This window comes from Melopsittacus undulatus, chromosome 4 (genome assembly GCF_012275295.1).
Source record: "Melopsittacus undulatus isolate bMelUnd1 chromosome 4, bMelUnd1.mat.Z, whole genome shotgun sequence".
NCBI lineage: Eukaryota > Metazoa > Chordata > Aves > Psittaciformes > Psittaculidae > Melopsittacus > Melopsittacus undulatus.
In genome coordinates, this window is record NC_047530.1 from 1067428 (window position 1) to 1597439 (window position 530012).

The 530012-nt window shown below is 55.5% G+C and overlaps 46 protein-coding genes, 1 long non-coding RNA gene and 1 pseudogene across 63 annotated transcripts; 27 read left to right on the forward strand and 21 right to left on the reverse strand.

The window, feature by feature from the left end:
* The first annotated feature begins 517 nt into the window (after positions 1-517).
* RAD51 (RAD51 recombinase) lies at positions 518-8013 on the forward strand. 2 transcript variants are annotated; one of them, XM_034061542.1, is made up of 10 exons: positions 518-582; positions 1423-1535; positions 1993-2130; positions 3232-3349; positions 3855-3946; positions 4684-4778; positions 5641-5754; positions 6059-6188; positions 7122-7243; positions 7515-8013. In XM_034061542.1, the coding sequence occupies exons 2-10, from the start codon at positions 1449-1451 to the stop codon at positions 7636-7638; spliced, it is 1020 nt and encodes a 339-aa protein (XP_033917433.1). In that variant the 5' UTR covers positions 518-582; positions 1423-1448; the 3' UTR covers positions 7639-8013. The 2 variants fall into 2 exon arrangements, with proteins under 2 accessions (XP_033917433.1, XP_033917432.1); XM_034061541.1 differs by lacking the exon at positions 518-582 and adding an exon at positions 1153-1306.
* A 5315-nt stretch (positions 8014-13328) lies between these two features.
* RMDN3 (regulator of microtubule dynamics 3) lies at positions 13329-43392 on the reverse strand. Its single transcript, XM_034061525.1, has 12 exons — positions 43218-43392; positions 40531-40726; positions 39445-39591; positions 34756-35023; positions 32582-32684; positions 31248-31308; positions 22196-22271; positions 19434-19511; positions 18264-18362; positions 17114-17167; positions 15691-15771; positions 13329-14542 (listed from the first exon to the last, which is right to left on the reverse strand). The coding sequence occupies exons 1-12, from the start codon at positions 43378-43380 to the stop codon at positions 14489-14491; spliced, it is 1380 nt and encodes a 459-aa protein (XP_033917416.1). The 5' UTR covers positions 43381-43392; the 3' UTR covers positions 13329-14488.
* A 3797-nt stretch (positions 43393-47189) lies between these two features.
* Positions 47190-53384, forward strand: GCHFR (GTP cyclohydrolase I feedback regulator). Its single transcript, XM_034061606.1, has 3 exons — positions 47190-47225; positions 48828-48922; positions 52933-53384. The coding sequence occupies exons 1-3, from the start codon at positions 47190-47192 to the stop codon at positions 53054-53056; spliced, it is 255 nt and encodes an 84-aa protein (XP_033917497.1). The 3' UTR covers positions 53057-53384.
* Positions 53385-54364: 980 nt separating this feature from the next.
* DNAJC17 (DnaJ heat shock protein family (Hsp40) member C17) lies at positions 54365-72314 on the reverse strand. The gene is made up of 11 exons (XM_034061620.1): positions 72116-72314; positions 69951-70020; positions 68720-68778; positions 66597-66684; positions 66136-66218; positions 65580-65697; positions 63634-63674; positions 63061-63138; positions 62350-62430; positions 61456-61584; positions 54365-54575 (listed from the first exon to the last, which is right to left on the reverse strand). Exons 1-11 carry the CDS (start codon positions 72191-72193, stop codon positions 54453-54455), a joined length of 948 nt encoding a protein of 315 aa, XP_033917511.1. The 5' UTR covers positions 72194-72314; the 3' UTR covers positions 54365-54452.
* Positions 56162-58469, forward strand: C4H15orf62 (chromosome 4 C15orf62 homolog). 2 transcript variants are annotated; one of them, XM_031054881.2, is made up of 2 exons: positions 56162-56667; positions 57094-58469. In XM_031054881.2, the coding sequence occupies exon 2, from the start codon at positions 57213-57215 to the stop codon at positions 57738-57740; it is 528 nt and encodes a 175-aa protein (XP_030910741.2). In that variant the 5' UTR covers positions 56162-56667; positions 57094-57212; the 3' UTR covers positions 57741-58469. The 2 variants fall into 2 exon arrangements, with proteins under 2 accessions (XP_030910741.2, XP_005141152.2); XM_005141095.3 differs by lacking the exon at positions 56162-56667 and having other exon boundaries at positions 56678-57742; positions 57897-58469.
* A 6687-nt stretch (positions 72315-79001) lies between the features above and the next one.
* LOC117435999 (SITS-binding protein-like) lies at positions 79002-93943 on the reverse strand. Its single transcript, XM_034061505.1, has 10 exons — positions 93485-93943; positions 91377-91548; positions 90441-90648; positions 90093-90243; positions 89170-89367; positions 88122-88390; positions 86491-86627; positions 84172-84293; positions 83073-83252; positions 79002-79175 (listed from the first exon to the last, which is right to left on the reverse strand). The coding sequence occupies exons 1-10, from the start codon at positions 93941-93943 to the stop codon at positions 79002-79004; spliced, it is 2070 nt and encodes a 689-aa protein (XP_033917396.1).
* A 10594-nt stretch (positions 93944-104537) lies between these two features.
* Positions 104538-113874, reverse strand: LOC117436013 (ras-related and estrogen-regulated growth inhibitor-like). Its single transcript, XM_034061572.1, has 4 exons — positions 113756-113874; positions 108133-108189; positions 105967-106040; positions 104538-105267 (listed from the first exon to the last, which is right to left on the reverse strand). The coding sequence occupies exons 1-4, from the start codon at positions 113850-113852 to the stop codon at positions 104782-104784; spliced, it is 714 nt and encodes a 237-aa protein (XP_033917463.1). The 5' UTR covers positions 113853-113874; the 3' UTR covers positions 104538-104781.
* Positions 113875-122647: 8773 nt separating this feature from the next.
* MRPL21 (mitochondrial ribosomal protein L21) lies at positions 122648-139980 on the reverse strand. The gene is made up of 7 exons (XM_034061582.1): positions 139848-139980; positions 138196-138256; positions 133310-133395; positions 129950-130113; positions 128535-128587; positions 123821-123924; positions 122648-122796 (listed from the first exon to the last, which is right to left on the reverse strand). The coding sequence occupies exons 1-7, from the start codon at positions 139888-139890 to the stop codon at positions 122732-122734; spliced, it is 576 nt and encodes a 191-aa protein (XP_033917473.1). The 5' UTR covers positions 139891-139980; the 3' UTR covers positions 122648-122731.
* IGHMBP2 (immunoglobulin mu DNA binding protein 2) lies at positions 139886-170866 on the forward strand. Of its 2 annotated transcripts, none has more exons than XM_034061612.1 (16): positions 139886-140014; positions 141675-141844; positions 142497-142686; positions 143335-143432; positions 149640-149803; positions 150164-150364; positions 154229-154376; positions 156178-156352; positions 160980-161162; positions 161608-161726; positions 163433-163527; positions 163907-164030; positions 166097-166696; positions 167321-167509; positions 168149-168312; positions 170540-170866. In XM_034061612.1, the coding sequence occupies exons 1-16, from the start codon at positions 139941-139943 to the stop codon at positions 170735-170737; spliced, it is 2892 nt and encodes a 963-aa protein (XP_033917503.1). In that variant the 5' UTR covers positions 139886-139940; the 3' UTR covers positions 170738-170866. The 2 variants fall into 2 exon arrangements, with proteins under 2 accessions (XP_033917503.1, XP_033917502.1); XM_034061611.1 differs by having other exon boundaries at positions 166097-166656; positions 167239-167509.
* A 3346-nt stretch (positions 170867-174212) lies between these two features.
* Positions 174213-184012, reverse strand: SYT12 (synaptotagmin 12). Its single transcript, XM_034062131.1, has 8 exons — positions 183924-184012; positions 183321-183379; positions 181865-182058; positions 180894-181286; positions 179109-179324; positions 178310-178430; positions 175407-175540; positions 174213-174386 (listed from the first exon to the last, which is right to left on the reverse strand). The coding sequence occupies exons 1-8, from the start codon at positions 184010-184012 to the stop codon at positions 174213-174215; spliced, it is 1380 nt and encodes a 459-aa protein (XP_033918022.1).
* A 5636-nt stretch (positions 184013-189648) lies between these two features.
* LOC101872265 (phosphatidylserine synthase 2) lies at positions 189649-225325 on the reverse strand. 3 transcript variants are annotated; one of them, XM_034061509.1, is made up of 12 exons: positions 224747-225325; positions 216539-216640; positions 210506-210588; positions 205350-205417; positions 203199-203333; positions 202136-202186; positions 200867-200980; positions 199292-199410; positions 198022-198136; positions 196283-196428; positions 191531-191716; positions 189649-190367 (listed from the first exon to the last, which is right to left on the reverse strand). In XM_034061509.1, exons 1-12 carry the CDS (start codon positions 225307-225309, stop codon positions 190223-190225), a joined length of 1827 nt encoding a protein of 608 aa, XP_033917400.1. In that variant the 5' UTR covers positions 225310-225325; the 3' UTR covers positions 189649-190222. The 3 variants fall into 3 exon arrangements, with proteins under 3 accessions (XP_033917400.1, XP_033917402.1, XP_033917401.1); XM_034061511.1 differs by lacking the exon at positions 224747-225325 and adding an exon at positions 218121-218150; XM_034061510.1 differs by lacking the exon at positions 224747-225325 and adding an exon at positions 223303-223338 and having other exon boundaries at positions 190223-190367.
* A 1508-nt stretch (positions 225326-226833) lies between these two features.
* LOC117436078 (scavenger receptor cysteine-rich type 1 protein M130-like) lies at positions 226834-233876 on the reverse strand. Its single transcript, XM_034062139.1, has 14 exons — positions 233819-233876; positions 232472-232670; positions 231387-231616; positions 230980-231297; positions 229997-230299; positions 229604-229918; positions 229017-229316; positions 228632-228940; positions 228095-228472; positions 227883-228017; positions 227716-227799; positions 227508-227591; positions 227293-227403; positions 226834-227154 (listed from the first exon to the last, which is right to left on the reverse strand). The coding sequence occupies exons 1-14, from the start codon at positions 233874-233876 to the stop codon at positions 227048-227050; spliced, it is 2931 nt and encodes a 976-aa protein (XP_033918030.1). The 3' UTR covers positions 226834-227047.
* Positions 233806-238275, forward strand: LOC101877868 (AH receptor-interacting protein). The gene is made up of 6 exons (XM_034061543.1): positions 233806-233973; positions 234632-234811; positions 235575-235763; positions 237080-237256; positions 237333-237474; positions 237554-238275. The coding sequence occupies exons 1-6, from the start codon at positions 233875-233877 to the stop codon at positions 237757-237759; spliced, it is 993 nt and encodes a 330-aa protein (XP_033917434.1). The 5' UTR covers positions 233806-233874; the 3' UTR covers positions 237760-238275.
* A 543-nt stretch (positions 238276-238818) lies between these two features.
* PITPNM1 (phosphatidylinositol transfer protein membrane associated 1) lies at positions 238819-253103 on the reverse strand. Its single transcript, XM_034061609.1, has 24 exons — positions 252983-253103; positions 252323-252414; positions 250612-250826; positions 250419-250540; positions 247821-248042; positions 247006-247320; positions 245367-245462; positions 245130-245237; positions 244926-244987; positions 244611-244855; positions 243809-243998; positions 243590-243697; positions 242938-243086; positions 242481-242659; positions 241996-242166; positions 241628-241777; positions 241378-241526; positions 241189-241299; positions 240934-241050; positions 240657-240805; positions 240417-240566; positions 239927-240110; positions 239576-239704; positions 238819-239486 (listed from the first exon to the last, which is right to left on the reverse strand). Exons 2-24 carry the CDS (start codon positions 252398-252400, stop codon positions 239217-239219), a joined length of 3669 nt encoding a protein of 1222 aa, XP_033917500.1. The 5' UTR covers positions 252401-252414; positions 252983-253103; the 3' UTR covers positions 238819-239216.
* A 1006-nt stretch (positions 253104-254109) lies between these two features.
* CDK2AP2 (cyclin dependent kinase 2 associated protein 2) lies at positions 254110-255068 on the reverse strand. The gene is made up of 4 exons (XM_034061593.1): positions 254823-255068; positions 254649-254749; positions 254436-254568; positions 254110-254336 (listed from the first exon to the last, which is right to left on the reverse strand). The coding sequence occupies exons 1-4, from the start codon at positions 254911-254913 to the stop codon at positions 254269-254271; spliced, it is 393 nt and encodes a 130-aa protein (XP_033917484.1). The 5' UTR covers positions 254914-255068; the 3' UTR covers positions 254110-254268.
* Positions 255069-257930: 2862 nt separating this feature from the next.
* On the forward strand, positions 257931-260736 carry LOC117436079 (T-box transcription factor TBX10-like). Its single transcript, XM_034062143.1, has 6 exons — positions 257931-257970; positions 258174-258357; positions 258692-258793; positions 258877-259048; positions 259911-259978; positions 260378-260736. Exons 1-6 carry the CDS (start codon positions 257931-257933, stop codon positions 260718-260720), a joined length of 909 nt encoding a protein of 302 aa, XP_033918034.1. The 3' UTR covers positions 260721-260736.
* A 45-nt stretch (positions 260737-260781) lies between these two features.
* On the reverse strand, positions 260782-265147 carry LOC115946079 (V-type proton ATPase 116 kDa subunit a-like). The gene is made up of 10 exons (XM_034062144.1): positions 264978-265147; positions 264320-264398; positions 263830-264065; positions 263587-263705; positions 263083-263296; positions 262860-262976; positions 262673-262783; positions 261684-261804; positions 261152-261323; positions 260782-261013 (listed from the first exon to the last, which is right to left on the reverse strand). Exons 1-10 carry the CDS (start codon positions 265092-265094, stop codon positions 260932-260934), a joined length of 1368 nt encoding a protein of 455 aa, XP_033918035.1. The 5' UTR covers positions 265095-265147; the 3' UTR covers positions 260782-260931.
* Positions 265148-266388: 1241 nt separating this feature from the next.
* LOC101877699 (NADH dehydrogenase [ubiquinone] iron-sulfur protein 8, mitochondrial) lies at positions 266389-269854 on the reverse strand. The gene is made up of 7 exons (XM_034061578.1): positions 269766-269854; positions 268809-268856; positions 268642-268704; positions 268472-268561; positions 267550-267722; positions 266942-267070; positions 266389-266607 (listed from the first exon to the last, which is right to left on the reverse strand). Exons 2-7 carry the CDS (start codon positions 268846-268848, stop codon positions 266476-266478), a joined length of 627 nt encoding a protein of 208 aa, XP_033917469.1. The 5' UTR covers positions 268849-268856; positions 269766-269854; the 3' UTR covers positions 266389-266475.
* A 722-nt stretch (positions 269855-270576) lies between these two features.
* Positions 270577-279424, reverse strand: LOC115946892 (aldehyde dehydrogenase family 3 member B1-like). The gene is made up of 9 exons (XM_034061526.1): positions 279262-279424; positions 277165-277275; positions 276957-277077; positions 276799-276884; positions 276535-276616; positions 275593-275979; positions 274104-274270; positions 273312-273411; positions 270577-271120 (listed from the first exon to the last, which is right to left on the reverse strand). The coding sequence occupies exons 1-9, from the start codon at positions 279355-279357 to the stop codon at positions 270927-270929; spliced, it is 1344 nt and encodes a 447-aa protein (XP_033917417.1). The 5' UTR covers positions 279358-279424; the 3' UTR covers positions 270577-270926.
* A 4692-nt stretch (positions 279425-284116) lies between these two features.
* On the forward strand, positions 284117-288301 carry UNC93B1 (unc-93 homolog B1, TLR signaling regulator). 2 transcript variants are annotated; one of them, XM_034061513.1, is made up of 11 exons: positions 284117-284223; positions 284305-284446; positions 284528-284681; positions 284754-284915; positions 284977-285091; positions 285165-285258; positions 285349-285473; positions 286990-287172; positions 287250-287523; positions 287672-287790; positions 287876-288301. In XM_034061513.1, exons 1-11 carry the CDS (start codon positions 284119-284121, stop codon positions 288113-288115), a joined length of 1713 nt encoding a protein of 570 aa, XP_033917404.1. In that variant the 5' UTR covers positions 284117-284118; the 3' UTR covers positions 288116-288301. The 2 variants fall into 2 exon arrangements, with proteins under 2 accessions (XP_033917404.1, XP_033917403.1); XM_034061512.1 differs by having other exon boundaries at positions 284528-284915.
* On the reverse strand, positions 286874-289391 carry LOC117436036 (uncharacterized). The gene is made up of 3 exons (XR_004549536.1): positions 289332-289391; positions 287927-288016; positions 286874-287169 (listed from the first exon to the last, which is right to left on the reverse strand). It is a non-coding gene; the product is annotated as an uncharacterized lncRNA (long non-coding RNA).
* Positions 289392-289516: 125 nt separating this feature from the next.
* MAX (MYC associated factor X) lies at positions 289517-294489 on the forward strand. 2 transcript variants are annotated; one of them, XM_034061586.1, is made up of 5 exons: positions 289517-289660; positions 289819-289845; positions 291398-291505; positions 292530-292659; positions 293572-294489. In XM_034061586.1, exons 1-5 carry the CDS (start codon positions 289625-289627, stop codon positions 293757-293759), a joined length of 489 nt encoding a protein of 162 aa, XP_033917477.1. In that variant the 5' UTR covers positions 289517-289624; the 3' UTR covers positions 293760-294489. The 2 variants fall into 2 exon arrangements, with proteins under 2 accessions (XP_033917477.1, XP_033917478.1); XM_034061587.1 differs by having other exon boundaries at positions 289523-289660; positions 292536-292659.
* A 133-nt stretch (positions 294490-294622) lies between these two features.
* On the reverse strand, positions 294623-301160 carry FNTB (farnesyltransferase, CAAX box, subunit beta). Of its 2 annotated transcripts, none has more exons than XM_034061530.1 (12): positions 301044-301160; positions 299298-299362; positions 298237-298309; positions 297519-297610; positions 296852-296998; positions 296663-296746; positions 296493-296579; positions 295675-295804; positions 295464-295596; positions 295142-295253; positions 294951-295065; positions 294623-294869 (listed from the first exon to the last, which is right to left on the reverse strand). In XM_034061530.1, exons 1-12 carry the CDS (start codon positions 301131-301133, stop codon positions 294777-294779), a joined length of 1221 nt encoding a protein of 406 aa, XP_033917421.1. In that variant the 5' UTR covers positions 301134-301160; the 3' UTR covers positions 294623-294776. The 2 variants fall into 2 exon arrangements, with proteins under 2 accessions (XP_033917421.1, XP_033917422.1); XM_034061531.1 differs by having other exon boundaries at positions 301071-301155.
* A 2563-nt stretch (positions 301161-303723) lies between these two features.
* RAB15 (RAB15, member RAS oncogene family) lies at positions 303724-306823 on the forward strand. Its single transcript, XM_034061577.1, has 7 exons — positions 303724-303847; positions 304868-304928; positions 305005-305065; positions 305161-305238; positions 305317-305406; positions 306175-306240; positions 306668-306823. Exons 1-7 carry the CDS (start codon positions 303724-303726, stop codon positions 306821-306823), a joined length of 636 nt encoding a protein of 211 aa, XP_033917468.1.
* A 1865-nt stretch (positions 306824-308688) lies between these two features.
* GPX2 (glutathione peroxidase 2) lies at positions 308689-310141 on the forward strand. Its single transcript, XM_034061583.1, has 2 exons — positions 308689-308913; positions 309791-310141. The coding sequence occupies exons 1-2, from the start codon at positions 308689-308691 to the stop codon at positions 310139-310141; spliced, it is 576 nt and encodes a 191-aa protein (XP_033917474.1).
* A 762-nt stretch (positions 310142-310903) lies between these two features.
* CHURC1 (churchill domain containing 1) lies at positions 310904-313851 on the reverse strand. The gene is made up of 5 exons (XM_034061597.1): positions 313780-313851; positions 313105-313240; positions 312157-312227; positions 311220-311329; positions 310904-311112 (listed from the first exon to the last, which is right to left on the reverse strand). Exons 1-4 carry the CDS (start codon positions 313816-313818, stop codon positions 311237-311239), a joined length of 339 nt encoding a protein of 112 aa, XP_033917488.1. The 5' UTR covers positions 313819-313851; the 3' UTR covers positions 310904-311112; positions 311220-311236.
* A 7533-nt stretch (positions 313852-321384) lies between these two features.
* Positions 321385-342701, forward strand: SPTB (spectrin beta, erythrocytic). Its single transcript, XM_034062150.1, has 34 exons — positions 321385-321567; positions 321642-321793; positions 322255-322428; positions 322508-322599; positions 322682-322762; positions 322881-322996; positions 323180-323292; positions 323373-323560; positions 323645-323762; positions 324442-324600; positions 324672-324974; positions 325583-325733; positions 325973-326834; positions 327243-327380; positions 327922-328681; positions 328761-328963; positions 329058-329148; positions 329230-329376; positions 329458-329721; positions 330010-330225; positions 330313-330402; positions 330485-330760; positions 331419-331549; positions 332510-332714; positions 333162-333536; positions 334164-334408; positions 335217-335355; positions 335429-335513; positions 338207-338403; positions 338812-338921; positions 339221-339305; positions 341269-341426; positions 342186-342359; positions 342575-342701. Exons 1-34 carry the CDS (start codon positions 321429-321431, stop codon positions 342699-342701), a joined length of 6864 nt encoding a protein of 2287 aa, XP_033918041.1. The 5' UTR covers positions 321385-321428.
* Positions 342702-344620: 1919 nt separating this feature from the next.
* PLEKHG3 (pleckstrin homology and RhoGEF domain containing G3) lies at positions 344621-357113 on the reverse strand. The gene is made up of 17 exons (XM_034061460.1): positions 357056-357113; positions 354443-354731; positions 353725-353825; positions 353183-353252; positions 353047-353093; positions 352835-352985; positions 351886-352020; positions 351633-351815; positions 350352-350444; positions 350196-350282; positions 349568-349601; positions 349365-349472; positions 349193-349267; positions 348406-348444; positions 348288-348295; positions 348026-348211; positions 344621-347417 (listed from the first exon to the last, which is right to left on the reverse strand). Exons 2-17 carry the CDS (start codon positions 354701-354703, stop codon positions 345132-345134), a joined length of 3864 nt encoding a protein of 1287 aa, XP_033917351.1. The 5' UTR covers positions 354704-354731; positions 357056-357113; the 3' UTR covers positions 344621-345131.
* A 1828-nt stretch (positions 357114-358941) lies between these two features.
* On the forward strand, positions 358942-387283 carry NUP160 (nucleoporin 160). Its single transcript, XM_034061458.1, has 35 exons — positions 358942-359155; positions 360002-360212; positions 361424-361646; positions 362078-362156; positions 363037-363151; positions 363818-363976; positions 364734-364811; positions 365511-365608; positions 366885-366969; positions 367410-367478; positions 367743-367826; positions 368918-369088; positions 369210-369309; positions 370834-370999; positions 371613-371728; positions 371812-371972; positions 373833-373966; positions 374294-374364; positions 376338-376497; positions 377098-377167; positions 379754-379852; positions 380151-380270; positions 380900-380995; positions 381108-381202; positions 381764-381860; positions 381950-382055; positions 382134-382294; positions 382818-382878; positions 383570-383680; positions 384513-384636; positions 385345-385446; positions 385668-385809; positions 386015-386140; positions 386785-386889; positions 386984-387283. Exons 1-35 carry the CDS (start codon positions 358953-358955, stop codon positions 387068-387070), a joined length of 4185 nt encoding a protein of 1394 aa, XP_033917349.1. The 5' UTR covers positions 358942-358952; the 3' UTR covers positions 387071-387283.
* A 683-nt stretch (positions 387284-387966) lies between these two features.
* FNBP4 (formin binding protein 4) lies at positions 387967-398781 on the forward strand. 3 transcript variants are annotated; one of them, XM_034061467.1, is made up of 16 exons: positions 387967-388116; positions 388328-388396; positions 389547-389683; positions 389793-389994; positions 390655-390805; positions 390891-390999; positions 391170-391508; positions 391597-391807; positions 393164-393282; positions 395398-395502; positions 395783-395916; positions 396841-397022; positions 397282-397601; positions 397684-398214; positions 398312-398469; positions 398583-398781. In XM_034061467.1, the coding sequence occupies exons 1-16, from the start codon at positions 387990-387992 to the stop codon at positions 398671-398673; spliced, it is 2985 nt and encodes a 994-aa protein (XP_033917358.1). In that variant the 5' UTR covers positions 387967-387989; the 3' UTR covers positions 398674-398781. The 3 variants fall into 3 exon arrangements, with proteins under 3 accessions (XP_033917358.1, XP_033917360.1, XP_033917359.1); XM_034061469.1 differs by having other exon boundaries at positions 393167-393282; XM_034061468.1 differs by having other exon boundaries at positions 390894-390999.
* A 198-nt stretch (positions 398782-398979) lies between these two features.
* AGBL2 (AGBL carboxypeptidase 2) lies at positions 398980-402620 on the forward strand. Its single transcript, XM_034062157.1, is given in 14 exon segments — positions 398980-399115; positions 399397-399561; positions 399648-399755; positions 399829-399964; positions 400013-400109; positions 400111-400469; positions 400471-400568; positions 400571-400685; positions 400759-400921; positions 401029-401155; positions 401254-401351; positions 401427-401536; positions 401837-401891; positions 402486-402620. Coding segments are annotated over 14 exon segments (1902 nt in total).
* Positions 402577-408223, forward strand: MTCH2 (mitochondrial carrier 2). The gene is made up of 13 exons (XM_034061561.1): positions 402577-402720; positions 402966-403050; positions 403495-403601; positions 403679-403705; positions 404531-404584; positions 404663-404720; positions 405400-405451; positions 405552-405611; positions 406169-406262; positions 406597-406644; positions 406952-407019; positions 407830-407905; positions 408033-408223. The coding sequence occupies exons 1-13, from the start codon at positions 402634-402636 to the stop codon at positions 408117-408119; spliced, it is 903 nt and encodes a 300-aa protein (XP_033917452.1). The 5' UTR covers positions 402577-402633; the 3' UTR covers positions 408120-408223.
* Positions 408224-410082: 1859 nt separating this feature from the next.
* On the forward strand, positions 410083-412290 carry NUDT8 (nudix hydrolase 8). Of its 3 annotated transcripts, none has more exons than XM_034061576.1 (4): positions 410083-410343; positions 410808-410940; positions 411734-411811; positions 411945-412290. In XM_034061576.1, the coding sequence occupies exons 1-4, from the start codon at positions 410138-410140 to the stop codon at positions 412119-412121; spliced, it is 594 nt and encodes a 197-aa protein (XP_033917467.1). In that variant the 5' UTR covers positions 410083-410137; the 3' UTR covers positions 412122-412290. The 3 variants fall into 3 exon arrangements, with proteins under 3 accessions (XP_033917467.1, XP_033917466.1, XP_033917465.1); XM_034061575.1 differs by having other exon boundaries at positions 410085-410343; positions 411737-411811; positions 411891-412290; XM_034061574.1 differs by having other exon boundaries at positions 410086-410343; positions 411891-412290.
* A 301-nt stretch (positions 412291-412591) lies between these two features.
* NDUFV1 (NADH:ubiquinone oxidoreductase core subunit V1) lies at positions 412592-415663 on the reverse strand. Its single transcript, XM_034061524.1, has 10 exons — positions 415521-415663; positions 414860-414942; positions 414606-414776; positions 414343-414526; positions 414067-414256; positions 413676-413888; positions 413432-413598; positions 413281-413362; positions 413040-413185; positions 412592-412749 (listed from the first exon to the last, which is right to left on the reverse strand). The coding sequence occupies exons 1-10, from the start codon at positions 415578-415580 to the stop codon at positions 412666-412668; spliced, it is 1380 nt and encodes a 459-aa protein (XP_033917415.1). The 5' UTR covers positions 415581-415663; the 3' UTR covers positions 412592-412665.
* A 502-nt stretch (positions 415664-416165) lies between these two features.
* On the forward strand, positions 416166-420226 carry CABP2 (calcium binding protein 2). Its single transcript, XM_034061622.1, has 8 exons — positions 416166-416518; positions 416694-416810; positions 417859-418014; positions 418090-418120; positions 419040-419174; positions 419266-419375; positions 419451-419598; positions 419686-420226. Exons 1-8 carry the CDS (start codon positions 416279-416281, stop codon positions 419709-419711), a joined length of 963 nt encoding a protein of 320 aa, XP_033917513.1. The 5' UTR covers positions 416166-416278; the 3' UTR covers positions 419712-420226.
* A 1151-nt stretch (positions 420227-421377) lies between these two features.
* LOC117436017 (NADH dehydrogenase [ubiquinone] iron-sulfur protein 8, mitochondrial-like) lies at positions 421378-425082 on the forward strand. Of its 2 annotated transcripts, none has more exons than XM_034061579.1 (7): positions 421378-421471; positions 422368-422415; positions 422520-422582; positions 422663-422752; positions 423505-423677; positions 424401-424529; positions 424863-425082. In XM_034061579.1, exons 2-7 carry the CDS (start codon positions 422376-422378, stop codon positions 424992-424994), a joined length of 627 nt encoding a protein of 208 aa, XP_033917470.1. In that variant the 5' UTR covers positions 421378-421471; positions 422368-422375; the 3' UTR covers positions 424995-425082. The 2 variants fall into 2 exon arrangements, with proteins under 2 accessions (XP_033917470.1, XP_033917471.1); XM_034061580.1 differs by having other exon boundaries at positions 421427-421471; positions 422356-422415.
* Positions 425083-426302: 1220 nt separating this feature from the next.
* On the forward strand, positions 426303-441203 carry LOC115945915 (V-type proton ATPase 116 kDa subunit a-like). Of its 4 annotated transcripts, none has more exons than XM_034061479.1 (20): positions 426303-426837; positions 427013-427159; positions 429023-429101; positions 429934-430169; positions 431536-431630; positions 432026-432152; positions 432967-433049; positions 433131-433224; positions 434666-434875; positions 435846-435996; positions 436070-436209; positions 437453-437610; positions 437683-437773; positions 438395-438513; positions 438966-439179; positions 439280-439396; positions 439473-439583; positions 440102-440222; positions 440684-440855; positions 440972-441203. In XM_034061479.1, the coding sequence occupies exons 2-20, from the start codon at positions 427043-427045 to the stop codon at positions 441051-441053; spliced, it is 2517 nt and encodes an 838-aa protein (XP_033917370.1). In that variant the 5' UTR covers positions 426303-426837; positions 427013-427042; the 3' UTR covers positions 441054-441203. The 4 variants fall into 4 exon arrangements, with proteins under 4 accessions (XP_033917370.1, XP_033917369.1, XP_033917371.1 ...); XM_034061478.1 differs by having other exon boundaries at positions 426303-426765; positions 426990-427159; XM_034061480.1 differs by having other exon boundaries at positions 426303-426765.
* Positions 441204-442518: 1315 nt separating this feature from the next.
* Positions 442519-445470, reverse strand: LOC117436018 (T-box transcription factor TBX10-like). Its single transcript, XM_034061581.1, has 5 exons — positions 445262-445470; positions 444324-444425; positions 444070-444241; positions 443130-443285; positions 442519-442590 (listed from the first exon to the last, which is right to left on the reverse strand). The coding sequence occupies exons 1-5, from the start codon at positions 445399-445401 to the stop codon at positions 442519-442521; spliced, it is 642 nt and encodes a 213-aa protein (XP_033917472.1). The 5' UTR covers positions 445402-445470.
* Positions 445471-456129: 10659 nt separating this feature from the next.
* Positions 456130-457089, forward strand: LOC101880279 (olfactory receptor 1020-like). The gene has a single exon (XM_005139455.2). It carries the CDS (start codon positions 456130-456132, stop codon positions 457087-457089), a length of 960 nt encoding a protein of 319 aa, XP_005139512.2.
* Positions 457090-462167: 5078 nt separating this feature from the next.
* Positions 462168-462947, reverse strand: LOC117436080 (olfactory receptor 5AU1-like). The gene has a single exon (XM_034062163.1). It carries the CDS (start codon positions 462945-462947, stop codon positions 462168-462170), a length of 780 nt encoding a protein of 259 aa, XP_033918054.1.
* A 5945-nt stretch (positions 462948-468892) lies between these two features.
* On the reverse strand, positions 468893-475054 carry LOC117436010 (olfactory receptor 1020-like). The gene is made up of 2 exons (XM_034061560.1): positions 474173-475054; positions 468893-468943 (listed from the first exon to the last, which is right to left on the reverse strand). Exons 1-2 carry the CDS (start codon positions 475052-475054, stop codon positions 468893-468895), a joined length of 933 nt encoding a protein of 310 aa, XP_033917451.1.
* Positions 475055-479771: 4717 nt separating this feature from the next.
* Positions 479772-480710, forward strand: LOC117436081 (olfactory receptor 1020-like). Its single transcript, XM_034062165.1, has one exon. It carries the CDS (start codon positions 479772-479774, stop codon positions 480708-480710), a length of 939 nt encoding a protein of 312 aa, XP_033918056.1.
* A 4912-nt stretch (positions 480711-485622) lies between these two features.
* LOC117436082 (olfactory receptor 1013-like) lies at positions 485623-486533 on the forward strand (annotated as a pseudogene).
* An 8083-nt stretch (positions 486534-494616) lies between these two features.
* LOC117436083 (olfactory receptor 1020-like) lies at positions 494617-495576 on the forward strand. The gene has a single exon (XM_034062172.1). It carries the CDS (start codon positions 494617-494619, stop codon positions 495574-495576), a length of 960 nt encoding a protein of 319 aa, XP_033918063.1.
* A 5207-nt stretch (positions 495577-500783) lies between these two features.
* LOC117436084 (olfactory receptor 1038-like) lies at positions 500784-501749 on the forward strand. Its single transcript, XM_034062173.1, has one exon. It carries the CDS (start codon positions 500784-500786, stop codon positions 501747-501749), a length of 966 nt encoding a protein of 321 aa, XP_033918064.1.
* Positions 501750-511044: 9295 nt separating this feature from the next.
* Positions 511045-515305, forward strand: LOC117436085 (olfactory receptor 1020-like). Its single transcript, XM_034062178.1, has 2 exons — positions 511045-511943; positions 515254-515305. The coding sequence occupies exons 1-2, from the start codon at positions 511045-511047 to the stop codon at positions 515303-515305; spliced, it is 951 nt and encodes a 316-aa protein (XP_033918069.1).
* A 334-nt stretch (positions 515306-515639) lies between these two features.
* Positions 515640-516566, forward strand: LOC117436086 (olfactory receptor 5G3-like). The gene has a single exon (XM_034062180.1). The coding sequence runs from the start codon at positions 515640-515642 to the stop codon at positions 516564-516566; it is 927 nt and encodes a 308-aa protein (XP_033918071.1).
* Positions 516567-524085: 7519 nt separating this feature from the next.
* Positions 524086-525012, forward strand: LOC117436009 (olfactory receptor 5G3-like). Its single transcript, XM_034061559.1, has one exon. It carries the CDS (start codon positions 524086-524088, stop codon positions 525010-525012), a length of 927 nt encoding a protein of 308 aa, XP_033917450.1.
* Positions 525013-530012: the final 5000 nt, after the last annotated feature.

The window sequence follows — 530012 nt, forward strand, 5'->3', positions numbered from 1 at the left end:
ATAGGGCCTGATTGTTAACAATGTCTACATCACTGTAGTACATCACATTTACAATGTGTGTACAGGTAATGTGTGTACAATGTGTGTACATCACATTTACAATGTGTGTACCTGTAATGTGTGTACAATGTGTGTACATCACATTTACAATGTGTGTACAGGTAATGTGTGTACAATGTGTGTACATCACATTTACAATGTGTGTACATGTAATGTGTGTACAATGTGTGTACATCCCATTTACAAAACCTCTATCACTTGGCAATGGTGACAATGGTTGTATGTGTTATGGTGACAATGGTTGTAAGGAGCATCACACCCTGGGAACAACCCTCCTCCTCCTCTCCCTTTACCACCTGTTACCCCCATTCCATCCTCCCTACCCCACAGACCCTGACCCCACCGACCCCTGTCCGCTCCCAACGGCTGCGGCCCCTTTAAGGCGCCGCCGGGAGGGGCGGGGCTTTGCCTGTGCCTCTGTCACGTGACGCCGTGGCGGGCTCCTCCGAACCGGAGGCGGCGGCGGCTGCGGTCGCAACGGACGGAGCTGCCCCGGGCCCGGTCCCGGCCTCGGCCCCGAGGGTGAGAGCGGCACCGGCTGCCGATGGCCTCGGTCCTCCCCGGTCCTCACCGACCCCTCCGGCCTCGGCTCTCGGCCCTTCCATCCCCTTCCGTCCGCTGCCCTTCCCAGCGGGGCCGAGCGAGGCCTGCGCGGCCTGAGGGGAAACGGGAGCGAGGAGGAGCCAGGGCCTGAGGCCGGGCCCGATCCGGCTGCTGCGGTGCTGGGGGGGTCTCATTGGGACAGGCCAAGGGGAATGGCTTGAACCTGCCCAAGAGAGGGGAGACTGAGCTGAGCTCTGAGGCAGAAGCTGTTCCCTGGGAGGGTGCTGAGGCGCTGGCACAGGGTGCCCAGAGAAGCTGTGGCTGCCCCATCCCTGGCAGTGCTCAAGGCCAGGTTGGACACAGGGCTTGGAGCAGCTGCTCCAGTGGAAGGGGTTGGGGTTGGAGCTGGATGCACTTTAAGCTCCTTCCAACCCAAACCAGGCTGGGGTTCTGTGATCTTCAAACGTGGCCATGTTGCTTATTGCTAGAATGAGACACTGTTAATACCACATTAATTCTGTTATATCATCAGTCCTGTGGAATCAGAACCCCAAGGGTTGGAAGGGACCTGGAAGCATCATCTGCTCCAACTGAGGTGTGTTCCTCACCCGGTAGCACAAGGATTTGCTTGGAGGCTTTGGTTATAGTGTTTCATACTACTGAAACCACACAGGAGATTCCTTCTCATACCACAACCTAAGAGGTATGGGAGGGACAGAACCATCACCTGCTGCTTTGGATGATCTGTGAACACCCTCTGCATGTGTATCTTGTTTGAGCAGTGTGTGCTGCTCCATAAAGTGCTGTGGTCTCTCCTAGTGGGGCTGGACTGAGTGCACCAGGCCATGGCCATGCAGATGCCCTTGGAAGTGAATGCGGATACTTCAGCAGAGGAAGAGAGCTTTGGGCCCCAGCTCATTGCTCGGCTGGAGGTGGGTCAGGGTTGGCTCCAGAGTAAGTTCTTAAGGAATCTCTTAGTCTTTTGCCTTAAATGCCAATTGTATCTGAATTCATGTGGCTGAATTCTTGTGTTCTGTCAGCAAAAAGCCAGACCCAATCTCTCAGCAGGTTAACAGCTGTGCTTTACATGCCTTGCTCCATGCCTGTTCCTCATGTGTCTTAGTCACTTTTAGCATCTATTAAACCAGAGAATAGAATCTTCCCCCCATTCTCTGCATTTACATGCTCAGCATCCCAGTGTTACACTGGTAAAAGGTTCTTACTCTTTGATTCATTGCATATTGAGTAAGTAGGGAGGCAACCTTCAGAACCTCACTTGTAATAATAGGGTTTGATCCAGACCTGCTGGAGCCAATTGAGGGCATTTAGTGGAAGTTAGATTGAGGAATCTGTGTCTCAGTGTGTCCTTTTTGTCTCCCCTCCCTTTAGCAATGTGGGATAAATGCCAACGATGTGAAGAAATTGGAAGAAGCTGGGTTTCACACTGTTGAGGCTGTTGCTTATGCCCCAAAGAAGGAGCTCCTAAACATCAAAGGCATCAGTGAAGCCAAAGCTGACAAGATCCTGGTAAGGAATTACAGAAAAGCTTTAACCCAAGATAGTGAAGAGGTTTTATTTCTACTGGCTTAAAGCAGTGTAGTGATCTTGGAAGGTCACCATTAATGCTACACTGAGAAGGGCCCTAAAGATGATGAGGGTTATGATGTGACTGTGGATGAGAAGAGACAAAACCCACAAAGAGCAGCCTCAGGAAGCAAAGAGGGAAGGACTGCTGGAAAGGTCAATGAGAATCATGGAGAATGTGCCTGAGATGACATTTCTAGTTCAGTATTCCTCATTATAAGGCAGCTTATGATAAGCTTCAAGCAAAGGAAGTACTCTTAAACACAGGATGTCATCACTTCCATCTCTGGCAGTGCTCAAGGCCAGGTTGGATGAGGCTTGGAGCAAGCTGCTCTGGTGGAAGTTGTCCCTGCCCATGGTAGGTGGTTGGAACTGGAAGAGCTTTAATGTCCCTTCCAACCCAAACCAGTCTGGGATTCTAAGTTATGGAAGTGTCCCAGTACAGCTGCTGCTTTTGAGTGTGTTAATCATGCACCTGGGACAGGTATTCACCCTGAGACATGGGGTTTCCTTCTGGTATTCACCCTGAGACATGGGGTTTCCTTCTGGTATTCACCCTGAGACATGGGGTTTCCTTCTGGGACTGAGAGCAAAGCCAGTTATTTATCTTGTATCTTCTAGTCCAGAACATGGAGTTCCTGCCACTATAGTTGTCATCTATCAGAATCTGACCCAGCACAGTGCTGAACTCCAGTTCTTTCCTTGCTGTCCATGTTCAGTCAGTATTTAGGAGCACAGCCTTCCTGCTGGGCTGTATTCCCACCTGCTGTGTTTCAGGTTTCCCAGGGACAGAACTGAACTGCAAGTGTGGGGGGTGAGGGAAGCATCCCATAGAACACACAAATGGATGTTAATGCTTTGTCTTTGAGTAGGATTTCAGTTCTTTTCAGAGCTACCAACTGGTAAATGGTCTGTGAAATACAATGTACACAGGAAACTGTATAGGGGCTTCTCCACCAAACAGAACCTTACAGTATTCATTACTAGAGGGGGGAAACAAATGGGGTGAACTCTCCTCTCACTGCTGGGTTTGGTTTCCTTCAGGCTGAAGCAGCTAAACTGGTTCCCATGGGTTTCACCACAGCAACAGAGTTCCACCAGCGAAGGTCAGAGATCATCCAGATCACCACTGGCTCCAAAGAACTTGATAAACTTCTTCAAGGTAAGAACTGTATGTCTCTCTACTGGTTAACCTCAGTTAGCTGAGAGGTTTTATCCCTATGAATATGATCCTTGCCCAAAAACACATAAAACACACAAGGTTTGGATTAAAAATCTCCTCAAATACCATTTTCTATCACAAATGATTTTGTTTTAAAAGCTGCAGAAATAGTTTTAAGTCCCTTTAACCATGATGCAGTACCTGGAGTTGTTCATCTTGGGTGTTTCTCATGTGTTCTGGTCTATGATCTATTTCAAGAAAGCAAAATCAGGGATCAGCTTCTCCATATTCCTGCTTGTAATCAAAACTCAAACCACGTTGCTTCAGCTTTTCACCATCTTCACAGTTACACATACAAGTTCTTACCTGCACATGAGCAAACCTCAGGGTGAAACCCAGTTCTTCCAATTAGACTCCTGAATCTTTTAACCCAAGTAAGTGTTGAACTGAGTCTTTAAATGTAATACTTTATACATACCTGTAAAGATTCTTCTTTTCCCCTCAGGAGGCATAGAAACAGGATCTATCACAGAGCTATTTGGGGAGTTTCGGACTGGGAAAACACAGCTGTGTCATACCCTAGCAGTGACCTGTCAAGTGAGTGCTCCACTTTATTCCAATTGAGTATTCAGAACACACAGCTTTTGGTTACTCGCTACTTTGTGCCCTTTTCTCACCCAGTGCAAATGTGATGCATATACAGAGCTGCAAAGCACTTGTGTCCAGCACCCTTGGTTGTACCTGCAGCTGTCTGGGAGCTTTTGCTTTATGCTTATTCTGCTTCTAGGATGACTTCAGCAGCAGTTCAGTTTGTGATGTTTTTAACCTGTGTTCTGTGTGGTCTGTAGCTGCTTTTTTCCCCCTCCTCAGCATTCTGACAACAGCTTTTAACACATCAGATTCATAGCATGATTCTAGGTCTTACATGCAGGGAAGTGTTTGATCTCTCATTTGATTCAGGTGCTCTAGACTCAAACAGCAGATCAGTTTGGAGCAATGTTTTATATGATCTTCATTTAAACAAGGAATAATGTTTATTACTTTCTAGAGGTTGCTGTTTCATAAAGTATTAGAGGCTTTGGGCTTAATCTGATCACTTATTTGACACCCTTATGTACCCAAACCTACCAACTCCAAGTTAAGTGCTTGTCTTCTTATGCAGATATCAGAGATAGGAAACAGGAATCTTCCTCCTCACTCTTCCTAGATCAATGTAACTTCAATCACAACATCTTGCTGTGTTGCTTATTGTGTGATACCAGTTGAGAGCATAAGGTAGTAACTGGCTTATTTGTTGACATTATTTCATGTTCTTCCATTTGCTTCTCCTTTAGCTTCCCATTGACCGGGGGGGTGGTGAAGGCAAAGCCATGTACATTGACACAGAGGGGACCTTCCGTCCTGAGCGCCTTCTTGCTGTGGCTGAAAGGTCTGTACCCACAGTTGGGTAAGCTGCTGTTAGCTGAAGGAATACATTTACTCATGGAGTAACTTAGTTGTTAAGGATCACTGCAAATCAGCCCATCTCCTCACATTCACAGTGCTGTTCTTGTCTGTGTTCCAGTTATCAGCTGGACCTCTTCACTACCTGTGCTTTATAAACAGAGGTTCTGGTTTTAGCTCTGACAGCAGCTTAAAACCACTGTGCCCTGGGATATGATGTCTTCACTTCTCATTAGTGTCTCTTTCAAATTCAGTGTTACTGGTAGTGAAACACATGCACCCATGTTCCTTACATTCTGCCAATAGCATTACCTTGAAGCAAAGATCCTTCTGTATACAGGTTATTGCAACAGCAGCTGGAACATTCGTGTTAGAGCATATGAGAGCATCCACTAAGTGATTGAAAAGCTGCTTTTTCACCTCCAGCCTCTATCTCAGAATGGTTTGATGTGGTTCTTATACCAATTGGAAAGTAAAACTTAATTACCCAAATAACTCTGCTGCCTGCACAGAGGTTCTGGTTAGATTCAGAAGCCTGAAGTAGTGGCTCTCTACCTGAGCATAAGAGCTACTTATGCCCTTGTGATTCTTCAGACTGCTTCTGTGGGGCCTAACCTCTGATGTTCTACTTGACTGTTGTTCCTAGGCAGGAAAACAGTCATTAACACCATTGTCTGACCATTCTCTTCTCTTTCCTCCCCAAGTTATGTGGCATTTTTTGTGTCTGCTTTTACCTCTATGACTTCCAGGAATGAGTTTTTATTGCAGTCCTTAGGTAAACCCACCAGTTAACTCCTAGTCAAGAAGCTGCCACTTAAGGATCTTTATCTCTCTCCTGGCTTCTGCAGGTATGGCTTGTCAGGCAGTGATGTCCTGGATAACGTGGCCTACGCTCGAGGCTTTAACACAGACCACCAGACCCAGCTGCTCTACCAGGCGTCTGCTATGATGGCTGAATCACGGTAATGGTACCCAGTGAGATGGAGTGAGTTTTGTGCCAGTCCATCATTGTACTGTAAGACCACCTGTATATGATGACCAAGTGCAGAAGTACAGGTGACCTAATGGTGAAATATTGGAGTAATTCATTAATCTCAACACTGCAGATCAAGTCAGTGTTAAAAACCATCATTCTGCTCCCTGTCAGCATGAGGAGCTTCCATCCACCTGGTGCCTGCAGCCTCACAACGTGCTGGGCACCGGCTCCAGCAGAGGCATTGCTCAGGTCTGGAAGTGTTGGTGACAACCTTGTCCTTGTCCCTGCAGGTATGCACTGCTGATAGTGGACAGTGCCACTGCCCTGTACCGCACGGACTACTCAGGCCGTGGGGAGCTGGCAGCCAGGCAGATGCATCTCGCCCGCTTCCTGAGGATGCTGCTGCGCCTTGCAGATGAGGTGAGCTGGACCTGGCTTCAGTCTCTGTGCAGGGGATGGGGTTTCTTTCTCTTGTAAAGCTCAGCAGTGTCCTACAAACGGCTGTTATAGAACCATGGAATCAACCAGGTTGGAAAAGAGCTTCAAGCTCATCCAGTCCAACCATTCCCAGCCCTGCCAAGGCCACCCCTAACCCATGGCACTGAGGGGGGTGAACCTTTGCAGGGCCGGTGCCTGCAGCCCTGCCCTGGGCAGCCTGTTCCAATGCTGAGCACCCTCTGGGGCAGGAATTGTTCCTCAGCTCCATCTGAACCTGCCCTGGTGCAGCTTGAGGCCGTTTCCTCTTGTCCCATCCCTTGTTCCTTGGGAGCAGAGCTCAGCCCCTCCTGGCTCCATCCTCCTCTCAGTCACTCGTATGGAGCCATCAGGTCCCCCCTGAGCCTTCTCTTCTCCATCTGAACCCCTCAGCTCCCTCAGCCCTTCTCCATCTCTTGTGCTTCAGTCCCTGCACCAGCTCCATTGCCCCCTGCCCCAGCCCCAGCCCCTCAAGGTCTCTCTTGCAGTGAGGGCCCCAGAGCTGAACACAGGACTCAAGGTGTGGACTCCCCAGTGCCCAGCACAGGGGCCCAATCCCTGCCCTGTTCCTGCTGCCACACTGGTGCTGATCCAGCCCACGATGCTGGAGGCTTCTTGGCTGCCTGGGCACAGGCTGCTCATGTTCAGCTCCATCAATCACCACCTCCAGCTCCTTTCCCATGAGCAGTTTCCAGCTGCTCTTCCCCAAGCCTGGAGCATTGCAGGAGGTTGTTGTGGCCTAAGTTTAGGACCCAGCACTGCCCCCTCAGGGTCTGCTCCCACAGTACAGACAGCAGCATGTAGGGGGTGTTGGGGGTTGAATTTTGTCCTTTGGGTTGTGGCAGATCAATTGATTTCATGTGTTGCTTCTCCCTGCAGTTTGGAGTGGCAGTTGTGATCACCAACCAAGTGGTAGCACAAGTAGATGGAGCTGCCATGTTTGCTGCAGACCCCAAGAAACCTATTGGAGGGAACATCATAGCACACGCTTCCACCACCAGGTGAGAGAGAGATGATCATCTTCCATTCACTTTACTGGGGAAGATTCTATGATCCTGCCTACATCCCTTTAAATCCTACTTTCAACACAGTCTGTCAATGGCCAGCCCAGCAGCTGAGTGCCACTGAGCCCTCGTTAATCTGCAGATCCATGGCCATTGTCAGAGGCTCTTTCAGCTCTGCACTGTGCTCTGTCCATGCACTAACACAGGGTTTTAATGGTTTACTAATGTAGACTGCACATCCTTACCTGCTTTGTCTCCTCCCTCCCAGGCTGTACCTGCGGAAAGGCCGAGGTGAAACCAGGATATGTAAGATCTACGACTCCCCTTGTCTTCCTGAGGCTGAAGCAATGTTTGCTATTAATGCTGATGGAGTGGGAGATGCTAAAGACTGACAGTCTCACTCCCTTCCCCCTGTAACCCATGGCCAGGTGCCTTAAACGGCTCCTTCCTTTGTGGCACCTTATAGATGCTTCCCTGTGCTGCTGCTGGGTAGAGGCTGGCAGAGGGACCCGTTTCATTTCAGCACTCAAGTCCACAGCAAACACACTCTGAGGCACATCTGGAGGTGCTGCTTGCAGGAATTCTGCCCTCTTGGCCTTTTGGCATGTGTTTATTAAGGTGGTTTCTTGATAACACACTCGGAGGACCACAGACCTTGTGTGTTCCCTATGGCTCTTGCTCCAGCTGGAGGAAATAGCACAGTTAAATCTGAGTACGTGGCCATAGTTCCTAACATGGTGAATGTGGAGTAGCAGTGATGAGTCTGGCAAAGGTGACTTCCATACTTCATGGATTGCTTTCCCCATCAAATAAAGCAGGATGGTTTCCCACAGCAAGAATGGGAGGCTGTTGGTGGGATTGGTGCTGATCCCAATCCCTGCTCTCTGTTAATTCTGTTCAGGATGCTGTGAGGTGCTGGGTCTGGAGCTGTTCATTTATGTTTCTATTGTGGATTTTTGTATTTCATTCATTCTGTGGAAATCTGCTTTTAATAAAAAGGACCATAAACCACAGCTGAGATCACAGGTTCCTGGACCACAGAGGTGGGTTTTAGCTGCGGGTAGGAAGAAGGTTCCCACATCTTCAATGGGGCTCAGTCTGGGTTTGTTTTGTTCTGCCAGATGGGAACAGAATGTGTTGTCTCCTCCTTGAGCAAGTGACCTGAGTGAGTCCAGAGGAGGCCATGGGGATGCTGTGAGGGCTGGAGCAGCTCTGCTCTGGAGCCAGGCTGAGAGAGCTGGGCTGGGGCAGCCTGGACAAGAGAAGGCTCCTGAAGGGGAGACCTGAGAGCAGCTCCAGTGCCTAAAGGGGCTGCAGGAAAGCTGGAGAGGGGCTTGGGACAAGGGATGTAGGGACAGGCCAAGGGGAATGGCTTGAACCTGCCCAAGAGAGGGGAGACTGAGCTGAGCTCTGAGGCAGAAGCTGTTCCCTGGGAGGGTGCTGAGGCCCCTTTAGGCACTAGAAGCTGCTCAAAGGTCTCCCCAGACCCTTCTCTTAAGGGGCTCAGGGCATGTTATGCACCATATCACACAGCCCTTGGCTTCATGGCAATCACAGGGCAATGGAGGCCATTGAGTTCTAAAATACCCCAGATTGGAAGGAATTGGCCCCATGATCCTAGAGAAATCCTAGAGGAAAACCAGTCTGGCCCTTCCCATCCTGCAGCCCCTGCAGGAGGGCTCCATCAGCTGCAGCTGGTGAAGTGTTGGCTGTAACAGGCTCCCACTGTCCCAACAGGCACCTTTTGCTGGTGTATCTTATAGCTGTTCCCCCATAGCAGTGCACAGCATCTCCCCTCCCTCAGGACATTAAATCCCTTGCAGTTGAATGGCAAGGGAGCTCAAATCAGGGCTCTCCTCCCCTCCAGCATCTCCTGGTCCCTCAAATCTGCCCATTAAAACACTGCTGGTCTCCAGGGTGGGTTTGAGCATCCCTCTGCTCCAGGCTTTGGCTTTGAGCATCCCTCTGCTCCAGGCTTTGGCTTTGAGCATCCCAGTGCATCCCAGTGCCACCAGCTGCTTTCCCAGCTCCCTTATGGGTGGGTTTAAGTACTTGTTATGTGATTGCTGTCCTGAAGCTCTGCAATGAGGGGAACATTGGGTCAGTCAATATAAGGCCAATGCAATGCAGAGATTCACACCAGGGAGGAAGAACATAGAACTGAGCCTGAGGGTTGTGTTCTCGGGAGGAAATGGTTGTTGGAGGGCTAAAGGGAAGGTGGAAATGGGACCAGCAGGAGGTTGGTGAGGGGAGGGAGAGCCTCTGGATGTGGTTAAAGCCACTTCTGGGGTTGGTTCACCTTGTCCTGAAGAGAACAATCCAGCTTAAGGGGAGTTTAGGAGCAGTTGGATGCAGCTATAACATAACCTGATGTAGGGAAATGTAATAACATAGCCTAATATAATGAAAAGTAATAGCATAATAATGTGATAATGGGATTATATAATGTAATGTGATAACAACGGGACGTGAAAACGTTGTGTAATAATGTAATGTAGCAGGATAATCATGTACTTATGTAATGTAATGTAACATACCATAACGTAACCACTTAATGTAATGTAAGGTAACATAAAGCAATGTAATAGGATAAAAGATAACATAATAGGATAAAGGTAACATAACACCATAACTTAAGGAGAGATAATAACATAATAAGGTAATGTAATATAATAATGTACCATAGCCTAATAACGTAATGGAATGAACCATTGGAACATAACATAATGTAATGGAATGTAGCATCATAACATAACATAGAGTAACGTAACATAAAGTAACATAACAATGCTATGTAATAACAGAACATAGTGTAACTTAACTGTACCGTGACATCCCTTACTGATGCAATGTAATGTATCAGCATGCATAACATAGCATTTAACATGCACAAGCCCATGGGCCCTGATGAAATCCATCCATGGGTCCTGAAGGAGCTGGTGAATGAAGCTGCAAAGCCAATGACCATCATATGTGAAGGATCATGGCAGACAGGTGAGGTTCCTGATGACTGGAAAAGGGGAATATAACCCCATTGTCAGGAAGGGGGAGATGGATGATCCAGGGATTACAGAGCAGTCAGTGTCACCTCTGGGCCTTGGAGCAGGTTCTCTTGGAAGACATTCCAGGGCACATGAAACACAACCAGGTGCTTGGTGACAGCAGCAGGGCTTTAATAGGGGAAAATCCTGTCTGATCAATAGGGTGGCCTTGTATGATGGGGCTATGGAACTGATGGACAGGGGTAGAGCAGTTGATGTCATCTGGATGTGTGCAAAGCGTTTGACACTGTCCCACACGACATCCTTGTCTCTAAACTGGAGAGACATCAATTTGATAGGTGGAGCACTTGGTGGATAAAGAACTGGCTGGATGGTCACACTCATAGAGTTGTGGTCAATGGCTCAATGTCAGCTGGAGACCAGTAACGAGTGGGGGTTACTGGGAGACCAGTAACAAGTGGTGTCCCACATGGACTGGGGTTGGGACCGGTCCTGTTCAACATCTTTGTCATCATAGACAATGGGATTGAGTGTGCCCTCAGCAAGTTTGCTGATGACACCAAGCTGTGTGGTTTGGTTGATAGGCTGGAGGGAAGGAATGCCATCCAGAGGGACCTTGACACACTTGTGAGGTGGCTGATGCCAACCTCATGGAGTTTAACCATGACAAGTGCAAGGTCCTACACCTGGGTCAGAGCATCCCAAGCACAGCTGCAGTTGGGCAGGGAAGGGATTCAGAGCAGCCCAAGGAGAAGGACTTGGGGGTGTTGGTCAATGAGAAAATGAACATGAGCAGCTTCAGTGTGTGCTCACAGCCCAGAAACCAACTGTATCCTGGGCTGCATCCAAAGGAGTGTGACCAGCAGGGAGAAGGAGCTGATCCTGCCCCTCTGCTCTGCTCTGTCAGACCTCACCTGGAGCATTGTGTGCAGTTCTGGTGCCCTCAACATCAAAAGGACATGGAACTGTTGGAACAAGTCCACAGTAGGACATGATCCTAAGGTGCTTTCCAACCCTATTCTATGATGCTATAAGATAACATAACCTAGTAACAGACTGTAGGGGAATGTTACAGAATCCCAAGGGTTGGAAGGGACCTCCAAAGATCATCCAGTCTCCAGGGCACCCACCTCATTCAGCACTGGGCCTATATTGCCTCTTGTGTTAGTTTGATTTGCTATGTAATGAAGAAGCCCTTTCTATTGTCCTTAATCCGACTTGCAAGATTAAGTTCCAAGGAGGCCTTTGCTGTCCTAACTGCCTCCCTACATCCTCTAACATTGTCCTATATTCCAGCCCCTCTTTCCATAACCCATAGATTCTCCTTTCCCCCTTGAGTTTGCCCAGCAGCTCCTTGGTTAACCACGCTGGTCCCTTACTTGATTCCCTACCCATTGGGATGCTCTGATGCTGAGCTTGGAAGTGGTCCTTGAATGCTGATCATCATGAGCCCCTTTACCACCCAGTTCCCTTGCCCATGGGACTTCCCTTAGCAGTGGATTGAAGAGGCCAATGTTGGCCCTTTGGACACCCAGAACTGTGGCCTTGTATCCTATTCCTCCCACACAGGATCCTAAACTCCACCATCTCCTGGTCCCTGCAGCCAAGGCTGCCATTGACCATCAGCACTTCAACCAGACCCTCCTTGTTGGTGAGTACTAAATCCTCTCCTTGTTGCTTTGTGCACCATCTGCATTAAGGAGTTACCATCAATGCACTGGAGGAACCTCCAGGACTGTGAATGATTGTGATTTATTGGCTGGGTGAGTCCTCCAGCCAACATCAGGGTGGTTAAAACCCCCCCATGAGGACCAAGGCAGGTGGTTGTGGGGCTGCTTTCAACTCCTTTGTCCTCATCAGGAGGTCTATAACAGACCCCACAACTGTATCACCTGTACCAGTCTGTCCCTTAATCCGTACCCATAGACATTCCACTTGCTCCTCATCTGCTCCTGGACCCAACTCAATACATTCCAGTCAGTCTCTGACATAAAGGGTGACTCCATCACCTCACTTTGCTGACCTATCTGATCCATCTCTATCCATCTATCATCTAACCATCATCTAACCATCATCTAACCATCATCTATCCATCATCTAACCATCATCTATCCATCATCTATCCATCATCTATCCATCATCTATCCATCATCTAACCATCATCTATCCATCATCTATCCATCATCTATCCATCATCTAACCATCATCTAACCATCATCTATCCATCATCTATCCATCATCTATCCATCATCTAACCATCATCTATCCATCATCTATCCATCATCTAACCATCATCTATCCATCATCTAACCATCATCTATCCATCATCTAACCATCATCTAACCATCATCTATCCATCATCTAACCATCATCTATCCATCATCTATCCATCATCTATCAATCTACATCTAAATTTAAAGTTATATACCTTCTCTATCATATATTAAACTACATCTATAATATATAAAATGACATAAATATGTACCATAAATAAAGCTTTTCCAATGAGGCAGGAGTTGCTTTTCCTGCCCTAAACCCAAAGCATGGAAATGAAACCCCCTTTTCTGGATATGCTTTTCCTTTACAAATAGCTTAATTATTAACAGCTGAACTAATTATTAACAGCTGGATTAATGATCACACTTCAATAGCTTTCAATGGGGTTTTTGCCTTGGAGCTCCCTCAGCCCAGCAGGAATTCCCATCACTGGGAAATGAGGCTTAATGGGAACATCACAGTGAAACCTCCTGTCTGTGGGGAACTGCTGGAGGGCAGGAGGATCCCTCCTCTCCTCATACAAACAACCCCTTTGGGGCACCCCATTGAGCTGCTTCACAGCTGGTGCTGCCCTATAGCATCAAACCTGCACTGGGGCAGCTCATCCCTGCATCCCAGCCCAGCCGGTACCCACGGCCTCACCTCCGCACCCAGGTGATGCTCCATGGTGAGGCTTGGAGCCATATGGAGCACAGCACATCCCTTGTCCACACCCCTCATCTGGGAAGGTTTTAAGCTGTTTGCTCCACATCTCCCCTCAGTAAACCCCATAGGGTTAACACAGACGTGCAAGGGACTAAAGAGGGGATCAAGAAATGCTTTACTCTTGCAGCAGTTCCCTTTACACTGCACACATTACAGAGCATGGCAAGACGTGACAGACATTAGTGTGTGGTTAGCTGCCAACTGGGATTCAAGGGGAGATCAAGGAAGCCTTGCTAAGTACACAGGGAACTCTCTGAGCACAGGTTCTGCTTCCCCATCCATGGCAGTGAGCAGCAGTTCTCTGCTGCTGTTTGGTACCAGGAGCTGGCAGAGGCAATGGCAGTGGTGGCTTCACCTTCCTGGTACCACCTCCTTGGTCCAGACCATCACAGGGAAGCATCACACACATTCCCTATGTGATCCATCCATAAATCAGCTCTCTTCAGACTACATTATCACATCACATTGTGAAGGAAAGCTCTTTGGTCCCCAGTAATAACTCCTTAGAGCAAGCAGGGGAAAACCAGTAAGGGAGGTCAGGCATAGCTGGGAAGTACTGGTGGGTTCTGGATACCCCCATCAAGCTCTTCCCAGCAAGGAAGAATGGGGCTGACAACTCATTGGAAGTCATTGTCTGGGGTTTTTGGTTATGGTCTTTCTTCAGTCACAGTTTCAGTGCCCATTTGACTCCAGTGCAGCATCACACTGGTAAAGGCACCAAGCACAGAGCCTTGGGATGTGCCCTCACCCAAGCATAGGCAGAGGAGTCAGTTCTTTCAGCTGATTCAATCCCTCCATGTTAGTAAGGGGAGAGAAGGGCCAAGCTGAAGGACAATGTGGCCACAGCCTTCCTCAGGCACCCGCTGAGGCCTCCAGTGCAGGCTGTGGGGTAGAGCTGGTGATATAAAATCTATGTGTAGGTAAAAACAGGTACAGATTAGGGTGTATTGTTATATCTCACACGTAGCTATGATCCCTACAACCACAACTGATTGTATATCACAGATTCTACCTACAGACACAAGCCACTTGTCAGGAATTGGACGTTTTGGAGGAGTTTAAAACCCAACATGGTCAGTGCTGGAAGAAGGGAACCAGACACAGTTTGATCCCATCACATCCCACCACGAGCTCCTCCTGCTGTGTGGTTCTTCCTGTGAACTCCATTGGCTCCTCCATGAAGGGAATGTCGGGATCATGGAACCCCTGACTGGGGTTTCCTGTCTGTGCTGTACCAAGAGGAATGAGTTTTCCACATTCACTCTTCCCAGGCTGAGCGCATCTCTTCGAGGTCTCTCTCACTCTCTGCATCCTGGATACACAAGAAGAGAACAGATAAACCCACTGAGATGATGGAAAAGAGCATTTCCCTTCCCCAAGCCCACACAAGGTTTTAAGGACACCCCCATCCCTACACTTTCCTCCTAATGCCTTTTTCCTCTCTCCACACTCCCATCTCTGAAGCTTACTTCAGTTTCCAGGTACCAAAGAGGGTTTCTCTTAGGTTTCCTTGCTCAGCCTGGAACCCCTTTGCTTTTCCTTCCCAGTGCGATGGGAGCTGTTTGATGATGAAGTAACATTTACAAAGCCCTAATGCAGCCACTTAAGCACTGGCTTCTTACTCAGCTCCCACTTGCAACGCTGGAGCAGAGAGGTGCAATAGCAGGCAGTGCCCTGCAGGGGGCAGCGCAGACACACCAGCTCCCTGCGGATGCCTCTCAGGATCTCTCACCTGATGCTCCATTGCCTTAATTCCAGCATCAATACTTCCACTATAGTGACCTGAAAACCCATTCTGGCCTTAAAACCGAAGGGGCATGAAAATGATGCATATTTGATGTAGTCATGGAATCCCTGAGTGGTTTGGGGGGGAAGGAACCTCAAAACTCATCCACAGTCCCAATTCACTCATCTCAGTCTCCCCTCGGGCAGGTTAAAGCCATTCCCCTCTGTCCTGTCCCTCCAGGCCCTTGTCCAAAGCCCCTCTCCAGGTTTCTTATAGGCTCTTGTAGGTATTGCAGCAGGTAACACCTGCTCCAGCCCTAGGACAACCACTCAGCTCCAGCATCCCCCTCTGAACTGAGCTGCCCAGGCAAAGAGTGCCCAAAGGAATAACCCCCCCCAGAAGCCAGGTACTGGGATGGGTACCACAGCAGTCAGCAGTTCTGGAGATGCTCCAGTGCTGAACACATGCTGTGCATTCAGATATGCCCATAACCAAACCCTGTGAGTAACAGAGGACTTGCACAGCAGGGGCTGGACTGCTAAACCCCTATCAGACACACTCAGCTGCTTCAGCTTCAGCTTTGCTGAACTGCTTCAAGCACTCAGATCTCACGTCCCAGGAGGAGAAGAGTGACCACACTAAGGAATAAGACACTTGAGAAGCTGGGTTTGCCCCCTGGAAGCAGTTCTATCTCTGTAACCACTCAGCAGCAGGGGGTTCACTGAGCCCCTTACCTCTTTTGTATTAACAGGCAGCTCAGAAGCAAGGTTCATCCAGAGAACAGCAGCAGCTTTGTTCCCCAGGTCCCTGTAACACTGAGGAGGAAAGAAAGGACAGTGTGAGAAGAGCTACACAGGAAAAACCAGGCAGCAAATGTAACTGAGCCATTAGGAACCCTACCAACTGATAAGAGTTGTTTCTAGCCCTTACCTATTTGCAGTGTGGGGTTTGGGGCTTCTGACATGTCCTGCAGCATCCTTTGCTCACAAACCATTACAATCACAGCAGGTTATGGAATAACAGAATGGGTTTTTGCTTGGTTTGGTGGATCTGGGGGGTTTGTGCTGTTTTAGGTAAGGAGATTGCTTTTTGGTTGGAGATTTTGGGGGAGTTTGTGCTGTTTTAGACAAGGAGATTCCTTTTTGGTTGGAGATTTTAAGGTGTCCCTCTGATTTTCACCATTTTTGAAGCTCTCATTTCCACATAGCCCCTATTCCTCACACTGCTCCACCATAAAACCTCTATACTGAGAGCACATCATCTTACAGAGCTCACATTCCCCAGGCTGTTAGACCTGAGGTCATTGCTCTGTGCCACTGAATACTTACAGCCCTGACAGGTCCCACCATCATAGAATCCCAGACTGGTTTGGGTTGGAAGGGACCATCCAGTTCCAACCCCTGCTCACACACAGTGAGCTGCAATGGATCAAAGGCAACATCCAGCTGATGTAAAGGCCACTACATCTCTTGCTGGGTTTTCCTCCTCCATCACCTTCATCTTCCCTTAGCAAGATGCTTATTGGGATGTAAGTTCTGTGCCAAGAGCCCACTCATAATGTGCTCCAGACCAAGCAGATCCTACCACTCATACATGGTAAAACTCCCATTGTTTGGGACATTGGGAATGCCACAGGGAATGACTGCAGCTGCTTTTCCTACACCCCCTCTGGAAGCATAAAGCATCAATGTTAACATTTCAAGAGTTCAAACCCAATTACTCCCTCAATGCAAGCAAAGGGAGCACCAGCTCCAAGCACTTGTGGTGCCTTTAATCATCACTCAAGGCTCCCACTTGTATTGGGAAAACAGAGACACACTTTACCCTTTACTCTTCCCCAGGATTTCCTGCATACCCCATGGAAGTCCATGGCTCTGGTGGGATTAAACCTCCAGCCTGTGGCCTTCACATTGCACTTCATACAGGATTAGATGTGCTAAAACCCAAGCAGGATGCTCCATTGGGCAAAAGCCTCCCTGCATCCCAATGCCCCTGCACTGAATGATTTGGCCTATTATAACCTTACAAAGTCTTGCTGCTGCATGCAGTCATGCTTAGCACTTTACAGTCAAAGACCATTGGTTAACACAAGTATTTCTCATCTTAGGACCATATATGATATGAGTGACCTAAAGAAAGCAACAAGTGACTGGTTACCTTGGAAATGTACATTCTTCCTGCCTTGGAATACCCTGGGCTCAGCTCCTCAACCTGCAAAGAAGAGAGGGGAGGGTGCAACAGGCAGAGAAAAGCAGATGTTAGGGTATGCAAAGGACACAGCAAAGGCTTAGAGCTGTCTTAGTGCATCTCTTAAACCCAGATGAGTAACCCTACTGTTGTAGCTACCTAGCTCAGTGTCAGAGCTTTACCTAGACTTGACTGGCTGGGTCAGCAAAGCTTCTATGAATAAGAGGACAAAGACCCCCCAATTCCCCCCAAATTCCCATTCACAGTAGGATTCCTACAAGGTAGGGAGCACTCCTAACAACTTCTTCCTAGGAACAGAATGACAGGGGAGCATTCACTTCTCTGGGTACCCTGTGCCAGTGCCTCACCCCTCTCACAGTGAAGAACTTCCTTAGATCCAACCTGACCTTCCCCTGTTTCAGTTTGAAGCCATCACCCCTTGTCCTGTCGCTATGAAGAGTCCCTCTCCGACATCCCCTTCAGATAGGCTGGAAGCTGCTCTGGGGTCTCCACACATCCATTCTCCTCCAAACCCCATAAGCAGTGAGCCCCTGGAGCAGTTGTCTCCATAGGTTTGAGATGGAGAGGTTGGACCTAACCAGCCTCTTACTAAAGAGACCCTGAAGTGACAGAACCTGCCTATGGAAGCATTCCCAGGGATGAGCTCAAGCAGATCCTACAGAGCCTGGAAGGCTACAGCCCATCTGCATCCCAAGCAATGGATCACTGCACTCTGCAGCTTTCCGAAGGGAAACCAAATCCCTTAAAAACAATTCTGAACCTTTTGGGTCTGGTTCTGACCACCTCAAAATCCCTTTCTTCTGTCTGCTTATTCTACATCAAAGTTTGGCTTTCACCAGCTTTTCCTCCACAGTTTTATAGAATCAGGGAATGCTTTGGGTTGGAAGGGATCCTAAAGCTCCTCCAGCTCCAACCCCTTCCACTGGAGCAGCTGCTCCAAGCCCCTGTGTCCAACCTGGCCTTGAGCACTGTCAGAGATGGGGCAGCCACAGCTGCTCTGGGCACCCTGGGAGTGATGGGTTTAAGCAGAACACATGCACCCCAGTTCCCCACCTATGACTGCATTAACCAGGGTCCCCTGGTTATGAGGTCTCCTTACCCGTAAGAAGTTCTGCAGTGCATCCTGTACAGTGGCTGTTGGAGGAGCTTCAAACAGAGCAGATGCTGTCTTCTTCTCAAGCCATCCCAGGTGTGAAACCTGCCAGAACAGGGACATGAAACCCACTGGAGACCCAGTAAGCACAGAAATACAGACCAGGAATTCCCTGGAACTGGCCCATTCTCCTTTGAGAAAGCCAAAGGTCCTGGTAGTGTTAGCAGAGTCTGGGGGAGGCTCCAAGTCCAACCACAGCATTGAACCTGATTTGACTTCCCCATCCTGAGTCAGCTTTCGCAGTTCCATACATCAGCTGCCATGTGCATAATGGTCAACGTTAGAGTTGTCTCCACAACTGATGTACTGCAGCTCCCCATGCTGGACTGGCAGACTCCTTGATTACAGGTAGGAAAACTTGGATGGAAAGCTGAGAGATCCTGAATGACAGTGTCCTGGCAACAACACTTCAGGAGTGCTGCTATAAAAGCCTTGCAGTGCTACATAGCATCATAGAATAGTCAGGGCTGGAAAGGACCTTGAGATCATCCAGTTCCAACCCCTGCCATGGGCAGGGACACCTCACACTAAACCATGGCACCCAAGGCTTCATCCAACCTGGCCTTGAACACTGCCAGGGATGGAGCATTCACAACCTCCCTGGGCAACCCATTCCAGTGCCTCAGCACCCTCACAGCAAAGAATTTCTTCCTTAGATCCAGTCTAAACCTCCCCTGTTTCAGTTTGAACCCGTTACCCCTTGTCCTATCACTACAGTCCCTAATGAAGAGTCCATCCCAGCATCCCTATAGCCCCTTCAGACACTGGAAGCTGCTCTGAGGTCTCCACGCAGCTTCTCTTCTCCAGGCTGAACAGCCCCAACTTTCTCAGCCTATCTATGAGCTTTTAAACCTTCAGAGGTTCCTGAATGCAGGATATAAATGGTGCTCATCACTGGAGTGTTCTTCTTGGTACTGTCTCAGGTCTGAAGAGCAACTTCTTCAAGCAACTACAGCATTTCCACACCTTCCTTTCTGATCCAGCATCTGAGCTCAGAGCTAAGAGTGTCCTCAGTCCTTACAGATGCTGGTTTGAATCCACCTCTCTCTCATTCACCCAGGGAATTCAATGCCAAGGAGGAAGGAAACAGCAGTAAGTAGCACAGAACTGGTTTACCTGGTAACACCACCTCCCCAGAAGATAGTAGGACTGTGGATCCTCTGGTTTCAGTTCAATTGCTTTATCGATGTGTTCCTATGGAAAATCACCACCAACACACATTACACCTTTGCTATAATCAAATACAACATCCACAAGAGGAGACAAAAACATGTGGAAAATAGAAAAGAAGAAGGGGGGGTTGGAACTGGATGATTTTAAGGTCTTTTCCAACCCAAACCATACTATGATTCTATGATTTCAGGCAAGAAAGGGTTAATGTAAAGTGTGGCTGTAGCTGCTGCTGAGCACCAGGCACTTATAGCAGCTGCCTGCAAAGCTTGTCAAGCCTTGCCATGAGCTGATGAGTGGAGGAACCCAATGCATCCGATACAGGAGCTGACCGTGGATACCCCAAGCAGAATGAGATAGAGGAAGAGAAAATGAATGACTGCAAACATCACTTTGGGACAACTGAAAAGTAACAGCTTGAATATGTGTGTTTGTAAAGTATTAGAGGCTGTGATTTCGTGTGTAAAACCACCTGTATTTACTAGCCAGTTGCTAACAAGAAACAACACCTTGTATGGTGTGGATTTATCACCTGTTGGAGATGTTGGAGCATGAACATTTGTATCAGATGCTAGAAAATGCTAAGGCAAAAGCTAGAAAGATTCTAATATGATGGTACTGTTATAAAGCACAGAATGGGACAAATTAAGAGGGTTGGAGAACTCCACTGGTAAGAGGTTTCTTTGGTCAGTCCCTCGCTGCCATCAGCATCTTCAACATCCTGCTGCACTCTGTGATACTCTGCTCATGTAAACCTGTGTGTGTGATACTCTGCTCATGTAAACCTGTGTGTGCTTTGCTGAAGTAGTGACTTGTTACTGGATGCAGCAGGTGAAACTGCATTGACAACAAGGTGCAAGGACTGAGGATGACCAAGTGCCTGCTACCACAGTCAAGGGCAAGACTGGGTTGGCCTGGTGGCTCCTCCGGTAGAACCTTTACAACTGAATCCAACAAGATGGAAATGGGAACTCCATGTCCTGGAGTAAATCTGTAACAATTCACTTAAACTGAGCAGAAAACCAGAGAATTTGTTAGTATTTTTGATAGTATTTTGTGCCCTGGGTGTGCTGCAGCTGCAGCCAATGCAAGTCTGCAGACATCAGCCTGTTGGGCAGCTGAACAAGTGAATCTCACTTCTGACACTGACTGATGTAATGAAGGATGCTGATAGCAACAGGAAGGTGATCTGACAGAATCGTGCAGTGATTGATTTGCTGTTATCAGCACATGGTCATGGATGTAATGGATTTGGGGGAATGTGTTGCTTTAATTTGTCTGATCATTCACAATCTGTATTATCAGATGTTACATGAGCTACAACAGAATGTACAGAAGATACAGGTAGAAACTGGATTAGATGATTGGTTATTACCAATAGGCTTTAGTGGTTGGTTTCAACCTTTGTTATACAGCTTATTACAACTTGTTATAACCTTGATTATTCTCAGATGTATTTTGTGTTGTCTTGTAAGCTGTGGGAAAACTGATACAGAATCTAGTGAAAAACATCTGCATTGGGCAAAAATAAGGGGGAATTGTGGACTGGCTGCATCACCTTGTGCCCAATCCTGATGTTTGAGCATTAGAAGATGGTGTGTATGAGCAGTGCAGCCACAATCCCAAGTCAGGAAGTGCCTACGTGGAGCTCAACACAAATGGAGGATGAAGAAAGCCATAGGTAAAGAAGCAGCAGTAGCAGTGTGAGCAAGAGGAGAAGAAACTGGGATGTGTTAAGACACAGCAGTGAACTGGGAGCAAGTTCTGGAGACCAGGCTCTCATAAGCTTAATGTAACCAATTGTGTCTTAGCTGCTGTGTGCTATACTGTACATGTATCCACTAATACAGCAAGCTATTGATTATGTATCAGATCTTAATACAGCCGGTTATTGTGTATGTATCTAATACACTGAGCTATTGAAAGCAGATACAGAGACTAACATGGAAATTCTAGCTTAGCCAATAGCTATGTATAGATAGGCAGGTGGACAAACCAATGTAACCAATGGAAGAGTGTTTAGCAGCGCATGGGCTATCACTATATATAGGCAATCATGATCAATAAAGCAAGCAAGATATGTAACTCATACTGAGTACGTTCTTGACTTCGGCTGAGTCTTCTCCAACACTCAAGGACAAGAATTCCTACACACAACAGGATGAAGCTGCCCTTCATTTTATTCTAGCACCTTTTCAGAGCTCTGATATAACCAACTTACCTGTCACATCAACCACTGAGGAGGTAATGCTGATTATGTGGCTTGTTCTGCAGTAACCACTCCATCCTCTCACCCTTTAACATCCCTGCTCTGGGTGAGAGGCAAATGAAGGCATCTGAGGCAGATTAAACCCTCTCTGAAAAACAGCCCCTTTGCATATAGGGGAGGGTGCAGTTACTGCAGAAGAGCCAGGGCTGTACTTCATTACCACATGGTAATTCCCTATTTTAAGCTCATCATACAGGTACATTCTGTTTGCAAAGCTTTTATTCTTCCTCTTCCTGGTATCCTAGTGTGGGAGAGTACAGAGGCAGAGCAGCCACCTCATCACTGCTGGAATCACCTTCTTCAGCCCAAACCCTCCACCCACAGAACCTCTTTGAGACCCATCTCTTCCCTAATAGGATCTGGAGGCAATGTTCCTACCTTTCCATTACAGAAGTGAGTATTGCTCAACACTTACACCCAGTAGGTTCCTTCTACTCACCTTAAACACATACCCAGTTTGAATGCGCTTCTGGATACTCTCATGTTCTGCCAGCTGCCCACAGAGAATAGCATACCTACACAGGGAGACATTGCAGCACATCAGTTTTAAAGGCACATTTACATCCTGTTGCTGTCTTCAGGAGGAAGGTATCTATGTGCATTAAAGCTGCACTGGGGAAAACAAGGAGTACTCTACACCTTTCTCAAGGAAGGGTCTATGCACAAGTATTCAGTGCCAAGAAGGTGTTAGCTTGAAGGATGCCAGCAAGTGAATAGGAGTGGTTTGGTGTGACACAAACTCATTGCTGTCTGGCTGAGGAGCCTTTCATCCACCTATGACAGGAGCTTCTACACCCTAAAGTCCTTCACTCAGCAATGAAACTGTGTCAGAACACAAAGCAAGGAAGAGTAAGGGCTACAGCAGCGAGAGCCAGGACTGTGGAAAGCTCTATGCTAACTATGGCACACAGCCACCTTCCATATGCAACACCCCATCTACAGCACAGCAGTTGTCTACTTACAGGGAAAATACCATGGAAACCTACCCACATCCTGCAGCCTGACATGGCCACCAAGCTTGGGAAGCAAAAGAACACACTTTCAGCATTGCAAGTGCAAGGCCCTTTAGTTTTGTGTAGCAAGAGATCCTAAATTGTGACCCTGAGAAGCCCAATGTCTATCAGATCAGTTCTTTGATGAGCTGTGATGAGGAAGGTTCATTAGCAGTGGGTTTGCACCCTCCCATCTCATCCCCTTGCCCCACAGCAGCTCCATCCCCTCCCTCCCTGCACTGCTCCCCATGGAAACACCATATCATAGGGAGGTGCAAGGGCACCGTTGCCAAAGAGAACACAGGATCCCAAGTTCTGGCTGTGTGGATTCAGTCTTTGGCCTCTGCCATCCCATTCAGATGAGATCCATGTGAAGGAAGGCAGCTCCCCGCTGTGCTCAGAGCCTGGCATGGGTCAATGGATGGGCAAATGAATAACACAAGTCTTATCCTTACAAAAACATAGCTGGAAAGAAGGATGCAAAGAGACCTCCCTGGAGGTTTCATTTACTACAACCACATCCCAACGCTGCTGGGTCTTCATCTCCTCTGTATCCCAAAGCATCCCTGCTGATGGGTAAGGGATGTCCATGCAGGAATTTGCCAGAGGACTTTAGGATCATCAGTGTCATGAGAAACCCCACAGATGGATTCACACCTCCTGGCTCTGCCTGAGCTACATGTGCAATGTGTGAGTTACTATACAAAGAAGTGCATCTCCTAAATACTGCCATGTTTGTTGTTAAACCTCATTCCTTTAACATGTTATTTTTCGTGTGAAAAAGCACTGGTTCAGCTCTAAAATCCCTATTTTCCATGACAATGGCAAAGATCAATGTGTTAAGTGGGTAAAATCCTTTCCCCCAGCTGGAGTTCAGAGCTGCTCCATCACAATGTGTTGCTTGCAGAGGATGAAGTCAGTGTTTTTATGAGCTGCTCCAGTTGTGTTTCATAACTGGCATCAGCCTGTGCTAAACATCCCTTACCACATGACTGGGGTTTAGGAACAGAAGCCAGTAAAAGGCCTGTTTCCTATGATCACAAGATAGAATATTCCTGTACAATAAGTCATGTAGACCTCTTTAATGTATAGAATCCCAGAGGGCTTTGGGTTGGAAGGGACCTTAAAGCTCCTCCAGCTCCAATCCCAACCCCTTCCCATGGAGCAGCTGCTCCAAGCCCCTGTGTCCAACCTGGCCTTGAGCACTGCCAGGGATGGGGCAGCCACAGCTTCTCTGTGCCTCTGTGATTGACTCAGATCCTTCCTTCCTGTCCTCCCTCAGCAGCACCAATGTGGTTTTCCACTTCCATCCCTTCTGCTTGGTTAGTTTGGCTTATTTATTCTACTCCATTTGGGAAATGCCTTGGGATGAGCATCACAGGAGGCTCTGTGGAGTTATAGGACTGACAAGCAATAACAGATTAACAGCAATGAGTTAGGGAAGGGGGTTTTCATCTGTAAACACCACGTAACCTCTGGAGCTCTGCTCAAATCAATGTCTCAGCAGTTACCAAAACCTTTCATTATGACTTCACTTGACTAATTATTAACCAGAAGCACTCATTACACTGCAGACACTGGTCAAACTGCAAGCTCCCATTGGGATCTCAGCCAGGATGTCCCCATTTACCAGTATATCAGCTCATGGAAGCAGACCCTACCAGATGAGAGACTGTCTGTCCTTCCACCTTAAACCCCCGAGCTCAGAACATGCAGCTTTGAAGACACTTCCTTTCTGATGGTGCCCTTTGGCTGCCTCCATCACAGCAGGACATGCACATGGAATCCAGCCCTGGCACCTCCAGCTCCATGGCCAGGGTGCTTTGCCAACCCAAACACATCTCTTATCTCTCTTAACTGTGTCAGAAGGCTTGGTAGCTGAGCGTGCTGCTGCTCCTTCCTGCATGGGACAACCAGTAAAGTCAATAATATAGGGGATAATATAAAGGGAGGAGGGAAAAGGAATGGGGAGAAGCAGCTATGATGCTGGACACATAGTTCTACCCAAAGTAATATGGACCTGGGAGCAAACCTCTGCAGAAAGCTCTCTGCAGGCTGCTCTGGGTGAGTCTGGCCATGACTTCAGCATTACACGAGTGCAGGGACCTCATGTGAGTTTGACTCATGAGCAGCATCCACAACAGCCACTGTTCCAGCAATATGAACATCACCTCACTGCCATCCAAACAACACCCTTGGATCTGCCTGAAGTTTTCACTGTTTTAAGGGAAAACAGCTTTCATTTGTCCAACTGAAACAATCCTGTTGGGGGGTGTCACCCATTGCACAACTTATGGCTCACGTCTCCCAAACACCCTCCTCAGCCTTGCACCAGGGGAGCCAACAAGATGCAACAGAAGCAATTCATAGTGACTCTTGTTGCTCTACAAGAGCAGCCAAATCCTGCTCCCCAAGCAAAGCCCCCACTTGCCAAGTGTGATCAGCTCCACTTTGGCCAAGATATACCAAGATGAAAGCAAGAGCCCAATGTACACCAAGATGTAATCCCAATACCACCTTCGGTTTGAGGCAGAGGATCCCTTAAAATGCATTCCTAGGAACACACTTGGGTTCAAAGGAGACCTGGCAAATGATGTTATGTGTTAGCTACTAAGGAGTTTAATCAGGCACGTGGCTAAAACCAGTTTTCATTAGTGGTTTAAGCCAAAATGCAAATGACTGGCACAGAAAAGAAAGGCTGGAACATCCCCTTCTGTACCAGCACTGAAAACTGCCTTTCCTTCATCCTATACCAGTTAAACTCTTCTTTGGCAACCTCAGCTGGGACACACACTGTCTTCAGTCTGGCTCACTGTCTGTGCTGGGTTTATCTGCTGAAGATCTCTGCTCTGCCTTGGGAGGCAGCAGGAAAGGACCATATGTGCTCTCTTTGAAGAACAAGATGTATTCATCCCCAGAGAAGTCTGAAGATACAAATGGTATTTATTGTGTAGAACACACTGTTTTTATGGAGTGACCTCATGCCTGTTTCAACCTCTGGTATTACTCAGAAGATGCAGTTTCATCTGGAGCCCTGTCACCTGTGCTATGAGAGCTTTCTACTGACACCCTGAGCTCTTAGGATCTCAGGTCTCACATCTTCTCTTTATGTCCAACAGACTGTAAATGTTATTTACCTGTTTCCAGGAGCAGGGATATTCATCCCAAATGAGGTTTCTTCTGTCCCTGCTCTGATTCTCGAGTCCTTTCTCTTCCTTGACTCCTCTCTGGTGTTCCCACTCTCAAAGCCTGTGTGGCTCAGGACATGGAACACGATTCCAACACCCCGATGAAGGGAAGGACCCTCCTCAGTCACAGATGCTGCCAGGCAGCTCCAGCTACATGTTATTTCTCCTCCTCTGACTTCAGAACTATCTTCTAACACCAGTACTGATTTGCTATATAGTTCCTTCTGCCTCTAATGTACACTGAGAGTAACTTCCATGTTTAATCCACCCATTGAAGAGAAATGCTCAGCTCATAGATGCAGACACAGTTCCAGATCGGCCAGGTCTGGGCAGTACAACAGAGTTAAACCCTAAAGTACTGCCAGTTGTTCAAATTGAAACTCTTTTCAAGTCATATCCGGATGCCATCACTTTCCAAAGAACTGGTACCTACCCACAGCCAGGCAGATGGACCAGCACAAGCTGGTGGCACAATGTGCCCATAGCATTACAGGGACTTGGAGCTGTTGCAGTGAGTCCAGAGGAGGCCATGGGGATGCTGTGAGGGCTGGAGCAGCTCTGCTCTGGAGCCAGGCTGGGAGAGCTGGGCTGGGGCAGCCTGGACAAGAGAAGGCTCCTGAAGGGGAGACCTGAGAGCAGCTCCAGTGCCTAAAGGGGCTGCAGGAAAGCTGGAGAGGGGCTTGGGACAAGGGATGTAGGGACAGGCCAAGGGGAATGGCTTGAACCTGCCCAAGAGAGGGGAGACTGAGCTGAGCTCTGAGGCAGAAGCTGTTCCCTGGGAGGGTGCTGAGGCGCTGGCACAGGGTGCCCAGAGAAGCTGTGGCTGCCCCATCCCTGGCAGTGCTCAAGGCCAGGTTGGACACAGGGGCTTGGAGCAGCTGCTCCAGTGGAAGGGGTTGGAGCTGGAGGAGCTTTAAGGTCCCTTCCAACACAAACCAGGCTGGGATTCTATGAAGGTAAAAGGGCTGATGCACAATTCAGTGGCTCCTGAGTGTGAAGTCTAAGCAGTAAACCACAGAGGTCTGTGCAAGGATTGGTGCCTCTCCTATCCACCCCTAAAAGCAGGAACAGACTTTAAAACCTGAACAACTGTTTGCTCTGTGCTCTTCATGAGCTGAAATCAGCTCAGGCAGCATTCACTTCCATTGGATGTAATACCTGTGCAGAGACCTCTCACAACCAGAGCAGAGAATGACTTTGTCTATATCAAAAGTAAGAATCAGGTGATTATAAGAGAGCACATAGGCATTAAGAACACTCAGTATCATTCCAATCAGCCTACAGCACACAGAGGTATCCCAAAGGTAGTAAATACACCAAAGCCCCAGCACACCTCTCCCATGCTCCTGTATTCCTAAGCAGTGCCTCCCAGGGAAGCACAGCTGAGATCAGTCCCCCCACACCAGAGCTGATGTCCATGAAGCAAGTGACTACAACAAGAGCCTTGTACCAACCAAGCCTCATTTCAAAGACAACCCAGGAGGTCCATCAAAGGGCTCTCCCTCACATCTGGGCAGCTCCCAAAGCCAGTCCAGACACAGTCCCAGACCTTCAGTCATCTTCTGTCATTCTGAAGCTGCCAGAGCCTTCAAACCATCCAGCCACAAACCAGCCTGCTCCCCATTGCCAGCCCTCACAAAGCCCTCTTATCCACATCCTTATATTCTTCATTTGGTGCTTTACAATGTCAGGGATTACTGCAGTAACCAGAAGGGGCTGAAAGAGGGGAAGTTTTACTTGCACTGACGACTGCATGTGAAGTGTCTTCTGTCCTGCTCAACAAGCATCACACCTTAGAGCAAACAAACAGGGAATGATTGTGCAACAGGCAAATCATACAGCAAAGGGAGCCATGAGCAAGCACAAGAACCAGCACAACTGCATCACAGGTAATCCATAAGTGGCAACTGATAGAATAGGAAGTTAGTCAACATGAAATGAGGTACACAGGGAAACTGCAGCCCTTATAGTACCTGCAGCACAAGGCTTCACACAGCCCCTATCACAGAGGGGAGGTGTTAAAAGCACTTGGGATATATCTATTAAAATGCCCATTTGGGATGTTGTGGAAAAGAGAAAGACAATGTCCATGACTGTATGTGGAAGTAAGAATGAAAAGGGTCATTGCATTAGCATCACACATCCTTGCTGCTCCCACAGCCTCTGCTCTGCAGGGAATTCCTATGCTTTTGTCTGAAAAAGAGATGGGAGACAAATACAGGGAAAGTAACATGGGTGATGAAAGATAATAAACTGATTTCCTATGGAAATGTCCTTTGGAATCATGTTTTAGTCTATATTTTTCACATATATATATGTGTACATATGTATGTACATGTATGTATCTCGCCAGGCATCATTTCATGAGCAATAATGTTTTTCTCCAGATAAAATCAATCAGCATAAGAAAAGGCTGCAATTAAAACAGCTTGTAACCATCCCATGAGCCACCCAACACTGGAAAGGGAATAATTTCCTGTTCTATTTACAGCAGAAATCATTATTCCTGTGACTGGTAATGGTAGTTACATATTCCCTTCCCATTCCAGGCCTCCCACACGCTGCTCTGCTGTTTGCTTCCTCCAGCTGCTCTCTCAGGTTACAAGCAAGATGTAGATGTGCAGAAGCCTCTCCCCTGGCTGGACAAGAAATGGGTCCCACAGGACAGGAATTGCACCAAAACTGCTGTGGGATCAGTGGGCACAGGGTGTAACACAGGCACTGAGGACATCCCACCTCCAGAGGCTTGGGGTTACCTACTGCAGACCCATGACTGAACATCCCATAACACCCATTGCTTCTGCCCCCTGTAAATGGTGAATTCCAAAGCTGAACTATCAATATTATAGCTTGTAGAATACAAACGATTCAGTATTTGGGGCTTACACACTTCAAGACTCAACCTGACAACTAAAACCCCATTCCCTCAAAAGGTTAAGCCAGCAAAGGCACACCAAGATGTGCTAGAGATGGGTCACCTTGTCTGTCCCAGTATTCATCCTTCTTATCAAATGGGGAACAGCAATTCATTACCAACAGCTAGAATACACAGTCTGTTCAAGATGCTGAAGGCATTGGTTTAGATGCCAGCAGTCCAAACCAACCCTCCAAACACACACACTCATCTCATAAAAGTGCAGGTTTTATATGGTGAAGATCCCCAGCATCCTGTTCTCCCAGTAATTCCCATTAAAAATAATCATTTCTCTTTTATTTCATGTTGTGAGCCCTTCACAGTAACTGCTGATGACCACTGCTCATTGAGGAGCTCACCACAACACCACAAAAGGATGCTTCTTTACCTCTATAGACACCTGAACCCCTCTCCAAACCCTCTTTTGGGGTGTTTTTAAGCAAGGAGAAGAATCCTTTCAGCCCCTACCTGAGCCACAACCCAAGCCTGGTCACTCAGGCTGCTGAATGAGGAAGGTACCTCCCCCTTGCCTATCTCTTGACTGAGATCCTCACCACCAGCAGAACTTACACAGACATGGAACACCCTGCTTGGCTGAAATGCAGCTCATTTCATCATTTATCATGGCAAAACCATAATCCATCTTTATAAGGAAAGAGCCATCTGCTGCTGTCTCAGTTCATCTCAAAGCCAGAGGGACAAACAGCATCCCCACACAGAACACAGCAGTGCAGGCAAGCAGACACTCTTCAGGAGACTATAAAAGGCTGTCTGATAAGAATGATGTTCCTCCTTACTCCAGAATGAAGATGAATACAAGAACATGGGCACAGCACTGAGCCCACGCTCACAGACCTGGCTGACTGAGGCAAATACATCATCTCTTGACATAAAGCAAGCATCTCTTGACATAAAACAAGCATCTCTTGACATAAAGCAAGCATCTCTGTGCAGCAGAGCACTATCAAAATGGCAGTAACTGAATGAACCCCAACACATTAACCCACAAATACTGGAGGAAGACAAAGGGAAAACCTCATTGATGTTTAATATGCAACTCTCAAGACTTTGTGTGCTACAAGCTTGGTTTTGGGGGCTGTACACATTGCTCTACAGGGAGCTGAAACAGAGCCAAAGGAAAGAAGGCTTCTGGAAGGAAATAAGGAGAGCCCCATCATAGCAAACTCCCCAGCTCAGGAAGCAGCTTTCTGCAAGTTATCTGTGTGAAACATACCCCTTGGCAGCCCATTCACACCCTGCATGGAACAGGCTGCTCTGGGAGCTGTTTCCCAGGGCCTGCACAACCAGAAGCACTGCTGGTGGAGTTCCATGTACTTCTGTGCCAAGATGCTTGCGGGATCCCACACTGGCTGCTGTGCAAAGCATTCCCTTCCACCTTTGGGAAGGGAAGCTGCACAATTCCCATGGAAGCTGCTAATCAAACTGCCCTTCACCTTTTCAAGATACATGTGCTTCAGCTACTGGAAGGATATGGAGCTGTTGGAGAGAGCCCAGAGGAGGCCATGGGGATGCTGTGAGGGCTGGAGCAGCTCTGCTCTGGAGCCAGGCTGAGAGAGCTGGGCTGGGGCAGCCTGGACAAGAGAAGGCTCCTGAAGGGGAGACCTGAGAGCAGCTCCAGTGCCTAAAGGGGCTGCAGGAAAGCTGGAGAGGGGCTTGGGACAAGGGATGTAGGGACAGGCCAAGGGGAATGGCTTGAACCTGCCCAAGAGAGGGGAGACTGAGCTGAGCTCTGAGGCAGAAGCTGTTCCCTGGGAGGGTGCTGAGGCGCTGGCACAGGGTGCCCAGAGAAGCTGTGGCTGCCCCATCCCTGGCAGTGCTCAAGGCCAGGTTGGACACAGGGGCTTGGAGCAGCTGCTCCAGTGGAAGGGGTTGGAGCTGGAGGAGCTTTAAGATCCCTTCCAACCCAAACCAGTCTTGGTTCTATGATTTTATGACAGACCCCAAAGAATCTGCAGTTTAGCCTGCTAAATTTAGCACAGGGAACACCATATGGAGCTCACTGTACTTATCAATCCCAAACCCATACTGTCAGTAGCTTGTTTTTCCAAGCCTCATATGGAAGTTCATCCTTCGTTATCACAGTACATCAACTTGTTAGGTGCAGCTTCACAAAAGCCTTCATACAATCTGTTCTGAGTACCCAAAGAACTGGCCATGTTGTCTCAGAGAGACACTCAGAACTGAACTGGTACAAGCAAAGCCTATGACTATAATAAGAACCAAACCAGTGTGTTAACCCTGACTCCAGTTAACCAAAGCTAGTCAAGATGGCTCTTTACAGAGGTACCACTGACGTGCTAACGGCAGCTCAGCTTACAGCTACTTCCAAGCCCTTATCCTGTGGTTCTTAGGAGCAAGCAGGAAGAAGTTACATACCACTGGTGGCACTCAGCACTCTGGGCCCCTTTCTGTAAGGCAATTTCCAGCTCTTCTTTGCCTGCAAGGGAGTGGTAAGAGGTCAGAAATGCAGCTGCTTTCTCTGAGGCTCTCAGAGTACACCAATACAATGGCATCAAAGTCATGTCTATTAATTCTATAACACAGCTGCCTTGAAAACATCCCATAGAGAATGTCACCCTCTTGCAGTGCTAGGGAACACCCAAGACCCCTCAAAGCAGCCATGCAGATCCACAGTGCAGTAGCCAACTGTGCTGAGCTGTCAAGATGGTTGTACCTCCTTTGGAAGCACAGTCACCTCCAACAAAGCCACCTTCCACACCACAGCAGAGCTTTCAGTGGCTTGTTCGGATGCATTTAACAGCCTCAGACCTGGGACATGCCCCATGTTCACCTCTCTAATCCAAGAACAAGCCTGGTATCAAAAAGCTGAAAACTAAGCACTAGTATCAAAATAAAACTTAAAATTTCATCTTTTAAATGGCTACACCAATTTCCAGATAATAGTAATTCCATTAGCTAGACTAATAGAACTATATTTAGCTACGTGCATAACAGGACCAAGATTACTTACAACAGCATCTTTTGTTTCACACCTAAACTGTGACAGGGATGATGATTTTGTTTTATTCTGGCCCACCCACAATCTTGCAAACAAACCACATCCAAGAGTGAAGAACAAGGGAACTAAACTGAACTGATTCCTCTCAGTGACTATACACTTAAAACAAAACTACAGTTCTTTTTTATCCCTGACACACAAAATTAGATGTGTTACAGCAAAAACTGATTTATCTTAATACCACAGCCTGGAGAAGGCTCTGGGGAGAGCTGAGAGCAGCTCCAGTGCCTAAAGGGGCTGCAGGAAAGCTGGAGAGGGGCTTGGGACAAGGGATGTAGGGACAGGCCAAGGGGAATGGCTTGAACCTGCCCAAGAGAGGGGAGACTGAGCTGAGCTCTGAGGCAGAAGCTGTTCCCTGGGAGGGTGCTGAGGTGCTGGCACAGGGTGCCCAGAGAAGCTGTGGCTGCCCCATCCCTGGCAGTGCTCAAGGCCAGGTTGGACACAGGGGCTTGGAGCAGCTGCTCCATGGGAAGGGGTTGGGGTTGGAGCTGGAGGAGCTTTGAGGTCCATTCCCACACAATCCAATCTGGGATTCTATGATATGGATAAAAGGTTTGAGAAACAAACCTAAAAACCAGTTACAGGGAAAACAAGTGCACGACCCTGTTTGCAAGTGCAGGGTTTGTACCCCCGAGGTGTCATGTCAGCTTTGAGCACCCCCTCCCTCTGCCTCAAGCACACAGATCCTCACCATCAGCTGCGTAGGATCTCTTCTCATCTGCGTCGTCTGTGAGCTCACACATATCACTGTGTGCCCGGGCCAGGCGCCAGAGGAAGTCCTTCTGCTCTGCATACTGCAGGGAAAGCAGAAACGTTACCTGGAGAGATCCATTCTGCCACTGAGCACAAGTGGGGGCATATCCTGCAAGTCACACAGATGATTCTTGACACCTTAAAAAGCCCCAGGTCTACAAGGACTAGAACAGCACCATAAAAACCAAGCTGGGTGGCCACATTCATAGTTAATCTCACAGTGTGACACTGCTGGTACAGGTCTAACTGCTGCTGGCTTCTTGCAAGGAACTCTCCACTTAGAGGTTATACTGGGGGAGATCTGGTGAGGTACTGGAATGGGTTGCCCAGGGAGGTTGTGAATGCTCCATCCCTGGCAGTGTTCAAGGCCAGGCTGGATGAAGCCTTGGGTGCCATGGTTTAGTGTGAGGTGTCCCTGCCCATGGCAGGGGTTGGAACTGGATGATCTTGAGGTCCTTTCCAATCCTAACCATTCTATGATCTCCAGCAGCTCCACTAACATCAACACACCAGGCAAGAAAAATCACCCTAAAGCTCACCTCTTGATTAAGTATCACAAACTCAACCTTGTATCTTCATGCCTCAGTGCCCACACCAGCAGTTCCCCATCCTGTCCTGTTCTGGAACCTGGGGCAGGAGTGGAGGTGTTCTGCTGAATTTGAAGCATACATCTTCAGACAAATTCAAATGTACTTTAAAAAACAAGGGTTGCAAATGAAACCACAACCACAAACAGTCTGGTTCCTTTTGTAACAATACTGGAAATGAACTGAAGTGGGAGCATCACCAGGAAGAAGCACACAGGAGAACTGCAGAAGCCCACAGGGCTGTCATTGCTTCCTGGTGGGAAGAAAAAAACCCACCTACTTGAAACAAGAATTGATCAAGTTCTTTATTATTTCTCTCCTTTTATTCCTCCTGAAAATACAGAAGGTGAAAAGTTTTGCTCTTTGGAAAGCTGGTAACACAAAACGTTTCCTTTGCTGGCCCTGCAGTACTTCAGTAACCCACGGACATACCTGCACTGGTGCTGGAGCTCACAGAGAGGATGGAGCCAGGAGGGGCTGGGCTCTGCTCCCAAGGAACAAGGGATGGGACAAGAGGAAACAGCCTCAAGCTGCACCAGGGCAGGTTTAGATGGAGCTGAGGAACAATTCCTGCCCCACAGGGTGCTCAGCATTGGAACAGGCTGCCCAGGGCAGGGCTGCAGGCACCGGCCCTGCAAGGGGTCACCCCCCTCAGTGCCATGGGTTAGGGGTGGCCTGGGCAGGGCTGGGAATGGTTGGACTGGATGAGCTTGAAGCTCTTTCCCAACCTGGTTGATTCTGTGATTCTATGAACAGCCACAGCCAGCCACAAATCAATGCTGACTGTAGCCACCGTGTGTGGCCAGAGGTACAAGCAGTGACCTGCACCATCACTGTCCCTGCTGTGCTTCCAGACCTCAGCACCAGCTTTCACCAAACCAGGGGATCAATTCATGCAGAATCATAGAGTGGTTTGTGTTGGAAAGGACCTTGAGATCCCCCAGTCCCATCCTCCTGCAACAGGCAGGGACCCCTTCCACTGGATCAGCTGCTCCAAGCCCCTGTGTCCAACCTGGCCTTGAGCACTGCCAGGGATGGGGCAGCCACAGCTTCTCTGGGCACCCTGTGCCAGCGCCTCAGCACCCTCCCAGGGAAGACCAGGTACATCACCTACACGGCAGAAAAAGACCCATTCTTTAAGGTGGCACACTCCAGGCTTTTAATCTCATTAACTAATAAGGGCAGTCCTTGGGAAAGCCAAGCTTAATGAACACAGACTGAGCCACTGCACATGCAACAAGATAAAGGTCCTCAAAACATCTGCTCACTGTATACATCCAGCACTATGGTGTTACACATGTGCACTGTGCTCACTCAGGAAAGTGATGACATGATGAGACACAGAGTTCCAAGACAGAAATCCACTGGGAACTGGCTGCTGGAGCCTGAACAATTCTGGCCCTCAGCCCATTCCCCAGCTGCTCCCGAGGAGGTGGCCACTGGAAGCAGGACCTGGACCCTGCTAAGAAATAGGATTTCCTCTTCAGCTGAAATCACTGCTGAGAATACAACAGGCAACCCTTACCGCCAGCTTATTGTTGAGCAGCAGCTGGAACCCCTCTCTCCTCTCCTGCTCATCCCCACTGTGCAAGCGGTCAGCCTGCTGCAGGAGCTGCTCCAGCCCTTCCTCCAGTGAGGAATCCAGGACTAAGTGGGTTTCATCCTCGTTGACCAGGTCCAGGGAATCCCGTCGTGCAGTTCTCACTGTTTCACAGCTCACTTCATCTTCCCCTTCCTCACTGTCTTTCTCAGACTCCCTGTCGTAGTCAGACTCAGCATTGGCTGTGCTGTACCTTTGGGATAAAACACCACAGGGCAGAATCAGCTTGAGGGGATGCTCTGCAGCCTCTGACAGGCTTATATACCTGGGATGGGAAATACAACTGTTCCTAACAGAGGAAGAGGAGTACTTTAGTTCATCCTGGAGAACACTACAGTCCAGTGTCACAAATAACACACCAATCACTGTTTCTCATGTAATATACACAACCTCAACAAAATGAAGAGGGTAGACCCAAGAAGTTAAGCAGAACTCACTCACAAGCACCCACATCTCACGTGCACACCATAACAGCTTCTAATCTCAATGTAAAACACTTAAACCAACTAAGAACAGAGCCAGGACAATTCAGTTCAGTGTGTGGATTATAAAAGAGAATTCCAAGTGAAAACCCAACACACTCATCCATGTAGAAAACAACCTCATGTTTTCAGCCTGTTCCAGGGAATCTCAGACACAATAGCTGTTCTAGCAGGATCTGGTACCTCCATCATCTTGTCTGAATGCTCAGTATAAAACAGCTTGTTCACACTGACATGAAGAGGTGCAAAACAGTAGGAGAGTGAGCAAAACTATTTCACATGAGCAAGAAATCCAGGAAGGAGAGAGCAGACGAGCCACACAAAGACACCCCATGTACAGAACCCCAGGCAATGATAAGCTGCTCAATTAGGCAAAGGAACCAGGATAAAGCTAAGATCAAAGCTTCTCAAAGTGGCTAAAATTAAGCTCCCCAAAGCCATAAACAGGCATATAAGCTGGCAATTTAAACCACCATTATATAGGACTGATACCACTACTGCAGGCTGTCCACTTAGAGAACTAGTTTCTTTTTAAAGGAGACTCTCTATCTGTCCCACTCTCATTTATCTGCAAGTTTTAACTGAAGAACAAGCAGAAGTCAGCCAGCAACTTAGGAAAGTGCAGTTTTACACTGGTATTTCCTTGGTTTATGTGCATTGGAAGCTCTCCTCCTGAAGCAGGCTACTTCAGCTCCCAGCAATGATTAACTCTAGGGGATGTCTGCAATTGGTACCCAAGCAAACAGTGCCCAAGCCAATTTCACCAGTCCTGCTACAATTCAAAGGCTGGAGGCATTTGGTTACTAACCTCACTTTCTTTCTAGAGAGAGAAACTAGACTGGTTAATAGAACTTACATGTACTGAGTTTCACTTACTAACACCTGTGCACAGTTCTGTTTGGATTGTGAGTAAGGTAGAATATACATATACATATACAAACATAGATATAAATATTTAAGATAATATATATATTTATATATGTTATACATTATATAAAATATATACAATTAGAATAACATACAATGATATATGATAATATAAAATATATATACTCTAATATATATTTTTCTATCTTTTATATAGATATTGTGTATATATATACACTATATATATACATATATACACACACTATATATATATATACACTATATATATATACACACACTACATATATATATACACACTATATACGTGTATATATACATATATATATATATACACACACACAGGACCAAAAGCTGCTCTCCCTTTTGTCCAAGCTGAACTTCTCCTCGAAGGGAGAGCCTAATGCTGTGGGCATGAAGTTGCCTTTGCCTGGAGACAAAGATATGTGAGCCAAGTGGCTATCTGAGGAAAGCAGTTCCAGGAGTTTGGCCACACACAGATAACAACCACATCTGGCTATCAAAGCTTCACCTTTCTGAGAAGCATCTATAATGCTCAAGCATCTCCCTCTATGGCAGGGGGTAAATGAACACCCTCACTGAACACAGTCTCCAACCCTCATCCTTAAACTTAAAACCACACATTTTGTACTGAAACATAAAGAGAAGAAATAAAGGGAAAGTCAGGCTTATCCTTATGAAGGCAGGGAATCAAGTGCCATGCTGCAGGTTATGTAGCAGCACTAAATCCATGGATAACGCAGCTGCACAGTGGTAGGTGACACTGGCACGGCTCCATTTTAGACTAAAAACATCACTTCTTGGTATTTTCTTATGGTATTATTAGTTCTCTGGACCACCTCATTTTGATAGTTAAACTCCTCAGGCTCTTATGTCCCACCCTAACCTACCATGCAGCACAGTTGTGACACTGTCTCACTACATCTGACTGGCAGCTGCAAAGATCCCAGTGCTCCAGCTAGAAAACACTTTCCACATTGAAGGCTGTTGACACACACCATGGGCTTGAAACCAGGCAGCAACACGTGGCTCCTATAGGGTTTTTCCTCCATCACCAACATGTGTTTCCTCCAGGATGGCTCAGACAAGATGCTGCCAGTTAAAAAGACAAGTAGTGCTGTATGTAACCTCTTAAACACAGGGTTTTCACAAAGATCAAGGGATTTAGATGTTATCAGCCTGTTTTCCTGTGTTTATGATGATGGAAAGTTCTTAAATGCTTCAGTAAGTGGAGGCCTCTGGTGAGCACTCATCCTGATGAAAACTAAACCTACTACCTGGAACAAAATGCCCATAGGAAGAGGAGGCAAAGAGGCTCAAAAGGCCAATGTGGGGCTAGAACAAGGTGGGGAATTAAGCATCCAAGACCTCTGGGCTCCTGAAAGCTCAAGATGATTCCTGTGACTTGTAAATGAAACAGAGAAGCTGCTTGTGCCTGTGTGGTTTACGAAGTAAAGCTGAGACCTGAGTTCCTCTTTCTGAATGGCACTGAAGGAATAGGATTGCCAGAAATGAAACACAGCTGGAATTCTGCTCTTGGGAACAGTCTCATTCTTCCTCCCAGAGGCTGCTAATTCCAAAATATACTATTCAATTTGGGGGGGTTTAATCATATGATAGCTGCTTACCCACTAATTCTCCACCTTGGTCATTAAACTCTGAACCTCTGACTTGCTCTTGGCCTCTGTCATGATTTAAACCTTTCTCATGACCAGACAACACCATAGGCTGCTATCTGCTGGCAAAGTCCACCCTTTCCAACAGCCTTTACAAAGTACACTGGCACCCTGATGACTCAATGCATCTGCTGTTACCTACACAGCAAAGGCTTGTCTTCAGAGCCAGCTCCATCACTGTAAGACATTATACAGCCCCTTTACCTATTACACCACCGTGAATCACTTGTTCCCTAAATCTGCTTCTGTACAACACCCACTCCAGATGAATGAAGCCCTTCTAGAGCTGAATGAGCTCACAGCAGCTCTTTCCTGCTTCACCAATTGCAGTTACCAGAGATAAAACACCAAAGTGATGTGGGTTCTGGCAGTCACAACCCCTGCTCTCCTGCACTAAGCATGCTCTGTTCCAGAGGCTGCTGCAGTAAGGGCTGCTTTGTCCCCATTAAAAACCCCTGCTGCCAAGTGCCAGCCTGCACCAGCTCCCTGGTCACTCAGCTGCTAATGGACAGCACATCATGCCCAAATCCTGCCTGCCTTGCTCTGTGCTGTAATTACCTTCTTTCTTACATAACATTGATGCACATGGCCACGAACAAGTAGAGTGCTGCACGTTCTGGGGAGTACTCACACACCTCAGGAGCTCTAGAATCCATCTGATGAATACACAGCAGTGCTTCAGCAGAAAGGCAGCATTCACATCTGTTTATGCAACAGACCTCAATATCTATCTACTATGACAACGATTTCATCTATACTGTGATTTCTACCAATGCTCTCAAACCACACAGAACTCTTCACCTCTTATTAAACTACAAGAAACACAACAGTGAAGTAAGTGTGACACACTGAGAACGAGCCATAGGTACCCCAGCTGAAGACATTCTCATAGAATCCCAGCTTGGTTTGGGTTGGAAGGGACCTCAAAGCTCCTCCAGCTCCAACCCCTTCCACTGGAGCAGCTGCTCCAAGCCCCTGTGTCCAACCTGGCCTTGAGCACTGCCAGGGATGGGGCAGCCACAGCTTCTCTGGGCACCCTGTGCCAGCGCCTCAGCACCCTCCCAGGGAACAGCTTCTGCCTCAGAGCTCAGCTCAGTCTCCCCTCTCTTGGGCAGGTTCAAGCCATTCCCCTTGGCCTGTCCCTACATCCCTTGTCCCAAGCCCCTCTCCAGCTTTCCTGCAGCCCCTTTAGGCACTGGAGCTGCTCTCAGGTCTCCCCTTCAGGAGCCTTCTCTTGTCCAGGCTGAAGATTTAGGCTGGACTTCTACTTCCCTTGTTTCTAAAAGCTTCCCTAATCAATATATTGCTGAAGAAAAAGCCTCAAAACCTCCATTTGATTGGGCTTTTTCCTTCCCCTCTTTCTCCCAGTCAGGGTTGTTGCCCTTCTCTCAATGTGGCCCTGGCAGCAGCAGAGTTACTGCAACAAAAGCAAGTAAAACCAGGCTGACAGACATTTAGTGAGGAAAAAGATCCCTTCCTTTATGTTAGAAACTGCCCAGATGGAACTGGGCACCCAAGTCTGTGAGAGCTGCTCCTGCCCTGGTGCTTACCCTCCTTCACTTTCCCCATCATCCGTGTTGGCTGCTCCTGAGCTGGCTGTGAAATAAATGGAACTGGAGCAGGTGGAATCACTTCTTTCTCTGGGAAAGGGAAAGCGTCTCCGGCGAGAAACCTTCTGGGTTTCTTCCAGGTGGGACCTAAGAGGAAGGCAGAAAGAGAAACAAACGACCATGAGACAGTGACAGGATCACTGGTTCACTTCCTTCTCCCTTTAAGCAGATTGTATCCAATTCACTTTATACCCAAAGAACTCACAAGGTGACTTTCTCCTGCTTGCACAAGCATCCTGCAGCCACACAGCAAGAGTCATATCCTACAGTGAGCACAGACTGAGCACAGCTGTGGTCCAGATACAAGCCATATGTGCCATTCACATACAGAGTGATACCTAAAGGGGCTGCAGGGAACCTGGAGAGGGGCTTGGGACAAGGGCCTGGAGGGACAGGCCAAGGGGAATGGCTTGAACCTGCCCAAGAGAGGGGAGACTGAACTGAGCTCTGAGGCAGAAGCTGTTCCCTGGGAGGGTGCTGAGGCGCTGGCACAGGGTGCCCAGAGAAGCTGTGGCTGCCCCATCCCTGGCAGTGCTCAAGGCCAGGTTGGACACAGGGGTTGGAGCAGCTGCTCCAGTGGAAGGGGTTGGAACCACTTTGTGATTCTGTATCACACCAACTCCCCTGATTTCATCAGGGAACAGCAAAGGAATCCTCAAACACCCTGCAGAACACAGCACCTTTTATTGTATACCAAAAGTTCCTATAGTCAGCAGCAGAGAGAAGACAGCAATAGTAAGAAGCAGTCACATAACCAGTACAAGAAGCCAGTGTCACTACTTGATATGGCAGGGGGGTTTAACTGGATGATCGTAAGGTCCTTTCCAACCCTAACTATTCTATGATGGAATACACAGGTTTTCTCCATTAATCTCACTGGATGTCAAGACATCATCCCAATGGAAACCAGAAAGACACTTTCCCCACCTCTAGCTTTTAGAGTTCCCATACTCAGGGCTGTTCTGCCATGCTATGGAGTAAACCTGTGCATGAGCAGAGGAAGCCAGCACGGGGCAGGGTCCATACCTGACCTCACAGACGATGTCCGCAGCCAGGCTCTGCAGGCTGTTCCGTAGCTCCTCCACCTCCTTCCTCAGCTCAGACAGGTTCCTCACCACGAAGTCAAGCTGCTCCAGCACATCCAGCAGCTCCTCGTGGCCTGGGAGAGGTCTGTGCACAGCACCATCACCTGCCTCCACAGGAGTCAGTGCTCTGGTCATGGCTGAAAGGACACAGGAGGAGAAGCTCAGCACAGGGGAAAGGAAAGGGGTTTCCCATGGGAAGTGTTAGCACATTTTGTCCTCAGGAGGTGGGTGACGAGGCCTCTGATGTCAAGCATTGCTGCCTGACCTGACCTTTGGGGTTCTTCAACTGCTTTGCAGCTCCCATCCCTGACACCAGCCTCTATCTGCACTGAAAAGATCTGCAATGGCAACGAGGGGTGAACAAAGCTCTTGTAACTGCACCCCCACAAAAGTCCCCTTGTAGAAGACCACCAAAACCCAGTGAGCATCACACAGAGTCTGCAGATGGAGGAACTACCTTTGGGTTGCTTTATTTTAAGTCCTGACTGCAAAATTCCCCCCTGAATTCCTGTTCTGCACACCTAACATCACAGTGAAACACACACTGTGCTTTCCTCCCAACCACAATGAACCCAGGAGGCCACAAGTCAGGAAGCAACCAGCCTGCCAGGTACTGGGACAATGGAGAAGGAGAATGGAAGCTAACTTGGGCCAAAAACCCTTACTCTTAAACCAAACAACTCAATTCTTATTCAAGGAACCCAAAGAGTAGACATCACTCCAGAGAGATGTTTAGCCATTAAGATATTGCACTGCCTGCTTTTGAGTGGCTGGAAACCACATCAGCCTTAAACCTTCATGCAGAGCACGAGCAACCAGCCTGGCAGAATGGATTCACCTCTGGGGATTCTAAATATGTTTTCTTGAAAGCTCATAAATATTATAGGTAAATATAGAATCATTAGGGTTGGAAAGGACCTCAAGATCATCCAGTTCCAACCCCTGCCATGGGCAGGGACACCTCACACTAAACCATGGCACCCAAGGCTTCATCCAACCTGGCCTTGAACACTGCCAGGGATGGAGCATTCACAACCTCCCTGGGCAACCCATTCCAGTGCCTCAGCACCCTCACAGCAAAGAATTTCTTCCTTAGATCCAGTCTAAACCTCTGCTGTTTCAGTTTGAACCCGTTACCCCTTGTCCTGTCACTACAGTCCCTAATGAAGAGTCCATCCCCAGCATCCCCATAGCCCCCTTCAGATATTACCAGATAAGTCAATTGTTTAAGAAGGAACACTCTTTTTATATCAATAGTGAAAAAAAACCCTAGAATGCCTCTCAAAGAGCAGCCAGATGTGCAGACAGATGTTTATCCTCCAGAACACCCTGTGTTAATGCATCCGACCCCAGAGATAAACCCCCAGACCCTCTGAAGTCACCTTCACAAGGTTCTGACCTTTCCCCTGCTCTTCCTTCCCCATCTCAGGACACGTTTGTTGCTGCTTTCCCACTAAGGGGTGCACAGAACCTCTCCCCACCACCCACCCTGCATGGGCAGGAGTTGTCTGTGCTCCTGTTCTCCCATCAGCAGAGCTCAATTAATGCTCTGGTCCTCCCAGTTCTACTCAGGTGAAGCCCAACAGCACAAACTGATTCCTCCTAAGACGTGTGCTCAACAGCCAGGCCCAATGTTCACTGCAGCCACAGCTCCAGCCCATCAACGCTGTAGGAGTCTATCTGCTCTCCTGTGTGCCTCACCCTACAAGTGTTGCAGCAGGAAAGCATTAAAGGATGAGTACCTAAAAGCTGTTGTGTGGGATCACAGGTTAAAACACGGTGCACCAACTAATCCTGCCCTAACCTGCAGCAAAGCCAAACTTCAGACACTCTCCAGGAAGGATTTTCAAAGAGAAGTTACTCCTAAAAGTAAAGTCATTTTAAACCCATCCCACGTTGTTAAAGGGGAACACTGATGCGTGTGCCTCAGAATGGTTTGGGTTCAAAGGAACCTTAAGATAACCCAGTCCCATCCCCTGCCATGAGCAGGGACCCCTTCCACTGGAGCAGCTGCTCCAATCCCTATGTCCAACCTGGCCTTGAGCACTGCCAGGGATGGGGCAGCCCCAGCTCCTCTGTTCCTGCTCAGTGCTGGTGCCAGCAGCCCCAGTTCAGAGCCTGAGCAGATTGAGCAGAGCCAGCCCCAGGTCCCACTCCTGCAGGTAAATGAATCCAGTGCAGTTCATGCGGCTGCTTTATGCACTTCCAAACCTGGCAGGGGGTGAGAGGAGTTAAAGCCTTAGAGCTTAAAGCCACGTTGGGAAACCCCTTCAAGCTCATCCAGTCCAACCATCCCCAGCCCTGCCCAGGCCACCCCTAACCCATGGCACTGAGGGGGGTGAACCCTTGCAGGGCCGGTGCCTGCAGCCCTGCCCTGGGCAGCCTGTTCCAATGCTGAGCACCCTGTGGGGCAGGAATTGTTCCTCAGCTCCATCTAAACCTGCCCTGGTGCAGCTTGAGGCTGTTTCCTCTTGTCCCATCCCTTGTTCCTTGGGAGCAGAGCTCAGCCCCTCCTGGCTCCATCCTCCTCTCAGTCACTCCTATGGAGCCATCAGGTCCCCATTGAGCCTTCCCCCCCCGTTCCCATCCGTTACCACAGCCGGTGCCCCCCGGGGCTCCCTCTCGTACCGTGGCTCCTTCGCCCTGCGGCCGCCGCCGGTTCCTCCCGTTGTCCGCTGCGGGTGCTCCATGTCCGGAGCAGGCAGAGCAGGCCCAGCCCGGCCCCGGCCGCCCCCAGTGCCAGTGCCACCCGTCCGGTACCGGTACCGGCAGCAGGCCCCGGCTGCGCCATGGCCGCACTGCACGGCCTCTACCGGCGCGCTGCGGGTGCGTCACCGCCGAGCTGGCCTATAGCGTGCGGCGGCGTCATCAAGCGGCGACGGGGCGGGGCTTGTGTGGCGTCACGTGGTTGCTCGGCTGGGAGCTGGGTTTTACGTGCGGCGACATTGGTGATGCTTACACGTGCTCCTATAGATACAACAGTACCGGTACAGCTACAACAGTACCGGTACAGCTACAACAGTACCGGTACAGCTACAGCAGTACCGGTACAGCTACAGCTACAACAGGACTGGTACAGCTACAGCTACAACAGTACCAGTACAGCTGCAACAGTACCAGTACAGCTACAGCAGTACCGGTACAGCTACAGCTACAACAGTACCAGTACAGCTGCAGCTACAGCAGTACCGGTACAGCTACAGCTACAACAGTACCAGTACAGCTACAGCAGTACCGGTACAGCTACAGCTACAACAGTACCGGTACAGCTACAGCTACAACAGTACCAGTACAGCTACAGCAGTACCGGTACAGCTACAGCTACAACAGTACCAGTACAGCTGCAGCTACAGCAGTACCGGTACAGCTACAGCTACAACAGTACCAGTACAGCTACAACAGTACCAGTACAGCTGCAACAGTACAGGTACACTACAACAGTACCAGTACAGCTACAACAGTACCGGTACAGCTACAGCGGCAACAGTACCGGTACAGCTACAACAGTACCGGTACAGCTACAGCTACAACGGTACCGGTACAGCTACAACAGTACCGGTACAGCTACAACAGTACCGGTACAGCTACAGCTACAACAGTACCAGTACAGCTACAACAGTACCGGTACAGCTGCAACACTACCGGTACAGCTACAGCTACAACAGTACCAGTACAGCTACAACAGTACCGGTACAGATGCAACAGTACCGGTACAGCTACAACAGTACCGGTACAGATGCAACAGTACCGGTACAGCTACAGCAGTAACGCTACAGCTATGGCAGTACCAGTACATCTGCAGTTACAACAGTACCGGTACATCTACAGCTACAATGGTACCGGCACATCTGCAGCTATGGCAGTACCTGTACAACTACAGCTACAGCAGTAATGGTACATCTGCAGCTACAACAGTACTGGTACATTTGCAACAGTAGCTGTACATCTACATCTACAACAGTACCTGTGCGTACCCTACAGCGGGGCCTGAACCTACAGCTACAGCACCACCTGCTCCTGCAATTGTACCTGTACCTGCACCCTACAGCTCCACCTTCACTTATCCCTACAGCAATACCTACACCTGCAGCTGAACCCATACTTGTACCTGCACCCCCAGCTGAATCTGTACTGCATCTGCACCTGTATCTACATGTACACCTGTACCTACAGCTGCATGTGCACCTGTACCTGCACCTCTATCTGCTTTTACACCTGTCTATGCTTCTCTGTACACCTACAGCTGCACCTAAACCTGCACGTACACCTGCACCTGAGCTTGTGCCTCCCCTGAACCTCCACCTCCACTTGCATCTGCTCCCCTGTCCACACACCCACCACAGCCTCAATAACCCCCACAGCACCACCACCACCCTATAGAGCCGCTACAGCCCCAGCAACCAACACGGCTGTCACTGCACCGTGGTTGTGCCTGGCGCTGAAACCGTGGGGTGTTCTGGTGGTACCAGGAGAAACACCCCAACTGCTGTTGGCTCCTCACCTGCCTTCACTTTACAGCCTCTGCCCATCCCTTCCAACTGACAAGCGGCAGCCACAGGGGCACAGTGACGGTGACAGACACCCGATGGGGTGTGGAACAGCCACAGACTGTACTTGTGCTCCTGGCTGGGGTGCACAGCCCGGCAGCATCCTGCTCCTGCGGATATTAAAGATGGTATCTGACAGCCGCAGTCGGGCTGTTGCTGCCTAATGAAACTCATCAGAATGATGAAAAACCAGGAGTTTTTCTCTTTCCCTTTAACCTGTTTGTACCAGCAGAAAAGAGCCACATACTGGGATGGGGAGGGGGGGTAGAAGGGGCAGAAACCCCCATTGGTTGTGACGCTCCCATGGTATTTGATGCTGTTTTGCCCCAAAACATGTCAGAGGCAGAATGAAGCTCTTCAAACCCCACTTGCCTCTCCTAAGGCTGGGATCAGGGTGATGGTTTCTTCAGAGCCAAATAACCTTCTGCTTTCTTCTATCCCAGTTACTGGCAGTGATCCCAAGCAGCAGCTCTCCCGGTCCCTGTTTCCGGCTGTAGCCTGCTTGGAGCCAGCGCTGAAGGGCAGTAACTCACTTTGGGATGATGGATGGTACCATTGGGATGCTCTGCTCTGTGCTTTACACTGCCGCAGGGCTCCAGCTGCATCCCACATCCCGGAATCTCACTGGGAAATTCAATACTGATGTTCTGTGGCAGCTTCTGCTTCCATCTCCGCTCTCATCTCCCCCCTTCCCAAGATGGAGCAGGAGTTGGGCACACTACCCATTGGTGAGCATCATTTATGGACATAGCAAAGGCTCTGGATTCTGTATCCGTGGCCTCTTCTGCAGCACTGGGATTCGCAGTGAGGCTGCCCAGGGGGATTCAAAGGGGTTGTGGATGTTGGGATCGTGTTGAAATCCATCACAACCCAGGACTGGTTGAAATCCATCACAACCCAGGTGAACTGCACACGAGGTGACGTTTCCTGTGCATGGATCAGTCAACATCAGGTTCAGGGGTTGCACCAGGAGCCAAACGTGGGTTTACACTGGAAAACAAGAGCTACGAGTAAATAGTTGGGCTGTTCTGGCAGCAGGGACTGGGGAAAACCCTCCTTAGGATGGAAATGATCCAAATGAGCTGATATTTAACCCATGGCACAAGGTATCCCTCTCAGCTCATAATGAATACATGGGGTATCTGGGGCACGTTGGAGGCAGACGATGCCATCAGCCTGTGTTGGTTGTATCCTTGATCACACCAAACCCAACAGACAAGTTCACAACAACATTAATAGCAGTGGTGAGTTAGGTCTGGCTTTGTCTGAGTGTCTCCTTTAGCCCAGGAGCCAAACTGTCCATTTGCTCCCTGCTGGAGTTAATCAGTAACTGGGGAGCACTGAGAGCCTGGCCCTGGTCCATCATCTCCCAGCCCTCACGTCCATCTCCATCACTTCCCAATCCTTTATCTCCCTGTTATTCAATTCCCAGTCCTCCATCTCCACGTCCATTATTTCTCTGTTCACTGCCTTCTGGTCCTTTGTCTCCCTGTCCACCCTTTCCTGCTCATCACCTTGTCCATCACCTTCTTGTCCATCATCTCCTGCCCTCCATCTCCCTGTCAGTGTCTCCCAGTCCATTATCCTGTGATCCACCACCTTCTTGTCCATCATCCCCTGCCCTCCATCTCCCTGTCAGTTGTATCCCAGTCCATTATCCTGCGATCCATCACATTCCTGTCCATCACCTCCTGCCCTCCATCTCCCTGCCAGTTGTCTCCCAGTCCATTATCCTGTGATCCATCACCTTCCTGTCCATCACCCCCTGCCCTGTTTCCCTGCCCATCACCTCTTGCCCCATCTCCGTGTCCCTCACCCCCTGCCCATCCCCTCCCTGCCGCTCCCCCCTCCCAGAGCCCTCACCCCCGGGGGGCTCCACACCCGACGGTGCCATAAAGGGGTCCCCAGGTCCCTGGAGCCGTCGGGGGAGGCTCCGCAGAGCCCGGACCCCGCTTTAACCATAGCCGGGGGCGGTGGCTCTGCGGGGCGGGCCGCTGGGGGCGGCCCCGGGCACGGCCCCCGACAGCAGCCGGAGCAGCCGGAGCAGCGGATGATGCCGTACGTCCTCATCAGCACCCAGATCCGCTTGGTGAGTGCGGGCACCGGACGGGACGGGACCGGACGGGGCGGACGCGCTGAGCCCCCGAGAGCAGCGGGGACCGCAGCACCGGGGGGTGATGCCCCGCACATCGGGGACCCCTGTACCCCCATGGCACAGCACATCGGGGACCCCTGTACCCCTTGGCACAGCACATCGGGGACCCCTGTACCCCCATAGCACAGCACATCGGGGACCCCTGTGCCCCCATAGCACAACACATCGGGCTCGTACAGCGCTCCCGGCTCGTTCTGTGAGCGACAGAAAGGCACAAAGGAAGCGTTCCTGCTTGGGGATCGCAGCCGGGATGTCCTGCAGGGCTGCGGGAGCCGATAGGCACCGGGGCTTTCCCTTGATCCCAGCACAAAGGGGAGCTCTGGAAGCTGAACCCGGTGATGTGGTTTTGTGGGAGGAAGGGGGTAATGATGCCAAAAGCAAACGGATCGGATGGTGGGAGCTGGGGAGGGATAGGGGGGAGAGAGGGAAGAGTTTCTGTTACCTCAAAGAGCAGGGACTTGGGTGCGAGGGGGATGCTGCAGCACTGAAGCATCCATTGGCAGCAGCATTTATCTTCATAGGAGTCAATGAAGTGACTACAGAGACAGAAGAAGCATCAGATAGTTGGGAGCCATAAGGGAAGGGTGTGCAGGAGGGTGGCTGGGCCAGCAGAGCTCAGCCTGATCCCCACTGGAGGCTTTGGAAGCTGCGCTTCAGCCGGCACAGCAAATACCCCCAGCAGGGGCTTGGATTGGAGCTGGGGCTGCAAAGAGCACAATGGGGCTCCAGGGGATGGACTGGGCTGCCTTGTCCCGGCAGCACCACATGGCACCTCTGCCAGGGGTTCACAGCCTCTTCCTCTGCTCCAGTGCCTGCTCCAGTGCCTGCTCCAGTGCTCCCAGCAGTGGAATGCGGCTGGGCTTGCACAGCTCCAGAGAGCCATAGGGATGCTGTGAGGGCTGGAGCAGATCCCATAGGAGCCAGGCTGAGAGAGCTGGGCTGGGGCAGCCTGGACAAGAGAAGGGGAGACCCCAGAGCAGCTCCAGTGCCTAAAGGGGCTGCAGGGAACCTGGAGAGGGGCTTGGGACAAGGGATGTAGGGACAGGCCAAGGGGAATGGCTTGAACCTGCCCAAGAGAGGGGAGACTGAGCTGAGCTCTGAGGCAGAAGCTGTTCCCTGGGAGGGTGCTGAGGCGCTGGCACAGGGTGCCCAGAGAAGCTGTGGCTGCCCCATCCCTGGCAGTGCTCAAGGCCAGGTTGGACACAGGGGCTTGGAGCAGCTGCTCCATGGGAAGGGGTTGGAGTTGGAACTGGAGGAGCTTTAAGCTCCCTTCCAACCCAAACCAGGCTGGGGTTCTGTGACAATCCCTATCTGAGGCTGTCACAGGTGGATTTGCTGCTTGTGTCCCTTGTTGCTGTCCCATGGACTTGTCCCAGTGATGTCCCTCTGGGATCCAACCACCCAGGCCCTCTCTGGGGCAGGAATGTGGCCCCAGCCATCCCTGTCCCAGTAAAGCTCTTACCGGAGCTGTGCTTTGGAGCACTGGGGAGCTCCCTCACTCACACATCACCCACCAGCTCTGCTGCTCTCCTGCAGGAGGTCGGCCCCACCATGGTGGGTGATGAGCATTCGGATCCCAACCTGATGAGCTTCCTGGGGGCCACGAAGAGGAACATGCTGGGGAACCACTTGTAAGTCCCCCTCTGCCACGTTCCACACTCCCTGCTCCTTATTATCCCCATGGCACCTCCATGGAACACTGAATCCCAAAGCGATTTGATGCTGATGGGACCCAGATGTGTCCCTGTCCCAAGGAAACGCTGATATCTCATTTACTCCTCTCTTTTCCCTTTCTCTGACCCCATTTCAGGGCATCACCTGAATCCCCCCCCCACATCCTGGGATGCAGGAAGCATCCGCAGGGACCATTCCTGGATAACATCATCTGATCCCTGAAACACAACCGTCCTCAGGCTCATTCCCAGCCCGAGCTGCTCAGAAGCCACCACTGCCCACCCCAGCCTTGCTATGGCCGTGGCCTTTTTGGTGCCAGCCACCAGCCACCCTTACCTGCATCCTAACCCATCCCATCCCTCCCCCAGGGGCTGTTTGGGGTTTCTCCTGCCCCTCAATGGCTCCTGAAGCTTTTCCTCAGGCTGCTGAGCTCAGGGTTGGAGCCACTTCCCATCAGATCCCCCCAGCACTGACCCTTTGGCTGTGTGATCCCAATGGAGCTGGTGCAGGGCCTGGAGCACAAGAGATGGGGAAGGGCTGAGGGAGCTGCAGGGTTGAGATGGAGAAGGCTCAGGGGGGACCTGATGGCTCCATAGGAGTGACTGAGAGGAGGATGGAGCCAGGAGGGGCTGGGCTCTGCTCCCAAGGAACAAGGCTCCTGCTCAGTGTTCCCAGAGCTGGGAATACCCATACAGCTGAGATGGGATCCTGCAATGCTGAAACCCTGAGCAGGGTGGGGGGGGTCAGAGGAACAGGAGACAATAAATAACAGCCAAAGGGCTCTATTAGATAGAACCCTCCCAAAGGCAGCCCCAGGCTCATCCGCTCCCCATGGAAGGGCTCAGGATGGGTTCCTGCCCTGAGCCATCCCCATGCTCCTATTCCCAACCCTGTGTGTGGCCAGAGACTGGGAGCGGCAGCAGGTTCATGCTGCTGCCTGCCCAGGGCTGGGAGGTTGCCAATGGGAGAAGAGAGACATGGGGGGGAAAGAGGATCCGAGAGGGAAGAAGTGATGCTGGAGCCTGGGAGAGGACAGGAACCACTGGGGATGGGCTGGAAAAGAAAGACCAAGACTGAGGAAACGCTTCCAACTGGAATGTGTAGGAGACAGGAGCTGAGATTCCCCTTCGCTCCCTCCTGGTGGCCTGGAGCATCCTGAGCTCCCTCCATCCAGGTTGTGCTGTTCGGGATAACTACAGCATACCCACCACATATCTCCCATTGAGTGTTTGGGCAATAGGAGGGTGGAAACATCAATGCGGCTGGAATGCACCTGCTGCACCACCGACCTACGTGCAGCAGCTCCTACCTCCAGGAACACATTCAAGCAGGACTCACAACCTGCTCCTAACGGGACATTGCGGAGCCCTAACCCGAAACTTAAACCCTAACCCTAAACCTACCCCTAACCCTAACCCTAACACTCACCCTAAACCCTAACCCTAACCCGAACCTTACACCCTAACACTAAACTTACCCCTAACCCTGACCCTAACTCTAACGCTAAACCCTAACCCTAACCCCTAACACAAACCCTAACCCAAACCCTAACCCTAACCATAACCCTAACCCCTAACCCTAACCTTAACCCTAACCCCTAACCTGAACCCTGCCTGCAGCACCCACAGCCTTGACCCTCACCTCGGAGGAGCCGAAGGGGAAGCTCAGGGTGGGGATGAAGCTCCCAAAGGAGAGCTCCCCTCTGATGGGACAGATCCGGTTGTGCAGCTCTGCCCCTACAAGTGGTGCTTGGGCACCCTGAGGGCAGCCGGGCTCTGCCCCAGCCTGCCCAGGGCAGGGATCAGGTACCTGAGCCCCGGATGCTGCAGGGGATGGATCCAGGCACCATCCCCAGCATCCCACAGGACCCCAGGCTGGTTTGGGTTGGAAGGGACCTTAAAGCTCCTCCAGCTCCAACCCCAACCCCTTCCCATGGAGCAGCTGCTCCAAGCCCCTGTGTCCAACCTGGCCTTGAGCACTGCCAGGGATGGGGCAGCCACAGCTTCAACCCATTCCCATGTCCCACCACCCTCATAGGGAGGAACTTCCTTGTATCCCATCCAGCTCTTCCCTCTCCCAGCTGGAAGCCCAAGGTCCTCATCCCATCCCTACATCCCTTGTCCCAAGCCCCTCTCCAGCTTTCCTGCAGCCCCTTTAGGCACTGGAGCTGCTCTCAGGTCTCCCCTTCAGGATCCTTCTCTTGCCCAGCATCTTTTCACCTTCCATACACACACAAAGTCAACCCTCCTGAACCTGGACTGAATTCATCACTCACAGTCTGCTGTGATCAGAAACGTTACTGGTGCTGTTTGATCTTAGATGAAAGGCAGTTACCTCCTTATTCATTACCTGCAACTGGGAGCTGAGGTCTGAAGCACCTACTGGTACTTCAGTGTAGCATGGAGGATGCTCCTGCCCATCAATTCCACTCTGTGGGATCCAGTCTCTGGTGCTGGCACATCTGGAGGGCAGGTGGGCAACATGCTCAAGGATGGTTGAACATCTTGAAGGTCTTTCCCAACCTGGTTGATTCCCTAAGGATGTGCAGGGGCTGAGGTGACTTCTCCCTTCCCTACTGGCATCCAGCTGGGATTAAGGGCCCTACAGATGTTCCAGCTGCTCCATCCCCATTCAGATGGAGATGGAGCACACATGATACTCACCCCGTGCAGTCCTTGTGTCCCTCACTGCTTAAAGCCCTGAGCAGCTCCACTTCCTTCTGCTTTTAGCTCAGTCACCCCATTCCCTAGCTCCTACAGGTACCAACCAACCCAGCCCCGTGCCTGCCTCTGCATAATGGGATGGTATTTACCAGCTGCTCCATGTGAATCTGAAGGGTGTGTGGCAAGGCTGCTGGAGAAAGCACTGGCTTCAAAGGCACTTATAATAATCATCATTATCCCTCCACCACATCTGTAATTACAGCAAAGTACAGCCTGTCCTGAGAGGCCAAAAAGGAAACCTCTCACATTGTGGTGCTATTTCATGCTTTAAAAGGACTCAGCACATCATTGATGTTTTGTCATCTCAGCAGGAGCCACTTCGGGAATGCTTTGGGGTCTTTTTGTGCTGTTCTTGCTATGAAAATTGGTGGAGGGCTTTAGGGTGCCCCAATGAGCTCCCCAGTGATGTTGCAGCCCATCATTATCAGCTTATCTGGCCCAGTGAGTCAGTGAAGAGCTGAATTACCCTGCCCCTTACCCCATCTGCTCGAATCCTGCATCCAGAGATGGTTGGAGGAGCAGGAAGGCTGCCAGGCCCAGCACTGAAGGTCACATTGGCTGTGTCAGCTCTGCTGCTTCTCCCCCATCGCAGCCTGGTGTGTGTCCATGCTCTGCAATCCCAGTTGCTGGATGGGGCAGTCCCAGTGCCCTCAAACCCTCGGGATCAGGCAGAGGGAATGGCAGCTCCTGCTCCCAACAGCCAGGATGAGGATCCCAAGTGCCAGTTCCTCCTTGCTGTGAACTGTAGGGGCTGAGCAGCTCCAGCTCCTCCTATCTGGCAGCTCAGGCTGAGGATTCCTGCTTTCCATAGGCTTGACTGAGGGCACCATTCCTCCCCAGCCCTCAAACTCCAGGCACAGGCCCTCAGAACTACCCAGCTCACCAATACATTCTGACACAGGCAGAACATGGGGGTTTCTTACCCACTTTGCCAAGTTTATCCTCTTTTTCCATGTGAACACTCGTGACCCCTCTCTGGTGCAGTTCCAGCCCCATTAACGGAGCAGCACAAGGCTTTGGTCTCCAAAATACATCTCCATTTACCATGACACTTTGGACATGCTTTCCCTGGGGAAAGCCTGTAACCTTCCCTATGGGGTTACCCCAACACTGCACCATACAGATGATGGGCAACGCAGTCCTACCGTTGGCCATGGGTTTGGTGTTGAGGCAGAGTCTCTTCCCCAATGGAAGTCTCCCCTTTTCCCCTCCCCTGATGTGGTTTCTCCCCATCCCTGTTGCAGCTGGGAGTACTACGTGAACGATGCACCCCGTGTTGTCCTCAACAAGCTGGAGAGCCGTGGTTACCGTGTGGTGAGCATGACCGGCGTGGGGCAGACCCTGGTCTGGTGCCTCCATAAGGACTAATGGGGAAGGCTCTGGCATTGCACCTGGACCGCATCCTGCTGGGGCTCATCTGGCACAGGACCGACAGAGAACGTTCCCCTTCATTCCCTTCTGTCCCAGACTCCAGGCACTCGGCGCAGGGGAGGAGCAGTGACCCAAGGGGACCTTGCTACCCCTGCCCAAGGGGAGGTGAGCCCAGCCCAGTGTAATCAGCCACAGAAGAGCTGGCTCCATCTCTGCATTCAGCTGAATGGCAAATACCATCATCTGTTCACGTTTTAATCATGTCCTCTTCAGCATGCACTGCAGGGAGCTTGATCCAGAGCTGTCTGCACCTGAGGGCTGAGCTGAGGTCAGGGCACGTCTTCTCCCAGGCCATAGATGCAGCCAAACCAGCTCATCCCCAAAACACAAGCAGGAACAGCAGAACCTGCACAGTGCTCCTGAGCATCCCTTCATGGGCAGCAGGGCAGTCTCTGTCCCATGTGGGGCTGTGGTCAGGAGCACCATCAGCCCCAGGAGGCCATTCAAGTGTTACACATCATTCCTGAAACAGCCTTAGAGCAGTGCAGAAAGGTCTCATGAACACTTCAGGTACAGGTCTGTCATGCTAGCAGCAGTGCTGGAGGGTCTGGGACTGCATCAATCCTGCTGAAGGGGTACCACCAATAAACCATTTCTCTGAAGAGACAAATGTCTTCCTGTGGGTTGTTTTCAACTGTTGTTACCAAAGGATGCTCCTGAAGGGGCTTTCAGGGATGAAAAGGAGCTCCAGGATTTGGTGTTCCGGTAGCATCTCTCACCCCACACCCTGTGGGCACCACAGCTGCTGAGAACAAGAAGTTAATACACTTCCACACAGGCATCTCCATCCCACCTCTGGGTCAGCTGCAGTGACTGAGGTTCTGCTCAGGGAATCCCAGCCTGGTTTGGGTTGAATGGACCTTAAACTCCTCCAGTCCCAACCCCTGCCACAGGCAGGGACCCCTTCCCATGGAGCAGCTGCTCCAAGCCCCTGTGTCCAACCTGGCCTTGAGCACTGCCAGGGATGGGGCAGCCACAGCTTCTCTGGGCACCCTGTGCCAGCGCCTCAGCACCCTCCCAGGGAACAGCTTCTGCCCCAGAGCTCAGCTCAGTCTCCCCTCTCTTGGGCAGGTTCAAGCCATTCCCCTTGGCCTGTCCCTACATCCCTTGTCCCAAGCCCCTCTCCAGCTTTCCTGCAGCCCCTTTAGGCACTGGGGCTGCTCTCAGGTCTCCCCTTAAGCAGCCTTCTCCCGGCTGCCCCAGCCCAGCTCTCAGCCTGTCAACAAGCCCTGTTCCTACAACAGCTTTAAAAAAGAAGGTTTATTGACTTTAAATTAAGCAGCAGCTTTGGGACTGCAGAATGATGGGGTGGGGGAATCCATCCTCTCTCACGTTAGGTGTTAGACTCCTCCTCCTCTTCCCTCTTGAGCCGCTCAATAATCTGCTGCCTCTCTGCTGCTTGGCGCATCCTCATCATCACCAGGCTCTCGTAGTCCCGCTCGGATACCACTGATTCCTGGGAGCAGGAAGAAAACAGACTGTGGAGGACAGTTCACATCCATGACCCACACTCACCATGAACGTTGGAGGCAGGGGGGTGGTTCAGAGCAGTGTGAGCCCAGAGGAATGGGGCAAGGTGTGAAAGCTGCCAGGGTCTACAGGAAACAGCCCGAGCCTTAACAGTGCTGCACTGAGACAGGGAGTGGGACAGACTGAGAGCCCCAGTTACCTGCTTGCAATTGGAGGTACCCCCTGCTCACAATAAGGTTGAAATCATAGAACCCCAGCCTTGTTTGGGTTGGAAGGGACCTTAAAGCTCCTCCAGCTCCAACCCCAACCCCTTCCACTGGAGCAGCTGCTCCAAGCCCCTGTGTCCAACCTGGCCTTGAGCACTGCCAGGGATGGGGCAGCCACAGCTTCTCTGGGCACCCTGTGCCAGCGCCTCAGCACCCTCCCAGGGAACAGCTTCTGCCTTATCTCCAACCTGAACTTCCCCTGTTTCATTTTAAACCAATCACCCCTTGTCCTATAGCTACAGTCCCTGATGAAGAGTCCCTCTGCAGCATCCTTGTAGGCCTCTCCAGGCACTGGAAGCTGCTCTGAGCTTGGATGGGAAGCATGGCTTTGCCTTGCTGGGGCTGGTTATTTTGGATGACGAGCTTGCCCTGCAGGTCCAACACTGGGGCACAAAGTCCAGTGTACACTTCACCCGTTACAAAGGCTAATGCCATAAAAACATCATCATCATCAAACCCTTCTGTGGTTTCAGTCATTGCAGTGGCTGATCAGGGATGCTCCCAAACCTGACCTGAGCATGGCTGAGTTCTCAAATGCTCTCGGAGCCTTTTCTTCTGTGTGTGGTAGCAAGTGTCACATCAAGCAAGCTGATTGCAGACTCTACCTAATCAATGTAGGCAGCAGATGACAGCAGCTACTGCAGAGCAAAGTGGTAGGTTTGGCTCTCTGCTTTCAGAAGCCGCTGAACATCAGTAGGTGGCCTGACTATTCTGGATGTACTCAAAGCTCTGCAATGCTTGGAAACATGCAGCTCATTTGCCTGACAGCTCAGGTAGAAATAAAAGCATCTTCAGAGAAGGTGAATGAAAAGAAGTAAATCTCATGTTCATTTTACTATGGTGTCTTAAGGACATTTGAACAGCAAAGAGAAGGGATGAAAAGGCAACAGAACAGCTAAGTAAGATTCTGCATGAAAATAAGGCAAGTGCAAATTTACTGTCATGTGCCAGCAAAGTGGCTCCTCCAGCTGCAGTGTCTGGCTGGGAGGAGAAAACAGAAGCCCACAATAGATGAGAAACTCAGACTGGGAAATGAAGAGGCTAATATGCCCTAATTGGTATCTGAGGAGCTGCATGAACGAAATAACCCTTGAGGACTGCTCAGCACAGGTCTTCAGAGAGGCTGAGCAAGCAGCAGATGGTATCAGCCCCCAGTGGCAGAACTGGGCTGCTTCAACGTTCCTGGCCACTAACCACAAACACTGTCGCTTGCTGGGCTGAACCAAGTAACCCACATGAGGCTCATGCAGATGAATCACCATCCAAACCTGAACCACCACCTCACGCTCCCCATTTACATTTCAAACAGACAAGAGATGATCTCCCAGCTCCTCTGGGAGCTCTGCTCAGACAAGAAGCCAGCAGCACCAAGAGGAGGAAGAGTCTGATGCAAGATGGGCTCCAAGTGCATGGGGACAGCTCTCTAGCAGCCTGGGTGCTGTGAAGGGAGCTCATGTTCTCCTCAGCAGCGTGTGGGCTGATGCTTTGCCACTCCACACACCTACTTCCTGCAATCCTGGCAATTACCAATAGTGTAAAACCCAGTTCCTGACGTGGCTGACTCAGCAAGGGCTTGGCTCAAAACAAATCCATACGCACAAGGAACTGCAGCCTGGAAGCAGTGACAGGAGGCACATGAAGAGAAAGAGGCACTGGGGATTTTCGGTGTTCCGGGTCCAACCTGGCTGAGCTGTTCCTGGACTTGCTTCTCCCAACGTCCCAGTGCTGGTGAACGTGGTAGCCTCAGCTCTCCGAGTGCTTCAGCAGTCTCTCCTCTCCGCCTGTTGGACTCAGGTGCTGCTCCACTACAGTGTAAGTCTGGCTTACATTCGATTTTCCTGATGTTTCCCTTCTACACCTGTGTTTTGTCACGGGTCACGTTCCTCTTGGACTGTTTCTTTTGTCTCCTTCAGCACAACTGAGTCACCGTCTCCCTTCCCAACCACCCACTGAGATTCTTATACTGTGCCCTGCATGGAGAAGGTGCCTGGTTACCATGGTACCCCAGTGCCCTTCTGTTCTAGATGCTAGATTAAATCTGTTCTCATGGTGACTGTGCCTTTGCTATTCTTCACCACTTGTTCCTGCAGCTCAGATTTAATAAGCTCAGACATCGCCATTCCTTCTCCACTGAAGGAGACTCCTCCATAGCCAAGGCAAGCCAATTGCTCCTTCACACTGGGAGATAGTGGGAAGTTTGCATTTCCTGCCATACCAGCCTCTCTGTTTTCCTTCCAGCTACAGGAACAGGGAAGGAAGAGGTTGTTCCTGTTGTGCCGCTTGCTGCTGATCCTGCGACTTGAGTCCAGCACCCGCCTGTCAGGAGTCAGCAGCTTCCTCCTGCTCCTCTCATCAGCATGGATACTTGGAGGAGAGGGTCCATTAAATCCACAACGTTCTTCAGACGGTTCTCACTGAGGAGACACAAAAAGCTGGGCAACCAAGTCATCCTCCTCAACCAGAACAGCCACACTCTGGACAGTGATGGACAGTGCCAGAAGAGGGAATGCTTGAGGGATCTGAAGGACAAGTCTGATTACCTGTCATGTCAGAGTGAGCAAAACCTAGCCAAGGCACAAGCCCCCCCCAAGCCTCCCCGGCTGTACCTGGACAGTTCTAGCTGCCCCAACATCATCGACCACACAGATTCGCACTCTGACATCTCCTTTTCTGATGCTCCTCAGTACCATAAAGCCACTCAAACTCAATTCCACAAGGACCAGGCTACAGACTATGGGACCTCAGAGACAGGTTCCCAGAACGGCACCACTCTTTCTGACCTGTCTGACCCCTTCCTGTCCTTCAAAGTGGATTTGGGGCTATCGCTTCTCGAGGATGTTCTGCAGACCCTCAGGAAACAGAATCCAAGAGATTACACCATTTGAAGGTATTTACCATTTAACATATCCCATTTCTTTACTGCTGCTGCCAGTTTCTCCAGTCCTAGCAGGAGGAAGCAGGCAGCATTCCTGTTGTGTAGCCTGTTTTGGTGTTCTCACCTCACCCATCACAGACTGTCCCTGTTCCTGTCCTTGCCACAGAGCTCTTCAGAGCGGAGCTCGCAGGCTCCCTGCTCAGATGACAGCACTGTCTGCTGGAACCTTGTGGGCAAGGTCCCATTCTCCACACTGGGAATTCCCTGTTCCTGACTGTGCATCTCCTCCTTGTGGAAGAATGGCATTGTTTGGCAAAAGACTTGTTTTGGGGATATGCTGTGACTCTGCAGAGCATGGACAGAAAGGGATATGGCACCATCCTCTGTGGATAAGCAGCAGCTTGCAAGGAGACAGCAGCATTGCATCTCAAAGCCATAGTTACGGCAAGGGTCAGAGACACAAACTGGTCTTTCTCCTCCCACCACATTTGGATGTGAATGAGATCAAAGCTGTTCTTCCTTTTCTTCTTCCTTGTGGGTTTCTTTCCCCCTAACTCAAGTGCAGTCGGTACTGCCAGCCTGGAAACAGGTAAGCATCCACACAGGCTTGTAACACAGCAACAGCAGTGTATTTATCCTACTAGCAGGAGAAGAGCTTTCTCTAGCTACTGCTGCTTGAAGCATGCACTGATCTATCAGCTGTACAGATATGGAAGAATAAATGTATCTGTGACTGGAAGCGTCCTGTTGCCTCATTTCATTGGTAGCAAGCCAGAAAGAGCCCAGGCACTGAGAGCTCAGGCCCCTTATCTGTAGCCACCAAGATGTACCTTCTGTGGCACTTGAGGCTCTTCTGAGCATGGGGAAGCAGCATGGCTCTGGTCTCCTAGGCTGGGAGTTCATCTTCCCAGGGGATAGGATGGGAAGGGCTCAGCCAAGCTAAAAGCATTTAAGGCAGCACTGGGGCAAACTGTTAAAAGGACACTGGAGGAATCACTGGGTCACCAATTCCAACCTTCTTCATAGCTGGATTAGATACCAGGGCTCTTAAAACCTCCAGGCCCCCAGATAACCACAAGCTTTGGAAGCCAGCTACAGCAAAGTGCCCAGAGGCACTGCAGAGAAGACACAGGTGGCTCTTATGTACTAGATTTACATCAGGCTGTAAAGTCAGATAGCATGAAACCAGCTCTATGAAACCTCAAAGGAGCCAGGAAAGATGCAAAAGTGCCAGACAGGGGCTTTCCTCAGCACTTTGATCCAGCTGAATGGGAAGTGCTTCACACTGTGTGGTGGCAAAACATGCTCTTCACAGCACTGTAGAGCTGTTGTGTGCCTTGAACCACTCAGAGCTGCAGCAATCAAGCAGTCATTGCTCTCAATAGCCTGGAGTAACAGTGGCCAATCCACACTGTTTGTAATTCAAGCATAATTCACCTCTTTGGCTCCAGCAGCTCTCCAGGAACTGCTGGACAATGTGAACCCACTGCTGCAGGAGAAAACAAGCCAGCCAAGACCATGGAGGCCAGTATCTGCCTGGCTCCCCACAGCAGGGCTCCTCAACAGCCAGCCTGGCTTTGGCCTGGAAACTGGTCCCAGTTAGTGTGTAGCTGCCCTGTAGCTGAAGGCTTTGGTGCTCAGCTCCTGGCTGACTACCCCAGGCAGGGAGCAGACACAGCTCGGAAGCAGATGAGTAGTGAGTGTGTTGCCATGAGAACTGTGGGTCTCCGGCTGGTTTCTGAAGCAGAGCAGGGAGGGAGCTGCACACAGTGGGAACAAACACGGGGGTGGATTCAGACAAAAATAGGAGCAACCCAGAGGGAGCAGAGCATAGGAAGTGAGGGCAGCTTAAATCAGAATGAGATTAATGCAGCTTCCACACAAGAGCGTGGCCCCAGTGGCTGGGAAGCCAGACTGTGTACGAGAGGATGAGGAAGGGAGTATGTTGAGGCAGTGGCAAGAGAGATGGGAGAGCTCATTTTGCATGGGCCAGAGCTGAAGACCTGAGGACAGAGAATCAGTGAAGTGGAAGTCCTAGAGTAATGGTTGGACTTGATTTTAAAGGTCTTTTCCAATCTGGTTGATCCTGATTCTGTGGCAGCACTACAGCCAAGAGAGGCTCTCACCACATTACAGACTTCAGAAGCATCTCAGTGGAAACAGCAACAGGATCTGGGGAGGGTGTGGAGTAGGAACCAGGGAAAGAAACCAGAGTAGCTTAGATATCTCAGTGAGCACAGCAAGACTGCAATGTAGTCAGAGGATCTGCAGCTGCTTACAGAAAGCAGCAGTGAAGACAGACAAGTATCAGCAGTGCAGTACCCAGGGAAGGATGGAAGTCACCAGCCACAGCTCCTCACCATTTTGAGAGCTGTATGGGATTGTCAAGGCTGTGTTGGGCAGAAGTGAGTCACCAGCTCCACGCAGCATGGACACCTTTTGCTGCTCTCCCTTGTGCTCCACCAAGCTAATCCTCCACAGCAGCAGACGCTGCACTTCCACACCAACAAGCTTTGGTCATGGAAAGAAGCCAAGATCAACCCAGTTAAAACCAGTGCTTTTGAACCTATGGAGGCAAGAATCCACCACCAAGTTCCAGTTGTAGCAGCAACTCTCTTAGGTAGGAAACAAGCCAGTTCTCATTCTGAGCAATCTAATCACCTGCTAAAATATTTAGGTAGTGAACACACACAAAGCTGATTGAGACATAGGGTAAAGGCACCTGTAAAGCATGAGGCAAGAGTCCTCTCTGCAATTAGATCATTCTGATCTTTACACCACAGAGAAGAATGTAGTAAGTGTCACACGGAGCTTGAACTGGCACTCAAATAACCAGCAAAGGATCTCAGGTCCCTCCACAGCCAAGGAATTGCTAACTACATCAGAAGACAGAGAGCACAAGATAAATTCTGTGCTACAGAGCAAAGTGTGACACAACCTGCTTCAACAGAAGCAGATACACCTCCCACTCCAGAAAGCCACCTCTTGGTAAGAGGGTAACAGAGTCAACAAGCTGCTGCAGCACCCTCTCAGTCTGGTTTCTATCTTTTAACAACCACATGCTATTGCCTTCCATGTGTTTTGTGATTGGAACACATTCACTACTCAAGAGCAACAGCTTTGGAGGGATTTCTTGTGAAATAAAGAAGCAGCAGCTAAGAGTTAACATACACCTTGCACTTAAAGTAGCCACGTGAGTGAAGAGGACCAAAACCAGGCAATGAGGTCTCTACATGGGTATGTAACTGCCTTCTCTTCCATCTTGCAGACCCTGAGAATAGATGTTTCCTTTCAGCACTGAAATGTCATCCTCTTGGGAATGCTGTGAGTAACCAAGCCTCCCTAAAGAAGCCTTCTAGAAGATTCATTTCAACCAGCTATCAGCCAAAGAATTGCCACAAAGTATATTAGTAAAAACCCCACAAGAACAACATTAGAGGCTTTGGCTGAGCAGGGAACATCCTCAGTCTTCACTTTGAAGAGAGATGGTGTGAAGATCGAGTCATGCAAATACTCGTGCTCTCAGTGTGCTGCTGCTCAGGCAAGAGGTCCTCCAAAAAAGCCCCTGCTTCAGCACAAAAGGGTCAGAGGTACCAGAGAAGGGGGCTTTGCATTAAGAGCTTCTTATCAGCTCTGCTGGGAATCAACATCTCACCATCACTGTGAAACATAGGTTGCTATAGAGACAGGTTTAGGTAACAGCAGCCTGTGTTGTGTCTCCTTACCTGGGAAGTCCTGGGCTCAGCACTGCTGTCAGGAAGGATGGTGCTGGGACTGTTCTGGGGCTGGCCCTCCAGCCAGGAAATCTTGAGAGGATTATTTACCAGGCCAACTTCATTCTTCACAGCCATCTCCTGACAGTGAAAACAGCCATTGAGGATACCCATCCCCACCTGAATTTCACACCCCACTCCCTCCCAGGTCACCAACAACCACAAAATTCCATCTCAGCCTGGCATCAAGGGCAAGCAGGGCACAAACAACACTGATTTCCCAGCTGCCCTACGTGAGAGACACCCTTTAGGGTCTGCATCTGCATTAAATATAGAACATACCAGTGCTGGTACTACTGATAAACAGGTCACAGGGTCAGAGACAACCCTGTGGGGTTGCTTTAATTATATGGATACAGGAGTGAAAGAAAAGTGCCAAGGGATAGAGACTCTGTACAGTGAAGTTTAAGCTGATGGAGGTACCACAGTTAAGGTTAACTGATGATTTCTGCTTCCACAGCCACATGAATTATTGTAACTCACAGTGAGTCGAGATTCTGCTTTCCTTGAAACAAATGCCTGATATAACCTCTAAAACTCCTTAAGCCCATTCCCACAATGGGTAGTTCACCTTCAGTGAGAGCTGGTTAAACAGCTCAGTGCCTCTTCCCTCAGCCTTTTCCACACACAACCTGCTTGTTTATGTGCATGACCTGCTCTGCCTTTGTGCCTCCAGCTTTGCCACTCCCTTCAGGCATCTGTACCTTTAGACTCTCATTACTCTTCCTCAGTGCCTTAATGACAAGGCAGCGTCTGGAGGCTGTCAGCTTGCCAAGCCTTCCCTCCTGCAGCACCCCTTCTTGCCCACTGTCAGCCACACACATCCAGGGGCTCTGCCAGACTTACAGCAGCCTTCACCGTGGCAAATTCCACAACTGCATTCCCAGTCTTCCTGCTGGAGATCACCAAGTTGAGCACATCACCATACTGGTAAGGCAAAGAAAGAAAGCAAGGTTAATTACAGACCCAAGAGATGGCAAGTTCATTTCTGAAATGAAAGCAAAGAGAAAACACATGTTTTCTCAGACATGAGGCTTGAGCTGTCACCATTTCTGTCTTGCATGATGCTCCCACAGATCCCAAGCTGTCATAATTTGTCCCTCCAGGAAATAGTTCTGGGGAGGAATGGAGCTCCACACTTTGCTTCCAGCAAGCCCCAGTGCAAGAGAGCTGCTTTGCTCAGAGTCAGGACTACAGGAGACACTTGCATGAAGGGAAAATAAAGATCACCTGCTGGGATTCCTCACATCAAAGGCTTGTCTATGCCTTTCCCTGCACTTCCCACAGCAGCAAATGTCTAGTGCTTTAAGTGAAGGCAAAAGTGCACTATAACCACACAGCCAGGCTGACTGCTACGCAGGGCATGAACCACACAGTGGGAAGAGTTTCAGGATGAGTCCCTGCTGGGAGTGAGACATTGGTGCTCCCTGGGAACAGATCACAGCCAATGGATCATGCTGATGGGCTCTGAGAACTGCCTGGGAAAGCTGGACAACAGAGAATTGACCCACTCCAGTTTGTATGTAACTTCCTAGAATCCACCATCCTTTCTTATACCTTTTGCAGGATCTGGAGCAGAACATCTTTTGAGTATCCCCCTCTCGTCTCATCTTCCTTCCTGCATTTCCATTTGAGCTGGGAAATAAAGATGACAAGTTAGTTTTGTCCATGTGAACAGCTCCTGCCACCTGCATGTTAATCTAATCTGCTATTTACAGTTATACCCCCAGAACAGTGACCTCAACATCAGAATGTCCAAAGGGAATAGATTATTTGGGGAGCAGGGAGAAGCACTGCTCACTGGAATATGAAGACTATACTTGAAAGCATACTGATGGCTCTATCAGGGTAGTAAGTAGATGTTTCCCTGTGCTTAAAGCAGAAACAACTCAATTTCAGGCTCAAAAATCTAAACCAGACAGTAGAGAAGAGGGTGAGGGGGGAAGGATGTTTTAAAGGCAATAACAGGAGCTGTTCATATGCATGATGCACACTAGGTAGAGGAGCTTCACCTCCACTGTACAGAGGGACACAGCAGTTCAGCAGAGTTGAAGTGTCCCTTCTGCTTTCTGAAGCTGTGTTATGGTCTATCAGTTTTCACCAAACCCCAGCTTTATCAGGATGTCTTACTTTGAGCTTAGGGGTTATCTTGCCTTCAGTTTCATTTCTTGCTTGCTTGCCTAAAGAGAAAGGAAAAACACAGATAGAAAAGACATGAATGAAGAGCTCGTGGTTAAAGATCAATTACCACAAAACTCACCCTGAGAACACACATATGGCAATAACAAACACTTCTGGGCTTCCACTGGACCATTTAATCCCCAGAAGTCCCATGCAACACTATCATCAGGAAGCACAGCACAGACTGAATCCTGCATGTCAGCAGTTTTTTCCTTCTGTGATGCCCAGACTTGCCACAAGCAAGGCTGGAACAAGCTAAGTAAAAACACACACAGGAGACCTGTTTGATTCTGGAACATTTTCCCAGTAAGAGGGTTGTGGTTGTGGGAACAAGTGTGTTAAAAAGAAAGGGCCAACAAAAAAGCCAGGATAGCATAACCTGAGATAGCATAATCTGGCCCTGCGAAGAAGTACCTTATTGTACTTATTCGAGTACATGCAAATGAACTAAGAAGTTCTTGCATGCAAATAAGAAGTACTTATTGTACCTGTGCTCTCACTGCAAGGATCTCAAAGAGGTTTACAATTAGCAAATGCTTAACATCCTCCTCAGCTCCTGAGATGTGAAATCGAGTTAAGAATGTCTGAATGAGGAAGGGCTGAGGGAGCTGGGGGGTTCAGATGGAGAAGGCTCAGGGGGGACCTGATGGCTCCCTCCAAGTGCCTGAGAGGAGGATGGAGCCAGGAGGGGCTGAGCTCTGCTCCCAAGGAACAAGGGATGGGACAAGAGGAAACAGCCTCAAGCTGCACCAGGGCAGGTTCAGATGGAGCTGAGGAACAATTCCTGCCCCACAGGGTGCTCAGCATTGGAACAGGCTGCCCAGGGCAGGGCTGCAGGCACCGGCCCTGCAAGGGTTCACCCCCCTCAGTGCCATGGGTTAGGGGTGGCCTTGGCAGGGCTGGGAATGGTTGGACTGGATGAGCTTAAAGCTCTTTTCCAACCTAGCTGATTCTGTGATTCTGTGAATGATTGCAGTCAGTGGTGTCTGACTGTGCCTTGGTGACTCCCAAAAGATCTTCTACATCTGGATCCCTGGGATGACTTCTTTATTCATGACATCAATATTTTTCCTGAGAGAAAGGAACAGATCCTATGCTCCCTCCTCTGCTGGAATGGAAGCAGTAGGAAGCAGGAGACAATAAGCTCTCCCATTGAACTGAATTCCTGAGCAGCACTGTCATTAGTTTTGAAAAGGGAACTTTCTGAAACACAAAACTGTATTTTAAGCCTACACAGATATAGGATACTAGAAAAGGCAATTCACTATAGAATGGTGTGGATGGGCATGAGGCTCAGGTATGCCAAAGGATGAGGTTCTGGGATTCTGGAAAAATCACATCCCCTCCTGCATGAGGAAAACTAACTGCTTTGTACAAGGCTGGAATGGAGACTGTGCATGCTCAAGGAACAGGAGAGAATCAACTTCTAGAAAGCAAAGCCTCAGCAACCATAGACAGAACCACACTTTGTTCTTCACACTGAATCTGCTTTGGGTGATGAGCACTGGGACCTTGCCAGGGAATACCAGAGCAGGAAACCAATGACAACTATTGGTTTCTGCAATCTTGAATCATTCCCTGAGTCTGCAATACTGACTGCTTCCAGTGAGAGATGAGCAGGACTTCAGGCTCACTCCAGCACTACTGTGGGGCTCCACAGACCACCTAGATTCAATACTCCAGAGTATTGAAGAGTGTTGAAGAGCAGCATGAAACATATAAGGAAGCAACTCCACAGAGATACCAGTCACAGAATCAAAGTCTTTTGACTTAGCCATGAAGAAGGTGCAAAGCAGAATCTTACACAGAAGGTGACCAAGTGAAAAGGCTGCACCAGTGCCTGAGCTCTGTTTGCAGAAGAGCTGGAATCCCACACACATACTTTGGCCGAGGACTCCGATCTCCTCTGCTCTCACCTTGGAAGTGCTGCTCTCTTTCACGCCAGATCTGCTCCTGAATGAGTCTCTGCTGCTCCTTGAGCTGCCTGGAGCCTTCTTCACGCAGGCGGATTATCTACAGCAGAGGGGAGACAGCACAGGCATGAGGGCACAGCTCCATGGCTGGTTCATGCCAGCTAAAGGCAGTTTTTACCTTACACCCACCTCCTGTGGCAACCCTCCTGCTAGCTCACCTGCTAGACCTCCAGCACTCATAATCAGACCACTCATGTTCCTAGTGCCCATTGGCCAGCATGCAACCCATTAGCTGTTGTTATTGTCTGCTATGGCAAAAGAGGGTGGACAAAAAGATAACATCCCAAGACTGGCACATGCCAGACTGCTGCAAGATCTCTTCTGCATGCCCCTTTCAGAGAGTCCATCAATCCAAAAGGCCGGAGGTCTGCTACACAGATTTGGTCCATCACATCCCATGGATTTCATTATGAAACCAAAGACTTTCAGCTATTCTTTGTGACAGAAGCAGAGAAAACTCTTAAGAATTTATCATTACTTCTTGTTCTAATGATCTCGTTGTCCTGATCTCCTCCTCTTCAGTCTCATAGGCCTGAGCTTCTCGTTCTCTGGCTTCAAGATCTGCAGAGAAAGCAACCAAATGAGAACAATCCAAAGGGAATTTTCACTGCTGACCAGAGGTGGATGCAAAGAAATAAACTTGGCTACACCTACACCAATTTCAGGGCAGAGCCCTGATAGCTCTGCTACCTCTCCTCTGCCACTGTATCACCAGTATTACAGTCCTCCAACCCCCTGATCCCAGAGCAGAACCATCCCAGCTATGGCTGTGGGAGGAGATTTCAGATGGCTACAGCACTGTACTGGGCACAAAGAGGCCACAGCCATGGCAGACAAGCAGCAGATTAACCTGTGGTCAATTCCAGCAGCAGCAGAAATGCAGACACCCAGCTAAGGAAGGCTTCAAGCCAAGGGCAAATGAAGGTTTGACGTCATTACCAAGCTTCACTTTCTTTCTCTTCTCATCAAGGGCCTGTGTCCTCTCTGCAGCCTGTTTCTTGGCCTTTCGCACTTTGTCATATGCTGCCTGTCAAAGAACAGCACAACAGTGTGAAACTGTGTAAGAGGGAGGGAGAAACAGAAAGCAGTGAATAAAGGTCACACCAGACACTGAAACACTATCAGCAGAGGGAGAGATTTCAGCTTCCTGCTCACATTGCTCCTGGAAGCGTTGGAAGCTCACACGAATACCCTGGGAACATGAGAAGAGGCCCACAGATCTCCAGATGGAGCCTGAAGGGGTGCAGCAGTCTGTAAGTAACTGCAACGTGTACTGGAGAGAAGGTCTGACCCTTCTTCAGAGATGGCAACAGTGCTTTGGGTTCCTGAACATGTCCAAAGCAGCTTTAGGGGCACTGGTAACAGATTAGAGTTGGTTTAGAGCAAAGGTTTACAGTTAAAAAGGTGTTTTACACAAAAGATTCATACAAGATGGGCATCAGACTCACATGTGTGTGTGAGATCAAAGAGCACCAGAAGTCTTGAGCATCAACATTCATTTAGCACTACAGAGACCTCAGAACTGGGGGGAACCAGCTATTTCACTGGCACCTGCATAAACCAGTTGGTAATCTCTCCATCAGCCTACACAGAACTTGTCTGCAGTACATAAAGCACAGACTGGCACAGTGCTCACATCTTACTTGTAGAGTAGTTGTACAGGAAAGCACCACTCTTGTTTTATAGACTACAGAAGCTGGTGTTTTCCCTTCCTCCATGGGAGGGGTTTGCTAAATACTTTCTCCTTTTTAAAATGTAGAAGCCAAAGAGTTCCTGGATGACAAAAGCTAAATTGCCCCGTGGCAGGGAGGTCACAAACCTTGCCATGCTTGAACAGAGGAGTTATCTCATGTCTTTAAATCTCATAACCTGAAGTTTCAACATTCCTTCTCTCCTCAGTTTATCTGGGTAGTTACCTGCTCACTTTTGTCTGGTGTTATTCCTCCCCATCACACATTCAGATTACTTTCAGGCCTCAAGCAGTGGGCACTCATCCACTTGCTCACAGCAAGAGAGCCCAAGCTACATCTGGCAGCAAAGCTCTTGCAGAAGGACAGAGACTGTGATTCTGACTCAGCTTTGCTGCTTACAAGTCTCTTTTGTGCCCTCTGGAAAGGCTTTGAGCTTTGGCAACCACAGCTAGATAGCATTTATTTGTCAGACCTTGTCTTCAAGGAACTGCAGATGCACTGTTGCCATGGGAATTCCATGTGGCCCTACAGCATGTAGCAGTTATCAGATTTTAAATGGGATATGCTCCAGTCTAACACATTATTAAAGACAGTATCTCACCCCTGAGTGAAGGGACAGAGCTACTGCCAGCACAGCAAGTCACAAAAAGAACAATTGTCTGAGTTCTTATCTGACATCTACAATATGATCTCATGGAGAACTACAGGGAGGAACAGATGAGACTTGCATTCATGAGGGCACACTGGAGGTAAGGACAGAGGCAGAGCTCCCAGTACCTCTCCAGCATGCCTGCAGCAGCACACAAGCCCAGCACCACTGAGGGATGGGTGTCATAGAACCAACCAGGTTGGAAAAGAGCTTTAAGCTCGTCCAGTCCAACCATTCCCAGCCCTGCCAAGGCCACCCCTAACCCATGGCACTGAGGCCTCGTCTCCACGCTGTGTAAGCACTTGCAGGGCCGGTGCCTGCAGCCCTGCCCTGGGCAGCCTGTTCCAATGCCTGAGCACCCTGTGGGGCAGGAATTGTTCCTCAGCTCCATCTAAACCTGCCCTGGTGCAGCTCGAGGCCGTTTCCTCTTGTCCCATCCCTTGTTCCTTGGGAGCAGAGCTCAGCCCCTCCTGGCTCCATCCTCCTCTCAGACACTTGGAGGAGCCATCAGGTCCCTCCTGAGCCTTCTCTTCTCCATCTGAACCCCTCAGCTCCCTCAGCCTTTCCCCATCTCTTGTGCTCCAGGCCCTGCACCAGCTCCACTGCCCTTCTCTGACCCAGCCCCAGCCCCTCAAGGTCTCTCTTGTAGTGAGGAGCCCAGAGCTGAGCAGAGGACTCAAGGGGCAGCCCCACCAGTGCCCAGCACAGGGGAGGATCCTTACCCTTGCTGCTGCATCTGTGAGCACCGCTAAGGCCTGAGACAGTTGGTGGAAGATTTCCGCTGGGGATTAGAAGAGAAAAGGGTGAGATGCAGAGAACCATGCTTGTGGCCTGGGGGTGAGCCAGGAATGACATTCCCTTATGGAAGAGACCTGCAGAACAGCAGAAAGAATAACCTTTCCAAACCATTTGTAACGCTGTAGCCAGGATCACCCCAACAGACAACATTGGTTATACAAATCAGTGTGAATTAAGAAACAAAATCTGGGACTGTTTCATTGGAACAGAAACCTAGAAAACATGAATTCCACAGAACCCATCTGCAGCAGCTTATCACACAACCTGCAGCCAGCCTGAAACCCAGTGTTGTAACCAAATCCTCCCTTTCACATCAACAGCTTTGCAGCCTAGCGTTCAAGCTCTGCGTTTTACAGTAAGGTTGATAACCCTCTTCCTAGACGAGTTGCATTTACAAGCTGGAGGCTTCCACACACACTTCAAATCACACCTCAACCTTCTACACACCTCAAGGCCCACAGCTTTCCTCTCACTGCTTCTAGCAGCTTGTTTCTCTGTTGGGAAATTTCAACCTGTATTCCAGCTGTAGCTTTCAATCCATTGGACTGTAGCCCATGAAACTGGGAAATGCAAAGTACTGAACCATGGTTATTTTGAGGTGTCCTGATGAACATCATCCTTCATCCTTACCACTGCTGTTCACTGCCACCTGCAGCTATAAACTGAAACAGAGAAGCTGCACAAGCCAGACCCTGCTAACAGTTTAGGTATGCTCAGCTCCACAGAGTCAGGGCCTTGTCTCTAACACATAAAACCACACAATTCCCATAGATTTGACTTATCAACTATCATATACTCACATGACTTATAAATTTGCTGTTGAGGTTTTGATTGAGAGGTATGAATTAAAGCAGTGACCAGCCAATGAATAGTGGGACAGCATGGCCAAAGGTCTGGGCTTCCAGTGCCATCTGGAAAGGTTTGGGAGGTGCAAATCCAACTGCAGCACTGCCTTAACACTGTTGTCCCCCAGACAAACGTGACTGCATTCACCCTCAAAACCAGAGCTCTCTGGTAGTGACAAAATAACTCTTAGTCCTGCCTGTGGGTACTTTACATGACACATACTGAGGTATTCCCTTCACTGCACACACAGGCAGACCTGAAGTGAAGCAGAGACGAGTTGGTGCTTGTGTCTGCACAGCCCCATCTCACCTGCCCTGGGGTTGTCCGGGTTCTTATCGGGGTGGCACGTCAGGGCCTTCTGCCGGTACGCTTTCTTCACCTGCAAGAGCCAAGGGGGAGAGTTACTCATTGCTCTGTGTTGAGAAAAGCAACAGCACAACACTACAGGGAGAAAAAGAGGCTGTTCTGAGGGTTTCTTTTGTTGGTGGTTTTGCTCAACTGAAAGCAAACCTCTTTAAGTAAGTAGAAGCTGTGGCTGAACCTTCATGTGCAGGACTTGATGCCCCCCAGGCCTTACAGAAAATAAAGACCTTTGTAGAGTAATGATAGCTCAACCCCCCCCATGTTGAAGGGTAAAGCAGGTTACTGTGACAGCAAGAGACCTCCAAAATGCTCAGTTTTCAGTCTCAGTGCAGTGACTTGTCCTTCTTAATGACACTGTACCATGAGGACAAGTGCTGGAGCCCAGGACACTCCATAGGCAGCTGTATCTGGGATGGGTCTCAGCTTTCCAAAGCCAGAAGTTTCACTTTAAGTGCATTGTGCTGCAGCAGTCAAACCTCAGGATCATCCCAGCCAAGTCTGGTTCACGGAGGCAGAGGGATACAGTGTTCTCTGCAGCTGTAGCTTTGGGACACTGCAAGCACCATTTACTGTACCACTGACTACACTTCAAAGAAACGTTAACAGCTTTGAGTTTAGCCACTGTTATCAACCTAAGTTCCCTATGTCAGTGAACAAGAAAGGTTGGGAAGAAAAGCTCCATTCCACAGCCAAAGCACATTCCTCTGCTAAAACAAGTGGTATTCTTGGTGCCCAGCACCACCCCGTGGACAAAGCTCCTGTAAGGGGAATGTGCATTAAAGCCTTGCAGGCTAATCCCAGCTCCTGCCTTAGTATGACTGCAGTTAAGAGCCAGGCAACTCTCCTGTGCATCAGGCACAACTATTCCAATAACAGAAGTATTCCACAGGTCAGCACAGATAAGGCTTCTCTGAACAGTGAGAAGGCTTCATGGAGACCTCAGAGCAGCTTCCAGTGTCTGAAGGGGGCTATAGGGATGCTGGGGAGGGACTCTTCATTAGGGACTGTAGTGACAGGACAAGGGGTAATGGGTTCAAACTTAAACAGCAGAGGTTTAGACTGGATCTAAGGAAGAAATTCTTTGCTGTGAGGGTGCTGAGGCACTGGAATGGGTTGCCCAGGGAGGTTGTGAATGCTCCATCCCTGGCAGTGTTCAAGGCCAGGTTGGATGAAGCCTTGGGTGCCATGGTTTAGTGTGAGGTGTCCCTGCCCATGGCAGGGGATAGGAACTGGATGATTTTAAGGTCCTTTCCAACCCTGACTATTCTATGATGCTATTAAATTACTCGGGCAGCCTTGCTTCCCTCTGCTCCTCTCTTTTGGCCATGCAGCTCTGCATAGAACAGGTTTTGAGGCTGATCCAAGCCCTTTCCATCAAAGATTAACACTCTAAATTACACCCATCACTCCCTAAAGCTCCTTTCCCCCTCAGTGACCAGCTCAGCAGCAAAGCTGAGGTCACCCCAAGTCTTCCATCCCCTTCAACCCCTGGTCCCTTGTTTTGGGCTGCATCCACATGGCATTTCCAGGCTGTAGCTCCCAACCCGGCTGTGCTCCTACTGCTCTTTACTGCTGCAGAAAACACACATACAAATGACGCCTAAGGATGAAAACTCAAAGCTCTCCATTCAAGCTGCCTGGTTACCAGTTTTACTCAGAGGTTTACTTCCCTTCAAGTGCCCCTTCCCCAGCTCCGTTGCCCAAATCTTGCGTTTCCTGTGTTTCCCTTTAATTTCACTGGTAAATGGAGTGGAAATGGGTAATTCCGCACCCACAAACCCGGCCATGGGGGTTACGGGAACCGGCAGGACCCAGCGCAGCCCCAACAACCGGCACCGGAGTGAACACAGGAGCTTCCTCCACACAGGCCGGGACCAGCCCTGCGGCTCTCCCCAGCCGATCCCTTCCTCCTCCGAAGCCAAGCCTCGCTCTACAGGATCCAGACGGGATAAACGGGAGGATAAACTGACCACAGCAAAGCCACCATCACTAAACCGGCTTCCCCTCAGCTCCGGCCTGCGGGGCACCGAGAGCAGGCCCCGGCCCGAGGGGCACCGAGAGCAGGCCCCGGCCCGAGGCTCCCAATGGCGGCTCGCGGCCGCTGCCCTCACCTCCTTCTCCGACGCCTTCTCGCCGACCCCGAGCAGCCCGTACAGGTCCAACTGCAGCAGCTCCTTCCCGACCGCCATCCCGGAGCCCTCCGCCGGCTGCCGGCCCCACACCGGGGGCTGCCGACCCCACACCGCCGGTCGGGAGACACAAACCCCACAGCCCACCCGGTACACCAGAGGCACCGCACTACATGTACCAGCATGCACCGCGCCGTGCCGCGGTGCCTGCTGGGGGTGGAGTCTCCTGAAGGGGGCTGCCAATGGGAGGGGATGGCTGAGGGACTACAACTCCCGTCGTGCTTTGCGCCGGGGGGGGGCCTCCAACGAGGCACACACACCCCTTGCTCCCATTCCCATTCCTTGGCTTCATAGGAGCTGGGACCTCCTCAAGCATAGAACCATAGAACAGTTAGGGTTGGAAAGGACCTCAGGATCATCCAGTTCCAACCCCTGCCATGGGCAGGGACACCTCACACTAAACCATGGCACCCAAGGCTTCATCCAACCTGGCCTTGAACACTGCCAGGGATGGAGCATTCACAGCCTGTAAATACAGAGAGAGCTGTAGAAGGAAGTACATGGGTGCCAGAGAGGGACTCTTCATCATATACTGTAGTGATAGGACAAGGGGTAATGGGTTCAAACTGAAACAGCAGAGGTTTAGATTGGATCTAAGGAAGAAATTCTTTGCTGTGAGGGTGCTGAGGCACTGGAATGGGTTGCCCAGGGAGGTGGTGAATGCTCCATCCCTGGCAGTGTTCAAGACCAGGTTGGATGAAGCCTTGGGTGATATGGTTTAGTGTGAGGTGTCCCTGCCCATGGCAGGGGTTGGAACTGGATGATCTTGAGGTCCTTTCTAACCCAAACTATTCTGTGATCCTATGACTCACATCAGAGGGTGTCCAGGCAGCTGGTGCAGATCCACTGCTCAGAAGCATCCATGGGCACTGCCACAGCCCCCGGCTGGGGCTGACAGGGTCAGGGGTGCCCTGCTCTGCTGAGTGCTCCTCCAGCACCATCTCCCCCCCATACAAAGGCCCTGCCCTGGGGGCAGCAGTGGGGCCGGGAAGCCCCAGGAGGTGCCCCCACTGCTGCAGGGGAGCCAGAGCCTGTCCTGGGGCACCAGGATCATCACTGGGTGCTGCGGGTGTGGGGCTGGTGCTGGCCCCTCCGGCAGGGAAGGGTGTCCCTGTCCCCAAGGACAGCGCTGGGACCCATCAGGGCTGCCATAATCCTCAAGGAATGATGTCCCACACGGTGTCCCATGGACCCCGGTGCCATCACTGGGCTGCAGGGACCATGGGGTGGACAATGGGGAGCAGCAGGAGGGGAGCTGAGGCTTGTGCTGCTCACAATGGGGTATTGAGACCTCCGGCTTTGTGTCGTGGTGGGGATGTGAGGAAGACTCCTCCGCAAAGCCCTTCCTCCCCAGAGCCCTGTGCAAGGCAAAGAGGTGAGCTCAGGACACGCTTCTATCTCCGAGCATAGAGACAAACATGGGCAGAGGGTTCAGCATCACAGGAAAGGAGCCGTGTCCTCAACACAAGGAGCAGGGCCTCAAGTCTCCTGTCTCCAGGCACATCCCGACCTTGGGCTCTTGGTCATTGGCCCTTCCTGAGCCGTCTCCTGAGTCAAGATCAAGGGATGCTCTCACCCAGGCCAGTTTCCATGCAGTGATCCCGAATGAAGCCTTTGGAGATGGGGCTCTCCAGTGCTTGTCCCTGCCGAGACACATGCTTGGTGACATGAATGAGAGCCAGGCTGTGCCATAGGTCACAGGAGCTGAAGGAACATGAAAGGGCTGGAGCATCTCTCCTATGAGGAGGGGCTGAGAGAGCCCCTTCCCCTCTCTAGCCACAGTCACATCCCGCTCAGGGGTCACAGAAAGCAGCTCCCACATTCAGGCTTTAACAGGGGTTTATTTGGGCTCTGGTTGTGTAACCACTGTCCCTGCCCTTCCTCTTCCCACCCTCATCCATTCCAGGGCTGCTTTGAAGGCCTCTCATGGGGGTTTTCTGCTGTGGGTTCAGCTGGAGCAGTGGAACTGGCTCCATGCTGTTTGCTGCCACCACCAGGGTCAAGCCTGGCTGGGGCTGTCCCACTGCCCCTCATCATCCACACAGAAAGCATGGGTGTGTGGGTCTGGGGTCACCTCCCACCTAACCCTAACCCTAACCTGGCCCCAGTGCGGGAGGTGAGGGGTGCCCGGTGCTGCTGGGGTGCGACCGGGGCTGTCTGACACTGTGGTTTGAGGCAGGGGCTGTCACCACAATGGGGCCATGGGGGACGAGTCCTGTTCCAAAGGGGTCTGGGCAGCGAGTGGTGCATGGCCATGGAGCCCTGCACAGCTGCTGGGGTCCTGTCCTGCTCCATCTCCAGGTGCTTCCTTGCAATGTGTGCCTGGGGTTTGCTGTGCACCTCCAGCCTTGAGATGACAGCACCATGGAAGTACTACATCGGCTCAGGTCCATCCTGCCTGCTTGGGGTGGGATGAGGGTGCTCTGAAGGCCAACATCTCCCTTTAGTGGGACTGAAGCTGATGCTGGTCCTCTTGCCGGATCCCCTGCCTTGTGGTCTGGCTTGGGAAGGGCTGTGGATGAGCCAAGAGGCCACGGGAACGACTCCGGCTGCAGTAGCTGCCCAGGTGGGTGAAGGAGGCTCTCACTTGTGACGGTCCCTAGGGCTGGTGCTGGGCTGGGGAAGCAGACAGCACCACCAGCAGTGTGCAGATGTGCCTTTGAGCTCCATGGGCTGCCCTATGGCACTGACCTGATGCAGGGCTCGGGCTCCCCATGGGCTGTGCTCCTGAGGGAGCTGCAGGGCCAGAGGAATGAGCAGCGCTGGAGGGCACAGCCCCAGCAGATCCAGGGACTCCTCAGTGGGGTTGGGGTCCCCCCACAGCCTCCAGATTCCCTTCTCTTTGATGGTGTCGCCAATGGCATCTACCTTTGCCTGCATCCAGGGGCACATCCTGCAGCATGGCAAGGGCTGGCTCTGCCCGGGCTGGATGAGCTTTGGCAGGACACGGCTGCACTGCCTGCTCCTGGCAGAGCTGCACTGGCATAGGCAGGGCCCCAGCTGCACTTCCAGCCTTCTCCTGGCCATGTGCATCCTCAGTGCTCACCAGGCTCCACCAGCACACAAGGACCCAAGGGGGGAGGCAGAGCCCAGGCACGGGGGTCCCTGTGTCCAGGCTCAGGCTCTCAGGGTGCCAAGGCTCATACAGAAGCCACAGGAGCTGCAGCTGGGGCAGGAGAGGCAGCCCCACAGGTCCCCCCACTCCCTACCAGGTGCCATGGTCCTGTGCAGGCACTGACACCATCCCCAGTGGTGGTGACAGCATCACCTGCTGCAGCTCCTGGGCAGCCCTGGTGCAGCGCACCCAGTTGGGGCACATCCCACGCTTGCCATAGGCAAAACACAGAGTGGGGCCTGAGCCATGGGGCTGGGGACACCAGGACCCCCAGGGGCTGCCTGCTTGCACTGGGGCCAGGCTGCCCCAAAGCACCCTACTCTGCCCTATCCTGCCCTGGGGACATGCCCATGTACCCCCTGGGTCACAGGGAGCACCCACAGGGCTCTTTGGTCTCTGTGGTGCTGCCACTCGCTGCCACCATCCCCAGCTCCATTTGTCACCCTGTGGGACCAGAGCAGAGCACAGGGATGTGCCAGGGAGGACCTCATCAGCACCCACCCCGAGTGACCCCTAGATCTGAGCAGCCCCATACCTTTGGCCATTGGGCAGTGATGAACAGGATGGTCCCCACAGCCAGGATCAGGATGCTGAGGCCGAGGAGGCAGTTGGGGTCAGTCATTGTGCAGGGCCAGGCACAGATGCACTGCAGGGTGCAGTGGGGTGTGTGCATTACAGGGATGCTGCTTCCCTACTCCCAGTTCCTGCCTGTTTCAGAGGGGTCAGGCACTGTCTTGCCCTGGGAAGAGCAAAGCTTTGACCAGGAGCTTCACATACAAGAGACAGAGCTGCAATGGAATTTGCTTTCACTTTTGGACGTGGTCAGATGCTGGACAAGGGGATTGCTGCAAGCCCCTTCCAATGGAAGGGCCCTACAGTTCTGTGGTTCTCCCTTTTCTCCTCCTCTCCCCTTCCCTTTCTCTTTCCCCTTCCCCATCAGCCTCTTGATCAGGAGACTTGAGCAAACCTGTGCCAGGTTACGTGCCCCTGGGCAGCCTCCCAGCCCTTACTCACAGCTCCTGTGGGCATCCTGGTCCTGTGCCACGGGTCCAAGCCTCCCCCTCTGCCCAGTCCGCATCTCTCCCTGGAGCCGGGCGCAGGATGCTCGGCCAAAGGACCCTTCTCCCCTGGATCTGGGTCTGCTTCTGGAGCCCGTGATGTCACTGGGATCACTGTGACGCTCCCGACATCGCCCCTGTGGAGGCTCCGGAGCCCCAGCGCTGTCCCTGTGCATGGGGACAGGGTCCGGGGCACCGCTCCCGACCTGCGCCCCCCGGCCGGGAGAGGTCAGTCCCGGGAGCCGGAGCCCTCCGACGTGCCCCCGGTTGAGCCCTGCCTCGCTCCTGGGGTTCCCCCCTAGGGCCGGGGGTGCCCCCAGGGCAGGGCTGAGCTCCGCACCGCTTTGGTTTGCAGGGAGATGGAGGAAGGGGAGCACTTGGGCAGGGGCAACTCTTCCCCTGCCAACAGAAGGAGGGGGTCGCAGGATATGGATGAGGCTGAGGAACTGAGGGGCCAGGACCCCCCCCAACGCCGGAGGCTGCCTGAGCTCCTGCAGGCACTGCTTCTGCTTCCTCTGCATCCAGGAGTGGGCTCGCAGGGGAGCCGTGTGCCCAAGGTGCCAGCAGTTCGTTAACCACATCTTCCCCATGCGGGACGGCTACATCCATGAGGACCACGAAGAGGGCAGGGGGAGACCCTTGCACCGCCGGTCGCATAGGAGCCGGCGGTGTCCCCACGGCCGCAGGGATGGGAGCTCTTCCAGCAGAGCCCGTGTCCGTTGTCGGGGCTCAGGGAGGAGGAGCAGGTACCGGAGGTGGCACCGCAACAACCGCCGATGGTCGCGTCGGAGCTGGAACAGGAGGCGGCTCCGGAGCATGGATTGGGGCATGGAGCACAACGTGGGCCGGGATCTGCCTCCCGAGCGATCCATCCCAGGCAGCTCCAGGGGGAGAAGCCGGCAGCAGAGTGGGAGGAGGCGCAGGCGGCACAGGCTCCACAGGCACCGGGGCCAGAGGAGCAGGGGTTGGTACGAGCAGCCTGCTCTGCACCCCTCGCTGGATGCTCTGTTCCCCCCCAGCAGAGGATGGGGACAGCAGCAGAGAGGCTCCTCCAGGAGCCGGGGGAGGTCCCGGCATGGGCAGCGCAGTCGTGGCCGGCGCAACACTGTGTGATCCCAACAGGATCCAGCCGGGATTCGGTGATGTCCAAGGATGGAGCCAATGCATCCCCTCTGAAGAGCCCGTTCCAGCGCTTGAGTCCTCTCCAAATAAACTCTGTTACAGTTGGCAAGAGGTTCCTGTCGTCAGTCTGTGCCTTTCCATATGCCCCAGAAGCCGTCATGGGTACGTTGACATTTCCAGGTGTGCCTTGGGTTGCCTCATCAGGACTCATCATCTTCCTCTGGGTGATCGCCCTGGGCTCATCCTGTACCTCCATGGACCAGACAAGGAGCTGAGGGGCTTCCCCCCATCCCAGCCTTCACTCTGCATCACTCACTTCTCTGGCCTTCCACAGCTGGATCAATGTTACTCACCCCCTGCCTTCACTCCAGTTGTTTTCAGGGGAAAACAGTGTGGGAGGACCTGGTACACCTTGAGTTGTGTTTTTCAGCAGCCACAGTTTGGTAGAGCAGCACTTCCACACCAACCCAAGGTGCTGATGCAGTTCATCCCTGGGGCTGGATGTGCCCAAGCCCAGCAGCACAGTCCTGCTCTTCAGTTCCAGCTACCACCTCCTCTTGCCCTCAAACACCAACCTTTGAACTCACCCCATTAACGTACATGTTAATGTCCCATAAATCCATCACTTGGGCTATCGGAGAGGCTAGTCATCTCCCTAAATGTACCTTCAGCATGTGGGATGTCTGGATTGCCTATGGAATGGTTTCTGATGGGTGGAAGAAGGCCAGTCACACTGGCTCCATGTGGCACTGCAGGGAATAACTGAGAGGAGAAAGAGCCACCACCATCATCATCTTCAGATGACGAAGAGCCCTCTCTGTGGCCCACAGGAGTTCAGCACTGAGCACCAGAGGTTGTATTCCAAGGTGGATGATGATCCCGTGTGGCCACATCAGTCAGAGCTGCTTCTTTGCCTGGCCAAGTTTACTATTGTTCCATAGGAGTCTGCTGCCAAGAGACCTGGAATTCACCCCATTTTCCTGGTTATCCTCAAAGTCAGGCTCTTGCTACCAAAGACCACCCTAGGGGACCATACACTCAGCATCAGCTGAGAGAAGCAGGTAGTGCTTAGCACATGTGGTGTCCATGCACGTGAACAGAGCTCTCCCAGTCAGTTGTCTCTGCATATGCTTTGGTCTTCAAACACAGAGCATCCCATCGGGTCTAAACTGATGTTCATTTACCTCCTGTTCTGGCAAATCCACTCTCTGGCCAAGGCAGCATCTTTGAGTGTGGTGCCAAGGACCTGGAAATGATGGATGTACCCACCTGAGCTCACACACAAGCCTGGCACTGGGCAGACCCTGCAGACCCAGTGGTCACCATGACGTGTCTTTGTGCCAAAGCTGCATCTCCTCTCAGAACAACAGCACGTAACTAAAGATTCAAAGGACTTTGCTAAGATAATACTGATCCCAAAGGCTCATGGAACAGTGTAGATAGGCTGGAAGAGCCTCAGGGAGCAGCGAGCAGTGTGGGCAGTGCTGCTCTGCATGAGGCCCCATTGCTGCAGTCAGGAGGTCTTCACAAAGACTGGTACCTCTGCAAGGCCAGCAGAGTAGTTCCTGAGGATGGTGCCTCCATCGAACACTTGGGCAGTGTTGGTGTCCATCCAGAGGTGCCCATGTCCGGGCAGGTAAATGTCCCTCCACGTCTGCCCTTTGTCTGTTATAGGGGCAACCAGGACCTGCAGGGGATAAGGAAAGAGAAACACAGCACTTGGAGGGTTACATGCATTGAGCAAACCACCAGGCTGAAGGGACAAGCAGCCATAGAGGAGGTCAGGGAGTCTGGCTCTTAACTGCAAATGGGCATCCATCCATACAACAGCAGAGATGAGCATAAAGCTCCCTGAGCTGTGCTGAGCCAAGCTCAGAGAATCATGGAATGGTTTGGGTTGGAAGGGACCTTCAAAACTCATCCAAGTCCAACCCCCTGCACTGAGCAGGACACCATGAACTAGAGCCACATGTGGATGGGTTCAGGCTCCCACAAAGCAGCTTCTGAGAAGGTTTTATGGGGTTGCAGTAGGAATTGGTGGCACCGAGTCCGGGTGAGAGACATCCACAAGGAGGGATCTGTGGCAGAGCTGGGAATTCCCCTTTCCTCCCCTGCTTGGGAGGATTTGATTCAGGCTCTTTGAGACAGCTTAGTCAATGAAGCCAAATATAATCCAATATGAAACCAAGCAGAAAGTTGTATTGCAGGTAGAAATGAACATGTTCAACCTGAATAGGAAAGAGATTGGAAAAAGGCAGGAAAACGATAGGAAAAGAGCTTTAGCTCCAGGCTGCTCAGAAGGACTTCAAACACCCTCTGTCTGGGGCTGCTCTGCAGGCAACTTAATGCTCTCTTCCCATCTCCCTTCCCATCCTTCCTCTCCTGCATTTAGGAGAAGGATTTGTTTCCACCTCAGACTAATTGAGGGTTATAGGTTAGAAATGAGGTAGGATTAAACCCTAGGAAAAGGTGATGCTCAAAGTACACAATGTGACTTATACCACCCCAAGCAATGGATGCACATTTAGTGCTCTGTGGACTCACGGCTCCTTTGGGAGATGCAAAGGATTTCACTTCCCAGCACCCTCAAATGCTCATCAGAATCCCACCAGTGCCCTTGGCATAGGGATAGTTACATTTAACAAGTATATGAAAGTAAAAGCATGAAGAAGTTGCCCTTGGGTCACAAATCAGTGAGCCCCATTTGGACTTGATGTATAAGCAGAGGTGTGCTCTCTGCTCGCTCCTTCCCAGTGACTTAGTCAAAGTAATCCAGTCCTAAAGGACTTTAGAGGTCTTTTTTTCCCCTTGCTTTATGGGAAAAGCAGTTTCCAGCATCCTGAGACTATCCCTGATAAATCACTTCAGGAACTGAAAGAGGTTTGACCAGAAGCAGAACTCTGGTTCAGTTTAGATCCGGTTTAACACTGAGGCTTTGATCTGTGCTTGTGCACAGCTGGTTCTAAAGCAGGGAATGGTTTGGGTTAGAAGGAAACTTGAAGTTCATCTAATTCCAACCCCCTGCACATGATGATGAATAAAGGAAAAGATTGAAACTCTAGAAAGGCCATTAAAGGAGGGGGAAAAAGGCTAAATAGTGATAACTGGATATGAAAATCATGGACCAATCCCCCTCTTAAACCCTATTTATGGAGGTCTGGGTCACCAGCAAAGAGCAAGTGCTAGGGATGCATCCCTGCATCCCTTAGTGATGCTTCCTGAGCCACACAGCAGCAGCATCCCAGGGGGAAGTCCTGGCGTTTGGAACATCTGGGGGGACACTTTTGGACCCCCTGGGCCTTCATAAATGTATTTGGCAGCCACATTTGGCTTTCCCACCTCCTGCAGCATCCCTTTCACCAGGCAGATGGCACCGACAAGCAGCCACAAACCATCACACGGCACCAAACCAGCCCAGCTTGGCTCTTTGCTATGGTATTTCAACATGTTTTGCTGGAAGGATGCAGCAGGATCTGCTCCAATTCCCTTCCCAGTAGTGAAGTTTGCTCATGAGTAATGCTGGAATGTGGCTGTGCAGTGTTAAACCCAGCTTCAAAACCATGCTGACCACTGCAGTCCATCACTGCATCCAAAGCCGTGTGCAGACACCCAAAGGCATTGCTGTCTGTCTGCTCAAGGGGAGATGATGCTGATTTCCCTTCATAGTCAGCAAAAATCTGACCTAAAACCTGCTTATGGAGCATTCTAGCACATTTAACACATATAGTGCCTGGCCTGATTCAGGTTGAATGTGCCAAGAGGTCTGGAAGTGATGAATGTACAAATCAGCTTTCAGAGCAGGGCTGTCCCCCCATATGTGACCCCCCAAAACACCTCAGGTGTGACCCAGAAGCAGGAGGGCATCAGGAATGGAATCCCAGACTGGTTTGTGTTGGAAGAGACCTTAAAGCTCATCCACTTCCAACCCCATCATCTGCAGGGACACCAGAGCTGTGCTCACCAGCACTTGCAGCAGCTGCTTGCACTGAGCAGTGATGCTCAGAGGGTTTATCCCAGTGTCCTGGGCTTAGTCCTGTCTCAGACTATACCAGGACAGGCTTAGTCCTGCCTCAGACTATACCAGGACAGGCTTAGTCCTGCCTCAGACTATACCAGGACAGGCTTAGTCCTGCCTCAGACTATACCAGGACAGAACCACCCTGTGTATTTCCCAGTACTTCATAGATAATGATGCTCCACACTGCACCAAAGCTGGCTTTGGAGCATGTTTCTATCCTGCCAGCTTCCACACCCCAGCTTGGAATCAAACCATCCCCATCTGCACTGTCCACACACAGGCTCTTTGGGAAAAGAATAGCAATAATGGTTAAAACCTGAAGGCAGGGGAGCCCTGGCTGACTGAACTGCATCCATCAAGAGGGTCTAGGGAAGGGACTAAGTTTAAGCTTGCTCAGTTCAAACTAATACCCCCCTTAGTGCCCAAACAACCCTGGGATGGGTAATGCATCAGCTCCCTGTGACCTCTGCACTCACAGTGCTGCTCTAGAATCCCTATGTGCCAAAGATCTGTGTTCTAAGAGCTTCCCAACAGGTTGGACTTGATTTTAAAGGTCTCTTCCAACCTGGTTGATTCTATGATCCCAAGCGAGTTCTCTGTTAAAGGCCAAGCTGATCTCCTGCAGGGAAATTTCCCATAATAATAAATAATAAAACCTATAAATGAATTCCCATATTTTATGGGCAGAAACCCATATATGGCCATCGGGTATTGCAGCATCTGTTGGAGGCCACAAGCAGAGCCTCGGAAGGTGCCTCTGCAGCACAAGCTGCTTTCCTATTAAAACAAGGAACAAACTCCTACTGAGCTTTGCTTTGGGATTGAGGATACTGAGTTATGGAGATGATTAGTAGCATCCCCATGTAAAGATAGCCCAATGTGTCGCTGCAAAGTGAATTCAATAGTGGGAACTGAGGATTATGCTTTTAATGGACTAAAAAACCCCAGTAGGAACTGCCCAAGTCTTGAGCTGTTGGGATCCTACACCAAGGTGAAGCAGGAGGGACAGAGATAAAGTGATGCTGTTGCCCAAAATAGGGGCTCCTTATGACCATGGGAGGATGAGGCACAGGTTCCTTTAAGGCCTGAGTTGCTTTCCCAATACCTCTTTGATTTGATGACCATATTGACTATCAGACCATCTAAAACAGGAGCAGCAGTGGGATGGACACATCTGCAGGGACAGACTCCCACTGCATGACCGATGTGTGAGCACACCAGACTTGCAGGGAGCATTTACAGCATGAAACAGTCATGCTGTAGCTTCACGTAATGGCACGAACAGCCTGAAAAGAGGGGGGGAAAGAACTGTTGCCAATCGGGGGGTGTCTTCAAGCAGAGAGGACTGAGAAACACCCTGATATTGAAAGCTGGAAGGAAAAAAGCCCTGTCAACTACTCAATTTGAATGCATTGCAAAGCAGAAGGAGCTGCAGGGTCCCACCAGCCCTATGGTTCCCTGCCACCTCTACCCCAGTGCAGGATGCAAAGAGGTGGATGGGCAAGTGTATGGGGCACCTTATTTACCCACTTACCCTAGGAGAACATTCAGCCCCACAGCCCCTACCTCATCTCCAATGAGGAACTCATCCTCAATGGTAAAGGCAGCTGGATCCATGGGGCTGAGCCACCAGGCTGGCCGGAAGATGGGATACCCCAAACTGAGCCATTCTGAGCTGTATCTGATGAGCAGGGGCACAACGAAGTCCTGGTGCCTCTGGATGCAGCTGCGGGTGAGGTTCAGGACCTGCAGCATAGGGGGAGAAAAGGGAAACCTGTGATCAGCTTAACCCAATGAAGAGCAAAGCAAGAATGTGTTGTGGTGTCCTCAGCATAAGGACATGGAGCTGTGGGAGCAAGGCCAGAGGAGGCCATGAGGATGAGCAGGGGCTGGAGCAATTCCCATATGGAGCCAGGCTGAGAACATTGGGGCTGTTCAGCCTGGAAAGGAGAAGCTGCATGGAGACCTCAGAGCAGCTTCCAGTGTCTGAAGGGGGTATAAAGATGCTGGAGAGGGACTCTGCATCAGGGACTGGAGCAATAGGACAAGGGGTGATGGGTTCAGACTGAAACAGGAGGTTTAGGTTAGATATAAAGGAAAGGGTGCTCAGAGAAGCTGTGGCTGCCCCATCCCTGGCAGTGCTCAAGGCCAGGTTGGACACAGGGGCTTGGAGCAAGGAAGGGGTCCCTGCCCGTGGCAGGGGTTGGAGCTGGAGGAGCTTTAAGGTCCCTTCCAGCCCAAACCAGGCTCTGATTCTATGAAGATGCCTCCAGCTGATCTTGAATGGGAACCTGTGAGCTCCACTCTACTGTAGATACTCAGTATTTGACCAAGCTGTAATGAAACCATCCCAGCAGCAAAGGGAGGGACACACACACACGTACTCATAGGTGTCATTTCTACCCTCACTATGGGCACCGTCCCCATGGTTGCACAGAGCCATGAAGTATAAAACCACAAACCCATCAATTTTGCAGCAAAACCTCTGCTGGGAACACACAGTAATGTGGTTGAGCAGGGGCTGAGCAGGACTTTGTGAGCAGCAAGAGCAGGACAGTGACTTTCAGCCTCAGTTTCCCCAGTATAGAGACCTGAATGGCTTGGGGGGGTGTTTGTGACACCAGTGACACCTCATCCTCTGTATTGTGGGGCATGGGGTACGTACCCAAGCATCACAGCAGAGCCAGGGCGGTGTGCTGAAGGCCATCACGGGGAGGAAGGTCACAATCTGTAGCCACCTCACATACAGCTCCATGTCCCCTGGGCTGCCTCCAGCCATGCTCCCTCCTGTGGGGACAAAGGAGGCAGTGAAGCCCCACAGGGCATCCCACAATGGGTTCTCTGTGTGGGCAGGATAAGTTACCCACTGCAAGAGGGGCTGAGTTCTCCCCATCCCTGTTTTCCTTCCTTGAGCATCATCAGCAAATCTCAGGCATCCCCATCAAGGCCAGGTTGGACACAGGGATTGGAGCAGCTGCTCCAATGGAAGGGGTTGGGGTTGGAGGAGCTTGAAGGTCCCTTCAACCCAAACCACTCTGACTCTATGAGCTTTGGCTGTTTTAGGACCAGATGTCTCAGGGGTTTAATTTAATCAGAACATATAAAAAGGGATTTCTTTCCTGCAAAGAAAAGCATTGAGGACATGCTGGGGTTTCCTGCATGATGCTGTGCAAAGACAAAGCATCACGGGAGGATAGTCCTATGGTTTGGCTGCCTTCAGTTCCATAGTGAACTGCAGTGGAGAAGTGGGGTATTGTGGTCAGAAATATGCAATAGAAGGGGATTCCAGTTGCCCTTGGAAACACCACTGAGGGGCTTGGGAAGGACAGGAGAGGATGGGAAGGGAAAAGGGAAAAGAAGAAGGGAAAAGAAGAAGGGAAAAGAAGAAGGGAAAAGAAGAAGGGAAAAGAAGAAGGGAAAAGAAGAAGGGAAAAGAAGAAGGGAAAAGAAGAAGGGAAAAGAAGAAGGGAAAAGAAGAAGGGAAAAGAAGAAGGGAAAAGAAGAAGGGAAAAGAAGAAGGGAAAAGAAGAAGGGAAAAGAAGAAGGGAAAAGAAGAAGGGAAAAGAAGAAGGGAAAAGAAGAAGGGAAAAGAAGAAGGGAAAAGAAGAAGGGAAAAGAAGAAGGGAAAAGAAGAAGGGAAAAGAAGAAGGGAAAAGAAGAAGGGAAAAGAAGAAGGGAAAAGAAGAAGGGAAAAGAAGAAGGGAAAAGAAGAAGGGAAAAGAAGAAGGGAAAAGAAGAAGGGAAAAGAAGAAGGGAAAAGAAGAAGGGAAAAGAAGAAGGGAAAAGAAGAAGGGAAAAGAAGAAGGGAAAAGAAGAAGGGAAAAGAAGAAGGGAAAAGAAGAAGGGAAAAGAAGAAGGGAAAAGAAGAAGGGAAAAGAAGAAGGGAAAAGAAGAAGGGAAAAGAAGAAGGGAAAAGAAGAAGGGAAAAGAAGAAGGGAAAAGAAGAAGGGAAAAGAAGAAGGGAAAAGAAGAAGGGAAAAGAAGAAGGGAAAAGAAGAAGGGAAAAGAAGAAGGGAAAAGAAGAAGGGAAAAGAAGAAGGGAAAAGAAGAAGGGAAAAGAAGAAGGGAAAAGAAGAAGGGAAAAGAAGCAGGGAAAAGAAGCAGGGAAAAGAAGAAGGGAAAAGAAGGGAAAAGAAGGGAAAAGAAGGGAAAAGGGAACATCCTCACTCCGAAAACCTGGCTCAGCTTGGATAGAAATGGCCCATAGAACTGAGCCAAGGGCTCCCCCAAACCACCCACAGAGCCCCATTCCATCCAGAGGCTCTTTGCATCCCGAGCAGCCCCTGGTGCTGCTGCAGCTGCCAGGCTGAGGATACAGCCCCATGGACCACACACCAGCGGGTTCAGCATCCCTGTGCTGTGATGGCCAAGCCTTGTTTTCCAAGGAAAGCTGCCTAAAAACAGAGGCCAAAGGGAAGGATTTCTACCTGACCCCTTTACCAGGGCTCTGTGCAGTTGGATCTGACACCTCACATGCAGCATCCATGTGTTTGTGGCACCTTTGGAGCACAAACAACGTGGTCACCTCCAAGAGGAGGGGAAACCAGAGCTGCTTGGCTCCCATTCAAGGCTTGTCTCTGGCCTTTTCCAATGTTTCTGCATAAGGATTCCTCATGCATTGTGCTTTGGAGCAGAACACAGCCCTGGAGCACAGCTGGTGTGTCAGGAACATCATTCCATGCACTTCCAGGGCTGTGGATGCCTCTTGGCTTCTGCTGGCTGGGTGTGAGCTAAGGAGCTCTGCAAAGGGACCTGCCTGCTTCCAGGGATGCCTGGTCCCTTTCCCTGCATCTTGGGCTTTGGTTTCAGTTCCTCAATCGATTCCCTGGTAACATCCATCCCAATCCAGCCAGAAAACAGGGAATGGAGAGCAAAGTGCTTCACGCCTCGGTACAGCACATCTGAACCACACGGTGCCTCCTGCCCTCCTCCCAGCCCACCTCCCATAGGGATCCCCATAGGAAGGAGATGCTCACCTACATACCTACTGCATCGGGGATGAAGAAGTTGTAGCCCAAGAGGCTGTAGTGCAGCACAGAGGGAATAATGCCCTTGATCCCAGCGTGGCTCCAGTCTGAGTGCAGGGGGCTCATCTGGATGAACAGAGGGAGGTGGCTGGATCTGGGGAACAAGGACAGAGATGCTGGTTAGAGAGCCCATAGGAGATGTGGGTTTCTTCAGCCACTTGGCATCTTCAATCACTCCCATCCCAGTGCTCTTCTTTCCCATCCAAGAGCCTTGGGTTTACCTGGAGGGATGGAAAGGCTCATGTCAGCCCAGGGAAGGAGACTGTTTCTGGTGGCCAAAAAGGGTCAAACATGAACCTTCACAATGAGGTTTAGCTTGAATAATGGTCTGGAGCTGATCGAACCAAAGGGGGTTTTTGGTCTAAGACTTCTTGTTCCTGGAGTTTGGTTTCCTCCTTGTCCCCCCACTTAGAACCATAGAACAGTTTGGGTTGGAAATGACCTCAAGCTCATCCAGTTCCAACCCCTGCCATGGGCAGGGACACCTCACACTAAACCATGGCACCCAAGGCTTCATCCAACCTGGCCTTGAACACTGCCAGGGATGGAGCATTCACAACCTCCCTGGGCAACCCATTCCAGTGCCTCAGCACCCTCACAGCAAAGAATTTCTTCTTTAGATCCAGTCTAAACCTCTGCTGTTTAAGTTTGAACCCATTACCCCTTGTCCTATCACTACAGTCCCTAATGAAGAGTCCATCCCAGCATCCCTATAGCCCCCTTCAGATACACTGACTCTCCAGGGATCTCCAGAGACACTTTCATCTCAGGAGGAGATAAGGCTGATATGGGGGTTTATAGAACACTTGTGCTATGGAAGCTGCCCCACAGGAGGGATATGATCCTGGATGGACTAAGGATGGTCAGGAAAGGAGCCGTTCCCAGCACTGTGGTTTGGCAGGTGGCTGAGTGAGAGCCTGTCAGCACCTCAGCATGTGAAACACTGAACAGGAATGAGTCTGAAGTCACCTTCTTATGCAATTTACCATCAATGCCTCCTCCCCAACAGGACATCAGCCACGTTGCAAACAGCCCCATAGCCTTTTGCATCTGCCAAGTTAACCATAATGGGTATAAAGACAAGTAATGCTTCTCAGTGCCTCAAACCAGAGGGTCTTGAGGGGGGTTAGAAATGCTTAGGAACAGGTTAACCCTGTTGTGTGCAGGAGGGGCAGCAGTCTGGGGCTTGGGTTGCCATAAGTGACAAGATGCATCTTTATGCATCAGGCATCAATGCATTTAAGCATTTTTATCCTCTAAGACATTAAAAACAATGTTAAGATGCTCCAAAAGAGAGAGAGAGGGAGAGATACAGGAGCAGCCCCTTCCTACAATGTAGATGAGGCCCTCAGTGACATGGGTTGGTGGTGGTCTTGGCAGTCCTGAGCTAATGGTTGGATTTGATGGTCTTAACCCTATTTTCCAACCTGGCTGATCCCATGATTGTACCCATTACCCTAAACCACCTCCACACTGCTTCCCTGGTGCTGAGCACCCCAAGGGCACACTTAAAGCATCACCTCCAGCAATCCCCAAGCAGCTCCCACATCCATCACCTCCAGCAAAGCATCATCTCGGTGGTACCCACCGGACACCAGCACTGATGACTGTTGTGTTTCCCAGTGTTGCCAGTGCCTCTGCCAGCACCTCCGTGTACCGGTCTCCCTCCAGGTCAGCAGGAGGGGGCACATCTTGCTCCAGGAAGGCATTGCCCTCAGCACCCTCAAACACCATGTACGTGGCACCCAATGCCTGCCGCAGGTGCCGGGCACGTGCCAGGTACCAGCTCAGTGCTGCATCACTGGTGACGTTGAGGCGGACACAAAGATGCCCCTTCCATGGGGTCAGCAATGGGATCTGCAGGAGACAAGGAAGGTTCGTGTCAGAGCCAGGAATTACCCTGCAAGCCCTAGGGATGGCTGCTGTGTCCCCATCCCACCCCAATATAACCTGCATCATCACGGTGCCATGCGGGACAGAGTGAACCCTTTGTCAACCAACCCCAAACCACCTTGGAGTTGATGGAAAAGAGGAAGATCATTAGAATGACTGCAAAAAACAGGGGAATTGGGATGTTCAGAGCAGCCTTCCAGTATCTGAAGGGGGCTACAGGGATGCTGGAGAGGGACTGTTCATTAGGGACTGTAGGGATAGGACAAGGGGTAATGGGTTCAAACTTAAACAGCTGAGGTTTAGATTGGATCTAAGGAAGAAATTCTTTCCTGTGAGGGTGCTGAGGCACTGGAATGGGTTGCCCAGGGAGGTTGTGAATGCTCCATCCCTGGCAGTGTTCAAGGCCAGGTTGGATGAAGCCTTGGGTGCCATGGTTTAGTGTGAGGTGTCCCTGCCCATGGCAGGGGTTGGAACTGGATGATCTTAAGGTCCTTTCCAACCCTGACTATTCTATGATTCTATGTTCTGAGCACCAGCAACTTCTAGGAATATCCTTTGGAACTGGGAATTTGAAAGCTACTTCCATAAGGAACAGAGAAGTTGCTCCCTGGGCATCACTCTGCAGCCTCAGGCTGGTCCCCAGCACAGGAGCATCAGGTTGTCACCCTAGTGAGGGTGTTCATTCAGGTTTAAAGCAGGTTTGGGCTGAGGAGCAGGCTCAGGGCAGGAGGAGGGGCTCGTACCGGACTGCCCCCGATGTGGGGCTGCAGGCTGAGCCAGTGGGTCCCTGTGTGTCCATCCCACAGCGTGCGCAGGAACAGTGGGGAGGAGATGCTGGTGTATGGGGACAGTGTCACAGCGAGCTGCAATGGGGCCAGCATGGAAGGGTCCCAGGCACGGCTCGGGTGCTGCCTCTTCCTCCGCTCTGAGGGTGCATGGTCCTGCTGGGAGGGACAGGCAGCAAAAGGGGGTTCGTCAGAGTGGGAAAGCCACCAAGCATCAGATGCTGGTGTCAGAACCCGCATGGCTCAGCCCCCAGCACATAGAATGGGTGCTCTGGCATTTTACATATAGGGATCAGAGTCCAGCTCTGGGGCAGCAGCACAAGAGGGATGTGGAGCTGATGGAGGGAGCCCAGAGGAGGAGATGGGGATGCTGCGAGGGCTGGAGCAGCTCTGCTCTGGAGCCAGGCTGAGAGAGCTGGGCTGGGGCAGCCTGGACAAGAGAAGGCTCCTGAAGGGGAGACCCCAGAGCAGCTCCAGTGCCTAAAGGGGCTGCAGGACACCTGGAGAGGGGCTTGGGACAAGGGATGTAGGGACAGGCCAAGGGGAATGGCTTGAACCTGCCCAAGAGAGGGGAGACTGAGCTGAGCTCTGAGGCAGAAGCTGTTCCCTGGGAGGGTGCTGAGGCGCTGGCACAGGGTGCCCAGAGAAGCTGTGGCTGCCCCATCCCTGGCAGTGCTCAAGGCCAGGTTGGACACAGGGGCTTGGAGCAGCTGCTCCAGTGGAAGGGGTTGGGGTTGGGGCTGGAGGAGCTTTAAGGTCCCTTCCAACCCAAACCACTGTGGGATTCCATGAATTTAAGATCTAATGTCTGTTCTGAGATCAGGGCTAATGGCAGCTCTCCCTTTGCCCCTCAGCCCCATAGGCATCAGGACAGGACCTACCGCAGCAGCGAGGACGGCAGTGCTCTGCTCCCCCAGCACCAGGACCCCATCCTGAAGTTGATGCCGCTTCAGCCTCCTCACCATTGACCTCAAACCTCGTTTTATCCTGGCAGCTGAGCCCTCTGGGCCAGAATACCTCCAGACTGGAGACCTGTGCAATGCAAGGAGCTGGTGGATGCACCTTGCGCCAGCACCGGATGCTTCACCACGAGGGTGCTGAGGCGCTGGCACAGGGTGCCCATAGGAGCTGTGGCTGCCCCATCCCTGGCAGTGCTCAAGGCCAGGTTGTACACAGGGGTTGGAGCAGCTGCTCCATGGGAAGGGGTCTGTGCCCATGGGATGCCTTACCCCAGCAGGGCTGTATCCGGCAGCGCCCGCTCCTGTGCCCCGAACCGGGTACCCATATACCGGTGTGCGGTGGTGATGTCGGTGCTGGCACAGAGGCTGTAGTGCAGGGGCTCGGCCGCTCTGCCCTCCGGGGATGCCAGGCAGAAGTGCCGGTTGCTGTCCAGGGATAGGAGCACAGGTACATCCGGAGGCACCGTCACCGTCACACCTTGGGAGAGGAGAGCAAGGATGTGTCTCAGTGGGTGCCTGCCCTGCATCAGTCCTTGCATTGGGGGTCACAAGGATGGGGATGTGCAGGGCAGAGCCTAACTGGTACCAGGACCTCCTGGACCCATCCCAGGTAAATCCCTGCTCTCTGCTTTCGCTGTTCCCTTTAACCCAAAATGCCTTTCGAGGGTTGGATTTACTCCATTTCCTGCCTTTTTGCCCTGCATTCAGCTTCGGCAGCAGCTTCAGCTCCATCACTGCAGGTCAGTTATCAATCAGGGGCAATGCCTGAAGTCTGGAGCGCTGCACAATAACCCAAATACCCACCCAAAAAGGACAAGAACCACTGAGCTCTCCTGCAGCATCCAGAGCAGAGTCAGGAGCTGGGAGCTCAGGGTGAAGCCATTCAAGTGGTGCTGGAGGAGCTGGCAATGGATGCAGATCTGTGCTTAAACCCATCCTAAGAATGAAGACACCAAAAGCAGGGATTTCCCTGGGGTGAGCTGAGCCAACACCATCCGCTCAGGCACTGAGGTTTAGTATCATGGCCTTTTCCATAGGGATAAGGCAATATGGGATCCATCCATTGTGTCCCACTGCCGGTTGGCATTGCACTGGAAGGATAGTTTAACCTCTGAGGCATCAACCCTGCTGCTAAACCAGATGCTTTATAGATGAGGATGGAGAAACACAGGGATTGAAGGAACAGGATGGGAATGAAGCAGTTACCTGTGGAGCCCAAGAAGTATCTCTCCAGAACAGGCCCGTATCCCATAGGATTCTTGCTGAAGCTGCCGCTGACAAAGGGCTGAGCCTGGCTTTGGGCTGCATTGAGCGGCCAGCGCTGGGCATGGAGGCTCACCCCTCCGTACCAGGAGATGTTGGCCATGGAGAAGCAATCCTGCAGCCAAGAGAGAGTCATTGGGGTGAGGATGAACATGGGAATAGCTGCATTTGAGGGGCAAAACCCCTGCAAGTTATTCCAGTGCTGTCAGAGTGGGATGGGGCTTTTCCCAGGAAGAATAACCCCAAATCCATGAGATTTTGGTGTTCCATACAAAAGCATTGGGTGCTCATGGAGAGCACACCTGGGGTTAAGTTTTCTTCCCCAAAACAAGAGCTGTGCTTCCAGGTGCAAAAATAACACTGAATTCATGGAATCACAGCATGGTTTGGGATGGGAGGAACTTAAAGCTCATCCAGTTCCAACCCTGCCATTCACCTCTATAGGACCGCAGGGTCCCTGGGGTACCTTGTGGGGTTTCTGCTCTCTCCCAAGGCTAACCCTAACCCTCTTCCCTGGGTCTGGTGACAAGAAGTACTTCCCTGGTATTATAGGAGTATAATGGCACTAACAATGAGTGTATTCCCTCAGTGAGATGGCATCAGTAGGGGTATTTGGAGCACTTCCCATAGGGCTAACAGGACAGAGCAATGAGCCATCCCCAAAGATCCCCCGCTCCCAGTGACATCCCTATCCTCAACCCGACTCCTTTCAGAAACCATCAGTTTCCACTTCAAAGCCTCCAAAACCACCTTCTTTCTGCCAAAACCGGGATCAGCAGGACCCAGCATCCCACATGACTTCCCATGGGGATCTGGGAATGCAGAGGGGGGCTGGGATAGGCAGAGAAGGACCCAGCTCAACACAAGCCATGTTCATTCACCCCAGCCTGGAGCCCCCAGGCTCGGCTTTGCCATGGGGGCAGCGAGAGGTTGGATCTCACCAAGGGGTGAGGAGATGTGAATTATTCAAGTGGAAAGGCTCAGAATAGCAGTAGTGTCAGTGGAGCAGGTTACACAGGCTGGGAAAGGGAGGGGGAAAGGGCCCTGCTTAACTCTTACATGTCACTGCATCCTATTTCCCAAGGCTCTGGGGTTGGGTTTCATAAGCAGGGGGAAAAGCCCTTCCTCGTCCTCTCCATCACCCCAAAGGGATGGCAGCAAAGCAAACCCAGCCCCACTGCCAACACCTTCCACAGCTCAAACCAGCACCAGGGACAAAGAGCCCCATCCCCACAGGATCCCATCCTCTACCTCTCACTGCTCCCAAGGGCACCTCGGTCCAATGGGGTTTTTCCTTCCCCTCCCTAAGGCTTCCTTTTGGCATCTGCTTTTATTTAACAGGGTGAGAGAGTTGGGCAGGATACAAGAGATGGAGCCACAGGGATATCAGCAGCATCCGCATTGTGTGTGGCTGGAGGAGACCTCCCCATGCTCCTTGCCAGCATTGTCATCCTCAGTGCTGTTTATGCAGTCTCTATAAACACGGAGCTCACACCATGGGGTTACCAACACAGCGGCTCCTTGGTTATTTGGGAGCATGAGGCTTCCAGAATGCTTTCCCCATCCAGAACCCTCCAGGGTTGGAGGATGGGGAGCCCCGGCCATGGGGTGACCCATAACCGTGGGGGGAAATGGGGTGTTCAGGGCAGGTCCTCTGCATTTTGGCCCCAAAGTTCAGAGCAGCACACGGGGGTCATGGAATGACAGAATGGTTTGGGTTGGAAAGGACCTTAAGATCATCCAGTTCCAACCCCTGCCATGGGCAGGGACACCTCACACTAAACCATGGCACCCAAGGCTTCATCCAACCTGGCCTTGAACACTGCCAGGGATGGAGCATTCACAACCTCCCTGGGCAACCCATTCCAGTGCCTCAGCACCCTCACAGCAAAGAACTTCATTACATCTCACCTGAACTGCCCCTGTTTCAGTCTGAACCCATCACCCCTTGTCCCATCACCGCAGTCCCCGATGCAGAGCCCCCCTCCAGCATCCCTGTACCCCCCTTCAGACACTGGAAGCTGCTCCGAGGTCCCCAGTGTCCCCATTACCTTCAGCACCACATCGGGGCGCAGTGGGGTCCAGCGCACACTGTAGCACTCAGTGCCGGGGGCCGGTGCGGGCTCGAGGGACAGCCGGAGCTCAGCATCCTCCTCCCATGCATAGCAGAACTGGGCCCCATCGTGCCAGCATCGGTCCCGGGGCGGTGGGGGCTCCGATGCCGGTACCCCCCCCACGGCCACCGCAGCCACGGTGCGCCCCGTCGGCAGCGCCCGCAGCACCAGAGCCCCATGCCGGCGCTCCCATAGCAGCCCCCCCTGCCGGCCCCGCAGCACCCACTCCTCTGCCGGCTGCTCCAGCGCCTGCCATGAGATGATGCCGATGGTCATGGCGAAGAAGACGGCGACGCCGAAGCAGCCCACGGTGCCCTTCCAGGGCTCCGTCATCTCCCTCAGGCCCAGTGTCCATGTGGCTTCGGGCATTTGGCCGGTGCGTCGGGAGAGGGGCATGGTGTGGTCATAGGGGGATGCTCCAGCTCCTCTTCTTCACCTCCTGCAGCAGCACAAGGAAGAAACCCCCTTGGAATGCACCAAACCTCTCTCGTTGCTCCAAAGGAATGGCTAAAGGGAGAACAATGAAGTCCTGACTCTTTTCCCTTTGTGGCAATCCAAAGAGGGACAAACTCTGTCTGCAGCCCCCCTGTGTGCTCTGCTGCGCAGCAAACCCTGCTGCTCGGCTCAGTGCTGGCTGTGGATGCAGCTCAAGCACAGGACCCGGTGCCGGTGTCAGCTCAAGCCCTTGGCATGATCAGCAGCATCCACTCAGCAGTGCCAGAGGGGAGCAGAGGAGAGCACGGGTGCCAGGGAGCCTGGGACAGCAGCGGAGGGGGGACACGGAAGCACCAGAGACCCCATGGACCTTTGGGGTTTGGTTTGCCCCTGCAGCGTTGGCTTCACCCCTTGGTGTGCAGAGCAGTAAATAGCTTGGGGTGCAGGAGCTGGACTGCAGGGGTGGCTGGAGAAAGGGGGGGATACAACAGCAGCCACCTTCCATCTCACCTGATATGGTATTTGATGCCCCATCCCTGGCAGTGCTCAAGGCCAGGTTGGACACAGGGGCTTGGAGCAGCTGCTCCAGTGGAAGGGGTTGGAGCTGGAGGAGCTTTAAGTCCCTGCCGACCCAAACCAGCCTGGGATTCTATTATGGACAGGGCACAACCCTCACTCAAAGGAACCGGCACCCAGTGCTCCGGGCAGGGGACCCCGACGGTGATGGCATCACAAGGTGGGATACCTCCTGCATCCCATCCTGCTGCTCCCTCCTGCATCCCCCCCTGCTGCTCCCTCCTGCATCCCATCCTGCTGCTCCCTCCTGCATCCCACCCTGATGCTCCCTCCTGCATCCCCCCCTGCTGCTCCCTCCTGCATCCCATCCTGCTGCTCCCTCCTGCATCCCACCCTGCTGCTCCCTCCTGCATCCCACCCTGCTGCTCCCTCCTGCATCCCACCCTGCTGCTCCCTCCTGCATCCCACCCTGCTGCTCCCTCCTGCATCCCACCATGCTGCTCCCCACTGCATCCCACCATGCTGCTCCCTCCTGCATCCCACCTACTGCTCCCTCCTGCATCCCATCCTGCTGCTCCCTCCTGCATCCCACCCTGCTGCTCCCTCCTGCATCCCACCCTGCTGCTCCCTCCTGCATCCCACCTACTGCTCCCTCCTGCATCCCACCCTGCTGCTCCCTCCTGCATCCCCCCCTGCTGCTCCCTCCTCATCCCATCCTGCTGCTCCCTCCTGCATCCCACCCTGCTGCTCCCTCCTCCATCCCACCCTACTGCTCCCCCCTGCATCCCCCCCTGCTGCTCCCTCCTGCATCTCTCCCTCCTTCATCCCCCCTGCTGCTCCCTCCTCATCCCACCCTGCTGCTCCCCCCTGCATCCCACCTGCTGCTCCCTCCTGCATCCCACCCTGCTGCTCCCCCCTGCATCCCATCCTGCTGCTCCCCCCTGCATCCCATCCTGCTGCTCCCTCCTCCATCCCAGCTGCCCCAAGTGCTGCTGCTTTCCCTTCCCTGCCTTTCCGGCCGGGTCCTGCCTCTCCCAGCTCAGCTCACCCCCATCACACAGCCCAGGAGCTGCTTCTCCTTTACCTCAATGCAGATCAAAGGATGCTCCAGCAGCCCCAGGTGCTCCTTGGTGACCAAGCTCTCCTGCTCCGGCCGTATTCCCACTGCCAGGATCCTCTCCTCTCTCCCAGGGTCGTTTTTCCTCCTGGCTACATCAGACACCATCACTGAGGCAACTTGATCCGAAGCGACCCAGGAGCGTTACCCAAGACGAGACCCGATGCGTTCCCTGCCTCCCTGCTCCCTGTGGGCAGCAGGATCCCAAACACGGGAATGGGAAACAGGACCTCAGAAATACCCCGTTCAGAAGCGTTTATTTATAGGGGAATAGCTCAAAAGGGTTTTCTTTGCCAAGCTCCTGAGACGGCTGCAGTTGAGCCCTTCCTATGCACCTGAGCCTGCACACATGAGAGGCAGCACCCATCCTCCCTGCTCTGCCCTATATCCTGACTGTTATTACATCTATGGGGTTTTCTCCCTGTTTTCCCACCCCAAATGAGCTGCTGTGTTGTGTGTCCGTGTCCCATCCCATCCCCATCACCTCCAGGGCTGCAGATGTGGGTGCTGCCTGCACCCAAAGCAGAGCACCCCTTGCAGAGCCAAGCAGCTGCATGGGACTGGTTCCATCCCCACCAGTGCACAAAACACTGGAAATGGGAGATTTCCATCCCCTTTTCCATGCCCCCACACTCATCCCACCCCTCCTGCCTGTGGGTGATAGGGAACACCTGGATTTGACAGGGAATATCACAACCTGTTGGCTGCCAAATCCCAAACAGGTTTCCAAGGGTTTCCCCATTCTGCATCAGGTAAAACCCCAACACCCCCAAACCCTGGAGCCAAAGAAAACCCACAACTCACCCTGAGGATGCTGCTGTTTGGGAAGGTCTCAGCACAGCCAAATCCACAGGGAAATTCTTGTCTGCAGCCCAAGTAAGCCCTTGGAGGAGCCTTTCCCACAGGATTAACTTGTGGTCTTGGCTGGGGCAATATGGAATGAAGGGGAAAATGGGTTGGTTATATCGGGATGAGCATCTCTCAGCCACTCGCAGGGGTTCCAGGGCAGGGAGAAAAGGCTGGATCTGGGATACAGAGGAAGGATGAGGCTTTACTGCAAGCTTGGAGATGAGATGGGGACAATGATGCCCATTCAAACCGGGACTGGGATCACCTGGGAAAGGGCTCCCTCAAGCTGCCAGGTTAGGGGGGATTAGGGCAAAGCTATAGGGGATGGAGACAGGGTTGGGTGTGAGGTGCAAAGGAAAGAGGTCAGGATTCTCATGTGATCCTCCCTAAAAAGGTGTTGGGGTTGTTTAAAAGCAGTTAAAATACAGGGAAAACCCTCATAGGAGGAGGAGGAGGAAGGATGCTTCCTCCAGCAGGGAGCTCATGGGCAGGGCTGTGGGACCCACACACCCCACAGCCTGCAGGAAGGCAACAAGGGGAAGTTCCTAAAACCCCATAGGGACTCAGAGCTGTTGAGCTGCAGCATAAACCTGAAATACCACATCACCAGCGAGGCATTGGCCTCCTTATAGGGCTTATAACCATCTATAACCCATGGAGAGCACGGCTTGGCCCTAAGCAGGTAGGGATGGGGTAGATTGGGGTGAGCTTTGGGATGGGGCTGCGGTCCTCACTGCATGGAGGGGTTAAACCTGTCCAGGGTAGAGGGGGGGATGCAGCTCAGGGCTCAGCCATTCCCCATTCCTGACCCAGAGCAGCAGCTGAAGGCAAAGCTCCATCACATGGCACACATTAAATCCCATCCACGGGACAGCAGAGGGGCCGTGACCCGTTCCAGGATGGGATTGGAGAGCCCAGGGATGGGGAGCATGGAGGCTGCTGATGCAGGGGCTGGGACTGGAATTCCCTGGTAGATCCCAGTAAAACAGTGGGATTTTATGGAGCTTTTCTTTATAAGGAGCTCAAATCTTCCTTGCACCAGGGAAAATCCTGCTGGAGATTCCAGTAATGCAGTAAATCCCCTCCCAGCAGCTCTGCAAACAGGCACTGGGGGATATGGGGCTGAGCCCCCTTCCCACCCACCCTTTGGGGTTGCCAATGCTCCTGCCCATCCCAACTCACACCACGATCCACAGCTCAAAGCCCAACCTCATCTTCCTCCCAGGGCCAAGGGAAACCACCTCTGCTTGACCAGCTCCAACAGGAAAACACATTTAGGGTGGTTCATGGGGTCCCCAGTGGTTCATGGGGTCCCCAGTGAGCCAACAGCCCCTCTGCTTGCTGAGGGTTTATGGCAGCTCAGGGTCTCCTCCTCTGCATACAGGGAATCTTTTCCCCCTTCCTGACTTTACAGCCCTGAAGAGACCCCAAAGCTCCCGTTTTACATCCCATGGGAATGTCTGAGCCACCTCCAAAGGGTTTTGATCCCAAACCTCGAGGGCTTTGGCTCAGGTAGGTGGATGCAGCTCCCATAGCTGCTGGTGCCAGGGAAGGGATGCGGTGGGTGCCTGGGAATACATTGAACCCATCAGCATCAATAAGCAGAGTTCAGGAGTCAAAACTGTGGCAAAACACCCAGAAAACTGGGAGTAAGGCTTATTCCTACTGGGATTTAGGATGAGCAGCCCATAGGAACAGCTGCCTTTGCGTTATGCCCTTAACATCACATACAGCATCCTATGAAATCAAACCCTGCCCTTACCTTTCAGGCTGCCTGGTAAAGCCGAGCACCAGCATCCACAGGGATCCTCCATGCACCAGGGGAGGACCAGTCCTCAGCATCAGTGTTTGCCTGCAGCCTCAAAGCCCCAGTGAGGGCAGCCAGAGCTCCCCAGTGCTGGGGCCAGGCTGCACTGGGGAGCCCAGTTTGGATGGGTTTAAATGATATCATTAGGAAGAGAGAAAGGAGAAAGCAAAAGGAAAGAAGGAAGATGTGGTTGGCCCAGAACAAAGGAAACTCTTGGAGCACAAAGAGCCTCCAGGACTTGGCATCTCTCCTTGATCTTGCCTGAGGGAGCAGCCGCATCCCCCATGCTCTGGCCAAGCTCTTGCAATGGGGATGGATCCTATGTTACCTTAAAGCCTGCACCCAAACCCCATTGCACACACACAGTGTGAGCCAAAGCAGACTGCCCAGAGCTGGAGCAGGGATGCCAGAGCTGTGGCTGCCCCATCCCTGCAGTGTTGGACATAGGGATTGGAGCAGCTGCTCCATGGGAAGGGGTCCCTGCCCCTAACAGGGGTTGGAACTGATCAGCTTTAAGTCCCTTCCAACCCAAACCACTGTTATCCTATGTCCCCTCCTCCTGCCCTCAGCTCCACTGTGGTACCTGGGCTCCATCACCCTGACCTGGGGGTGATGCCAGGTGAGACCCATGAGCAAGGCAGCTGCTGGGCTGTGGGGGGGTTTCCTCTTGCTTTCCTCCCTATTGCAGTTCCCATCCTTTCCTTTCAGGGCCAGCAAAAGCCTTTGGCTGTGCTAAAGCTGTCTTAGCCTTGCAGAGCCTTTGCTCCTTGTCGGAGCTAAGCTATTCAATAGCTTAAAAGTAAGCAAGAAAGAAGGGGATGTAGCTCCAAACCCCCTAGATCTCAGCCCCACGTTCCCAATGGAAGCATTCCTGAATTTCCATGGACTCCCAGGCAGCTCCACAGCTATTTATAACAGCAATAAATGAGCAGCAGGACTCGCATTGAAAACGCAGGCACAGAAATAGCATCAGTGGTTGGAAAGAGCCACTCAAGCATTGTCCCTTCCCAACCCCATCGTGTCCCCTGCACCAGGAAACAGCCCCCTTAGTCCCGGCTTTCACCCCAGGCAAACCCTGACATCTAGGGGACCCTAACCCTAAATGAGGAGGTGACAGGGACAGAGCCCCTGAGCTCACTGCCCTAAACCTGATGATTTGGGATTGAGGAGCTGTTGTGCCAATGAAAACACCTGGATTAGGGTCTTGCCCTCTGGCACCCCCAGACCCAGCAGCCCCAATGTGGGCACCTTAGCACAAGGAAGCATTGCATCACCCAGACGAGCTTAGTGAATGGCTTTGGTTTAGGGGAGAGCTTGAGCTTGGTTTGGGTGCCTAAAGGCAGGACCAGCCTGGAAGATGCTACCAGCAGCTCCGCTTTCCCCATCGCCCCCCAACTGGTTTGGGGCTGCAGTGAGGCCGGATCCACACACTGCTCCTCAAGGGAAAGCCCAAACCCTCTGTTTTACATACCTATACACACAACTAAAGGCACAAGAGTGATGACAAAGGCTGCAGCTCCATCTCACCTCTTAGGCTTTCTCTGTGCACCTTGCTAAGAGGTGATCCCATCTCCTGCCCAATCCACTTTACCATCCCCATTGAGGCCCAGGTTTATCTTCCTGAGCAAGGCTTTGGCCGCTGGAGTTAATCCCAGCCTTAATTTGTAAGGAAGATCTCCAAACCCCCATAGGGAATGCAAGCAGAGCAGCAGGTACCAAGAGGAGTTGAACATCAGTGCAAAGAGCTCCTGCCCCTTGTCACTCAGCAGTGCTCAACCCAAGTGCAGCACAGGGAGAAGCTAAAGCCATAGGCCCCAATCTCAGCCCATACATCACCCCTTTCTCTGGCTTTTCCAGTGCAGGCATACACAGACAGGGTTAAGGGGGGTAACAAGGAGGCTCAGCAGGCCAGGGAGCTGTGGGGAAAGGATGTTTCTGGCTCACTTGTCCCTTCCAAGCCTCCCACCAGTCTGGGAAGCACATTTGCAGCCTGCACCCTTGCCAAATGAAATCACTGCCCTGGAGATGCCTTTGGGATGAGGAGATCAAAGCTCTCCAGCTTCTCCCTATGGGGCTGAGCCATCACAGCACAGACATTGAGGTACTGATGGTCCCTGGGTGCAGGACAACCTCCTGGGCACCCACATGGCAATTCCATCCATACACAGGAGCATTGGTCCAGAGGATCAGTACAGGATACCCAGCTCCATCAGTGTCTCCTTCCTGTGTAGGTCATTAAGCAGCCTTGAAGCCTGGTCCTCTATAAGGGTGTGGGTTTATGAGAGGTCTCCAGGCAAACCAAACCACACAGCTTCCACCCCAAAATCCCCTTGAGTGTTACCTTAATGGCATTGCCCTTCTCAGACAGGGGAAGGCTGCAGACCCCAGAACCAAACACCTCCAAGGGGCTGCAAGACATCCAAGGACAGAGCTCTGAGAGCTTCCTCTCCAGCAACCTGCCTTTAATCCACATCCCTGAGCCTACAATGCCACAGGGAAGGCAGAGACCTTCCTCCTCCTCCTTCCTCTTCTTTTCCTTCCTCCTCCTCCTCTGTGCATGAGCCCTGCAGACCTCCCACCAGGAACACTTAGGATTCATGGGGCTGCCCCCATTCATCACCCCAATGGTGCCCTCCCCACCAGCCCTTTCCCCCCCCCCGAGGACCAAGCTTTATACCGGAGTGGGGAAACTCCCCGTAGAGCCATAGGCAGGCTCACAGCCGTCAGCGATTAACGCTGAGCAGCCCGAGCCCCCCCTCGGCCTCTCTGGATGCAGCTGAGCCTGATCCCAAAGAGGCTCCTGGTTAATTCCAGCGGTGAGGAAGAGCCAAGCTCCCTCCTGGCCCTGCTGGAAGCGGCAGCGACCACACGGAGCTTCTGGCTGGGAAACCTGCCTGCATTCCTTATGGGATAAACCGGAGCGAGCTCGGGATCGGGATCCCTGCTGCGCTGCAGCGGGACCTGGACGGGGATGCTGCTCCTGCGCACGGGATGCTCCGTTCCCATCCATCGGGGTCCAGGCCTTGGACACAGGGGCTTGGAGCAGCTGCTCCAGTGGAAGGGGTTGGAACTGGAGGAGCCCCAAGGTCCCTCCCAACCCAAACCAGTGCCATCCCCCTCACCACCCGCCCCAGCATCAGGCGCTTCCTGCACCTCCCAGCAGGGGTTGAAGCTGAGGTCTGTGCCTGGGGCTCCCTCCGGAGCATCCCAGCCTGGGGAGCTGCGTATCCCATTCCCTGCTCTGGAACCACACGGACCCCCCTGCCCCTCTCCCAGCTCCCTGGGGCTGTAGCCAATGGCTCTCCAGGGGTTCCGTTAAACCCCACTTCCATTCACACCCCACATCCCTCCCGTGCGGTGAACTGAACCCAGGCGAGGGCTCAGGCCAAGGGACCGGTTTAGAACTGCTCCTTTCCAGCACCCTGATTCCAGCCCCGGGCGCCAGCAGTGGGAGATGCGGCTGCGGCTGCTGCTTGCTCACCACAGGAGCACGGTTTGGGGCATTGAATCCTCTGGGATCTGCCCAAGGGGAAGCCAGGGCTGGCAGGGCTCTGGTCTGGGTTCATTTAATGGATTTATGGCATCTCCAAGCGAGATGAGCGCTGCTGCAGGGCTCAGGTTGTGCTTGGGCAACCAGAGCATCTGACCCCAAACCCAGCAGTGTGGGGTTGGGATAACAGCCTGGCTCAAAAGGATTAAACCCCATTGGGATGCTGAGTGTCTGCTCCAGCCTCTTGCCAAGCCATGGAGGTTTTGGTGACTTCAAGGGTACTGCTTAAATCCCTGATGCTCCCAAGGCTTGTCCAAGGCAATGGATTTCCTCCCTGCCTGGAGCTCCAGCCCAGCTCAGTGCTGGGCATGCAGAAACCTGTGGTACTTGGTATAAACCACTCAAAGCAGAATCCCAGGTGGGTTTGGGTTGGAAGGGACCTTAAAGCTCCTCCAGCTCCAACCCCTTCCATTGGAGCAGCTGCTCCAATCCCTGTGTCCAACCTGGCCTTGAGCACTGCCAGGGATGGGGCAGCCACAGCTTCTCTAGGCACCCTGTGCCAGCGCCTCAGCACCCTCCCAGGGAACAGCTTCTGCCTCAGAGCTCAGCTCAGTCTCCCCTCTCTTGGGCAGGTTCAAGCCATTCCCCTTGGCCTGTCCCTACAGGCCCTTGTCCCAAGCCCCTCTCCAGCTTTCCTGCAGCCCCTTCAGGCACTGGAACTGCTCTCAGCTCTCCCCTTCAGGAGCCTTCTCTTGTCCAGGCTGCCCCATCCCAGCTCTCTCAGCCTGGCTCCAGAGCAGACAGAGATGACAACAGAGATGCTTGTCCCTAATACAAAGGTTGCATTTCCCCTCCCTTCGCCCTTTACAGTCACCTCAAAAGGGACAGAGCACAATAAACCTCCCCATCCCACACTGGCAGCCCAAGGCATCACTGGCAGTTGCCAACATGGCTTTTATTGTCACAGGAGCAGCAGCAGAGGGTGTGATAGGTCACTATGGGGGGACACTGTAACCCCACAGGTCATCCTGCACATGCACCCCACAGGGCAGCGCTCAGCATCGGATGGGATGGAGGGAGAGAAGGATGCTGCAGGGAGAGGATGCTGCTGTCTGCAAGCCCTGCTCCCTCCTTTACCACCTCAGCTCTGAGCAGAGATATATTCCCAGCCCAAGGTGGTTTTCCATGTGGGAATGGGGCAATTAAGCAGAAAAGGGGGTCCCTGCATGGAGCATCATTTTCAGCTCCCTGCATCCAGGGTTCAAACTGGCACCCATGGGTTTGCTCACACCACAGAGAGGTGCAGGGCAAAGGCAGGAACACGGCTCCTCTCGGATGCAGAAGCTTGATCCCAGCCTAAGGTTCCAATGAGCATCAGCAATCCAGTGTGTTCCATGTGCTCCCCTTGCAGGAGGGCTGCCCAGGTGGAGATGGAGATGGAAAACGGGGGCAGCCCCAAAGGCAGCACCCAGTAAAGCACCGGGGATGCGGTGGGTCCGGCTGGAGATGGAGCATCAGCATCTGCCCTGTGTGGGGACTGTACTTACATGGTCAGTGAAGGAGCCTGAAACAAGAGCTGGGTTTCCAGACCAGACATGGATGAAGAGGCTTTCCCCCCCCCCCAGATCCCTGGTTTGCTTTTAAACAAGCCCTTGGTGACAGCCCATGGGCAGTGGGGATGGAGGAGCTCCTCCATAGGCAGGGAATGGGGGTTCTGCCCCTCTGCAGTGGCTTCAGGTCACAGCCTGAGAATGGGGATGGGAACACAGTGCTGGGCTTGGACAGATGGATGCTGGTGGCTGCAGATGGTGAATGGGCTCCTTGTGGGGACCATGGGGACGTGGCTTCCCCCACACACACTGACCAGTGCAGTGGGTCTGGGCATGGAGGGTGGAAGTGGGCAGTGGGTTTGAGCATCAAGGCAGGGATGGCCGATGGAGCTGCAGCCACCATGGGGTGACCCCAGTGTTGTGGGTGCACCCCCAGGGCACAAACAGACCCAGCTTTGTCAGGGGACACCCACAGAGATGTGTCTGTGTGGGGCCTGATCCCCACTGAGCATCCAGAGGCTGCCCCAACACCACCGCAGTGGTGTCACCATGAACACAACACCACCGCAGTGGTGTCACCATGAACCCAACACCACCGCAGTGGTGTCACCATGAACACAACACCACCGCAGTGGTGTCACCATGAACACAACACCACCGCAGTGGTGTCACCATGAACCCAACACCACCGCAGTGGTGTCACCATGAACACAACACCACCGCAGTGGTGTCACCGTGAACCCAACACCACCGCAGTGGTGTCACCATGAACTCAACACCACCGCAGTGGTGTCACCGTGAACCCAACACCACCGCAGTGGTGTCACCACGAACCCAACACCACCGCAGTGGTGTCACCATGAACCCAACACCACCGCAGTGGTGTCACCGTGAACCCAACACCACCGCAGTGGTGTCACCGTGAACCCAACACCACCGCAGTGGTGTCACCATGAACCCAACACCACGGCAGTGGTGTCACCATGAACCCAACACCACGGCAGTGGTGTCACCATGAACCCAACACCACGGCAGTGGTGTCACCATGAACCCAACACCACCGCAGTGGTGTCACCATGAACCCAACACCACCGCAGTGGTGTCACCATGAACCCAACACCATCCCAGTGGTGTCACCATGAACCCAACACCACCGCAGTGGTGTCACCATGAACCCAACACCACCGCAGTGGTGTCACCATGAACACAACACCACTGCAGTCACCACGAACCAGCTTCACCAGTGACTTCAGCCAGGCAGGAGGAGGAGGAGGGAGCACAGATGGGTGCAGAGCATCGTCCCTGCTGCCACAAAGCCTGTCTGTGCCAACAGGCTTCCAAAGGCTGCTGAGCCCTGATCCCACCTCCCCATCCATAACCCTTCCCTCTGGAGCCAGCACAGCCCCACAAGCTGCCCTCAGCCCTGGGGCTGAAGCAGCAGGATAGGACCTGTCCCTGTGTGCTCCTCAGTCACTCGGGGATGTAGTCCCTGAAGGAGTTAAAGCTGAGGCTCCGTCCGGCTGAGTGTGAACTGGAGCTCGCCTGCATCTTTGGGATCTTCTCCATCAGCTTCGACACCGTCCTCCTCTTGAAGGAGCCTGGGGAGCAATGTCCCTGCCTCAGGAGCTCCTGGTACAGGGCACTGAACACGGCCACGGGCTCCTCGTAGCTGTCCCGGGTGGAGATCTCATAGAAGGGCAGCTTCAAGGCCTTGGCCAGGTTCTCACCGTCCTCGGTGGACACCATGCGGTCGAACTGGAGGTCCTTCTTGTTGGCCACGATGACAACAGGCGGCTGGTCACCGGTGCTGCCGCGCCGGGGGCTGCCGTGGATGTGGTTGATGAGGAAGCAGAGCCTCATCACCTCATCGAAGCTGCATCTGTCTGTCACTGAGTAGACCACAGCGAAGCCATCGCCCCACTTGATCTTCTCCTCTATCTGCAGGGAGTCCTCCTCCTGATGGGCACATAAGATCCTGTTAACACCAACACCTTCACTGGGGGATGGACCCCGAAGCCTTCCATGGGGTCATCAGCACCTCCCTGAAGGGTTCTGGCCATGCACAGCAATGATGTGCACATCACACAGGTAAGGGTAGGGCTGGATGTGATGGGGGGAGCAAAGTGAAGGATGGAGACAGTGATCAGCACCTCCCTGAAGGCTTCTGGCCATGCACAGCAATGATGTGCAGAGCACATGGGTAAGGGTAGGGCTGGATGTGATGGGGGGAGCAAAGTGAAAGATGCAGACAGTGATCAGCCCCATCCTGATAAGGGAAAGGGAGAGTTGGTGATGCTAAAGCGGATGCCCAGAGGCAGGGATGCTGCTGCATGGGAAGCCAGCACAGGGCTCTCCCCTGCTGCAGTCCCAGTGCTTGGTGTCTCCTTCCATCAGTAAGGGGAATGGGGAAACATTCAGCTGAAGACACACTGGGATTGATGTTAGAGACACAGGAATACCCCAAAGCATCCTTCGTCCAAGATAAACACAGCAGCATAGAACCACAGCCTGGTTTGGGTTGGAAGGGACCTTAAACCTCATCCATACACAGGGACCCCTTCCCCTGGAGCAGCTGCTCCAAGCCCTGTGTCCTGCCTGGCCCTGAGCACTGCAGGGATGGGGCAGCCTGAAGCTATGGGAGCAGCAGGAGCTCACCTGCCCCGCGGTGTCCAGGATCTCCAAGTGCACCATCTCCCCATCAATGACAGCCACGTGTCTGTAGATCATCTCTGGAGAGGACAGAGAGAGAAGCCTGAGTGAGAGGAGCCCCATGGAGGCAATGAGGACCTGGGCACTCAGTGCTGTGCTGGAGGAGTTAATCCTGGCCTACTGCAACCCACAGCCTCTGTGGGCTCTGCTGTGAGGGCACATCCTGAGCTGGTCCTCAGCCTGTCCCCATGCCGGGGAAGGGCCACCCTGTGCCCATGGCATTGAGCTCAGCAACTCTGATGGGTACAGAGCCCCAAACAGCACCCAGATGGATTCTGCCTTACTGGAAAGAAAAGGTTTACAGTGACCCAAGTGCTGGAGCAAGAAGGGTCATGGAGTGATGCTCCTGCAAGGGAAGGGGAGATCAGCAGGAGAGGGTGAGGAGCTGGGTTTGTTCTCATAGCATCACAGAACCCAGCCTGGTTTGGGATGGAAGGGACCTTAAAGCTACAGCTCCAACCCCAACCCCTTCCACTGCAGCAGCTGCTCCAAGCCCCTGTGTCCAACCTGGCCTTGAGCACTGCCAGGGATGGGGCAGCCACAGCTTCTCTGGGCACCCTGTGCCAGCGCCTCAGCACCCTCCCAGGGAACAGCTTCTGCCTCAGAGCTCAGCTCAGTCTCCCCTCTCTTGGGCAGGTTCAAGCCATTCCCCTTGGCCTGTCCCTACATCCCTTGTCCCAAGCCCCTCTCCATGCTCCTCACCAGCCCTTTGCCCATCCAGCCCTGAGCTCCTGCTCTGAAGCAGCAGCTCCTTCGTAACCAAGCAATGAAAGTGGCTTTGGTGGCATCTGGGCAGCTCTGGAGCACAGAACCCCTTTGAGCTTCACTAACATCATCAGCAAGGAAAGCCCCATCCCTGTGCTTGGCAACCACATGCTCAGAGGACACTGTGCAGGCAGATGGAGCAGCTCAGTCACACTGGGCTCATGTGCCAGGCACGACAGGGCAGGAACCCATCTGGCCTATGGGATAAACAGGCACCTTCCCTCTCCCCTGCCACAAGCAGCACCAGGAACACACGTGTGGGCTCCGTGGTTCATCACATCCCATGGAGCAAGCACAACAGGAGGCAGAGGAAGAACAAACTGTGCTCCAGGGGAAGCATCACTCATGGCATCAAGTGCAGAGGGAACACACAGGGCAGTGCTTGAGGGGTTGTGCTTCAAACCAGCCCCATCCCTCCTGCTCCCTGGGATCCAGATGGGTTGGAACAGGGAATTCCCCAGTTCCCATGCTGGTGGCAGTGGATGTGGCAGAGGATGCACAGCCCCTGAGCAAGCACTATGGGGACACTTGGCATGGATGTGGCTTCAGTGCCCCAAACCCTCAGAGCCAGGGACAGGCAGGACCTTCCCACTGCCCCAGAGGCTCAGACACCTCCTTGCCTTAAAGCCACCTCCCAGCATGGCCAGGCACATGGTGCCTGCTCCTGATGCTAAGGGCTCACCCCAACATGGAGCCTGCTCCTGATGCTAAGGGCTCACCCCAACACGGAGCCTGCTGCTGATGCCAAGGGCTCACCCCAACACGGTGCCTGCTCCTGATGCCAAGGGCTCACCCCAACACGGTGCCTGCTGCTGATGCTAAGGGCTCACCCCAACAGCCTGCTCCTGATGCTAAGGGCTCACCCCAACACGGTGCCTGCTCCTGATGCCAAGGGCTCACCCCAACATGATGCCTGCCCCTGATGCTAAGGGCTCACCCCAACACAGTGCCTGCTGCTGATGCCAAGGGCTCACCCCAACACGGTGCCTGCTCCTGATGCTAAGGGCTCACCCCAACACGGTGCCTGCTCCTGATGCCAAGGGCTCACCCCAACATGATGCCTGCCCCTGATGCTAAGGGCTCACCCCAACACAGTGCCTGCTGCTGATGCCAAGGGCTCACCCCAACATGATGCCTGCCCCTGATGCTAAGGGCTCACCCCAACACGGTGCCTGTTGCTGATGCCAAGGGCTCACCCCAATAGGCTTTTGCCTTAATGAAACCAATGGAGAAGGGAAGGGGCTGCAAGGGCCGGTGAATGCAGTGAGCCTGGGAGCAGGGTCTGCTCTGCCCATATCTGGGTGCATGGGGGTCCCCATGCAGCAACAAGGGAAAGGATTCACCTACCCAGGGTTGGGTCGTAGTCTCCAATGAATCTCCTGGTGATGAACCTGACGGTCAGCGCTGTAAGAAACACAGAAACCAGTGATGGACAACGTGCAGAGAACCAGCAGCTGAACTGGGGTGAGGGATGGAGCAAAGAGCTGCCCCAGCCTCATGGAAAGGCTCCATGGGGGCACCAGGATCAGACACCCAGCAGTGATGCTGCAAACGTTTGCATTGAGGACCAAAACCCAGCATGAGATGGGATGCTCCAGGCAGAGGATGAGGTCTCTGCCCAGCCTCAGCTGCCTGCTCGCTGCCATGGGGGGTCACAACCTGCATCTCCTGGCTCATCCTGCACTGATGAGTGATGCCCTCACTGATGAGCTCAACACAGGGCACATCAGTGCTGGGTCAGGCTCTGCTGGCGCTGGTTCTGTAACATGGGATGGGTCCCATGAACTTGGGTGCTGTTGGTTTAACCAAGCCCAGGCTCACAGCAGGGAGGGAGCTGCTGGCACCAGATCCTATGGGGCTCATCACAGAGCCAAAGCTGGAGGGGCACAGGGCACAGCAGACCCAGAGGTGCCCTTCACCCCTGCCATGTGCTGCCAAAACCAGGAGGAGCTGGGCAAGGAGCAGCCCATCCCTGGGTGCACATCAGCTTCCTGCTATGCCTGCACTCAGGAATCCATGTTCCCAGCACAGGGATGCTGGGCACAAGCTGGGACCATTGTTTCACCCTTGCAAGGAGCATCCTGGCAGCTCTCAGCATGCAGGGGATGAAAAGCCACAGGATCCCAGCCTGGTTTGGGTTGGAAGGGACCTTAAAGCTCCTCCAGCTCCAACCCCTTCCACTGGAGCAGCTGCTCCAAGCCCTGTGTCCAACACTGCCAGGGATGGGGCAGGCACCATCTCCCATCTGCTGGCACAGCATCAATACAGGGATTGAACCATTTGGCCCCACTTTTCCTCCTTGCAGGGCAAGGGATGGCAGGAGCAGCCACACATGGTACTGGGGCAGTTCAACCCCTTTATCCTATTACCACATCCCTGCACCAGAGACTGGAGATGTGAAGCCCATATTACACCCTAATGCCAGGCTGCTGGAGCTCTGTGGGGCTGGAGCCTTGCCCAGCAGCTCCATCAAACTGGTGGTGGCTCCTCCTGACTGGGTGCTGCAGGATGAAGGACACAGAGCTCAGCTCCAGAGCAAGCCAGGTGGAGGTGGGCAGGATCCCAAACCGAAACCAGAGGCTCCTTGGCCATGGGCTCTATAGGGTGTGAGGACAAGTGACAGGGCTGAGGCTCAGCTGGCAATGGTCAGGAATGGGAAGCAGGGGGAAAAGCAAAGGTTTTGTAAGCAATGAAGCAATCTGGAGGTGCTGGAATCCCTGCTGGGCAGGGAGGCAGCCGGAGCGTTCCCATCACTGCTGCTAACAGAGAGCCAAGCTCGGATAGAGGTCCCTGATGTGGCCAAAGGGACACAAACCCACATCTGTCCCTGCCCTGGGTTGTGCTGGGTTTATCCCATTCCTGCTCTGGGGCATGCAGAAGCCTCCTGGCACTGCAGCAGGACCATTATGGTGCCCATGGCAGCTCACTGGGTGGCACAGGGAGCTGACAAAGGGACACTGATGCTCATGAAAGTGGGCAGAGCAGGTGAGATGGTATCAAGCTGTTCCCTTGCAGGCAGAGCACAGCAGCATCCTATGGGAAGATGCAGGAGAACAGCACAAAGCTGACACATCTGAACCTGACTTCCCACAAGCCTTGAGCACACCATGGAACAGCCTTGGGAGAGCTGTGGAGGCTGTGATGATGCTCGGGATGAAGGGGAGAGGCCGGGAGGTGGTGCTTGGCTTTCCCAGGCAAGGAGGAACAGCAAAGCCAAGGAACAACAACAGAGCAAGGGCACAATGTACAGATCCTGCCTGGAATGGGTCACCCCGACCAGCACAGATAATGATGGTGGTGGTGAACCAGCAGAGACCAAGGGGCTGGGTGCGGATGTGGGTCCCAGCTCAGCCTGGACCAAAGGGAAGCTCTGGGGTGGATGCTTTGGAAGCATCGGCTGCCTGGGGATGATTCAGGAGCAGCCCCATAGAGCAGTGCTATAGGAACCAGCTCTGGTCATGGAGCTCAAACAGGAATGGAGCCATCACAATGGGAAGCTCAAAGGCTGTGTCTGGTACTGCCCCAGTGGAGCACTGGAGGAGCTTCTGCACTGGAGAAGGGACTGGTTTTGGGAAGAGAATGGTTCATCTGCTCACCTCCACCATCCACACCTGGACTGGATGATCTCAAAGGTCTTTTCCAACCGGTTGATTCTATTATCCCCACCCTTTGGAATATCTTCCTGCAGGGAATTGCCTTCAGGATGCAGCAGGATGGACCAGGAAAGGACCAGAAGCATCCCCAGAAGCAGCTCTCCAGCCCTGTGGACTGAATGAGCTTCCCCATGGCTCTCAGCACAGCAGGAAGGGGAGATGCTGGCTGGGAGAGCAGCACAAGCATCCCCTCAGAGGTGGGTTCAGGAACACCTCACTCTGCCTATGGAAAGGGGGAGGCCACAAAACTCATCTTCATGCTTGGACCTCAGGGTCTAAGCTAATTCAAAGGGGTTACTGGGTTCCTGGGGCTGATCCATGAGCTGCTGTTGTGGATGTGATGGTTCAACACAAAACCCTCTGTGTGGCCTCGTGTACATCACATCTGGTCAATGCTGCTGCTGGGAACACGCACCCAGATGCAGGCAGAGAACCTGGTTGGGAGGCTGGGGGAGCACAGCTCATGGTAGTGATGCTGGAGCCCTTGAAGGTGTTAATGATGGTAATGGGTCATTAGGGGGTTATTGATGGTAAGGAACAGGCTGTGCAGTGAAAGGCAGTGGAGAGGATGGGAAGGGCTTGGAAAGGTGATGGGAGCAGAGAGTGAAATTGGTGGAAAACGAGTGGAAACAGGGAAAAAACAACAGTGAGAGGGACCTTAAAGCTACAGCTCCAACCCCTTCCCATGGAGCAGCTGCTCCAAGCCCCTGTGTCCAACCTGGCCTTGAGCACTGCCAGGGATGGGGCAGCCACAGCTTCTCTGGGCACCCTGTGCCAGCGCCTCAGCACCCTCCCAGGGAACAGCTTCTGCCTCAGAGCTCAGCTCAGTCTCCCCTCGGGCAGGTTCAAGCCATTCCTATGTCCCCCACATCCTATTCCCACACCAAGCCAGGCAGGATCTGTGTGTTCATCCCAGGAACATGGGTTCCAGCCAGGCTGTTTGCTCCTTCAGCCCCAGCATCTCCTGCCTGGGGCATTCACCATCCCTTCTCCTTCCAAGCTGTCTCCATGTTCCAAGCCAGGGATGCGATGGAACAAGCATGTCATGGAACCACAACTGCTCCATGGAGATAAGCGAGGATCATCCCACAGGAGGCTCCTATCAGCAGTGTCAAGGAGGTGACCACATCCCAGCATGAGGGAAGCCAGGCTCGGGTTCTAGAAGGCACCTGACCCTGTGCCATGCACCAGGGCTGGAGCACATGGTGCTGTGCTGGAACAGGAGCCAATTACATTGATTAGAAGCTGGCTGGAGCACAAGAACACAGGCAGAGCTGCCAACCGGAGGCACGGATGCAGGCAGAGACATCAGCACATCCATGAGCCTTATCCAGGGCCTTTTCCCCTCCGTCTTGAGCATAAGTAACCTTGGAAAGGGCTTTTCTTGATCCCCAAAGCTAAGAGGTTAAGTGCATGTTCCCTTTGGACCAGCATCAGTGCAGATCCCGCTGGTGATCCCAAAGCAGAGCTTACTTGGAGGCACGGCACAGTTCACACTGATGGAGGTAACTGCAGCCTCTGCAGGTGATTTACACCCAGACCAAGTCTTTACCAATGGGTCTGCACCCAAATCCACTCGGAGGATCCCAAGATATGGAGGGAAATGGGAATATTTCCAAACTGCTCCAAAATCCAACTGTTTTGCTGAGGATTGAGGGTTTGGGTTGTCCTGTTGTGTGTGTGTCCTCCCCTTTTGCAGCTCTCCAGATGTTAATTCCCCCTTTGATTCTCACCCATCTCAGCCCCCTCAGCTTTCCCAACCTGGATTCTGCTTCCCAAGGGATGGATGTGGATGGTGCTACTCCAGCATTGGGTTCACTCCATCCTGCCAGGACCAGGAGCTTGGTGGCTCAGGGATGGGATAGGATGGAATCCACCTTCACCCCCTGCACCCCTCCCCAAAACAGGGGATCCCCACGTGTCGCATCCCTTCCTCCCCCTGCCTTGGGGACCAGCTGCCTCCTTGGGCACAGCACCCAGTGGGTGTCCACAGTGTCCCTTGGCAGGGGAGGACGTGCAGGATGGCACCAAGGGGACAGACCCGTGTCAGTGCTGCAGGGGATCATGTTCCTGACATTCCCAGGGGCTGCTCCTGGTTCCTGGCATGCTCCAGGCTCTTCCCTGCACGAGTCGGGTATCGATTCCTTCCCTGTGCCCTGATCTCATGGTCTGTGTCACCACCACAGCCCGAAGGGACAGCAAAACCCACACTGCTGAGGGCACAACGGAGCTGAGCCACTGCAGGGCAGACCCACAGATACCCGACCATCGGGAGCCATGGAAAACCCTATGGAGGGAGGTCTAACCCTATGGAGGAGGCACAGCAGCCTCTCATGTGCCTGCAGGAGGGATCCATAGCTCCCATATACCGGCTGCACACGGATTCAGACTGGAAGGGGTGAACTGGACCACTATATGCAACCATCACTGACATCCCTCTGCTCGCAGGGACCCCCCCGTGCCCTGGGTACCCGTGGAGCTGGACCGAGCTCCCTGTGCCAGGCTCTTATCCAGACCTGGGAGTCTCCTCCTTTGATTCAATCAGGGAATCCTGGTTTTCCAGTGGCTCCGGGCAGGAAGTTCGCCGGTTACTGTATATGGAAACACAACAGCACCAGAGCCAGAGCCGCTGGCCAGGAGCCAGGCGGAGGTGCCACCGCTGCCGTGGTTATTCCTCTATGGAGAGGGACATTGCCCTGTCCAAGGACACAACCGTGTCCCTCAGGCTCTGCGGGCATCCCTGCCCCGCTGCAATGGGAACAACGTGGACCCACACGGACAGCACCTTTCCCCCCTCATGACCAGCATCGCTCATCCCTGCTCCTGGAACGCTGGATGCTGCCCAGAACGGGAGCGTTGGACACCTTCAGCACACGGATGGAGGACTGGGAAGAACGGGAGGGTGATTCCCGAGCAGGAGGGGGATGAAGGAGGGAGCTCAGGTGCTCCGGGCTCAGCATCCCGATCCGCACAGGTGGGAGCACCGCAAAGCGCCGGGAAAAGGAGTTTTCCTAAAGGAAAACTAAAGGGAAACTAAAGCTCCAGGAGGCTCCGCAAGCCTCGCATGGCTGCAAACGAGCACCGGACTCAAAGCACCGGCTCCTGCGAGCCCCGGGTCGAGCCCCGCTGCAGAGCCCAAAGGACCCCGCAAGCCGGATGCCCTGAAACCGACCCGGCTCCACAGGGATCATCCCTCCATCCCCATCCCGGTGCTACCGAACCTGGGGCAGGGGAAACCGAAGGGGCCATCGGGTGAGGCCGGGGGCTGGGAAGGGGTCACCGGGTGGGATGGGGGGGATGCAGGGGACCCCTCTTACCGGTCTTGCCCACTGCGCTCTGCCCCAGCACAACGAGGCGCAGGGTCCGGCCCGGGCTGAGGCTCACGGAGCGGCGGAGGGGCCGTGGGAAGCTCATCCCGGGGCTCCGGTGCTCCGACGGGCGCTGCTCCGACGGCTCCGCCCCGAGGGCCGGGCTCGGCCTTGGGGCGGTGCGGGCGGTCCCGGCCCGTGCTCGGCTCCTCCTCCTCCTCCTCCTCCTCCTCCTCCTCCTCCTCCTCCTCCTCCTCCTCCTCCTCCTCCTCCTCCTCCTCCCCCTCCTCCCCCCCCCCCCCCCCCCCTTCTCCTTCTCCTTCTCCTTCTCCTTCTCCTTCTCCTTCTCCTTCTCCTTCTCCTTCTCCTTCTCCTTCTCCTTCTCCTTCTCCTTCTCCTTCTCCTTCTCCTTCTCCTTCTCCTTCTCCTTCTCCTTCTCCTTCTCCTTCTCCTTCTCCTTCTCCTTCTCCTTCTCCTTCTCCTTCTCCTTCTCCTTCTCCTTCTCCTTCTCCTTCTCCTTCTCCTTCTCCTTCTCCTTCTCCTTCTCCTTCTCCTCCTCCTTCTCCTCCTTCTCCTTCTCCTTCTCCTCCTCCTCCTCCTCCTCCTCCTTCTCCTCCTTCTCCTTCTCCTTCTCCTTCTCCTTCTCCTCCTTCTCCTTCTCCTCCTTCTCCTTCTCCTTCTCCTTCTCCTTCTCCTTCTCCTTCTCCTTCTCCTTCTCCTTCTCCTCCTTCTCCTTCTCCTTCTCCTCCTTCTCCTTCTCCTTCTCCTCCTTCTCCTTCTCCTTCTCCCCTTCTCCTTCTCCTCCTCCTCCTCCTCCTCCTCCTCCTCCTCCCTCCGTGCCTCAGTTTCCCCGCACACAAACATCGCCGGTGGCAGCCCCAAGAGCGAGGGGAGAGGGGAACGGTCCCAAACCCACGGGGGGAGCAGGGTCCGGGGCTGCCTCCCCCCCCCCGGCACCGGATCAAGGTTTGTGTTCGGCTGCTCCTGCGTGCGAGAGGAGTTAAGGAGGACCCGACAGGGGCTGGCTCAGCCCCAGCCTTGCCTCGCTCCATGTTCCAGGCGCAGCGTGGTCCCAAACCCATCCGAGCGGCTCCACACGCTCCGCACATCACCCAGCACAAGGCAAGGAGCAAATCCTGGCTCTGCCTAAGGCAGCGGTGAACCCACTCACTGCAAGAGAGACCTTGAGGGATGGAGCAGGGCAATGGAGCTGGTGCTGAGCCTGGAGCACAAGAGAGATGGGGAAGGGCTGAGGGAGCTGCGGGGTTCAGATGGAGAAGAGAAGGCTCAGGGGGGACCTGATGGCTCCTTCCAAGTGCCTGCAGGAGGATGGAGCCAGGAGGGGCTGAGCTCTGCTCCCAAGGAACAAGGGATGGGACAAGAGGAAACAGCCTCAAGCTGCACCAGGGCAGGTTTAGATGGAGCTGAGGAACAATTCCTGCCCCACAGGGTGCTCAGGCATTGGAACAGGCTGCCCAGGGCAGGGCTGCAGGCACCGGCCCTGCAAGGGTTCACCCCCCTCAGTGCCATGGGTTAGGGGTGGCCTTGGCAGGGCTGGCAATGGTTGCACTGGATGAGCTTGAAGGGCTTTCCCAGCCTGGTTTATTCCACGGCTCTGTGATACCCAAGCGCTCAGACCTCACAGCTTTACACGTGCTTTGGTGCAGCAGCCCTGGGATGCTGTTAAACACCAGTGTGAGGCCTGACCCAGGAGCACGGGGCTGTATCCATGTGTACACAAGTGTGAGCACAGGTAACGTGTAACTGGTGCGTGCTGGGAACAGGAGAAAAGAGCTGGAACATCCTGACCACACTGAGTAAACTGCAGCATGGAGCTGGATGGCACCAGCACTGCAAACCCAGCAGCTCACACCTGTACCAGCACAGGGGTATGGCACAGTCACTGCCTGCCCTCGGGATCCGGTCCCATTGCCAAGGGCTGTACTCATTCCCTGGCACAGGGAGCTCGGAATGACCATGTCTGGTGCCCTGGCTCACAGAGCATCCATGGATGGAGCTCAGGGTAACAGGAACCCACATGTATTTATAGACCATATCATGTGTCAGTGGGTGCCTGCAGGAGACCTGAGCACGCAGGCAGCACCCGCATGGGTGTCATCTCCAATGGGAGGTGGGAAGCTCTCCCTCCATCCCCAGTATGGGTCCTCCTGCACATCAGCCACTTACCCCCATGTTCCCATCACTGATGGGAGGCACGTCCATGCCTGGCAACATCTGGAGCCCAGAAGCAGGAATAAGAGCAATAAACTCAGCTGATTCCCAGCTGGGGAGGGACAAGAGAAATAAGGCTCCGTTATGTTCCTGTCCTATTTTTAGCCTGATTTCCTAAGGAAATGAGATGTCTGCAGTCAAGTTCTGTCCTGCCTGCTCCTCTTTAATACCGGTTTTGGGTGCATTCATCATGGAATGGGAAAGGGGAATGGCTTGAACCTGCCCAAGAGAGGGGAGACTGAGCTGAGCTCTGAGGCAGAAGCTGTTCCCTGGGAGGGTGCTGAGGCGCTGGCACAGGGTGCCCGGAGAAGCTGTGGCTGCCCCATCCCTGGCAGTGCTCAAGGCCAGGTTGGACACAGGGGCTTGGAGCAGCTGCTCCAATGGGAGGGGGGTGATGGAGATGGGGGTGATGGAGATAGGGGTGATGGAGACACAACTTTATCCCCTGCAATCGCTGAATCAGCCCCATCCAGTGTAACCAGGCCCCTGCAGTGGTACCAGGGGAAGAGCTGGGGTTGGTACTGGTTTCTGTTGACATAGCTGTGGTCAGGCCATTCCCTGCTTGCCGGTGCCTGGAGATGTGGAGCCTGCACCGGGAAAGAAGCCAATGGCATCCATGAATCACGTCCCTGCAAACACAAACCCAGCAGGAGGAAAACACTGCCCTAAAGAATGAAGTCAGCTCATGTGCAGCCTCACATCACAGGAGTCCTGCTCCGTGGTCCAAACTGGATCAAATTGGTCCCTATTGGATCATCTCCTGGTTTGAGAGCTCCCAAAACAACCTGAACTTCGCTGCTTCTGAGAGGGAAGTGGGATGTGAGGTTCACTCTTTGGAATGGAAGATAAAATGAAAGCTGGTCCCTTTCCTCTCATTCGATGACCAGAAGGTGAAGGGGCTGATGGAAACCAACCCAACCTCAGCTGGTTTTGGAGCCTGCATCCTCTTGTCCAAAAGGACCATGGTATTCCAAAGCTTTGATCCCACAGTGTTCAGTTCATGTCCTGAGCATCACCTCGAAGGGCTGATCCCCCTTTCCAACCCATGTGTCACATTAACCATTGCCCATTAACAACCATGTCTTGTTCCCATCAAGCTCCGTGGCCAGCAGGTCTCTTGGATGGGGCCACCAGGGAATGCTCTCCAAGGATACAGCTGAACTCACACTGCCCTCAGTGCATGTGCTTTGGGTTGCTATAGCAGAGCCATGCTGCAGCTGAGGCTGCTCTCAGCCTTCAGGGCCTCTTCTTCCTCAGCCCCCGACACCAGCCCCTGCCGTGGCTCCAGCCAGGGACACAGATCCCGATCCCGGCTGCTTATCCCATGTTCTATAAACAGGGAGAGAGGATCGAGACAGGAGCAGCTCACACCGGGGCTGGCTGCCTGCTGCCTGCTGCTGCCTGCTGCTGCCTGCTGCCTGCTGCTGCCTACTGCTGCTTGCTGCCTGCTGCCTGCTTCCTGCTGTCTGCTGCCTGCTGCCTGCTGCTTGCTGCCCGCTGCCTGCTGCCTGCTTCCTGCTGTCTGCTGCCTGCTGCTTGCTGCCCGCTGCCTGCTGCCTGCTGTCTGCTGCTTGCTGCTGCTGCCTGTTGCCTGCTGCTTGCTGCCTGCTGTCTGCTGTCTGCTGCCTGCTGTCTGCTGCTTGCTGCTGCTGCCTGTTGCCTGCTGCTTGCTGCCTGCTGTCTGCTGCTTGCTGCCTGCTGCCTGCTTCCTGCTGCCTGCTTCCTGCTGCCTGCTGCCTGCTTCCTGCTGCTGGCTGCTGCCTGCTGCTTGCTGCTGTCTGCTGCCTGCTGCTTGCTGCCTGCTGCCTGCTTCCTGCTGCCTGCTGCTGCCTGCTTCCTGCTGCCTGCTGTCTGCTGCCTGCTGCTTGCTGCCTGCTGCTGTCTGCTGCTTGCTGCTTGCTGCCTGCTGCTTGCTGCCTGCTTCCTGCTGCTTGCTGCTTGCTTCCTGCTGCCTGCTGTCTGGTGCTTGCTGCCTGCTGCCTGCTTCCTGCTGCTTGCTGCCTGCTGCTTGCTGCCTGCTTCCTGCTGCTTGCTGCCTGCTGCTTGCTGCCTGCTTCCTGCTGCCTACTGCCTGCTGCCTGCTGCTGCCTGCTGCTTGCTGCCTGCTTCCTGCTGCTTGCTGCCTGCTGCTTGCTGCCTGCTTCCTGCTGCCTGCTGCCTGCTTCCTGCTGCCTGCTGCTTGCTGCTGCCTGCTGCCTGCTCAGGGCAGCCTCAGCGTAGCCCAGCAGGGACCTTCCCTTCCTCTTCCTCATAACAGGGCTGGTATTTAGTGCAAGAGAGACAGAACAAGGGACCCTGCAGTGCAGCAGAGCTGAGCCCGGCTCAGTTCCTGGTTTTCCACCCCAGCCCTGCCTGGTTCCTGGAGCTCATTCCCTGCACAGCCGGAGCAGGGCTGGATCCTGCGGAGCCAACGCATCCGGCTCCACATTAGAGCCCAAAGACACCTTCCCAAAGCTGATGGGGATGAAACCACAGCAAAGGAGAGGATGGAGAGCGGCTCCTTACAACAACACATCCTGGGAGCTGCTTTCCCCTTCATCCGGATGAATGCCAGCAGCTCCCGGATGCAGGGATCACAACCAGGGCACCAAAGCCCTTTCTGGCCCAAGGAGAGGGTTTCAGCCCTCCTGGTTTGAGGGCTCCGGTGCTCACCGGGGCTGCAGCTCCATCCGGCTGCACAAACACTGGTTTAGAGCATGGAGCAGCTACTGAAGGCAATGGTCCTGCTATGGAGCGGGGTTAAAACCCAGCCACACAGAGCTCTGTGTCCATGCTGCAGGAGGCTCTCCCACAGGACATTCAGCACCAGCCATTCCCATTCAATCTCCTGGTTCTGGTTGATGTCACTGGGATGCGAAACCCAAATCCCAGCCCCTGGAAGCTGGTGCCAGGATCACTGCATCCCATTCAGGAGAACAGCATCAGCCTTTAAGTCATTGAAACCTCGACCCAAACCAGCTCTTGAAGCCTCTGTCTCTGGGGGGGGGATAACTACACAAGAACCCCAGCCTGGTTTGGGTTGATGGGACCTCAAATCCCACCCAGTTCCAACTGGAGCAGCTTGCTCCAAGCCCCATGGACAGGGACCCCTTCCACTGGAGCAGCTGCTCCAAGCCCTGTGTCCAACCTGGCCTTGAGATGGATTAAAGGCCATGAATGAGTTAAGGTGCCCTGCTAAGGGTGAGGGATGAGGACATGGCCATGCTGACCTTCATGGATCACTGTGCAGCACCACATCCTGCTCACTGCCATGGTGTGCATGGGATGCACCAAACACCCCCCGTGTCCAGGAGCAGGACAGGGGTGTCCTGGGATCCACACTCTGGGATCCAGGGATTTGCTCCTCCAAGGCTTCCATCATAGGAACAGGGGACATGGAAGGGATGTGAGGCATCGGAACGAGCCCCTCCTCAGCTTTGCCTGCCAGCAGACAGCCTGTTCCCATCGCAGGGAATGCCGGTGCTCAGAGCTCCATATCCCATAGGAAGAGCATGGAGCTGGTGCCTTCCTCGGCAGCACCCACAGAACCCACAGCACCCGGAGTGTTGTGTCCGGGGCAGGGATCCGGGATCCGGCTCCATCCGCTCCTGCTCTCCCTTGGGCAGCGGAGCCTGATCTAAGGACAGCACCAAGGGATGTTATGGGGACAAGCACCTGGGGGTGGCTCTAGAGCTGAGCCTGGCTCTTGTCTGACCCATGAGGATGCTGAACCTGCAGACCCAGCACAAAGCACCTCTCACATTGCAGGACCTGATGTGCTGCTCAGTGAGTCCTAAGGGATAAACTTCAGCTCCGAATCAGTGCCTGTCTGTTGAGAGTCCTGCTCCTTAAGGGTGGCAGCCAGAGAGGGATCCCCATCAGCACCCCTGACACGTGAGGCCAAAGGGAGACTTGTGACTTCCCTCTGAAGGATCCAGGGATTTCTGCTAACACCGGGAATGGCAAAAGGGTTTTCCAGTCAGTTCCCATGGAGATGTCAGCATCAGCCCCATCCCACCTCGGTCCCAGTGCATCACTGAGTGCATCCTGCATGCCCTGCACTGGTTTTGTATCACCCCACATGCAAACCAAACCCAGCACTCCCTGACACTGCAGTTTTCTCCCCCAAAGCGCTATGGATCCATCCCTGTTTCCTCCCCCAAAGTGCTATGGATCCATCCCCGTTTCCTCCCCCAAAGTGCTATGGATCCATCCCCGTTTCCTCCCTTGCCTTCGGAGCACGTTCCCCAATGGCCACTGTCCCATATCAACCACAGAACTGTGCTTTTCCTTTCGAATCAGCTCTGGGCTCTTCCTGCAGGAATTCCAAGTCCTGGAGCTTTGCAATGCGTTTCCCTGTACCCAGGAAGGACAGAACATTCCCTTCACCCTCCATCAGCCGAGCTGCCCGTGCTGTTCCTGCACTGTTCCTGTGCTATTCCCAAGTCCTGGCTCTCCCAATGCCTTGGGAAATGCAGGTTTCCAGCAGAATTCCTCCAGCTCCCAGTGCCATCCCGCTGGGGAAGAGCCAGGACAGGATGGGATCTGCTGGGATAGTGCCTGCACCAGCCCGCAGGGATTCACTGCTCCTGATGGGAGCCACAGGCCTGGAACAGAACTGGAGACACCTTTGGAGAGGGGGAGGAGCTGGGAAGTGGCTTTCGGAGGGATCCCCACATTGCCTTTCATTGTAAGGACTTGGATCCAAGCTGGTCACAGAGCCATGGAATAAACCAGGCTGGAAAAGAGCTTTAAGCTCATCCAGTGCAACCATTCCCAGCCCTGCCAAGGCCACCCCTAACCCATGGCACTGAGGGGGGTGACCCCTTGCAGGGCCGGTGCCTGCAGCCCTGCCCTGGGCAGCCTGTTCCAATGCCTGAGCACCCTGTGGGGCAGGAATTGTTCCTCAGCTCCATTTAAACCTGCCCTGATGCAGCTTGAGGCCAGTTCCTCTTGTCCCATCCCTTGTTCCTTGGGAGCAGAGCTCAGCCCCTCCTGGCTCCATCCTCCCCTCAGTCACTCCTATGGAGCCATCAGGTCCCTCCTGAGCCTTCTCTTCTCCATCTGAACCCTTCACTTGCAGGGGTTGTTGTGGCCCAAGGGCAGGACCCAGCCCTTTGCCTTGTTGAACCTCATCCCAATGGCACATCCTATGGATCCAGCCCATGCAGAGCCTCCTGCCCTCCAGCACATCCACATCTGACCTGGTGTCACCTGTGAGCTGAGGCTGCCCTCGAGCCCCTCCAGACCAGCAGGGTCCCTGCCTCCCGTTACCATTGCTGCTGGAAACTGGGAATCCACCCACCAGGAGCAGCCAGTCCATAAGGAACAGCATCTCCCCAGCATCCTCCTGCCCAGCATCCTGAGGAGGACATGAGTCAGGCTCTGCCGATGACCCAGTGACTGCAGAGCTTCCTTAACCCAAGCACACCTAGATCCATCTCCAGCTAAAGCCAGGCAAGAGGAAAAGCAGGTTCAGCCTCCCAGCCTGGTGCTGATGGCTCCTGAAGGGATCTCCTGAAGGTCTGCATGGATGCGTGAGCTTCAGAAGGCAGGACAAGACCCATTCAAAACCAACCTGTCCTTTAGCACAGACCATGGGGCTGTGGAGGAGTCAGAGGGTACACAAGGACACCCATAGGGAGCAGTTCCTCCCGACTCAGTTCCTTTGGGAAGTGCCAAGGGGAGCAGGAAGCACTCACCTCATGGAAGCTGTAGGGGCTCCAACAGCTCTGGGAAGCTGCCTGGTTGTGATTGCAGCCCACGAACACATGGACCTCAGCTCCCTCTGGCCTCCCATGTGCTGGTCAGTGCTGGTGCTCAGCTTCAGAGCACAGGGAACCTACTGAGCTCTGGACATGAGAATGCACTCAGCAGGTCAAGCACCAAGGGTATGAAGCCTGAAGTGCCCCCGACACCTTGTTCTGATGGTATCACACACACACAGTGCATTGCTGTGTCACAGGCTCCCTCTAAGGGGCAGCTCCTCAGCTCCATCACCTGCTGCTGATCTTCAACATCTGCACCACATCCCATGACCTGGGAGTGGATTTGGGATCCTGCAGTCATCCTGTTCCACCACTGCCACCAGTCCCTGCTGGCTGAGGGCCACACTCCCCCAGAACATGCCCTGAGGCCACACAACACCCGGATAACACCAATGGAGCAGCAGGGCTATGGTGGGGAGAGGAAAGGGGCAGGGACAGGATGCAGAGGAGGCTCCTGAAGACATCCCAGCTGTGCACACTATGGGAGGGCAGTGCATGGAGAGCAGGGAGGGTTTCTGGGCGGCAGACCCAAGCCCAGGGCCAGCCTGGAGGGCACCCACAGACCCAGTGAGCACGCAATGGGCTCTCAGAATGGAGTAACTGCACAGCAGAGTCTGTCCTGCAGGCTCAGAGCCTCACTGCAGGGAGCAAGCAGCTGATGGCTCTTCCACAACCAGGGAGCCCAGGGGATGCTTAAGACCCAGCTGAGAGCCTGGACTCCTACAGGACCCAGAGCTGGGCAGGCACAGGCATGTGTGGAGTGTGCTTGGGTGAGATGGAGCAGCTTGAGAGCAGTCACGATCTTACCTTGCTTACAACTCCTGGTACATAAGCACCATCAAGGCTGTAGCAATGGTTTCAAACGTGCTTCATTGTTGGTTTCAAAAGCACACAGAGAATTCCATCTGACAACAGCAACAGGTCCAGAGCTTCCCAATGACAGGCAGTTTTATTTCCATATATGCTGCAAGCAGCAACAGAGCTAAGCCCATCACCCATCAGTCCATCACGACAAGCAGGGGAAGACTTCGATGGTGTTGATCCGGAGGACGGTCTGTGGGTTCACAATGACTGGAAAAGAAAGGGCAGAGATGAGGTGACAGCACAAAGGCACTGCACAGCCCTCAGAAGGTGGGACTGTGTCAGGCAGGGCATGGGTTCAGCAGCTGTTTCATAAAGAATGGTCATAGCTTTCCTCTCTCTGTCATATGTGAGAAGGGACAGACCCTTGGTGATCTCAGTGATGCTGCCAAGTGAGCCCAGAGGAGGCCATGGGGATGCTGCGAGGGCTGGAGCAGATCCCATAGGAGCCAGGCTGAGAGAGCTGGGCTGGGGCAGCCTGGACAAGAGAAGGCTCCTGAAGGGGAGACCTGAGAGCAGCTCCAGAGCCTAAAGGGGCTGCAGGAAAGCTGGAGAGGGGCTTGGGACAAGGGATGTAGGGACAGGCCAAGGGGAATGGCTTGAACTTGCCCAAGAGAGGGGAGACTGAGCTGAGCTCTGAGGCAGAAGCTGTTCCCTGGGAGGGTGCTGAGGCGCTGGCACAGGGTGCCCAGAGAAGCTGTGGCTGCCCCATCCCTGGCAGTGCTCAAGGCCAGGTTGGACACAGGGGTTGGAGCAGCTGCTCCAGTGGAAGGGGTTGGGGTTCCCCTTCCCAGGCACCACTCCTGTGTCAGGGTATTCCCTCCTCCCAGGTCCAGGCACAAATAAGCAGGGCAGCAAGGCCTGTGCCCTGCTCCCCATGCTCTCTGCCCCATGCTCTGTGCCCCATGCTCTGCTCCCCATGCCCTGCTCCCCATGCTCTGCTCCCCATGCCCTGCTCCCCATGCTCTGTGCTCCATGCCCTGTTCCCCATGCCCTGCTCCCCATGCTCTGCTCCCCATGCTCTGTGCCCCATGCTCTGCTCCCCATGCCCTGCTCCCCATGCCCTGCTCCCCATGCTCTGCTCCCCATGCTCCCCATGCTCTGCTCCCCATGCTCCCCATGCCCTGCTCCCCATGCTCTGCTCCCCATGCTCTGCTCCCCATGCCCTGCTCCCCATGCTCTGCTCCCCATGCCCTGCACCCCATGCCCTGTGCCCCATGCTCTGTGCTCTTACTTTGTGTCCTTTGGTAGTTGCGCTTCCTCCGAAAGCGCACGTTGATTCTCGGCCACGACTCTGTCTTCTCGATCACTGTGGCCTCCACACGCACCAGCTCCTTCCTGACACACACATTTCATGGGTTACACCATGCAGGAGCAGGTCCCTGGGGTCAGACCCCCCCATCCTGCCTCCCAGAGCCCCCATCCAAGCAGCTCCAAAGGGAAAACTGGCAGGTTGCGGCTTCATGGTGCAAGCCTGGGTGCTGTGTGTGCATCAGGCAAGCAGATTGCCAGGCTGTGGGGCTGCCAGGGGAAGGGTGAGATCAGAAGTGTCCATGGAGGCAGCAGGAACATGAACCTGCAGGAACTTGCTCTATTTCAGCAGCAGAAATGCTCCCAGCACCTTCACATGTGCTTGTGCATCCAGCTGTGCAGGCTGAATGCACCTTCTCCAGTGCTGGTCAGTGCAGAAGCCCTTCCTCCTTCTCTAGAGCATCACACACAGCTGGAAGAGCCTGCTCCCCTTGCTCACCTGAGTGAGCCCTGGCACACCTAACCCTAACCCTAACCCTAACCCTGCCTGCTGCACCAAGTCCTCTCCTCCCATCCTGCTCCAAGCTCCTTGTTTGCCCCAGAGCAGGAGCCAGGGACCGGCTCCTGGGGCAGCACATCACCCACATCACTTCTACATCCCATCTGACACAAGGAACCTCTCAGCAAGCCAACATCCTCCCTTCCCCTGATGGAGATGCGAGGAAACAGCCTGCAGTGCTTTCACAGTGACGGGTCCCTCACATCACCTCATAGATACACACATACACACTGCTCCTGTCCACACAGGGACCCTGCTCAGCAACCAGAGGAGGATGAGGAAGAGCACTGGGATTGCCAGCTGCTCCTTGAGGAACACCAGAGCTGGAAACAGAGGTGGGCTGGAGGATCCCTACCTGTCTGCACTGCAGCTCCCCTTTGGGAAGGGAACTGCTTCCAGACAAGAGCCAGACTAAAGCTTTGGCAAGCTGGTTTTAACCAAGGGCCCCGAGGGAGGAGGAAGAGATGCTCTTTCCTGCAGCATCACTGCAGAGCACCATTAGAAACTCATCAGCATGAGAGAAGCTGCTGAAAGACCACGTCCCTGACAAGCACTCAGCCTGCACATAGAGGGGACAGCCCATGCAGGGTCACCAGGAGACCTTCACCATCTCTGGCTCTGCTGCAGTGCAGATGGAATCCTTCAGGGAGGGAATGACAGCCAGAGGACAAACGGATGCAGCTGCGCTCAGGGAAGGAAACAGACACAAGATAAGGCCTGGGTGCCCCTGATGTGCCACCATCCACATCCAGCACTGAGATACCCAGTGAGTGTGTGTGAGGACACAGCAGAGACTGAGCTGCACCCCAGGGCTCGACCCTGCAACCATTGCCATAGAACCACAGAGTGGGTTGGGTTGGGAGGGACCTTTAAAGATGATCCAGTTTCAACCCCCTGCCATGGCAGGGACACTTTCTGTGCCCAATTCCTTCTGTGTCTGTGCCCACTGAAGGGGAAGCTGCACACCAGGCTCAGGCTCTAAAGCCACGTCAGAGATCCCAAATGGATCACATGGGAAAACTGGGAAGTGGCCAGGCCAGAAGTGCCTCAGTCACTGAGGTCTGCTCTCAGCAGAGCCAGACTGTGCCTCACAGAGCTGTCCCAGGGTGTCTGCCATAGGGAGGAACAGACACACACCTGCAGACAAGGGTCCCCCCCATGTCCATGCTGATGTACCTTTAAGGGTATCACTGATGCAGCTGAGTACCCAAGCATGGCTCACTCTGCAAGTCAAAGCTCAAGGCCAAGGGGCCCTGGTGAGTGCTTCCCTATGGGACAAAGCCCCAGGAGCTGCTGGTGGAGGGGCTGAAGCACAGCAGGAACCAACTCGCTGGTGAAGTGCATCCAAACAGAAACGTTCTCAGCAAAACAGAGCCCAAGGAACAAGCAAATCTTTATCAAATGGGTTTGGTATGAGTGGAATGCCCATAAAAACAAAGGGGGGGTCACCCATTTCCCAGAGCCTGACAGAGCCAGGCCTGTGCCTTCAGCAGCAGAACCAGAACGTTCCATGACAAAGCACATCCACCAGGTTGTAGCAGCAGGCACCAAACACTCACACTGAAACCTCACAGGTTTCAGTCGGCTCAAAGCTGCTGTTGTGAAGCAGTGAAAGAGATGCAGGATCTGGGCACCTACAGCCCCAAAGGGCCATAACTTCAGCTGACAGCTCAGTCCTGCAGCAAGGAACAGGTCCAGGGTCCTCTGGAGCCCCTGCATGGGCAGGTAGCAGGAAGAAGAGCAAGGCTCACCCAGAGGAAAACCCTCCATCAGCTGCACTCACTCTAAAACAAGCTGAATCCCAGCCTGGGTTGGGTTGGAAGGGAGCTCAAAGCTCGTCCAGCTCCAACCCCTGCACGGGCAGGGACCCCTTCCACTGGAGCAGCTGCTCCAAGCCCCATCTCATAGAGGCACCATTCATTTCCCTCAGGTCCAGAAGAGGTAAGGGGGCTCAATGGCCTGAAATGCCAACCTGCCCGAGGTTGTACCCACTTCTAATCCCAGCTCTGAAGTGCACAGCTCAGTTTACAGCTCCACGAGGTTCAAGTGCCCCTTGTGCCTATGGCCCAGGCACTGAGTCCCCTGCACAGACACAAGCCTCAGCGGATCCCAAAGCAGGAGCCAGCCCCAGCTTCCCAGAGCAGCCTCTGCCTCAGATGTGCTCTGCTGCACTGCTGGGCTTCCTAAGGCTTCACAAGTGTCAGCATGGGAGGCATCTGACTGTGACAGCAAATTGAGCCAGGACCATGTGTCCAAAGCAGGACAGAGCGCAGCTGGGATCAGTCCTGGTGCAAGCAGCCACTGATGGGAGAGGTTTAAACCACGGGAAAACCAATTCCCTCTGTTCACATCCAAGCTCTGACCTCCTCTCCATAGGGTCTGTGGGTCAGGCACAAGCAGGGATGGGCTGACAGAACTGCAGCCCACATTGCCTGGGACAGGCTGGGTCATAGAACCATAGAATAGTCAGGGTTGGAAAGGACCTCAAGATGATCCAGTTCCAACCTCTGCCATGGGCAGGGACACCTCACACTAAACCATGGCACCCAAGGCTTCATCCAACCTGGCCTTGAACACTGCCAGGGATGGAGCATTCACAACCTCCCTGGGCAACCCATTCCTGCTGTGCCATCCTCAGCCTGTACCAGGGAGCTCAGGGGGAGGATGGGACCTCGCCAGCATCCTCCTCCTCCTCCTCCTCCTCCCACTGCTCTTCCTCCAGCTAATACTGGCAGATGGGCAGTTGGTCTGCTCCAAGGATCTGACAGCACGTTCCACACACAGGGCACCTGCAGGAGCCAGGCAGTGGTTCTCCTCCTGCCCCACAGCAACCAGGTGTCAGGCCACATGCCAAGGCCAGCACACAGATGGAGAGCTGTGAAGAACCACCCCAAAGCCACTGGTTAAGGATGGTGCTCCTGAGCTGCCCCCCATGGCACAGCCCAGCCTGAGAGCTTGAGCTCTTACCTGCATTTCTGCAATGATGGCATTTCCAGTCCTAATAATGAGATTCCACTTCCTCAAACCTTCCACAAATGCAGGATATGGCAATAACTCAAAGACTCCCAATGATCTGCTATCCCAGATCTATTTGCAGTACTGCTAAAAGGACTGGCAGCCCTCAAAACCCTGCTTAACACAGGGAACCATGGCAGGAACCACCAGCACCACTGAAGTCCCCTTTGACTGTACAAACACATGACAACTGACCCTTAACTACCCCATAAAGCACTCACAAGTGGAACCAGCCTGAAAGCATGTGGCATTTCTAACCTAAAGCTACAAGGCACCAAGGAATAGTTCAGATGTACAAGTTCCTCCTGATCTGACCTGCAGCCACCAAGAAGTTCCTCTGCATCCAACCATCCTCTGCCAAAGCTGCTGCAGTTCAAGCCAAATCCTAACCGTGTGGGTCAGCCTGCAACCAGACCATAGCCAGGGCTGCCAGATACCTGCAACCCATCTCATCTGCTGTTTCACCACTAAAACCCCTTGCCCTGGTGGAACCAGCTCCTGACTTTGGTTGTGGCCAGTGCCAAGAGCTGCTCAGTAACACCCTGGCCACACATGACTTCCTTTAGGTAAAGACAAGGCTCAAGAACCAAGTGTTCTGCCAGGTTATAGAGCAACTCCTACCGCACTGGGATGGAGATGGTGCCAAGGGGTCAACTCCTCCTCCCCAGCTCTGCTAGCCTATGTGATGGAGAACTCGGAAATGAAGATTAAAGCCTGCTGGGTTAGACAAGGGCAAAAGGAAATGGGTTGAAAAACCCACTCAAATTAAGGGATTAAGGGTTGGGAAAGGGTTTCTGGCTTATTCCAAGATGATTATCACCAAAATTAGAGCGAGGGAGTAAAGCTGTTGAGGAGCAAGATTTACAACCAGTTTGTGCAAGGGTTACACCATGAGGGAAAGATCCAACCCAGCAGAGGTGAATATCCTACAGTTACCTTAGGATGGGCACTGCTGCCCTGTCCTGGCACTGGGGCAATGACTTACTGGTGTTCTTTCAAAGGCCACAGGGCTGCGAAAACCTTGTGCTGATAAATGCAGGTCTCTCCTCAGCTTCAGGAGCCCTGAAGCTACAATGAAGGGTCAGAATTGCCTTGTGGATAATGCTCAGATGAGGAAGCTTACCCCAGGAGCGGCCTTCCGATCAGCGTGAAGTCGTCAGCACCAACCAGCAGGACCTATGGAAACAAAGCAGGCATCCATCATTGCAGACACGCAGGCAGCGCCTTCCAATCCTACAGGCACCATAAAGGAGTCAAACTGCTTCAAATGAGGGCTTTGCACATTCCAACCTGGCACTTGGGATGTGGGAAAGGCAGCAAAGAGGCAAGACACATTCATTAAACAGCCTTCCAGAGAGCTCATCCCACCAAAGCCTGCTGTGGATGTATCTTGCACGTTGATCAGAACACACTGAACCTTCCTGTTCTGGCTCGCCACCAGTTGTAAAAGAGACAAAAAGGGAAGAGGAATAATATGCCTTGTGTGGGATCTGAATGGCAGCTCCTAAAATCATTGGAGTTTTATAGCAATTGTTACGTAAACCCAGTAGGAAAACACATTCCTCATGCTCCTCCATGCGACCTCAAGATGGGCAATAGGGAAATGACTGTGTCAGGGGATTCACCACACCAGGGAGCAGAGGGTGAGCACATTCAGCCACTTGCCTCCCTAAAGGACCAGCAGGGTAAGAGGATACAGTGGGAAGAGCAGCACTTCTTGCAGGCTGCCTCCTTCCCCACCCTGACTGATGGCAGCAGCTACAAGCAGCACAGAAAGGGTTATGGAATGTTCTGACTTCTGGATTAGACAGATCCATGCCAATGACATCCCCAAAGGGTTATGCTGGTAGGGCAGGTTCTTCCCCTTCACTCCCATGTATTCCTAGCCAGCTGCTCCATGCAGATCACTCCTCTCTATTGTATACAAGGATGCAGGACACAGCCCAGAAAGCTGCCCCAAACTGGACCTCAGAGGAGACATCATAGACAGTGCCCAGCTCTGCTTGGCTCAAACCATCAAAACAATGGACATTAAGATGAAGCCAACTTCACAATCTTCCAGTTGAGATCTGAATTCATGAGCCTCACAAGCCCCTACCAGTTAACATGGGTGAGGATCCTCAACTGCATCCTGGCAGCTCTCCTCTCCATGCACCATCCCTCTCCTCCACCCAGCACACTCAGCCTGATAAGGATCTTGCTCAGCATGGAGCAGGGCAGGTCCCTGGGGGAGCTCTGCAGTATTTTGGGTGCTGGGAGTTAAGCAACAACTGCCACCTTCTTGGTTTGGATGAAGTCAGTGCAATGAAAATCTGTCTCCTAAGAGTCTGGCCGGCTCCATTCCAGCCCTGCTCCACAGAAACCACAGCAACAGCCTCACTAACAGGAGCTGGAGCAAAACTGAGGCACCAAGAAGGGCTGGAGTGAAGAGACATCCAACAGGAGCTCTTCAGGAGCTGGCCCTAGGTTCTGCCTCAGGGGATGCTGGCACCAGCCAGCCCTGGTCCCATACCCAACACAGCACCACAGGCGCCTCACCTTTTCCATGCGGATCCGGTCTCCACACTCGGCCTCCAGCACGTTGTCCATCATGATGAGGTCCTCACTGGTGACCTTCCACTGCTTGCTGGCAAAGTGCACCACGGCGAAGAGGCGGCCGTAGTGCCCTGCTGCGATGAGCCCATTCACCCTGCGGACCAGCTCTGTGGGCACACAGCACACACAGACCTCAGCCAGGACCTGTTCACCACAATTCCCATCCGCTGGAATCCTCCAGTGGGATCAACAGTGATGCTGCTTCCTGCAGTGCACAGCTCCCTCCTGTCAGCTTAAGGACCTGCTTGGATTTAGGTGGCAGACCCATACATCTGTGAACACCCAGCGCTCAGTAACACACTGGGCAGCCCCATCTACACTGCTGACTGCTCAGCCCCCTTTCTGGGGGGCTTGGGACAAGGGATGTAGGGACAGGCCAAGGGGAATGGCTTGAACCTGCCCAAGAGAGGGGAGACTGAGCTGAGCTCTGAGGCAGAAGCTGTTCCCTGGGAGGGTGCTGAGGCGCTGGCACAGGGTGCCCAGAGGAGCTGTGGCTGCCCCATCCCTGGCAGTGCTCAAGGCCAGGTTGGACACAGGGGTTGGAGCAGCTGCTCCAGTGGAAGGGGTTGGAGCTGGAGGAGCTTTAAGGCCCTTTCCAACCCAAACCAGGCTGGGATTCCATGGTTCTAATTCTCAGGCATCCCCAACCACACTGTATTCTGATGTAAAGCATTCCTGAAGAGCCCTTTCCTGTGCATCCTGCACTTGGAGGGCAGCTCCTCTCCACTCCCAAGCCATATGCAGGAGGCCCAGAGCTCCGAAACCCATGTAAGGCATGTAGGAACATCAGGAGAGCTTGGCAAAGCACACAGGAGACAGCTCCAGCTTACTAACAAGGCCTGGCCTGAGAACAGGGACCTGCAGCACAGCCAAGAGAAACCTTCCCCTCTCCTTCCCAGAAAACCCTTTCCCATCTATCTGCAGAGCAGGTACAAACCCCAGGGCCAGGGCCTGGACATGAACAAGCTCCATTTACTGTCATCAGCTTCCAGTGCAGCGCAGCCAAACCCAATCTTTATGGGAATATCAACAGGTATTGCTTCACAAGTGCCATTCCCAGCCAAAGAGCAGCAGTTTTCAACCCTCTGGAGCTGGGCAGGAGCTTCAACGTTTCTATAACTGGAAAACTTGTGTTTTCCTCATTGTCATCAAAAGCAGCTGAATCATTTTTTCTTGGAACACAAAGAGAACAACATCCATGTGGGACAGACAGGAATGCAGTCAGCCCAGCCCAGCCCTCCCAGAACACCCCAGAGCCCAGCAGATCCAAACCATTGAAGGCAGAGGTAAGAACAGACCTGATCAGCAAGGCAGCAGCTGCTGCAGCCCCTGCTGTGCTGGAGAGCTCAGCTCTGCATCGCTGGTACTGTCCCATGTGTGCTCCTCTCTGATTCACAGCAATCCATCCCATAAGTCCAGAGAAGCCCCACAACCCCTTCTCGCTGCTATGCCCTCACCTGCACAATGGGCACAATCCATTCTTCCAGCTCTGCTGACCTGGGCCTATCACTGTCCCTTAGCAAAGGGGTGATGCTGACAGGGGTATTGCCTTGTCCCATTCCATCTTTCTCACCTTTTGTAACCAGAAAAGGTTTTCTTCACTGCACTGGGGCTCTCAAGTGGTCCATCCCTCTTCCAAAGCCCTCCAGTGACAGGGAACAGCAAGTGATGTCCCCATGTAGTTGCCAGCACATTTGTCTTGGCACCATGGGGAGTGACCCTTCCTGAGATACCCACGGCTGCTTCCAGAGCCAGCAGGAAAACAGAAGGCAGGATTCAGATGCTCTCAGTGCTGGTTGCTCTGGATGAGCACAGCCAGGAGACAATGAAGCAGCAGGAGGTTACAAGGCACAGAAATCGCAGCAGCCCCAAGGATCCCATTGGAATTAATCAAGGAACATGGGACCCTGTTCACCACAGGGCTCCAGTGAACCAAACTGAGCAGTTCATGGTTCACCACTGGGTCAAAGCATGCTCAGGGACACTCATTTGTCACTTGAGCAATCCCAGGAGCACAAAGAGCAGGATGGAAAAGAGCCAGAGAGGAGACCTGGAGCAGGAGGATGTCTCCAATGAGCATCACTTGGTTATGAACACACTCCAGCCAGGGGATGGGACACTGCACAAGGGTGGACACAGCCCAGCAGCTCTCCTCTCCCTCTGTCCTTGTAACTAAACTGCTCTCCTTTACTTTCCCCATCTAAAGCCAAGCAGTCAGGTTCCTCCTCGAGGCTAAGGGGAGGCAGGAATACCAGAGGGTGCCTGTGTGGGGCACCCAACTGCCCATTGCCACCCCCAGCAGCTGGGAAGGAATTCACCCTGTGGGGCTCATCACTGCTCAGTGCTGAGGCACATGCACGTGTGCTGCTGCCCACCAGCCCTGGCTCCGTGACAAAGCCGATATGGACACGTGAACCTGTCTGTGTGTGCTGTTCACATCCCACTGCCAGGGGATGCTGTGTCTCATTACAAGAGGGGAGGTTAAGCAAGGAGGATGGCTGCTAAACAGCCACAGGCACTTCACTGGCTGCTGCTGTCTGGTCCCTGTGCTCCCTTCAGGATCATCACTGGCTGCATTCCACAGCCCTTATTGGATGTGGGAACAACACACATTGGAATAAGGCAGAAGTTCTTCCCTATGAGAGCAGTGAGGCCCTGGACAGGTTGCCCACAGAAGTGGTAAATGCCCCATCTGTGGCAGTGCTCAAGGCCAGGCTGGACAGAGCCTTGGGTGACATGGTCTGGTGTGAGCATCCCTGCCTATGGCAGGGGGTTGGAACAGGATGATCTTGGGGTCCTTTCCAACCCAAACTATTCCCTCATTCTATGACTACCATCACGTTCACTAATGTTATGTCACTGCCCAGCTGCTCACTGCCTTATGTCCCACCTCTGCAGCTCTGCCCTGTGCCCACCATCCAACTGCTTCTGCTGGCACCAGTGTTCTGGTTGATGCACTAAGATACACCAGCCCCCTCTGTGCCCACCAGCCAACTGCTGATGCTGGCTGCAGCTTTCCCATTTACCCATTAAAGGAAGAATAACTGTTTTCTGTTGTCCAAAAGGCTCAGTGCATGTTTTGGAGAGCAACACACACCACATTCCTCTGGGAATGTTACAAGCTGTCAGCAACTAAGAAGACCTCATCTTCTACCCAAATCTCCAACACCAGCCACTGGAGCACAGGTTCAGTGACACTAACACATGTGAAGAATAGAAACTGGCTCCAATCATTGAAGACATTCACACTCAATGAGGCAATACTGGTGTGCTAGTCTGCACTTGGAGACGTGAGCCCTTTACCTGCATGGTACTTTGCTTCTTCTACTGGATCTGGGAGTTTCACTTCGGGCCATGGGGGTGAGGACAGAGAGGTTTTGGCAACGAGCCTGTGAATGATAAAGTAAAACTCACTTGTAGCAAACAGGTATTGTCAAGAGATGTCAAACATGAAGAGAGGGAGAAGAGATGGAACAAAAAGAGGTTTTCCCCTGGGTGAACAGAAGCTGTACAGGAGACAAGGACTCATCAGGATGAAAGACCCAGCCCAAGGTCCTCTGTGGCCAGAGGCAATTCCACAGGGATCACGTTTCCCCCTGCAGCAGCTCATGAGCAAGGAGGTTTCCTGTTCCAGCCTTGGGTGCTATGGACGGGGGGGGGTAAGCAAGGTAGGAGCTATGTTACCTCCTAGGATCCAATGGAGGACCCTGGCTAAGGCAAAGCCCCCAGCCCTCCCCCAGCAGCAGGACAGGAAACACTGCAGCCCACAGCAGAAGCCTCTCCAGAGCCAGGCAGGGAACACTTGGTCTCATTCCTGAGATCAGCTCGACCACAGAGTCCCTGCTCCCAATGCTGAACGTCCCTTGGGTCCAGCATGAACTGCAGCAGGCTCTAACACACAGGGATGAACACCTCAGTGCTTGTCCTGCTTTACTCCCATCCTGACATCAGATTTGGTCTGGCGAATGGATTTAACTGTTTCCCCCCCATTTTTCCTCCTTCCCACTTCAGGTGTTACTGAAATAGTTGAAACCCAAGGAAGAAACAGATTGCAAGGTAACTGACAATGCTTCCCCCAGGCTGTTATCCCTTGTTCCTGTGCTGCACACCCATCTCCAGGTGGATGTGCTGGTGGGGATCAAGCTCAGCGACTGCCACATTCCAGAATGGAATCTGTCACCAACTCAGTGCAAACAGAGCTCAGATTTAGACCAAAGGCTCTAGTGAAGCTTTTCCAGGTATAGCTACAAGTTACCTCCACTGCAGTGGAGAGGCTCAGCAGGGTAATGCTCCTCAAGCCACTTCAGCCCAGGCACAAATCCCACAGCTCCCAGTGGTGCAGAGCATCCGGAGGCAGGAACATGCCTTTGACTGGGAAGGAGGAACCCAGCATCCCACAAGCAGCCCCAGCTACACCTCAGTGACTCACAGCATCCTTTCTTCCCCTGTTCTCTGAAGCTCTTCTCTGTTAGATAGAGTTTAGAGAGGGTCTTAAGAACACAGCTGGGTTCTTTACAGGAGAGTTCTGAGGCTGCTCTTCCTTTGTCACTTACAGCTGCATCCCCTGAATGGCAGCAGTAATGGCAGCAGTAAGGGCTTCTCCCACCCCCAGAGCATTCAGCACCTACCACCACACACACTGAGCCCCAAAGCCTCTCCTGTGCCATTACCACACCTGTCTATGAGAGCCCCACACCAGGGGGGACCAGCTGAGGCACTACCAGGACTTCCCAGCCCCACACCTATCTGTGTCCACAGCAGGGACATGCACCATCCTACATCCCTCATCCAAGCACAGGCATCATGCCTCAGGATGACTTTGAACCCCAAGATACTTTGCTAAGAGGTGCAAATGAAATCCCTGTTCTTGGAAGGGCAGCTCTGGCTGCTGTGGCAGAGAACTGCTTCAGTAACAGCTCTTTGCCTGTCCTGTTGGGACAGGAGCATCTCCATTGCAAGACACTGAAGACCTCCATGGGGACCAGCCCAGGGGACTCCTGAGCATCACAGACATGTTCAGCACTGATACAATCACAAGAGCAACACAGCTCAAACCACACCAGTGCCTGACTGACACCTACTACTTACCTACTCTCTGCTCCACCTCCTTTACTTACATGTTGCTGCCTTGCTTACTGGGAACAGAACGTGGCTGTCACAACGTGCAACCCCTCCAGCACAGGGCATAAAGCAGGGCTTGAAGGCAGGCTGCCCACAGCACAGACACCAGCTGAGCACTGACAGCTGGCAGGGGTGTTTCAGCTGGCATCCAGCAATGGGTTTCATAGGCTCTCATGGTGGTTCTTTCTGCTTTCCCTCAAGGTTATCACTGGGAGGGATCCTCTGCCTCAAATTGAACCAGGTCCTGGCTGCCTCAAGCCCTGGGCAGTCAATCCCAAGGCATCCATTCACTTGCACACTCTGCCTTCCTTGACAGCCAACAGTAAATCATAAGAGCCCCATTTAAAACAACTACTAACACGCTCCAGTGTGCCCCAGGGTGTTAATTCAGCAATGAAACACTTTGTGAAGCTCACAGTGTGAGGCTGAGATGAAATATGCCAATGCCACAGGCTTGTGATGAGCTGGTTTTCAGGATCTCCAGGACAAGGGGCAACCAGGAGGACCAGAGGCAGCAGTCTGGGAGATCACCCCGAGATGCCAAATGCCTTTACTCAGAGAGACACAGAACCAAAAGGTATCAGGTTATGGTTCCTTATCATTGAGAATCTATGATGAAAAGATAACCTTAGATTTAAAGAGGAGGGACATTCAGATGACCAGAACCATTTCCTGACGTGGGGACAAAGGTGCTGCCCAGTGAACACCATCCCCACCAGACAGGGCAAGTTCAGAGTTTCCACTGAGATCCATAGGATACTGTGATATAGGATCCACAGATCCATAGGAAGCTGAGATCCACACTCCCTATAAATAACCCAGGATGTGCAAGCTGCCTAAAATACCCAGGCAGGAACGTGACCATGGCAGTGAGGAGGCACAATGACCCCACAGCAGTTGTGTCTCATCCATCCCCTCTGTCATACCCAGCAGCAGCTCTCAGGGGGCTTTAGTGTAACAGAAACTCAAAGCACTTGTGAGCAAGTGCATAACCATGAGCACCAAGGGGATGGTGTGGAGTTCAGTGGCTGTCATGGGGCAGAGATGCAAACTGTGCTCCCACCGTGAGGCCACCCCACCAGCTTCCAGCAATGCAGCAGGAACCAGCACAGGAACCAGCACAGGGACCAGCACAGGGACCAGCACACCTCACTGGGAACCAGCACAGGAACCAGCACAGGGACCAGCACAGGAACCAGCACACCTCACTGGGAACCAGCACAGGGACCAGCACACCTCACTGGGAACCAGCACAGGAACCAGCACAGGGACCAGCACACCTCACTGGGAACCAGCACAGGGACCAGCACAGGAACCAGCACACCTCACTGGGAACCAGCACAGGAACCAGCACAGGAACCAGCACACCTCACTGGGAACCAGCACAGGAACCAGCACAGGGACCAGCACAGGAACCAGCACAGGAACCAGCACACCTCACTGGGAACCAGCACAGGAACCAGCACAGGGACCAGCACACCTCACTGGGAACCAGCACGGGAACCAGCACAGGGACCAGCACACCTCAATGGGAACCAGCACAGGAACCAGCACACCTCACTGGGAACCAGCACAGGAACCAGCACACCTCACTGGGAACCAGCACAGGAACCAGCACACCTCACTGGGAACCAGCACAGGAACCAGCACACCTCACTGGGAACCAGCACAGGGACCAGTACACCTCACTGGGAACCAGCACAGGGACCAGCACACCTCACTGGGAACCAGCACAGGAACCAGCACACCTCACTGGGAACCAGCACAGGAACCAGCACACCTCACTGGGAACCAGCACAGGAACCAGCACACCTCACTGGGAACCAGCACAGGGACCAGCACACCTCACTGGGAACCAGCACAGGAACCAGCACAGGAACCAGCACACCTCACTGGGAACCAGCACAGGAACCAGCACAGGAACCAGCACACCTCACTGGGAACCAGCACAGGGACCAGCACAGGAACCAGCACACCTCACTGGGAACCAGCACAGGAACCAGCACACCTCACTGGGAACCAGCACAGGAACCAGCACACCTCACTGGGAACCAGCACAGGAACCAGCACAGGGACCAGCACACCTCACTGGGAACCAGCACGGGAACCAGCACAGGGACCAGCACACCTCAATGGGAACCAGCACAGGAACCAGCACAGGGACCAGCACACCTCACTGGGAACCAGCACAGGGACCAGCACAGGAACCAGCACACCTCACTGGGAACCAGCACAGGGACCAGCACAGGAACCAGCACACCTCACTGGGAACCAGCACAGGAACCAGCACAGGAACCAGCACACCTCACTGGGAACCAGCACAGGGACCAGCACACCTCACTGGGAACCAGCACAGGAACCAGCACAGGAACCAGCACACCTCACTGGGAACCAGCACAGGAACCAGCACACCTCACTGGGAACCAGCACAGGAACCAGCACAGGGACCAGCACACCTGGTACAGGAGCAGGAGGTCTCTCCCGCTGCTCTCACAGCACCGCGTTGCTGCAGTGTCCCCTCCTGGTCACAGCAGCAACAGCAACAGCAGCAGCAGCAGCAGCAGAGCTCACAGCTCACCCTGCGCTGCCATCCCAGCAGCAGGCACTGAACAGACACCGAGGAGCAGTGAAACAAAGGGAGCTCAGGTCTCTGTCCCCACACGGGATGAGGACTGCACAGCAAGGGACCTGTCAGGTCTCAGACCCTCCAGGCAGAGCTGACCCTGAGGAGCACATCACCTGCACCTCAAACAATGAGCATCAACCATAGCCCTTCCTGCAGCAATGTCCTGGCTCCAGTGGCTTCCCTGCTGTCTGCTATGGGCTGAGCCCACACTGCAGCCCCCTCCTCAGCACAGGATCTAAGCTCAGCTGCTTCATTTCACAGCTCAACAGAAGCATCCCCCTGCAAATGGGACTGAAGGGAGGCAGAGTCCAGTGCTCACTGGGAAGGAACAGACAAAGGGGACAGCCAGCCCCCCTTCCAAAGCAAACCAAGCTGCCCTCCCACCCAAGGCAGGGCAGCATTCAATGGGGCAACAAGCAGAGCAGGAGGTCATTGACATTACCCTTGGTGTGGTGAGGATCTCTGGGAGCTCTGGTGCCGGACCGCAGTGGAAAGCAGGAAGGCTGAATGGGAGAGAGGGAAACAGAGTTAAAACCAAGCAGAGTTAAAACCAGAGTTAAAACCAAGTTAAAACTGTTGGGGTTTAGTCCCTAGTGGGGCAGAACACAGCGACACTGAAGTGTCCCAGTGTGGTGGCACCACTCTTGTGCCTGTGAACGCTTCCTTCAGTCTTATCATGACCCAGATAAAGGGGGCAGCAAAATAAGACACACAGTAAGAAGAAGAGCCCATCAGTTGTGTGCAGCACTGCAAGAGAGCCGGGCACAGGCCTCCTGCTGCACACCCACTTATTGAGGGTGATGCTTCCATTGACACACCAGTTTACAGGGATACAGGCAGAGCATCCCCCTCTTTTGGCGACCAAAAGGCACTGCAGTGACCTGAAGGAACACTGGGGAGCACTCCTCTAATTCCAGGAAGAGAGATGAAGGGTGGAAAACACACACTCAGGGATCTGTCAAGCACAAACCTCATGAGGTCCAACCAGGCCAATGGCAAAGCCCTGCCCCTTGGGTCGGGGCAATCCCCAGCACAACCCCAGGCTGGGGGAGATGGGATGGAGCCTGAAGGACTTGGGCTGTTGGGTGAGGAGCAGCTCCCCATGACCCGGCTTGAGCCCAGAACCCATGTGCTGGGGGCACCCCCAGAGCGTGAGCAGCAGCTCAGGGAGGGGATCCTGCCCCTCTGCTGTGTGAAGGGGAGACCTGAGAGCAGCTCCAGTGCCTAAAGGGGCTGCAGGAACCTGGAGAGGGGCTGGGGACAAGGGATGTAGGGACAGGCCAAGGGGAATGGCTTGAACCTGCCCAAGAGAGGGGAGACTGAGCTGAGCTCTGAGGCAGAAGCTGTTCCCTGGGAGGGTGCTGAGGCGCTGGCACAGGGTGCCCAGAGAAGCTGTGGCTGCCCCATCCCTGGCAGTGCTCAAGGCCAGGTTGGACACAGGGGCTTGGAGCAGCTGCTCCATGGGAAGGGGTTGGAGCTGGAGGAGCTTTAAGGTCCCTTCCAACCCAACCCAGGCTGGGATTCTGTGATGCTCTGACCCGAGTTACCTCAGCGATAACAATCCCCTCCCTGGTGCAATGTGTTTAATAACAGACACACCGTGTTAATAACGGACACACCGTGTTAATAACATACACCCCGTGCCCAGCTTCTCTACAGGCCCATTCCCTTCTCCCCTACCCAGGCTATGACGGACCCAGGCAAGAACCGGACCTCCCAAACCCCAACACGCTCCAGCTCCTCCCTGCAAGGCCGCGCTTACCCGAGGCCCCGCTCTCCCCGTGCCCAGCGGGCCGGGGATGGAGGCGATGCGGGCCCCGCTCCCCCCGTGCCCTAGGCTCTCCGCAGGTCCCTGCCGGGCTCTGAACGGGACCCACGTTTCCTTATGGCCCCTCCGCGGCCTCCGGCTGAGCCGGGATGGACCCGAGCGCTGCCCCGGGGCTCTCCGGTGTGCACAGCCCGGGGCCTGCGGGGCGGCCGCGGTGCTCAAGGCCCGGCGGTGACCCCGTCCCGTCCCGTCCGGTCCCGTCCGGTCCCGTCCCATCCCGTCCGGTCCTGTCCCATCCCGTCCGGTCCCCTCCGGTCCCTCCTCACCTGCCCCCCGGAGCCGGACCCCGGCCGCCACCGCCGCCGCCATCGCGGTGACCCGGTCGGAAGCGGAAGGAGCGGGGGTCACGGAGCGGGCCCATGGCGGCTGAGGCGGCCGAGCGGCACCTGGAGCTGCTGCGGGAGGAACGGGAGGCGGAGCTCGACCAGAGCAGGTACCGAGGGGGGCACCGGAGGGACGGGAGCATGGACCGGAACAGGAACCCCAACCCCTTCCACTGGAGCAGCTGCTCCAAGCCCCTGTGTCTAACCTGGCCTTGAACACTGCCAGGGATGGGGCAGCCACAGCTTCTCTGGGCACCCTGTGCCAGCACCTCAGCACCCTCACAGGGAACAGCTTCTGCCTCAGAGCTCAGCTCAGTCTCCCCTCTCTTGGGCAGGTTCAAGCCATTCCCCTTTATGTCCTCGGATGCATCCTTAAGGGAGCTGCTGATTCACTCCTATGGGAAACCCGTTGTCACCTATAGGAGATGCTGCTGTGCTCCTGTGTAACCAGTATGGCCAAGAGGAAGCCCTAACCCTATCGGGCTGGCACTGATAGCAGATACTGCAGCCCTCATTCCAGAGCACTTACCAATAGGAAGCACCCATAGGAAGCCCTGCTGGAGTCACCCCTCTAGGCCCAGCTCACCACGGGCCGGATCCTGCTGTGCCCCCTCAGGGCCCCACAGGATCCCAGCTCTGTCCAGGAACACTTTGGGGTTCCCCTGCTCTGCCCTGGGGGTGCTGGACCCTGCAGCCTCCATCCAGCTGTGCCCTGGGGGTGCTGGACCCTGCAGCCTCCATCCAGCTGTGCCCTGGGGGTGCTGGACCCTGCAGCCTCCATCCAGCTGTGCCCTGGGGGTGCTGGACCCTGCAGCCTCCATCCAGCTGTGCCCTGGGGGTGCTGGACCCTGCAGCCTCCATCCAGCTGTGCCCTGGGGGTGCTGGACCCTGCAGCCTCCATCCAGCTGTGCCCTGGGGGTGCTGGACCCTGCAGCCTCCATCCAGCTGTGCCCTGGGGGTGCTGGACCCTGCAGCCTCCATCCAGCTGTGCCCTGGGGGTGCTGGACCCTGCAGCCTCCATCCAGCTGTGCCCTGGGGGTGCTGGACCCTGCAGCCTCCATCCAGCTGTGCCCTGGGGGTGCTGGACCCTGTATCTCCCTTGTGGTGCTGGTGATGACCCTACCCAACCCCAAGTACCCGGTGACAGGATGAGTGCATTGCACACCTGAGCTTCCTGCTGCCTCAGCCCCTACAAACTGGTCTGCACTGGGCACCAGCCAAGCTGGGGGTAAAGGAAGAGAAACCTGCTAAAGGGGTTTCCTTTCTGGTTCGATCTGTACCACAACCAAACACTCCCTATCCCCCAGGTGAGACTGGGACAGACAGAGCTGCTGCTGGTACTCTGTGCCATGGTCACCTGTGGGCTGCAGGGCTGCACAGCCACCCATTAGGGTTGGGTGGAGGTCAGCACAGATACATGTGAGCAATGGCACATCTTCCATTTTAGTGCTGGTATCCATAGGGGAAGATTCCAGTTATTCTCTTATGGGAGCTGGGCACCTCCTTACTCTTCACAGCCAGAGAGGAAAACACCACGAGCAGACATCACCTCTTCTGCAGGCTGTGAGCATCACCCTGCTGCCCAAAGCCCATAGAAGGCAGTGTAGTTACATCACCACAAGGCTACGGCTCAAGCCAACACTTCAACAAGCTGATGCCTCTTTTACCATCATCCTTCCCCTTTTCCATCTCCCCTTTGGCTTTTCTTGTCACCTGGAGCTTTGAATCTGGGCTTCAGTCAATGGTTCCATGCCTGTGTTTGCTTTCCAGGGCATGGCAGGAGAGCGTCCCCCTGAAGGAGCTGCAGCGCAGAGGTGTGTGCCTGCTGAACCTCCATGCTGCCAGCCAGAGAACCGGCCTCTATGGGCGCCTGCTTGTGACCTTCCAGCCTAGGAAACACAGCCCAGATGCTGAGCTGCCCTCCAACAGCTTCGGGCCTGGTGAGTGATAATCCTGCCATGACAAAATAGGTGATGTGATGACCAACATAGAACCGTAGAATGGATTGGGTTGGGAGGGAGCTTAAAGCTTCTCCAGTTCCAACCCCAACCCCTTCCACTGGAGCAGCTGCTCCAAGCCCCTGTGTCCAACCTGGCCTTGAGCACTGCCAGGGATGGGGCAGCCACAGCTTCTCTGGGCACCCTGTGCCAGCACCTCAGCACCATCTTCCTAACATGGTATTTGTAAGGATTGAACAACTGATGCCATAAAGGGAAGGAGAAAATATTATGGCTACAGAATGAGTCTAGAGAAAACCAGCCTCTTTCTTCCTTGGCTACAGACATGTACATAGCACCAGGAAGCAGTGCTGGTGACTAAAGTGCTGGTGTCCTCTGCTCAGTGAATGCAACAGAAGCCCTGATCTCATCATTAATGATTTCATAGCATTCTTTGCCCAAACCAAAGTATTCACATGGTTGATGAGGAGCTTCAGTCACTTGCCCTTCAACAGCAAGATGGAAGTGGATTTTCCTTTGCCTTCCCATGGTGCCACATTCCCTGCATTTTGGGCCATGTTTGGTTGCTCCCCAAAAAAGCCTCTTCTCCCAACGCTTGCCCTGATTCTTGCTCTCTTCAAACCCACCCTTGCAGGGGACATCACCGGCCTGTATGACACAGGCAGCCAGGGGGACCCACTCTGCACAGGCATCGTGACACGTGTCACCCCCAGAGCAGTGACTGTCGCCTTTGAGGACTCTCAGGACACGCTGAGCCTGGACCACGAGCGCTCCTACCGCCTGCTCAAGCTGGCCAATGATGTCACCTACAACAGGCTCAAAAAGTAAGGCCCAGGGCAGTAAAACCCAACTGGAAAATGCTGGGTTTACCCTGGGAAAGCTCTTGTGAGACAGGTCTGTTTAATTCAGCAGGCTGGGCTTGTCTCCTTGCCTTTCTGTTCCTCCTGCTCCTATAGCACCTCCACTTAGGGGAGGTATCCCCCTTCTGGCTGTGCCTTTCTTTCTGCTCACTACTAGGAGAACCCATAGTGTAGTAACTCAATGGGATATGTTATGCTACAGCATCAAAACAGCCTAAATTGATCTGCCTGCTAGCTGGTTTGGTCCTATTCTTCCCTCTTCCTCTCTCACACCTTATCCCACAGCTGTGGTCCCATGTTGCATCCCCTCTGGTACTAACTGGATTCTATATAGAGCCTTTTCCATCCTGGCAAAAGCGAATAGCTCTGTGCTGAAAGGGTCAGCACAGGGTCTGACTGCATCAGGCTGGAGGAACAGGAGCAAGTGGAAGCCTGACCAGCATAAGGGATGTGTGAGGTTTACAGGATGCAGCTATTAGGTAGGATTAGTCTGTTGGGGCATAACATTTGGAGCTGTGAAGGAGCAGAATCTGTGCCCAGTCTTACCTGAGGTGCACAGGAACCTCCAGAGTTCATGCTGTGGTGTAACGTGGCTGTTCTCTCCTTTGACAGGGCTTTAAATGCACTGAAGCAGTATCGGGGAGGTCCAGCCTCTGACCTGATCGATGTGCTCTTCTTCTCTGCTGAACCCAGAGCATTCAGTGAAACAAGTAAGTTCCTTTGTTACAAGATTTCCTACCACACCAATGGCAGGGGCTGCACTGAGCTTTTAGAGGAGTGTTCTGCTCCTTCAGAGCCCCTGGACCTTCACAGCCAAGCACATGCTAATACTGGTTTTAGTGTGCCTTGGTAAGGGAAGCTGGGAGTTAGGCAGGTGGAGAGCCCTTTGGGATGGACTGGTGAGAGCAGTGGTGGTGCTGCTCTCATACTAGTTGTAAGCAAAGATATGGGAAGTTATTGTGCAGAAAGAGTGTGTGTGGGGGGAGAATTTCACTCTCCAGAGCAATCAGTAAAGCCTGAAGTTCCCCCCATCACACACACACATAATAAGGGCTCTGTGCTCTGTCCCTGCCCAGTGAGAAGGATTCTTACCTCTTCAGATGTCACATCTAACAGAGGCAAAGAGCCAGTGAGTGCCCTAAGTGGTGATGGTGCTGCCACTACTCCTCTTCCAGTCCTTCAAGGCCTGTCTCTAAGGCTGCCCAGCTAAGAATGGTGCTCATGGCCCAGAGGAACACAACTCTGATCTTTGTGAGGTTTTATCCACACCAAACATGCAGCCTATTGTGCTCCATTAATAATACCCTGGTATTGAATGCAAGTAGTAAGTGGTGCTGTAACTGGCAGCATTAAACAGTTACTTTTCATACTGATTTATGGGCAACTGGACACACACTTTGCTTATGCAAAGACCCTTGTCATCACTGAGAGAGACTGTTCAGCTGGCTAATGCTCACCCTCTCAGTGTACCAAATAAAGCTGGATTCTGGCATAAACCAGGCAGGATTTGTGATGGGGAATTTGTTTGCTCACATTCATGAGTCTAAGATTCAATTTAGTTTATGAGCCATTTCTCATTTACTTCCTGCCTCAATCCCATCCATAAACTTCAGAGATCAAAAACTGACAGTGTTGCTTCTACATTGAAAACCCAATAACTCTGCCTTCCTGGGAATTAAGTGACTGGAACTGCTGCAGCTGGGAACAGCATGGGAACACTTGTGTTTTTACAGCCCTATTGCATTCAGCCAGGTTGGAGATGTGCAGGCTGCTCTGGTTTCATACTTAAAACCTCCCAGCTGTTGAGTTGGTTTTACTGTTGGTTTTATACTGCAGGTTTTACCAACAGCTGTCAAGAAATAGTGTATAAGTAGAATCCCTTTTACTCAGATATGTTTTTATGGGAGTCTATGGAAAAATGAAGGATGGAATTACACAGCTTTCCCTTTGCAAGCAACCACAGGGGAACCAAAGCTTCAGATGAGCAAAATATCCAAGAGCTCAGCAACTGCTTAGGAATGTTGTCCCTTAACAGAAGGGAAGTATCCTTGGGGCTGCTAGAGTCAGGGGGTGAAGGCAGAAGGTGGATGAAGCTGCCAGCAGGACTGTATCTGAGCCACACAGAGAGCTGAGGTCTCTCCTGCCACCTCAGCATCATGCCACAGGTGCTACCACCCATCCCTGCCCTGCTCCTGGCTGCACTGTTTCCTGCCCAGCACAGTTCCTGGCACTGCACTTGCTGCTGCAGCTTCTCACTGTGATCACTGTGTTTGGTTGGTTGCCTCTCACCACTCCCATCCCCTGCAGTACCCCTCAGGCAGGTTTCTGATCCTTACACCAAGGACAAGGAGTTCAGGTTAGTGCAAGTCATAGCTCCACAGTAAAAAGCACTGAGCTTAATACAAGTCAGACCTCTTAGCCTTTGGCTGCCTGGGACCTTGGTGCACTCAAGGTTTTAATATTAGGTACAAGGTTTAAATTTTAATGAACTTTCTTAGCTTCAGCTTTACTTATTCCCTCATGTAGCAGAACTGCCTCTGACAAAGTCCTTTATACCACATTGCTCAGCTGTGCCAAACTAAGCAGAGATGAACTCCAGAACTCCCCAGCTCTGAGAGAACACTGATAGAGACATTCAACCACATCAGACAGACAGAGGAGATGCAATATGAGAAGGCAGCAGAACACTCCAGCAGGGAGGAAGGACCTTCCATTTACCTTCTCACCTACAGCTCCTTTACCCCAGCTAGAAAGGTGTCACACCAGCCAGGAATTAAATAGTACTGACTTCAGCTGGGTCCTGCAGGCTGCCCTGAACTGCCACCCTCCACTGAGTTGAAGGGGAGGACAGAGAAGCTGCCTGGGTAAATCCTGTGTCTTGTGCTTCCATGGCAGCCCATGCAGCTCCTCAGGTGGTCAGGACACAGAAACCTCACAGCATTTCAGGCTCTCCTCCTCTGTGGCACAGGAGCTCTTTCATGACCAAGCATCTTTTAGCCTGGTTTCTTAGGGAGAGGCTTCCCTGTATCTGTCTCATCCCATCCATTATCTGATTTCAAACCAACCTGGCAGCAGTCTCAGAGTTAATAGGTTCTGTACATCTCCTAAAACTGGCTGTCTAGACACATCTCTGTGAATGCTGTTCCAGGATGCAGTGTCTTTATAATACCTTATAACAGTCTTCCAGTGCCTAAAGGGGCTACAGGAAACCTGGATGAGCTTTAAGGTCTCTTCCAACCCAGCCCAGGCTGGGATGCTGTGACTGTCCCCCCATCACCACCATCTTACACAACCCCACTTGGAGAAAACATGCTCCAGGACATTGCTCCAATGGGAATTGTGCCTGACCCATCACTGCTGGGAGGATTCACACCAAGTTGTGAGCAGGCTTTTCCTGACACTGGGAAGCAGCCGTGTGCACATTAGCACAACACCAGCAGCTCTGCCAGTCATCAGGAGGTGGGGAGAAGGGCACTAAAGTGGTTTTGCCATTATTACCCTCCTGCTCATGCTGATGTTTCCTCTGCTCAGCCAATACCATGCAGTGGTCCCACACCAGCAGCCACTAACTTCTCAATCCCATGTTTCTCTTGGCTTTGTTGGAGTCCTTGTCAGTCCCATCAGCCTGTGACTGGGTTTAGGCCCCCTCCTGGGCTGACACAGACTTAATATAGCTCCTCCAGCACCACACTTGGCAGCCTGCTCTGCCAGGATAACCCAGGAGCTGTGATCCCATCCTGAGAGGATCACAGTGCAGCAAAAGATAAGGAACTAAAAGCTATTTACCAGATAGGCCACGAGGCTCTTGTCACTGTACTTGTGTGCGCCCTAAGGATAACCTCTACATCCAGCCCTTGGAAAGCCAGAATCATAGAGTCCTGGAACGATTTGGGTTGAAAGGGAGCTTAAACCTCATCCAGTTCCAGCCCTCCTGCAGGATGCTCACGGTGCCCCTCTGGCTCTGGCCAGGAATGTGGGCTCGTGGCTGAGCAAGGCCAGGCTTTTGCTCCCTCCTCCTGAGCTGCTGGGATTGTGCATGAACTGAGGCATTACCTAGAGGTGCACAGCAAAGCCCAGATCTTTTAAAGACACTTAGAAATGCAACTCAGGATATAGAGCCTTGAACAGAGCACCAGACATGCTGGGGGAGAACAACCGATGGAGTAGTCAAAAGCAGCATCCAAAGGGATCACCAGCATGTAGATGGGAAGCTGATAATGGGGCTGGTCCTCACCACAAAGCACTTAGAATCATAGAATAGTTAGGGTTGGAAAGGACCTCAAGATCATCCAGTTCCAACCCCTACCATGGGCAGGGACACCTCACCCTAAACCATGGCACCCAAGGCTTCATCCAATCTGGTCTTTAACACTGCACTTCCAGCCTTACCTTGCTGCTTCAGAAAGGGACCAAGTGGGAGAATGAGCTTCATAAACTCTGACCTGAGCAGGGTTTCTGCTCATCAGACACTCTGGGAAGCAAAACACAGGTGCTGACCCCTAAGAACTGCTTTGCTTGGCTCTTCTCCACTGTAACCTGCACTTGTGGCTCAGGAGCACTTAGAGCTTTCACACCAGCAACCTCCAAACAATCCTTCCCTCCTCCCAGCAGGTATTGTGGGGACCCCTGCACTCTCTGTGATGCAGAGAGGCTTCAATTGCCAGCAGAGGCCAGCCCTGCTCTGTCACTGTGCAAAGCCCAAGGCACTGGGCACAATCCCTTTGCTTTCCAAGATAACATGCCCTATTGGAGGCACAACCTGGTGCAGATCGGTGGTAGCCACCAGCTCCCTCCTGTAGCTCAGGTCTAGAACAAGCAATGGGGTGCTGGGTGAGGAGCAGCTCCCCATGACCCAGCTTCAGTGTGAGCTTGAGCCCAGAACCCCCCATGTGCTGGGCTGCACCCCCAGAGTGTGAGCTCAGGGGATCCTGCCCCTCTGCTGTGTGAAGGGGAGACCTGAGAGCAGCCCTGAGCCAGCTTTGGGGCAACAAGGCATCAAATGCACAAGGCCAGGGCTTGGAGCACCCTGCTCCAGTGAAGGTGTGGGCAGGGGTTGGAGCTGGATGAGCTTTAAGGTCCCTGCAGCCCAAACCACCCTGGGATTCTATGGTACCACAGGGCTGGAGCTGGGTTAATGGGCACTTACTGGGAGCACCAGTGCAAATCCTATACTGATGGCTCATAAGCATCTCCCTGCTGGTGTGGATACACTGCATTTCTTCAGGAGAGCCCACTGATGGATGGAGCAGTGTTGCCATGCCACAGCATCATCCCTTCCAGGGCTCTGCCCTCCTCCTCCTCCCCACTGCCATGGCCAGCCCTGGGAAGAGGCCCATTTCCCAGCCTGCCCACGCTGAGCTGTGTGGTGAGCAGGGGAGAGGGTGTTTCTGAGCTCATGCCTGGAGCAAGGAAGCATCAATGACTCCTACGTCCCGGCTGTTCCCTGTTGTGGGAAATGCCTTGTGCAGTTTTGGAGCTATTCTTTCTTCCCCAGCCCATGGGGTGCTTCCTGCTCTTAGTCATTAGCACACTGACTCCAAAGCTAGGTGTAAAGTGAGAGCATCACTACTCCTCTTCTCCTCACAAGTGCTGTTTACCCCCAAGCCCTCATTCAGCTGTGCTGCTCCCACAGCCAGCACCAGAGGTTACACAGTTTAACCTGCCCAAGCCCAGGAGCAGCTTCCCTGCTCTGCATCAGGCCCTTAATGCAGAGATAGAGCTGAAACACATGATGCCCACAGGGAATGCTGCCCAGAGATGTGCCTTACATAAGCGTTCAGTGGGAACATGATTTCCAGTCACCTCAGTGCAATGAGTCACCAGCTCTGCTGTAATTAACTCCCATAATGAACAAGGAGATTGGGGGGGTGGGAAGAAATATGGGTTGAAATTAGATAAATCTGGGAGATAAAAGGCAGCCTGTGACAATCCCATCCCTGCAGTGAAACCCATTCCCTGTAATGCACTTTGCAGATTCTTTCCCCTTTTCCTTTCCAATCATTATAACTCAAACTAATTTGAGTTTTCACCATTCCTGTTGCTGGTTTGTGTCTTCTTCCTGCCTCCTTCTTCAGTCACAGAACAATAGAGGGCTGCTCCTTTCTGCCCACAGATGCTCTATGTTTTCCAGCTGCTTTATTCACCAGTGCTATCTTGGGCTTGTTAATGGGAATGGCAGAGATTTGTTTGTAAGATCAACTACTTCCTCCCTTCTTTTCATTGAGGGGTTACTAAATGTGCTGCCTCCCCTCAGAAACAACCCAGGACACCTTCACACCAGCAGGTCCCACATGTTTGATGCTTGGAGAGGGGCTTGGGACAAGGGATGTAGGGACAGGCCAAGGGGAATGGCTTGAACCTGCCCAAGAGAGGGGAGACTGAGCTGAGCTCTGAGGCAGAAGCTGTTCCCTGGGAGGGTGCTGAGGCGCTGGCACAGGGTGCCCAGAGAAGCTGTGGCTGCCCCATCCCTGGCAGTGCCCAAGGCCAGGTTGGACACAGGGGCTTGGAGCAGCTGCTCCAGTGGAAGGGGTTGGGGCTGGAGGAGCTTTAAGCTCCCTTCCAACCCAAACCAGGCTGGGATTCTATCATTCTATGTTATAGCAAGTAAATACCACTAAATGCTGAAGTGATCCAGCACAGACTAGCTGTGCTCTCAACTGGATGCTCCTCCTGCAAGAGTGAGAGGAGGAGGAACATGGGGTGAGAGCATGTTTGAAAGCATGACAAGCCTCACTTGCAGGCTGGGCTCTTTCAGGCACCTGGGCAGGGCACAGCTCCCCTTCACTTAGGATGGGTATTCCCAATATCAGCTTGATTTGGGCCATCTCCTCAGATCTCACTTGTATTCATGGATTTGTGCTGCTCGGCAAGCAGCCAGGTGAGGGCTGTGTTCCAAGTGACTCCTGTTGTCTCCCCAGAGCCTCTGCAGCTTTACAACACCTCACTGGATGCATCCCAGAGGGAGGCTGTCTCCTTCTCGCTGGCACAGAGGGAACTTGCCATCATCCATGGACCACCTGGCACAGGAAAGACCACAACACTGGTAGAGATCATCCTGCAGGCAGTACAGCAAGGCCTGAAAGTGAGTATAGAGGTGGTTTCTTTTGCAAACTCATTGCAAATCCAGCTCATCTCCTGATGGAGCAGATCCAGTTGTAGTCTGCTACACTGCAGAGCCTGGCTTGGCTTGGGGGGACCAGGCAGCTTCCTCTGGCAGCTGAAATCAGGTGCAAATGGAAGCTCCAAAGCTGAAGTTTGCTGTTTACTGAAGACCCTGCACTTGCTTCCAGGCAAGGTGAGAACTGCCTTTGGTGTCTGGAGGCTGTGGAGGTGTCGGTGGGTTGTTCCAAAGGATGTGTTGGTCTCCCTCTCTCTGCTGAGGGTCTTGCTGCTCAGACACTACTTGCTGGCAATGACAAACTCCTGCTGTGTCCCATTGCAGGTCCTGTGCTGTGCCCCCTCCAACGTTGCAGTGGATAACCTGGTGGAGAGGCTGGCTGGGCACAGCGTGCGCATCCTGCGGCTGGGGCACCCTGCTCGCCTGCTGGAGCCCATCCAGCGCCACTGCCTGGATGCGGTCCTGGCTCGGGGTGATGCTGCCCAGATCGTGGCTGATATCAGGAAGGACATCGACCAGGCCTGTGTACGTGTCCCTGCCATACACCCATGGGGGTCACCTGCGTGCCAGCTCTCCACATGAGCACCAGGCAAGCTGCTGGGTCTCAAACTGAGGAAGAGCCTTGCCTCTTCTTGGCTGTAGTGATTGTCTTGCAAGAACATCCGGGTCCTCTGGGTTGCCCCAAAATTGGTGGCTAGAGGCAAGTCCCAGTGACAAGTCCTGACACGAGCCATTGGCACCAAGCCTGGTGTTTATGAGCCCAGTGATGTGCCTAGTTTGGATCTTACTGTGTACAGGTGGGGATGAAATACTGGTGAGCATGAGCCTCTCTGTGGTCAGTCAGCAGCAGAAGGGTCACTTCAGGGAGAGGACAGAAAACAGCTGAGTGCAGGGGACTGACAATTGCAGATACATGTGGCCTGGATGAATCCCACTTACTCTCATTAGGAGGCATTTAACCTGGCATTGGGTAAAGGAGCTGGGTGCAAGCCTGGCAGCCTTAAACATAGGAAGGGCTTCCAGCCTGATGAGGTGTCTCATGGAGAACCTCTACCAGGGGTGGCCTGAGCCTCCCCAATCACCTGCCACCAGTGCTCATCTTCAGCTGCTGAGGAAGCTGAGGGCAGACTCATCCAAGCTAAATTCATCATCAAAGCAGCAAAACATCCCTGGAAATGCTCAAGGATCTCTCTCCCCATCCCTGGCAGTGCTCAAGGCCAGGTTGGAGGGGGCTTGGAGCAGCCTGCTCTAGTGGAAGGTGTCCCTGTCCTGGATGAGCTTTAGGTCCCTTCCAACCCAAACCACTCTGGGATTCTGTGATTAGAAACCATCATCACTCCCCTGTGGGGGAGCTGCTGCAGTGCCTGCTCCCCAGCTGATCTGTCTGGCATTGTTCATGCCATCCTCTTCACCAGAGAGAAACACATCATTAATTCACTTCCTAACAAGAAGTCTGCTGTCCTGATGCTCCCTCCCACTCTCAGCCACCTCAAATAGAAAGCACATTACACTGTAAAAGTGCATCCTTCATTTCTTCTTTCCCAGCCCAATTCTCCTGAACTCGATTTTCAAAGGAGCTCTTGCACTTGACACAGGTTTTGATACCAAAGAGATTTTCCCCTCCCTCTTCTGGTGGCAGCATTATCCAGAAGCCACTTTGCAGATGTATCCAGCTCAAGAGAGATCCTGCCTCAATCAGAGGTGCAGGAGGGCACCTCCGTATCCCTGCTCACATGTGGGGTGGTACCTGCCTGAGCTCATTGCCCTGCTTTAACTGATGCAGAGCAAACACAGCTTTCAGCTCCATGAGCCTTGATCTGCAGCCACCCTCAGGAGCAGCAGCATTGTTCCCTGCTGTGGGTTTGCATCCCTCAGGTCCTGTTGCTGGGGTATCCCTTGGCAGACGAGTGGTGCTTGCACATGGTGTGAGGGCAGGAGAGGGTGTCTGGGGTTGGTTCCTGCAGGGTACACTTATCTGCTGGGATGGAGACCCAGTTGTAGTCACAGCTCTACACCAAGTCTTTTTGTCACTAGTGGTTAACGTTCCCTTTCCTTGGAAGCACTTTAGAAGGTGGGAGGAGGTTGGGGATTTTTCCACTGTTGATTTTCCATGGTAGAAGGGAAATTAGGGAGAAAGTTGAGCCTTTGGCACTAAGGTCTCTATCCCTACAGCAAAGGCTCCACGGTGATGGGGTACAGGAACTGGCCAAGGTTCATTCCACCCTGAACACCACACAACAGCCCAAGAGCACACTGCTGCAGTTCAGCTTGCCTGGCAGTGCTCTGAGCTCAGACCTTTCTCAGAAGATACACCTGAATCATCTCTCCAGGCTGCAGAGCTCATCTCTGAGGTCCTGGCCCATCTTTCCCTCATCTTCTCCCCTGCAACACCCCCTACTCACCCCTGTAATAACATCTTCCCTTATACACTCCACTTTGTCATCTTATTCCTTCCCTTCACCACTACCCACAAGTGCATTAGAACTAGCAATATGAATGAACCCCCAGGCTCTGCACATTATCTACCCCTTTGTATCTCATTCTCTTACCTGTTCAGGCTTCAAGCTTTCCAAGGCATCACCTTCTGGATACTCTGCACCAACAAGGGCCATGCTGAGCGGGGTCAGCCAGCAGCACAGATCACAGGTCCAGCAGCAATGGGGCAGCCAGCCCAGGAAGGAAGATGGGGTCAAGGTATAAACCCTATAGCTCAGACCCAGCTCAGGCTCTGGCCTTAAATAGAGCTCCCAGCCCAATGAGTGGTTGGGTTGGGCCCAAACGAGGCAGCTCAGGGTAATCAGAGCCTGCTGGGACCCACAGAGCCCTGATGGGGAGCGAGTGGGATCCAGGCCCTGTCCCTGGGCTCACTGGGCCTGGTGATGCTCTGTTACCCCAGCCTGGGCTCCCAGAGCTGGGAATCACTCCAGTGTGTGCATCTTAATGTCACCAGAGCTCAGCTGCTGTTGATTCACTGAGCAGAGCTGTTCTGCAGAGCAGACACTGAACTTGGCCCTGCTGCCACCATCACTTCTGCTCTCTCATCCTCCCCTGTCCCAGCAGTGAGGCAGTCGATGCTAATCTGCTTTGTCCCTTCAGCTCAGTGGCTATCAGGAGCTGTCCTTATGGATCAAGCTAAGGAGAAGATGCCAGTGTGATTGCTTTGTCTGGGTATCTGTCTGTGATCCTCCCCTGTAGCTTCTGAGCCCGTCAGCCAATTCTGACTACACTTGACAGACACATAGAGGTTTCATAGGTATTAAATGCCTACAGATTTAACCAAAACACGTGGCAGAGTAGAGGAGTGAGCACAGGAATGGCTTTCCTATGGGAAGGGCTGCAATATGGGTACTAGACACTGGAGAATCCACCCATAGAGTATACTATAGGAACCATCAGGTCTTCTTGGTTTGGCCACATATAGAAGCTTCTGTCTGCAACCTTTTGAGCTTCCTGAAGTGACCAGTCCTTCCTCCAAGGAAACATCCCCACTTCCACCTGGGAATGTGGTGGCTTCTCAAGGTGACTGCACTGACTGAGGCCTTAGCTGGTGTCTCTTGGCTGCTGGGGAAGCTCTGGCAACCAGTGGTGATGATTTGATGCGTTAGATACATTTAATAGGCATTGCTAAAAAAAGCCCTGTGCCTGTCTAGGTCCTGCTCTGCATCATTGACAGCAACTCAGATACAGCCTTTTAACAATGCACAGCTCTGCTTGGCTGGACAGGGTGCACTCAGCTTGGGGAGTCCTGCTTGAAGGTCTCTTGGTCCCTGCTTCCCCCCAGGCCACAGAGCACAATGAGATAGGAAATCCCAGTTCCTCACCCAGCAAAGGCACAAGACCCATTAAGCCCAGTCACCATTACACACACTCCCTGCTCCCTGCCCTGATGCAATGAGCAGAGCATAGACTCAGCTGTGAGCTGGACTGAAGCATCAGACCTCTCCCCTTGGGGCACAGGCAGGCACAGGGCAGAGGATGTGAGCACAGGGGGTTACTCTCCAAGACCTCATGTTCACAATTCAGGACTATCAGGATGTGCAGCAGAAGAGTTCCAGCATAGACCAAGCCTGGCTGGACCCTGGGGGATGCTGAGGCTCCTGATGCCCCTGGTCTGAGGAGCAGCATTCACACCTTGTACTGATACAGTTCATCCTTTGCATAGACAAATACTCTTCATGCTTCAAGCACCACTGGCTGTGGAAGGGGCTTTGTGGGAGGGAGAAGGGAGAGAAACTGAGGTTTCCTGGGGCTGCTGCTGAGGAGCCAGTGTATCCCAGTGTATCCCAGTGGACACAGACGCCGTGTGCATCCAGGCTCTGTGGTTAAGCTCTGTGGTTAAGCCCTAGGACCAGGAACACTTTGTTCTAGCCTGATTTTCCCATTTTCTAGGCTAAAACCAAGAAGGCTCAAGACAAGGGGGAGCGGAGCCACTTCCTCAGTGAGATCAAGGCCCTGAGAAAGGAGCTGAAGCAGAGAGAAGAAGCAGCCATGGCTGCAGCCCTCACCCATGCCAGCGTTGTCCTTGCTACCAATACAGGTACAAGAGCCTCTTTTCCTTGCAGTGTTTTAGCTCCCTTGCCAGGACTGACATAAAGCACATGCCCTGAGATGCAGCATCCTGCTGGGATACAGGGAGACTCAGCTTCCTGCTCCAGGCTCCTGGGAGTCAGTTTGCTGCAAGCTCCCCAGCTCCACACTGGACATCTCCCTGTTCACACTGGTACATGGTGCTGTTGTTCAGCAAAGACCCTGGGTCTAGGAAGGCCTTTGGTGGGAGCCAGCATGGCCCATCTTTGGTAGCTGTGAGGAGGAGCTGAGCTTCCAGTGAGTAACAAGTGCTATTGGAGGTGTGCAGGCTGCTTATTGATCTCCCAAGTCACATGGAATTGCTTTCCTGCTTGGGTAATTCCCCTGACTGATCCAATACAGCACAGTTCCCATAGCCTGGCCTCAGCCTGTGTGTGTTTGCTTAGTCCTGGAAGTCACCCAAAGGCTGTGGGATTTAGGGATGGGAGGAGGATTCCTTTCTCCAGTTAAAAGTGCTGATGCTGTGTGCCTCAGGTATCACTTTCCCCTGGGATCATGGGCCTTGCTGGAGCTCTGTGCAGTTCTGCTCCATGGAAGGGCAGTGGGCAAAGAAGGGGCCTGGATTTGCTGTTCTCCTCAGTTAAGCACTCCTGGTATTTGTCTGAATCCACAGTTTGATGGGATTTGTTATCCGTGCTCTGCTCTGCTCTCCTGCTACGTTCAGCTGAGAGAGGATTTACTCACAGCAACACACAGTGACCTTTAGTTACTGGGAGCTCAGTGAGCTCAGGTCAGGCTGTAAGGGCAGGGACCCCTCTGCAGAGCTGGTGCTGCACTGGTACAGCCTTGAGGCAGAGAGAACCTTCTGCTTCTTTTCCTTCCACCTTCAGTGTGGCAGGAGTGCAGAGGCCAAGTCCAGACTGAACGCCACCCAGGTGGATTCATAGAAGCTGGATGAAAGGGTTATAAAGGAGAACAGTGTCTCAGGTGTCAGACTGTTCCATGTGAACTGGTGCAGAGCTGGGGAGCAGCAGGATTTCCAGGGGCACAGCAATCCCCCATCAGTGCTGCCTTTGCAGAACCATCCTGGTGAAGGCTGTGAAACCCTCTCCTTGGCTGGTTTCTTCACCCTCCTCTGCCCCTTTGCCTCCATTTTGCTTATGAGCTGCAGGGGTCTGTTTGAGGCCTCTGAATTGCACAGTTTTGCTCAGTTTGAGGGTCACTGTGGGTTCCTGCCTGGATTACAGTCGGATGTGGGTGAGGTTGGTTGGTTGACACTACAGATGGATGTAAAACCAGCCCAGGCTGTGGCTGTGTGGTTAGAGCCTCCTGTGCTGCCCCAGGGAAGGAACAGTGGGGTCTGTAGGGCAGAGGAGTTGGGTCTCAACTGATCTTCCCCTCTTGCTGTCCCTTAGTGTCTCAGGCAAGGCAAATCTCACATCCATCACTCTCCAGTCTGGGTTAGTGAGAAGCTGTTTGCATGAGAGGGCAGCAGGGAAGTGTGTGTCCATCAGTGCTGCTGCTCTGCTCCTGCTCTGGGTGAAGGATTCGAGTATGTTCTGTTTGTCACCTGCTTTCTGTTGTTTGCAAAGATACTTGGGAGCTCCTGGGCCTAAAAAGGACAAACAGGAATTGGTAAAACCAGTTCTGGCATAGACAGATAAGTGTGTGTTTGGAACGGATTGCAGGGCTGAAATCCCAAACCTGTGCAAGGAAACCTGATGTTACCTGCCCCCCTCTGTCACAAACCTGTGTGGTTTGGTTTGTACTCCCTGTGCTTCCCTGCTGAGCTGCCCCTTCTGCTTCCATAGGTGCTTCTTCTGATGGCCCCCTGAAGCTGCTTCCTGACAACCACTTTGACCTCGTGGTGATAGATGAGTGTGCTCAGGCGCTGGAAGCCAGCTGCTGGATACCTCTGCTGAAGGCTCCTAAGTGCATCCTAGCCGGGGACCACAAACAGCTTCCCCCCACCATCATCTCCCACAGGTAAGGAGCAGTCCATGGTCCTGGGTCCTCCTGTTGTTTATGCAGCCAAATGCTTCTGAATGCCTCAAATGTGAAGACATTTTGTTAGTGTGGGTTTATTGGGATCCCCATACGCGGGGTTGGGTTGTGCTGCTGGATCGCATCAGACCTGGTTTACTGATGAGCACTGCTCCAAGTTTAACATGGCACCATGTAAGCAGGGTCAGGAGATGACATTTGGTTGCTCTACCTGCTGCTGACCTGGTCACCTAAGAGCAAAGTGTGTGTAGTTCCATGGTGCTGGAGAGTGGCCTTTTGTGCTGCTGAGTGCCTGTAGGGCAACAGCTCCAGGGCATGCAGGGGTCTGGGTGTGCAGACAGGGAGGCAGCCTTCAGCCTCTGCAGCTGCTGGGAAGTCTCAAAGGTCTCTCTAAGGCTCTCATCCATGCGGGAGCAGAGGCCTGACCTGCAGGAGTCTGCATGAGACTGAGGTTTGTAGGAACAGGGGACTGGAACTGGATGAGCTTTGGAGTCCCTTCAACCCAAACCAGTCTGGGATTCTATGAGACGCTGCTGTGCTCCTTTAGCAGCACAGGGGCATGTGTTGTTTGCTCTATAGTGAGCAGTACTTGCACTGTGCACTGTGCTGGTTTGCTCAAGACTGTGTGTATCTTGACAGATGTTTCTCCTGAGAGACCTGTCAGCAGCAGAGGCATCTTCTCTTAGCAGCACTTACCTGAGGTCTCATTTTCCCTGTTATGCAAACCAATATTGAGAGTGGTTGGAAAACCTGTTCAAAACCCACCTTAAAGCGGTCACATCAAACTAGTGGAATGGTAACCAGCAAAGGTGAACAAACCACACGTGAATTCCAGTGTCACTGACCAGGACTGGTACCTACCCTTCAAAATGGTTGGGTTTAAGAAGGGTGATCTGGTTTCTTCCCCAAAGCCCCCTTGTTCCTGGCAGGAACTGTGGCCTGGCTCCCTCCTCTGCTGCTGCAGGCTCTGCACTGTGGATTCCAGCTCATTCCACTTCAATCCAAGTCTTCTCTTCCCTTTATTAAATCTGCTGCTGTGGTTCCACCTGGATTTATTTAATGTGTTGTTACTGTTGGAGTTGGCTCAGTGAGATGCTGTGTCACCACACAGCACAACCATTAGCCAGCCTCCCCATACCTACAACACCTATCAAGTACAATTAGTGTGTGGCTGGTGTAAATTGCCTGTGCTTCAAGGGGGTACTCAAGTATTACTGGGGAGCCCTTGGGTAGTTCAGGCTATAAACCTGCACGTGTTTATCTAAGCTGAGATCTGCCATTACTGAGCCATCGTCGTGCAGAGCAAACAGGGCTCACTTCATAACCTTCTCTCCTGCTTCCAAAGAATAACAAGCTGGATAGATCCATATCTGTTGCCTCTCTTGAATCTTGAAGGAGGAAATGAAACCCCAGGGAGGCAGCAGCTCCCAGCAGAGGTAAGAGATGGTGCAGATACCAGGGTGCTGTGTCATCTCATTCTGCTGCTATCAGATGCACACGTTGTTGCTCGCAGGAGATGGGCACACTCCTGCACTGCCTGCTGGGGTGACAGGGCTGCACAAAGCCTGGCCAGAACCCCCTGCCCTCTGCTCTCACCTGTAGGTGCAGGGAGGTTGCAGGCTGTGACCCTGCCTGGGTTTTCCCATCTGAAAAGTGGGAATAAATACCATTGTCCCCATGCAGAATGGCAGTGGTGAGGGCAGCTCCCATCTCATGTGGGGTGGTCAGCTCTGCATGAGAAACCTTAGGGATGTTTAAGGATTAACAACAGATTCGAACCAGAATGGAGCAGAGTGTGTATGTGAGTCAGTGCTCACAGTTATGTCTGGGCCTGACAATGGATTAGCACCTGAAAAGATTGCTTCACTAAAGAGCATCACTGCTGAAGGCATTGGCAGGTCCATGACCCAGGCACTGGGCACCAGAGCTCTGCCCCACAGGCAGCTGCCTTCTGGAAGGTGAAGTGCAAAAAGCCAAGCTGCCTTCAGCCTGCTCAGAGGGTGATGGGCTCTGCCTCCAGTGCTGCCTCTCCAGCAAGTCTCTGTTCTAGCCTAAAAGGCCAAGCTGCTGTGATGCTGCTCCCTGCACCAGCTGATCTTCAGTTATATCCCTGAGTAACTCCTGCAACCTGCCAGCTGGTGGGAAGCAGTTCCAGCCCAGTGGGAGATGTCCAGCTCTGTAAAACCAGACAACAAAGGTGAGACCTGAGTTTGTCCCTGTCCTTAGGGGAAAGCATCAGATGAACTCAGCCAGAGCAGAGACTACCAGAGAAGCCACAGGAGGGACCAGAGAAAACCCAGCATTCTGTGAAGTAGTTTAGGTTAGCACTGAGAGACTCCAACTGATACCCTTCTGTGTTAGGGCTGGTGTATGTTCTGCTCTGATCTGAATGGACAGCACAAAGAGGACAGAAGGATCACTCTTCCCATTTCATCCCACCAACCTGTGGTGGCTCCTAGGGCTGAGTGAGATAGAGAGGGGCTTGGGACAAGGGATGTAGGGACAGGCCAAGGGGAATGGCTTGAACCTGCCCAAGAGAGGGGAGACTGAGCTGAGCTCTGAGGCAGAAGCTGTTCCCTGGGAGGGTGCTGAGGCGCTGGCACAGGGTGCCCAGAGAAGCTGTGGCTGCCCCATCCCTGGCAGTGCTCAAGGCCAGGTTGGACACAGGGGCTTGGAGCAGCTGCTCCATGGGAAGGGGTTGGGGTTGGAGCTGGAGGAGCCTTAAGGTCCCTTCAACCCAAACCAGGCTGGGAATCTGTGTTTATCATCAAGTTTGTTTCCACTTGAGGCCCAGGCAGTTCTGGTGCAGTCTGGAGGCTGTTCCTCTTTGTTGGTCTTTGCCATACTGGAGTTAGCTCAGGATGCAGAGGGCATTCCCCACAGTACATTCACTGCACCTTCTCCTTGCTGGATGGGTTTCCTCTGAAAGAGCTCCCAGTGATGGTGAGTACCAGCCCTGCTGCTCCAGAGCTCATGAACACCAGCTCCAAGCCTCCTGCTGGGTTCTGGCTGCCTCCCAGGGACATCTCAATGCCAGGACACTCTCTGCTCTGACAGGAACATTTGTTTTCCTTGTGTTCATTTCATTCCTCACTCCATCCTTTTCTGACATCCTCATTCATTTGTCTCCACATCAGGGCTTTGATTTATTCATTTGTTCCTACAAAGACACTTCTCAGGCCTCTGGCTCTCAACTGGCTTCCTAGACAGGCACAGGAGTGTTTTGCCATCGTTGGTCAGCAGCAGGTCTGGATATCCCACATCCATGTGTGAATCCTCCATGCTCAGAAGGTTATTGATTTGCCTGTCAGGTCCAGATGGATTTGCTCTCACTTGGTCACTGCAGAGCAAGTGTCAGGCCCTGGATCTCTTTGGTAGCTCCCACAGTTGGTAAGAACAAGCTACCCTCCTCCATCCTGCTTGTAAGGAGAAAACAAAATCCACACTATCCAGAGAGAAAGGGGGAATTCTCACAGCCTCACTTAACCTGTGTGTGAAACTATAGCAGGATAGGGAGGCCCAGCTGATACTTTGCATGGCCACAACAGCCTGTCTGGTTTTGCCATCCACGAACTTAATGGGGTAGGAAAACACAATGACATCCTTACCCAGACTGTGCTGTCCAAACCCAGTGGTGCACAGCAGAGATCAGAGCCACAGCAACGTCTCCTGTCTCCAAGGGGGGAGACCAGAAACCCAGGGGATGAATAAGAAGAGATGCAGCATGACTGCAGGCACAGCTCCATCCTCCCTCTTGTTCCCCTGGTAATGAGCCTGCTGACATGCAGGCTGAGTACTCACCCCCAGCACACAGGAGGTGTTTCACAGCACACTGGGCACCAAAGCCTCTGAAATACTTTGTTCCACTTGGCCACAGCCATTGCTGCAATGTGCAGCATTTCAAGGGCTGGAGGAGGAAACCTTACCTGTACAGAGGGAGCCTCATCCTCCCTGGGTTCCATCCTGTACCCCCAGCATCACCAGGAAGGTGCATCTGAGCAAGGTGCAGCCTCTGCCTGCATGTGAAGCAAGGTGAAACCAGGTTAGCAGCAGATCCTGGGAGCTCTGGCCTTATTCTGCTCAGTTCAGCTGTCCTAACTTTACTTTAGGTACTTTAAAGCAGATGTGAGCATCAGATGTGTGAATCTGTCCACCCTCCTTCCTCAATTTAACTTCTCTATAGCAGTTGCTACTTAAACCCCCTTCTGCTCAGTGTTCTTCTGTTTGGCCAAGAAATCCTTGACTGTAGGAATAATTGAGTGGTAAAATAATAGGAAATTTATTATCAGGTGAAAGATTTGCAAGCAGTTGAATAGCTCCTCATTAATTCAGGCTATAGCTTCCTGTAGATCCCTGCAGAGGAAACCCTGCTGTTAGTGCATGGAAGGGCATTTCTTGCTGGGGTTTTGCTGTGTAATGACACTTTATTGTGTGTCATTACAAGAAACACCTCAGGATAGTTGTTGTTAGGGGTTTCCTGCCAGTTCTGCATCAACACCATGTTCACTTCCAGCTGCAGCTCTGCCTGATGGAGTCCTTAACCCAAAGACAGTTAGGTCTGTACCTCGGACCAGCAAACCCTCACCTCTGACTTGCTCTTCCCTTGCAGGGCTGCTGCCCAGGGCCTTGCCCTCAGCCTGATGGAGCGGCTCCTGGACAGCTATGGGCAGAAGGTGGTGAGGATGCTGACGGTGCAGTACCGCATGCATGAGGCCATCATGCACTGGGCTTCCTCCGAGCTCTACGACGGCCGCCTCACTGCGCACCCCACTGTGGCCCAGCACTTGCTCAAGTGAGTCCCTGCCCTTCCCTGCCCTATGAGCAGAGATGGGTGTTTCATGCACCACATGCAGGGGTTGTCCTTGCCTGTGATGGGTTTGCCATTCCTCCTGGCCTCTGTGTTCTATGACTCCATCAGAGCTAAAGGGCCCCACTTGGCTCTTGCTGTCTGGAACATGGTCTTCAGCAGCAGCACTGCAAAAGCAAAGGGACCAAAGCTTGGTGGAGCAGGACAGAGGGACCTCAGTGCTCAGTTTCTGTCATTTCACCACCTCCAGAGCCAATCTTCTGCCTTTTCACCCCATACAACACCCCTGCAGCCTCATCCCTCAGAAGCAAGATCCACCTGTTTTGCCCATCCCCTCAGTGTTGTTGGGAGCAGTGAGAACACCACAGCTGATCATCCCTGGGGTGTAATATCCGTGTTGTTCCCTGCCCTTTCCATATATCTTGTGCAGGGACCTGCCAGGTGTCACCTCCACAGAGGAGACCACAACTCCCTTGCTGCTTATAGACACTGCTGGCTGCGGCCTGTTTGAGCTGGACCTGGAAGATGAACAGTCCAAGGGCAATCCAGGTACTGTTGTTTGGAAGATGTTGTTGTCCTCAGCTTCTCATGGGGTTGGTGATCACATCCCAGAGATGTCCCCTCCAGAGCAGGTAGCATGGAAGGTGGGATCCCCCTGAAGCCTTACTTGAGAGACCATTTCCTCCACAAATCCTCAGTCGCAAAGGACTCTGAGCCAGAGCAAAGTGGTCACAGGATCACAATCATAGAATCATAGAATAGTTAGGATTGGAAAGGACCTCAAGATCACATTGACAGTGTCCAGCTTGCAGGTGGCCACACTGGCTGCCTTGTTCCCTTGCAGGGACAGTTCTCCATGCTGTGGGCTGGGATAGGGCAGAGGATCCTTGTGACAGATGCTTTACACAAATGACATAAGGCAGAGCATGAGCCTGTTCTAGAACACTGTGGATGTGCTCCCTTCATGAAGTCCTGTATGGCTCTTCTCCAGGAGTATTCTGAAGACATTGAGTTTCCTGCTGGTTTTGACTTAAAACACAGGTTTCATGATGGAAATGGAGTGTAAGTTGTTGCTCCACAGCCATTCTGCAGCAGGGGCTGTCCAAAACGTGGTGCTTCATCTGGCAGCCCACTTACTGCAGCCACCCCTGCCTGGCTCCTGCTGTGGCTGAGGCTTTTCTGCCATCACTTTCATGTGGCCAAATAGCTTGTTTAGCATCAGGGCTGCTGCTCCAGGACTCATTTGGTTTCCTCTGTTCACTGGTGCAGATCTGATGCCAGCAACAGATGCTGAGGCTTCAGGTCCCTCCCTGGCAAGATGGGAAAAGGGACTGTAAAATCCCAGCACTGTTTTTACCACTTTAAATATCTTTTGCTTCTTTTGTTTGACATCCCCCCAGCATTGACGTGGCTCTTGTTTTCTGTATGCCAAATCCAGGGAAAGGCTCTTGTCCCCCCATGGGGAGCCCAAAAGACTTGCCAGAGATAACCCATAGATTTTGAGCAGGGGATTCAATGCCCATCTCCCAAACCTGGAGGCAGCCTTTTGGAGCAGCACAATGCAGAGGCTTGGGGTTTATACCTGTGTTTTGCTGTAAAACAGAGGGTGAAACCAGTCCAGCCAATGAACCAGTGGAACAGTTCACAGCTGTATTTACCTGGTCCTCATCAGGTCCCTCTGAAGCAGCCCCGTCCCTAACAGCCCATGGGGAGTCTGAGCACACAGATCTGAGCATGGAGCCTGTTAATGTCACAGGGGTTTAGAAGTGCAGGGACTTGAAAGGCAGAACAAAGGGAGGGTGGAGGGCTCAGTTACAGCAAGAACTGAGTTTACAGCAGGGTCTAGGGTCTTGCTGCAAAGGGAGAAGAATCCATTGCCTGGGTTAGCACTGATGTCTTGGATTAATAAAGCCAAGGAAAGCCACGTGCTGCTCAGAAAGCTCTTCAGCTTAAGTGAGCTGGTGACTTGGAAAGGAAGGAAGCAAGCAGAGTTGGTTAGGGTTAGGGTTAGGGTTAGGGTTAGGGTTAGGGTTAGGGTTAGGGTTAGCGCAGCCCTGGGAATGAGGGTGTGGAGCTCCATGGAGCCGAGCAAGCCAGGTTGGGAATGCTGCAGGCAGGAGGTCCCTTGGCCTTTCCTCACTGTTTAAGGGGAGATGGAGAAGTTGCCTTGAGCCACAGCTTACCCAAGCTGGCAGCTTCAGCCTCTGCCCAGCAGCCACCCATTGCCCTCACCAAGCCCTCTGCTTCTGCCCTAGGGGAGGTGCAGCTGGTTGGTCTGCACATCCGAGCCTTGCTGGAAGCTGGTGTGAAGGCCAAAGACATCGCGGTGATAGCCCCATACAACCTGCAGGTGAGCTGCCCTCTCCTGCATCTCCTCTCTCTTGCTGTGTGCACTCAGAGCAGGCACATGGAGCTGCCTTCAAACCCTGACAGCTCCAGCAGTGATACCAGAACAGCCTCAGGGAGATGGAGGGGAAGTCAGCAGAACCAAACTCTATAATCAGCATTTGAGGCCAAGTTATGCACATTGAAGCAGCTTGAGGCCATGGGGGAAGAGATTTTAGTTGGGTATTTTCCACTTCCAGCCTCAGGAGTCAGCACTTTACCTCTGGTTGATGTGGGAGCTCATCCTTGGGCGCTGAGAGGAAGGGACTTCACCAAACCAGCTCCATTTTAGTCCTTTTCACTTTGTGCTTCCCCTCCAAAGACACCCATCCCCTGTTTTCCAGGTGGACATGCTGAGAGAGCACCTTGGCCACAGCTACCCAGAGCTAGAAATCAAATCAGTCGATGGTTTCCAAGGGAGAGAGAAAGAGGCAGTGATCCTGTCGCTGGTGAGATCCAACAGGAAAGGTGAGGCTCACTGCTGGAGTTGTTCCATAGGGAATGGGAGAGAAGGGGGATTGCTGAGGGGTCTCTCATCATGTTGCCATGTGGTTTAATTGCAGTCTCTGGCACTGAACTGATTCACTGCAGGAACCTTCCCTTTAGCCTTTGGGGTTTTACAAAGGAACATCCCAGCTGGCAGAGGGATGAGGCACGCTGCCATGAGAGGCAGCAGGGAGAGGAGGCCAGGGCTTAGTCTGGAGGTTTCCAGCCTGTTGAGGCCTCAGAAGTGGTTTAAACCAGGGTGCTAAGCATGGCAGGAGGGTTGGCTCTGTGCTTACTGCAGTGCTGAGCATGTCCCACAGAGGGTGAAAAGCTGGCAGGTGATTTCTTGGCCTTGGAGCCTCTTGTGGGTCAGTTCCCTAAGGAAAGCAAGTCCTGCACAGAGCATGATGCTGTGGAGAGCAAGATCTAGAGCAGCAAATCAAGCTCTTCCCTATCAGCAGCTGCAGCCAGAGGTAATAGCTCTGCTGCCCTGGGGCCAGGAGGCTCCTTTGGAGGTGCTGAAGGGTCCAGGGGCAGCCCAAGGGACCCCTCATGAACCCCCTTGTCCTGTCCATGGATCACTGCCCCTTTCCCCATCCAGAGACACACATCCCTTTGCTGCTGGAGATGAAGCAGTGGGTATGTGCTGGGAGTGCTGATGTCTGGGAGGAAGAGAAAGAGGAAAGCATGGATGGAAGGAGGAGGTGGCTGGGGTGTTTTTAGAAAGCCTGGAGCCAGGAAAGCAGAACGGAGGTGGGGCAGGACTAAGAATAGGTCTAATTCAGGAGTGACTCACCTTGCTTGGAGGAGCTGGTGTCCCCATGAAGGTGGGTGTCCCCAGCCCCTTCCTGTGCACAGCCAGCAGCCAAGGCTCTGCTATGGGGCAGGAATCACTGGTTTCCCTGGGACCACAAGGCAGCTTCTCGGTGTATCTGGGCACAGCTCTGGTTTGCATAGGGCACAGGAGGTGATGCTGGTGCCCTTGGGAGAAAGCCAAACCCGTTCTGCAGCTGCATTCCTCAGTCCAGAGGAGGCCAGGGACCTGGACCAGCCATTCCTAATGCAGCAGGAAGCCCCCTGCCCCATCAGAGGAGATGAACGTGCCCCTGAACAGGCAAAACCACAGCAGAGGAACTGAGAACTGAGAACACTCTGAGCTGCAGACCCATGGGGGGATCCCTCACCCCCTGCTCCTCAAAGGCAGCACCAGACACAGCAAGGCAGGGCAGAACCAGAGCCAGGCTGGTCACTGCACCAGCAGAGACCTGAGCTGCTTCTGCTCTGTATCCCATGGGCTGGAACTCAGCAGCTGCCCACGGGACCCTTCTCCCTCAGCTGAGCCTGACTCATCTGGGCATTCGCCAGCTCTCATTGCTTTTGTTCCACAAGCAAACCCTGCAGAGCTGCCTCAATGGCTGTTACCTAAACCACTGGGAGCCTGGAGCCATGTGGGGCTTGGTGCATGGAAGCATGGAATGGTTTGGGTTGGAAGGGAGCTCAAAGCTCCTCCAGCTCCAGCCCCTTCCCATGGAGCAGCTGCTCCAAGCCCCTGTGTCCAACCTGGCCTTGAGCACTGCCAGGGATGGGGCAGCCACAGCTTCTCTGGGCACCCTGTGCCAGCGCCTCAGCACCCTCCCAGGGAACAGCTTCTGCCTCAGAGCTCACCTGAGCTTCCCCTGTTTTAAGTTTAAACCCATTACCTCTGGTAATATAGGTATAGGTATAGGTATAGGTATAGGTATAGGTATAGGTATAGGTATAGGACAGGGGGGATTTCTTTACCTACAGCTCCTGTGTATTGCGAAGTGAGCTTTCTCCCCATTGCTCCATATGGCATTTGCTGCCTGGTGCTGTGGGCCCCACAGGAGAACATCTCTCCTCTCCACACGCCATCATCCTCCACGTGCCCCAAAGAGGGGCAGAAGATGAAGACAATGCCATGAGCCAACCCCTGCAAGCGCTGCCTCCAAATCCCCCCTTTAGTGATGGAGCTGCATCCCTGGAGCCCTCCCTACGGGTACCAACAGCCCCATTCCCTGTTCCCACAGGTGAGGTTGGATTCCTGGCCGAGGAGCGACGGTTGAACGTGGCAGTGACCCGTGCCCGGCGCCACGTGGCCCTGGTGTGTGACACGGGCACAGTGGGCAGGCATCCGGGGCTGCAGCGCCTGCTGACCCACACCAGCCAGCATGGGGACGTGCGCTCGGCCTTCGAGTACCTCGACGACCTCGTGCCCCATAGCTGCCCCACGGAGGGGCAGAGCCGGCGGCAGAGGGGGCAGAAGCTGCCCAAGGCACCCGGCACCAGGGCACCGGTGGCACCGAGGCACAGGACAGTGGTGACCGTGGCACAGAGCGGCACCAATGGGGCTGGAAGGGAGAGCCCAGAGACAAGAGGTGGTGCTGAGGGCCTGAGGGCTGTGCTGGAGGCCTTCCTGGAGAGCGGTGAGACCCACATGGACTTCCCCCCCTCGCTCAATGCCCACCAGCGGATGCTGGTGCATCAGATGGCCGAGGAGCTGGGGCTGCAGCATGGGAGCAGTGGGGAGGGCAGGGACCGGTTCATCAGCGTCCGCAGGAAGGAGCCCCCGGAGCCTGCACTGCCTGCAGCCACCTGCCCTGATGAGCAGCATCCTCTTCCTCAGCAGCATCCTCTTCCTCAGCAGCATCCTCTTCCTCAGCCTCAGCATCCTCTTCCTCAGCCACAGCATCCTCTTCCTCAGCCTCAGCATCCTCTTCCTCAGCCTCAGCATCCTCTTCCTCAGCCTCAGCGTCCCCTTCCTCAGCCTCAGCATCCCCTTCCTCAGCCTCAGCATCCTCTTCCTCAGCCTCAGCATCCTCTTCCTCAGCCTCAGCATCCCCTTCCTCAGCCTCAGCATCCTCTTCCTCAGCCTCAGCATCCTCTTCCTCAGCCTCAGCATCCTCTTCCTCAGCCTCAGCATCCCCTTCCTCAGCCCCAGCATCCCCTTCCTCAGCCTCAGCATCCCCTTCCTCAGCCACAGCATCCTCTTCCTCACCCTCAGCATCCCCTTCCTCAGCCTCAGCATCCCCTTCCTCAGCCTCAGCATCCCCTTCCTCAGCCTCAGCATCCCCTTCCTCAACCACAGCATCCCCTTCCTCAACCACAGCATCCCCTTCCTCAGCCTCAGCATCCTCTTCCTCAGCCTCAGCATCCCCTTCCTCAGCCTCAGCATCCCCTTCCTCAGCCTCAGCATCCCCTTCCTCAGCCTCAGCATCCTCTTCCTCAGCCTCAGCATCCTCTTCCTCAACCACAGCCTCCCAGCAGTGACAGCCCTGCCCCTGCTGAGCCAGGAGGGAGCAACCAGGGCTCAGGGAAAGTGAACCTGAAAGCCCTGCACATGGAGAGAGTTCAGAGGGATAAAGCCAGACGGGAAGAGGCAGCGAGGAAGGCTCAGGAGCCCAAGGCCAGCAACAGGAAGAAAGACAAAGGTGAAGGCAAAGGTAGGTCACTGTGTTCATAACCAACACACTTAATGGGCTTACTTGAATGCATTGTGCTGCTTAATCCTCGTGGTTGTGCCTCCAGGCCTTGGGGTTTGTCTGTGTGCATAGAGGATGGGATGTGGCTCTTGGAAAGCCTTTGGTGCTTGTCACTGCAGAGATGTGAGGACTGGCAGGAACAGCATCACTTGGCTGCAGCATCTGTGGAAGGGGATTACAGCATGTAACATCAGTACATCTATGTGTAACAGTTACACATTCCTTAGCTCAAAGCAAAAACACTGGGGACCCTTTTCCCAGGCTCAGGGAATTGGAGGCTCCCAAAGGTAGGGAGAGGAGCTAAGAGGAGTATCTGGCCCACAGTGAAGGATGTGGCTGCCTCCTAAACACAGAGGCAGAGAGCCAGGAGCTGCTGTTCTTCCTGCCAGACACATCCCTTCCTCTTCCCTTTTAACATAGGGGGACCCCCAGGCACCCTGCAGGAGGGAGCCCTGTGCCCATGCCTGTGAACAACAGGGGTCTGACATCCCAGCCCCTGCCAGCAGTGCCCCCCAGGCTCTGGGTGCTGCTCCCCAGCCCAGGCTGCAGTGATGGGTGCCCTGGTGTTGTTCTGGTGTCAATGTGGTCTCTGCTCCCCAGGCAAACCAGCAGAGGCAGAGGAAGACTTCGATGCCCTGATCTCTGCTGCAGTGAGAGCTGACAACACGTGTGCCTTCCCCCGCTGCAAAACCAGCATCACCAGTATGGGCCAGCTCTGCCACCACTGCCAGCGCCGCTTCTGCCTCAGCCACCACATCCCGGAGGTACTGGGGCTGCAGGGGGATGGAACTGGGTGATCTAAAGGTCCTATCCAGCCCAAGCCATTCTATGATTTACACTCGGGTTGTGCAGATAAAGCAAAGCAGAGAGGAGACACAAAGAGGTGTGAGCCTAAGGCACTGACTGGGGGGAGCCTGGACACCATTCCCAGTTCTCAGCTGATTCCCTCTGCAGCCTGGGGACAAGGCTTGAGCCCCACACAGCAGCAATTAGGCTTTTCCTTAAGTGCTGAGCTGGCTTAGAGCTGAGCTGCTCCACACTGTGCAGACCCAGCTCTAGCTCCCATCCATACCTGAGTGACAGGAGTCCCTCTGCCTCCTCTGCTCTGCTTTCTTGCAGTGGAGGACTCTTGCTCAGGCATCTCAGCAGCCCTGTAACCTCCTGCATCAACGTGGGAGTGTGATGGGCACTGAACCAACAGCTTCTTGCTGTTCCTCCATAGCTGCTTGACAGCCCTTTCCTCCCAGATCTGGGAAGGAAGGAAGGAAACTAAGGTTAAAGTGATCTCAGGCTTCAGCTTTCTGTTTGGGTGCAGAGACAGACAGTTCAAGCCTCCAGGCTTGGCAGCATGATGCTCATTGCAAGCTGGCCTCACAGTCTGAGTCCTGTGGGCAGAGCTGACGTGGCTGTGACGAGGACAGGAGCTGAGAGGTGATGATTGCCCATTGAGCTGCAGCCTCCTGTGCCCATCATCCTCATCCTGCATCCCTCAGGCGCAGCTCTTCACTGCACAGAGCTTAGCAACGTTTAGCAGCTGACCCATAAATCCTGCCCATGGATGCTCCCCCTGTCAGGCACTGTTCCCATGGCAAAGAATTGCTGTATTTATGGTCATTCACAATCCAGTGTGGGGATCAATTCCTTTCCTGCAGAACCACCTCTCCTGCTGAATGGCAATGAGGGCTCCGAGGGTGAAATCCTGTCAAGGAGCTTGTGGTGCTTTCAATGTTCAGCTCTTCTTCCAGACGTTATCAGGCTTCAATGTGAAATAGCCTGAGACCTCCTACCCCTGCCTGGCCCTAAGGGGGCTCCAGCACATGCCTGGAGCCATCACAATGGGGCTGGAGCTTCTGGTCCCTGTTCAGGAGAGAGATACCTGAATGGTGGGACAGGAAAGCTGGAGAGGGGCTTGGGACAAGGGATGTAGGGACAGGCCAAGGGGAATGGCTTGAACCTGCCCGAGGGGAGACTGAGATGGGATACAAGGAAGTTCATTGTGAAGGTTGGGGAACACTGGAAAGGGTTGAATGGAGAAGCTGTGGCTGCCCCATCCCTGGCAGGGCTCAAGGCCAGGTTGGACACAGGGGCTTGGAGCAGCTGCTCCAGTGGAAGGGGTTGGGGTTGGAGGAGCTTTAAGGTCCCTTCAACCCAAACCACTCTGGGATTCTATGACTCATGTTCCCCTTTATCTGCTGAAGCCCCTCCATGCAGCACAGCACAGCAGATCCCACTGGCCAATGCCTGTGCTCCAGCCCCTGCTGATGTGGGGTTACTGCCTGGCTTTAGGTTGGTCTGGCATCAGAGCTCCAACTGGGTTAGGTTGGGCAATGGGCTCAGCAATCCCCATCCTAGCCCTGAGCCCTGGGCTGTTCCATCCTGCTCCATGGGACCTCCAGGGTCTGTCTCAGCAGCAGGGCTGGGATCCTACCTGCTGGAGATGGTTCAAGGTGGTTTGAACTTGGCTTCAAACCTTAAGCAGGACCTTTGGCTTGAGCCCAGGCTGGGTTTGCTGAGGGTTTGCCTGCACAGAGTCGGTGTCATGAAGCCTTTGAATTCCACAGCAGAGCATGGATCTCATCCTGAACAGCAGGGAATGGCTGGAAAGGGCTCCTCTTATTTCCCAAGCCACTCGTCCTGTTTCACTCCTTTCCCCTCTCTGTATTAGCAGAGAACATGAGCAGGAGCTCTGGTTTGTTCCTGGCTCTCATGTGAGAACCAAGGCAGATCCAGGTGTTCACATGGAGGGTGAGTCTGCCCTTGAAGGAGGCACTTACACTGCCCAAGGGGATTGTTCTCCCACTCTGCCCATTCCAGATGGGGAATAATCACCTTTACATCCTTGTTCTCTGTTAGAGGAGCTATAAAATACATAGGGGATGGTTTTAGGGGGTGCAAAGCAGCTGGAATTCCAGGCTCTGGCCATAAACCCACCCCATTCCCACCTGTGTGAGCACATCCCCATTTCCCAGCAGTGTCTTCTCTCCCCCCCAGGTTCACGGCTGTGGGGACAAGGCCAAGGCCCAGGCTCGGCAGCGCATCCATAGGGAAGGGATCCTGTATCCCGGCAGCGGCTCCAAGGACCATTCCCTGGACCCAGCCAAGAGAGCCCATCTGCAGAGGCGCCTGGACCAGAAGCTCAGTGAGCTCACGAGCCAGAGGAAGAGCAAGAAGAGGGACAAGGAGAAGTGAAGCAGCTCAACAGCTTTAAAGCCTTTAAGTCATGGCTTAGGCTGTGACAGCCAAAGATGCTGCTGATGCTTCAGAGGGAAGAGCCTGGAGCCATCGGGCATCACTAAAGGGTGTTTGGGTCTCACTGCACCACAGCTCAGCTGCTCCTGGGTATCCTCAATGACAAAGGGATGGATGTACAGGGAGAGGCTGCAGAATGCCAGTAAAGATGGATACAAAGCACCTAAAGCAGCCCCTTGTCCCTGTGGTGTTTCCTGCTGCAGTAAGAAGTGTCTGGGAGCAGGAATATGAGGGGAGCTCCTCATATTCCTCCCAGGGAATGGGATAGGACCAGGGAATGTGACAAGGGAGTGGATGCTCCAGTTCCCCTGCCCCAGCCCAGCAACCCTCTGGCACTGGTGGAGATTGTCACTGTCACAGGGACACTGCTGTGTCCACACAGCAGCCAGGGCTGCATCCCTGTGGGAAGTGGCCTGTGCAGGGCTCAATCCTGCTCTGGGGCTCTATGGGGATGGAGAGGCCTCGAGTCCTGACCCTGCCATCACCATTGTGAGCTGCTCCAAAGCACCCTGCGGGAGAGCCTCCATCCCTCATCACTGCCTCTGTTCCCTTCCCTGACATCAGAGGGGATGTACATTCTGTTCCCTTCCTGCCAAGCTCCTTGGGAAGATCCACAGTGGCAAAGGCAGGTCCAGCCCTGTGAGGTTCATGCAGGCAGGAGGGAGCCTCCCATTCAGCCTCCCCTATCCCTGTTCCCTGGTCCTGTACCCCCACAACTGATCCATCTCCCATGTTCTGTGCCTGTTGATCCCCATCTCCATCCATGCAGCAGCCCCTGCCCTACCCCTCGATGGCCCCAAGCAGGTACCAGTGCACAGCACAGGCTCCATCACCCCCAGTGCAGCCCCTGGTCCCCAGGGTGGCACATGCAGGCCTGGGATGAAGGAGAAGGAGCAGAGATGGCTCCAGAGAGGAATGGATGGAGAGGAGGACACAAAGAGCCCCAGACAGCAGCTTGAACAGCACCCACCTCACCCAGCACTGGGGCCCTCAGCTCATCCTGCCCAGCAGGGATGCAGGAGAGGTGAGCACTTCTCCATCCATCCCTTCCTAAAGGGAGATGGGCAACTCAAGGAGTGAATTGTCCCCATAGCCCAGCTGAGAACCACATCCAAACCCCTGCTCATCCTTCAGGAAACCTCATCCCAAACCCCTCTGGGTCAGCCCCTGCTGGTGCCCCCATCCCGGGGTCAGTGTGGGATGGCAGCAATGGGACACGGGGTACGGGATGGGGTTGGGAGGAGGGGATGGAGTGTGGGAGAAGGGAATCTGTGAGGAATGGGAATGAGCAGAGCCTGCAAGGGGGGAACACAATGGGAATCACAGCCTCATCCCGAAGGAAGGTCAGGCAGGGAAGGGAGATGAGCAGGAAGGGGTTGCTTTAATCCGGGATACAGCTCATTCACACTGCTCAAAGCATTCAAACACCCTCCTGGGACCATATTCACCCCTTCCTGGTGAACAAAGACCCCCAGACCCCCCCCACGATGGTCCAGCCCAGCTTCCTAATGGAATGCTGCAGGTGGGAGCAAGGGATGAGTCCCTGAGCATCCCATGCCATTGGATGGACTGGACCACGCACTGGAACCAGATGAGTCCCTGAGCATCCCATGCCATTGGATGGACTGGACCACGCACTGGAACCAGATGAGTCCCTGAGCATCCCATGCCATTGGATGGACTGGACCACACACTGGAACCAGATGAGTCCCTGAGCATCCCATGCCATTGGATGGACTGGACCACACACTGGAACCAGATGAGGATGAGTCCCTGAGCATCCCATGCCATTGGATGGACTGGACCATGCACTGGAACCAGATGAGTCCCTGAGCATCCCATGCCATTGGGTGGACTGGACCACGCACTGGAACCAGATGAGGATGAGTCCCTGAGCATCCCATGCCATTGGATGGACTGGACCACACACTGGAACCAGATGAGGATGAGTCCCTGAGCATCCCATGCCATTTCCACCTGGGAAGCAGTGTGGGCATCAGCTCCTCAACACCCCAGCCCTTACCCAGGGCCCTCAATGGGAGCAGGACCAGGATCCAGGGGGGCCAGGATGTTCCTGTCTGCACCCAGACATTGGGAAAAGGAGGGAGCTTTGGGATGAGCAAATCCATTGGGATTCCAGGACTGGGGCCACAAAACCACCTCCCAGTGGTGAGATGGGTGTGAGAAGAGCAGGAACTCGGTGCTGGGAGCAGCCCTAAGGGTTGGCTTAGCTGGGAAAGGGGCTGGGGGGGAAAGCTGCCCCCACTGATGGCTCAGCTCTGAGAGGTCTCTTTCACCCCAAGGCTGAACCCCCCCAGCCAAGTCCAGGCACAGGGACAGGGGCTCAGCCTGCTTGGGATGGAAGAAACCAACCCCACCTGTGGTGCTGAACTCTGTCTGCTGCCGTTTCCATCCTCCTCCATCCTCACTGGCAACGTTTGGGCACTAAAACCCCTCTGAAATGCCCCAGAAAAGCCAAACTCCCCCCAGTGCAACCAGAGCCACCCATTGAAACCACACAGACCCAGTGCAACCACAGCCACCCAGTGCAACCACAGCCACCCAGTGCAACCACACTGACCCAGTGCAACCACACTGACCCAGTGCAACCACAGCCACCCAATGCAACCACACTGACCCAGTACAACCACAGCCACCCAGTACAACCACACTGACCCAGTGCAACCACACTGACCCAGTGCAACCACACTGACCCAGTGCAACCACAGCCACCCACTGGAGCCACACTGACCCAGTGCAACCAGAGCCACCCAGTGCAACCAGAGCCACCCAATGGAGCCACACTGACCCAGTACAACCACACTGACCCAGTGCAACCACACTGACCCAGTACAGCCACACTGACCCAGTGCAACCACAGCCAACCACTGGAACCACACTGACCCAGTGCAACCAGAGCCACCCAATGGAGCCACACTGACCCAGTGCAACCACACTGACCCAGTGCAACCACAGCCACCCACTGGCACCACACTGACCCAGTACAACCACAGCCACCCACTGGAACCACACTGACCCAGTACAACCACAGCCACCCACTGGAGCCACAGCCGTTCCAGCTCTTTATCATCCCCCTCTCTCCATTGCCCCCATCCAACCAAACCCCCTCCCCATACGCCCCCCATCCCCAGCAGCCCTCAGGGTCCACATTCGAGGCTCCCCCCAGTGCCCCCAGGAGCACACTGGGTGGGTTGTACTGGGTTTGGTCCATGTGGATGGAGTCTCCTTTCCCAGCGAGTCCATTGGAACCCATTGGCACATCCAAGCTCATCCCAGTGATGCTGTATCTGGTGTGGATGCAGCTGCTCCATCCTCGGTGCTCCCGGAGCCGGATGCAGATCCGGTGGCTCCATCACCCCAATGCCGGTGCCGCTGTCCTGGTCCCCCCTCAGCCTCAGTTCCTGCGCAGCGGGTGCCACATGGACACAGGTCTCCGGAGCGTGGCCAGCATCTGGTTCCAGTGTGTGGTGCCCATGCCGCTGGCTGTGGGGCCCAGGAGGACGTGTCCGGTGTTGTCAGCGCGTCCGTCCTCGCCACACTCGGCCACTGTCACCCGCAATGACAGCTCCTGGGGACACAACAGGCGCAGGGCTACAGCACCATGGTGGGACCACAGACACACACCCCAACGTACCCCCAGTGTTAACACCTCTGTACACACCCCCACCCATAAACACCCCCCCGGATAGCAACACCCCAACATACACCCATCCCCTGCACCCCCACCCCATAAACACCCCCTTCCAGATAGCAACACCTCAACATACACCCATCCCCTACACCCCCACCCCATAAACACCCCCTCCCAGATAGCAACACCCCAACATACACCCATCCCCTGCACCCCCACCCCATAAACAACCCCTCCCAGATAGCAACACCCCAACATACACCTATCCCCTGCACCCCCACACCATAAACAACCCCCCCAGATAGCAACATCCCAACATACACCTATCCCCTGCACCCCCACCCCATAAACACCCCCTCCCAGATAGCAACACCCCAACATACACCCATCCCCTGCACCCCCACCCCATAAACACCCCCCCGGATAGCAACACCCCAACATACACCCATCCCCTGCACCCCCACACCATAAACAACCCCCCCAGATAGCAACATCCCAACATACACCTATCCCCTGCACCCCCACCCCATAAACACCCCCTCCCAGATAGCAACACCCCAACATACACCCATCCCCTGCACCCCCACCCCATAAACACCCCCCCGGATAGCAACACCCCAACATACACCCATCCCATGCACCCCCACCCCATTCACACCCACACCACACCTGAACACTTCACACTCTGCTCCCCACACACATCCTCCTATACCCCCCATTCTGACACATGCCCCCATAACCCATATGTACCCCATCCACATCCTACGTGTCTACATCTCACTATACCCCAAACCCCATCCACCCCATCCAGCAGCCATACCCCACACACACATCCCCCCTTTAGCCCCACGTGTACATCCCCCAACCCACACATGCACATACACATTCCCCAGCCCCACACACCCCATGGGTCCCTCCCTAGCACACAGATATAGGGAGCAATGGGGTGGGACGGACCTGGAGCACTATGGCCGGCACGGAGAAGATCATGGCCTCATTGAACACGGGGTTGGGGTCATCCCTCTTCACTGCTGTCTTCTTCTTGCTGATCTTCCTCCCGTCCTGCAGCAGGTACACCTTGACAAAGGGGTCTGCAGGGCACAGACAGGACTGGGGTCACTGTGAGCCATGGGGGCTGTGCTCAGCAGGAGACCCTACAACAGACCCCATATGGTGCAATGGGATAATGCATGGGCTGGACCTCAGGACATTGAAGTCCTGATGGCCGTGAATGGTGCCAACGTTCCATGGACACACACAGGTATGGATGGGGAGTGAATGCACACACACATGTATGGATGGGGAGTGAATGCACACACACAGGTAGGGATGGGGAACGAACACACACACAGGTATGGATGGGGAGTGAATGCACACACACAGGTATGGATGGGGAGTGAATGCACACACACAGGTATGGATGGGGAATGAATGCACACACACAGGTATGGATGGGGAGTGAATGCACACACAGGTATGGATGGGGAGTGAATGCACACACACAGGTATGGATGGGGAGTGAATGCACACACACAGGTAGGGATGGGGAACGAATGCACACACAGGTATGGATGGGGAGTGAATGCACACACAGGTATGGATGGGGAACGAATGCACACACACAGGTATGGATGGGGAACGAATGCACACACAGGTATGGATGGGGAATGAATGCACACACACAGGTATGGATGGGGAACGAATGCACACACACAGGTATGGATGGGGAACGAATGCACACACACAGGTATGGATGGGGAATGAATGCACACACAGGTATGGATGGGGAATGAATGCACACACACAGGTATGGATGGGGAATGAATGCACACACAGGTATGGATGGGGAATGAATGCACACACACAGGTATGGATGGGGAATGAATGCACACACAGGTATGGATGGGGAGTGAATGCACACACACAGGTATGGATGGGGAGTGAATGCACACACACAGGTATGGATGGGGAACGAATGCACACACACATGTATGGATGGGGAACGAATGCACACACACAGGTATGGATGGGGAGTGAATGCACACACACAGGTATGGATGGGGAACGAATGCACACACACAGGTATGGATGGGGAGTGAATGCACACACACAGGTATGGATGGGGAGTGAATGCACACACACAGGTATGGATGGGGAGTGAATGCACACACAGGTATGGATGGGGAGTGAATGCACACACAGGTATGGATGGGGAATGAATGCACACACAGGTATGGATGGGGAACAAATGCACACACACAGGTATGGATGGGGAACAAATGCACACACACAGGTATGGATGGGGAGTGAATGCACACACACAGGTATGGATGGGGAGTGAATGCACACACACAGGTATGGATGGGGAACGAATGCACACACACAGGTATGGATGGGGAGTGAATGCACACACACAGGTATGGATGGGGAATGAATGCACACACACAGGTATGGATGGGGAACGAATGCACACACACAGGTATGGATGGGGAGTGAATGCACACACACAGGTATGGATGGGGAGTGAATGCACACACAGGTATGGATGGGGAGTGAATGCACACACAGGTATGGATGGGGAATGAATGCACACACAGGTATGGATGGGGAACAAATGCACACACACAGGTATGGATGGGGAGTGAATGCACACACACAGGTATGGATGGGGAGTGAATGCACACACAGGTATGGATGGGGAACGAATGCACACACAGGTATGGATGGGGAGTGAATGCACACACAGGTATGGATGGGGAACGAATGCACACACAGGTATGGATGGGGAGTGAATGCACACACAGGTATGGATGGGGAACAAATGCACACACACAGGTATGGATGGGGAACGAATGCACACACACAGGTATGGATGGGGAGTGAATGCACACACAGGTATGGATGGGGAACGAATGCACACACAGGTATGGATGGGGAGTGAATGCACACACAGGTATGGATGGGGAACAAATGCACACACAGGTATGGATGGGGAGTGAATGCACACACAGGTATGGATGGGGAGTGAATGCACACACACAGGTATGGATGGGGAACAAACACACACACAGGTATGGATGGGGAATGAATGCACACACACAGGTATGGATGGGGAGTGAATGCACACACACAGGTATGGATGGGGAGTGAATGCACACACACAGGTATGGATGGGGAATGAATGCACACACACAGGTATGGATGGGAAGTGAATGCACACACACAGGTATGGATGGGGAGTGAATGCACACACACAGGTATGGATGGAGAATGAATGCACACACACAGGTATGGATGGGGAGCGAATGCACACACAGGTATGGATGGGGAGTGAATGCACACACAGGTATGGATGGGGAACGAATGCACACACAGGTATGGATGGGGAGTGAATGCACACACACAGGTATGGATGGGGAGTGAATGCACACACAGGTATGGATGGGGAGTGAATGCACACACACAGGTATGGATGGGGAGTGAATGCACACACACAGGTATGGATGGGGAGTGAATGCACACACACAGGTATGGATGGGGAGTGAATGCACACACACAGGTATGGATGGGGAGTGAATGCACACACACAGGTATGGATGGGGAGGTGGGTGCCTCTGGTTCACCCCATTCTGAGGCACTGGCACAGGTTGCCCACAGAGGTGGCACAGGCCCCATCCCCACAAGTGTTCAAGGGCACATTGGAGGCTCTGCCCCAGCTGGGTAGGGATCAGGGACCAGAGCAGAGGAGCTTCAAAGGTCCCTTCAACCCAAACCATTCCATGGTTCCATGGACCGGATGAGAGGCCCCATCCGGCCCAGCTGACACCAATGGACCCTGCACCGCCGGCATCACCGCTCACCTGCAGTCACTTTGCCATTGCTCCACACGAGGTTCTTGGCTTTCACCACCACCACAGTGAGGCGCTCGGCAGTGGGCAGGTAGCTCAGGGACAGCAGGATCTCCCCCACAGTGTCCACTGCCTGCAGACACAGCAGCCCATGAGCATCCATAACAGAGATACAGCATCCCATCAGCATCCATAGCAGAGACACAGCATCCCATGAGCATCCATACCAGAGATAGAGCATCCCATCAGCATCAACACCAGGGACACAGCATCCCATCAGCATTGACACCAGGGACACAGCATCCCATGAGCATCCATACCAGAGATACAGCATCCCATCAGCATCCACACCAGGGACACAGCATCCCATGAGCATTAATACCAGGGACACAGCATCCCATCGGCATCCACACCAGGGACACAGCATCCCATGAGCATCCACACCAGGGACACAGCATCCCATCAGCATCCATACCAGAGATACAGCATCCCATCAGCATCCATACCAGGGACACAGCATCCCATCAGCATCAACACCAGAGACACAGCATCCCATCAGCATCCACACCAGACACACACCATCCCATGAGCATCAACACCAGGGACACAGCATCCCATCAGCATCAACACCAGGGACACAGCATCCCATGAGCATCCACACCAGGGACACAGCATCCCATCAGCATCCATACCAGAGACACAGCATCCCATCAGCATCCACACCAGACACACACCATCCCATGAGCAGTGTCCCATCCCAGCAGGGATCAGACCCCTCAATGCCCACGCGGATGCCGCATCCCCTGCTCACCTTGCTCATGTCCTGCAGGTAGAGCCATGCATTGAAGGGCCGCGTGGTCAGGTCCAGGTCACAGAGCTTGAGCTCAGCCACACCAGTGCTCACGGTGCGCTCGTCCCCATCGATGCCGAAGGCTGCGAACCGCAGGCTCTGCTGCTCCAGCGCCATGGGCTCCAGCGGCACCGAGAACCGCTCCTCGAAGGCCACGGCGCCGGAGCCGCGCTGCACCTGTGTGGGGTGATGGGAGATCCATTCGGATACAGCAGGGGATGGGATCTGCCCCATTGGAACAGCAAAGGGGGTGCATGGATCTGGGGTGAGAGGGCAGAGCATCCTCTGCCCGAGGGAGCTGGTCCCAACCTCCATGGGATGGGAGGTACTCTGGACCTGAGCACAGCTCCCTGGGAACACATCCTGCAGGTGCTGGGCACTGCCTCAAGCACTGCTCCAGCATCGTGTCCTTAGGGAATGGGTTTCACCCACTGCAGCTCCGTTTCATTCAGCACCAGCCCCAGGTCAGGGTTTGTCCTAAATGGAGGAGTCATGGAGCAGGGAACCAGATCCCAGCACACATCCAGAGCCAGGGGCTGTGGTGGGAATGGGATCAGCCATGAACCCATCAGGCTCCAGCAGCCACCACCATTCCCTGTAGAGCTGGGCTGGGGCAGCCTGGACAGGAGAAGGGGAGAGCTGAGAGCAGCTCCAGTGCCTAAAGGGGCTGCAGGAAAGCTGGAGAGGGGCTTGGGACAAGGGATGTAGGGACAGGCCAAGGGGAATGGCTTGAACCTGCCCAAGAGAGGGGAGACTGAGCTGAGCTCTGAGGCAGAAGCTGTTCCCTGGGAGGGTGCTGAGGCGCTGGCACAGGGTGCCCAGAGAAGCTGTGGCTGCCCCATCCCTGGCAGTGCTCAAGGCCAGGTTGGACACAGGGGTTGGAGCAGCTGCTCCAGTGGAAGGGGTTGGGGTTGGATGATCCCTAAGGTCCCTTCAACCCAAGCTGTTCTATGACTCCCAAGGCACCATCACTGCCTGGGGGAGCTCAGCCAAGGGATGCTGAGCCCAAGCACCACATGCAATGGGGGCTCTGTGCAATGGGGGCTCCGTGCAATGGGGGCTCCGTGCAATGGATGCTCCGTGCAATGGGGGCTCCGTGCAATGGGGTTCAGTGCAATGCGGGTTCAGTGCAATGGGGGTTCAGTGCAATGGGGGCTCCGTGCAATGGGGGCTCCGTGCAATGGGGGCTCCGTGCAATGGGGGCTCCGTGCAATGGGGGCTCTGTGCAATGGGGACTCCATGCAATGGGGGCTCTGTGCAATGGGGTTTCAGTGCAATGGGGGCTCTGTGCAATGGGGGTTCAGTGCAATGGGGGTTCTGTGCAATGGGGGCTCCGTGCAATGGGGGCTCAGTGCAATGGGGGCTCCGTGCAATGGGGGCTCAGTGCAATGGGGGCTCCGTGCAATGGGGGTTCAGTGCAATGGGGGCTCTGTGCAATGGGGTTCTGTCCAATGGGGGCTCCGTGCCATGGGGGCTCCGTCCAATGGGGCTCAGTGCAATGGGGGCTCCGTCCAATGGGGTTCTGTGCAATGGGGGCTCCGTCCAATGGGGTTCTGTGCAATGGGGGCTCCGTCCAATGGGGTTCTGTGCAATGGGGGCTCTGTGCAATGGGGGCTCAGTGCAATGGGGGCTCCGTCCAATGGGGGTTCAGTGCAATGGGGGCTCCGTGCCATGGGGGTTCAGTGCAATGGGGGTTCAGTGTAATGGGGGCTCAGTGCAATGGGGGCTCAGTGCAATGGGGCTCACCCTGGAGATGCCAACGATCTGCTCTGCCGGTAGGAGGCTGACGCGCATGAAGCAGGACTCGAAGCGAACATCCTCCTTCTCCATCAGGTCCTTGCCCTGCAGCAGCATCACCCGCAGTGCAGCCGCCTTCACATCATACTCCATGGACACCTCGAGCTGCCCCACGGTGAAGTCCTGCCCGAAGTTGTTCCCAATGGATGAGATGGAGCTCAGCGAGTCGGCAGAGATGGATTTCCTCAGGGGGCCGTAGGCAGCCAGGCCCAGGTCCCTGCTCATCAGCTCCAGGCTCCCCAGCTCGTTGATGCTCTCCAAGGTGTCATCTGCCCTCAGGCTGCTCTTGCGGGTGGGGGATGTCTTCTCCTGCCCCCTCTGTGCACCCGGAGCCACCCCTCGCTGCAACAGGGACAGGGGATTAGAGGTGACCCCCCCTCTGCTCTGCTATGGGGAGACCCCCCCTGCATCCTGCATCCAGCTCTGGGGCAGCAGCACCAGAGGGACATGGAGCTGTTGGAGTGAGGCCAGAGGAGACCATGGAGATGCTGTGAGGGCTGGAGCAGATCCCATAGGAGCCAGGCTGAGAGAGCTGGGCTGGGGCAGCCTGGACAAGAGAAGGCTCCTGAAGGGGAGACCTGAGAGCAGCTCCAGTGCCTAAAGGGGCTGCAGGAAAGCTGGAGAGGGGCTTGGGACAAGGGATGGAGGGACAACAATGGTTGGAACCGGAGGAGCTTTAAGGGCCCTTCCAACCCAAACTGCTCTGGGATCCCATGAAAACCGGGCAATTCCTCCCCATCCCTCCCCACAGTGCCAGGGGACAGTGGGATCCGCTGCCACCTCTGATGCCTGACAGCCTCTGCCTGGCCCCATGCAGCTCCCGCAGCTCCCCAGCCCCGTGTCCCAGCTCCACACTGGGATGGTTCTGCCCCTGCAGCAGCTCTATGGGCACAGGAGCCCAGTGACGGATCCCCCCTTACCTTGTGCTTGGTGTCCGGGTGCGCAGCCCCATACTTCTGCTGCAGGTACCGGTAATCGTAGTTGGGGAAGGGGGAAGGCGCCGGGTACGTCCCGGAGCGCCAGAGCTTCCAGAGGTTGAGCGCAGCCACCCCCAGCAGCACCACAGCTCCGGCCGCGTAGATCCCGATCTCCCAGCGTGGAGGGCTCGCGGTTACTGGGGGCAATGGGAGGCACCGTGAGCCGGGGGCGGCTCCATCACCGGCTGTATCCGAGCCGGGAGGGGGCATGAACCGCATTGCCCCACGTCGGTGGGGGGCAAACGGTGCAGGCAGCAGGGGTGGGAGCCAGAACTGCCCCAGGGCTCCCTCTGCTCCAAAGGGAAGTGAAGCACATGCGGATCCCCCAGGAAAGGGGGAAATCAGGGACCGGCTGCATGAACCCGGTGCGGGAGTCCCCTCCCCGTACAGATGTGCACATCTGCATTGCCCTCCCCGTCCAGCGCAGGGAGACCCGGCACTGATGGGGATTCCAGGGAAACCCATTGAGGAAACCCCATCGGAGCCAAGCCGGGAGCAGGGAACCTATTGAGGAAACCCCAACGGAGCCAAGCCGGGAGCAGGGAACCCATTGAGGAAACCCCAAGCAGGGAACCCCATTGAGGAGACCCCAACGGAGCCAAGCCGGGAGCAGGGAACCCATTGCAGAAACCCCAAGCAGGGAACCCCATTGAGGAAACCCCAAGCAGGGAACCCCATTGAGGAAACCCCAAGCAGGGAACCCCATTGAGGAAACCCCATCGGAGCCAAGCCGGGAGCAGGGAACCCATTGAGGAAACCCCAAGCAGGGAACCCCGGCTGTGGGGGGGGAGCCGGGGCTGGCTCAGCTCAGCTCCTGCTGCATTGCGCCAGCTCCAGCACAGCGGCGGCCGAGGCAGCGGCTCCCGGAGCTCGGGAACGGGGGAAGAGACAAAGCAGGGCCGGGAACGGAGCCCAGAGCCGGGCTCAGCACCCGCAGCATCCCCGAGCTCCGCAGGAGCCGCAATCGGCTCCCGGAGGGAAGCGGCTCGAAGCCAAACCCGGATCCTGCTCAAGAGGGGCTTGAGCAGCACAGAGGATCCCAAGGGTTAAAGCCTCAATGCAGGAACCGGGTCCAGCTCCCTCCGCCCCAACCTTTGTGATCTGCAGGGGATGGGATTTATCCCCACATCCCGGCTAAGGACGCTGGGGAAGCAACGATGCAGCTTCCCAGGGCACTCCCGCACACGGAGCATCCGGCTCCAATGAGTTCCCTCGTTCCTGTTATGGGAAGGGGCAAAAACTGGGGCTAAAGGACCCTTTAGGGCTCCTGCTTCTGATAACAAACCCCAGCCCATTGGATAACAAACCCCATTGCGTGCACAGCGATCCCGCAGAGAGCATCAGGATGGGAACACGTCGGGATCAGCCCCGTGCCCCCCCGGCTGGCTCCGGTACTCACCGCTCAGACGGTGGCTGCTGATGTGGTCCATGGCAAACGCTCCCTCCGGCCGGGACAGCCTGGAACAGACGGGAAAACGGGTCAGGAATAGGGGAAAGTGAGGAAGCTGCAGCCTTTGGGGGCTAAGCTCCGGAGCTGCTGCCTCTCCATCGCTCGGCTGCTCTTCCATGCATGGAAGCATCTCAGTCACTGACGGAGGAGACAAGGAAAGGCTGGAATCCCCCCCAGGATCTGCCCTAGGAGGATTTAATGGGCAACGTTTTCCATCGCTCCTTGTGGGATGTTTCTTTAAAGCCCTTTCCTGCTCTCCATGCAGGGGATGCCGCTCGCCAGGAATCAATTCCTACAGTGGGAAGCTCCATTGCCTTCCTCCCTGAAGGGCTTTTCCCAGGTGAGCTCGACGTGAGCTCCATCCTAAATAGAGGAAGCTGCTCATTCCAGAGAGCCAAAGAGGGTTTATCCAGGCTCTATCCCCTGTGCAAAGGGGGTTTGGGGTCCCCACAAACAACAACTCAATCCAGCAGGACCACACCAGCATCCCCTGGCTTCCCCTTGGCTTCCCAGCATCTGTGCCAGGAGGCCATGGACCACCAGGGTCCTCACTTGAACCCCTCCATCCCCTTCATATCCCCAAGCCCCATCCAGAGCTCCCACAGCCAGAAGCCCACCTGGACCCAGGATCGGCCTCCCATGGACCCTCACTGATACCTGGGTCCTATCTCCAGCCCAGCTCGGGTCCTCAGGCACTATGGGGTGATCAGCACCCCCCAGCCCATCCCGGGCTGGATTTCAATAGGGAAAGGTGGAAGCTGCAATGTGTTATAGTGTAAGACATCAGCTGCACTGCCCTGATGCTGCTGGGGATGCCCTCTGGAAGGACAGGGATAACAGCAGGAGAAAGGGGTCTCCTAAATGGAATCACATCAGTCCCCCAAACACCAGCAGGGCTGGAGATGCCCCTTTCATCCCCAGCCTCCTTCCTCAGCCATAACCCCATGTGCAATGGGCAAACACCCGACAAGCTCTGGCTGAGAACGTGCTGAACTGGTGTCATGCATGGACTGAGCTCATTCAGCATCGGAGACCCACACTGACATCCCAACAGTGCAACACTACAGAGATTCACCCCAAACAGCCTTTTCTATGTCCCGCACCCCCCTTGTGCCTATGCAGGAGGCTCCGATCCTGTCCCTGCTTCCCAGTGAAATGAAAATAGAGAAGTTTTTCCAGGACCAACTTTCCCTGCAGAAGAACAAACCCTATATTGGAAAAACCCTCAATTTCCTTCCAGTTCCTTTTGGGAATGGGAAAGAATTCCCAAAAATGGGAAAGAATTCCCAGTTTTCCGTTGCTTTCGAAGCATTTTCCCCCAACCATCCCTTCCTCAGGAGCTCTCCGCAGCTCCTCAGCGCATTCCCGAGGCACCACCCGCAGGCTCCAGCTCCGGCACTGAACCCGCTGCTCTCGGCACCGGCTCCCGAGGAGGGGATTTACTGGGGTTTGGGTCAACTGAGCCATTCCCCATAGAGAACCGCACCGGGATGCTCCATCCCCAGTGAGCACCGCACCGGGATGCTCCATCCCTCGGGATAACCGCACCGGGATGCTCCATCCCCCTGCACTGGGATGCTCCATCCCTCGGAACACCGCACCGGGATGCTCCATCCCTTGGAGCACCGCACCGGGATGCTCCATCCCCCGGCAGCACCGCACCGGGATGCTCCATCCCTCGGAGCACCGCACCGGGATGCTCCATCCCCCGGCAGCACCGCACCGGGATGCTCCATCCCTCGGAGCACCGCACCGGGATGCTCCATCCTCAGGGAGCACCGCACCAGGATGCTCCATCCCAGCCCCGCTGTTCAGATCCTTGCCTGGGTACTCAAACCCGAGGGGTTCGAGGCTGGGCAGAGCCTTCACCCACCGCATCCCCCTGTCCTGCTGCAGAGCTGGGAGCCTTTTCCTGCTTGGGGGGACGACAAACGAGCTCCATGTGGGGGGAGAAACGGCAACAGAACCGCGTGTTCCCGTCTGGAAGGGGGGGACCCCCTCGCAGACATCCCTGTGGCATCGGGACCATCCGAGGCCCAAACAGCTCATCCATGACCCCAGCTGCTGGTCCCGGAGCTCCTGGACCACCACGGGTACAGCCCCACACAAACAGCTCTGGACCCTGCCGCAACCCTGGAATGTCACATCCCAAGTCCCAAAGCTCAGCGGTGATCCCCGCGTTCATCCTCTTCCTCCTCCCCCAGGCCCGGGTTTGCTGGAGGCTGAGACCGGGCTAAACTCAACTCATGGGTGAGCTCAGTGCTTCAGCAGCATCCTTATGGGCTCCAGCAGCATCCCCATGGGCTCCAGCATCCTCCTCCCCATGGGCTCCAGCAGCATCCCCATGGGCTCCAGCAGCAGCATCCCCATGGGCTCCAGCAGCAGCATCCCCATGGGCTCCAGCAGCAGCATCCCCATGGGCTCCAGCAGCAGCATCCCCATGGGCTCCAGCAGCATCCCCATGGGCTCCAGCAGCAGCATCCTCATGGGCTCCAGCAGCATCCCCATGGGCTCCAGCAGCATCCCCATGGGCTCCAGCAGCATCCCCATGGGCTCCAGCAGCAGCATCCTCATGGGCTCCAGCATCCTCCTCCCCTGCACCCCCTTCTCGCTCGCACCGTCCCGGCTCCGAGCGCTGCTTTTCCATCCTCCCATCCCCATCCTGCCCGGCCTCCATCAGAGCAGCGGGATCCAGGGAGCTGCTGCCGCGGTTGGCACCGGGAACACGGACCCGCAGCCAGGACCGGACCAAAGACGGAGACTTGGGCTCGCTCCCGGTGCCCTGGACCAGATCCTGGTGCCGCGATCCGGCCCCATTCCCACCCCGGTCCCCATTCCCACCCCGGTCCCCATTCCCACCGCCGCTGAGCCCTACCTGTGCAAGTGGGGTCACCGCGGGCAGGAAAAGGATCCTCGGGGCTCGTAGGAGAGGGGGGACCGGGACCGGGACCCCCCCCGCAGCTCCTGCATCCGCGGCCGCAGCACCGGGGCCGGGTCCCGGCTCCTCGGTGGGGGGGTTCGGTGGTTCCTGCACACGGAGCCCCCCGCTCCGCTGGGGCCGGGAAGCGATGCAATAGGATGGGATGCGACGGGCGATGTGGGATGCGATGGGATGCGCTGGGATACGATGGGATGCACTGGGATGCTGCGGACGATGCGGGATGCGCTGGGATGCAATGGGATGCTGCGGGCGATGCGGGATGCGCTGGGATGCGCTGGGATGCTGCAGGCGATGCGGGATACGGTGGGATGCGCTGGGTTGCCCGGCTCGGCTCTGCCCCCCCCCCGCGCCGGGGGCGGAGCGGCAGCTCCCGCTCATCAGTGTAATGAGCAGGGCGGTCTCAGTTTGGGGGGGCTGAAGGGGGGTTCAGTGGGTACCACGGTGCCGCATCCCCCGGGGCTCACCCCCCCCCGGCCCCGCTCATTGCTCCTTTGGGGGGGAAAAGGGGCATTTTTCGGGGGGGGGGGGGGGGGGGTGAAGCGGGGTCAGTTTCTGCCCTGACCCCCCGGCCTTCCCTTGGGTTTGGAGCTGCCCAGGCCGTGCTCCGGCTCCATCAGCATCCTGCGGCCCCAACCCAGCTCCTGCTGCAAGGGAGCCCCTGCTCCATCACCACCGTTCCCCCCCATAGCATCTCTGCACCTTCAGCTCCTCCTTCACCCCATGCACCCCAATTCCCGTTTCCTTCCATCGGGACCCGTGTCCCCCCTTTGCCCCCCCCGGCGGCGCCAGTGGGATCGGGATCCTCCCGCAGGAGCTGAGCTCCATCCCTGCCGCAGGCTTCCCTATGGAGGGATGGGATGGGATGGAAGCTGCAGCCGCCTCCAGCCCCATCCCAGCCCCGTGGGGGGGCACTCGGGGGGGTGCCGGGGGGTCCAGTGCAAGTTCCCCGCTCACCCCACACCACCCTGCCCAGTGCTCACCAGTAGCAGTGGGAGAAGGTCCCAGGGTTATCCCATCAGGACAGGAGGCTCCTCAAGGGCTCTGGGCTCCAAACCAGCCCTTTCTGGGGGTGTGCAAAGGGGAAAAGCACAGGCCATGGCTTCCTGCCCGATCCCAAACCCCATCCACAACAGGGATTGATGCTGTGGCCCTGTGGGGCACCGCCAGCCTCTCTGTGGGGTCACCTCTGGGCTCCCATAGGGTCAGCCTCATGGTCACATCCCACTGCAGCCCTGCAGGCAGGTACCTGCTGAGGGGTCTCTGGGGCAATTAAAGCTAATTACTAACATACAATTAAAGCTAATTACAAACCTCAGATGCTCCAAAGCAGCTGCTTCCCCTTAGCTCAGCATCCGCAGCTGCAGCCACTGAAGCCATGTGCATGGCATGGGGAGGTGGGCACTAAGGGCACTGCAACAAGCAGGGACAGAACAGGGGTGCAGGCAGATGCCCCCCCCATGTTACCCAATGAGTGACAACCTTGAGCCAGCACCTAAAACCCTTACATCCAATGGGGCACAGGTGGCATTGAGGGACATCAAACCTCGAAGCATCCCTGTGAGCAGAAACCACCTGTAAGGGTTCATTACCTTGAGCATCCATGGGGCTGATGCCAATGCAGCAGCCTCTGTGCTGGAACCCGGACCCTGAGCCCCAGCTCCAGGCAGGATGAGAGCAGGAGAGCTGTTGTACCAAAGAACACAGCAGCAACAACCATCACTTTATTAGAGGGGCCCAGGCACCCACCCCAACCGAAGCTGTTGGGATGCAAACAGGTTTACGTACGAGGTGAAAGCTCCAGAACCATCAGCAGGAGATACCCACAGCACAGGCACAACCATGGGTGCTCCTCACCGGCTGCCTCGGGTGTATCCTAACCCTAACCCCAGCCCCACAGCACAGGCACAACCATGGGTGCTCCTCACCAGCTGCATCGGGTGTATCCTAACCCTAACCCCAGCCCCACAGCACAGGCACAGCACAACCATGGGAGCTCCTCACCGGCTGCCTCGGGTGTATCCTAACCCTAACCCCAGCCCCACAGCACAGGCACACCACAACCATGGGTGCTCCTCACCGGCTGCATTGGGTGTATCCTAACCCTAACCCCAGCCCCACAGCACAGACACACCACAACCATGGGTGCTCCTGACCGGCTGCCTCGGGTGTATCCTAACCCTAACCACAGCCCCACAGCACAGGCACACCACAACCATGGGTGCTCCTCACCGGCTGCCTTGGGTGTATCCTAACCCTAACCCCAGCCCCACAGCACAGACACACCACAACCATGGGTGCTCCTCACCGGCTGCTTCAGGTGTATCCTAACCCTAACCCCAGCCAGGCATGGGCTGAGACTGGAAGGACTCCAGGGGGAAAGGGATGGAAGCAAACCCCTGCTCAGCACAGCACTGGCACACATAGTACCTGGTACCCATCACCACCTCACAGCAGCACAACACCAGTACCTACCAACAGCCCCTGCACAGCTATCCACAAACACTGCATGGATCCGGCTGCTTCCTCCTGCCTCGGTCACCCTCCTCTGCCTCAGCCCGGCCCCATCAGCTTCACCACAACCCAACCTCCATCAGCTGAGCCTGCCCCAGTGCTGAGCTGCTCCCTATGGTGGGAAGGGTCTGGGTCACTGTAACATGGGAGAACCTGGATCTGGGCTGTCACTCACCCAAACCACATCAGAGCTGTGGGTGCAGCAGCTCTCCTGCCCCTACAAGTGTGGGGCTGTAGTCCTGGCTTTGGTTGTGCTCCTGTCACATCCTCCTGGATGAACATCCCTTCACAGCCACATCAGATCATGGCATTGGTGATGGTTACATCAGTGCCTTGGACACAGGGCAAAGGTGATAGAACTGATGCTAATGCAGCACTTCACATCCTGGCCTAAGGACCCAAACCCCCCCAGAAACACAGCCCAGGCTCCAGATGCTGAGTCACAGTGGGAATGCTGCCTGCCTGGCCTGCAGACCTCTGCTGCTGCATGGGGAGGACCATAATGGGCTTGGATCAATCCCTGTGTGACAGACCCATGGGCTGCTCAGTCTGGAGCCAGCTCAAGGGGGTGCAGAGCCCCTTGTGCCCCATCCAGCACAGAGCAGGCAGGAAACCCTCTGGAGAACAAAGGGACAGAGCTGAGGATAAGGCAGCAGCTTAAGAGCGATGGAGTAACCACCCCCAGGCTCTGTTTGTAATAAGTTACACTCCATGTGCCCTGTCTTACATACCCCCCTCCCATTTAAGAGATGATCCAGACTAAAAGATAAGTTAAACCCAAAGACCTAAGGAGAAGCATCTGTGTCCCCAGAGCTGGGATCCACCACAGAGGCTATTCCAAGATGCTGGAAGTCAGTCCAGAGAAAGGCAATGGCCCCTGTGCTGCAGGGGCTGTAACAGCAGCAGGTCCTGCAGCTGTGCCCATGTCATGATGCTTGACACAATCCCACTGCACAACTCAAGGTAGTTTCAGCATTAAACACCAGCCCATTCCCTGTGCCTGGAATCTGCACACTCCAAGTGTCCCTAATGCCCAAACATCCCATGGAATCTCACAGTTGAACTGGCTAGATCAGTACGTTCCCTTTGCACTTCATTGTGAAGCCCCTTGTCTCCAGCCATGGCTTGCGAGGAAGACGTAAGACACACCAGGATGAAGATCCCATCTCATGCAGTGATGCTGGCCTCACCTCCCTCCACATCCACACACCTTCCCCCTCTCTGACCAGGTGCACACGAGGAGAAAGGATGTGTATGTCCAAGTGACATCTCTTCCCCCCGAGGATCTCACACCTTGGAAAGCTAACAATGACAAGGACAAGTTAGGTAGGATAAGGTTGGAACTGTCCACCAGGCCAGCTTGAGCACTATGGGTTCCTCTCAGCCCTCTGTCCATGGCTCAGAGCTTCCTCTCCCTTAGTTTGCTCCCGTTTTGCTCCTCCAGCATCGCTGAGTGTCCATCCCCATTGCTCAAGCATTTGTCCTTCTCGTGCTTGTGCTCTTGCTTCTGTCTCCTGATCTCCTTGTACCGCAGGGTGATGTCACTGTAAGGAAAGCAAACATGAACCAGGGATGTGAATGAACTACTTCATAGACAGCAAACCCAATGGGGCTGCCCTGGGTGCAAACACCCTTGGGATAACAGAACCCACTTGAGTTTTGGCCTGTAGACTTGATATAAGGAAGAAATTCTTTGCTGTGAGGGTGCTGAGGCACTGGAATGGGTTGCCCAGGGAGGTTGTGAATGCTCCATCCCTGGCAGTGTTCAAGGCCAGGTTGGATGAAGCCTTGGGTGCCATGGTTTAGTGTGAGGTGTCCCTGCCCATGGCAGGGGTTGGAACTGGATGATCTTAAGGTCCTTTCCAACCCTAACTATTCTATGGTTCTATAGATCTCTAGAAGTGCTGATGGCATCAATCCCCCTGCAATGTGTGTTTGTTGCTCAGAGCTCAGCTCCTGCTGCTCTTGCAGAGTGCAACATCACAGTGTGCTCTATAAGAGGCACCTGCACAGCTCCTGAGGTGTTGGCTGAGGAGATCCATGCCCTGGCTTCAGGGTGCACTTGAGCCCAGAACCCCCCATGTGCTGGAGGCACCCCCAGAGTGTGAGCAGCAGCTCAGGGAGGGGATCCTGCCCCTCTGATGTGTGAAGGGGAGACCTGAGAGCAGCTCCAGTGCCTAAAGGGGCTGCAGGAAACCTGGAGAGGGGCTTGGGACAAGGGATGTAGGGACAGGCCAAGGGGAATGGCTTGAACCTGCCCAAGAGAGGGGAGACTGAGCTGAGCTCTGAGGCAGAAGCTGTTCCCTGGGAGGGTGCTGAGGCGCTGGCACAGGGTGCCCAGAGAAGCTGTGGCTGCCCCATCCCTGGCAGTGCTCAAGGCCAGGTTGGACACAGGGGCTTGGAGCAGCTGCTCCAGTGAAGGGGTTGGGGTTGGAGCTGGAGGAGCTTTCAGCTCCCTTCCAACCCAAACCAGGCTGGGATTCTGTGATTCTTTCAGCCCCATGCAGCTCCTTGTCCTTTACTTACAGAGCAGCATCCAAACCAAACACATTTAACTGAGCTCCCTTGGCACTGATGCTGGGGCAGCTCCATCAGCCACAAACTGCTCTAAGCAAACCTCTTAGTCTGCTCTAAGCCCAGCAAACCAAACCCATTCCCCCATAGGACCTAGGTTAGGGCTGAACATGGCACCTCAAACCACACTCACCGAATGAAGAACCTCCAGGCTGTCCAGGTGAGCACCAGGATAATCCCCAGGATCCAGCACTGGGTGATGTAGAAGGGAAGGGAGAGGGTGAGCGTGTAGGGATCGTACTTGACGACGATGAGGAACTCGGTGGCAGTGATGGCAGCCACCAGCCATGCCTGCTGGCCCAGCTTCTTGTGGAACCTCCTGCACCAGGAACACACACAGCACTCAGGGCAACAGTTAAACCCAGCTGGGTAACAGCATCCTTCAGCTCTGCACAGGTCTAAGGTCCAGCCTGGCTCTCACAGGCACTGAGGCTCTGCAGGCTGATGACTTTCATGTTGGTGCTACTAAGGTTTCCTCTGAACAGTTAAAACTCATCACTGTATGATGCAGGGAACTGTGCCCATGGTAAAACACCCATTTCTGACCAGCTTGCGATGAGCTGAGGCTCAGAGTATGGTGTGAAATAGGAGTTCTGCTCCTGGATTTCCTCTGCTAACACTGAGTCTCATTGACATAACCACCCCTAACCCCTGTGTAATCACACTCTGCCACTTGCTCTCTTCCCAAGCAGGCCCTCAGTGAGCTGTCTCCGATGGGATGCTAAAGGAGGAGAGCTCAGTAACAAGCAGGCACGATCCCAAAGCCACCAGGGCTGCAGTTCAGCTCTAGGACAACACAACCTGGGGCAAACCCATGACTAAGATTTAAGCCCCAGGGCTTGTTTCTAAGCAGACACTGATGAGAAGCTGCAGGGCCATGGACCAGCCCAGTGAAGGACCCATCCATCAGCAATGCCACTAGCACCCAGCCACCCATCCAGAGGCAGGGATGGGCATCTACTTCAGGAGCAGGGATTGGCAATGAAGCATCTTTTGGGCCCCCTCCTCCTGCATGGGAAATAGCTGAACCCAAAATACCCATCAGCTGCCATAGGAGAGCCATAGGAGAGCCCACTACCCTCAAAGCTGCTGCTGGAAACCTGGGTGAGTGGCTGGATCTCCACCAGCTGGACCCTCCCTGCCTGTGTACATCCTCTCTGGAGCCAGATGGTTCCTATGGGAACAACCCAACAAGGTGCTGTGTGGGCAATACAACAAGCACTTCCTTATGCACCAGGTTGCAGTGAAACCCTGCCCCACAGCAGCACTGTGGGTGCATGCACATGTGTGTCCAACAGACTAAATCACTGCTGTTCTATCACCCATCTTCTGAGTCTGAACTGGGACTTTACTCCCCCTGGAGTAAGGAACCAAGGGAAAGCTGTAGCAGTTGTATGTGTTGTTTCCCTTCTCTCTCCTTCAAAGGCACCATTTGTTTCCTGAAATCCAACAGATCTGGATCAAGGAACATGGAATGTGAGAACAGCAACACCCTCACTGGCCACCACCAGCAAACACACACACAGGTGACTGCTTTCAACAGCCTTTGGACTGGATCTTTTACTTCAAATCCACACAAAGCAGCACTGGTTGCACCCTTCTGTCAGCCCTAAACCTGTCACCTCAACTGCAGGTTGTGCCTCTCCAGATGCACAGGTAAACCATGCAAAGGAGCCACTAGCTCAGCTTAAAGGGGCTGTTCTTTTACCTTCTGTTGTTCCTTCATCTGCCTTTGCTGTACCTGTCCCTGCTTTAACCACAGGGACATCTGTCCCATAGAGGGCATTGCCCTCACTTAACCACAGCACATTCTGAAGCACATTTGCCTCCCAGGTCCTGTCTCTTGCCTGTGTCATCCCACTGCTACCACAGCACAAGAAGTGAAGTGAAATGCACCCAGGCAGAATTCAGTGTGAAGCAGCAGAACCACTGGGGCAGGATAGAGGAGATGGGAGCAAAGGGATGTAAGATCCCTGTGCTGGGCTGGGGAGCAGCAAGGACAAGCTGACCTCTGCAGTACTTGCAGTGCACTGCAGCAGTGGGACATGGCAGCCTGTGCCTGCTGTGATGTGCAGCCTCCTGCCTGGCTAACACCCATGTCAGCAGCCACAGAAGCTCTTGGGGTCAGGTTTTCCTGCTGGTTTCACCATGCACTGGATGGAGAAGCCCCCTAACAAATCCCAGTCTGCACTGGGAGAGTATCCTTCCTTTAGCAGGCATCTTCCTGCTGCTCAGACACATCTGCCCCATTGCATGCCCCTTGATTCCAGTACGTGGGATCTAAGCATGGAGAGCAAAGAGAGCTTCTCTCCCCTCCCCTGAATCCGGGGGGGTCATTGCAAGTCAAGCACACAACACAATGTTCTAAGCGTGATGCCCAAGTCATGTTTGACACCAATGTGTAAGTTCAGACTACACCAACCTGCCCAAACACACTGGAAATGAAAGATGCAGTAAATCAAGCACAGGCTGTTGCTGACACAGGTGGGATGATTCCTGTTTAAAGCACACCCTGCCTAGATGAAAGGACTTCAGGAACTGCTCCAGGTGGTTCCTCTGCTGTGACACATTAAATGGGCAGAAACCAGCTCTAGCAGAGACAGAAACAGCTCATCTCTGCTGTGAGCTCAAGCTGTTCACAGGACCAGGTCAGCTTCTGCTTCACTGATCTGCTTCCTCCTCTGCCTTTGCTTTCTTGCACTAGCTGATGGCAGCAGGCTGCCAGAAGAGGGAGAGGTAACCCCAGCAGGAGAGCTGTGCACACCAGTTGGGTTCCTGCCCTTCTGCTCATCACAGGTTTTACAGGAAAGCCCTTTTTTTAGTTGATGGATGACATTAAAACCCATGGCCCTGATGCAGCCTCCTTGCAAGAGACCTGAGGACCAGAATCAGCAATATGGGACAAGTCAGATGCTACAGACTCCTCTGCCATCAGGATGCTTCTGGTCAGGAACACTTCACACACTCAAGGGCTTGAAGGCAGCGTGTCCATCACAACAGCAGTGTGCTATGTAAGGCCTGGAGAACAGCTTCAAGGACCACCCCTCTTCTTGGCCTGTGTCAATGCTGGGTACGTCACTGTCACCATGCTCAGAGCAAGCTCCTCCAAGCCAAGCCCCAGAGCTGCCTACAGATACAAAGAACCCTGAATAAGAGAAATGAGAGTCTCCCTGTTTGAACTGCACCACTGTCTAGACTAAACACTGCAAGGTTGGCTGAAGAGAGCTCATATGGGTTCATCTCAGACAATCTCATCACTGCCAGGCCAGGCAATGAGCCATGTTTCTGACAAGGAACATCAGTGGAATATTCCAACCTGCGTCTGTGAAGAAGCTGAGAACGTTTGTGGAAGGAAGAGGTTGGGAAGGTTTCTGATGTGCTGTTAGCTGGGAGCCCCTGGTGCTGCCTGCTCTGCCCTGCAGCTTCTCCCTATGACACCACAGGGGGAATCCAGAACAGTTCCGGGGTTCAAAGTGATGTGCAAGTGAAAATACACCCTGTGAAGCTGGTAAAACAGGGGCTGGTTATTCTGGATGACCTGAAATGCACTGAGGGATCCAAGTCCAGTTAAAGCCTTCACAGAGATGAAGATGCTGTGTTCTGCCATTGAAATGAACAGGACGATGAGGTCAGCTCTGAGGTGCATCAAGCAGAGCCACAACCCTCAGCAGTGAGGGGGGAAGTCACCTTTCCACCAAGGAACAGAGCAGTAGGTGGTGGTGGTGGCAAGATGTGGAGCTCAGGATGAGTCTCTGCTGGGGGAGCTTCTGCAGCTCACTGAAGGAATGGCCCAGACTGAACCAGCAGTGACACTGGTGACTGCTGGTTCTCCTCCATTCCAGTCTTTAACAGAAGGAAAGGAGTTTTTCCAGCCCCAACACAGGGACCAGAAGATTGTGAATGGTGCTAAGGAGCTCAGCAGTGAGAGGCAGAGACCTCTTCTTACCTTTGAGTTGGAGGCACGTCCCACACCAGTAGGTCCAGCACCAAGCAGCAGCCTGCCACTGCTGAATGTCCTGAATCCGACTAAGCAATGGGGCTTGACCCTTCTTCCCAGCTCTAGGAGTCAAAGCCTGGCAAGGGAAACTGATCTTCCGAGTGTTGGAACCCTAAATTCCGAACACAGACACTTTTGTGTTGGTCAGTGACAGACAATGAACATCCCTTGAAGCCAGATGTTGTCTTAGACTTAAGATGTGGGCTCAGGCAGTTTGAGACTAAAACTTACAAGAACAAAGCTTTCTTAGGCCTTACATGGTCTGCAGAAACAAAAGCAGCAAGGACAAATGTGATGCTCAAGTAGGAACAGTCTGAAAGTACATGCACTGCTCTCTGGGGGTGCACTTCACCTCCAATCCACTGTGCTATAGGGGGTCCTCTGATCTGCAAGAGGGGCCACAAGAGCTCCAGAGGAGCAGGGACCATCTGGAAGACAGCTCAAGAAAAGAAGCACCTTTAAGAAGCACTAAAGGAGGTGTAGATCGGGTTTTAGTTTGGGTTTTAGTTTGGGTTTTAGTTTGGGCCCTATTGCCCTTAGAAGGTACATCCAGGACTGCAGCTCCTGGCTCTCAGTCTGACAGCTCAGAACCCCTCTGCCCATTAGCACTCCAGCTAATCCACACATTCCATTGTCTAAAGAGTGACCAGTTAACACAAACTGAGGTTAAAACCAGTGCCCACAGAATGCCCTTAACAACAGCTGCTCTCTAACCAGGTGTAGTGAGACTGACACCTCCAACCCAGAACACAAGGCAGATGCTTTGGGATTAGCTCTCTCTGTCCCTGCCAAGCTGAACCACTGCCCTGAGATGGATGCCAACAACCTGGAGCAAATCCCAACAACGCAGTGAAGCTGCACAGGGTGTATACAATAGGACTGGCTTACGGGTCATCCATGAAGTCGTAGATCTCCCTCATGGCCACACCTCCCACATTGACAAAAAAGACAAGTCGCAACAGGACCAAGTAGTGTTCTGGTGGCATCCAAAGGACAAACTTCAAGTAAAAGGTGTTCAGCTCTGCCAATAAAAACTGAGAGAAAGGACATGTTAATGACATTGAGGAGACATTGGAACCCCCCTCTCTCCCTGCAGGACCCCCCCACCATGCCTCTATCACACCAAGGGCACCATCAGCAGCTGCAGCAGTGACCACCAGTTGGGTTTAAGTATGTTCTGTGTGTTGGAAGAGGTGTTAAAACCACAGAGCAGAAAGCTGGGCCAGCACTGCCTTCATGCTGAACAGGTTAACTGGGAGCTGGAACACCTGCAGAACCACTGGTAACAAACCCCAAAGCAACAGCTTCTCCTTTCCCTATCATACAGAATACGACTTGGGAGCCTCACAGGAACAAGAGGTGGAAGCTGCACCTTGGGGTGCTTGGTTTCTTACAGGTACATGTCACTGCCAAAGTCAGCAGAATGGCTTATACCTCTATAGCACAATGTTCTGGAGTGATCTCCCTGGCAGTGTGGTTAGTGAGCAAGCAGACACACGTCTCTGGCTTCCAAAGAGATGATACCAAATGGCACTGAGCACTGGGACAGCCAAAAGAGTGAGCCAACACCTGAAGCTGCTTCTGAACTGTCTGCTCAACACCAGTGCAACAGGCAGTGCTGTTGTAAGGGGGTGGTGGTTGCCAAGCTGGCTGATGTGTCCCACTCAGCAAACAGGGATTGGGAACTTCAGCCCAGGCTGAACCATCACCAGATTTCATATTCCACAGATTTCAAGATGCTTTAAGATCTGGTGTTCCAGCAAGTGTTATCCTGTACCACAGCACTGATACAGGACCTGGTTAATGTCCATTGTCACTAGGATCACTGGAAGTGTCACAAGGCTGGTTAAACTTACAGGTGCTAAGTTTGAGTGGCTCAGGGCAGAGCCAAGTGACATCCCACAGACAGCCCTGAAGCCCAAGTCACTGACAAGAGACAGGAGTGGGGAAAAGCACTTAAATGGCCAAGTTTATCCTCCCTGTCAGTGTCACGTGGCTGCAAATGGGAGTTAGGAATTCCATGGTGCATTCCCTAACACCAGTTCAGGAGGCAGAGGGTCAGTTTGCTGGGACTGCTGCAGAGCCCAACTTCCCTTGTCTAAATGGGGAGCTGGTTTACTTGAACTGGTCAAGTTGGAGCCTGTGAACACCATCACGTGCTACATGTTTAATGAAACATGAAGAAAGGACAATCTGGGATAACTGGATTATTTAAGTCTGTATAACAACATTACCCAAACCTGTGTGCTCTAGGAGCTGCTCAGAGCTAACAGAGACAAGTCCAAGGCTCTGGTGACAGCCCTCTCCAGCTGTAAGAGCATATGTACCTGCTGAAGACCCAGAGAAACCAGCCCCTTCCACCAAAGCCAATGTCTCTGGTGCAGCAGTTACTTGTCAATGATGTGTAGATCAGGTTTTATTGCTCACCCTGCAGACCAACACTGCTCAGCAAGCAAGGACAGGTATTTGTGCCATGAATCAACTGCACCAGAGCCATGGGAACAGGAGCCTCTTCCTACCCTCAACTGAAGACAGTCCCCATGCTGAGTCTCACCCGAGTACCTTTGTACAGTGCCACAAGTGGTACAGAACATGAAGTCAATGATAAGACAAAGAGGTTTCCTTACCACAAAGATGATGCCACAGACCGCCAGCCACCGGCGCAGGCTGGATGCTGGCTTCCACTCGAACTTCACCCAGCTGTAGGGGGTGAACTGGAACACAATCCTCTTCATCTTACCCCTGGAAAAGAGCAGAGCACATTGAAGGAACAGCCCACAAGCCATTCACTGACACTTCCCTTTGAGACACCAGCTCAAGTGTACAGAATACCCCCATTTCCTGCATGTAAACTACCACTTAGTGAGATGAACATCCTGAGTCAGAGACAAGCCTGGTTTGGGCTATCAGCATTAATAGACCTCAGCCACTGCAGTAAGCAGGTCCTCAGTCCTGCTTTGCTCAGCAGAGACACTACAGAAAAGCTGTACTGGTCCTTACCGGTACAGGACTGGTACATCATTACCGGTACAGGACTGGTACATCATTACCGGTACAGGACTGGTACATCATTACCGGTACAGGACTGGTACATCATTACCGGTACAGGACTGGTACATCATTACCGGTACAGGACTGGTACATCATTACCGGTACAGGACTGGTACATCATTACCGGTACAGGACCGGTACATCATTACCGGTACAGGACTGGTACATCATTACCGGTACAGGACCGGTACATCATTACCGGTACAGGACCGGTACATCATTACCGGTACAGGACCGGTACATCATTACCGGTACAGGACTGGTACATCATTACCGGTACAGGACTGGTACATCATTACCGGTACAGGACTGGTACATCATTACCGGTACAGGACTGGTACATCATTACCGGTACAGGACTGGTACATCATTACCGGTACAGGACTGGTACATCATTACCGGTACAGGACTGGTACATCATTACCGGTACAGGACCACAAGGGATCTATTAAATGTTCAGTTTCAGTGTCCCAGTTACTCCAAAGTTCTGGTTACTCAGGAATGCATCATTTGCACAGGCAGAAACCCCAGCTGTGAATGAAAGGATATGATCCTGACTTGGACTCCTGCATCTCCTTTAACTCCTGTACTAAATCAGCTCATTTCCACCTTCATTCCTACACATTAGACAATGCTCATGACAGCTCTATTGCCAACAACTCCATATGCCAATTCAATAACACACAACCAAGCTTCCAACAGTAACAAGATACTGGGGTCACCCCAACACACCCCAATTCTTTCATTCACATCAGCCTAACAGAACAACCCCCCAGTGACCACAGTCATGGGCCCAGACTTTGTGCTGTGCTGCTGCTTGTGCAGTTACCTTCAACACCAACTTACTTGTATGTAGGAATGTTCCAAAGCCCTTGCCATTTGTATGTTTTCAAAGAAAGCCAAGACAGAGTCTTCATCCCACAGTAAATTCCTAATCCATTACACAGGATCACATCCATTATCCACTGAAAGGAGAGAAAATCCATGGTAATTCCTAATCCATTACACAGCATCACATCCATTACCCACTGAAAGGGGGACAGGGATGCTGGAGAAGAAACACTAAAGCCTGGAGAAGGGGAGGTGTTGTAGGTACCCATCCATGCAGATACACTCTCAGTCTTGAGGACTGAACATCACAGAGACCCCAAACCAAGCACAAGTGTTGTGCAGGTGGTGCCTGCAGGTTCCCTCTTGCTGTATTTGTTCTGCTATAGAACAGACCTCGTCCTTCCTACTATGAGCTCAACTCCACTCTTAAGTGAGAGCTTTAGAAACACAGCAAGAAATGTATCTGAACATGTTCTTACAGAATGGATTTGACTGTGCCCAAGAGCTTAACAGGGTCTTTATGCTCCAGGCTGCCTCCAGGCTCAGGATGTGAAGCTAAACAAGGGATCTCTCCCCATGCCAAGCATTAATTCTGGAGATGGAGCTCTTGAGCTGAAATAAACTGACTGTTCTCTGCATTCACGGAGGAGGAGCACAGAGCCTTCATTTCATAAGTGCTTTTGATGGCAAAAGAGCTTTACTTGGTGTCTTTATACATAATGCTTTTATCCTTATACATACAATCATGTAGCAAATAACCATTCCAGGCCTGGGAGAGAGCTTGCACTGTGAGAGTAAACCCAGGCTCAGATAACACGAGAGCCATGGCTCTGTGCTCTGAATGGGTCATTTCCTTCCCTCTGGTAACTGATTCCTGCCCCAGAGGAACACAGAGAATCCAAGTGTGCCATTTGAGGCTGCAGAGCTTGGCTTTGCCACAGAGAAACCAGATCACAGCAGCCCCTCTGGCTTGAATACTACCCAAAGCAGCAGCATCTGAGGAGAACACTCAGCCCATCACTGCAGAGACCAGATGTGTGTCTGTTGGGACCTTTCCATACCCCACACCAGCCATCCCAAACACAGCAATATTTGCTGTTGCACTGTTCTGATTATACATGGAGTAATATTTACTGTTATAATGACACACTGTGTTAACCACAGCAGCATTTACTGGTGTCAGAGAACAGGGCAGGTGGGTTTGCACACAAGCGTGAGCTGGACACAAGCTGCACTGAGTCTGGTTTGGTTTAAAAGGCAAGAAACGTCACTATCAGAAGTGTTACATACAGAGTTTGACCTTTCTCTTAGTCTCGGGTTTTATGGTTTTACCATCACCAAATGGTTGAAAAAGCTTCCGAATCTTTCCCTGGTGTGAAATGAACCAAACCAAGCACTTAACCATGTGCAAGAGGTTGAAACCCCACAAAATACAGTGACAAACATATTACACACTCAGCAGGGAGAAGCACCAATGCCCCTGAGCTGCAGCAGCCACATGAGAGGACTTAGTGCTCCTCACTTCCTGCCCCATCCCTTCAAAGGCAACTTCCATGTAGGTAAATGCATGTTGATGTGTGCAGTACGTACGTGATCCCACCAGCATTCACTGAAGTTTGGAAGCTGGTGTTCCAGGCTGTACTCCAGGAACTCGAACATCACACTGATGATCATACACATCCACCAGTCCCGAATCATCAGCGTCTGTGCAGGGGCAGAGAAGTGACTTGAAACATCCACAGCACTTACACAACAGTAAAACCCATTACAGAAATGAGTCCTTGCACATCAGCCTGAGCAGAACCAGACAGCACTTATAGTAACACTTATAGTAACCAGACAGCACTTATAGTAACACTTATAGTAACCAGACAGCACTTATAGTAACACCCTTTAGAAACCTAAATACAGGAGAACTCCATTAATCCTGCAAGGACACTGCTCAGATTTAGGTTTACAACAGTGCATTAGAATTACTGTTTTTCCCCAGTTTCTAAACCTCTGGACTCAGAACACAGGACACAGAACACAGAACACAGGACACAGAACACAGGACACAATGTGTTTGCTTAGCAGTTATTTCTATGACTACCTTGTCTCCAGCATCCAGAAAAGGATCAGGAAACTCCTGACCACCTTGTGATAGGCCACTAAAGCCAAATGCTCACAAGCCTCCAAGCTTGTCAAGTATGGCTAATGGAGAAGGCAGGCACTGAGGGGTGTAGATGATGGCATCAACACCATTACATGGCAGAACAAAGGCAGGTAAGATGGGATCAGCTGCACAGGGACATCTAGTCCAGGTCATGCTTGGCTACAATGTTGGACCAGATGATGCTTGAGGTCCCCCCAAGCTGGGATTGTGTTATTCAGTAGGAAGGGAATCAGTTAAACAAATGCAGTCACTGGATATGATCACCACTGGTAGCATCATCCTAATGCTGCTCAAAACAGGCTTTTCAGAGCCTGCTTAACACAAAGAGGTAACCTGCACTGAATCTCAGCCTGGGCTGGGACACTGGGTCTGTGTTACACCAGCTCCCAGCTTGTGAGGGTGAGCAATGAAGAACAGCATCTTCATCCACATTCAGCATAAGGATTCAGCTGTGCTGCAGTCCTAGGACATCCCCATCACCTCAGCCTGTTGTAAAGCAATGTAATGCTGCTTGGAAAGAAATGAGGTGACCCAGCAGGGTCAGGAGGGGAAGGAAATGAAACAGCTTTTCATGTTGTACACACACACTCTGGTTCACAGATGACTGCCTGTGTAATTGCTCACAAAGGCTGGCATCACCCAAACAGAAGCTTCAACAGCAGAACAGCACCACAACAGAAATGGAACAGAGAGCCCATTCTTACCTTCAGGTACCAGCCAAAGAAGTGAGCAGGGACAAATCCATCCAGTTTGTCCTATAAACCAAGAGGAGAGCATAGGTCACTGCACTACACCAATCACACAGGCTTTAAGCAGCAACAAACTTCAGTTGTTTCACATTTGAATATAGATGTATGTCATGAGTTTCTTTGGTCTCAAGCACAGTGAACAGGGAAGCTATTTCCAATGCAATTTTAAGGGGCAGAAACTGGAATTAGGACTGTATTGATAAAGCAGAGGTTACCTTTTTAATGCTAAACGTCAAGCCCTTGCCTTCCAAAGGGACCACACTGCAGCCAGAACAAGAACATGCATCTCTTCCTCATACACATCCTGTACCTAGCAAAGCTTCTTCAGTCTTACCAGTCCTGCCCCATAAACCCCTGGGCAAAGAGCATCCTTCTCCCTCCTTGCTTTGGTGCAGCACTGGGAAAGGGCAGCTGCAACCCAGTGATTCCAGTTCCAGATGCACCCAAAGGACTCTGTGCCCCTCACTACACAAGCACCAACAGCTCCATGGCACCAGGGAGCTGTAAATAACCCTTATTCCTTGAATTTCAAGTCTTCTGTTTGCCAGCAACACACAACACCCTGATGGCTTCTGGTACTCACAAAAGGGCAACTTCAGGTGCTTGAGCAACCTGCTCTAGGGGAAGGTGTCCCTGCCCACAGCAGAGGGGTGGAACAGGATGATCTTTAAGGTCCCTTCCAACACAAACCACTATGGTGCAACTGTTGGACCTTGTGGCTCAAGGTGACTAAAGGCTCTTGAAGCACTCAAATACACCCAAACTCCTGGGGTTGGCATCAGTAACCTGGGAAAGAAGGGCTGTTGAACACTTCAACCTCTCTCCTGGGCAGTGCAGTGAGGATGCAAAGAGACACGTCCCCATGTGGTTGACAGGAAAGGTCAGGAGAAACAAAGCAGCTGCAGATCAGTTCTGACTTGTTGTATGATTCAGCACTCACAGACTCACTCTGCAGAGCTCACTTAAGCAATCTTTACCCAACAAGCCAGACTCAGCAGCAGCTTGCCCTGTGCCTTACCCAGATGTTGTGAAATGGATCCGTTTCATTGCCAGGGTCATAGACGAGGCAGTTGCCACCATAGTCCCTTTCTGGCAAAGGAACACCTAAATGTGGGTCAATGTACTTCATGAACTGCCGCCCGTCCTGGACTGTCTGCAAGAGGAGCATAAAGACCATGTTTCCCTCTTAGTGAGCATCCATGCACAGGGAAGCATGAAGTTAACTAAGGTCAATGCTGTAACGTCAAATGGGTGCTGGGCTTCTTGATTCGTTTGGTTCAGAACAGTTACTGAAATACCCCCAGAGCATCACACAGCATCACACATCACACAGCATCACACATCACACAGCATCACACATCACACATCACACATCACACAGCATCACACATCACACATCACACAGCATCACACATCACACAGCATCACACATCACACATCACACATCACACAGCATCACACATCACACATCACACAGCATCACACATCATCACACATCACACAGCATCACACATCACACATCACATCCACCTCCAGGGCCTCCAATGCTAAAGATGGAGTTAAAAATGACCAGGGAATGGACTTCAGGTTTCCCAATGATGAAAACCCAGAGATCCATAACCCTGTTCCCTGCGTGCTCCCTCTCTGGAGCTGGCACACAGCTCATCCTCCTCATCCTCCTCACCATCCTCTGCCCTGCTCCAGCTTGGGAAGGATGAGGAAGCAGCAGCCAGGCCATGCTGAGAACCCAAAGAGCAGCTCACTGAATGAAGAGCCACTTCAAACAAGGCCCTGCTACAGCACAGGGAATGAGCTGGAAGCAAACAGGAGTTACCAGAACACCAGTTCTAAGCAGTGAGCAGAACTGGAACTCATTCTTTAGCCCCTCAGGCACACAGTGGCTGAGTCAGTGACTGCCAGCTGCTGGGTCAGTGCTGCACAGCAGGAGCAATGGGATGCTGTGAGTGACCAGCAGCAGTAAAGGCAGGGCAAGGCAAAAGGAGTTAATAGCAGTAACAGTGAAACTACAGACTAAAACCAGCTCCGAGTGAGCCTGTACTTGCTCTTAAGGAAGTTTAGTCCCAGACTCAGCATCATTTTAACCTTATTTAAACCTGTGCAAAGTAGTGATGTACTTTTAGTAGAGCTGAGCCATGGTCAGTGTGCCCTGAACCACTGAAGGGCTGGGGACACAACACACTGCCCAGGGCAGCAAAGAACTCACAGCCACATAGGGACACCCCATAGAGATGGGTGTAAGAGTGTACTCAGTGCGGCTGTAGCTTGTCCAGAGCATCATTGACAAGGAGCCTGGAAAAAACAGTGTGCTGTGAAGCAAGAACAACTTAAGGAGTACAGGAAACCTGGAGAGGGGCTTGGGACAAGGGATGTAGGGACAGGCCAAGGGGAATGGCTTGAACCTGCCCAAGAGAGGGGAGACTGAGCTGAGCTCTGAGGCAGAAGCTGTTCCCTGGGAGGGTGCTGAGGCGCTGGCACAGGGTGCCCAGAGAAGCTGTGGCTGCCCCATCCCTGGCAGTGCTCAAGGCCAGGTTGGACACAGGGGCTTGGAGCAGCTGCTCCAGTGGAAGGGGTTGGAGCTGGAGGAGCTTTAAGCTCCCTTCCAACCCAAACCAGGCTGGGTTCTGTGAGTCTCCAACATCTGAAGCTCTCGGCACTCACACTCAGTTTGCATTGGGATGCACACACACAGGAACACAACAGATCTGCTACCAGTGCCTGGTTCATTGCTATTGCTCCTCTCCAAACACTTCCACTGCTGCCCTTCCGAGCGGCCACAGAAGTGGAAAAGCCTGGAGCAGATTCCCAGTTACCAAAGGTCAGGAATATGGTTAAGAACACCCTGGAAGTGCCAGAAGCACATCTGGCTGTGCAAGGCATCACCCTCAGCTTGCTGCCACCACACAAATGGTGCACCGTCTGGTTCCTTGCTAACAGCCCCAACCATTCCAAGCACCCAGTGCAGGCTGAGCCTAACTGGGGGTCAGGTGAGGTTTTGGATTATCCTTTTCCCCTCCATCTGGAAGTGTCTTTCAGCAGCTCCGTGATTGGGTTTCATGGAAGTGAAGAGCATCTCCTGCAGTCAGCCAGAGTCCTGAAGGATTCTATGTGCCTGTTACACTGGTTTGTAATAGAGGTCTGGGTCACTTACCTGGAAGAGGATGAAGATGAGGAAGAGCTCATAGACAACACTGACACACAGCCAGAACCTCCAGTAAGCTACAGGGAGACACAAACGGGATGTCAGCAAACAGCAGCTACTGGGTTACTGCAACACAGCTCCACATGAAGAGGGATGCTCCCAGCCCAGCACTCACTGATGTGCTCAGCACCCTTCCTGAAGGGCACAGTCAGAAACTGCCTTTAACTACCACACAGGCCAGAGCAGCTCAGTGACCTGGATGTGGGGGTTGGATCAGGATCCATAAGAACACTTCAATACAATGCACCAGATCCTGAGGAATTGAAGGAACCATTGGTGCCACCAGCAGTGCTTTCAGCAGGCTCTGGAAGGGAACTCCATCCTTCTGGAACTAAGCTAGCTTCTCACTTACCCTGACATGTCCAACCTGACAACGTCCAGCCCTAGCACAGCCAACATGTGCCCAAGAGCTGCTAAACCAGATGAAGCACCTAGACCTAAGGGACACACAAGGTGCAGTATTGGTGCACTTCCAGCTCCACCAAGGTCAACTCAGCTCCTCAGCATCACTCCTCTGGCTGCCCTGGTTCCACCTCTCTGGTCCCAGCTCATCCTGCTCCCACTGACTGGTCTGGTCTCTGTTCCATCAGGTGAGTTCTGGGCTCCAAGATCCCATCCTGTGTTTTGTTAACTGCAATCCAAGAGTCTCTGCACTGATGGGGCTGCCCCTTGAGTCCTGTGCTCAGCTCTGGGCCCCTCACTGCAACAGAGACCTTGAGGGGATGGAGCTGGGTCAGAGAAGGGCAATGGAGCTGGTGCAGGGCCTGGAGCACAAGAGATGGGGAAGGGCTGAGGGAGCTGCGGGTTCAGATGGAGAAGAGAAGGCTCAGGGGGGACCTGATGGCTCCATAGGAGTGACTGAGAGGAGGATGGAGCCAGGAGGGGCTGAGCTCTGCTCCCAAGGAACAAGGGATGGGACAAGAGGAAACAGCCTCGAGCTGCACCAGGGCAGGTTCAGATGGAGCTGAGGAACAATTCCTGCCCCACAGGGTGCTCAGGCATTGGAACAGGCTGCCCAGGGCAGGGCTGCAGGCACCGGCCCTGCAAGGGTTCACCCCCCTCAGTGCCATGGGGCAGGGGTGGCCTTGGCAGGGCTGGGAATGGTTGGACTGGATGAGCTTGAAGGGCTTTCCCAGCCTGGTTGGTTCCATGGTTCCAAGAGGAAGCTGCTCCACAGCAAACCAGCCTGTGCACAGACAGAGAACTCACACAGGTAACAGCAAAACCTGCCTCATTCCAAAGGGGTATTAACTCCCTCAGTAACATCCCATAGTAATCCCTCTGGAATGACTTTAATGGACTTTCCTCCAGGTGCTTCCTGTTTATGCTTATAAAGAAGCTCTCCTTCCATGGTTCCATTGCTTTACAGCAGGACTGGATGGGGGCAAAGAGGGATCAACAGCCAGTGTTCATAGGCTTGAGTGGAGACAGAAGCTGCTCCTCCTGCACCAACAGTGAAAATCCCAATACCCTCCAGGCCTGATTTATCCCTCTTAACTCCATGGGAACCTGGGGATGCTCATTTAAAAGCATTAAATGACATAAATAATGCAAGAACATAAACTCAGCTCTGAGCCCAGAACCAACCAGCCCCTGACACATCAAATGTGCTCTTTGCCCATCTCAGCCCCAGTGAGGGGGGAGGTCCCCCATAAAGAAGCCCAACACAATTAGGGGGAAGCCTCTCCCAGCCTGGCTCCTGACACCACTTTGGGAACAGATGAAACATGGGAAGGTGCCATCCTTGCTCATTACATCCTAATGGTGTCTCCCATTGCCAGGGCAGGAAGAGGCCAGCAGGCTGCTGGGACTGGGAGCAGGCTGCTGGGACTGGGAGCAGGCTGCTGGGACTGGGAGCAGGCTGCTGGGACTGGGAGCAGGCTGCTGGGACTGGGAGCAGGCTGCTGGGACTGGGAGCTGGCTGCTGGGACTAGGCTGGTGGGACTGGGAGCAGGCTGCTGGGACTGGGAGCAGGCTGCTGGGACTGGGAGCTGCTGGTGGGACTGGGAGCAGGCTGCTGGGACTGGGAGCAGGCTGCTGGGACTGGGAGCAGGCTCAGAGCTCTGCACATCTGCATCCCTGAGCACTGTTACTGCAGCTCCACAGACACCACTGCCATTCCTTAGCTGCGCACCACAATGAAGGGGCCTCTTAGGGGTCAGGCCTTAGAAACCCAATGCTGTGAGGTGGTCTGTGGTCCATGAAGTGTCTGTTGTCCTCTCCCATACTCACTGTGCACCCTGAAGACGAAGAGCTGTGTTCAGCCAGAACTGAGCTGTCATTAACACATTTCTCCCATAAGACTGAGCTTTGCTTCCTCCAACCACCACCTCTGCACTGTGAGCCTTGGGAATGCTGCTCCTGCTGACCCACAGAGCCTTGTACAGGTTCTACACCCCTCACAGCCGCTCTGACACTGATGCACATCAGTCCACAGCCTTATCTGAGCTTCCCCCTCCACACAGAGGGCTCTGGCACAGCAGATCTGCAGCTGCTGGACACGCTCAGCAACACCCCATCATACAGATAAGCTCTGATGATCATTCCTTGTGCTTTCCCCTGTGTGCACAAGGGTTGGAGGCTGCTTTGGATCCATACACATACACCAGAGCAAGCTGTGTTCCAAGCTGTACAAACACTGTGTCCTCTCACTTCCTGGACCGGCCTCAGCTTTCGCTGCAGGGTTATTTTTGGCATACCTCTAATATTGGCTTCCCCTTAAGTGAACCCATCACCACAAAGCTCCTCAAGTGGGACTGGTCACTGCTCTGAGGCTGCCTCCAACCAGCTTCTGTTGTACGCTGGTCCTCCTTGGTGTACAAGCACACAACACCATGAACAAGAAGGTAACAGCATGTATGATATCAAAGTAACTGCTGGCACAAGGAGGGCAATATTAGAAGCTATTTCTGGCATTAATTGCCATGGAAAATGTATTTCTAATGACCATATGGCAATTATAAGGTAACAAGATGACACTGAACTGTGGGTGTGTTCAGGGCTCCCTAAGAGGATGTGACAGTAAGAATGAAGGTACCTTTTGTCTGCAGACACTGAAGAGCCAGCATGCTGATGCTGACTGTACCTGTGATGCACTGTGCTCCCCAGACTCAGGTGTTCACAACAGATGGACCCTCAAGTACAGCTTAAGATTCATCCCTTGGGGCAGCAAGAAGAAAATCAGATGATCCCAAAGGACTGGAGTAATAGCAGAGCTCTAATACAGTTTCATGCTTAGGAGCCCCTAACTTCCCATGTTAGCTCATCAGCTGGAGCAGAAGGGTTTGGGTTACCTGTTACTCAGCTGTCAGTGTAACACAGCCATGAAGAGAGCACACACAGTGTAAGGAGGCTACCAAAGCACTGCCAGACCCTGGGCAGCTTTGACACCATCACCAAACATCAGTGTCCTCACATCTGCAAGATCCTATAGCCATTTAAAGAAGAAAGCTCAACCTAAACCACACACAGAGCAGGGGACAGCAGGCTTATATTGAAGGGGGAGGCTAAAAGCAGAACGTGTTGCTTCAGCAAACTGTTTCCTAACAAAACCAATGGTGTTGGCTGGTATCAATAAACCAGGTGGGTAAGCACTAAGGAAGAGGAGCTGTTTAAACAGAACAATGTGAAGCACAAAACCCTGCCAACAATCTAAAGCAACCCTGAGCTGGTCAGAATACACCTATGTGGAATAACAGGGCTCTAAAACCACCTGAGAGCACCAAACCTAGCACTGAGATCCAGCCTGAGGATCATGCAAGAGTCCCAAAGGGCTCTATGTGATGACTGTGATCTGCCTGACCCCGAGGCTTCCTTCTGCCCTATAAATGGAAGCAGCACACACAGACAGCCTGCGTCACAGTTCCTTTGGGATGAGATCTGCCTCCTGGAACAGCACCACTCAACTGCCTGGTGGGAGCTTCCCAATGCACCCTGTGTAACTGGAGAGCTGAGGCTGGGTCCCAGGAGCTGCAGAGCCTGCCTGCAGGACAGGGATGGACAATGATGCTGCTCTCCTCAATGCACTCAGTGGCTGAGTATGGGATGGAACCAAATGGAGGACTCACATCTGCTGAAACAGACTCCAGTCCAGACCAGTACCTGCTGGTTCTGAGGCAGGAACATGCAGACCTGGCTCAGCCTAGGCTAGAAGTTGACTTTCCCCATCCAGTTTGCACTGCTTTCTTCTGGGGAATAAACCCGACTTCCATCCCAGGCACAATCACTGGATGTTTGACATTGAAAGCACCCAAATACCACCCATGTCCTTGAAAGCAGCAGTTGGTCTTAGAGGAGGAGCCACAATTAACTGTAACAGAAGGGGAAGACTAAAACCTGCTATTTAAAGACCTTAGAAATGCCAACGTGTGAATAAAGCAGAGATGTGCTGTGGGCATTGCTCTAGAACTGAGCCTATAACATGCCTGCTGTTTCTCATAAGGAAGAGCATTCTGTAACTGGAAGGTTAAATGCTTGGCATAGGAAGTACTTACAGCTTTATGTGACTATAGGACAGCCTAATGCTTTCAGGTATATTATGGGAGTCTATATAAATGCCCTTAATTCTTTATCAATGATCACAGCTAAAAATAAGCAAAAAATCAAAGATACTTGAACAAGTTCCTATTCACCTGCTATAACCCTGCATGGAAGAGGCTTTGTGCTGTGCTTTCAGGACCTGCAGTCTTACCAGAAATCATTACACTCCCAATCCAGTGCCTCTGCTCCATCAGCTATTGTGGACAATGGGCAGAGGCAAAGGATGCTCCAGTGACCGGATGCATGGTCAGATGTGCAGACCCAGTGCAGAAGGAGGGACAAACAGGGAAGTTGAGGTTCCAAGAATGTGGCAGCTCACACAAAGCTCCCAACAGGAAGCCAGAAGAGGGAGATCCAACATGAAACACCAGTGTCCATGCAGCCTGGAAGCACAGAATGCTTCACATGCTGTTTGGAGGCGTGGAGGAAGCTGGAGGTAAGTGTGTAGTAATGAACCTCTCTTACTATTTAAATGACTACTTACCTTCCCTACAAGTAACAAACATTTACGTGCACCATAAACCATGTTATTTATCAGACATATGTGACTCCACAAGGGGAATTACCTGGATGAGGCCTTGAAAATGGTCCATCTTTAGCTTGCGTCACTCCAAAGCACAGGAAAACCAGGATACTGGCGACGATCCCTCTGCAAGGGAGAAACAGAACAAGCTGCTCACATTGCTGCACCTTCTAATGACACTGGCAATGATACTGTCTGATGGACAGTATGTCTGTCTTCTCATTACCAGCCATGTCCTCATAAATAGATGATGTTTCAGGGAAACAGGTATGAATTCCTGTACTTTCAAGCAGTAATTTGCTTGTCAGACTGTCTCAAACCCCCCAGTTTACTCATCCCTCCTGTCCCTTCCTCACCATCAGCTTCCATTCCCTTGCGTGTTGCTGTCGTTTCCTCCTATCCATCAAGGCAGGGGAAAGAAGCCTGACCTGGCCAAGAACTCCTCCATCCCAAAGGAAGCAGAAGGAGCCTTGATGCACACAATGAGCCTGCAGATCACCATGAGATGCAGGATGTCAAATGCTTCCCCTTTGAGAAGCTTTATGCCCATTTGGGCAGATACACACAGTTCAGCAGTGGGAAAGCTCTCAAGCTTGAGAGGCTCTCGCTGCATCAGGAGAGCTTCAGTGCAATTGAACTGATGGACTCCTCACCACTCCAAAGCATCTCCTTAGTGAGGCAAAGACAAGGAGGAGCAGATCAGCCCAAGCACTGCTGCTGTTCCAAGAGCTGGGACTTTACATAGAGCCTAACACAAGGTGAGGGAGACATTAAAGAACCAAACAGGATTATCAGACCATGGACACTGAAGACCCAGAGCTGCATCCCGGCACCCTCAGGCCAGACCTGCACAGTTAAGTCCTGCTTAGGGACTGCCCTGGTCCTGTCCCCGTCCCGGAGGCATCATTTCTGTGTGGGAGCAGAGTGAGCTGGTGCAGGGACTGATCTGGATGAGAGCTGAGGAAAGGCTTAGTTAGAGCTGGGCTGGGGCAGCCTGGACAAGAGAAGGCTCCTGAAGGGGAGACCCCAGAGCAGCTCCAGTGCCTAAAGGGGCTGCAGGACACCTGGAGAGGGGCTTGGGACAAGGGATGTAGGGACAGGCCAAGGGGAATGGCTTGAACCTGCCCAAGAGAGGGGAGACTGAGCTGAGCTCTGAGGCAGAATGGAAGAAGCTGTTGGAACTGGATGAGCTTTAAGGTCCCTTCCAACCCAGATCATCCCATGAGTCTATGAAAACCCAACTCCTGGCCCAGTGGATGCACAAGGGATGCAGCAGCCAACGTGTGAGGTTCAGCTGGGGTGGAACTGAACCCTTTGGGCATAGAAGGCTCCAGAAGGAGATCAGACCAATCAAACCAAGCACACAGCAGCTAAGATCCAGGATGTGAAACCCACTCATTACATACAACATGGTTCTCAATGAAGCTTCCCATTGCAAAGGGGGAAATGAGAACACTCACATCCAAATGCCCTTACCCTCAGGACCCCATTGTTCTGCATGAGGAGCAGGCACTGAGGTACCAGTCAGGTGGCTGAGGTCTGGCATCTATCTCAAAGTACCTGACACCAACTTAAACATCTCCTTTAATCCTAATGGATGTAACTGTGCAAAGTGATCCAAAAATGCTTTTTACTGCATCTGAGCCCCCAATAGACCTCTCCTGCTTTCTCACATTACCCTAAGCACTGGCTGAAGAGCTGACCCTGAGCAATACATCCTGCAGCCGGTGCTGGAAACAGAGGGTTCCATTGGCAGGAGCCAGAGAACACCAAATACCCAATGAAATAAAAGGAAAATACCCAATAAAGTAAATAAAATACCCCAAAACTTTCCCTTCCTTGAGGAACTGTCATGTACCAGCAGCTCCTATTGAAACAGTTCCCAGCTCCTATCCAAAGAGGAAACAAAGGGATGGATGAACACTACACTGTGACATTCACCTCTGAGTGCCAAAGCTTGTGCTTCCTGAATGCACAACCAGGACTGACCTCACAGTGGAACTCAGTTCTCCTGCTGGATTCCTGACACTGGGAGCATGACAATCCCCTACTGAACCAGTATCAGGAGCCTCAGAGCTGAAGCTGCTGCAGTTCACAGCTGATCTCAGGTGATGAGGATAGTCTGCATCTTGAGGCTGTATTGAGAACTAGCAGGAGGACAAAGTTACACATCCACAGCATCATCTGCATGCTGTGCCATGCAACCACATGTGTCTGCTCATGAGCACTGCATAACCAGCACGTCCAGGATCACTGCTTCAGTCCTGGCAAGGGTAACTTCCCCAGAGCTGGAGATGACCTCAGTCTAAACCACCCCAGGAGCTTAATCCTGGTCCCTGTCCTAACATCCACTGAGCAAACAGCAGCTCTGCTGGGATCAGGAGTTCACTGTTCCCTCTAGTAACTGATGCTCTCCCCTCAGCACCCTCCAAAGCTCGTTCAAAGCCTGCCCAGCAGCTCAGCCTGCTGGTTTAGTGCAACTCAAGGTAAGAGATCCTATGGGATTAGAGAGGGGTTTTCCCAAAGCACCCCTGCAAGCAGCCTGATGGTCACTGTGAACGGATCTTCTGGAGCAGCACATTGGGAATCATGGAATGGTTTGTGTTGGAAGGGACCTTAAAGCTCCTCCAACCCCAACCCCTTCCCATGGAGCAGCTGCTCCAAGCCCCTGTGTCCAACCTGGCCTTGAGCACTGCCAGGGATGGGGCAGCCACAGCTTCTCTGGGCACCCTGTGCCAGCGCCTCAGCACCCTCCCAGGGAACAGCTTCTGCCTTACACCCAACCTGAGCTTCCCCTGTTTCCATTTGAACCCATTACCCCTTGTCCTGTCCCTACAGTCCCTAATGAACAGTCCCTCTCCTGCATCCTTGTAGCCCCTTCAGACACTGGAGCTGCTCTGAGGTCTCCACGCAGCTTCTCCTCTCCAGGCTGGACAGCCCCAACTTTCTCAGCCTGTCTCCATACAGGAGCTGCTCCAGCCCCTGAGCATCCTTGTGGCCTCCTGTTTTGGAAGACACTACATAGCACAGTGTGCTACAACACTTACTTTAGCACTGAACCAAACAAGAACACAGCAAGAGCTGCAGTAACACACAGAAGCTGTTGTCTGTATTGGTGTGCGAGTTGGTTCAGAGGCACAAGACAATGGATCCTGTCTATGAGCATCTGTCTGTCTGTCTGTCACCCTTTGTTCAGGGTGTTTAATGCAGCAGCTCGAGTGGTGCCATCCCCCAGTGGTACAAGCTGCACATGAGGTGTAGGCTCCTCCTCACCTTGTGTTCAGCAACAGGAGCTCACAAACAGCCCTCCATCTGTTACCATGGCTGAGCAGTGATCTGCTCTTACCAAGAACTGGTGTGAAAAGAGCATTGTATGGTTTGAAATCCAAAGCACAACCCCCTGCACACAGGATGTTTTAAACCTGGATGTGGTTTTATATGGGAAACTATGAACCTTCCCCCCCAGAACCTGTGCTCAGTGTTCAAGGTATCAGGGAGAGGTGGATTTGCTCCAGAGTCACTGTACACACAGGAGGTGGCTCAATATGGGCTGGAGCTCAATCCTGCCACCTCCTCTGGGTGCTGGTGGTTGTCAGAGGAGCTGGACTGTTCCAAGGCTGCTCTCAATGCTACAGACCTGTGTGAGTAGGAAGTCTCTGATGAGATAGGCTCTGATGTGACATCTCTCTGGCTATGAAGTGAATCTCCAACTGCACCACATGGTCCCACCAACACCTCTGGGCATGGTCCCAGTGAGCTCAGACTGGATTCCCAGCTGGAACGTATCTATAAGCCCTACCATAAACCCTAACCCTCCCTCCCTTGCCCTGACTCGCTGCAGGGAGGGTAACAGCACCAAACAGCAGCATGGGAACAGATACACATATAAACCCTGGCTATAGACACCACACCCCATGATCTCATAGGGTCATGCTCCAATTCATTCCTTGTCCATCACTTGTGCTGACGATTCAATGCACAAATCCCATCACTCACCCTGCCCTCAGCTCCTTCCTAAGAGGATGGAGGGAGAGACGTCTATAGGGGAGAAGCTGGGAGCTCAGCTCACCCCTTATTGCTTTAGTGAGCCCAGGAACCACAGCAACAACAGCTAGCAAAGCAGTTGGGTATTTACTCCAAGGTAAGCTCTGCTCTAAGCACCTCCCAGCAAGAGCTCCAAGTCAAAGGAGGTTCAAGCCTTTGTGACCATGTATTTAGTGTGCACTTAAGGCCAGGACACTGCTCCACTGTCATTGTGCAGAGCTTGGAAGTAAAAGAGCATGACAGCTAGAGACACTGCTCACTGGTAATGAACCTACTGCTGGTCATTAGGACAGCATCACCATGAGATAGCTGCACATGGAGACAGCCTCACGCTGGCCAAGGGTTCAGATCAAACCACACCACAGCTCTATGTGCTGAGTGAGATCACAGGGTAGGATAAGGGATTTTAAGCCATGGAAGCCATAAGAAACAACGTGTGCAAGGTGGGGATATGGATCTTACTCCTGCTCTGAAATGCCTCTTCTTGTCCAAATATACACTTAAAGAGCCACATAGGATTGGTCAGGAACAATGAGATGTAAGAGAGGAGCAGGCACCTGGGTGAGGAGAATGGCTGGGACATGAGGCGAGCTGGAATCCTTCACACTTGATGGTGCTAAACCTGGCTTAGCCCCTACCTCAAAGGCCTTAGAAAAGAGACTCAATGGAGATCAGAGCACTGAAAACTGAGTGTAAGGAGTGTGTGAACAACACAGGCTCTGCCATCCCTTCTGTAAACCAGGGCCAAGGCAGAGCTTAGGGAAGGCCCATAGGACTCATGTTATGTCTGCACTGATCTCAGCTTGGAACAATGGTTTGGCAGCTAACTCCCAGGGAACAGCTTCTGCCTCAGAGCTCAGCTCAGTCTCCCCTCTCTTGGGCAGGTTCAAGCCATTCCCCTTGGCCTGTCCCTACACCCCTTGTCCCAAGAGGACCTGGAGAGAGACACTCACTGCTGCTGCCTGGTATGATGCTGTTAAATGGATTTTAACAACTGGGCACATTATTCCCTCCACTGAATATGCACAAAGCAACTTGTATTTCATCAAAGAAAGGTTAATCTGCTGCTTAATCTCCTCTGGTTTGTTTTTACTAAGGCAGCAAAGGCTCTAATCCCAGTAGTAAGATATTCCACTGAGTCACCTCAGATCTGTATTACTGCCCACCCATGTGGCATCACTTCTCTTCCAGCTTTCCCCCTTCTGTACTGGAGCTGCCAGTCCATCCAGTCCTTGGGCTCACTGGGAATCAGATGCCATTTGTGCCCACCAAAGCCTTGCAGAAGCTTTCCCAGCTCTAAGCAATGATCCACTTGTTCCAGTTCACCCCAAGTGAAGATACAAACCCTCAGCTCAGTGTATGTGTGTGAGTTACGTGTGCGAGTTACATGTCCCATATCTATTGTGTAAGTGCAGAGCAACAAGCAAGGTTATCTCAGGAAATAGCCCAATTCCTGCACCTCCACAACAATGAATGCTGGAATCTGAGTCACTTCAGACAATGTAAAAATTAGGCAGAAACCCTTTAACAGCAAGGGTTGTAGCTAATAGTGTTGCAGTTCAGAAACCAGACCAGTAGAAACCAGTATGATTCCCATGCTGGCAGCAAGGATGCTCTGCAGTCTGTAAGCATCCCCTTCATCTTTAAGATACACTTAGCTGTTTAGAAGACCACTTCTCTTCCCATTTTCAGTTCCCTGCTGTATTCCTTTAAAAAGAGGAGAAATTCGACCACATTAGGGTAGAGCATCTTCCACTGGAGCAGGTTGCTCCAAGCCATGTCCAGCCTGGCCACTCACTGCTATGGGAGTGAGTGACATTGACCTGATTAGACATGAAGCTCAAGGAGCAGCAGCAGAGGAGCTTAGACTTACACTTGGGCTGTCACTGTCTAAGGTTCAGCCTTAAAACAGCTTAACACAAAGGTCACCTGAGGTGGCTTAAGCCCAAGGTAAGAGCGTGCACAGTGAGCTGCTCATGCAGCTGCCCTCTGGTAAAACACACCCTATAGAAAGCCCTTGTCAAGCATTTACCTCTTGGTGTTGTAGGCTGTATCTTGGGGTGTTTCTTCAAGCAGGGTCACGTAGCCCAGCGCACAGGTGAGGATGAAGAGGACTGTTAAGGTGTGAGCTCTCCTACAATGCAGAGGAGAGAAGATTGGCATCAGAAAGCAGAAGTCCCATCTGTCAGTGGAGCCTCAGCACACACACACAGTGCTCCACAGCACTAAAGCTGGGTTATGGATTGCACAGCACAGAACACAGGGTTTACAATGGCACTAAGTTTAGTTACCAGCCCATTGTGCACTCACACCAACAGGAACCTGCCATAAGGACAGGTCTTGCTCATGGTCCCCTTGAGCCTGGAGTGATGGAGGACTTGGGCAGACACTTGCCAAGTGACCACCAGCAGCTTGGCAAACCCAGCACCACCTGTGCTAACAGATCCCAAGGCACCAGGTCCCTCTCCTGCTATGGACCTGGCAGTGGGACAGGGAATAAACACTGCAGCACACTAACAATGGGACAGAAGGGAATTCACTCCAGCCATGGGAATGGTGCCTTACAAGGCAAACCAGCCATTAACCCCCTGCAGGAGACCAGCTGCAATGGGAAGAACTGGGAAGCTGCCTCTAGATGCCTTATTTCCTGTGGGTCTTGGTTCCATCCCAGCTTGGATCTGAAGGGCAGGTACAAGTGGGTGCCCACAGAACCACATGCAGCTATCTCTGCAAAGGGGTTTCTGCTGCACCAGCCCTGCTATGCCAGCCAAGCTCCCCAGCAAAGCCTGGTGGTTGCTGGTGCAGGCTGTTGGAGCATACAGCCGATGGTGTAACACTGCTACAGGCATCCTGCTGCTGTGTGTACAGTCACAAGCTCTCACTCCCCCATCCATTGGGTGTGAAACAAGAGCCAAGTACCCACAGTCAGAGCAGGAGTGAAGAGGGGAGCTCACTGCAGGCAGCTGATGCCACACGCATGCACCTACTGACTACAACACACACTGTTCCTACACCGCTCTGCCTGTGCTGCCTTTAGTTCCAAGGGGAACATCCCTTCCCTAATGAGAAGCCATTTATTGTTGAGTGGGAAACTGCTCTGACCTCAGCTCAGAAGCATGGCAAGGCTTAAATGGCCATTTAAGATCAAACCATAGAGACACAAGTCTGGTTTAGATCAAACCATAGAGATATAAGTCTGGTTTAGATCAAACCATAGAGATACAAGTCTGGTTTAGAGGTCTCCACAACATCTCTTCATACAAACAACTAAACACAGGTGTAAAGCACCAAGCTTAGAGCACCAAAAAGCTGAATGAAAACGACTGTGATGGATATTTGTACCTATTGGCCCTATTTACATGTTATATTCTATGGGAATACATTTCCATTCTATACCAAGTCTGTCCATGTCCTACACTGCTCCATAAAGCAGAGTTCACTGAGGGTTGCCAAGCATCCCACTGACCTACCTTCCAACACCAACCCCAGTAACCTGTTGAGAACAGCTCTGAAAGTGAAGGTAAGCACTACTGTGAGCTACATGTCCTGCCTAATCCCAAGCCCAGCACTACTCACAGCATCCCTTTAATCCCCCTGGAAGACACATGCAATACCTCATAAGCAGATGCAATCCTCTTCTGCCACTGCTGGAATGGGGCTGGGTGTTTAACACTCTCCTCCCTGGCAGTCACCAGGACAGTCACAACCAGATCCAGACCTCCAAGTAATCCCAAATGAGGGAAGAATCAATGGGTCCAGAAGGCTCCAGATCCCAAGACGGCTTCAGAGGACAAGCTTCCTGCTGGACGGATGCATCCTGCCCTGGCCCAGCCGCCCCGGATGCTGAGGTGCAGGTGATTCACACTTCACATACTTCACATGCACCAACAGCCACGTGAGGAGGAGCCTGTTTGGGAACCTGAACACCTAAAACAACAGCCTCTCAATGGAGGCACCTGCAGGACCTGAACACCTAAAACAACAGCCTCAATGGAGGCACCTGCAGGACCTGAACACCTAAAACAACAGCCTCTCAATGGAGGCACCTGCAAGAGCTGAACACCTAAAACAACAGCCTCTCAATGGAGGCACCTGCAGGAGCTCAACACCTAAAACAACAGCCTCTCAATGGAGGCACCTGCAGGAGCTCAACACCTAAAACAACAGCCTCTCAATGGAGGCACCTGCAGGAGCTGAACACCTAAAACAACAGCCTCAATGGAGGCACCTGCAGGAGCTGAACACCTAAAACAACAGCCTCTCAATGGAGGCACCTGCAGGAGTTCAACACCTAAAACAACAGCCTCTCAATGGAGGCATCTGCAGGAGTTCAACACCTAAAACAACAGCCTCTCAATGGAGGCACCTGCAGGAGCTGAACACCTAAAACAACAGCCTCAATGGAGGCACCTGCAGGAGCTGAACACCTAAAACAACAGCCTCTCAATGCATTCAACACCATGTAAATTGCCAGAACTTCAGTTGTGAGCATGTCCTCACTCAAACACATCTAGAGACCTGTCTAGTAGAGCAATGATGGCCTGTTTCCATTCACCCTTGAGGGGCATGGGCAGCAAAGAACATGGTCAGTGTTGGAGCACATCATGGGTGCTGTTCTCCTGTTACTGGTGCTGCAACCATCAGCTTGGAACTCAGGAGGCTCCTCTGTTTAATGGGGAACAAGAGGTTCTGCATCTCCTCATGTTCCTTTCAGCTCAGTTCTCACCTCCAACCGAAGCCAGATGATCCTGCAGCAAGTGTTCAATCAGAGCAGTTTGTGTTGGAAGGGACAGAGACCTCAGCTCAGTCTCCCCTCTCTTGGGCAGGTTCAAGCCATTCCCCTTGGCCTGTCCCTACATCCCTTGTCCCAAGCCCCTCTCCAGCTTTCCTGCAGCCCCTTTAGGCACTGGAGCTGCTCTCAGCTCTCCCCTTCTCTTGTCCAGGCTGCCCCAGCCCAGCTCCAGAGCAGAGCTGCTCCAGCCCTGCAGCATCCCCATGGCCTCCTCTGGGCTCTCTCCACCAGCTCCATGTCCCTCTGATCCAAATGCCTTTCCAGCCCAGCATGAAGTCCAGCAGCCACAATGAAAGCTCTTCTCAGTCCGTTTGCTTTATGGGAAGAGCACATTGGCAGCTCCAACCAGCAGTGACAGTGCTGAGGCTGCCAGAGGAGCAGAGCATCACCCACCCTACCTGCCATAGGAACAAAGGGGAGGGTAAGGGCAAGCACAGGTACACATGGTACCTTCCAGGGCTGAGCTACAGCACAAACCCACATCACCTGGAACAAGGGGACAAGCAGAGCAGCTCCAACAGCCAGAGAGCAGAGGGGAGCTGGGAGCTGAGCCTGCAGGAGGATCAGGTCTGTCCCCACACACACACAGTAATGAGGCAGTGAACATTGTGGGGTCAGCAGGTTTATGGGCTCCCAGCCTGGAGCCGGAGGGGAAGCAGAGCAGGGATCTTCCCATTGGGAATGGTCAGGGTTTCCTGCACCAGCATCTCCCAGTCCTTCCGCACCCCCTCTGGCTCTCTCCTCACTTACACACTGGGGTATCCAAGTGTAATAACACAGGTTTCCCCATCACCGACACCAGCATCCCAAGGGAAGCCATTCCCCAGGTGGAACCAACCCTGCACACTCCTGCCATGCTGAGCCTGAGTTCACCACTTGCATTGCTGTGGTAGCAGGGCCTGCCTTTGCCCTAACCCCATAAGCATCCCCAGAACCTCACACTGAATCCCACCACCTTTTCCCATGTTCTCCTTAAAAACTCACAGGAAAGACACTGATACAGGATCCCAGAACCAACCAGGTTGGAAAAGAGCTTTAAGCTCATCCAGTCCAACCATTCCCAGCCCTGCCAAGGCCACCCCTAACCCATGGCACTGAGGGGGGTGAACCCTTGCAGGGCCGGTGCCTGCAGCCCTGCCCTGGGCAGCCTGTTCCAATGCTGAGCACCCTGTGGGGCTCAGCTCCTCAGCCCCACATGCACCTGCGCTGGCTCCATCCTGCTCAGGGCACCCTCAGTAGACACCCACCCTGCTGGTGTCATGGGTAAACCCTGGGTGCTGACACAGGAGGGATGCCCCAGGCTGGGATCACAACCACAGCACAGGGGGATGCAGCAGGGCCCCAACCCCAAGCACATCAATAGGGCTGGATGCTGAGGAGCCCATGAGCAAACAGAGCAGAGCCTCCCGTGGGCTCGAGCCTCTGCAGTGGGAATGACACCGGGTGCTTCCCAGTGGGAATGACACCGGATGCTTCCCAGTGGGAATGACACCAGATGCTTCCCACCAGCATCAGGAACCCACCTTGGACATGTCCATCTCCCTGAGCAGGTGACCCCAAGCTCCTCTCCATCCCTCAGCTATTCCCACTGCTGTATTCCCAAACCCAGCTGGTCTGCACGCATGGATCCTCATTCCCAATGGAGCATCCCTGTGCTGGCCACGGGCAGGACTGCTCACAACCCCAAACACACCAAAGCACCTTTCCTTTGCTTTGTTTTCCATGCTTTTAGCACCAACCAGGCACAAGGAATCCCTATAAAGCTGTATGAGCCATAGGGAGTCTCCCACTACCACTTCCCTTTTCCCCTTGAACTCCCTGGGCTGCAGAGCTCTCTGCTGTCACACTAGAACCCCATGACCGACACCACAGGCACATGATGGCAATGTAGAGACAGAACACGTTCATAACCAGCAGAGGACATTAAAGGTAATTAAACTCAGACTAAAGTATAGCTTAGCATCATACTGTGGTGATAACAACCTGCCTGGCAGCTCCCAGCACCTCTGAATGGAGACTGGTGCCTTGCTGGGTTAAAGACAGGCTCTGGAATGCACCCAGCAATGGGGCACACAGGTATCCAGGAGGGAAGCACTCACAGCATCGAACTGGGTGATGCTGAATGGGTAATGGAACACACTGGTGGCTGGAACTGGAACACCCCAGACCCCCCCAGCTTGGGCTGCCCCACACTGGCTGCTGGGGGGCAGGAACGTTGGCTGTTCCCTGCAGGAGGCTATAGGACCTCCATAGGGGCAGATGAAGCAGCCACTCCTGCACTGGGCTCCTCTGCACCCATCTGCTCCCAGTAACAAACCCAGCCTTGACTGGACTCACTGGTGCACACAAAGTCCCACAGCAGGGACCTGTAACACATCAGCTCCTGTGCAGGTTACAGAAGCAAAGCCACAGGGATGCTGTAGAGTGTCTGTGTGGGGACATTTACCAACCCAACCAAGCCAGGGCCCTTCCCATGTAGCTCAGGGAGAACATCAGATCCACTGTGCTCACCCCATACAAACACTGAGTCAACAGCTCAGCCACAAAGAGCCCCTTTGTCTGTGCTCAGAAGCTGGTTCTGGAAGCAGACAGGCAAGGAACAATCAGAGGTACTGGGAACAACAGAGCACAGCTTGCCAGGCAGGCCTGGCACTCCTGAGAGCTGGGATAGAGGCTGGGAAACGAGTGCAGGGGTAGAGATACAGGAACCACCAACCTGCTCCATAAAGCTCCTTCCTGGTGCCTATCCCAGTGACACAAGAGCTGTCAGGATACACTGGCTGAGCAGTCCCACCACACAGCTCAGACCCAGGACTGCCCAGCTTCAAGTGATTGAGGTTGAATATGAATTATACAGCATGTAACTTGTTAAACCAAGTTTAGGTATTATAGATACAGATATTATATAGCATGTAACTTGTTAAACCAAGTTTAGGTATTATAGATACAGATATTATATAGCATGTAACTTGTCATTCCAAGTTTAGGTATTATAGATACAGATATTATATAGCATGTAACTTGTTAAACCAAGTTTAGGTATTATAGGTACAGGTATTATATAGCATGTAACTTGTTAAACCAAGTTTAGGTATTATAGATACAGATATTATATAGCATGTAACTTGTTAAACCAAGTTTAGGTATTATAGATATAGGTATTATATAGCATGTAACTTGTTAAACCAAGTTTAGGTATTATAGGTAGATATTATACAGCATGTAACTTGTTAAACCGAGTTTAGGTATTATAGATACAGATATTATACAGCATGTAACTTGTCATTCCAAGTGTTAGCAGCAGTCACATGAAGCAGGGACCTGAAGCACCACTTCTCCTATGGATTGCACTTAAAGCAGCAGAATCCCCTGTGCAAACTGAACCACTCCTGGAATGGTTCCTGACAGTGTCTACAAGTCCCAGGCTCCTGAATGTGCCAAACTGAGCTATGTGGGAAACCCTATCCCAGCTTCTGCTCTTCGGAGGGAACAGGTATTTTCCACACTTGGGAGACAGAGGAACCTCCTCCTTTCCATTCCCGTTTCCATGAGCACCTCTGAACACACAGCACCAGGGTCATAGGGATAAACCCTCCCTCTGCATGAGCTTTACTCTCAGCCACTGTTAGAACCGAGTCCATACCAAGGAGCCACTCACACACTCAGGGTGTTGGGCATGGGTCTAAGGAACAGCCTGGAACCTGGGACAGGGTTTAAAGTGCTGCTGCAGCACAAGGGACAGGCAAAGCAAGGGGCAGGCAAGCTAAGGGACTAACCCCATGTCCTCACTGCCCTCGGGAGCTGGCAATGGGGAGCACTGGGAGCACTGGGACCTGCAGAACTGGTCATGGGCACATGAACCTCAGCTACAGCCCGAGGACAAACAGCAGGAAGGTGCAAGGAGGGCAGAGCACAGGACAAAGCCAGCACCAGGTGTTCTGAAGGCAGCACAAGGCACCAGGCAAGAGCCACCTGAGGCAGCAGGAAGGAAAGGAGCATTTTACCCATTTTCCATGTATAAGGAGGCTCCACTGGCAGGATCCAGGTATCCAGCAGCCTACATGTGCCAGCGCTACCGGTGCTCCAGGAGAGCTCTTCCCTCAGGACAAGGGTGTCCTCAGCTGCACCTCTGTAGGTCAGGCTTAGTGCAGAGCCCCCCTGACCCTGCAGCATCCGAGGGCTCCTGTGCAGTCTGGACCAGCCAGAACCAGCAGCTTCATGCAGACCAACAGCCTCAGCTCCACTGGTGCCCACAGGCAGGGAGGGAGCCAAGAGCCCTCCCCCTGCTGCTCCTTAATGTCAAACTGAGCCAAATCACATCAGCCTCAGCTCATGTTCCAACAGGGACCTCAGTGACAGCCTGGCCTCCTTAGGACGGAGGTTAACAGGCACAGGGAAGCTCTGCATGCATACATATGGGTGCTGAAGGGCATTTCTATAACAGCCCAGCAATAGGGGGGGGGGGTTTAGGAGCGGTTCTGCAGTACAAGCACATCCCCTCCTGCAAGGATGGGGTTTAACAAAGCACTGTTTTAACCCTGGCCTAGGAAACAGTCATGGCTTCTGCACTGGGCATGGCCCAGGACCATAGAGAGCCCCTGACCTGCAGGGTTTAGCAGAGCCTGAGCTCTCTACTGGGCTATAGGAAAGAATGGGACAGAAAAAGCTTCTCCTAAGGCTGAGGGAAGGGGGAGAAGAGGCTGGAGCCTAAATAAATGATCCCAGAACCAACCAGGCTGGGAAAGCCCTTCAATCCCATCCAGTCCAACCATCCCCAGCCCTGCCAAGGCCACCCCTAACCCATAGCACTGAGGGGGGTGAACCCTTGCAGGGCCGGTGCCTGCAGCCCTGCCCTGGGCAGCCTGTTCCAATTGCTGAGCACCCTGTGGGGCAGGAATTGTTCCTCAGCTCCATCTGAACCTGCCCTGGTGCAGCTCGAGGCTGTTTCCTCTTGTCCCATCCCTTGTTCCTTGGGAGCAGAGCTCAGCCCCTCCTGGCTCCATCCTCCTCTCAGTCACTCCTATGGAGCCATCAGGTCCCCCCTGAGCCTTCTCTTCTCCATCTGAACCCGCAGCTCCCTCAGCCCTTCCCCATCTCCTGTGCTCCAGGCCCTGCTCCAGCTCCATTGCCCCTCAAGGTCTCTGTCACGCAGGGACGATGCCCATAAGCCAACAAGGACCGAGCCCGGATCGCTCTGCGGTACCGAGAGCCCCAATGCACCCGGTGCGGAGCGAACCCCACCGGGAGCCGCGGGGGTTGCTCACGGTACCGGTACCGGTGCCACACGTTAACCAGGCCCGAGCAGCACCGGTCCCACCCTGCGCACAGCGGCAGCAACCGGACCCGCAGACAACGCGTGCGGCTGCCAACGGCCCCCCCCGGTACCGGAGGGGATGAACGGGGCTGACCGGGGCGGAGCCGCCGCACGGCACCGGGGCCGGTTCTTACCAGAAGAAGGTGTTGGTGCCATCGTCGAACACCTCGGACTCGGTGCTGCGGCGGAGGCCGGGGATGGAACCGGGACCGGAGCCGGGGTTGGAACCGGAGCCGGGGTTGGAACCGGAACCGGGGCTGGGACCGGAGCCGGGGTTGGAACCAGAACCGGAGCTGGAACCGGGACCGGAGCCGGGGCTGGAACCGGGACCGGAGCCGCGGTTGGAACCGGGACCGGAGCCGGGGTTGGAACCGGAGCCGGGGCTGGAACCGGGACCGGAGCCGCGGTTAGAACCGGGACCGGAGCCGGGGTTGGAACCGGAGCCGGGGCTGGAACCGGGACCGGAGCCGGGGCTGGAGCCAGGGCCGGGGTTGGAGCCGGAACCAGGACCGGAGCCGCGGTTGGAACCGGGACCAGAGCCGGAGCCAGGGCCGGGGTTGGAGCCGGGGCTGGGGTTGGAACCGGAACCGGGGATAGTACCGGGGTTAGGCCCGTTCCCGTTGTGCTGCAGGCTCCGCTCCTCCAACGCGGCCTTACCGGGGCCCTCACCGGGGCCGCGCCGCTCACTGCGCCTCATGGCGGCCCCGGGGCTGGCGGCGGGCGGGGCGGGGCACGCTCCCCGCGCGCGACCCCGCGCAGGCGCAGCTCGGTCCCGCGTGGGGGCGGGGCCAGGCGGGGCGTCTCCTGTTGCCGTGGTAACCGCCCCCCGCCCGGAGGCTGCTCCGCCCCTTGGGGAGCCGCCGGGTCCTAGTGCCCGGCCCCTGTGCTGGGCATAGAGCGTCCTGATGGATGGGATGGGGGAATGGGTTGGGTTGGAAGGGAGCTTAAAGCTCCTCCAACCCCAACCCCAACCCCTTCCACTCGAGCAGCTGCTCCAAGCCCCTGTGTCCAACCTGGCCTTGAGCACTGCCAGGGATGGGGCAGCCACAGCTTCTCTGGGCACCCTGTGCCAGCGCCTCAGCACCCTCACAGGGAACAGCTTCTGCCTTAGATCCAACCTGAGCTTCCCCTGTTTCAGTCTGAACCCATCACCCCTTGTCCTATCACTGCAGTCCCTAATGAAGAGTCCCTCTGCAGCATCCTTGTAGCCCCCTTCAGACACTGGAAGCTGCTCTGAGTTCTCCACACAGCCCCAGTGTCCTCAGCCTGGCTCCCTACAGGAGCTGCTCCAGCCCCTGAGCATCCTCATGTCCTCCTCTGGCCTTACCCCAACACCTCCATGTCCTTCTTATGCTGAGGACCCTGTCTCTGCACCCAGTGCTGCAGGGGGTTCTCCCCATAGCCCAGCAGAGGGGCAGGATCCCCTCCCTGAGCTGCTGCTCACGCTCTGGGGGTGCCCCCAGCACATGGGGGGGTTCTGGGCTCAAGCACTCACTGAAGCTGGGTCATGGGGAGCTGCTCCTCACCCAGCACCCCAAGTCCTTCCCATCAGGACCTCTCCAATCCCGGATCCTCTCCCCATAGGGTTCTCCCGGCTGGTCGGTGGTGACGGCAGCTGCTCGGGGCTGCTGGATGTGCTGCAGGACCTCACTGCCCTGCAGCAGCTGAAGCCTGGCCTGAGGGTCGGGTACCTCCTGGAGCAGGAGGCACCGCAGGCAGGGGCCATGACCAGGCTCCCCTTCCACCGTGGGGCCCTGCCGGGCAGGAGGGTCCCCCCCATGCTCCGGAGAGGAGCCCCCCTCTAGGACAGCCCTTGGAGCCAGCGCAGCCGTTCCCAGCCCAGTGCTTGGGGACCTGGGGGGAGCCTGCTCTGGGTCTGAGCCTGCCCCATGCATGGGGCACAGGGAGGAGGTGCTGCCTGCATCCTGCGTCCTGCATCCGCTGTGGTCAGGCAGGACCGGTCACATCCTTCCCTCTCCTGTTTCCCCATGTGTGGGGAATAGATCCATATAGATCTATATAGATCTATATAGACCCCATCTGTTGGTGGGAACACTCGTGTTGGTGTCGGCTGATGCCTAATAAAGGCACTGGGGCCCTTATTCCTTTCCACTGCTCTTCTCCCTGTCCCAGTCACACCCAGCTCCTGCCCCACATCCCGAAGGGATGGTTGATATCCATGGGAGCAAGGTACCAACCTGGAAGTGAGTCTCCAGCCACCTTTGGAGCTTTAATAGGGAAAACCATGGGAATTCACAGTGAAACTGAACCCAGATCCCTGCAGTGCTGCTGGCAGAGGGACACTGGAGCTGTTGTGCTGTGGTCCTGGGCATGGAGAGGTGACCTCCATAGCCAGGGCCACCCATCCTTGGGGTCAGAGCCCCAACACCCACACTTGTGTCCCTATGGCCTCGTGTGGTGTGACCACAGCATCCTCACAGCAATGTCCCCAAGGTGCCAACCTCAGCATCATCATAGCCTGTATCCCCTGGCGGCTGCTCTGGGGGGTCCCCTGTGCCTCCTGGGGGGGGCCGGCTCCAACCTTGGGGACAGCAGAGGCTGGTGCCTTAGTGGGAGCTGCTAAAACCCATGTGGGGTCTGCTGCAGCCCCATAGATTTGCTGCTGCTCCCCCAGCCATGAGCCCCCCAAGGCAGCTCTCCATGGGACAGGGACACTCACCTACAAGTGCCACCCCCTCGGGGGTGTCCCCAGTGCCAAGGAGCTCCTCTGGCACAGCCTCAGCATCATCGTAGCCATCGGGGGGTCCGTCCTCAGGCAGGGCAGGGGGGCCTGGGGCAGGGATGGGGAGGCCGTGGCATTAGGGGATCCTGTGCTCCCTTCGCTCCCCACTCCTAAGGGGGGTCCCTGCTGGGTTCCTGTCCCCATGTCCCTACCTGGGGCTGCGTTGGGGTCACTCTCCTCCACATCCCCTGCAGTGTAATAGGGCAACTTCGTATCTGAGCCCTCTGTTGGGGAGCCTGGTGGGGAGAGGATGCAGTGGGACAGGGGACACCAGCACGCCCAGTGCCACACCAGCATCACCCAGTGCTGCAGTGGGGCCATGGGGCAGAGCTGTCCCAGTATGGACACACATGCACCCACCTGGGCGACTGGGCACCTGCTGGTACTCCGGCACCACGGTGTAGTCCAGCTCCTCATAGACAGCATCGACGGCTTTGCCAGGCTCTGGAACAGCAGCAGCGCTCACCAGGGGCACCCAATGCCCACCCTCTGATCCACCCCATGGCAATGGGACCCCCGGCACCCACCTGGCCTCGCAGCCCAGGCTCGGTACCACTGCAGAGCCAGCCCAGCCAGCGCCAGGCACAGCAGCACCCCCAGCACCACGCTCAGCACCGTTGGCACCGTTGGCACTGCCAGCGGGGGGGTGGCAGTGGGGACATCTATGGGGACACGGGAGCGGGTGAGACGGGGACGCGCATCGCGGCCGGCCCGGCGCAAGGCTCAGCCCCATAGCTACCTGTGCACGCGCCCCCGTGCGGGCACGAGCTCCCCGGGGCCGGGGTGAGCGCGTCCTCGGCGCCGTCCTCAGCACACACCACATGCGCGTCCCCGCCGGGCGCGCACGGCTGCAGGCGCCAGGGAGCCGAGGGGCAGAGCCACAGGGAGCGCGCCCCGTCGGGGCAGCGCACCCAGGCCAGCCAAGCGGGGGCCGGCAGTGGGGCAGGGGCAGCGCCGAGGCTGCCCCCGTCCCCACAGCCCAGCTGCCTGCAGGCGGCCGCGGCCGTGGCCGGGCTGGTGCCGTCGGCGCACACGCGGCCCCATGTCCCGTTATGGAGCAGCTCCAGGTGCCCTCTGCAGCGGCCGCTGCCGCCCGTCAGCCGCAGGGAGAGGTGACCTGGGGGGGACAACGAGGGGCTCAGAGCACGGCTCCGTGTGCGCGCACCCCCCCCCCGCCCGTGCGGGTGCACGGCACTGACCGGAGCACACAGCACCGGCCCCACCGCCGCTCCGGGTGCGCGCACCCCCCCCCCCGATGCGGGTGCACGGCACTGACCGGAGCACACGGCACCGGCCCCGCCGCCGCTCCGGCAGCCGCTCTCCAACGGGGCTGGGCAATCCCAAAGGGAAGCCTCGGATCCGGTGCAGCCACCGGCTCCCGTCCACGGCGGAGCCGCTCCGGGCCCGAACCGATCGGAGCCGGAGGCCTCCAGCGCTGCCCCGCAGCGGAGCTGCCGGCACACGACGGTGGCGTCCGGGATGTCCCACCCGTCCTGGCACACGGGGCTCCAAGCGCCGTTCACGTAGAGCTCCACACGTCCCGCACAGCGACCGGGGCCCCCTGCCAGCCTCAGCCGCCGGCTGCCTGCGGGACACGGACGGGATGCACCGGGGCTGCTGCCTGCGGGGCCGGCACCCCCCGGCCCTACCGGGGCACTCACCGGAGCACACGACAACCAGAGCCTGCCTTGGAGCGACGGCTGTGACCGACCGGTTGCACTGCGCCAGAGCATCCTCGCTGCCCGCACACTGCACCTCCTGCAGCCCCATGGCGCTGGGGGCCGGTACCGGGTACACCCTCTCCGGTTCACCGCAGTCCAGCTCCCTGCAGGCCACGGAGCCGGTCTGGGGGTCCCGCAGCCCCGCGGACACAGCGGCCCAAGCGCCGGGGCTCGTGGTCACCTCCAGCCGCCCATCGCAGCGGGTCTGACCCTCCAGCAGCCGCAGGGAGTCGGTAACGCCTGAAGATGGAGCGGAGGAGCTGGGGCTGCCCCAGCCCGGGCAGTGCTCAAGGCCAGGTTGGACACAGGGGCTTGGAGCAGCTGCTCCATGGGAAGGGGTTGGGGTTGGAGGAGCTTTAAGGTCCCTCCCAACCCAAACCCTACCCTAAAGCACCGGCTGTACCACGGGGCTGCAGCACAGGGTCCTGGGGTGATGCTGGACCCCACCTCATCCCCCCTTCACCCCAAAGGACCCCCCATCCTCCATTCCAAGCCCCTTGAGCCTCTTCCCCCCGTTCCACCCTCACCTGAGCACTCGACGGCCGCCGCATGCCCTGGGGGGCAGCTCGGCTCCCCCAGCCCCACCACGGGGCACTCACTGGGGACCCGCTCGGTGCCGCTGCATCCGAAGGCATCCACCCGTAGGGTCCCATTGCCGCTGCCGAAGGAGCCTCCCGGGGGCACGGAGCTGGCAGAGCCGCAGCCGAGGTGGTGGCAGAGGACGTGGGCATCAGGCAGGTCCCAGGCGCTGGCACACAGGGACCCCCACGTCCCCCCCTCCATCACCTCCACCCGCCCGGCGCAGTGGGAGCTGTGGTTCACCAGTCGGAAGCCGCCGTAGGCTGAGGCACAAAGAGGGTTGGGGGGTGACAATGGTGCGGGGGGGACCCCAACACCCCCCACTGCCCCCCGGTGCTCACAGGAGCAGATGATGCTGGCCTGGCCGCTGCAGCCCTGGGTGCTCCGTGCCCGTCGCTTGCAGGCGCTGAGGAGGAGCTCGGTGCCAGTGCACTCGAATCCCGTGTCCCATTGAGGCTCAGATCCCATAGGGAACAGCCCTGGCCCGGCCACAGCCAGCACCGAACCGCAGCCCAGCTCCCGGCACACAACCCGGGCAGCGTTCAGGTCCACACCATCCTCACAGACACTGGTCCAGGCTCGGCCCTGCCGCACCTGCAGCAGCCCCGAGCAGCTGCCGTCACCACCGACCAGCCGGGAGAACCCTATGGGGAGAGGATCCGGGATCAGAGCAGCCCTGATGGGAAGGACTTGGGGTGCAGGTCCCCATGACCCAGCTTCAGTGAGTGCTTGAGCCCAGAACCCCCCCATGTGCTGGGCTGCACCCCCAGAGCGTGAGCAGCAGCTCAGGGAGGGGATCCTGCCCCTCTGCTGTGCTCTGGGGAGACCCCCCTGCAGCACTGGGTGCAGAGATGGGGTCCTCAGCGTAAGAAGGACATGGAGGTGTTGGGGTAAGGCAAGAGGAGGACATGAGGATGAGCAGGGGCTGGAGCAGCTCCTGTATGGAGCCAGGCTGAGGACATTGGGGCTGCATGGAGAGCTCAGAGCAGCTCCAGTGTCTGAAGGGGGCTACAAGGATGCTGGGGAGGGACTGTTCATTAGGGACTGTAGGGATAGGACAAGGGGTGATGGGTTCAGACTGAAACAGGAGATCCAGATTGGATGTAAGGAAGGAATCCTGCCCTGGGAGGGTGCTGAGGCGCTGGCACAGGGTGCCCAGAGAAGCTGTGGCTGCCCCATCCCTGGCAGTGCTCAAGGCCAGGTTGGACACAGGGGCTTGGAGCAGCTGCTCCATGGGAAGGGGTTGGAGCTGGAGGAGCTTTAAGCTTCCTTCCAACCCCAACCTGGGCTCTGTGCTGTGCCATCACCAGCTCCCGGTTCCTACCTTGGCAGACGACGCCGGTGTCGAAGTCATGGAGAGCACTGTAGGGCCCCCAGCCCCTCACCTCGCACTCCCAAAACGCCTTCTCATGCCCACGGCAGTTCACCAGCACCACATTGACGGGACCATCATCGCTGCCTGTTCTGCTGCCATCAATGTAGGCTTTGGTGGCCGAGCCGCAGCCCAGCTGCTGGCAAATCACCTCTGCATCCTCCATGGTCCATGTGTCATCCGCCACCGCACCCCATTGTCCCCGCAGCTTCACCTCCACCTTCCCGGCACAGGGACCGCTGCCTTCCACCAGCCTCAGCTCCAACGCGTCTGCACCATGGCACCGGCTCAGCCTCAGCCATAGCCATTGCTACGGCACATGGCGGCTGTGCCGGCACCACCGGCCTGCCCCGGCTCACCTGTGCAGGTCACCCCCACGTCCTGCTCGTGGCCGCAGTAGTGTTGGCCCCATCCGAAATGGGGACAATCCTGCAGCGTCTCCTCTTGGCCACGGCAGAAGAAGATGTGGAGCCAGATGCGGCCGGTGCCCTGCCCGAAGGGAGCGTACGGGGACGACGTGGCCGCGGTGCCGCAGCCGAGCTGCCGGCACACCACGGTGGCCCAATGGGCATCCCAGTCAAAGTCATAGCTGCAAACGGAGCCCCATTCACCCTCATGCTTCACCTCCACCCTCCCGGCACAGCGCCCACCACCCCCCACGAGGCGCAGCTCATGGGAGCCCTGTGTGGTGCTGAGCTCAGCCTGGGGCTCTGGGGTGCTCCATGGCTGCCCCACACTGAGCTGCACCCACAGCAGAACCCCCAGCACCATCACAGGCACCATCTCGCACACCCGGACCCCCCCCGTGGCGTGGGTTGGGTGATTTATAGGCAGTGCCGGAGCCAATGGAGGCAGCAGCACCTTCTGAGCCCGTTATCAGCTGGGTTATCTCCCATGTGGCGAGGCCCCAGCCTCCAATAACCTGCTCCGTGCCCAAATATGAGGCTCGGCTCCGCTTCTGGCGTCACACATCTCACCACGGGGGTTCGGAGCCCGGATGTCCCCAGTGTGAACCAGTAACTCCCCCCCGTCGCACCCAGCGCTGCAATGGGGTGCATGGACCCATCCGCTGTCCCCCCATGGCACTGACCCTGCTGTGGTGCTTGGCAAGAGCCCAATGGCAACAGGATTCACCCCAAAACCTACCCAACCCCCCACAGGGCCACCCTTAACATCAGCACAGAGCAAAGCCCCAAGCCCCCAGCACAGCAGCACCCATCCTTGGGGTGCTCCCCTCCATGGGGTGCCTGCAGACCCTGGGGTGGGAGCAGCCCCCCCGCGGTGCCTGCAGGTGGTGCCGGCAGCTGTGTAGGCAGGAAGGAGGTGGTTTCCCCCCCTCCAAGCAGGGACCCGATGTCGGCATCGACCACATGCAGCTCCCCAGCCACCTGCAGGGCTCCCGATAACGGGGCCCGGAGCGGAGCCGCAGCCGGGGGGGACCCACCTGGTGCAGGCAGCGGATGGAGCAGGAGCTGCCTCCAGGGCTTGGTGGAGGCCGGGGTTGACCTGGTGGACTCCATCAGTGCTGAACAGGGTTGGAGGCCATAGGGGGACATGGGGAGGGTGCGGAGGCAGCTTCCCATTGAGGAGGTGCTGATGCACAGGGACGGGCAAAGGCACCGATGTGGTGTAAGAGGGGTGACCTGCAGCAGACAGGAAACACGGGAGAGGCCATGATACAGGGTAACCAATGTACAGGGGGGTAATACAGAGGAATTGGACAAGGGGTTAAAGGAATTCCTTTGCTTAAACAAAAGTATTGTCTGTCCTAAGTACCTAAGGACCAATGCCAAGGCATTGATCACTGCTGGAGGGGGAGAAGCAGATGCTCAGCTCTACTGACAAGGGACAAAAGCAGATGTTTGGTTCTACTGATAAGCCAGGGAGAGGCAGACTGGGCACCAACCAGACCCTAAGGCCAGGTCTGAAGGTTAAAAGGTGTCAAGTTTAAGAAGAGGAAGACTCATTTACTTCATCCTGAGACCCCTGCCCATGACCAGAAGGGCACTGCGCAGGTGCAAAGGACCTTCCGGCTCATTGTAATACGAAGCAGGGATAGATACTATATATGTACGGGCGGATTGAGCAACCTCATGTCTGTGTATACCTTAAGAGAATGAATGTAAAGGGAGAACACCCCTGAGGTGTGCATGCTTTGGAGGAGCGATCCCCATGCACCTCAGCGCTGAATGAAACCTACCTGCTTTACACCTTTAACCAGTTGTGGGGTCTATCCGTGCATCAGCCCCTTGCAGCGGTGGCTGTGGCACCCGTGCAGGCCCGTTCCGAACGGCACAAACGGGCTGAACGCGGAACCGATCCGTTAGCGTGCGGGACAGCGGGCGCGCCAAGACGGAGCTGGCCCCGCCCACTCGGTGTCTGGCCACGCCCATCAGTGACTGCCCAGCGCGGGTGCCAAGAGCTGGCCCCGCCCACTCGGGGGGCTGGCCACGCCCATCATTGGCTGGCCAGCGCGGGTGCCAAGAGCTAGCCCCGCCCACTCGGGGGGTCTGGCCACGCCCATCACTGGCTGGCCGGCTTGGGTGCCAAGCGGAGATGGCCCCGCCCACTCGTGGTCAGGCCACGCCCATCAGTGGCTGGCCAGCTCTGGCGTCAAGCCGGATCTGGCCACGCCCACTCGGGGGGCTCTGATAAAGCCTATTGTTGGCTGGCCCCGCCCATTCGAAGTCTGACCACGCCCCTCAGTGACTGACCACGCCCCCTGCGCGCTCCCCCGCCCCCCGCAGCTCCCCCACATCGCCCCCCCCTCTCCACCAGGGGGCGCGTTCACGTCCGTCCGGAACGAGCCGAGCGGCGGCGGCCGAGGCTCGGTGCACGCACGGGCCCATGGCGCAGGACGTGGAACGGCTCCGGGCCGACGGGGTGGACAAGGAGCTGGTGCGGGAGGGCTCGGGGCCGCTGCCCGACTTCCGCGACGGCACCAAGGTCAGAGCGGCGCCGCCGCCCTCGGGGCTGGGGGGGGGGGGCGGGAAGAGGGGAGGAAGGGTGAGTGCGCATGCGCGGCCCCGTTGTGTTGCCATGGTGACGGCCGTGGCCTAGTGCGGCCTGCGGTCGATGCCGACATCGGGTCCCTGTTTGGAGGGGGGGAAACCACCTCCTTCCTGCCTGCACAGCTGCCGGCACCACCTGCAGGCACCGCGGGGGGGCTGCTCCCACCCCAGGGTCTGCAGGCACCCCATGGAGGGGAGCACCCCAAGGATGGGTGCTGCTGTGCTGGGGGCTTGGGGCTTTGCTCTGTGCTGATGTTAAGGGCGGCCCTGTGGGGGGTTGGGTAGGTTTTGGGGTGATTCCTGTTGCCATTGGGCTCTTGCCAAGCACCACAGCAGGGTCAGTGCTGTGGGGACAGCGGATGGGTCCATGCAGCCCATTGCAGTGCTGGGTGCTACGGGGGGGAGTTACTGGTTCACACTGGGGACATCCGGGCTCCGAACCCCCGTGTTGAGGTGTGTGACGCCAGAAGCGGAGCCGAGCCTCATATGTGGGCACGGAGCAGGTTATTGGAGGCCGGGGCCTCGCCACATGGGAGATAACCCAGCTGATAACGGGCTCTAAAGCTGCTGCCGCCTCTCCCTACCTCCGTCAGGCCACTTTCCACTACCGGACGCTGCGGTGCGGGGATGAGGGGCAGCCGCTGGACTGCAGCCGGGAGCAGGGCAAGCCCATGGAGCTGATCGCGGGCAAGAAGTTCAAGCTGCCGGTGTGGGAGGCGGCGCTGCGCACCATGAGGCCTGGCGAGCGGGCACGCTTCCGCTGCGACGCCAAGGTGGGGAGGGGGCGTGGCTTGGGGCGTCTGGGGGGCGTGATTAGATCACAGGGGGCGTGGCTTGGGGCGTATGGGGGGCGTGGTTAGGCAAATGGGGCGGGGTTTAGTGAAGGGGCGTAGTCAGACCTCAGGGGGCGGGGTTTGGTGAGGGGGCGTGGCCAGTGCTGCGCCACCACGTGGTGGAGTGGACCTGCTGTGCCTCGGGGTCGATGGTCCCGTTCCTCCCCATCCCATTCCCAGCGCATTCCCGGCCCTGCATCACCTCTCCCGTTACTTCCCATCCCATTCCTGGTGTATTCCCGGTCCCGCACCACCTCTCCCGTTCCTCCCCATCCCATTCCCATATTGTTCCCATTCCTCCCCATCCCATTCCCAGCGCATTCCCGGCCCCGCACCACCTCTCCCGTTCCTCCCCATCCCATTCCGGGATTGTTTCCGTTCCTCCCCATCCCATTCCCAGCATGTTCCCGACCCCACACTACCTCTCCCGTTCCTCCCCATCTCATTCCCGGGTTGTTCCTGTTCCCCCCCATCCCATTCCCATCCCATTCCCGGCCCTGCACCACCTCTCCCATTCCTCCCCATCCCATTCCCAGCCCCGCACCACCTCTCCCGTTCCTCCCATCCCATTCCCAGTGCATTCCTGGCCCCGCACCACCTCTCCCGTTCCCCCCCATCCCATTCCAGGATTGTCCCTGTTCCTCCCCATCCCATTCCCATCCCATTCCCATCCCCACACCACCTCTCCCTTCTTACCCCGCAGCACGTGGTGCTGTACCCCATGGTGGCCAAGAGCCTGCGGAACATCGCGGCAGGGAAGGACCCCCTGGAAGGGCAGCAGCACCGCTGCAGCATGGCCCAGCTGCACACCCACTGCTCCTTGGGGTACCCCGACCTCGATGAGCTCCAGAAGAACCCCCAGCCCCTCATCTTCGACATTGAATTGCTCAAGGTGAGGTACACGCTTATGGGGGGGCCACTGGTACCCACTTGTGGGGGGCAACCAGCACCCACTTGTGGGGGGCAACCAGCACCCGCTTGTAAGGGTCCACCAGCACCCACTTGTGGGGGGGCCACCGGCACCCACTTGTGGGGAGCCACCAGCACCCACTTGTGGGGTGGCCACCAGCACCCACTTGTAGGGGGCCACCAGCACCCACTTGTAGGGGGCCACCAGCACCCACTTGTGGGGTGGCCACCAGCACCCACTTGTGGGGGGGCCACCAGCACCCACTTGTGGGGAGCCACCAGCACCCACTTGTAGGGAGCCACCAGCACCCACTTGTGGGGGGGCACCAGCACCCACTTGTAGGGGGCAACCAGCACCCACTTGTAGGGGGCCACCAGCAGCCACTTGTAGGGAGCCACCAGCACCCACTTGTGGGGAGCCACCAGCACCCACTTGTAGGGGGCCACCAGCAGCCACTTGTAGGGAGCCACCAGCACCCACTTGTGGGGAGCCACTAGCACCCACTTGTAGGGAGCCACCAGCACCCACTTGTAGGGAGCCACCAGCACCCACTTGTGGGGGGCCACCAGCACCCACTTGTAGGGGGCAACCAGCACCCACTTGTAGGGAGCCACCAGCACCCACTTGTGGGGGGCCACCAGCACCCACTTGTGGGGGGGCCACCAGCACCCACTTGTGGGGGGGCCACCAGCACCCACTTGTGGGGGGGCCACCAGCACCCACTTGTGGGGGCCACCAGCATCCACTTGTGGGGAGCCACCAGCACCCACTTGTGGGGAGCCACCAGCACCCACTTGTGGGGGGCCACCAGCACCCACTTGTAGGGGGCAACCAGCACCCACTTGTGGGGGAGCCACCAGCACCCACTTGTAGGGGGCCACCAGCACCCACTTGTGGGGGGGCCACTGGCACCCACTTGTAGGGAGCCACCAGCACCCACTTGTGGGGGGCCACTGGCACCCACTTGTGGGGGGGGCACCAGCACCCACTTGTGGGGGAGCCACCAGCACCCACTTGTGGGGGAGCCACCAGCACCCACTTGTAGGTGGCCACCAGCACCCACTTGTGGGGGGCACCAGCACCCACTTGTGGGGGGGCCACCAGCACCCACTTGTGGGGTGCCACCAGCACCCACTTGTGGGGGGCCACCAGCACCCACTTGTGGGGTGGCCACCAGCACCCACTTGTAGGGGGCCACCAGCACCCACTTGTGGGGAGCCACCAGCAGCACTGTCCCCCAGTGCAGGCTGCGGGCAGGATGGTGCTGGGGCTCTGCCCTCATACTGGGGTGCTGTCAGGTGGAGCCCCCCGGCTCCTACCAGCAGGACCCATGGGCCATGACAGATGAGGAGAAGCTGCAGGCTGTGCCCCAGATCCATAAGGAAGGCAATGAGCTGTACCGGCAGGGCAAGGTGCAGGAGGCAGCTGCCAAGTACTACGATGCCATCGCCTGCCTCAAGAACCTGCAGATGAAGGTGGGTCTCCCATATCCCTCCTGGATGTCACAATGGAGCTTCCATTGACTGTCCCTGTTCTTATCCCATGCTCCAGGAGCAGCCTGGATCTCCAGACTGGATCGAGCTGGACCAGAAGATCACCCCCCTGCTGTTAAACTACTGCCAGTGCAAGCTGCAGTGTGAGGAGTACTACGAGGTGCTGGATCACTGCTCTTCCATTCTCAACAAGTACGAGGGTAAGGAGCCATGGGTGAGGTGTGAACCAGCACATCCCCTTCCCCCTGCTCCATTAACCCCACATCCCTCACCCCATAGACAACGTCAAAGCCTATTTCAAGCGGGCCAAGGCTCACGCTGCGGTGTGGAACGTGGCAGAGGCACAGGCTGACTTTGCCAAGGTGCTGGCCCTGGACCCCTCACTGCGCCCGGTGGTCTCCAAGCAGCTCAAGAGCCTGGAAGCTCGACTGCGAGAGAAGGATGCTGAGGACAAGATCCGCTTCAAGGGCATCTTCTCCCAGTAAAGCCCTTGCCAAGAGCCCACAGGTTCCTTTAGGTATTCCACATGTGGAATGTTCATTGATGTTATTAATGTTTAATACAAATCTTACTTATCTGAGTCAGGCAGAGGGGCCCTGGACCCCCCCGTGGCCCAGCAGTGCACTTAGGCGCAGTATTAAGCAGCCTAAAGCCATGGCAGCACGCAGGGGATGATGTGCTCACCGCCACGCCAGGAATGCCATGTGGGGTGACACAAGCTCAAGCCAGCTGCGCTCTGCTGCATCATTTTAGCCTTCCTTTGATGGGTTTAGGCTTTACAAGCTGGTGCTAAGCCTCAGCCCCAGCTCTGCCCCCTTTGTGCCTGTGGATCCTGTGTTGTCACGTCCCAAGGCTGCTGCTATCATCCCAAGCCATCATCGTGTCAGCGTCCTAAATACTTTATATAGGATAAGTGCTTGTTCCTGCTTATCTGTATCTAGATATCACACTATTTGTGCTGTGCCAAAATGAAGTAAAGCTATAGCCACAGGTCATGGGTACTTAGGAAAGTCACTGTTAAGGGGTAAACCAAAGCTGCAGGGCAGGGGGATGCAGCCTCCAAGCCCTTGCCCTGGGGCCTGCAGACTCACTGTGAAGCTGAACCTTTAAGGGCTTCCCCATTGTGGCTGTGTAATAGGGACAGCCCAACTCAGTGTGAAGGCAGCTCTGACACCCCCAGAGGCTGGGGTGGTGCCTGTGCCCCAAAGCTGAGCACCCCAAACCCCACAGCCCTCACCCTGCTCCCTTCCATCCCTGCTCTAACAACCCAACCCTCTTGTGCAACAGCTTTAAGCACCCGTGACCCACAGCTTGTTGTTGGCATCAGCACCTACCCAGAGCCACCCCAGGCTGCCTTTCCCTGCCATGACCTGCCCCACATTGCTCCTGCCCCACATTGCTCATGACCCATATATGACACCATAGCCCCAGGGCAGAGGCCTGGGGATGGAAGTCCTGGTGCCAGCTATGGCTGGGGGGATATGGGGGGATACAGAGCATATATGGCTATGGGGGTGCAGAGCAAACATGAGGACTGCATCTCCTCATCTGTACATTGCTTTATTGCACACCAGAACGGAAGAGAACAGAGGAAGTGCTTCCAAATCCCTGCCCTGTGGCACCCAAGGGATATAAATAAGAGGGAAGCAGGGAAGTGCCACTTGCCTTGGGGCCCCTCAGTGCTGCCCAGGGACTGATGACCCTATGGGGCCTCACTGCAGCTCCCTATGGGGACAGACCCCACTGGGCAGTGCCCAGCAGCAGCTCTGCAGCCCCACATGGGCAGGAAGGGGGACATGGGCTGGCTCTATGGGGCCCCACCTCTATGGGGCCCAGTGCCCTCATCTCCTCCCCATAGGCTCAGTGCCCATCACAGGCTCCAGCCCCAGTTGCCCCTGGCTGGGAAACGAAGTCTGATGGCAGAGCCCTGTTTGTGCCACCCTCACTCCTCATCCTCCAGCTTGAGGCTGACGCTTCGGGGCTTGGCCCTGGGCATCCCTGGGGCTGCTGCTGGAGCTCCTGCCCCATCCCATTCAGCCTGGCTGGAGCCCCGAGACCGCAGGAGCTGGTTCTGCTTGCGGAGGGCATCAACCGGTGCCAGGCAGCCATAGGTGCCCTTGCCCAGTGTGGGCCGAGAGGGACCCTTGGGTAAGTGGGTCTGGGCTGATGCCTCCAGCTGGGCAAGGTGGGCTGCATAGCCCTCGGATACGAACTGTGGGGCACATGGACATGGTGAGCTCCTTGCAGGGGGCATTAATCGGCCCCTGCAGCTCAGAGCCAGCCCCAGTCCCACCACTGTACCTGGCACTGGTTGGTGAACTTCTTAATGGCACGTCCCACGATGTAGATGTTGGTTGGTGGGAGCCCCAAGGAGCTGTAGACGGAGATGTCCTTGGTGGAGCCATAGCCGGCGATGATGTTGATCTCTGCCTGCACATGGAGGACAGTAGGGTTAGGGCAAGGAGCAACCTTCCCACTGGGACAGCCCCAAAGCAACAGGAACACCCTTGTTCTATGGGATAGATGCAACAGCCACAGCCCAGGACCTTCCTTTGTGCCTGGGAGCTGGTGCCAGCTCCATCATGGAGCTCGGAGCATCCCCACACTGCCCCATACCCACTGCCCCATACCCAGGGGTGTCCCTATGCCCACCTCAGTGTGCAGGCTCTGCAGGAAGGCAGTTTTCTGGCGCAGGGGGTCGTGGGTGAGCCCATCACAGAAGGACACGGAGCCATAGGGGAAGTTGTGCTGGGAGAGCCAGGCCACCACACGGTGCTTCTGCATGTCCGGGCGCCCGGTCACATAGATGATCATGAAGCCCAAGTCCTGCCAGTGCCTGGAAGGGGACACACATGCCCATGGCATCCACCAGCACAGCACCCATGGGTGCTACCTCCATGACCTTCCTCCTCCCTGAGGGTTCATCAAGGCAGAGCTGTGGGTTCAATGACCATACCCACAAGTGGACTCTTCGCCCATAGGAAGGCATCAGCATAGAGATGCTGCACAAAGGGGGTGATGGGAGACCCCCCAGCTCCCCCATAGGGCATCACCCTGCTCTGATGCCCCCACTACCCCTATTTCCTTGTCACCCCACCATAAAAGGAGAGGACAACACCCCCTCCACATGAGGGACACCTACCGTACTACATCCACAGCCCCTGCCCGCACTTTGGGGTCATTGCCCATGATGGAGACGCTGGCGGCGAAGGAGCCATCGATGCTGAAGACAATGCACTCGGTGCCAGGGGCCACCACGGTCAGATAAGCCTCAGCAAAGCTGTGGTCACCCCTGGGGTGGGAGCATGGCAAGGGCTCAGCTCCAGCACTGCCCAAAGGGCTGGAGCAGGACCCAAGGTGGCTCCATACACCCGCTCCTCACCTCACCACCATGCGCACGGGGTAGATGCCAATGGCCAGAGCCTTGTCTGGAGGGATGGTGAATGTCAGGCGCCCGCTGCCGCTTGTCACCTCGGTGCCATAGTGCATCCACTTCCCTGACAGCGGCTGTGTCATCACATAGATGTCCACCTGGAGAGGGAAACAGGCTGAGTGCTGCTGCCTCCCAACCTACAGCATCCTTACAGTGTCTCCCACCACCCTACAGAGGGTCCTGGGTGACAGTGACCCCATACCCTTCCCCATGGGCCCAGTGTTACCTTCTCCCCTGTCAGTGTCACCATGTCCAGGGGGCCATACATGAAGCGCCCGGTGAGGACCTGGGCCTTGCCCTCACACACGATCACATCACAGACCCTGTGGTTTGCAGTCATGTTCTGCAGGGACATGAGTGGCACAAACACCCGTTGGTCTGGGAACCAACCAGTGCCACCAGCAGCAAACCAGTGCCACGACCAGGGTCCACCTGGAGCTCTAGGAAAGGGTCAGGATCCCAATGGATATAGGACACGTACCCGGATCTTCATCTGGGTGCGCCGGCGCTGCCACTTCTCCCTGGGTATAGCAGGGCTGTAAGTGGAGCCCTCCTCACTCTCTGCTGGCTGCGGCTCCTCCTTCTCCATCACCTGCCCCATAGCAGGGTCCCAGCTCAGCTCCAGCAGCCCCATGGAGCTGCGGGGCCCACCCCACTGTGCCCCCCATACCTGGCGCAGGATGAAGGCCACCACGTCGGAGGATTCCCAGTAGCTGGCATGGAAGAGATGGGGCAGGGTGATGGTGGGGAAGGCAGTCAGGGCTTCGGGGCAGTACAGCAAGTAGTCAATGCGCTTCTGGCCCCACCAGCGCTCTAGGGCTGTGGGGAGAGCTGGATTGAACCCCTCTGCTTGGACCTTATCCCACCTCATGCATCCCAATGTGCTGGTGTGGGATGGGATGGGCATGGATGACACTCACTCTTGACGAGCTCATTGGTGCTTGTAGGATCGGGGGGCTCCACAGGCTCATTGCTCTTCCAGAAGCCCCCAAAGCTACCAGTGGGGGTAGGAGGGGTGACCATGTCCACCTTGGGCAGGAAGAGGGCAGAGTGCATCTGCAGCGTGTCCGCTATGGGGAGAGATGGGTGAGGACCCCCTGAGCCCTATGGGCACCAATCACCCTGGGACCCCCTCCAGCAGAGACCCAAATGGGGGGGCAGAGCTTGTGGATCACTTTCCCCCCCTCCCCATCTGTGCTCCTGCAGTGCTCTGGGTACCCCAGCATGGCACTGGAGCCCATAGCACCCCATAGGGTGCCCAGGACCAGCCCTATGAGGGGATGCTCACCCAGCAGGGAGGAGGTGCCATCACCCAGGGGGTACTTCTGGTATCGGGGTACACTGAGCGGTGGGACAGCATGGAAGGCCTTGGTCAAGAGGGGCTCCAGGCGAGAGGCACAGGGGTCGGCCGCATGGAACAGGTTGTAGATCTGCTCACAGGCAGGATGCAGCTGAGCCACTGGGGAAGAGAAAGGGGTAGGGGGGATTGGGGCTGCCCAGTCTGCATGGTGGGGAGCCCAACTGGGACTGGTGGGGCCAGGGCAGCACAGCTCAATGGCCAGGAGGGGAAAGCAACACCCAGCACCAGGAAAGGCAACCCCAGGGCACCGGTGACAGGCAGGGCTGGCACAGATGGGGCACACACATGGCAAGCACAGAGGGGCTCAAACCCAAGCAGGGCTCTTGGGGGGCATCACAGAGGGGGTTCAGGCTTGCACAATGGGGCTCCCTAAGGATTGTGGGGGCAGGCAGCAGGGCTGGGGGGGTCCTCACCATCCAGAGCAGGCATGACGGTCTTGCGCAGCGCGAGCACCAGCCCCAGTGGGGAGCCAAAGAGGAAGAAGCCGGATACCTTAAAGTCGAGGCGGGTGCTGGCCCCCTCTGCCCCATCCAGTGCCATGGTGCTGCTCCTTGGTGCCTCTGGCTCCAGCGCAGCCTCGCTGGCCTGCAGGCTGGGACCATAGGGGCAGTGGGTATGGGATGGGATGAGGGGGAGCATGGTCCCACTGCCACCAGCACAGGGGTAAAGCTGTGACTGGTATGGCCCCATTAGCCTGGAGGTGATGGAAGCAGGGGAGCTCCAGTAAGACCCCACACACGCACTGGGCAGGCTGCCCCCATGCAATGCTGCATCCCAGGATGGTGCTGGTGGGAAACTCACCCTTCCCATAGAGCACAAAGTGGGGACACCAGCAGCATTGCTATGGGGAGCTGATGCCCATCCTCTCACCTGCCCGAGGAGCTGTGACAATGGCTCTCCCCCTGCTCCCTGCAGAGCGGCTGTGGGCCTGGATCCGGGTCTGATCCTGCTCCTCCATCTGCTCCATCAGACAGAGGGTCCCGGTTGCTGCACAGCTCTGGGGAGATGGGCTCCATGCTCTGTGGGGGGCAAGGCAGTGAGCACCCAGCACCCAACCCTGCTTGGTCACCACCAGCACCCAGAGGTGCAGTCCCCATCTGAGCCCTGGCAGGGTTCTGGTACCCACCAGGGTGCTGGTACCCACCATGGTACTGGTACTCACCATAGTGCTGGTACCCACCATGGTGCTGGTACCCACCAGGGTGCTGGTACCCACCCTGGTGCTGGTACCCACCCTGGTGCTGGTACCCACCAGGGTGCTGGTACCCACCATGGTACTGGTACCCACCAGGGTGCTGGTACTCACCCTGGTGCTGGTACTCACCATGGTGCTGGTACTCACCATGGTGCTGGTACCCACCAGGGTGCTGGTACTCACCCTGGTGCTGGTACTCACCATGGTGCTGGTACTCACCATGGTGCTGGTACCCACCATGGTGCTGGTACTCACCATGGTGCTGGTACCCACCATGGTGCTGGTACTCACTATGGTGCTGGTACCCACCATGGTGCTGGTACTCACCATGCTGCCCCTGCGGCTGCTGCCCCGGCTGCCCCCAGCACCCAGCCGGGTCTGGCACAGTGCATCGAAGCCCAGGATGCCCCCCACACAGTCCCCCAGCAGCACCACCTGCGGACAGCACATACCCATGGCAAAGGGGGTGAAGCACAGAGCCCCCATAGGGACAAACAGGCTCCCAATGGGGCCAAACCCCACTTTACCCCCCCAGACCCCACTGACCTGGCCACAGAAACCAGCTCCCTCCCTGGAGCGCAGGAAGGCTCCATAGGCCTGGTTGGCACGAGCCACGACGGTGGCCAGGGCATGCAGGTAGTTGCCCGAGGATGTGGCCAGCAGTGGTAGGGCTGCCAATGGGATGTGGTCCTGGCTGCTGTACAGTCTGTCTGTGTCGTGGCTGTAGGGGCTCAGCCTGGCAGGGACAAAGGGAAGGGAGATGCCCTGATGGCCTCATCCCATCACTCGATGCCTGCTCACCACAGGAGTCATCCCCATCCCATTGTGTGTTCTGGATGCCACACGGATGGAATGAAGCATGGAATGGGTTGGGATGAAGGGAGCTTAAAGTGCATCCAACCCCAACCCCTTCCACTGGAGCAGCTGCTCCAAGCCCCTGTGCCCAACCTGGCCTTGAGCACTGCCAGGGATGGGGCAGACACAGCTCTGGGGGTGCAGCCCAGTATATGAGGGGGTTCTGGGCTCAAGCACTCACTGAAGCCAGGCCATGGAGAGCTGCTCCTCACCCAGCACCCCAAGTCCTGCTCCTCAGGCTGCTCCATCCCATCTCCCCCAGCCTGTGTCTGTGCTGGGGATTGCCCCAAGCCAGGCTCAGGACCTTGCCCTTGTTGAGCTCCATTAGGTTCACATGGTCCCATCCCTCCCGGTCCCTCTGGATCCCATCCTGTCCCTCCAGCACATCAACCACACAGCTCAGGCTCATTGGCTGCAGGTGTGTTTGATCCCACTCCCCCTCCCACACCTCTGGGATGGTTTCCCATGCAGACATGACCCCACACATCCCTACCTGGAGACAAGGGCATAGGCAGCAGCACAGATGGGGGGACAGGGCACCAGGCGCAGCGCCACATGCCCCAGAGCCTCAGGGAAGTGGACACGGGTGACAGCATCAAAGGTGGCCATAAGGGTCTGTACATCTGCCTGCTTGGATCCAGGCTCCCCCGAGCCCTGGTCCAGGATGTTCCCACTGTGCAGGATGAGGAAGAGGACGTGGATCTGGCACACTGGGGCTGTGCTGTCCGAGGAGCTGCCCTATGGGGAGAGAGTGATGCTGTGGTACCCATAGGCAGGAGCATGGCCCAAGGATGAGCAGGATACACACCTCAGAGAAGCTGGATGTGCCCAAACCTTCTCCATCCACCTTGGTAGTGCTGGATCCTTCCCCTATGAAGGCACAGGCTTGGTGAGCTCCCCTGGCTGGGTTCTGGCTGTGCTCACCCAGCCCAATTGGGGTGTCCAAATGGGGCCAGCCCCATGCCAGGGCACCCACAGCAGGGTTTGGGGCTGGAGTGAGACCCCCCCATACCCAGTGCCTCATCCAGCTCCACCGGCTGCTCCAGCGTGTCCAGGAAGTCATTGGAGCTCCACTTGGTCATCTCCTTGGCAAAGACCTCGTCGCTGTCAGACAGATCCTCTGTGGTGGCACAGGAGGGACAATGGGAACGGGAGCATCCGTATCCCTGCTCCCCAACCCCAACAGGCACATCCGGCACAGCCTGAGCTGCTGCCATGGGAACACCGACCCCGGTTGTACCGGCTGTACCATGGGCATCGAAGAACTCCTCCTCGGAGCTGTTCTCAGAGTCCCGGGCGATGTTCTGCATCCGCCATTCAGACAGGCTCTGGGGAGACACTCCCCCTACAACCGGTGTGGGGTCAGCACACAGAGACCCCATAGCAACACCCTGTTCCTGTCCTATAGCAACACCCTGCTCCTGTCCTATAGCAACACCCTGCTCCTGCACTATAGCAACACCCTGCTCCTGCCCTATAGCAACACCCTGCTCCTGCCCTATAGCAACACCCTGCTCCTGCCCCACAGCAACACCCTGCTCCTGCCCCATAGCAACACCCTGTTCCTGCCCCATAGCAACACCCTGCTCCTGCCCCATAGCAACACCCTGTTCCTGCCCTATAGCAACACCCTGCTCCTGCCCCATAGCAACACCCTGCTCCTGCCCTACAGCAGCACCCTGCTCCTGCCCCATAGCAACACCCTGCTCCTGTCCTATAGCAACACCCTGCTCCTGCCCTATAGCAACACCCTGCTCCTGCCCTATAGCAACACCCTGCTCCTGCCCCATAGCAACACCCTGCTCCTGCCCTACAGCTGTTCCCTGCTCCTGCCCTATAGTAACACCCTGCTCCTGCCCCATAGCAACACCCTGCTCCTGCCCTATAGCAACACCCTGCTCCTGCCCTACAGCTCCTGCCCTACAGCTGCTCCCTGCTCCTGCCCTACAGCTGTTCCCTGCTCCTGCCCTACAGCTGTTCCCTGCTCCTGCCCTACAGCTCCTGCCCTACAGCTGTTCCCTGCTCCTGCCCTACAGCTCCTGCCCTACAGCTGCTCCCTGCTCCTGCCCTACAGCTGCTCCCTGCTCCTGCCCTACAGCTCCTCCCTGCTCCTGCCCTATAGCAACACCCTGTTCCTGCCCTACAGCTGCTCCCTGCTCCTGCCCCATAGCAACACCCTGCTCCTGCCCTATAGCAGCACCCTGCTCCTGCCCTACAGCTGTTCCCTGCTCCTGCCCTACAGCTGCTCCCTGCTCCTGTCCTACAGCTCCTCCCTGCTCCTGCCCTACAGCTGTTCCCTGCTCCTGCCCTACAGCTGCTCCCTGCTCCTGTCCTACAGCTCCTGCCCTACAGCTGTTCCCTGCTCCTGCCCTACAGCTGCTCCCTGCTCCTGCCCTACAGCTGCTCCCTGCTCCTGCCCTACAGCTGTTCCCTGCTCCTGCCCTACAGCTGTTCCCTGCTCCTGCCCTACAGCTGTTCCCTGCTCCTGCCCTACAGCTGCTCCCTGCTCCTGCCCTACAGCTGCTCCCTGCTCCTGCCCTACAGCTGCTCCCTGCTCCTGCCCTACAGCTGTTCCCTGTTCCTGCCCTATAGCAACACCCTGCTCCTGCCCTACAGCTGCTCCCTGCTCCTGCCCTATAGCAACACCCTGCTCCTGCCCTACAGCTGTTCCCTGCTCCTGCCCTACAGCTCCTCCACTCAGAGACCCCCCAAGGGGAGCCAGAGCCACCCCTGGGTCACCCAGAGCCACATCAGGAGAGCCAGGACCACCCCTGGACCATCCATACAAGACCCAGGACAGGGAATAAAGGGTCCCCAACACCTCCTATGGATAACAATAGCCCAGATCTGAGGTCCCCATCCCGGCCATACAACCCCTGCTCTCTCACCTCCATGCTGGGAAGAGTAGGAAGACCGTGAAGAGGAAGACCACTGCTTGGCAAAGGTATCATCATGGGATGCATCAGCCTCCGGCTGCGCCTCGGCCCCATCCTGCCCACTGGCACAGCGCGGCTCCATCCTGCCCTCGGTGCTGGGCCCGGCTATGGGGGGCTCCTCAGCCCCACTGCACTTGCCCATCTTCTGGGCCAGCATTTGGGCTGTCTCATCCTCCAGCTGCCTGATGTCCTCCATGGTTAGGTCTGTCCATTCATCCTGCCAGCACCAGGCCTGGCGATGGGCACGGAGCATCACCTTCCGCAGCCCTATGGGGACAGAGCCTATGGGAGCACTGGGAGTAGGGTTGGGGTTCCCAGGGTGGGGATATGGAGGTGTTGGGGTAAGGGAAGAGGAGGTCATGAGGATGGTCAGAGGTTGGAGCAGGTCCCGTATGGAGACAGGGTGGGAACATTGGGACTGTGTGGAGAGCTCAGAGCTGCTTCCAGGGTCCAAAGGGGGATACAGGGATGCTGAGAGGGGTTCTGCATTAGGGACTATAGGGATAGGACAAGGGGTGATGGGTTCAGATTGAAACAGGGGATCCAGATTGGATGGAAGGAAGGAATCCTGCCCTGGGAGGGTGCTGAGGCCCTAACTAACCCTAACCCTAACCCATCCCTGGCAGTGCTCAAGGCCAGGTGGACACAGGGGCTTGGAGCAGCTGCTCCATGGGAAGGGGTTGGGGTTGGATGCACTTTAAGCTCCCTTTATCCCATCCCATTCCATGATTCCATAGCTCTGGGGCTCCCCAATACCCCAAACTCACCCACATCATGGATGAACTGCTCGATCTTGGACTGCATCCCCCAGTACCGGAACTCCACCTTGCAGAGCTTATAGGCACACATAAGGGGTCCGGTGTTGGGGGACTCCAACCAGTCATCCCCCAATGGTCCCCGGCCTGTCTTGGCTGAATGGTAGAGCTTGGGGTCCTCCTCGGGCTTGTATTCACCAGGGGATATAGGGTCACGCACGATGTCGATGGTGTCTGTGGGGGGAACAGTGTTTGTCAGCCTCTAAAGGGATGCTCGGGCACAAAACCATGGTACAATGCACCCAAAGCAGAGGGTAACACCCCCCAATGCATACACCCGACACAACCGGTTGCCAACACCCTCTATGCTGCAGCTACAACAGCAAAAGGACCCAGCTGACCCCTACACCCCAATAGTGTGGTATGGAGGAAAACCACTACACCCCATGGAGCTGGGGGGACAATGGTAACATCACCCAAGGAGGGGTGATGGCCCCAGAACAGAGGGGTGGCAACAGGAAACCATGGTCCAATGGGGCTGGGGGACCCTGCACCACCATCAGGGGGTGACAGGGACTTCTCATGGAGCTGGCCCCAAGTCATCCCCAGCACCCTGCAGGGAAAAAAGGGGGAAAAAAGGGGGGAAAAAAGGGGAGGACAAAGGGGACAAAGGGGGAAAAGGGGAAAAAGGGGAAAAAGGGGGGGAAAAAGGGGGGGAAAAGGGGGGAAAAGGGAGGAAAAGGGGGGAAAAGGGGAAAAAAGGAGCTTGGCACAGCCCCTGTGCCATACACAGACCATGGCACCACTGCCCTTTGCAACGTGAGATGGGGCTTAAATCTGTGCCATGGGGGACAGGCAGAGCCAACCCCAATGGGATCTGTGCTGGGGATGGGGCAGAACCCCATAGCAGACACCATGGGCCCTATGGGGAACCCATAGATGGCACAAAGGGAGCAGAAAGCAGGCAGGACAATGGGCATGGGGCTCAATGCACTCATCACTGGTGATGGCAAGGGTTAGGGTTAGGGTTAGGGATAGGGGTTAGGGTTAGGTTTAGGTTTAGAGTTAGGGTTAGGGCCGAATCCATGGTACCCAGCCCCAAGCTCCAGCATCCCAACCGGACATCCCATTACTGCAGGAGCCAATGGGAGAAATAGGTCAGATGAATCATTTCCTCCCTGTGCCTATTTTAGGTCTCCATTTTAAGAGCATCACATCAGGCTCTGATCCTAAATCCATCCCATCCACAGCACCGGGAATGACCGGACACGGTAACCGGAGCCAACGGCACCGGCAGAGAGGGGGGATCCCACTGCGGGGTCCTGGCAATGCCCATAGGGCTCCTGGCTATGCCCATAGGGAAGCATTGGAAGGGTCTAGGACTGGAGGATGATGTGGGGCAGGTAAATGGGGACAGGGAAATGGGGACAGGGTTTTCCAGCTCCAGTGTTCCCTATGGATGCTGTGGGAGCCTGGAATGGGGTTGGGAACGAAGCAGGCCATGGGATGGGATACAGAGGGAGCAGGAAAAGAGGGATGCAAAGCAACCTATAGGCAGAGCCCAATGTGCCCCCAACCCGTCCTTAGGGGCAGTCTGGTTTAGCAGCACCCCCAAAGGATGGGGCAGGGAGCTCAGGACAAGGATGTGGGGCACCCCAAACCATCCCTGACCCCCAATAATGTGGGGCAGGCACCAAGCCCCACAAGCAGTGGGGCAGTGGAGCCCCTGGGGCTCTCCCACACCCCCATACTGGGAATAGGGGAGGCAGAGCCCAAGGTGCCCCCAACCCATCCTTAGGGGCAGTCTGGTTTAGCAGCACCCCAAAGGGTAGGGCAGGGAGCTCAGGACAAGGATGTGGGGCACAGACACCTTCCCCTATATAGGGCACCCCAATCCCTGACCCCCAGTAATGTGGGGCAGGCACCAAGCCCCACAGGCAGTTGGGGGGCAGAGCCCCTGGGGCTATCCCACATCCCCGTCCTGGCAGCTCCATATGGGAATGGCATAGGCACCATATCCTGCTCAGCACCCGTATCCTGCTCAGCACCTGCATCCTGCTCAGCACCCGTATCCTGCTCAGCACCAGCATCCTGCTCAGCACCAGCATCCTGCTCAGCACCCGCATCCTGCTCAGCACCCGCATCCTGCTCAGCACATACATCCTGCTCAGTGCACGTATCCTGCTCAGCACCCGCATCCTGCTCAGCATCCGTATCCTGCTCAGCACATACAACCTGCTCAGCACCAGCATCCTGCTCAGCACCAGCATCCTGCTCAGCACCTGCATCCTGCTCAGCACCCGCATCCTCCTCAGCATCCGTATCCTGCTCAGCACCCGCATCCTGCTCAGCACCTGCATCCTGCTCAGCACCCGCATCCTCCTCAGCATCCGTATCCTGCTCAGCACCCGCATCCTGCTCAGCACCCGCATCCTGCTCAGCACCAGCATCCTGCTCAGCACCCGCATCCTGCTCAGCACCCGCATCCTGCTCAGCACCCGCATCCCGCTCAGAACTGCATCCTGCTCAGCACCAGCATCCTGCTCAGCACCAGTATCCTGCTCAGCATCCGTATCCTGCTCAGCACCAGCATCCTGCTCAGCACCTTACCCAGGATCCTCTGCCTCTTCTCGGCCGCGCTCAGGTTGAACACATTGGGCTGCTGTCCTGCATCCTGCCGGTAATAGGTCTCGATCTCGATGGAGAACTTCTCCACGAAGGGACACGTGTACCTGTGGGAGCCGTGGGGCTGAGCCCTGCCCCACAGCCGGCCCCACATCCTGCCCCATAGCTCCCATCCTACCGGGTGCGGGTGTAGGGATAAGCGTTCCAGGACTCCTCCTCCACCTGCAGCGCAGCCTTAGGGAGCAGGGCCCGGAACCAGCTGGGGATGTGGGAACCCACATGGTAAACCTTATGGGTGTACTGGCCGCTGCCGCCGGGGCCGTCGCTATAGGGCCGGTTGGCCAGGATCTCAACACCGCTGCCCTCGCCGCTCGACTCCTCACGGCTCTTCTTCTATGGGGGGAGACATAGGGGAGCATGGACACCCCCCCCAACCCTAACCCTAACCCCAACCCTAACCCTAACCTTAACCCTAACCCCAACCCCAATCCCAACCCTAACCCCAACCCTAACCCTAACCCTAGGGCCTCGGCTCCTCGCCAGGGGTCCTGCACGCCCCATAGCCCCTGGTCCCCCGGAGCTGCCCCATAGCCCTGCCCCACACCTGCCCCACACCTGCACTGGGAGCACTGCTTGGTTCGGTGGCACCAAAGCACCCGATGCTCACCCATAGCTTGGCAGCGTGAGAGCGGCTTGGGGTCAGCCTCAGGACCCCGTGGTCTGTGCTCAGCACCGTGGTCACCCCATGCTCAGACCCACAGAGCCCCATGCTCAGCCCCAGAGTCCCCCCACTCTCAGCCCCATATCCCCCTATACTCAGCACCACAGTTGCCCTATGCTCAGCCCCATAGCCCCCCTATGCTCAGCATCACAGCCTTCCCATGCTCAGCCCCACAGTCCCCCCATGCTCAGCTCCATAGCCCCTCATGCTCAGCTCCATAGCCGCTCATGCTCAGCCCCATAGCCCCCCTATGCTCATCACCACAGTCACCCCTATGCTCAGCCCCATAGGCCCCTATGCTCAGCTCCACAGCCATCTGCACTACCCGTGGTACATACTCAGCTCCACAGCCCCCCTTGCTCAGGCTCAGAGCTCTCTGTACCCCACAGATCCCATGCTCAGCCCCATAGCTCTCAGACCCCCTCATACTCAGCCCCACAGCCCCTTGTGCTCAGACCCATAGCCCCCCCATGCTCAGCCCCACAACCCCCTCATGCTCAGCTCCATAGCTGCTCATGCTCAGCCCCACAGTCCCCCCATGCTCAGCCCCACAGCCCCCTATGCTCAGCCCCATAGCCCCCCTATGCTCAGCATCACAGCCTTTCCATGCTCAGCCCCACAGTCCCCCCATGCTCAGCTCCATAGCCCCCTATACTCAGCACCACAGCCCCCCCATGCTCAGCCCCACAGTCCCCCTATGCTCATCACCACAGACCCCCATTCTCAGCCCCACAGTGCCCCCATGCTCAGCCCCATAGCCCCCCATGCTCAGCCCCATAGCCCCCTATGCTCAGCCCCACAGCCATCTGCACTACCCGTGTTCCATACTCAGCTCCACAACCCCCATGCTCAGGCTCAGAGCCCTCTGTACCCCACAGACCCCATGCTCAGCCCCATAGCTCTCAGCACCCCTCACACTCAGCCCCACAACCCCCCATGCTCAGCCCCCCAGACCCCAATGCTCAGCCCCATAGCTCTCAGCCCCCCTCACGCTCAGCCCCACAGACCCCATGCTCAGCCCCACAGATCCCATGCTCAGCCCCACAGCTCTCAGCCCCCCTCACGCTCAGCCCCACACCCCCCCATTCTCACCCCTCATCCCCTTACACCCCCCCAGCTCCATTCCCAGCCCCACATCTCCCCACACCCCCCAGGCCCCACGTCCCACCTGGATCATGTAGAGCTGAGCCACCTGGTACTCATCCAGGCTCATGGGCAGCACGATGTGGTACTCCTTGACCAGCATGGCGGCGGCAGGGCCTGCAGGGGGGCCGGTAACCGGTCACCGGTAACCGTCGGTCCGGTCACTGGGCTCCGGCTCCCCTCACCCCGGTTCCGGTCACCGTGGGTCCGGTCACCGGTAACCGTGGGTCCGGTCACCCGGCTCCGGTCACCGGGCTCTGGTAACCCCGGCCCCCCTCACCCCGGCTCCAGTCACCGTGGGTCCGGTCACTGGGCTCCGGTAACCCCGGTTCCGGTAACCGTGGGTCCGGTAACCCCGGTTCCGGTCACCGGTAGCCCCGGCTCCCCTCACCCCGGTTCCGGTAACCCCAGCTCCGGTAACCCCGATTCCGGTCGCCGGGCTCCGGTCACCGTGGGTCCGGTAACCCCGGCTCCCGTCACCGGCCTCCGGCTCCCCTCACCCCGGCTCCCCTCACTGGGCTCCGGTCACCGATAACCCCAGCTCCGGTAACCCCGGTCACCGGTAACCGTAGCTCCGGTAACCGGTAACGCCGGTTCCCCTCACCCCGGTTCCGGTCACCGGTAACCCCGGTTCCGGTCTCCGGTCACCGGTAACCCCAGCTCCCCTCACCCCAGTTCCGCTCACCGGTCACCGGTAACCCCAGCTCCGGTCACCGTCGGTCCGGGTCACCGGTAACCCCGGTTCCGGTAACCGGGCCTCAGCCCGGCCCGGCCCGGCCCGCTCGGCGCCCGCTGCGACGCTGCCGGGCCCGCCCCGTTCCCATGGCAACGCGCCCCCCGCCCGCTCGGCTCCGCCCGGCCCCCTTCGGAACCACTCGGCACTTTCCGGCTCCTCCCGTCCCCCCTCCCCTCCCTTCGGCTCCTCTCTCCCCCCCCCCCCCCCCCCCCCCTTCGGAACCACTCGGCACTTTCCGGCTCCTCCCGTCCCCCCTCCCCTCCCTTCGGCTCCCCTCGGCCTCCTTCGGCTCCTCTCCCCCCCCCCAACCCTTCGGAACCACTCGGCCTCCTTCGGCTCCTCCCGCCCCCCCCTCCCCTCTCTTCGGCTTCTCTCACCCCCCCCCCCCCCCTTCGGAACCACTCGGCACTTTCCGGCTCCTCCCGCCCCCCCCCCCCCCCCCCCCCTTCGGCTCCCCTCGGCCTCCTTCGGCTCCTCTCGCCCCCCCCTCCCCTCCCTTCGGCTCTTCCCGTTGCCCCCCCCTTCCTTCGGCTCTTCCCACCGCTCCCCCCCCCCCCCGAACCTGCGCTGCTCCGAACCGCCCCCCCCCCCGGCTCATGACATCACAGCGCGTTCCCACGGAGACAGCCATGACGTAGTGAGCGGGGACGGGGGATCCGTGACGTCAGAGGAGGGGAGACCGAGGCACTCCCCACCCCCCCCCCCCCCAGTCCGCTTCCCAGGGCCCGATCCTGCGGGCAGGAACCGGGACCAACGGAGCTGTCCTTAGAACCAAACCTGTGTTTAAGGGCTAAACCCGAGTTTTACTCATTCCCGCACTGCTTACACCGAGCCCAGCACCGGGACACCCCCAACCCCTGCCCGGTGACACCGGTTGTATCCACCAACCCCCCTCTATCCATGTGCCCCCCCCCCGGGAGCCACAAGCGGAGGCACAGCCCCAACCACATCCTTTATTTATAAAAACACGCATTTAGAAAGAGCAGAGCACGGGGGGGGCCCCTCCCCCCCCCACCACCGGTGGGGCAGGGACACCGGGACACCGGTACACCAGGACACCGGGACACCGGTACACCGGTAAACTGGGGCTCCAGGACACCGGTACACCGGTAAACTGGGGCTCCAGGACACCGGTAAACCGGGACACCGGTAAACCAGGTCTCCAGGACACCAGTAAACCGGTAAACCGGCACACCGGGGCTCCGGGACACCGGTAAACCGGGGCTCAGCATCCGTTACGTGCGGGCGTTGCGCTCTGTCTCTGCCAGGCACTCCCGCACCAGCGCCCGTGCGTGGATGATACCTGCAGGGAGAGCCCATATTAGCCCCGGGGCTGTGCGGAACCGGGACCGGTGGGGAACGGGAACCGGTGGGGAACGGGAACCGGTCCCTCCGGTCCTACCGCGTTTCAGCCGCTCCATGGCGCTCTTGCTGCCGGCGTACGTGGGCCGGATCTCCTTGCCCATCTCCTCGATGACCGAGAGCAGGTCGGTGTAGGTGCTCTGCGAGCCCTGAGCCCCGGGAGGCTTCATGGCCTGCGGCGATGGGGACAACACGGAGGGGTCAGCACCGGCCCCGGTGCCGTCGGTACCACCGGAGCCACCCCCGTTCTCACCTGCACGTATCCCATGGACGGCGGCCCGAAGTCATTGAAGAGGGGCCGGAAGGGAGCGGCAGCACCGGGGACGGAACCGGAGGGCGAAGGGACACTCGTGGCTACGGGAAAGGAGGAGTTACCGGATGCCCCCCCCCTCCGGTGCCCCCACCCCCTCCCGTCCCATGCGCTCACCGGCGGGGGGGGCCCCGGGCCCCGGTGGGGCGGGGCTGGCGCTGGCGGCTCCGGGGGCGGCGGGGGCAGGGGCTATGGGCTTGTAGGACATCCCCACCGGGCGCCCGCCGGGGGGGGGGGAGCGGCCCCGGCGCTCGCCCCTCCGGTTCCGCCGCCGGTGGCTGCCGCTCCGCAGCGCACCCGAGGTCCCGGTACCGGTTACCGGTTAACGTGAGGGCCCCTCCGGTTCCGCCGCTGCTCAGCACAGCTCGGACCCTGCGCGCAACCGAGGCCCCGGTTACCGGTTACCGGTTAACGTGAGGGCCTCTCCGGTTCCGCCGCTCCTCAGCGCAGCTCGGGGCCTGCGCGTACCCGAGCTCCGGTTACCGGTTAACGCGAGGGCCCCTCCGGTTCCGCTGCCGGTGGCCGCCGCTCCGCAGCGCAGCTCAAGGCCGGAACGCACCCGAGGCCCCGGTTACCGGTAACCGGTTAACGTGAGGGCCCCGGTGCTCGTCCCTCCGGTTCCGCCGCTTGTGGCCCTCGCTGCTCAGCGCAGCTCGAGGCCTGATCGCACCCGAGCCCCGGTACCGGTAACCGGTTAACGCGAGGCCTCCGCCGCTGTCCCGGCCTGGCCTGGTCTGACCCGGCCTCCGCCGGCACCTCCGCTCGCGCTGATGACGCGAGAGTGCGTGCGACGCCGTGCTGACGTCAGCGCGCCGCATGCCCCGCCCATTCCCCGGGTCACCGTGGAGACGAGCGGCGTCAGCTCCGCCCCTTTGGTTTGGGTGGAAAAGAGCCGAAAACGGTTAAATCCGTCACCCATAGCACTGAGGGGGGTGAACCCTTGCAGGGCCGGTGCCTGCAGCCCTGCCCTGGGCAGCCTGTTCCAATGCCTGAGCACCCTGTGGGGCAGGAATTGTTCCTCAGCTCCATCTGAACCTGCCCTGGTGCAGCTTGAGGCTGTTTCCTCTTGTCCCATCCCTTGTTCCTTGGGAGCAGAGCTCAGCCCCTCCTGGCTCCATCCTCCTCTCAGTCACTCCTATGGAGCCATCAGGTCCCCCCTGAGCCTTCTCTTCTCCATCTGAACCCTGCAGCTCCCTCAGCCCTTCCCCATCTCTTGTGCTCCAGGCCCTGCTCCAGCTCCATTGCCCTTCTCTGGCCCCATCCAGCCCCTCAAGGTCTCTCTTGCAGTGAGGGGCCCAGAGCTGAGCACAGGATTGGAGCTGCAGCCTCCCCAGTGCCCAGCACAGGGGCCTGATCCCTGCCCTGTTCCTGCCCTAATACACTTATCGATGTCTGAAGAGTGAAATGATTTGTATTCTCAATCACATCAACCAGGGCATCATGTGAGTCCAGGTGCAGAATACCCCCAACATGTCCATAGTTAACCAAAACCTGAGCATCTTACACCAAATCTCCATCCTATCTGACCCTAAACTTACAACATTCAATATCACTTTATTTTAGTCTCCTCAAAGCCTCCTTAACCTCCTTGTTCCTCAGGCTGTAGATCAAGGGGTTCAGCATTGGGGTCACTATGGTGTAGAGCACCACAGCCCATTTACCTGCTCCCATAGAGCAGGATGCTCCAAGCCCTGTGTCCAACCTGGCCTTGAGCACTGCCAGGGATGGGGCAGCCACAGCTTCTCTGGGCACCCTGTGCCAGCGCCTCAGCACCCTCACAGGGAACAGCTTCTGCCTCAGAGCTCAGCTCAGTCTCCCCTATGTCAGGTTAAAACCTTTATGGGGTTTATGGGGAACCTCCATCTACAGTCAAACACAACAGGAAAGTACATGTCACACAACAGCCTGATCCCCAGCAGTGAACACCAGGAGCAAACCCCCCATTTGGGCATCATTTGGGGTCCCCCTTCCCCATCCCCATCCTCCCTTCCCTTCTCTCTCCAGCACTAAACCCATTCACAGGAGCTGCAGGACACGGTACAAGGATATGGATGAGCCTCCTCCATCCTGCTGCTGTCAGCACCTCCTCATCTCCATGCTCAATAGCATCCCTGCAGCCACAGCCCCATTGACAGCAGGAGATGGATGGGACCGAGCCGGCTCCGCAGGGCATGGGATATGGGAATGGATGTGTAGGGATGGGATGGACATAGGGATGTGAGGGGATTCTCCCTCATTGCTTTGCATCAGTCTTGGTCCCACATCCTCGCACTGGGCACACAGCCCCTGTGCCCACCCTACAGCACATGGGGCTGAGGGTCCCCTCTCCTTTATGATGGCCATAGGAAGGATTTAAGCACTGATCCCAGTTTAAGACTGAGTCCCAGTTTGGAGCCAGCAGGGGGGGGTTCATCCCTTGCCCAGTGCCTCCATCACCAGGGTACCACTAGGGCAGATGCCATCAGCATCCCTATTGCCTGCAGAGCCCCAGCATCCTTCATCCTGCCCCATAGTGTGCAGTGGGGTGCTGAGCTTGTACTTGGGACTATGGAACAACCCCATTGCTCTCTGCCCCCTTGTGTCACTGACCTCCCTGCACACATCCCTTATCCCTGCGGCCATGGCTTATCCCCATCCATCTCCTGCTGTCAAACTGGGATTGAGCATGGACATGGGAGGTGTGGGATAAGGTTGGGGTCGTGGGTACCAGCACAGAGACAGGAGCAGTGTTTGGGATGGGTGTAGGGGGACAAGGGACCACATTCCATGTTTCCCTATTGCAGAGGCTGTGCAGGAACAACCACAGCACTGGGGATGCTTCAACACCTCCTGTGCCTTTAATATCAGGTGTTGATGGCTGAGCTGATGGTACCCGGAGGGGCTTCAACAAGGGGAGGGAGTCACAACAACCCCTATATCCCTTCAATCAGATGCAGACACGAAGAAGACCCCAAAAGATGTGACCTTCCCCTGCTCAATGTACCCTTAGATCCATTGGGGACCTGCATTGGTCCCTGCAGCCCCATAGCCACCGCTCACCTCCCGTCCATCATCAGCATCCCATCATGGTCCCATTGACGCATGCAGGTGGGGAAGGGGCCATGCTCCATCCTATGGGACCTCTGCCTGTCTCCACCCCCAATGTGGGCCATAAAAGCCCCATTAGGATGCAGGGACAGCCCAGAGCTGAAGCTGCTTTGCTCCATTGGGGTCCCCTTTGGCACCATGGCAGGGGATGGAGATGAGGATGCTGCACCTATGGCAGGTAAACCCACCCATTGCCATGCTCCCCTATGCGCAGATGTGGGTCCCAGAGTGGTTATGGGGTGTGGGGAGCTCCTCCAGCCCCATTATAACAGGGAGGGGGTTAATGGGGCTGTGATGGAGGAGCCGATGGTACATGGGATCCGCTCCCATATGGGATGTGCAGGATGAGGATCCATCATCACCCCCTTTATCCCCCCACAGCCTTCCTGGGGGGTGCGGATGAGGGCCCCCCATGTACCCCCACTATGGGGTGGGCAGCAGAGGGGCCGGGGACCAGCGGCAAGAACCGGCGCGTGTCCCAAGCTATGGCAAGGCTGGAGATGGGAAACCTATGGCAGGAGTTCAACCGCTTGGGTACCGAGATGATCGTCACCAAGGCAGGGAGGTGAGGACTGCAATGGGGCATATGGGGCAGCATCAATGGGGCATATGGGGCAGCATCAATGGGGGGCAGCATCAATGGGGCATATGGGGCAGCATCAATGGGGGGCAGCATCAATGGGGCAGCATCAATGGGGCATATGGGGCAGCATCAATGGGGGGCAGCATCAATGGGGCATATGGGGCAGCATCAATGGTGGGCAGCATGAATGGGGCATATGGGGCAGCATCAATGGGGCATATGAGGCAGAATCAATGGGGGGGCAGCATCAATGGGGCAGCATCAATGGGGCAGCATCAATGGGGCAGCATCCCCATTCCCATCACTGTGCCTGCAGGAGGATGTTCCCCACGTTCCAAGTGAAGCTGTCAGGGCTGGACCCACTCTCTGACTATGTCCTGCTCATGGACTTCATCCCGTTGGATGACAAGAGATACAGGTGGGGATGGAGCCATAGGGATGCTGTGGGGATGGGGCTATGGGGATGCTGTGGGGCCGGCTCTGACCCCCCCATCCCTTCAGGTACGCCTTCCACAGCTCCTCCTGGCTGGCAGCAGGACGGGCAGAGCCGGCAGCCCCCGGACGGGTTCACTTCCATCCGGACTCACCAGCCAAGGGATCCCAATGGATGCGGCAGATTGTGTCCTTTGACAAGCTGAAGCTGACCAACAACCTCCTGGATGACAATGGGCACGTAAGGACCTGACCATGGGATGGGGAACACTAACCCTAACCCTAATCGTAACCCTAACCCTAACCCTAACCCTAACCCTAACCCTAACCCTAACCCTAACCCTAACCCAAACCCTATACACTAACCCTAACCCTACACTAACCCTAACCCCTAACCCTGACCCTATAACCTAACCGTAACCCAAACCCTATACCGTAACCCTAACCCAAACCCTATAACCTAACCCTAACCCTACCCTAACCTTAACCCCTAACCCTGACCCTAACCCTGACCCTATATCCTAACCCTAACCCTATACAGTAACCTTAACACTAACCCTGACCCTATACCCTAACCCTAACCCTATACCCTAACCCTGACACTATATCCTAAACCTGACCCAAACCGTAACCATATACCCTAACCCTAACCCCTACCCCTGACCCTATACCCTAACCCAAATCCTAAACCCTAACCCAAACCCTATACCCTAACCCTACCCCAACCCCAACCCTAACCCTAACCCTACCCCCTCTATATGGGCTCCATCCATCCCCCTCTCTGACCCCCCTCCCCAGATCATCCTGAGCTCCATGCACCGGTACCAGCCCCGGTTCCATGTGGTGCTGCTGGATCCGCAGCGGGACCTACACTGGGGTGTGGGGGTATGGGGGTACCCCCCCCCCCGGACCTACACTGGGGTGTGGGGGTATGGGGGTACCCCCCCCCGGACCTACACTGGGGTGTGGGGGTATCGGGTACCCCCCCCGGACCTACACTGGGGTGTGGGGGTATCGGGTACCCCCCCCCGGACCTACACTGGGGTGTGGGGGTATCAGGTACCCCCCCCGGACCTACACCGTGACCCCAAACCCGTCCATAGATCACCCAGTTGAAGATCGCCAGCAACCCCTTTGCCAAAGGGTTTCGGGATGGGGACACTGAGGCATGGTAAGGAGCAACCCCAATACCATGATGAGGGGTCTATGGGATCTCACTGAGCCCCATATCTCTCTCTTAAAGGTGTGGGGTGGCATGGGGATGCTGTGGGGATGGGGCTATGGGGATGCTGTGGGGATGGGGCCATGGGGATGCTGTGGGGATGGGGCTATAGGGATGCAGTGGGGATTGGGCTATAGGGATGCTGTGGGGATGGGGCTATAGGGATGCTGTGGGGCTGGGGCCATGGGGATCCCCATCCCCATCCATAGATCACCCAGTTGAAGATCACCAGCAACCCCATTGCCAAAGGGTTTCGGGATGGGGACCCTGAGCCGTGTTAAGGCCCAACCCCAACCCCACAATGAGGGGCTCTATGGAATCCCCTGAGCCCACATCTCTCTCTTGCAGGTGTGGGGCACCAGCAGGGTCCCTATTGGGTGCAATGGGACCCCGTGCCCGGGTGCTGCCCTCCCACCATGAGCAGCAGGACAAGGGTATGGGGGGCAGAGAAGGTGCTGAGCCCCTGGTGCTGCCTCTGCCGCCCCATAGCCGTGGGGCTGTGGCCGGAGCCCCACAACCAGCCCCACCAGTGGCTGCCTCTGGCTTCCCTGAGCTGCCTGTGCCCCCATTCCAGCCCCTCTCCTGCCCCACAAGTGTCCTTATGGGGCCCAAGCCCCACACTCTGCCCTACCCCTTGCTCAGCACCTACAGCCCCACCGCGACCCCCACCTTTGGCTATGGGCAGCAGTGATGTGGGGCACCCCCCAAGTCCCTTGTACCCCCAGCATGGCACAAGGAACAGAGATCCCACATTGGGGACAAGCTATGGGGCTTTATTCACTGCAAGCATGGGATGGGAACCACAACCAGACCCCCAACCGTGGGGCTCTGTGGGGCACCCCCCAAGTGAGCTCCCATCAGTGGGGCAGGACTGTGGGTCCCAACCTCCGGCATCCATATGGTCATTCCCAAGCACCGGGTGTGAAGGTGAAGGGACAGAGCTTGTATCCAGCTCCCATATAGAACTTGTTCTGGAATTCCACCCTAGAGGAAAGGGAATGGGTGAGGAGCAGTTATGGGGTCCCCATCCCATTGGCATCCCATTGGCATCCCATTGGCACCCCATTGACATCCCATTGGCATCCCATTGGCATCCCATTGGCATCCCCATACTGGGCTCACCAGTGCAGGCGCAGGGCATGGAGGAAGGCAGACAGCCCCTCCATCACCAGCAGTATGGCCACGGTCAGTATGGCAAAGGCAGCGAACACGGGTACCAGCACCACACCACCAGCATAGCCCATGGGCACGAACCCATTGCGCATCACCATGGTCCATAGCACCTCCGACAGCTCTATGGGGCACAGTGGGGTGAGGAGGGATGTAGGGGGTGGGGATGGGTATGGGGGATATGGGGCAGGGATGGGCATGGGGGGATATGGGGCAGGGATGGGTATGGGGGATATGGGGCAGGGATGGGTATAGGGGGATATGGGGCAGGGATGGGTATAGGGGATATGGGGCAGGGATGGGCATGGGGGGATATGGGGCAGGGGTGGGTATAGGGGATATGGGGCAGGGATGGGTATAGGGGGATATGGGGCAGGGATGGGTATAGGGGATATGGGGCAGGGATGGGCATAGGGGATATGGGGCAGGGATGGGTATAGGGGATATGGGGCAGGGATGGGTATAGGGGATATGGGGCACGCACGGGCATGGGCCAGGCTGAGCGCCCAGAGCCGCAGGTAGGATGCAGTGTTGGAGATGCAGCCCAGGCAGTACTCAATGGTGTGGATGGTTTGGTGCATGAGGAGCTCGGCCAGGTCCTGGTGCTGTGGGGTGGGATGGGGATGGGATGTCAATGGGGGATATGGGATGTCAATGGGGGATATGGGATGTCAATGAGGGACATGGGATGTCAATGAGGGACATGGGATGTCAATGAGGGACATGGGATGTCAATGAGGGACATGGGATGTCAATGAGGGACATGGGATGTCAATGAGGGACATGGGATGTCAATGAGGGACATGGGATGTCAATGAGGGATATGGGATGTCAGGATGGGACATGGGATGTCAATGAGGGATATGGGATGTCAGGATGGGACATGGGATGTCAATGAGGGACATGGGATGTCAGGATGGGACATGGGATGTCAATGAGGGATATGGGATGTCAGGATGGGACATGGGATGTCAATGAGGGACATGGGATGTCAATGGGGGACATGGGATGTCAATGAGGGACATGGGATGTCAATGAGGGACATGGGATGTCAATGGGGGATATGGGATGTCAGTGAGGGACATGGGACATGAGGGAGGTATGAAGGATAACAGAGAGGGGCACAAGACATTGGTGAGGGGAACAGGATGAAGATGAGGGATGCAGGACAAGGATGAGGGACCAATGGTGAGGGATGCAGGACAGCAGGGAGGAACATGGGACATCAATGAGGGACATGGGACATCAATGAGGGACCAATGGCAAAGGGACATGGGATATCAGGGACATGGGACAGCAGTGAGGGATATGGGGCATCAAGCAGGGACCCAGAGCATCAATGAAGGAGCCAGGACAGCAGCAACAAGGGGCATGAATGACAGTCAATGGTGCAGGACATGGGACAGTGATGATGATGCAGGACCCCAATGAAGGATGCTCCCACCCCATCCCCATCCCACCAGTGCCCATCACCTCAGCCTCAGGGCTTTGCCCTCCACTCTCCACATCCTCCATGGTGACATTGACTGAGCTCCCAACCTCCTGCCCCTCCAGCAGCGGCTCCTGCTCCCCAGCACCCACCACCTGCACCAGGACATCATTGGGGTCAGACCCCACAGCACCCACCCCATTGAGCCCCTCACCGTGGCCTCAGCCTCACCATGGGGTGTCCCATCCTCGCCTTGCGCTGCCGGCACCACTGGTACAAGGGGGTGCCCAGGAGCAGGATGGGCACTGACACCAACGCCAGCACCACCAGTACAGTCTGCACCGGTACCTGTAGCACATGGGATGTGGTTTAGGGTCCCAGCCATGCCAGACCCATATGGCCCCATACTGGCCAAGGGGATGGGGATGAGGTTGTTGTTCCCCATCTCCGGTACCTGTCCTGGGTACAACGGGAGGTTCTCGGGGTTGGAGGTGAAGAGGAACATGTCAATGAAGTGGATGAGGATGCTGGGGGCCAGCAGGGACTCAGCAGCACTGAACATGAGCCACTTGTAGAAGATGAGGAAGACGAGATAACCAAAGAGAGCCAAGAGGAAAACCAGCTCAGGCAGGAGCTCCAGCACCAACCGGTGCCGCTGCTGGAAGTGACTGGAGAGGGGATGGGAACCATGGTCAGCATCACTGGTACTGGGGTCCCAGTGTAGGGATACAGGACATGGAGATGCTGGGATGGGAACCATGGTCAGCATCACTGGTACTGGGCTCCCAGTGTAGGATACAGGACATGGAGATGCTGCTGGGATGGAGCTGGGATGGGGCAGCCTGGATGAGCTTTAGGGCCCTTCCAACACAAACCATCCCATGATGACCCCATGCACTCACCCAGCACCATACCCATACCCTGCCCAGCACCCATGGGTGCAGCCGTAAGGACTCACAGGTGGTTGAAGACCCCAAGCAGGACACCAAAGGCCATATGCACAATACCCAACACCACAGACATCTTCATCTTGAAGGAGTTGAGGAAGCTGAGGTGGTTGGTGGCCAAACTCCAGATCTGGCATAGATGAGGTGGGTGAGACCCTATGGCCATGGCACTGAGGGTCCCACCACATCCTGCTCTAACCCTAACCCTAACCCTAACCCTAACCCCTCCCCCCATGACCCCTCCCCCCCCTCACCTCCCCCCCCGTCAGGCTCCGCCCCTCCCGCAGCACGTGCAGGAACTGGCGCCGTTCGCGCAGGCGCACTCGCAGCGCCGCCCGGTGGCGGGAAGCCTCGCGCAGCTCCCGCGCCAGCTGCTCCGCCTCCTCCTGCGCGCGCAGAGCTTCCCGCGCGGACGGGGCCCGAAGCTCCGCCCCCAACGGGGCAGGGGGCGGGGCCAGACCCGAGGCCCGCAGCTCCCGGAGCAGGAACGCTGCGGGGGGAAGGGGGAGGGGGTGTGGGGCAGATGTGGGGCTGGAGATGTGGGGTGGAGATGTGGCTGCCCCATCCCTGGCAGTGTTCAAGGCCAGGTTGGATGCAGCCTTGGGTGCCATGGGTTAGTGTGAGGTGTCCCTGCCCATGGCAGGGGTTGGAATGGGATGCTCTCAAGCTCCTTTCCAACCCACACTATTCTATGGGTCTCCAATGGGGTTTGGGACCCCCCATTGCACCATCCCCATCACTCACTGAAGGTTTTCTCCATCTCCTCACATCTCCGCAGCTCAGCCACGAACCGGCGCTGGAAGGGGCTCAAGTGTGGGTTCAGCTGTGGGGACAGGGTCAGGGCATGGCCCCATGGGGACACAGAGGGTGATGGCACAAACAGGGCACCCTAATACAGCCCCTTGCACATAGGGCATCCCAATGTAAGGACCCCAATGACCCTGCATCCATAGCATCCAACCCCATTGCACCCAGAGCATCCCAAACCAACCCCACTGCATCCATGGCATCCAAACCACCCCAACCAACCCCACTGCACCCATTGCATCCCAAACCACCTCAACCAACCCCATTGCACCCAGAGCATCCCAAACCATCCCAACCAACCCCATTGCACACAGAGCATCCCAAACCACCCCAACCAACCCCATTGCATTCAGAGCATCCCAAACCTCTCCAACCAACCCCATTGCACCCAAAACATCCCAACCAACCCCATTACACTCAGAGCATCCCAAACCACCCCAACCAACTCCATTACACCCCAACCAACCCCATTACACCCAGACCACCCCAAACCATCCCAACCAACCCCACTGCACCCAAACCACCTCAACCAACCCCATTACACCCAGACCACCCCATACCCCCTGCCCCCCCATCACCCCATTGCCACACTCACATCCCTGAACTGGAGCAGCCCCCGTTCCCCCAGTTCACTGACACAGCTGTAGGCAGAGGCAGACTGTAGGAAGAGCTGGGCCAGGCAGATCTCCTCGCTGCGGAACAGGGACCCCATCCCTGCCCCACACTCGGCTATGGGGCTGAGCTGTAACCGGACACGGATCCCGTCTGTGGGGGGCAGCAGTGGGGCAGGACTAATGGGGGGGGGGAGAGGGATGGGGATGGGTTGGGGTGTAAGGGGGAACACAGAGCAGGGATGGAGATGGGGGGGGATGTAAATGGGGTATCAGCAGGGTTGGATGTTACCCGGTACGAACAGGTCCGATGTTAACCGGTTACCGGGTCCGATGTTAACCGGTACGAACAGGATCCGATGTTAACCGGTTACCGGATCCGATGTTAACCGGTACCAGCAGGTCTGATGTTAACCGGTTACCGGTACCGATGTTAACCGGTTACCGGGTCCGATGTTAACCGGTACCAACAGGCTCCGGGTGCTCAGACCGGACCCGTCCGGTCTCGGATCCGTCGGGAAGTGTTGGGACACTCCAGGTTCCGCATTACAAACCCCTCCCCATTCCCCCCCCCGGAATGAGTCAGGGTCACGAGGACCGGACCCGACCCCCCCCCCTCCGTTACCCGACGGGAGGCGGAACCCGACCCCCCCTCACCAGTACCGGAACCGGAGCCTGAGGGCACGGAGAGGAACCGTGATGGGAACCGGTTAACATCGGACCCGGTAACCAGTTAACATTGGACCTGCTGGTACCAGTTAACATCGGAACCGGTAACCGGTTAACATTGGATCCTGCTGGTACCGGTTAACATCGAACCCTGTTGGTACCGGTTAACATCGGACCCTGATCACCTCCTCATCCTGAGCCTGTTCCCCCCCCCCAGCCCTGGATCCCAACCCTGAGGGGGGAACCACGGAATGAGCTGGGTTGGGAAGGACCTTTAGGATCATGAGGCCAAAGCCACCTGGACCCATAGCACCGAGACCCACATCCACACCCCCTGTGTGACCCCTTGCAGGGCCGGTGCCTGCAGCCCTGCCCTGGGCAGCCTGTTCCAATGCTGAGCACCCTGTGGGGCAGGAATTGTTCCTCAGCTCCATCTAAACCTGCCCTGGTGCAGCTCGAGGCCGTTTCCTCTTGTCCCATCCCTTGTTCCTTGGGAGCAGAGCTCAGCCCCTCCTGGCTCCATCCTCCTCTCAGTCACTCCTATGGAGCCATCAGGTCCCCCCTGAGCCTTCTCTTCTCCATCTGAACCCGCAGCTCCCTCAGCCCTTCCCCATCTCTTGTGCAGTGATGCTCAGGACCCCTTGGAGGTCTTCATCCCCTCTATGTACCCAAGAGGTTCCCCCATTCCCTGCTCCAGCACTGGGAATGAATGGAGACAACCAAAGCTCTGTGTTACAAAGGGGCTGTTGGCCCCAGTGCTGGGGGGTGGCAGATGCCCCCAGACCCTTTATTGGGGTGCAGGATGCTCGGATGTCACCGGTACAAGTAATCAGCCTGGATGTTGGCAGCGATCTCAGCCTCCCATTTGTCACCATTGTTGAGCAGCTTCTCCTTGTTGTAGAGCAGCTCCTCGTGTGTCTCTGTGGAGAACTCGAAGTTGGGACCCTATGAGGATGGGAGATCATGGGAATGGGATGGGATGAAGGAGCTCAAAGTGCATCCAACCCCAACCCCTTCCCATGGAGCAGCTGCTCCAAGCCCCTGTGTCCAACCTGGCCTTGAGCACTGCCAGGGATGGGGCAGCCACAGCTTCTCTGGGCACCCTGTGCCAGCGCCTCAGCACCCTCCCAGGGAACAGCTTCTGCCTCAGAGCTCAGCTCAGTCTCCCCTCTCTTGGGCAGGTTCAAGCCATTCCCCTTGTTCTGTCCCTATATCCCTTATCCCAAGCCCCTCTCTGGGTTCCTGCAGCCCCTTTAGGCCCTGGCTCTGGTGCTGTCACCTCCACGATGGCATCCACAGGACAGGCCTCCTGGCAGAACCCACAGTAGATGCACTTGGTCATGTCAATGTCATAGCGGGTGGTGCGGCGGCTGCCGTCGGCGCGGGGCTCGGCCTCGATGGTGATGGCCTGGGGGGTATGGGGATGGGGTCAGCACTGAGGGGTCACAGTGCACTATGGGGGAGGGAGGAGGAGGAGGGGGAGGGGGAGGAGGAAGAGGAGGAGGAGGAGGAAGAGGAGGAGGAAGAGGAGGAGGAAGAGGAGGAGGAAGAGGAGGAGGAGGAGGGGGAGGAGGGGGAGGAGGAGGAGGAGAAGGAAGAGGAGGAGGCAGAAGAGGAGCAGGAGGAGAAGGAGGAGGAGGAGGAGGAAAAGGAGGAGGAGGAGCAGGAGGAGGAGGAGGAGGAGGAAGAGGAGGAGGAGGAAGAGGAGGAGGAGGAAGAGGATGAGGAGGGGGAGGAAGAGGAGGAGGAGGAAGAGGAGGAGGATGAGGAGGAGGAGGAGGAAGAGGAGGAGGATGAGGAGGATGAGGATGAGAAGGATGAGGAAGAGGAGGATGAGGAGGGGGAGGATGATGAGGATGATGATGAGGATGATGATGAAGGCTGTACCTGTGCCGGGCAGACAGCCTCGCACAGCTTGCAGGCAATGCACCTCTCCTCCCCGGACGGGTACCGGCGCAGAGCGTGCTCCCCCCGGAACCGGGGGCTCAGGGGACCCTTCTCAAAGGGGTAGTTGATGGTGGCTGGTTCCCGGAACAGGTAACTGAGGGTCATGGACAGGCCTGGGACAGGACATGGGTTATGGTATGTATGGGGTGTGTGACCCATAGGGATGTATAGAGCATCATACACATCCCTCAAGCACCGTCTGTTCAGCCTGGACAAGAGAAGGCTCCTGAAGGGGAGACCTGAGAGCAGCTCCAGTGCCTAAAGGGGCTGCAGGAAAGCTGGAGAGGGGCTTGGGACAAGGGCCTGTAGGGACAGGCCAAGGGGAATGGCTTGAACCTGCCCAAGAGAGGGGAGACTGAGATGGGATACAAGGAAGTTCATTGTGAAGGTTGGGGAACACTGGAAAGGGTTGAATGGAGAAGCTGTGGCTGCCCCATCCCTGGCAGTGCTCAAGGCCAGGTTGGACACAGGGGCTTGGAGCAGCTGCTCCATGGGAAGGGGTTGGGCTTGGATGCACTTTAAGCTCCATTCCAACCCAACTCATTCCATGACTATGATTGCATTTGAGCATCCATCTGGACCATCCCTATGGTCCCTTTTAGAGCACTTGGGCAGCTTGGCTATGTCCAGCTCTTGGCTATGTCCAGCTCTCCCATTGATGCTGCTGTAGTAGAGCAGCTGAACATGTGCTGCAGACCCAACATCCATGGGTGGGACATGGAACCTTCATTCCCATAGGATCACTGCCCCCATGCAGCTTCTCCAGCCTGAACAGCCCCAATGTTCCCATCCTGGCTCCTATGGGATCATCCTCATGTCCTCCCCTCTGCATTCACCCCACAATGAGGGGTCTGTTCCTCACCTCGGATGAGCTCCGTCCAGAGCAGGGTCTGTGCAGCACGGTCAGTGATGGAGCGCATGTCCATGGCCGGCTCCTGGACATTGACGTACTCTGTGGGGAGAAGGGAACTGTGCCCACCCCATAGAAGGGCTGCTATGGGGCAGGGATGGGGCAGCCTGTTCCTTACTCACTGTAGCAGCCTCTGGGGGGGGTGGTCCCGAGCAGGCGCAGGGAGCCCAATGGGGCTGGAGGGCCTGGGATGGGGGGGGAAGAGAGAAGGATCAGGGGGGGTTGTTGGGGGGCAATGGGGTTGATAGGGGTATAATGGGGGGCAATGGGGTTCCCGATGGGGCCTCACCTGAGCGGGCAGCCCGGGACACCAAGCGCAGCGCAGCCATGGCCGGTCCTGCAACCACCACCGGTTGTGACCCCCCCCCCCCCCAGTTCCCATAAGGGACCATAGGGTCCTCCCCCCCCCCTAGTTCCCATAAGGGACCATGGGGTCCTCCCCCCTCCCCATAAGTGAACCAGGTATCCCACCCCCCAAGAGACCCAGAGATCTTGTTCCCTCCCCACCCCCCCATGGCACCCAAGGGTCCCAATACCCCCCCCTTAAGGGACCCACATATCCTGCCCCCCATAAGGGACTGAGATACCCCATCCCCCCCCCCAGGGGTCCTGACACCCCCAAAGGGACCCAGGGGTCCTGCACCCCCCAACAAAGGACCCAGGGGTCCCAACACCCCCCAGGTAACCCAGGGGGCTTCTCCCCATACAAGACACTGAAGTACCCCCCCCATGGGGTCCCAACACCCCCCCCCATAACGAACCCAGGGGTCCTGCCCTCCCCACACCTCCCATAAGGTTCTCAGGGCCCTGTCACCCCCCCATGGACCCAAGGACCCCAACACCCTCCCCAAAGGGACCCATAGATCTTCCTGCCCCCCCCCCCCCCGGATGGTTGTACCCCCTCCATGGGTCCTGACCCCCCCCCCGTACCCCTTTAATGCCCCCATTCAGCCTCCCCTGCCCCACAGCACCCCAAGGCCCAACCGCCCCCCCAGGTGGGACCAGGCCCATGTCCCATGTCCGTGTGTCCCCATCCACCCACCCCTGCCCTCAGCGGGTTCTGGGGCCCTTCATGACCCCCATAGACATCCATGGACCCCCATAGACATCCATGGAGCACCGGGGGCTCCACAAGCACCGAGACCCGATCCCAATCCCAATCCCGATCCGGATCCCGGTCCCGATCCCGATCCCGATCAGATCCCGATCCCAATCCCGATCCCGGTCCCGGCCCAGCTCCGCTCACCTCCCGCACGGACCCCTCCGTCCTGACCCTGGCAGCCCCCGGGCCGCACTGCGCAGGCGCGGAGCTGTGGTGAAGGACATTGGGCGGGGCTTCAGTGGGAAGGGCGTGGCTAAGCTCGCCTCCCATTGGCTGAGCTCCGCCGCGGAAAGGGAGGGGTAGGAGGAGGGAGCCGTGGATTGGTCTGTGAGAGGAGCGGCGAGGCGATGATTGGCTGGGGGTGAGGAGGGGCGGGGCTAAGCCTGGAGCTGGTGTTGATGGCAGAGGTCCGAGGGTCGCGGGTTCGATACCGGGGACCGGAGGAGGGCATCGGTACCGGGTCTGTGGTACCGGTGCTGGTACCGGTACCGATGGGGCAGGGCTCGGGACCGGTTCCAGGGTCGGTGGTACCGGTACCATCGAGCTGGTGCAGCTCGAGGCCGTTTCCTCTTGTCCCATCCCTTGTTCCTTGGGAGCAGAGCTCAGCCCCTCCTGGCTCCATCCTCCTCTCAGTCACTCCTATGGAGCCATCAGGTCCCCCCTGAGCCTTCTCTTCTCCATCTGAACCCTGCAGCTCCCTCAGCCCTTCCCCGTCTCTTGTGCTCCAGGCCCTGCTCCAGCTCCATTCCCTTCTCTGGCCCCATTCAGCCCCTCAAGGTCTCTCTTGCAGTGAGGGGCCCAGAGCTGAGCACAGGATTGGAGCTGCAGCCTCCCCAGTGCCCAGCACAGGGGTGATGGAGCCCATGGGTGCTGTGGCTGGGGGGACACTGGGCTCAGTGATGGATTCCTGCCCCAAAGGTGGGTGAGGATCAAGGGGAGGCCGAGCAGCAGAGCTCAATGCAAAGTCTTTACTACAGGCAAGGTTACACAGAGGAGAAAAGCACTGGGAGAAGGCAGAGTGAGGCTCATCCAGAAGGAGAAGCCCATCCAAGAGGAGATGGGATGAACTGCTGGTGCTCATCCTCCTGGGCACCATTCCATCCCCAGCAAGACAAGTTTGGGGTGAAAAGAAGCAACTTTTGCCCATTCCATACGTGCCCATGCTGAGGATGCAGAGTAGAGCCCGGTGATGGAGACACGATGGGTGCAGGACCAGGTGTCCATCCCAAAGGAGGTGGGAATGGATGAGCAGAGGACTCAATGGTGGCACTGGAGCCGTCCCCATCCGGAGGGTGCAGAGCAGGCTCAGAGCAGGGTGCAGGTGCCCTTACGTTTGATCTGGAAGGTGGCAGTGAGGAAGCCCAGCTTCTGTTGGCTGTATGGGGGGTACCGCAGGGTGTTGAGGGCCTCCAGGCCCATGTTACGGTGTAGGCACCCGCGCTGGTGGCTGAAGGTGTCGAAGGTGAACTTGCCGTGGTACTTGCCCAGCCCGCTGCAGCCTGGAACACAGAGTGAGGTTCAATCCTGCCCTGGGGCTCTGCTCCTGCCTGCTCCCAGCATGGGGAAAGCTTTCCTTATGGAAGAGCTCCTGGTGCTGAGCTGGGAGGTGGTGATGGAGAGATTGACTTTGCCTTGGGCTTTTCCAGCTCTAGAGCTCCTCAATCATGGAATCATAGGTTTGGGTTGGACAGGACCTCAAGATCATCCAGTTCCAACCCCTGCCATGGGCAAGGACACCTCACACTAAACCATATCACCCAAGGCTTCATCCAACCTGGCCTTGAACACTGCCAGGGATGGAGCATTCACAACCTCCCTGGGCAACCCATTCCAGTGCCTCAGCACCCTCACAGCAAAGAATTTCTTCCTTAGATCCAATCTAAACCTCTGCTGTTTCAGTTTGAACCCATTACCCCTTGTCCTATCACTACAGTCCCTAATGAACAGTCCCTCCCCAGCATCCCTGTAGGCCCCTTCAGATACTGGAAGCTGCTCTGAGGTCTCCATGCAGCTTCTCTTCTCCAGGCTGAACAGCCCCAACTTTCTCAGCCTGTTTCCATACAGGAGCTGCTCCAGCCCCTGAGCATCCTCGTGGCCTCCTCTGGACTTGTTCCAACAGTTCCATGTCCTTTCTATGTTGAGGACACCAGAACTGCACACAATGCTCCAGGTGAGGTCTCACAAGAGCAGAGCAGAGGGGCAGGATCACCTCCTTTGACCTGCTGGTCACACTCCTCTTGATGCAGCCCAGGATACGGTTGGTTTCTGGGCTGTAAGCACACACTGAAGCTGCCTCATGTTCATTTCTCATTGACCAACACCCCCAAGTCCTTCACCTTGGGCTGCTCTGAATCCCTTCCCTGCCCAACTCCAGCTGTGCTTGGGATGCTCTGACCCAGGTGTAGGACCTTGCCCTTGGCAGGGTTAACCCAGCAAACCTCAAACCCTTGAGGTGCAAGGGCCTCATTTTAGATGGGTTCAGAGCAACCTGTTCATACCCACAGCTGGAACCAGATGAGCTTTCAGGTCCCTTCCAACCCAAACCATTCCATGATCCTATAGGATTTCTACTTCATTTACCTACACAAGCTTTGCTGCATCTATAATGCTCCATTTCCCTCTACAACCTCCATGGTTAGGAGCTACCAGTGTGGCCCATAGGAAGGTCAGCTTCTTATTTCCAATTGGGAGCCCCCATTGTCACCACCAGTTCTCCCAGTTGCTGGGACTGGTTTCAACACAGTGGTTAACAGCCCAATGACTGCTGTGGTGTGGAAGCTTTGGCAAATGCCATCCCACCCGGATGAGCTCAGGCCCTGCTATGGAATGGCTTCACCTCCTCATCCCAGTGGTTTGGCTGAATCACTTCCATCCAGATAAGTGCTGGAATGGGAAGCACCAAGGATTGTTCCTGAGCCACAGGCAGGTGAGGAATTAATTGTGCTTGGCTTTTGTGGTGTCCCATTATGTGTGATTCAAGCTGCTGAGCAGCAGGAGACTGAGGTGGCTCCTCCAGAAGGTTGGGAAAGGAGCAGCAGAGGATTCCTGTTTCCCTGGATAATGCAACAGGCAGAGACCAGGGCAGAGCAGACCTCACGTTTCACCTGAACCTACAGCTGTGGTTGTCCTGGAGACCACAAACTCGTTGTCTTTCCCATCTCCAAGGTACCATAAGAAGGTTCTCCAGGTGGTTACAAGAGTTTTACTCCCACTGTTTAGCCCTACAAGGCAGAGTGAAGGCACAAGCCTGCTCCTGAGGGATGCTGAGGGCTCCAACCCAGCACCAGGATGGCTGGAGGAGGAAGAGCCATCAACCTCTCCATCACCTATCCAATGAGTTGATGTGCTCCATAGTGAGGATAGAGCAAAGGGAGCAACACTTGAGCAAGGCAGGAGCATGGCCCTGGCACAAAACTCACTCACAGTGCCCACACTGCTCAGAAACAGCAGGGAAATAACCAAGGGGTAGAGAATTCCCAACCTTTTATATGGCACATCTGCACATACACATGGAATGTGGTGGTTGGGACAGTGAACACAGAGAGGGGAACCCCACAGTGCAAAGCCAGAGAGCTCAGCCCTTCTGCAGTGAAGCCCTAGAGGTGCAGAAGGGGTTTGGGGCACACCAGGGGGCTCTGGGGCCACCAGAACCCTTCCTCCCCATGCCAGGTGGGTTGGGTTTGTACCTACCGATGCCACCGAAGGGCAGTGAGCTCAGGGTCATGTGTGTCAGAGTGTCATTGCCACAGAAGCCACCACTGCTCGTGCGCTCCAGGACCTGGGTCACCACCTGAGAGGGAAGGAGAGGAGGTGGATGTGGGTCTCACACATTGGTTCCAATGGCAACACTTGGAGCTTAAAGCTCCTCCAGCTCCAACCCCAACCCCTTCCACTGGAGCAGCTGCTCCAAGCCCCTGTGTCCAACCTGGCCTTGAGCACTGCCAGGGATGGGGCAGCCACAGCTTCTCTGGGCACCCTGTGCCAGCGCCTCAGCACCCTCCCAGGGAACAGCTTCTGCCTCAGAGCTCAGCTCAGTCTCCCCTCTCTTGGGCAGGTTCAAGCCATTCCCCTTGGCCTGTCCCTACATCCCTTGTCCCAAGCCCCTCTCCAGCTTTCCTGCAGCCCCTTTAGGCACTGGAGCTGCTCTCAGGTCTCCCCTTCTCTTGTCCAGGCTGCCCCAGCCCAGCTCTCTCAGCCTGGCTCCAGAGCAGAGCTGCTCCAGCCCTCGCAGCATCTCCATGGCCTCCTCTGGCCTCACTCCATCAGCTCCACATCCCTCCTGTGCTGCTGCCCCAGAGCTGAACTCAGTGCTCCAGAGTGGGAGTCTCACAAGAGCATCACCCACCTCATCCACCAGCCCCATGTGCTTAGAGCAGGGCTCAAAACACCCCTCAGAGCACACCCTGGGGCTGCAGTGAGGTGGACACAAGCCCTATAGCCCTATTCCCTCACCCCCTTTCCTGTCCCATGCCCCACACACACCTTGCAGTCACTGGAGAAGGCATAGACAGCCAAAGGCCGCGGCCTCTCGTTGATGAAGTCAATGGCTTCTTCCATGCTGGCCACAACCACGATGGGCAGGATGGGTCCGAAGATCTCCTCCTGCATGATGGGATCAGAGGGCAGCACATCCGCCAGCACCGTGGGAGCTGTGGGGAAGGGATATGGCAACACATCACCCCATGGCCAAGCAGAGGGGCTCCCAGCACCCCCAAACCCCACATCCTCACCCATGTACAGGGTTATGGCAACACATCACCCCATGGCCAAGCCAAGGGGCTCCCAGCACCCCCAAACCCCACATCCTCACCCATGTACAGGGATATGGCACCACATCCTCACCGATGTACAGGGATATGGCACCACATCCTCACCGATGTACAGGGATATGGCACCACATCCTCACCGATGTACAGGGTTTATGGCACCACATCACCCCATGCCCAAGCAACACCCCCAAGCCCCATATCCTCACCGATGTACAGGGATATGGCACCACATCCTCACCGATGTACAGGGATATGGCACCACATCCTCACCGATGTACAGGGTTATGGCACCACATCACCCCATGGCCAAGCAAAGGGGCTCCCAGCACCCCCAAACCCCATATCCTCACCGATGTACAGGGTTATGGCACCACATCCTCACCGATGTACAGGGTTATGGCACCATATCCTCACCGATGTACAGGGATATGGCACCACATCCTCACCGATGTACAGGGTTATGGCAACACATCACCCCATGGCCAAGCAGAGGGGCTCTCAGCACCCCCAACCCCACATCCTCACCCATGTACAGGGTTATGGCACCACATCCTCACCGATGTACAGGGTTATGGCACCACATCCTCACCGATGTACAGGGTTATGGCACCACATCCTCACCCATGTACAAGGTTATGGCACCACATCACCCCATGCCCAAGCAACACCCCCAAGCCCCACATCCTCACTGATGTACAGGGTTATGGCACCACATCCTCACTGATGTACAGGGTTATGGCACCACATCCTCACTGATGTACAGGGTTATGGCACCACATCCTCACCCATGTACAGGGTTATGGCACCACATCACCCAGTGCCCAAGCAGAGGAGCTCCCAGCACCCCCAAGCCCACATCCTCACTGATGTACAGGGTTATGGCACCACATCCTCACTGATGTACAGGGTTATGGCACCACATCCTCACTGATGTACAGGGTTATGGCCCCACATCCTCACTGATGTACAGGGTTATGGCACCATATCCTCACTGATGTACAGGGTTATGGCCCCACATCCTCACCCATGTACAGGGTTATGGCACCACATCACCCCATGGCCAAGCAGAGGGGCTCCCAGCACCTCCAACCCCACATCCTCACCGATGTACAGGGTTATGGCACCACATCACCCCGTGCCCAAGCAACACCTCCAACCCCACATCCTCACCCATGTACAGGGTTATGGCCCCACATCCTCACCGATGTACAGGTCCTCCTCATCCGTCTGCCCCCCGATTGCCACTCTCCCACTGCACAGCAGTGCTCGGATGCGCCGGAATTCCTTCTGCCCCACGATGCGGCCGAAATCCGGTGATTCCCGAGGGTTGGAGCCATAGAACTCAGTGATGGCCTCACGCAGAGCAGGCATCAGCTTCTCCTGCATCTCCAGGCTGCAGAGCACATAGTCTGGGGCCACACAGGTCTGCCCTGCATTGAAGAACCGGCCCCATGCCACCCTACGGGCCACGCTGCGCACGTCGCACGTGTCTGACACGTAACAGGGGTTCTTGCCCCCCAGCTCCAGTGTCACTGGGGTGAGGTGCTGGGCAGCAGATGCCATCACCATCCGCCCCACTGAGGGGCTGCCTGTGGGGAGGGAAGAGTGGAGTTAAGGATGGGAATACAGCAGGTAGAGCCTGGATCTGGGATGGAGTGTGATGGGGAGACAGGGGACACCAAAGCTTGGATACAAGCAGAGAGGCATGGAATGGGCTGGGATGGAGGGAGCTTAAAGTGCATCAAACCCCAACCCCTTCCACTGGAGCAGCTGCTCCAAGCCCCTGTGTCCAACCTGGCCTTGAGCACTGCCAGGGATGGGGCAGCCACAGCTTCTCTGGGCACCCTGTGCCAGCGCCTCAGCACCCTCCCAGGGAACAGCTTCTGCCCCAGAGCTCAGCTCAGTCTCCCCTCTCTTGGGCAGGTTCAAGCCATTCCCCTTGTTCTGTCCCTCTAGGCCCTTGTGTTCCCCCTGTTACAGCATCCTGGATCCCACATCACATCCTGGATCCTCCATGCAGCACAATGAGCTCTGACTTGTCAGAGGGCAGGTAAGCACAGGCTGCCTGGGCAGGGTAAGGAGCAGTTGGGTATCCCCCTTCCCACACTGCATTAAGCCCATAGCAAGCTCTGCTCTGGACATACCAGTGAAGAAGATGTAGTCAAACTTGTTCTCCAGCAGCCTGGTGGTCTCCTGAACACCAGCGTTCACCACAGCAAAGCAGTCCTGCAATGCAAGAGGAAGGGTCCCCCATGGTCAGCATCTGGCCATGGTGTCCCCATGCCCACCAACAGCATCCCACACATGGACACCAGAGGAAGGAGGTACAGCAGCACCTCACACCAGTGCTGCTGAGGGTAAGGGTTGGGAACACCTGGGGTAGGGATAAGGCAGGAATTGCTCCTCACACTGTCCAGGTAGCATCCCAGGGATTCAGCAAGGAGCTTCCCAGTGTTCTTGGCCTTCTCGGAGGGCTTGAGGACAACACAGTTACCTGGGGGGAGATGGAGAGGGCATCAGAGCAGTGCCCTGGTGCCAACCAGCCCAGCCTGGATGCTCTGCTCACCAGCAGCAATGGCCCCAATGAGAGGCCCCAGGAGGAGGTGGATGGGGTAGTTCCAAGGGCCAATGATGAGCACCACCCCATAGGGGTCCTTGCGGATGAAGGCAGAGTCCAACTGTGTCATCTGCAACAAGAGCAGGACCTCAGTGCTGTCCCCTCCCCGAGCTGCTCTGCCCCATAAGTGTCCCCCTCTTCCCAACCAGAGCCTCACCAGGTTCTTGTCCACGTGCTCGTCCTTCATCCAGTGGCACAGGTTGTTCAGGGTGTTGTTGAGCTCGTTCTTGCACAGCAGGACCTCAATGAGATAAGCCTCGAAGGATGGCTGGGGACAGACATCAGGGATCGTCAGGACAGACATCATCCCAACACCGACCCCATCATCCCCCTTGCACAGGAGGCATCTCCCCATCTTCTGCCCATGAAGAGGAGGAGGAGACATGAAGTAGAAGCTCTTAAGCAGAACCATAGAAGGTTTGTGGTCCCATAGAAGGGACCTTTAAGGCTCATTCAGTTCCAACCCCTCCCATAGGCAGGGACACCCTCATATCAGTCTCCCCTTGGGCAGGTTAAAGCCATTCCCCTTATCCCAAACCCCTCTCCAGCTTTCCTGCAGCCCCTTTAACAGCTCCATGCTGCAGACATCGGATGGGACGATGCCCTTGCACTGCTGTGCCCATGTCCTGGCCACCAGAGCCCTGGGGCCCACAGAACCCCCATAGCTCCTGGTGCTCCTGCAGTGACATGGGGAAGGCAAGAGGGGTGAGATGCGTCCATCTGGGAATTAAACCAACATAAACCATCCCAATGGGCAATGACACGATGCCCACATGGATAATGATGGGACACAAGAGCTGGGATCACATCCTGCCCATGCTGGGTCCTCTCTGCTGCTGTAACCATGAAGCACAGCTCAGGAGGTGCTTGCAGGAAGGCACAGGAAGGTACTGAGCATTCCAAAGTCCTGGAGAGCAGGAAGAGCAAAGCTCCTGCCCTGCAAAGCACATCCCAACATCCTTCAGGATCCTCCAACCCATCCAAAGAGTGGGAACCTTCCTCCATCACCGCAGCACTTTGGGATTGGGGTTTGGAGGCAGCAGCTCCTGATGTTCCACCACCAAACCCCACTCAGGAGCCCTTCAGGTGCCCAATGGCTCCGGATGTGTCCCTGCCAGGAGGCTGAGCTGCATGGGAGGGCTCAGCAAGCCCATGAAGCAATGGGGATGCTCTCAGCCCTGTCTGATGGTTGCATCACTGCATGGGTGAGGAAACTGCTGCTGCAGATTAAGGGTTCCAAGGGGACATCAATGTTAGAGGATGGGATATTCCAGCTGAGCTCATCCAAGATCAATGGGGAGCAAATGGCATCGCTGGGGGTGAGACACCCACCTCAGATATGTGAGAGCAGGTGAATTGTCCATCCAACTGCATAACAAACATGTTAGTGGACAACAGGAACTAATTAGAGGCAATTAGGAGCAATGAAGGACGCACTTGGAGCTGTTGCCCATCTGATGCTGAATGAGGTCCTCCTGTCACCCAAACAAGGCAATGACAAACCCTGGGAGATGTCAGTCAGCTCTGATACACCCAGAGATGTCAGTCCTTCGGGTGGCAGTGATCCCACTGGGTGATAAGAGCAGTCACCCCTCTGAGAACACCTGATGATCCACATGGGATGAGCTGCAGCACATCTCAGGGTAAGGAATAGGATCCTGAAGCATCCACATGGAGAAGAGATGGCCTCAAACCACAGGACAGAGCCTGCAATACCCAGAGCCACATCCCAGTGGGACCTGGATGCAGATCCCAGTGGAACCAGTCCCCATAAGGAGGAATGTGCAAGCCCAGCCCATTGCACAACAGCCCAGTAATCCCAGGTGTGCTCGTGCTGGTGAGGAGCACCCCAAGACATCACCCCTGACTCCACATGTGGGGCAGAGCCTGCTGACACCCTGGGGCCCCCTTTGCCAAGGGGGGGCCTGGCTTGGTTTAATGCTCATGGGATGGGGTTCATGGCACGGAGCCTGCCCCACAGCATGGTCCCTATGTACAAAGAGCTCCATGGGGAGGCAGCACCCATGGGTGCAGCACAGCAAGGGGGATGCAGACCCCATTGAGGATGCCCATAGAGCTCCAGACACACAAGACCCCAATGCAGGGCTATGAATGATCCCATGGGTGCAGCACAGCAAGGGGGATGCAGGACCCCATTGAGGATGCCCATAGAGCCCCAGACACACAAGACCCCAGTGAATGGCTATGAATGGTCCCATAGGTGCTCCCAGCACCCGGATCCCATTCCCCTCACCTTGCCCACATCCATGGCTGTGGCCTCCAGGATCTCCTGCTTCTTCTCCTCCAGGAATCGGCCCAGAGCCTCCAGCTGTGCCATGCGGTATTCCATGGGTCGTGTCTTCCCCGAGCGCCAGGCTGCCCGCAGCAGGGCCACCAGCCCCGCATAGGGGTTCCCACTGCAGGGATGGAGGTGTCAGCGCAGCCCCATTGCAGCCCCACATCACCCCAAACTGGGCAGGGAGTGCTCCCTGTGCCCCCTCCATGGCACTGATCCCGGCATTCCCTTGTCTCATCCCTGCACCCATGGACCCCATCATCACCCCAGCATCACCCAGCACCATGGGGTGAGGGCAGAGCACCCAGACCCCCCCCCCTACTCCCATTCATCCCAGCCTCACACTCTCCCATCACCATTGATGCTCCCATTCCCATCACCACCATCATCATCCTCAGCAGCATTCCCAGCCCCGGGAGCTGCTGGGATGAGGTGGCCCCTGGACCCCCAACCTGCCCCCCATCATCAGCACCAGCACAGGGGCCCCATTACCCTGTATGTCTCCCTCCTGCCCCCCAACCCCACACACTCACCATCCAGCACTGCTCATCACTGGTCCCTTCCCGATGCTCCCAGTGCTGCTCCCACTGCATCCAGCTGCATTCCCGGGATCACTGCACACAGGGATGCACTTCCCACAGTCCGGGAGCTCCAGGGCTTGCTGCATGCCAAGGGCTTGGGAGGAGCTGCTGGTCTGTACTGGGAACAGGCACTGGGATGGATGGAAGTGCATCCGGATGGATCCCAGAAGGAGTCACCTGCATCCCAAGCTGCCTATGGCACCTCCGGAGGGTGAAGCTGCTGCTTGGGGCTGTGTTGGGCTGACTCATCCCGGAGCAGCTCCGGTATTCCCGGCGGGACATGCCTGGCATTCCCGGGATCAGCACCAGCCTATGGCCCTGCTGCTGTGGGGTCACCCCAAGGACCCACATTGACCCATAGCGACCCACATTGACCCATAGGGACCCACAAGAACCTCAGTGTGGGCCAACACTGGGACTCCCACAGCCCACTTGGGTCCACCAGGAGCTGTGGGGCCGATCTGCAGCCCCATAGCTGCCCATCTCCATGCCCCAATGCACCCACCCTCCCTCAAGGGAACCCCCCCAGAGGGGTGCCCCACAACCACCATGGGACCCCAAAGTGCTCACCTGTGGGGCTGAGCAGTGGCCAGAGGAGCTGGAGGTGCTGCTGATGCTCAGGGGGATGATCCTAAATGCTATGGGGCTGGTGGCCAGGCCCCATGGGCAGCGATGGGCACGGCTGGGCCCCGCCTCTGTGGGGCTGGCAATGGGGCCAAGGCATGGGATGGGACCTCCCCTCCATGGACAGTGGTCCTGGGGGTCTCCTGTGGTCCCACGAACCATGGGGTGCCCATAAACACCCATGGAGCTGGGACCCAGGGGCAACCTGACCCATGGGGACCCCATAGGTGCCCTGCTTCACATCCCCAGCACCATGGGGCTCACCCACAGCACCCCAATGGCAGCACCAGAACTGGCCCCATAGAAGGTGATGCAGTGGTCCCCAAGAAGCCGCTGGCCCCATAGAGGATGCCTCACATCACTGGAGACCTAAAGGGAGAACAGGGATCAGAAATGGGAATGGGATCATGGGGATGCCCCATTACACTGCACCCCCCAGCACCCTGACCCCTGCACAGCACCCATTGAACCCCCCCAGCACCCTGACCCCTGCACAGCACCCATTGAACCCCAGCACCCTGACCCCTGCACAGCACCCTGACCCCTGCACAGCACCCATTGAACCCCAGCACCCTGACCCCTGCACAGCACCCATTGAACCCCCAGCACCCTGACCCCTGCACAGCACCCATTGAACCCCAGCACAGCACCCATTGAACCCCCAGCACCCTGACCCCTGCACAGCACCCATTGAACCCCAGCACCCTGACCCCTGCACAGCACCCATTGAACCCCAGCAACCTGACCCCTGCACAGCACCCATTGAACCCCCAGCACCCTGACCCCTGCACAGCACCCATTGAACCCCCAGCCCCCTGACCCCTGCACAGCACCCATTGAACCCCCCCAGCACCCTGACCCCTGCACAGCACCCATTGAACCTTCAGCACCCTGACCCCTGCACAGCACCCTGACCCCTGCACAGCACCACCAGCACCCTGACCCCTGCACAGCACCCATTGAACCCTCAGCACCCTGACCCCTGCACAGCACCCATTGAACCCCCAGCACCCTGACCCCTGCACAGCACCCATTGGACCCCAGCACCCATTGAACCCCAGGCATCCCCCGGTACCGGCTGGGCCGGATCCTGCCCCGGTCCCCATGATCATGATGCCAGAGCGTCACCTTGGGTCCCTCCCTGCCCCCGGGCACCCCAGGCTGGCCACGCACCCATGGGTGCTCCCAGCACCGGGTCTGGGTGCCGCAGGGACCCACACGTGTCTGGTCACCCCTGAACCGGCCCCGCACCCACAAACGGCCCAAGGCTGGGATGGGGAAGTGAGAGAGGGACCCAGCAGCACCCAGTACCCACGGCTGGAGCACCCACAGCGGGGCCTGGTGTGAGAGATGGGGGTGATGGGGATGGGGTCAGGGTGCTGGGGTTCAATGGGTGCTGTGCTGGGGTTCAATGGGTGCTGTGCTGGGGTTCAATGGGTGCTGTGCAGGGGTCAGGGTGCTGGGGGTTCAGTGGGTGCTGTGCAGGGGTCAGGGTGCTGGGGGTTCAATGGGTGCTGTGCAGGGGTCAGGGTGCTGGGGGTTCAATGGGTGCTGTGCAGGGGTCAGGGTGCTGGGGGTTCAGTGGGTGCTGTGCAGGGTTCAATGGGTGCTGTGTAGGGGTCAGGGTGCTGGGGTTCAATGGGTGCTGTGCAGGGGTCAGTGTGCTGGGGTTCAATGGGTGCTGTGCAGGGGTCAGGGTGCTGGGGGTTCAATGGGTGCTGCGCAGGGGTCAGGGTGCTGGGGGTTCAATGGGTGCTGTGCAGGGGTCAGGGTGCTGGGGTTCAATGGGTGCTGTGCAGGGGTCAGGGTGCTGGGGGTTCAGTGGGTGCTGTGCAGGGTTCAATGGGTGCTGTGTAGGGGTCAGGGTGCTGGGGGTTCAATGGGTGCTGTGCAGGGGTCAGGGTGCTGGGGGTTCAATGGGTGCTGTGCAGGGGTCAGGGTGCTGGGGGTTCAATGGGTGCTGTGCAGGGGTCAGGATGCTGGGGGTTCAATGGGTGCTGTGCAGGGGTCAGGGTGCTGGGGGTTCAATGGGTGCGGTGCAGGGGTCAGGGTGCTGGGGGTTCAATGGGTGCTGTGCAGGGGTCAGGGTGCTGAGGGTTCAATGGGTGCTGTGCAGGGGTCAGGGTGCTGGGGGTTCAATGGGTCCTGTGCAGGGGTCAGGGTGCTGGGGGTGCAATGGGTGCTGTGCAGGGGTCAGGGTGCTGGGGTTCAATGGGTGCTGTGCAGGGGTCAGGGTGCTGGGGGTTAAATGGGTGCTGTGCAGGGGTCAGGGTGCTGGGGGTTCAATGGGTGCTGTGCAGGGGTCAGGATGCTGGGGGTTCAATGGGTGCTGTGCAGGGGTCAGGGTGCTGGGGGTTCAATGGGTGCGGTGCAGGGGTCAGGGTGCTGGGGGTTCAATGGGTGCTGTGCTGGGGTTCAATGGGTGCTGTGCAGGGGTCAGGGTGCTGAGGGTTCAATGGGTGCTGTGCAGGGGTCAGGGTGCTGGGGGTTCAATGGGTGCTGTGCAGCGTTCAATGGGTGCTGTGCAGGGGTCAGGGTGCTGGGGGTTCAATGGGTGCTGTGCAGGGGTCAGGGTGCTGGGGTTCAATGGGTGCTGTGCAGGGGTCAGGGTGCTGGGGTTCAATGGGTGCTGTGCAGGGTTCGATGGGTGCTGTGCAGGGGTCAGGGTGCTGTGCAGGGTTCAATGGGTGCTGTGCAGGGGTCAGGGTGCTGGGGGTGCAGGATCGGTCCCTTTAAGCGTCCCCGTCCCGCCCGCCCCATCGAAAGAGGAAGCAGCTCCTGCCCCGCCCCGGGCTCCGGTAGCGGAGCGGGTACTGGGGGGGGAGCACATGGGTGCGGGGCTGGGGGTGCTGGGTTCGAGGCTGTGGGTGCTTGGTATAGGGGATGAGGGTGCTGGGTATAGGGCATGTGGGTGCTGGGTGCGGGGATGGGGGTGCAAGACACTGGTGCAGGTTCTGGGGTGCAGGGGCAAAGTCCACAGGTGCATGTCTGGGGGTGCTGGGTTCAGGTCTGGGGGTGCAAAGCACATGGGTGCAGGGGATGAGGGTGCTGGGCACAGGGGTGCAGGGTCTGGGGGTGCAAAGCAGATGGGTGCAGGGGATGAGGGTGCTGGGTGCAGGGTCTGGTGGTGCTGGGCACAGGGGTGCAGGTCTGGGGGTGCTGGGCACAGGGATGCAGGGATGTAAAGCGCACGGGTGCAGGTCTGGGGGTGCTGGGTTCAGGTCTGGGGGTGCAAAGCAGATGGGTGCAGGGTCTGGGGGTGCTGGGTTGACGTCTGGGGGTGCAAAGCAGATGGGTGCAGGGGATGAGGGTGCTGGGCATAGGGGTGCAGGGATGCAAAGCACAAGGGTGCAGGTCTGGGGGTGCTGGGCACATGGGTGCAAGGGATGAGGGTGCTGGGTGAAGGGTCTGGGGGTACTGGGCACAGGGATGCAAAGAACAAGGGTGCAGGTCTGGGGGTGCTGGGTTGAGGTCTGGGGCTGCAAAGCACATGGGTGCAGGGGATGAGGGTGCTGAGTGCAGGTCTGGGGGTACTGGGTTCACCTCTGGGGGCACCCAAGCCACGGGTGCAGCACTCGGGGGTTGCCAACAGCACCCCCCTACCTGCCCCATGCAGCCCCCCAGAGGCAGGATGCAGAAGGACCCCAGTGTGTCCCAGCCCGCAGGCACTGCAGTGGTGGGTGACAGACTGGGTGCTGAGGGCACCGAGACACAGGTGAGATCCCTATGGGTGCCCCCATAGGGTCCCATTGGAGGTGTCCCCCCCCAATGGTTGACATCCCCTGTGCCCCCCCAGCTGGATGACTTTGTGGGTGCTCACCCCGACTACAACGAGGAGGAAGAGGAGCACAAGTTCTTCCGCCGCAAGCGCCTTGGGGTCATCAAGAACGTGGTGGCCGCCAGCCTGGCCGGGACCCTCACCTATGGGGTGTACCTGGGTATGGTCCTGCTGCTCCTCAGACACCCCCAGTGTGCTTTGGGGGGTCAGGGTGGGGGTGACAGGCTCTGGACCCCCCCAGGCCTGCTGCAGATGCAGCTGATCCTGCACTATGATGAGACCTACCGGGAGGTGAAGTACAGCAACATCCAACTGGAGGACATCGACCGCAAGGTGTTGATGGGCATCAACGTCACCCCCATTGCCGCGCTGCTCTACACCCCTGTCCTCATCAGGTACAGCGCTCCCCATGCTGCCCAACAGCATTCCCAATGGGAATCTGTGCTTCCCTCTCCAATCCCTGGCAGGTTCTTCGGCATCAAGTGGGCCATGTTCCTCGCTGTGGGTATCTACGCCTTCTTCGTCTCCAGCAACTACTGGGAGCGCTACTACACGTTGGTGCCCTCCGCCGTGGCCATTGGGGTGGCCATCGTGCCCCTCTGGGCTTCCATGGGCAGCTACATCACCAGGTAGGCAGGAGTGGGGTGGGTCTGGGGTGGGTGACACCAACTGACCCATGGTGCCATATAGGATGGCCCAGAAGTACCACGAGCACGTCCACTACAAGGAGGAGCAGCGGGCACCACGAGGGGCCAGCGATGCCTACATCATCATCTTCCAGAGCATCTTCTATGCCTTCTTCCATGTGAGTGCTGGCACAGGGAATGGGATGTGGTGCACAGCATGGTGCTGAGCATCTCCTGCTCCCTGTGTTGCAGTTGAGCTTCGTCTGTGCTCAGATGCCCATGCTCTTCTTCCTCAACAACTACCTCTACCAGCTCAACCACACGCTCTTTGGCGTCAAGCACTGCGGTGAGGACGGGGCGGTGCCATGGGGTGGTGCCATGGGGTGGCATGGGGACCTCCTGATGGGGAGGAGCCATGGTGTGTGCCCCCCAACAGGGACCCTGAGCCATGGCACACTGCCTGGCTTCAACACCACGGTGCTGCAGAGCCTGCCCCGCAGCGTCAACCTCATCGTGGTGGACAGTGTGCTGATGGCGGCTGCCTTCCTCGCCATGCTGCTGGTGAGTGAGCTGGGCAAGGGACATCATCCCTATGGAATCATGGAAGCAACCGGGGTGGAAAAGAGCTTTAAGATCATCCAGTGCAACCATGTCCCCAAGAGGCACATCCACACCTCTTCTAAACCCTTGCAGGGCCGGTGCCTGCAGCCCTGCCCTGGGCAGCCTGTTCCAATGCTGAGCACCCTGTGGGGCAGGAATTGTTCCTCAGCTCCATCTGAACCTGCCCTGGTGCAGCTTGAGGCTGTTTCCTCTTGTCCCATCCCTTGTTCCTTGGGAGCAGAGCTCAGCCCCTCCTGGCTCCATCCTCCTCTCAGACACTTGGAGGAGCCATCAGGTCCCCCCTGAGCCTTCTCTTCTCCATCTGAACCCGCAGCTCCCTCAGCCCTTCCCCATCTCTTGTGCTCCAGGCCCTGCTCCAGCTCCATTGCCCTTCTCTGGCCCCATCCAGCCCCTCTTAGGGTGAGGGGCCCAGAGCTGAGCACAGGATTGGAGCTGCAGCCTCCCCAGTGCCCAGCACAGGGGCCCGATCCCTGCCCTGTTCCTGCACTGGTGCTGGTGCAGGATGCTGGGGGCTCCTTGGCTCCTGCTTGGCTCCATCAGCTCCTTTGCCATGAGCAGCTTCCCAGGCCTGGAGCATTCCCAACCCCAGAGCAGGGCCCAGCACTGAGCCCGGTTCAATCTCACCCCATTGACCACAACCCATGGATCCAGCCTGGCCAGATCCTTCTTGCAGAGCCTCCCTATCCTCCAGCAGATCAAATCCCACCCTTGGTGTCATTGAAGTGACTCAGGGTGCCCTCAATCCCCCCATCCAGATCAGCAATGAATATCTCAAACAGCCCCAGCCCCGAGCCCTGAGCACCACCACTGACCTGTCACCAACTGGATGTGACAACATTCACCAGCAGTCCCTGTGCTCTGCCATCCAGCCAGGCTTTTACCCAGCAGAGAATCCACCAGTCCAGGCCATGAGCAGCCAGTTGGGCCAGAAGAACACTGTGGGACACCGTATCAGTGCTTTCCTAGGTTCCATAGGGACAATGTCCACAGCCTTTCCCTCATTCACCAGCAGGTCAATTGATGAGGTTGGTCAAGCAGGACCTGCCCTTCTGGTGCTGACTGTGCTCATCCCCCTGTTATCCTCCACGTGCTTTATGATCCACAGCAGGAGGGCTGCAACCGGATGATCCTGAGCTCCTTTGCACCCCAAACCATCTCAGTGGGGCTGATGTGCTCCATGATCCCCCCCCACACACAGGTCCTGGTGCCAGATGATCCTGAGCTCCTTTGCACCCCAAACCATCCCAGTGGGGCTGATGTGCTCCATGACCCCCCCATACACACAGGTCCTGGTGCCGGATGATGCTGAGCTCCTTTGCACCCCAAACCATCTCAGTGGGGCTGATGTGCTCCATGACCCCCCATACACAGGTCCTGGTGCCAGATGATGCTGAGCTCCTTTGCACCCCAAACCATCCCAGTGGGGCTGATGTGCTCCATGACCCCCCATACACAGGTCCTGGTGCTCTGTGGTGCAGCCTATCGACCCACGGAGGAGATCGACCTGCGCAGCATCGGTTGGGGGAACATCTTCCAGCTGCCCTTCAAGCACATGAGGGACTATCGCCTGCGTCACCTCTTCCCCAGCTTCATCTACAGCGGCTTCGAGGTGCTCTTTGTCTGCACTGGCTTCTCCCTGGTAGGGATGGATGGGGACAGAGGGGAGGTGACAGAGCAGGGACAACCCCATTGACACCGACCCCGTTTCCCATGCAGAACTATGGGGTGTGTGCCCTAGGGCTGGAGAAGCTGTCCTACCTCCTTATGGCCTATGGGCTGTCAGCCTCAGCCTGCTCCAGCCTGGCCCTGTGCATGCTGCGCCTGCAGCGGCACATCCCACTGCTGGCCGGAGCCTTCATCCACGCTGCCCTCCTGGTGACGCTGTTCTGCTGGGCACCAGAGCCCCGGCTTGTGGGGCAGGCCCCACTGCTCTACAGCATCGCCGCGCTATGGGGCACGGGGAGCGCCCTCAACAAGACCAGCATCAGCAGTGAGTAGCAGGAAGGGTCACAGTGTGGTTCCCTTGTCCCCGCATGGGAGCATCTCTCATGGCACCCCCTTGGACACGCTGACAAGGAGCAGGATGGACCCATAGTGACCCATAGGGGGATGCTGACAGCAGCTCTGCTCCATCGCAGTCCTCCTGGGCATGCTGTACAAGAACAAGGAACGCCAGGACTTCATCTTCACCATCTACCACTGGTGGCAAGCCCTGGCCATCTTCACCGTCTACCTGTGGTCAGAGCTCCCCATGAAGGTAACCACGGTAGGGCCCCATGGTGGGATTCCCTATAGGTCTATGGGGTGCAGCCCCACATTGACCCCTCTTTGCCATGGCGCAGGCCAAGCTGTCCATCCTGCTGGTGACACTGGTGCTGTCAGTGGGCACATACCTGCGCATGGAGCAGCAGCTGGGGCAGCACATCGAGTACCGCCTGCCCCGCATCCCGCGCCCGCACCACCGCATGCGGGGGTACCGGTACCTGGAGGAGGAGGACTCGGATCAGACGGGGTCTGAGGGGGATGGGGATGGAGAGGAAGAGCAGGAGGAGCACACAGAGGATGGGGAGCAGAGGGGTTAGGGTACCATGGACTGCTACAGCACTGGGGTGGACCCACATTGTTCTCTATGGGGAAAGGGAGTCCTCAACCCTCAACCAAAGACTCAAGCTGACATAGGTCCCTCTGCAGCACCCCCAGGCAGGACTAAAGACTCCATTGAGATGCAATGCAGCCCCTATGAAGACCCACAGGACCCCTAACCAAGCCTAAAGCCCCTCAGGCCAGACCTACAGACAGACCCATAGCCCCCCACCAAGCAAGCCTAAAGCCCCTCAGGCCGGACCCGTAGCCCCCCCCAACCAAGCCTAAAGCCCCTCAAGCCGGACCCCTGGCCAGACCCACAGCCCCCCCCAACCAAGCCTAAAGCCCCTCAGGCCGGACCCACATACAGACCCATAGCCCCCCCCAGCCAAGCCTAAAGCCCCTCAGGCCGGACCCACAGCCCCCCCCAACCAAGCCTAAAGCCCCTCAGGCCGGACCCACAGCCAGACCCATAGCCCCCCCAAACCAAGCCTAAAGCCCCTCAGGCCGGACCCACAGCCCCCCCCAACCAAGCCTAAAGCCCCTCAGGCCGGACCCACAGCCAGACCCATACCCCCCCCACACCAAGCCTAAAGCCCCTCAGGCCAAACCCACAGCCAGACCCATAGCCCCCCCACAACCAAGCCTAAAGCCCCTCAGGCCGGACCCATAGCCCCCCCTAACCAAGCCTAAAGCCCCTCAGGCTGGACCCAAAGCCAGACCCATAGCCCCCCCCCACCAAGCCTAAAGTCCCTCAGGCCGGACCCACAGCAGACCCATATCCCCCCCCAACCAAGCCTAAAGCCCCTCAGGCCGGACCACAGACAGCCCCATAGCCCCCCCACAAGGGAGGCCTGCAGCCCCCCTAACCAAGCCTAAAGCCCCTCAGGCCGGACCCACAGCCAGACCCATAGCCCCCCCCCAACCAAGCCTAAAGCCCCTCAGGCCGGACCCACAGCCAGACCCATACCCCCCCCAACCAAGCCTAAAGACCATCAGGCCGGACCCACAGCCCCCCCCAACCAAGCCTAAAGCCCCTCAGGCCGGACCCACAGCCAGACCCATAGCCCCCCCAACCAAGCCTAAAGCCCCTCAGGCCGGACCCACAGCCAGACCCACAGCCCCCCCAAACAAGCCTAAATCCCCTCAAGCCGGACCCATAACCAGCCCCATAGCCCCCCCCAACCTCCCCATCCCCTTTTAACCCCCCCATACCTCAATAAAGCCTTTCCCACCTCCACCTCCGTTCTCCTCCTTCCATGAATGGCATTAAAGCCCCACCACCCCCCTGAGGTGGGGACTACAGCTCCCGGCGTGCACCGCGCCTCAGGCGCGGTGCACGCCGGGAGCTGTAGTCCCCACCTCGCATGCGCCCTTTACCCCTCCCCTCCTTTAAACTACAACCCCCACAATCCCCCGCGCCCCAGGGAGGTGGGGGCTCCCGGCGCTCCCCTCCGCGCCTGCGCACTGCGCGCTGTTGTTGTGGCGGCGCGGCCCGGCCGGTAGCGATGAGCGACAACGATGACATCGAGGTGGAGAGCGACGTGAGTCGGGCCCCTCTATCGCGATAGAGCGATAGGAACCCCCCCCCCACATCCCCATTGATTCCCTATGGGTATCGGGATGCGATAGAACCGGTAACGTTTGGTTTCTGTTCCTCTTCCTCCTCTTCCTCGTCCCGTTTATGGCCCCCCCCCCTCAGGAGGAGCAGCCGAGGTTCCAGTCTGCGGTAAGCACGTGGGGGGGGGAGTGCGCCTGCGCCAACGGGGGGGGGGGAGGGGGGATTGGGGGTGTCACGTGGGGGGGGTTATGGGGTGGGGGTCTTCTATGGGGCTCATGTGGGGATTGGGGTGGTGGTGAGGGGGGAACGGTGGGGATGAGGGTTATGGGGGGTATCTATGGGGCTGGGGGTAGGCTGGTGGGGGATCTGTGGGGTTGGGGGCTCCTGGGGGGGGATCTGTGGGGCTGGGGGTGTTCTGGGAGGGGGATCTGTGGGGCTGGGGTCTCCTTGGGGGGGGATCTGTGGGGCTGGGGGTGTCCTGGAGGGGGGGGGGAATCTGTGGGGCTGGGGGTCTTCATAGGGGTTTATTTGGGAATGGGGTCTTTATGGGAATGCCCATGGGGCTGGGGGTCTTACGGGGGGGGTCCTGTGGGGCTGGGAGGGGGCACATGTGAGGTTGGGGGTCTTGTAGGAGGAAGATCTGTGAGGCTGGAGCCTTGTGGGGAGGGGACACTCATGGGCCTGGGGAGCTTCTTAGGAGGGGACCTGTGGGGCTGGGGATAGGAGCCCCCTTTTGGGGCTGTGGATCCAGAGGGAGATGGAGCTGGGGATGTGGGGAGAGCTTTTTGGGGCTCTTGGTGTGGGGCAGTGAGGGTTGGGACTCACATCTATGGGGCTGGATGCAGGTGTGGGGTGCAACCCATGGGCTGTGCCCCATGGCTGGGGGGGGGTTTGGGGGCAGCAGGAACCTCCAAGGGAGAAGCAACAGGAACCAAAACCCCCATGATCAGCATCCTTCCCATTGGATGCTGAGACACCCCCGAGGCTCTTCCCATCCATCCCGGGCCCCAAAGGGTTATCCCATAGCAGAGCATGGATCCCCCCCATATCCCCATGGTGCCACCCCCATGATCCCATTATCCCATCCATCCTGGACCCCAAAGGGTTATCCCATAGCAGAGCATGGATCCCCCCCCATATCCCTATGGTGCCACCCCCATGATCCCGTTATCCCATCCATCCCTGACCCCAAAGGGTTATCCCATAGCAGAGCATGGATCCCCCCCCATATCCCTATGGTGCCACCCCCATGATCCCATTATCCCATCCATCCCAGGCCCCAAAGGGTTATCCCATAGCAGAGCATGGATCCCCCCCATATCCCCATGGTACCACCCCCATGATCCCGTTATCCCATCCATCCCAGGCCCCAAAGGGTTATCCCATAGCAGAGCATGGATCCCCCCCATATCCCTATGGTGCCACCCTCACGATCCCGTTATCCTGTCCATCCCAGGCCCCAAAGGATTATCCCATAACAGAGCATGGATCCCCCCCCATCCCCATGGTGCCGCCCCCATGATCCCATTATCCCATCCATCCCAGACCCCAAAGTGTTATCCCATAGCAGAGCATGGATCCACCCCATATCCCTATGGTGCCACCCCCATGATCCTGTTATCCCGTCCATCCCGGACCCCAAAGGGTTATCCCATAGCAGAGCATGGATCCCCCCCATATCCCTATGGTGCCACCCCCATGATCCCGTTATCCATCCCAGGCGGACAAACGCGCCCATCACAACGCGCTGGAGCGCAAGCGCAGGGACCACATCAAGGACAGCTTCCATAGCCTGCGGGACTCGGTCCCATCCCTGCAGGGGGAGAAGGTGAGTTTGGGGAGCGTGCTGGGGGCTGGGGTTGGGGGTAGGGTTAGGTTAGGGTTAGGGTTGGGGTTAAGGTTAGGGTTAGGGTTAGTTAGGGTTAGGGTTAGGATTAGGGTTAGGGCTCCTGATGCCATTCCCGAGGGCAGGAAGCGCGTCCCGAGCGGTGCAGGTCATTAGGGTTAGGGTTACGGTTAGCCTTAGAGTTAGGCTTAGGGTTAGGCTTAGGGTTAGGGTTAAGCTTAGGGTTAGGCTTAGGTTTATGCTTAGGCTTAGGTTTAGGGTTAGGATTAGCGTTAGAGTTACGGTTAGGCTTAGGGTTAGGGTTAGGTTTAAGGTTAGGGTTAGGGTTAAGCTTAGGGTTAGGCTTAGGTTTAGGGTTAGGCTTAGGCTTAGGGTTAGGTTTAGGGTTGTTTAGGGTTCCTGATGCTATTTCCGAGGGCAGGAAGCACGTCCCGAGCAGTGGGAGTTCAGCCTTTGGAAGTGCCTGTGGTATCCATAGGGGTGTAGGGGAGACCTGAGAGCAGCTCCAGTGCCTAAAGCGGCTGCAGGAAAGCTGGAGAGGGGCTTGGGACAAGGGATGTAGGGACAGGCCAAGGGGAATGGCTTGAACCTGCCCAAGAGAGGGGAGACTGAGCTGAGCTCTGAGGCAGAAGCTGTTCCCTGGGAGGGTGCTGAGGCGCTGGCACAGGGTGCCCAGAGAAGCTGTGGCTGCCCCATCCCTGGCAGTGCTCAAGGCCAGGTTGGACACAGGGGCTTGGAGCAGCTGCTCCAGTGCAAGGGGTTGGGGTTGGATGCACTTTAAGTTCCTTCATCCGAAGCCATTCCATGATTCCATGTATGAGTTCTCAGCCTCATCCAGCTCCATCAGGAGGTCACAGTCATCTCTTCACCCAAGAGCTGTTCTTCGGTGCCATCAGCACAGCAAACCCCTCCCTGCTATGCTGCGGTTGGGATGGGATGGACACAATCCCATTGGATCCTCATTGGACAAGGTCTTTATCTCTCTTGTTGTCCTTTCCCACTATTGCAACAGGCATCCCGGGCCCAAATCCTGGACAAAGCCACAGAGTACATCCAGTACATGCGCCGGAAAAACCACACACACCAGCAGGACATCGACGACCTCAAGCGCCAGAACGCGCTGCTGGAGCAGCAGGGTGAGAGCAAGGGGATCCTATGGGATAGGGGGTGAAGGGAATCCTATGGGATACAGGGCGAAGGGAATCGCGTGGGATACAGAGTGAAGGGTACCCCATGGGATACAGGGCGAAGGGCATCCCAAAGGATACAGTGAAAGGGAATCCTACGGGATACAGGGTGAAGGGAATCCCACGGGATAGGGGGTGAAGGGAATCCCATGGGATACAGGGCGAAGGGAATCCTATGGGATACAGGGCGAAGGGAATCCTATGGGATACAGGGCGAAGGGAATGCCATGGGATACGGGGCGAAGGGGATCCCATGGGATATGGGGCAAAGGGAATCCCATGGGATACTGGGAGAGGGAATCCCATGGGATACAGGGTGAAGGGAATCCCATGGGATACGGGGGAAGGGAATCCCATCGGATACAGGCGAAGTGAATCCCACGGGATATGGGGTGAAGGGAATCCCACGGGATACAGGGCGAAGGGAATCCCATGGGATACGGGGCGAAGGGAATCCCATGGGATATGGGGCGAGGGGAATCCCATGGGATACGGGACTAAGGGAATGCCATGGGATACGGGACTAAGGGAATGCCATGGGATATGGGGTGAAGGGAATCCCATGGGATACAGGGCGAAGGGAATCCCATGGGATATGGGGCGAAGGGAATCCCATGGGATACGGGTTGAAGGGAATCCCATGGGATACGGTGCGAAGGGAATCCCGTGGGATAGGGGGGAAGGGAATCCCATGGGATACAGGGCGAAGGGAATCCCATGGGATACAGGGCAAAGGGAATCCCATGGGATATGGGGGAAGGGATTCCCACGGGATATGGGGCAAAGGGAATCCCATGGGATACAGAGAGGGATAACACACCCATGGGGGGGTACACACGCTGTGTGGCTCTCCCCCCACAGTGCGTGCGCTGGAGAAGGCTCGCTCCAGCGCTCAGCTCCAAGCCACCTACCCCTCGCCGGACAACAGCCTCTACACCAACCCCAAGGGCAGCTCCATCTCCGCCTTCGATGGTGGATCCGATTCCAGCTCCGACTCGGAGCCCGAGGAGCCTCAGAGCAGGAAGAAGCTGCGCATGGAGGCCAGTTAGGGACCCCCCCCCATGGCTGTGTGAGGACTCTCTCCCTTCTCTCCCAGAGGCTCTTGGACTGCAGCTTCCCAAAGCCCTTTCCCTGCTCTAACCGATGGGAAGCGGCCAGGCAGGGCCCCAACAGACTTGGGGGGCAAGGGGGGGCTCCAAGGAGGTGTCCCCATCACCCCCCCCCCAACAACCAGCGAGCCCCTCGTCCTCCTCCCTTCTGGTTTTGTATGAGCATTTGTATTTATACCCGGGACCACAGCAGTCCTGAGCTGAACTGGGGCTGTGCAGCCCCCCCCAGCCCCCCAAAAGGCCAGGCCCCACATAGGGGAGCTGCTCCTGCCCCCCCATCAGGCAAGCACTGGAAGGAAGGGGGGGGTCTCGCTATTTATTCTCTGCGTGTGCAATTCCAGCTGCCCCCAATGCATTTGGGGGGGGGATACACACACACACAACACCTGCACCCCCTCTTTCCACAGCACAGAGCCAGGCTGGGTGCTCTCTGTGTGCATCCTGACCCCCCCTTCCTTTCCTCTGTCCCCCTATCCCCCTCTATGGCATTCTCTGATCTCGAGCATCCCCTCCCTGCCCCATAGGAACCCCCCCCACCCCATATCCCCCTTTTGATGCCAATTCATTCCATGGATCTAAGGTATGTTGTACATACTGCCCACAGTTGTCTTGCAAGTTGAGGCTTCCCTTTACTATAAGACTCTAAAGAATAAAATGGGACAAAAAACCCCACAAAGCCTTATGTGAACTTCCCAATATTCCCAAAGCCGGAAGGGAAACCGGGATCGGAGCCCAGCATCACCTCCCACCCCAAAGCATGGCACATGGGGGGCAGCTCTGCTCCCCCACTGCACACACAGCACATGGGGCAGCTCATCCTTGGGGCTTTATTCCATACAATGGGACCAGCACCGGGATCAGCACCAGGAACAGGGTTTTGGTATTGCTGGCACCCTGAGCCCCTCACTCTGCACCACAGCACCAGTGCACACTATGGGGGGGCACCAGGGGTACCCCCTACTCCAGGCTGGGCATAGGCTGCTGTAGGAAGTGCATCACCGCCCGCACCACCTTATCCGGGGTGATGTTGTACACGGGGTGCGTGGCCGCCTGTAGGATAACAACCGGACAATGGGATCAGAGCCTGTTCCCGGTGCTGGGACCGCATCCGGAGCGATGCTCAGCACCTACCAGGCGGTTCTCTGGGGTACCCAGCACCACTTCATGGTGCAGCTCCCCACTGCCGAAGTGCTGTGCTATGGCCAAGCCGCTCAGGCAGTAGCATGTGTGGTAGAAATCCCGGGATCTGGTGATGGGAATGGGGATGTTGGGATGCAGGGAACCAGGCAGTGCCCCCATCACCCCATAAGGTTGGTACCCACTTGCCAGGCTTGTCCAGCAGCCCCCCGGCCGGGCACTGGCAGCACAGGAGGATGTATTCCTGCAGTGCCGACTGGTCGAACATCCAATGGGTCATGCTTAGGGCTGGATCACCTGGAAGGGAATGGGGTGAAACCCATGGAAAGGGCCAGGAATGAGGGAATTCCCCCTTCCTAAGGGCTTCTTCCACATCCCCAAGCCTCAAAAGCCTCCCTGATGCATCTAAATCACTGCACTTCACTCCCTTCCCATACACCTTCATTCCCCTCACCCCATAGATGCTATTTATAGGGCAGAGGAACACAGGACCCCAAACCAACTCACCCTTGGCATGCAGGGCTCGGTGCAGCAGGGGCAGCAGCCCAGCCTGCCAGAAGGAATAGCATCCATCCACCAGCTTATTGCACCGACCTTGGAAGCCACCCTCAAAGCGCATCTGCCTCCTGGTGACCCAGTGCTGGGCAGGACAGAGCAGGATGAGGCCATTGGGGGGGGGCTGAGCCCCATATGGTGCTGAGGGTGGGACTGGGCTCACCAGTAAGCTCCGCAGGTTCAGGAGATGCTCCTGCTTGAGGATGACCAAGGCTGCCAGGCCACAGAAGGTGTAACCACCGTGAGCCTCCATCCCTGGCACGCCACCGATGCCACCCTCCCAGTTCTGGCACCTGTATGGGGAGAGGATGGGATGGGACCAGTATCCCAGTGTAAGGATGGGGAGGTGGTGGAGGGGGGCATGGAGCAGCTCCCATAGGAGCATCCTCTGCCCCATCCCTGCAGGGCTTGGAGCATCCTGCTCTAATGGAAGGGGTTGGGGTTGGATGGTCTTTGAGCTCCCTGCATCCCATGGTCCCATGGTCCCATGATCCCATAATCCCATCATCCCATCATCCCATCATCCCATGATCCCATGATCCCATCATCCCCTCATCCCATCATCCCATAATCCCATCATCCCCTGATCCCATCATCCCATCATCCCATCATCCCATCATCCCATCATCCCATGATCCCATGATCCCATCATCCCCTCATCCCATCATCCCATAATCCCATGATCCCATCATCCCATCATCCCATCATCCCATCATCCCATCATCCCCTGATCCCATCATCCCATCATCCCATGATCCCATCATCCTATCATCCCATAATCCCATCATCCCATCATCCCATAATCCCACGATCCCATAATCCCATGATCCCATAATCCCATGATCCCATGATCCCATGATCCCATGATCCCACGATCCCATCATCTCATCATCCCATCATCCCATGATCCCATCATCCTATCATCCCATCATCCCATGATCCCATCATCCCATGATCCCATGATCCCAGTCCCATTCCCACCTCGCAATCCACTCTGCCGTGCCTGCGAACAGAGCCGGGCTCAGGATGTTGGTCAGGGAGGCCACGGATGCGGCACAATAGGCGCTCCTATGGGATACAGGATGGAAGCACTGGGACCCCAATGGTGACCCCAGCCCCACACTGGTACCCAGTGCACCCCATTCACCCACCTCACATCCACCTCGCCCCCAATGTGCATGAGGAAGGAGCCATCCGACTGCTTCAGTGAGTGCAGATACTGCAGCAGCTTCTTCCTGCAGACCCATTGTGCTGTGGGGGGGACCCACACGTGTCCTGTGCCCCCCCCAGCCCCACACCAGCATCATGGGGACCCCCCCATACCCCAGCACCATCCATACCTATCAATGACCCCAAATGCCTCCTCGGTGCCGATGATGCAGAGCGCATTGACCGCAGCATAGGTGGGGGCAAGGTGGGGGTGCTGGCCTGGACCCCCCCCAAACCCCCCTTGGGGGCTCTGGCAGCGGCTCAGGAACTGGCAGACACTAAAGGAGAGGGGCAGTGACCCATAGAATCAATGGGGACGCCCCATAACACATATGGGACCCCCCCCATAGGGTCAAGGATGGGGTTATCTCATTCTCTGCCCCCCCATCACGAGGCGCTGGCAGCAAGAATGGCCCCATTGATGGTGCCAAAGGAGGAACAAAGCTCCTTTGGTGTGGGGACAGGAGGAGCTGGCACCCCCAGCATCACATGGGGCACAGCCCAGAGGCAGGGTGAGGGTCCCCACGCTGCCCCATAGGGTGGGATATGGGGCAGGGTGAGGGTCCCCACGCTGCTCCCATAGGGTGGGATATGGGGTGGGGGGGTCCCCCACGCTGCCCCCATAGGGTGGGATATGGGGCAGGGTGAGGGTCCCCACGCTGCCCCATAGGGTGGGATATGGGGTGAGGGGGTCCCCACATTGCCCCCATAGGGTGGGATATGGGGCAGGGTGAGGGTCCCCACGCTGCTCCCATAGGGTGGGATATGGGGTGGGGGGGGGATGCTGTTGGTACTCACTCAGAGGCCACTGAATGGGGAATGGGCTCATCCAGCAGCTCCAGGCTGTGCAGGATCCAGTAGCAGAGCCAGGGGCGGCTGGCATCCAGGCACTGTGGGATCAATGGGATAATGGGGTCCATGGGGGGGTGTAGGGCACATCCTGCTTCATCCTGCTCCGTGACCCCCTCCTTCTTAGGCTGAGGACACCGGAACAGCACACAGTGCTCCGCATCCCATCCCATCCATCCCATCCCATCCCATCCCATCCATCCCATCCCATCCCATCCATCCCATCCCATCCCATCCCATCCATCCCATCCCATCCATCCCATCCCATCCATCCCATCCCATCCCATCCATCCCATCCCATCCCATCCCATCCCATCCATCCCATCCATCCCATCCCATCCCATCCCATCCATCCCATCCATCCCATCCCATCCATCCCATCCCATCCATCCCATCCCATCCCATCCATCCCATCCCATCCCATCCATCCCATCCATCCCATCCATCCCATCCCATCCCATCCATCCCATCCATCCCATCCCATCCATCCCATCCCATCCCATCCATCCCATCCATCCCATCCATCCCATCCCATCCCATCCATCCCATCCATCCCATCCCATCCATCCCATCCCATCCCATCCATCCCATCCATCCCATCCCATCCATCCCATCCCATCCCATCCATCCCATCCCATCCCATCCCATGGACCAGCAGCTCCCACACCTCATAGGCTTCAGTGAGCTGCCGGAGTCCTCTCTTCAGGTAATGGAAGTGCTTCTCCCGCTGCAGGATGAGCCTGGAACGCAGCAGGCAGGGATAGGGCACTGATGCCACTGCATCCCATAGGAACCCATCCGAGTGGGACCGGATCCCATAGGAACCCATCCGTGTGGGACCGGATCCCATAGGAACCCATCCGAGTGGGACTGCATCCCATTGGAACCCATCCATGTGGGACTGGATCCCATAGGAACCCATCTGTATGGGACTGGATCCCATAGGAACCCATCCGTGTGGGACCACATCCCATAGGAACCCATCCGTATGGGACCACATCCCATAGGAACCCATCTGAGTGGGACCGCATCCCATTGGAACCCATCCGAGTGGGACCGCATCCCATAGGAACCCATCCGTGTGGGACCACATCCCATAGGAACCCATCCGTATGGGACCGCATCCCATTGGAACCCATCTGAGTGGGACCGGACCCCATAGGAACCCATCTGAGTGGGACCAGATCCCATAGGAACCCATCCATATGGGACCGGATCCCATAGGAACCCATCCAAGTGGGACCGGATCCCATAGGAACCCATCCGAGTGGGACTGCATCCCATTGGAACCCATCCGAGTGGGACCGGATCCCATAGGAACCCATCCGAGTGGGACCGGATCCCATAGGAACCCATCTGTGTGGGACCGGATCCCATAGGAACCCATCCAAGTGGGACCGGATCCCATAGGAACCCATCCGAGTGGGACCGCATCCCATAGGAACCCATCCGTGTGGGACCGGATCCCATAGGAACCCATCCGAGTGGGACCGGATCCCATAGGAACCCATCCGAGTGGGACCACATCCCATAGGAACCCATCTGTGTGGGACCGGATCCCATAGGAACCCATCTGTATGGGACCGGATCCCATAGGAACCCATCCGTGTGGGACCGGATCCCATAGGAACCCATCCGTATGGGACCACATCCCATAGGAACCCATCCGAATGGGACCACATCCCATAGGAACCCATCTGTATGGGACTGGATCCCATAGGAACTCACTGTGGGATGTGATGGTTGGACTTGTAGGCATCAAACACCTCCTGCACGATGTCCTCCACCTTGGTCTGCATCCGGGATGGAAGCAGAACAAAGTCCATATGAGAGCCCCATTCCCAGGGATTCCAAGCAATGGGAAAACCAAGGATCCCATTCAGCCTATGGGAGACTTAACAGGAGCTGAGGAGCAGCTGAGCCGGGATTAGATGGGGCAGCTTTGCCAAGGCTTAAAGATGGAGCCTGGCTTATCCCCATGGAAAACATGGGATTTGGGACACTGCTTTCAAGCCCAGTTTAACACCTGGCATTGGGGCTGTCCCAAACAGGGATAATCCCTATGGAAAACATCGGGATGAGGACAAACAGCACCGGAACCATGGGATGAGTGGGAATGCTGCATGGATTGGGAAACACAGCATTGCCTTTTACACCATTGGGATCATCCCAGTGCCAGGGACTGGATCAGATCCATATGGAGCAGAGGGGACCCCATCACCCACCCCAAGCTGGGAATGGGGACACGTCACAACCCACATGGGTGCCCTGGCTGTTGTCATGGGGAGGAAGTGGGGCAGGGATCACCCATAGCCCAACCCCATAGCACCCTCAGGGCCAGCCCCATAGCACCCCATAGCCTGGCCTTAAGGCAGCCTAGTGGCATCAGGGCCAGCCCCAGGGCAGCTTCAAGGCCGGTCCCACAGCACACTCAAAGCCAGCCCCAGGGCACCATGACCCTATAGTACCCATAGCCCAGCCCTACAGCAGCCCGGCACTCTCAGAGCCAGCCCCACGGCATTCCATAGCCGGGCCCTATGGCAGCCCCAGGGCCAGCCCCATGGCACACATAGCCCATGGCCCCATAGCTCAGCCCCATGGCACCCACAGACCATGGCACCATAGCTCAGCCCCACAGCGCCCCATAGCCCAGCCCATGGCACCCATAGCGCCCCATAGCTCAGCCCCACAGCCCAGCCCCACAGCTCAGCCCCACAGTCCAGCCCCATAGCTCAGCCCCATAGCTCAGCCCCACAGCCCAGCCCCATAGTCCAGCCCCATAGCTCAGCCCCATAGCCTAGCCCCACAGCCCAGCCCCATAGCCCATAGCACCATAGCCCAGCCCATAGCACCCATAGCGCCCCATAGCCCAGCCCCACAGCTCAGCCCCATACCCCAGCCCCATAGGGCAGCCCCATACCCCAGCCCCATAGCCCAGCCCCACATCTCAGCCCCATAGCCCAGCCCCATAGCCCAGCCCCACATCCCAGCCCCATAGCACCCCATAGCCCAGCCCCATTGTGCCCCATAGCCCAGCCCCACAGCGCAGCCCCATAGCCCAGCCCCACAGCCCAGCCCCATAGTCCAGCCCCATAGCTCGGCCCCATAGCCCAGCCCCATAGCCCAGGCCCACAGCCCAGCCCCATAGCCCTGCTCCATAGCCCAGCCCCACAGCCCAGCCCCATAGCGCCCCATAGCCCAACCCCACAGCCCAGCCCCATAGCACCACAGCCCAGCCCATAGCATCCATAGTGCCCCATAGCGCAGCCCCATAGCGCAGCCCCATTGCCCAGCCCCACAGTCCAGTCCCATAGCTCAGCCCCACAGCTCAGCCCCATAACCCAGCCCCATAATCCAGCCCCATAGCTCAGCCCCACAGCTCCCATAGCCCAGCCCCATAGCCCAGCCCCATAGCCCAGCCCCATAGCCCAGCCCCATAGCCCCATGACACCCACACCCCATCCCCTCCCCCACCTGCTCAGCAGACGTCGCTGTCCTCACCCCATCCTCCCGCAGCCGCCGCCCCCCGGGAGAGCCGCGCGGGGCCGGGGCCGCTCCCGCCATGCTGCGGGCGGGGACACGTGACCCCGCCCCAAGCCCCGCCCCTCGCCCCTCCCGGCCGCCAGGGGGCGCCCCTCTGCCACCGCGCCCTCTGACGTCACCGCGCCCTCTGACGTCACCGCGCCCTCTGACGTCACCGCATTCCCGCATGGAATGGGTCGGGATGGGGTCTGGGGTATTCCCATCTCTGTATCCCACATCCCAATCCCATCTCCATGTCCCTGTATCCCCTTCAGGCTCTGGAGCTGCTCTGGGATCCCCTATTCAGGACCCGTCTCTGCTCCAGCGTCATTCCCAGAGGGAATCTCCGGTTTATCCGGTGCGGATCGAGGGAATTCCGTCCTCGCTGTTCATTCCAGGACACATCCAGAGCATCCCCAGCCCCGTTCGGGCACACAGATGGGAGCAGGAGCAGGAGCTCATTCCTATATCCCGAGGAGCTCATTCCTATATCCCGAGGAGTCCATTCCCGTATCCCGAGGAGCTCATTCCCGATATAGGGAATATGTAGGGTAGGACACCTCTGTATATACATACACACACATCTAGAGCCAGTCAATGACCTTTAATGCACGAAGCTGGGGCTCCAGCACCCACACACAGGAGACACAGCAGGCACCAGGAGCAGGATGATGTGACACTTGCACCCAGTACCCATCACTGAACCCCAGCACCCATCACTGCCCCCAACATCCAATACTACACCCATCACTGCACCCTGGACCCAAAACTGCCCCCAGCACCCATCCTGCACCCACCACAGTACCCATCACCACACTCCAGCGCTCAACATCCATCACTGCACCCCAGTACCCAACACCTCAACCAACACTGCATCCCAGCACCCATCGCTGCACCCAGCATCTATCCTGCACCCAGCACCCAATACTGCACCCATCACTGCACCCTGGACACAAAACTGCACCCAGCACCCATCCTGCACCCAGCACCCAACACCCACCCAACACTGCATCCCCGCACCCAAAGCTGCCCCCAGCACCCACCACTGCCCCAGCACCCATCACTGCCCCCAGCACCCATCACTGCCCCCAGCACCCATCCTGCCCCCAGCACCCACCACTGCCCCCAGCACCCACCACTGCCCCCAGCACCCATCCTGCCCCCAGCACCCATCCTGCCCCCCAGTACCCAGCACCCATCCTGCCCCCAGCACCCATCCTGCCCCCCAGTACCCAGCACCCATCCTGCACCCAGCACCCATCACTGCCCCCGGGTGCGCCCCCTCCTGCCCCCTGCGCATCCCCCGTGTGTCCCTTGGTACCCGGAGCATCCCTCGGTGCATCCCTGGTTTCCTTCCCTGCATCCCTGGTACCCCCCCCGGACCATTCCCGGTGTCCCTCCCGTGTATCCCTCATCCCCTCCCGATGTTCTCCCCCCTGCATCCCCCGGTATTCCCGGTGCTCTCCGGGTGCATCCCCCGTATCCCCTCCCGGTACCCCCGACCATCCCCTGTGTATCCCCCGGTCCATCCCCACTGTCCCCCCCGTTTCCCAAAGCATCTCCAGGTGCATCCCCACATAGATCCACCGGTTTTCCCACCTCGTTCCCCACAGGATCCCCCGTGAATGGCACCTAAGGAGCATTCCCGGTGCTCCCTCCCCTGCATCCCCCTCTGGTCCATCCCCCGGTGTTCCCCCGGTTCACCCCCGGTTCACCCCCGGTACCGCTCCCTCCGTCCCACAAAGCATCCCCGCTCCATCCCCGGTGCTTTCTCCCCATCATTCCCCACTCCATTCCCAGTGTTCCCCAGCTCCATTCCCGCTGTCTCCCCCCATCATTCCCCGGTCCCTCCCCAGTGTCACTCCCCATTCCCCAGCGCATCCCCCGGTGCATCCCTGGTGCTCCCTCCCCTGCATCCCACGGTTTTCCAGCGGTCTATTCCTGCTTCATCCCTTGCATCCCCCTCCTTCCCCAGCTCCATCCCTGCATCCCTCTCTCCATCCCCAGCTCCATCCCTGCATCCCCTGGTCCATCTCCCGTCCATCCCCTGTATCCCCAGCTCCATCCCTGCATCCCCAACTCCATCCCCGCTCCATCCCTGCATCCCCTGGTCCATTCCCGGTCCATCCCCTGTATCCTCAGCTCCATCCCTGCATCCCCTGGTCCATCTCCGCTCCATCCCCTGCATCCCCCTCTCCATCCCCTGTATCCCCAGCTCCATCCCCTGCATCTCTCGCTCCATCTCCAGCTCCATCTCTGCATCCCCCTCTCCATCCCCTGCATCCCCTGGTCCATCTCCGCTCCATCCCCTGTATCCTCAGCTCCATCCCCTGTATCCCCCTCTCCATCCCCTGTATCCCCCTCTCCATCCCCTCTCCATCCCCTCTCCATCCCCTGTATCCCCCTCTCCATCCCCTCTCCATCCCTGCATCCCCCTCTCCATCCCCTCTCCATCCCCTCTCCATCCCCTCTCCATCCCCGCTCTCTCCCCCCACATCCCCTTGCCCCCGCCCCCAGGCCGTGCCCCGCCCCGGTGCCATCCCGGCGCTGTGGCGGCGGCGGCGGCGCTCCCGGCCCCGGTTACCGGCCGCGGCGCTCCCGGCCCCGGTTACCGGCGGCCGCCCGGGCGGCCATGGCCAAGCAGTACGATGTTCTGTTCCGGCTGCTGCTGCTCGGGGACTCGGGCGTGGGCAAGACCTGCCTGCTCTGCCGCTTCACCGACAACCAGTTCCACCCGGCGCACATCTCCACCATCGGTACCGGCGGCACCGGCGGCACCGGGGACGGGAGCAATGGGAGATGGGGAACCGGGGAACGGGGAACCGGGGGAACCGGGAGCAATGGGGAGATGGGAACCGGGAGCGACGGGGAGATGGGAACCGGGGAGACGAGGCGCCGGGGAACGGGAAACCGGGGGAACTGGGAAGCGGCGGCACCGGGGAACCGGGAGCAATGGGGAGATGGGGAACGGGGAACGGGAAACTGGGGAATGGGAAACCGGGGGACCGGGAGCAACGGGAGATGGGGAACCGTGGAACGGGAAACCGGGGGCCTCGGCAAGCGGCGGCACCGGGGAACAGGGAGCGACGGGGAGATGGGGAACCGGGGAGAGGAGGCACCGGGGAACGGGAAACCAGGGGAACCGGGAGCGATGGAAGAGACGTGGCACTGGGGAACGGGGAACCGGGGAGCCAGGAGCATCTGGGGAGACAAGAGAATGGGGAACCGGGAGCACTGGGAAACGGGGGAAACAAGGGAACGGGGAAGCGGGGACACGGGGGAACCAGGAGCATCGGGAAACCGGGAGCACTGGGAGCCAACGCACCGGGGAACGGGGGAACACCGGGGACACTGGAGAGCTGCGGGCCTGGGGAACCGGGAGCAACGGGGAGCCAAGGACCGGGGAACGGGAAACCGAGGGCACCGGGGAACGGGAAACTGAGGGCACCGGGAGCACCGGGGATGTCCCGGGGACACAGCGAGGGATGCAGGGGAGGAAGCACCGGGGAACCGTGGACACCGGGACCCACAGCACCGGGGAACGGATAAACGGGAACACCGGGGGCTGCAGCACCGGGGAACCGGGGGTGGGTACGGGGGGGTACCGGTACCCGGTTTGGCTTCACAACGGGGCCAGGATGGGGTGGGAGGAGCAGGACGGGGGGACCCCGGTGCCGGTAGCTCCCGGTGTGTGTGTGGGTACCCCCATACACCCCCATACACCCCCATACACCCCCATACACCCCCATACACCCCCATACCCCCCCCGATCACAGGCGTTGACTTCAAGATGAAGACCATCGAGGTGGACGGCATCAAGGTGCGGATCCAGATCTGGTGAGTGCCGGTACCGGGGGTCCGGGGGGGGGGCTGAGGCCTGGGCACAGCTCATGCCATGGGTGCCCCGGTGCAGGGACACGGCAGGGCAGGAGCGGTACCAGACCATCACCAAGCAGTACTACCGACGGGCACAGGTACCGGGGGGGGGGGCACAGGGGAGAGGGGAAACTGAGGCATGGGGGGGGTTAAATGGCCACATCCCCCCCCCCATTATCCCATTATCCTATAGGGCATCTTCCTGGTGTATGATATCAGCAGCGAGCGCTCCTATCAGCACATTGTGAAGTGGGCCAGTGATGTGGATGAGGTCTGTGGGGATGCAAAGACCTGGGGGGGGTCCCATAGATGTAATGGGGGGGTCCTCACGCTGCCCCCCCCCCCCCAGTACGCCCCCGATGGTGTCCAGAAGATCCTCATTGGGAACAAGGCGGACGAGGAGCACAAGAGGCAAGTGGCCAAAGAGCAAGGGCTGCAGGTGAGCGGGGGCTATGGGGCCCCCCCCCTGCGCCCCGGCATGGATGGAGCCCCCCTGAATCCACAGGGGCCCCCGCAGCCCTCCTGCAGCCCTATGTGTGTCCATAACCCCCCCCCCTCCAGTGCCTGTGCACCCCCAAAGCTGCTCTGACACCTCCTTGTGTCCCCCCTTCAGTGTGACCCCAAATCCCCCCCTGCACCCCAATATGGACTGAGCCTCCCCCTGTACTCCATAGGGACCCCAATAACGCTCGTGCAGCCCTATTTGTGTCCAGGGACCCCCACAAGTGTGACCAGACCCCCCCCCCAGTGCCCCCACACCCCTAGGGCTGTTCTGACACCTCCCTGTCCCCCCCCACCAGTGTAACCCCAAATCCCCCTCTGCACCCCAACATGGCCAGATCCCCCCTTGAGCTCCCCCCCTGTACTCCATAGGGACCCCAATAACCCTCCTGCACCCCTATTTGTGTCCATTCCCCCCCTCCAGCATGACCAGACCCCCCCCCCAGTGCCTGCGCACCCCCAGGACCGCTCTTACACCTCCCTATCCCCCCCCCATAACCCCAACCACCCCCCTGCACCCCAACATAGCCCCTGCACCCCCAAAGTACCCAAACACCCCCCCCCAAGTCCCCCTTGCACCCATTGCCCAGCCCCACTGGGTGCCCCTATTGCAGCCCCCCCATAGCCAGCACAGCCCCTCCATGTGCCTGGGGGGGGGGGCACGACACTGGGGGTGCTGGTGCCCCCCCAACCCCATTGCCTGCAGCTGGCCAGGGAGTATGGGATGGATTTCTATGAGACCAGTGCCTGCAGCAACCTCAACATCAAGGAGGTATCGGGGGGGGGTATGGGGGGGGCAATAAAAGGGGGTTCAGGGGGTCAATAAAAGGGGGTTTGGGGGGTCTATAAAAGGGGTTTCAGAGGGGGTCAATAAAAGGGGGTTTGGGGGGTCAATAAAAGGGGATTCAGAGGGGTCAATAAAAGGGGGTTTGGGGGGGTCAATAAAGGGGATTCGGGGGGTCAATAAAAGGGGGTTCGGGGGGTCAATAAAAGACGGTTATGGGGGTCAATAAAATGGGGTTCGGGTATGGTCAATAAAAGGGGGTTCGGGGGGGCAATAAAAGAGGGTTTGGGGGGGTCAATAAAAGGGGTTCGGGGGTCAATAAAAGGGGGTTTGGGGGTCTATAAAAGGGGGTTTTGGGGGGTCAATAAGAGGGGGTTCAGGGGGGTCCCCCAGTCTCATCCCCCCCCATCCGCAGTCCTTCACGCGGCTGACGGAGCTGGTGCTGCAGGCGCATCGCAAGGAGCTGGAGGGGCTCCGGGCCCCCCCCCGCACCCCCACATTGGCCCGGTTAGAGGAGGAGGAGCAGCAGCCCCTGTGCAGCGAGGACACCCCCAAAACCTGCTGGTGTTGAAGCATGGACCCCCCCCCTATGGACTCCCTCTATGGACCCCCCCTATGGACCCCCCCATGGACCCCTCTTGGGGAGGGACACACCATGGGTGCGGGATGGGGCAGCCCCTGTGCAGAGAGGACACCCCCAAAACCTGCTGGTGTTGAAGCATGGACCCCCCCATGGACCCCCCTATGGACCCCCCCATGGACCCCTCTTTGGGTGCCCCCATCCCTGGGGGGGGACACACACACACACCATGGGTGCGGGATGGGGCAGCCCCATAGAGGGGGGTGATGGGGACAGATAAGATGGGGTGAGCCCACACAGTGCCCATGGTGGGGGGGGGTGATGGGTGCTGGTGCCCCCCCCCCATGCCCATAGACCCCCCCCTTGTTTTACACATACAATAAAGGTGATGCTGGAGGTGGTTGGGGTTTGGTGCTGCTTGGGGTGCTCTATGGGGCCCGGGGGGGGTCTATGGGTGGCTGTGCCCCACTGGAGCCCCTGGCACCGTCTATGGGGCATGGCCAGGGCACGGCAATATGAGAGGGTATCAATAATTGAGGCTGTGCCGGAGCTGCCACCGCAGTGTCACCTTTCCAGGCCAGGGGGTGTGGGGTGATGGGTGTATGGGTGCTGTGCACAGGGGGTGTTGTATTCATGGGGTGTTGTATTCATGGGGTGTTGTATTCACGGGGTGTTGTATTCATGGGGTGCTGTGTCCATGGGGTGTTGTGTCCATGGGGTGTTGTGTCCATGGGGTGTTGTATCCATGGGGTGTTGTGTTCATGGGGTGTTGTATCCATGGGGTGCTGTGTCCATGGGGTGTTTTATCCATGGGGTGTTGTGTCCATGGGTTGTTGTATCCATGGGGTGTTGTGTCCATGGGGTGTTGTGTCCATGGGGTGCTGTGCCCATGGGGTGTTGTATTTATGGGGTGTTGTGTCCATGGGGTGCTGTGTCCATGGGGTGTTGTACCCATGGGGTGTTTTATCCATGGGGTGTTGTGTCTATCACCACTGCTGGCTCATTCCCGGCTGTTGAGCATCCCTACAGGGATGCAGGAGCTGATCCTGGCATGGACAGGGATGTCACTGTCAGAGGGCTCAGTGATGGGCACTGGGATGGGTGGGCAGCAGGATGACGATTGGCATTGGATCCTGGTGGGCATTGGCATGGATGGGCACTGGGATGATGATGGGCACTGGAATCCTGGTGGGCATTGGCACGGATGGGCACTGGGAGGGTGATGGGCACTGGGATGGGTGGGCAGCAGGATGACAATTGGCATTGAATCCTGGTGGCCATCGGCATGAATGGGCACTGGGATGCTGATGGGCACTGGGATGTTGGTGGGCACCGGGATGCTGATGGGTACCAGGATGCTGATGGGCTCTGGGATGCTGGTGGGCACCGGGATGCTGGTGGGCACCAGGATGCTGGTGAGCACCGGGCTGGTGATGGGCACCAGGATGATACTGGTCCCAAAGCAGACAGATGCCAGGGTGAACACTGTCCCTGTACCAGTGGGCACCAGCACTGGTGTGCAGGCAGCAGGCACCAGGATGGCAAACACCATCAGCCCACAGGCAATGCCAGGGCAGCCATGGGGTGTGATCAACACCACACTCCCCATTCCCCATCCGTGTGGGTCTGAGTCACCCCACACCCCCAGAATCCCATTACATCCCCCCCCCCCCCCTGCTCCCACCCCACAGCCCATGGGCACAGGGAACAGCATCCGCACCATCAATTATTGATGTGGGTTGGAGCATCCGCGGCTCCGGTTTCCAACCGGAGAGCTCCGGATCCATCCCATGACGTGGGCACCGGGGAGCCCATAAGGCTGCATGCAGGTGAGGGCAGGCAGCAGCACCGCAGCCATGAGCATCCCCATAGCCAAGTCCTTCTATGACCTGAGCGCCAGCTCCTTGCATGGGGAGAGGGTGGATTTCACCACGTTCCGGGGCCGCGTGGTCCTCATAGAGAACGTGGCATCGCTCTGAGGCTCCACGGTGAGGGATTACACCCAGCTCAACCAGCTGCAGGCCCGGTACCCGCGGCGGCTGGTGGTGCTGGGCTTCCCCTGCAACCAGTTCGGCTTCCAGGTACGGGCCATGGAATGGGCTGGGAGGGAGCTCGGAGGGTACCATGGGCAGGGATGATGTTCCCATAGGCAGGGATGCTGTTCCCATAGGCAGGGATGCTGTTCCCATGTGCAGAGATGCTGTTACCCATGGGCAGGGATGCTGTTCCCATGGACAGGGATGCTGTTCCCATGGGCAGGGATGCTGTTCCATGGGCAGGGATGATGTTCCCATGGACAGGGATGCTGTTCTCATAGGCAGGGATGATGTTCCCATGGGCAGGGATGATGTTCCCATAGGCAGAGATGCTGTTCTCATAGGCAGGGATGCTGTTCCCATGTGCAGGGATGCTGTTCCATGTGCAGGGATGCTGTTCCATGTGCAGGGATGATGTTCCATGGGCAGGGATGCTGTTCCATGTGCAGGGATGCTGTTCCATGGGCAGGGATGATGTTCCATGGGCAGGGATGCTGTTCCCATGGACAGGGATGCTGTTCCATGGGCAGGGATGCTGTTACCCATGGACAGGGATGATGTTCCCATGGGCAGGGATGCTATTCCCATGGGCAGAGATTCTCTTCCCATGGGCAGGGATGCTGTTCCCATGGGCAGGGATGCTGTTCCCATGTGCAGGGATGCTGTTCCCATGGGCAGGGATGCTGTTACCCATGGGTAGGGATGCTGTTCCCATGGGTAGGGATGCTGTTCCTATGGACAGGGATGCTGTTCCATGGGCAGCGATGCTGTTCCCATGGGCAGGGATGCTGTTCCTATGGGCAGGGATGCTGTTCCCATGCACAGGGATGCTGTTCCCATGGGCACATCCCCGTGCCAGTATCTCACCGCTTCCATAGTGTATTCCCATACGGAATATCCCACATGGAAATCCCCCTTGCAGGAGAACAGCACCAACGAGGAGATCCTCAGCCTCCTGAAGCACGTCCGCCCGGGGGGTGGCTTCGAGCCCAACTTCACCCTGCTCCAGAAGTGCCAGGTGAACGGTGCCGACACTCACCCTGTGTTTGCCTACCTGAAGCTCCATCTCCCGGCGCCGGCCGACGAGGCCGAGACCCTGATGGCAGAGCCGCGATCCGTGTCCTGGAGCCCCATCCGGCGCTCCGACATCTCCTGGAACTTCGAGAAGTTCCTGGTGGGGCCCGAAGGGGAACCCTTCCGGCGCTACAGCCCCCGCATGGCTCCGGCGCAGCTGGAGCCGGACATCCAGCGCCTGCTCAAGCTGGCCAAGTAGATCCCGCATCCCATTAACTGCATCCCTCGGGATGCTCCCGGCTCTCCGCAGGGTGAAGGTCCCCTCTGAAATGGATGTAGGGAGGGGGCTGGATGGGGGCTGAGAGTGGGGGCACTGGGGGTGCGGGTGGGGGTAATAAAGGAGGGAGTGAAGGCCAACGTGTGAATGGTTTGGGGGGTTTGGGGGGAGCAGGAGGAAAAGGTGCTGGATGAGGGATGGGGATGCATTGCAACACAGGGAGGGATTTTGGGTGTCAGTGGGTGCCATTGGGTACCAAAGGCAGCATCGCATCCCAGGAAGGGATATTGGGTGTCATTGGGTGTCATTGGGTACCAAAGGCAGCATTGCACCCCAGGGAGGGATTTTGGGTGTCATTGGGTACCAAAGCAGCATCGCACCCCAAGAAGGGATTTTGGGTGCCATTGGGTACCAAAGGCAGCATCGCACCCCAGGGAGGGATTCTGGGTGTCATTGGGTACCAAAGGCAGCATCGCACCCCAGGGAGGTATTTTGGGTGTCATTGGGTGCCAAAGGCAGCATCACACCCCAGGGACTGATTTTGGGGTGTCACAACCCAGGGAAACAAGCCCTGAGGGGTGCAGGAATCCCACAGGATCCCATGTAGCTTCTCAGCAGGGTTTGGGAGAGCAGGATGGGAGCTGAGGTGCTGGATCCACTCAAAGGGAAGGAATTCCATAGCCTCACAGGATACCCCCCAATCCCTTCCTTGCCCCCCAGCCAGCTATGGGGAGCCCATGGGGGTGAAGGCTGTTAACACATCACATTTATTGCCCCACACATGTGGGTTCCTGAGGTGGGGTGAGCATCCTTTGGGACCCCTTTTTGGGGTGACAACACACTGGGGTCCCCCTCATGTCTTCAGCACATGGGGGGGTCAGTTTGTGGTGCTCCTGCCTGTTCCTGGAGCTGGGATGTGGGCATGGGAGCATCTGGGAACCATCACATCCAGGCTGGAAGGGTGGAGAGAAATCAGGTAAAGGACCATGTTATCCATAGGGATCTCCTGGAGCTGATGGGGAGTGGGAAGGGAGATCCTGGTTCATCCAGTGATTCATACTGGGATCCAAAGTGGCTTCAGAAGAGTGGAGTCATCTGCCTGGGGTCATCAGGGAGGATGCTGATGGAGTCCTCAGCCCGGCCACAGAGCAGGCACAGCATCGTGTATTCCTGGTGGGATACAGGGAGATGAGCACAGAAGGGTGTGTTCCTGATGGGATAGAGAGGGATGAGCACAGGATGCTGTATCCCTGGGACACAGAGGGATGAGTACAGGAGGGTGTATCCCTGGCAGGACACATAGGGATGAGCACAGGATGGTGTGTTCCTGATGGGACACAAAGGGATGAGCACAGGATGCTGTATCCCTGGCAGGACACATAGGGATGAACACAGGATGCTGTATCCCTGATGGGACACAGAGGGATGAGCACAGGATGCTGTATCCCTGGCAGGGCACAGAGGGATGAGCACAGGATGCTGTATCCCTGGCAGGGCACAGAGGGATGAGCACAGGATGCTGTATCCCTGATGGGACACAGAGGGATGAGCACAGGATGCTGTATCCCTGATGGGACACAGAGGGATGAGCACAGGATGCTGTATCCCTGGCAGGACACAGAGGGATGAGCACAGGATGCTGTATCCCTGGCAGGACACAGAGGGGGGGCTGCCCCATCAGCTCCTCTGCTCTCCTGCAGTGAAACCCAACCCGGCTCCATCACCCGATCCCCAATTGCAATCAGATCCATTGGGATCCTGTTTCCAGCTCCCCCCATCCCGTTTTCCATCCTTCAGCTGCTGCATAGGAAACGTGCCAGGGAGGGGTGGGAAGAGCCATGTTTGTGCACCACCATCCCCACCGGCTGCATGGGATGCACCAGGTGAGCTGGGAGCAGGGACCGGTGCCGGTGGCTGTGGGTAGCCACAAGCATAGGGATGGCTGCTGGAAGCACTGGGGCTGACAGTGTGGGGGGCACAGGGGGGTCCGGGGGTACCTGGTAGTCATCCACCACACTGAAGGTGTACTCATGGTGTGCGATGAGGTGGTGGCAGCTCCTGCACAGGTCTGGGGGGGGACACTGGGATAAGAGGATGTGGCTGCTCCCAACCATGGCTATTCCCATCCCAAAGACAAAGGGATGAACCCCCCCCAGTGTCCAAGTGTTAAACCCCCCCCCCCAAACCCCAGCCCTCAGCTCCCTGACACCTCCAACCCCTGAGATCCCCCCCTTAAGCATCCCTCCCCCAGCCCAGGACCCCCCAAAAGCATCACCCCCACCCCAAGGGTGCCCCCCAACAGTGGACCCTAAATGAACTCCATAGGGAGCTCCATAGGTATCAAACTGAACCCCCCTCCGAGGCCCAAACTCCATAGCCCTAAAGTCCCCCCAACCTCAGACCCCAACGGGTCCCCCCCATCTCCAAAGACCCCAATGGGTCCCCCCCATCCCCAAGGACCCCTCAGACCCCAACGGGTCCCCCCCATCCCCAAGGACCCCCCATCCCCAACGGGTGTCCCCCATCCCCAAGGACCCCTCAGACCCCAATGGGTCCCCCCCATCCCAAAGACCCCTCAGACCCCAACGGGTCCCCCCCATCCCCAAAGTCCCCCCCAGACCCCAACAGGTCCCCCCATCCCCAAGGACCCTTCAGACCCCAACAGGTCCCCCCATCCCCAAGGGACCCCCAGACCACAACGGGTCCCCCGCAGACCCCAATGGGTCCCCCCCATCCCCAAGGACCCCCCCATCCACATGGACCCCCACATCCCCAAAGCCCCCCCCCCCAGACCCCAATGGGTCCCCCCCCATCCCCAAGGCTCCCGCAGACCCCAAGGACCCCAAACGGGTGCCCCCATCCCCAAGGACATCCCCATCCCCAAGGACATCCCCATCCCCAAGGACCCCTCAGACCCCAACGGGTCCCCCCCGATCCCCGCTCACGATCGTAGGTGACGATCTCCTCCCCCCCCTGCACTCCGGTCTCCCGGTTACTCAGCAGCACCAGGTCCCGGCGGCCGCACTGAGCACAGCCCACGAAGTTGAGCAGGAAGGAGCCGCCCTCCAGGCAGGTGGTGCCCTGCGGGGGTACCGGGACCGGTAATGGGAGCGGAACCGGAGCAGGTACCGGTAACGGGACAGAACCGGAGCAGGTACCGGTAACGGGACCGGAACCGGAGCAGGTACCGGTAACGGGACAGAACCGGAGCAGGTACCGGTAACGGGACCGGAACCGGAGCAGGTACCGGTAACGGGACAGAACCGGAGCAGGTACCGGTAACGGAACAGAACCGGAGCAGGTACCGGTAACGGGACCGGAACCGGAGCAGGTACCGGTAACGGGACCGGTAACGGGACAGAACCGGAGCAGGTACCGGTAACGGGACCGGAACCGGAGCAGGTACCGGGACAGGTACCGGTAACGGGACAGAACCGGAGCAGGTACCGGTAACGGGACCGGAACCGGAGCAGGTACCGGTAACGGGACAGGGAACCGGAGCGGGTACCGGTAACGGGACAGAACCGGAGCAGGTACAGGTACCGGGACAGGAACCGGAGCAAGTACCGGTAACGGGACCGGTACAGGGCTCACCCCACCCCGGCCCAGCCCCGGCCTACCCTCTCCGGGTACTCGGTGCCCACGCAGCCGCCGCACATCCCGCCGCAGCTCTCGCGAGACTTCCGTCGAGGGGCGGGGCTTAGCTCAAAGGGGGCGGGTCAGCGCTATTAGCCCCGCCCACAAGGAGGGGTTGATGACTCTACTCATATTGGGCGTGGTTTAACAGTGTGTGGGCGTGGCTTGCCCATATGTGGGCGTGGCTTGCGGCGAATGGGCGTGGTTTGTGGCTTGATTGGGCCTGGTTTATGAATGGAGGCGGGGTTATGAATGGGGGCGTGGCCAAGTGGTAGCCCCACGCCCGGCAGCGGGACCGTGGGGCAGGACTGGGACCCCCGGCCCCCCCCAACCGGAACCGGCCCCATTGGGATGCAGCTCCCCCCCCCCCCGGTGCTTGGGCAGTGGGGTCCTGGGGGCACTCAGTGGGGCTGGGCTGGGGGGGGGGTCAGGGCCAGATGGGGGTCACCTGGGCTCTGTGGGGCTGCTTGGCAGCACCTGTGGGGTGCTTGGGGCTACCGGAGGGAGCCCCAGGGCCAGTGGGGACCCTCAGGACTGGATGGGGGTGCCAGGGGACCCCCAAGACCAAGAGCACCCAGGGCTGGCTGGGGGGTGCCTGGGACCAGCTGGGGGCACCCAGGGCTAGTGTGAGACACCTAGGGCTAGTAAGGGACCTCTGGGGCCAGCTACGGGAGCCCCAGGGCTGGTGGGAGACACCCAGGGCTAGTGGGGGGTGCCTGGGACTACCTGAGTGACCCCCATGGGTAGCCAGCAGTGTCCGGGACCAGTTAGAGCTACTGGGGTCGAGCTGGGGGCCACCGGAGCTAACGGTGGCCACTCGGGGCTAGCGAGGGTACCCCTGGGGCCAGCTGGGGGAGCGCTGGGACCAGCTGAGAGCCTCCCAGGGCTGGGCAGGAGTGCCTGGGGCTCGCTGGGGTGTACTGGGACCAGCTGGGGAACAAGCAGGGCTAATGGGGGCTTCCCGGGGCTAGGGACGGGGGGTTTGGGACTGAGGGATGGCCAGGGCTAGTGGGGGACAGCCAGGGCTAGCCGAGGGGTGCCTGGGGCTGAGTGACCCCCATGGCCAGCCAGGAGTGCCCTAGGGCAACCCTGGGGCTAGCTGAGGAACGGCTGGGACTACCTAGGGGACCCGCAGGGCTACTGGGGGAGACCCAGGACCAGTGTGGGGTGCCTGTGGCTACTAAGAGACCCCCATAGCTGGCCAGGAGTGCTGGGGCTCGCTGCGAGACCCCGTGCTCGCTGGGGGACACCCATGCCCAGGTCGGGGGGTGCCTTACCCGAGTGCCCCCCATGGTGTCCCCCAGTGCTACTCGGGTCCCTGTTCCCCCCCCAACCTAACGGGGGTACTCGGGGCTACCGAGAGACCCCCAGAGCTGGCCAAGAGTGCTGGGGCTCGCTGGGGGCCACCCATGCCCAGCTCGTGGGGTGCCTTACCCGAGTGCCCCCCATGGTACCCCCCAGTGCTACTCGTGTCCCTGTCCCCCCCCAACCTAACGGGGGTACCCATAGACATCGTGGTCCTCCCTGATCGGGTGTTCCCGAGTTACCGGTTACGATGACGGTGATGGAGGGGGGGGGGGTTCACCGGGGCCCTGCGCCGCTCCGTGCCCGGTAGGAGCCGGTGACGGCGGCCGGGGGGGGCCGCTGTGCTGCATTGCGGGGCGGGCGGCTCATCCCCGTCCCCGCCCGCCTCCGCCCGGGGGGAGCGGGGCTATCGGGGCCGGGCAGCGCTCTGGCCCCGGGCAGGAATGTCCCTGCGCGCACAGATAATGTTATTTATATCGCGGCACAGAGCTCCGGTCCCGGCTCCGCTCCCCCCGCCCCGCTCCGCTCCCGGCTCCGCTCCCCCCGCTCCCGGCTCCGCTCCCGGCTCCGGCCCCGCTCGTCCGCCCGCAGCCCCGTGCAGGTGAGAGCCGCGGCCGCCGGGATGCGATGGGGATGGAGCGGAAGGGATGGAGAGGGAGGGACGGAACCGGAGGGGGGGGGACCGGGACGCGGTGTCCGCTGCGGGGGCTGCGGGTACCGGTAAAGTTTAACGGGGGCTCAGCGCTCGCCGGTGTCACCGGGGGGGGGCCCGGAGCGGTGGTGACTTTGGGGGACACCCTAGGGAGGCTGTTCCTATGGAGGGGGGGGACAACCCGGGGACGTTGTCCCTATGGAGGGGGGGACACAGAGAGAAGTGGGGTCCGGGGGGCTCCGGTAGCACCGGGTGCGTGGCGGTGGGACACGGTGGGACAGCGCTCACTGTGGGACGCGGCCCCCCCCAGCTTGTTCATAGCAACTGGGGCAAACTGGAGTTACTGGGAGGAGTTCCCCAGCTCCTGTGTCCTTGTCCCCCCCTTGTCCCGGCGGCAGGAGGATGCTCAGGGATGGGTGTTGGCATGGGGGGACCTCCCCCCCATCCCCATCAAGGATCCAGGTTCCCATTTCAAGGCAGCTTTTGCCTTTGTAAATCTCCTGCTCCTGGAGTCTGGGAATTGTGGAGCTGTTTTCCTGTTGGCTTATCCCAGTGGAGCAGTATTGGGGGGGATATAAGGAAAGGAGACCCCCCAGAACCAATGGGTGCTGGCCCAGCCTCCCCCCGAGGTGCGTTCTGTCGCTATGGGGTGTTTTTGGGGTCCCATGCGGTGCTTTTGGGGTGGGTGAGGAGGTGCAGGGGGGCAGCTCCTAAGAAGGGAGCCAGGGGAGGCCTATTTATAGCCAGAAATGTCTGTGGAGCGTCAGCACGTGTGCGTGTCACCGCGCCCGGCTTAGGTGACATGGGACAGTCCTGGCACGGATGGCATCCGAGCCCATTCCAGCCATAGGGAAACCCAAACCCTCACCCATGGGTGGCAGAGCGAGGCCCATCCCTGCCTGGAGCTGTGCCATGCCAGGCTGTGCCAAAGGACCCCGTGCTGTGCCCAGCAGCCGTGCCGAGGGGGACCATCTGCTCCAGGCCCTTCCCATGCGCTTGGGATGCAGGAGGATGGGGGGGGATGTGGGAATACCCCTCAATTCCTGCCTCTTCCCAACGGGGCTGGGGATGGAGGTTGATGGAGGTGAAGCTTGAAGTGTTAATGGTGAAGTGAAGCAGCTGGGGTGACACCAGGTGACACCAGGACTCACCAGTCGCACTATGGAGGTGATGGAGCCGCTATTTTGGGGTGAATTTGGGGTGTTTTGGGGTCCCCATGAGCACTCAAGCAGCAGGCACCGGTGTTCTGGCTGCACATTGTGCTGGTGCGGGCAGAGCCGGGGGTGCCCCGGCCACCATTGGGGTGCATGGGGGGGTCCCCCTGTCACCCAGGCCCGATGGGGGGACACCGGCAGCGGCACAGTGCCAGCCCCTGACCGGGAAGTGCTGATTCACGGCTCTGCCCTGGCTCCGGCCGCAGGATGCTGGGGACGGCATCCCGGAATTCCCAGGGTGGGAATACCGGGATGGAGGTGAGGCCGTTTGGAAGGAGCTGGGGAGGAAGAGGGAGATTTAAAGGCTGCGTGAGCGCCCGCGTCTGATGCACGATCCCTTGGGTCCCATCTCCTCCTCCTCTTCCTCCTCCTCCTCCTCCTCCTCGGATGCTCGCAGCCATGCCCGTGCTGCTGTGGTGATGATGGTGTGGGAAAGGCCCTGCCAGGACCAGGGGCTCGCACCGGCACAGCAGAGACCCGACACAACTCAGTGCGCTCAGTGCATCACATCCCACGGCTGCAGCTCCTTTGGGATTGGGATTGGGATTGGAGGGGGATGTTCCTACATCTGGGCTTCCCCAGGGGTTCTGCTGCAGGACCTGAGCACCTGCATGGCCTTGAGGGCTCCCCTGTGCCCCATTGCGTGTCCCTGTGTGCACTCCCATGTCCTTGCTCACATGTGTGTGCTCTTACATGCTCCTGCGTGTCCTGCCTCACATGTGCACACCTGGTGCTTCCCCATGTCCTTGCTCACACGTGTGTGCTCTTACATGCCCTGACACACTTCTATGGGTCCATGCTGCTTGTGTGTGTGCATGCTCCTGTGTGTCCTTGCTCACATGTGTGTGCTCTTACATGCTCTGACACACTTCTATAGGTCCATGCTGCTTGCATGTGCGTGTGCTCCTGCATGTCCTTGCTCACATGTGTGTGTTTCTACATGCTCTGACACACTTCTCTGTGTCCTTGCTTGTGAGGGCACTCGGTCATGCTCTTGCATGTCCTTGCTCACACATATATGGTCTCACACACTAGCACGCTTCTACATGTCCTTGCTCATGTGTACATGCTCTGCCATGCTTTCCCATGTCCTTGCTCAACATGTGTGTGTTTCTACATGCTCTGACACGCTTCTCAATGTCCTTGCTTGTGGGGGCACACTGTCATCCTCTCGCATGTCCTTGCTCACACATACATGCTCTTACACACTAGCACGCTTCTACGCGTCCTGGCTCATATGTACATGCTCTGGCACGCTCCTGCATGTCCTTGTCCTCATGCACACGCTCTATCACACTCCTGCATGTCCTTGCTCACACATACACGCTCCATCACGCTCCTACACATCCCTTCTCCCATGCGCACACTCGCTCACACAAGCCTGCTGTCACCCATGCACACCCCATGCTCACCCCATGCTCACCCCATGCTCACCCCATGCTCACCCCATGCTCACCCCATGCACACCCCATGCTCACCCCATGCACACCCCATGCTCACCCCATGCACACCCCATGCACACCCCATGCTCACCCCATGCACACCCCATGCTCACCCCATGCACACCCCATGCTCACCCCATGCTCACCCCATGCTCACCCCATGCACACCCCATGCTCACCCATGCACACCCCATGCACACCCCATGCTCACCCCATGCACACCCCATGCACACCCCATGCTCACCCCATGCACACCCCATGCACACCCCATGCACACCCATGCTCACCCCATGCACACCCCATGCACACCCCATGCTCACCCCATGCACACCCCATGCTCACCCCATGCACACCCCATGCTCACCCATGCACCCCCCATGCACACCCCATGCTCACCCCATGCACACCCCATGCACACCCATGCACACCCCATGCTCACCCCATGCACACCCCATGCTCACCCCATGCACACCCCATGCACACCCATGCACACCCCATGCTCACCCCATGCACACCCCATGCACACTCTCTATCACACTCACCCACATCCCCCCTGCCCCGTTCCAACCCCAGCCCAGTCCCAGAGCCAAGTCGCTGCCTGCACAGCCACGATTACAGAGTGGGGCCGGACCCGGCCCAGCGCTGCCGGCCCCGATAACGCTGCCTACCGGTGCCCGGGGGTCCGGGGACACCCATAGCCGAGGGTACCCGGGGGGGGGGGGGGGGTGGGGGGACACCCATAGCCGAGGGTCCCCCACTACCGGTGCCCCGGGGGTCCGGGGACACCCATGGCCAAGGGTACCCCCGGGGGGGGGGGGGGTTCGGGGACACCCATAGCCGAGGGTCCCCCACTACCGGTGCCCCGGGGGTCCGGGGACACCCATGGCCAAGGGTACCCCCGGGGGGGGGGGGGGGTTCGGGGACACCCATAGCCGAGGGTACCCGGGGGGTTGTTCCTACCGGTGCCCCGGGGGTTCGGGGACACCCATAGCCGAGGGTACCCGGGGGGGGGGGGTTCGGGGACACCCATGGCCGAGGGTCACCCCGGGGGGGGGGGATCCCGGCCGGGTGTTGGCTCCTGCTCCCCTGTGGGGCCCCAGCGCCCCCCCCCCCCCCCGGCACCAGCTGCTCAAGGGCATTTATAGACACCAACCGTGTCCCGACCCTGTCTCAAATGTCCCCGGGGCGGTGGCCCCGCAGCTGTCACACCGGGGATGGGGTGGGTGTAACAACACCCGTGTCCATGGGGTACCAGGGCTACAGCATTGGGTGTGATTGTCACCCGCTCTGTGCCACTGGTGATGGTGGTGCGGTGATGGGGTGGGTGCAACAGCACCCGGGTTCATGGGGTACCAGGGATATGGCATTGGGTGTGATTGTCACCCGCTCTGTGCCACTGGTGATGGTGGTGACCCGTCCATGGTGCAGTAATGGAGTAGGTGCAACAGCACTCGTGTTCCTGGGGTACCAGGGCCATGGCATTGGGTGTGTTTGTCACCCACTCTGTGCCACTGGTGATGGTGATGAACCCCTCTGTGGTGTGGTGATGGGGTGGGTGCAAGAGCACCTGTGTCCATGGGGTACCAGGGCTATGGCATTGGGTGTGATTGTCACCTGCTTTGTGCCACTGGTGATGGTGATGAACCCCTCTATGGTGCGGTGATGGGGTTGGTGCAGCAGCACCCATGCCTATGGGGGTAGCCAGGGGTGAGGGGACACGCATGGGGACCTGGCTTGGGGCTATTGTCACTTGCTCTGTGCTACCAGTGATGGTGGTGTCTATGGTGCGGTGATGGGGTTGGTGAAACAGCACCTGTGTTCATGTGGGTACCAGGGCTATGGCATTGGGTGTGATTGTCACCCACTCTGTGCCAATGGTGATGGTGATGAACCCCTCTATGGTGTGGTGATGGGGTAGGTGCAAGAGCACCTGTGTCCTTGGGGGTAGCCAGGGGTGAGGAGACATCAGTGGGGACCTGGGTTGGGGCTATTGTCACCTGCTCTGTGCTACCAATGATGGTGAACCCTCTCCATGGTGCGGTGATGGGGTGGGTGTAACAGCACCTGCATCCCTTGGGGTACCAGGGGTGAGGGGACATCAATGGGGATGTGGGTTGTGGCCATTATCACCCTCTTTGTGTCACCAGTGATGGTGAACCCCCTCCATAACACAATGATGGGGTGGGTGCAACAGCACCCGTGTCCTTGGCGTAACCACGGTTGAGGGGACACCCATGGGGACCTGGGTTGTGGCACTGGATGTGATTGTCACCACTTTGTGCCACTGGTGATGGTGAGCTCCCTCCATAGCACTGGTGTTGGGGTGTGATCAGCACCCATGTGCTTGGGGGTACCTGGAGTGATAGACACCCATGGGGGTCTGTGCTGGGCCACTGGGTGTGATTGTCACCTACTTTGTGCCAACGGTGCTGGGGAGCTGCCTTCATGGCACAGTGTTGGTGTGCGAGCAGCATCCATGTCCCTGGGGTACCCAAGGGTGAGGGGACACCCATGGTGACCAGGGTTGGGATGCTGGGTACCCTTGTCACCCACTTTGTGCCACCTCCTCCAAGATACAGTGTAATGTCCCTGTGGTACCCAAGGGTGAGGGGATGCCCATGGGGATCTGGTTTGGGATGCTGGGTACCCTTGTCACCCACTTTATGCCACCCCCTCCATGATGCTGTGTCAGGATGGGTGCAACAGCACCCATGCCCCTGTGGTACCCAAGGGTGAGGGGATGCCCATGGCTTGGATCCCAGTTTGGGATGCTGAGAGCGATGGCATCACCATGTGTCCATCACTGGTCCCCCCAAGCCCACAGCACCCAGGAGCCCCCAACACCTCTCTGTGGCTGAGCTTAAATCCCTTAGAGCAGCTTAAGCAGCTTCTAAGCCACAAATCCCCTTGAGCCGCCGGCACCGCGGTGATGCCGACGGTGATGCCCTCGGCTCCGCTCTGTGCCAGGGGCCTCTCGCCGGCAGCCAACGGCCCCCGGGCCGGGGGACACAGGAGGGACCATGAGCTCGGTGAACGACTACGAGGTACAGCAGCAGTACAGCCGCATCAACGTGCGCTGGGATGCATCCGATGACGAGCTGGACAACGACAACAGCTCCGCGCGCCTGTTCGAGCGCTCCCGCATCAAGGCCCTGGCAGGTCAGTGATGGGGCTCGGGGTGTTCTCCGGTTGTGCCCTCGGTGTTGGTACCACCACATCTGTTCCTGTTGCAGATGAGAGGGAGGCTGTGCAGAAGAAGACCTTCACCAAGTGGGTGAACTCACACCTGGCAAGGGTCACCTGCCGCATCTCAGACCTCTACATGGACCTCCGGGATGGGCGAGTGCTCATCAAGCTGCTGGAGGTGCTCTCGGGAGAGCTGCTGGTAGGGATCCAATGCAGAGGAGACCCCATCAGGTGGGATCCATCCCATCCCATCCCATCCCATCCCATGTCCCATCCCATCCCATTCCATCCCATGTCCCATCCCATCCCATCCCATCCCATTCCATCCCATCCCATTCCATCCCATCCCATCCCATCCCATCCCATCCCATGTCCCATCCCATCCCATCCCATTCCATCCCATCCCATCCCATCCCATGTCCCATCCCATCCCATTCCATCCCATCCCATGTCCCATCCCATCCCATGTCCCATCCCATCCCATCCCATGTCCCATCCCATCCCATTCCCCATCCCATGTCCCATCCCATCCCATGCCCCATCAAGCCCATTGACCGTGGCATTGACCAAGGGTCCATCGGGTGGTAGCCAGGGTGTCCCTGGGTAGGCAATGGGGTGCCCAGGACAGAAGGGAGGGTGCTGATCTCTGCCGTGTCCCAGCCCAAGCCCACCAAAGGGCGGATGCGGATCCACTGCCTGGAGAACGTGGACAAGGCTCTGCAGTTCCTGAAGGAGCAGAGGGTGCACCTGGAGAACATGGGCTCACACGACATCGTGGATGGCAACCACCGCCTGGTGCTCGGCCTCATCTGGACCATCATCCTGCGCTTCCAGGTGAGCCTGGGGGGGCACATCTCAGCTCAGCACCCCAAGCGGGATCCACATCCAACCCTGAGCTGTTCTCCTGCCCCAGATCCAGGACATCATCGTGGAGACACAGGAGGGTCGGGAGACGCGCTCGGCTCGGGATGCGCTGCTGCTCTGGTGCCAGATGAAGACAGCAGGGTGAGTGGTGGGACACGCACCCCACTGTGATGGGGACTTGGGGGGCACAGGGGGTGACGGTGACATCCTGTCCCCATCACAGGTACCCCCATGTGAACGTCACCAACTTCACCTCGAGCTGGAAGGACGGGTTGGCCTTCAATGCCCTCATCCACAAGCACAGGTAGGTGGGCACTGGGATAATGGGACTGGATGACCTTAAGGTCCTTTCCAACCCACCCCATTCTATGATATGATATCCCATGGCTCCATCACCATTATCCCACCCCCTTTGTCCCCAGGCCTGAGCTGGTTGACTTCCAAAACCTGACCAAATCCAACGCGCGGCACAACCTGGAGCACGCGTTCAGTGTGGCCGAGCGGCACCTCGGCATCACCCCACTGCTGGACCCCGAAGGTGAGCTCCTGCTGACACCCCTCCTGCCCCAGTTCCCCCATCACACACTGGGGATGGGACCAGGTCCGTGTGGGGAGGGTCCCAGCCCCATAGAACACGGTCTGGGTGGGATTGAGAGGGGAGGGACCTCATGTGGCCCATTGATGTTGGGTCAGGATTGATGCTTCTTCCCTTGCTGAGCAGATGTGTTCACGGAGAACCCCGATGAGAAGTCCATCATCACCTATGTGGTGGCTTTCTACCACTACTTCTCCAAGATGAAGGTGCTGGAGGTGGAGGGCAGGCGCCTGGGCAAGGTAATGGGATGGCATTGGGGTGGGATGGGGTCTTGGATGGTACCGGCACCAAACCACACTCACCACCATCCCCATTGCAGGTCATTGAGCACGCCAAGGAGACCGAGAGGATGATTGATGGCTATGGGGGGCTGGCTTCGGACCTCCTCACCTGGATCGAGCAGACCATCGCCTCCCTCAACAGCCGCAGCTTTGCCAACTCCTTGGCTGGGGTTCAGCACCAGCTCCAGTCCTTCAGCACCTACCGCACTGTGGAGAAGCCCCCCAAGTGAGTGTCCCCCAGCCCCACAGTGCCCATGGGTTGGTGTGGGGCAGCCATGGGTGCCCCAGGCTCAGCTCTGTGTCCGGGCAGGTTTCAGGAGAAGGGGAACCTGGAGGTGCTGCTCTTCACCATCCAGTCGCGGATGAGAGCCAACAACCAGCGCGTCTACACCCCGCACGAGGGGCGCCTGGTGTCCGACATCAACCGGGTATGGGGACATCTGTTGCCATGGGGGCATCCTGTTGCCATGGGGACATCCTGTTGCCATGGGGATGTGTGGCTGCTCCCACGACACCCTATGACCTGGGGATGGTTCTTGCCCTGGTATCCATGGGGGCTTTGGTCTCCAGGTTGTCTCAGTGCAGGTTGGGTCCATCCCAGAGCAGTTCAAGTCCATCTTAGGATGGGTCCAAAGGCTTGTTGGGTCCATCTCCTAGGTCAAGCTGTGTCATTCCTAGAGTAGCTCAGGCCCATCCCAGAGCAATTCAGGTCTGTCCAAGGATGGGTCCCAAGGCAGGTTGTGTCCATCTCTTCGGGGCAGGTTGGATCCATCTCCTGGGCCAATCTAGGTCCATCCCAGAGCAATTCAGGTTCATCTTAGGACAGATCCCAAAGCAGTTTGGATCCATCTCCTGGGGCCAATTTTGGTCCATCCCAGAGCAATTCAGCTCCATCATAGAATGGGTTTCAAGGCAACTTGTCTCCATCTCTTGTGTCAAGCTGAGTCCCTCCCAGTCCATCCCAGAGCCCATTCATTCCACCCCAGTGCAGCCCAGTCCATCCCAGGACTGGTTGCATCCATGCACCACTCTGGGGCTCCCCATCGGAACAAGCCCCCAGTTCGGTGCAGTGCCATGGTGGGACACCAGTTCCATCCCTATCCACAGGCCTGGGAGCAGCTGGAGAAGGCAGAACACGAGCGGGAGCTGGCGCTGCGCAACGAGCTCATCCGGCAGGAGAAGCTGGAGCAGCTGGCGCGGCGCTTTGACCGCAAGGCAGCCATGAGGGAGGCCTGGTTGAGTGAGAACCAGCGCCTGGTGGCACAGGTGAGGCTGGGGAGCAGGATGGGGGCGAGGACACCCAACCGGAGCCTCACCATGGGCATTGTGATGGGCAGGATAACTTTGGGCACGACCTGCCTGCGGTGGAGGCGGCCAAGAAGAAGCATGAGGCCATTGAGACGGATACAGCTGCCTACAAGGAGAGGGTGAAGGCCATAGAGGCGGTGGCCAAGGAGCTGGAGGCTGAGGGGTACCATGACATCCAGCGCATCAACAAGCGCAAGGACAACATCCTGCGGCTCTGGGAGCAGCTCCAGGAGCTCCTGGCTGCCCGGAGGCAGCGCCTGGAGATGAACCTCACCCTGCAGCACCTCTTCCAGGAGATGCTCCATTGCATTGACTGGATGGATGAGGTTAAGGTGAGCCACAGAGGGTTGGGGGCCACCGTGGGTTGGGTATCAGCATGGGTGCCAATATGGGCTGGGTGACACTATGGGTTGGGTGCCATTGTGGGTTGGGTATCACCGTGGGTGCCAATATGGGCTGGGTGCCACTGTGGGTTGGGTGCCACTGTGGGTTGGGTGCCACCATGGGTTGGGTGCCATTGTGGGCTGGGTGCCACTATGGGTTGGGTGCCATTGTGGGTTGGATGCCACTATGGGTTGGGTGCCACAATGGATTGGGTGTCACCACGGATGGGATGCCACTGTGTGTTGAGTGCCACCATGGGTTGGATGCCATTTTGGGTTGGGTGGCACCATGGGTTGGGTGCCACCATGGGTTGGGTGCCGTCAAGACCTGGATGCCACCTTGGGTTGGCTGCCACCATGGGCTGGGTGCCATTGTGGGTTGGGTGGCATCATGGGTTGGGTGCCATCAAGAGCTGGATGCCACCTTGGATTTGGTGCCACCATGGGTCACATCCCTTGGTCTGACTCAGTAGGGCATTGGTGGGACTCCCCTTGGGATGCAGATGAGATGCTGGGTGCTGGAACTGGCAGTGGGTGACCCTCGAGCTCTCCTATAGGTGCAGTTGGCATCACCGGAATCCGGGAAGCACCTTCTGGAGGCCGAGGAGCTGCTGCAGACCCACCGGATGCTGGAGGCTGACATGGCCCTGCAGGCAGAGAAGACTCGAACCATCAGCACTGCCGCTCTCAGCTTCGCCGACGCCGAAGGTAGGGAAACCGGGATGCTCTGGGACCATGGCACGGGCAAACCGGGATGCTCTGGGATTGTGGCACGGGCAAACCGGGATGCTCCTGGACTGTGGCATGGACAAACTGGGATGCTCTGGGACCATGGCATGGGCAAAACGGGATGCTCCGGGATTGTGGCATGGACAAACCGGGATGCTCCGGGACTGTGGCATAGACAAACCGGGACGGATACACCCACCCCATTCATTCCCTTCCAGGCTACCGCCCCTGCGACCCCAAAGTGATCCGTGACCGTGTTGCCCACCTGGATCTGTGCCGTCGGGAGCTGCAGGCGCTGGCAGCGCGGCGCAGGGCAGTGCTGGAGCAGTCGCGCTCCGTGTGGCTGTGCCTATGGGAGCTGGACGAGGCGGAGACCTGGATCAAGGAGCAGGAGCAGCTTAACTCCTCGCTGGACTTCGGCAGGGACCTCCCGGGGGTGCAGCTCCTGAGCCGCCGCCACGAAGCCTTCGAGGCGGAGCTGCGGGGCCGGGGGGAGCGGCTGGAACGGGCTCTGGCGGCGGCCGAGGGGCTGTCGGGGCCCAATGCGGAGCGGCTGCGGGAGCGGGGCTCGGCCGTGCGGGTGCTGTGGGCTCAGCTGCAGGACTTGGCCGCGTTCCGACGGCGCTGCCTGAGCCAGGCCGAGGGCTTCTTCCAGTTCCAGGGGGAAGCGGAGGAGCTGGAGGAGGCGCTGCGGGATGCGCGGCGCAGAGCGGGGGCTGCGGAGCTGGGGCAGGATGAGTCCCGCACCCGGGTCCTGCTGCGGCAGCACCAGGAGCTGCTGGAGGAGCTGCAGGGAGCTCGGCAGCACCTGGATGCGTTGGCCCATAGAGCGGACGGGTTCCCGGCTGAGCTCCGGACCGGCCCCGAGGCACAGAGCCGGCTCCAGGCGCTGCGGGAGCTGCTGACCGAGGCGGAGGCGCTGGCGGAGAGCAGGGGACGGCAGCTCAGGGATGCGCTGGATCTGTACACGGTGTTCGGGGAGAGCGATGCCTGTCACCTCTGGATGGGGGCGAAGGAGACCTGGCTTCGGCACATGGAGGTGCCGCAGGCGCTGGAGGACCTGGATGTGGCGCAGCACAGGTAAGAGGTGCTGGGATGGGGGCTGAGCTCTCAGTGTGGGGAGATGGGGGTGTTCAGGACAAGGGTCCTGAAGGGGAGAGCTGAGAGCAGCTCCTGTGCCTAAAGGGGCTGCAGGAAAGCTGGAGAGGGGCTTGGGACAAGGGATGTAGGGACAGGCCAAGGGGAATGGCTTGAACCTGCCCAAGAGAGGGGAGACTGAGATGAGATACAAGGAAGTTCATTGTGAAGGTTGGGGAACACTGGAAAGGGCTGAATGGAGAAGCTGTGGCTGCCCCATCCCTGGCAGTGCTCAAGGCCAGGTTGGACACAGGGGCTTGGAGCAGCTGCTCCAGTGGAAGGGGTTGGGGTTGGAGCTGGAGGAGCTTTAAGGTCCCTTCCAACCCAACCCATTCCATGGTGTCTCTGCAGGCTGGATGGGCTGGAGCAGGAGATGACCACCGTGGCCTCCCAAATCGCTGCCGTCAACCAAACAGCCGATGGTTTGCTGGCAAGTGGTCACCCAAGCAGCCCCCAGGTCCGGCAGTGCCAGGAGCAGCTCAATGAGAGGTATGATCATGGTGACACTGGGGTGAGTGGTCGATGACTGTGTGCAGGGCTGGTGTCCTCAGTATAAGGACATGGAGCTGTTGGAGCAAGGCAAGAGGAGGTCATGAGGATGAGCAGGGGATGGAGCAGCTCCTGTATGGAGAACATTGGGGCTGCTCAGCCTGGAGAAGAGAAGGATTCAGGGAGACCTAGAGCAGCTCCAGTGTCTGAAGGGGGCTACAAGGATGCTGGAGAGGGACTGTTCATTAGGGACTGTAGGGATAGGACAAGGGGTAATGGGTTCAGACTGAAACAGGGGGGATTTAGGTTGGAGATAAGAAGCTGTTCCCTGGGAGGGTGCTGAGGCGCTGGCACAGGGTGCCCAGAGCAGCTGTGGCTGCCCCATCCCTGGCAGTGCTCAAGGCCAGGTTGGACACAGGGGCTTGGAGCAGCTGCTCCATGGGAAGGGGTTGGGGTTGGATGCACTTTAAGCTCCTTCATCCCACCCCATCCCTGTGTCCCTGACCCTGGGATGCTCAGCCCGGTCCCTCCATCACCGCAGGTGGCACCAGTTCCAGGCGCTGGTATCCGAGCGCCGCAGGGCTGTGGGCTCAGCCTTGCGCTTCCTCAACTACCGCCTGGAGTGCCAGGAGACCCAGGAATGGCTGCAGAGCAAGACCCAGGTGGTGCAGGCGACCGCGGAGCTGGGCCGGGACCTGGCCGGTGTCCTGGCCACGCAACGCAAGCTCTATGGCATCGAGCGGGAGCTGGCGCTCACCAAGGACCGCTTGGCCACCCTGCGCTCCGAGGCCGACCGAGTAGCCAAGGAGCGGCCGGAGGTGGCCCCGGAGGTGTCGGAGCGGCTGGACGCGGCCGTGGCCGCATGGGATGCGCTGCAGGCAGCGCTGGCAGAGCAGGCAGCATCGCTGGGGGAGGCAGGGCAGCTCCGGCGCTTCCTGCAGGACCTCGATGACTTCCAAGCGTGGCTGTTCGGGGCTCAGAAAGCCCTGGCGGCCACCGACCAGGTGCCGGCATCGCTGCCGGAGGCTGAGGAGCTGCGGCAGCGCCATGAGGCTGCGTGTAGGGATGCGGAGGAGCACACGTCAGCCTTCAATGCGCTGATGGAGGCCGGGGAGAGGGTGGTCGGGGGGCAGACGGACCCACAGTATGAGGGGCTCCGGCAGCGGCTCTGTGGGGTCCAGGATGGATGGGCTGCCCTGGGCAGGATGGCAGAGGCTCGGCAGCGATTCCTTACCCAGTGCTGCGGCTTCCAGGAGTTCCTGCATGATGCCAAACAGGCCGAGATCCTGCTCACCAACCAGGTGGGTGAGCACCGGGTCCTATGGGGGAACTGGTTTATGGGCATGGCAAAGCATTGAGCCCATGGTGTGTCCCCAACAGGAGTACACACTGGCACACCTCGACCTGGCCGGCACGCTGGAGGGCTCGGCCGCGGCGCTGCGCCGGTTCCAGGAGTTCCGTGCCGGCATGGAGAGCAATGCAGAGAAGGTGCCCAAGGCAGTGAATGGTGGCACCAAACTGGTGGCCGAGGGGAATATCTTTGCCGAGAAGATCGCTGAGAAGTGCCAAAGCCTGCAGGAGCGGTGAGTGCGGCAAGGGGTCGGTTGGCATCGTGTGCTCATGGTGATGGAGACGGTGCCATGAGCATCACTGACCCATCTCTGGGTACCCCACCAGGCACGGAGCCGTCATGGCCAAGGCAGAGGAGGCAGCAGAGCTGCTGCAGGACAACCATGAGCTGCAGAGCTTCCTGCAGAGCTGCCGCGAGGTGGGCACATGGCACCGCCGGTGACAACGGGTTGGGGGTCCCGTCAGCCAAACCCTGTTATCCAACACCCGTTATCCACAGCTTGAAGCCTGGATGGAGGAGAAGATGCTGACGGCACAAGACGCATCCTATGGTGACACCCGCGGTCTCCACGGCCGGTGGCAGAAGCACCAGGCGTTCATGGCAGAGCTGGAGGCCAACAAGGGCTGGTTGGAGAAGACAGAGGCGGTGAGTGCCAATGGCTGGGATGGGATCTCCCCGTGCCCCTATGAACCATCCCATGCTCACCATCACCCACCGGTGCCGCAGGAGGGGCAGGAGCTGGCGCGGCGCAAGCCCCGGCACCGGGAGGCTGTGGCACAGCGGCTGGAGGAGCTGCACCGGCGCTGGACCAGGCTCCATGGCGCTGCCGAGGCCAAGGGCCGGAGGCTGTTCGAGGCCGAGCGCTCGGCGCTGTACGCACGGAGCTATGGTGAGCTGGAGTCATGGCTGAGCCGCGCCGAGCAGGAGCTGCGCGGCACCGAGCGCGCCGAGGACCTGCCGGCCACCAGGGCACTGCTCAAGAGGATCATGGTGAGTTGGGGGCATTGCTGGTGTGGGGCTGCAGTGTGGTGTGTGGGTTGGGGGGTGATGGGGTGATGGGGGTGTCACCATATGGAGCCCATTGGTCCCCATCCTGGTTCTGATCCCTGGACTCACGTGGTTCTGCCCCGTGCTCCATCCCTGGCACTGTTCAAGGCCAGGTTGGGCAGAGCCTTTGGTGCCGTGGTTTAGGATGAGGTGTCCCTGCCCATGGAATGGGATTGGAATGGGATGATCTCAAGGTCCTTTCCAACCCTAAGTGTTCTATGGTTCTATCAGAGGTTGGAAGAGCAAGTGGGAGCATGGATGAGGGAGCTGGAGGAGCTGGGATTACAGGGCCCATCCCCTGCCGGGGATGTGCCGGATGGTGACAGGCACGACCAGAGGCTCCGGCAGCGGTGCCTTGAGCTGCTGGAGCCAGTGCAGAGGAGGAGGAAGGAGCTGGAGACAGCTAAGGCCATGTACCAGCTGGAGAGGGACCTGGAGGACGAGTCGGTGAGCATCCTCACCATGGAGGGGTCTGGCACAATGGGGGGCACCCATGGGTGCCATGTGGTGCTCATTGGGTGCTGTCCCCTCCAGCTTTGGGTGCAGGAGCGGCTGCCCCTGGCGAGGTCAACGGATCACGGCACCGACCTGCCCAGCGTGCAGCGCCTGGCCAAGAGGAACGAGGTGAGTGTGGGGGTCAGGGATGCTCCTATGGGATCCCACATCCCATGGATGAGCCCTGCTCACCCTCACCATGGGCTCACAGACGCTGCAGAAGGAGCTGTGTGGCCATGGGCCTCGCCTGACCGAGGTGCTGAGCAGGGCTGAGGAGGCCACGAGCGGAGAGGAGGCGAGGCCGGAGCTGGAGGCGAGGCTGCGGGAGCTGCGGCAGCAGTGGCAGCAGCTGCAGGAGGAGGTGGCAGCGAGGCAGCAGAGGCTGAGGGAGGCTGCTGAGGCTCAGCAGTATTACATGGATGCTGCGGAGGCCGAGGCTTGGATCAGTGAGCAGGAGCTGTTCATGGGGGACGAGGAGAAGCCCAAGGTGAGGGAGGCTCCGTGCGGTGCTGCTGGGTCAAAGCAGAGCAGAGGGTGACATGGGGATGAGCATCTGTTATCTATGGAGGTGCTGGGAGAGCTGGGCTGGGGCAGCCTGAAGGGGAGACCTGAGAGCAGCTCCAGTGCCTAAAGGGGCTGCAGGAAAGCTGGAGAGGGGCTTGGGACAAGGGATGTAGGGACAGGCCAAGGGGAATGGCTTGAACCTGCCCAAGAGAGGGGAGACTGAGCTGAGCTCTGAGGCAGAAGCTGTTCCCTGGGAGGGTGCTGAGGCGCTGGCACAGGGTGCCCAGAGAAGCTGTGGCTGCCCCATCCCTGGCAGTGCTCAAGGCCAGGTTGGACATAGGGCTTGGACCATCCTGCTCCATGGGAAGGGGTTGGGGTTGGATGGGGTTTAAGCTTCCTTCCATGCCACCCTATGCCATCCCATTGCAGCCCATCCCATGCCATGCCCACTGTCATCTATCCCACTCTAGTCCCTTACCTACCATCCCATCCTGTTCCAAGCCATGGCTGTTACCCACCAACCCACACCATGGCCGTGCCATACTGAGCTCCTCACCGCACCAGTTAGATGCCAGCCATGCCCATAGCATTGGGTCCAATAGGGTCTGGACTGATGGGTGCTGCTGTCTGTCCCACCACAGGACGAGGAGAGCAGTTTGGTGATGCTCAAGAGGCACGTGCGGCAGCAGAGGTCCATTGAGGACTATGGCATTGCCATCAAGGAGCTGGCGACGAGGGCTCAGCAGCTGCTGTCTGCTGGGCACCCCGAGGGGTAGGTACCAGCACCGCCTGTTCCTTGGTGCCCTCAGCACCAGGATGGGTGCTCTGTGGGAGCACTGGTGCCATTGCTCACCCCAGTGGTGGCATTGGGGAGGTGGTGGCAGAGGGATGCAGGATACGGGGTGGTGGTGGCAGAGGGATGCAGGATACGGGGTGATGGTGGTGGGGGGATGCAGGATATGGGGTGGTGATGGCAGAGGGATGCAGGATACGGGGTGGTGGTGGCAGAGGGATGCAGGATATGGGGTGGTGGTGGCAGAGGGATGCAGGATACGGGGTGGTGGTGGCAGAGGGATGCAGGATACAGGGTGGTGGTGTTGGGGGATGCAGGATATGGGGTGATGGTGGCAGAGGGATGCAGGATACGGGGTGGTGATGGCAGAGGGATGCAGGATACGGGGTGATGGTGGCAGAGGGATGCAGGATATGGGGAGGTGGTGGCAGAGGGATGCAGGATACAGGGAGGTGGTGGCAGAGGGATGCAGGATACGGGGTGGTGGTGGCAGAGGGATGCAGGATATGGGGTGATGGTGGCAGAGGGATGCAGGATACGGGGTGGTGATGGCAGAGGGATGCAGGATATGGGGTGGTGGTGGTAGAGGGATGCAGGATACGGGGAGGTGGTGGCAGAGGGATGCAGGATATGGGGTGGTGGTGGTGGGGGGATGCAGGATATGGGGTGGTGGTGGCAGAGGGATGCAGGATACGGGGTGGTGGGGGGAGGGATGCAGGATACGGGGTGGTGGTGGCAGAGGGATTCAGGATACAGGGTGGTGGTGGCAGAGGGATGCAGGATACAGGGTGATGGTGGCAGAGGGATGCAGGATACGGGGTGGTGATGGGGGGGGTGCAGGATGGCTCCTTCACCCCAAACCCCCCCGTTTGCCCCACGGGGGGTCGGTGCCATGCGCTGCAGGTGCCAATGGCACTGTCTGTGTGCGGGGCCATGCAGGGAGCAGATCATCCGGCTGCAGGGCCAGGTGGACAAGCACTATGCGGGGCTGAAGGAGACGGGTGAGCAGCGACGCAGGAGCCTGGAGCACATGGCTCACCTCTTCCAGCTGAAGAGGGAGGTGGAAGACCTGGAGCAATGGATCGCAGAGCGGGATGTGGTGGCCTCCTCGCAGGAGATGGGGCAGGACCTGGACCACGTCACGGTGAGGATGTGGGGCCGGGTATGGTGATGCCGATGGGGGGTTGATGATGATGATGGTGATGATGATGATGTTGATGATGATGATGATGATGATGTTGATGATGATGATGATGATGATGATGATGGTGATGATGATGGTGATGATGATGATGATGATGATCATGATGATGGTGATGATGATGGTGATGATGATGATGATGATGATGATGATGATGTTGATGATGATGGTGATGATGATGATGATGATGATGATGATGGTGATGATGATGTTGATGATGATGATGATGTTGATGATGATGATGATGATGATGTTGATGATGATGATGATGATGATGATGATGATGATGATGATGTTGATGATAATGATGATGATGTTGATGATAATGATGATGATGATGATGATGGTGATGATGATGATGATGATGATGAACTCGAGTGTTTCCTGCAGCTCCTAAGGGAGAAGTTCCGGGAGTTCGCTCGGGATACAGGAAGTGTGGGGCAGGAACGTGTGGACAGGGTGAACCTGACCATCGAGGACCTGATCGATGCGGGGCACACGGAGGCAGCCACCATGGCGGAGTGGAAGGATGGCTTGAACGAGAGCTGGGCTGACCTCCTGGAGCTCATTGACACCCGCATGCAGCTCCTGGCTGCCTCCTATGACCTGCACAAGTACTTCTATGATGGTGCTGAGCTCCTGGCACTCATCGGTGCCCGGCGCCAGGAGCTGCCGCAGGACCTGGGTGATGACACCAGCTCGGTGGAGGCTTTTCACCGCATGCACAGCGCCTTCGAGCGAGACCTGAGGCTGCTGGAGACACAGGTGAGGATGAGGAGGGTGGATGGTGCTGAGCCAATGGGAGCCATGAGCATCCTATGGTACTGGCAGCAGGAACAGGGCAGGGATCTGGCCCCTGTGCTGGGCACTGGGGAGGCTGCAGCTCCAATCCTGTGCTCAGCTCTGGGCCCCTCACTGCAAGAGAGACCTTGAGGGGCTGGATGGGGCCAGAGAAGGGCAATGGAGCTGGAGCAGGGCCTGGAGCACAAGAGATGGGGAAGGGCTGAGGGAGCTGTGGGGTTCAGATGGAGAAGAGAAGGCTCAGGGGGGACCTGATGGCTCCATACGAGTGACTGAGAGGAGGATGGAGCCTGGAGGGGCTGAGCTCTGCTCCCAAGGAACAAGGGATGGGACAAGAGGAAACAGCCTCAAGCTGCACCAGGGCAGGTTTAGATGGAGCTGAGGAACAATTCCTGCCCCACAGGGTGCTCAGCATTGGAACAGGCTGCCCAGGGCAGGGCTGCAGGCACTGAGGGTGCTTATAGGATGTGTGGCTGTGTCTGTCAGTGCCATGGGTCAGTGTTGTCCATGGCAGGGATGGGAATGGTTGGCCTGGATGAGCTTGATGCTCTTCCCCATGCCAGTCAGTTCCCTGTTGTGTCCCATATGCAGGTACAGCAGTTCCAGGACACAGCAGCGCGCCTGCAGACAGCCTATGCCGGGGATCAGGCCAGCAGCATCCATGAGCAGGAGCAGGATGTGACCCGGGCGCTGCGGGAGCTGCTGGATGCATGCAGCGGGCGCCGGGCACGGCTGGAGGACACAGCCGACAGGCACCGGTTCTTCAGCACCGCACGGGACCTGCTGTGCTGGATGGAGAGCATCATGAGGCAGATGGAGACACAGGAGAAACCTCGGTACGGATGGGGCCGGAGCGGTCCTGGTGCTGCTGGGGGGGTGGGATGTGAAGGAGGCTATAGGGATGCTGGGGAGGGACTGTTCATTAGGGACTGCAGTGACAGGACAAGGGGTAATGGGTTCAAACTGAAACAGCAGAGGTTTAGACTGGATCTAAGGAAGAAATTCTTTGCTGTGAGGGTGCTGAGGCACTGGAATGGGTTGCCCAGGGAGGTTGTGAATGCTCCATCCCTGGCAGTGTTCAAGACCAGGTTGGATGAAGCCTTGGGTGCCCTGGTTTAGTGTGAGGTGTCCCTGCCCATGGCAGGGGTTGGAACTGGATGATCTTAAGGTCCTTTCCAATCCTAACTATTCTATGGTTCTATGGGAGCTGGGCTGGGGCAGCCTGGGCAAGAGAAGGCTCCTGAAGGGGAGAGCTGAGAGCAGCTCCAGTGCCTAAAGGGGCTGCAGGAAAGCTGGAGAGGGGCTTGGGACAAGGGATGTAGGGACAGGCCAAGGGGAATGGCTTGAACCTGCCCAAGAGAGGGGAGACTGAGCTGAGCTCTGAGGCAGAAGCTGTTCCCTGGGAGGGTGCTGAGGCGCTGGCACAGGGTGCCCAGAGAAGCTGTGGCTGCCCCATCCCTGGCAGTGCTCAAGGCCAGGTTGGACACAGGGGCTTGGAGCAGCTGCTCCATGGGAAGGGGTTGGGGTTGGATGCACTTTAAGCTCCCTTCATCCCAACCCATTCCATGTCTCTATGACCCATCTCCATCACCACCATCACCATCATCATCATCACCATCATCACCATCACCTCTGTGTCCCCAGGGATGTCTCCTCAGTGGAGCTGCTCATTAAATACCACCAGGGCATCAAGGCTGAGGTGGACACCCGGGACAAGAACTTCAGTGCCTGCATCGAGCTGGGCAAGAAGCTGCTGCAGCGCAAGCACCAGGAGTCACCCGAGGTGAGGGCACCGGGGATGGGGGTGCAATGGGGTCGGTGCCATTGGGGCTGCCTCTGACTGTGTCCTGCCGCAGATCAAAGCGAAGCTGGTGGAGCTGGTGGAGAAGAGGAAAACCATGATGGAAATGTGGGAGCAGCGCCGGGACCAGCTGATGTTGTGTGAGTGGTGGTGGGGTGGTGATGGGGACGTGGTGATGGTGGTGGAGGTGTGATACTGGTGGGCATGTGGTGGTGATGGGGATGTAGTGATGGTGATGGAGATGGGGTGATAGTGGTGGGTGTGTGGTGGGGATGGGGATGTAGTGATGGTGATGGAGATGGGGTGATAGTGGTGGGTGTGTGGTGGGGATGGGGATGTAGTGATGATGCAGATGTGATGGTGATAATGGGGATGTCGTGGTGATGGGGATGTTGTGGGGATGGGGATGTCGTGGTGATATGGATGTTGTGGTGATAGGGATGTTGTGGTGATGGGGATGTCGTGGGGATGGAGATGTGGTGGGGATGAAGATAGGTGGTTGTGATGGGAATGGCGTGGGGATGGGGTGCTTGTGATGGGAATGTGATGGTGTTGGTGATGGAGATGCAGTGGTGATGGAGATATGGTGGTGATGGGGATGCGGTGTAGATAGAGCTGTGGTGATGGTGGTGATGAGGGTGTCATGGTGATGGAGACGTGATGGTGACAGGGATGTGATAGTGATGGAGGTGTGGTGGTGATAGAGATGTGATGGTGAAGCGGATGTGATGGTGGGGGTGATGGAGATGCAGTGGTGATGGAGACATGGTGGTGATGGGGATGTGGTGTAGATAGAGCTGTGGTGGTGGTGATGGAGATGGGGTGGTTGTGATGGGGATGTGATGGTGGTGGTGGTAGAGATGCAGTGGTGATGGGGATGTGGTGGTGATGGTGACAGGGATGAGATAGTGATGGAGGTGTGGTGGTGATGGAGATGTGATGGTAATGGGGATGTGATCGTGGTAGTGATGGAGATGTGGTGATGGGGATGTGACAGTGTTGGGAATATGGTGATGGTAGTTGTGACAGTAATGATGGTTGATGATGGTGATGACGGTGGGGCTGAACACAGTCAGGTGTGCCAAAACCACTGAAATCCTCCTAAAATTGATTGAAAGATTGCTTATAGAATCCAACAACCACCCATGGGCATAGCAAAACTGATCTACCAGCTGCTGAGGCAGCCTCTGCAAGAGACGGGTCCAAATGAACGTGTTCAACTGAATGGTTATCATGAAAAATGGACCTTTTTAAAGTTGTATTGGGCAAATCCGGTTGTTGGATCCCTGGAATGAGGGAGAGGAAGGTCCTGTCCCTGTGCCAGTGATGTGTCGAGTGTTACATGCAGGGCTCCACTCTGCTCGTGCAGTAACAGGGTGAGATGGTGGGAGGTAAAAGGGTTCCCACGTCTAGCAGGGATGGATGCTCTCACACCACCACTCTCTCAAGTAGTGATGATGGTGATGGTGATGTGATGGTGGTGATGATGATGATGGGGATGTGATGGTGGTGGTGATGATGATGATGGTGATGTGATGGTGGTGGTGATGATGGTGATGTGATGGTGGTGATGATGGTGATGGTAATGTAATGGTGGTGATGATGGTGATGTGATGGTGATGATGATGATGATGATGATGTGATGGTGATGATGATGATGATGGTGATGTGATGGTGGTGATGATGGTGATGGTGATGTGATGGTGGTGATGATGGTGGTGGTGATGTGATGGTGGTGATGATGATGATGATGATGTGATGGTGATGATGATGATGATGGTGATGATGGTGGTGGTGATGTGATGGTGGTGATGATGATGATGATGATGGTGATGGTGATGGTGATGATGATGATGATGGTGATGTGATGGTGGTGATGATGGTGATGGTGATGTGATGGTGGTGATGATGATGATGGGGATGTGATGGTGGTGGCAGGGTCTGAGCATTGCCAGCCCTGTTGCAGTGCAGTCCTGCACCCCAGTTCTCCCGGGTGATGATGGCTGGTGATGGTGATGGGGTGGGGAGTGATGGTGGTGATGATGGTTACGATGCTGATGGTGATGATGGTGCTTGTGGCAGGGTCTGAGCACTGCTCTCCCTGCTCGCAGTGCTGGAGGTGTGCCAGTTCTCCCAGTTCTCTATTGGTGGTTGTGATGCTGATGATGATGCTGGTGGTGGTTGTTGTTGGTGCTGGTGGTGGCAGGGTCTAAGCTCTCCTATCCCCACCCCCAGTGCTGAAGGTGTGCCAATTCTCCTGCATGATGGTGGCGATGATGATGGTTGGTGATGACGATGATGGTGGTAGTGAAGGTGATGATGCTGATGTTGGTGATTGTCAGTGCTGGTGATGACAGGGTCTAAGAGCTCCCAGCCCTGCAGTGCTGGAGGTGTGCCGGGTATCCCGGGTCATGGTGGTGATGGTGGTGATGATGGTGATGACGATGGGTGCTGATGGTGGTGATGGTGATGCTGATGATGATGGGTGGTGATGATGCTGGTGATGATGGTGATGGTTGGTGACAATGATGGGTGGTGATGGTGATGATGATGGGTGATGATGATGATGGTGATGATGGTTGGTGATGATGATGGGTGGTGAAGGTGGTAGTGATGATGGTGATGGTTGGTGATGATGATGGATGGTGATGGTTGGTGATGATGATGGATGGTAATGGTTGGTGATGATGATGATGGTGATGATGATGATGGTGATGGTGATGACGATGGGTGCTGATGGTGGTGATGATGATGGGTAGTGATGATGGTGATGACAATGGGTGATGCTGGTGCTGGTGCTGGTGTCAGTCTCTAAGCTCTCCCCCCCCCGCAGTGCTGGAGGTGTGCCAGTTCTCCCGCGATGCCTCAGTGGCCGAGTCGTGGCTCATGGCACAGGAGCCCTACTTGGCCAGCAGTGACTATGGGCACACGGTGGACGCGGTGGAGAAGCTGCTCAAGCGCCACGAGGCCTTCGAGAAGTCCTCGGCCACGTGGGAGGAGCGCATCGCGGCCCTACGGAAGCTGACCACGGTGAGCGCGGCTCCGCATGGAGCATGGTCCCCATCCCACATCCCCATTGGGGATCCCCATCCTGCATCCCCATCCCACATCCCCATTGGGGATCCCCATCCTGCATCCCCATCGGGGATCCCCATCCCGCATCCCCATCCCACATCACCATCCCACATCCCCATCGGGGATCCCCATCCCACATCCCCATCCCGCATCCCCATTGGGGATCCCCAACCTGCATCCCCATCCCGCATCCCCATTGGGGATCCCCATCCCGCATCCCCATCCCACATCCCCATTGGGGATCCCCATCTCACATCCCCATTGGGGATCCCCGTCCCGCATCCCCATCCCACATCCCCATTGGGGATCCCCATCCCACATCCCCATCCCACATCCCTGACACCCCGGTCCCATTCCCTGCAGCTGGAGCTCCTGGGCGGGCGGACGCTGCGGGAAGGGCTGGTGCGGGACGGGACGACGCATTCCGAGGCTCCGGAATACCGCCTGGATCTGGATGGGGAGCTGGAGCATGGGTAAGAGGTGACGGCATCATCACCGGGTGGATGCGGTGGTGCCTCGGGCAGGCATGTGGGTACCATCTGCAGCATCCCTGTTCTCCAAGGGTTTGGTTTGGGAGCAGGGAAAGGGGAAGGTTGAATCCCACCATCCCAGTGCTTCCATCCCTCAATGGGGCAGGAGAGCATCCAGTCCCCGCTGGGATGGGGATATAGACCCATGGAATGGTTTGGGTTGGAAGGGACCTTAAAGCCCATCCAGTTCCAACCATTGCCATTAGCCCAGGCTGCTCCAAGCCCCTTCCTCCGTGCTGCAGGTCTGAGGAGGAGGAGGATGAGGAGAAGAGGAAGGACACGAGCACACAGGACACGTCTGCACCCACCACCGATGGACCAGAGCCGGTCAGTTCCCACCTTTAGCTTCTCCTTCCCCGGCAGCATGGAAAGGTCTCCCTGCATGTCCCATCGTCTCCTGGCCATCCCATCACCGCGGCTGCCGACGGCTCCTGCACCCCCTTGTCCTCCCCTTGTTCCTTGCCTTGTGTTCAATAAATGCTATAATTCACCCCAAAAAGGCCGTCTGGGCCCATGGGTGCTGCTCCCATGGGTGCTGCACCTTCCCCTTCCCATCACTCCTCTTTGGGAGCAGGCTGGCACCCATGGGTGGCTCTGGGCAGAGCTGGGTTATATCTGCATGGGGTGGGCAGATCCTGGTCACCATCCCCTGCTGTTGGTGTGCATCCATGGGGACACCACATGGAGCTGTGGCATCCGGCTCTGTCCTGGCATCAGGCAATGGACACACAGCAATGGAGCTTCTGGCTCACATCATGGCTTGTGGCACTGGGGGTGTTGTCACTCCTTGGGTATCATCACCCCATGGGGATGTCACCCTGTGAAGCATCATCACCCCAAGGAGCAGCATCACTGTATGGGCATGGTCACCCTATGGGGATGTCACCCTAAGAGCCATCATCACCCCAAGGAACAGCATCACTGTATGGGCATGGTCACCCCATGGGGATGTCACCCTAAGGAGCAGCATCACTGTATGGGCATGGTTACCCCATGGGGATGTCACCCTATGAGGCATTATCACCCCAAGGAACAGCATCACTGTATGGGCATGGTCACCCCATGGGGATGTCACCCTATGAGGCATTATCACCCCAAGGAGCAGCATCACTGTATGGGCATGGTCAACCTATGGGGATGTCACCCTAAGGAGCAGCATTACTGTATGGGCATGGTCACCCTATGGGGATGTCACCCTGTGAGGCATCATCACCCCAAGGAGCAGCATCACTGTATGGGCATGGTCACCCCATGGGGATGTCACCCTAAGAGCCATCATCACCCCAAGGAACAGCATCACTGTGTGGGGCATTGTCACCCTGCAAGCCATTGTCACCCCATGGGACACTGTCACCCTATAAGACACCAACAACCTGTAGGGCATCACTACTGCACACAGACTCATCACCCACCAGGGCATCGCCACCATCACCCCCATGTGCCAACCAACCTTGTGCTTGCTGCCACCTGCTCCTCTCCTGCCTGCTCTGCCTGCCTGGGGCCATGGGCACCTCCTGCTCCTCCTGCCTGCTTGGGGACAGCTTTGCTTTGGGTTGCTCTGCCTGCTTTGGGACAGGAACCTCTCCTGCTTCTCCTGCCTGCTTAGAGACTTGGGTATCCTCTGCCTGCTTGGGGACATGGGCATCCTATGGTTCCTTAGGGACATGAGCATCCTCTGGTTCCTTGGGGCCATGGCCCTTTCCACTGCTTGGGGACACAATCCTTCCTTCCTTCCTTCCTTCCTTCCTTCCTTCCTTCCTTCCTTCCTTCCTTCCTTCCTTCCTTCCTTCCTTCCTTCCTTCCTTCCTTCCTTCCTTCCTTCCTTCCTTCCTTCCTTCCTTCCTTCCTTCCTTCCTTCCTTCCTTCCTTCCTTCCTTCCTTCCTTCCTTCCTTCCTTCCTTCCTTCCTCCCATCCATCCATCCATCCATCCATCCATCCACCCATCCATCCATGGGTGCATGGGGACACCTCAGCATCACTGCACCCCTCCTGTAGCACCCAGTGCCTGCCCTCACTGGTACCCCATTCACTGCCCCCCACAGCCCCCAGTCACCCCCCTGGGTCAGGCTCAGCACCCCAGTAGCTCAGCCCCATCACTGCACATCTGGGGGGCCCTGGGGTGCTCCATCTGCCATAGCTCCACTGTGCCCTATGGCACCCACCAACACCCGCACTGGAGCTGACGGTGTCACCATCACCTCGGGGACAAGGACGGGGGTTGAGGTGTCACCATGGCCGGCACAGCCCCCTGGGCTCTGGCTGTTGGTGCTGATGGGGCTGTTGCTCCAGCTGACGGGGCCGGTGGGTGATGAGGAACCGGCATCACCGCGGCGCCAGGAGCCGGAGGAACCGGCAACGCTCCCGGCTCGCGCCAGCAACATCCAACTGGAGGGGTACCTGGGCCGCAAGCACGACCTGGAGGCAGCCACCAAGAGGGCGTCCAACCGGTAGGAGTGGTGATGGTGGTGATGATGGTGATGGTGAGGGTGGTGATGGGGATGCTAGTGGTGGTGATGGTGATGATGGTGATGGTGGTGATGGGGATGGAGATAATGGGGATGCTAGTGATGGTGATGATGGTGATGGTGGTGATGGGGATGCTGGTGGTGGTGATGGTGATGATGGTGACAGTGGTGATGATGGTGATGGTGGTGATGGGGATGCTAGTGGTGGTGATGGTGGTGGTGATGGTGATGCTAGTGGTGGTGATGATGGTGATGGTGGTGATGGTGATGGGGATAATGGAGATGCTAGTGGTGGTGATGATGGTGATGGTGGTGACGATGGAACTGGATGATCTTAATGTCCTTTCAAACCCTAACTATTCTATGTTTCTGTGATGGTGATGATGGTGGTGATGGGGATGGTGATGAAGGTGATGATGATGATGATGGAACTAGATGATCATAAGGTCCTTTCCTACTGTAACTATTCCATGGTTCTATGATTCTATGATGATGATGGTGGTGATGATGGGGATGGTGATGGTGATGAAGGTGATGGTCATGATGATGGTGGTGGTGATGGAACTAGATGATCTTCAGGCCCTTTCCAACCCAAACTATTCTATGATTATATGATGGTGATGATGGTGGTGATGGTGATGGTGGTGATAGTGATAGTGGTGATGATGGTGGTGATGGCAATGGTGATGGCAATGGTGATGGTGTTGATGGCAATGGTGCTGACGGAGCGCTGTGACACAGGTCATGGAGCACGCGGTACTGTGTGCTGCGGGGTGGCCAGCTCGCCTTCTTCAAGGATGCCAAGAGCCGGGCGCTGGGGCTGCCGTGCCATGGGGAGGAGCCCCTGGGGCTGCAGGATGCTGCCTGCGAGGTGGCCGCTGGCTACAAGAAGAAGAAGCACGTCTTCAAGCTCAGGTACAGCCCCGGGTGCTGTGGGGTGCTGTGGGGTGTGCTATGGGGTGCTATGGGGTGCTGTGCGGTGCTGTGGGGTGCTATGGGGTGCTATGGGGTGTGCTATGGGGTGTGCTATGGGGTGCTATGGGGTGTGCTATGGGGTGTGCTATGGGGTGCTATGGGGTGTGCTATGGGGCGGCACACACAGCACCTGCCCCACTGTGCTCTGTCCCCAGGCTCAGCAATGGCAGCGAGTGGCTCTTCCATGGCAAGGATGAGGTGAGGGGTACCCGGAGCACAGGGGTGGTTGGTGGTGACCAGGGGCATGGTGGTACCCAGGGGGGGGCAGAGGGTGACATGTAGTGCCCAGTGGCACACAGAGCAGCTGCCACTGCTTGCAGGGGTATGGAGTAACCAGGGATGCCATCAGGGTATGGTGTGGGGATGGTGGTACCCAGGGACCATGGGGTGGCCAGGGGTGCCATCAGGACATGGTGTGGGGATGGTGATGCTTGGGAGGACATAGGTGGCTGGTGGTACCCAGGGGACCATGTGGTAACCAAGGACACCATCAGGACATGGTGTGGGGATGGTGGTACCCAGAGGACCATGGGGGTGTCAGTAGCTGCCATCAGGACACAGTGTGGGGATGGTGGTACCTAGGGGATGATGGGGTAACCATGGACACCATCAGGACATGGTGTGGGGCTGGTGATGCTTGGGAGGACATAGGCAGCTGGTGGTACCCAGGGGCCATGGGGTAACTAAGGATGCCATTAGGATATGATATGGGGGGTGCTGATGCTTGGGAGGATATAGGTGGCTGGTGGTACCCAGGGGCCATGGGGGTGTCAGTAGCTGCCATCAGGACACGCTGTGGGGCTGCTGTCACCCATGGTGTGTCTGTGGGAGCTATGGGGCAGCCAGAACCACCCCAGGAGGGTGCCATGGCTCCCAGAGCATCCCATTAACACCATTCCCATGTCCCCAGGAGGAGCTGCAGGCCTGGCTGCAGGGGCTGAGCGCGGCCATCGGAGAGTGCCAGGGCTGGAGGGGCAAGGCCCAGAGCCTGCCCCCCCCCCACTGCCCCCCCCATGGGCCCCATACCCCGCAGGGACAAGGAGAAACGATTCAGCTTCTTCCCTAAGAAGAAATGACCCCCCCGGGGCTGGGACACACACACATGTATGTGTGTGACAGGGACACGCGTGTACATGGACACGGATGTGCACATGTGTTATCCCTACAGCCGCATCCCTGGGGCAGCTGATGGGCTCCTGCATCCTGGGGCAGATGCGTGTGTGGGGTCAGCCCCATGTACAGCAGCACACGCGTGTGCGCACGTGTGTCACGCGTGTATATAGACCTGTTTGTAGTTCTCTATACTGACATGCTTAACGGTCCGTGCACACGCGGAGGGTGGCATGGATGTACATGGATGTACATTGATGTACACAGATGTACATGGATGTACACTGATGTACACGGATGTACATTGATGTACATGGATGTACATGGATGTACACGGATGCACATGTATGTACACTGATGCACACGGATGTACATGGATGTACACAGATGTACACAGATGTACACAGATGTACATGGATGTACGTGGATGTACACGGATGTACACGGATGTACACGGATGTACACGGATGCACACAGATGTACACGGATGTACATGGATGTACATGAATGTACACGGATGAACACGGATGTACACGGGTGTACATGTACATGGATGTACATGGATGTACACAGATGCACACGGATGTACACGGATGTACATGGATATACATGGATGTACACGGATGTACACGGATGTACACGGATGTACATGTACACGGATGCACACAGATGTACACGGATGTACACGTATGTACATGGATGTACATGGATATCCCCGTGTGCACACACATGTGTACGTGTGTAACGTGCCCCCCCCACACCCCAGGGGTGCACAGCAGCCCCGTGCACACGTGTCCCTGCCTGCACACACGCGTGTCCCCGCATGCAGGAGCACCCACGGCCATGGCTGTAGTGCCCCCCCCCCCCCAGCACCCACTCGGGGGGGGTCCCATGGGTGCCCCCTCAAGCCATACCCCCCCTACACTGCATGGGTGCAGAGGGGGCATCCATGGCACCAACCAAAGAGCATGGGGGGCACTGTTCTCCATCACCCACCTCCCCCTGTTCCCCCCCCATTGGGGTATGGGGGACCCCCCCTGCACCCCACGGGCACCCCAAGGGGATGGGGGTGACCATAGAGGAACATTTGGTTCAGATTTGGGTTTTTTTGTTGGATTTTTGATAATAAAGATGTGAAAGCAAATGGGGCACAGCACTGGGGGGGGCATGGGGGGGACATGGGGTGACCCCGCTCCTTGGGGGTCCCCAGGGTCCTGCTTCTCCCGAGCAATGTGGGGGCCCATGGGGTGCCCCTTCTCCCTTAGTGAGTTGGGGTCCATGGGGTGCCCCCTTTTCCACATGAGTTGGAGGTCCACAGGGTCCCCTTCTCCGCCGGTTGGGGGTCCATAGGATGCTGCTTCTCCTAGGTGAGCTCAGGGTCCATGGGGTCCCCCTTCTCCTGGGCAGGTTGGGGTCCATCGGGTGCCCCCTTTCCAGGTAGGATGGAGGTCCATAGGGTGTCCCTTCTCCTTGATGAGCTGGATCTCCATGGGGTTCCCCTTCTTCCACATACATTACAGGTCCATGGGGTCCCCTGAGCATCCACTGCTGGGCGCCCCTTCCCTCTGCTCCAGGTTTCTCCCCATCTCCCCTTCTCCTCCCCTAGCTGGCAGCGTCGAGGCTCTGAAACTTCTGCCTTAGGTCCCTGACGAGGCCGTGCCTGGGGGGCTGTGATGCTCCATGGGGCTGTGATGCTCCATAGGGCAGTGATGCTCCATGGGGCTGTGATGCTCCATGAGGCTGTGATGCTCCAGGAGGCTGTGATGCTCCGGAGGGCAGTGATACTCCAGGAGGCTGTGATGCTCCATGGGGCTGTGATGCTCCATGGGACTGTGATGCTCCAGGAGGCTGTGATACTCCATGGGGCTGTGATGCTCCATGGGGCTGTGATGCTCCAGGATGCTGTGATGCTCCAGGAGGCAGTGATGCTCCATGGGGCTGTGATGCTCCGGGCGGCTGTGATGCTCCATGGGGCTGTGATGCTCCATGGGGCTGTGATGCTCCATGTGCCAGTGCTGCCCCATAGGGCAGTGCTGCTCCGTGCCCCTCGGTGCAGCGCCGCCGGTACTCCTCGGACCCCTGGTACGCTTTGCACCGCTCCACCACCGCCTTCAAGCAGATCTTCTCCCTCGTGGTGGGCGAGCGGATCTGCACGAAGCTGTGGGGCTCGGAGGGGGGAACCGGAGCCTTCTCCAGCACCAGCACCCGCTGCCCGGCCCCGAGCGGAGCCTCCGCCGTGACCCACAGCGCTCCGGGGCTGCCGTGAGCACCGGGTCCCCCCCCGGCCTCAGCGCTGCGGCTGCGGCCGCCTCCGCGCTCCTTGGCCACCGGCCGCCCCCCCCGGGCCGGCCCCTCCGGTGCCGAGCGGCTCCGGGTGACCGGCGGCGGCCGCGGGGCCCCGAAGCGGGCGCGGAGCTCCCGCACGTCCGGCCACGGGAAGGGCTCGGAGGAACCGGAGCTGTCCCCGAGCACGGATGGGGACACCGGTAACGGAGCCGGCCGAGGAGCGGGGCTAGGGGGGACCGGGGGGCAGCGGTGGGGAGCGGAGCGGCGGCTCTTGATGCGGAGGCTGTACTGCCGGGCCAGCTGGTACACTCGGGTGTGCGGGGGGGGTACAGCCGGGTGCGGGTCACTGCCGGGGGGCAGGTCATCGTCCTCCAGGATGAGGAGAGGCTCCGGGGGCTGGTTCTCGGGGGTCTGGATCCCGTTCCTGGGGCTCTGGATACTGTTCTCCGGTGTCTGCATCCCGTTCTCAGGGGGTTGGGTCTCATTCCTGGGGCTCTGGATGCTCTTCTCAGGGGTCTGGATCCTGTTCTCTGGGGTCTGGATCCTGTTCTCCGGCGTTTGCATCCTGTTCTCAGGGGTCTGCATCCCATTCCTGGGGCTCTGAACCCCATTTTCAGGGCTCTGGACCCCATTCCTGGGGCTCTGGATCCTGTTCTCCGGCGTCTGCATCCCGTTCTCAGGCGGTTGGGTCTCATTCCTGAGGCTCTGGACCCCATTCTCAGGGGTTTGGGTCTCATTCCTAGTGGTCTGGATCCTGTTCTCAGGGGTCTGGATCCTGTTTTCAGGGCTCTGGACCCCGTTCTCCGGTGTCTGCACCCCGCTCCTGGGGCTCCGCACCCCATTCTCCTGCCCCAGCTCCCCCGGGCCCCCCCCGGGCCCCATCGGTGCCGGTTGCCCGGGGGTGTCCGTGCCGTCGGGGGGCCACGGGAGGCTGTTGAAGCGGCACACGGAGCTCCTGACCAGCCCCTTGGGGATGAAGGAGAGGCTCTCCCTGCGCCGCACACTGAAGCCTCCATCGCGGTGCTCGATGCTCCCATAGTAACTCCGGATCTTCTCCAGGAGCATCCGGTCCCGGTTGGAGAGCAGCGACCCCCGACGGGCCCCGGGGAAGGGCTCGGGGGAGGGGACGGCCACGGGGGACCCCCCTATGGGCTCCCCGGTGTCAATGGGGAGGCCGCATCCGTCCAGGCTCAGGGCGCTGCCGCTGTGGCTGCCCGGCCGTGCCAATGGCAGCTCCATAGCCAGGCTGCTCCGTCGGGACAGGCTCCCACCGCCCCCAAAGCGCTCGGCAATGATGCTGGCCTGGTCCAGCACCGACGGGGGCAGGATGCTGCCCTCAGCTGCATCCTCATCCTCATCCTCATCCTCGCTGCTCAGCACCTGCAATTCCTCCGCACCACCCAGTGCCGGGGTCCCCATCGAGGATGGGGCTTTGGGCACCTCGGGGTGCTCCCCGGCCTGCGGGGGGGGCACGGGGTGGATGCTGGGTCCATCGGGACCCCCAGGCTGGGGCTGTGGGGCTGCACTGACCTTGTCACAGCTCCCGGGGCCCCAGCTGCTCGGGCGCTTGGGGGGCTCCGGTACCGGTAGGTGCCCCACAGCCTGGGGACAGCAAATGGGGGGGTTAGGAGATGGATGGGGGGGTTCAGTCACAGACAAACTATAGCTGAGGACCCCTAAGTGGGCCCAAGAGCAATATGGGGTGCCACAAGAGTGATGCAGGGTGCTCTGGAAGTGATGCTGGGTACCCCAGAAGTGATACAGGATGCCCTGTGAACAACATGGGATGCCCTAGGAATGATGTGGGTGCCCTGGGAATGATGCTGGATGCCCTGGGAGCAGTATGGAGTGTTCCAGGAGGGATGTCAGTGCCCTAGGAACAGTATGGAGTGCCCCAGGACTGATGTGGGGTGCCCTGGGAACAATATGGGGTGCCCCAGGAGTGATGCTGGGTGCTACAGGGCTGATGCTGGATACCCTAGAAACAATATGGGGTGCCCCAGGAGCAATGTGGGGTGCCCAGAAGGGATGTAGGGTGCCCTGGGAACAATATGGGGTGCCCCAGGAGTGATGCTGGGTGCTACAGGGCTGATGCTGGGTGCCCTAGAAACAATATGGGGTGCCCCAGGAGTGATGCTGGGTGCTCTGGGAGTGATGTGGGTGCCCTGTGTACCCCTACCAGCAGGTGCCCACCCTGGGTTTTGGGGTACCTGCTCCTCCTGGGGCTCCCCCAGCAGCTCCTCGGCCCCAGGCAGCTCCTCGTGACCATCCCTGCCCAACTCCTCCTCTTCCTCCTGCTCCTCTTCCTCCTCCACCAGGCCCTCAGCCGCTGCCCAGGCCCTGGGGTGCTGGGGGGGCTCCCCCATTGCCAGCAGAGCCCCATCGCTGCCTGCGTGCTATGGGGGGCGAGCACCAGGTGTGCCAGGGCTGGGGGGCACCATGCACCCCAACCACCCCATGCTGCAGCCTTACCTTGAGCTCTATAAGAGAGAGCAAAGGGGAAGTCGGGGGGGGCAGCACCCAAAGTGCCCCCCCTGCACCCCCAGCCCCACTGCCTGCACCCATGGGTGCCAGCGCCCCTGCTGCTCACCTTGCTCACCCAGGTGCTGCAGGATCTGCTTGGCTGGCTCTGCAGGGAGAGGGTGGGCATCCAAAGGGGTGATGGTGGCATCGTCCCCATGTTCCCCAACAGCAGTACCCCAACCCATCCCAAATCCCATTGCATTCCATCCCTAACCCCATTGGAGCCCTATCCCATCCAAAACCCCACCAGCATTCCATCATGAACCCCACTGGCACCCTACCCCATCTCAAACCCCATTGGCATCCTGTTCCATATCCCATTGCATCCCAGCCCATCCCAAACCCCATTGGCATCTCAAACACATCCCAAATCCCACTGGCATCCCACCCCATCCCAAACCCCACTGGCATCCCACCACATCCCATACCCCATTGGCATCCCACTCTATCCCAAACCCCATTGGTACCCTACCCCATCCCAAACCCCACTGGCATCTCAAACACATCCCAAATCCCATTGGCATTCCACCTCATCCCAAACCCATTGGCATCCCATCCCAAACCCCACTGGCATACCACTTCAAACCCCATTGGTACCCTACCCCATCCCAAACCCCACTGGATCCCACCTCATCCCAAACCCCACTAGCATCCCATCCCATACCCCATTGTATCCCAGCCCATCCCAAGCCCCACTGGCATCTCAAACACATCCCATATCCCATTGGCATTCCATCCCAAGCCCCACTGGCACCCTACCCCATCTCAAACCCCATTAGCATCCCACCACCTCCCGAATCCCATTGGCATCCCCTCCCATCCCAAACCCCACTGTCATCCCAAGCACCCCGCACCCGACTGCCTGCGCCCCATGTGCCCCTGGATCTGCTCTGGTGGCATCTCGCTGTGCTCCTGGTGCTGGCAGGGCTCTGTGGGGACAGGGACACCCACATCAGCACTGGCACCCCATGGGCATCATGGGCACCAGGGGCTGCCCCATGGGGGTGATGGGGACATGGGGCTCACCCGACTGGCGCCTGCCCTGGCGCGGCTCTGCCATGGGCTCATCCAGGGGCTGGCAGGACCAGCTCTTCTTGAGGCGCTCGGGGCTGCAGCGGGGCAGGCGAGGGGGGTCTGGGGGTGACAATGGGGTGACAATGGGGGACAATGGGGGACAATGGGGACAGAGGAGGGCAGCAAGGGGAGCGCAGGGCACTGGTGGCACTTACAGAACAGATCCATCTCCAGGATGGCTTCTTTAGCCTGGGGAGGAAGGAGGATGAGGATGAGGATGGATGGGGTGAGGATGGATGGGGTGAGGATGGATGGGGTGAGGATGGGGTGAGGATGGATGGGGTGAGGATGGGGTGAGGATGGATGGGATGAGGATGGATGGGGTGAGGATGGGGTGAGGATGGATGGGGTGAGGATGGGGTGAGGATGGGGTGAGGATGGATGGGGTGAGGATGGGGTGAGGATGGGGTGAGGATGGATGGGGTGAGGATGGATGGGGTGAGGATGGGGTGAGGATGGGGTGAGGATGGATGGGGTGAGGATGGGGTGAGGATGGGGTGAGGATGGGGTGAGGATGGATGGGATGAGGATGGATGGGGTGAGGATGGGGTGAGGATGGATGGGGTGAGGATGGGGTGAGGATGGGGTGAGGATGGATGGGGTGAGGATGAGGTGAGGATGGATGGGGTGAGGATGGGGTGAGGATGGGGTGAGGATGGATGGGGTGAGGATGGGGTGAGGATGGATGGGGTGAGGATGGGGTGAGGATGGGGTGAGGATGGATGGGGTGAGGATGGGGTGAGCCATCCCCTTGCCCCACAGGGACCGTTCCCTATCCCTCACCTTCTGTGGGATGATGGCATGGTGGTTCTCCAGGATGAGCCGCTTGATGTGGTGGGTCCACACGCGCTTCTCCTCCACAGTCTTGGCCTGGGGGGCACAGGGGAGGGCAGTGGGGTGGGAAGAGGGGTCCCCATGGGGTCCCCTGCGTGCACCCACCTGCAGGCTGTGCTGCTGCTTGATGTGCTTGTAGTGAGCCAGGCTGAAGCACAGCGAGTCCCGGGTGCTCTCGATCAGCATCAGTGAGGAGCACTGAGGGGGGGATGTCAGAGACACAGCACAGCACCCACCAGTCACCCCCATCCCAGCACCCATCATGGTCCCCACCATTGCCAGCACTGACCATCCCCATCACTCATCAGTTATCCTCATCCCCAGCACCCACCAGTTACCCCCATTGCAGCACCCTCTGGCCCCCCATCTGCACACACCCCAGGCTTCCCATCCCCAGCACCCTCTGATCCCCCATCCCCAGTACCCATTGCCCTCCCCATCCCAGCACCCACCAGTCACCTCCATCCCAGCACCCATCCCAATCCACCATCCCCAGCACCCCTTAGGTTCTCCATTCCCAGCACCCATCAGTCACCCTTATCCCCAGCATCCATGCTGGTCCCCTGTCCCTGGCATCCATCAGTCACCCCCATCACCCATTCTGGTCCCTCATTGACAGCACCCACCAGTCCCCCCCATCCCAGCACGCATCCTGGTCCCCACCATCCCAGTACCCACCAGTCCCCCCATCCCAGCACGCATCCCAATCCCCCATTCCCATCACCCCCTAGGTTCTCCAACCCCAGCACCCACCAATCCCCCCATCCTAGCACCCATCCTTGTCCCCCCCATCCCCAGCACCCACCAGTCCTCCCCATCCCAGCACATATTCCAATCCCCCATTCCCATCACCCCCTAAATTCTCCAATCCCCAGCACTCATCAGTCCCCTCCATCCCAGCACCCATCCCAATCCACCATCCCCATCACCCCCTAAGTTCTCCATCCCAGCACCCACCAATCCCCCCATCCCAGCACCCATCCTGGTCCGCACCATCCCAGCATTCATTCCAATCCCCCATCCCCATCACCCCCTAGGTTCTCCATCCCCAGCACCCACCAGTGCCCCTCATCCCAGCACCCATCCTGTTCCCCCCCATCCCCAGCCCCAACCAATCAATCCCCTGCTGGGCTCCCCATGCCCAGCACCCATCCTGGTCCCCACCATCACCAGCACCCATTCCAATCCCCCACCCCCATCACTCCCTGGGTTATCCATCCCCAGCACCCACCAGTGCCCCCCATCCCAGCACCCATCCTGTTCCCCCCCATCCCAGCACATATTCCAATCCCCCATCACCCCCTAGGTTCTCCATCCCAGCACCCACCAGTTCCCCCCATCCCCATCCCCACCCATCCCCCCCAGCTCCCCATTCCCAGCCCGCACCGGGATGTGGCTCTTGTACACGTAGTGGTCCCCGCGGCGCTTGGTGATGAGCAGGGTCTTGTCGAACAGGAACACGGCACGTTCGTGGCGCGCGCGGTGCACCCGGAACGTGCCCTCCAGCACCAGCTCCCCATAGCTGGTCAGATCCGGCCCCTTCCAGCCCAGCAGCAGCGACTGGATCTCCTATGGGATCCGTGGGCATCAGCGGCTGGGCCGGTGCCGCGGTGCCGCGCGCGGTGCCGCCGGCACACACCTGCTGCCGGATGGCGTGCTCGTGCTTGCGCTTCATGTCGTTGATGTACCAGGCCACGCAGGTCATGGTGTCGATGGCCTCCAGCACCAGCTCGTAGCCGTCACCGGATTTGTGCTCGAAGTGCTTGGCGATCTCCTGCCGGCACAGGACATGGTGGATGCGGCTGTGCCGTGTGTGTGGTGCCAGGGGATGTGCCATGTGTGTGTGTGGTGCCAGGGGATGTGCCATGTGCTGGGTACCCGCAGCCCACCAGCTGCCTCAGCTGGGCTGGGAACCCATGCACTGCCACATCCCTGTGCCATGCCAGGCACCCACACCGTGCTGAGTGCCCATGCCATGCACCCATGGCACACTAAGTGCCTGTGCGATGCCATGCCATGCACACATGGCATATTGGGAGCCTGTGCTGTGCCAGGTGCCCATGCCATGCTGGGTGCCTATGCTATGTCCCCATGCCACACTGGTGCCAGTGCCACACTGCTGCCCATGCAATGCCATGCACCCATGCCATGTCCCCATGCCACACTGATGCCTGTGCCATGCCATGTGCCCATGCCATGCACACATGCCACCCTGGTGCCCATGCAGTGCCATGCACCCATGCTCTGTCCCCATGCCACCCCGATGCCAATGCAATGCCATGCTCCCATGCCATGTCCTCATGCCACACTGGTGCCCGTGCAATGCCATGCACCCATGCCATGTCCGCATGCCACCCTGGTGCCCATGTAGTTCCATGTCCCCATGCCACCCTCATGCCCCTACAGTGCCATACACCCATGCCATGCCCCCACACCACCCTCGTGCCCCTACAGTGCCATACACCCATGCTGTATCCCCACACCACCCTGCTGCCCCTACAGTGCCATACACCCATTCCTTGCCCCCACACCACCCCGACACCCACCCAGCACCTCACCCCCACCCCGCGGTGCCAGCCTGGCCTCACCTGCAGCAGCAGGTGGTACTTGAGGATCCTCTGCACCGGTTTGAGCAGGAAGGCTCCGAGGGGCAGCTCATGGCACAGCCGCTCCTGGCACTCGCGCAGGAACCGCGCCTGGGCCTTGCTCCGCATGCACTCTGCCAGTGCTGCCACCGAGCTGTGGGCAGGGAGCAGCTCAGCACCGGCCCAGCCGCTACCCACCCCAGCCCCACACTCACCTGGGGTAGTTGTTGCAGTACTGGGTGTAGATGGAGAACTCCTGGCTCTGTGGGCAATGGGAGCATGGTGAGGGCTGGCACCGGTGCTGGTGCCACCGCGGTGCTGAGCACCCAGCATCCCTCCCTTCATCCTTACCCGGGTGACGAAGCAAACGGCCACGGCCACAGGGTCACTGGCACAGCTCTCCAGGTTCTGCAGTAGGGTGCTGGGGCACAGAGGGGATGGAGCGGGCATGGGATGGGGTGGGATGGGGTGGGATGGGGTGGGATGAAGGGAGCTTAAAGCCCCAATCCCAACCCCTTCCCATGGAGCAGCTGCTCCAAGCCCCTGTGTCCAACCTGGCCTTGAGCACTGCCAGGGATGGGGCAGCCACAGCTTCTCTGGGCACCCTCAGCATCCTCATAGTGAAGAATTCCTTCCTTCCATCCAATCTGGATCCCCCTGTTTCAGTCTGAACCCATCACCCCTCATCCCATCGCTCCCATCCCTGGACCCCCTCTGCAGCATCCCTGTATCCCCCTTCAGACACTGGAGCTGCTCTGAGCTCTCCATGCAGTTCCCCTTCAGGCTGAGCACCCCAATGTTCTCAGCCTGGCCCCATACAGCAGACACTCCCCTCCATCCACACCATGGAGTGACCCATGGGGTGACCCCATCTGTGTCCCCCCAGCACCCACCTGCTGAGCTCATAGATGTCCTCGATGTTCCCAAAGAGCGCGCTGACCTGCTCCGGCCGCAGCACCGGCTCCTCGGCATCGATGATCTTACCCAGGTAACCCTGATGGACAACACCGGTGCAACCAACCAGACCCCCCCCATAACCCCATAACCCTATAACCCCATCCATGGGGTGCCCCACACCCCAGCACCGGCTCCTCAGCATCGATGATCTTACCCAGGTAACCCTGATGGACAACACGGTGACACCAATGGCACCAGTGCAACCAACCAGACCCCCCCCCATAACCCCATAACCCCATCCATGGGGTGCCCCACACCGCAGCACCGGCTCCTCGGCATCGATGATCTTACCCAGGTAACCCTAATGGACAACACCGGTGCAACCAACCAGACCCCCCCCATAACCCCATAACCCCATAACCCCATCCATGGGGTGCCCCACACCGCAGCACCGGCTCCTCGGCATCGATGATCTTACCCAGGTAACCCTGATGGGCAACACCGGTGCAACCAACCAGACCCCCAACCCCATAACCCCATAGCCCCATCCATGGGGTGCCCCACACCACAGCACCGGCTCCTCAGCATCAATGACCTTACCCAGGTAACCCTGATGGACAACACGGTGACACCAATGGCACCGGTGCAACCAACCAGACCCCCCCCATAACCCCATAGCCCCATCCATGGGGTGCCCCACACCCCAGCACCCACCTCCACGATGCTGCGCAGGTCTCGGGCATAGGTGCGCTCTGACTCCACGATCTCCAGCACCACCCGGCCCAGGTAAGTGGGCTCAGCACCAGGGCCACCAAACGGTGCCAGGGGGTACCCGGCACCAGCCCCCGGCCACCCCCCCGGGGCTGCGTTGTTGTTGCTGTTGTGCTGCTCCTCGGCCCCGCTCCCGGTTGGATCCTCCATGGCACAGCCGGGATGTGGCACCGCGCTCAGGGCAGGGCAGGCGGGTACCGGCATCCCGGCATCACCCGGCACCGCTGGGGGTCTGGGGGGGAGAGCGGTGTGGTTATGGGGTGCAGAGACACCCTGAGGTCTGGGCTGTGTTTTGGGTCAGGGGGGTCACACTGCACCATAGAGCCCTTGGGATGAGCTGATGGTTGAGCCCTCCAGGCTGGCACCAGCATCCCCAAACCCCCACATGCCTCAGTTATGGCTCAAGGCAGGATACAACCCACCCAGGTCCTGGCCAAGGCTTTCACCCACTGTAGCACCAAGATTTGGGGGTTCCCCCCCCCAACCCCTTACCCCAGTGCCAGATAACGCATTCCAGTGCTCCCTAAGGACACAGTGCTCCCTAAGGACACAGCACCCCAATGGGATCAATGCCATGGCCACACCAAACCCCCACCCGCAGCACCGGGGCCATACGTCAGCACCGCGCCCATAGGACACCATCCCGGTGAGCTCAGCACCCGCTCTCCCTTCCGGACCACCGGATGCCACCGGGATCCTCCCACGGCACCGGCACCGCTCGGTGCCACCGGGGTTGGGGCAGCCAAACCCCATCCATTGGCTGCAATGGGTCCATTGGCTGCAATGGGTCCATTGGCTGCAATGGGATCGTTGGCCATGGGACCGTGTGTAACCAGCGCCGGTGGCCCCGGGGACGGTGACCTTCAGCCGGGCCACGTGCCGGTGGCAGAGCGGCCCGAGCCCCCCGGCACTGGGGGTGCCAGCACCGAACCGGTCAGGCCGGTTCCTGCCAGCACCTCCCCATTGCACCGCATGGCTGCGATCCCATTGCCGCCGCCCTCCCCATGGCTTCCCTGTGTGAGCCCCCAAAACCCACCGCGGTGCCCCCCAAGTGGGGCCCAGCACCGTGATAACCCCTTGTGCCGCAGCCGGGGGTCCCAGGTGCTGGTTCTGCCATGGGGCTGGGGGATTTGGGGAGCAGCACCCCTCAAACCCCAAACCCTTCTGCTTTGCCCCATGGCCACATTGATCAAGGGGACCAAGCCCCACAGGCACTGGGGGCACCAAACCGTCAGCATCACCCCATAGAGTGACCCCATCACCACCTATGGTGGGGGACAGGAGGGACCCCCGGGTATCCGCTATGGGGGGACACTGATGCTCCCCACGTGATGGGATTTGCAGCCACCGCATCTCGCCCCTATGGCCACCCCCTAATCCGCTCAGGATTACAGCACCAGCCCCACGTCACCAGCACCGCGGCCACCTCCTCTGTGGGGATTAGCCCTGACCTTCACCCCCAGCCCCATTGCAGGGCACAGGGACCCGAGCAGGATGCGGCCCCTCGGGCTGCCCCATTGGGACGCTCCCATTCATCTCCACGTTGTTGGATCCCAAAACGGATCCGTTTCCAGGGGCAAACGGGGCCGGGCTCATCCCGGACGTGGTGCACATTCCAGCCGGGAGCGCAGGGCACAAGGCACAGCCCACGGTGCTTTCCCAGGCCCCGTTGCAGGCAGGGCCGGGTGCGGGGCCGGGGCCGGCCCTGGCACAGCCATATAAGGGCAGCACTTTCCCGTTTCCAGGCGTTTTCCAAGGATCCCATAGGAAACGGGAAGGTCGCTGCGGGCTCCAGCGCAGCTGCCGCGGATCGGCGCTCCCGGCGCTCCCGGCCCCGGCTGGCACCGAGGGCACCGGCTGCTGCTGGCACCGCTGCCCCGGCCTGGCCAACGGGCACCCGGTGCCATAGGAGGGCTGCGGGGCTACCCCTGCCCCATAGGAGATGGGGGTCCCGAACCCCAACCCTCGGGGGGCTCCCCATTGCCACAGCCGCTGCTGTGTGCCCCATGGATGCTGCTCGTGTGGATCCCAGCACCCCCAGGAGCCGCTGTGCCCTGGCACCCACGGCTCACCAGGACCCTCCAGCACCCACAGATCCTGCCCCACTGCGACTCACGGCCCTGAGCACCCCGGAACCCACAGCGCCCATCCCATAGGGATCCACAGCTCCTGCCCCACTGCGATTCACGGCCCTGGGCACCCCGGAACCCACAGCGCCCAATCCCATAGGGATCCACAGCTCCTGCCCCACTGCGATTCACGGCCCTGGGCACCCCGGAACCCACAGCCCCCATCCCATAGGGCCCCTGCCCCACAGAGCCAACAAAGCAGCAGCCCCACCGGCACCCCCAGCACTGGGCCCTACGGCTCCTGCCCGCACAGACCCACGGCAACGCCACAGCTCCCGGCACACCGGGACCCACGGAGCCGGTTCCACGGGGGTGCGATGGATCCCACCCCCCCCTCCCCCACGGGTCCTGCCCCACCGGGACCGGGACCGACCCCTCCCCCCCCCCACCGGGACCCCGTGTCCCGGTTCCGACGGGCCCCACTCACCGCTCGCCGCCGTCCCGGCCCCACCGTGCCCGCAGGAAGCGGCGGGAGAGCCCCGGGGGCGGAGACTGCAGCGGCCCCGCCCGGGCGGCCCCGACCCGACCGGACCCGGTACGGGCTCGGTACGGACCCGGTGCGGTCCCGGTACAGACCCGGTACGGACCCGGTGTGGGCTCGGTACGGACCCGGTACGGACCCAGTACGGACCCGGTGCGGTTCTGGTACGGACCCGGTGAGGTCCCGGTACGGGCTCTGTACGGACCCGGTACGGACCCTGTACTGTTCTGGTACGGACCCGGTACGGACCCGGTGTGGTCCCAGTACGGACCCGGTGTGGGCTCGGTACGGGCTCGGTACGGACCCGGTGCGGTCCCGGTACGGACCCGGTGTGTGCCCGGTACAGACCCGGTGCGGACCCGGTGAGGTCCCGGTACGGACCCGGTACGGGCTCGGTACGGACCCGGTGTGTGCCCGGTACAGACCCGGTACAGACCCGGTGAGGTCCCGGTACGGACCCGGTACGGACCCGGTGCGGTCCCAGTACAGACCCGGTGCGGTTCTGGTACGGACCCGGTGCGGACCCGGTGCTGTGCCAGGCACCGTCGGGGCATTGGTCCTGGTAGGGTCCCGCTATGGTACCGCTGTGATGCTGGGTATGGCCCCAGTATGGTCCCAGCATTGTGCTGGGCATGGTCCAGCCAATGTCCTGATACCAACCCAGTACGGAGCTGGTACTGTCCCAGTACGGTGCTGGGCAGGGCCCTGGGATGATCCCAATGCATTCCCAGTCCCCCCCCAGTGTTTCCAATGTGGTGCTGGGCACGGCCCCAGTATGGTCCCGGTTCAGTCCCGGGATGCCCTGAGTGTGATGCATGGGGACCCACCGGGGCACCCCATGGGGTTCTACCGGTGCCACCGGCCATGGGGCCACCAGCGCCATGGGGCAGATGTGGGGCACTGCAAGTGAGCCCCACACACCAGCACCCTCTGTCCCATGCCTGCCCTTTCCCTGGCCTGATCCCAGCTCCATCCCCATCCCTGTCTCCCCATCACGACAGGGGAGCCCCAAAACTCGGGTACCACCTTGGCCCCATGGCCCCACAGCGGCCCCTTCCCAGCACCCCCAAACTCCCCCCTTCCCTATCCCCGGACACGCTTCCCCATTCCCTCTCCCCAAATCCCTCTTCCCATACCTGTTCTCCCCAATCCACACCATTCCCTCTCCATAGCCCCCTCCCCATATCCCCTAAATCCCATTCCCCTTTCCACAGACCCCCCCAATCTCCCTCCCCTTTCCCTCTCCCCACATCCCCCCACATCCCCATTCCCCCTCCCATAACCCCCATATCCCTCCCATATCATCCCAAACCCCCCCCTTCCCATACCCCCATCCCACCCCTCCCATGACCCCCCATATCCCCCCCATATCTCCCCACATCCCCATTCCCCTCCCATAACCCCCATATCCCCCCATATCATCCCAGCCACCCCCCTTTCCCATACCCCCATCCCACCCCTCCCAGACCCCCCCATATCCCCCCATATCATCCCAAATCCCCCATTCCCCCTCCCACATTCCTCCCATATCCCCCCACATCCCCATTCCCCCTCCCATAACCCCCATATCCCTCCCATATCATCCCAACCCCCCCTCTTTCCCACACCCCCATCCCACCCCTCCCAGACCCCCCTATATCCCCCCATATAATCCCAAATCCCCCATATCCCTCCCATATCCCCCCCATCCCCATTCCCCCTCCCATATACCCCATATCATCCCACCCCCCCCATACCCCTCCCATCCCGCCCGCCCGCTAGGGGGCGCCTCCCCTCTCCCCCCCCAGCCCCTCCCTCCCTTCCCGTGCGTCCCCGCGCACCAGGCGGGAAGGCGCCGCTCAAGATGGCGGCGGCGCTGTGGGGCCGGAGCGGCCTGGAGCTGAGCTCGGCCGGCCGGGGCCCGGTCCGGCGGCTCCCGGAGCTCCGCTTCACCCCCCCGGGCACGGCCCCAATGCCCCCCGGCCGATACCGGGACAGCGCCGGCGGCTTCTGCTACCGGGACAGCGCCCGGATGGCGGCGGCCACCAGGAACCGCTTCGTGAGGTGGTGAGTGAGGGAGCGAGGCCTTAGTGGGGACGGAGCATCAGGACCCGCAGGGCATCCGGTACCGGCGGCTCAGGACCCGCAGGGAGCTTAGAGCTCCTCCAGCTCCAACCCCTTCCACTGGAGCAGCTGCTCCAAGCCCCTGTGTCCAACCTGGCCTTGAGCACTGCCAGGGATGGGGCAGCCACAGCTTCTCTGGGCACCCTGTGCCAGCGCCTCAGCACCCTCCCAGGGAACAGCTTCTGCCTCAGAGCTCAGCTCAGTCTCCCCTCTCTTGGGCAGGTTCAAGCCATTCCCCTTGGCCTGTCCCTACATCCCTTGTCCCAAGCCCCTCTCCAGCTTTCCTGCAGCCCCTTTAGGCACTGGAGCTGCTCTCAGGTCTCCCCTTCAGGATCCTTCTCTTGTCCAGGCTGCCCCAGCCCAGCTCTCTCAGCCTGGCTCCAGAGCAGAGCTGCTCCAGCCCTCACAGCATCTCCATGGCCTCACTCCATCAGCTCCATGTCCCTCCCGTGCTCCTGCCCCAGGGCTGGTCCTTATCCCCAACCTGAACCCATCACCCCTTGTCCCATCCCTGATGGAGCCCCTCTCAGCATCCCTGTATCCCCTTCAGTCACCGGAAGCTGCTCTGAGCTCTCCACACAGCCCCAATGTTCCCATCCTGGCTCCCTACAGGAGCAGCTCCAGCCTCTGAGCATCCTCATGGCCTCCTCTGCCCTTGCCCCAACACCTCCATGTCCTTATGCTGAGCACCCCATACCCCATGTCCAGGCAGGGTCTCATAGGGCAGAGGGGCAGGATCCCCTCTTCCTCCCTTCCCCTCCTCACCCTCCTCACCCTTATTCCCCCCAGGACCACATCGGGGGACACAGTGGATCTGGTGGAGGAGTCCCTGGACGTGACCCTGCTGCACAACGCGGTTCGGCTCCGCATCCAGGGCTGCCCCCTGCTGCCGGGGGGGGTACACGTGTGCGAGGCCCAGAGCCACCTGGTGCTGCTGCTGCTCACGGCACAGAGTGTGCACCGCCTGCTGCTGCCGCACCCCTGCCGCCTGCAGCGCAGCGTGAGTGCGGGGGGGCTGCCCCACATCTGCCCCCCTTACCGCCCCATTTCTGCCCCCCTCCTGCCCCCTTCCTGCCCCCCATCTGCCCCCTCTCCTGTCCCCCTCCTGCCCCCCTTGCTGCCCCCCTTGTTGCCCCCCTTGCTGTCCCCTTCCTGCCCCCTCTCCTGCCCCCTCTCCTGCCCCTCTCCTGCCCCCCCTTCCTGCCCCCTTGCTGCCCCCCTTCCTGCCCCCCTTCCTGCCCCCTTCCTGCCCCCTTCCTGTCCCCCCTCCTGTCCCCCTTCTGCCCCCCTTCCTCCCCCCCCCCCTCCTGCCCCCCTTCCTGCCCGCCCTCCTGCTCCCACTCTTGCCCCCCCCTACCCCCCCCTCTTCCTGCCCCCCAGTAGCTCTCAAACAAGCCTCTGAGTGTGTTGTAGAAGAGCAACAGCCTCAATGTGCTTCTCAGCGTGGGCATGGTTCCCATGCTGGAACAGGGTTCACTTGGGCTGGGATAGGGTCCAGTTCCCCCAGAGTCCCCTTCCCAATCCCCATACTTCCTTAGGGTACATAATTTGGTCTGGACAGGGTTCATTTGGGCCAGGACAGGGCCCAGACCCCCCGAATCCACCTTCCCCATCCCATGCTCCATGCTTCCTGCTGAGGCAGGGTTCATTTGGGCCAGGACAGGCTTACTTTGGGCTGGGACAGGGCCCAGACCTGGCCAAGTCCTCCTGCCCTATGCCATGCCCCATACTTCCTGGTGGAGCAGGGTTCATTTGGGCTGAGATAGGGTCCAAACCCTCCAAGCTCCCTTCCCTTATCGCCATACTGCATGTTTTGGACTGGGATTGGGCTGGGATTGGTTTAATTTGGGCTGGGATTGGGTCCACAAAGCCCCATCCTCTGTACTTCCTGATGGGACAGGGTTCATTTCAGCCTGCAGAGAGTTAACTTTCACCCTAGTAGCTTGCATGGTGCCATGGTTTGGATCTGTGAGCAAACCCCTGTTGATAACACACTGAGAGTGTAACCTTTGCTGAGCAGTGTTTGTACAGCCTCAAGGCTGCCTCTGCTCCAGGCTCTGCCCCGTCCATGGGAATAGAGTTGGGGTTTGCAGTGGGGTTTTTGTCACCCGACAGCAGCACAGTTACCATTCCACTCATGTCCGCTTGTAGTTTCTGTGCCTTGTGTCCAGGTGTGCTGAGGCTTTGTCCTCTCCCTGTTCCCCCCTCCAGGAGCTGATGACAGAGAGCCAGATGCAGTCGGTGTTTGCAGACATTGGCAAGAGCAACTTCCGAGATCCTGTGAATTACTGTGTGATTCCCAACGTTCCAGGCCTGGCACCCAACTCCTTTGCCTCAGCTGCATGGCTCAGCAGTGAGGGGGAGGCTCTCTTTGCCCTGCCCTCGGCTGCAGGAGGGATCTTTGTCCTTAAGCTGCCTCCTCACGATGCACCAGGTACGGAGCAGGGATGTGGCACAGGGAAGCTCATCCCCTCTCCTTGCTTTCAATGTTGGCCAAGGGGAATGGCTTAAACCTGCCCAAGAGAGGGGAGACTGAGCTGAGCTGTGAGGCAGAAGCTGTTCCCTGGGAGGGTGCTGAGGCGCTGGCACAGGGTGCCCAGAGAAGCTGTGGCTGCCCCATCCCTGGCAGTGCTCAAGGCCAGGTTGGACACAGGGGCTTGGAGCAGCTGCTCCAGTGGAAGGGGTTGGGGTTGGGATTGGATGCACTTTAAGCTCCATTCCAACCCAGTGTGGGGCTCTGTGTTGATGACATCTTTATTCCACACCCAGAAGCTCTTCTCCATCGTGCCTGGAAGCCCCTCACTGGTGGCACTAAATAGTCTGTTCATGAATATACAGTTCTCAATATCCCTTCTCTTGTGAAAGGAGCAGTTTCGGTTGTGGAGCTGAAGCAGAGCTCCATGGTGCAGCGGTTCCTCACCGGCTGGATGCCAACAGCCATCAGGTCAGTGTCTGGTGCTGAAGAGGACCTTGTTCTGGCTTCCCCTTCCAGCTGAAATCAAAGGCAGACAATTCCCATCTATAAATACCCTGGCAAAAAAGGAGCTGGGTCACAGGAGTGATGTGATACGGAAGTGGGGATGTGAGCGCTGGATTAGCACATCTTAACAGGGTCCTGCTGATGTGGGGTCTGAGGCTGCAAATATGGGATAGCTAGTAATTGGCCTCCAAGGATTTGCTCCAGGATGTGGCTCGTGGCCAGAGGAGATTAGGGATTACACCAGTTGTATGTCCTTGCTCCTGACCATAGAGGTTGCGTGTGGGTGACAGGCTCCTTGTTCAGCCTGGACAAGAGAAGGCTTCTGAAGGGGAGACCTTAGAGCAGCTCCAGTGCCTAAAGGGGCTGCAGGAAAGCTGGAGAGGGGCTTGGGACAAGGGAGGTAGGGACAGGACACGGCATGGACACAGTGTGCAGGCTTGGTGTTGGATTGGAGTTGTTGCTATCTCAGTTGATATCTCAGGGCACACAACCACATTTAAGCCCCATAACTTTGAAATGGGAACAAGTCCTCCGTGCCCTGATTGACTCTGACCATCAGTGGTGTGTTACCTGGGGCTGTTTGGATCCTTGCTTCCCTCTGGACCCTTTGCTAGGGCTGGGGAAGCCAGGGTTGTGCTTTGGCTCTACCAAAGCAGGTAAAGAACTGGTTGTTACTGGTGTCGTGCTCTCTTCTGCACCTTGGACACTGACTTACACAGTCCTGAAGTGCGGCTCTCTCCTGGTCTCACCCCATTGATTTATTGGTGCTATAGAAACCCATAGAAGCCTCAGATCTCTGCAGTATCTCTGCTGTGAAGCTGTTGAAACAAGCTCTGTGTTTCAGAGGTGACTGTGGCCCCTCAGACCTGCCCATCAGCCTCTCCGTGCACTGCCTCGATCACGACGCCTTTCTCTTTGCTCTCTGCCAGGACCATAAGCTTCGGATGTGGTCCTATAAGGTGAGCAAGGCCTGGAGCTGGGGGACCAGCACCTTCCATCGCCACCCATGTGATAGCCTGAGGCTTTAGGAACACAAGCTGGGTGGTTGCTGTAGGCTTTAATCTGCTTTGCATTGTCACTGCAGCTTCCACACACTCACATTTGGGACAGTTTGAGACCTGTTGTGGGGTGGGTTTGTAGCTGGGGTGGGTTTTCTCTCCATGCATAGGGTAAAAGGGTGTTTATGAGCACAGGGAAGCAGGCAGGAGGGCAGGCAGGAGCTCTTCAAGTGCTGGGGAGGTGCTCCCGAAGGATTTTGTTCCTCTTTAGAGGTGCTAAGAGCATCTTTGTGACATGGCTCTGTGTCAATAAGAAGTTAATAAGCAAAACCTCAGCTCCTGCTTGCCACTTGTTCCAAATGTGAGTGCCAGAGCTAATGGAGCAGCACAACTGCTTTCACGGCTCATCTGCACTGGAATGTGTGTGTTAAGGAGGGGAAGCTTTCTCCTATGAGCCTGAGCAGAGCCCAGGAAGGACCTCTGTGGGTCAGGCACACATAGGGATGATTTGCTCGCATCCTTTAGGGGAAGAAGAGGGCAGAATTTGAGGAAAACCAAGGGAAAAGAGCAGTTTCTCAGTCCTGAGCCTTCCCTAAGCTCTTTTCCTGCCACCTTTTCCCTGTGCAGGATCAAATGTGCCTGATGGTTGCAGATCTGCTGGAGTTCATGCCGGTGAGCAGGGACCTGAGGCTCGCAATGGGGACCAGCCACCACCTGCGACTGGCCTTCTCCCCATCCCTGGGGCTTTACCTTGGTGTCTACATGCACGCACCCAAGTGTGGGCAGGTATGGAGCGATGGGTTCCTCCCTTGGAGCTCATCTTTCCTGGGCTGCATGGGAATAGATCATTCCTCCTCGGATGTGGGTCTGGAAAGCAAGAACTAGGGCAAAGTTTCACATGTGACCCTCTGGAGAGAGCAGTTGTTTGTGAGTGAGGAGCTTGGCTCTCCAAGCACTGCAGGATACACGTGGCCTCATCCTGGGAGTGCAATTCCCTGCGTGACTGTGCTGCTCTGGGAGTGCTTGTTCACCTCCTATCCCAGCAGGATCCCACAAGCACGTCTGTGCCGTGGGAAAAGGGAAGGTCCATGAGGAGCTCAAAGGGTGGAAATAGGGGTAGGATGTTTCCATCAGGCTCCTGGGAGCGTCTGGACTCATCCCTGTGTTGCCAGACAGTGGCTTCTTGTGGGGAATGATATATTTAGCCAGGCAGGAATGAGAGCATGGAGCAGTCTCATGTGTTGGACAGCTTACCCTGTCCATTCCCAGGGGGTTCTTACACGTAGCAGGAGTGGTCATGGCTTTGCTGGCTCTGGTAAGAACACACAAAGCTTGGTTTGGAGCAAGCGGCCTGAGGGTTTGGGGCTCTGTCACCATAGTCTCCTAAGGCAAAAGGCAGGGAGAAACCCTTTGGGTTCAGGTCGAGGTGTGTGTCCTGCCCTCAGCCCTGCTGAGTGCATCAGGCAAGGACAGGGAGAGATGAGCTCCCCAGGGATGCTCCTTATGGATCCTTTAGCAAGCGCCTCACAAGGTGGGTTTGTAGTTCTGTGTCTTCCAGCTGGTGAGCACTGAGAGCAACCGCTACAGCCTTGACCACATCTCCTCCCTGTTCTCCTCCCAGGTGAGTGCAGGGCCCAGCGCCCCAGAAGGCACCAAGATGAGAGGGAGTGTTGGTCACTGGGTGACAAGGGCTGTGGGTGACCGGATGGAGGAGGACTTGGGGTGCTGGGTGAGGAGCAGCTCCCCATGACCCGGCTTGAGCCCAGAACCCCCCATGTGCTGGGCTGCACCCCCAGAGCGTGAGCAGCAGCTCAGGGAGGGGATCCTGCCCCTCTGCTGTGTGAAGGGGAGACCTGAGAGCAGCTCCAGTGCCTAAAGGGGCTGCAGGAAAGCTGGAGAGGGGCTTGAGACAAGGGCCTGTAGGGACAGAACAAGGGGAATGGCTTGAACCTGCCCAAGAGAGGGGAGACTGAGCTGAGCTCTGAGGCAGAAGCTGTTCCCTGGGAGGGTGCTGAGGCGCTGGCACAGGGTGCCCAGAGAAGCTGTGGCTGCCCCATCCCTGGCAGTGCTCAAGGTCAGGTTGGACACAGGGGCTTGGAGCAGCTGCTCCAGGGGAAGGGGTTGGGGTTGGAGCTGGAGGAACTTTGAGCTCCCTTCCAACCCAAACCAGGCTGGGCTTCCATGATCCGAGTGTGAATAAAACCTTCCCAAGTCCTGGTTAAACAATAGCAGGGAATGTTCTGCTGTGTTTTGTTATGTCCACACGTCTCTGCTGTCCTTGAATTTATAAGTACCTAAATGCACTTTCCCTCTCTTGTAGGAGACTCTCATTGACTTTGCCTTAACCTCCTCAGAGATCTGGGCCCTGTGGCACAACGAGGAGAACCAAACTGTTGTGAAATACATCAACTTTGAGCAGTGAGTTTCGGTCCTGACCTGCTGCTCTTGGGCACCTTGGTCACCCTGGGGCAGGGGGGGACCTGCAGGAGCAACTCCATGTGCTGCTCATGAAAGCACCTCTTGAGCCCCTCATCTCCTGTCCTGCTGTGCTGATACCAGTGTGTGGAGATGCAGCAGGTCCTGGTTCCTCCTGTCATGCTGTTTGTATCACATCCACCGCAGTGTCCTGCGTGCATATTCCCTGGATTTGTGGTGTTCTGGGGGCTGGGCTGTGTAATAAAGCCATGGCTCAGCTGCAGGAATGTGAGGAATGTGGAAAGGCAGGCAGGAGGCTTGGGGGACACGGAGGCTGCTGTGAGGGTGGCAGAGGGAGGGTTCTGCTTCATCAACACCTCCTTCGCACCAGAACTGGCCGGTCTGTTCCATGAGAGGTGATGGTTTAGGGAGACCAGTGATGTGGAAGCATCATCCCTCTCTTTCATAAGCAGAAAGGGAAGGGTTGGTGCAGGAGAGTTAAAGAGTGGGGGGAATTCTGTGTGAGTAACCACATTTAGGCAGAGGAATGTAATGGTCAGTGTGAGAAGGAGCCCCTTGGTGAGCACATGTGATGGGGAGAACACTGATGTTAAGGAAGCAATCCAACCTCTGCTGTTAGCTTAGGGCTGGGAATGCCACCATTAAGCCCTCTGGCTCAATCTGTCCCTTGTCGCTAGCCCAGCTCCCCAGGACTATGATCGCTGGTGGACCTCAGAGGTTTGGTTCTGGTGGAGCTCAGAGGTTTGGTTCTGGTGGAACTCAGAGGTTTGGTTCTGATGGACCTCAGAGGTTTGGTTCTGATGGACCTCAGAGGTTTGGTTCTGGTGGAGCTCAGAGGTTTGGTTCTGGTGGAGCTCAGAGGTTTGGTTCTGGTGGAGCTCAGAGCTTTGGTTCTGGTGGAACTCAAAGGTTTGGTTCTGGTGGACCTCAGAGGTTTGGTTCTGGTGAACCTCAGAGGTTTGGTTCTGGTGGAGCTCAGAGGTTTGGTTCTGGTGGAGCTCAGAGGTTTGGTTCTGGTGGAGCTCAGAGGTTTGGTTCTGGTGGAGCTCAGAGGTTTGGTTCTGGTGAACCTCAGAGGTTTGGTTCTGGTGGAGCTCAGAGGTTTGGTTCTGGTGGAGCTCAGAGGTTTGGTTCTGGTGGAGCTCAGAGCTTTGGTTCTGGAAGACCTCAGAGGTTTGGTTCTGGTGGAGCTCAGAGGTTTGGTTCTGGAGGCTGCCCCCGTGTTGGAGCTGATCCTGGTTTCGTGGTTGTCTTCCAGGAACGTGGCAGGCCAATGGAACCAGGTCTTTGTGCAGCCGCTGCCTGAGGAGGAGGTGACTGTTCGACACGACCAGGACCCCAGGGTGAGCCCAGTGTGAAGCAGCAGCAGGAAGTCCTGAAGCTTCTGTGCCCAGGGGAGCATTGAGCCAGCTCAAGTGGGCAGATCACATTGATAGAGACCTAAAAGTAGCCCAAATGCAAGGGGACAAGCCCAAGCCTCTGGTTAGCATTAAAGCCCTGAGCATGGTGATGAAACCACTTGAGGGATGAGGAGGATTTGAGGTCAGTCAGGAGAGAGCCTGCAGACAAGAGGTGTGAATAAACAAGGTCTGGAGTGCGAGGGGAAGCAGTGATCCATATGGGAACTGCCATGGGGTTGGAAGCAGGGGAGCGTGGAGGAGGGTGTGGGTGTGAACTGGGGCAGATCCAGGGGATGAGCTTGGGAATGGGAGGAAAGCCCAGAATCAATGTGTTCACTGGTTTCCTGACTTGGGTGTTTCCTTAAACTGGGATCTTCTTGCAGGAAACCTACCTGGAGTATCTGTTCACACCAGGCCGCTTCAGCAATGCAGCCATCCAGAAGGCTCTGCAGGTTAGTAGAGGGCACAGCAGGTTCCTGGGCTTCCTTTTCATTGCCTGCTCTGAGCACTCAGCCCCCATAGAGCTGGTGCTCAGGATGTGTCCCCTCAGCTCTGGCTCCTCCAGGACTGCTGAGGGCAGAGCCAAGCACCACACAGTGTCCTTGCAGGATTATGCCCCCTCTCATCCCACAAAGCACTGGCTGATGCTCTCACATCAGCTGGCTGTCACTTGGTGCAGCTCTTTGGCTTTAAAGGTTTACTGTGCTGCTTTCCAGATCTTTTCCCAAGGAACAGAGAGACACATGGATCTGACGTGGGATGAGTTGAAGAAAGAGGTTACCTTGGCTGTGGAGAGCGAGGTGAGAGGTGCTGCTTTGCCTCCTGTGATGTTCTCTTCTGACATCTGTTGTTGTGCTGGTTTGGTGATTTTAAATGAGGTGCAAAGTGACCCCAGGCTTTGTTTTGTCCTTGGTGTCTCCAAATGAGTTGTGTGAAAGTGCAAAGCTGCATCCTTCCTGCTGCCTTTTCCATGCCCTCCTCTGTCCTGGAGGTCTCTCTTGGGGTTCTGCTGCTTTCTGAGTGCACTTTACCAGAGCCCATGCGACTCCCTGCATGGGGATGCTCATGATCACAGAGACCTGGGCTGGTTTGGGCTGGAAGGAAGCTTAAAGCTCAGTCCCCCTTGGTCTGTCCCTCCAGGCCCTTGTCCCAAGCCCCTCTCCAGCTTTCCTGCAGCCCCTTTTAGGCCCTGGAGCTGCTCTCAGGTCTCCCCTTCACACAGCAGAGGGGCAGGATCCCCTCCCTGAGCTGTTGCTCACGCTCTGGGGGTGCAGCCCAGCACATGGGGGGTTCTGGGCTCAAGCTCACACTAAAGCCGGATCATGGGGAGCTGCTCCTCACCCAGCACCCCCAAGTCCTGGTCCTCAGGCTGCTCCATCCCATCTCCCCCAGCCTGGGTTTGTGCTGGGGATTGCCCCAAGCCAGGCTCAGCACCTTGCCCTTGTTGAACTCCATGAGGTTCACATGGTCCTACCTCTGCAGCCTGTCCAGGTCCCTCTGGATCCCATCCTGTCCCTCCAGTGCATCAACCACACCACAGAGCTCAGCATCCTCACTGAGGGGTCACTCAGTCCCACTTGCCATGTCTCCAGCAAGGATGTGCAACAGCACCAGCCTCAGCACCAACCCCTGAGGAACTCCTCTTTATCTAGGCTTGTGTTGTAAATGGTTCCTATGGACTTTGCTCCCCTTGCTGTTTGCTGTGTGATTCACTGCTCCAGGGAAATACTGCTCTTTTGACAGGAAAGAGAACTGTAACTGGGGTTTCTAAACCTTAACCACTGACAGATGTGACCCTGGTCATGAGAGACAACCCAGCAGCTTGAACACTACCATTTCCCTCTGTGCTTCCCTGCCTGTGTCCCCTGAAGGCTCACAGTGTGTCCCTTAGTTCCAGGGCAGTGTGACAGAGTACGAGTGTTCCCTGGAGGAGTTCTGGCAGCTGCAGGTGGAGTTCTGGTCCAAGTTCTATGCCTGTTGCCTTCAGTACCAAGAAGCTCTGTCGAGGCCCTTGGCCCTGCACTTGAACCCCCACTCGGGCATGGTGTGCCTGCTCAAGAAGGTGAGGTTGGGGGGCTGGCTTTTGGCCTGCTGGGGCCACATTGGAGCTGTGATGTGCATGGAGGGGTCAGACCGAGCTGTGGGTTTGGGGAGCTCCAAGTTGGGCTTTCTTCTCTTCCCAGGGCTCCCTGTCTTTCCTCATGCCCTGCTCCTTGGTGGACCATCTCTATCTCCTCTCTAATGAGCACCTCCTCACTGAGGATGACGCTGCCATCTTTGATGGTAAGTGGGGAGACCTGGAGCTTTTCCCTGTTGGAAGCTGCACATCAGGGGTGCTGCAGGCAGAGGGATGAGAGGCTTTCCATAGGAGTCCCTTGAAGACTCCGTAGTTGTCTGTATGGAAAGAGTTGTCTCATGTTGGCATTTGTAGGGGGTTTGGTTTTGTTTCGCCACTGTGCTCACAGCAGGACATAGAAAATGCTGTCAGGGCTGCTGTGACTCACTGCAGATACCTTCAAACTGGTTCATCTTAGATTCCAGACTGTGTTGCTGGGTGACAGGGACCTGCAGTGATGGATCCTCTGCCCTTTTTGCTTTATAAGCTACCTGTGGAGGCTGTGGTTAACTGGTGCCCTCTTCGTGCCTGCTCTGTGGGGCTGAACACGAACCCTGCTTAACTTGAACTCATTGGGGTGCTCGCTCAGCTTTGCCATCCCCACCAAGAGCTGTAAGATCTGCTCTGACTCAATGCAAGCAGTTCTCTGCTGTAATATTCCCCAATCTCTGTGTCTTGGGGATGGAGTAAGCTTGGATATTATAGATAAGGGGTAAACCCAAGCACCCTGGGCTCAGCACCCAGTGCTGCACACTTAGTCTGTCACAGAACCCCAGCCTGGTTTGGGTTGGAAGGGACCTTAAAGCTCCTCCAGCTCCAACCCCAACCCCTTCCACTGGAGCAGCTGCTCCAAGCCCCTGTGTCCATCCGGGCCCTGGGGTCAGTGTTCTGTATCAGTGTTCCTGTGGAAGCTCTGGGCTGGGATTATCCCATTTCTCCTCTGGGAAGTCAATACCAGAGCGTGCAAACCCTGTTGTTAATACTGTGACCACGGTGCCCTCTGTGCTTTGCTGCTCTGGGAATGACGTTTTGCAGGGAAAAAAGCAATGGAAAATGTTACCTAAGCTCCACTTTCATGCTCGAGTGCCTTTTCTAAGAGGAGTTGTCATCCATTTGCTGGAGCTATTTTGGGACCTGAGGGAAGGGAAGCTGGCCTGGGCTGGCGCTGGGAGGCTCGTGCTGCCTGCTTTGTCTGCTTCAAACCGCTCCCCAGATGTGGTTGTAAAAGCTCAGGGATGCAGGATTGCTCTGCAAAAGGGGGATTTAGGCAGGGCTGAGCTTTCAGCTCCACTCTAAGGAGGCCAAAACTCCTCCCTGGGCTGTTGCAAGTCAGGAGCTGCTGTTGTTAATGTGTGGCAGAGCCAGGCTGAGCTCTTTGCTCCAGGCTGGTTTTTGCTCTTACGCTGCACTCCTGATCTCCTTTCAACCTGTGGCTGGGAAGGAAAAGCCTTGGAGGGACTTTCATTGCTTTATAGTTGCAGTGTTGGCTTTTACTTCCCAAAGAATAAAGCCCAAACCTTCCCCTTGTCAACCCCTTTGGCTGTAGTTTGGCCCTGTTGTGAGGGTAGGGTCATTTTCACACGTGGGGCTGAGCCCAATGTGCTGCTAGGAGCAGAACTAACTGGGTTTTGATGGTCCTCCCACCTTCCCTTTGAAATCTGTAAATACACAGTTAGATTCTTTCGTTACAGATTTGGAGATGTCTCGTGATGTTGTCTGTCTTGTCCAGTGCCTTCGCCTGATCGGAGATTCAATCTCCATGGAGATGGCTTTCCTCATGGAAATGGCTTGCTCCCGTCTCCAGCCTCCAGAAAAGGCTGCAGAGCAGATCCTGGAGGACTTGATAGCTAATGACACGTAAGGAGATGCTTCTGCAGATGTTCCCCTGCGGGGACACTGAGGATGCCAGAGCAGGGATTGCCTGGAGCCATCCTCCATCCCCATCTAAGCTCCTTGGAGCTGTGTGGGCTCTGCCTGTGCTAAGTGGGACTTTTCCAGGCCCCCTCGGAGATGGGAATGTGGGTGTTGGTGGCATTAGCAGGGTCTTCCCTCCAGAACCCCTTTACTACTGCTTGGAGCCTTCTAGGAAGTAAATGCTGGTGATCCCCAGGTGAGATAAAGAGGAACAAGTTCCTGTTAGGTGATGATTGCAATGTGGAAAGCAAGTGCCTGCAGACACTAGGGAGAGGTCAGAGCCTTGGTCAAGCCATGTGGTTACTGTGCTAACCTCCTGGCACCGTTCCCCTGTGGAATGCCAGCTATCTGCCTGCTATTTCCTGGTAGCCTGGGGGAGTGGAGTAAGTAGACCAGTCCCTGCAGGCGCTGTAATAAAACTCCAAGCCAGAAGAGGATTCCCATCAGGAATGTCCAGGCTGATCAAGGAGGAAAGGGAGCCCTCTTGAGCTTACATCTCAAGATGATGATGATGATGATGATGATGGTGATGATGATGGTGATCTCCACTTGGCAGGGAGAACGTGATGGAGGATATCCACAGCAAACTGCAGGAGATCAGAAACCCCATCCACGCCATCGGAGTGCTCATCCGAGAGATGGACTACGAGACAGATGCTGACATGGAAAGAGGTGACAGCTCCTCAGCAGCTCCCCAAGTGTTCCTGTTGGTCTGGTTCCTGTTCTGAGCTGAACTGGGTGCTTCTCTCTTCCAGCTCATCACCTAAGTATGCGCCTGAACCTCACCCAGCTGTATGGGAGCGCTACCGCCGGCAGTGTGGTTTGCTGGGGGGTGTGTAAGGTGGCCAGCATCCGCTTCCTGATCTGTCGGGACCTGTTGGTCCTCCAGCAGCTGCTCCTTCGCCTTGGAGATCCTGTGAGTGCAGCCCTTGGAGCTTTGAACTCAGGGATCTGGGCTCCTGCTGGTGCCAGGCTCCGAGCTCTGTCTCCTCCCACACCATTGGTTGAACCAGCCCCAGGCCTGGGCAAGCCCTCTTGGCTTTTGTCATCCTAAGCAAAACTCAAGCCCCAATTCCCTCTTTCCATGCTGAGCATCCAGGAAGCAGGAATTAAGCCTCTTTTGGGGGAGAAGGGCATTGTTTCAGGCTCCCATCTGAAGCAGCATTGCCTGAACACGTACACTTCTCCATCTCTTCCCCATCCCCACACCAGCACACACGATGGCAGCGTCACAGCATCAGTGTTTACCCACAGGCCATGGGTTTGGCCTCTCCCAGGCTGTTCCAGTCAGTGCAAACAGGCCCTGTGATGGCAGCTGAGCTTGTGGCCATGGACTGGGCTGGGTCCATCCTGTTGAGCATGTGGCCATGTGAGGGAAGGTGCTGAGGCTTTGGGTGGATGCAGGGATGCGGAACGAGTCCCCAGGCAAAAGGGAGCGTTGTTTAAACTAACACTATTTACCTTGGAAACATGGCTGCAGGAGCTGCTTGCCTGAAAACTCCTTCCTGGATAGTCATCATAGAGTCCCAGCCTGGGTTGGGATGAAGGGAGCTTAAAGCTCCTCCAGTTCCAACCCCAACCCCTTCCCATGGAGCAGCTGCTCCAAGCCCCTGTGTCCAACCTGGCCTTGAGCACTGCCAGGGATGGGGCAGCCACAGCTTCTCTGGGCACCCTGTGCCAGCGCCTCAGCACCCTCCCAGGGAACAGCTTCTGCCTCAGAGCTCAGCTCAGTCTCCCCTCTCTTGGGCAGGTTCAAGCCATTCCCCTTGTTCTGTCCCTACAGGCCCTTGTCCCAAGCCCCTCTCCAGCTTTCCTGCAGCCCCTTTAGGCACTGGAAGACTGTTATAAGGTCTCTATAATCCTAGAATGGAATCAGTACAGTTTGAACATAGAGTGGTTTGGGCTAAGGTTGCCCTGGTAGCATTTAAAGCGTGTTGCAAGGAGCCCTTTTGGAGCCAGGCTCTCACAGCCCACATGTGCCCTGCTGCTTGCTCACTCAGGAGCTCTTGCTTTGCCTCTTTGACACGCTGGTGTCCTTCCCAAGCCTGGATTGTTTCTCTTTGGTGTCACCAGGCTCTTGGCTGGAGCATGCAGGGCTGGGCCCTTTGTGGTCTCTGCAGCAAAGTGGTTTTGCTCTTGGTGATGGGATCACACCTTTAGTGTGTGCAGGCTGGAGAAGCACTCGGTGCACACCCAGATTTGCTTAGTCACCTTTCCCATGGTGTTTGGGCCACCGGAACAGTTAACTGACCCCTTTGTCTGAAGTGATAGAGGACATTTGGGTGCTGGAGAGGGGCTTGGGACAAGGGCCTGTAGGGACAGAACAAGGGCAATGGCTTGAACCTGCCCAAGAGAGGGGAGACTGAGCTGAGCTCTGAGGCAGAAGCTGTTCCCTGGGAGGGTGCTGAGGCGCTGGCACAGGGTGCCCAGAGAAGCTGTGGCTGCCCCATCCCTGGCAGTGCTCAAGGCCAGGTTGGACACAGGGGTTGGAGCAGCTGCTCCATGGGAAGGGGTTAGGGTTGGGATTGGATGCACTTTAAGGTCCCTTCCAACCCAAACCAGTCTCTGATCCTCTGATTTCACACTGGAATCTGTGACTGAGTTGTTGTGGCTCATGCAAGGGTCTTGCTGGTCTCTTGGTGGTTGAGATCCCTGCTGGGCTGGTGACCTCTGTGGTGCTTGCAGGGGGAACAAGCAGGGCCTGCCCCAAACCCCATTGCCTGCCCTTGATGCTGCCATTGCTTTTGGTGTTCTAAGCCCTGTGCTTTGCTTGCAGACGGTTTTGGGAGGGGGACCCCTGTTCCAGTCCCATCAGGACCTGCTGCACCGCACCTCTCCCCTGCTGCTCTCCTATTACCTGATCCGGTGGGCAAGCCAGTGCCTGGCCTCCGACGTGCCTGTGGACACCCTGTAAGTCCCTACCATGCCCATTCTGCCTTTGATTGTAGATCCCTGCTAAAGCCACCTGAAATGCCCTTCCTGGTATGAAAAGCTGGTGGATACTGTAGGAGTATGGCTCGGGGGGGGGGGGGGGAGGTCAGGTTGTGCTGGGGAGGGTGGGTTTGCTCCTGCTGTGTTTTGAGCTGACTCTTTGCCTTGTGCTCATTGTGTGAGGTCTCCCTGTTCTGGGGCTGTTGCCTTTTCCAGCAGTAGGAGTCATCGGAGCTGAACAATGAGCACAATTAAAGCAGGAGGCGTTTTGTTGTCTCTTCACTGATGGCTTTTCTTCTTCTCTAGGGAGTCTAATCTGCAGCATCTCTCTGTGTTGGAGTTAGCAGACACCACTGCTCTATCAGCCCATAGACTGGGTAAGACAGCTCTTCAGCAGCTCCAGGCCTCTGTTATTTATACCTCTTGCACTCTGAAACGCTTCGTGTGTTCTAAAGCTGCCTGAGAGGAGGATGGAGCCAGGAGGGGCTGAGCTCTGCTCCCAAGGAACAAGGGATGGGACAAGAGGAAACGGCCTCGGGCTGCACCAGGGCAGGTTCAGATGGAGCTGAGGAACAATTCCTGCCCCACAGGGTGCTCAGGCATTGGAACAGGCTGCCCAGGGCAGGGCTGCAGGCACCGGCCCTGCAAGGGGTCACCCCCCTCAGTGCCATGGGTTAGGGGTGGCCTGGGCAGGGCTGGGAATGGTTGGACTGGATGAGCTTGAAGGGCTTTTCCAGCCTGGTTGGTTCTGGGATTCCATGATTTATGCCACAGCAACCAGCAGAGGCAGCTCAGGGAATCATGAGGATGTGGAAGTACTTCCCCAGAACACACTGGTGCTTCCAGCTGGGTGCAGTTCAGTCCTGAGTGATGCTCACAGCTGGTACCTCGAGGGGGAATCGCAGCTGATGAATCACTCGTGTTTCCATAGAAACCCAGACTGGTTTGGGATGAAAAGGACCTTAAAGCTCCTCCAGCTCCAACCCCTGCCATGGGCAGGGACCCCTTCCACTGGAGCAGCTGCTCCAAGCTGCTCTTAAGCACTTTTGGAAGTCTCATTGCAAAGACAAACACTTTAGGTAACCGGTTTGGGGGTGAAATCGTAATGGGGGAGAACCTAAAGCAGCCTCATGAGGATGATGGTGATGTTTGCCTCAATGGTTACAGAGGGAGGTGGCGAGCAGGGCAGTGGGGAAGAGGCAGCAGTCTGAGCCTGCTGTGCCTGGTCTGCCCTTGGAGGCTGAGGTGCTTCAGAGGGAGCAGAGGAAGGCAATGAGAACCAGGCAGCAGTGCCACGTATGAGGGGCTGGGAGCTGAGGACGGATCCCTTCCACCTCCTGAGAGCCCTTTGGGGCATCTCTGTGAGCAGACTCTGACCTCTGGAGTCCAAACTGAAAGAGCATCTCAGGCCAGGAGCCCTGTTCTGCCTCCATGCAAATGTCAGGGAGCGAAAGGAGGATTGAAAACATCCTTTGTGTGTGCCAGGCTCGTGGGCTCCTCTTGGCCTGCTCATGAGGAAAGTCCTGTTTGGCTGCTGTGGCTTGAGGTGGGGGAAAGTATGTGAGACATAGGGAAAGGAGGTGGCAGCCTGCGGAGAGGCGTTGGGAACAGAGCTGGGAGTGCTGGAATGAGGAGGGAGGCATCCCAGTGGAGCCAAATGAGCACTGCCTCCACCCTGCCCTGCAACACACAGCAGGGAGAGCTGCAGCTGGGCCGGGAGGAGAGCAAGAGCAGAGCCCTTTGTTTCCATCTCAGAATGGAGCTGTGGTTAACAAACAGCTTTGATCTCCTGCTGCTCCCCCTGACTTCAGCCAGGGGGAAATCCCAACCCGACACGTTTGGAGCATTGGATGTGCTCTGTTGGTTGGTTCCAGCTCCATCCAGGAGCAGCAGGATGCAGCCGAGCTCTTGGGTCCAGGGATGGGCACTGGAGCTGGTGCAGGGCCTGGAACACAAGAGATGGGGAAGGGCTGAGGGAGCTGCAGGGTTCAGATGGAGAAGAGAAGGCTCAAGGAGGACCTGATTGCTCTCTTCAAGGTCTTTTCCAAGCAGGTTGATTCCATGGTTCCATGTGCAGAGGTTTAGACTGGATCTAAGGAAGAAATTCTTTACTGTGAGGGTGCTGAGGCACTGGAATGGGTTGCCCAGGGAGGTTGTGAATGCTCCATCCCTGCAGTGTTCAAGACCAGGTTGGATGAAGCCTTGAGTGCCATGGTTTAGTGTGAGGTGTCCCTGCCCATGGCAGGGGGGTTGGAACTGGATGATCTTAAGGTCCTTTCCAACCCAAACAGTTCTATGGTTCCATGTGTGCTCCAGGCCCTCTTCTCAGGGTCCCTGTGACCTCTTTCAGTCTCCAGCCCTCAGACCATCGTGGAGCTGTTCTTCCAGGAGGTGGCCAGGAAACACATCATATCCAGACTCTTCTTGCAGCCGAACACCAACCTGGCTGAGACAAGCTTGAACTGGCCCCATCTCATCACTGCGATAGTGGCTGACTTCCTGCCGCTCCTGTATCCTTGCCTGTGCCCACTGTAACCAGGAGGAGGATCCATAAGGCATGGAAGCCCTGAGCCCTCATGTGGAGGCTCCGTATTGTCCCATTTCTGAGGTTGGGAGCATTGGTGGGGCTGTGGAAATAGGGTTGGGGGTAGCAGAGGGGTTCAGGTGCTGGGCTGCAGAGCTCTCAGGGGCTAAGTTGGCCACCTCTGCCATCTGCAGCTCCAAAATCCATGCTTTCCCCATCCAGATTTCCAAGGGAAGCCTCCTGAACAAGTGGCTGTTGTTGGTGTTAATGGGATTTGTGGGTATTTGAAGATTTCACCCCATTTGGGTGCTCAACAAAGGATTTGAGCTTTGACTTTAAGCCCCTGAGCTCTAGGAACTTGCCTTGGCCAGGGGAGGTGCTTGGAATGGGGACAAGAGCTGGGCAGTTGGGGATTAGATGTGTTAATGGTTTTGTTTCATATGGATAAACCTCATTACAGAGTAATAACTTGTGTAAAGAGAGGTTTAATCTTCTCTCCTTTCCCTCCCCAGAGGGAGCAGGAGAGTCAAGCTTTCAGGTCTGTTCTCCCAGCTGCATTGTCTGCTCTTCCTTAACCTCTGCCCAGATGGCCCAGCAATCCCAGCTTCCTGTTCCCAGAGTGCCTGATGGCAAACTGTCAGTACACCCAGCTCCAGGTGAGTGCTTCCTGCTGGCTCTGGGACCTGAAAGGGGAATAGCAGAGAGTGCAGTTGTGGGTGTCCATCAGCAGCAGCTCTACACCTTGTGCTACCCCTCTGCATCACCCACAGCAGGCTCTGCACAGCCTCTCGCCTCTCCTTGGGAGAAGCCACCCAAGCCATCAGCTTCCCAGTCACTGGAGTTTGTTCTGTGCTCCCCTTGGTGCTGCTCTCTGAGGTCGGATGTGAGCTGATCTTCCCAAGCTCTCCTCTCCCACAGCTCCCTTTTGGAGGTGATGGGCTGGAAGTTGTCCTGCAGTTGAAACAGCCTGAAAGGGATGATGCTTTGGGAGAGTGTGGAATGATTTGGGCTGGAAGGGAGCTTAAAGCTCATCCAGTTCCAACCCCTGCCATGGGCAGGGACCCCTTCCACTGGAGCAGCTGCTCCAAGCCCCATCCAGCCTGGCCTTGAGCACTGCCAGGGATGGGGCAGTGTCTCTGTTATGGCTATCACAGCATTAGTGCAGTGGGCAAACCGCATCTTCCATCTCCCTCATGTATCTGTCTTGTTCCCTGCAGTGCTCACAGAAGCTTTCTGCTCAGTATCTCACATCTAGACAACAGCACAATGACTTTGCTGGGGAATGACTTTAGATGCTTCTCTGATGCTTTCCCTTTCAGTGTTTTCAAGACAAACCCAAGCAGGAGTGCTCAGGGTTACTGGACCCTTCCCATGGAGCCTCCCTGTGTGCAAGGACCATCCTGGTGGAGCTTGGTTCACTGTCACAGTGAGCCCTTAGTACAGCAGCTCCTGAGGTGCCCACATCCTTTCCTGTGCTGCCCTTCCAAATGGATTGCCCCCAGGGCTGGGGCTTCACAAGGCTCTGTCTTCAGCCCAAGGGCTGTTCCAGGAGCACTGATGTCCTTACTAAAAACACAGCTTAAGGAGCATCCGTCATCTTCCCAACCCTCTCGGGAGCAGGAGTGATGAAGTGCTTTGCCTCAGGTGCCTCTGTAGGCTGCTGTATTTCAGGCCACCCTTCCTCCATCATCTCCTGTGTGTGCTCCTCGTGCTCCGGTTGGGAAGCTCAGGATCCCGTGTCTGCAGCTCCACGTGAAGGTCCTTGAGGCTGTGCAGCCTGCTCTTAATGAGATGCTTTCTCCCATGCTTCACAGGCCCTTTTCTTCTCTCCACCTGGGGCTGAATGACTTCCCTTTGTGCTCATATCACCACCAAGAATGGCAGCTGTGCTTTGGAGGCAGGAAATGCCAGCCTGGATTTCAGGCAGCTTCCTTCTCCCCCCTTTGAATTGCCTTGCATTGCTTTCGCCTCACTTGTGGCTGCCTCGGGGAGGTACAAGAGGCTTTTATCTCTGCAGGAGCAAGCTCTTCCTCCTCCCCACTGCCTTCTGTTACTGCTGATCCCACTTGGGCACAGCAACGTGGATTAAGTGCTTTGACCTCAGGGAGCTAACGCTGGCTTTGCACGGAGTGTGAGCACCATGACCCAGATAGAGGTGGCCATGCAGGAAGCATCGTGCCCAGGGAAGGGCCAGTAACCAAAGCAGTGCCCTGGGATGGGGCCAGGCCTCTCCTTGGGGCTGGTTCTTTGGGCCAAGCTGTTGAGCAAGCTCCAGGTGGGATTTACCTGCTGGAGCTGGGGCTTAAGCTGGGCTTGGAGGGGATGCATTGCCATGTGGCTTGTAGCAGGCCTGTGAGATACATGCTGGGAGCCTATTGTAATGCAGAGGTGCAGGGTGGCCTTTGAGACCTTGCCTTTGCTTCTGGGTTCTGCCCTTTCCTCCAAGCCCCTGCTAGTGGGACATTGCTGCTGCTTCCCATGCAGAGAGCATCCACTGCTCTCCCAGTGATGCTGCCTTCAGAGTTATCATCATGCCTCCTTGCTGCCCATGATGACACTTTACAGCCCTTATGTTATCCTGGCAGAGCAGGCCCAGGGCCAGCTTGTGTCAGCTCACCCTGGCCAGTGCCTGTGCTGTGGTTTTGTTTGTGGTGCCATCAATGCTCCACCTCATCCCTGCCTGTGCTGCTGTAAGCCATGGTCTTCCTTGGCTGCTCTCCCTGTCTGGCCCTGCTGCACATTGTGCTCCTCTGAACACCTTCTTTACCCCTTGTTCCACTGCCTTCACACTCATACACCCTGGATCATGCTCTTTCCCTGCAGCAGGGGCTGCAGAGCATCATGTGTGACTTTAGGGGGTTAATTCTGGGGCTCTTCCTTATGGATGCTGGGCTATTTGGAGCAGGTTGTTTCCCAGGAGCTTGGGGGGGTTGTCTCCATGCACTCAAGGGACTTTGGGGCTGGGAAAACCAGCCCTCGAGCTGGAAGAGTGGGAATTTTGGGAGCATCACAGCTAAAGGAGCCACCAAATTAGCACTTGGGTGTTATAGACCTACCCCTTCCTCTGGTCCTGGCTGCCTGCAGCTCACAGGGGAGGGCTTACCTGCATTACAGAACCATAGAATGGGTTGGAAGGGACCTTCAAGCTCACCCAGTTCCAACCCCTGCCACAGGTAAGGATGCCTTCCACTGGAGCAGCTTGCTCCAAGCCCCATCCAACCTGTCTCCCTTCCCTCCCATAGGAATACATTCGCCTGCTGCAGCCATGGTGCCACGTGAACATGGGCTCCTGCTGCTTCATGATGGGCAGGTGCTACCTGGTCATGGGTGAAGGCCACAAGGTAAGGATCTCCCCTCCTTCCCTCCAGCTCTGCCTCCCTCTGGGATGTGGGATCGTTCCCCTTGGGAGGCAGCTGGAGCACAGGTAGGAGCAGCCTTGTTTCTGCTGTACAAGCCAGGAACCATCATCCCCAGCTCTGCTGCCTTCAGGCAAAGGATGGGATTGGAGGGGGATGTTGTTGTTAGCATGGGGCCAGCAGGTCTCCTGCACTGGAGCAGGCAGCAGTGTCCTCTCACTGGTCCAACAGCCTGCACCAGCCCCAAGGGCCACACACAAGCTGCTTTCTGCTCTGCTTCTAGGCTTTGGATTGCTTCTGCCAGGCTGCATCAGAGGTGGGCAGAGAGGAGTTCTTGGACAGGCTGATCCAGCCCGAGGAGGGGGAGATGGTCTCCACTCCACGCCTGCAGTACTACAACAAGGTAGGGCTGAGCCAGCTCCCTGTGCATGAGTCTGGCCAAGTAAATGGCACCAAGTCCTTCCACACACACACTGCTTGGAAAGGGAATTCCTGCTCAGTCCCTGGCTTTCAAGGGGGTGACTTAAGGCTCAAAACCCCCTCTTGTTTGGTTGCTGAAACCTCTGTTTGCTTTCTCTGGGGGAGAGTGAGGTGACTGCAGTGAAAGCCAGGTACTTTCCACCTCTTAGCTTCTAATAGCAGAGGACTTTGTTACCCAGCAGGAAAAGGCAGGGTGAGATCCAGGTGCTGGAGGCACAAGCCAGACATGTCCAGACTCGATGGGAGATGCTGCTTAAGGGGAAGGTTATTAAGCTTTGTGGCAACTGCAAATGAGTGTCTGGGAGTTAGGATAAGATCTTTGTGCCTAATGCCATAGAGCAGACAGGCTGCAAGCTTGGACCCAGCTCCTTGTGAGGGATTCCCTGCCTTTCCCATCCAGGAAGGGTTGTCAGGTGTCCTTGGAACCAAACCCATCCCTATTCCAGTCTGAACACTGCCAAATTCTTGCTGTCATGGTTAGCAGGGACAGGAGTAGCTCTTGTAACAGACCAAAGAAACCAACCTAACCCTGAGGGGTGTTGTCTTCTGCAGGTTCTGTGCTTGCTGGACATGGTGGGTTTGCCAGAGCTGGTCATCCAGCTGGCCACCCTGGCCATCATGGAATCAGCGGATGACTGGAGAAGCCAGGTACAAGGCACTGCTTTGGCATCAGATGTGTCTCTTTAGGGAGCTCCCAAAGGGATTCTCATCAGTTTGATCACTCAAAACCTGCTGGTTTATGTTCTTTTGGTGTTTTCAGGCTACTTTGAGGACTTGCATCTTCAAACATCACTTGGATTTGGGACACAACCATGAAGCATATGTAGCCTTAACGCAAAACCCAGATCCAGGCAGGTACGTGATGGCTTTAGGACCTTTATGCTCACTTGTCTCCGAGGTCCATGTACCAGTTTTCCCCATCAAGCTGAAAGGAAGATGGCACTTGAGGGCAGGATGGGGCTGCTGCATTAAGAGGTTCTGTTGAGTGTCTGAGATGGCTTTTAAGGATATCTGGGATGGGCAGTATCCCAAAGGAATAAACAGAGGGAAAAGGAAGGTGATTCAGGGAAGAGCCACAAGGATGACTCGAGGGTTGCATGTTGGAAAGCTTCAGGAGTCCAGGCAATTCATGTGGATAAGGAAAAGAGCTGAGATTTCAGCTTGAGTTCCATCTGAGCAGAGGAAGCTTCACCCTAGCAGGAGGATGCTCTGAGTGGGAATGGCTGGGACAGGCATCCAGAGGAGACACAGGAATGCTTGTTAATAGAGGCTGAAGGATGGATCTTACCCAAAGAGAGCTGAGGGATGAGCCCTTGCAGAGGGTCCAGGACCTCTGTTTGCAGCACTGGAGGAGTGAAGGGGTTGACTGGTTCAGAGCCAGCCGCAGCTGGGGTTGGTGCTGTGCTCTCCCTGCAGGCAGCTGGACTGTCTACGCCAGCTAGTGGTGGTTCTGTGTGAGCGTTCCCAGCTCCAGGACCTGGTGGAATTCCCTTACGTCAACCTCCACAATGAGGTAACTGGGTCCAGTGCAGGGTGGATGGGGACAGAGCAGCTCCTTTTCCTGGGGGTTTTAACCCATTTGGGGCCTCTCATGCGCTGCAGGTCGTGGGCATCATCGAGTCCCACGCGCGAGCAGTGGACCTGATGACCCACAACTACTATGAGCTGCTTTATGCCTTCCACATCTACCGCCACAACTACCGCAAGGGTGAGCTCAGGCTGGGCCCATGGAACCGGCCCTGGGGTGGGCTGGCCCCAGGCTGATGCCATCCCCATCCCTCTGCAGCTGGAACAGTGATGTTCGAGTATGGGATGCGCCTGGGCAGGGAGGTGAGGACGCTCCGGGGGCTCCAGAAACAGGGCAACTGTTTCCTTGCTGCTGTCAACTGCCTACGGTTGATCCGGCCGGAATATGCCTGGATAGTGCAGCCAGCGCCTGGAGCTGTGGTAGGAGAGCCCCAGCTTGCTGTGGCCTGTGGGACTGGGTGAGCTGGAAGTGCCTTCCAACCCCTTCCGTGATTCCATGTGAATCCCCTGAGCTGAGCTATTGAATGCGGGATGTATTTGGGAAGAAGCTTCCAAAATCCTTTTGGATGTGAGGGAAGGCACTGACCACCTCAGCCTGCTGCTCTGCTCTTCATGGCCAGCTTGTGCAGCACTGCCTTGTGCTGCTCAGTGTAGGCATCACTTCCCAATGTCACCCTTGTGTCACTGTGTGGAAGCAGAACAACTGGGGAGGGGGCTGGTGTGCATGTAGGATCCCAGCCTGGGTTGGGTTGGAAGGGACCTTAAAGCTCCTCCAGCTCCAGCCCCAACCCCTTCCACTGGAGCAGCTGCTCCAAGCCCCTGTGTCCAACCTGGCCTTGAGCACTGCCAGGGATGGGGCAGCCACAGCTTCTGGGAAAAGCTTCCTTACATCCCATATGGAACCAGGCTGAGGCATTAACCTCTCTCTGCTTTATCCCACAAGTACGAGCGCCCTGGAGCATCCCCCAAGAGAAGCCACGATGGGGAGTGTGCGGCTGTGCCAAGTAAGTGTCCAGTCCTGGTGCTTCCTGTGGCCTCAGAGCTCTGCTGCTGCCCTGTGAGGGGGGGATGGCTCAGGGCAGCTCAGGTCAATGATATGGGGGGGATGTAAGTTAGGTACCACTCTCCAGCTTTCCTGCAGCCCCTTTAGGCACTGGAGCTGCTGTAAGGTCCCCCTTAAGGAGCCTTTTCTTGTCCAGGCTGAGCACTCTGCAGCTTCATGTGCTGCATCCATCCCTTTTTGCTTGCAGTGGTAATAACTTGTAATTAAACCCAATGGAGAAGCCTTTGAGAGGCACTTTCTGGTTGTTCAAGCCCTTGTTCCTTGGCAACGCTGGTGTTGCAGTGAGTGCCTGCTCTGTGCCTGCCCCAGCTCAGGATGCTGGGGCCAGGTTCCCTTTGCAATCCTCAGTGGTGGAGCAGAATTCCAGGTCAGGTATTTTTAAACCCATTCTTTCTGACTGAGCTGCTCTGTAGCAGATCCTGGCAGCAGAGCAGGGGCTGATCCAGGCACCAGCTCACATCTGGAACAGAGCAGGGCTTACACCATGGACACAGACCCAGGCATCAGAACCTGACCCTTCCTTCAGTGCTTCCCCTGCTATGACTCCTCCAAGGCTGGCAGAAGCCTGCAGGCATTGAGCAGGATGCCCACAGAGCCCTGCTGTCAATGCTGACAGATTCCATGTGTTCCAGCGAGTCGCCAGGTGGAGATCCTGGAGCTGGAGGACCTGGAGAAGGAATGTGTGCTCTCCAACATCCGCCTGACACTGGTGCAGCACGACCAGTCCACGGCGGCTGTGGCAGGTAAGGGGACACTGCAGCCACCTCTGCTTCCCCCGAGGTGTTCCAGCACTTCCAGTCCCAGCTCCATGTGCTTCTGAGCCAGAGATGAAGCCAGGGAGCCTTCAGATCCCATCCCTGCTATGAGACCTTGCCTCTGGGTTCGGCAGAGCACGAGAACCAGCTTTAACTCTTCCCCCATGCTTCGGTTTGCAGCGTGGGGTTATGCTCGTGAGTTGGGACAAAAAGGCTTGGGAACCTGGATGGGAATTGCCCCCAGAGGAAACAGGATTGGAAAGCCTTAGAAAACCCACTTGCTGCAATCCTTATCCTAGGCAATTCTGCTTCACAACACTGTTAGCTTGCCAAAATGGTTCTCTTTTGGGGAGCAGAAAGCTGCAACTCTCCCATCCTGACCCTCTAAGTGTGTGCTACCACTCTCTGTATGAGTTACACAGCATGCACATGGTTTTACCCTTTAAGTATGAGTAGGAGATGGCTTCCCAGTGATGGAGACACGAGCTGAGCTTCATCTCACCTCCTGCCACTGCCCCCCTGCCTGTGCTGGCAGCTGATGAGTTCAGCTGGACCCAGGCTATGGTGCCCATGTCCTCCCCCAGCCTGTGCCTCACCAGGGCTGGCCCCATGGCTCACTGTGCTTATTGCAGTCCCTCCAGGGCTCAGGAGATGCTCTGGAGGCCAAGACAGCCTCAAGACATGCACTGAGGAGCACCCCTGCAGGGTGTTCTACACTGGGCCCTTACCATAGCCCTGCAGCTGAACTGGAGGAGGTGTTTTCCTGGTCCTCTTCATGCTGCCCTGGTTCTCCTTGTTCCCCATCCTGCTTTCCCCACAGGTAATTCCACACCTGAGGAAACGGTTGCTCTCCTGGTGCGGGCCGGGCTCTTCGACACAGCCATCACCCTGTGCCAGACCTTCAAGCTGCCCTTGACACCCATCTTCGAGGGACTCACCTTCAAGTAGGTAGCAGACTTCTCCCCCCCATCCCAGGTGATGTACATGTGCTCCGTGATGCTCAGAGGGTGCATTCTGCAGCTCCCTAGCAGGAAAAGCTGATGCTGTTCCCACTGTCTTCTTGCCATGGCTGCTAATGCCTACATGGCAGCAGGCAGTGTAGTGGTTTTGGGGTGGGACTTGCTCTTTCACACGTCTAAAGTGAAGATAAGGGAGTTTTGGTGGTCAGGTTGGGATGGGAGAGATGTGTGCTTGGTCTCAGGTGAGAACTGGCATCTGATGGTCACAGCGATCCCAACCACAACCAGTACCTGGAGCCCTTCCCAGTGCATTGGCTCATGGCACCTCCTGCTGCTGCTCACAGGAGATGCATCCAAGCTGCTGGGCAGCTCTCAAAGGAGCCCTGGCTCCTGTGCCAGGTCTCTGTGCTGGCCCTTTGCTCTCATGCCCCATCTCAACCCCAGGGTTCCTCCTCTGCCTCTCTGCAGCAAGCTCTGCTGTGACCTGGGGCTGACTGCAGGGAGGACATCTCCTACCCAAGCCCTACAGCTTCCTAACATGGATTCCTCTCCAACACTTGGAAATCACCCTTATATCCACCTTTCCCTGCCAAGCCAGCTCAGTCATGGCCTCTGCTTGGGAATAGGGGACGCAGGCAGCTGTGGTTGGGGGGCTCTGAGGACAGCACCCCCTTTGCATTGCTCTGCCTGCAGGTGCATCAAGCTGCAGCTGGGAGGGGAAGCAGCACAAGCAGAGGCCTGGGAGTGGTTAGCAGCAAACCAGCTCTCTGCCCTGGTTACCACCAAGGAGTCCAGGTAAGGCCTTGTATGGGGGCAGAGAAGAGCTCCCAGAGCTGCTCTCTGTGGTCCAGAGGGTCCCAGGTCCATAAATCCCCTTAAAGCAGATCTGTGGGGCTGGGATATGGGGAGATCCATGTCCTGTGCTGTCCTCCTGCTCCCTTCATGGCCCTTGGGCAGCAGGCCAGGGGACAGGGAGCTGTTGGCACAGGTTCCAAGGGGAAACACTGCCCTTGCAGTGCCACAGATGAAGCCTGGTGCCTGCTCTCATCCTATTTGGAGCGTTACCCATCTCAGAACAGCCTGTACCATCGATGTGTCATCAACAAGCTCCTGGCACATGGGATCCCACTGCCCAACTGGCTCATCAACAGCTACAAGGTGACAACAGGGATGGGGGACACTGCTCAGCACAGCCTGTCTGCTGCCATTCATTGGAACTTCATTCCCATTCCCTGCTCCAGGAAGGAGCCCATTCCCGTCCCCATTCCCATTCCCATTCCCGACTCCTCTTCCTGAGGCTCAGAGCAGGTTCTTTCAGCATCGTGGTGCATTCCCTTGTTGGTGTTTCCCCCTTTGCCCACAGGAGGTGGATGCTGCGCAGCTGCTGCGTCTCTATCTCAACTATGACCTGCTGGAGGAGGCAGTGGATTTGGTCCTGGAGTATGTAGATGCTGTGCTGGGAAAAGGGCACCGGTACTTTGGGATCGAGGTGAGGCTTTGGGATGTGGTGGAGTGTTCCATGGGGCACATCCTGCTCGGGCTTGGGTGCTGCATCTGCTCTGGAGCCAGGCTGGGAGAGCTGGGCTGGGGCAGCCTGGACAAGAGAAGGCTCCTGAAGGGGAGAGCTGAGAGCAGCTCCAGTGCCTAAAGGGGCTGCAGGAAAGCTGGAGAGGGGCTTGGGACAAGGGATGTAGGGACAGGCCAAGGGGAATGGCTTGAACCTGCCCAAGAGAGGGGAGATGAGCTGAGCTCTGAGGCAGAAGCTGTTCCCTGGGAGGGTGCTGAGGCGCTGGCACAGGGTGCCCAGAGAAGCTGTGGCTGCCCCATCCCTGGCAGTGCTCAAGGCCAGGTTGGACACAGGGGCTTGGAGCAGCTGCTCCATGGGAAGGGGTTGGAACTGGAGGAGCTTTAAGCTCCCTTCATCCCATCCCATTCCATGCCTCTGTTGTGCCCATGACGGTGCTTCCATGGGGACAAACCAAACGGGTGTGGAAAACCCCCCTTAGATGCAAGGAAGCCCCTGGCAGGACATGGGGCACTCAGACCCTGGTGTCCAGGAGCTGTTCCTCACTGTGCCCATGGTGAGGAGCGTTTCTGCTGCCATCACATCCCAACATTCCCTCTCCCCCCCAGTTCCCACTATCAGCCACAGCCCCCATGGTGTGGCTGCCCTACACCGCCATCGACCAACTGCTACAGGCGCTGCGGGAGAGCACCACCAACCACCACAGCATCGAGGTCAGTCCGACCCCTTCCCTATGGAGCATCCCAGGGTGTCCCCCGCTCCCATCAGGACAAGGGGGGAGCCCTCACCCCCTGCTCTGTCCCCCAGCTCTACCAGCAGCTCTCGGAGAAGATGGAGGACTACCAGCAGAAGGTGAGCGTTGTCACCCGGGACCGCCTGTACCGCCGCAGCTAGAGCCAGCCCCACAGCCTAGGCCTGGCTCAGCCCCTGGTGCTGTTTGCACCCATTCTGTGCCCCCATCGAGGGGGTCACCTCGCTCACCCTGTTCCTTGTGGGGTGATGAGCAGGGTACAGGGGTGCAGCCATTGCCCCACACAACCATGTGCCCTCCTCTCGTTGTTATTTATTTGGTGTGGGTTTGGATAATAAACTCCAAGTGTTGCTACAGGTTTGTGTCCTGCACCTACAGCCCTGCGGGCCCCATACGGCACAGGGGTGGTACTGGGGTAGAGGGCTGAGGGTGTCACCACCGTGCTCTAAGGTGCTATAGGGTAAGGGGATGGGTCTATAGGGTTAGGGATGGCTCTATACGGCAGACATGGGTCTGTAGGGTTATGGATGTGTCTATAGGGTTAGGGATGTGTCTATAGGGTTAAGGATGGGTCTGTAGGGCAGGCATGGGTTTATAGGGTTAGGGATGTGTCTATAGGGTTATGGATGGGTCTATGGGGCAGGCATGGGTCTATAGGGTTAGGGATGGGTCTATGGGGCAGGGACAGGTCTATAAGGTTAGGGATGTGTCTATAGGGTTATGGATGGGTCTATGGGGCAGGGACAGGTCTATAGGGTTAGGGATGGGTCCATGGGGCAGGGACAGGTCTATAGGGTTAGGGATGTGTCTATAGGGTTATGGATGGGTCTATGGGGCAGGGACGGGTCTATAGGGTTAGAGATGTGTCTATAGGACACGGATGGGTCTATGGGGCAAGGATGTCTCTATAAACCCAAACTGTCCATAGGGGAAGAACAGCTCTATAGCCCTGCCCCTATAACCCCAACGTAATGGGCGGAGCTTCCGAATCCCCGCCCCTTACGTCACGCCGCATTCCGTGCGTGCGTGCGCCCCTCCCTCCTTCCCTGAGGCGCCGCCGCCATGGGGAAGAAGTCCCGTTCGGCTCCGTGCCGCCGGCCCATCCTTCAGCTCTCCCCTCCGGGTCCCCGTCGGGACGAGCCTGCGGCTGCATCGGCACCGGATGGACCGGAGTCCGGTTCCGAACCCGGTAATCGGGGTCTTTGGGGCGGTTATGGGGTGGAAACGGGGGTAGCGCTTTGTTACAGGCCTCGGTGCGGCCTCCGCGCAGAGCCGAGGCCTAAGGCCGGGGAAGGGGGGGGGGAAGGGGGGGGACGCGGGGGGGACCTCCGCGTTCCCCCCCTTCCCCCCCCTTCCCCGTCCCCATTGAATCCCTTTTAACCCCTTCCTCCCCGTTCCAGACGAACCCGAAGCCATAACGGACCCCCCCCGCAACCCGCCCCCCCCGCCCGCTGCCGTTAAGCCCACAGGTATGGTTGTTTCGTGAGGTAAAATGAGGTGAAAATCCGCTTAAAAAGGTGTTTTCACGTTGGTTTTAGGGATGGGGCAGCGTTTATTGATCGAAAAGAGTGTTTTTCGGTGTAAATTGGGGGGGTTTGAGGGTTTTGGGGTGTTTATGGTGAGGGGGTGTTTGTACCCTTTTAACTGCTTTGTTTTATGACAGACTGAATTAACCTCTTCCTAAAAACCTTATTATTAGTATATAAGCATCATTTTGATTGCATTGGGGGTCACTTCTTAACCTCATTTCCCCATTTCTTACAGGTTTAGGGGAATGATCCCATTTAACTCCATTCAGGATGCTATAGAGTGATCCCCCCCATTTTAGGGTGGAAAACAGGGGTTTCCCCCCCCACTTTGCTGTTTCTCAAGGGAATGGTGTGATGTTAAAACCACTCTTTAAATGATGTTTTTTTCCCTTAAAAATACAGATAATGGGATATTTTTCCATCCAGTGTTTTTTCCTGCTGGGAATAACAAGTGATGCTGTTTTCCTTACCTATTGCTGTTCTTACCTGCTGTTAATCCTTAAATCACAGCATCCCAGCCTGATATGGGTTGGAAGGGACCTGAAAGCTCCTCCAGCTCCAACCCCAACCCCTTCCACTGGAGCAGCTGCTCCAAGCCCCTGTGTCCAACCTGGCCTTGAGCACTGCCAGGGATGGGGCAGCCACAGCTTCTCTGGGCACCCTGTGCCAGCGCCTCAGCACCCTCCCAGGGAACAGCTTCTGCCTTACATCCAGTCTGGATCCCTCCTGTTTCAGTCTGAACCCATCACCCCTTGTCCTATTGCTCCAGTCCCTGATGAAGAGTCCCTCTCCAGCATCCCATTAAACTCAGTGTCAACTTAAACCACAGTTATGTGAGGAGCAGTCTCTCCCCCTCCATGGTTTGCAGGCAGGATATGATTTTCCCCCCATCCTTTTCCACTGCAGAGGGGAATTCTTTTTTCCTCCCAGTTTTGTTCCATTGTTGGGATTTTTACCCCCCGAGGAATGTATTTCCCATTCCCAGTGTGGCTGGAGGCTGTTCCCGCTGCATTTTGGGGGTCAGGATATATCCCTATGGATGCTTTAATGCAGAGGAGCCACTGAGGATGCCTCTCTCTCCCTTCCCCAGGAGGCCTGTGCCTGCTTGGTGCCTATGCAGACAGTGACGATGAGGAGGGGGAGACCCCAGAGAAGTCCTCCCGTTCCGTGGATGCCAATGGCAACAATTCCTCTGATATCGACAGCACCTTGGCCAATTTCCTGGCGGTGAGTCCAGCTCCATGCTCCGGGATGCTGAGCTCTGCTTTGCCTCCACTCTCACCTCCATTGGGATCCTTTGGGATCAGGAGCTGATATGGGGCTGTTGTTTCCACAGGAGATCGATGCTATCACGGCTCCCCCACAGCCTTCAGAGCCCACTGCAGCCTCGGCCTCCTCCTCCTCTGTGCTTCCCCCCACACCTCCACGCCCAGAGCCAAAGGAGCCAGGCTCAGGCCAGGCCTCGGGCACAGCCAATGGTGCTGAGCCTGTGCCTGCACAGGAGTGGCAGTATGATACCCAGTGCTCCCTGGCTGGAGGTAAGGCCCTCACCCCCCATGGGGAGCCTGACCCTGCTGGGGGGGGGAGGCAAGTGGGTGTCACTGGGGAAAGGGGGGTGACAACAGAAGCATGGAAGTAGAGAATGGGTTGGGGTGGAAGGAACCTGAAAGCTCCTCCAGCTCCAAGCCCAACCCCTTCCACTGGAGCAGCTGCTCCAAGCCCCTGTGTCCAACCTGGCCTTGAGCACTGCCAGGGATGGGGCAGCCACAGCTTCTCTGGGCACCCTGTGCCAGCGCCTCAGCACCCTCCCAGGGAACAGCTTCTGCCTTATCCCCAACCTAAACCCTCCCCTGTTTCAGTTTGAACCCATCACCCCTTGTCCCATCATTCCAGTCCCTGATGAAGAGTCCCTCTGCAGTATCCTTGTAGCCCCGTTCAGACACTGGAAGCTTCTCTGAGGTCTCTGTGCAGCCCCAGTGTTCTCAGCCTGAGAGCATCCTCATGGCTCCTGAGCCATGAGCATCTGCCCCTGAGCATCCTCATGGCCTCCCTCCAACAACTCCATGTCCTCTTTATGCTGGGGACACCAGCGCTGCACCCAGTGGGGTCTCACAGGGCAGAGGGGCAGGATCCCCTCCCAGGGAGCTGATGGGGTCGGTGTTGTGCTGTGGGTCACATCCTGGCTTTGTCCCTGGCAGTGGGGGAGCTGGAGATGGGTGACTGGCAGGAGGTGTGGGATGAGAACACTGGCTGCTACTACTACTGGAACACCCAGAGCAACGAGGTGACCTGGGAGCTGCCACAGTACCTGGCCACACAGGTCCAGGGCCTGCAGCACTACCAACACAGGTTGGTGACCCCCCAGACCCTGTGGGGGGGACTTGTGGGGGTGTCATCCCTATTCCTGCCCTTCACACCCTCTCCTCTTCCTCAGCAGCACCGTGGCAGGCGCCAATGGTGGCTTTGTAGCAGCAGCTGAGGTGTACCCCCAGGAGAAGGGGGTCGGCCGGGGGACCCCCATCACCAAGCGGGAGGTAAAGAAGGTCAGTCAGATGTGAGCAGCACCAGGGTCTGGTGGCCACAGGGCTTGTAGATGCCCTTTGGCCTTGCCCCGTGGGGGGTGGCAGCTGAAAAGAGGAGCCCCATCAACACGGGCTCCTTCCTCTGTGGGCTGTGGGGCTGCTGGAAGCTCACTGTGGGGTTTGCCCTGCAGGAGGTGAATGAGGGTGTTCAGGCCCTCTCCAACAGCGAGGAGGAGAAGAAGGGGGTGGCTGCAGCCCTCCTGGCCCCGCTGGTGCCCGATGTGGTGAAGGAGGAAGAGGAGCGATGGAGGAGGAAGGTGATCTGCAAAGAGGAAGTGGAGCCACCTCCGGAAGAGGAGGTGAAAGCAGAAGAGGCTCCGGTGGCTCCGGAAGAGCCGGAGCCCAGCAGGGATCCCCTGGAGGACACGGTGCAGGAGGAGCTGTGCAGTGTGGTGCAGTCAGGGGAGAGCGCTGAGGAGGAGGAGGAGCAGGACACCCTCGAGCTGGAGATGGTGCTGGAGAGGAAGAAGGTGAGGAGCAAGGCTTTATCCTGGGAATGAGGCCTTTCCCCATGGCTGCTCCTCAGGAGGAAGCTGATGCTCTGTGTGTTCCCCACAGGCAGAGCTCCGTGCCCTGGAGGAGGGCGATGGCAGCGTGTCCGGCTCCAGCCCCTTGTCCGACGGGAGCCAGTCGGCCTCGCAGGATCCAGCCCGGAGGCTGGCCTCCAAACGGGGCAAATGGAAGCTCTTTGTGGGAGCTGCCAGCCCCGAATCTGCCAGTCGGGGCTCCAGCAAAACAGGCCGGGAAAGCCCAGAACCGGGAGAAGCAGGTAATGGGAAAACTGCCTTGGGAGCAGGGGGGTTGGATGGGCTACAGCTCTCTCCCAAAGGGGGTGTCCTGGAGCCTCTGTGGCACGTGGAGGAGCCGGGATGGGCACCACCAGGTTCTGTCCTTCATCCCATCAAAGAGCATGGGTGGAGAGTGCCTGAATCCAGTGCTTCTGTGGGGAAAGTGGGGAGGAGAGGGCCTGTACTCAGTGCTTTGTCATGGAGCCAGAACCTCACTGGGAGGAGGACCAGTTAATGTGAGGCTGCTGGATCCTGGGGGGTGTCAGCTCTACCACTTGAGCAACAACACCCCCTCATGCTCCTGGTGGTGCTCTGCTGTCCCTGCTCTTTTGGGCTCTCATCAAACACGTGCAGTGGGATTGTCATAGAAACGTATTGCCTTAGGGAAAGGAAGTCACTGCATGACAGTTGTAGTGCTCTGCTGCACCCTGCCCTTTGCTGCCTGTACCAACCCTCCTGCTCTCCACCCCAGCATACACTGGTGGCAGCACTTGAGGACACAGCCTGTGCCTGTGGCTCTGGATGTGCTGGTCTCTCCCCAGCATGAGGCTTTGGTCCAGCTCCCTGCCCCATAGCACAGCTGGAGGGAAACAACTCCTGCTTCCAGTAAAGCTTCTCCACAAGTGCCCAGAGCTGAAGTGGGAGATGGAGCCTGCCCCAGTATGGGACTGGTGTGGCCCTAAGGAGTGCCTGCTTCAAGCAGAGATCCCTTCAGATCCAGGATCAGGCCTGGCACGAGGTCAGCTCGGAGGGGTGTTTTCATTGGATGGCATTCCCTGTGCCTCCTGCAGCACATCCCTGGAGCTGGTTTCCCACTCAGCAAGGGAACAGGGAGTTCTTACTCCAAAATAAGCCATTTATGGCTGAGCTCCCTGCTGCTGTGGGGATTAAGGGACCTCTCTGCTCTTTGAGCTCTGGAACACACTGGGAATTGGGGATTTTAACCCTGAGGGCTTTAGGAGTCCCTCACTGCTGGAATGTGGCACTTGGGCAGTGCATTGGTCACAGCCACCCTCCCAGGCTATAGAGGCAGAACCTTGCATTGTGCCACCTAAACTTACCTAATACCTGGTAATTCCTCTTGATGAAAGCCCCGTGCTCACCTGGTGAGCAGCTCCCTTCATGCTTCCTTCAACTCCAGGCTCCTCCTCCTCCCCCTGGAAGGACCACACCAAACCCCAGAGGCAATGACCCTCTCTCCCTTTTAACCCCAGGCTCTTGTCCCTGGCTCCTATAGGAAAGGAGGCTCCTTCCCTGCCCTTTCCAGCTCCCTGGCCCAGTGTCTCCAGTTGCTGTGTGCTGGTGTGAGAACCAACCTCTCCTTTCTTCTCCTGCAGCAGCCAGCATGGAAACAACCGATGCCATTCCAGACAAAGAACCAGAGCCTGAGGAGCCCCAGGAGAAAGCCAAAACCCAGGGGCCACCCAAAGTGGAAGAGGAGGAGCAGGACCTCAAGGTATGGACACGTGGAGATCCGTGTCAGCAGCAGCATGGAGGGACACGCTGGCTCCTTTGGCTGCCTCTGCCCAGGGGAGGCCATGGGGACACTTGAGCTTGGGGTGGTGGCTTCTGCCAGTGGGGATGGCTTCTGGATCCCTGTGGAAGCTCTAAACCTCATATCCCAGGGTTAGATCCTGCTGGGAGAGCAGCCGTGCAGCATTGGGCTGGCATCCCCCATGCCGATATCCTACCAGGAGCCAGCAGCAAAGGCTTGGAAAGGCATTACATGGATTCCAAGGGGGGCTGTGGGGGGGTTCCGAGCCTGAGGTCTTGTGACAGAGGGGGACGTGTTTGTCTTGACTCTCTTTTCACCAATAACCATGTTACAGTCGGTGGCACGTCCCGTTCCCAGGCTGAAGACTCCTCGTCCGTAATCTCTCTGTTTCTGGAGGCTGCTGGTACCTGTTGCTCTTCCCTTCCTCCCAGGGGCACTTGTGAAGTTGTTGTTAGCTCCAGACTGGCTGTTCCTGCAGCATCTGCTGCCAGTTTGCACTTCCCAGCCTTGGTTTGCTCCTTGTGGCTGTGGCTGAGCGATGCCCTGAGCTGTGGCAGGGACACATGGAGCTGGCAGGGAGACCTTTGAGTTCCCTGCTCACTCATTACCTCTGTTCAGTTTGGCTCCCAAGTGTCCTTCTCATAGCAGACGTGGGCACCAACCTGTGCTGGGTGGTTCCTTGATGGGAAGTCAAAATCCAGCCTCCTGCCTGCCCTCTGTTCCTGCCACTTCATTATTCCTACAGTGTGGAAGGAAAGGGTTTCCTGGCAGATTCCTACAACCATGGAATGCTTTGGGTTGGAAGGGAGCTTAAAGCTCCTCCAGCTCCAATCCCAACCCCTTCCACTGGAGCAGCTGCTCCAAGCCCCTGTGTCCAACCTGGCCTTGAGCACTGCCAGGGATGGGGCAGCCACAGCTTCTCTGGGCACCCTGTGCCAGCGCCTCAGCACCCTCACAGGGAACAGCTTCTGCCTCAGAGCTCAGCTCAGTCTCCCCTCTCTTGGGCAGGTTCAAGCCATTCCCCTTGGCCTGTCCCTACATCCCTTGTCCCAAGCCCCTCTCCAGGTTTCCGGCAGCCCCTTTAGGCACTGGGAGCTGCATCTCTCCTATGTAATAACTCAAGGAGAGCTGCGCAGTGATGCCCCTGCCCCAGCACAGCAGCATCCTCATGGGCCTTGAGGATGTTTTTAACTGTATTTTAAGTAAAATGAGGTCCAAAAGTCCCCAGCAGAACCAGGCTCACTGGCCCTGGAGCCTTTCAAGCCATCCCCAGTGCTTTGGGATGGGCAGTGCAGTGTGGCACTTCCCACACAGCATCCCATTGGAGCCGGTGGAGGAATGCTGTCTCCTTGGGTAATCCTTTGGCTTCATCACTTTGGGGTAATCTCTGGTTTGCAGGGATCCACCAGGGCCTCCTCTGCCAGCTCACCCTCAGCACTGGGATATCCCCTGGCTTCTCCATAGTTAACATGGGAATGAATTCATTTCCCTGCCTCAGGCATCTGCTAAAGCCTCTGCTGCAGAGTGAAGGGAAGACAACATTTTTAGAGCATTCCCATTGGGATACCCCTTGCTGGTGTCCCCATTCCTGGCTTAGAGCCGCTTCCATGCTGCCCCTCAGCTGGGGGATGGATGTGGGGATCCCCCTGTCCCAGTGCAGTGCCCACACTGGGATTCTGCTCCTGCTGGATGCTGCGGTTGAGCAATGGCTGTCACTGTGGGACTGAATCTCTAATGGAGATCCTGTCTGTGCTCAGGAGTGAATCCTGACATAATATCCCAGCCCATTTCCTTTGGGAAGCAGTTGGATTCCATGTAGCTCTTCCTGATGTTAACTCCAGAGCCTATTCCCCTCCTTTGGGACGAGATCCACATGGAGCAGCCAGGATTCCCTGGCGCCTCCCTCAGCTACAGCAGAGCTCCCATCCCTGGGGCGCAGGAGGGAGCGGGGCTGACCGGGACCCACATCCCAGATCCCGTTAGCCGGGATGGCCTGGAGCGAGCCGTGGGGCTGCGGGCACCCGGTGCCCCTATGGGGGGGATGGCTCTTGACTCTGCCCCCTTTCCCCCCGGCAGTTCCAGATCGGAGAGCTGGCAAACACTCTGACCAACAAACTGGAGTTCCTGGGCATCAACAGACAATCCATCTCCAACTTCCACATGTTGCTGTTGCAGACAGAGGTAACCAAGCCTTGGCCCCTCGCTCGCTCCGGCCTGTTCCGAAGCGGATCAAATCCTGCCCGGTGATCCCAGGGGCTGTGTGCCCACGTCCTGCCTTCCTCCTTCCTTCCCTCCCTCCATGTGTGGGGGGGAAGAGCATGGCTTAGCATGGAGGCAGCGGCTTCCTCCTGCTCCCCCTGTACGGGAGCCTCCTGAACCTCGAGTCCGGTGTGTGTGAGGGGGTGTTTGCAGCCAGATGTCCAACACCTTTCCCCCCCCCCTCCCGGTTCTTGCCCTCCAGACCCGCATTGCAGACTGGCGAGAAGGTGCTCTCAATGGAAACTACCTCAAACGCAAACTCCAAGACGCAGCCGAACAGCTAAAACAATACGAAATAAACGCCACCCCTAAAGGCTGGTCCTGCCACTGGGACAGGTACGAGCTCTCCTCCCTTTCTCACCTTTCATCTCTGACATCTCAGACATGATTTGTGACCATCACCACCCGACGACGCCGTCCCCCTCTCGGACACTTTGAGAGCAAGCGTCTGTGTTAGCAATGCTGGGCAGGCAGAGCAACACCTCACGTTGTGGGCTTTGAGGCAAGCGCCCAGGCCGGAGGATCCCAAGCGGAGCGCTCGGAGACGGAGCTGATTCCCTGACCGGACAGAGCTCGTGGTCCCTCTCCCGAGTGGAAGGCGCTGTTGGAGGGCGGGCCTGGGGGGTCGCGCATGCGAGAGCTCTGTGAACTTTGCAGGATGTCTGGATCACCTCTTCTGACCAACAGCTCTACCCAAGGACAAACGTCCCCTCCGCGCCGGATGGAAGGACAGGATTTGTGTCTCCTGCCAGCAGGTCAGACCCAAACATTTCTTTGTCCTCTTTGATTTGTTGGTTTTTCTGGATGGAATTGCTTTTCCTTTGTTTTGAAATGTTTGCTCTTTTGTTTTTCAGCTCCCAGATCCGCTCCCTCTCTCTAGCATTCACTGTGTTGGGTTGACACCCTATAAAGCCGCCTCCTCCGCGCACCACGGGGTAGGGGGGGCAGCCTCTCCTCTCCATCGGGGCTGTTCCCCCCCCGGTGCCTCCTCCAGCCGAGGGGGTCGCTCCGCTGCTCCTCGCAGCCCTTCCCTTCCCTCGCAGTGGGGAGAAGGGGGGGGGCGGTTCAGGGGCGACCTTCAGGCAGACAGCACATAGTGAAAGCTCCTCTCTAAAGTTGCTTTGGGAATGGTGGCAGCCCCGCTGCAGAGCACAGAGGGGGCTGGATCCATGCGAGAGGGTGCGGGCAGGCCCGCCTCGGAGTGAGTGTCGGTGGCTGGGAAGGGAGGCTAAAGGTTTCCTTCTGTTTCTTGTGATTTAGGGAGCATAGACGCTATTTCTATGTTAACGAGCGCTCAGGAGAGTCCCAATGGGAGTTCCCCGACGGGGAGGACGAAGAGGAAGGACAGCGGACGTCCGATGGGAAAGCCAACGCCAGTCCTCCTAAAGCACCCCCAAAGGACAAGGGAGAGCGCGCCGAGGATGCTGCCGAGCGCCCCGCAGGTACAGCCGGAATGAGGGGTGTCTGAGCCCCAGAGCGGGTGTTGTGGGGCCACACCGAGCACTAAGGGGGTAGGGATCCGTCTGTGTCACCTCGTGGTGGCTTCAGTGAAGCATCCACGTTGTCCCGTTGGATTTAGGCTTAGCTGGGGAAGGCGACATCGAGCCCATGGCCTGAGCTCTGCTGCAGGGCCCTGGCAGGGAGGCAGGAGCAGGCTCCATAGCGTGGGTGTTCAAGCCTGTGTCAATGTGTATTCTTCAGGCTCCCTTTGTAAAGACTCCTTCTCAGGCCAAGTTCCTGCTCCGTCTCTCATGCCGCTCACCCCATTTTGGACTCTGCTTCAGTCTTCCGTCCCGGTCCTCCAGCCTCCTTTGCCTTTGGAAATGCCTCCACCGCCTCCACCACCACCGGACTCACCTCCACCACCCCCTCCACCACCACCACCACCACCGGGAGAGGATGGAGAGATCCAGGAAGTGGAGATGGAAGATGAGGGGGGCGAGGAGCCGCCTGCCCCGGGCACAGAGGAGGATGCTCCCCTGAAGCCTCTCCCGCGCCCGGCTGCCACCAGCAGCACCCAGGTGTGTGCTGCCCCACGGGGCTATGGGGCAGTGCTGGTTCATGGCCCCATGGCTGTGTCCCTGACCCCCTGCTCCCCTCCAGGCTGCCGCTGAACCCAGCCCGGTGCCACTGCTGTCTGTGAAGCCACAGAAGAGGAAAGCAGTGGAGATGGCTCCGGCGCTGATGCAGCGCACGGCCACCATCGGCAGCTGCCCCGTGCTCTACAGCCAGCCCCTGATGCCCACCAGCAAGTACCAGCCCTCACCGGTGCCCCTGGCCTCGCTCAGGCCCCGCCAGCGCCTGCAGGGCGAGCTCCAGGGTCGCCCCAACCTCCGCATGGGGCCGGGCCCCCAGCCCACCCCAATGGGGCTGCAGCCGGGGTACATGAGCGTCACCGCGCCAGCCGCACCGGCTCTCATGAGCTACTCCGACTGTGCCACCTCCGTCAGCCTGGCCGCGGCGGCTGTGCAGCCGGCACCGGTGCGAGGGGCACTGCCTGCTGCCAACACCAGCACCGGCACCACCGAGCAGCCACCACCACCACCGCCTCCCCAGACCCCCCCTCCGCCTGTCCCCAAGGCCCCACCGCCACCACCGGACAAGGAGAAGCCGAGGAAGGGGCGGAAGGAGAAGGTGAGCGCGTCCTCCGGTGCCATTCCGGTGCCGTTCCGGTGCCTATGGTCCCTTCCCCACCAACCTCCCACCACGGCTCATTGTGTGTCCGGCACAGGGCAAGAAGGGCAAGACGAAGATGCCGTCGCTGGTGAAGAAGTGGCAGAGCATCCAACGGGAGCTGGATGAGGAGGAGAATTCCAGCTCCAGCGAGGAGGACCGGGAGACCACAGCCCAGCGCCGCATCGAGGAGTGGAAGCAGCAGCAGCTCATGAGGTATGTGCTGCCCTGCGGTTGAGGGATGCTTCCTCACCCCCTGCACACCGGGACCCCCATCTGTGACCCCAGAGGGGGGCAATGGGGTGCTGACACCCCTCTCTGTCCCACAGTGGCATGGCAGAGAGGAACGCCAACTTCGAGGCGCTGCCCGAGGACTGGCGAGCGCGGCTCAAGCGGAGGAAAACCGCATCGAGCACATGAGGGCTCCGGAGCCTTTGGCATTCCCATCCCTTTTCCTTCCTTTTTTACAGATGTACAGTTCCAAACCCTTCCCATGCCCATTGTCCAATAAACTGTAGTAGTTTGGGATGTGCTGGCTGGGTGAAGGGGGGGGGTTGGGGTTGGTGTTGCTCAGGGTGACGCTGTTGGGACACTGTCACGGTGCTGGCCAGGAACACTAAATCCCTTTGGCTCCTGTCCCAGCACCTCCCAGTCCTCTCCCAGTGCCTCCGGTCGCTCAGCGACCGCGTCCCAGCTCCCGGCACTGCTGGCACCGTTCTTGCCACAATGCAGCCCAAGGAGGGGGAACCAGGGGGGTTTGGGGGGGGGCTGCTCCCTGACCCCTACGACAGCTTCATGCATCACCACTTGAGCTACTACGGCTACTTCCAAGGTAGGAAGATGGGGCTGTGGCTGCCCCATTGTCCTCTCCTGCCCCCCAAGTGAGGGGCTGCAGCGTTGCTCCCCCCAAGGCCACAAGATGGGTGCACACAAGAGCCCCATGTCCTCGGCAGACCCCACAGAGCAGCATCCCACTGAGGTGCTCAGCACGGGCAGCACCAATCCTGGCCACCGGTGGGGTCCTGGCCAGGAGCTGAGCTGTGAGTGGGGACCCCCCCCCTGCACTGAAGCTGCCCCTGCTTTGGGGTGTGGGGGGTGTCAGGGGTGTCCCCACCCCAACCTGCCACTGGGCCCCCCCCCTAGGTCCTCCTGCAGCCCCCTGGGGCCCATTGAGCCCCTCACTGCAGCACCGGGGGGCCCTGGGGGAGCCATGGGGTCTCTTTGCTGTGCCCCCAATGGGGGGGCTCCTGCCCCCTCCCCGCTGGCCTGTGGAGTGCAAGGTCATCCAGGAGAGCATGGAGCACATTGGTGAGGGGCAGCTCCTGCTCTGTGCCCCCCACCGGACCCTGCTGTGCCCATGGTGCCCATCACCATCCTGTGCCCCCCCACACCAGAGTGGGACCCCCCTGAACCGGAGCCCCTCTGCCAGCCCACGAGCATGGAGCAGGCCCTGGCCACCCTCAGCGAGCAGCAGGGCACCGTGGTCTATAACTGCAGCCCAGGTAGTGGGAGCAGGCAGCACCCATGGGTGCCCCCTCTGCCTCCCCAAGCACCCATCCCTGGGCCTCTCGGCAGTGCCCCACGGCACCCGCGTTGGGGGGGCCCCAGGGCCCCCATCCTCTGCAGCAGCGCCCTTGGAGGGGCCCCAGGACACAACACTGCTCTTTGAGTCCCACTTTGAGAGTGGCAACCTGCAGAGAGCCATCAAGGTGTAAGAGAGGGGCTGGGGGTCAAGGGGGGGCCCATGCCCACCCCACAGTGGCCCCTATGAGTACCTGCTGCGGCTGAGGCTGGACCTGTTCACCACCAAACACACCCAATGGTTCTACTTCCGCGTCCAAAACACGCGCCGGGAGCCCCTGTAACTGCTTCACCATCACCAACCTCGCCAAAGCCAAGAGCCTCTATGGTGAGGGGATGAGGCCGCTGCTCTACTCCCAGCAGGACGCCCAAAGCTGCGGCATCGGCTGGTGCCGTGTTGGCACCGACGTCTGGTACTACCGCGGTGCCGGTGACCGGGAACCGGCTGCTTTCCACCTCTCCTGGTCCATGCGCTTCCCCCACGATGGTGACACCTTCTTCACCCACTCCTACACCTACACGGACCTGCGGGCCCTCATGGGTGACCCGGTGCAGTTGTGGTACTGCACAGTGCGGGCGCTGTGCCACAGCCTGGCTGGCAACACCGTGTACGTGCTGACCATCACCGGCAGCTCGGCACCCATGCGGCTGCCTCGACTTCCTGCTCAGCACCGACACACGGCTCCTGTGGTGCCTCTTTGTGTTCATGGTGGTGCCAATGCTCAACCCCGATGGGTGGTGGTGGGGAATTCCCAATGCTCCCTGTCCAGCTGGGATCCCAACAGGGCTTATGGAATGGTGAGGCCTGGAGACTTCCCTGGAGTGTGGCACCTGTGGGCTATGGTTGAGAGGTGAGGGGTGTTGTGGGGAGGGGATGGTGTTGGTCCTCCTATGGTGGTGATGGTCACATCCTGGTGTGCACAGGGTGTTGGTGGAGTGGGAGGTGGTGCTGTACTGCGACTTCCATTGGCACAGCTGGAAGAACAACATCTTCATGTATGGCTGTGACGGTGGCAGCGCCGGTGCTGGGCTCTGGCTGCACCAGCGCATCTTCCCCTTGATGTTCAGCAAGAACACCCCTGACAAGGTGAGGGGCAATGGGGCGCGGTGTTTGTGGTGACAGCGGGTGCTGAAGGCCACCACCATGTCCCTGTAGGGCCGGGAATGGGGCGCTCACCATGGGGCTGGCCCCAGTTCTCCTTCCCCAGCTGCAAATTCAAGGTGCAGAAGAGCAAAGCAGGGACAGGCTGGGTGGTGATGTGGTGCTTGGGGGTCTCCAACAGCTACACCCTGGAGGTGGCTTTCGGTGGCTCCACGTTGGGTGAGGGTCCGGGGGTGACGGTGTCGGTGCCATGGGGCTTAATGGCCCCCGGGTTGTGGAGCTGCCGCGTGTCCGGTGTCCCCTTTGTGTCCCTGCAGGTGGGAGCAGATCCCACTTCACCGTGTGGGACCTCATGGTACTGGGCGCCCATCTGTGTGACTCCCTGCTGGACCTGTGCGACCCCAACCCCACCAAGGTGGGGTTGAACTGCAGCAACCGCGGTGCTCCCGGTGCCACCGGCAGCTGGGGTGACTCCGGCTGTGTCCTACAGCTCCAGCAGTGCCTGGCGGAGCTGGATGAGCTCCTGTGGCAGCGGCTGGGATGTGATCCGGGGGTGGGTGGCAGCTGGAGCGATGTGGCTGCTTCTGAGCTTGAGTCCAGGTACAGCCTGGCTGGTGCTGGTGACAGTGTTGGTGCTGGTGATGGTGTTGGTGATGGTGCTGGTGCCAGTGATGGTCTGGTGATGGGGCTGGTGATGGTGATGATGCTGGTCATGAAGTCGGTGATGGTGATGCCGGTGATGGTGTTGGTGCTGCTGCCGGTGTTGGTGCCGGTGCTGGTGCCAGTGATGGTGTTGGTGCTGGTGGTGGTGCCAGTTTTGGAGCCAGTGCAGGTGCCAGTGCTGGTGCCGGTGTTGGAGCCGGTTCCGGCTGACCACGCTCCTCCTCCCCCTCCCCTCAGCACCAGCAGCTCCAACAGCTCCATGTCCGACTCACTCCTGGTTCAGCAGCTCCCGGTCAGTCCTCAGTGCCTGAGCCCGGGCCCTGCCCCCCCTCCTGCGGGCTCCTCACGGCCCTGCTCCCCCTGCAGCCGGAGCAGTGCAGGAGGAAGCGGCTGCGGAGCCGCCGGGCCAGGACACCCTCACCCCCCCCCCGTTGCCATGGAGACAACTCAAGGACTGTAGCCCGCCTGTAGGCGCCGTTACCACGGTGACACCCCCCCCCTCCCCATTGCAATGGCAACACCTCAAGGCCTGTAGCCCTCCTTTAGGCCCTGTTACCACAGTTACACCCTCACCCCCCCCGTTGCCATGGTGACACCTCAAGGCCTGTAGCCCTCTTTTAGGCCCCGTTACCACGACGACACCCTCTACCCCCCCGTTGCCATGGTGATGCCTCAAGGCCTGTAGCTTGCCTGTAGGCCCCATTACCACGGTGACACCCTCACCCCCCCCCCCGTTGCCATGGCGACGCCTCAAGGCCTGTAGGCCTCGTTACACGGTGACACCCTCACCCCCCCCCCCGTTGCCATGGCGACACCTCAAGGCCTGTAGCCCTCCTTTAAGCCCCGTTGCTATGGCGACGCCTCAAGGCCTGTAGCTTGCCTGTAGGCCCCGTTGCCATGGCAACACCTCACCGTGCCCCCGTCCCGACCGGAAGCGGCGCTCGTGCGCTCCGCCGGAAGTACCGGGGCGTGGGCACGGAAGCGGAAGCGGCGGCGGCGGCGGTGTCCTTCGGTGCCGTGAGGCCGGCGGCACCATGGCGGACGCGGCCTCGCAGGTGCTGCTGGGCTCGGGGCTCACGGTGCTGTCACAGCCGCTCATGTACGTGAAGGTGTTGGTGCAGGTAAGGGACAACCGGAACCGGGAACCGGAATCGGGAATAGGGAACCGGAATTGGGAACCGGAACCGGGAACCGGAACTGGGAACCGGGAATCGGAATCCGGAACCGGGAACCGGAACCGGGAACCGGAATCTGGAACCGGAATCGGGAACCGGAATCGGCGACCGGGAACCGGAACCGGAGAAGGGGGGGGTACAATGGGGTCCCGGTGCCCGGTACCGGCTGCAGGCCCCGTTCCCCCCCGCAGGTCGGGTACGAGCCGCTGCCGCCCACCCTGGGCAGGAACATCTTCGGCCGCCAGGTCTACCAGCTCCCGGGGCTGTTCTCCTATGGTGAGTGCCGGTACCGGTGTTACCGGTGACACCGGGGGGCGGTACCGGTAAGAACCGGGGGGGGTACCGATAAGAACGGGGTGGGTACCGGTGAGAATGGGGGGTGGTACCGGTAAGAACGGGGGGAGTACCGGTAACGGGTGGGTGTACCGGTAAGAACGGGGGACGGTACCGGTAAAAACGGGGGGAGTACCGGTAAGAACGGGGGGGGGGGTACCGGTAAGAACGGGGGGGGGGTACCGGTGAGAACGGGGGGGGGTACCGGTAAGAACGGGGGGGGTACCGGTAAGAACGGGGGTGGTACCGGTGAGAACGGGGGGGGGAACCGGTAAGAACGGGAGGTGGTACCGGTAAGAGCAGGGGGGGTTACCGGTAAGAACGGGGGTGTACCGGTAAGAACGGGGGTGTACCGGTAAGAACGGTCTCTAACCCCCCCTTCCATAGCCAAGCACATTGTGAAGGTGGACGGCAGAGCAGGGCTCTTCAAAGGCCTCGTCCCTCGGCTCTGCTCCAGCGCCATCGGCACCGTGGTGCACGGCAAAGTGCTGCAGGTACCGGGGGGGGCACCGGGGGCACCGGGGCTGGGCTGGCCCCGGGGCCTGCGCTCATCCTGTCCTTTGCTCTGCAGCAGTACCAGGAGGCTGAGGAAGCTGCGGTAGGTGCAGGGATGCTGATCCTGAGGGATCCCCATTCCCCTCCAGTGTTCCCATCCCTCCTTCCTCTCTATCCCTCCTTCTTCTTCCTCTCTATTCCTCCCTCTTCTTCCTCTCTATTCCTCCTTCTTCTTCCTCTCCATCTCTTCTTTCCCCCCACTCACTGCAATCCCTTGTTTCCCTGTATCCCTTCTCTTTCTTCCCTATCCCTTTTTCCCCTTCTCCTATTCCAATCTCTTCTTCTTCTTCTTCCTTTCCATCCCTTCTTTCTCTTCTCCCATTCTAATCCCTTATTTCCCTCTATTCATTCTTCTCTTTCCTCTCTATCCCTTCTTCCCCTCATTATATTCCAATCCCTTCTTTTCCTCCATTATTATAAACTTCCTTTTCTCCTCCATCCTTTCTTCCTTTTCTTCCACTCTAATTCCTCCTTTCCCTCCATCCCTTCATCCTCTCCTTCTCCTCCAGTCCCCCCTTCCTTCCATCCCCTGTGCCCCATGGCTGCAGTCAGAGCATCCCAGCCACAAGGGAAAAGCTCAGGGGGCTCTTCCATGGGAAACTGGGCCCTTCCAAGGGGAATTGGGCCCTTCCATGGGGGAACTGGGCCCTTCCATGGGGAACTGGACCCTTCCATGGGGGAATTGGGCCCTTCCATGTGGAACTGGGCTCTTCCATGGGGAATTGGCCCTTCCATGGGGAATTGGGCTCTTCCATGGAGAATTGGGCTCTTCCATGGGGGAACTGGACCCTTCCATGGGGTGCTGGGGGGGGGGGACCGGTGCCTCCTGGGGGTCTGTTCCCTCCCTGATGCCTCTTTCCCTCCCCAGCCTGGAGCCAGCAAGAAGGAGCCGGTGTCATCACTGGAGCAGGTGCTGAAGGAGGTGAGGATGAGGAGGGTACTGGGTTGGGGGGGGGGCAGGGGGGCTCCATGCGTGTCCCTGACCCCCCTTTCTCCCCAGACCTCCCGAGAGATGGTCGCTCGCTCTGCTGCCACCCTCATCACCCACCCCTTCCATGGTAGGTGCCCCCCCTCCGGGTGATGGGTGCTGTCATTGGGGTACCCCTGTGCCCCCCCCAGCCGGGTGATGGGTGCTGTCATTGGGGTATCCCTGTGCCCCCCCAGCCGGGTGATGGGTGCTGTCATTGGGGTATCCCTGTGCCCCCCCCGTTGGGTGATGGGTGCTGTCCCTGTTGTATCCCTGTGCCCCCCCCAGCCGGGTGATGGGTGCTGTCATTGGGGTATCCCTGTGCCCCCCCCGTTGGGTGATGGGTGCTGTCACTGGGGTATCCCTGTGCCCCCCCCTGTCGGGTGATGGGTGTTGTCATTGGGGTATCCCTGTGACCCCCCCGCCGGGTGATGGGTGCTGTCATTGGGGTATCCCTGTGCCCCCCCCCCCAGCCGGGTGATGGGTGTTGTCATTGGGGTACCCCTGTGCCCCCCCCTCCGGGTGATGGGTGCTGTCATTGGGGTGTCCCTGTGCCCCCCCCGCGGGGTGATGGGTGCTGTCATTGGGGTACCCCTGTGCCCCCCCCATCGGGTGATGGGTGCTGTCATTGGGGTACCCCTGTGCCCCCCCCAGCCGGGTGATGGGTGTTGTCATTGGGGTGTCCCTGTGCCCCCCCCGCCGGGTGATGGGTGCTGTCATTGGGGTAACCCTGTGCCCCCCCTGACCCCCCTGCCCCTCTCTGCCTGCAGTCATCACCCTTCGCTGCATGGTGCAGTTCATCGGCCGCGAGACCAAGTACAGGTATGGGGGGGGTTCTGCTATGGGGAGCTCTGCCATGGGTGCTGCGCACCCACCCATGGGGTCCCCCCACCCATGTCCCCCCCTCTGCTCTGTCTCCCAGTGGGACACTAAGCGCCTTCGCCACCATCTACCGGGAAGAAGGGATCCTGGGCTTCTTTGCGTGAGTGATGCCCATGGGGATGGGGGGGATGTGGGTGATGCTCCCCACATCCATGGGGGTGTTCCCTGCTCCAGCCTCAGCTCTGACCTCTCCCATTGGGCTCCGGGGCCCTCGGATGCTGCTGGGCACTGTGGGTTTCCATCCTTCCCCTTGTTAAAGGGATCCTAACCCTTCCCTGGACACCAATGGGGATGCTTCAGGGCCCTCGGATGCTGCTGGGCACGGTGGGTTTCCATCCCCCCCCACCTCACAGCCACCCTCTGGGGTGACACCCGATGCTCTGGGTTGTTAAAGGGATCATCACCCTTCCCTGGACACCAATGGGGATGCTTTAGGGCCCTCGGATACTGCTGGGCACTGTGGGTTTCCATCCTTCCCCTTGTTAAAGGGATCGTGACCCTTCCCTGGACACCAATGGGGATGCTTCAGGTCCCTTTGCACCCATCTCATCCCATCATCCCCATTCCAGGAGCTCTGGCTCCCCCCGGCTGCTCCAGGCTCTTCCCTGGATCCAGGCCCATTCCAGGCTCCCATTCCTGCTCCTTCCTCTCTTGCAGTGGCCTCATCCCCCGGCTGCTCGGGGACATCCTCTCGCTCTGGCTCTGTAACATGCTGGCCTACCTCATCAACACGTACGCGCTGGAGAACGGGGTACGGGCTCCGTGCCCCCCTTGGGGAGGGCTGGGGGGGACAGGGGCCTCTTGTGGGGTGGCACCAATGCAGCCCCATTGGGTTGAAGGAGCCTCTTTTGGGGTGGCATCAATGCAGCCCCATTGGGTTAAAGGGGCCTCTTGTGGGGTGGCACCAATGCAGCCCCATTGGGTTAAAGGGGCCTCTTTTGGGGTGGCACCAATGCAGCCCCATTGGGTTGAAGGGGCCTCTTTTGGGGTGGCACCAATGCAGCCCCATTGGGTTAAAGGAGCCTCTTTTGGGGTGCCACCAATGCAGCCCCATTGGGTTAAAGGAGCTTTTCCTCCTCCTGCAGGTCTCAACCATGGCTGAGATGAAGAGCTACTCCCAGGCAATCACTGGAGTGAGTACAATGTGTGCATGGGGGTAACGCTGCCTTCCTGCAGGGAGGGTGGGGGGAATGGAATCCCCTTTTCCTAAGGGAATGAGGTGTTCCTGTACCCCCCCTTGTCCTGTGGTTGTGGGTTGGAAGGGCAGAGCCAGGCTCCGGATGCTCCATGGAGGATGTCCATCACCCTGCACCCCTATGGGCTCCGTATGGAGCCTGGGGGGATCCCTGTGGATTTCTGGGAGCTGCATCACCCCACATGGAAGGAAAGGGGCAGATTCCCACTGGAGCTGCTGCCCACCAGCCCCTCTGTGCTTTGCAGTTCTTCGCTAGCATGCTGACCTACCCCTTCGTCCTCGTCTCCAACCTGATGGCTGTCAATGACTGCGGGTGAGTGAACCCCCACTCTGAGGGGCTCTGGAGGGGGGAACCGTGTCCCTGTGTCCTGGATCAGCTCCCAAACTGACTCCAGCAATGCTGGGTGGTGGAGCTGGTGCAGACAGTGTGGGGCTGATTCCTTGTGGGGAGAGCTGCAGTCATCCAGTGCAACCATTCCCAGCCCTGCCAAGGCCACCCCTAACCCATAGCACTGAGGGGGGTGAACCCCTGCAGGGCCGGTGCCTGCAGCCCTGCCCTGGGCAGCCTGTTCCAATGCTGAGCACCCTGTGGGGCAGGAATTGTTCCTCAGCTCCATCTAAACCTGCCCTGGTGCAGCTTGAGGCTGTTTCCTCTTGTCCCATCCCTTGTTCCTTGGGAGCAGAGCTCAGCCCCTCCTGGCTCCATCCTCCTCTCAGGCACTTGGAGGGAGCCATCAGGTCCCCCCTGAGCCTTCTCTTCTCCATCTGAACCCGCAGCTCCCTCAGCCCTTCCCCATCTCTTGTGCTCCAGGCCCTGCTCCAGCTCCATTGCCCTTCTCTGGCCCCATCCAGCCCCTCAAGGTCTCTCTTGCAGTGAGGGGCCCAGAGCTGAGCACAGGATTGGAGCTGCAGCCTCCCCAGTGCCCAGCACAGGGGCCTGATCCCTGCCCTGTTCCTGCACTGGTGCTGGTGCAGGCCAGGATGCTGGGGGCTCCTTGGGTCCTGCTCGGCTCCATCAGCTCCTTTGCCATGAGCAGCTTCCCAAGCCTGGAGCCTTCCATGGGGCTGTTGTGGCCCCAGCCCCAAGCCTCATTGAACCCTATGGGTCTCTCCCCTTCCACAGCCTCGCTGGGGGTCTCCTTCCCTACGCCCCCACCTACTCATCCTGGCTGGATTGCTGGAGCCAACTGCGCAGGGAGGTGAGTGTCCAGCACCGGATCCCTGCCCATCCATGGGGCACATCCATGGGGCACATCCATGTGGATACCACCGCATGGAACCGGAGCAGCTCTACCTCACCCAGCCCCATTCACCTCCCTCTTGTAGGGCAACATGAGCCGAGGGAACACGTTGTTCTTCCGGAAGGTGCCCGTAGGGAAGCGCTACGTGTGGGAGGAGAGGAGGTTCCGCTGACGCTGGAGCATCCATGGGGAGAAGCCAACGTCAGGCTCCGCAGGCAACAATTCCAAGCGAGGGGTGATTTCTATATACAGTTTTTTAAAGTCAATCAGAGCTCAGAGGATGTGAGGGGTGTTTGTCACCGGCGTCACCGTTCCCCATCCCTCCTGTTCCCTGCTCTCATCACTCGGATGCTGTCACCGTGTCCCTGCTGTCCGCACAGGCGCTGGTGCCTGTGTGTGTCTTTCACCTCAAGTGGTGGTGGTGTTGGTGTTGCTGGTAAATCCACTGGGAGCAATCCCCTCCTGCTGCCCATGGTTACATCCAGAGCCTTTTCCCAGCCTTGGACCTGTTCTGAGGCTCTTCCAACAGGGAATTCCCTGCTGCGATGGCAACAACCGGAGCTGTCACCCGCTGGCGAAGGAGCGGCTGTACCTGTGTCACCCGGCTTGCCTACAGCCACCCTGGGCTGGGGTCACTCACTGGGGGGGTGACGGGAGCTGGGGGCAGAGGTGGGATCGATCCCACCATTGGTGTTCCCAGGCTCCAGCATCCATGGAAGGGGGCACAACACCCTCAGAGCCTGGTACGAGGGAACATGTGGCTGGTGGCACATCCCGGCTGTGGAATGGGGGGGGTGTTGTACACCCTGTCAGGGGGTTGTACACCTGATGATGGGGTTGTGAGCTGGAACAGGGTGTACACACCATGGCTCTGTGTGCAAGGCTGGGGAGGGGGTTACACACCCAGAATAGGGCTTGGACACCCGGAGGGGGATTACACACCTGGTAACGGGGTTCCACACCCATTGGGGACTGTTGCCTGCCTATTAGTGATTGTTGCACAGCTGTTAGGGGCTGTTGCACACCCTCTAATGGGTTGCCTGCCGCTCAGGAGCTGTTGCCCACCCATTGGGGCTGTTACACACCTGTTAGGGGTCCTTGCACACCCATTAGGAGCTGTTGGAACACCCTTTAGGGATTGTCACATGTCATTGGGGGGCATTGCTCACCCCTTAGGGGCTGTCACCTGTTCGTGAGTACACCCAGTACTGGTGTTGCACACCCATTGGGGGCTGTTGAACGCCCATTAGGGACCATTGCACACCCATGAGGGGCTGTTGCATGCTCAGTAATGGGGGTGCCCGCCTGTTAGGAGCCGTTTTCCTCCCCTTAGGAGCTGTTTTGCACCCTTTAGTGGCCGTTTCGCTCCCGTTCCCCACCCGTTAGCAGCTGTTTCCCTCCCCTTAAGAGCCGTTTTCCACCTGTTAGGACCCGTTTCCCTCCCCTTTAGGAGCCGTTTTGCACCCTTTAGGGGCTGTTTCCCACCTGTTAGCAGCCGTTTCCCTCCCCTTAGGGGCCGTTTCCCACCCGTTAAGTCCCGATTCGTCCCGTTTCGCAGCCGTTTCGCTCCCTTTAAGAGCCGTTTTGCACCCTTTAGGGGCCGTTTCCCTCCCATTAGGAGCTGTTTTGCATCCCTTAGGACCCATTTCCCTCCCCTTAGCAGCCGTTCCCCTCCCGTTTCGCTCCCTTTAGGGGCCGTTTCCCACCCGTTAGGACCCGTTTCCTTCCCCTTAGGGGTCGATTCCCTCCCATTAGGAGCTGTTTTGAATCCCTTAGGACCCGTTTCTCTCCCGTTAGGAGCCATTTCCCTCCCGTTTCGCCGCCGTTTCCCTCCCCTTAGCAGCCGTTTTGCACCCCTTAGGACCCGTTTCCCTCCCATTAGGGGCTGTTTCCCACCCGTTAGGACCCGTTTCCCTCCCATTTCCCTCCCGTTTCCCACCCGTTTCCCTCCCGTTTCTCTCCCGTTTCCCACCCGTTTCTCTCCCATTTCCCTCCCGTTTCCCTCCCGTTTCTCTCCCATTTCCCTCCCGTTTCCCTCCCGTTTCTCTCCCATTTCCCTCCCGTTTCCCTCCCGTCTCCCTCCCGTTTCCCGTCTCCCTCCCGTCGGTGCCGCCTCGGGGGGGCAGTGTCCGTGTGTCCGGCAGGGAAGGGGCCGGTCCCGGACGTCCTCCCGTCCCCGTCGGTGCCTCCATGTCGGAGCCGGGTCCGGAGGACCCCGGGGGGCTGCTGAGCGCGGGCAGCGAGCGCCGGTGCAGGGCTCGGCTGGCGGCGGCCGCGGGGCAGGGAGCGGCGGCGGCCGCGGTGCTGGTGCCGCTGTGCTCGGTGCGGGGCCGACCTGCGGTGCTGTTCACGCTGCGGTCCCGGAGACTGGGGGGGCCACACAGCGGAGATGTCAGGTACCGGAAACGGGGGGGTCAGGTACAGGAAACGGGGATGGCAGGTACCGGAAACGGGAACGGCAGGTACCGGAACCGGGGATGGCAGGTACCGGTACCGGGGGTGTCAGGTACCGGAAAGGGGGGGTACCGGGGATGTCAGGTACCGGAACTGGGGATGGCAGGTAACGGAACCGGGGGTGGCAGGTACCGGAACTGGTACCGGAACCGGGGGTGTCAGGTACCGGAACCGGGGGTGTCAGGTACCGGAACCGGGTTGGCAGGTACCGGAACCAGGGATGTCAGGTACCGGAACCGGGGATGTAAGGTACCGGAACCGGGGGTGTCAGGTACAGGAACCGGTGATGGCAGGTACCGGAACCGGTACCGGGGATGTCAGGTACCGGCACCTGGATGTCAGGTACTGGTACCGGGGACCGGCAATGAGCGCACCCCCCCCCCAAACCCCCCTTTGTCTCTTGCAGCTTCCCCGGGGGCCGTCGGGACCCGGCGGATGCAGACGCGGTGGCCACAGCACTGAGGGAGACCCGAGAGGAGCTGGGGCTGGAGCTGACGGAGCAGAACGTGTGGGGGCAGCTGCGGACCCTGCCCGACCGGGTACCGGAAACGGGGTACCGGAAACGGGGTACCGGGAACCCGAAATCGGGTACCGGAAACTGGGTACCGGGAACCGGGTACCGGAAACCGGGTACCGGAAACGGGGTACCGGGAGAGGACAAGGACGGGGGGGACAAGGGCATAAGGACATGGGGTGGTTAGGGGATGGGGGGACACGGGGTGATGGGGATTGGGGTATGGGGTTACAGGGGGATGGGGGGACACAGGTGGCACAGACACAGGGTAATGGGGACACAGGGCACTGGCTGTAGGCAGCGGGTGTTGGGTGACAGACACGTGATGGGTGCTCATGTGGGATGCAGGGGATAATGGGTGGCACTATGGGGATGGGGGGGTCACCAATGGTACTATGGGGATTGGGGGGTCACCAATGGCACTATGGGGATGGGGGGGTCACCAATGGCAGTTTGGGGATGGGGGCTCACAGGCAGCACTATGGTGATGGGGGGGGTCACCAATGGCATTATGGAGATTGGGGGGTCACCATTGCACTATGGAGATGGGGGGGTCACCAATGGTACTATGGAGATGGGGGGATCACCAGTGGCACTATGGGGATGGGGGGATCACCAGTGGCACTATGGGGATTGGGGGGTCACCAATGGTACTATGGAGATGGGGGGATCACCAGTGGCACTATGGGGATGGGGAGGTCACCAATGGCACTATGGGGATGGGGAGGTCACCAGTGGCACTATGGGGATGGGGGCTCACAGGCAGCACTATGGGGCCAGGGTTCCCCCTCCCCACCCCTCGCTGACCCCCCCCACAGCAGGGGCTGATGGTGGCGCCTGTTGTGGCCAACCTGGGTCCTCTGGAGAACCTGACGCTGGCTCCCAACCCGGATGAGGTGGGTGACCCCACACCGGCCCCGTGAGCAGCCCCCCCTGCCCCGGTGCTACCACCGGCCCCTTCCGCCTGTACCGCAGGTAGCCGAGGTCTTCACCCTGCCCTTGGCTCACCTCCTGCGGGAGGACAACCAGGGCTACACCCACTTCCGCACCGCCGGACGCTACAGCTACACCCTGCCCGTGTTCCTCAACGGCCCCCACCGGGTGTGGGGGCTCACGGCTGTCATCACCGAGCTGACCCTCGAGCTCCTGGCGCCCGGGCGCTACCGCAGGAAGACGGTGGTACCGGCGCGGCACCGCTCCGCCTGACGCCGCGGCATCGGTTGTGTGATGGTCCATAGGGATGGACCTCGCTTCATTGGTCCATAGGGATGGGGCTGCAGCAGGGAATGGTGCTGACCCCACCACCACCACCCAACACTATGGGTGTTGCTCCCATCATGGAACACTGTGACTTAGTAAAAAGCCATGTTTGGAAGCGCTTGTGCCATGGGCATCAGTGCCAGCACCATGGGGGGATACTGAGCTGTGCCCTTGGCACCAGCACTGGCATGAGCCGCATGGGTGTCACTGTGGTGCTTGCCCTGGGGGGGCTCTGTGGCCATGCAGCACCCGGACTGCTTGGTGCTGCCCCATGGCCTGTCCCATAGAGGGGCCATGGAGCTGATCCCCTGATCCTTAGGGATCTCTAAGGGATTCCCTGCTCCCATAGAGGCAGGAGCCAGAGCCCCCATTGCTCCCTCCCCACATTTCAGACCCACAACCACCTCCTGCTGCTCTCTTCAAGCCCCATAAGCACAGCAGCGTTTATTGAGCCCCACAAGCTGCTGTGGAAGCCCCTGACCCCCCCACCTTACGCTGATGCCGCTCGGGCTTTGGCCTCCCCATAGCGCCGCATCCTCTCCTCCAGCTCGGGGCGGAAGTGGCGGATGAGGCCCTGAGTAGAGCAAGGTTAATGGGGTGAGGCCCCCCCAGCCCCACATCTGCCCCCCAAGTGCCCCCCCCAGCCCCACATCTGCCCCCCAAGTGCCCTCCCCAGCCCCACATCTGCCCCCCAAGTGTCCCCCCCAGCCCCACATCTGCCCCCCAAGTGCCCCCCCAGCCCCACATCTGCCCCCCAAGTGCCCCCCCAGCCCCACATCTACCCCCCAAGTGCCCCCCCAGCCCCATATCTGCCCCCCAAGTGCCTCCCTCAGCCCCACATCTGCCCCCCAAGTGCCCCCCCACCTGCACAGGCCAGGCAGCACCATCGCCCAGGGCACAGATGGTGTGACCCTCGATCTGTTTGCTGATCTCCCACAGGGCATCAATCTCAGCTGCCTGTGCATTGCCCTGCACGAATCTAGCCATCACCTTGTTCATCCAGTCCACACCTGTGGTCATGGGGAGGGTGTGAGGGGGGTGACCCACACCCTGCCCCACAGCTCCGTGCCCCTCCCCTCCTGCCCCATAGCTCCCCATAGCTCACCCTCCCGGCAGGGTGTGCACTGCCCGCAGCTCTCGTGCTTGTAGAACTCAATGAGCCGAGCGATGGCTTTGACGACGTCGGTCTGGGGAGGAAGAGGAGGATGAAGGCTCTGCTGTGATGTGGGGTGGCACAAAGGGGGCTGTGCCCTTACCGATTTATCCATGACGATGACAGCGGCTGTGCCCAACCCGCTCTGTGCCTGCACCAGCGCATCGAAGTCCATGAGCACAGTCTCACACACGGACTTGGGCAGCAGTGGAGTGGATGAGCCCCCCGGGATGACAGCCAAGAGGTTGTCCCATCCCCCACGGACACCCCCTGCCAAAACAAGGGGTCACCGGGACGGCACCGGGATCACACCGGGACTGGTACCGGTACCACCGGAGCCACCATACCCGCATGCTTCTCAATGAGCTCCTTCAGCGGCACTGACATCTCCTCCTCCACCGTGCAGGGGCTGTTGACGTGGCCGGAGATGTTGAAGAGCTTGGTGCCCGAGTTGCGCTCGCGGCCGAAGCTGGCGAACCAGGCACCGCCGCGGCGGCAGATGGTGGGGGACACGGCAACCGTCTCCACGTTGGCCACGGTGGTGGGACAGCCGAAGACACCTGGAGGAGGGCAGAGCATCATGGTGGCACCGGGAACAGACTGACCCATCCGTGGTGGTGCCAAAGGGCAGGTTGGACACAGGGATTGGAGCAGCTGCTCCAGTGGAAGGGGTTGGGATTGGATGAGCTCCAACCTCCCTTCATCCCAACCCATCCCATGATGCTCCCATTGCCATACCCACGTCAGCAGGGAACGGTGGTTTCAGCCTTGGCTTGCCCTGCTTGCCCTCAATGGACTCGATCAGCGCCGTCTCCTCCCCACAGATGTAGGCTCCAGCTCCTCTCACCACGAAGACATCGAAGGCATAGCCAGACCCACAGGCGTCCCCCCCCAGCAGCCCGGCCTCATAGGCTTCCCTTAGGGCCACCTGCAGCGGAGAGGGGGCTCACATGGCTCCGTGGGGCTGCCCTCCTCACCAAGGGGGGGGTCCCCCCCATAGCCCCCATCCCTCACCTGCAGGTTGGAAGCCTCATTGTAGAACTCGCCGCGGATGTAGATGTAGGCAGCGCGGGCGCCCATGGCACGACCGGCCACCAGGCATCCCTCCAGCAGCTTGTGTGGGTCATGGCGCATGATCTCCCTGTCCTTGCATGTCCCAGGCTCCCCCTCATCCGCATTCACCACCAGGTACTTGGGTCTGGATGGGGTTGGGGTTGTCACCGTCACCCCCCCGTGCTCTGCACCGCGGTAACCGCGGCACCGGCTCCGGTTCTCACCTCCCATCCGGGGGCTTGTTCATGAAGCTCCACTTGAGGCCGGTGGGGAAGCCGGCGCCGCCGCGGCCGCGCAGCCCTGAGGCCTTGATCTCAGCCAGGATCCAATCCACCCCCTTGAGCAGGATCTCCTTGGTCTTGTACCAGTCCCCGCGGCGCAGAGCTCCCTGCAGCCTGCGGAGGGGCAGGGCCCATGGCACCGGTACCGGCACCGGGATCCCATCACCACCATCACCAACACCAACCCCTGTCCTCACCTCCAGTCGTGCCGCCCATAGAGGTTGGTGAAGATTCGGTCCTCATCCTTCAGTGATCCGAACTGTGTCTTCTTGGGTGCTGTCTGGGGGGAGATACACACCGGTAACACCGGGAATGGCAATAACACCGGAAACCATGGTGCTACCGGTAACACCGATAACACTGGTTACTGCAGCAGTACCAGTAACACCGATAACGCTGGTAACACCAGTAACTGCGGCAGCACCGGTAACACCGATAACACTGGAAACCCCAGTACTACTGGTAACACCAATAACACCAGTAACACCAATAACATCAGAAACAACAGTACTACTGGTAATACCAATAACACCAGAAAGCAAGGTACTAACAATAACACCGATAACCGTGGTAAGACTGGTAACACCAATAACACCGGTAACCACGGTTGTGCTGGTAACACCGACATCACCAGTACCCGCAGCAGTACTGGTAACACCGATAACACCGGTATCTGCAGCAGTACCGGTAGTACTGGTAACACTGATAACGGCAGCAGTACCGGTAACATCGATAACACCAGTACCCGCAGCAGTACCGGTACCCCCGGTACCATCAGTACCCACGGCAGCAGTACCGGTACCATCAGTACCCCCGGTACCGCCGGTGTTACCGGTCCCACGCTCCCCTGTCTCTCACCGAGAACGAGGCCGCAGCCCCGCGCAGGCCCCGCAGCCCCAGCAGCTGCCGGGCGGCCATGACAGGCACCGGCACCACCGTCACCTTCAGCCGCCCCTGCCGCGGCGCCGCGCTCTGACGTCACCAACCAGCGACGCTCGGCTCGGCGCTGACAGCAGCTAGCAGGGGAGGGGGCGTGGCTACTGCAGGGGCGTGGCCTCAAGGAGGGGGCGTGGTCGCGACAGGGGCGTGGTCTCAATGAGGCGATTACATTACCGGGCGTGGTTTATGGGAGGGGGCGTGGTCACAAGGGGGGCGTGGCCTCAATGAGCCGATTACATTACTGGGGCGTGGTTTCTGTGAGGGGCGTGGCCACATTGGGGGCGTGGCCTCAATGAGGCTATTATATTACTGTGGGCGTGGTTTGCGGGAGGGGGCGTGGCCTCGCGCCGCCACGTGCCCCGGGCGCGGGTCGGGTTTCGGGCTGTAACCGGAGGCGCCGCTCGCCCCCCCTGGTGCCCCCCGGGGCTCCCGGTGCCGATGCCCCCCCCGGTACCCACGGGGGGTCTGTGGCCCCACACCGGGTACCCCTCGGTACCCCCGGAGCCCCCGGGTCCGCTCTGCCCCTACCGCAGCCCTCGTTGTGCCCGTGTGCCCCCTGCACCGTTGGCTTCGTCCCGGCGACGGAGCAGGGCCCCGGGGATCCGGTTACCCCCCTGCCGAGCTCCGGTGGTGGCAGAGGGACAGGCGGAGAGCGGTGGTGCGGAGCGGTTGTTGCCATGTTCTTCCTCTTCCGTGCACCGACCCGGCGGGGCACAGGTGACCCCGCACCCCACAACCGCCCCCAGAGCAATCGGGGTGACCGCAGCCTCCCCCCGGCCCCACGGTTTGGGGTCCGGCGGAGCCGTGGCCCCACCAGCGCCTTGGGGCTGCCGAGCCCTGGATGCTCATGTTTCCCTATGGAGCAGCATCAGGCCCCCGAGGATCCGGTACCCCCGTTGCCCCCCGCTCTGCAGCAGGTAACCAGCCAGGCCCCGCAGCCCATGGGGCGGGTGTGGGGCCGGGAACAGCTGTGCTGCTCCCCACATCTGGAGCAGGACATAATCCAGGGATTATGTGTGTGCGCGGGCAGGGCCCCCCCCCCTGCCCTGCATATCCCCAGTTATACCATAACAACCTCCAATCCCGGCACAGCCGCTCCCGTTCCCCCCCCTTGTCCCGGGATCGCTGCCCCAGGGCCGGGCATGTCCTGCGGGCACAGCCCCGGCCATGGGCAACTGCACCAAGACCCCCGAGCGGAGGCTGCCCAAGGTACGGCCATGGGGTGGGAGCAGGAGGAGGATGAGGGTCCCCCCTCGCTGCTGACCCCCATGTTGTCCCCGTAGGGATGAGGGCCCCCCTTTGCTCCTGACCCCCATGTTGTCCCCATAGGGATGAGGGTCCCCCCTCGCTGCTGACCCCCACGTTGTCCCCATAGGGATGAGGTCCCCCCCTTGCTCCTGACCCCCATGTTGTCCCCATAGGGATGAGGACCCCCCCTCGCTGCTGACCCCCATGATGTCCCCATAGGGATGAGGACCCCCCCTCGCTGCTGACCCCCACGTTGTCCCCATAGGGATGAGGACCCCCCTCGCTGCTGACCCCCATAGGGATGAGGGTCCCTTCTTGGAGCTGACCCCCATGTTGTCCCCATAGGGATGAGGGTTCCCCCTCGTTGCTGACCCCCACGTTGTCCCCATAGGGACGAGGGTCCCCCCTCGTTGCTGACCCCCACGTTGTCCCCATAGGGATGAGGTCCCCCCCTCGCTGCTGACCCCCACGTTGTCCCCATAGGGATGAGGGTCCCCCCTCGCTGCTGACCCCCATGTTGTCCCCATAGGGATGAGGGTCCCCCCTTGCTGCTAACCCCCACGGTGTCCCCATAGGGATGAGGGTCCCCCCTCGCTGCTGACCCCTATAGTGTCCCCATAGGGATGAGGGTCCCCCTTGCTCCTGACCCCCATGTTGTCCCCATAGGGATGAGGGTCCCCCTTGCTCCTGACCCCCATGTTGTCCCTATAGGGATGAGGGTCCCCCCTCGCTGCTGACCCCCATGTTGTACCCGTAGGGATGATGGTCCCCCTTGCTCCTGACCCCCATGTTGTCCCCATAGAGATGAGGGTCCCCCCTCTCTGCTGACCCCCATGGTGTCCCCATAGGGATGAGGGTCCCCCTTGCTCCTGACCCCCATAGGGATGAGGTCCCCCCCTCGCTGCTGACCCCCATGTTGTCCCCATAGGGATGAGGGTCCCCCCTCGCTGCTGACCCCCATAGGGATGAGGGTCCCCCCTCTCTGCTGACCCCCACGTTGTCCCCATAGGATGGGAAGCCCCATTCCGGCCCTATGGATCCCGGGGACCCCGAGGAGGTGTCGGAGGCAGCACAGTCCCCCCCGGTGCAGGGGTACTCGGTGCTGCAGGGGCTGGTGGGACCGGCCTGCATCTTCCTGCGCCAGAGCATCGCTGTCACCCAGCGGGTACGTACGGGAGCCCCACGGGGGGGGGGCACAAGGACCCTTCCATTGGCTCTTCCCATGTTCTCTCTATCCCAGGATCGAGAGCTGCGGCCTGAGGAGATCGAAGGTGAGTGATGCACATGGCAGGGATGGGGGTCTGTGCTATGGGGGTGCTATGGGGTGTTTTGGGGGTGCTGTGGGGTGCTGTGGGGGTGCTGTGGGGTGCTGTGGGGGTGCTGTGGGGTGCTATGGGGTGCTGTGGCGTGCTGTGGGGGTGCTGTGGGGTGCTGTGGGGTGTTGTGGGGGTGCTGTGGGGTGTTGTGGGAGCGCTGTGGGGTGCTGTGGGGTGCTGTGGGGTGTTGTGGGGGTGTTGTGGGGTGCTGTGGGGGTGCTGTGGGGGTGCTGTGGGGTGCTGTGGGGTGTTGTGGGGTGCTGTGGGGTGCTATGGGGTGCTGTGGGGTGCTGGGTTTTGCTGTGGGGTGCTGTGGGGGGCTATGGGGGGCTATGGGGGTGCTATGGGGGTGCTGTGGGGTGTTGTGGGGGTGCTGTGGGGGTGCTATGGGGTGCTGTGGGGTGTTGTGGGGTGTTGTGGGGCGCTGTGGGGTGTTGTGGGGTGCTGTGGGGGTGCTATGGGGGTGCTGTGGGGTGCTGTGGGGTGCTGTGGGGTTTCTGTGGGGTGCTGTGGGGGAGCTGTGGGGTGCTGTGGGGTGTTGTGGGGGTGCTATGGGGTGCTGTGGGGTGCTGTGGGGTGTTGTGGGGGTGCTATGGGGTGCTGTGGGGGTGCTATGGGGTGCTGTGGGGTGCTATGGGGGTGCTGTGGGGTGCTGTGGGGTGTTGCGGGGGTGCTGTAGGGTGCTGTGGGGCACTATGGGATGCTGTGGGGTGCTGTGGGGTGCTGTGGGGTGCTATGGGGTGCTGTGGGGCACTGTGGGGCGCTATGGGGCACTGTGGGGTGCTATGGGGCGCTATGGGGTTGCTGTGGGGTGCTGTGGGGCACTATGGGGTGCTATGGGGTGCTGTATGGTGACATTCCCTGGTGCTCCCAGAGCTGAAACAGGCGTTCCGGGAGTTCGACAAGGATCGGGATGGATACATCAGCTACAAGGACCTGGGCGAGTGCATGAGGACCATGGGCTACATGCCCACCGAGATGGAGCTCATTGAGCTGTCCCAGCAGATCAGTACGTGGTGGGGGTCAGGGGGTGTCCCCATCACCCTCCCTGCCCCACATCCCCTGTACCCCCCACCTGTGTCACCCCATTCCCATCACAGCCGGAGGAAAGGTGGATTTTGATGACTTTGTGGAGCTGATGGGGCCCAAGATGCTGGCGGAGACCGCGGATATGATCGGGATCAAGGAGCTGCGCGATGCCTTCCGCGAGGTGGGGGTGTTGCCATGGGGATGGGGGTATCCGGTTGTACCCCAGTGATGGTGTCACCCATGGTGCTGCCTACAGTTCGACACCAACGGTGACGGGCAGATCAGCATGGCAGAGCTGCGGGAGGCCATGCGCAAGCTGCTGGGGCAGCAGCTCCATCACCGGGAGGTGGATGAGATCCTCAAGGACGTGGATCTCAATGGGGACGGGCTGGTGGACTTCGAAGGTAGGATGGAGGGTTGGGAATGGGGTTGGCACCGGGAGCATCCATAGGGATGCTTGGGATGCTCCAGGTGTGTTCTCCCATTGGCAGAGTTTGTGCGGATGATGTCGCGCTGAGGGTGGATTGTGCCAACACGGGACCCGTCTGTGCCTTATGGAGCTGATGCTGGTGCCGGAGCCGGGACTAGGCTCTCACCTGGTGCTCAGCCTCAGGCTTGGCTCTGTGCCGAGGTCCTGCCATGGTGATGGGCACCGGGGATGGCACCGGGATGGGCTTTGGTTGCCCTCGTCCCCATCTCTGTCCTCAGTGTTCCCCCTTCCTGCCCTGAGCTCATCCCAAACCATTCCCACCCTATTCCTCCAGCCTTGCTCCCATGCCCATCCCTGTCCCCCCACACTGATTCCGGGTGTATCCTGCTGCCTGTCCCATTACCTACCCCACATGTGTCCGGCTATGGGCATCCTGCTGCTTCCCAGGCCCGGATGGATGCTCCTTAGGGCTCCAACCGGGACATCCTCAAGGGAAGAGGCCGGGAATGAAGCATCCGGTCCCACCATGGACAGGGAGCAGCGGTCGGGGCCAGATCCTGCCCTGGGAGCGTTTTGGGGTCAAATCTGCCCTTTTGGAATGAAATGAGCTCCATGGACACTGCTTTGTGTGTGTGTTGGGATCAAGCACAAGTCATGGGGCAGCACTGGTACTGCTGGGGGGGTGTTATGGGGGGGCACCGGTACTGGGGGTCACAGCAGGGGGTCCCCATCCCTGATCCTTTCCCATCACACTGTTGGGCTCATAGGGGACACACAGAGGGTGGTTGGTGACAGGTCACTGGTTGTGGTGCTTGGGATTGGGGCTGTTTGATGCGTTCATTGATGCATTGAGGGCACCCTGAGCCACTTCAATGGCACCAAGGGTGGGATTTGATGTGCTGGAGGATAGGGAGGCTGTGCAAGAAGGATCTGGCCAGGCTGGATCCATGGGTTGTGGTCAATGGGGTGAGATTGAACCAGGCTCAGTGCTGGGCCCTGCTCTTGGGCTGGGAATGCTCCAGGCCTGGGAAGCTGCTCATGGCAAAGGAGCTGATGGAGCTGAGCAGGAGCAGCTGGAGCCCAGGCAGCCAAGGAGCCCCCAGCATCCTGGCCTGCACCAGCACCAGTGCAGGAACAGGGCAGGGATTGGGCCCCTGTGCTGGGCACTGGGGAGGCTGCAGCTCCAATCCTGTGCTCAGCTCTGGGCCCCTCACCCTAAGAGGGGCTGGATGGGGCCAGAGAAGGGAATGGAGCTGGAGCAGGGCCTGGAGCACAAGAGATGGGGAAGGGCTGAGGGAGCTGCAGGTTCAGATGGAGAAGAGAAGGCTCAGGGGGGACCTGATGGCTCCATAGGAGTGACTGAGAGGAGGATGGAGCCAGGAGGGGCTGAGCTCTGCTCCCAAGGAACAAGGGATGGGACAAGAGGAAACGGCCTCAAGCTGCACCAGCTCGATGGTACCGGTACCACCGACCCTGGAGCCGGTCCCGAGTCCTGCTCCATCGGTACCGGTACCAGCACCGGTACCACAGACCCGGTACCGGTGCCCTCCTCCGGTCCCCGGTATCGAACCCGCGACCCTCGCACCTCCGCCATGAACACCAGCTCCAAGCTTAGCCCCGCCCCTCCTCACCCCCAGCCAATCATCGCCTCGCCGCTCCTCTCACAGACCAATCCACGGCTCCCTCCTCCTACCCCTCCCTTTCGCGGCGGAGCTCAGCCAATGGGAAGCGAGCTTGGCCACGCCCTTCCCACCGAAGCCCCGCCCAATGTCCTTCACCACAGCTCCGCGCCTGCGCAGTGCGGCCCGGGGGCGGCCAGGGTCAGGACGGAGGGGTCCGTGTCTGAGGTGAGCGGAGCTGGGCCGGGATCGGGACAGGGAACGGGACCGGGACCGGGATCGGGATCGGACTGGGATCGGGACCGGGATCGGGACAGGGAACGGGATCGGGTCCAGGTCTCGGTGCTTGTAGAGCCCCCGGTGCTCCGTAGAGGTCTATGGGGGTCCATGGATGTCTATGGGGGCCATGGAGGGCCCCGGAACCCGCTGAGGGCAGGGGAGGATGGGGACGCACGGACATGGGGTGGATGGAGACACACGGACATGGGGTGGATGGGGACACACGGACATGGAGTGGATGGGGACACACGGACATGGGACATGGGCCTGGTCCCACGGTGGGGGGGCGGTTGGGCCTTGGGGTGCTGTGGGGCAGGGAGGCTGAATGGGGGCATTAAAGGGGTACGGGGGGGTCAGGACCTATGGCGGAGGTGCCTCTGTCCGGGGGGGGCAGGAAGATCCATGGGTCTCTTTGGGGAGGGTGTTGGGGTCCTTGGGTCCATGGGGGGGTGATAGGACCCTGAGACCCTTATGGGAGGTGTGGGGGGGGCAGGACCCTTGGGTTTGATATGGGGGGGCTGTTGGGACCCCTGGGTCCCTTTGGGGGTGTCATGACCCTGGGGGTGGGGTATCTCAGTCCCTTATGAGGGGCAGGATGCGTGGGTCCCTTAAGGGGGGGGGTATTGGGACCCCTGAGTTCTATGGGGGGGGGAACAAGACCTCTGGGTCTCTTGGGGGCTGGGATGCCTGGTTCTCTTATGGGGGGGGGAGGACCCCATGGTCCCTAATGGGAACTGGGGGGGGGGAGGACCCTATGGTCCCTTATGGGAACTGGGGGGGGAGGACCCCATGGTCCCTTATGGGAACTGGGGGTGTGGGGGTGTCACAACCAGTGGTGGTTGCAGGACCGGCCATGGCTGCGCTGCGCTTGGTGTCCCGGGCTGCCCGCTCAGGTGAGGCCCCATTGGGACCCCCATTGCCCCCCATTACTCCCCTATTAACCCCATTGCCCCCCAACACCCCCCCCTGACCCTTCTCTCTTCCCCCCCCATCCCAGGCCCTCCAGCCCCATTGGGCTCCCTGCGCCTGCTCGGGACCACCCCCCCCAGAGGCTGCTACAGTGAGTAAGGAACAGACTGCCCCATCCCTGCCCCATAGCAGCCCTTCTATGGGGTGGGCACAGCTCCCTTCTCCCCACAGAGTACGTCAATGTCCAGGAGCCAGCCATGGACATGCGCTCCATCACTGACCGTGCTGCACAGACCCTGCTCTGGACGGAGCTCATCCGAGGTGAGGAACAGACCCCTCATTGTGGGGTGAATGCAGAGGGGAGGCCATGAGGATGATCCCATAGGAGCCAGGTTGGGAATACTGGGGCTGCTCAGCCTGGAGAAGCTGCATGGGCGCAATGATCCTATGGGAATGAAGGTTCCATGTCCCCCCCATGGATGTTGGGTCTGCAGCACATGTTCAGCTGCTGTCCTATAGCAGCATCAAGGGGAGAGTTGGACATAGCCAAGAGCTGACCATAGCCAAGCTTCCCAAGTGCTCTAAAAGGGACCATAGGGATGGTCCAGATGGATGCTCAAATGGAATCATAGTCATGGAATGGGATGGGATGAAGGGAGCTTAAAGTGCATCCAATCCCAATCCCAACCCCTTCCCATGGAGCAGCTGCTCCAACCCCTGTGTCCAACCTGGCCTTGAGCACTGCCAGGGATGGGGCAGCCACAGCTTCTCCATTCAACCCTTTCCAGTGTTCCCCAACCTTCACAATGAACTTCCTTGTATCCCATCTCAGTCTCCCCTCTCTTGGGCAGGTTCAAGCCATTCCCCTTGGCCTGTCCCTACATCCCTTGTCCCAAGCCCCTCTCCAGCTTTCCTGCAGCCCCTTTAGGCCCTGGAGCTGCTCTCAGGTCTCCCCTTCAGGAGCCTTCTCTTGTCCAGGCTGAACAGATGGTGCTTGAGAGATGTCTATGATGCTCTATACATCTCTATGGGTCACACACCCCATACATACCATAACCCATGTCCTGTCCCAGGCCTGTCCATGACCCTCAGTTACCTGTTCCGGGAACCAGCCACCATCAACTACCCCTTTGAGAAGGGTCCCCTGAGCCCCCGGTTCCGGGGGGAGCACGCTCTGCGCCGGTACCCGTCCGGGGAGGAGAGGTGCATCGCCTGCAAGCTGTGCGAGGCTGTCTGCCCGGCACAGGTACAGCCTTCATCATCATCCTCGTCCTCATCATCATCATCATCATCTTCATCATCATCATCCCCCTCCTCCCCCTCCTCTTCTTCCTCTTCCTCATCCTCCTCCTCCTCTTCTGCCTCCTCCTCTTCCTCCTCTTCTGCCTCCTCCTCTTCCTCCTCCTCTTCCTCCTCCTCCTCCTCCTCCTTCTCCTCCTCCTCCTCCCCCTCCTATTCCTCCTCCTCCTCTTCCTCCTCCTCCTTCTCCTCCCCCTCCTATTCCTCCTCCTCCTCCTCCTTCTCCTCCTCCTCCTCCCCCTCCTATTCCTCCTCCTCCTCTTCTCCTCCTTCTCCTTCTCCTCTTCCTCCTCTTCTCCTCCTTCTCCTTCTCCTCTTCCTCCTCCTTCTCCTCCTCCTCCTCCTCCTCCCCCTCCTATTCCTCCTCCTCCTCTTCCTCCTTCTCCTCCTCCTCCTCCTTCTTCTCCTCCTTCTCCTCCTCCTCCTGCTCCTCCCCCTCCTCCTCCTTCTCTTCCTCCTCTTCCTCCCCCTCCTCCTCCTCTTCCTCCTCCTCCTCCTCCTCTTCCTCCTCTTCCTCCTCCTCGCCCGCTGCTTCCTCCTCCTTTTCCTCCTCTTCCTCCTCCTCCTCTTCATCCTCCTCCTCTTCTTCCTCCTCCTCCTCCTCCTCCCCCCCCCCTCCCAATAGTGCACTGTGACCCCTCAGTGCTGACCCCATCCCCATACCCCGCAGGCCATCACCATCGAGGCCGAGCCCCGCGCCGACGGCAGCCGCCGCACCACCCGCTATGACATTGACATGACCAAGTGCATCTACTGTGGGTTCTGCCAGGAGGCCTGTCCTGTGGATGCCATCGTGGAGGTGACAGCACCAGAGCCAGGGCCTAAAGGGGCTGCAGGAACCCAGAGAGGGGCTTGGGATAAGGGATATAGGGACAGAACAAGGGGAATGGCTTGAACCTGCCCAAGAGAGGGGAGACTGAGCTGAGCTCTGAGGCAGAAGCTGTTCCCTGGGAGGGTGCTGAGGCGCTGGCACAGGGTGCCCAGAGAAGCTGTGGCTGCCCCATCCCTGGCAGTGCTCAAGGCCAGGTTGGACACAGGGGCTTGGAGCAGCTGCTCCAGTGGAAGGGGTTGGGGTTGGATGCACTTTAAGCTCCTTCATCCCAATCCATCCCATGATCTCCCATCCTCATAGGGTCCCAACTTCGAGTTCTCCACAGAGACACACGAGGAGCTGCTCTACAACAAGGAGAAGCTGCTCAACAATGGTGACAAATGGGAGGCTGAGATCGCTGCCAACATCCAGGCTGATTACTTGTACCGGTGACATCCGAGCATCCTGCACCCCAATAAAGGGTCTAGGGGGCATCTGCCACCCCCCAGCACTGGGGCCAACAGCCCCTTTGTAACACAGAGCTTTGGTTGTGTCCATTCATTCCCAGTGCTGGAGCAGGGAATGGGGGAACCTCTTGGGTACATAGAGGGGATGAAGACCTCCAAGGGGTCCTGAGCATCACTGCACAAGAGATGGGGAAGGGCTGAGGGAGCTGCGGGTTCAGATGGAGAAGAGAAGGCTCAGGGGGGACCTGATGGCTCCATACGAGTGCCTGAGAGGAGGATGGAGCCAGGAGGGGCTGAGCTCTGCTCCCAAGGAACAAGGGATGGGACAAGAGGAAACAGCCTCAAGCTGCACCAGGGCAGGTTCAGATGGAGCTGAGGAACAATTCCTGCCCCACAGGGTGCTCAGGCATTGGAACAGGCTGCCCAGGGCAGGGCTGCAGGCACCGGCCCTGCAAGGGGTCACACAGGGGTGTGGATGTGGCTCTCGGTGCTATGGGTCCAGGTGGCCTTGGAATCATGATCCTAAAGGTCCTTCCCAACCCGGTGGATTCCGGGGTTACCCCCTTGGGGTTGGGATACAGGGCTGTGATGGGGGGGAACAGGCTCGGGATGAGGAGGTGCTACAGGGAGGGGATGCCCCTGCCCGCACCAGGATGTTAACCGGTACCAGCACGGTCTTATGTTAACCGGTTACCAGCAGGGTCCGATGTTAACCGGTTACCAGCAGGGTTCGATGTTAACCGGTTACCAGCAGGATCCGATGTTAACCAGTTACCAGCAGGGTCCGATGTTAACCGGTACCAGCAGGGTTTGATGTTAACCGGTTACCAACAGGTCCGATGTTAACTGGTACCAGCAGGGGTCGATGTTAACCGGTTACCGGTTCCGATGTTAACCGGTACCAGCAGGGTCCGATGTTAACCGGTACCAACAGGGTCCGATGTTAACTGGTACCATCAGGTCCGATGTTAACCTGTTACCGGTTCCGATGTTAACCGGTTCCCATCACGGTTCCTCTCTGTGCCCTCCGGTTCCGGTCGGCCCCGTTCCTCGGGGTGGTCACCGGGGCCGCTCCCCCCCCCCCCCCGGCTCCGGTCCCTCCCCACGTCCGGTCCCTTCCTGGGGAAGAGGAAGTGCGGAGCAAGCACCGGCTCCGGGTCCGGTACTGGTGAGGGGGGGGTCGGGTTCCGCCTCCCGTCGGGTAACGGGGGGGGGGGGGGGGTCGGGTCCGGTCCTCGTGACCCTGACTCATTCCGGGGGGGGGGGGGAATGGGGAGGGGTTTGTAATGCGGAACCTGGAGTGTCCCAACACTTCCCGACGGATCCGAGACCGGACGGGTCCGGTCTGAGCACCCGGAGCCTGTTGGTACCGGTAACATCGGAACCTGTTGGTACCGGTAACATCGGAACCGGTAACCGGTTAACATCGGAACCTGCTGGTACCGGTTAACATCGGAACCGGTAACCGGTTAACATCGGACCCGGTAACCGGTTAACATCGGAACCTGCTGGTACCGGTAACATCGGAACCGGTAACCGGTTAACATCGGAACCTGCTGGTACCGGTTAACATCGGACCCTGTAACCGGTTAACGTCGGATCCTGTTCGTACCGGTTAACATCGGACCCTGTTGGTACCGGTTAACATCGGACCTGCTGGTACCGGTTAACATCGGACTCGGTAACCGGTTAACATCGAAGCCTGTTGGTACCGGTTAACATCGGAACCGGTAACCGGTTAACATCGGACCCTGCTGGTACCGGTTAACATCAGACCCTGTAACCGGTTAACATCGGAACCGTTAACCGGTTAACATCGAACCCTGCTGGTAACCGGTTAACATCGGGCCCTGCTGGTACCCCATTTACCTCCCCCCCCATCTCCATCCCTGCTCTGTGCTCCCCCTTACACCCCAACCCTCCCCCATCCCCATCCCTCTGCCCCCCCCCATTAGTCCTGCCCCACTGCTGCCCCCCACAGACGGGATCCGTGTCCGGTTACAGCTCAGCCCCATAGCCGAGTGTGGGGCAGGGATGGGGTCCCTGTTCCGCAGCGAGGAGATCTGCCTGGCCCAGCTCTTCCTACAGTCTGCCTCTGCCTACAGCTGTGTCAGTGAACTGGGGGAACGGGGGCTGCTCCAGTTCAGGGATGTGAGTGGGGCAATGGGGTCATGGGGGGGCCAGGGGGGGTTTGGGTGGTCTGGGTGTAGTGGGGTTGGTTGGGGTGGTCTGGGTGTAATGGGGGTGGTTGGGGTGTAATGGAGGTGGTTGGGGTGTAATGGGGTTGGTTGGGGTGTTTTGGGATGCTCTGGGTGCAATGGGGTTGGTTGGGGTGGTTTGGATGCTATGGATGCAGTGGGGTTGGTTGGGATGGTTTGGGATGCTCTGGATGCAGTGGGGTTGGTTGGGGTGGTTTGGGATGGTCTGGATGCAATGGAGTTGGTTGGGGTGGTTTGGGATGCTCTGGGTGCAGTGGGGTTGGTTGGGGAGGTTTGGGATGCTCTGGGTGTAGTGGGTTTGGTTGGGATGGTTTGGATGCCATGGATGCAGTGGGGTTGGTTGGGGTGGTTTGGGATGCTCTGTGTGCAACGGGGTTGGTTGGGATGGTCTGGGTGCAATGGGGTTGGTTGGGATGGTTTGGGATGCTCTGTGTGCAATGGGGTTGGTTGGGATGGTCTGGGTGCAATGGGGTTGGTTGGGGTGGTTTGGGATGCTCTGTGTGCAATGGGGTTGGTTGGGATGGTCTGGGTGCAATGGGGTTGGTTGGGGTGGTTTGGGATGCTCTGGATCCAGTGGGGTTGGTTGGGGTGATTTGGGATGCTCTGGGTGCAGTGGGGTTGGTTGGGCTGGTTTGGGATGCTCTGGGTGCAATGGGGTTGGTTGGGGTGGTTTGGGATGCTATGGGTGTAGTGGGGTTGGTTGGGGTGGTTTGGGATGCTCTGGGTGCAGTGGGGTTGGTTGGGGTGGTCTGGATGCAATGGGGTTGGTTGGGGTGGTTTGGGATGCTCTGGGTGTAATGGGGTTGGTTGGGGTGGTTTGGGATGCTCTGGGTGCAATGAGGTTGGTTGGGGTGGTTTGGGATGCTCTGGATGCAATGGGGTTGGTTGGGCTGGTTTGTGATGCTCTGGGTGTAGTGGGGTTGGTTGGGGTGGTTTGGGATGCTCTGGATGCAATGGGGTTGGTTGGGGTGGTTTGGGATGCTCTGGATGCAGTGGGGTTGGTTGGGGTGGTTTGGGATGCTCTGGGTGTAATGGGGTTGGTTGGGGTGGTTTGGGATGCTCTGGATGCAATGGGGTTGGTTGGGATGGTTTGGGATGCTCTGGGTGTAATGGGGTTGGTTGGGGTGGTTTGGGATGCTCTGGATGCAGTGGGGTTGGTTGGGGTGGTTTGGGATGCTATGGGTGTAATGGGGTTGGTTGGAGAGGTTTGGGATGGTCTGGATGCAGTGGGGTTGGTTGGGGTGGTTTGGGATGGTCTGGGTGCAATGGGGTTGGTTGGGGTGGTTTGGGATGCTCTGGGTGTAATGGGGTTGGTTGGGGTGGTTTGGGATGCTCTGGATGCAGTGGGGTTGGTTGGGGTGGTTTGGATGCCATGGATGCAATGGGGTTGGTTGGGGTGGTTTGGGATGGTCTGGGTGCAATGGGGTTGGTTGGGGTGGTTTGGGATGCTCTGGGTGTAATGGGGTTGGTTGGGGTGGTTTGGGATGCTATGGATGCAGTGGGGTTGGTTGGGATGGTTTGGGATGCAATGGGTGCAATGGGGTTGGTTGGGATGGTTTGGGATGCTCTGGATGCAATGGGGTTGGTTGGAGAGGTTTGGATGCCATGGATGCAGTGGGGTTGGTTGGGATGGTTTGGGATGCTCTGGGTGCAGTGGGGTTGGATGCTATAGATGCAGTGCATTGGGGTCCTTCCTTTGGGGTGCCCTGTGTGCAAGGGGCTGTATTAGGGTGCCCTGTTTGTGCCATCACCCCCTGTGTCCCTATGGGGCCGTGCCCTGACCCTGTCCCCACAGCTGAACCCACACTTGAGCCCCTTCCAGCGCCGGTTCGTGGCTGAGCTGCGGAGGTGTGAGGAGATGGAGAAAACCTTCAGTGAGTGATGGGGATGGTGCAATGGGGGGTCCCAAACCCCATTGGAGACCCATAGAATAGTGTGGGTTGGAAGGGAGCTTAAAGCTCCTCCAGCTCCAACCCCTTCCCATGGAGCAGCTGCTCCAAGCCCCTGTGTCCAACCTGGCCTTGAGCACTGCCAGGGATGGAGCAGCCACACCTCCATCCCCACATCTCCATTCCCACATCTCCTGCCCTACACGTCCTGCCCCACATCTCCTGCCCCACACCTCCTGCCCCACACTTCCATCCCCACACCTCCATCCCCACACCTCCATCCCCACACCTCCATCCCCACATCTCCATCCCCACATCTCCATCCCCACATCTCCATCCCCACATCTCCTGCCCCACATCTCCATCCCCACATCTCCATCCCCACATCTCCATCCCCACATCTCCTGCCCCACATCTCCATCCCCACATCTCCATCCCCACATCTCCTGCCCCACATCTCCATCCCCACACCTCCATCCCCACATCTCCATCCCCACATCTCCTGCCCCACATCTCCATCCCCACATCTCCTGCCCCACATCTCCATCCCCACATCTCCATCCCCACATCTCCTGCCCCACATCTCCATCCCCACACCTCCATCCCCACACCTCCATCCCCACATCTCCATCCCCACATCTCCATCCCCACATCTCCTGCCCCACATCTCCATCCCCACACCTCCATCCCCACATCTCCATCCCCACATCTGCCCCACACCTCTATCCCACATCTCCTGCCCCACATCTCCCACCCCACATCTCAGCCCCACAGCTCAGCTCCTGCCCCACATCTGCCCGTCCCCCTCCCCCCGCAGCGTTCCTGCTCCGGGAGCTGCGGGCCTCGGGTCTGGCCCCGCCCCCTGCCCCGTTGGGGGCGGAGCTTCGGGCCCCGTCCGCGCGGGAAGCTCTGCGCGCGCAGGAGGAGGCGGAGCAGCTGGCGCGGGAGCTGCGCGAGGCTTCCCGCCACCGGGCGGCGCTGCGAGTGCGCCTGCGCGAACGGCGCCAGTTCCTGCACGTGCTGCGGGAGGGGCGGAGCCTGACGGGGGGGGAGGTGAGGGGGGGAGGGGTCATGGGGGGAGGGGGGGATGGGGGGGGACATGGGGGGGGACAGGGGGAGGGGGGGAGGGGGGTGTGGGGGAGGGGTGTGGGGGTGGGGGCATCGGGGTGGGGGATGGGGGGGGACATGGGGGGGTGAGGGGTGTGGGGGAGGGGTGGGGGGTGTTGGGGGAGGGGTGAGGGGGGGGCCATGGGGGGAGGAGGTGAGGGGGGGGAGGGGTGGGGGGGTGAGGAGGGGGATGGGGGTGGAGGGGGGGCATGGGGTGGGTGGGGGGGTGGGGGAGGGGTGGGGGTGGCGATGGGGGGAGGAGGTGAGGGGGGGAGGGGTTGGGGGGTGAGGGGGCAATGGGGGAGGGGGTGGGGGCATCAGGGTGGGGGATGGGGGGGGACATGGGGGGTGTGGGGTGGGGGGGCATGGGGGGAGGGTTGGGGAGGGGTAGGGGGGGGTGGGGGAGGGGTGGGGTAGGTCAGGGGGGGAGGAGGTGAGGGGGGGGACGGGGGGGGAGGTGGGGGTGGGGGATTGGGGGGGACATGGTGGGGGTGGGGAAGGTGGGGGAGGGGTGGGGTGGGTCATGGGGGGAGGGGTGGGGGGTATGGGGGTGTGAGGGGGCCATTGGGGGTGATGGGGGGCGTGGGGGAGGGTTGGGGAGGGTGGGGGGCAGCAATGGGGGGGCGAGGTGAGGGGGGGGTCGGGGGGGGAGGGGGGGTGAAGGAGGGTGGGGGGGAGCTATGGGGGGAGGAGGTGAGAGGGGGTAGGGGGGGGAGGGGGGGTGGGGGATGGGGGGGGATGGGGGCTCTTGGGGGTCCTAGGGCGTGCTGTGAAGTGCTGGAGGGTGTTGGGGGGTCCTGGGGGTGCTGGGGGTGTCCTGGAGGGTGTTGGCCATACTGGTGGGGGTCTAGGGGGTTATTTGGGGTCCTGAGGATGCTGTGGGCTCTTGGGGGTGCTGGAGGGTCTTGGGGGTCCTGGAGGTGCCAGGGGTTTCCTGGGGGTGTTGTGGGTTCCTGGGGGATGCTGGGGTGTACTGGGGATGCTGGCCATGCAAGTGGGGCTATTGGGGGTGCTTGGGGTCCTGGAGGGTGCTGTGGGCTCTTGGGGGTCTTGGAGGTGCTGGGGGTGCTGTGTAGTCCTGGGGGGTTCTGAGGGTGTCCTGGAGGGTGCTGGCCATGCAGGTGGGGGTCTTGGGGTTGCTTCGGGTCCTGGGGGGTCCCGGGGTGCCCTGCAAGTGCTGGGGGGTCTTGGGGGTCCTGGGGGTGTTGTGGGGTCCTGTAGGTGCTATGGGGCACTGTGGGTGCTGTGGGTGCTGTGTGTGCTGTGTTGTGTCTCCCCCCATGGGCTCAGCTCCCAGTGTCCATCCCCACAGGCAGCTATGGGGTCCCCGGTGCGGCCGCGGGCACCATCGGAGCGTGACCCCATCCTTGACCCTGTGGGGCAGCAGCACATGGAGCCCAAGATCAGGTATGGGGGATGTGGGGCAGTGGGTGTGGGGTAAGGGTTGGGGATGATCTATGGGGCAATGGGTATGGGTGTAGGGTAAGGGTTGGAGATGGGCTATGGGGCAATGGGTATGGGTGTAGGGTTAGGGTTGGAGATGAGCCATGGGGCAGTGGGGATGGGTGTAGGGTAAGGCTTGGATATGGGGCAATGGGTATAGCTGTAGGGTAAGGGTTGGGCATGAGCCATGGGGCAATGGGTATGGCTGTAGGGTAAGGGTTGGATATGGCGCAATGGGTATGGGTGTAGGGTAAGGGCCATGGGGCAATGGGTATGGCTGTAGGGTAACGGCTGGAGATGATCTATGGGTCAGGACCCACATCAGACCCGTCCCCATCCCACCCTCCCTTGCCCCACAGCTTCATTGCTGGTGTCATCCACCCAAGGCGGGTGACAGCCTTCGAGCGGCTGTTGTGGCGCCTGTGCCGAGGGTACCTGGTGGTGTCCTTCATGGACATGCCGGAGCCCATGGAGGACCCGGACACGGTGAGCACGGGGGTGGTGTGGGGCACATATAGGGCACTCATAGGGCACACATAGGGCACACATAGGGCACACATAGGGCACATATAGGGCACACATAGGGCACACATAGGGCACACATAGGGAACACATGGGGCACACATAGGGCACATATAGGGCACACATAGGGCACACATAGGGCACATATAGGGCACACATAGGGCACACATAGGGAACACATAGGGCACACATACGGCACTCATAGGGCACTCATAGGGCACACATGGGGCACACATAGGGCACACATAGGGAACACATAGGGCACATATAGGGCACTCATGGGGCACTCATAGGGCACACATGGGGCACACATAGGGCACACATAGGGCACACATAGGGCACACATGGGGCACTGATAGGGCACACATAGGGCACACATAGGGCACTCATAGGGCACACATAGGGCACTCATAGGGCACTCATAGGGCACACATAGGGCACACATAGGGCACACATAGGGCACATATAGGGCACTCATGGGGCACTCATAGGGCACACATGGGGCACACATAGGGCACACATAGGGCACACATAGGGCACACATGGGGCACTGATAGGGCACACATAGGGCACACATAGGGCACTCATAGGGCACACATAGGGCACTCATAGGGCACTCATAGGGCACACATAGGGCACACATAGGGCACACATAGGGCACTCATAGGGCACTCATAGGGCACTCATAGGGCACACATAGGGCACACATAGGGCACACATAGGGCACCGGTGGTACCCACCGGTACAACCGCTATCAATGGGACTGTACCATCCATAGGGTGACACCATCACTTGGGTCATCTTCATCATCTCCTATTGGGGTGAGCAGATCGGGCACAAGATCCGCAAGATCTCAGACTGGTAAGGCCGGACCCGGTAAGCTCAGCTTTAATATGGCCCCATAACCACCCACCCCATAGCACTGGTGTCCCTATATCCCAGCTGCCATTGCCGCCTGTATCCCTACCCCGAGAGCGAAGCCAACCGCATAGAGACCATCAATGGGCTGCAGAGCGAGATCCAGGAGCTCAGTGTGGTGAGTATGGAACCATGGTGAGACCCACATCTGTGACCCACATCCCTGACCCACATCTCAGACCCACATCTCAGACCCACATCTGTGACCCACATCCCTGACCCACATCCGTGACCCACATCTCTGACCCACATCTCAGACCCACATCTCAGACCCACATCTCAGACCCACATCCCTGACCCACATCTCTGACCCACATCTGTGACCCACATCTCTGACCCACATCCCTGACCCACATCTCAGACCCACATCTCAGACCCACATCTCAGACCCACATCTCAGACCCACATCCCTGACCCACATCTCAGACCCACATCTCTGACCCACATCTCAGACCCACATCTCTGACCCACATCCCTGACCCACATCTGTGACCCACATCTCTGACCCACATCTCTGACCCACATCCCTGACCCACATCCCTGACCCACATCTCAGACCCACATCCCAGACCCACATCTCAGACCCACATCTGTGACCCACATCCCTGACCCACATCCCTGACCCACATCTCTGACCCACATCTCAGACCCACATCCCTGCCCCACATCTCAGACCCACATCTCAGACCCACATCTCTGACCCACATCTCAGACCCACATCCCTGACCCACATCTGTGACCCACATCTCTGACCCACATCTCTGACCCACATCTGTGACCCACATCTCTGACCCACATCCGTGACCCACATCCCTGACCCACATCTCTGACCCACATCTGTGACCCACATCTGTGACCCACATCTCTGACCCACATCTCAGACCCACATCTCAGACCCACATCTCTGACCCACATCTCAGACCCACATCCCTGACCCACATCTCTGACCCACATCTCAGACCCACATCCCTGACCCACATCTCAGACCCACATCCCTGACCCACATCTGTGACCCACATCTCTGACCCACATCTCAGACCCACATCTCAGACCCACATCTGTGACCCACATCCCAGACCCACATCCCTGACCCACATCTCAGACCCACATCTCAGACCCACATCTCAGACCCACATCTCAGACCCACATCTGTGACCCACATCTCAGACCCACATCCCAGACCCACATCTCTGACCCACATCCCTGACCCACATCTGTGACCCACATCTCAGACCCACATCTCAGACCCACATCCCAGACCCACATCTCAGACCCACATCCCTGACCCACATCTCAGACCCACATCTCAGACCCACATCCCTGACCCACATCCCTGACCCACATCCCAGACCCACATCCCTGACCCACATCCCTGACCCACATCCCTGACCTACATCTCAGACCCACATCTCAGACCCACATCCCAGACCCACATCCCAGACCCACATCCCAGACCCACATCTCAGACCCACATCCCTGACCCACATCTCAGACCCACATCTCTGACCCACATCCCTGCCCCACACCTGCCCCACACCTGCCCCACATGTGCCCCACAGGTGCTGCAGCAGACAGAGCATCACCTGGCGCAGGTGCTGTTGCAGGTGCAGGTGTCGCTGCCAGCCTGGCAGGTGCAGGTCAGGAAGATGAAGTCAGTTTACCTGGTGCTCAACCAGTGCAGCTCCGACGGCAGCAGGTGTCTCATAGCTGAGGTTTGGTGCCCAGTGCAGGACCTGAGCCGGGTGCAGGATGTGCTGAGACAGGGGTCGGTGAGTGCTGGGGTCATTGTGTTCGTATATGGGGTCCTCATGTCCTTGTATGGGGTCTTTGGTGTCCCCATGTTCATGTGTTGGTGACCCCATGTCCGTGTGTTGGTGTTCCCATGTCCTTGTGTTGGTGACCCCATGTCCTTGTGTTGGTGTTCCCATGTCCTTGTATGGGGTCCTTGGTGACCCCATGTCCTTGTGTTGGGGTTTGGCGTCTCCATGTCCTTGTGTTGGGGTAATTGGTGTCCTCATGTTCATATCTTGGGGTCCTTGGTGTACCCCATGTTGGGGTACTTGGTGTCCCTGTATCCTTATGTTGGTGTTGTTTGTTGTCCCCATGTCCTCATCCCAAGTGACGCTCGGTGCCCCCCATCTCCATCCCATATCCCACCTGTGGGTTGCTATGGGTCACACCCCTATGGGTTGCTGTGGGTCAGACCCCTATGGGATGCTGTGGGTCACACCCCTATGGGATGCTGTGGGTCAGACCCCTATGGGTTGCTGTGGGTCAGACCCCTATAGGGTGCTGTGGGTCCCATCCCTATGGGATGCTGTGGGTCACCCCCCTATAGGATGCTGTGGGTCCCACCCCTATGGGGTGCTATGGGTCCGACCCCTATAGGATGCTATGGGTCACACCCCTATGGGATGCTGTGGGTCACACCCCCGTGTGAGTCACACCCCTATAGGATGCTGTGGGTCACCCCCCTATAGGATGCTATGGGTCCCAGCCCTATAGGATGCTGTGGGTCCCACCCCTATAGGATGCTATGGGTCACACCCCTATAGGATGCTATGTGTCCCACCCCTATAGGATGCTATGGGTCCCACCCCTATAGGATGCTATGGGTCAGACCCCTATAGGATGCTATGGGTCCCACCCCTATAGGATGCTATGGGTCAGACCCCTATAGGATGCTATGGGTCCCACCCTATAGGATGCTATGGGTCACCCCATACACTCCCCCCACAGCACCAGAGCGGCTCCAGTGTTGAGTCCTTCATCCAACCCATCCCCACCACCGAGCGCCCCCCAACCCTCATCCGCACCAACAGCTTCACCTCCGGCTTCCAGAGCATCGTGGATGCCTATGGGGTGGCCACGTACCAGGAGGTGAACCCGGGTGAGCCCCATAGACCCTGCATGGGGTGGGTTGGGTGATGGGACCCATATAACACGGTCCCTGTGCCCCATAGCGCCCTATAGCATCATCACCTTCCCCTTCATCTTCGCCATCATGTTTGGGGATGTGGGGCACGGGCTCCTCCTGTTCCTGTTTGCCCTATGGATGGTGCTGTATGAGAACAGCCCCAGGCTGCGGCAGGGCAGCAATGAGGTCAGTGGGGCCTATGGGGGATAGGGTTGGATATGGGGTGAGGCTGGGGTGTGGGGTGAGGCTGGGGTGTGGGGTGGGCTTGGAGGTGTAGGACATGGGAGGGGGTTTGGGGTATCCTATGCAGCTTGGAGGTGTAGGACATGCTGGTGGTGTGGGATGGGGCTTGGATGCATGGGATGGGGTTGAAGGCATAGGATGGGCTCTGGGGGATGGGATGTGGTGTTGCTATGGGGCAGGGCCGCTGTGGGGCAGGGTTGCTGTGGGGCACAGGGTTGTTGTGGGACAGGGCTGCTATGGGTCAGTGTTGCTATGGGTCAGTGCTGCTATGGCTCAGTGTTACTATGGGTCAGTGCTGCTATGGGTCAGTGTTGCTATGGGTCAGTGTTGCTATGGGTCAGTGCTGCTATGGGGCAGTATGCTATGGGTCAGTGTTGCTATGGGTCAGTGTTGCTATGGGTCAGTGTTGCTATGGGTCAGTGCTGCTATGGGGCAGTATGCTATGGGTCAGTGTTGCTATGGGTCAGTGTTGCTATGGGTCAGTGTTGCTATGGGTCAGTGCTGCTATGGCTCAGTGTTACTATGGGTCAGTGTTGCTATGGGTCAGTGTTGCTATGGGTCAGTGTTGCTATGGGTCAGTGCTGCTATGGGTCAGTGTTTCTATGGGTCAGTGTTGCTATGGGTCAGTGCTGCTATGGGTCAGTGCTGGTATGGGTCAGCGCTGCTATGGGTCAGTGCTGCTATGGGGCAGTGTTGCTATGGGTCAGTGTTGCTATGGGTCAGTGCTGCTATGGGTCAGTGTTGCTATGGGTCAGTGTTGCTATGGGGCAGTGCTGCTATGGGTCAGTGCTGCTATGGGTCAGTGTTGCTATGGGTCAGTGTTGCTATAGGTCAGTGTTGCTATGGGTCAGTGTTGCTATGGGGCAGTGTTGCTATGGGTCAGTGTTGCTATGGGTTAGTGCTGCTATGGGTCAGTGTTGCTATGGGTCAGTGCCGGTATGGGTCAGTGTTGCTATGGGTCAGTTCTGCTATGGGTCAGTGTTGCTATGGGTCAGTGTTGCTATGGGTCAGTGTTGCTATGGGTCAGCGCCGCTATGGGGCAGTGCTGCTATGGGTCAGTGCTGCTATGGGTCAGTGTTGCTATGGGTCAGTGCTGCTATGGGTCAGTGTTGCTATGGGTCAGTGCTGCTATGGGGCAGTGTTGCTATGGGTCAGTGTTGCTATGGGTCACCCCATTGCCCCATAGATCTGGCTGCTGCTGTTCAATGGCCGGTACCTGCTGCTGCTCATGGGGCTGTTCTCCATCTACACTGGCTCCATCTACAACGAGTGCTTCAGCAGAGCCTCCAGCATCTTCCCCTCCGCATGGAGCGTGGCCTCCATGGCCAACCAGTCCTCATGGAGGTGGGAGCCCCAGTGCTTACTGGGAGGCCTCTATGGGTCCTGCCCCCTCTGACCCCCTGCTCTGCCCCATAGCTCTGACTTCCTGGCCTCGCACCCACTGCTCAGCCTGGACCCCAATGTCACTGGTGTGTTCCGAGGGCCTTATCCCTTTGGGATTGACCCGGTGAGTGTGATATGGGGTAGGGGTAGGGTTAGGGCAGGATGTGATGGGACCCTCATTGCCATTAGGGTTAGGGTTACGGGTTAGGGTTAGGGTTAGGTTTAGGGGTTAGGGTTAGGGTTAGGGTCAGGGTTAGGGTCAGGGTTGGGGTTTAGGGTTGGGGTTAGGGTTAGGGTTAGGGTTAGGGTTAGGGTTAGGGTTATGGTTAGGGCAGGATGTAGGGTTAGTGTTAGGGTTAGGGTTAGGGTTCGGGTTAGGGGTTAAGGTTAGGGTTAGGGTTAGGGTCAGGGTCAGGGTTGGGGTTTAGGGTTGGGGTTAGGGTTAGGGTTAGGGCTAGCGTTAGGGTTAGGGTTATGGTTAGGGCAGGATGTAGGGTTAGTGTTAGGGTTAGGGTTAGGGTTCGGGTTAGGGGTTAAGGTTAGGGTTAGGGTTAGGGTTAGGGTTAGGGTCAGGGTCAGGGTTGGGGTTTAGGGTTGGGGTTAGGGTTAGGGTTAGGGCTAGCGTTAGGGTTAGGGTTATGATTAGGGCAGGATGTAGGGTTAGTGTTAGGGTTAGTGTTAGGCCAGGGTGTGATGTGACCCTCATTGCCATGGCTATGGGGTCTCACCCACCTCATCCATGCAGATCTGGAGTTTGGCCACCAACCACCTCAGCTTCCTCAACTCCTTCAAGATGAAGATGTCTGTGGTGTTGGGTATTGTGCATATGGCCTTTGGTGTCGTGCTTGGGGTCTTCAACCACCTGTGAGTCCTTATGGCTGCACCCATGGGTGCTGGGCAGGGTATGGGTTGGGTGCTGGGTGAGTGCATGGGGTCATCATGGGTTGGTTTGTGTTGGAAGGGCCCTAAAGCTCATCCAGGCTGCCCCATCCCAGCTCCATCCATCCCTGCAGCATCTGCATGTCCTGTATCCCTACATTGGGAGCCCAGGACCAGTGATGCTGAGTGTGGTTCCCATCCCAGCTCCATCATCTCCATGTCCTGTATCCTACACTGGGACCCCAGTACCAGTGATGCTGACCATGGTTCCCATCCCAGCTCCATCATCTCCATGTCCTGTATCCCTACACTGGGACCCCAGTACCAGTGATGCTGAGCATGGTTCCCATCCCAGCTCCATCATCTCCATGTCCTGTATCCCTACACTGGGAGCCCAGTACCAGTGATGCTGACCATGGTTCCCATCCCCTCTCCAGTCACTTCCAGCAGCGGCACCGGTTGGTGCTGGAGCTCCTGCCTGAGCTGGTTTTCCTCTTGGCTCTCTTTGGTTATCTCGTCTTCCTCATCTTCTACAAGTGGCTCATGTTCAGTGCTGCTGAGTCCCTGCTGGCCCCCAGCATCCTCATCCACTTCATTGACATGTTCCTCTTCACCTCCAACCCCGAGAACCTCCCGTTGTACCCAGGACAGGTACCGCAGATGGGGAACAACAACCTCATCCCCTTGCCCACTATGGGGCCATATGGGTCTGGCATGGCTGGAACCCTAAACCACATCCCATGTGCTACAGGTACCAGTGCAGACTGTACTGGTGGTGCTGGCGTTGGTGTCAGTGCCCATCCTGCTCCTGGGCACCCCCTTGTACCAGTGGTGCCGGCAGCGCAAGGCGAGGATGGGGCACCCCATGGTGAGGCTGAGGCCACGGTGAGGGGCTCAATGGGGTGGGTGCTGTGGGGTCTGACCCCAATGATGTCCTGGTGCAGGTGGTGGGTGCTGGGGAGCAGGAGCCGCTGCTGGAGGGGCAGGAGGTTGGGAGCTCAGTCAATGTCACCATGGAGGATGTGGAGAGTGGAGGGCAAAGCCCTGAGGCTGAGGTGATGGGCACTGGTGGGATGGGGATGGGGTGGGAGCATCCTTCATTGGGGTCCTGCATCATCATCATTGTCCCATGTCCTGCACTGGTGTCTGTCATTCATGCCCCTTGTTGCTGCTGTCCTGGCTCCTTCATTGATGCTCTGGGTCCCTGCTTGATGCCCCATATCCCTCACTGCTGTCCCATGTCCATTTACCATTGGTCCCTCATTGATGTCCCATGTCCCTCATTGATGTCCCATGTCCCTCATTGACGTCCCATGTCCCTCATTGATGTCCCATGTCCCTCATTGATGTCCCATGTCCCTCATTGATGTCCAATGTCCCTCATTGACGTCCCATGTCCCTCATTGATGTCCCATGTCCCTCACTGACATCCCATGTCCCTCACTGACATCCCATGTCCCTCATTGACATCCCATGTCCCTCATTGACATCCCATGTCCCTCATTGACATCCCATGTCCCTCACTGACATCCCATATCCCTCATTGACATCCCATCCCCATCCCACCCCACAGCACCAGGACCTGGCCGAGCTCCTCATGCACCAAACCATCCACACCATTGAGTACTGCCTGGGCTGCATCTCCAACACTGCATCCTACCTGCGGCTCTGGGCGCTCAGCCTGGCCCATGCCCGTGCGTGCCCCATATCCCCTATACCCATCCCTGCCCCATATCCCCTATACCCATCCCTGCCCCATATCCCCTATACCCATCTCTGCCCCATATCCCCTATACCCATCCCTGCCCCATATCCCCTATACCCATCCCTGCCCCATATCCCCCCATGCCCATCCCTGCCCCATATCCCCCATGCCCATCCCTGCCCCATATCCCCTATACCCATCCCTGCCCCATATCCCCTATACCCATCCCTGCCCCATATCCCCTATACCCATCCCTGCCCCATATCCCCTATACCCATCCCTGCCCCATATCCCCTATACCCATCCCTGCCCCATATCCCCTATACCCATCCCTGCCCCATATCCCCAATACCCATCCCTGCCCCATATCCCCCATACCCATCCCTGCCCCATATCCCCCATACCCATCCCCACCCCCTACATCCCTCCTCACCCCACTGTGCCCCATAGAGCTGTCGGAGGTGCTATGGACCATGGTGATGCGCAATGGGTTCGTGCCCATTGGCTATGCTGGTGGTGTGGTGCTGGTACCCGTGTTCGCTGCCTTTGCCATACTGACCGTGGCCATACTGCTGGTGATGGAGGGGCTGTCTGCCTTCCTCCATGCCCTGCGCCTGCACTGGTGAGCCCAGTATGGGGCTGCCAATGGGATGCCAATGGGATGCCAATGGGATGCCAATGGGATGCCAATGGGATGGGGACCCCATAACTGCTCCTCACCCATTCCCTTTCCTCTAGGGTGGAATTCCAGAACAAGTTCTATATGGGAGCTGGATACAAGCTCTGTCCCTTCACCTTCACACCCGGTGCTTGGGAATGACCATATGGATGCTGGAGGTTGGGACCCACAGCCCTGCCCCATTGATGGGAGCTCACTTGGGGGGTGCCCCACAGAGCCCCACGGTTGGGGGTCTGGTTGTGGTTCCCATCCCATGCTTGCAGTGAATAAAGCCCCATAGCTTGTCCCCAATGTGGCATCTCTGTTCCTTGTGCCATGCTGGGGGTACAAGGGACTTGGGGGGTGCCCCACATCACTGCTGCCCATAGCCAAAGGTGGGGGTCGCGGTGGGGCTGTAGGTGCTGAGCAAGGGGTAGGGCAGAGTGTGGGGCTTGGGCCCCATAAGGACACTTGTGGGGCAGGAGAGGGGCTGGAATGGGGGCACAGGCAGCTCAGGGAAGCCAGAGGCAGCCACTGGTGGGGCTGGTTGTGGGGCTCCGGCCACAGCCCCACGGCTATGGGGCGGCAGAGACAGCACCAGGGGCTCAGCACCTTCTCTGCCCCCCATACCCTTGTCCTGCTGCTCATGGTGGGAGGGCAGCACCCGGGCACGGGGTCCCATTGCACCCAATAGGGACCCTGCTGGTGCCCCACACCTGCAAGAGAGAGATGTGGGGCTCAGGGGATGCCATAGAGACCCTCATTGTGGGGTTGGGGTTGGGCCTTAATGCGGCTCAGGGTCCCCATCCTGAAACCCTTTGGCAATGGGGTTACTGGTGATCTTCAACTGGGTGATCTATGGATGGGGATGGGGATCCCCATGGCCCCATCCCCACAGCATCCCCATAGCCCCATCCCCATGGCCCCATCCCCACAGCATCCCCATAGCCCCATCCCCACAGCATCCCCATGGCCCCATCCCAATAGCCCCATCCCCACAGCATCCCCATAGCCCCATCCCCACAGCATCCCAATAGCCCCATCCCCACAGCATCCCCATAGCCCCATCTCCACAGCATCCCTATAGCCTCAGCCCCACAGCATCCCCATATCCCCATCCCCACAGCATCCCTATAGCCCCATCCCCACAGCATCCCCATGGCCCCATCCCTATGGCCCCATCCCCACAGCATCCCCACAGCCCCATCCCCACAGCATCCCCATAGCCCCATCCCCACAGCATCCCCATGGCCCCATCCCCACAGCATCCCCATCCCCACATCATCCCTATAGCCCCATCCCCACAGCATCCCCATGGCCCCATCCCCACAGCATCCCCATGGCCCCATCCCTATAGCCCCATCCCCACAGCATCCCCATGGCCCCAGCCCCACAGCATCCCCATGGCCCCATCCCTATGGCCCCATCCCCACAGCATCCCCATGGCCCCATCCCCACAGCATCCCCATGGCTCCATCCCCACAGCATCCCCACAGCATCCCCATGACCCCATCCCCACAGCATCCCCATCCCCACAGCATCCCCATGCCACCCCACACCTACAAGACAGAGATATGGGGCTCAGTGGGATCCCATAGACCCCTCATCATGGTATTGGGGTTGCTCCTTACCATGCCTCAGTGTCCCCATCCCGAAACCCTTTGGCAAAGGGGTTGCTGGCAATCTTCAACTGGGTGATCTATGGACGGGTTTGGGGTCACGGTGTAGGTCCGGGGGGGGGTACCCCCATACCCCCACACCCCAGTGTAGGTCCGGGGGGGGGGTACCCGATACCCCCACACCCCAGTGTAGGTCCGGGGGGGGGTTACCCCCATACCCCCACACCCCAGTGTAGGTCCGGGGGGGGGTTACCCCCATACCCCCACACCCCAGTGTAGGTCCGGGGGGGGGTACCCCCATACCCCCACACCCCAGTGTAGGTCCGGGGGGGGGTACCCGATACTCCCACACCCCAGTGTAGGTCCGGGGGGGGGTACCCGATACCCCCACACCCCAGTGTAGGTCCGGGGGGGGGGTTACCCCCATACCCCCACACCCCAGTGTAGGTCCGGGGGGGGGGTACCCCCATACCCCCACACCCCAGTGTAGGTCCGGGGGGGGTTACCCCCATACCCCCACACCCCAGTGTAGGTCCGGGGGGGGTTACCCCCATACCCCCACACCCCAGTGTAGGTCCGGGGGGGGGTTACCCCCATACCCCCACACCCCAACACTCACCCGGTGGTTCTGGTACGCGGTCACTGCCATGAACTGGGTCTCGGGGAAGCTGAAGGACTTGAAGTTGTTGTGTGCGAAGCGTTCACTGTCCTGCTGCGGATCCAGCAGCACCACATGGAACCGGGGCTGGTACCGGTGCATGGAGCTCAGGATGATCTGGGGACGGGGGTCAGAGAGGGGGATGGATGGAGCACATATAGAGGGGGTAGGGTTAGGGTTAGGGGTAGGGGTTAGGGTTAGGGTTAGGGGTAGGGGTAGGGTTATGTTATAGGGTTAGGGTTAGGTTTGGGTTAGGGTTAGGGTTATGTTATAGGGTTAGGGTTAGGTTTCCCCATCCCATGGTCGGGTCCTTACGTGGCCGTTGTCATCCAGGAGGTTGTTGGTTAGGGTTAGGGTTAGGTTTAGGGTCAGGGTTAGGGTTAGGGGTTAGGGTTAGGGTTAGGGGTTAGGGTTAGGGTTAGGTTTAGGTGTTAGGGTTAGGGTATAGGGTTAGGGTTAGGGGTTAGGTTTTGGGTTAGGTTTAGGTTTAGGGTATAGGGTTAGGGGTTAGGGTTAGGGGTTAAGGTTAGGGTTAGGGTTAGGGTATAGGGTTAGGGTTAGGATTAGGGGTTAGGGTTGGGTTAGGGTTAGGGTTGGGGTTAGGGTTATGGTTCCCCATTAGGGTTAGAGTTAGTGTCAGGGTTAGGGTTAGGGGTTAGGGTTAGGGGTTAGGGTTAGGGTATAGGTTTAGGGTTAGGTTTAGGGGTTAGGGTTAGGGTATAGGGTTAGGGTTAGGGGTTAGGGTTAGGGGTTAGGGTTAGGGGTTAGGTTTTGGGTTAGGGTTAGGTTTAGGGTATAGGGTTAGGGTTAGGATTAGGGGTTAGGGTTAGGGTTAGGGTTAGGGTTAGGGTTAGGGTTAGGGTTAGGGTTAGGGTTCCCCATCCCATGGTCAGGTCCTTACGTGCCCATTGTCATCCAGGACGTTGTTGGTCAGCTTGAGCTTGTCAAAGGACACAATCTGCCGCATCCATTGGGATCCCTTGGCTGGGGAATCCGGATGGAAGTGAACCCGTCCGGGGGCTGCTGGCTCTGCCCGTCCTGCTGCCAGCCAGGAGGAGCTGTGGAAGGCGTACCTGAAGGGATGGGGGGTCAGAGCCGGCCCCATAGCGTCCCCATAGCCCCAGCCCCACAGCATCCCCATGGCCCCATCCCCACCTGTATCTCTTGTCATCCAACGGGATGAAGTCCATGAGCAGGACATAGTCAGAGAGTGGGTCCAGCCCCGACAGCTTCACTTGGAAGGTTGGGAACATCCTCCTGCAGGCACAGTGATGGGAATGGGGATGCCCCACATTGATGCTGCCCCATATGCCCCATTGATGGTGCCCCATTGATGCTGCCCCATATGCCCCATTGATGCTGCCCCCCCATTGATGCTGCCCCATATGCCCCATTGATGCTGCCCCCCCATTGATGCTGCCCCATATGCCCCATTGATGCTGCCCCCCATTGATGCTGCCCCCCATTGATGCTGCTCCATATGCCCCATTGATGCTGCCCTCTATGCCCCATTGATGCTGCCCCATATGCCCCATTGATGCTGCCCCATAAGCCCTATTGATGGTGCCCCCCCATTGATGCTGCCCCATATGCCCCATTGATGCTGCCCCCCATTGATGCTGCCCCCCATTGATGCTGCCCCATATGCCCCATTGATGCTGCCCCATTGATGCTGCCCCATTGATGGTGCTCCATTGATGCTGCCCCATATGCCCCATTCGTGCTGCCCCATTGATGCTGCCCCATTGATGGTGCCCCATTGATGCTGCCCCATATGCCCCATTGATGGTGCCCCATTGATGCTGCCCCATATGCCCCATTGATGCTGCCCCCCCATTGATGCTGCCCCATATGCCCCATTGATGCTACCCCCCATTGATGCTGCCCCATATGCCCCGTTGATGCTGCCCCATTGATGCTGCCCCATATTCCCCGTTGATGCTGCCCCATATGCCCCATTGATGCTGCCCCCCATTGATGCTGCCCCATATTCCCCGTTGATGCTGCCCCATATGCCCCATTGATGCTGCCCCATTGATGCTGCCCCATATGCCCCATTGATGCTGCCCCATATGCCCCATTGCAGTCCTCACCTCCCTGCCTTGGTGACGATCATCTCGGTACCCAAGCGGTTGAACTCCTGCCATAGGTTTCCCATCTCCAGCCTTGCCATAGCTTGGGACACGCGCCGGTTCTTGCCGCTGGTCCCCGGCCCCTCTGCTGCCCACCCCATAGTGGGGGTACATGGGGGGCCCTCGTCCGCACCCCCCAGGAAGGCTGTGGGGGGATAAAGGGGGTGATGATGGATCCTCATCCTGCACATCCCATATGGGAGCAGACCCTGTGCACCATCCGCTCCTTCATCACAGCCCCATTAACCCCCTCCCTGTTATAATGGGGCTGGAGGAGCTCCCCGCACCCCATAACCACTCTGGGACCCACATCTGTGCATAGGGGAGCATGGCAATGGGTGGGTTTACCTGCCATAGGTGCAGCATCCGCATCTCCATCCCCTGCCATGGTGCCAAAGGGGACCCCAATGGAGCAAAGCAGCTTCAGCTCTGGGCTGTGCCTGCATCCTAATGGGGGTTTTATGGCCCACATTGGGGGTGGAGACAAGCAGAGGTCCCGTAGGATGGAGCATGGCCCCTTCCCCACCTGCATGCGTCAATGGGACCATGATGGGATGCTGATGATGGACGGGAGGTGAGCGGTGGCTATGGGGCTGCTGGGACCAATGCAGGTCCCCAATGGATCTAAGGGTACATTGAGCAGGGGAAGGTCACATCTTTTGGGGTCTTCTTCATGTCTGCATCTGATTGAAGGGATATAGGGGTTGTTGTGACTCCCTCCCCTCATTGAAGCCCCTCCGGGTACCATCAGCTCAGCCATCAACACCTGATATTAAAGGCACAGGAGGTGTTGAAGCATCCCCAGTGCTGTGGCTGTTCCTGCACAGCCTCTGCAGCTCTGCAATAGGGAAACATGGAATGTGGTCCCCTGTCCCCCTACACCCATCCCAAACACTGCTCCTGTCTCTGTGCTGGTACCCACGACCCCAACCTTATCCCACACCTCCCATTGCCATGCTCAATCCCAGTCTGACAGCAGGAGATGGATGGGGATAAGCCATAGCCGCAGGGATAAGGGATGTGTGCAGGGAGGTCAGTGACACAAGGGGGCAGAGAGCAATGGGGCTGTTCCATAGTCCCAAGTACAAGCTCAGCACCCCACTGCACACTATGGGGCAGGATGAAGGATGCTGGGGCTCTGCAGGCAATAGGGATGCTGATGGCTTCTGCCCTAGTGGTACCCTGGTGATGGAGGCACTGGGCAAGGGATGAACCCCCCCCTGCTGGCTCCAAACTGGGACTGAGTCTTAAACTGGGATCAGTGCTTAAATCCTTCCTATGGCCATCATAAAGGAGAGGGGACCCTCAGCCCCATATGCTGCAGGGTGGGCACAGGGGCTGTGTGCCCAGTGTGAGGATGTGGGACCAGGACTGATGCAAAGCAATGAGGGAGAATCCCCTCACATCCCTACGTCCATCCCATCCCTACACATCCATCCCCATATCCCATGCCCTGCGGAGCCGGCTCGGTCCCATCCATCTCCTGCTGTCAATGGGGCTGTGGCTGCAGGGATGCTATTGAGCATGGAGATGAGGAGGTGCTGACAGCAGCAGGATGGAGCTCATCTGTATCCTTGTACCGTGTCCTGCAGCTGCTGTGAATGGGTTTAGTGATGGAGAGAGAAGGGAAGGGGAGAATGGGGATGGGGAAGGGGTTGGGACCCCAAATGATGCCCAAATGGGGGGGTTTGCTCTCGGTGTTCACTGCTGGGGATCAGGGTGTTCTTTGTGACATGCACTTTCCTGTTGTGTTTGACTGTAGATGGAGGTTCCCCATAAACCCTATAAAGGTTTTAACCTGCAATGGAGGAGACTAAGCTGAGCTTAGGCAGAAGCTGTTCCCTGGGAGGGTGCTGAGGCGCTGGCACAGGGTGCCCAGAGAAGCTGTGGCTGCCCCATCCCTGGCAGTGCTCAAGGCCAGGTTGGACACAGGGGCTTGGAGCAGCTGCTCTATGGGAGCAGGTAAATGGGCTGTGATGCTCTACACCATAGTGACCCCAATGCTGAACCCCTTGATCTACAGCCTGAGGAATAAGGAGGTTAAGGAGGCTTTGGGGAGACTCTTGATAATAAAGTGCTATTGAATGTTGTAAGTTTAGGGTCAGATAGGATGGAGATTTGGTGTAAGATGCTCAGGTTTTGGTTAAGTGTGGACATGTTGGGTGTATTCTGCACCTGGACTCACATGATGCCCTGGTTGATGTGATTGACAATACAAATCATTTCACTCTTCAGACATTGATAAGTGTATTAGTAGTTAATGTCACTTAATGAATACACAATCAGACAGCTACAGGTGTGCACTTGGCTTCATCTGAGGATGAGGAGGGACCTGATGGCTCCATAGGAGTGACTGAGAGGAGGATGGAGCCAGGAGGGGCTGAGCTCTGCTCCCAAGGAACAAGGGATGGGACAAGAGGAAACAGCCTCAAGCTGCACCAGGGCAGGTTCAGATGGAGCTGAGGAACAATTCCTGCCCCACAGGGTGCTCAGCATTGGAACAGGCTGCCCAGGGCAGGGCTGCAGGCACCGGCCCTGCAAGGGTTCCTTAAAGCTCTTTTCCTTTTTGCTCTACCTTTTATTTGTCAAATGAGAATGAACAGAGAGTGAATTCTACTGAATCAACCTCCATTTGCAGAGACTGTTGTTAAATTCACTCAGGGCCTTAAGGACAAAACCACCTTTAGCCAGAGAAACAGACAACAGCAAATAAGTGTGATGCTATGCAGGGAGATTTTTAGGACCTGATGTACAAACCTCATTCAATGATTTCCAGCATCATTCAACTCATCTCATTTCAGACAGCAAAGAACTGGATGAAATACGGTACTTGTGTGATCTCTGTTATGAATGAAGGAGCTTTGAAAGCATTTTAAGACAAGGTAGTGATGAATCCTCACCAAAGGGCAGGAACTATCAAGGAACACCCATCCCCTGCTCCACACCTTTGCTCTCTGTCTGCCTGTTGGCAGTAATAAAAGCCATGATCTCCATGGCAGCCTGACCACAACAGAGCACAAGAGCTATGGTTCTGCTGAGCAACCTTCACACCTGATACATGGCAGCCCATGGCAGCCTGGAGCAATGGCATTGCCTGCACTGATGTCTCTCCTCTTGCCTTCCTGCTCAGAGAGCTGATGGGTGATGGACACACATTGTATACATAAAACACCCCAAAATACTCCAATGTGAGCATTCCCTCAGCCCATAGAGCTGCAGCCTCTGCCAGGACCATGGTGAAACCTGGAGCCATGGCTGAGCCTTAGGGCTATCCTAAACACATGCAATAACCTGGGTTGGAGTTAAAAGCTCCATGGAGGGATAGAATCAAGCCAGGATCAAAGTGGTTTGCTGACTTCTTCACAGCACACAACTAACAGCAGCCAGGGTCAATCAGCTGAATCCTGCTTTGTTCCTATCGTGGTTTAAACCCAAATCGCACAGCTCGTTCACTCACTCCCCCCTTTGCTCCCCCAACTCCCAGAGAGTTAGGAAGGAGAATCCAAAGAATGTAGCTACCACGGGTTGAGATAAGCACAGTTTAATATCTAAGGCACAACACAAATCACTACTGCTACTACTACTACAAATAATAATGATAAAGCCAATAACAAGTGAAGAGAATACAACACCTCACCAGCCACCGACCCATAACTCACCCCACCCTGCCTGACCAAGCACCAACCGATACCTCCTCCATCCCCCCAGAGCTCAGCCCTTCCGAATCTCCCAGTTACCTCCTGGGTATGACGTGCTATGGTATGGAATAGCTCTTTGGCTAGCCTGGGTCAGGTGTCCTGTCTCTGCTTCCTCCCTGGCAGAGCATGAGCTCAGAAAAGGCCTTGGACAAACCAAACACTTGAGCAGTAACTCAAAACATACTTGCTATCAGCAACCGTTCCCAGCCCGAAAGTCAAACCACAGAACTGCACCAGCTACCAAGGAGGAGAACAATGACTGCTACTGCTGAACCAAGGACAGTTCCAGAAGCTACCTTATAATTCCCTGGTTATTATTTAACCCAGACCATGGTTGTTTTCCTGCTGAGCCTTGGGGACAACCAAGGACAGAGGTTTCACACCCTCCCTGGACCCTATGTCAGTGCTTCACTGCTTTCACAGTGTGGTTTTTCCCCTCCCTCTGTTTCTAACAGGAATTTCCCACATTGCACATTCACAATAGGAAATCTCACATTTACCCTCATCTGCAAGATCAAGCACATGGAGAACTTGCAGGTGGCATCAAGTCAAACAGAATGTGACACCATTAACTCTTTCACACATCCTTTCTCTGTCCCTGAAATCACAGGATCATGGAATGGGTTGGGTTGGAAGGGACCTTAAAGCTCCTCCAGCTCCAACCCCTGTCACTGCAGGTGGCATCAAGTCAACAAGAACATGACACCAGTAATTCTTTCATGCATTCTGAGCCTCTTCAGTCATAGAATCATGGAATGGGTTGGGTTGGAAGAGAGCTTAAAGCTCCTCCAGCTCCAAGCTCTGCCACAGGCAGGGACACCTTCCATTAGAGCAGCTGCTCCAAGCCCCTGCATCCAGCCTGGCCTTGAACACTGCCAGGGATGGAGCATTTACCACTGCTTTGGGGAATGAAGCCTTGGGTGCCATGGTTTAGTGTGAGGTGTCATTGCCCATGGCAGGGGGGTTGGAACTGGATGTTATTAAGGTCTTTTCCAACCCAAACTATTCTATGATTCTATGTGTCTGCTCCTGAGCCATCCCAGTTATTTCTTCACGATGATGCCATCAACACATAGACATAATTCCATAGTCCTAGACTATTATCCCAATGAAACATTCACATGAGCATGGGTAGAGCAGGTCAAATTGGATGAACCAGGGGCAAGAAGCATAAAGGCATCTGGGACTGAGTTCAGCTGCCTCAACATTGACTATTAACAACTGGAGATGCCCTGAGTCTGCCTCTGAGCTTTCAGATGTTGCTACAGAACAACCCAACCCTTCTGAAGGTTGCATGATGTCCATGTCAAGTGCATGGCCATGTCCTTGGCCCTTCAGGACAGAGCAAATGGCAACACATTTCTATCTGAGGGCAACCAAAGCTGACGTGGGACATTTCACTGCATCTGTCTCCTGTTCTGCAGCTTAAGTGAGAGTTTCCAAAAACACTTGTAGGAAAACATGCAAACAAAGGGAGGTTTTGACTCTTAAATTATCTTCTTTTTTTCCCTTTAAGGAAGGGACAAAGCAGCCCATGAGCAAGAACCACATTATCTGCACAGATCATGCAGACAAGGATGTCTCTTTACAGAGAGAGTCTGACCAAGCTTGCATGGGCACAGAAAGCCTCCAGCAGGCCCCACATCCAGGCTTGCACAAGACAAGCACTCACAGCTATTTCCATCCCAAGTGATGCTGCTCACTGGCCCAAAGCAACAAGTGCTCCTTGGGGCCCAACCACCTTCCAGGAGTCATCAGCTTTAACAAGACCTTCTGGGCTTTACCAAGGAACTTTCCTCATCACCACAACAGCTTCTCACAACACTTGCATGTGACTTACCTCATTCTTCAGAACAAGCCCTCAGAGATTCATTAGCTGGGAGAACAAGACAGAAACTTTCTCCTTTGTTAACCAAGTTCACTTCTACAGCTGCCTTGCTTGACAGAGCTGGTCCATGCCCAAAGGCAGTGAGTTGGAGGGTCAGTGTGTTGGCATCTTTGTGTCTGAAGGACAATGTCATGGGCCTGGATCATAGAATCCCAGCCTGGTTTGGGTTGGAAGGAGCTTAAAGCTCCTCCAGCTCCAGCTCCAACCCCTTCCACTGGAGCAGCTGCTCCAAGCCCCTGTGTCCAACCTGGCCTTGAGCACTGCCAGGGATGGGGCAGCCACAGCTTCTCTGGGCACCCTGTGCCAGCGCCTCAGCACCCTCACAGGGAACAGCTTCTGCCTCAGAGCTCAGCTCAGTCTCCCCTCTCTTGGGCAGGTTCAAGCCATTCCCCTTGGCCTGTCCCTACATCCCTTATCCCAAGCCCCTCTCCAGCTTTCCTGCAGCCCCTTCAGGCACAGACAGGTTTAGGGATTAAAGTTTCTCTCTTATTGCTCTTTTAAGACCAAACCAACACCAGTATTTTCTAAGGAAGAATTTCCTATCCATCTATGCAGAATATAAACCCTTCTTCACTAACTTAATATCTGCTATTAGCAACCTTGATAAAAGCAAACACACAGGCAGGACACTGCACACATCCATTTTGCTTTCCTGCTGTGTCCAGGAAGTGTTTTATGGATGCTGAGCATTGAGGCTCTGCTGCATAAGAAATTATTCATCCATAGATTTGATGGAGACCAGGCTGGATGGGGCTTGCAGGAAGCTGCTCCAGTGGAATGTGCCCCTGTCTGTGGCAGGGGATGGAACTGGATGAACTTTAAGCTCCTTTCCAACACAAACCATCCCATGGTTGCATGAAAGCTGCTTTCACCTCCTCACTTTGGAGTGGGGTTTCTGAAGGACCCCAACACATCAGCACAGTGAGCTCATGTTTCCCATTAGACTTCAACTGACTCTTCAGGCTATGGCCTGTGTCTGCTCTCAACACAACCCACATTGGAGCTGTGTCTGCCCATCACCCTTCACTGCAAGTGCAGAGAACCAAACACTTGTTCCAGAAGAAACCCCTGATATGGATGTTTAAAATAGATCCAAGCTGAATCCAAGCCCCAGATGCATCCTTGTCTCCATAAGGGGAACCTACAGTGACTAATTCCAGTGTGGAAACTTACAATTAGATAGAATAACCCCTTGGACCAGTGTGACTCAACCCTCAGACCATGGAATGAGAAATCATGAGTAGGCAGCTGGTGGGATAGAAAATCAGCTCTGCCTGGATGGACAGACATAAGGAGAAGAGGAGGTGATGGGGGAGCTCTGGACAATGTTAAGAGTCTTTGAGCCATGAAATAATTTGGGCACATCTGGATACAACCTATGGCCAGAAGCATGGAGCATCTGTGTCATCAGCACCAGATGACATCCAAGGAAAAGCCAACACTGCTCAGACAGTGTCTGCAAAGGCTGTTCCCAGACCAAGTTGGGTGACTGCTTATCACAGGGGATGAAATTCCACCCTGCTCCTAGGTCAGCATGGTGGTAGCTTTCCATGGGACAGGCCCACCCAGGAAAGCAAGACACCAGCTACATCCTATGGAGGAAATAAGTACATTCCCTAGGAGGAAATGAGCAGATGGGCACATGAAGCTGAGAGCTGCTCTGGATGAGGTTCCCACCACCATGGGGATGGAGACCAGTAAAACAGTCACAAAGAGCAGCTTCTACAGGTTGGAGAAGCCCAAGAGGACAAACGTGGTCACACTCAAGTGGTTTCCTCCAGCCACTCTCTTGGCAGCAGGAGACAAAGAAACATGGGAAGAGGTTGGATCACTTCTCCCAGCACATAGGAACACACAGGGCATGAGGTTAAGGCAGGATCTGGGGTTTCCTCTGTGAATGCACCAATGACTTGCAGATAAAACCATGATGGCTGAAGGTCATAAATAATATATTGAAAATAATAACTTGATAAAATAATAGTCAATAGTTCATGTATGGAAAAAATTATCTTAAGGCTTAAATGCTAAAGCTCTGGCTGGGCTGTTATGGAAGGAATTGGTCCTGCAAAACAGAAGCATCTTCCCATGAACATCCAAATCATTTATAACAAGTAGGCTTGTTGGGGATGATTTCTTTCCTGTTGGGAGGATTGCTCTTCTTTAAGGACAAGTAAATACAATAATATGATGCCTTCATTTGCCACATGAATTAGTGTTGCATTAAATAGATAAGAGCTCAAATCGCAGTGATTTTCTGACTCTATAGGCATGTTTGGTTGCTGCATCTGGTCAGATGTTCACTGCAGAAAGGCCCTTGACCCACCACCAATGCTCTTCTCAGGGTGCTGGTGGCTGCCTCTGCTGCAAGGACACATTGATGGCTCCTTTCAACACAGAGGACACCACAACCACCTTGTCCCTCTCTGCTAAGGTGCCCCCAGCCTGTCTTGGTGCTTGGAGCAACTGTTCCCCATGGGCAGGACTCAGCATTTTCCCTTTTTGAAGTCTCTGTGATTCCACCTGCACATTTTGGACACAAAATTGGCCTTTGAAAAGCCATTTTGCTTCATATTCTCCAAATTTAAATATCCTCAGGGTGGCTCTTTGGTGTGTGCAAAAGGAGGAAATGAAACCAAGAGTGGGACATATTGCATGTAGGGAAAAGCAGCTGACAGCAGACAGGGTTTTGCTAAAGCTTTAACACCTTCAGATGGCTTCAGAAGGTCCAGCTGAAGTTGTCTACACCAACCTCAGGCAGGGGGATGAAGGCAACTGCTGTTTCCCATTGCTAATGGCTCACACACTCAATGGCCATCTCCTCATCCCTATTTATCTCCTCCACTTTTGGTACTGCTTATATAACTAAGTTATAGATATATAAAGAGCAGACATCTCAAACATCCACCTTGCATCTAACAACACCACAGCAGCTATTCTCAATACCACTGGTTGTGTAAACAGTGCAGAACATCACCCATCCCACATCTTCTCATACACACAAGCATCCTTTTCTCTGTGGTCTCAGCTTTACACACACATGCTGACACTGCAGGTGTCTAAAGCAGCTGAATGCAGTCCTGCCCATGGGTCTGTCCTTGCTCAACCCAACCTTCCCCTTCTCACTTTCACCCTTTGTCATGATACAGGAAATGCAAATTTCTCCTTCTTGGGTTCTGCTCTGCAGGAGCCTGGAGAGTGCACAGGGGTTTGTGTCTTGAATCTCTATCAAGAGAACCAAAGGAGAACACCCTGGTGTGCAGGGCCCATCCCACAGTACCTGAGCAAGACAAGTAGGGCAGGAACACAGACCTGGGCCAAGTTCAACCAAGGCTCCAGAGCATCAGCAGAGCTGGTGATGAGGAGGCAGATTCAAGACCAAGCCAAGTCAGGTCGAGTCAATCCCTTGTGCAGGATCAGGTGCAAAAACTGCTAGGAAGGTGTGTGAGAAATCCTTGGTCACCCCCAACAGATTCCATAGGTTTGCTGAACTGCTGCTAAACTGGAAACCACAACTGCTCTAGTAAAGCTCAATCTGCCTGTTCTGAGCTTAAATAGAGATGGGGGAAAATAGGAAGAGGGTGGGGATGGAGCCCCAGCTGAGGCTGCTCAGGGGGATGAAGGCCTATTAGTTACAGCTGGGATAATTCATCACTGTGAGAAAATGCCTGTTTCTCACCCTTGAATACAGGGGAAGTCCTGAGGCACCAGCTCAGCTGCAGGACATCCAGGCACTACATGTGGATAACCCCAGTGGGGATGGAAAACTGGGCTTTCCCTCCACAGAGGGACATCAGCAGCTGCAGAGATGGAGTCACTTGTGCTTCATGTCCCTTTTGAGGACTGTGTGCAAGATCTGGAATGTCTCTCAACCCATTCTCATTGTGTCAGTCTGTTCAGACCAAAACCTCTGCATGGTCCACAAGTATGTCAGAAGCATCCTATGAGCCCTCATCAGTGCTGCTGTGCAGCTGTGCTCAGGCATGGCTCATCCATGCCATGTCTCTCAGATGCCCAAGCACCACAATGCCTTTCAGAGCTGATTTCACACCCTTTGCTTTTCCTTCTCTTTGTTTTCCTCTGCTAAAGCATGAGCAGCCCTGGAGGCTTCCTCCCAGGAGAGCACATGCAACTGTATTTACAGCCCCAGCACCACAAGCTGGGCTCTTGCAGTCTGGCAGGAGCTCACCTCTCTTCACATCAGGAGCTGAACAGAGCTGATGCTGGCACCTGGATGTTCTCTGCTGCACTGGGGATAAACCCTTGGCTCCCATCACTCGGTGGCAGAAGGAAGGCACAGGAGGTAACACCAACACAAAGCACAGCCTCCCCTGCACTGAGGCAGTGGGCTTGCTTCTGCATGTCCTTGGGTCCTCTTTAGTAAAGCTGCATCAGAAATCAGCCTTACCTGTGTGGGTTTTCTTTATAATAATAGGGAGCATTTGCTTTTGCAGGTTGGTTTTCTTTCCCATAGGCAGCTAAAGCAGATGCACTGAATTACTCAAGAGTTAAATGAGAATGAATCTTGTTTTGTTATAAAGAATTGCAGCATTTCAGATTGTCAGCAGAATATGGTCACTAACAAATCAGCCTTTGAAATCAGCACATTTAAACACCAGCTCTGTTTTCAAGTAAGCAACTTAATGCCTATGGGTTTAGGGTGCTTCAGTGTGCTGGAACTCAGAGAGATATAAATCATAACTTCAGCAATGTGAATTTTATCCTTTTTGAATGATCAATAACACTTTGTTAAATGCAAATTTAAGACTGGCATTAGAATTAAAAACAAAACCAAAATGTGTGGAGGTCATTAGTGTGTAAGCTGGGATTTCATTGGGAATGTGACTTTCTCTTGCTCCAGGTTTACTTGCACTCCTATGAGGTTCCTCCAAGCTGTCTTCTGATGCAAATTGAATCCAATCTGAACGTGAGTAAAGATCTGATTCTTCAATGAAACCTGAAAAATCAGGAGCTTGAATAAATTCATAGTTTATGTTTCTAAGCAGAGAAGCATAAAGATGCCTTTTCTTTTCCTTCAGGCTCTCTCTGTTCTATTCTAAATATCTCCTATGAAAACAAAACATATAACTTGGGTTTAAAAAATACAAACCAAAAATATTAATTCCACCAAAACATGTCAGTTAAACTGGTGACCAACTGTAGTTAAATATGGTCCAAATGTGAATTTCTATTTGCAATGATTTTCATGTTTTCCTTCTTTTTTAATTTGTAGGTAACACCTGGTCATGCGAGGAAATCACACGCAGACTAAATTCATCCTGTTGGGAATCACAGAGAGCCCCCGTGCGCAGACCCCTCTTTTTGTCTTGTTTCTATTGATTTACATTGTCACTCTGGTGGGGAACGTTGGCATTATCACATTGGTTCGGGTGTCTCCCAGCCTCCACACCCCCATGTACTTCTTCCTCACCCAGTTTGCCTTCACTGACATCTGCTATTCCACAGTCATCTCCCCCAGGATGCTGGCAGACCTCTTATCAGAGGACAAAACCATTTCTTTCACTGCCTGCATGATGCAGTTCTTCACCTTTGCTTTCTTTGCTGCTATTGAGTGTCACCTGCTGGCCATGATGGCCTACGACCGGCACGTTGCCATCTGCCAGCCCCTGCTCTATGTGACCATCATCTCCAGCCGTGTCTGCTGGCAGCTGGTAGCATCATCCTACCTATTGTCCTTCCTCAGTGCCATCATCTACACATGGTGTGTGTTTGGAGGTTCCTTCTGTGGTCCCAACCACATTGACCACTTCTTCTGTGATGTATCCCCTCTGCTAAAGCTCGTGTGCTCTGACACCCACAGCAGTGAGATGATCATCTTTGCCTTTGTCACAATCAATGTGGTGAGTGCAGTTGTTGTCACTTTGCTCTCCTACATCTCTATCATTCGCACAGTGCTGAGGATGTGCTCAGCACAGAGCAGGGCCAGAGCCTTCCACACCTGTGCCTCCCATTTGATGGTTGTTTCCTTGTTCTTCGGGACGGCATTCTTCATGTACCTACAACCTTCATCTAGCCACAGGAGCCTGGATAAGGTGGCCTCCATCTTCTACACCGTGGTCACCCCCATGCTCAACCCATTCATCTACAGCCTGAGGAACAAGGAGGTGAAGGAGGCTCTGATCAAGTGTGGGAACAGACTGTTCAACCAAAGGCAACAGAGACGAGTTCTGTCATCCAGGACATGAACAGTTCATTTCCAGTGTGAAAGCCTATGGGGCACTGAAATATTGAGATTTTCCAGTGATACTCATGACTTTATGGAAGTTCTTCTGCAGGTCCTGCACAAAAGTCAATGACAGTATTGAATGAGAAACAGACCCTCAATATGACACCATTCTTGGAAGAAAACACGAGGAGACTGAGCTTCAAACTTCATTTCTCTTCACAATCTCCAGCCTGGAGGAAGAAATAACCCCCAGTTATCCCCGACATCATTTCCACACAGGTAGCACAAATGAGCTTCATTGAGTTACAACTCTTGTCATTCATAAACATGTCTCTCTTGCAAGATTCTTGACCTTGTCCCTCAGCTCCAATAAAATTCCTCACTCTGACCTGTGAGCTCTTTATTAAAGCTGCTGGGGTGGGAGGGAACAGGAAGTGCAGTTTTACATTTGTTTGCTGGGAAACAGAGAAAAGGTTTCAAAAGATTCATTGCATTTGTTTGTGCCTTTCAAAGACCAAAATCTGGTGGGAATCAAGGTCTAAGCTGGACACTTGAATATGTCGTGGTTTAAACCAAATCCTCACAGTACTCTCACTCATTCCACCCCCCTTGCTCCCCCAACTCCCGGAGAGTTAGGAAGGAGAATCCAAAGAATGTAACCCCCATGGGTTGAGATAAGAACGGTTTAATTGCTAAGGCACAACACAAATCACTACTGCCATTACTACTACAAATAATAATGATAAAGCCAATAACAAGCGAAAAGAACACAACACCTCACCAGCCACCGACCCATAACTCACTCCACCCTGCCTGGCTGAGCACCAACCAATACCTCCTCCATTTCCCTTCAGAGCTCCATCCTTCCAGCTCTCTCCCCCAGTTACATCCTGGGCATCACGTGCTATGGTATGGAACACCTCATTGGCTAGCTTGGGTCAGGTGTCCTGTCTCTCCTTCCTCCCAGCCTCCCCTCCTCCCCGGCAGAGCATGTGCTCAGAAAAGGCCTTGAACAAAAACACCCCCAAAACATGCTGATATCAGCAACTGTTCCCAGCCCAGAAGTCAAACCACAGAACTGCACCAGGTACATGAAGGAGAAACATGACTGATACTGCTGAACCCAGGACATTATCCACCCCTTATTCCCTACCATTCACGTCATGCTCAGATCTCACATTTCCAATACACCATCACTCTTAAGTCCACCCCTCGATCATGAGTCAATCTCTATGTTGCATCTCTGGATTGATGGCCTGAAATATCTGGGCCCACCAGGCTCAAAATCATTCACCATCCCCTTCAGCAGTTCTACAGCTTGCTGCTGGGGACTCCATACAGCTGCTTTCCATCTCCAATGCTTCCAAAGCACTTGAGGGGCCCAGTGGACCAGATACTCGCCCATACTGTCCCACATGCCCTTCCACTCATGACTGTCCAGCCCTGGGGACAGTCTCCTGGTGCCCCTATATCCTTGTCTAACCCTAGACAAGACCCAAACCTGACTCTGCTTAACTTTGGCATCAGACAAAATGGTTGTGTGTAGAACACACTCTGTGTGTGTGCCACCATGCTGATCCCTATCACAATCAGCAGGCAGGTCCCAAGGACACCCAAAAACCATTCATAACCATCAGAACTCTCAGCTGCTGCTGCTGCACTTGTCACTGGGGCTGATGTAGCTGCCCTGCTTGCCAGCTCTCCCACCACCAGCTTCTCTTCTCCCGAGTCCGGATCTTCCTCCTCTGCCTTGCTGGGAAGTGCTGTGTGGTCTCCTGTATCCTGCTGGGGCTCGGCGGGTGACTTCCGGGGGACACTCTCGGCCGTCGCAGGGTTCAGAACGGCCGCGGGACTTGGCTCTTCCGGCGCCTGCTCCCCCTGCTTGGCTACTGCCCCTCTCTGCTCCTCTGCCGCCTCCCCCGGATGCTCTGCTACAGCCGTTTGGTTCCCAGGGCTGCTCTCTCTGGCAGCCTCAGCTGGTGCTGCCGGCTCCTGGGGCTGCTGCTTCCTGGCTTCACGCAGCCTCACGCAGACGGAGGTGAGGACAAGGGCAAGGATGGTGAAGAGCAGCAGGACGGCCTGGTACAAGTCCAAGTCCACGGCCATGTCCATCTCCCACTGCTGCCGGAGCCCCACCATATTACACGCCTCCGACACAAAGTTCAGTGAAACAAAAGCTTTAGCCCAAGACCCATGATCGACAAACACAAACACATCCAATCCATACACAAAGTACCCGGCAAAATCCCGAAACCGCGAGATCCAGAGAAAAACCTGTAAGAGCCAATAAATCAGCATTGTGACAAGAGACCATAAATCCGCTCAGATCTGTTCTTATCTCAAGCCCTTGGGCCCCACGTTGTGTGCCAAAAATGTCGTGGTTTAAACCAAGTCCCCCAACTCCCTGAGAGTTAGGAAGGAGAATCCAAAGAATGTAGCCCCCACGGGTTGAGATAAGAACGGTTTAATATCTAAGGCACAACACAAATCACTACTGCCATTTACTACTACAAATAATAATGATACAGCAAACAGCAAGTGAAAAGAATACAACACCCCACCAGCCATCGACCCATAACTCACTCCACCCTGCCTGGCAGAGCACCGCATGCTCCCTCCTCCATTTTCCTCCCCAGCTCTCTCTTTCCCAGTATGCATCCTGGGCATCACGTGCTATGGTATGGAATACCTCTTTGGCTAGCCTGGGTCAGGTGTCCTGTCTCTCCTTCCTCCCAGCCTCCCTCCTCCACCTGGCTGGAAAAAAAGCTTGAACAAAAAACACCCCCAAAACATGCTCAAACCATGACAATCACAACAATAACCTCTCAATTCCTCTCCCTCCCAACTCCTTCTGGCTGCATCAGCACCTCCAAGAGCAGTTCTGCTGCAGAGACCTGCCCAGGAACACAGGCCCAGGACACTTTGCTTTCCATTTCCCCACCTATCACATACCTCTTTCTGTCAGTGTTTCCCTCAGGAAGCCCTTTACATCATAGAATCGTATAATGTTTAGGGTTGGAAAGGACCTCAAGATCATCCAGTTCCAACCCCCCTGCCATGGGCAGGGACACCTCACACTAAACCATGGCACCCAAGGCTTCATCCAACCTGGCCTTGAACACTGCCAGGGATGGAGCATTCACAACCTCCCTGGGCAACCCATTCCAGTGCCTCAGCACCCTCACAGTAAAGAATTTCTTCCTTAGATCCAGTCTAAACCTCTGCTGTTTCAGTTTCAACCCATTACCCCTTGTCCTATCACTGCAGTCCCTAATGAAGAGTCCCTCACCAGCATCCCTGTAGGCCCCTTCAGACACTGGAAGGCTGCTCTGAGGTCTCCACGCAGCTTCTCTTCTCCAGCCTGAACAGACATCCACAAACATCATCTAATATTGCACTGAAGGGAGCTGAAAACAAACACAGCAAAGCATCCTCTGTGTGGATGGTTTGCACTGGTCATGGGGAGTCCTTTCCATCAGATGCATTTATTCCCATACACTTTCCTAGTGATTGTACAACAGTTTGGTCACAAGCATTGTTCTACATGGCTGCTTTGAGGATATAACAGGATGAGCTCAGATTTCCCAGTCTTCATCTGAAGAACCCTGAGTGCTGACGTGTCCTGAAAGCTTCTCCTTGATGAAGAGTCATTACAAAACCCTCAGCAGAAATATTAAATGATGACCTTGTCTCAGACATTAAGAAAAGACAAAGGATGGGGCAGAGAGAAGAGAAAACAGAGCTATGAAAGTGTGGGGAAGGAAGAAGGAGAAGTATACAGGTGGCTTTAGATGTTTTCAATGTAAACCTGGTTTTCTGCTGGAAGGCACCAGACTGTGAGTGCAGGGGATGCACTGGAGGAGGGTAGGGAAGGATTTCTGTGTGCTTTTGAATGTCTTTCTTCCCCATTGGTCACTGGGCTCAACCCAAGGTTTGTGAAGTGGGAAAATCAGTAGAACAGAGGCAGAAATAACCTTCAATCAGAGTTTGGAGAGAAGAAAACTGTGTAATGCAAAGATGATTGACAAGAAGTTCATGAAGGCAAAAAGAGCCACAAAGAATATCTGGGTGAGCTTGTGCAGGGTGAATAATGCAGCTTGAAGTCCCAGAAGCAGAGAGCTGGGTACTGCACTTGCTCCATGAGCTTTGTGAGGGGACCCAGGCCAGCAGCAGCTTGGCTGTTGAAGGGGGAGGAAGACCCCAAATCCTCCCTCCCAGCAGCACTCAGGCTCTTTCCAGCCCTACTTAAATTCCCAGCAGAGCAGAGGCTCAGATAGGACTTGTCCCCATTTCCCAGCAGGGCTTTGTTGAGCAACAGACTGTCCCAGCTTTAGTTCACAGCATCCCAGACCCGTTTGGGTTGGAAGGGACCTGAAAGCTCCTCCAGCTCCAACCCCTTCCCCTGGAGCAGCTGCTCCAAGCCCCTGTGTCCAACCTGGCCTTGAGCACTGCCAGGGATGGGGCAGCCACAGCTTCTCTGGGCACCCTGTGCCAGCGCCTCAGCACCCTCCCAGGGAACAGCTTCTGCCTCAGAGCTCAGCTCAGTCTCCCCTCTGTCATTTCACATGACCAAACCTTGTGTTCTGGAGTTGACATACCTGGAAACATCAGTTAGTATTTCCTTAAACCAGAAATAACACCAGAAATCATTTGTTAATATAAAACATGAGGTCAAATACCAACTGTTTTAATGCCAGTAGGGCAAAGCCACCATGTACCTTCTCCCTTTTTCTCTCTGAAGCCTGAAATAAAGTGTATTGTTAGTTCAACAACATTGAAATGATAAAATATATTAATTTCAAGTAATATTTAAGTAACAATGATGCTGGACAACAACTTTCTTTCCAATACACAGTCACTGTCAGGCCTCAGGCTGCAGCCAGAGAATCCTGTCCATCCCAGCACAGCATGTAGCCTTGGTTTAAGGAGAAGTGTGTTTTCCAGGTGTCATGCTTCCTAGTATGTTTAGTCCCTACTTTTTGAAGGTTCTCTATCCACCCATCCTTGAAGGTACAATATTCAATCATCCTTGAAGGTGCAATATCCAGCCTGCTTCTTCTCCTCACCATGGCAGGGTAGCCCTTTCCCTTCAGCTGACTAGGAACCATGAATGGACAAAGAGGAGAGGACTCTACTTTTTGCTTTCCTCATGGCCTTCTTCATATCCACGTTTCTTAAGCTATAGATGAGGGGGTTCAGCATGGGGACAGCCACAGAGTACAGCATGGAGACCACCTTGTCATGCTTCGAGGACTGTTTGGAGCTGGGGCGCAGGTACATGAAGAGGGAGCTGCCATAATACAAAGCAATGGAGATGAAGTGAGAGGCACAGGTGGAGAAAGCTTTGCGTCGACCAGCCACAGTCAGCATCCGCATGACAGTGGAAAGGACCGACAAGTAGGAGATGAGGATGAAGACTGTGGTGCTCAGTACATTGAACCCCACCACAGCAGAAACCATCACCTCAATGGCATGGGTGTCAGAGCAGGAGAGGGCTAGCAGGGGTGGTCCATCACAGAAGAAGTGATTGATCATCTTGGACCGACAGAATGGGAGATGAAATATGGAAACCGTGTGTATGGTAGAGCTGATCACACCAGCTAAGTAGGCACCAGCCAACATCCCAATGCAAAGCCTTTGGGACATGACTGTGGAGTAGAGAAGGGGGTTACAAATGGCCATGTAGCGATCGTAAGCCATAGCAGCCAGCACATAGCACTCAGTGGTGGCACAGGTTGCAAAGGAGAAGAGCTGAGTGGCACACCTAGTGAAGGAAATCACCTTCTTCTCCACTAGAACATTCAGCAAGGCTTGAGGGATGATGGTAGAGGAGTAGCAGACATCCAGGAGAGACAAGTGGCTGAGGAAGAAGTACATGGGGGTGTGTAGGCATGAATCCATTCTGATTAATGCAATCACTCCCAGGTTTCCTATGAAGGTAACCACATAGATGGCAAGGAATAAGACAAAGCACATCACCCGCAGGTCTTCCCTGTTTGTGAAGCCCAGGAGAATAAACTCAGAGGGGGATGTATAGTTATCTTCAACCATAGTGAACCTATAAGCAGTTTGCCTGCTTTATGGCTTTAAATTGAAATGCTGAATAGGCCCAAATCCCTCAATAATGTTAAGAATGTCAGGTTTTGTCTATCAATCTGTTACACCACTTTAAGTCAATATAAAGTGTGTATGTATACATACACACACATACATATACATATACACACACACATACATATACATATATACACACACATACATATACATGTGTCAATATAAGGTAAATTCTCTTTGAGAGAGGAAAATACCAAGTTCCCAAGGCCAGTCTTGGCTAAACACCACAACCACCACCAACACACTTGGAAGCAAGTAGATATTTTAAGGCAAGGATGGAGGGCAACACCAGAATGAGTAAACTGGAGGGTTCCTCATAGTTCCTCTCAAGCCATTGACACATGGAAGTCCTTGAATTCCAGAGTAACTGCTGGGAAAAGGGAATTATTTCTCATCTTTGGGGTGTTTCCAGTCCAGTGTTAGTACATGAGAAATAAATAGCTGTTCTCTGTGTCCCAGGAGCAGCTCTTTGAGGGCAAATGTGGCTTTCCTTAGGGTAGGATGGTGCAGAGCCAGGATTTCTCGCCTCACTTTGCTTTAGACACGATGCCCAACTTGGAGATAAAAGATACATTCAGGCTTGATCAAAGACAAATTCTCCCTGGGAGAAATCAGCAGCTCCTAAAATCACAGCTTACAACAGGTAAAATAAATCCTCATTGATTTCTCCTGCCTAACATTAATCATCACTTGACAGAGTTACACCAGAGAGCAAAGCAGGAGTGTGCACTGCCTGGTATCTGACAGAGCCATACTGAAGAGTCATCACTATTTGATGACCCATTGCTGAAGGGCTGAGGTCCATCCAGAGCCAGACTCCTCATTTCAGGTGTCCTATGAGTAACGCATATGGTCTCCTGGTGGTATTAATGGGGATTTAGAGCTGCTTTTCACTGCTCACATAGAGATGCCAGAGGCAAAGCAGCTCCTGAGACATCACCACAGAGCTGGGAGATGTGACCCAAGTAATGAAAATCAAACTGGTTGGGTCTGGGGCTCAATCCTCCCCCTGAAGCAGCATCACCTGCCCAGACACACACATCTGCCATTGGAGAACTGACTTGAAGCTCACAATTAACAAAGACTCACCCTCACTTTTTCTTGCTTGGCAAACCAACTGCTTGGTATGAAGAGATCCAAAGTGCAGATATGAAACCTGGATGTTTATAAGGCTGCAGCTTGTGCTATACACAACAGCTTCCCCCCAGCAATCACATCTCCCTGCAGCTTGAACACACTCACTGGAATGGGGATAAATTAAACTAAAAACACATACCTTGCTGCATTCATTTAGATATTATCCATGCAGGTTGTGGGTCCACACTCTGCTGAAGACTTAACTGAATATTTACCCCTGTATTCCTGGAGAAAGGACCTCCATTTGTGGCTTTCCTAGTCCAATTTGATAAGATCTTGCTTTTTGGCCAAGCTTTCAACAAAGGACTCATCAAGCAGACTTGTTGCTAGTGTGATCCAAGGTGTAACTCTTGACATTATGGATAGGAGAACGTCCAGCTGCTGTTGAGACCCTACAGCCAAGCAAAACCTTGCAGCACAACCTGCTGGTTAGGTAGCAGTTAGCTTGTTCTCATAGAACCATAGAATCCCAGACTGGTTTGTGTTGGAAGGGACCTTAAAGCTCCTCCAGCTCCAACCCCTTCCACTGGAGCAGCTGCTCCAAGCCCCTGTGTCCAGCCTGGCCTTGAGCACTGCCAGGGATGGGGCAGCCACAGCTTCTCTGGGCACCCTGTGCCAGTGCCTCAGCACCCTCCCAGGGAACAGCTTCTGCCTAAGAGCTCAGCTCAGTCTCCCCTCTGCCAGTCCTAAGCCATCATAGTGGATGCTATCCTCAGGTCTCAGTATAGGAACAAGGGGAAGGTGCCAGCTCTATAGAGCTATAACACAGTTTGGCTAGCTGCTCTTTCAAGAGTCTTACAGCACAAACTGTCTAATGAATGAAGAAAAGGGTCGTTTAAAATGTAAAGCAAAAGAGCCCCATGCTCACACCACCAGCATCACTCTGGTTCCTCAAGGTGATGGTTTCTGCTGCCCTGAAATAAAGCAGAGGGGATAAGGTTTGCTACAGATCCTGGGGATCCTGTAGATGCCACAGGACAAAGCAGGGGTTTCATATCAGGGATTTCTTCCTCTTTGCTCTCAGATCCAGTTGAAATGAGTTTAAATACTCACAGCTTCTCCAGGCTCCAGCCAGAAGGGTAATGCTGCTCTGTCTTCTCCCATGCAGCAGCTACCCGTCCTTCCAGAGCCTTGTCCATGTGGTATTCACAGAGCCAGGGATAAAACAAGCCAGGGAATTACACATTAACCACCAGGGAGCTGTCAGACCAGGCAAGGCTCAGCCCAAAGGGCTCCCAAGAGCCAGGTCAGGATACACCCAACAGGGTTTAAGATTAATGGCACCAGAAGGTGTTATCTGAACAATACCAGCCCTAAATTGTTGCCTTAAAGGGTTTTATACAGCCTTCAAATATCCCCACAGGTGGTTTAGTACATATTAGTATGTAGTGTGTTGTATCCATATTCAAAACCAAGATTACCCCTTGGGAAGCACTCTTAGAAGCATTCAACCCTCAGCAGAGGACAAATCCAGCTCTCCTTTATCTCAGTTTATGCTTCTATTTAGAATGAAAACATAAAACCACAACTTCCTTTTCATTTTGATGCAGTTGCCTTTACTTTTCAATCAGAAATGCTTCCTTTGCTGTGCTCCCAAAGATGAGAGGAGGCTGCAGGGCCTTCCAGGATAGGACAAAAGTCACCTCTTTGCTCCCAGAAAGCCCTAGTAGGGAATGACCCTGGTTATTCCTGCCTAGCACTTGATGTTCCGTAACAAAAGGTGAGGTTCCTACCCCATACAGGTTACCAGGATGGATCCACCAGTAACCCAGGGACTTGGTTACTGTATAGGCATCCTCACCTGTTTAATTCAGCATCAGAGAGCACCTAAATAATCCCAGCTGCTCACCTGGGATTGTTTAGGTGGTGATGGGTGTGATTTACATACATCAACAACAAGGAATTAAATCCTTCACCTACATGGGATAGAAGTTGAGACCTTACCTGTTTTGAGATCTGATGTGTTTTCATTTGCTTTCATTGTAAAATCTGGGATGGTTTTGTCAGGACTAAAGATGTGCAATGGGGACACTTGCTGAGAGGGATCTGGGGATCCATAGGAAACAACTGATGAGAAGGGAGTCATTTAAATACCAGGAATTAACACTTCAAATTGTGTCTGGATAGCCCAGACTGTTTAATAGAAAAATCATTTATAAGGCAGAGTGAATTTGATGTCCTCAACATCAGAATGACATGGAACAAGTCCAGAGGAGGCCACGAGGATGCTCAGGGGCTGGAGCAGCTCCTGTATGGAGCCAGACTGGGAACACTGGGGCTGTTCAGCCTGGAGAAGAGAAGCTGTGTGGAGACCTCAGAGCAGTTTACAGTGTCTGAAGGGGATACAAGGATGCTGGAGAGGGACTGTTCATTAGGGACTGTAGTGATAGGACAAGGGGTGATGGGTTCAGACTGAAACAGGGGAAGTTCAGGTTTGATGTAAAGCAGAAGCTGTTCCCTGGGAGGGTGCTGAGGCGCTGGCACAGGGTGCCCAGAGAAGCTGTGGCTGCCCCATCCCTGGCAGTGCTCAAGGCCAGGCTGGACACAGGGGCTTGGGTGACATGGTCTGGTGTGTGGTGTCCCTGACCATGGCAGGGGGTTGGAACCTAGGTCCTTTCCAACCCAAACCACTCTATGATTCTACAATAACCTACATCTCATACAACCCGAAGCCTCAGCCAAGAATTGCTTTAGGAAAAGTGGGGTTTAAAGCATCCTTTCTAAATGTGAGGGGACTGTGAAGCTGTTAAACCATCTGACATTGCTTTAACAGGGTCAGAAAATAAACTATCTACATAGGATCAGCCAATTGTAGAGGCAACATGATGGCCTTAGTTTATTTAGCTATTATTGCTCAGTTTCCTGGGCAAGAACAAGCCACTTGGCTATCCAAAGCTTCCCAGCATGTAAGAAAAAGAAGGTTTTGCCTTAAATAAAAAGGAGTGGATATTCCCAACAATGTCCAATAGATGGTGGTGATGTATAAGAAATCCTGATCCATGATTTTCTAGCCACTTACTGCAAATCTTCTACCTTTTGATACCTAAAGGGACTCCTATGACCATTTTGCACCTCTCGGAGGTGACCACAGAGAGCAATGGTACCAAGAAGGAACAAAAATCACATAGGAAAAGGAATGGATTTTGTTCAGAAGTGGATGAAATGCAGCTTCTGAAGGGGAAATGGGCATCTAAAGAGCAGGCATATGTGGACACAGTCATGTCCTGCTGGTAACAGTAAGAGTCAGCTTCAGGCTGGTAACTTGAAGAGTAAGAATAAAGAATAAGAGTAAAGAATAAGAATAAAGTATAAATAAAGAATAAAAGATAAAGTCTAAATAAGGAATAAAGGATAAAGAATAAAGTACAAATAAAGAATAAAGACTTATTTCTTAGTGCTGGCCAGGGTCACATCCCCGTTTGGGTTATTTCCCCTGTATTAAAGAGTGTTTTTCCCACTGGTGATGCCACAGCTCAAGTGACCACAGGTGGAAAATCTCCATCCAGGACTCAGCCAACCCTTCTCCTTCCTATCAGCCCATCAGCTCCAAATCCCCTCCCGGAGGAGCTTGTTAACACAGTTGGATCAGGAACATCTCTCACCTTTGAGTGATGAGCTGCTAAAGAAATAGGGAAGTTTTGGGTGTGTGGGGAAACCCTGTGGTGACTGTTCCCCCTGGTGGCATTGCGGTTTTATAGCAACCAGGATATGGGGGAGCTGCAATTTGTGCCAGGAATTACTTCTTGCATAGGGAATAAAGACTTTTGGTTGGGTTTTTCCATTACCTTCAGTTTTCCTGTTGGTGTTTGTGTGTTTCCATGTTTGCTTTGGGTTTCTTTAATCCCCATTGCCTCAAACCAAAGCGCAACTCTCCTGCGGCAAACCCTACTGATGACATTCTTGCCTTTGTTTTTAACAAACCACAGTGGGGATAAACTAGAAAACTCATTAGAGCCTCGCTTAAAGGCTTTGAGAAAGGCACAACTTGAGGAGGAAAAATGAAAGGGAAAGAGGTGGCAAAGCCCAATTTGACTGTGATTGAACTCAGCAGCCTGGTTCCCAACACAGACCTGGTGAAGAATTCATATTTCACTCACTTGGCTCATGCACGATATCCCATTGCTCCATATCTGCATTAAAACATCAGATTGGTCATTTAGATCTTGGGTTTCCATCCTTCCTGGGAAAAGCCCATACCAGCTGGGCCCTACCCACCCCATAAATCACTGAGACCCCAACTAAACTGAGGCAAGGAAAATCAGTATCATGTGTGTTGGTGTTCGCATTGAACACAAGAATATATTGTGTTACATATAAATATATACTTTAGGAAGCATTTAATATTGTGTTTTTATATATATACACACATACATATGTGTTTATGTGTATAATTTGCCAGTCATAGGAGCAGTGACCTCCTAGATGTCCTTTCTGAACAATAACTATGTCCTGCTGACTTCATCAGGTTGCTCCTGGCCTCATTCAGGCAACTTCTGACCATGTCCATGGGTGAAGGCTCCACAGCCTCTGGGACAAACCCTCATGTTACCCACATCCCTGGATCAGGGTTTTCAAAGCCTGACTGTGATTCTTTCTGCTGTTCTCCTCAGAGCATCCTTCATCTCTTTGTTCCTCAAGCTGTAGATGAGGGGGTTGAGCATGGGGATCACCACCGTATAGAAGACAGAGAAGAGCAGCAATAGCACAAAGAGGGCTGCCTTCATCTCCACTTGGTCACTGAGACCCTTGAGGATGAACTCTGCTGCTGAGGTGTGATTCTGCTCTGCCATTCAGGGCTTTTGTATCTGCCAAGGAAGGAAAAGGTCTGGAAAATACAGGACAGTGGAAACCATGTATTTATTTGAACTGGAATGGGATAACTTGATAACACCCTGTACATTGAGGGCATCCCCACTATGCATTTCAAGGAGCTACAGTGGAATGGACTGCTCTGTGGCCAGCTGCTCCAAGCTTGCCCTCCTGTGCAGCAGCCCAAGGAAAGAGGAGGCCCCTTCTGAAGTGAAAGCATCCCAGCTCCCCCAAACACCTTTCATTTGTATCACTGAATCCCATTTGGTACCTACAAGTTTGATGAGACCAGTGGCTACAGCAGCAGAGAGGGAGTGATGTGACACAAACCAAACCATCAGCTCTGCCCCTCATCTCCTGTGATTCAGTTTCTCTGAAGACAGCTCTGGTTTTGGCAGCTGTTTCTGGCTGTAACTCATATAAGCCTCAAAGTACTGTAGATTTCCCTTGGTGGTTTTGGAAAGGTCACTGAGATGAAGGAAAAAGAGCCTTTAATTTGCTGGGAATTAAGGAAAGAGAAGGGAAAGGATGCTGCATGACCCTAAATTCATTCGGTACATGAAGAGTTTAATATTATAGTCTTGGAAATGCTGGGGAAGTGAAGCCAGGAGACTATGAGCAAAATTTGGGTCTGAAGATGTTATTCCCTTAGTATGGTTGAGAGAATATACAATTAAGAGGAGTCAACACTGTAATGAGACCATTGAGCTGTGCTGAACGAACTCACTCAACTCTGGTTGTCTAAGTTAGGCACTAAGTTAAGCTGCTCAACCTCATGGAAGTGTGAATTACAGGTTTCTGTCCCTGATAACATGAAGGTTGAGAATAAAGCGACTAAATCTTTACAGGGTTAAAGATAATAACAAAAATCTTACCCCACCAGATGAGTGTCAGGACCAGAAGACTCAGTGAAGATCCATTTTCCATCAACAGGATACTTCTTCATAGAAATATTCTTTACATTTTAATGTGAATATCACTATTTCAGGGTCCATGGTTAGGTTAATATTTCCTTGAGAGTTTTCTCCTCTCTTCTTCTCCTTAAACATACCATAAGCACCATGATAAGCACCAGTGCCTAAAGGGGCTGCAGGAAAGCTGGAGAGGGGCTTGGGACAAGGGCCTGTAGGGACAGAACAAGGGGAATGGCTTGAACCTGCCCAAGAGAGGGGAGACTGAGCTGAGCTCTGAGGCAGAAGCTGTTCCCTGGGAGGGTGCTGAGGCGCTGGCACAGGGTGCCCAGAGAAGCTGTGGCTGCCCCATCCCTGGCAGTGCTCAAGGCCAGGTTGGACACAGGGGCTTGGAGCAGCTGCTCCATGGGAAGGGGTTGGAGCTGGAGGAGCTTTAAGCTCCTTCCAACCCAAACCAGGCTGGGATTCTATGAGTACATCCCAGCAGGAATATTTAATCTCTTCAAACCAACAGAGAGGAGATCTTTACCTGGCATAAATCTGAGCAGTCTCCCCATTTGCTGCAGTGATTTCTACCAGAGCAGGGCTAACCTGGACCTTTCATGGTATGGTCTCACATACCTGTGGATGGAGGTCACCTCTTACAGCTGCAAGTTCTCTTCCACATTAGATGACACTGGATATCTGCACAGCAAATCAAGGGGATTATCTCTTGAAGCCATCTCCTAGCTTCCAAACAGGAATGTCTCTGCTGAACCTTCAAGAGCTTCCAGCCTGTTTTCATTGGATGAAGTTCTTCACTCACAGCAGTGTGTTGCTTTTATATCTGTCCCTGAAGGTCTTTGCAGGCAACAGACACAAACACTTGGGGAACAAGAGTTTGTCACAGCTTTGGCTACAGTTCAGGTCTCTAAGACATGTGGATCTCGACTGTATATTGCTGGCCCCTGAATGAGAACCCATGAGTCACAACAGCCTAAACTACTAATAAAGGCTTAGCTATGCACACAGGCTGATGGAAAATCTCTTCTAATTGTTGTCACAAAGATCTATAACCTGTTACAACACTCAGCAGCCTCCAGGGACAGGAAAAATAGAGATCCAAGCAAACACAAGTTATTCTTCTTGTGAAGAAGCAGCCAAAGGGCAGTTTCAATTACCTTAAACACCTGCTGCAAGCAGCTTAGGTAATTACCTGGGGATGGATGCCTGAAGCAGACAGATGAAGATGAAGGCTGACCCAAGCTTCCAAGCACTAGATGAGCCTGAAAGGCTACTGATGGTTAAGAACAGGGGGAGGGTCTGTCCAGGACCAACTTGTCAGAACATGACTGATTGTCCATTAGACCTTTTTACTATGCTCCAGGTACTTCCAGGAGTATCTCAGCTACCCATTTTTGACTCAGTTTTGCACAGAGTCAGGTCATTCCAGTGCTCCACCTCTATTGCAAGACCAAACCCAGTTCATTACAGCCTGTTCTGAAAACAGGTGATGTTAATCCAGTTCTTTCTGCAAACGTTTTGGGAGGGTTGTAGCAGGAAACTGATAGTGTATTCATGGTAACTTCAGTGGCATTTGTCTCTGCTCAACACACTCAATAGACACCAGATTCTTCCAGTGTCTGCAGCATTTTGGGGAGTTTACAATTCACACTGATTCTTTCAGTATAGCTGAGTTTTCCTTTTATATAATAGAAGCCCATTCTTTAAGATTAGACTGACAGCATGAACAGAGCCATATATGGATCAGCTTTGATCCATAAGTGGGATTTATTCATCCATCAGTTGCCAACAGCATTAAGCATTGGTATATGAGGCAACTGCCAAGAGTCCCTTTGCAGTCAGTAGAAATGAAGGTGGTAGCTCAGCTCTTCAGATGTGGGTGTCCAGGACTGTCAGAGACCCACCATACATCCCTCTGCCCCCCCTAAAGGACACAAGCCATAGCTGTCAGACCTGTGTCCATACATCCTATGATATCTCAGGGGGAATTGGATGGATCAATAGACTCTATGTAGCCCAAAGGGGGATTTGCCATGTCCAGAGAAGAGCCACACATGGTCACATGAACAGACTAAGTTCTCCATCAGAACCAGAGAGCACCAGGTTGGAAGGGACCTCAAGGATCATCTGGTCCAACCTTTCTAGGCAAAGCATGACCTAAGCTAGATGTTCCAGCACCTTCTCCAGCTGAAGCTTAACTGTCCAATGTTAGGGAATCCATCACTTCCATAGGGAGACTGTCACTGAGCTACTGATTTGTATCACTGAGAGCATAGAGATGGCTGAGAGATGGACACATGGGATGGGTTTGGGCTCACCTCACTTCAGTTCAGCGTGACATACAGACTGACACATGAGGTGTCCCAGGTTATCTTCCAGCCTGTGAACTCCAGTGGTGCCATTCAGTTGGCCAAAGGAATGGGTGAGAAACACTGCAGGACTCACTGGAACCCATGAGCTTCTGGGTTATCATCAGCCCTTCAGGTACAGCTCAAAACACCTTCCCCTTCCCTGAAAAGGTGAATAAAACATATTCCAGTTATTGCCAGAATAAACTTATTGTGCTTCTTACAACAGCATGACAAGGAGGAAAAACAACTTGTAGAAAGCAGCTACACAGTCATCAGGTTATTAGGTATAAACCTTCAAAGTGTTTATCACTAAATTCCTTGTCTTGTATCAGCTCTGTTGTGTCTGAGGATGTTTTGAGCATATTCATTTTCCTCTTATAATGAAGGTGGTAATGGAAAGGAGGAGTTTCAAATAAAAAATACATTGAAGTTATATGGAACTGAATCTGACCTAAGGAAGTGCCATGACCCATAGGCTGGGTGAGCCTCAGTCACCTGAAATTCAGATGTCCTGAAGTTAAATATGTCAGAATCATGATACATGTTCTATATGCAGCTGATATCTTTATATATCTTTATTATATCTTTACGCACCATCATTTACTTGAGCCATTTCCCATGGTGATTTTACCAAGGTCTTTAGTTCCTTCTAAGGAGGGAGGCTGAGATCAGATGTAATGTCTGCTTATTAAACTCCACTTTTGGCCAGTTATATCCCACAACTAATGGTCTTGTAGATAGAGAACTACAGGCTTAGAGGGAAAAGAGAGAATAAACGTAGAAATAAGAGTTTTATTGCAACTAATGCAGCATGGCTTTACTGTACATGAAGTTTGAATATATGTACTGAACAACTCCACTCAACAGTACCTTTAGGAACCATCACTGTCCAATCCTTTACACTGCATATTAACAATATCATTTGAAGTATTTATTCACTATAAAAAGCACTTTGAAGGATTAAAGTGCAGCAGGGAAATCTTCAAATACCTTTGAACATTCTTTGATGGTCTGTGATTATGGAAGAAGATTCCAAGAAGTTCCTCTCAAACTTCCCTGTTTCCTGCAGCTTTAGGGAACTTTTCTTCCTCCTCTCTCCTCCAAACCTCCTTGGTCTGCTCTGTGTGTTCTCCTGCATGCTCCCATATGTCATAGGGATTACCTGGAAGCACTGAAGTTCACCTTAAGTCCATAGATCACATCTCATGGCTGGAAGAGGTACAGCACTTGGTAGAGTGTCCACCACACTGATGAATTATGTCCAAGGTGTAAGAAACCACAAGTGGGCTCTGGCCAAAGACAGGTGAGAAAATAGTCCAAGTCCTCATCAGAAACCTCACAAATGGGTTATTTTAACAGGACTGAGCCTTGTCATCATATTTCCCTTCAAGAAAGAGTCAGTTTGGGGTTGCTTAAGCAGTGCCAGGTACACAAGAAAACTCAACACATTCTTGCCTCCAAATATTCAGGAATAAGCTGGACATTTTAGCATGTTTCATCACAAATCAACCTTTGGTGGCTCTTCAGTGAGTATGTGTTTCTCCTGTCATGAAATACACTATAAGAGGCAAATGGACAGCAAATGAAGCCCACATCGATAAAGCTGGTCTACAAAATGGACAATAATAGATAGAAGTATTATCACAGCTTCTCTCCAACCTCAAAAAGACTCCAAACCACCAACCCCATTCCCATTACTGCCCAAGTGTCAAACTATTTACCCCTTTGGCAGGGAAATAACCATTCTCCCCACTGTTCTCTTCAGAGCATTCTTTACCTCCCTGTTCCTCAGGCTGTAGATGAAGGGGTTCAACATTGGGGTCACCATGGTGTAAAAGACAGAAACTATTTTGTCCCTGCCCAGGTTGTAGCTGGAACTGGGCCGTAGGTACATGAAGATAAGGGTCCCATAGAAGATGGTAACAACCATTAGGTGCGATGCACAGGTACCAAAAGCTTTGCCCAGCACAGAGCCTGTCCTCAGGACGGTGAAGAGGATGTGGCCATAGGAGATGAGGATGACTGATATTGTGGTGACCTTATTGAAGCCCCCAAAAGCAAATAGCAACATTTGATTGAGGGAAGTATCAGAGCAAGCCAACTTTGAGAGTGGTGGCCCATCGCAGAAGAAGTGGTCAATGACATTGGGGCCACAGAAGGACAACCTCAATGCAAAGCCTGTGAAGATGGCTGAATTAAAAAGCCCAACTGCATAGGACCCAGCTAAGAGGGAAACACAGACCTTCTTGGACATGAGGATGGGGTAACGCAAGGGGTTGCAGATGGCAACATAACGGTCATATGCCATCCCAGCCAGGAGGTAGCACTCTGTGATTACAAAAGCAGCATAGAAATAAAGCTGCAGGAAGCAGCCAGCAAAAGAAATAGTCTTCCTTTCAGACAAGAGGCTCAGCAGCATTTTGGGTGTCACCACAGAGGAGTAGCACAGATCCAAGAAGGACAAGTGGCCGAGGAAGAAGTACATGGGGGTTTGAAGCTGGGAATCAAGCCAGACTGCAGCAATGATGCCAAGGTTTCCTATCACAGTGGTGACATAGATGAGCAGGAAAAGCACAAAGAGGGTAACCTGGAAGTCAAGGCAATCTGTGAACCCCTTGAAAACAAACTCTGTCACCGTAGTCCAGTTTTCCCAAGCCATCAGGGTCCAAGAGGCTCCCAGTTCCCAGACAGGGGGGTGGTTTCCATGAGCTTGGTTATGATGGCTTAATCCCTTGCTTCATTATTAGTGGGGTTTAATCCTGTACTCTGAGATAATGAAGACAATAAGATCACTGCCAAGCACCTTGGCAGGATGCTTAGATGGTCCATAACCACCTACCCATGCAGGGAGTCACTGACTACATCTATCACTCAGGTTCTTAAACCAAGCTTTGAATATATCTTCTACCTTCACACACTGCTTTCAAAGGAAGTCTGAAGCCAACACAACAAGTTTTCCCTTGGACATCACCGTGGTCTTCACTGTTTCCATCTGCCTGCAGTTTTCTCCACCTTAAGGGAAGAGCAGCTCATGTTGACTGTTCTGATAATACACAAAGTAAAGGAATATTAACTTTCATGCTGCTTTTCAGGTTGATGATGTCCCAGAGACTCTTTTCATTACCCCAGGTAGCTCAGGGTCTGAATCTGTTGCTCTTTAGTCTAAGTGCTCAGAAATAAAAGCAATATGTTGGTTTTCATTAAAAACCACTGATTAATAACAAGTTTAGTGGCTACTCTGGGGGCTAAACTGCATTTCAATAACTGCTCTCATCTCATAAGAATAAATACATAGAATAGACAGAAGGGCACATGCATTTATCTTTCCTTCTCCAATATCTTCCATCCTCACTGGTGACTTGTTAAAAATGTGCTTTTCCCTTTAATTTCTATCATTCAACTTACATTTTAAGCAAACAGCAAATACTTTCAAGCAACTGATTTCATGCCAGATTAAGCTTAGGAAGTAAAACTTCCTTTTAGAAAGGATTTATAACATAACCACGTGTCTCAAACACAGACACATGAGAGGAGTTTAAATCTAGTTCCACCACCATCCCCCAAAACAGTACCTGAGATGCCACTTCTGGTTTCCTGTTGAAGACTCAGCCTCTTTCAGGCTGAACTATTATTGTGCCCACCTCTTATTCCTTTCTCCAAGGAAATCATTCAAAGACAGAACCTGCACCTTATCATTGCTGAGGGGAGCTAGAAAGGCAGCAATACACACAAATAGAGCATATCCTCTTAAATTCACTTGAAATTGTGTATGCTGATCTCTTAAATAGGATAAAATACATCCCCAGAAAGGATTGTGTCAGGAGAGGGGGTAAATACATAAGATACTAAACATTTCTGCTGTACATGTTTATATTGGTCCCAGTATAACCATTACCAGTAAGCAAGGAGATGTTTGCAACGAGAAAAGGCAATTTAAGCTCCTGTGACAATCACTGCTACATTACTTTGGCATTGCCCCTAAGCAGATCTTCCTTGCCCATTTCCATGACTGTTGCACAGAAGCATCTCTGTCTTGATAGAAAGAAGTATCTTTCCACCTTCTAGCTTGTTTCATGAATCACAGGTTCAGAGAAGTGATTTTGTGATTCAATGATGCTGTGCTTCACCATTCCATGAAATCCTCCAAGTCTCCTTCTCTGTTTAGTTGTACATGGTGTTGGCTGTCCATGTATGGCTGTGTCTGCCATGTCTTCACTATTTATTGCTTTCCAGCTTAGATGGTTGAGATAAGCTGCCAGCAATCTCATTGGGCAAATCATCCCATGCTAATCTTGTTTTCTCCCCCATTCAAATATAATTGAAAAGTTGCCTTAGTGACTTCACAAGCCAGATATCTGGAGCTATTACTTCCTCAACCCCTGAGATGGAATGTCTTCTGGGAGCCAGAATACACTGAAATCAGAAATTCCTGTGAGGTTATTGACAAAGAGCATCTCTTAGTAATGACATCTCAGCACCTTGTAACTACAGAAACATTCAAGCTGGAGAGAATATGAGTTTTTACTAAGACTGGAAAGCCATTAACAGACCACAGTGTTACCCACTGCTGTGGTTTAAACCAAGTCCACACACAGCTCGTTCACTCACTCCCCCTATTGCTAATCCATCTCCCGGAGATTAGGAAGGAGAATCCAAAGAATGTAGCCCCCACGGGCTGAGATAAGCACAGTTTAATAGCTAAGGTATAACACAAATCACTACTGCCATTACTACTACAAACAATAGTGATAAAGCCAATAACAAGTGAAGAGAATACAACACCTCACCAGCCACCAACCCATAACTCACCCCACCCTGTCCAACCAAGCACTGACCAATACCTCCTCCATCCCCCCAGAGCTCAGCCCTTCCAGATCTCTCCCAGTTACCTCCTGGGTATGACGTGCTATGGTATGGAATAGCTCTTTGGCTAGCCTGGGTCAGGTGTCCTGTCTCTGCTTCCTCCCTGGCAGAGCATGAGCTCAGAAAAGGCCTTGGACAAACCAAACACTTGAGCAGTAACTCAAAACATACTTGCTATCAGCAACCGTTCCCAGCCCGAAAGTCAAACCACAGAACTGCACCAGCTACCAAGGAGGAGAACAATGACTGCTACTGCTCAAACCAGGACACCCACCTACTCAAAAACATTCTACAGTTACATTTAGGAAATGGAGGTGATACTAATGACCAGAGAATAGCACTTGAGCATAAAGTTCAAGTGATTACTCTAATTCTCTCACTGAATAGACTCTCTCCTATTTTGCCCATGCATGGATATGGTCTGGATGGAGAGGGACTGGCAGAACAGTGAGCACTGGCTGGGCTGTTGGGTGCAGAGGTTGATAGATTCTGTCCTGCAGGAGGCTGGAGAGTACCACAGGGGTTTATCTCCCTAACCTATCTAAACTGAACAGAAGGAGAGCACCACGGTGTGCAGGGACCATAACACAGTACCTGAGCAAGAGAAGTAGAGCAGGAACAGAGACCTGGGCCAAGCGCAGCCAAGACAAGCAAGCTGGGGATTACAAGACAGGTCCACAACCAAGCTAAAACAGATCAAATCAATCCCCTGGTCAGGTTTAAGTCCAGCATTTGCTAGGAAAGTCCATGAGCAAACCTAGGTCTAAGGATCATCAAAGGATTTCACAGGTGTGCACACCTCCTGCTAAACCAGAAATCCTCAAGTATAGTCCAACCACCTTGAGCTGAGCTTAAATAGAGATGTTGGGAAAATGGGCAGAGGGTGAGGATGGAGAACCAGCTGAGGCTGCTCAGGGGGATAACGGCCTGGGACAATTCATCAATGCCTCAAACTGCCCATTTCTCACCCTTCAATAAAGTGGAAGCCCAGAGTCACCAGCTCAGCTCTTGGACATCCAGGCACTGCATGTGGATAACCCCAGTGGGGATGGAAAACTGGACTGTCAAGTGTGCACAGAGGGAAAACAGCAGCTCCAGAGATGGAGTCACTTGTGCTTCATGTCCCTTTTGAGGACTGTGTGCAAGATCTGGAATGTCTCTCAACCCATTCTCATTGTGTCAGTCTGTTCAGACCAAAACCTTTGCATGGTCCACAAGTATGTCAGAAGCATCCTATGAGCCCTCATCACTGCTGCTGTGCAGCTGTGCTCAGGCATGGCTCATCCATGCCATGTCTCTCAGATGCCCAAGCACCACAATGCCTTTCAGAGCTGATTTCACACCCTTTGCTTTTCCTTCTCTTTGTTTTCCTCTGCTAAAGCATGAGCAGCCCTGGAGGCTTCCTCCCAGGAGAGCACATGCAACTGTATTTACAGCCCCAGCACCACAAGCTGGGCTCTTGCAGTCTGGCAGGAGCTCACCTCTCTTCACATCAGGAGCTGAACAGAGCTGATGCTGGCACCTGGATGTTCTCTGCTGCACTGGGGATAAACCCTTGGCTCCCATCACTGTGTGGCAGAAGGAAGGCACAGGAGGTAACACCAACACAAAGCACAGTCTCACCTGCACTGATGCAATGGGCTTGCTTCTGTGTGTCCTTGGGTCCTCTTTCATAAAGCTGTATCAGAATACAGACTTATCAATGTCAGTTTTCTTTACAGTAATAGAGAGCAATGTCTGATGCAGGCTGTGTTTGGTTTACATAGGCAGCTAAAGCAGATGCACTGAATTACTCCAGACTTAAATGAGAATGATTCTTTTGTTTTAAGGTAATGTAACATTTCATATTGTCAGCAGAATACAGTCACTAACAAATGAGCCTTTGGTATCAGCCTGTTATAACATCAACTATTTTAAAGCAAGAAACTGAATGCCCATTGGTTTAGGTGCTTTATTGTGCTGGAGCTCAGGAAGGTATAAATCATGAATTTAACAAAGTCTATTTTATCTGCCGTGAATGATCTCTAATAATTTGATTAATGTGGTTTGGTAACTGGAATGATAACCAAAAGCCAAGGGAAAATAGATGCATGTCATTAATGTGTAAGGTGGGTTTACACAGGGATTGGGACTTTCTCATGATTCATATTAATGTGCACTCTTCTGAGGTTCCTCTGAGGTTTACTCTGGCACAAATTGTCTCTGAACTTAAAGGGATTGAAGATCTGATTCTTTTCTCAAATCTGGAAAATCCACATCCTTGAATAAATCCATAGTTTGAGTGTCCCAGCATAGAAATCTAACAATGACATTTGCTCCTTGTTCTTTCTGAAATACCTCCACTTAAATCCATTAAGTATATATAATGTGGGTTACAAAATGTAGTAGCATACACTAAAATGTAGTATCTCACATGGTCACTGACTGGAGATAGATGTGGTCCAGATTTGAATCTGAATTCTTGATCATTGTGATAATTCTCTTGCTTTTGCCTCAGCAGGTAACACCTGGTCATGGGAGGAAATCACACTCAGACTGAATTCATCCTGTTGGGAATTACAGAGAGCCCATATGCGCAAACTCCTCTTTTTCTCTTCTTTCTGTTGACTTACATTGTCACTTTGGTGGGGAACAGTGGGATTATCACATTGGTTCGGGTGTCTCCCAGCCTCCACACCCCCATGTACTTCTTCCTCACCCATTTTGCCTTCACTGACATCTGCTATTCCACAGTCATCTCCCCCAGGATGCTGGCAGACCTCTTATCAGAGGACAAAACCATTTCTTTCACTGCCTGCATGATGCAGTTACTCACCTTTGCTTTCTTTGCTACTGTTGAGTGTCACCTGCTGGCCATGATGGCCTATGACCGGCACGTTGCCATCTGCCAGCCCCTGCTCTATGTGACCATCATCTCCAGCCGTGTCTGCTGGCAGCTGGTAGCATCATCCTACCTATTCGCCTTCCTCAGTGCCATCATCTACACATGGTGTGTGTTTGGAGGTTCCTTCTGTGGTCCCAACCACATTGACCACTTCTTCTGTGATGAAGTTCCTATTCTAAAGCTCATGTGCTCTGACACCCACAGCAGTGAGATGATCATCTTTGCCTTTGTCACCATCAATGTGGTAAGTGCAGTTGTTGTCATTTTGCTCTCCTACATCTCTATCATCCGCACTGTGCTGAGGATGTGCTCAGCACAGAGCAGGGCCAGAGCCTTCCACACCTGCGCATCCCATTTGATGGCTGTATCCATGTACTTTGGGCCAGCATTCTTCATGTACCTACAACCTCCATCTAGCCACAGGAGCCTGGATAAGGTGGTCTCCATCATCTACACCGTGGTCACCCCCATGCTCAACCCATTCATCTACAGCCTGAGGAACAAGGAGGTGAAGGGGGCTCTGATCAAGTGCAGGAGGAGACTGTTCAACCATAGGCAACTGAGATGAGTTCTTTCATCCAGAACATACGTAGGATGATGCTACCGGCTGCCAGTTCACATCCAGTGTGAAAGCCTATGGGGCACTGAAATATTGAGATTTTCAAGTGATACTCATGACTTTATGGAAGTTCTTCTGCAGGTCCTGCACAAAAGTCAATGACAGTACTGAATGAGAAACAGACCCTCAATATGACACCATTCTTGGAAGAAAACAAGAGGAGACTGAGCTTCAAACTTCATTTCAGTTCACAGTCTCCAGCCTGGAGGAAGAAATCACCTCCAGTTATCCCAGGCATCGTTTCCACACAGGAAACATCAATCAGCTTCATTGAGTTACAACTCTTGTCATTCATGAACATGTCTCTCTTGCAAGATTCTTGACCTTGTCCCTCAGCTCCAATAAAATTCCTCACTCTGACCTGTGAGCTCTTTATTAAAGCTGCTGGGGTGGGAGGGAACAGGAAGTGCAGTTTTACATTTGCTGGCTGAGAAAGAGTCAGAGAAAAGGCTTCAAAAGATTCATTGCATTTGTTTGTGCCTTTCAAAGAGCAGAAACTGGTGGGAATCAAGGTCTAAGCTGGACCTTTGAATATGTTGTGGTTTAAACCAAATCCTCACAGTACTCTCACTCATTCCCCCCCCCCCCTTGCTCCCCCATCTCCTGGAGAGTTAGGAAGGAGAATCCAAAGAATGTAGCCCCCACGGGTTGAGATAAGAACGGTTTAATTGCTAATGTATAACACAAATCACTACTGCCATTACTACTACAAATCATAATCATACAGCCAATAACAAGCGAAAAGAATACAACACCTCACCAGCCACCGACCCATAACTCACTCCACCCTGCCCGGCTGAGCACCAACCAATACCTCCTCCATTTCCCTTCAGAGCTCCATCCTTCCAGCTCTCTCTCCCAGTTGCATCCTGGGCATCACGTGCTATGGTATGGAATACCTCATTGGCTAGCCTGGGTCAGGTGTCCTGTCTCTCCTCCCTCCCAGCAGAGCATGTGCTCAGAAAAGGCCTTGAACAAAAACACCCCAAAACATGCTGATATCAGCAACTGTTCCCAGCCCAGAAGTCAAACCACAGAACTGCACCAGCTACAAGAAGGAGAAAAATGACTGGATGGCTGAACCCATGACATTATCCACCCCTTATTCCATACCATTCACGTCATGCCCAGATCTCACATTTCCAATACACCATCACACATAAGTCCACCCCTCGATCATGAGTCAATCTCTATGTTGCATCTCTGGACTGATGGCCTGAAATATCTGGGCCCACCAGGCTCAAAATCATTCACCATCCCCTTCAGCAGTTCTACAGCTTGCTGCTGGGGACTCCATACAGCTGCCTTCCATCTCCAATGCTTCCAAAGCACTGGAGGGGATCAGTGGACCAGATACTCGCCTATACTGTCCCACATGCCCTTCCACTCATGACTGTCCAGCCTTGGGGGCAGTCTCCTGGTGCCCCTATATCCTTGTCTAACCCTAGACAAGACCCAAACCTGACTCTGCTTAACTTTGGGATCAGACAAAATGGTTGTGTGTAGAACACACTCTGTGTGTGTGCCACCATGCTGATCCCTATCACAATCAGCAGGCAGGTCCCAAGGGCACCCAAAAGCCATTCATAACCATCAGAACTCTCAGCTGCTGCTGCTGCACTTGTCACTGGGGCTGATGTAGCTGCCCTGCTTGCCAGCTCTCCCACCACCAGCTTCTCTTCTCCCGAGTCCGGATCTTCCTCCTCTGCCTTGCTGGGAAGTGCTGTGTGGTCTCCTGCATCCTGCTGGGTCTCGGCGGGTGACTTCCAGGGACACTCTCGGCCGTCGCAGGGTCCGGAACGGCCGCGGGACTTGGCTCTTCCGGCGCCTGCTCCCCCTGCTTGGCTACTGCCCCTCTCTGCTCCTCTGCCGCCTCCCCCGGATGCTCTGCTACAGCCGTTTGGTTCCCGGGGCCGCTCTCTCTGGCAGCCTCAGCTGGTGCTGCCGGCTCCTGGGGCTGCTCCTTCCTGACTCCACGCAGCCTCACGCAGACGGAGGCGAGGACAAGGGCAAGGATGGTGAAGAGCAGCAGGACGGCCTGGTACAAGTCCAAGTCCACGGCCACGTCCATCCCCTCCTGCTGCCGGAGCCCCACCGTATTACAAGTCACTGCTGTAAAGTACAGTGAAACAAAAACTTTAGCCCAAGCCCCATGATTGTTAAACACAAATACATCTAATCCATACACAAAGTACCTGGCAAAATCCTGAAACTGTGAGATCCAGAGAAAAACCTCTAAGAGCCAATAAATCAACATTGTGACAAGAGACTATAAATCCGCTCAGATCTGTTCTTATCTCAAGCCCCAGGCCCCATGTTGGGCACTAAAAATGTTGTGGTTTAAACCAAAATCCGCACCATTCCTCACTCACTCCTCCACTTGCTCCACCAACTCCCAGAGAGTTAGGAAGGAGAATACAAAGAATGTGGCCCCCACGGGTTGAGACAAGAACGATTTAATTGCTAAGGCACAACACAAATCACTACTGCCATTACTATTACAAATAATAGTGATAAAGACAATAACAAGCGACAAGAACACAACACCTCACCAGCCACTGACCCATAACTCACTCCACCCTGCCCAGCCGAGCACCCACCAATACCTCCTCCATTTCCCTTCAGAGCTCCACCCTTCCAGCTCTCTCTCCCAGTTGCATCCTGGGCATCACGTGCTATGGTATGGAATACCTCATTGGCTAGCCTGGCTCAGGTTGTACTGTCTCTCCTTCCTCCCAGCCTCCCCTCCTCCCCAGCAGAGCATGTGCTCAGAAAAGGCCTTGAACACAAACACCCCAAAACATGCTGATATCAGCAACTGTTCCCAGCCCAGAAGTCAAACCACAGAACTGCACCAGCTACAAGAAGGAGAAACATGACTGTTACTGCTGAACCCAGGACAGTGTCCTTTATCTGTCTAAAGAGAACCAGAAGAGAACACCCTGGTGTGCAGGGACCATCCCACAGTACCTGAGCAAGAGAAGTAGAGCAGGAACACAGACATGGGCCAAGCTCAGCCAAGACTCCAGAGCATCAGGCAAGTTGGGGATTATGAGGCAAGTGGAGCCTAAGCCAAAGCAAGACAACACAAATCAAGTCAATCACTGAATTAGGGTCAGGTGCAGCAATTGCTGGGAAGGTACATGAGCAAGCTTTGGTCACCATCAAAGGATTCCTTAGATGTGCACAACTCCTGTTAAACTGGAAACCAAAACACAAACAGAGCCCAGCTTCCCTGGGCTGAGATTAAATAGAGATTGGGGGACAAGTGGGCCGAAGGTTGGGATGGAGCCTCAGCTGAGGCTGCTCAGGGGGATAAAGGCCTATTAGTTCAGCCTGGGACAATTCATCATTGCCTCAAATGCCCATTTCTCACCCTTCAATACACTGGAAGCCAAGAGTCACCAGCTTTGAATATCAAGCAGAATCCCTCCCCAGGATGTAGATTCACAAGACATTTCAGAGAGAGGAAGAAATAGTAGATTTAATTAATATATTATACCTAATGTCAATATAATTAATTATTGCATTTCATTAATGTTCAAATAATATAGAATAAAGGGTGAACTGTTCTGAGACCACACAGCGTCAAGACACTTTGGGCACATCAGGGAGTCCTCCCATTGATTTTAAGTGCTCTATACTTAAATGGTGAGACAAATGGAATTCCAGCTGGAGAAAAATACCCACATCCCATATCCATGCCCAGCTCATGTTAAAGTACACCAGGGAAAGTAAATGGTGCATTTCACTGACAAATGAAGCCATTTCCATAGATGAAAGTCACTCTTGAGCACAGAACTGCTGGTAACTGAGAGCTGTCTGGGTCTGAAAGAAGCCAAAACATACAGATGGGGGAAAACAGCTTTCCTTTACCTGTTGGAGTTGGAATTAACTTGTATTTGAAAGTGTATGGATGGTGAACAGTGTCTTTAGTGTACTCTGGCAAAGCACAGCAAGAGAGGAGATGTAGACTAAGGTCTCAGGGAAAAGTGGTTTCTACCTGTGGCAAATGATGGAGACAGCATATAGACACATATAGAATCATAGAGGCACAGAAAAGCTCAAGCTGGACCTCAAAAGATCATCTGGTCTGAGCTTTCATGGAAAGGGAGCCTAGATGAGCAGTGTGATGTGTAGGGCTCATCCCTGCTTGAAGGATTACCCCACTCTGGTGTCCTTATCTCCTGTTTGGTTTAACAAAGTTCCCAAAGCAGAGGGAACTGGAATGCTCAAAGGTTTACCCACACTTGATGCTAGGCTCTTAAGAGAGCTCTGCATTGCCATAGTCTTGTGTGTGGTGGATCCCACTCAGTGAACTGGCAATAGGAACCTCAGTCTAACATGCAGGGGAGGCAGAACTGTGAATTCCAGCAACACAAGAAACAGGCTTGAGGTTTTGGAAATACATTTTATACTGGGAGCATCATTGCATGATTCTGCTTCAATCTGTGCACAGAAAGGACCAGCAAAATGCAGAAAGCCCTGCCTGTAGACACACACTTACCACATCACATACATAAAGGAGATCCTCTCCAGAAAAGTTTAATATCATACATGGTAAAGGAGAAAGCTCTGAGAATAAGAGGATAATACATGAATTTAATGTGCACTTGATTACTCAACTTCCCCAACTGGGAGGACTATCTCCAAATCTGCCCATTCAGGCACATGGTCTAGATAGAAAGGGAATGGCAGAGGAGTGATCCCTGGCTGGGCTGTTGAGTGCAGTGTGATGGGTTCTGCTCTGCAGGAGCATGGGGAGTTCCACAGGAGTTTCTTTCCTTAATCTCTTTAAGTAGAGCCAAAAAGGACCACATGGTGCACAGGGAGCATCCCACAGGACCTGAGCAAGAGAAGTATGGCAGGAACAGGGACCTGGGCCAAGTTCAGCCAAGACTCCAGAGCATCAGGAAAGCTGGTGATGATAGGAAAGATTCAGGTCTAGAACTAAGCCAAAGAATGTCAGATCAAGCCAAGTCAATCCCCTGTTCAGGAGCAATTTGAGCAATTGTACTTCTCCATTGGCAACTTGTCCTTCCTCGACCTCTGCTATTCCTCTGTCTACACCCCCAAGATCCTTCTGAACTGCATCTCTGAGGACAAGAGCATCTCCTCTGCTGGGTGTGCTGCTCAGTTCTTTGTCTCTGGTGGCCTGGCCTGCACTGAGAGCTACCTGCTGGCAGCAATGGCCTATGTCAGGTAAGGGCCATCTCCAACCCACTGCTCTATGCTGCTGCCATGTCCAAGAAGCTCTGCATAGGGCTGGTGCTCACCTCCTACCTCAGTGGCTTTGCCAGCTCTACCCTCATTGCCAGCTACACGTTCACCCTCAGCTTTGTGACTCCAACATCATCGATGACTTCTGTGACCTGCTCCCACTGCTGAAGCTCTCCTGTGATGTCACAGACAGCTACCAGGCCCTCATCTACTTCATCCTCACCTTCAACATCATCCTCCCCTCCGCACTCATCCTCATGTCCTACGTCTCCATCCTGATTGTTATCCTGAGGATGCTCTCGACCGAGGGGCAGTGCAAACAAAGCCTTCTCCCCCTCTGACACCCACCTCACCACCAACACCCTTTACTATGGCTCCATCCTCTTCATTTACACTCAGCACAGCTCCTCCTGTGTCCTGGAGAGGGACAAGGTGGTCTCTGTGCTTTACACCATGGTGACTCCCATGCTGAAGCCCTTCATCTACAGCCTGAGGAACCAGGAGGTGAAGGAGGCACTGAAGACACTGCTCAAGAGACAGACAGCTTCCTAACAGAAGGATCCAGGGGTTATGGCCCCAGAGATGCTCACAGTGAGAAGTGCACTGACCTTGTCTTGCTTGTGTTTTCCTTTGTCACTTTACCCATTATAAGCAGGAACATCAGCTCTTGTGATCCTGAAGTGCACCATGATGGACAGGAGATGTCACTGTGCACACAGACCTCCTGTCCTGCCCACATCTCCATACACACACAGTTTATATCTGCTATAAAATGGGATGTCAGCAGTAGCTGGGCTTGTTGCACATCACCTTCACACTGTGCTGTGTCTGAATTAAACACTCATTACTTAGGCCCAAACCAGTAGCTCAGCTGGAGCAAAATGTGTCAGAGAATCATTGAGTGGTTTGGGATGGAAAGTACCTTAAGATCATCCAGTCCCAACCCCTGCCATGGGCAGGGACACCTTCCACTGGAGCAGCTGCTCCAAGTCCCTGTGTCCAAACTGGCCTTGAGCACTGCAGGAATGGAGCATTTACCACTGCTCTGGGCAACCAGAAGTCATGAGGTAACATGTGCCTGTGCCTGAGCTGTCCCAGTTATTTCTTCACAATGATACCAGCACCACATAGACATAATTCCATAGTCCTAGACTATTATCCCAATGAAACATTCACATGAGCATGGGTAGAGCAGGTCACATTGGATGAACCAGGTGTAAGAAGCATAAAGGCATCTGGGACTGAGTTCAGCTGCCTCAACATTGACTATTAACAACTGGAGATGCCCCTGAGTCTGCCTCTGAGCTTTCAGATGTTGCTCCAGAACAACCCAACACTTCTGAAGGTTGCATGATGTCCATGTCAAGTGCATGGCCATGTCCTTGGCCCTTCAGGACAGAGGAAATGGCAACACATTTATATCTGAGGACAACCAAAGCTGACTTGGGACATTTCACTGCATCTGTCTCCTGTTCTGCAGCTTAAGTGACAGTGCCCTGGTGCAGCTTGAGGCTGTTTCCTCTTGTCCCGTCTCTTGGATTCAAACAAACTGCAAACAGGTTTGAGGGGGGCAGCTGATCCAGTTTGACCTCCAGGAGGCTTCAGATCCTGACTGCAATTAGTTTAATCCAGATAAAGCTATTCTGAGATGCACAGACCATGCACAGAGGGTCCATGGTACAAGTCCTTCTGATGCTCAGACCTGTTCTGAACCACATCCATCCTCCCCAACTGCCCTAGGATGTGAGAAAACATCCTTTTATTCCCATCCATTCTAGAAGGGACCTGACTAGCTCATAACTAGACAAGGAATTGTAGATGCTGAGTCAGGTGACCCCATTCCCAGGCTTATTCTACAATCCACATTGATAATGGTAGAAAAACCACATTTCTGAAAGCCAGTCAAACATGGAGGATGGATGTAGTGGACTTGAGCTTGACTCACAGCTGAACAGACACAAGCAAATACATCCCAAGGCAAATAATGGCAAGAAGTTTAAAGTATGAGGTGTCATTGAGGAGGTTCAAAGGTGAGGAGAAATGCAATGAGCTTCCCCAGCTCCCTTTATTAGGGGGTCAAAAGCAGGAAGGGACAAAGCAGCCCATGAGCAAGAACCACATTATCTGCACATGTCATGCAGACAAGGATGTCTCTTTACAGAGAGAGTCTGACCAAGCTTGCATGGGCACAGAAAGCCTCCAGCAGGCCCCACATCCAGGCTTGCACAAGACAAGCACTCACAGCTATTTCCATCCCAAGTGATGCTGCTCACTGGCCCAAAGCAAGAAGTGCTCCTTGGGGCCCAACCACCTTCCAGGAGTCATCAGCTTTAACAAGACCTTCTGGGCTTTACCAAGGAACTTTCCTCATCACCACAACAGCTTCTCACAACACTTGCATGTGACTTACCTCATTCTTCAGAACAAGCCCTCAGAGATTCATTAGCTGGGAGAACAAGACAGAAACTTTCTCCTTTGTTAACCAAGTTCACTTCTCCAGCTGCCTTGCTTGACAGAGCTGGTCCATGCCCAAAGGCAGTGAGTTGGAGGGTCAGTGTGTTGGCATCTTTGTGTCTGAAGGACAATGTCATGGGCCTGGATCATAGAATCCCAGCCTGGTTTGGGTTGGAAGGAGCTTAAAGCTCCTCCAGCTCCAAGCCCAACCCCTTCCCATGGAGCAGCTGCTCCAAGCCCCTGTGTCCAACCTGGCCTTGAGCACTGCCAGGGATGGGGCAGCCACAGCTTCTCTGGGCACCCTGTGCCAGCGCCTCAGCACCCTCCCAGGGAACAGCTTCTGCCTCAGAGCTCAGCTCAGTCTCCCCTCTCTTGGGCAGGTTCAAGCCATTCCCCTTGTTCTGTCCCTACATCCCTTGTCCCAAGCCCCTCTCCAGCTTTCCTGCAGCCCCTTTAGGCACAGACAGGTTTAGGGAGAAAAGTTTCTCTCTTATTGCTCTGAAAGGATCAAACCAACACCAGTATTTTCTAAGGAAGAATTTCCATCTATGCAGAATATAAACCCTTCTTCATTAACTTAATATCTGCCATTAGGAACCCTTATAAAAGCAAACACACAACCAGGACACTGCACACATCCATTTTGCTTTCCTGCTCTGCCCAGGAAGTGTTTTATGGATGCTGAGCATTGAGGCTCTGCTGCATTAGAAATCATTGATCAATACAACTGATGGATGCCAGGTTGGATGGGGCTTGGAGCAGCTGCTCCAGTGGAATGTGCCCCTGTCTGTGGCAGGGGATGGAACTGGATGAACTTTAAGCTCCTTTCCAACCCAAACCATCCCATGGTTGCATGAAAGCTGCTTTCACCTCCTCACTTTGGAGTGGGGTTTCTGAAGGACCCCAACACATCAGCACAGTGAGCTCATGTTCCCCATTAGACTTCAACTGACTCTTCAGGCTATGGCCTGTGTCTGCTCTCAACACAACCACATTGGAGCTGTGTCTGCCCATCACCCTTCACTGCAAGTGCAGAGAACCAAACACTTGTTCCAGAAGAAACACCTGATATGGAGGTTTAAAATAGATCCAAGCTGAATCCAAGCCCCAGATGCATCCTTGTCTCCATAAGGGGAACCTTTGGTGACTAATTCCAGTTTGGAAACTTACCATTAGATAAAATAACCTCTTGACCAGTGTGACTCAACCCTCAGATCATGGAATGAGAAATTGTGAGTAAGCTGCAGGTGGGATGGAAAATCAGCTTTGCCTGGATGGACAGACATAAGGAGAAGAGGAGGTGATGGGGGAGCTCTGGACAATGTTAAGAGTCTCTGAGCCATGAAACAAGCTGAGCATGTCTGGATACAACCTATGGCCAGAAGCATGGAGCATCTGTGTCATCAGCACCAGATGACATCCAAGGAAAAGCCAACACTGCTCAGACAGTGTCTGCAAAGGCTGTTCCCAGACCAAGTTGGGTGACTGCTTATCACAGGGGATGAAATTCCAGCCTGCTCCTAGGTCAGCATGGTGGTAGCTTTCCATGGGACAGGCCCAGCCAGGAAAGCAAGACACCAGCTACATCCTATGGAGGAAATAAGTACATTACCTAGGAGGAAATGAGCAGATGGGCACATGAAGCTGAGAGCTGCTCTGGATGAGGTTCCCACCACCATGGGGATGGAGACCAGTACAACAGTCACAAAGAGCAGCTTCTACAGGTTGGAGAAGCCCAAGAGGACAAACGTGGTCACACTCAAGTGGTTTCCTCCAGCCACTCTCTTGGCAGCAGGAGACAAAGAAACATGGGAAGAGGTTGGATCACTTCTCCCAGCTCATAGGAACACACAGGGCATGAGGTTAAGGCAGGATTTGGGGTTTGCTCTGTGAATGCACCAATGACTTGCAGATAAAACCATGATGGCTGAAGGTCATAAATAATATATTGAAAATAATAACTTGATAAAATAATACTCAATAGTTCATGTATGGAAATAATTTTCTTAAGGCTTAAATGCTAAAGCTCTGGCTGGGCTGGTATGGAAGGAATTGGTCCTGTAAAACAGAAGCATCTTCTCATGAACGTCTGAATTCTTCCTAAGAAGTAGGCTTGTTTGGGATGATTTCTTTCCTGTTGGGAGGATTGCTCTTCTTTAAGGACAAGTAAATATAATAATATGATGCCTTCATTTGCCACATGAATTAGTGATGCATTAAATAGATAAGAGCTCAAATCGCAGTGATTTTCTGACTCTATAGGCATGTTTGGTTGCTGCATCTGGTCAGATGTTCACTGCAGAAAGGCCCTTGACCCACCACCAATGCTCTTCTCAGGGTGCTGGTGGCTGCCTCTGCTGCAAGGACACATTGATGGCTCCTTTCAACACAGAGGACACCACAACCACCTTGTCCCTCTCTGCTAAGGTGCCCCCAGCCTGTCCTGGTGCTTGGAGCAACTGTTCCCCATGGGCAGGACTCAGCATTTTCCCTTTTTGAAGTCTCTGTGATTCCACCTGCACATTTTGGACCCAAAATTGGCCTTTGAAAAGCCATTTTGCTTCATATTCTCCAAATTTAAATATCCTCAGGGTGGCTCTTTGGTGTGTGCAAAAGGAGGAAATGAAACCAAGAGTGGGACATATTGCATGGAGAGAAAAGCAGCTGACAGCAGACAGGGTTTTGCTAAAGCTTTAACACCTTTAAATGGGTTCAGAAGTTCCAGCTGAAGTTGTCTACACCAACCTCAGGGAGGGGAATGAAGGCAACTGCTGTTTCCCATTGCTAATGGCTCACACACTCAATGGCCATCTCCTCATCCTCATTCATCTCCTTCACCTTGGGTAGTACTTATATAACTAAGTTATAGATATATAAAGAACAGACACCTCAAACATCCACCTTGCATCTAACAACACCACACCAGCTATTCTCAATACCACTGCTTGTGTAAACAGTGCAAAACATCACCCATCCCACATCAAAAACCCACATCTTCTCATACACAGAAGCATCCTTTTCTCTGTGGTCTCAGCTTTACACACACATGCTGACACTACAGGTGTCTAAAGCAGCTGAATGCAGTCCTGCCCATGGGTCTGTCCTTGCTCAACCCAACCTTCCCCTTCTCACTTTCACCCTTTCTCATGATACAGGAAATGCAAATTTCTCCTTCTTGGGTTCAAAAACCATAAATCAGAATCTCAGAGAGGTTTGGGTTGGAAGGGCCAAAGCCACTTCCAACACAAAGTGTTGCCAACCTATTGAAGAATGAAAGTCTAATGTTGTACTTGGTAAAGGAGAAGGCACTAAGGAAAAGATAATAACAACTGAATATAAGGTTCAGTTTATTACTCTACTCACCTCACTGAAAATACTATCTCCTCATGTGCCCATGTAGGGACATGGTCTGGATGCAGAAGGACTGGCAGAGCAGTGAGCACTGCCTGGGCTGTTGGGTGCAGAGGGTGATGGGTTCTGCTCTGCAGGAGCCTGGAGAGTGCACAGGGGTTTGTGTCTTGAATCTCTATCAAGAGAACCAAAGGAGAACACCCTGGTGTGCAGGGCCCATCCCACAGTACCTGAGCAAGACAAGTAGGGCAGGAACACAGACCTGGGCCAAGTTCAACCAAGGCTCCAGAGCATCAGCAGAGCTGGTGATGAGGAGGCAGATTCAAGACCAAGCCAAGTCAGGTCGAGTCAATCCCTTGTGCAGGATCAGGTGAAACAACTGCTAGGAAGGTGTGTGAGAAATCCTTGGTCACCCCCAACAGATTCCATAGGTTTGCTGAACTGCTGCTAAACTGGAAACCACAACTGCTCTAGTAAAGCTCAATCTGCCTGTTCTGAGCTTAAATAGAGATGGGGGGAAATAGGAAGAGGGTGGGGATGGAGCCCCAGCTGAGGCTGCTCAGGGGATAAAGGCCTATTAGTTACAGCTGGGATAATTCCTCCCTGCCTCAAAATGCCTGTTTTTCACCCTTGAATACAGTGGAAGTCCTGAGGCACCAGCTCAGCTGCAGGACATCCAGGCACTACATGTGGATAACCCCAGTGGGGATGGAAAACTGGGCTTTCCCTCCACAGAGGGACATCAGCAGCTGCAGAGATGGAGTCACTTGTGCTTCATGTCCCTTTTGAGGACTGTGTGCAAGATCTGGAATGTCTCTCAACCCATTCTCATTGTGTCAGTCTGTTCAGACCAAAACCTTTGCATGGTGCACAAGTATGTCAGAAGCATCCTATGAGCCCTCATCAGTGCTGCTGTGCAGCTGTGCTCAGGCATGGCTCATCCATGCCATGTCTCTCAGATGCCCAAGCACCACAATGCCTTTCAGAGCTGATTTCACACCCTTTGCTTTTCCTTCTCTTTGTTTTCCTCTGCTAAAGCATGAGCAGCCCTGGAGGCTTCCTCCCAGGAGAGCACATGCAACTGTATTTACAGCCCCAGCACCACAAGCTGGGCTCTTGCAGTCTGGCAGGAGCTCACCTCTCTTCACATCAGGAGCTGAACAGAGCTGATGCTGGCACCTGGATGTTCTCTGCTGCACTGGGGATAAACCCTTGGCTCCCATCACTCAGTGGCAGAGGGAAGGCACAGGAGGTAACACCAACACAAAGCACAGCCTCACCTGCACTGAGGCTTCTGCATGTCCTTGGGTCCTCTTCAGTAAAGCTGTGCCAGAGAACAGCCTTACCAATGTGGGTTTTCTTCATAAGAAGGGGGAGCAATGTCTTATATAGGTTGTTTTTCTATTACATAGGCAGCTGAAGCAAGATGCACTGATTTATTTGATACTTAAATGAGGATGAATCTTTGTTACACATAAATGCAACATTTCAGACTGTTAGGTGAATACAGTCACTAACAAATCAGCCTTTAGAATAAACCTGTTATAACATCAACTCCTTTTTAAAGCAGGAAACTGAATGCCCATTGGTTTAGGTGCTTTATTGTGCTGGAGCTCAGGAAGGTTTAAATCATGAATTTACCAATGTCAATGTTATTTGTTGTAAATGATCTCAAACAGTTTGTTAAATGTGATTTGGTGACGGGAATGATAATCAAAAGCCAAAGGAAAATGTCTGTAGGTAATGCATGTGTAAGCTGGGCTGTCACTGGGACTGAGGAATCCTCTTGCTCCACATTTATGTGCAATGCTGTGAGGATCCTCTCAGGTGTCTTCTGACACAAGTTTCCTTCACATTACAAGTGATTAAAGATCTGATTCTCTGTTCAAACACATGTGCTTGACTAAATCCACAGCTTTAATTGTCCCAGCATAGAAAAATTAAAGTGCCATTTACTGCTTCAACAAACTCCCTGTTCTGTTGTGAATACCTCATCTGAAAAACATAACACATATATATGTATAGGTATATTTGGTTAGAACATATTTTGAAATAATGGAAAATGTAGCAGGTACAGTTGTCATTGACTGGGGATTGATATGGTCCAGATCTGAATCTTCATTCAGAATCCAGGAACAAACTCGCCAACACAGTTTTCAAGCTGACAAGCAGGTATTCTTTATTGCGGCGCCGGGAGACACGGGGATAACTCCTCCTAACGTGTGTCTCCCTATTGCTACACAAGCCATCCTCATATAGTCCCTGGGCATACATACATATTCATGAGGCTACGTATGGATTACATCCCTTTCCAGAAAGCTCCCTGCATGTGTACAGAACTGTGGTGGTCTCTGAGGGTCGTTTACTTCTTCCAACGATCTCCATCACTTCTGGCAGCCTCTGAAGCATGCGCAGTAGATGCTTGTACCAGTTTAATTGGTTTGTTAGCACCAGAACCATATTAATGCTCCTATCCTCCTACTTATCAGTTAGTTTACCCGCACCCTATCCCGGACACCTGCTATTCCCAGATACTCCTTATCCCTGTGTCCTGTTAATCTAGACTGTTTTTCTTAAGACCACATCAACTATAACGATTTACCTTGTGCCAGTATGTTCTCTAGCTGTGCTCTATTTTTTCTATGTATTATGCACCTCAGTAATTTTCCACTGCTACTGTTACAAAGCCATTGAACTTAACATTGCTTAAAACTAATTCTAAAGGTTTATATATTCTATTTTGTGATTTTTGTCTTCCCCTTGTTTCAATCTCCATTTTTGATCATTTTGATATTTCTCTTCCTTTTGCCTCAGCAGGGAACACCTGATCATGGGAGGAAATCACACACAGATTGAATTCATCCTGTTGGGAATTACAGACAGACCATGTGCACAAACTCCTCTTTTTGTCTTCTTTCTAATGATTTACATTGTCACTCTGGTGGGGAACGTTGGCATTATCACATTGGTTCGGGTGTCTCCCAGCCTCCACACCCCCATGTACTTCTTCCTCACACATTTTGCCTTCACTGACATCTGCTATTCCACAGTCATCTCCCCCAGGATGCTGGCAGACCTCTTATCAGAGGACAAAACCATTTCTTTCACTGCCTGCATGATGCAGTTCTTCACCTTTGCTTTCTTTGCTACTGTTGAGTGTCACCTGCTGGCCATGATGGCCTACGACCGGCACGTTGCCATCTGCCAGCCCCTGCTCTATGTGACCATCATCTCCAGCCGTGTCTGCTGGCAGCTGGTAGCATCATCCTACCTATTCGCCTTCCTCAGTGCCATCATCTACACATGGTGTGTGTTTAGAGGTTCCTTTTGTGGTCCCAACCGCATTGACCACTTCTTCTGTGATGAATTTCCTGTTCTAAAGCTCGTGTGCTCTGACACCCACAGCAGTGAGATGATCATCTTTGCCTTATTCACTATCAACAATGTGGGTACAATTGTGGTCATTTTGCTCTCCTACATCTCTGTCCTCCGCACAGTGCTGAGGATGTGCTCAGCACAGAGCAGGGCCAGAGCCTTCCACACCTGCTCATCCCATTTGATGGCTGTTTCCTTGTACTTTGGGCCAGCATTCTTCATGTACCTACAACCTCCATCTAGCCACAGGAGCCTGGATAAGGTGGCCTCCACCTTTTACACCGTAGTCACCCCCATGCTCAACCCATTCATCTACAGCCTGAGGAACAAGGAAGTGAAGGGGGCTCTGATCAAGTGCAGGAGGAGACTGTTCAACCATAGGCAACTCAGACGAGTTCTGTCATCCAGAACATAGGTAGGATGATGCTACCAGCTGCCAGTTCACATCCAGTGTGAAAGCCTATGGGGCACTGAAATATTGAGATTTTCCAGTGATACTCATGACTTTATGGAAGTTCTTCTGCAGGTCCTGCACAAAAGTCAATGACAGTATTGAATGAGAAACAGACCCTCAATGTGACACCATTCTTGGAAGAAAACAAGAGGAGACTGAGCTTCAAACTTCATTTCTGTTCACAGTCCCCAGCCTGGAGGAAGAAATCACCCTCAATTATCCCCGACATCATTTCCTCACAGGAAGCACCAATGAGCTTCATTGAGTTATAACTCTTGTCATTCATAAACATGTCTCTCTTGCAAGATTCTTGACCTTGTCCCTCAGCTCCAATAAAATTCCTCACTCTGACCTGTGAGCTCTTTATTAAAGCTGCTGGGGTGGGAGGGAACAGGAAGTGCAGTTTTACATTTGCTGGCTGAGAAAAGTAAGAGTAAGAGAAAAGGTTTCAAAAGATTCACTGCATTTGTTTGTGCCTTTCAAAGAGCAGAAGCTGGTGGGAATCAAGGTCTAAGCTGGACCTTTGAATATGTCGTGGTTTAAATCAAATCCTCACAGTACTCTCACTCATTCCCCCCCTTTGCTCCCCCATCTCCTGGAGAGTTAGGAAGGAGAATCCAAAGAATGTAGCCCCCATGGGTTGAGATGGCTTGAGGTAAGAACGGTTTAATTGCTAAGGCACAACACAAATCACTACTGCCATTACTACTACAAATAATAATGATAAAGCCAATAACAAGCGAATAGAATACAACACCTCACCAGCCACCGACACATAACTCACTCCACCCTGCCCGGCCGAGCACCAACCAATACCTCCTCCATTTCCCTTCACAGCTCCATCCTTCCAGCTCTCTCCCCCAGTTGCATCCTGGGCATCACGTGCTATGGTATGGAATACCTCATTGGCTAGCCTGGGTCAGGTGTCCTGTCTCTCCTTCCTCCCAGCCTCCCCTCCTCCCCGGCAGAGCATGTGCTCAGAAAAGGCCTTGAACACAAACACCCCCAAAACATGCTGATATCAGCAACTGTTCCCAGCCCAGAAGTCAAACCACAGAACTGCACCAGCTACAAGAAGGAGAAACATGACTGGATGGCTGAACCCAGGACATTATCCACCCCTTATTCCATACCATTCACGTCATGCCCAGATCTCACATTTCCAATACACCATCACCCATAAGTCCACCCCTCGATCATGAGTCAATCTCTATGTTGCATCTCTGGATTGATGGCCTGAAATATCTGGGCCCACCAGGCTCAAAATCATTCACCATCCCCTTCAGCAGTTCTACAGCTTGCTGCTGGGGACTCCATACAGCTGCCTTCCATCTCCAATGCTTCCAAAGCACTGGAGGGTTCCAGTGGACCAGATACTCACCCATACTGTCCCACATGCCCTTCCACTCATGACTGTCCAGCCTTGGGGACAGTCTCCTGGTGCTTCTATGTACCTGTCTAACCTTAGACAAGACCCAAACCTGACTCTGCTTAACTTTGGGATCAGACAAAATGGTTGTGTGTAGAACACACTCTGTGTGTGTGCCACATGCTGATCCCTATCACAATCAGCAGGCAGGTCCCAAGGGCACCCAAAAGCCATTCATAACCATCAGAACTCTCAGCTGCTGCTGCTGCACTTGTCACTGGGGCTGATGTAGCTGCCCTGCTTGCCAGCTCTCCCACCACCAGCTTCTCTTCTCCCGAGTCCAGATCTTCCTCCACTGCCTTGCTGGGAAGTGCTGTGTGGTCTCCTGTATCCTGCTGGGGGTCGGCGGGTGACTTCCGGGGGACACTCTCGGCCGTCACAGGGTTGGGAACAACCGCGGGACTCACCTCCCCCGCTGCCTGGTCCTGCTGCTCAGCTACAGCTTCTCTCTGCTCCTCCTCCACGTCCTCCCACTTCTCTGCCACAGCCGTTTGGTTCCCGGAGCCGCTCTCCCTGGCAGCCTCAGCTGGTGCTGCCGGCTCCTGGGGCTGCTCCTTCCTGGCTTCACGCAGCCTCATGCAGACGGAGGCGAGGACAAGGGCAAGGATGGTGAAGAGCAGCAGGACGGCCTGGTACAAGTCCAAGTCCACAGCCATGTCCATCACCCCCTGCTGCCGGAGCCCCACCGTATTACAAGTCTCTGACATAAAGTACAGTGAAACAAAAACTTTAGCCCAAGCCCCATGATTGTTAAACACAAATACATCTAATCCATACACAAAGTACCTGGCAAAATCCTGAAACTGTGAGATCCAGAGAAAAAACTGTGAGAGCCAATAAATCAGCATTGTGATGAGTGACTATAAATCTGCTCAGATCTGTTGTTAGCTCAACCCCTCGTGCCCCACATTGGATGCCAAAAACAGCTGTCATGGTTTAAACCAAGTCCACACACAGCTCGTTCACTCACTCCCCCCCTCGCTCCCCCATCTCCTGGAGATTAGGAAGGAGAATCCAAAGAATGTAGCCCCCACAGGTTGAGATAAGCACAGTTTAATAGCTAAGGTATAACACAAATCACTACTGCCATTACTACTACAAATAATAGTGATAAAGCCAATAACAAGTGAAGAGAATAGAACACCTCACCAGCCATCGACCCATAACTCACCCCACCCTGCCTGACTGAGCACCGACCGATACCTCCTCCATCCCCTCAGAGCTCAGCCCTTCCGGATCTTTCCCGGTTACATCCTGACCATGATGTGCTGTGGTATGGAATACCTCTTTGGCTAGCCTGGGTCAGGTGTCCTGTCTCTGCTTCCTCCCTGGCAGAGCATGAGCTCAGAAAAGGCCTTGGACAAACCAAACACTTGAGCAGTAACTCAAAACATACTTGCTATCAGCAACCGTTCCCAGCCCGAAAGTCAAACCACAGAACTGCACCAGCTACCAAGGAGGAGAACAATGACTGTTGCTGCTCAAACCAGGACACCCACCTACTCAAAAACATTCTACAGTTACATTTAGGAAATGGAGGTGATACTAATGACCAGAGAATAACACTTGAGCATAAAGTTCAAGTGATTACTCTAATTCTCTCACTGAATAGACTAGCTCCTATTTTGCCCATGCATGGATATGGTCTGGATGGAGAGGGACTGGCAGAACAGTGAGCACTGGCTGGGCTGTTGGGTGCAGAGGTTGATAGATTCTATCCTGCAGGAGGCTGGAGAGTACCACAGGGGTTTATCTCCCTAACCTATCTAAACTGAACAGAAGGAGAGCACCACGGTGTGCAGGGACCATAACACAGTACCTGAGCAAGAGAAGTAGGGCAGGAACAGAGACCTGGGCCAAGTTCAGCCAAGACAAGCAAGCTAGGGATTACAAGACAGGTCCACAACCAAGCCAAAACAGATCAAATCAATCCCCTGGTCAGGTGTAAGTCCAGCATTTGCTAGGAAAGACCATGAGCAAACCTAGGTCTAAGGATCATCAAAGGATTTCATAGGTGTGCACACCTCCTGCTAAACCAGAAATCCTCAAGTGTAGTCCAACCACCTTGGCCTGAGCTTAAATAGAGATGTTGGGAAAATGGGCAGAGGGTGAGGATGGAGCCACAGCTGAGGCTGCTCAGGGGGATAACGGCCTGGGACAATTCATCAATGCCTCAAACTGCCCATTTCTCACCCTTCAATACAGTGGAAGCCCAGAGTCACCAGCTCAGCTCTTGGACATCCAGGCACTGCATGTGGATAACCCCAGTGGGGATGGAAAACTGGACTGTCAAGTGTGCATAGAGAGACATCAGCAGCTCCAGAGATGGAGTCACTTGTGCTTCATGTCCCTTTTGAGGACTGTGTGCAAGATCTGGAATGTCTCTCAACCCATTCTCATTGTGTCAGTCTGTTCAGACCAAAACCTTTGCATGGTCCACAAGTATGTCAGAAGCATCCTATGAGCCCTCATCACTGCTGCTGTGCAGCTGTGCTCAGGCATGGCTCATCCATGCCATGTCTCTCAGATGCCCAAGCACCACAATGCCTTTCAGAGCTGATTTCACACCCTTTGCTTTTCCTTCTCTTTGTTTTCCTCTGCTAAAGCATGAGCAGCCCTGGAGGCTTCCTCCCAGGAGAGCACATGCAACTGTATTTACAGCCCCAGCACCACAAGCTGGGCTCTTGCAGTCTGGCAGGAGCTCACCTCTCTTCACATCAGGAGCTGAACAGAGCTGATGCTGGCACCTGGATGTTCTCTGCTGCACTGGGGATAAACCCTTGGCTCCCATCACTCGGTGGCAGAAGGAAGGCACAGGAGGTAACACCAACACAAAGCACAGTCTCACCTGCACTGATGCAATGGGCTTGCTTCTGCATGTCCTTGGGTCCTCTTTGGGAAACCTGCATCAGAAATCAGCCTTACCTGTGTGTGTATTCCTTATAAGAAGAGGGGGCATTGGCTTTTGCAGGTTGGTTTTCTTTCCCATAGGCAGCTAAAAGAAGATGCACTGAATTACTCAAGAGTTAAATGAGGATGAATCTTGTTTTGTTATAAAGAATTGAAGCATGTCAGATTGTCAGCAGAATATGGTCACTAACAAATCAGCCTTTGAAATCAGCACATTTAAACACCAGCTCTGTTTTCAAGTAAGCAACTTAATGCCTATGGGTTTAGGGAGCTTCAGTGTGCTGGAACTCAGAGAGATATAAATCATAACTTCAGCAATGTGAATTTTATCCTTTTTGAATGATCAATAACACTTTGTTAAATGCAAGTTTAAGACTGGCATTAGAATTAAAAACAAAACCAAAATGTGTGGAGGTCATTAGTGTGTAAGCTGGGATTTCATTGGGAATGTGACTTTCTCTTGCTCCAGGTTTACTTGCACTCCTATGAGGTTCCTCCAAGCTGTCTTCTGACAACAAATTGCCTCCAATCTAAATGTGAGTAAAGATCTGACTCTTCAGTTAAACCTTAAAAATCAGGAGCTTGAATAAATTCATAGTTTATGTTTCTCAACAAAGAACAAATATGCCTTTTTTTTCTACAACACCCTCTCTGTTTTCTTCCAAATACCTCCTATGAAAAACAAAATCATATCATTTTGGTTACAAAATATTAATTCCACCAAACCATGTCAGTTAAACTGGTGATCAATTGTTGTTAAATATCCTCCAAAAGTGTATTTCTATTTGCAATGGTTTTGATATTTCCCTGATTTTGATATAGGTAACATATGGACATGAGAGGAAATCACACACAGATTAAATTCATCCTGTTGGGAATTACAGAAAAACCATGGGCAAAAACTCCTCTTTTTGTCTTGTTTCTATTGATTTACATTGTCACTCTGGTGGGGAACGTTGGCATTATCACATTGGTTCGGGTGTCTCCCAGCCTCCACACCCCCATGTACTTCTTCCTCACCCATTTCGCCTTCACTGACATCTGCTATTCCACAGCCATCTCCCCCAGGATGCTGGCAGACCTCTTATCAGAGGACAAAACCATTTCTTTCACTGCCTGCATGATGCAGTTCTTCACCTTTGCTTTCTTTGCTGCTATTGAGTGTCACCTGCTGGCCATGATGGCCTACGACCGGCACGTTGCCATCTGCCAGCCCCTGCTCTATGTGACCATCATCTCCAGCCGTGTCTGCTGGCAGCTGGTAGCATCATCCTACCTATTTGCCTTCCTCAGTGCCATCATCTACACATGGTGTGTGTTTGGAGGTTCCTTCTGTGGTCCCAACCACATTGACCACTTCTTCTGTGATGTTGTCCCTGTGCTAAAGCTCGTGTGCTCTGACACCCACAGCAGTGAGATGATCATCTTTGCCTTTGTCACCATCAATGTGGTGGGCACAAGCGTGGTCATTTTGCTCTCCTACATCTCTATCATCCGCACCGTGCTGAGGATGCGCTCAGCACAGAGCAGGGCCAGAGCCTTCCACACCTGTGCCTCCCATTTGATGGCTGTTTCCATATTCTTTGGGTCAGGATTCTTCATATACCTGCAACCCTCTTCTAGCCACAGGAGCCTGGATAATGTGGCCTCCGTCTTTTACACCATGGTCACTCCCATGCTCAACCCATTCATCTACACCCTGAGGAACAAGGAGGTGAAGGGAGCTCTGATCAAGTGTGTGAGGAGGTTGTTCAACCAGTGGCAAGATACAAGACTTGTATCATGCAGGACATAAATACTCTACATCAAGTGAGAAAGTCTAAACTAATGGGGTTTTCCACTCATCCTCATGACTTTATACATGTTCTTTCACAGTTCCTGCACTAAAGTCAATGATGGTACTTAATGAGAAACAGAAACCCCCTTACATCTTCCTTGGAAGGAAACCAGGAGGAGCAGGAACCTCAAACCTCATTTCAGTTCTCAGCTACCAGCATCTAGGAAAACATGACCTTGAATTATCCCAGGCCTCCTTTTCCTCACAGCAAACACCAATCAGCTTTATTCATTTCTCACTTCTGGCACTGAGAAATAGCCACTTTTCTTGACAGATTCTGGACCTTTTCCCTCAGCTCCAATATCTGTCATATGTGTGTATGTGTGTAAATAGATGTATGTGTGACAGAGGAATACACATCAAATGTATAAAACTGGTTTTGCAAGTAAAGTGACACACACAGACTTGGACTCCATGTGTGGATCTACATGACTGTCCTGCACAGAATCATCTCTACCTTGAGAAAAAACTTCTTTTCTCACCTCCTGGCTTGTTCTATAAATCAGAGCATCAGGGAAGTAAGTCATAGAATCATAGAATAGTCAGGGTTGGAAAGGACCTTAAGATCATCCAGTCCCAACCCCTGCCATGGGCAGGGACACCTCACACTAAACCATATCACCCAAGGCTTCATCCAACCTGGCCTTGAACACTGCCAGGGATGGAGCATTCACAACCTCCCTGGGCAACCCATTCCAGTGCCTCAGCACCCTCACAGTAAAGAATTTCTTCCTTAGATCCAGTCTAAACCTCTGCTGTTTAAGTTTCAACCCGTTACCCCTTGTCCTGTCACTACAGTCCCTAATGAACAGTCCCTCCCCAGCATCCCTGTAGCCCCCTTCAGATACTGGAAGCTGCTCTGAGGTCTCCATGCAGCTTCTCTTCTCCAGGCTGAACAGCCCCAACTTTCTCAGCCTGTCTCCATACAGGAGCTGCTCCAGCCCCTGAGCATCCTCGTGGCCTCCTCTGGACTTGTTCCAACAGTTCCATGTCCTTATGCTGAGGACACCAGAACTGCACACAATGCTCCAGGTGAGGTCTGACAGAGCAGAGCAGAGGGGCAGGATCACCTCCTTTGACCTGCTGGTCACTGTCATGGTTTAAACCAAGTCCCCCAACTCCCGGAGAGTTAGGAAGGAGAATCCAAGGAATGTAGCCCCCAGGGGTTGAGGTAAGAACAGTTTAATAGCTAAGGCACAACACAATAATAATGATACAGCAAACAACAAGCACAAGAACACAACACCTCACCAGCCACCGACACATAACTCACCCACCCTGCCCGACCCAGCACCGACTGATACCTCCTCCATTATCCTCCAGAGCTCCTCCCTCCTGCTCTCTCTCTCCCATTATGCATCCTGGGCATCACGTGCTATGGTATGGAATACCTCATTGGCTAGCCTGGGTCAGGTGTCCTGTCTCTCCTTCCTCCCAGCCTCCCCTCCTCCACCTGGAGCATGTGCTCAGAAAAGGCCTTGAACAAAAACACCCCAAAACATGCTGATATCAGCAACTGTTCCCAGCCCAGAAGTCAAACCACAGAACTGCACCAGGTACATGAAGGAGAAACATGACTGATACTGCTGAACCCAGGACAAGCCTGAGGAACCAGGAGGTGAAGGAGGCACTGAAGACACTGCTCAAGAGACAGACAGCTTCCTAACAGAAGGATCCAGGGGTTATGGCCCCAAAGATGCTCACAGTGAGAAGTGCACTGACCTTGTCTTGCTTGTGTTTTCCTTTGTCACTTTACCCATTACATGCAGGAACAGAAGCTCTTCTGATCCTGAAGTGCACCATGATGGACAGGAGATGTCACTGTGCACACAGACCTCCTGTCCTGCCCACCTCTCCCCACACACAGTTTATATCTGCTATAGAATGGGATGTCAGCAGCAGCTGGGCTTGTTGCACATCACCTTCACACTGTGCTTTGTCTGAATTAAACACTCATTACTTAGGCCCAAACCAGTAGCTCAGCTGGAGCAAAATGTGTCAGAGAATCACAGAGTGGTTTGGGTTGGAAAGTACCTTAAGATCATCCAGTCCCAACCCCTGCCATGGGCAGGGACACCTTCCACTGGAGCAGCTGCTCCAAGCCCCTGTGTCCAACCTGGCCTTGAGCATTGCCAGGGATGGAGCATTTACCACTGCTTTGGGCAACCAGAAGTCATGAGGTAACATGTACCTGTGCCTGAGCTCTCCCAGTTATTTCTTCACAATGATGCCAGCACCACATAGACATAATTCCATAGTCCTAGACTATTATCCCAATGAAACATTCACATGAGCATGGGTAGAGCAGGTCAAATTGGATGAACTAGGATCAAGAAGCATAAATGCATCTGGGACTGAGTTCAGCTGCCTCAACATTGACTATTAACAACTGGAGATGCCCCTGAGTCTGCCTCTGAGCTTTCAGCTGTTGCTCCAGAACAACCCAACCCTTCTGAAGGTTGCATGATGTCCATGTCAAGTGCATGGCCATGTCCTTGGCCCTTCAGGACAGAGCAAATGGCAACACATTTCTATCTGAGGGCAACCAAAGCTGACTTGGGACATTTACTTACATCTGTCTCTTGTTCTGCAACTTAAGTGACAGTGTCCTGGTGCAGCTCGAGGCTGTTTCCTCTTGTCCCGTCTTTTGGATTCAAACAAACTGGAAGCAGGTTTGAGGGGGGCAGCTGATCCAGTTTGACCTCCAGGAGGCTTCAGATCCTGACTGCAATTAGTTTAATCCAGAGGAAGCTATTCTGAGATGCACAGACCATGCACAGAGGGTCCATGGTACAAGTCCTGCTGATGGTCAGACCTGTTCTGGACCACATCCATCCTCCCCAACTGCCCTAGGATGGGAGAAAACATCCTTTTATTCCCATCCATTCTAGAAGGGACCTGACTAGCTCATAACTAGACAAGGAATTGTAGATGCTGAGTCAGGTGACCCCATTCCCAGGCTTATTCTACAATCCACATTGATAATGGTAGAAAAACCACATTTCTGAAAGCCAGTCAGGGATGGAGGATGGATGTAGTGGACTTGAGCTTGACTCACAGCTGAACAGACACAAGCAAATCCATCCCAAGGCCAATAATGGCAAGAAGTTTAAAGTATGAGGTGTCATTGAGGAGGTTCAAAGATAAGGAGAAATGCAATGAGCTTCCCCAGCTCCCTTTAGTACAGGGTCAAAAGCAGGAAGGGACAAAGCAGCCCATGAGCAAGAACCACATTATCTGCACATGTCATGCAGACAAGGATGTCTCTTTACAGAGAGAGTCTGACCAAGCTTGCATGGGCACAGAAAGCCTCCAGCAGGCCCCACATCCAGGCTTGCACAAGACAAGCACTCACAGCTATTTCCATCCCAAGTGATGCTGCTCACTGGCCCAAAGCAAGAAGTGCTCCTTGGGGCCCAACCACCTTCCAGGAGTCATCAGCTTTAACAAGACCTTCTGGGCTTTACCAAGGAACTTTCCTCATCACCACAACAGCTTCTCACAACACTTGCATGTGACTTACCTCATTCTTCAGAACAAGCCCTCAGAGATTCATTAGCTGGGAGAACAAGACAGAAACTTTCTCCTTTGTTAACCAAGTTCACTTCTCCAGCTGCCTTGCTTGACAGAGCTGGTCCATGCCCAAAGGCAGTGAGTTGGAGGGTCAGTGTGTTGGCATCTTTGTGTATGAAGGACAATGTCATGGGCCTGGATCATAGAATCCCAGCCTGGTTTGGGTTGGAAGGAGCTTAAAGCTCCTCCAGCTCCAAGCCCAACCCCTTCCACTGGAGCAGCTGCTCCAAGCCCCTGTGTCCAACCTGGCCTTGAGCACTGCCAGGGATGGGGCAGCCACAGCTTCTCTGGGCACCCTGTGCCAGCGCCTCAGCACCCTCCCAGGGAACAGCTTCTGCCTCAGAGCTCAGCTCAGTCTCCCCTCTCTTGGGCAGGTTCAAGCCATTCCCCTTGGCCTGTCCCTACATCCCTTGTCCCAAGCCCCTCTCCAGCTTTCCTGCAGCCCCTTTAGGCACAGACAGGTTTAGGGATTAAAGTTTCTCTCTTATTGCTCTTTTAAGACCAAACCAACACCAGTATTTTCTAAGGAAGAATTTCCTATCCATCTATGCAGAATATAAACCCTTCTTCATTAAGTTAATATCTGCCATTAGGAACCCTTATAAAAGCAAACACACACCCAGGACACTGCACACATCCATTTTGCTTTCCTGCTCTGTCCAGGAAGTGTTTTATGGATGCTGAGCATTGAGGCTCTGCTGCATAAGAAATCATTCAATGGAACTGATGGATGCCAGGTTGGATGGGGCTTGGAGCAGCTGCTCCAGTGGAATGTGCCCCTGACACAGGCATTGGGATGGAACTGGATGAACTTTAAGCTCCTTTCCAACCCAAACCATCCCATGGTTGCATGAAAGCTGCTTTCACCTCCTCACTTTGGAGTGGGGTTTCTGAAGGACCCCAACACATCAGCACAGTGAGCTCATGTTTCCCATTAGACTTCAACTGACTCTTCAGGCTATGGCCTGTGTCTGCTCTCAACACAACCACATTGGAGCTGTGTCTGCCCATCACCCTTCACTGCAAGTGCAGAGAACCAAACACTTGTTCCAGAAGAAACCCCTGATATGGGTGTTTAAAATAGATCCAAGCTGAATCCAAGCCCCAGATGCATCCTTGTCTGCATAAGGGGAACCTACAGTGACTAATTCCAGTGTGGAAACCTACAACTAGATAAAATAACCCCTTGGACCAGTGTGACTCAACCCCAAAACATGGAATGAGAAATCATGAGTAAGCAGCAGCTGGGATGGAAAATCATCTTTGCCTGGATGGACAGACATAAGGAGAAGAGGAGGTGATGGGGGAGCTCTGGACAATGTTAAGAGTCTTTGAGCCATGAAATAAGTTGGGCACCTCTGGATACAACCTATGGCCAGAAGCCTGGAGCATCTGTGTCATCAGCACCAGAGGACATCCAAGGAGAAGCCAACACTGCTCAGACAGTGTCTGCAAAGGCTGTTCCCAGACCAAGTTGGGTGACTGCTTATCACAGGGGATGAAATTCCAGCCTGCTCCTAGGTCAGCATGGTGGTAGCTTTCCATGGGACAGGCCCATCCAGGAAAGCAAGACACCAGCTACATCCTATGGAGGAAATAAGTACATTTCCTAGGAGGAAATGAGCAGATGGGCACATGAAGCTGAGAGCTGCTCTGGATGAGGTTCCCACCACCATGGGGATGGAGACCAGTACAACAGTCACAAAGAGCAGCTTCTACAGGTTGGAGAAGCCCAAGAGGACAAACGTGGTCACACTCAAGTGGTTTCCTCCAGCCACTCTCTTGGCAGCAGGAGACAAAGAGACATGGGAAGAGGTTGGATCACTTCTCCCAGCTCATAGGAACACACAGGGCATGAGGTTAAGGCAGGATTTGGGGTTTGCTCTGTGAATGCACCAATGACTTGCAGATAAAACCATGATGGCTGAAGGTCATAAATAATATATTGAAAAATAACTTGATAAAATAATAGTCAATAGTTCATGTATGGAAAACATTATCTTAAGGCTTAAATGCTAAAGCTCTGGCTGGGCTGTTATGGAAGGAATTGGTCCTGTAAAACAGAAGCATTTTCCCATGAACATCCAAACCCTTTATAACAAGTAGGCTTGTTTGGGATGATTTCTTTCCTGTTGGGAGGATTGCTCTTCTTTAAGGACAAGTAAATACAATAATATGATGCCTTCATTTGCCACATGAATTAGTGATGCATTAAATAGATAAGAGGTCACATTGCAGTGATTTTCTGACTCTACAGGTATGTTTGGGTCTGGCCTCTGGTCAGATGGTCACTGCACAAAGGCCCTTGACCCACCACCAATGCTCTTCTCAGGGTGCTGGTGGCTGCCTCTGCTGCAAGGACACATTGATGGCTCCTTTCAACACAGAGGACACCACAACCACCTTGTCCCTCTCTGCTAAGGTGCCCCCAGCCTGTCTTGGTGCTTGGAGCAACTGTTCCCCATGGGCAGGACTCAGCATTTTCCCTTTTTGAAGTCTCTGTGATTCCACCTGCACATTTTGGACCCAAAATTGGCCTTTGAAAAGCCATTTTGCTTCATATTCTCCAGTTTTAAATATCCTCAGGGTGGCTCTTTGGTGTGTGCAAAAGGAGGAAATGAAACCAAGAGTGGGACATATTGCATGGAGAGAAAAGCAGCTGACAGCAGACAGGGTTTGGCTAAAGCTTTAACACCTTTAAATGGGTTCAGCAGGTCAAGCTAAAGTTGTCTACACCAACCTCAGGCAGGGGGATGAAGGAAACTGCTGTTTCCCATTGCTAATGGCTCACACACTCAATGACCATCTTCTCATCCCTATTTATCTCCTTCACCTTGGGTAGTCCTTATATAACTAGCTTATATATATACATAAAAGGCAAACATCTCCAACATCCACCTTGCATCTACCACCACTGAAAGCAGCCATTCTCAATACCACTGCTTGTGTAAACAGTGCAAAACATCACCCATCCCACATCAAATACCCACATCTTCTCATACATGGAGGCATCATTTTCTCTGTGGTCTCAGCTTTACACACACATGCTGACACTGCAGGTGTCTAAAGCAGCTGAATGCAGTCCTGCCCATGGGTCTGTCCTTGCTCAACCCAACCTTCCCCTTCTCACTTTCACCCTTTCTCATGATACAGGAAATGCAAATTTCTCCTTCTTGGGTTCAAAAACCATAAATCAGAATCTCAGAGTGGTTTGGGTTGGAAGAGCCAAAGCCACTTCCAAAACAAAGTGTTGCCAACCTACTGAAGAATGAAAGTCTAATGTTGTACTTGGTAAAGGAGAAGGCACTAAGGAAAAGATAATAACAACTGAATATAAGGTTCAGTTTATTACTCTACTCACCTCACTGAAAATACTATCTCCTCATTTGCCCATGTAGGGACATGGTCTGGATGCAGAAGGACTGGCAGAGCAGTGAGCACTGCCTGGGCTGTTGGGTGCAGAGGGTGATGGGTTCTGCTCTGCAGGAGCCTGGAGAGTGCACAGGGGTTTGTGTCTTGAATCTCTATCAAGAGAACCAAAGGAGAACACCCTGGTGTGCAGGGCCCATCCCACAGGACCTGAGCAAGACAAGTAGGGCAGGAACACAGACCTGGCATAAGTACAGCAGAATGTGGAATAAGTTTACACAGCATCAGGCAAGTAGGTGATGATGAGGCAGATCCAGGAACAAGCCTATAGAGGTCAAGTCAATCTCTTGGTCAGGAACAGGTCCAAAACTTGCTAAGAAGATAAATGAGAAAGCCAAAATCACCATAGAATCATAGAATAGTTAGGGTTGGAAAGGACCTCGAGATCATCCAGTTCCAACCCCCTGCCATGGGCAGGGACACCTCACACTAAACCATATCACCCAAGGCTTCATCCAACCTGGCCTTGGACCATCAGAGCATTCCAAAGGTTTGCAGAACTCCAGATAAACTAGAAAATAAAACTCCTCTACAAAAACCTCAACCTCCCTGAGCTTTGATAGAGATTGGGGACAAATGGGCAAAGGCTCAGGATGGAACCCCAGAGGAGACTGCTCACAGGCATAAAGGTATATTAGTTAAAGCTGGGACAATTCATCACTGTGTGAAAATGCCCATTTCCCAGCCTTGAATACAGTGGAAGCCCAGAGGCACCAGCTCAGCTGTTGGACATCCAGGCACTGCATATCTGTGTAACCTCACTAGGAATGGAAATCTGGGCTCTCAAGTGTGCACAGATGGACGTTAGCAGCTCCAGAGATGGAGTCACTTGTGCTCCATTTACCATTTGCAAACCGTCTGCATGGTCAGATCTGTTTCTGAACCCATTCTCATTGTGTCAATCTGTTCAGACCAAAACCTTTGCATGGTCCACAAGTATGTCAGAAGCATCCTATGAGCCCTCATCACTGCTGCTGTGCAGCTGTGCTCAGGCATGGCTCATCCATGCCATGTCTCTCAGATGCCCAAGCACCACAATGCCTTTCAGAGCTGATTTCACACCCTTTGCTTTTCCTTCTCTTTGTTTTCCTCTGCTAAAGCATGAGCAGCCCTGGAGGCTTCCTCCCAGGAGAGCACATGCAACTGTATTTACAGCCCCAGCACCACAAGCTGGGCTCTTGCAGTCTGGCAGGAGCTCACCTCTCTTCACATCAGGAGCTGAACAGAGCTGATGCTGGCACCTGGATGTTCTCTGCTGCACTGGGGATAAACCCTTGGCTCCCATCACTCGGTGGCAGAAGGAAGGCACAGGAGGTAACACCAACACAAAGCACAGCCTCACCTGCACTGAGGCAGTGGGCTTGCTTCTGCATGTCCTTGTGTCCTCTTTAGTAAAGCTGCATCAGAAATCAGCCTTACCTGTGTGGGGTTTCTTTATAATAAGAGGGGGCATTGGCTTTTGCACTTTGATTTTCTTTTACATAGGCAGCTAAAGCAGATGCACTGAATTACTCAAGAGTTAAATGAGGATGAATCTTGTTTTGTTATAAAGAATTGCAGCATTCCAGATTGTCAGAGGAATATGGTCAGTTACAAATCAGCCTTTGGAATCAGGACATTTAAACACCAACTCTGTTTTCAAGTAAGCAACTGAATGCCTATGGGTTTAGGGTGCTTCAGTGTGCTGGAACTCAGAGAGATATAAATCATAACTTCAGCAATGTGAATTTTATCCTTTTTGAATTATAAATAACACTTTGCTAAATGCAAGTTTAAGACTGGCATTAGAATTAAAAACAAAATGTGTGGAGGTCATTAGTGTGTAAGCTGGGATTTCATTGGGAATGTGACTTTCTCTTGCTCCAGGTTTACTTGCACTCCTATGAGGTTCCTCCAAGCTGTCTTCTGATGCAAATTGCCTCCAATCTGAAAGTGAGTAAAGATCTGATTCTTCAGTCAAACCTGAAAAATCAGAAGCCTGAATAAATTCATAGTTTATGTTTCTAAGCAGAGAAGCATAAAGATGCCTTTTCTTTTCCTTCAGGCTCTCTCTGTTCTATTCTAAATATCTCCTATGAAAACAAAACATATAATTTGGGTTTAAAAAATACAAACCAAAAATATTAATTCCACCAAAACATGTCAGTTAAACTGGTGATCGATTGTAGTTAAATATGGTCCAAATGTGAATTTCTATTTGCAGTGATTTTGATGTTTTCCTTCTTTTTTAATTTGTAGGTAACACCTGGACATGGGAGGAAATCACACGCAGACTAAATTCATCCTGTTGGGAATCACAGAGAGCCCCCGTGTGCAGACCCCTCTTTTTGTCTTGTTTCTATTGATTTACACTGTCACTCTGGTGGGGAACGTTGGCATTATCACATTGGTTCGGGTGTCTCCCAGCCTCCACACCCCCATGTACTTCTTCCTCACCCATTTCGCCTTCATTGACATCTGCTATTCCACAGTCATCTCCCCCAGGATGCTGGCAGACCTCTTATCAGAGGACAAAACCATTTCTTTCACTGCCTGCATGATACAGTTCTTCACCTTTGCTTTCTTTGGTACTGTTGAGTGTCACCTGCTGGCCATGATGGCCTACGACCGGCACGTTGCCATCTGCCAGCCCCTGCTCTATGTGACCATCATCTCCAGCCGTGTCTGCTGGCAGCTGGTAGCATCATCCTACCTATTCTCCTTCCTCAGTGTCATCATCTGCACATGGTGTGTGTTTGGAGGTTCCTTCTGTGGTCCCAACCACATTGACCACTTCTTCTGTGATGAAGTTCCTGTGCTGAAGCTCATGTGCTCTGACACCCACAGAAGTGAGATGATCATCTTTGCCTTATACACCATCAATGTGGTGGGCGCAAGCGTGGTCATTTTGCTCTCCTACATCTCTATCATCCGCACCGTGCTGAGGATGTGCTCAGCACAGAGCAGGGCCAGAGCCTTCCACACCTGCAGCTCCCATTTAATGGCTGTTTCCATATTCTTTGGGTCAGGGTTCTTCATATACCTGCAACCCTCTTCTAGCCACAGGAGCCTGGATAAGGTGGCCTCCATCTTTTACACCATGGTCACCCCCATGCTCAACCCATTCATCTACAGCCTGAGGAACAAGGAGGTGAAGGGAGCTCTGATCAAGTGTGTGAGCAGGTTGTTCAACCAGTGGCAACATACAAGACTTGTATCATGCAGGACATGAATACCCTACATCAAGTGAGAAAGTCTAAACTAATGGGGTTTTCCACTCATCCTCATGACTTTATACATGTTCCTTCACAGTTCCTGCACTAAAGTCAATGATGGTACTTAATGAGAAACAGAACCCCCCTTACATCTTCCTTGGAAGGAAACCAGGAGGAGCAGGAACCTCAAACCTCATTTCACTTCTCAGCTACCAGCATCTAGGAAAACATGACCTTGAATTATCCCAGGCCTCCTTTTCCTCACAGCAAACACCAATCAGCTTTATTCATTTCTCACTTCTGGCACTGAGAAATAGCCACTTTTCTTGACAGATTCTGGACCTTTTCCCTCAGCTCCAATATCTGTCATATGTGTGTATGTGTGTAAATAGATGTATGTGTGACAGAGGAATACATCTTAAATGTATAAAACTGGTATTGCAAGTAAAGTGACACACACAGACTTGGACTCCATGTGTGGATCTACATGACTGTCCTGCACAGAATCATCTCTACCTTGAGACAAAACTTCTTTTCTCACCTCCTGGCTTGTTTTATAAATCAGAGCTTCAGGGAAGTAAGTCATAGAATCATAGAATAGTCAGGGTTGGAAAGGACCTTAAGATCATCCAGTTCCAACCCCTGCCATGGGCAGGGACACCTCACACTAAACCATATCACCCAAGGCTTCATCCAACCTGGCCTTGAACACTGCCAGGGATGGAGCATTCACAACCTCCCTGGGCAACCCATTCCAGTGCCTCAGCACCTTGACAGTAAAGAATTTCTTCCTTAGATCCAGTCTAAACCTCTCCTGTTTAAGTTTGAACCCATTACCCCTTGTCCTATCACTGCAGTCCCTAATGAACAGTCCCTCTCCAGCATCCCTGTAGGCCCCTTTCAGATACTGGAAGCTGCTCTGAGGTCTCCACGCAGCTTCTCTTCTCCAGGCTGAACAGCCCCAGTATTCCCAGCCTGTCTCCATACAGGAGCTGCTCCAGCCCCTGATCATCCTCGTGGCCTCCTCTGGACTTGCTCCAACAGTTCCATGTCCTTTTTATGTTGAGGACACCAGAACTGCACACAATGCTCCAGGTGAGGTCTGACAGAGCAGAGCACAGGGGCAGGATCACCTCCTTTGACCTGCTGGTCACACTCCTTTTGATGCAGCCCAGGATACAGTTGCTTTCTGGGCTGTGAGCACACACTGAAGCTGGCTCATGTTCATTTCTCATCGACAGACACCCCCAAGTCCTTCTCCGCAGGGCTGCTCTGAATCTCTTCTCTGCCCAACCTGTAGCTGTGCCTGGGATTGCTCCAACCCAGGTGTAGGACCTTGCACTTGTCATGGTTAAACTTCATGAGGTTGGCATCAGCCACCTCACAAGTGTGTCAGGGTCCCTCTGGATGGCATTCCTTCCCTCCAGCGGATCAACAGAACCACACAGCTTGGTGTCATTGGCAAACTTGCTGAGGTCACACTCAATCCCACTGTCCATGTCAGCAACAAAGATGTTAAACAAGACCAGTCCCAACATCGATCCCTGAGGGACACCACTTGTTACTGGTCTCCCCTCTCCTTACGTCCAGTACTGGGAAGCTCTCCCTCAAGCTCTCCTTTCAGCCTTGCCTTCCCAACACAATGGATGGAAAAAGGTCAATGTCATTGTCAAGGAGAGCACAAGGACTGGGGCTGCCTCAGTCCACACTGAGGTTAAGAACCAAATCCCCATGAAGTCCTCCCCAGACAGAGGAAGGACAGGAGGGTGACCATGAGTAACCAGCATGGAAGTACCAAGAGTAAGTCACGCCTGACCAACCAGAGTGGCTTGGGTGACATGAGCATTGATCATAGAATGATGGTATAGTTAGGTTTGGAAAGGACCTTAAGGTCACCCAGTTCCAACCCCCCTGCCATGGGCAGGGACACCTCACACTAAACCATGGCACCCAAGGCTTCATCCAGCCTGGCCTTGAACACGGCCAGGGATGGAGCATTCACAACCTCCCTGGGCAACCCATTCCAGTGCCTCACCAGTAAAGTATTTCTTCCTTAGATCCAATCTAATCCTTCTCTGTTAAATTTTAACCCACTACCCCTTGTCCTGTCACTACAGTCCCTAAAGACGAGTCCCTCTGCAGCATCCCTATAGCCCCTCTTCAGATACTGGAAGGCTGCTAAAATTAATGTTAACATTAGCAAGAAGTAGTGGACAACATTTACCTCAACATTAAAAACATCACCATGATCGTCTGTTGGCTCTTTCAGGCAAACATAAGCTATGGCTTAAGTACAATGAATTGATGATGGTGGAAAGCTGCTTCATTGCCTGTGGTGCCTGACATTGTTGATGGACCCTGGTACCAGCTCCCATCAGCAAGGGTCCCCTCAGCTCCCTGCCATGATAATGTCAACCATGGCCCTTGTGCAGCTGTAACTGCCTCAGAAATGCTCCAAAAGTGGATGTGAAAGGTGGGGTTGTTGTGTGGTTTGCTCTAAGGGAGCCCAAAGCCCTGTTGCTTGCTCAAGCTGAGCTCATCTCCTCTGGGTACACTTCATCCCCACACTCATCAGCACAGAGAAGAGATAATGACCTGCTGTGGGCTTTGTCACCTCCTGGGGCCCAAAGACATTCACAGTCCCCACATCCCCACATCCCATCAAATAGGAAGGGGGTTTGCTGATGCTGGTTCATTGCCAGGCTCCCTGCACAGCTCCAGACACCTTCATCTTCACATCCATCTGCCAGAGCATCAGGAGGGCAGCAGAGACAGAGCTGAGATGTAAGTGAGGGGCAGCATCTTTCAGCCCATCATTCTCCTGTGCTTCTCTCTTGGCAACAAGCAGCAGCTCCTGTCTTCATCTCCTGCCCTCCTGCAGGCTCCTGGGCTTCTTGAGGATGCTCTGGGCTTCCCAGGGAGCTGCTTGTGCTGTGTCCTCCCCATGCAGCTGCTGAGAAGGCAGGTTTGGAGATCAGCCTCATGGAGAACACACAGGAGGGAGGGGAAACCAATACAAACCTCTGTGTAAACTTGCATAAGATCATAGCTTGGGTTGGAAGGGACCTTAAAGCTCAGTCAGTTCCAACCCCCTCCATCCACTAGAGCAGGTTGTGGCCAACCTACACTTTCTATAGATCAGGAATCCATTCCAGTAACAAAGAAACCCAAGTAGAGAGGGAAGAAGCAGGTGGGTGGGAAATGCCCTCAAAAGCATGAAGGATCAACTGTGCACTGTGAAAGCAACACGTTTCTCTGTGTTCCAGGTGGAGCCGCATGGTCTGCAAGCCCCAGGCTCAGCACTACCGCAGGCAATGAAGTGCAGCACTAAGGTCAAGCTGCTCGGGTGTGCAACCTCCCCACTGCTTTCCACAGGGCTCATTGCTCAGCATCTGCAGGTGAGCCAGAGGAGCAGGCACCACCTTGTGCCATGGGGTTGAAGTGCTTGAGCAGCCCTTTGTTCTCCCTGTGCTGGGACAGGACTTTCCCCAACCTGTTCCTCATTGATCTGTGCCTCAACTCTCCCTTTCCATCCTGCAGGACTGTCTCTGAGCAGCTCCCAGCACACAGAGGCTGTTGCACCTGGCACATCCCTGCCTGCTGGACAAGAAACCTCCAGCCAGCAGCTCACACACAAAGCACCATCCAGCCCATGGCACAAAGCAACTGCACCCAAGTGACCCAGTTCAGCCTGGTGGGGTTCACAGAGGAGCCGCTGACTCAGGGCAACTTGTTCCTGCTCTTCCTGCTCACCTACCTTGTCACCATCGTGGGCAACCTGGGCATCATCATCTTGATCAGGGCCAGCCCCCACCTCCACTCCCCCATGTATTATTTCCTGGCCAACCTGGCCTTTGTAGACCTCTGTTCTTCCACCATCATCACCCCCAAGGTGTTGGTTGACTCGATGCTGGAGAAGAAGAGCATTGCTTATGCTGGGTGTGTGGCTCAGGTCTTCCTCTTTCAACTCTTTGGGATTACTGAATGCTTCCTGCTGGCTGCAATGGCCTATGACCGTTATGTGGCCATTTGCCATCCCCTGCTCTACCCCCTTGTCATGTCCCCAAAGTGCTGTTTCCAGCTGGTGACTGGCTCCTACCTCGTGGGGCTGACCAATGGTGTGGGACAGACCATCAGCATGTCCACCCTGTCCTTCTGCAGCTCCAGCACCATCAACCTCTTCTTCTGTGACATTCCCCCTCTCATCTCCCTCTCCAGCTCCAACACCACCCTCAGCCACATCATCCTGACCACTGCAGCATCTCTCCTTGGTGTGTCCAGCAGCCTGGTTGTCCTGCTCTCCTATGTGGCCATCATCCTCACCATCCTGAGCATCAGTTCAGCCGAGGGCAAGCGCAAAGCCTTCTCCACCTGCACCTCCCACCTCACCACTGTCAGCATCTTCTATGGGTCATCCTGCTTCACGTACTTAAACCCCAGCTCAGACAGCTCAAGAGGAGCAGATGAATGGGCTGTGGTGCTCTACACCATGGTGACTCCCATGCTGAACCCCTTGATCTACAGCCTGAGGAACAAGGAGGTGAAGGAGGCTTTGAGGAGACTCTTGAAAATCAAGTGATATTGAATGTTGTAAGTTTAGGAGCAGACAGAATGGAGATGTGGGGAGATGCTCAACTGTTTAAGTTTCTCAGATGGACAACATTTGCTGGGGGAGTCTTAAGCACCTTAACTTCCATGATGCACTGGCTGCTTTGATATCACCACCTGCATATACAAATAAGAACCTTGCAAATGCTTTAGTAATTCCCTGCACTCCAGGTATGTTCTGTGTTTTGTGTTGCACTAGTTTTGTTTGGGAAATGAGAATAAACAGAGTGAATTCTGCTGTTGCACTAAATCAAACTCCATTTCTAGACAGTCAGGAAGGGCCATAACTAAAGGACACAAACACCTTTAACAGGATAAATAGAGAGGAGAGGAAATACCTGGAACACTGTGCAGGAAGTGATTTTAGGTTTTGATTCTCAAACCTCATTCAATGATTCCCAGCACCATTCACCTCATTTCATTTCACACAGCAAAGACCTTCAGTTAAATCCGGTACTTGTGAGACCTCTGTAATGACTGAAGCACTTGGAAAGCTTTTTAAGACATTGTAGTGATGAATCCTCACTAAAGAGCAGACACTATCAAGGAAACCCCTGTCCACTTCTCCACTCCTTTGCCTGCCATCTCCTGTAGACAGCAATGAAAGCCATGATCACCATGGTGTCCTGAGTGGAAAAGATCATAGGAGCTATTGTTTTCTCAGCATCCTTCAGACCTGTTACATGGCATCCCATGGCAGCCTGGAGCAATGGCATTGCCTGCCCTGATGTCTCTCCTCTTGCCTTCCTGCACAGAGAGCTGATGGGTGATGGACACACATTGTATACATAAAACAGCCCAAAATACTCCAATGTGAGCATTCCCTGAGCCCATAGAGCTGCAGCCTCTGCCAGGACCATGGTGAATCCTGGAGCCATGGCTGAGCCTTAGGGCTATCCTAGAGACACAGAATCATGGAATGCTTTGTGTTAGAAAGGATCTTAAAGCTCCTCCAGCTCCAAGCCCAACCCCTTCCCATGGAGCAGCTGCTCCAAGCCCCTGTGTCCAACCTGGCCTTGAGCACTGCCAGGGATGGGGCAGCCACAGCTTCTCTGGGCACCCTGTGCCAGCGCCTCAGCACCCTCCCAGGGAACAGCTTCTGCCTCAGAGCTCAGCTCAGTCTCCCCTGTTCTGGCAGGTTCAAGCCATTCCCCTTGTTCTGTCCCTACATCCCTTGTCCCAAGCCCCTCTCCAGCTTTCCTGCAGCCCCTTTAGGCACTGGAGCTGCTCTCAGGTCTCCCCTTCTCTTGTCCAGGCTGCCCCAGCCCAGCTCTCTCAGCCTGGCTCCAGAGCAGAGCTGCTCCAGCCCTTGCAGCATCTCAACACACATCAACCACATCCCATATTCACACCTCACACTCACACAATGATGTGCTCAGCTTTGCAGCACAGTTTATGCCTAAAAGGACAAGAGCAACATTTTCTGGCAAGTATCTAAGGTAGGAAAAGCATCATCAGCTTCAAGTATCATGAAGTCTGCCTGATTGTGTCTGGATTAGTGGTTTAAATCATATTCCATATTCCATTCATTAAACCTTACTCACTCAGGAGCTATATAAAAACACAATCTGTGCTTGACTGTGCCATGATGCCAAAATCCTCCTATGAATCTTCATGTAAAGACATACAGAAAGCAAAACCTAACCCAAAACATAAAAGTCTGTTGGGTCTGTGTGGTTTCTTTCCCTAAATATACAAGGTTTGGGTCCATAACTCCCTAACATTTGTCCTGAGAATGAGAGAAGACTCCCAGGCAAATGTCAATGCCTAAGAGAACTCTCATCACCTGCACTTGAAGCTTCATTTCATTCCAGTATCATTTCAACACTGACTTGATGAGCACTGAGTTGTCTAAAGGGATGAAATGAATCATTCAGTGGCTTTAGCATGTGATGCACAGGCTGATGTCAGTCACTGTGGCCAATCCAATGCATTGGGATGGGATTTCTCCTGGTGCCTCTCAGCCTGCAGCACTCCAGGAAGAAATGGCAAAATCCAATTGGAAAGAACATTTGGGGTTGCTCTGCTTGGGTTTGTCTTTAACAGATCAGTGCTTATACTGAGCACACCAGCTACACCTGAGCATGAGTTAGCTGAATGCTGTTCTTCATCTGACCATTCTCACCCTATTGTTGCCAGCTCCTCTAAGAAGCAATTCACCTTACTCCAAAACAACCATCCTAAATAGCTTAATTCAGTACTACCTGGGAATTCCCACTTCTCACTGTTGACTGCAGAGCTCAAGTTATTCCCTGCACCAGGACAAAGTCCTGTCATAGAATCATGGAATGGTTTGGGTTGGAAAAGACCTGACAGCCCAACCCCTGCCATGGGCAGGGATGCCTCACACTAGATGAAGTCACCCAGGGCTCTGTCCAACCTGGTGCCTGTTGACTTCACCCTGATAATCCCCACATTGAGAGCCCAGATCCACATCTGGAGGAGCACAGAGCTGAAGGATGCTCTGGGAAGACTCCTAGGAAAAGGTCTTGTTTCCTCCCACATTCAGGCTGGTAAAAAGATATAATCAACTCGATGTAAAGAACATGGATGTTCTTGAGATTGCACCTACAGAGATGGTAACAGTGAGCACATAACATGGAGAGCTATGGAAGCTCTGAAATAGACTTTAGGGTGCAGGGAGTAACTGAGGGCAATGGTGCAGAACACTTCATTGGGTGCAATGGCCACACTGAGTATCTGCTTCAGGGACCTGCTCTTAGGGAAATACAGGATGGAGAAATATCCCCAACCACACAGCACAGGCAATGCTGGGACAGGAGAGGATGCACCTGCGTGCTCTGCCCTGGCAGATGAGCTGCTGTGGGGCTGTCACACAGACATCTTCAGCCTGCTTTTGTTCTTGTGCTCTCTACACTTGTGACCCCACCTTGGACCCTCACTGTGGGGATATGCTCTAGCTCACGGCTCCATGGGACATGTGGGATCTTGATGGACAAGGCCATGAGTGAGTATTCCTGGGTAAAAAGGGTCAGCAAGGGACACAGAATCACATTAGGCAAGAAGGTCAATCTTCAAGGGGATTCATCTTTCTTTTCTCTGTCTCCTCATCTCTCTGCCCATCCCTTGTGGTACCTGATGACAAACACTAGAATCAACACATGAGGCCAGATAAGAAAATCATCAAGCCCATTGAGGAGCATCCAGCAGGAGAGGCAATTGAGAGAGGGTCCTAAAACCTGACTGGAGCAGAGGGGAAGCTGCAAGGAAGCAGCAGGACACAGCTCATCTTCTGGTCTTCCTATGGAAGGGTCTATCACTTCCATTGCCTATGGAAGGGCTGAAGTAACATTCTTAAGCTGGCAATGTCAGGTGAGATGAATTCAGGTTCTGTGCCTGTACTCAGCTGAGCAAACACACACTAGCACTGAATAACTGCTGCTTTCAGTAATGTGCCTAAAACCAGAGCTCCTAACATACACACATTGTAATTGAGGCTTTTTGGTGCACATCCAACCCTTCAGTGTTTGCTCATGCAAAAGACAAAGCTCAATGAGACAATGCTTTTACTGCTAAGACTGAAGGCAATGAATCCAACCAGACTGTGTTGGGCTGTAGCAGATGGGGACTCCACATGCATTTGTCTTCAGACTCTATCTCCAGTTTCTGCATATGAAATTCAAATTAAAGAGTCTTAATGAATGAGCAATTTAATGTGACACCGAGATTGAGATCTCATATTCACAGCAGTCAGGGAATGCAAGGAAGTGTTCAAGGCCAGGTTGGATGGGGTTTGGAGCAACCTGCTCTAATAGAAGGTGTCCCTGCCCTGGACAGGTGGCTGGAACTGGATGAGCTTTAGGGTTCTTTCCAAACCATTCCATCATTCCCTGATACAACAGCTCAACCAAACTATAACAGTGCAGATTCCCTCAATGCTAAATTTACTCTGCTTTTCTCTATCCTGTGTGCAGCTGTGCTATGGTACAGAGAGCAATGCCAGCACCATGGAAGCCCTTCCCTTAGCCCATGAGCAAGACCCCACACTGCAGCGATGAAACAGCCACTGATCCATGTCTCCAGTTCAGTTCCTTCACCATGGAAGAGAAGAACCACAGTTCAATCACCAGCTTCATCCTCCTGGTGCTGACCACTGACCCAAAGCTGCAGCTTCTCTTGTTCATGGTGTTCACCTTAGCCAACATCAGCACCCTCTATCTGTGACTATCTCACAACTAAAGAAGGAATTGTAGATGTTGAGTCAGGTGACCCCATTCCCATGATTACTCTCCAATCCCAATTTCATAATGGTAGGAAACCACATTTCTGAAAGCCAGTCAGGCTGGAGGATGGATGTAGTGGACTTGAGCTTGACTCACAGCTGAACAGACACAAGCAAATACATCTCAAGGCAAATAATGGCAACAAGTTTAAAGTATGAGGTGTCATTGAGGAGGTTCAAAGATAAGGAGAAATGCAATGAGCTTTCCCAGCTCTCTATATTAGGGGGTCAAAAGCAGGAAGGGACAAAGCAGCCCATGAGCAAGAACCACATTATCTGCACATGTCATGAAGACAAGGATGTCTCTTTACAGAGAGAGTCTGACCAAGCTTGCATGGGCACAGAAAGCCTCCAGCAGGCCCCACATCCAGGCTTGCACAAGACAAGCACTCACAGCTATTTCCATCCCAAGTGATGCTGCTCACTGGCCCAAAGCAAGAAGTGCTCCTTGGGGCCCAACCACCTTCCAGGAGTCATCAGCTTTAACAAGACCTTCTGGGCTTTACCAAGGAACTTTCCTCATCACCACAACAGCTTCTCACAACACTTGCATGTGACTTACCTCATTCTTCAGAACAAGCCCTCAGAGATTCATTAGCTGGGAGAACAAGACAGAAACTTTCTCCTTTGTTAACCAAGTTCACTTCTACAGCTGCCTTGCTTGACAGAGCTGGTCCATGCCCAAAGGCAGTGAGTTGGAGGGTCAGTGTGTTGGCATCTTTGTGTATGAAGGACAATGTCATGGGCCTGGATCATAGAATCCCAGCCTGGTTTGGGTTGGAAGGAGCTTAAAGCTCCTCCAGCTCCAAGCCCAACCCCTTCCCATGGAGCAGCTGCTCCAAGCCCCTGTGTCCAACCTGGCCTTGAGCACTGCCAGGGATGGGGCAGCCACAGCTTCTCTGGGCACCCTGTGCCAGCGCCTCAGCACCCTCCCAGGGAACAGCTTCTGCCTCAGAGCTCAGCTCAGTCTCCCCTCTCTTGGGCAGGTTCAAGCCATTCCCCTTGTTCTGTCCCTACAGGCCCTTGTCCCAAGCCCCTCTCCAGCTTTCCTGCAGCCTTTCTTAAAGTGTTGAAAGGCAACAAAAATGTCTCCCTGCAGTCTTGTTCCCATCTTCCTGCCCATTCCAATCCTTTATCATGCTCCTCTTTTGATCCTTCCCATCTCCGTACTTCCACTATCAGGCACCTCTCCCTCAAGGTCTCCATCCTCCCTTGCCTTTCCAGCACAATAGATGGAAAAAGGTCAATGTCATTGTCAAGGAGAGCACAAGGACTGGGGCTGCCTCAGTCCACACTGAGGTTAACAACCAAACTCCCATGAAGTCCTCTCCAAGCAGAGCAAGGACAGGAGGGTGCCCATGAGTAACCAGCATGGAAGTACCAAGAGTAAGTCAAGCCTGACCAACTAGAGTGCCTTGGGTGACATGAGCATTGATCATACAATGATAGTATAGTTAGGCTTGGAAAGGACCTTAAGGTCACCCAGTTCCAACCCCCCTGCCATGGGCAGGGACACCTCACACTAAACCATGGCAGTCAGGGCTCTGTACACCCTGGCCTTGAACACTGCCAGGGATGGAGCATTCACAGCCTCCCTGGGCAACCCATTCCAGTGCCTCAGCACCCTCACAGTAAAGAATTTCTTCCTTAGATCCAATCTAATCCTCCCCTGTTTAAGTTTTAACCCACTACCCCTTGTCCTGTCACTACTGTCCCTAAAGAACAGTCCCTCCGCAGCATCCCAATAGCCTCTCTTCAGATACTGGAAGGCTGCTAAAATTAATGTTTCCATTAGCAAGAAGTAGTGGACAACATTTACCTCAACAATAAAAACATCACCATGATCGTCTGTTGGCTCTTTCAGGCAAACATAAGCTATGGCTTAAGTACAATGAATTGATGATGGTGGAAAGCTGCTTCATTGCCTGTGCTGCCTGATATTGCTGATGGACCCTGGTACCACCTCCCATCAGCAAGGTTCCCATCACCTCCCTGCCATGATAATGTCAACCATGGCCCTTGTGCAGCTGTAACTGCCTCAGAAATGCTCCAAAAGGGGATGTGAAAGGTGGGGTTGTTGTGTGGTTTGCTCTAAGGGAGCCCAAAGCCCTGTTGCTTGCTCAAGCTGAGCTCATCTCCTCTGGGTACACTTCATCCCCACACTAATCAGCACAGAGAAGAGATAATGACCTGCTGTGGGCTTTGTCACCTCCTGGGGCACAAAGACATTCACAGTCCCCACATCCCCACATCCCAGCAAATAGGAAGGGGCTTTGCTGATGCTGGTTCATTGCCAGGCTCCCTGCACAGCTCCAGACACCTTCATCTTCACATCCATCTGCCAGAGCATCAGGAGGGCAGCAGAGACAGAGCTGAGATGTAAGTGAGGGGCAGCATCTTTCAGCCCACCATTCTCCTGTGCTTCTCTCTTGGCAACAAGCAGCAGCTCCTGTCTTCATCTCCTGCCCTCCTGCAGGCTCCTGGGCTTCTTGATGATGCTCTGGGCTTCCCAGGGAGCTGCTTGTGCTGTGTCCTCCCCATGCGGCTGCTGAGAAGGCAGGTTTGGAGATCAGCCTCATGGAGAACACACAGGAGGGAGGGGAAACCAATACAAACCTCTGTGTAAACTTGCATAAGATCATAGCTTGGATTGGAAGGGACCTTAAAGCTCAGTCAGTTCCAACCCCCTCCATCCACTAGAGCAGGTTGTGGCTAACCTACACTTTCTATAGATCAGGAATCCATTCCAGTAACAAAGAAACCCAAGCAGAGAGGGAAGCAGCAGGTGGGTGGGAAATGCCCTCAAAAGCATGAAGGATCAACTGTGCACTGTGAAAGCAACACGTTTCTCTGTGTTCCAGGTGCAGCCGCATGGTCTGCAAGCCCCAGGCTCAGCACTACCGCAGGCAATGAAGTGCAGCACTAAGGTCAAGCTGCTCAGGTGTGCAACCTCCCCACTGCTTTCCACAGGGCTCATTGCTCAGCATCTGCAGGTGAGCCAGAGGAGCAGGCACCACCTTGTGCCATGGGGTTGAAGTGCTTGAGCAGCCCTTTGTTCTCCCTGTGCTGGGACAGGACTTTCCCCAACCTGTTCCTCATTGATCTGTGCCTCAACTCTCCCTTTCCATCCTGCAGGACTGTCTCTGAGCAGCTCCCAGCACACAGAGGCTGTTGCACCTGGCACATCCCTGCCTGCTGGACAAGAAACCTCCAGCCAGCAGCTCACACACAAAGCACCATCCAGCCCATGGCACAAAGCAACTGCACCCAAGTGACCCAGTTCAGCCTGGTGGGGTTCACAGAGGAGCCGCTGACTCAGGGCAACTTGTTCCTGCTCTTCCTGCTCACCTACCTTGTCACCATCGTGGGCAACCTGGGCATCATCATCTTGATCAGGGCCAGCCCCCACCTCCACTCCCCCATGTATTATTTCCTGGCCAACCTGGCCTTTGTAGACCTCTGTTCTTCCACCATCATCACCCCCAAGGTGTTGGTTGACTTGATGCTGGACAAGAAGAGCATTGCTTATGCTGGGTGTGTGGCTCAGGTCTTCCTCTTTCAACTCTTTGGGATGACTGAATGCTTCCTGCTGGCTGCAATGGCCTATGACCGTTATGTGGCCATTTGCCATCCCCTGCTCTACCCCCTTGTCATGTCCCCAAAGTGCTGTTTCCAGCTGGTGACTGGCTCCTACCTCGTGGGGCTGACCAATGGTGTGGGACAGACCATCAGCATGTCCACCCTGTCCTTCTGCAGCTCCAGCACCATCAACCTCTTCTTCTGTGACATTCCCCCTCTCATCTCCCTCTCCACATCCAACACCACCCTCAGCCACATCATCCTGACCACTGCAGCATCTCTCCTTGGTGTGTCCAGCAGCCTGGTTGTCCTGCTCTCCTATGTGGCCATCATCCTCACCATCCTGAGCATCAGTTCAGCCCAGGGCAAGCGCAAAGCCTTCTCCACCTGCACCTCCCACCTCACCACTGTCAGTATCTTCTATGGGGCATCCTGCTTCACGTACTTAAACCCCACTTCAGACAGCTCAAGAGGAGCAGATGAATGGGCTGTGGTGCTCTACACCATAGTGACTCCCATGCTGAACCCCTTGATCTACAGCCTGAGGAACAAGGAGGTGAAGGAGGCTTTGAGGAGACTCTTGAAAATGAAATGATCTTGAATTCTCCAAATATAGGGCCAGACAGAATGGAGATGTGGGGGAGCTGCTCAGCTGTTTGGGAAGTGCCTTAGATGGACAACATGTTGAGAGTCTTCTGCACCTGAACTTACATGATGGCTTACTTGATATCACCAACTGAATATACAAATAAGAGCATTGCAAAAGCTTTAAAACTGCCCTGACTCAAGGTATGTGCTTTGGTGTGTGTTGCTTTCCTTTGTCTTGGCAAATCAGAATAAACAGAGAGAGAATTCTACTGTTCCAATAAACCAAACTCCATTTTTAGACTTTATGTGAAGACATTTGGGGCCATGAGAAAAACACACCAACAATTATAATAAGATAAATGGAGAGAACAACAAATAATGTTCACACTGTGGAGGAAGTGTTTGTAAGTTTTGATTCTGAAAACCCATTAAATGATTTCCATCTCTATTAACTTCATTTCAGACAGTAAATAATTCAAGTTAAATATGGTACCTGGGTGACCTCTGTTATGAATAAAGGTGCTTTGAAAGAGTTTTAAGATGTGGCAGTGAGGAATCCCAGCCAAAGGGCAGAAACTATCAAGGCACACACATCCCCTGCTCCACACCTTTGATTTCCACTTCCCTGTTGAGCTCAATAAAAGCCATGATCTCCATGGCAGCCTGACCACAACAGAGCACAAGAGCTATGGTTCTGCTGAGCAACCTTCACACCTGATACATGGCAGCCCATGGCAGCCTGGAGCAATGGCATTGCCTGCACTGATGTCTCTCCTCTTGCCTTCCTGCTCGGAGCTGAGGTACTAGAATGGGTTGCCCAGGGAGGCTGTGAATGCTCCATCCCTGGCAGTGTTCAAGGCCAGGTTGGATGAAGCCTTGGGTGATATGGTTTAGTGTGAGGTGTCCCTGCCCATGGCAGGGGTTGGAACTGGATGATCTTGAGGTCCTTTCCAATCCTAAATATTCTATGATTCTATGTGATGGACACACATTGTATACATAAAACACCCCAAAATACTCCAACGTGTGCATTCCCTCAGCCCATAGAGCTGCAGCCTCTGCCAGGACCATGGTGAAACCTGGAGCCATGGCTGAGCCTTAGGGCTATCCTAAACACATGCAATAACCTGGGTTGGAGTTAAAAGCTCCATGGAGGGATAGAATCAAGCCAGGATCAAAGTGGTTTGCTGATTTCTTAACAACCCACATCTAACAGCAGCCAGGGTCAATCAGCTGAATTCTGCTTTGTTCCAAAAGCTTCCTGATAATTCCCTGATTATTATTTACCCCAGACCATGGCTGTTTTCCTGCTGAGCCTTGGGGACAACCAAGGACAGAGGTTTCACACCCTCCCTGGACCCTATGTCAGTGCTTCACTGCTTTCACAGTGCGGTTTGTCCCTCCCTCTGTTTCTAACTGGAATTTCCCACATTGCACATTCCCAATAGGAAATCTCACATTTACCCTCATCTGCAAGATCAGCACATGGAGAACTTGCAGGTGGCATCAAGTCAAACAGAATGTGACACCATTAACTCTTTCACACATCCTTTCTCTGTCCCTGAAATCACAGGATCATGGAATGGGTTGGGTTGGAAGGGACCTTAAAGCTCCTCCAGCTCCAAGCTCTGCCACAGGCAGGGACACCTTCCATTAGAGCAGCTGCTCCAAGCCCCTGCATCCAGCCTGGCCTTGAGCACTGCCAGGGATGGAGCATTTACCACTGCTTTGGAAATGAAGCCTTGGGTGCCATGGTTTAGTGTGAGGTGTCTCTGTACATGGCAGGGGGGTTGGAACTGAATGTTATTAAGGTCCTTTCCAATCCTAACTATCCTATGATTCTATGTGTCTGCTCCTGAGCTCTCCCAGTTATTTCTTCACAATGATGCCAGCACCACATAGACATAATTCCATAGTCCTAGACTATTATCCCAATGAAACATTCACATGAGCATGGGTAGAGCAGGTCACATTGGATGAACCAGGGTCAAGAAGCATAAAGGCATCTGGGACTGAGTTCAGCTGCCTCAACATTGACCATTAACAACTGGAGATGCCCCTGAGTCTGCCTCTGAGCTTTCAGATGTTGCTCCAGAACAACCCAACCCTTCTGAAGGTTGCATGATGTCCATGTCAAGTGCATGGCCATGTCCTTGGCCCTTCAGGACAGAACAAATGGCAACACATTTCTATCTGAGGGCAACCAAAGCTGACTTGGGACATTTCCCTGCATCTGTCTCCTGCCCTGCAGCTTAAGTGACAGTGTCCTGGTGCAGCTTGAGGCTGTTTCCTCTTGTCCCGTCTCTTGGATTCAAACAAACTGGAAACAGGTTTGAGGGGGCAGCTGATCCTGACTGCAATTAGTTTAACCCAGAGAAAGCTATTCTGAGATGCACAGACCATGCACAGAGGGTCCATGGTACAAGTCCTTCTGATGCTCAGACCTGTTCTGGACCACATCCATCCTCACCAACTGCCCTAGGATGTGAGAAAACATCCTTTTATTCCCATCCATTCTAGAAGGGACCTGACTAGCTCATAACTAGACAAGGAATTGTAGATGCTGAGTCAGGTGACCCCATTCCCAGGCTTATTCTACAATCCACATTGATAATGGTAGAAAAAGCACATTTCTGAAAGCCAGTCAGGGATGGAGGATGGATGTAGTGGACTTGAGCTGCCTCACAGCTTAACAGACACAAGCAAATCCATCCCAAGGCAAATAATGGCAAGAAGTTTAAAGTATGAGGTGTCATTGAGGAGGTTCAAAGATAAGGAGAAATGCAATGAGCTTCCTCAGCTCTCTATATTAGAGGGTCAAAAGCAGGAAGGGACAAAGCACCCCATGAGCAAGAACCACATTATCTGCACATGTCATGCAGACAAGGATGTCTCTTTACAGAGAGAGTCTGACCAAGCTTGCATGGGCACAGAAAGCCTCCAGCAGGCCCCACATCCAGGCTTGCACAAGACAAGCACTCACAGCTATTTCCATCCCAAGTGATGCTGCTCACTGGCCCAAAGCAAGAAGTGCTCCTTGGGGCCCAACCACCTTCCAGGAGTCATCAGCTTTAACAAGACCTTCTGGGCTTTACCAAGGAACTTTCCTCATCACCACAACAGCTTCTCACAACACTTGCATGTGACTTACCTCATTCTTCAGAACAAGCCCTCAGAGATTCATTAGCTGGGAGAACAAGACAGAAACTTTCTGCTTTGTTAACCAAGTTCACTTCTACAGCTGCCTTGCTTGACAGAGCTGGTCCATGCCCAAAGGCAGTGAGTTGGAGGGTCAGTGTGTTGGCATCTTTGTGTATGAAGGACAAGTTCATGGGCCTGGATCATAGAATCCCAGCCTGGTTTGGGTTGGAAGGAGCTTAAAGCTCCTCCAGCTCCAAGCCCAACCCCTTCCCATGGAGCAGCTGCTCCAAGCCCCTGTGTCCAACCTGGCCTTGAGCACTGCCAGGGACGGGGCAGCCACAGCTTCTCTGGGCACCCTGTGCCAGCGCCTCAGCACCCTCCCAGGGAACAGCTTCTGCCTCAGAGCTCAGCTCAGTCTCCCCTCTCTTGGGCAGGTTCAAGCCATTCCCCTTGTTCTGTCCCTACATCCCTTGTCCCAAGCCCCTCTCCAGCTTTCCTGCAGCCCCTTCAGCCACAGACAGGTTTATGGAGAAAAGTTTCTCTCTTATTGCTCTCAAAGGAGCAAACCAACACCAGTATTTTCTAAGGAAGAATTTCCTATCCATCTATGCAGAATATAAACCCTTCTTCACTAACTTAATATCTGCTATTAGCAACCTTGATAAAAGCAAACACACAGCCAGGACACTGCACACATCCATTTTGCTTTCCTGCTCTGTCCAGGAAGTGTTTTATGGATGCTGAGCATTGAGGCTCTGCTGCTTTAGAAATCATTGATCAATAGAACTGATGGATGCCAGGCTGGATGGGGCTTGCAGGAAGCTGCTCCAGAGGAATGTGCCCCTGTCTGTGGCAGGGGATGGAACTGGATGAACTTTAAGCTCCTTTCCAACCCAAACCATCCCATGGTTGCATGAAAGCTGCTTTCACCTCCTCACTTTGGAGTGGGGTTTCTGAAGGACCCCAACACATCAGCACAGTGAGCTCATGTTTCCCATTAGACTTCAACTGACTCTTCAGGCTATGGCCTGTGTCTGCTCTCAACACAACCACATTGGAGCTGTGTCTGCCCATCACCCTTCACTGCAAGTGCAGAGAACCAAACACTTGTTCCAGGAGAAACCCCTGATATGGAGGTTTAAAATAGATCCAAGCTGAATCCAAGCCCCAGATGCATCCTTGTCTCCATAAGGGGAACCTTTGGTGACTAATTCCAGTGTGGAAACCTACAGCTAGATAAAATAACTCATTGGACTCATTGACTCAACTACCAAAATTGCTTATCACAAGGGATGAAATTCCACCCTGCTCCTAGGTCAGCATGGTGGTAGCTTTCCATGGGACAGGCCCATCCAGGAAAGCAAGACACCAGCTACATCCTATGGAGGAAATAAGTACATTTCCTAGGAGGAAATGAGCAGATGGGCACATGAAGCTGAGAGCTGGTCTGGATGAGGTTCCCACCACCATGGGGATGGAGACCAGTAAAACAGTCACAAAGAGCAGCTTCTACAGGTTGGAGAAGCCCAAGAGGACAAACGTGGTCACACTCAAGTGGTTTCCTCCAGCCACTCTCTTGGCAGCAGGAGACAAAGAAACATGGGAAGAGGTTGGATCACTTCTCCCAGCTCATAGGAACACACAGGGCATGAGGTTAAGGCAGGATTTGGGGTTTGCTCTGTGAATGCAGCCAATGACTTGCAGATAAAACCATGATGGGTGAAGGTCATAAATAATATATTGAAAAATACCTTGATAAAATAATAGTCTATAGATCATGTATGGAAATAAAGTTATCTTAAGGCTTAAATGCTAAAGCTCTGGCTGGGCTGTTATGGAAGGAATTGGTCCTGCAAAACAGAAGCA

Coding starts and splice junctions, on each gene's coding strand:
- RAD51 (XM_034061542.1), top strand. CDS start 1,449: ATGGCCATGCAGATGCCCTTGGAAGTGAATGCGGATACTTCAGCAGAG. Junction 1,536..1,992: donor AGCTCATTGCTCGGCTGGAG/GTGGGTCAGGGT, acceptor CCCTCCCTTTAG/CAATGTGGGATAAATGCCAA. Junction 3,947..4,683: donor CCCTAGCAGTGACCTGTCAA/GTGAGTGCTCCA, acceptor CTTCTCCTTTAG/CTTCCCATTGACCGGGGGGG.
- RMDN3 (XM_034061525.1), bottom strand. CDS start 43,380: ATGGCGCAGCCGGGGCCTGCTGCCGGTACCGGTACCGGACGGGTGGCA. Junction 40,727..43,217: donor CGCAGGGCGAAGGAGCCACG/GTACGAGAGGGA, acceptor GTGTCCTTTCAG/CCATGACCAGAGCACTGACT. Junction 32,685..34,755: donor TGCTCAACAATAAGCTGGCG/GTAAGGGTTGCC, acceptor CTTTCCCTGCAG/TATGCAGAGCAGAAGGACTT.
- GCHFR (XM_034061606.1), top strand. CDS start 47,190: ATGCCGTACGTCCTCATCAGCACCCAGATCCGCTTG. Junction 47,226..48,827: donor TCAGCACCCAGATCCGCTTG/GTGAGTGCGGGC, acceptor GCTCTCCTGCAG/GAGGTCGGCCCCACCATGGT. Junction 48,923..52,932: donor AACATGCTGGGGAACCACTT/GTAAGTCCCCCT, acceptor TCCCTGTTGCAG/CTGGGAGTACTACGTGAACG.
- C4H15orf62 (XM_031054881.2), top strand. CDS start 57,213: ATGGATACTTGGAGGAGAGGGTCCATTAAATCCACAACGTTCTTCAGA.
- DNAJC17 (XM_034061620.1), bottom strand. CDS start 72,193: ATGGCGGTCGGGAAGGAGCTGCTGCAGTTGGACCTGTACGGGCTGCTC. Junction 66,685..68,719: donor TCACAGATGCAGCAGCAAGG/GTAAGGATCCTC, acceptor GTTCTTTGACAG/GCAGCATATGACAAAGTGCG. Junction 61,585..62,349: donor TTGCCACGGTGAAGGCTGCT/GTAAGTCTGGCA, acceptor TTTCACTGTCAG/GAGATGGCTGTGAAGAATGA.
- LOC117435999 (XM_034061505.1), bottom strand. CDS start 93,943: ATGCCCCTCTCCCGACGCACCGGCCAAATGCCCGAAGCCACATGGACA. Junction 91,549..93,484: donor GCCCCGATGTGGTGCTGAAG/GTAATGGGGACA, acceptor TCTTGGCTGCAG/GATTGCTTCTCCATGGCCAA. Junction 88,391..89,169: donor CCCACATCGGGGGCAGTCCG/GTACGAGCCCCT, acceptor TGTCTCCTGCAG/ATCCCATTGCTGACCCCATG.
- LOC117436013 (XM_034061572.1), bottom strand. CDS start 113,852: ATGAGCTTCCCACGGCCCCTCCGCCGCTCCGTGAGCCTCAGCCCGGGC. Junction 106,041..108,132: donor AGACTACGACCCAACCCTGG/GTAGGTGAATCC, acceptor TGTCCTCTCCAG/AGATGATCTACAGACACGTG. Junction 105,268..105,966: donor TCCTGGACACCGCGGGGCAG/GTGAGCTCCTGC, acceptor TGTGCCCATCAG/GAGGAGGACTCCCTGCAGAT.
- MRPL21 (XM_034061582.1), bottom strand. CDS start 139,890: ATGGCGGCGGCGGTGGCGGCCGGGGTCCGGCTCCGGGGGGCAG. Junction 133,396..138,195: donor AGATCCTCACCACACCAAGG/GTAATGTCAATG, acceptor TATCATTCACAG/GCTCGTTGCCAAAACCTCTC. Junction 123,925..128,534: donor ATCGGAAGGCCGCTCCTGGG/GTAAGCTTCCTC, acceptor TGTGTGTGTCAG/GAAGGAGCTGGTGCGTGTGG.
- IGHMBP2 (XM_034061611.1), top strand. CDS start 139,941: ATGGCGGCTGAGGCGGCCGAGCGGCACCTGGAGCTGCTGCGGGAGGAA. Junction 161,163..161,607: donor GTGGCCCAGCACTTGCTCAA/GTGAGTCCCTGC, acceptor TATCTTGTGCAG/GGACCTGCCAGGTGTCACCT. Junction 164,031..166,096: donor GGTGAGATCCAACAGGAAAG/GTGAGGCTCACT, acceptor CTGTTCCCACAG/GTGAGGTTGGATTCCTGGCC.
- SYT12 (XM_034062131.1), bottom strand. CDS start 184,012: ATGGGAGGCCGATCCTGGGTCCAGGTGGGCTTCTGGCTGTGGGAGCTC. Junction 179,325..180,893: donor AGATCGTTGGCATCTCCAGG/GTGAGCCCCATT, acceptor CACCCCACACAG/GTGCAGCGCGGCTCCGGCGC. Junction 174,387..175,406: donor TGCCGGCCATAGTGCTCCAG/GTCCGTCCCACC, acceptor TTGTGTCCCCAG/GAGCTGTCATTGCGGGTGAC.
- LOC101872265 (XM_034061509.1), bottom strand. CDS start 225,309: ATGAGGCGCAGTGAGCGGCGCGGCCCCGGTGAGGGCCCCGGTAAGGCC. Junction 200,981..202,135: donor TCTTTGGCTGGTACCTGAAG/GTAAGAATGGGC, acceptor GCCCCTGCACAG/ACGCTGATGATTCGGGACTG. Junction 196,429..198,021: donor TCTGTGGCATCATCTTTGTG/GTAAGGAAACCT, acceptor CCTTTCTCTCAG/TTTTTATTGGCAGAGCTGAA.
- LOC101877868 (XM_034061543.1), top strand. CDS start 233,875: ATGGCGCAGGACGTGGAACGGCTCCGGGCCGACGGGGTGGACAAGGAG. Junction 233,974..234,631: donor ACTTCCGCGACGGCACCAAG/GTCAGAGCGGCG, acceptor TACCTCCGTCAG/GCCACTTTCCACTACCGGAC. Junction 237,257..237,332: donor TCAAGAACCTGCAGATGAAG/GTGGGTCTCCCA, acceptor CCCATGCTCCAG/GAGCAGCCTGGATCTCCAGA.
- LOC117436078 (XM_034062139.1), bottom strand. CDS start 233,876: ATGGGCCCGTGCGTGCACCGAGCCTCGGCCGCCGCCGCTCGGCTCGTT. Junction 229,317..229,603: donor GGCGGCCGTCGAGTGCTCAG/GTGAGGGTGGAA, acceptor CTCCATCTTCAG/GCGTTACCGACTCCCTGCGG. Junction 227,155..227,292: donor CGAGGGGGTGGCACTTGTAG/GTGAGTGTCCCT, acceptor GCTGTCCCCAAG/GTTGGAGCCGGCCCCCCCCA.
- PITPNM1 (XM_034061609.1), bottom strand. CDS start 252,400: ATGCTGGTCAAGGAGTACCACATCGTGCTGCCCATGAGCCTGGATGAG. Junction 245,238..245,366: donor GGAGTTCTTCGATGCCCATG/GTACAGCCGGTA, acceptor GTGCCACCACAG/AGGATCTGTCTGACAGCGAC. Junction 240,111..240,416: donor GGGGCTGTGGATGTAGTACG/GTAGGTGTCCCT, acceptor GTCCCCTTCCAG/GCACTGGCAGGACTTGGGCT.
- CDK2AP2 (XM_034061593.1), bottom strand. CDS start 254,913: ATGTCCTACAAGCCCATAGCCCCTGCCCCCGCCGCCCCCGGAGCCGCC. Junction 254,750..254,822: donor GCCCGGGGCCCCCCCCGCCG/GTGAGCGCATGG, acceptor CCTTTCCCGTAG/CCACGAGTGTCCCTTCGCCC. Junction 254,337..254,435: donor CATGGAGCGGCTGAAACGCG/GTAGGACCGGAG, acceptor CTCTCCCTGCAG/GTATCATCCACGCACGGGCG.
- LOC117436079 (XM_034062143.1), top strand. CDS start 257,931: ATGGCAGGGGATGGAGATGAGGATGCTGCACCTATGGCAG. Junction 258,794..258,876: donor TTGGATGACAAGAGATACAG/GTGGGGATGGAG, acceptor CCATCCCTTCAG/GTACGCCTTCCACAGCTCCT. Junction 259,979..260,377: donor GATGGGGACACTGAGGCATG/GTAAGGAGCAAC, acceptor TCTCTCTTGCAG/GTGTGGGGCACCAGCAGGGT.
- LOC115946079 (XM_034062144.1), bottom strand. CDS start 265,094: ATGGGGTCCCTGTTCCGCAGCGAGGAGATCTGCCTGGCCCAGCTCTTC. Junction 262,784..262,859: donor CGAGGATGGGACACCCCATG/GTGAGGCTGAGG, acceptor GTCCTGGTGCAG/GTGGTGGGTGCTGGGGAGCA. Junction 261,014..261,151: donor CATGCCCTGCGCCTGCACTG/GTGAGCCCAGTA, acceptor CCTTTCCTCTAG/GGTGGAATTCCAGAACAAGT.
- LOC101877699 (XM_034061578.1), bottom strand. CDS start 268,848: ATGGCTGCGCTGCGCTTGGTGTCCCGGGCTGCCCGCTCAG. Junction 268,705..268,808: donor GTCCCGGGCTGCCCGCTCAG/GTGAGGCCCCAT, acceptor CCCCCATCCCAG/GCCCTCCAGCCCCATTGGGC. Junction 267,071..267,549: donor AGGCTGTCTGCCCGGCACAG/GTACAGCCTTCA, acceptor CATACCCCCCAG/GCCATCACCATCGAGGCCGA.
- LOC115946892 (XM_034061526.1), bottom strand. CDS start 279,357: ATGGAATACCGCATGGCACAGCTGGAGGCTCTGGGCCGATTCCTGGAG. Junction 277,078..277,164: donor AGCACGTGGACAAGAACCTG/GTGAGGCTCTGG, acceptor CTCTTGTTGCAG/ATGACACAGTTGGACTCTGC. Junction 273,412..274,103: donor CCTTCTCCAGTGACTGCAAG/GTGTGTGTGGGG, acceptor CTTCCCTCTCAG/GTGGTGACCCAGGTCCTGGA.
- UNC93B1 (XM_034061512.1), top strand. CDS start 284,119: ATGCAGCCCCCCAGAGGCAGGATGCAGAAGGACCCCAGTGTGTCCCAG. Junction 284,447..284,527: donor CACCTATGGGGTGTACCTGG/GTATGGTCCTGC, acceptor GGACCCCCCCAG/GCCTGCTGCAGATGCAGCTG. Junction 285,092..285,164: donor TCTTCTATGCCTTCTTCCAT/GTGAGTGCTGGC, acceptor CCTGTGTTGCAG/TTGAGCTTCGTCTGTGCTCA.
- MAX (XM_034061586.1), top strand. CDS start 289,625: ATGAGCGACAACGATGACATCGAGGTGGAGAGCGAC. Junction 289,846..291,397: donor AGCCGAGGTTCCAGTCTGCG/GTAAGCACGTGG, acceptor TATCCATCCCAG/GCGGACAAACGCGCCCATCA. Junction 292,660..293,571: donor CGCGCTGCTGGAGCAGCAGG/GTGAGAGCAAGG, acceptor CTCCCCCCACAG/TGCGTGCGCTGGAGAAGGCT.
- FNTB (XM_034061530.1), bottom strand. CDS start 301,133: ATGGCGGGAGCGGCCCCGGCCCCGCGCGGCTCTCCCGGGGGGCGGCGG. Junction 298,310..299,297: donor TCCAACCATCACATCCCACA/GTGAGTTCCTAT, acceptor GCTGCGTTCCAG/GCTCATCCTGCAGCGGGAGA. Junction 295,597..295,674: donor TGAACCTGCGGAGCTTACTG/GTGAGCCCAGTC, acceptor TGTCCTGCCCAG/CACTGGGTCACCAGGAGGCA.
- RAB15 (XM_034061577.1), top strand. CDS start 303,724: ATGGCCAAGCAGTACGATGTTCTGTTCCGGCTGCTGCTGCTCGGGGAC. Junction 304,929..305,004: donor AAGGTGCGGATCCAGATCTG/GTGAGTGCCGGT, acceptor GCCCCGGTGCAG/GGACACGGCAGGGCAGGAGC. Junction 305,239..305,316: donor GGGCCAGTGATGTGGATGAG/GTCTGTGGGGAT, acceptor CCCCCCCCCCAG/TACGCCCCCGATGGTGTCCA.
- CHURC1 (XM_034061597.1), bottom strand. CDS start 313,818: ATGTGCGGCGGCTGCGTGGGCACCGAGTACCCGGAGAGG. Junction 313,241..313,779: donor GCACCGAGTACCCGGAGAGG/GTAGGCCGGGGC, acceptor GTACCCCCGCAG/GGCACCACCTGCCTGGAGGG. Junction 312,228..313,104: donor GGAGATCGTCACCTACGATC/GTGAGCGGGGAT, acceptor GTCCCCCCCCAG/ACCTGTGCAGGAGCTGCCAC.
- SPTB (XM_034062150.1), top strand. CDS start 321,429: ATGAGCTCGGTGAACGACTACGAGGTACAGCAGCAGTACAGCCGCATC. Junction 322,600..322,681: donor TGCCAGATGAAGACAGCAGG/GTGAGTGGTGGG, acceptor TCCCCATCACAG/GTACCCCCATGTGAACGTCA. Junction 334,409..335,216: donor GAGACACAGGAGAAACCTCG/GTACGGATGGGG, acceptor CTGTGTCCCCAG/GGATGTCTCCTCAGTGGAGC.
- PLEKHG3 (XM_034061460.1), bottom strand. CDS start 354,703: ATGCCGGTACCCGCCTGCCCTGCCCTGAGCGCGGTGCCACATCCCGGC. Junction 353,253..353,724: donor GACATCTATGAGCTCAGCAG/GTGGGTGCTGGG, acceptor TCTGTGCCCCAG/CACCCTACTGCAGAACCTGG. Junction 349,602..350,195: donor ATGCCATCATCCCACAGAAG/GTGAGGGATAGG, acceptor CTTCCTCCCCAG/GCTAAAGAAGCCATCCTGGA.
- NUP160 (XM_034061458.1), top strand. CDS start 358,953: ATGGCGGCGGCGCTGTGGGGCCGGAGCGGCCTGGAGCTGAGCTCGGCC. Junction 371,729..371,811: donor AGATGCTGACATGGAAAGAG/GTGACAGCTCCT, acceptor TCTCTCTTCCAG/CTCATCACCTAAGTATGCGC. Junction 384,637..385,344: donor TTCGAGGGACTCACCTTCAA/GTAGGTAGCAGA, acceptor CTCTGCCTGCAG/GTGCATCAAGCTGCAGCTGG.
- FNBP4 (XM_034061467.1), top strand. CDS start 387,990: ATGGGGAAGAAGTCCCGTTCGGCTCCGTGCCGCCGGCCCATCCTTCAG. Junction 395,503..395,782: donor TGTTGCTGTTGCAGACAGAG/GTAACCAAGCCT, acceptor CTTGCCCTCCAG/ACCCGCATTGCAGACTGGCG. Junction 398,215..398,311: donor GGAAGGGGCGGAAGGAGAAG/GTGAGCGCGTCC, acceptor TGTCCGGCACAG/GGCAAGAAGGGCAAGACGAA.
- MTCH2 (XM_034061561.1), top strand. CDS start 402,634: ATGGCGGACGCGGCCTCGCAGGTGCTGCTGGGCTCGGGGCTCACGGTG. Junction 405,612..406,168: donor GGGATCCTGGGCTTCTTTGC/GTGAGTGATGCC, acceptor CCTCTCTTGCAG/TGGCCTCATCCCCCGGCTGC. Junction 407,020..407,829: donor ATGGCTGTCAATGACTGCGG/GTGAGTGAACCC, acceptor CCCCTTCCACAG/CCTCGCTGGGGGTCTCCTTC.
- NUDT8 (XM_034061574.1), top strand. CDS start 410,138: ATGTCGGAGCCGGGTCCGGAGGACCCCGGGGGGCTGCTGAGCGCGGGC. Junction 410,941..411,733: donor TGCGGACCCTGCCCGACCGG/GTACCGGAAACG, acceptor CCCCCCCCACAG/CAGGGGCTGATGGTGGCGCC. Junction 411,812..411,890: donor TGGCTCCCAACCCGGATGAG/GTGGGTGACCCC, acceptor CCTGTACCGCAG/GTAGCCGAGGTCTTCACCCT.
- NDUFV1 (XM_034061524.1), bottom strand. CDS start 415,580: ATGGCCGCCCGGCAGCTGCTGGGGCTGCGGGGCCTGCGCGGGGCTGCG. Junction 414,777..414,859: donor TATGGGCGGCACGACTGGAG/GTGAGGACAGGG, acceptor GCCCCTCCGCAG/GCTGCAGGGAGCTCTGCGCC. Junction 414,257..414,342: donor ATGAGGCTTCCAACCTGCAG/GTGAGGGATGGG, acceptor TCTCCGCTGCAG/GTGGCCCTAAGGGAAGCCTA.
- CABP2 (XM_034061622.1), top strand. CDS start 416,279: ATGTTCTTCCTCTTCCGTGCACCGACCCGGCGGGGCACAGGTGACCCC. Junction 416,811..417,858: donor CCGAGCGGAGGCTGCCCAAG/GTACGGCCATGG, acceptor TTGTCCCCATAG/GATGGGAAGCCCCATTCCGG. Junction 418,121..419,039: donor GCGGCCTGAGGAGATCGAAG/GTGAGTGATGCA, acceptor TGGTGCTCCCAG/AGCTGAAACAGGCGTTCCGG.
- LOC117436017 (XM_034061579.1), top strand. CDS start 422,376: ATGGCTGCGCTGCGCTTGGTGTCCCGGGCTGCCCGCTCAG. Junction 422,416..422,519: donor GTCCCGGGCTGCCCGCTCAG/GTGAGGCCCCAT, acceptor CCCCCATCCCAG/GCCCTCCAGCCCCATTGGGC. Junction 422,583..422,662: donor CCCCCCCAGAGGCTGCTACA/GTGAGTAAGGAA, acceptor TTCTCCCCACAG/AGTACGTCAATGTCCAGGAG.
- LOC115945915 (XM_034061479.1), top strand. CDS start 427,043: ATGGGGTCCCTGTTCCGCAGCGAGGAGATCTGCCTGGCCCAGCTCTTC. Junction 431,631..432,025: donor CACATGGAGCCCAAGATCAG/GTATGGGGGATG, acceptor CTTGCCCCACAG/CTTCATTGCTGGTGTCATCC. Junction 439,584..440,101: donor GGCAAAGCCCTGAGGCTGAG/GTGATGGGCACT, acceptor CCCACCCCACAG/CACCAGGACCTGGCCGAGCT.
- LOC117436018 (XM_034061581.1), bottom strand. CDS start 445,401: ATGGGGTGGGCAGCAGAGGGGCCGGGGACCAGCGGCAAGAACCGGCGC. Junction 444,242..444,323: donor TTGGATGACAAGAGATACAG/GTGGGGATGGGG, acceptor CCATCCCTTCAG/GTACGCCTTCCACAGCTCCT. Junction 442,591..443,129: donor CCGCGTACCAGAACCACCGG/GTGAGTGTTGGG, acceptor ACCCGTCCATAG/ATCACCCAGTTGAAGATTGC.
- LOC101880279 (XM_005139455.2), top strand. CDS start 456,130: ATGCGAGGAAATCACACGCAGACTAAATTCATCCTGTTGGGAATCACA.
- LOC117436080 (XM_034062163.1), bottom strand. CDS start 462,947: ATGTACTTCTTCCTCAGCCACTTGTCTCTCCTGGATGTCTGCTACTCC.
- LOC117436010 (XM_034061560.1), bottom strand. CDS start 475,054: ATGGCTTGGGAAAACTGGACTACGGTGACAGAGTTTGTTTTCAAGGGG. Junction 468,944..474,172: donor ACAGCCTGAGGAACAGGGAG/GTAAAGAATGCT, acceptor AGGAACAAAGAG/ATGAAGGATGCTCTGAGGAG.
- LOC117436081 (XM_034062165.1), top strand. CDS start 479,772: ATGGGAGGAAATCACACTCAGACTGAATTCATCCTGTTGGGAATTACA.
- LOC117436083 (XM_034062172.1), top strand. CDS start 494,617: ATGGGAGGAAATCACACACAGATTGAATTCATCCTGTTGGGAATTACA.
- LOC117436084 (XM_034062173.1), top strand. CDS start 500,784: ATGGACATGAGAGGAAATCACACACAGATTAAATTCATCCTGTTGGGA.
- LOC117436085 (XM_034062178.1), top strand. CDS start 511,045: ATGGGAGGAAATCACACGCAGACTAAATTCATCCTGTTGGGAATCACA. Junction 511,944..515,253: donor GTGAAGGGAGCTCTGATCAA/GTGTGTGAGCAG, acceptor TCTGTGTTCCAG/GTGGAGCCGCATGGTCTGCA.
- LOC117436086 (XM_034062180.1), top strand. CDS start 515,640: ATGGCACAAAGCAACTGCACCCAAGTGACCCAGTTCAGCCTGGTGGGG.
- LOC117436009 (XM_034061559.1), top strand. CDS start 524,086: ATGGCACAAAGCAACTGCACCCAAGTGACCCAGTTCAGCCTGGTGGGG.